The following is a 576,716-nucleotide window of genomic DNA, read 5'->3' on the forward strand; positions in this document are numbered from 1 at the left end:
CCCCGCACTACACAAGCACATGTCCCAAAGCATCTGCTGTGCCCTCAACAACGCAGTTACTGGGAGAGTCCACCTGACAACGGACACATGGACAAGTGCTTGTGGCCAGGGGTGGTACATCTCTCTGACGGCACACTGGGTAAACATAGTGGAAGCCGGGACCCAGTCGGACCTTGGGACGGAACACATCCTCCCCACACTGAGGATTGCGGGCCCTATGTCAGTCAGAGTTGCCCCCACAGTGTACAGCTCCTGCGCATCCTCCTCCTCCTCCTCCTCCTCATGTTCAGCCTCCATCTCAGATATCACCACATCAGTTGCAAGCTGGAAGCATTGCAGTACTGCCTCCGCCAAGCGGCAACAGGCTGTGCTGAAACTCATAAGCTTAGGTGATAAACCTCACACTGCTTGTGAGTTGTGGACAGCTGTGAAAGAGCAGGCAGATCTGTGACTGAGACAGCTGAACCTACATCCCAGCATGGTCGTGTGTGACAATGGCCGTAACCTGGTGGTGGCTCTAAGGCGAGGTGAGATCACACACGTAACATGCCTGGCTCATGTGCTTAACCTCGTGGTTCAGCGGTTTCTTAAATCGTGCCCCGAGTTGCCAGATCTGCTCTTGAAAGTACGCCGCCTGTCAGCTCATTTTCGCAAGTCGGCTACAGCTTCCGCCGCCCTTGCTGTGTTGCAGCAGCGTTTGCAGCTTCCGTCACACCGACTGGTGTGTGATGTCCCCACACGTTGGAACTCTACCCTCCACATGTTGCAAAGGATTTGTGAGCAGAAGAGAGCAGTTGTGAAGTACCAGCTGCAACAAGGCCGTCGATATTCAGGTCAGACTCCACACATAAGACCTCAGGAGTGGACCTGGATGTCTGACATATGTACCATCCTGACAAACTTTGAGGAGGCCACCAAGATGGTGAGTGGCGATGACGCCATCATTAGTGTCAGCATCCCACTTGTCTGTCTTTTGCAACGCTCTCTGCAGAGAATTAAAGAGGAGGCATTGCAGCCAGAGTTTGATAAGATGGATCAAGAAGCCGTAGCGGGCGATTACACACAGCCCAGCCTCATCTCATCCCAACGTGCATTGGGGGACAATGAGGGAGAGGAGGAGGAGGAGGAGGAGGAAGAACAGGAGCTGCTATCATGCGTTGTAGATGGTAGTACCTGTACAAGTGTCATACAGTCGGTTCAGCGTGGGTGGCCTGAGGACAGGGGGGAGGAGGAAGAGAAGGAGGGGGAGGAGAGCATGGTCAGTCGTCATCTTGGTGAGGACATGGAAATCTTGCCCGTTACCAGTCTGGCACGCATGGCTGACTTTATGTTACGCTGCCTGAACTGTGACCCTCGCGTTGTCAAAATGTTGGGTGACAGTCATTACTGGTTGGTGACACTTGTAGACCCCCGCTACAAGGAGAACTTTCACTCTCTTATTCCTGAGGTGGAGAGGTCTACAAAAATGGGGCAATACCAGAAGGCCCTTGCTGCAGAACTCTTAAAAAAATTCCCATCTGAACACGCCAGCGGCAGAGGTCACAGTTCGTTGCCCAACCAAGGCGTACAGGCGAGAGAGATGCAACTCCAATCCAGCAGAGGCAGGGTAACACTGTCAACGTTCTGGGACAGTTTTCTGACACCCGCCCAGCTTACAGGCCCTGAGGCGCGTGGCACTCTCACAAGGAGTGGAAAGTTTCAAAAGATGGTGAAGGAGTATCTTGCCGATCGTACCAGCATCCTCCGTGATTCCTCTGTGCCTTTTAATTATTGGGTATCCAAGCTGGACACTTGGAATGAACTCGCTCTGTATGCCTTGGAGGTCCTGGCCTGCCCTGCTGCTAGCGTGTTATCGGAGCGTGTTTTAAGTGCCGCTGGGGGAATTATAACTGATAAGCGCACTCGCCTGTCAACTGACAACCCTGACAAGCTGACCCTTATCAAAATGAACAAGGGCTGGATTGGGCCAGACTTCTAATCACCACCAAATGACAGCAGAGTAACATAAAGTTAAATCCACTGTGTTATTTCGGAAGGTGTATTCACATGCACCGCTTCACACCCACACATGGGTATACGCTTCTTCGTTTCGGCTGTTTAATCTTCTTCTCCTTATCCTCAGCCTCCACCACCACTATACCACCAGGGTGCCAGCATTGCAAGTTCCTCCGTCCTTATTTTTGGCAGCTTTTGCTTGCAAGGCATAAGCAAATACTATGGGACACCCTCTCCCCAATAATGGGACTTATGTTTGTAATATGCTGTACTGCATGGCTCTTGTATGGGGCATTGCAAGTTGCTCCGTCCTAATTTTTGGCAGCTTTTGCTGGGAAAGCATAAGCAAATACTATGGGACACCCACTCCCCAATAATGGGACTTATGTTTGTAATATGCTGTACTGCATGGCTCTTGTAAGGGGCATTGCAAGTTGCTCCGTCCTAATTTTTGGCAGCTTTTGCTGGGAAAGCATAAGCAAATACTATGGGACACCCACTCCCCAATAATGGGACTTATGTTTGTAATATGCTGTACTGCATGTGACGCGCCCCCTGGGCCGTGTGTACATGTGTGTGGGATAGCCGGTCTCTGGGGTCTGTAGTCTCCGTGGCGGTGACCCGGTCCCGTGGCTCAGGCTGGTCAAACCAGTGGCAGTCTTTCTTAGGTTTTGAGGTTAATTGTCCGACTGCGCCACCCGTGTATTGCAGTCAGGGAGTTCCACCGCTGCGAGACAGACCGCTGAGGCTGGTATTGTGTGCGCAGCATAGAATGGGATAACTCCCCTTGGGAGGAGTATAGCCTCAGGGCAGTGAGTGTGGATGATGGGGGTGATGGTGCACGAGCGCAGCAGGAATGACTTAGAGTCTTTGCAGTTCCGGTCAGGGTCTTTACTGATGATTATAAGGTAGACCCTCCCGGGAGTACTGGCTAGCATAAGAAGCCTGGTCAGTCTGTGAGCAAGCAGGAGTTCCCCTGGCCAGGTGGAGTTGTAGGCCTCCCCGTCTGTCTGCACTCTTCCTGGCTACCTTGCTGTAAGCGGGTAGAAGTAGCCCACGTCCCTGAGTGTACCGTGTAGTGCTCACCCGTATGGCTGGTGACTTGGGGCCTTCTGTTAGCCTCCGCTCCACGACGGCGGTGCTGGTCCCTTGCTTGTGACTGAGCCTCCGGGCTTCTATGGCCAGAGGACCTGAAATCCCCTGCCGGCTGGTTTCTGCTGCTGGATATATAAGTCCTCACAGCTTCGGACTCCTGTGTCCGGTTCCTATTGTCTTCTGCCAGGGCGAGCTCTGCTCAGCTTCCAGCCCCTGGTCTTTAGCTCCTAGCTCCTACAGAGCTCCTTGCTGTTACTTTCCCTTGCTCTCACTCTGACTCTGACTGTTCTCTGACTCACTCAACCCCGCCCCAGATCCAGTTTATAAGGGCAGAATTCTCCCCTCCCAGGATTGGGGCAGGAGGATGTTGCATGTTTAAGGGATCCTGACCAGGAAACCTCCCACTTGCTCTCCGACGTAATATCTCTATTACTGTGGTGACCAGACCCCTGGGGTGCCACACATGGCTCTTGTAAGGGGCATTGCAGTTCCTCATAATTTTTGGAAAGCCTTCCATTCACTGCTTAGGCCAACAGTGCACGGTAGACCCAGTTGCTATAAATGGAAAAAAAGGTTTAGTTAATGCCCTCTGACCTCCATGTCATTTCCAAGGGGCATTGGAGTGGCTCGAAATTTTTGGTAGGTATTGCACTCACTGTATGCCCTATAACTGTGTAGCCGAACCGCTCCTTTTGTTACAGAAACATATCCTACAAGACATATCTGGTTGACTGGCCTGATATTGATGTGAATGGTCCCTGTTCCTCCTGCTCTTTCTCCTTTGCCACTACCTCATCCATCATTTATCACCTGAAGCTTTGTTTTAACGGGAGTCATAGAACTTGGATAGTAGCAGGAAAACATCCAACAATCCTCGGAGGAGGTAGGATATGCGCCAAAACGCTGACCACCTCAGGCCTAGCCGCTACTACATAAATGCGCTTGCATTACAACAAAACAAAGCAGATGCTAACTTCTATCATCCTCATCATGCTCCTCACCTTGGCACTCTCAACTCCCCTGATGGAGAAGCCAGGGCACACCGGAGAAGTCTGATAGTCCGTTGGGCTCGGCCAATGCTGCCCTAAAGCAGGCCAGGCTAAGAAAAGTGTGGGAAAGGTTACCGGGACAAATAGGGGTGGCTGGGGACCGAGTATGGACACCCGGCCACCCCCTGGAGGCTGGGGAGCAAGCGGGGACACCCGGCCACCAGGCGGCTGGGGACTGATTATGGATACCAGGCCGCCGACACAGCCATGGCGTGGTGGCCAGATTCCGCCTCCACATGCCTAAAAGGCCCAATTTAAAGTGCAAGCAAGCAAGCAGTATGGTATTGCAGCCTGGGGGTGGGTGGGTGGTGGGCTGCATACTTGCGCTTGCATTGCAAGGAATGGGATAGGTACAATTGAACACTGCCCTGGGACAAGGACTTGAATGGGGATAGTTGCAAGTCTGCAACGACAGGTGCAAGGTGGGAGGCATCTTCGCATGTACCATGAACAGGGGTTTGGCATGCACACACTACAGCGGAATAGGCTCTCCTTCCCACTAAATGCACTGGGGAGGGCACAGGTAATGTTTTGGTATACGCGCTTAATCTTATGTATAAGGCACACCAGGACAAATATGAGCGGCTGGGGACTGAGTATGGATACCTCGCTGCCGAAGCAGCCATGAGGTAGTGGCCAGCTTCGGCCTCCTCCAAACTAAAAGGCCCCATTTCAGGTGCAAGCTAGCAGTATGGAATTGCAGTCTGGGGGTGGGTGGGTGGCAGGCTGCACACTTACACTTGCATTAAAAGAAAACATAACAGATGCTAACTTCTGTCATCATCATCATGCTCCTCACCTTGGCACTCTCAACTCCACCGATGGAGAAGTCAGGGCCCACCGGAGGAGTCTGGTTCTCTGGTGGGCTCGTCCAATGCTGCCTAAAGCAGGCCGGGCTAAGAAAAGTGTGTGGGGGGATGTTCCAAGGAGAAGTAGGGGCGGCTGGGGACCGTTTATGGACACCCGGCTGCCCCCAGGAGGCTGGGGACCGTGTGTGGACACCCGGCCGTGGGGCGGCTGGGGACCGAGTATGGACACCCGGCCGCCGGGCGTCTGGGAACTGAGTATGGATTCCAGGCCGCCAACACAGCCATGACGTGGTGGCCAGATTCCGCCTCCACATGCCTAAAAGGCCCAATTTCAAGTTCAAGCAAGCAAGCAGTATGGTATTGCAGCCTGGGGGTGGGTGGGTGGCAGGCTGCATACTTGAGCTTGTATTGCAAGGAATGGGGGAGGTACAATTGAACACTGCCCTGGGACTAGAACTTGCATGGGGATAGTTGCAAGTCTGCATCTTCTGATGCGGTAAGGATCACTTATGATGGGCACACTTTTAGACAGTGACCTGGGAGTCAGAGATGCTTCCAGGGGTCTTCCCCATGCTGTTCCCTTGTCTTTTCAGCACTTTATGCATGTGTCACACAGCACATGGCCAGATAAGGTTGTAAAATGTTAAAATGACATTTCACGGTGAATGCATTTGTCATAGTTGAAAGCAATACAAAAGTGCAAAAACGCATAAAAAATGCTACTTCTGAACATAGCCGAAGGTGTGGAGGAGTATTTTTGGTTTTGGTCATTTATTTTAACTTATACACAAGTCTTTACCCTGGAAAGGATGTTCCTTAACATATTTCACAAGAAAAAAGTTTCACTTTCGTTTTTGAACGTTTTATTGTGAGCCTGTAAAAGTGGCTTAATACCTCTGACCACGTTGTTGACAGCAGTGACCTGGGAGTCAGAAATGCTTCCTGGGGCGATCCCCATGCTGTCCCCATGTCATTTGAGCACTGTCACTATCGTTTTGGGCACTTGTTAGGCTTTTAAAAGACTGCCGGGGGTGCCACCGCAAAAATGCTCGATTCTCCCATAGACTTACATTGGGCTCGTTGCTCGGGTCGAGCACCCTAGTATCACGGCGAGCTCGGCCCGAGCTTCGAGCACCCGAGCATTTTAGTGCTCGCTCAACACTAATAAGTATCTTATTTTGTAGTTTGCTTTATTACTGAACAGTTTAAGTGATATGGACACTTTGCCTATTTACTTCTTTATTTATCTAAGAACTTCGTGGCTGAGGACTGTGTGCAGCCCAAAAACTGCTTTTGTATATAATTGCACTCCCTGTAGTGCCCTTCTAGGTGACCTCAGAAGTAAAACCTGTCTGGAGCGGCTCTACTGGAGGTCCAACTCAGGATCTTCATGCCCTGCAGCCACCCCAGGGCCTACGTTGAGGGTTTGGTACAGGTCCCTCAAACCACTAAGTACTCTGCCCTGTGAGATGGACATCCTGTCTGGGAACCTCACCACAAGAGACTTGAATTCTGAGGACGCTTTGTATTTGTTAATATTGTTATGTAACGTTTAAGCTTGGTACCTCCCATAAAGGGAATATTGTTCATGTTTCTTATTGTTGTTTTAAAAAAATGTACTTCAGCCCGGGAGTGCTGAGCTTTGCTAGGGGGGAATGTGACGCCCAGCTGCTCTTGGTATGACAGATCCTAGAAGAGTGCATTGATGGATTCCTCCACAAGAGGCCCCCATAAACATTCACACATCTCCACCTTCCACCTCAGACCAGCAGAGGGAGCCCGTTAGGGATATAAATAGGGAAGGTGTAGCCAGGTAGTTCAGTCTAGTTCAGTCTGGTTTAGCAGTCGAGTCCAGTACAGTCTGAGAAGAGTTACCTCAGAGGATGGAGCCTGTTCCAGCTCCTGCAGTTGCTAGCCTGCAGTGGAGCATAGTTCAGACTCAGTTGTAGCTCAGAATAGTGAGCTTTAGGTGTGCCGGCGCCATAAGATCGGTGAAGCGAGGCAAGCTGCCGTTAGTGTGAGTAGCCTAGTGAGGGCCCGAGCATGGTCGAAGGCGAGTGGAAAGTGAGTAGCAGTGGGGGCAGAGGAGCTTACCCAGCTCACCCCGAAACTTATACCGGACACTAGGTCCGAGCTTACCGGGATCTCTACGACCCAGTAAGGCATAACCGGAATCCCTGGAGAACTACAGGTCCCAGGTTCACCAGAGAGCTGATACATAACAGAGCCAGGAGACACATAGGCCCCGTAAGCTGGGAGCGTGCACTCCAAGAGAAGGCCCTACCACAACGTCAGCCGGTGCAGGACAGAGACAAAGTTAGGCCTTGCTTCAGGCAGGTCAGAAACTTACTACGCAGAGGCAAGAAACAGGAGGCCCTACACCCACTCATTGGGGAGGATCCTGATATGCATCCTTCACCCTACAGTGCCCCGGGATGTGCCTGATTTTCCACCAGTAAAAGGTACTGAAGTGAGTACCATGTCCGTCCCCGTTCTTGCTCTGACCCGGCTGGGTCTCTCCTGTCCTGCATCCCCCTCTCCGTACGCTGCCCTGAGGCCTAGCTCCACCTGTGGGGAGCTATACTATCGAGCTGCCTTATCATCAGCCTTAGTGGACTGCGCAGCGCTGGTGATTCTCACCAGAAGCCACAGGTGGCGTCACGAACTTTCATAAAATTAACAAATGATCCCCTTTTTAAAACTGACCCCAGGGAACGGGCCCGGGAGCCGACAACCGCGACATCCCAAAGGCCAGGCAAAGGCCCGGGTACCAATTCGTCCCCATTCCCTGGGCTAGTCATTTTAAACAGTCAGAATTCTTCCCAGGCTCCCTTTAAGACTTCAGGACTACAATGTCAATCGCATTGATGCAGGATTGCATTTGTCAGCATGGCAAGTACTAGTTAGATTTAGTTAAAGAGAACTTGTCAGCAAATGCTTACCTGCAGCCATAATGTTAATCGGCATGAAAATAGCATTTTAAACATGTGTTGCAATAGAATTCGAAGTGCAGCTGCAGGGAGAAAATGAGGTTCTATTCTCCCTGCAGCCACTCTCTTCCAGTCAAAGGAGTGTCAGTGGAGTAGTGAGCAGTCACCGCTGACTACACATTGTAAAACTCCCCCTGTTCCTTGACTGACATCCTGCCCTGCACACCACACATGCAGGATATGGAGCACATATGACAATCAGATGCACTTTATAGAACTTAAAAAAAATCTGTAACATAAAAGAGATTAGATTTTACTGCTTGGCCATATTCACACGGCAGTATTTTGGTCAGTATTTCGCAACAGTATTTGGATGTCAAAACCAGAAGTGGGTCAAAAATGAATAAGGGGTGCAAATGATTCTATTTTCATTTTCGTGATTATTTCACACCTGAATTTGGCCAACAATTTCAGATGTAAAATGCTGAACAAATACAAATGTGTGAACATGGCCTTTAAAGGGAATCTATCAGAAGGTTTTTGTTATGTAATCTGACAGCAACATGATGTAGGCACTGAGACTCTGATTCCAGGAATGTATCGCTTAGTTTTCTGGGTGCAGCAGTTGTAATAGAATCCCAGTTTTCTCTGCTGCAGATCTAGCAGTGCTTGAAATGCTGAGCTTTGCATAACCCCATCCACACCACTGATTGGCAGCTTTATGTGTACAATGTATAGTGACAGAAAGCTGCTAATCAGTGCTGGGGGTGTGGTTGGACTAGGACACATGAGGCAGCTTGTCCTGTAGTGATATACTCCTACTGATAAACATTTATTGTACTGAAACACAGCCTAGTAAGTGACACATCATTGGAATCAGAGTCTCTGCCCCTACATTATGGTACTCTCAGATTACATAGCAAAAACAAGGTGGCAGATTCCCTTTAACCCTAGAACGCATGACCATAAAAATGGGTATTTTCAAAAAAGAGTTGTTATACCGAAAATGCCTGTAACATAAAAATAAATGAACAACTGGAAATAACAAACAACTACATGTATATACCTGAGGAATACCTAGAGTTTCAAAATTCTAACTAAAGTAATCTTGCAGAAAATAGAAAACAATTAACAGGGCGGGCCTGCGAGGCCCCAGGTATGCGTTCTAGGGTTAAGTGGCATCACCATGATCACAAGGTTCTTAGGATAGGAGGATGAAGCATATTTTTGCTTGTGTCAAGCTTAGACTTGGGCTACACGGTGACTTTGGCCACGATACAAGTCATGTGGCTAAAGCTTGCAAGGTGTCGCTGCTACATTGCAGCACAATACAAGTCAATGGAGTAACACGACTGTGACAAGTAGGTCGCAAAATGTCCAACTATTCAGATCTTTGTGTCATTTGCTTGTGTCAGTAGCAGTCTCCCTGAGGTCGCAATGTGACCCCTTTCACTTGTATTGTAATGCGATATAGATATACCTAGAAATCTTTGGCAGCGCAAAATGTGTTACTCCAAAGTCACCTTAGAATATCATGGCTCACATCCCTCATTTGTAAGATATGGCTTGATTATTCTGACATTACTCCTGCGGTATAGTAAGGATAGGAGACAATCATTTAATGGCTTTAGGTGAAACCTAGCAGTGGACAAATTGGCTGATACTGAAGGCTTATCACGCCTAAGTAACACAGAAGTTTGCAGTACAGAACCAGGCTGATTGCTTTATCTGCTTTCTTCATTCTTTAATTGCTGTTTACACAGCTTGGATATTGCACCAATGGGTAAAACAATCACAATAAACCGTAAAGAGAAACATGAACAGATTAAAAAGTTTGTGCAGTGAAATAGTTAAATACTTTATCCCTGTTCCTCCAGCGCAATATTTCAGCTCCATTCTGGTAAGCTATATTAATGCTTGCCTATGGGGATGTGCGTAATGACACCATCTGACTCTTATCATAATTTCATTCGAGCTCATATTGCTTTTACATTTATCCCTATTTGCCATCCTGGCACATAACTGCCAACAGCAGACTGAAATTTTACCTAAATGAGAGTATTCCAGAGATGTGAAAGCACATTTCTCTGTGCCATTTGCTTAATAGTGCACTGTATATTGCTAGGTGGAGAGCTGAGCATCCTATGGATAAGTTACTGACATGCAGCTTGTTAGAAGTTTCAAGGGCATGATAATAGCAGTCTGTGCATGGCGAAATACCTTATTGTCTGTGTGAAATGACTTGTCAGGAGGACTGTCAAGATGAAAACTACAGATCACTGTATGAGAAATCCATGTTTGATCAGCTGATATACTGTATACTGCACAGCTCACAATAAGCCAATATGCCATATTTGTCTGGTTTGTTTAAAACAAAATGCCAGTCAATTACAATTAAGTAAATATTCAATGTTAACTGTTCCAGGGTCAATAGAGGCATTACTGCACCCCATCACAAAATCTATAACCTGCCTCTCACCGAGCATGTGCCAGTTATTATATTTACAATGTTTCAGAATGTTTCACTTAAGCCTTCTTACCTTGGCATGCCAGGGCCGGTGTGTCACTCTCCACAAGGAGAAACGTTACCCCTTAGACCTCACTCAAGAGCCTCTCACCTAGCCAAATCAGATCTCATACTTTGCACTGACGAGGGGCAACACCCCAATACAGTGTCGGCAAATTCAGATTCTGATTTGGCTATTATCCTAAGTCATATTGCAAGACTCGTTAAAGGGTCGATAGTGACTTGTCGGATTGCTGCTTTCAACTGGTGGCACTATAGAGTTCAAGTCCTCTTCCCCTCTGAAGAGACAATTTGCATATTAAATTACCCAGAGGAGCATTGCATGGCAAATAAGCCTCCTTACATTGGCATGCCAGAGCGGTATGTCACTCTCCACAAGGAGAAACATTACCACAACACTGAAATAGCAACACCAAGAAGGAAAAGTTGAGAGTTTAAAGGGAACCTGTGTCATGCCAGGTGCAAGTGCAGCACAAAGGGGAAAGGGAAAGGGAGCCCAGACACTAGGGAAAGGGGGGAGAGGTGACCTCCTAATCTGGACTAGCATCACCCTGTCTCCCCCTAACGTCCCTATATAGCCTCCACAGCGGTTGCCGATCACATGCCTCGCCCTACTATTCCTAGTGTAAGGCTATAGCTGGGGGTGGTAGGATATGAACACTAGTCAACCTCCGCTAGTACTCCAAAGACAAAAGAGGAAGACAACACAGGGGAACAACAACTCAGCTTTAGATGAACTCCAACAGGGCACACGGCCTCAAGACTAAAGAGCGTACGTGATGCTGCTTCAGCCAAGTTCCAAGTAGAAATGAGTATAACCGGCGACGCCCACCTAAACACACCAGATATATATACACCTAAACTAAAAAGAGGTAGTCGCTGGGTCCTAAACACAACCTCCTATCTAGGCAGCTGTCTGCATTGCCAAACGTGGAGATCTCCTGCAAACCATGGCTGGGCGACTTCTGTCACCTCTGACACACCCCTGACAACCTGTTATCTGAAAATACGCTATTAGCCTGCAGATATTAATGGCATTGTTAACCTGCCCGACGCTGGCACTTAGACCCCCGCTTCCTGGATAAAATGTACTTTATTGCCCCAGCAGCATTCCACTTTCAGTCACAGGGGCAGTGCCACTATGAGTATAGAGAGCGGTGGCTGTAGCTATGACCCCGGTACTGACTGACAGCCAGTCTTAATGATGAGCTGCTCTCAGTCAGTGCCAGGGCGTGGACAGATTTACTGGGGGTGAGCTCATTGGTGGCTTTCAGTCCAGCACAAGGGATGATGGGAATCGTAGTCAGAAGGGAGTAGAGGATTCTGAAGAGGAAGTGATGGTTGTAACAGCACAGCTGATGCCAGGCCACAGGAAGTAAAGCAGAAATGTACAAAATAACATGAAAATTGGCAACAAAGGTATGTGGGGTTCTTTAGGGACAGTATTCGTATGCATTTATGGCATAAACAGTAACTGAGCTAGGGTAGTGTACAACCTCTTTAAGCAATGCTAATTAAGATTAATTATGTATTTATATGAATAGTTTTTTTTGGAGACTTCTGTCTGTTCTTTTGGCATAAATGTCAAAACTGTGACAAAAACACCTTATTTTGTAAAAAAAAAAAGGGGGGGGGGAGGGGCTAAGATTTTGCCATTTGCCATGATTACAACAATTTCAGCAAAAAAATGTCAAAACTACCATAAAACGGACTCATATAAATATACATTAACAGATGTCAGCCTACTTTGCAGGTTTTTTATATGCCAAATTCAAGCGCTGTCTTGTCCTTCTGAAGTTGTGTCAGCTGCACCCTTAATAAGTAATAATTTTTGAGCACTTAGATATGATGCAGTCAAGTGTCTTCAAGCCAGTAGAACCGAATATCTGAAACTGATTTACAGGTGCATCTCACTAAATTAGAAAATCATCAAAAAGTTAATTTATTTCAGTTCTTCAATACAAAAAGTGAAACTCATATATTATATAGAGTCATTACAAACAGAGTGATCTATTTCAAGTGTTTATTTCTGTTAATGTTGATGATTATGGCTTACAGCCAATGAAAACACAAAAGTCATTATCTCAGTAAATTAGAATACTTTATAAGAACCTCTTGAAAAATGTTTTTAAAATCTGAAATGTTGGCCTACTGAAATGTGTGTTCAGTAAATACCCTCAATACTTGGTCGGGCTCCAACACTCACATTTTTTTGTGAAATCTCCATCTTCTTTAGTCCAGAAGTTGAAGGCAAGCAATCACTTTCACACTCAGTCTCTTTTTTATAAAAAACAACTTTACTTAACTTTTGTCATTGTTCAGCTTTGGTCACTGATACAGTCTTTTAGGACATAACTGTTAAAGTTTCAGCTCTCTCTTCTGTCCCTACCTGTTCTATCCTCTCATTCATCCTCAGAGTTAGTTTCCCCAGTACCGCAGCTTCTGAGAACACTGTCCTACTCTCTACCAGTATGTCCCTGTCCGTTGTCCCCTCCTTGGGAGTAGTGAAGGCTGGCTCCATCAGCCCTTCTGCAGGCCGTAGGCCTCTGACGTTTCGTGAAGTCTCCTCAGAGTTGTCCACTTTCTCGTTCCCCAAGCTGCCTAACTCTTTTTCTGCCTCTTTCTCCTTCTGCATCTCTGCTGACCTTCAGCCCCCAGGGCCCTGAACTCTTCCTCTGGCTTTTTCAAATGTTCCTCCAGCACAGACTTTAACGTTACAACTAACAACTACATCTCTGACTAACTGACTGACAGAAAACAAAAAAACTGTTGCTCTACTCTGGCCCAAGCTCCTCCCCTTTTTTTCCAATTGGACCTCTCACCAACTATCTCCGTTGGTTGCTGGGCAAACTTCATCCATCACTCTACTGCAGTCACTACCCCTTAACAAAGTGCACTGAATTTCTTATATCCTAAACTATGCCCTAAGTCCTATGCTCTCCCTATACACTATACATGAATAACATTGCACATTAATCACAATACATTACATTAACTGTGTACATTAGTGCCTATGAAACAATGCAGATTCATAAATTAATATAGTCACAAAAATATAATAAAACCATGCACTTGGTACATACACTGTGAAGAGAGGGAGAGGCATATGACAGCTCTGTCACACCCTTACACAAGGGTTAATGGCCCCCTTTCATTGCAGTCTATCATAGGTGACTGGTTTCCCAGACCTGGAGCGCACGCTTACAAGTTGCTCTGATGCTGGCTGGATGGCTGGATATGCTTATTTCCAGCACCCTTGTGCTTTACTGAAGCTGCAGAAGCAAACGTGCCTCTACTTACATCATGGGAGAGTAAACAGTTCAGAAAAGCATTGTGAACATGCCGTTAGTCTGCACTATGTACCAATCTACTGGCAGGCTTTGTATCCCCTCTCCCCTACAAATAGGAAACCAAGATTCAGAGGAGTGGTCCTAAACAAAGAGGAATAGCCAACCCCTTTAGCACTTTAGTACTTGTATGTGTTGCTGTAATGTATGATTTTTACTGTTTAAAGGGTTTATTTCCTTTCAGTAAATGATAATCTCATGTGGCAAGTTTTTGTAAAAAACAAACTGAGCTATGCTCACCTTTCCCAGGTCCACTGGCAAGTCTACCCCGGTGTACCTGGTGTCATTGGCTGTAGCGCTGACATCATGTCAACAGCAAGGCAGCCAATCAGTGAGTTCAGCAGCTCTTAGCGGGGCGTTCCCATTTGGACATAATACCCAGAGCCGCTGAGCTCACTGATTGGCTGTCGCTCTGTCAATGTGATGACGGCCCCACAGCCAATACCAGATACTGGGAGAAGTGGCGCAGCCTCGTTGATGGACCCAGGGAGGATGAGTACCGTATTGTTTGTTTCTTTAGAGTAAACTGTAGCCAGAGATTAGTATCTCCTGAAAGGGAACGACTCCTTTAAGACCCAACAATGATAATTTCACAGCTGAAAACATGGTAAATCTGACCTCTGCCTGTCTTATTAGAAAAGCAAAATACAATGTTAGAAGTTAATGAGAGTTGTAACATTTCAAGGGCAGAGAGCACATTGTTCTCTTCTAGTGTAGAGAGTTTATTGCACGATATTTCATGCTTTAGTTTATGTACTACAAACACAACTGTGCCTCAAACGATACTGCATTGCTTACAAAAGCCATCTCCTACAGCTCGGCTTAAAATCCCCTCGTAATGTGTGGCAGTAAAATTCTTGGAGTTGCTAGGTAACCAACAAATATCACTTCTCTGCTTTTTGCAACACAGAATGTGATTAAGAAAAAATGCCAAAAAATTGGAAATCGTTTAAAATGTGCCGCGTGTGACAAATATCTATTGAATCCACTGCTTATTAAAGGATGAAATAATGTAACGTCGGTTATAAAACCAAATGCCTTATCTGTGTTAATAATTTTCATTAGATAATTCTTATGCAATCCACATTATTAACCTAATGAGGAGCTCTTGCTACCAAGCATAAAGGAAGCGCATCGAAGCTTCAAAAAAGTATTTAGAGATGCATTAGGGATATTTTTATTTTAGAGGATCTGTGTTGGCAAATCAAAATTCAATATAAGATTCCTACACCTGGCAGGAGTATTCCTTGGGGTCAAAATGGCCCATTGTTCAATTCAAATATGTTGAACATTCTAAAATCTTTTTTTATTATTATTGTTCATGCCACATTCTAGAATATTGATTTTTTTCATGTCACATGCAGTATGCAACCAGTATGTGCCAGAAGTTACTTCAGCTCCGTTAATGTAATTATAAGTCTCTTCTCAGCCTCTCGAACCAATTTTCTTTCCATTAGGAAGGTGCAGCTCTAAATAATGTCACTGTTGTTCCAAATTTAAGCCACTTCTTGATGACCGTCTGCACAGTGTTAGATGGAATTGGAATTTCTAATGCCTTGGAAATGTTTTTGTACCCTTCAACTGATTGATAACTTTGAACAATGAGACCCCTTTGCTGTGTTGTAAGCTGTTTACGAACTATGGCTTTTGCTGCAAAATGCAACTAAGAAAATGTCAAGAAAACTCTACTAGAACATCCAAACTTTATATGGGATTAATCAGAATCCCTGTAAATGATTGCGGCTGGGCACTGACTACTTTTTAACATGAGTTTAAATGTGATTGGCTAATTCTGAACACAACCATATCTCCAATTACAAAAGACTATTCACACTTATGCAACCACATCATTTTAGTTGTGTTATTTTTATTTCCCTCTCAGAATGATTTCAATTTTTTTCTCAATAGATTTGTTCAGATTAAGGGTGACATTAACCGCTTTACAACCCAAGGTGGTTTGCACGTTAATGACCAGGCCAATTTTTACAATTCTGACCACTGTCACTTTATGAGGTAATTACTCTGGAACGCTTCAATGGATCCCCCTAATTCTGAGAATGTTTTTTTGCGACATATTGTACTTCATGATTGTGGTAAAATTTATTCGATATCACTTGCATTTATTTGTGAAAAAAATGGAAATTTGGTGAAAATTTAGAAAATTTTGCAATTTTCTAAATTTGAATTTTTATGCCCTTAAATCAGAGAGATATGTCACACAAAATAGTTAATAAATAACATTTCCCACATGTCTACTTTACATCAGCACAATTTTGGAACCAAAATTTTTTTATTAGGGAGCTATAAGGGTTAAAAGTTGACCAGCGATTTCTCATTTTTCCAACAAAATTTACAAAACCATTTTTTTAAGGGACCACATCACACTTGAAGTCACTTTGAGGGGTCTTTATAACAGAAAATACCCAAAAGTGACACCATTATAAAAACTGCACCCCTCAAGGTGCTCAAGATCACATTCAAGAACTTTATTAACCCTGCAGGTGCTTTACAAGAATTTTTGGAATCTGGAAGAAAAAAATTAACATTTAACTTTTCTCACAAAAATGTTATTTTAGACCCATTTTTTTTTATTTTTGCAGGGGTAACAGGAAAAAATGGAGCCCAAAATTTAGTTGTGCAATTTCCCCTGAGTACACAGATACCCCACATGTGGGGAAAAAAACACTGTTTGGGTGCACGGCAGGGTTCGGAAGGGAAGGAGTGACATTTTATCTTTTTGAATATAAAATTTGCTTGAATAATTAGCGGACGCCATGCTGCGTTTGGGGAGCCCCTGATATGCCTAAACAGTGGAAACCCCCCACAAGTGACACCATTTTGGAAACTAAACCCCTCAGGGAACTTATATAGATGTGTGATGAGCACCTTGAACCCCCAGGTGCTTCACAGAAGTTTATAACATTGAGACGTAAAAATAAAATTTTCACATTTTTAGAACAAAAATGTTTTTCAGCCTCCAATTTTGCATTTTCATAAGGGTAACAGGAGAAATTGCACAATGCAGTTTGTTGTGCAATTTCTCCTGAGTAAGTAGATACCCCATATGTGGGGGAAAACCCCTGTTTTGGCGCAAGGCAGGGTTCGGAAGGGAAGAGGCGCCCTTTGACTTTTTGATTGTAAAATTTGCTTGAATACAGTTATATGAAAAAGTTTGGGCACCCCTATTAATCTTAAGCTTAATGTTTTTTAAAAATTGGTGTTTTTGCAACAGCTATTTCAGTTTGATATATGTAATAACTGTTGGACACAGTAATGTTTCTGCCTTGAAATGAGGTTTATTGTACTAACAGAAAATGTGCAATCTGCATTCAAACAAAATTTGACAGGTGCATAAGTATGGGCACCTCACCAGAAAAGTGACATTAATATTTAGTAGATCCTCCTTTTGCAAAAATAACAGCCTATAGTCGCTTCCTGTAGCTTTTAATGAGTTCCTGGATCCTGGATGAAGGTATTTTTGACCATTCCTCTTTACAAAACAATTCCAGTTCAGTTAAGTTTGATGGTCGCCGAGCATGGACAGTCGTCTTCAAATGATCCCACAGATGTTCAATGATATTCAGGTCTGGGGACTGGGATGGCCATTCCAGAACATTGTAATTGTTCCTCTGCATGAATGCCTGAGTAGATTTGGAGCGGTGTTTTGGATCATTGTCTTGCTGAAAGATCCATCCCCTGCGTAACTTAAACTTTATCACTGATTCTTGAACATTATTGTCAAGAATCTGCTGATACTGAGTGGAATCCATGCGTCCCTCAACTTTAACAAGATTCCCGGTGCCGGCATTGGCCACACAGCCCCAAAGCATGATGGAACCTCCACCAAATTTTACTGTGGGTAGCAAGTATTTTTCTTGGAATACTGTGGTTTTTTGCCGCCATGCATAACACCTTTTTGTATAACCAAACAACTCAATCTTGGTTTCATCAGTCCACAGGACCTTCTTCCAAAAAGAAATTGGCTTCTCCAAATGTGCTTTTGCATACCTCAGCCGACTCTGTTTGTGGAGTGCTTGCAGAAACGGCTTCTTTCGCATCACTCTCCCATACAGCTTCTCCTTGTGCAAAGTGCGTTGCATAGTTGACCGAAGCACAGTGACACCATCTGCAGCAAATTGATGCTGCAGCTCTCTGGTCTGAGGTGGTCTGAGTATTGTCCTTGACTGATCTCACCATTCTTCTTCTCTGCCTTTCTCATGTTTTTCTTGGCATGCCACGTCTGGCCTTAACAAGAACTGTCCCTGTGTTCTTCCATTTCCTTACTATGTTCCTCACAGTGGAAACTGACAGGTTAAATCTCTGAGACAGCTTTTTGTATCCTTCCCCTGAACAACTATGTTGAATAATCTTTGTTTTCAGATCATTTGACAGTTGTTTTGAGGAGCCCATGATGCCACTCTTCAGAGGAGATTCAAACAGGAGAACAACTTGCAAGTGGCCACTTTAAGTAGCTTTTTTCATGATTGCATACACCTGGCTATGAAGTTCAAAGTTCAATGAGGTTACAAAAATAAAAAAAGTGCTTTAGTAAGTAAGTAAAAAGTAGGTAGTAGAGATGAGCGTTGTTCGACTCGAACTGTTCGCCAATCTCAAATTCGAGCTGTTTTGGGTGGTGTTCGAGCCGTTCGGCGAACATGAACGATTTGAGAAAAATTCGGCTGTTCGAGGTTATGTTCGATAACTGTTCGTGCACCAAAATCATAACTGGATTTTTTCTCAGTAATGATGAAAATGAATGTTAATACGCAGTTTGAGTGTACAGCGGGGCGGGGGGAGGGGCAGGGGATGGATCTCTGCAGGAATAATGAAGATCTCCATTTTTTTTTCTCTTTCCCGATAGATTGTGGGAGTAAAGACTAATTGTAATTGCAGTCCTTTTCAGGACTAGGTTACATCAGTTCCTATCAGTTTTTGCCAGGCAGGTCTGTGCCAGTGCTGTGCAAGTTTTTTTCACAGCATTTGGTTGAATCTAGCAAAGCTAATCCTTTTTGGCCTATTGCAGAGTGTGTTAGTCAGTGGAGTAGCCTATCTGTGTTGCAAGATATACCACCTGTGTATAGAATACCAATTTTTTTACTGCACCTAGTGAAGTAAAATCTTTTGGGCATAGCATCATTCTATTAGTCCATCTATACTGACCTCCATCAGGTTGCAAATTGAATATAATTTTTTTCTGCATCTAGCTCTGAAAAAATATTTGGGCTTCTAGCAGTGTGTGGGACTTGTTCTATTAGTCCATCTATACTGAAATCCATCAGGTTTCAAACTGAATATAATTTTTTTCTGCATCTAGCTCTGAAAAAAGATTTGGCCTTCTAGCAGTGTGTGGGACTTGTTCTATTAGTCCATCTATACTGACCTCCATCAGGTTGCAAATTCAAAATAATTTTTTGTCTGCATCTAGCTCTGAAAAAATATTTGGCCTTCTAGCAGTGTGTGGGACTTTCTCTATTAGTGCATCTATACTGACCTCCATCAGGTTGCAAATTAAAAATAATTTTTATCTGCATCTACCTCTGAAAAAATATTTGGGCTTCTAGCTGTGTGTGGGACTTGTTCTATTAGTCCATCTATACTGACCTCCATCAGGTTGCAAACTGAATATAATTTTTTTCTGCATCTAGCTCTGAAAAATATTTGGCCTTCTAGCAGTGTGTGGGACTTTCTCTATTAGTCCATCTATACTGACCTCCATCAGGCTGCAAATTAAAAATAATTTTTATCTGCATCTACCTCTGAAAAAATATTTGGCCTTCTAGCTGTGTGTGGGACTTGTTCTATTAGTCCATCTATACTGAACTCCATCAGGTTGCAAACTGAATATAATTTTTTTCTGCATCTAGCTCTGAAAAAATATTTGGCCTTCTAGCAGTGTGTGGGACTTTCTCTATTAGTCCATCTATACTGACCTCCATCAGGTTGCAAATTAAAAATAATTTTTATCTGCATCTAGCTCTGAAAAAATATTTGGCCTTCTAGCAGTGTGTGGGACTTTCTCTATTAGTCCATCTATACTGACCTCCATCAGGTTGCAAATTCAAAATAATTTTTTGTCTGCATCTAGCTCTGAAAAAATATTTGGCCTTCTAGCAGTGTGTGGGACTTTCTCTATTAGTCCATCTATACTGACCTCCATCAGGCTGCAAATTAAAAATAATTTTTATCTGCATCTACCTCTGAAAAAATCTATACTGAATATATTTTTTTTCTGCATCTACCTCTGAAAAAATATTTGGGCTTCTAGCTGTGTGTAGGACTTGTTCTATTAGTCCATCTATACTGACCTCCATCAGGTTGCCAACTGAATACAATTTTTTTCTGCATCTACCTCTGAAAAAATATTTGGGCTTCTAGCTGTGTGTGGGACTTGTTCTATTAGTCCATCTATACTGACCTCCATCAGGTTGCAAATTGAATATAATTTTTTTCTGCATCTAACCCAGCCAATAGTTTTGGCCTAATACCACAGTTTGGCCACTCAGCTCTGCTCGCTTCCCATCCATTGTTTTTTTGTGCAAACAACTCCAGAGTTGTGAATTAGTTAACCACCAAAATGAGTGGAAAAAGGCCTGCTGCTGGTGGAAAGGGGAATAGGCATGTTGGGAAGGGGAAAAAGGTTGTGTCCGTGGGGTAGGTGTTAAAGGAACAGTAACATCTGCAGAAGAAAGACCATCTTCCAGCCAAACTAAAATGTCTACTTCTTTTAGCGGACAATGTGATAAGATCCCTTTCTTACGGCCACGCCAATCACTACTAATTCCAGATGAGGCACAAAAACAGCAGGTGCTTCAACGGATATCAAGTGCTCCTTTAAGTGGGCTCTCCTCCACATCAACTTCAACATCACAAATACTCCAGTCCTCAAAGGTGTCACCCCAATCGCACTTGCTTCCTCACAGCTTCCAAATCTCCAGCTGCCCGTCTGAGTATGAGGTAGAACAGATGGTTGAGTCTGCAGAGCTGTTTACTCATACTATAGCCTGGGAATCAGAGGTCGACTCCAGCGCTTCTGTGAATCCAGATGAGGAAATGATCTGCACTGATGCCCAGAATCTTTATGAGTCGGATCCAGGACCAGACGCAGAAGGTTCTGACCATAATGTAGACCCTCATTCCCAAACTGTAACTCCTGTTGGTGGAGACAATGAGGAAGACGATGATGAGACTCAAATACCTGATTGGAGCGACAACTTTAGCTTTTTGTCAGGGCAGGAACAGGTTGGCTCTGAGGACGATGGGTGTGATAACGCACAGGGTGATGATGATGAGGTTGGAGATCCCACTTACTGTCAACCCACAGTCAGCCAAGAGATGAGGTCAGCAGAGGAGGTGGAGGAAGATGCTAGTGACGACGAGGTCAGGTTGCGCCTTCCTGGACAGAGACGTAGTACTGGAAGCACGTCAACAACTGCATCCTCAAACACAACTCTGCCTCTCACCACAAGTCGTGGTGGCTCTTCAGGTCGCATGGGTGCTAAGCCTTGCATAGCCTGGGCATTTTTTCAGATAGATAAAGATGACCCAACTCGTGTTATCTGTAACATTTGTCAGCAAAAGCTAAGTAGAGGTCAAAAAATACATAGTTTGAGTACTTCATGCATGAACCGGCACATGGACATGAAGCATAAGTTGCAGTGGGAAGCTCAGTGTGCTACAATGCGGCCTAGCCGGCCGGGCCAACCACCGTCTGCCATATCTTGTGCATCCGCGGCCTCTTCATCCTCTGTGACTGGGGGGACAGCAGTCACACCTGTTTTGGGGCGCAGACCTGCCACCTCTTTACCCGCAACAGCCAGCGTAATTGGCAGGTCATCATTTTCTTTGGAGGTGGTAACACCAGCTGGTGTTGAGCGCTGTCCGACATCGATAGCACCACCTTTGGATCAAGGCAACCTAACATGTCCGCCTGCATCTTCCTCACAGACCGGCAGTTTGCCGGGGACACCCTTATCAACCTCGTCTAAGCACAATAGCCAGCCCTCGGTCCCTCAGATGTGGACAAGTAAAAGACCATTTCCTCCTAGCCATGAGAAAGCTAAGAGGTTGAATTTCACCATCTGCAAGCTCTTGGCTACAGAAATGCTGCCTTTCGGCCTGGTGGACACAGAGGATTTTCGAGACCTTATGTCCGTCGCAGTGCCCCAGTACCAGATGCCCAGTCGGCACTACTTCTCAAAGAAAGGTGTGCCTGCGCTCCACCAGCATGTCGCACACAACATCACCGCTTCTTTGAGAAACTCTGTGTGTGACAGGGTGCATTTCACCACAGACACTTGGACGAGTAGGCATGGACAGGGGCGTTACATGTCGCTGACTGGGCACTGGGTAACTATGGTGACAGCAGGACAAGGGGCTGCTGTCCAAGTCTTGCCGTCCCCACAAGTTGTGCGTCAATCCTCTTTATGTCAAAGTTCCTCCACTGCTTCTGCCTCCTCAACCTCCACTCGGTCTTCCACCTGCACCCAAAGCCTGTCTGGTCATGCCACAAGCTTTCTAACTGCGCAGAAGGGATCCTGCACACCTCCTTACTATGCTGGCAGTAGGGCTCAACGTCATCAGGCGGTTTTTACTTTGAAATGTCTGGGAAATGTGAGTCACACAGCTGAGGAGTTGTGGTCAGCTCTGGAGAACCAATTTCATGAATGGTTGTCTCCACTGGACCTGAAACCAGGGAAGGACGTGTGCGACAATGCTGCAAACCTGGGTGCGGCCCTTCACCGGGGCAATGTCACACACGTGCCTTGTATGGCTCACGTGTTGAACCTGGTTGTCCAGCAATTTTTAGCCCACTATCCCAGACTAGATGGCCTTCTGCAGAGGGCACGGTCGCTGTGTGCTCACTTCCGCCATTCGCATCCCGCAGCTCAGCGACTTACATCTCTACAGAAGTCGTTGGGCCTGCCACTTCACCGGCTAAAATGCGATGTGCCTACCCGGTGGAATTCAACTCTGCACATGTTGCAGTGACTGTGGCAGCACCGACAAGCCCTGGTGCAATACGTTCTGACGTATAGCCTGGGCCAACGAGATCCAGAGGTGGGGCAAATCACGCTGGAGGAGTGGTCTCAGATCAGGGACCTATGCACCCTTCTGCACAGTTTTGAAATGGCGACGAAGATGTTTAGTGCTGACGATGCCATTATCAGCATGAATATTCCGGTGAGTTACATGCTGGAGCATATGTTAAACAGAATTCGGAGTCAGGTGGTGGCACAAGAGGAGACGGAAGAAGTAGAGGAGGAGGAGTTATATGCGGAAGGGCTAACATCTGCAAGGTCCAGACGGTCGGCAGCACCAAGGCGGCAGGCATGTGAGGGTGGGGGAGATGGTTTTACCAGGGCGCATGGTAGCAGCCAAACTAGTGAGGAAGGTGCAGGAGCCCAGGAAGAAGTGGAGGACGAACTGATGGAAGACTCATCAGATAAGGGAGACCTTGATCACATTTCTGTTGTGCGAGGTTGGGGGGAGAGGACAGAGGAAGGAAGCATGATTGTTACCTCGCCACCAACACAACAGGGACTTGGTGCTCCTGGATGCGCAACACACATGAGTGCCTTCTTGCTGCACTACCTGCAACATGACCCTCGAATTGTGAGAATTAGAAATAATCCTGACTACTGGGTTGCCACACTGTTAGATCCCCGGTACAAAAGTAAATTTGCAGAAATTATTCCTGCCATAGAAAGGGATGCACGCATTCAGGAGTATCAGCAGAGACTGTTGCAGAATCTTACATGTGCTTTTCCACAAAACACCAGTGATGCATGTAGTGAATCTCACAGTTCCAACTTGCCAACCGTGGGACCGTCAAGTGTTCAGCACTCAAACCGTAACAGAACCACAGTATCTGCTGGTAACATCAATTTTGCGGAATCATTTCACCACTTTTTTAGCCCATCCTTTGCAAGGCCACAGGAGACAAGAAGTCTGACACATAGTCAACGCCTAGAGACGATGGTACAGGAGTATCTCCAAGTAAACATTGAAGCCATGACTGTGTCACTGGACCCTTGCTCTTTTTGGGCTTCCAATGTGAATAAATGGCCGGAGCTAGCCACTTACGCCTTGGAGATCTTGTCATGCCCCGCAGCCAGCGTTCTGTCTGAACGTGTGTTCAGCGCTGCTGGTGGTGTGCTGACAGATAAGCGCACGCGGCTCTCCACTGATAATGTAGACAGACTCACGTTCATAAAGATGAACAAATCATGGATCCGAAACGACTTTTCTACCCCTGTGTCATCCTGGGGAGAGTAAAAGCTTGATGATTGGTTAAAATCACCCTACCAACCGTTTTAAGCTTTCAAATTACTAATCATGTTTATCTGTATCTTGGCTGGAAAATAATTTGGGCTTTGTAGCAGTGTGCAGCACTGATTCTATTAGGCCATCTATAATAAGCTCCACCAGATTTAAAATTACTAATCATGTTTATCTGTATCTTGGCTGGAAAATAATTTGGGCTTTGTAGCTGTGTGCAGCACTGATTCTATTAGGCCATCTATAATAAGCTCCACCAGATTTAAAATTACTAATCATGTTTATCTGTATCTTGACTGGAAAATAATTTGGGCTTTGTAGCAATGTGCAGCACTGATCCTATTAGGCCATCTATACTAAGCTCCACCAGATTTAAAATTAATAATAATTTTTAGCTGCATCTAGCCCGGAAAATAATTTTGGGGCTCCGAGATGCGCAAGACACATAAGTGCCTTCTTGCTGCACTACCTGCAACATGACCCTCATATTGTCAGAATTCGAAGTAATCATGACTACTGGGTTGCCACACTCTTAGATCCCCCAAACTTTTCGATCAACCTTTTCATTTTAATAAAGACCAAAAAAATGGTCATTTTTGAAATTATAAGCATTAGCAGGTTATTAGAAACTGAAATCAAACAGTTTTCAACTCAAAACTTTATTCTAGGTGATGTTACATTTTCACATAGGACCCCTTGTTCGAAAGGAGCTTCTGAACTCTCTCGTCCATTGAATTTGTCAGGTTTTGGATGGTTTCTGCTTCAATTGTTTTGCATGAGGACAGAATACCCTCCCAGAGCTGTTGCTTAGATGCGAACTGCCTCCCGCCATCATAGACACTCCTTTAGATGATGCTCCAGAGGTTCTGAATGGGGTAGAGGTCAGGGGAGCATGGGAGTCACACCATAAGTTTGTCCCCTTTTATGCCCATATCAGCCAGAGATTCAGATGTTTTATGTGCAGCATGAGATGGTGCATTATCATGCAAAAAAATGATCTTGCTGTGAAATACACGGTTCTTCTTCTTGAACCATGGCAGGAAGTGCTGTTTGAGAAAATCCACATACATTATGGAGTTCATCTTTAGCGCCTTCAGGGATCCTAAAGGGGCCGACAATCTCTCTCCCCATGATTCCAGCCCAAAACATTACTCCACCTCCTCCTTGTTGGCGCTGTAGCCGTGTTTGCGTGGGGTGTCCATCAACCAGCCATCCTCCACTCCATCCATCTGGACCATCGAGCGTTGCACGGCACTCATCCGTGAACAAAACAGTTTTGAAATCAGTCTTCATGTAATGTTTGGCTCACTGGAGCCGTTTCTGCTTGTGTGAAGTGGATAGAGGAGGTTGACAGGATGGCGTATGCACAGCTGCAAACCTCTGAAGGACCCTGCATCTTGTTGTTCGGGGGACGTTGGAGGCACAAGCAGCTTCAAAAACTTGTCTGCTGCTATGACAAGGCTTTTTTGCCGCTGCTCTTTTAACCTGACGTAATTGCCTGTAGGAAAGAGTCCTCAATTTGCCCTTATCAGCACGCACACCTGTGTACTGTGAATCAGCTACATACTTCTTGATTGCCAAGACACTTCATCCTGATCATCGCACAATGTTGATTGTAGTCATGCTTTGACCTAAACACTCCACAATTTGTTGCTTCACAGCAGCCGACACATCCTTTTTCTTTCCCATTTTGGCAGAAAATGTAGGCTGCTTAATAATGTGAGACAGCCTTCTTAAGTAGTCTTGCCTTTCATTGGACACACCTGCCAAACTAATTAGCACAGGTGTCTGCAATTGCTTACAGTGATATAAAGAGCCCTGACACACATCACCATCAATGAGTTTAACTGACAAACAAACAAATTCTTCCCTTATCACTCTTAAACACTTTTTGCATAATAATTTGGAACACAGTGTACATGTGCTTTTCCACAAAACACCAGTGGTTCACGTAGTGAATCTTACAGTTCTAACTTGCCAACCGTGGTCTGTATGGAGTTGTTCAATAAAGGGCCCAAAATTAAGATAACATAAATGGGAGAGGTCTCTATGAATAGGAATTCCTAAGTATTTGATACCCTGTGAGGGCCAGGCAAACGGAAAGTTGGACTGGATAGAATCCTATATGGATTTAGGGAGGGAGACATCGAGGGCCTCAGACTTCGCTGCATTGATTTTAAAATTTGACCATGTAACAAAGTGATCTATTTCAGCCATAACAGCATGGATGGATATATGTGATTGAGTGATATATACTAGGACATCATCAGCAAATAGAGAGCACTTGTACTCGGTGCCTCCCACCTCAATCCACCTAATATTGGGGTTATGGCGAATTGATGAGAGCAGGTGCTCCGTCACTAGGATGTATAAGAAAGGGGACAGAGGACATCCCTGCCTTGTCCTATTGGTGATTGTGAAAGGTGATGAAAATGTTCTGATGCACCCCCTGGGCCTTGGGACACCCGGAGCCGGACCCTTTTTGGTGGATGCTGGTGGTTGTAGTCTTCGTGGCGGCGACCCGGTTCCGTGGCTCAGGGTGATCAAACCAGTGGCGGAACTATTTATGTGGTTTTGATGTTTAAATGTCCGACTACGCCACCCGTGGATTGCGGTCAGAGTGAACCGCCGCTGCAGGGCAGACCGCTGAGGCTGGTGTTGTGGGTGCAGCAGAGCGTAGCATAACTCCCCACGGGAGGAGTATAGCCTCAGGGCAGTGTATGCGGAGGATGGGGGTGATGGTGCAGGGCAGCAGCAGTAACGACACGGAGTCAGTGATGCAGTCCAGGGCCTTTACTGACAGTTCTTATTATCCAGACCACGTCTGCAGGTAACGGCTGCCCACGTCGTACTGTGCTCACCAGGTGAGGTGCTCAGACAACTCCCAGATAACTTTGGAGTGCTTCACAGGACCCCCTTTGTGTGTCCTTTGTCTGGCCTTTCTTACCAACCCTTCTGTCCGGCTGCCTCGGGCCTCCTCTTGGTAAACTTGGCGCCAGTTTCCCTGACCCTATGTGGTGCCTTCCTAGCGGGTGCCTCCGGAGCAGAGCTCATGCAGAGCCCCTGCTCCCTGCCACTTCTGCTCAGACTTCTCTGCACTGAACTAAGATGGTGCCCACCTTTTATACTCCCTTCTCAATGCACCCAGGAACTGCTTCCTCCCTGCTCCTGCACTACAGGGTTCCCCTTCCTCAGTGTTCCCTCCCCCCACTCCAGCCAAGGACAGGGACTGTCGTGCCCATCTCAGAGGCATATTGGTCGCCCTGCCCCACGGCAATGTGGTGTAATGCATGCAGGTGTCGGGTCCTGATCCACACTCCATCCTTACCTGAGAGTGAGATATCACACCTCTGGGTGAGGTGCAATACCTCTGTAGCAACCGAGCCCTCAGGGTGCTACAGTTCCATTTATCTTCAGCCTAGGTGACGTATTGTGATACAGGGCCGTGATTTTGGCTATAAAAGGGTCCCCTAGACCCCTACCCCAAGCTTTTTAAGAGAATCATATATGGCGTGACAGGAGACTCTATGGAATGCTTTCTCAGCATCCAACGAGAGTATCTAATTACAAATTTTTAACTGCATCTAGCCCAGGAAATACTTTGTGCCTAGTAGCAGTGTCTGCTAGTCAGCGGATTATCCCGGCTGTTAAGCAAGCTACACCACCTGTAGTTTGGACACTTAATTTTTTCAAAGGAAATGCTTCGGGACCACGGGATACTCAGTGAAGAGCATCAGGAGGCACCCCAAGGCATAGGGGCTGGGACTGGCAGTAGGATGCCTTGCGGTGGACAGCCGAGCTCGATCCTTATAAAAGCTTTTTAACTGCAGCAGCTTTAGTGGACGCTACTGGAGCTGGAATTACGCGGCTGCTGGCATGAGACTTGCCCTCCAATAGATCCTTGTAAATGGATTTAAAGTGTATTCATTCAAATTAGAGAGACAATTTAAATTAAAAAGCTTAGAGCTGCCTCCACCACAGGGGGGCTCGCTCGACCCACCAGCGGACAGGCACCAGTATTGGGAGAGGGAGGCTGGCCGTCAGGGTTCACCGCGGCTCTGGCACAAACCCGGCGACACGGATTTCCTACAGAAATATAAGTATATATCATCTGTTTTTCCATTGCAATTTTCTAATCGTTCTTTAACTGTGTTCTGCACAGGCATCCATATCGCAAAGGACATGGACTATAGGGCCAGGGAACAGTCCTGGCTTAATCAGATCAATCAAATTTTTGGTAGTGGTGGCTCTGTGGAGTCAGGTTTTAACGATGGTCAAATGGACATGTTTTCAAGTAAAATAAAGGATTTATTATTTAAAAGGACCAAAATATGGTGGAACAAAGCATTTCTTGACAATTACCTTCTTAAACAGTTGATCCCCAGGGGTTTACGAGTTCGGGTGATTCCCTCCTTCCCCATATCTGATGATGTGTTCATTAAGGGGTGGGAAGGCATTTGTAATGAAGCTTCTAACAAATTTATGGAGTTGTTGATACAATTTAATACTAAAAACCTGGAGGATATAGACAAAATAATTGATGAAACATATGAGATGGCAAAAATTAAATTGCCCAAGGAACAACTTGAATCCATCAATATATCTGTGGAACAAGCCATGGACACTTGGGTGAAAAAGATTCAGGGGAACCAGGCAAACAAATTAATACGGGACCAAAGAGATGTGGCTATGAATCGAGTATATAATTGGAGAAAACCTACAAATCAAATGTTGAATAGAGATCGCACTCAATCGTTCTCTTCTAGTCTCTCAGTCAGTGGTGCATCTGAGACCTCTGCCTCTACGTCGTTACCAACCATTGGGACTCCAAAACGTAAACACAATTTGAGATATTTGCCAAATAAACGTTACTATGGACAATCTCCGGATCTTAAAAAATCCCAGTCTAAGGTAATTAATTTAAGTAAACATATATTATCAGCGACTGAATTGAGTGTTTTACAGCGGGGTCTAACTTTTTGTCCGTCAGCTTCCTTTGATAAGTTCACTTTGGTGAAGGACCTGCATATTTTTGCAAGGTCGCTATTATTCAAGCGTTTTTTTCATAATGAGGACTTAAACACTATGTTCCCTACAGAAAAAGAACAGGAGGCACTAGGTATTTTGGAGGAACTCGCTCATGAACATACCATGCAAGAGGGAGGTAAGATACCTTTGGCTATTTTACCTAAATCTAAAAAATTTCCACCTCTTTCCTCCTGTCCTAATGTGGACCTCTTTGTTAAATTGGTCAGCAAAGATCTAGATCAAGTACCTCAGTGCCCCAGAACTCATAACTTGGATAGGGATGAGAAATTGGCGATTAAAACGCTTCAGGCCCGAAATGACGTAGTCTATAAACCCGCCGATAAAGGCGGGAATATAGTGATATGGCCAAAACACATGTATGAGGCGGAGGCCCTGAGACAACTACGTGATGTCAACTGCTACAAAAAAATGACATTTAATCCTTTGTCCAAATTTAATCTGGAATTGCATAAACTCTTGGGTATGGCTAGAGAGGATGGGACTATTTCTAAAGACCTGGCTGAGGCACTTATTGTTAAGGAACCCACGGTTCCTACGCTATATTTATTGCCTAAAATTCATAAAAACGCTAATATGCCCCCAGGTCGGCCCATTATATCAGGGAAAGGGAACTACCTGGAGAATGTTAATAAATACATTGATGCCTTGTTACAACCGATGGTGGAGACGCTACCATCCCATACCAAGGATACAGTTGAATTTCTTAGAAAGATCGACGGTCTACATGTGGAAAAGAATACATTTCTAACCACCTGTGACGTTGAATCCCTCTATACAAATATTAAACATGTGGATGGACTAAGGGCCGTAAAGTTTTTTCTGGGCTCTTCTGATACATCACCAAATATGATCAATTTCATTCTGCGACTTTTGGAATTCACTTTATCTCATAACTTCTTTACTTTTAAGGGGTCCTTCTTCCTGGAGCTCCAGTGGACAGCCATGGGGGCGGCTTTTGCGCCCTCCTATGCTAATCTGTTCCTGGGGCTGTGGGAGAGGGACCTCTTCCTGTCTGACAGGTACGTGTCAATGGACCGCGTCCCCTTTTGGACGCGGTACATAGACGACGTATTTTTTGTCTGGCAGGGTTCAGAATTTCAACTAAATCAATTTATGATTGAATTGAATCATAATGAATATAATATTCATCTTACCTATCGCTGTGACACCAATGTGATGGACTTTCTTGATGTTAAGGTATACAGGGACAATCAGAATTGTTTGCAGACTGATTTGTTTCGTAAACCCACATCTGTAAATAATTTCCTCCATGCATCATCGTCCCACCCCGCCAAATTGATTCAATCTATCCCTATTGGTCAGTTTTTACGCCTAAAGCGGATTTGTTCTAATATAGATGATTTTGAAAAACAATCTATGGATCTTAAAGAAAGATTTCTCAACAGAGGATACAGTAAAATATCTGTTAAAAAGGCCTACAATCGGGCCAAGTACAGTCCCAGACATGAACTACTTTACTCAAACACTGACAGAAATAAGGTCAAAAAGAATGAGGTGAGACTTATAACTCAATACCATGCTAATTCTGATGTCACACGTAAGTTAATTGAGAAATCTTGGCCAATACTTTTGGCCGATCCAATTTTGGCACAATATCTTGGTCCTAAACCGAGTATTACCTTTAGACGGGCTAACAATTTATGCGATGCACTTGTGAAAAGCCACTATGTGAACGATAGGCTGACATTTTTGAATAATACAAGACCCCCTTGGGGATGTACACCCTGTTGCAAGTGTGTCGCATGCCCGAATATTGTTCGCACTAATACTTTTCACAATAGCATGAATACTAAAACATTTAAAATAACACACAATATTACATGCACTACTACAGCTGTGATCTATTTTGCAACCTGCCCCTGTAATAAGATTTATGTCGGCTTGACTACCCGCCAATTAAAAGTAAGAGTTAGAGAACACATTAATGGAATTATTGCAGCTAAGGGGGTTGATGATCTCCTCACCTTGAAAACAATTCCAAGGCATTTCAAAATGGTTCACAAATGTGATGCCTCTGGATTCAAGGTGAGAGGGATTGACAGGATTATGTCCAATATACGTGGCGGGAATGTCAGTAATCGTCTGGCCAGATTAGAAACCAAGTGGATTTGGGCCTTGGAAACGGTTCATCCCCTGGGTCTCAATGAAAGCCTATGCTTCACTCCATTTTTATGAAGTGGTTCCACCATATTGGTTTTGTATTTTTTGTATTTTTTGTATATATTTTTGTTTCTTTCTTGTCCAATTGATGCATCTTTTTATGTGTTTTTAGATTTTTAATTCTTTGTATTTTATGTTTTTAGTGCTGTCATCTCTTTTTGATGGTTGTGATGAGGTGTTCTATCTTCTATTCCTATTTCAATTGATGTGCAAGGACTGGTGTTGTATGGACGTAGACAACGTGCTCAAATTCTTCAGATGAACTTTTCTTGGATGAATCATATATTTATAGGCTATTATGTGCATGTGGAAGTATATTTTGTATTTATATATATATATATATATATTTTTTTTTTTTATGAAAATTATTATGATATACACGCATGTATTATGTATGGGAGTTTATGCATTGTATAATATATATATTGTGTAATATATTTTTCATAACTTAATTCTTACATATTTATATTTGGATATGCACGTATTTTACATATTCACTTCTTTTAGCACTTTACAATTTTTTGGCAATTTACACTTTTTGCACTTGTTTTGCACTTTAGTACTTCTTTGCTATATATATGCATTTTGCAGTCTTATATTTATATTTATTCACATTTGTCATACATGTCTTCATTCACATGATTTGTATATATTTATTTATTTATATATATATATATATATATATATATATATATATATATATATATTTTTTTTTATATATATATATATATATATATTGTATTGGTGTATATTCAGTTATGCATACACTTCCTATCATGGTATATATTTTGTTTTTCATATATCTGATACTAGTGCTGATACAGCAATCCGATGATTGTATAGTTTTATATTGATGTATTTTGCACTGATATGTATTTTTGGATGGATGTATATTTATTTATGTACGTACTGTGACTTTCATATAAGTTATTTAGCACGTTGTCACTTTACATTGATAATCCATTCCTTAGCACGTCGCCACTTTTACACTGGTCTTGTGAGTCTATTTCTTTGACACTGATCAGGCTCTATATTTATATACTTACCCTCTTGCTCTATTTTCATCCCATGCTGATGAGTGGTGACGCGTGACCTCCGTGCACTCTCCTGTGTCTGCCGTGATCGGCGTCTCTATGCAGTGTAGGACCTGCGGTCGCGTCTCCCACGTGACCGCATCTCCTAGGTGACTGGACACGTGACTCCTCACGTGGTCTGGCCTCTTCAGCTGCATGACGCCGGGCTCGGATTGATCCGGGTGAGTGGCGCGATAGTAGTGATCACGTGATCTAGCCATCTCATCCCCATTGGTTGACAGCTTTTATTTAATACACACATAGTCAAAACCTGCCATCACCCCCTGAGGAAGGACGCAAACGAAACGCGCGTCGGGGTGAGTTGTCCACATACATAGCAGGAGCACAAGCTGGGCCAGCGACTCAAGCCTTTATAGTTGTGTGAGGTAATTGTATCTTCATACTATATATTGTTTCATTAGCCGTCTTTTGACACATCCAATCTCACATTGATATTGTTCTACTCTATATATTTATGCATACTATTTGACTTAATGGATGTAATCATTTAGACAGTCTGATCTAGTGTCAGTTTGATTTTTTCTGACACCTCTATACATTTATGTATATATACATTGATGTGCTAGTGTTTGATCTGGCTTGTGTTAAATTGCTTTGATTACTTATAGATTTACATATATATATTCTTTTGGTCTACCTGTGCTGTGTAGTGGATGCTCTTTTCTTTTGTGCCACCACATACTGTGTTTCAATAAAGGTTTATTTTTAATATGACCGATTTGTCGGACAATTCTTATAGGTTTCTCTCGTAGGTTTATCCGATGGTCTAATATTTTAGTCCACGGTGATATAGTCTGTGTAATGTGGATATTCAAGGTTAATGTCCTACAGAAATATAAGTATATATCATCTGTTTTTCCATTGCAATTTTCTAGGCACCAGTATTGGGAGAGGGGGGCTGGCCGTCAGGGTTCACTGCGGCTCTGGCACAAACCCGGCGACACGGAGGTGGCACAGGCAGGAGCGGACTGAACGTGTCGGCTTCTCACTTTTTGGATTTTAGAAGGGCATGACATGCCTATATCTGTGTCTCCCCCTCCTTTTACTCCTCCACCTCTTTTCTTTTCGCATGACTATATGTACTTGTCACTTTTCCATGTGTTAGTTGTGTCTTCTGAGCAGTTTGTCAGCTTTTGGACACCTTTGAAGGTGTTTTCTATGTGTTTCTATGTGTTTTTGTTTGCCTGCCATTGGTTTTAACGGTGTTCGAAGGTGTTCGACGAACAGTTTGACGAACAATTCGGCGAACACACGGGTGTTCGACGAACCGAACCGAACTCGAACACTACGGGGGTGGCTCAACACTAGTAGGTAGGAGTATTTAAAACAAGAAAATGAAAAGGGTGCCCATACTTATGCACCTGTCAAATTTTGTTTGAATGCAGATTGCACATTTTCTGTTAGTACAATAAACCTCATTTCAAGGCAGAAACATTACTGTGTCCAACAGTTATTACATATATCAAACTGAAATAGCTGTTGCAAAAACACCAATTTTTATAAATCATTAAGCTTAAGATTAATAGGGGTGCCCAAACTTTTTCATATAACTGTAATTAGCGGACATCACATTTTGTTTGGAGAGCCCCTGATATGCCTAAACAGTGGAAATCCCCCACAAGTGACACCATTTTGGAAACTAGACCCCTCAGGGAACTTATCTAGATGTGTGGTGAGCACCTTGAACCCCCAAGTGCTTCACAAAAGTTTATAACATTGAGCCATAAAAATAACATTTTCCCCTTTTTTTCCACAAAAATGTTTTTCAGACCCCAATTTTGCATTTTCTTAAGGGTAGCAGGAGAAATTGCACCATGCAGTTTATTGTGAAATTTCTCCTGAGTAAGAAGATACCTCATATGTGGGGGAAAACAACTGCTTGGGCATATGGCAGGGTTCGGAAGGGAAGGAGCACTATTTGACTTTTTGAATGTAAAATTTGCTTGAATAATTAGCGGATGTGCCCCTGATGTGCCTAAACAGTTGAAATCCCCCACAAGTGACACTATTTTGGAAACTAGACTCCTCAGGGAACTTATCTAGATGTGTGGTGAGCACCCTGAACCCCCCAGAAGGTTTATAACATGGAGCCGTGAAAATAAAAAAATCTAACTTTGTCCACAAAAATGATGTTTCAGCCCCAATTTTTTTTATTTTCACAAGGTTAAGAGGAGAAAATGAACCCCAAAAACTTTTGTGCAATTTCTCCTGAGTACGCCAATACCCCATATGTGGGGAAAATACAGTGTTTGGGCGCACGGCAAAGTTCAGAAGGGAAGGAGCACTGTGTGACTTTTTGAACCTAAAATTGGCTGGAATCGAGAGCGGAGATCCCCTGATGTGCCTAAATAGTGGAAACCCCCCACAAGTGACCCCATTTTGGAAACTACACCCCTCAAGGATTTTATCAAGGGGTATAGTGAACATTTTGAACCCAGAGGTACGACACAGAATTTGATAATATTAGGTCAACATATTGAATAAGTTGTCATTAGTCTTGAGCGCAAGTGATCTCTACTTGAGTGCATCGGATACTTAGGTATGCACCATGTATCACGGGTGCTCGAGTGACCTGTTCGAGTCCCCGCCCGTATGTTTCACGGTTATTGGACACCCAAAAAGAAACATGCAGGGATCGCTCATGCACGGCAGGCAATCCCCGCAAGTTTTTTTTGCCGCGAAGCATATGGGGCGGAGACTCGAGCATGTCACTCAGGCACCCGCGATACTCAGTGCATACCTGAGCACCCGATGCAAACTCAAGTAGCGAGCACTTGCGCTCAACACTAGTCGCCATATCATCTTTTTTTTTTTAACTTTTGAAAAAAATCCCAACCCTAACCCTAGCCCAACTCTAACCCCAACCCCAACCCTAAACGTAGCCCAACCCTAACCCTAACCACAACCCTAGCCCTAGCCTAGCCCTAACCCCAAACCAAACCCCAGCCCTAACCCTATCCCAACCCTAACCCCAACCCTAACCCTAGCATAACCCTAACCCAACCTTAGCCCAATCCTAACCCTAGCCCAACACTAACCCTAGCATAACCCTAACCCAACCCTAACCCTAGCCCTAGTGCCAACCCTAGTCCAACCCTAACCCCAACCCTAACCCTAGCACAACCCTAACCCGAGAGTTTATTTTTTACGCCGTTCCTCATGCGGTATAAGTGATTAGACGACTTTATTCTTCGGATCGGTGCGATTACAGTGATACCAGAATCATATTGGGTTTTTATGATTGACAGCTGTCACACACTAAAAGACGCATTTTTTTTGTAAAATCTAGTTTTTGCATTGCAATATTTTGAGAGCTATAATCTTTCCATATTTTGGCCGACAGAGTCATGTAATGGCTTGTTTTTTGCGAGGTGAGTTGGCGTTTTTATTGGTGCCATTTTCAAGAACGTGACATTTTTTGATCGCTTTCTATTCCCATTTTTGGGAGACAGAATAAACAATAACCAACAATTCAGGAATTGTTTTTTTGTTTTTTTTTTATGCTGATCCACATGTGGTAAAATTGATAAGGCAGCTTTATTCTTCGGGTCAGTACGTTTACAGTGGTACCACATTTATATCGTTTTTCCATGTTTTGGTGCTTTTACACAATAAAAGCTACTTTATTCTGAGAGCTATAACTTTTTTATTTTTCGGCTGATGCAGCTGTATGGCAGCTTGTTTTTTGCGGGACAAGATGATGTTTTCAGTGGTACCATTTTTATTTATATTTGTCTTTTTAATCGCGTGTTATTCCATTTTATGTTTGGTGGTATGATGATAAAGCATTGTTTTTTGCTTCGTTTTTTATTTATTTTTTTTTACCGTGTTCACTGAATGGGCTAAATAGTGGGACAGTTTAATAGGTCAGGTCGTTACGGACGCAGCGATACCAAATATGTGTACTTTTATTGTTTTGTTTTTTTTTCATAATAATATTTATTGATGGGTACATTTTATTTTTGGTGGATTATTTTTTTTTTATATATTTTTACAATTTTATTTTTTTTCACTTTCTGACACTTTTTTTACTTTTATACTTTGTCCCACTCTGGGATTTTCACTTTTTTTATTCTGATCGCCTGTATACAACAGGAATGCAGCACCATCCCTGTTCTATATAGGCTGTCAGCGCTTCAGATGCAGAAGATACTTTGGTCATGCTCTGCGCATGACCAAAATATCTTCCTGCTGTCTGGTGACCCGGATGTTGTCATGACGACATCGGGTCGTCATGGCAACATCCAGAAAGCCGCGGCAGACAGCGCTGGAGGCCGGCAGGAGAGGTGAGTATCGCGATTACCTTCCCTTGCCCCCGCAATGCTGCGATCCACTTTGATCGCAGCATTGCGGGGGTTAATGTTCTGGGAGCAGTGCGGGACCACTCCCAGCACATAGTCCCGGGTGTCAGCTGTGACAGTCAGCTGACACCCGGCGGCGATCGCGCCCACACAGCCTGTGTGCGGGCACGATCGCAAAGACATACTAATACGTATCAGGCTCTTAAAGCCCAGGGAGCAGATATGTATTAGTATGTCTTGGGTTTTAAAGGGGTTAAAGTTGGGAAAAGTTCTGAATTGATTCTTCTTAGTATAATTTTTTTTTTTACCTGAAACAAAACTCACATTTTAAGAGGGGTGTGTAGACTTTTCATATCCACTGTATAGCACATAGAAGACATTTTGCAGTCAAGTAAGGAGTGAGCTTTTTTTTTCTGGAGATATAATAGTATCATGATGTGTAATTAACTATTGCATGGAGCAGCTTGTTACTTTTGAAATAAAAATAACATCTGTTGTTCCAGCTAAATTTATAGATATTTTAATTATTCATTTTATGGAATTATCTCCCCGAGGCATCATTCTAGAAATGTGTGTTTGGTAAGTTGGTCAAACCAGGTTTATGTTTTATCTCAATTTTCTCTTGTTAGTATCTATAAAGTACATCTACCTATATTTTATGTTCAGTAATAAAAGATAATAAAGTTATTCCTGTAGCTAATTAGTACACTGCTACTTAACTATGCCTGAAATTACTAACTTTTTTATGAGAAATATGTTTCAATAAAATGATATACTGTATATGGTAAGATCAATACATTTAACTAAAAAGCAATCACGAATGGAAATTATAATTATAAAAGTAATGATTTTTGTTAAACAATCTTATAATTATTTTATTATACGCATACATATTTTTATGTTTTTTTTGTGTTCTTCATTGTTTCAAGATCAATTTCATGGTCGCTTGATAGACACATAAGGGAAGAACATGTACATTGATATGCTCTAACTTTCTGATTTGAGAAGATCTGACCTCGGGACCCCTGCTAATTCTCACAGTAGCGAAACATTGGAATTAGTGGCCAACTAGTATGCTGAGAATAGGAATATATCTGCATTCAATTTAATGGGGTGGCAAGAAGTGTCATGTGCATGGAAAATATGTGGATGAGCTGATTACAGGGGTATTCCCATCTTAGACTTTTATGAAACAAAACAAATTAAATACAATATTCAACATGCTAAAAAAATCACTTGATGGGCTGAGATGCCCAACACAACCACTATGTGGCCACATGTAGACAGATGTCATAAACATGTCTCATGACAGAGCGTCGCAAAATCTTGTTTTTTTTTATCTGGTCTTATCATGCCACGCATCTTAGAATGCAAAGACCGACCACAAGGATACATCTATATTATGTAGTTTTCTTCTCTCTCTTAAAGTAATCTAAGTATAGACAAACTTATAGATAGAGTAAGCTAAAGTATGTTCAACTAGTGAGAATAAACATTTTTACATTGGCAATACAGGTCTTGGAGTACTCCTGTCTTTTAGGGAAATCTGATAGATATAAAACTTGGCACTCAGATGCGAAGAAAAGATGATATTTATTGAAAAATTGTTATTGAAAATTGTAGACGTTTAGGTCTGTACCTCTTCTAGTAGCCATCTTGCATGTGCATATATTTTTTATGATGAGTTTCAGGTTCCCACAAATATTTATGGTAAAAGATAAACTGTTTATGCGGTGGCATCCTGGTAAACTAAGTCTAATAGCCATAAGACTGGTGCATCTGTACTGCTCTGTGCCTGCCATCCAAATGAGTTTTAGCCACTGCTTGGCAGCAATTTTGCTTACTGTGTGTATCTGCACTGTCTCTCTGAACTATGTTAACCCCACAACGACCACCGATATGCACTTAACGGCGGCCGTTAAGGGGCCTTACTCCCTCATTGCCATTTTAAAATGGCGATCAGGAAAAAGGCTGTAGTGCCCCCCAGACTCGGAAATTCTCCTGGGTCTCAGCTACCAGGGGTTGGAGTTAGGGTTGTGTTGGGGTTGGGATTTTTTCAAAAGTAAAGAAAAAAAATGATGACTAGTGTTGAGCGCAAGTGCTCGCTACTTGAGTCTGCATCAGGTGCTCGGGTATACACCGAATATAGCGGGTGCTCGATTGACATGCTCGAGTCCCCGCCCCACATGTTTCGCAGCTGTTATGCAGCCAAAAAACACGCGAGAATTGCCTGAATTACCTGCCATACACAAGCAATACCCGCATGTTTTTTGGGGGGGTTCTAACAGCCGCGAAACATGCGGGGTGGGGACTCAAGCATCTCACTTGAGCACTCGCAAAATTCGGTGCATACCCAAGCAACTGATGCAAACTCAAGTAGTGAGCACTTGCGCTCAACATTAATGACGACGTATTCAATATAACGACCTAATTTTATCAAATTCTGTGTCGTACCTCTGGGTTCAAAGTGCTCATTATTCCCCTTGAAAATATTTTGAGGAGTGTAGTTTCCAAAATGGGGTCACATGTGGGGAGATTTCCACTGTTTAGGCACACATCAGGGGCTCTTCAAACGCGACATGGTGTCCACTCTCGATTCTAGCTTATTTTGCATTCAAAATGTCACACGGTGCTCTTTTCCTTCCATGCCCTGCAGTGGTTTACCCCTACATATGGGGTATCGGCATGCTCAGCAGAAATTGTACATCAAATTTTTGGGTCCATTTTCTCTTGTTACCCTTGAGAAAATAAAAAAATTGGAGTGAAAAAATTTTTAGGGAAAAAGTTAAATGTTAATTTTTTCCTTTCACATTGTTTCAGCTCAGTTCACTTCTTGAATGTGGTTTTGAGCACCTTAAGAGGTGCAGTTTTTAGAATGGTGTCACATTTGCATATTTTGTGTCATATAGGCCCCTCAAAGTCACTTCAAATGTGGTGTGGTCCCTAAAAAATGGTTTTCTAAATTTTGTTGGAAAGATGAGAAATCGCTGGTCAACTTTTAACCTTTATAACTTCCTAACAAAAAAAAAAATTGTTGCAAAAATTGTGCTGATATAAAGTAGACATGTGGGAAATGTTATTTGTTATCAATTTTGTGTGACATACAGTACAGACCAAAAGTTTGGACACACCTTCTCATTTAAAGATTTTTCTGTATTTTCTTGATTATGAAAATTGTACATACACACTGAAGGCATCAAAACTATGAATTAACACATGTGAAATTATATACTTAACAAAAAAGTGTGAAACAACTGAAAATATGTCTTATATTCTAGGTTCTTCAAAGTAGCCACCTTTTGCTTTGATGACTGCTTTGCACACTCTTGGCATTCTCTTGATGAGCTTCAAGAGGTAGTCACTGGAAATGGTCTTCCAACAATCTTGAAGGAGTTCCCAGAGATGCTTAGCACTTGTTGGCCCTTTTGCCTTCACTCTGCGGTCCAGCTCACCCCAAACCATCTCGATTGGGCTCAGGTCTGGTGACTGTGGAGGCCAGGTCATCTGGCGTAGCACCCCATCACTCTCCTTCTTGGTCAACTAGCCCTTACACAGCCTGGAGGTGTGTTTGGAGTCATTGTCCTGTTGAAAAATAAATGATGGTCCAACTAAACGCAAACAGGATAAAATAGCATGCCGCTGCAAGATGCTGTGTTAGCCATGCTGGTTCAGTATGCCTTCAATTTTGAATAAATCCCCAACAGTGTCACCAGCAAAGCACCCCCACACCATCACACCTCCTCCTCCATGCTTCACGGTGGGAACCAGGCATGTAGAGTCCATCCGTTCACCTTTTCTGCGTCGCACAAAGACACGGTTGGAACCAAAGATCTCAAATTTGGACTCATCAGACCAAAGCACAGATTTCCACTGGTCTAATGTCCATTCCTTGTGTTCTTTAGCCCAAACAAGTCTCTTCTGCTTGTTGCCTGTAATTAGCAGTGGTTTACTAGCAGCTATTTTACCATGAAGGCCTGCTGCACAAAGTCTCCTCTTAACAGTTGTTGAAGAGATGTGTTTGCTGCTAGAACTCTGTGTGGCATTGACCTGGTCTCTAATCTGAGCTGCTGTTAACCTGTGATTTTTGAGGCTGGTGACTCGGATAAACTTATCCTCAGAAGCAGAGGTGACTCTTGGTCTTCCTTTCCTGGGGCGGTCCTCATGTGAGCCAGTTTCTTTGTAGCGCTTGATGGTTTTTGCAACTGCACTTGGGGACACTTTCAAAGTTTTCCCAATTTTTCACACTGACTGACCTTCATTTCTTAAAGTAATGATGGCCACTCGTTTTTCTTTACTTAGCTGCTTTCTTCTTGCCATAATACAAATTCTAACAGTCTATTCAGTAGGACTATCAGCTGTGTATCCACCAGACTTCTGCACAACACAACTGATGGTCCCAACCCCATTTATAAGGCAAGAAATCCCACTTATTAAACCCGACAGGGCACACCTGTGAAGTGAAAACCATTTCCAGTGACTACCTCTTGAAGCTCATCAAGAGAATACCAAGAGTGTGCAAAGCAGTCATCAAAGCAAAAGGTGGCTATTTTGAAGAACCTAGAATGTAAGACATATTTTCAGTTGCTTCACACTTTTTTGATAAGTATATAATTCCACGTGTTAATTCATAGTTTTGATGCCTTCAGTGTGAATGTACAATTTTCGTAGTCAAGAAAATACAGAAAAATCTTTAAATGAGAAGGCGTGTCCAAATTTTTGGTCTGTACTGTATCTCTCTTATAAAAGCGCATGAGAATTCAAAGTTTGAAAATAGCAAAATTTTAAAACTTTTCGCCAAATTTAATTTTTTTTCACAAATAAACACAAGTCATATCGAAGAAATGATACCACTATCATTAAGTACAATATGTCATGAAAAAACAGAATCAGGGGGATCCATTGGAGTGTTCAAAAGTTATTACCTCATAAAGTGACAGTGGTCAGAATTCTAAAATTTGGCCTGGTCATTAAAGAAGTTGTCCAGTACTTTATATTACTCCCCCCCCCCCAATGTTTCCCCCCGGGGCCCCTAAGGATTTTTGTAATTAGTTTACGTTGCAGATGCTGCCTGTGAGCGACGCTATCCTTGGCTGCTCCAGGAATCACGTGACCCCGCGCTGACGTCATGACAAGTGAGGCGTGACTCAGCGCTGGGGTCCCCTCGGTGGCTGCTGGGTTGGGGGTGGGGTTACCCCCCGCATCACACCCAGCATCCACCGCGCACTTTCCCAATGAATGGTGAGAGGCAGAGCATGCGGTGGATGCCATTTGTGATGTGGGGGGTAACTCCGCCCACAGCCTGGCATCCACCGTGGAACGCAGAAGACAGAGACACCCGGATGCTGCCAGCACTTGTCGTGACGTCAGTGCCGGCTGCAGCCGGGGGTCACGTGATGCCTGTGAGCAGCCAGTGATAGCGCCGCTCACAGGCAGTATCTGCAACATAAGCTAATTACAAAAATCCTTAGGGGCCCCAGGGGGATACATTGGGAGGGGGTAATATAAAGTACTGGACAACCCCTTTAAGGACATATTTGACTTCTTCACTAAGGGGTTAAGAAAAGTAAGGAAAGCTGGCTTTGGCTTCTCCCTATAATCACACATAGAAATATAGAATAAAAATATTGTTAACTCAAAAATCAAATCAAATTCCAATTTATGAATATGTTTCATTAAATGGTATTACTTATCATAAAATAGTGTAGGTAACAATTTCCATTTAAAATGCATGTAATAGTGGAAGGGAAAGACTCAGCTCACCCACAATGCGAAGTCCGATGAACGGAAGGCGGCTATGCCACAGGACAGGTAAATGCAGGAAGAAAGGGGAAAGGAAATCCAGCATTCAAATCTTCATATAAAAATACTAGTTTATTAAAAATAATTTAAAAGCACACAAATGTGTATGTCCATATGCAGAAAAGTTAGTCACAACAAACCATGAATAAGGGGGAATTATTCACTGGCAAATATTGAATAATTCCCCCTTATTCATGGTTTGGTGTGACTAACTTTTTTGGATATAGACATACACATTTGTGTGCTTTTACATTATTTTGAATAAACTAATATTTTTATATGAAGAGTTGGATGCTGGATTTCCTTCCCCTTTTTTCCTGCATTTAAAATGGATAGTTTGTGAGCTTTGTTGGTGGTGCATAACGATGCTAAGGAAATACATGGTTTACTCCAAGACTATGTGAATAGTAGAGATGCTTCAGAATTTTTATCCAGATTTACAGATGAAAGATTACAAAGTATTTCAAATGGCAGTAGAATGGATGTGATTTAAAAAATCTCATCCACACACTTTGAAAATATTTCCACCCAAAAAATATTTCATGCAGTTACTGTATTTTTTGGATTATAAGACGCACTCCGCCCCCCCCCAAATTTGGGAGGAAAATGGGGGTGCGTCTTATAATCTGAATGTAGTTTACCGGGGGGTGGCTGCTGTGGAGTGGGGTCAAAGGAGGCAGGGTCGCTGCTGCAGGAAGCTGGTGGAGACAGTAGTGGGACAATGCTCCCAAGATCTTGGCTCCTGAGATCTCAATCTGCGCATGCACCTACTCCAGCAGCCATTTTCCCGAAGTCCACCACAGTGAAAAGGATGGGAAATGCGGGGACTCCCAACATTTTGCAAAGGCCCGGGTCTGGCCGCAACCTTGCACCACTGAACACCCCCTCCTCCCACCCCGGAGCCCGCAGCATCACCCCACTACTTCCGCCGCCGCCAGCTTCCTGCAGCAGCGACCCTGCCTCCTGGGATCCTGCTCCACAGCAGCTTCTTCTATAAGGCGCACCACCATTTTATTAAATAGCATTTTTTTCCTATTTTCCTCCCCAAAATTTTGGGGCGTCTTATGGTTCGATGCGTCTTATAGTCCGCAAAATATGGTACAAAGTTACATACTTAATATGGTTGAAAAAAAGGCAAATGTCCATCAAGTTCAACTGAGGAATGGGAAAAGACAAAGGGAAGGGGGAAATGCACAACTATAACGCTCGATCCAGCCCCCCCCCCCAAAAAAAGCACTAAGCTTTATCTCCTGATCCAATTGTGACTATAAATTCTCAGAAGGTTACGGTAATTCTTTATGCAGAATCATATGTACTTTTATTCAAAGAGTAAAATCTGTAAAAATTCGCAAAATGTAAATTTTGTTTGTGCGTCAAAATTCTCAACTGATTATCATGACAAACCCTAATTATGATGTTTAAAAAACAGTAAATTAATTTTACTTTGTTGCAAAATTTATGTGACTGCAATGAATGCCAAATCTAAATGTCATGACAGAAAGGTATAACTATAGTCTACTTGAAAAAGCTGCCAAAAGCTAAACATCGTGATTGTTATTATGAAAACATTGACATATTTTGCTGTTTATTCATGAAGTGGCCCTTGGGTAATTTCATAGATGTGTTTTTTTCTGTGTTTAAAAAATGAAAAGTGTATATGCTATAAAAAATATAAAAACATGAAAATAGAGCAACAGCAAGGTACCAGCCAGGGTTGAAGATTATTTCTCAGGGGAATGGACTTAGATTGATCTGCTACAGTTTCGCTGTTGGGTGTGCAGAGTTATCCACACCACAAATCCGCAATAATATATAGTACAATACAAGCACTGGCGTAAGTAAAGTCCGATGGGCCCTGGTGCAAAATTTGGATCTGGGCCCCCACCTACATGTTGGTCAGATGTATGGGCCCATATAGCATTCTAGACTCTATAGAGACATACGTATTTTCCCCATGCAATAATGTCCCCCCGTCCTGGCTCCTTCTTGTAATAATCGCCTCCATTCTAGGCCCCTTTCAGTAATAATGTCACCCTCCTAGCCCCTTCCAGTAATAATGCCACCTATCCTGGGCCTAACATTTTCTCCCATCCTGGTTTAATGTCCCCCATCCTGGTTTAAGGTCCCCCATCCTGGTTTAATGTCCCCAGTCCTGGTATAATATCCCGCATCCTGGTATAATATCCCTATCCTGGGCCCCTTCCATTCTTCTCCAGCACATTTTACAGAATATACGATTCTACTCACCATCCTCCATTACCATGCTGCGCGTCATCCTCTTCTGTAGCTGGTACAGGAGCCAGCAGCTGACTTGGGCATGCCAGTACGGGCAGCACATCACATCACTGCCATGTGCCACACATGACTAATAAGCCGACATCAGCTTCTGGCCTCTGATTGGTCAGTGATGTGTATAGCAGTGCAGGGTCCCAGAGGGTCTCTGCGCCACAATACATTTCACCTGGATGTGCGTCCGGGGACACACATCCAAGTGAAATTGGCGTTGGTGGGCCACCCTCCCGCACAGCCCGGTTGCGGTCGCACCCTCTATGACCTCAATCATAAAATCCATCACTACAAGTATATGGGATTTTCAAAATTCCATATTTATTGTGGGAAAAAAATTGCTGAAAATTAATGCACGCTGTGAATTTTCAAATCTGAGTTTCAGTCTGAGCTTGACAAACTGGGGGTCCACAGTTACAACTCTGCTGAAGGGCATGAGCTTCTGCACTTTCTGAAGTTATAACATATAAAAATGTATTGCTACTTAAAATCTGACTCTTTACAATGCGAACAATAAAGGATTAAACTATGAGTGTGGAATAGTAGCAGTACAAAGAATTGACATATAAGGCTGAGGCTACACACAGACTTTTTACAGATTGATTTTCCAGTTTTAGCTAGAGAGCTACAGCTGCTGTCCAGAGGATTCCATTGATCTCCATGAAAGTTTGTTATTGTTACTTAGTAGTTAAAATTGGAAAATCTTGCTTGAAAAAAATCTGTGTGAAGCCTGATACTAAGTCCTCATTCAAACGTACATTTTGTTTCTCGTATTTGAAAAAACAACCAATTTAATATTTTCATTGTTTGTAATTTGTAAGAAAACATGGGTCCGTCAAGTTCAACCTATATTCTAACATGTTAATCCACAGGAAGGAAAAAAAAACATGATTAAGTTGCCAATAGTCCCATATTAAGGGAGTAATATTTCCCTCACTACTCCAGATATGGCAATCAGAGTAATTACCTGAATCAATGTCTCCTCACAGAATATAGTATCCATAACCTGTAATATTGTATTATTCATGAAATGCATCCACACCCTCTCTGTCCTGTTCCCTCATATATCTTTACATTGTAATAAGATCCTCAATAAACCTCCGTTTTTTCGAAACTGAATAACCCCAAGTTTGATAACCTGTTTTGGTATTGCAGTTCACCTATTCCCTAAACCCTGGTCGCTCTTCTTTGCACCTGGCCTAGGTCAGCTATGTTCTTTTTATACACCAAAATTGTGCATTGTAATCCAAGTGTGGCCGAAACTAGTGAATTTATAGAGGAAAATGTTGTTCTTGTCATGAGCATCTATGCCTCTTTTAACGTATGTCATAACTTTATTTACTTTGGCAGCAGCTCCCTGGCACTGGGAACTAAAGTTAAGTATTTTATTCACAACTACCTCTAAGTCTTTTTCTGTGACAGTTTTACCCAGTGTTTTACTATTTACTAAAGAATTGTACATTTTGTTTCCTCAGCCCAAGTTCATGACCTTACATTTATCCTAGGTAAACTTCAATTGCCATCTCTGCAACCAAATTCCAAGTTTACCAAAATCACTCTATAAATATTAAATTACCTCCTCTGTGTTGATTGCCCTGTAGAGCTTAACATATTTTGCAAAAAATACAATTCTACTCTGTATGCCCTCTTGTAAATAATACATTAAATAGAAGAAGGACCAGTACTGACCCCTAGGGTGCCACACCACTAACTGTATCCAAATCAGATTGTGTTCCATTAATAACCACCCTCTGTTTCCTATCACTAACCTACTTATTTTCATTTTATGTACCAACATTTTATGTGGCATCATATGAAATGCTTCTGCTGTCTGTGACTAGACTGTGAGCTAATTTAGAGGTAAGGGCTTTGCTTCTCAAATATCCTGTGTCTCTAGCTTACCACCTCAATCTAGTACATAGGAACTAATTAACTTGATTATAATGACCATTTGCTAACCCTTTGAAGCTCAAAATGACCAGGGTGGGATGTCGGGATTAAGACTTATGTACTCATAGCAAGAAGCAAGAAGACCCCATTGTTCTGAGTTCTTGCAATATTGACCCAGTTTGTCCATTCGGTGTAGGAGCAGTTTGCTTATGGCATACTCAACTCCATGCAAATACATGTCCCTTACACCTGAATTATGCACAGCTGAACCTCAGGTTCTTCAGAATTAGAAACCTACTGTGTTTTACTTTAATAGGACGCCATAGCTAATAAAATATTTAGCATAAATACATGAAGAAAAGCAGCACTCAATGTTGCGCTTTTTCCAAACAAACAATTCATCATTCCAAAAAAATCACAAAAGTTGAACATTTTTGTACAACATGCAGCTGTGCCACTGTTTTGTAAACTGGATGGTGCTTAGTGAGAGCCTTTGGCCTAGAACTGGTCGACAGATTCAATATAATTTGCGTCAAAACTTGTGATAGATTTTAACAGAAACAGACCAACTTCTAACTCTAGTACATGAGCAGTTCAAAAGAGGTGTGAAATTCCTTAAAGGCAAGCAAAAATCCCTCTACAGAGTTTTTTAAGGATTTTTTTGGAGCAGATACTCCACAAATCCTCCTCCAAAACTCAAAACTCCTCAAAAACTTTTCAGTTTCCATTCAGATTCTGCACAGAAAACTCAGCAAAACGACTCCATGTGCACATACCCTAAATGAGTATTATTGTACCATGAATGGACAAATTATTGGGATACCTCCACTTTACAACTACTGAAGCATTCTATACCCATTGGGATTAATATGGAACTGATTGCTCCCTTTGAAGGCAAAACAGTTTCCACTCCTTTGGGTAGGCTTTCTATAACATTTTGGAGTGTGTCCATGGAAAGTGTTGCCCATTCATCCAGAAGAGGACTTGCAAGACCAAACTCTAATACTGGATAAAAGGACCTAGTTTGCAATCTTTTGTGTTGGACATGACAAGTGCTGCAATGTGGGAAATCGAGAAGACTGAAATGCTTGTTCAGCCACTAGCAGGGGTGGGTCATTGATGATTTCATTGATGTGTTCAGCAGCATTTCCATCCATTTTGGATTTGATTGAGAAGCAGAGACCAGCAATGGCCGGCTTTGCACCAGAATGGAAGTTACAATGGATTGAATGGGAGGGAGAGGGGGGAAAATATGGCTTTTTTTTATTATTTTAAAGCAGTCTAAGGCATGAAACAAATATTCCCTAGAACTATTAATTCTTCTTCTTCTAGGGAATTTGGCATCAGGGGGTGTAGGTGCCAATGATGTAGCATCTTCTCATAACTGTTCAGATGTGTGCATGATTGGCAGGTGTCGTGTATGTGATTTAATGATAGAAATATACAGTAGTTCCCATGCACAACAGCTGCCAATCATATACTCGTATGATCATTTTGAAACATACATGCTCATAGCTGGCTTCAAAATTGGGCTGAAAGCCATGATAATATACACATAATGTGATACGGATGCACAAGGTTACATAGATGTAATGCACTGCAGAAGAATACAATACTGTTAGTATTAACCCTAGTAATACGAAGACTGTCCTTTCTCCCTTTCCACTAGGCTAATGCACCTTGTTCTGTGCTCCCTCGCACCATGGATTTTTCTGTGCCTTGTAGCTTAGCAGGTCAGTCCATCTGCTGACATCCTTTATTTCCCGATCTGTCTCTGCCAATTCCTGATTCACTTACTAGTACATGAGACAAGGCTTCCCCCTACTGACCAATCCCCACACAACGCACAAGGGAAGGGGAGCGCATTTTATCTGTAGCATCAGATAACTGCAGTAGAAACAGGAGGATCTCATAAAGGAGCAATTATTTTGGTAGAGATTAAAAAAAAATATATATATAGAAACCTATTTCTATTGACTGGCATTGCACAGACTATTCTTATATTCCTAATACACAATTGTTATTATAGATTGTAGCAGATGTTCTAGTAAAACAGTTATCAGAATTGTAATTTCATATCTAACATTGTCTAAGTTTCTATATACAGTGAAGGAAATCATTATTTGATCCCTTGCTGTTTTTGTAAGTTTAGCTAAGTAAAGAGTAAGCCTGCAGCACCATCTAAATGCAAAATGACCGGACCTGAATCTTAACGGCAGATACATAGAACATAAACTTGCGGTGCCAGCTTTAATAATACAGAAACAATAGTCCAATTTAAAAAAATAGTGAAAAGCTGCACTCACTGTTTATGTAAAAATAAGAGTACTCCCTGCTTTCCATTCATTTTATGCGAATAATGAATTAAAGGACTCTTATTTTTGCATAAATGGTGAGTGCAGCTTTTCACCATTTTTCTCAATTGGGTTTTTGTAAGTTTGCCCACTGACAAATACATGAACAGTCTATAATTTTAAAGGTAGGTTAATTTTAACATTGAGAGAGAGGATATCCAAAACAAAATCAAGAAAATCACATTGTATAAATTAGATACATGTTTTTGCATTTTGCAGTGAGAAATAGATATTTGATCCCCTACAAACCATTATGAGTTCTGGCTCCTACAGACCAGTTAGACGCTCCTAATCAACTTGTTATCTGCATTAACCGCTTCGCGACGGCCCACTGTAGATAAACGTCGGCGCTTGCTGGGCTCTGAGCAGCGCCGACGTTTAAAAACGGTGGGTGGTCTCGCAGCGCTCAGGACCCCCAGGGTCCTGCAAGCGCTGCGATTCCAGTGCAGAGCGTTAGCTCTGACAGGGAACATCATCGGGACCTGATTGGATCAGGTCCCAGTGATGTTAACCCTTTGCTGTCTTCTATATGCCGCAATGTATAGTGATCGCGGCATATAGAAGACAGCAGGAGGAGAGGGGGTAGTCCACTTACCTCTCCGACGGCCCCCTTATACCTTCCAGGACCTGGCGTTGCTATGGCAGCTGGAAGTCACATGACCGCCTCCAGATCTGCCATATATGGTGTCCTGCCTGGCTGAGCCTGCAGCTGAAGCCTGGCAGGACACACTGACTGTGAAGCAGTCAGCAAAGATCTCATGTAATGTAATATATGTCTATTACATTACATGAGATCAGTGATCAGAAAAATAAAAATTAATGTCCCATACAGGGACTAAGTAAAAATGTAAAAAAAAGTAAAAAAAAATGTTTTTAAACTGTTAAAAAAAAAATCACAAAATAAATAAAAATAAATAAATAAAATATTAAACCAATAAATCCGTATATTTATGCAAAACCAAAAAAAGTACACATATTTGGTATGGCCGCGTCCGAAACAACCCGATCTATAAAACTGTCACACTAATTAACTCCTTCTGTGCACACCGTAATAAAAATAAATAAAAAACGGAGCAAAAACATATGCTTTTTCATCATATCGCCAAACAAAAAGTCGAAAAAAATGCGATCAAAAAGTAAAATGGAAATAAAAATGGTACCGCTGAAAACGCATCTTGTTCCGCAAAAAAAAAGCCGCCATACCGCTCCATCAGCCGAAAAATAAAAAAGTTATAGCGCTCAGAATAAAGCAATGCAAAAAATATATTTTTTCTATAAAATTGTTTTATTGTGTAAAAGCGCCAAAACATAAAAAAAAATACAGTAAGTGCAGTATCGCTGTAAACGTACTGACCCGAAGAATAACGCTGCCTGATCACTTTTACCACACGCAGAACGGCATAAAAAAAAAACCTCAAAAAACAATTCTTGAATTGTTGGTTTTTGTTAATTTTACCTCCCAAAAAACGGAATAGAAAGCGATCAAAAAATGTCACGTACCCAAAAATGGTACCAATAAAAACGACAACTCGTCCCGCAAAAAACAAGCTATCAAATGACTCTGTCAGCCGAAATATGGAAAAATTATAGCTCTCAAAATATGGCGATGCAAAAACTAGATTTTGCAAAAAAAAGCGTCTCTTAGTGTGTGACAGCTGTCAGTCATAAAAACCCGATATAAATCTGGTATCTCTGTAATCGCACCGACCCGAAGAATAAAGTAATCTTATCACTTATACCGCACGGGGAATGGCGTAAAAAATAAATAAAACCAATTCTTCACCTGCTACTGATTTGTTTATTATGTCTCCCAAAGATCGCAGTAAGGATCTGCTCACATTTATCCTGCGCTCTGCGCTGAGCACTTGCACTAGAGTTTCCGTGTAAATCTCTGAAATAAGTGATTCAGACGGAACCCATGACGGAAGATTCCCTGTAATGAGGCAGATATAGGCCACTGTGGATGCCGTCTGGCCTGTGATCCCACGGTGTCATTTGTTTTAGGCGTGCTTAAAAGTGCGGTTGGCCACAGTTTTGTGCACTTCAGAAAAAAAGGACACCGCTAAACAGGGGCCAGATGGAGTCCAGAGTCACTCTGCTGCCTCATTACAGTGAATGGATCCCGCAGGGGTTTCATCTGAATTACATCACTTGGAAATTTAGATGGAAACCCCAATGTAAGTGCTCAGCCTAGAGCGCCGGATAAATGTTACGTAAAATGTTCCCAATAAAAGCTTCAACTCAGTCCTCAAAAAAAACTAGTCCCCACTCAGGTCCGTCATCTGTTAAAAATATAAGGGACTTCCAAGTTACTGGTAGCAGAAAGGCTCTGGAAAAGCGAAATGGCCCTTGCCCCCCAAAAGAAATTCAGAAAATTTTGTGCTCCCAAATCCAAATGCCTATTCTACAATAATTTGTTCTCCAATTGTCAAATAGCGCTCCGTCCCCCCCAGATCTTGCCGTATGGCTGAGCGGTACGATACAGCCACATATGGGGTATTGCCACTTTTGGAAGAAATTGTGTGACACATTTCGGCACCATTTTTACCCATTGCCCTGTGTGAAAATGTAAAATCTGAGGGTAAAACATTTTTTTGTGGTAAAAATATAATTATGCTTTTTTCACTGCCCAATGGTATAAATTAAAAAAATAAAAAATACTCACTACTTCCCTAGATGATTTCCTTGAGAGGTGTAGTTTACAAAATGGGGTCACTTGTGGGGGTTTCTGCTGTTTCGGCATGTCAGCGACTCTTCAAATGTGACATGGTGTCTGCAACCTATCCCAGCCAACATAGCGCTCCTTTCTCTTCCGAACCCTGCCGTACACCAAAGCAGTGGTTTTCGGCGTACTCAGGAGAAATTGCACAACAAATTTCATGGTGCAATTTATCCTGTTACCCTTATGATAATGCAAAATTAGGGAATGAAAAACATTTTTTGTGGGAAAAATGTGAACATTTTATTTTTATGGCTCAATATTATAAACTTCTGTGAAGCAGCTGGGGGTGCAAGGTGCTCACCACACATCTAGATAAGTTCCCTAAGGGGTCTAGTTTCCAAAATGGTGGCACTTGTGGGGGGTTTCCACTGTTTAGGCACATTAGGGGCCCCCCAAATGCGACATGGCATCTGCTAATTATTCAAACAAATTTTACATTCAAAAAGTCAAATGGCGCTCCTTCCCTTTCAAACCCTGCCATGCGCCCAAACAGTGGTTTGCCTCCACATATGGGGTATCGGCGTGTTCAGGAGAAATAGCACAATAAATTTCATGGTGCAATTTATCCTATTACCCTTATGATAATGCAAAATTAAGGGATGAAAAACGTTTTTGTGGGAAAAATGGAAAAAATTTTATTTTTACAGCTCAATATTATAAACTTCTGTGAAGCACCTTGGGGTTCAAGGTGCTCACCACACATCTAGATAAGTTCCCTAAGGGGTCTAGTTTCCAAAATGGTGTCACTTGTGGGCGGTTTCCACTGTTTAGGCACATCAGGGGCTCCCCAAATGCAACATGGCGTCCACTAATTATTCAAACTAATTTTACATTCAAAAAGTCAAATGGGGCTCCTTCCCTTTCAAACCCTGCTGTGCACCCAAACAGTGGTTTGCCTCCACATATGGGGTATCAGCGTGTTCAGGAGAAATATCACAACAAATTTCATGGTGCAATTTATCCTATTACCCTTATGATAATGCAAAATTAAGGGATGAAAAATGTTTTTGTGGGAAAAATGTGAAAATTTTATTTTTACAGCTCAATATTATAAACTTCTGTGAAGTACCTTGGGGTTCAAGGTGCTCACCACACATCTATATAAGTTCCTTAAGGGGTCTAGTTTCCAAAATGGTGTCACTTGTGGGGGGTTTCCACTGTTTAGGCACATCAGGGGCTCTCCAAACGCAACATGGCGTCTGCTAATTATTCAAACAAATTTTACATTCAAAAAGTCTAATGGCGCTCCTTCCCTTCCGAACCCTGCAGTGCGCCCAAACAGTGGTTTTCCCTCACATATGGGGTATAAGCGCGCTCAAGAGAAATTGCACAAAAAATTTTGTGGTCCATTTTTTCTTGCTACCCCTGTGAAAATGAAAAAAATTGGGTCTAAAGTAACATTTTTGTGAAAAAAGTTAAATGTTAATTTTTTTCTTCCACATTCCAAAAATTCCTGTGAAGCACCTGAAGGGTTAATAAAGTTCTTTAATGTGGTTTTGAGCACCTTGAGGGGTGCAGTTTTTAGAATGGTGTCACTTTTGGGTATTTTCTGTCATAAAGACCCCTCAAAGTGACTTCAAATATGATGCGGTCCCTAAAAAAATGTTTTTGTAAAATTTGTTGGAAAAATGAGAAATCACTGGTCAACTTTTAACCCTTATAGCTCCCTAACAACAAAAAAATTTAGCTTCCAAAATTGTGCTGATGTAAAGTAGACATGTGGAAAATGTTATTTATTAACTATTTTGTGTGACATATCTCTCTGATTTAAGGGCATGAAAATTCAAAGTTTGAAAATTGCTAAATTTTCAAAATTTTCGCCAAATTTCCATTTTTTTCACAAATAAACGCAAGTGATATAGAAGAAATTTTACCACTATCATGAAGTACAATATGTCACAAAAAAATAATCTCAGAATCAGGGGGATCCGTTGAAGCGTTCCAGAGTAATTACCTCATAAAGTGACAGTGGTCAGAATTGAAAAAATTGGCCCGGTCACGAAGGCAAAAACAGGCTCTGGTGCGAAGTGGTTAAAGACAGCTGTCTTACATAGTCACCTGTATAAAAGACTCCTGTCCACAGACTCAATTAATCAGTCAGACTCTAACCTTTACAACATGGGCAAGACCAAAGAACTTTCTAAGGATGTCAGAGACAAGATCATAGACCTGCACAAAGCTGGAATGAGCTACAAAACCATAAGTAAGACGCTGGGTGAGAAGGAAACAACTGTTGGTGCAATAGTAAGAAAATGGAAGAAATACAAAATGACTGACAATCGACATCGATCTGGGGCACCATGCAATATCTCACCTCGTGGGGTATCACTGATCATGAGGAAGGTGAGAGATCAGCCTAAAACTACACGGGGGGAACTTGTTAATGATCTCAAGGCAGCTGGGACCACAATCACCAAGAAAACCATTGGTAACACATTACACCTTAAAGGTTTAAAATCCAATGGTCCCCCTGCTCAAGAAGGCACATGTGCAGGCCCGTCTGAAGTTTGCCAATGAACACCTGGATAATTCTGTGAGTTATTGGGAGAAGGTGCTGTGGCCAGATGAGACAAAAATTGAGCTCTTTGGCATTAACTCAACTCGCCATGTTTGGAGGAAGAGAAATGCTGCCTATGACTCAAAGAACAACGTCCCCACTGTCAAGCATGGAGGTGGAAACATTATGTTTTGGGGGTGTTTCTCTGCTAAGGACACAGAACTACTTCACCGCATCAATGGGAGAATGGATGGAGCCGTGTACCGTAAAATCCTGAGTGACAACCTCCTTCCCTCTACCAGGACATTAAAAATGGGTCATGGCTGGGTCTTCCAGCAAGACAATGACCCAACACATACAGCCAAGGCAACAAAGGAGTGGCTCAAAAAGAAGCACATTAAGGTCATGGAGTGACCTAGCCAGTCTCCAGATCTTAATCCCATTGAAAACTTATGGAGGGAGTTGAAGCTCCAAGTTGCCAAGCGACAGCCTCAAAATCTGAATGATTTAGAGATGATCTGCAAAGATACCTCCCCAGAAATGTTACTCTAGTTGAAGACTGGAGTAACATTTTTGGCTTAAGTTACTCCACGGCTAATGTTTCACCAATTTTGACAGAGCTGGCCAAAGCTGGCATGGCATGAAAACACCAAAGTCATCACACTTTTCTGAAGCTTCGAACTGTGCAAAAATGTTGTGACTTTTCTAAGTGTGTTACTCCAAAGTACTAGAGTAAATACTTTGATGAATTTGCCCTTAAATCTTACTTTGAACTCAATAACACACAGCTTTTTTTCAGTGAAAAATGCTCTGAATCTTTAAACACTTCAAACTCAATGAATTGAAAGCATTTTCTATAGTGTCTCTTTTGCAAGAGTTAGGTGTCGATTTTTTTTTTGTAACACTTCAAACACATCATTTTCTACCATTTTTCATGCCCTATAAATAAATATATAAGAAAAAAAACAGAAAAAATACAAGACCCCAAAGGATCTGCATTTTGAAATTAATCCCAGATTTACTTATCCAAGCTGTGAAATAAAACTGACACAGATATCGGTTTAATATTGTGGCATCTAGAGTCCTCATCGTGTGCCACAAGCAGACCGCGCCATACTGATTACCCAGGAAAAGGTGATTTCCCTTCCCTACCACCATTACAGTTACGCAACAAAAATTTGGGCCATAGACTGTATGGCAGAATACTACATTTGACCAACACATGAAGTTTTTAAGTGAAAGCCAGAAGTGAGCCCCAAAGAATGAATTGTACAAAGAAAGGACAAATGCCACTCATCTCATGTATATCCACTCTTGTATTGGCTTGGAAAACTGCCACAAAATTGCATGTGGCACAAAACATGCAAAATACATAGGTGCAGTATTGGTGTATAGACTGCTATGGATGAAGTATTACTTTGAATTAAGGACATATGTATATTTATGCATAAATAAGTTTCTTTTTATATTAACCCTGTCGCCCTAGAGCCTGTTTTCACTTTCGTGACCAGGCCATTTTTTTCATTTCTGACTAGTGTTGAGCGAGTATGTTCTGTCCGAGTATGCTCGGGCCGAGCTCCGAGTATTTATAGCTGCTCGGTGATATGTTGAATCGCTCCCATGTGTATGATTTGCAACTGTTTGACAGCTTTATTACATGTGAGGAATGTGTAAGAAATAGACATTCCTCACATGTAATAAAACTGTCAAACAGTTGCAAATCATGCACACGGGAGTGATTTAACCTTATCACCGAGCAGCTGTAAATACTCGGAGCTCAGCCCGAGCATACTCGGCGAAAGGGTTAATAGAACATACTCGCTCAACACTATTTCTGACCACTGTCACTTTTTGAGGTAATAACTCTGGAATGCGTCAATGGATCCCACTGATTCTGAGGTTGTTTTTTTCATGACATCTTGTACTTCATGATAGTGGTAAAATTTCTTCAACGTGACTTGTGGTATTTTATGAAAAAATTGGAAATTTGGCGAAAATTTAGAAAATTTCGCAATTTTCAAACTGTGAATTTTCATGCCCTTAAATCAGAGAGATATATCACACAAAATAGTGAATAAATAACATTTCCCACATGTCTACTTTACATTAGCACAATTTTGGAACCAACTTTTTTTGTTAGGAAGTTATAGGGGTTAAAAGTTGACCATTGATTTCTTATTTTTCCAACAAAATTTACAAAATATTTTTTTTAGGGACCACATCTTATTTGAAGTGACTTTGAGGGGCCTTTATGACAGAAAATACCCAAAAGTGTCACCATTCTGAAAACTGCTCCCCTCAAGGTGCTTAAAACCACATTCAAGAAGTTTATTAACCCTTTAGGTGCTTCACAGGAATTTTTAGAATGTGAAAGAAATCAATGAACATTTAACTTTTTTTCACAAAAATTTAATTTAGACCCATTTTTTTTTATTTTTGCAAGGGTAACAGGAAACAATGGACTACAAAATTTGTTGTGTAATTTCTCCTGAGCACACTGATACCCGATATGTGGGAATAAAACACTGTTGGGGAGCACAGCAGGTCTCGGAAGAGAAGGAGCGCCATTTAACATTTTTTATGTAAAATTTGCTTGAATAATTAGCGGACGCCATGTCGTGTTTGGGGAGCCCCTGATATGCCTAAACAATGGAAACACCCCCACAAGTGACCCCATTTTGGAAACTAGACCCCTCAGGGAACTTATCTAGATGTGTGGTGAGCACCTTGAACCCCAAGGTGCTTCACAGAAGTTTATAATATTGAGCCTTAAAAATAAAATTTTCACATTTTTTCCACAAAAATGTTTTTCAGCCCCCAATTTTGCATTATTATATAGGCAACAGGAGAAATTGCACCATGAAATTTGTTGTGCAATTTCTCCTGAGTATGCTGATACCCCATTTGTGGGGAAAATCCACTGTTGGGGCACACGGCAGGGTACGGAAGGGAAGGAGAGCCATTTGACTTTTTGAATGTAAAATTTGCTTGAATAATTAGCTGACGCCATGTCGAATTTGGGGAACCTCTGATGTGCCTAAACAGTGGAAACCGCCCACAAGTGACCCCAATTTGGAAACTAGACCCCTCAAGGAACTTATCTAGATGTGTGGTGAGCACCTTTAACCCCCAGGTGCTTCACAGAAGTTTAAAAAATGTTTTTCAGCCTCAAATTTTGCATTTTTATGAGGGTAAAGGAAAAATTGCACCACGCAATTTGTTGTGCAATTCCTCCTGAGCACGCCGATACCCCATATGTGGGGGAAAACCACTATTTGGGTGCACGGCAGGGCTCGGAAGAGAAGGTGCGCCATTTGACTTTTTGAATGTAAAATTTGCTTGATTAATTAGCGGATGTGCCCCTGATGTGCCTAAACAGTGAAAACCCCCCACAAGTGACACCATTTTGGAAAATAGACCCCCCAGGGAACTTATATAGATGTGCGGTGAGCACCCTGAACCCCCAAGTGCTTTACAGAAGTTTATAACATAGAGCCGTGAAAATAAAAAAATCAAACTTTTTCCACAAAAATTATCTTTAAGCCCCAAGGGTAAGAGGAGAAAATGGACCCCAAAAACTGTTGTGAAATTTCTCCTGAGAATGCCGATACCCCATATGTGGTGGAAAACTACTTTTCAGGCACAATGCAAAGCTCATAAGGGAAGGAGCGCCATATTACAGTGCAGATTTTGCTGTTGTGGTTTGCAGGAGACATGACCCACTGGGAGAGCCCCTGAGGTCCCAGAACAGCAGAAACCCCTCCATAAGTGACCCCATTTTACAAACTACACTTCTCAATGAATTCATCTAGGGATGCAGTGATCATATTGACACCACATGTGACTCACAGAAAATTATACCATTGGGCAGTGAAGAAAAACTAATTCTATTTTTACCACAAAAAAAATTGTTTTAGGCTAAGTGCCCACGATGCAGAAATGCTGCAGATTTTTTACGCTTCTCCCTGGCAGGAAAAACGCATGCGCATTTTAAATGCGGTTTTCCCGCCAGGTAGAAGCGTTTGTGAAGCGTCTTTGCATGCATTTCTGCATGCAGGTTATCAAGCGCTTTTCCAAGCGATTTTAGCATCACTTGGAAAAGTGCTTGACAACTTGTTCACACTATATAAATCCATGCAACCGGCATGGATTTATAGTAGTGTGACCAAGGACCAAGTTAGTTAAAAAAAAGAATAAGAATGGTGAAAAATAAAAAAAATAAAGTTTATACTCACCTTCCGATGTCTTCCCGGTGTTTTGTCTGCTCCGTAGGTGAGTATAAACTTTATTTTTTATTTGAAATTCTTTTTTTACAGTTTCTATGGTACCCAGGTCTGGATGAGAGTCTTCTCTCCTCCAGACTTGGGTACCATCCGCACATTGAACCGTGTGATATCCACATGTGCAAATGCAGTGATGCGGATGTCACGCGGTCCAATGCAAGTCAATGGCGGCGATTACGCTGTGTGTCTGCAAAATTTACGGACATGCTGCGGATTTTTGAGCGCAGCATAAACGCTGCGGAAAAATCCGCAACATGGGCATTGAAAGTGCGGCTTGTCATTGGGGACCATGGGGGGCGGATTACCAAGCGTTTCCCAAGCGTTTACGCTGCGGAAATTCCGCAGCATAAACGCTTGTAAAACGCTACGTGGGCACCCAGCCTTAGCCTCAGATTTTACATCTTCACACAGGGCTATGGGTAAATATGGTGCCGAAATGTGTCACACAATTTCTTCTAAACGTGGCAATACCCCATATGTGGATGTACAGTACAGTTTAGCCATACGGAGAGACCCGGGAGGGATGGAGTGCTATTTAACTCTTGGAGAACAAATTATTGTAGAATAGTTTGTGGACTTCATATACAGAGCCCCTTAGTGCTAGAAGAGCAGAATCCCTCTCAAGTGACCACATTTTGGAAGTGATACCCTTTTGGGCATTTACCTACAGGTGTAGTGACAATTTTGACTTCATGGGTGTTTTCCAGAAGCAAGCAGCAGTGGATGTTGCTGAGTGAAAATTTCAAACTGCCGTTGAAGTGACCAGTACGCTGTAGTGACCAGTACATTGTGCCCAGCTCATGTTTCTGGAGACATGCACCTGTAATTTAGGCAGGCTCTTATCGCTACAGGAATGCCAAACTTGTGGACCCTAAATGTAGTTTAGGCACATTGTGGGGCTCAGAAGGGAGGGGGGCATTTGGATTTGGGAGCACAGAATTTTCTGAATTTCTTTTTGGGGGGCAAGGACCGTTTAGCTTTTCCAGAGCCTTTGTGCTACCAGTAACGTGGAAGCCCCTTATATTTTCGTTAACAGATCATGGACCTGAGTGGGGACTTGCTTTTTTTGAGGACTGAGTTGAAGCTTTTATTTGGAACATTTTACATAACTTTTATCCGGCGCTCTAGGCTGAGCACTGATATCAGGGTTTCCATCTAAATCTCCAAGTGATGTAATTCAGATGAAACCCCTGCAGGTCCATTCACTATATTGAGGCAGCAGAGTTACTCTGGACTCAGTCTGGCCTCTTGTTAGTAGAGATGAGCGGTGTTCGACTAGAACTGTTCGCCAATCTCAAATTCGAGCTGTTTTGGGCGGTGTTCGAGTTGTTCGACGAACCCGAACGATTTGCAAAAAATTCGGCTGTTCGAGGTTATGTTCGATAACTGTTCGTGCACCAAAAGCGTGTCCTGCATGTCTGGCGCTATTTAGAGCACCAATCATGCAGGGATTGTCTGCCACTCACTGTAATGCCACAGCCATGGTGGTTGTGGCATTAGAGTGATTGCCCAAATCGATGGGAACAGTGCCAACAGTGAAACATGAAAGGCCGGCAATTCAGCAGCGGCATACACCGGTACCCGACAATTTAGAACCGAAAGAATAGAGCTTCACACATAGATTAGATAGATAGAAACATGTCAGTCACATATCTATGAAGTACAGTGACAGTGTTGCTTACTGTACTTGTCATTTAGTGTAAAGGATTTATTTAAAAAAATAATAGTGTTTTCATGCACTGTCTCTTTAAAAAAGCCGGCCGGCAATTCAGCAGCGGTACCCGACAATTTAGAATGGAAGGAATAGAGCATCACACATAGATTAGATAGATAGAAACATGTCAGTCACATATATAATAAGTACAGTGATAGTGTTGATTACTGTACTTGTCATTTAGTGTTAAAATAAAGGATTTATTTAAAAAAAAATTGGCGTGGGGTTCCCCTTAATTTTAGGCTCTAGCGGAGGTTAAGCAGACGGCTGGGGCAGATGTTTGAAGCCTGGGAAGGGGGTAATACCCACGGAGCTTCCCAGGCTACTAATATCAGCCCCCAGCTGAATACCTAGCCTTTACTAGCTATTAAAATGGGGGACCCCCCAAAAAAATGACGTGGGGTCCCCCCTATTTTATTAGCTAGCAAAGGCTAGGCAGACAGCTGGGGGCTGATATTAATAGCCCAGGAAGGGTGCCATGAATATTGGCCCCCTCCCAGGCTAGAAACACCAGCCGTCAGCCGCCCCAGAAATGGCGCATCCGGCTGCCATGACAATGCCAGGTCCTATCAGCTATCACAGGGGCCGTCGGAGAAGTGAATGGACGACCCCCTCTCCTCTCACTATCTCCTAAATGCCATGATCGCTATGGATCACTGCATCTATAAGATAGTAAAGCGTTAACATCATTGGGACCTGATCCAACCATGTCCCCCTATGATATCCTCTGTCAGACCTATTGCTCTGCACACCACCCGCAGCACTTGCAGGACCCTGGGGTTCCTGAGCGCTGCGGGATCACCGACCATTTATAAATGTCGCGCTGCACAGAGCCCACCCAGTACCGACGTTTATGTACAGTGGGCGGTCGGGAAGCGGTTAAACTGATTTAAGTTGGATTACATATTTTTCTGAGATATCTTTATCCTTGAATATTTTTTTCTATATGCTTGCAGTAATGTTTGATATGTAGTAATCTGGCATTTTTCTTGTTCTATGAATATTACATTAAATCTATTGAATTGCATAAGATTTATACATTTAAAACAACTGTCAAATGGAAGTGGGCCATGGATATTCTTAGCAGCACACAATTTGCTAAGAAAGTGTAAAGTGTGTAAAGTGTGCAGCAATGTATAATATAATACACATAGTCAGGGTCGAAAGTGTTGGCATCCTTGAAATTGTTCCAGAAAATGAAGTATTTCTCCCAGAAAATTATTGCAATTACACATGGTTTGTTATATACATGTTTATTTCCTTTCTGTGTTTTGGAACGACACAAAAACTGAGAAAAAAAGCAAATTGGACATCATTTTACACAAAAACCCAACAGTACAAAATTGTTGGCACCCTCAACTTGATATTTGGTTGCACACCCTCCGGAATAAATAACTGCAATCAATCTCTTCCTATAACCATCAACAAGCTTCTTACACCTCACAACTGGAATTTTGGACCCTTCTTCTTTTGAAAACTTCTCCTGGTCTCTCATATTTGAAGGCGCCTTCTCCCAACAGCAATTTTAAGATCTCTCCAAAGGTGTTCAATGGGATTTAGATCTGGACTCATTGCTAGCAGCACTTTGTTTCCATTTCTTTCTGGATGCTTCTGGAAGTATGTTTGGGGTCATAGTCCTTCTGGAAGACCCATGACCTAGGACACAAATTCAACTTTCTGACACTGGGCAATACATTGCAACCCAAAATCTTTTGGTAATGCTCAGATTTCATGATGCTTTGGACACAGTCAAGACACTCAGTGCCAGAGGCAGCAAAATAACTCCAAAACATATTTGAACTGCCACCATATTTGACTGTAGGTACTGTGTTATTTCTTTGTAGACCTCATTTCATTTTTAGTAAACAGTAGAATGATGTGCTTTACAGAAAAGCTCGATCTTGGTCTTATCTATTCACAAGATGTTTTCCCAAAAGGATTTTGGCTTATTCACGTACATTTTGACAAACTGGAGGCTAGCTTTTTTATGTCTCTGTGTCAGCAGTGGGGTCCTTCTAGGTCTCCTGCCACAGCGTTTCATTTAGTTCAGATGTAGAAGGATAGTTTGCACTGATACTGATGCACCCTGAGCAGCCTTAAGGACAACTTGAATTTCTTTGAAACTTGATTGGGGCTGCTTATTCACCATCCAGACTATCCTTCATTACAACCTTTCATCAATTTTTCCCTTTCGTTCACATCCAGGGAGATTAGCTACAGATTAGCTGCAGTGCCTTGGGTTGTAAATTTCTTGATTATGTTGCGCACCGTGGACAAAGGAACATCAAGATCTCTGGAGATGGATTTGTAACCTTGAGATTGTTGATATTGTTAAACAATTTTGGCTCTCAAGTCCTCAGACAGTTCTCTTCTTCGCTTTCTGTTCTCCATACTTAGTGTAGCACACAAATGCAAAGATTGAGTCAACTTCTTTTTTTATGATTACAGACGATTTTCATATTGCTCACACCTGTTATTTGCCACAGGTGAGTTTGAATCAGCATCACATGCTTGAAACAAAGTTGTTTACCCACAATTTTGGAGAGGTGCCAACAATTTTGTCTGGCCCATTTTTGGGGTTTTGTTTGAAATTATGTCCAGTTTGTCTTTTTTTCCCTATTTTTGTGTTGTTCCAATACACAGAAAGGAAATAAACATGTGTATAATAAAACATGTGTAATTGCAATAATTTTGTGGGAGAAATACTTCATTTTCTGGAACAATTTCAAGGGTGCCAACACTTTCGGCCATGACTGTAGATAACAAAGAAAATAAAAGTTTTTTTAAAACACTTAAGGCCTTTTTCTGACTTCCATTTTTAATATACTTGTTCTGTGTTCTTCCCAAGCAGAACCCAAACCTTTTATAGTTTATGAGGCTGTTAGCATCACTTTGGATCTTTGTGAGAAAGTGTTTCCACACAAAAAAAAGAGAGCAGCCATGCTCATTTTTAATCCAAGTCGGAATTCAAACTTTCCAATTAGAGATGAATTAATATATTTGAGTGGAATTGAATTTTACCCATATATATTACAAACATCCACATTAGCCAAAATGTTGATTTTTTTGCTTTTCACATCTTCACGGACTCAGCAAAATGCTGAGGAATGCAAAAAGGTTTCATGATTTTTAGGCATGATTGTTCTCTGAACCGGCAACCCGATCACATTCTTCGGCCTTCCAGTGTCTATAACACTTTATCTATATATCCTAACCAACATATTCCCCTGATGAACCTTAACTAAGAAATTGCGTCAGGAGTTTAATTGATTATGGAGAATGTTTTGTCCTAGGGTTTACTTTTGAGACCCATTGGAATGGTTATAACAGGGCACCTATCTTCCTATCATGAATGGAAACCACAAGAACGGAATTACCAGAATTATTAGGATATCTGGACGCTTGATGTCTATATACCAGATGGTTGAGAACGCTCTATTTTCTCAATTTATTTGACAGAGTATATATTCTGTGAGACGGACGTCTGTGTTACTAACACATGACAGATCAATGGTTAAATTGTGGATAACAGGTTCACAGACTTACTCCTAACTATGATATATCTTCAGGCCCCTGTAGTACTCACCAATACAATAGTCTGGTGTTAAAATTCAGGTAACACAGCACAATATTCCTCTCTGCTGTTTTATTATGTGTGTGTTAAACATCAATTGTTATTTGTTACTTTTTGACCTATTTATTAAAGCTTATGTTTTTGACTTCTCACTATTTCTGCTTATTAAGCTAATTTGCCACTTTGAGTATTTGCTGTGTTTTTGATGCTGCATATCTTTGCTGTGCTGGGTGTTACAGTTCCGGTAAAGTGGATTGGATTTATAGAAATCTCATTCCCACTGTGCTTTTTTACATTGTGGAAACTAACCCGCGGTGCATTTTTGAAATCGACAACATGCCATTTTCCCTTGCAGTAAATATTCATTTTAGACTTGAATGAGATATACTAAATCCACAGCTAAAAAAGCGCCTATAATTTTAGTCTACTCCACAGTGAAATCCCCACATGACTTTGTCAACAAAATTATATCAAAACAACAGACAAATAATGAAGTAAAATAATAAAATAATAAACAATAATAAATAAACAAAATAATAAACAAACAAGAGGAAGTTTCCAAAACAAAACACCTTTAGTTAACACATGACATACCAAGAAGAGACAAACTGCAGCGTCAAAAAAGCAATGAAAATACATGGAAAAAAAAGCACTAAAAGACTAATGTTACTTAATGGGTGCAGAAAATCTGCAATATTACTCACCAAATATCTATTGGTAGAAGTTAAGCCTAAGTTGTCTGACTCTAGCTCACTGAGTTATATATACCTGTTGAATTGGTAATAAGGCTATTTTGCTGCTCGTCTCCTACTTTTGTGTTTTAAAAAAAATCAGTTATGTTTGTGTTAATGTATTTTGTAACCTATGTCTTTTTACCAGACAGTTGATGTTTTTACTGTTACCACTTTGGGGTACGTGTATTTTTTTAATCTCTTTTTATAAAATTTTTGTGATTGGTAGATGTTAGAAATAAAGAATTTCTAGTGTGCTTTTTGATGTGTAGTAAGACTTTCTATTATAATGTCTAATTTCTAATATACAGCAGCATAGTCTGCAATGATCTTATTTCTGCATTCTTGTAAAATGCTTTATGTAATTAAACAGTGTGTATGGGTTAATCAGACACTTCTGTTTCCTTATACAACCCTATAAAAGCATTTGATATATACGTGTACATTTCTGCATACTATTCTGCATCCACGCTTCATACCTTTGTATATACCGTATGTGTAGAAAAGCCCTGGTTTACAGACCAGAACAGTGTTTTTCCATTTATAATTGCTAGGTGTTGGATCCATTGACTTACTGTACTGGATTGATTATACAGGAGCTGACGTCAGTTAATTCTTAAGTTTCCATCTTCTTCATCCATTGTCTTCCAGATCACTACTGTCTGTGTGGAATGTAAGGGGAGTTCTTACTAATTGTTTGATGTTCTATCAGAACTTGGGTGCCCAAAAGCTTCGGATTATACTTATGAGGCTACGTTCCCACAATGAGCTTTTGGTGAGTTTTTGATGTTGTAGATCTTCTGCACCTATTAAATAAATTAGATTACTTGTGTTTTTCATTGAATTTTTGAGTGCGTTTTTTATCTTGCTTTTGACACTGTTTATTTCTTGTTAGTATGTCATGTTTTAAGCAAAGCCGGTTTGTTTTTTAGACTACCTGGTATTTGGCTTTGACAAAACTTTATTGATACAGTCATATGTGGATTACATGTGTTTTTGATGCAGTTCCGCAGCACAATGCATATGCATTTTTTAACAGTTGATTTTCCGCATCTAATCAAAGCCTGTGCAAAAAATCTGCACATAAAACTCAGCGTACCCGCAAGAGAAATTGACATGTTGCGGATTTAAAACACGTAAAATAAAAGCACAGTGGGCTGTAGATTTCTAGTAATCCCATCCACTTTGCTGGAACTGTAGGATGCTGCGTTTTCAATGCAGTGAAAATATACAGCGTCAAAAACTCACTAAAAACTCATGGTGGGCACACAGGCTAAATCAGAATAAAGCTAATTCATATGTTTAAGTCTCGTAATTCTGTAATGGATGCCACAAAAGATCAATTTATTGGTCAAATCCGACACGTGTAAATTTAACCTATGATTCATAATTTCTGTAAAACTCAAATGTCATCGACTATACAGGAAAAGATTATGCCTTGGCTTGTGCCCCTTCCTTTTATAAGACCCTAGCAATTGTAAGTAATGAGATCAAAAGTGAAGAAGTTGTAGGAATCCTGAAGCGATAAAATATACAATATAACTTCACACGCTGTATCAGTATAGTGTAGATTTTAGAAAAATGATAATGGATAAGAGCCGGTTATTGCGTCGACGGTGCACTATTGATAAATGTAAGTTCCAGTGATTGATGTGTATGATGACAAGCTCTGTACATCGCTGCGGAGTATGTTACCACTATATAGGCATTACAGAGTAAGTAAATAAATCAACTATGAAACGAAGGGCTTCATTCTTTACCCTGCTCACACAGAATATTAGCAGGATAGTTATCTCACATCTGTTCTTTCATTCTCTATTTATGTAGTTGGGAGATAATTAGAGTTTAGTTGGATTCAGATTGTTAGAAGCCTATGCTCCGCTATAAATGATTCACTCCATTAAGATGGATAATCGCACATCCACCTGTTGCAGCAATGTGTTTCCAAATATATTTGTTTCCTTCTATGCAGTTCATAACATCAATGAAAACATTTGTCCAGGTTTTATTTGCAACTGACTTCATAATTGAGCCGAACGTGGGGGGAGGTTATTCCAGGCCCTGGGGTCTTTTGTTTTTATACCTCTATTTTCTATCAGCAAATTGTTCTAACCAGCAGCCTAGAAAATCATGGCCGGGCTGTCAAAAACATATGGTGAGGTTTGGTTCAGAAATAATTCCTTATTTCTCCTATTATATTGGATAAACAATGAAGTATAGCTCTTTTTGGCATATTTCTGTAGTTTTCAGGGGAACATATTATGCATTCTTGCAAACTTTTCTAGAATGGTTTCCAGAAAAAAAGGAGACCTCACAGACTTCCAGAAGATTGGAAGCCACCTATAAACTTGCAGACAGCTTTCTTGTGCATGATTCCAGGATGGTCCGTCAATGACAAAGCTCTAGTGTCCAATTGCACATTCAGTGGGCCTAGAAGAGGAACTGAAGGGAAGTGGAAGAAGTGTGGAAGAAAAGCAACATGGAAGAGGTAGGGATGGATGTAGACGTTCTACCTTACCCAATACAGCACATCTGGCTGCCACAGCACCCATGAGCACCAGAATGAAACTATGTAAGGTTGACACTAGTGATGAGCGCAAGTGCTTGTTACTTGAGTTTGCCTAGGGTGCTCAGGTATGCACCGAATATCGCGGGTGTTCGAGTGACATATTCAATTGCCTGACAAATAGGGGAAATCCTCACATGTTTTGTGGCTGTCTAACAACCGCGAAACATGCGGCCGCGGGACTCGCACATGTCACTAAACATGTGCATACCCGAGCACCCTAAGCAAACTCGAGTAACGAGCACTTGCGCTCATCACTAGTTGCCACATAGAAAGCAGCTGCTTTCCGTGAGTAAGAGAGAGTTTAAGTATAGCACCAAGTTAGTTTTCTTTATTATTTTGGCAGCTTCAAAGTCACTGAAGAGACCAATGTGGCAACAGGATTCTGAACATGATAGTTTTTCACCTAAAAAACCTCGGTGAGAATTTATTAAGACTATAGTTCTTTATGCCAGTTTTAATAAAAATCCTGATGTGCCTAATTTAAAAAGCTCATGTAGCACCCTGAGGATTCGGCTGCTACAGGGGTATTGCACCTCAACCCAGAGGTGTGATATTCCACTCCCGGGTAAGGATGGAGTGTGGAACTGAGCTCGGTAGGCTGCATGCACTACATACATCCCATTTCCGAGGAACAGACCAACGGTACTCCCACTTAGAAATGTGCAGGTACGACCGAGTCTGTTCCTGGCTGGAGTGGGAGGGGGGTGGAACATCCCAAGTAGTGTAGGGGCAGATAGGGGGAGCAGCCTGGGTAAAGTTAGGAGCTCATTGGGTGCTGGTCACCTGAGCTCACACATAGAGGGAGTATATAAGGTGGGCACCATCTTAGATCAGGGTCAGTCTGTTGGAGAGCAGAAGAGCAGAGCAGAGAAGCCTGAGCCAGAGTGAGAGAGGAGAAGAAAGAAAGACCCAGAGGGGGAAACAGAAAAGGAACTCTGAGAACCCAAAGTCCATCAGCGGGTGAAGAGTTGGCATCAGGGTACCGGAACCCAAGCTGGTGGGGGCAAAAACACACCCCAGCCAGAGACCGGAGGCCGTGGGCAGCGTCTGCCACGGCCACCCACCACATCCACCACGAAGGCATACCACGTGGAGGGTCAGGGAACCCAAGGCCAAGGGTCTCCCAACAGAAGGCCCGAGGGAGCTGGACCTGGGTGGATCACTAGTGGGGACGGCCAGAGAAAGGACAGAAGGAGAGCTCAGGGTCACGCTCCGGACTTGCTTGGGGGTTGGCTGGATCCAGGACCTGGTGGATGCAGCACGGCTCGGGAGGTCACTTGAAGCTGGAGTGACCGGAACATCAGCAGTGAGTAAATACCCTTAACTGCATAACCCGACTCTGTCTTCCTTTAACATCTATGCTGCACCACCACAACCCCCATCCTCTGCACCTGACCCCCTGAGGCTATACCCCACCCATTGGGGGTTATACCATCAAAAGCTGCACCTACACCATCAGCCTCAGCGTACCCTGCTGCAGCGGCGGCCATAGTGACCGCAATACAACGGGTGGCGTAGTCGACATTAAGAACTTATTAACATCTGTAGGACTGCCACATACAACTGAGTTTGACACCCTGGGCACGGACCGGGTCACAGCCACTCGGAAGACTACAACTCCCATCTGATCCGGCTCCGGATATTCCCCCTAAAGAATATGGCCCAGGGGGCGCGTCAACTTTGGCGTAGTCGGCAGGATTACGTGCCCACAACACTCGGGTACTGCGTGCCTGAAGAAAAGAACAAGTTTACCTCAAAAAGAAGTCTCCTGCCGGTTCCGGAGGGTCCCCGCCATCGGACCCCATCACCAGTCGATTCCAGCCGGTTGTCCGCCATTAACCGCGTTTTCCCGCCATCTGCAGAGTTTCCCGCCACTGGGAAGCGATTCCCGCCATTTCCAAAGGTTTCCTGCCTTGGAAGAGCGGACGCCATTATGGGCGTGCCAGAGGGTGGCGAGAGGCCACCTCCCATCGTGGGCCAGGACCGAAAATGGCACCAAAAGTGGAAACCGCCCCCACCAACAGAGACTGTGATGCTAGAGGTGTCTGTCAGCGTGAAAGAACAGCCCCTGGAGCTGACAGTCACCAAGTGGCCCCGGAACCGCCCTCGAGGTGGGAGGAGAGGAAAGGAGAGAGAAAAGATGGGTGCCGCCTGGAGCAGGCTAGAGCGAGCGCACCCGGAGGCAAGAAGCCTGGAGAAGAATATCGGAGGAGCTTACCCGGAGATGGCGAGAAAGCAGAGCAGCACCGGCCCGCTGGCCAGGAGCCTGCTGGAGACGACTGTAGGAGAGCAGAGCAGCACCGACCCGTTGGTCAGGAGCCTGCTGGAAACAACGACCCCACTAGGCCTAGTGGAGGTCCTAGCACAGCTCCCCCGAGACCGGGAGTGTGCACAGACCGCTCTGGAGGGCCTCGCAAGGAGGATGGCCCGGGTGCAGCGAGAGACGTTGGCGGAGTGGAGCCGTGAGATGGCCCAGCAGATCGAGACCTGTCAGCGGAGCACGCCACCCGAGACGAGGAGACAGACCGCCTCTGAGGATGGCGCGGGAGGACTGAAGGCCGGAGACGGCGCCGAGAAGGGAGCCGAACGAGTGGAGGCAGGTAAAGGGGACGTCTATACCCCAGACCGGGAAACCGCGTACCTGCCCCAGCTCCCCGTCGCAGAGCCCGAAGTCTATCCTGCCGTGCCCGTCGCTGCAACGTCACCGCCGCAGACTAGGCCTCAAACGGGAGCCGCGACCCCTGTGACGTCACACACCTCGACCCCGAGCGTGACCAAGCAGGAAGTACCACCAGCCTGGTCGCAAGGCCTAGTACCCCCGGGCGCCGCAATACCAACAGCGCCCCCTACCTCCGCGGAGCCCCCGGCCTGGTCGCAGGGCCAAGTAGCCCAGGGCGCCGCGGTCCTTACGGTGCCCTTTACCTTCCAGATACCCCAGGCCTGGCCGCAAGGCCCGGGCAACCCGGGCGCCACCACCACCGCGCCCGCGCCCGTAAAACCAAGGGTGCCGCGTCTGGGAGAGGACTTGTTTGCCCAGCACACGTGGCCGGACGGGCAGCCTTTCATCTGGCCCCAGGAATATTATGGACTGGAGCACCAGAGGAGGGTTGGGGCCATGTGTGCACCCCTGATTCCGGCTCCGAAGCCCGTAAAGAGGATCTCGCCCCCGCTAGCGGAAGCACAGTTTGAGTGGGACCCCACCGGAGAAGATCTCATGGGGTTCACTCAAGAGACTCGGGCAGCTGCAGCGGAGCGTGCTGAGTGCTGCCGACAGCAGCTCGAGGAGTTTGCGAAGGAGCGGAGAGAGAGGCGGGTCCGGGAACAGCAAGCTCAAGTAAGGAGCGCGGAGCAGAAGAGTCGGGCCAGGAGGGACCCCCGTGCAGCGCACAGTCCCCGCACCACCGGGACTGTAATCAAGTTCAACATGCAGCACGGGTGGGGCTTCATCCGAGACCACAACACCCCCGGCGACGTCTTTGTCACGCGCAGAGACGTGGAGTCCCATCTGCCGGAGGGACACAGAGGTCGTGACCTTTACATCGGGGACGAGGTCACCTTTACCCGGCACAAGTGTGCCAAAGGACCTTACGCCCTCCATGTGCATCGCCTGACAGAGGAGGAGCTGCGATGTGAGGAGGAAGAGCAAGAGGACCCGGACGGGTCTGAAGCTAAGATCCCCAAAGAAAGAGCAGGAGGAAGACGTCGTTAAGTACAGCGGAGCAGGTGCTGTAAATAGTTACCCGACCGGGGTACAAAGAAACTGTTACTGCAAATATAGTCCCCGTTGGGACCAGCTGATGTGAACTGTTCACCCGTTTTCCCTTAATTCCCACTGACCGAGGACTGAGAGCGGTCATTCCTCCCTAATACCTGGCCGAGGACTGAGAGCGGCCATATCCTTGTATATAGTTGCGCGTCCTAAAGCGCCCCCTACCGGTTTTCCAGGAAAACCAGTTTTCCAGAGAGACTGTCGCACTTTACCCGGTCACACGTTGCACAGTGACCGGAGGAGGAGCCAGAGGCGACGAGAATGTTTTATATTGAAATATATATATATAATGTTTTATATGTTTTATATGTTTATGCAAAAATTTGTATGTTTTGGTGTTATGTCTTACAGCCCGAGGACGTGCTGTGATTTACCAGGGGGGAATGTAGCACCCTGAGGATTCGGCTGCTACAGGGGTATTGCACCTCAACCCAGAGGTGTGATATTCCACTCCCGGGTAAGGATGGAGTGTGGAACTGAGCTCGGTAGGCTGCATGCACTACATACATCCCATTTCCGAGGAACAGACCAACGGTACTCCCACTTAGAAATGTGCAGGTACGACCGAGTCTGTTCCTGGCTGGAGTGGGAGGGGGGTGGAACATCCCAAGTAGTGTAGGGGCAGATAGGGGGAGCAGCCTGGGTAAAGTTAGGAGCTCATTGGGTGCTGGTCACCTGAGCTCACACATAGAGGGAGTATATAAGGTGGGCACCATCTTAGATCAGGGTCAGTCTGTTGGAGAGCAGAAGAGCAGAGCAGAGAAGCCTGAGCCAGAGTGAGAGAGGAGAAGAAAGAAAGACCCAGAGGGGGAAACAGAAAAGGAACTCTGAGAACCCAAAGTCCATCAGCGGGTGAAGAGTTGGCATCAGGGTACCGGAACCCAAGCTGGTGGGGGCAAAAACACACCCCAGCCAGAGACCGGAGGCCGTGGGCAGCGTCTGCCACGGCCACCCACCACATCCACCACGAAGGCATACCACGTGGAGGGTCAGGGAACCCAAGGCCAAGGGTCTCCCAACAGAAGGCCCGAGGGAGCTGGACCTGGGTGGATCACTAGTGGGGACGGCCAGAGAAAGGACAGAAGGAGAGCTCAGGGTCACGCTCCGGACTTGCTTGGGGGTTGGCTGGATCCAGGACCTGGTGGATGCAGCACGGCTCGGGAGGTCACTTGAAGCTGGAGTGACCGGAACATCAGCAGTGAGTAAATACCCTTAACTGCATAACCCGACTCTGTCTTCCTTTAACATCTATGCTGCACCACCACAACCCCCATCCTCTGCACCTGACCCCCTGAGGCTATACCCCACCCGTTGGGGGTTATACCATCAAAAGCTGCACCTACACCATCAGCCTCAGCGGACCCTGCTGCAGCGGCGGCCATAGTGACCGCAATACAACGGGTGGCGTAGTCGACATTAAGAACTTATTAACATCTGTAGGACTGCCACATACAACTGAGTTTGACACCCTGGGCACGGACCGGGTCACAGCCACTCGGAAGACTACAACTCCCATCTGATCCGGCTCCGGATATTCCCCCTAAAGAATATGGCCCAGGGGGCGCGTCACTCACACTTCTTAATAAATAAGGTGCATCTCTATGAGAAAGAACACTTCTGGTGTAAATTATAGTAAATACTAAGCTCCTCCTGCTTTTAGAAAAGTTCCCTGAGCAGCTAAAAAGTAAAAAAAAATATTGTACAAGCCATAATTTGTGATTTTTTATGGTAGAGAGCTGGAGAAGAGACAATAGATCAATTCTTTCCGTCATCTAAGGCTATGTTAGGTTGTTTTTTTTGCCACACTTCAGAGGCTCCATCGAGGTTTCCATCTAAAGCACAGAAAAATTGGATTCATGCACAACCCCCAAAAGAGCCAATGACGTTAATGAAATAGTCATTTATGCACTATATGGGCTTCATTTCAACAGTGTATGCCTTCTAGAGGCTGGCACAAAAGCGCAGTCAACCATGCCTCTGTACTTGCCTAAAGAAGAGGGGAACAGACGAAGCAGAGACCAGAAAGGGCACAAACTGACTGTCTAATCAAAGCAGTGGCCTTGTCAAGGGTTGCACTTGAATCTTGTTTTTTAGGGCTTTAGAGAGAAGTCCAGATTGAGTCATTGATTTGAATCAAAAACGCAATATGAACATAACCTAAAAAGTAGTAATTTTACAGATGGTAGGGGTAAACAGTGGTGAGAAAAAGTGTTTGCCCCCTTCCTGATTTCTTATTCTTTTGCATGTTTGTCACACTTTAAATGCAGTTTTTAAATGAAGGTCTTTATGATTAAGAGAAAAATAAATCCAAACCTACAGGACCATGTGTGAAAAAGTGATTGCCCCCTAAACCCAATAATTAGTTGGGCCACCCTTAGCAGCAACAACGGCAATCAAGCATTTGCGATAACTGGAAATGAGTCTTTTACAACTCTCTGAAGGAATGTTGGCCCACTCATCTTTGCAAAATTGTTGTAATTCAGCCACATTGGAGGGTTTCCAAGCATGAACTGCCTTTTTAAGATCATAGGAAAAAGACAAGTGGGTTTTCAAACGGTTTTCCTGCGCTGCTGGTACACCTCATGGAGAGAACATCTCAGGAATCCAGAGTTTGCATTAAGGATTTTATTTCTGTTTGTCACACTGTTAAAATCTTACTGACTTCTTCATCAGGACATGAGTATAACCTATGGTACCATTTCTGTGTTCCTGGTTGGTCCTGTTACTCCTCATATTGCTTCTCCACTGCCCATACATACAAATGATCAGGTTGGACAGTGCTGCTCAATATTCCTTCCTATATTCAATCAAGGTTTCTACTGTAACAGCTACCAAGTAAATTGCATTTATTTATAGAATTGTGGATGCAGCATTTCATATTCTAATAGTATTGTAGGAAACATAAGGTAAAGAAATTAATGAAAATATTCACTTTTACGTATTTGTTACCTTTTTTTATACTTTATGTAGCAGTAGAGTTTTATTACACTCCATGTAACAGATAATCAATAGGGTTTTATACTAGTTATTGTCAAACACAGTTCCTGTGTGCCTGCATAATGCCCACTATTAATCTTAAAGCTGTTCAATGTAATCCATTTACTGGCCTGCAGTCAAAAGATCTTATTTACACCTAATTCATCATTCTCAACATTTTTATATATCAGCTCTGAAAACTGAAGGAGAGAACCTTGCGGTTCTATTTGTTCTTTCACACACACAGCTTCAAGTTATCAAACATGGAAAACACACTGATAGGCCTGAATGTGTCGATTGGCCTCCTTAGTACTGGAGAGTCAGAGAAAGCAAAACCTCCGCATTATGTTGCTTCATTAAATTTACAAGCATTGTGTCTAAAATTTTATATGTAATGAGAAATAAGATGTATCATAAAGGGAGTAAATGGAGCTTATCCACACAAAATGACTGTTCAAACCAAGCATAGGGTCTTGGTGGACTCTTATGGTAGACAAACAATTGAGTGCCCTTGCCCACCTACTTGTTTTCCATCAATATTCCCCCTCCCATAAAGACAGACCTGTCAATCAAGAAAATGAGGTTGGATGTAAATGGAGAACAAGTAGCTGGGAAAGTGTCTGAACTGTTGGACCACGCCAAAGCTGCCAAATGCCTGTGCTTGGTTTGACCAGTCATTTTGTGTTGACAGACTGCCTTTGATCCAGGACTGGCCCAAGCTCAATAATTAACATATATTCCCATTTTAAAATAGTTTCTTGAAATAAAAAATTAGGGCAAAAAAATTATCACCTTAAAAAAAAATCTGATTTACCAATCACAATTATAAGGATTGTCTTATTATAACAACTGCTTCACTCTGGTTTTAGCACCACATATTTTCCTTCCATAGCCCAGTATTCAAATGAATAAACAATAATGTAAACAGAGTGTTACTCACTAGTGATGAGCGAATGTGCTCGCCACTGCTCGGTATTCATCCGAGCATCACTGTGCTCAACGAGCTCGGCGAGTATTTCCGGGTTGCTCGAGTGGGAGCTCGGGTCCCCTCCCTGCATGTTTGGCGCTATTTAAAGAACCAATGAACATGCAGGGATTGCCTGCCATGCACTCTAATGCCGTAGCCATGTTGGTTGTGGGCATTACAGTGATTGGCTGGCCGCACAGCATCATCAGGTCTATATAAGACCGGACTAACAGTCCTTCTGAGAACTAATCCAGCTGCATATATTCAGTAGTGATAGTAGGAATTAGGTAGACAGGCAGTGTATGTGGCAGACTGCAGTGCGTATAGTGCAAGAGGGTCCATTGAACGTTCCTGCTGCTGTTCTTAGGCTATGAGCCCACGATGCAGAAATGCTCCGGATTTTTCCCTGAGCGTTTCTGCATCTCCCTGGCAGAAAAACGCATGTGGATTGTACATGCGTTTTTCCTTCCTGGGACAAGCGGATGTGAAGCGTTCTTCACATGTATTTCCGCATGCGGGTTATCAAGCGCTTTTCCAAGCGATTTTAGCATCACTTGGAAAGTGCTTGACAACTTGGTCACACTATATAAATCCATGCAAACGGCATGGATTTATATGGTGTGACCGAAAGAATGTTAAAAAATAAAACATAAATATCATGCTTACCTTCTGATGGCCCCCGGAGTCTTTATTCGATCTGTCCTGGCTTGCTGGCAGCTCGCGGTACACTGAAGGACCTGCCGACGTCAGGGGTCGCGTGACCCGTCACATAACTAAATGATGTCAGTGCAGGTCCTTTAGTCTACCGCGAGCTGCCAGCAAGCAGAGACAAGGACTCCGGGGGCCATCAGAAGGTAAGTATATATTTATTTTTTATTTTAGTCTTTTTTAACAGGTTCTATGGTACCCGGGTCCTGAGGAGAGTCTCCTCTTCTCCAGACCCGAGTACCATCCGCACATTGAAACACATGGATTCCGCATGTACAGATGCAGTGATGCGGATTCCATGCATTCCAATGCAAGTCAATGTCGGCGAAAACGCCGCACTTCCGCAAAATAATTGGTAGTGCTGCATATTTTTCCGCAATGATAATCCGCAGCGGAAATTTCAGCAGCATGTGCACAGCACATGCGGATTATCATTGGGGAACATGGCAGACCTTCTACCAAGTGTTTTTAAAGCGTTTCTGCAGTGGAATTGCCGCTGCGGAAAGGCTTAAAAAACGCACAGTGGGCACACAGCCTTACAGATATTTGTAGACATAGCCCCAGATATCAGAGGCCAGGGAAATTTTTTTTTCATCTTAATCCTGGTTATTTGTTTAAAAAGCAATCCAGAGTACACAATTTTTATGCTCCATTTGCTTGTTCTCACTGCAGAATAAAGCCAGATCTGTTCCATATTTCAGCGATAAAAATCCAGAAATTTAAACTGAACGTGGAAAATATTGGCCTCATTTTCCATTCTGTTGCAGTGTGACGGTCAAGCTACTCACACTAGGTGTCTGTGAAGGATAGTATTAGCAAATAACAGGCCTGCTATTTAAAACGGTGGTTCTCTGTCAGACATAACACCTATAAGAGTGTTCCAAAATCAGACATTTTTTCCATTTTCATTCCGTTGCAGTGTGTCGGTCAAGCTATTCACACTAGGGGTCTGTGAAGGATAGTATTAGCAAATTACATGCCTGCTATTTAAAAACATGATTCTCTGTCAGACATAACACCTATAAGAGTGTTCCAAAATCAGACATTTCTTCCATTTCCATTCCGTTGCAGTGTGTTGGTCAAGCTATTCACACTAGGTGTCTGTGAAGGATAGTATTAGCAAATAACCGGCCTACTATTTAAAACCGTGGTTCTCTGTCAGACATAACAGCTACATATAAGAGTGTTCCAAAATCAGACATTTCTTCCATTTTCATTCCGTTGCAGTGCGTCAGTCAAGCTATTCAAACTAGGTGTCTGTGAAGAATAGTATTAGCAAATTACAGACCTGCTATTTAAAACCGTGGTTCTCTGTCAGACGTATCAGATATAACTGAGTTCCGAAATCAGCCATTTCTCGTGAACATGGAAAATATTGTCCTCCATTAAAAATGGGCAAGGTTCGTGGCAAGGGACGGGGAAGTGGACATGATGGTGATGGTGCATGCAGAGGTCGAGCACGTGGCCGTGGGCAAGCTGAAATTGTGCCACAATAAACACCCACATCTTGTCGCTCGACTTTCCTGTCCCAATTACAAGGGGACCGCAGAACACCACTATTGAACACAGAGCAGTGTCAAAAGGTTATTGGTTGGATAGCAGATAATGCTTCCAGTCACTTAGCCACCATCACCACCACCCTGTCTTCCACACGGTCAAGTCTCAGTAGCTGTGAGTCTGGACTGCATATTCTTCACACATGATCCTCTTTCCTCCCACCATGCCGAGTGCCCAGAGACAACTGATCCCTTACTTGGACACTCAGAAGAGCAGTTCACATTTCCATTTGTAGATTCGGGCCTGCTTCAAGCGAGTCAAGAGGAGAACGTGTGTAGCAATGCCCAAATTTTGGAGCAGCCACGGTCAAACGAAGGCAACGGTGGGAAAGTGCAATTACAGTCGCAAGAGGTGGATGATGATGATGATGAGACACAATTGCCAGAAAGTCAGGATGAAGACCAGGTTGCGGAAGTGGAAGACGAGGTAGTGGATAATATAGTAACTGACCCAACCTGGCAGGTGGACATACAGAGCGAGGACAGGAGAACACAGGGGGAGGGAGGCGTAACACCACGACAAGCAGGAAAAAGCAGCATGGTGGCTGCAGATACCAGGCGGGAAAGCGTTCCTCGTAACGCCAACATGACAGAAGTTGCCAGTACAACTGTTAGGTCTTCAAGTGTCTGATTATTTTTTAAAGACTCTGCAGATAACCCCAAAAAGGCCATTTGCACAACCTGCCAGGCCAGCATCAGCAGGGGTAGCATAACTAGCAGTCTGACAATCACCAGCATGATCAGGCACATGGCAGCAAAGCCCCCTACTAAGTGGGCCGCACCCCAGGGTCCAGCAACAGTGTCTGCGGGTGACGCCACTGCTTGTTCCACTGTTGTGCGTGCACGCCAATCCCCTGTCCATGGTGCATGGAAGATGCCTCCTGCCCTGCACCTGTCATTGCACACTCTCAGCTAGCACCATCAGCAAGCACGTCCTTGTTCTAGTGCAGCGTTCAGTTGTCCCTACCCCAGTCCTTGGAACGTAAGCACAAATAAGCAGCCAATGCCCCACAGGCCACACTACTAAATTCCCACATTTCGCAAATTCTTGTGCTTGAAATGTTGCCTTTTAGGCTCGTGGAGACGGAAGCTTTCCGCAACCTGATGGCGGCGGCTGTCCCTCGGTACTCGGTCCCCAGCTGCCACTATTTCTTCCGGTGTGCCATCCCAGCATTACACGAGCACGTGTCCCACAACATTAGACGTTCCCTCAACAACACTGGGAAAGTCCACCTAACCACGGACATGTGGACAAGTGCTTGTGGGCAGGGATGGTACATCTCCCTGATGGCACATTGGGTTAATATAGTGGAAACCGGGACCCAGTCGGACCTTGGGAAGGAACACGTCCTCACGACACTGAGGATTGCAGGTCCTGGGCCAATCAGAGGTGCCCCCCACATTCTACAGCTCCTGAACCTCCTTCCCCTCCTCCTCCTCTTCAGCCTCCATCTCCAAAAGGACCACATCAGTCACAAGCTGGAAGCACTGCACCACTGCCTCGGTCAAGCGGCAACAGGCTGTGCTAAAGCTAATATGCTTAGGTGACAAACCACACAACGCTGAAGAGTTGTGGACAGCTCTGAAAGAGCATGCAGATCCATGGCTGACGCCACTGAACGTACAGCCAGGCATGGTCGTGTGTGACAATGGCCGGAACCTGGTGGTGGCTCTGAGGCGAGGCGAGCTCACACACGTACCATGCCTGGCCCATGTGCTTAACCTCGTGGTTCAGCAGTTGCTAATAACCTACCCAGATCTGTCGGATCTGCTTGTCAAACTACGCCGCCTGTGTGCCCATTTCAGAAAGTCAGCTGCAGATTCCGCCGCCCTTGCCGTGCCATAGCAGTGTTTACAGCTTCCAGCTCACGAACTGATTCGCGATGTCCCCACGCATTGTAACTCTACATTGCAGATGTTGGGAAGGATTTGTGAGCAGAAGAGGGCAGTTGTTGACTACCAGCGTCAACAAGGCCGTCGGTATTCAGGTCAGACTCCACACATAAAACCTCAGGAGTGGATTTGGATGTCAGACATTTGTACCATAATCCAAAACTTTGAGGACTCCACCAAGATGTTGAGCGGCGTTGACGCCATAATTAGCATCACCATCCTGCTTCTCTGTCTTCTGAAACGCTCTCTGCTCACAATTAAAAAGGATGTATATCAGGCGGAGCACAATGAGATGGAGCAAGGAATCATACAGGGTGATTACACACAGCCCAGCCTTATCTCATCCTAATGTGGATTGGGTGACAATGAGGAAGAGGAGGAGGAGGAGGAAGAACAGGAGCTAGTTTCCTGTGCAATATACGGTACTACCTGCACAACTGTCATACCGTCTGTACAGCGTGGATAGCCTGAGGACAGGGAGGAGGAGGAAGAGGAGGAGGATGAGGAGTAGAGCATGGTCAGTCGTCCTCTTGGTGACGACACGGAAGTCTTGCCTCTTTGCAGTCTGGCACACATGGCTGAGTTTATGTTATGCTGCCTTTCCCGTGACCCTCGCGTTGTCCAAATTTTGGGTGACAGTCATTACTGGTTGGTGACACTTCTAGACCAACACTACAAGGAGAACTTTCTGTCTCTTATTCCCACGCAGGACAGGCCTAATAAAATGGGGCTGTACAAGAAGGCCCTTGTTGCACAATTATTTAAAAAATTTCGATCTGAAAATGCTGGCGGCAGAGGTCACAGTTTTCTGGACAACCAAGGAGTACAGGTGAGAGAGACACAAATGCAATCCAGCAGAGGCAGAGGAACACTGTCAAAGTTCTGGGATAGTTTTCACAGACCCTCCCATCGCACAGGCCCTGAGGCGTGGGGTATTCTCCCAAGGAAGGAAAATTCGGAAGATGGTGAGGGAGTACCTTGCCGACCGTACCAACATCCTCCGTGATTCCTCTGTACCTTATATTTATTGGGTATCCAAGGTGGACACGTGGCATGAACTGGCTCTCTACGCCTTGGATGTCCTGGCGTGCCCTGCCGCTAGCTTTTTGTCAGAGCGGATTTTTAGTGCCACTAGTGGAATTATAACCGATAGGCACATCTGCCTGTCAACTGAAAATGCTGACAGGCTGACTCTTATAAAAATGAACAAGGGCTGGATTGGGCCAGACTTCTCAACACCACTGAATGATAGCAGCGTAAAATAAACTCAAATACAGTGTCTTTTTTGGGAGGTCTAACTCTATTCCCATGCACCTTTGTCTTCACACCCAGACATGGGTATACGCTTCCTGATTTTGTCTATTTCCTCTTGTCCTCCTCCTTCTCCGCATCCTCATCCTCCACCTCCATATCACCACCATATGTACCATACCAACATATCTACGTCTTGGCAGCCGTTGCTTCACTGCATAAGCAAACAGTATGGGAGACACACTTCCTAATAATTGGAACATTGTTTTCAGGAGGCCCTCCGACCTCTACGCCTCTTGCAAGGCGCATTGGAGTTCCTCCAAATTTTTGGCAGCCATTTCTTCACTGCATAGGCAAACAGTATGGGATACACACTTCCTAATAATGGGAGCATTTTTTGCAGGAGGCCCTCCGACCTCTACGTCTCTTGCAAGGGGCATTGAAGTTCATGCAAATTTTTGGCAGCCGTTGCTTCACTGCATAGGCAAACAGTATGGGAGGCACACTTCCTATTAATGGAAGCATTTTTTGCAGGAGGTCCTCCGACTCCTACGTCTCTTGCAAGAGGCATTGGAGTTCCTCCAAATTTTTGGCAGCCGTTGCAGTCACTGCATACGCAATAACAGTACAGGAGACCCACTCGTTAATAATGGGAACAACAAAGCATAGCCGACTGCTGGCCCTTTAAGAATAGTAAGGGCCACCTGATGGCCCTAAAAAAATAGTCTTTGTGAATTTCAGAGTCCCTCCAACATAAATGAAACAGGATTTGTCTGATGATGTGTCACACACCACATGGCCAGATAAGGTAGCAAAATGTTAAAATGACATTTACTGGTAAATGTTTTTTCACCGTTGAAAGCAATGCAAAAGTGCAAAAACACATCAAAAATGCTAAGTGTGAACATAGCCCAAGGTGTGGAGGAGTATTTTTGGTTTTGATTATTTATTTTGCCTTATATACAAGTCATTACCCTGGAAAGGATGTTCCTTAACATATTTCCCAGGAAAATCCATTTTTGGTTTAGTTTTTGTATGTTTTATTGTGAGTCCATCAAAGTGGCGTAATACCTCTGACAACGTTGTTAACAGCAGTGACCTGGGAGTCAGAAATGCTTCCAGGGGTCTTCCCCATACTGTTCCCATGTCATTTGAGCACTGTTCCCATCGATTTGGGCAATCTTTAGTCCCTCTGCAGACCGCCGGGAGAAGCTACCTGAAAAATGCACGAGTTTCCCATAGACTTACATTGGGCCCGTTACTCGGTCCGAGCACTCGAGCATTCCAATTTGCTCGACTCAAACAACGAGTACCTGAGCATTTTAGTGCTTGCTCATCACTATTACTCACCTATCCCAGCTCCACTGCCAAGCTTTCCGTCATCGGGTTGTGTCATGCAGCTTGAGTATTCAGGTAATTGGTATATAGCCACTACTGAGATTCCTACACTGTTCTGGACTTTTCTGCTAGCTAACCCTGCTATTCTTGCTTAGTTTAGCTGCATCTGAAACTGAACTTCTCTTGACATTATTGATATTTCAACTCTACTCTTCTGAGTTAGGATAGTGCAGGGTAAGATATAAGAAAGCTATAAGACTTCTTGAAGTATTCAGCTCTTTTACAGACTAGCTCTGCCACATCACTGAGCTTTACTGCACTTCTACAATGTCTCCACACATGCTCAGCTTCATTATGTTGCTGCTGGGCTCTGTTACATTACCCCAATGTGCCTCCTGACATACTTAACTCTGCTATGTTGCAACAATGTTCCTACACTCATACCGACGTTTGCTAAATTGCTTGAGTTGTTATGAATCTGTACCCGTGTGAATCGTTAATAATATTGTACCTCTGTTGAGGAGCTATTATATTATTATAAGTGATTTAAAGGGATTCTCTAGTTATTAATGGAAAGCTTACCTGCAAAAAGAAAAAAAGATGATTACTGTTGTAAGTCACCTTCCACTCTATTGGCACGACTCCATGGGTCTCTGTTGGGCCAGAAGTGATGGTGTATCTAACACCAATGACCTGACTACTATGGCCATTTGGCTACTATGCACAGTGAGGTGATTGATGGTTAGGCAGTGCTCCCAGTAAATATTACATCACACATGTAGTTTTGTGATACTTTTTTGAGATAAAGCTATAAATTGACTCAAAGTATAAAGAAAAGTTTGATGGCTATTCTCTCTTTTGTATACACTCGTGTGTGTGATTCCATTCTAAGCAAACGTTCCCTTTCTTAGAGTAAAAGAAACAACTGGATTTCCCTGTTCAGATTTGTTAGCTTTGTGTCCCCAAAGATTCAATCTCCAAGATTGAAGAGCTTACGTTATTGCTGTAGCTGTAAAGCTGTGGTTGCGTTCCCACAGGATGTGATATTGGCAGAAATACTTGACATATAAAAGAAAGAGTTGAACATTTTTATTTTTTAAAAAAAGAATTACTGACAAGGTTACTGGCATCATAAAATACAGTAAAAAAATAATCTAGGGATCTGTCCAATTGCCAGTAGAAAGGATTTTTACATGTTAATGACAAACTCATTAATATCATAAAAATATGTTGTTCCTTTGTATCAGTGTTGATACATCTCCATTTTCATTTTTCAGTCCCAGGAAGAGCTTACATCTGTGTTAGAGGCTCCATTCAGAGTCGCTGATGTGGATTCTGATATTTTTAACAGAGAAAATAGATCAGAATTCAGTGTTATTTTTCATGTAAAAATAATGGACAACGCAATGGCACCTCACAGACGCCATTAAAAATCATTGGGGTCAGAAGAAGCAGCATTTGCCGGCTTTTTGTGACTCTGGCAAGAACTAAAGAGGAATAAAACTCCACATGACACTTTTTTTTATTGGAGCTCTGAATTGCATTGTTCCTTAGTTAGGTCTCCTGGAAGAATATGAGTAATTGACAACTCGGCATTACCATTTCACTTGTCAATAGTGCAGTGATAACATCCAATAATTTATTGATATATTTACAGGAGCATTAATAGAGGAGCAGCATGACTTCTGGATATGGGATGGACCCTCATTTATTAACACAAGATTCAAACTAGATAGCCCAATGAAATAAAATACACAACACATTATTTTTTATGTCAAAAGTAGAGATGAGCGTTGTTCTACTCGAACTGTTCGCCAATCTCAAATTCGAGCTGTTTTGGGCGGTGTTCGAGCCGTTCGGCGAACACGAACGATTTGAGAAAAATTCAGCTGTTCGAGGTTATGTTCGATAACTGTTCGTGCACCAAAATCATAACTGGATTTTTTCTCAGTAATGATGAAAATTAATGTTAATACGCAGTTTGAGTGTACAGCGGGGTGGGGGGAGGGGCAGGGGATGGATCTCTGCAGGAATAATGAAGATCTCCATTTTTTTTTCTCTTTCCCGCATTTGCAGTGGGGAGGTGCAGTCTGTCAGCCTATCAGCAGCGCACACACGGAGCGAACTGCTGTTTTTCACACAAGCAAGGGCATGTGTCATTGGCAGCGTATGTCACATGTCCTTGCCCTATAAGACCAAGCCATTTTCCCCGTCGCCACCATTTTCTCACTGCTGCAGCTGCGTGTTAGACGGCACCGCTGTTGCTGTGTGCGCTATACCTTGTTAATTTCAAGCCAATTTTCGCACAAATCTACAGATAGCTTGGGAGTACGGAATAGTTGTGATTGCAGTCCTTTTAAGGACTAGGTTACAGCATTTCCTACGACTTTTATCAGGCAGGTCTGTGCTCTTAAATAGATAGATTGTGGGAGTAAAGACTAATTGTAATTGCAGTCCTTTTCAGGACTAGGTTACATCAGTTCCTATCAGTTTTTGCCAGGCAGGTCTGTGCCAGTGCTGTGCAAGTTTTTTTCACAGCATTTGGCTGAATCTAGCAAAGCTAATCCTTTTTGGCCTATTGCAGAGTGTGTTAGTCAGTGGAGTAGCCTATCTGTGTTGCAAGATATACCACCTGTGTATAGAATACCAATTTTTTTACTGCACCTAGTGAAGTAAAATCTTTTGGGCATAGCATCATTCTATTAGTCCATCTATACTGACCTCCATCAGGTTGCAAATTGAATATAATTTTTTTCTGCATCTAGCTCTGAAAAAATATTTGGGCTTCTAGCAGTGTGTGGGACTTGTTCTATTAGTCCATCTATACTGACCTCCATCAGGTTGCAAACTGAATATAATTTTTTTCTGCATCTAGCTCTGAAAAAATATTTGGCCTTCTAGCAGTGTGTGGGACTTTCTCTCTTAGTCCATCTATACTGACCTCCATCAGGTTGCAAACTGAATATATTTTTTTTCTGCATCTACCTCTGAAAAAATATTGGGCTTCTAGCTGTGTGTGGGACTTGTTCTATTAATCCATCTATACAGACCTCCATCAGGTTGCAAACTGAATATATTTTTTTTCTGCATCTACCTCTGAAAAAATATTGGGCTTCTAGCTGTGTGTGGGACTTGTTCTATTAATCCATCTATACAGACCTCCATCAGGTTGCAAACTGAATATAATTTTTTTCTGCATCTAGCTCTGAAAAAATAGTTGGCCTTCTAGCAGTGTGTGGGACTTTCTCTATTAGTCCATCTATACTGACCTCCATCAGGTTGCAAATTAAAAATAATTTTTATCTGCATCTAGCTCTGAAAAAATATTTGGCCTTCTAGCAGTGTGTGGGACTTTCTCTATTAGTCCATCTATACTGACCTCCATCAGGTTGCAAATTAAAAATAATTTTTATCTGCATCTACCTCTAAAAAATATTTGGGCTTCTAGCTGTGTGTGGGACTTGTTCTATTAGTCCATCTATACTGACCTCCATCAGGTTGCAAACTGAATATAATTTTTTTCTGCATCTAGCTCTGAAAAAATATTTGGCCTTCTAGTAGTGTGTGGGACTTTCTCTATTAGTCCATCTATACTGACCTCCATCAGGTTGCAAATTAAAAATAATTTATATCTGCATCTAGCTCTGAAAAAATATTTGGCTTCTAGCAGTGTGTGGGACTTTCTCTATTAGTCCATCTATACTGACCTCCATCAGGTTGCAAATTAAAAATAATTTTTATCTGCATCTACCTCTGAAAAAATATTTGGGCTTCTAGCTGTGTGTGGGACTTGTTCTATTAGTCCATCTATACTGACCTCCATCAGGTTGCAAACTGAATATAATTTTTTTCTGCAACGAGCTCTGAAAAAATATTTGGCCTTCTAGCAGTGTGTGGGACTTTCTCTATTAGTCCATCTATACTGACCTCCATCAGGTTGCAAATTAAAAATAATTTTTATCTGCATCTAGCTCTGAAAAAATATTCGGCCTTCTAGCAGTGTGTGGGACTTTCTCTATTAGTCCATCTATACTGACCTCCATCAGGTTGCAAATTAAAAATAATTTTTATCTGCATCTAGCTCTGAAAAAATATTTGGCCTTCTAGCAGTGTGTGGGACTTTCTCTATTAGTCCATCTATACTGACCTCCATCAGGTTGCAAATTAAAAATAATTTTTATCTGCATCTACCTCTAAAAAATATTTGGGCTTCTAGCTGTGTGTGGGACTTGTTCTATTAGTCCATCTATACTGACCTCCATCAGGTTGCAAACTGAATATAATTTTTTTCTGCATCTAGCTCTGAAAAAATATTTGGCCTTCTAGTAGTGTGTGGGACTTTCTCTATTAGTCCATCTATACTGACCTCCATCAGGTTGCAAATTAAAAATAATTTATATCTGCATCTAGCTCTGAAAAAATATTTGGCTTCTAGCAGTGTGTGGGACTTTCTCTATTAGTCCATCTATACTGACCTCCATCAGGTTGCAAATTAAAAATAATTTTTATCTGCATCTACCTCTGAAAAAATATTTGGGCTTCTAGCTGTGTGTGGGACTTGTTCTATTAGTCCATCTATACTGACCTCCATCAGGTTGCAAACTGAATATAATTTTTTTCTGCAACTAGCTCTGAAAAAATATTTGGCCTTCTAGCAGTGTGTGGGACTTTCTCTATTAGTCCATCTATACTGACCTCCATCAGGTTGCAAATTAAAAATAATTTTTATCTGCATCTAGCTCTGAAAAAATATTCGGCCTTCTAGCAGTGTGTGGGACTTTCTCTATTAGTCCATCTATACTGACCTCCATCAGGTTGCAAATTAAAAATAATTTTTATCTGCATCTAGCTCTGAAAAAATATTTGGCCTTCTAGCAGTGTGTGGGACTTTCTCTATTAGTCCATCTATACTGACCTCCATCAGGTTGCAAATTAAAAATAATTTTTATCTCCATCTATCTCTGAAAAAATATTTGGGCTTCTAGCTGTGTGTGGGACTTGTTCTATTAGTCCATCTATACTGACCTCCATCAGGTTGCAAACTGAATATAATTTTTTTCTGCATCTAGCTCTGAAAAAATATTTGGCCTTCTAGCAGTGTGTGGGACTTTCTCTATTAGTCCATCTATACTGACCTCCATCAGGCTGCAAATTAAAAATAATTTTTTTTCTGCATCTACCTCTGAAAAAATATTGGGCTTCTAGCTGTGTGTGGGACTTGTTCTATTAATCCATCTATACAGACCTCCATCAGGTTGCAAACTGAATATAATTTTTTTCTGCATCTACCTCTGAAAAAATATTTGGGCTTCTAGCTGTGTGTGGGACTTGTTCTATTAGTCCATCTATACTGACCTCCATCAGGTTGCAAACTGAATATAATTTTTTTCTGCATCTAGCTCTGAAAAAAATTTGGCCTTCTAGCAGTGTGTGGGACTTGTTCTATTAGTCCACCTATACTGACCTCCATCAGGTTGCAAATTCAAAATATTTTTTGTCTGCATATAGCTCTGAAAAAATATTTGGCCTTCTAGCAGTGTGTGGGACTTTCTCTATTAGTCCATCTATACTGACCTCCATCAGGTTGCAAACTGAATATATTTTTTTTCTGCATCTACCTCTGAAAAAATATTTGGGCTTCTAGCTGTGTGTGGGACTTGTTCTATTAGTCCATCTATACTGACCTCCATCAGGTTGCAAATCGAATATAATTTTTTTCTCCATCTAACCCAGCCAATAGTTTAGGCCTAATACCACAGTTTGGCCACTCAGCTCTGCCCGGTTCCCATCCATTGTTTTTTTGTGCAAACAACTCCAGAGTTGTGAATTAGTTAACCACCAAAATGAGTGGAAAAAGGCCTGCTGCTGGTGGAAAGGGGAATAGGCGTGTTGGGAAGGGGAAAAAAGGTTGTGTCCGTGGGGTAGGTGTTAAAGCAACAGTAACATCTGCAGAAGAAAGACCATCTTCCAGCCAAACTAAAATGTCTACTTCTTTTAGCGGACAATGTGATAAGATCCCTTTCTTACGGCCACGCCAATCGCTACAAATTCCAGATGAGGCACAAAAACAGCAGGTGCTTCAACGGATATCAAGTGCTCCTTTAAGTGGGCTCTCCTCCACATCAACTTCAACATCACAAATACTCCAGTCCTCAAAGGTGTCACCCCAATCGCACTTGCTTCCTCACAGCTCCCAAATCTCCAGCTGCCCGTCTGAGTATGAGGTAGAACAGATGGTTGAGTCTGCAGAGCTGTTTACTCATACTATAGCCTGGGAATCAGAGGTCGACTCCAGCGCTTCTGTGAATCCAGACGAGGAAATGATCTGCACTGATGCCCAGAATCTTTATGAGTCGGATCCAGGACCAGACGCAGAAGGTTCTGACCATAATTTAGACCCTCTTTCCCAAACTGTAACTCCTGTTGGTGGAGACAATGAGGAAGACGATGATGAGACTCAAATACCTGATTGGAGCGACAACTTTAGTTTTTTGTCAGGGCAGGAACAGGTTGGCTCTGAGGACGACGGGTGTGATAACGCACAGGGTGATGATGATGAGGTTGGAGATCCCACTTACTGTCAACCCACAGTCAGCCAAGAGATGAGGTCAGCAGAGGAGGTGGAGGAAGATGCTAGTGACGACGAGGTCAGGTTGCGCCTTCCTGGACAGAGACGTAGTACTGGAAGCACGTCAACAACTGCATCCTCAAACACAACTCTGCCTCTCACCACAAGTCGTGGTGGCTCTTCAGGTCGCATGGGTGCTAAGCCTTGCATAGCCTGGGCATTTTTTCAGATCGATAAAGATGACCCAACTCGTGTTATCTGTAACATTTTTCAGCAAAAGCTAAGTAGAGGCCAAAAAATACATAGTTTGAGTACTTCATGCATGAACCGGCACATGGACATGAAGCATAAGTTGCAGTGGGAAGCTCAGTGTGCTACAATGCGGCCTAGCCGGCCGGGCCAACCACCGTCTGCCATATCTTGTGCATCCGCGGCCTCTTCATCCTCTGTGACTGGGGGGACAGCAGTCACACCTGTTTTGGGGCGCAGACCTGCCACCTCTTTACCCGCAACAGCCAGCGTGATTGGCAGGTCATCATTTTCTTTGGAGGTGGTAACACCAGCTGGTGTTGAGCGCTGTCCGACATCGATAGCACCACCTTTGGATGAAGGCAACCTAACATGTCCGCCTGCATCTTCCTCACAGACCGGCAGTTTGCCGGGGACACCCTTATCAACCCCGTCTAAGCACAATAGCCAGCCCTCGGTCCCTCAGATGTGGACAAGTAAAAGACCATTTCCTCCTAGCCATGAGAAAGCTAAGAGGTTGAATTTCACCATCTGCAAGCTCTTGGCTACAGAAATGCTGCCTTTCCGCCTGGTGGACACAGAGGATTTTCGAGACCTTATGTCCGTCGCTGTGCCCCAGTACCAGATGCCCAGTCGGCACTACTTCTCAAAGAAAGGTGTGCCTGCGCTCCACCAGCATGTCGCACACAACATCACCGCTTCTTTGAGAAACTCTGTGTGTGACAGGGTGCATTTCACCACAGACACTTGGACGAGTAGGCATGGACAGGGGCGTTACATGTCGCTGACTGGGCACTGGGTAACTATGGTGACAGCAGGACAAGGGGCTGCTGTCCAAGTCTTGCCGTCCCCACGAGTTGTGCGTCAATCCTCTTTATGTCAAAGTTCCTCCACTGCTTCTGCCTCCTCAACCTCCTCTCGGTCTTCCACCTGCACCCAAAGCCTGTCTGATCATGCCACAAGCTTTCTAACTGCGCAGAAGGGATCCTGCACACCTCCTTACTATGCTGGCAGTAGGGCTCAACGTCATCAGGCGGTTTTTACTTTGAAATGTCTGGGAAATGTGAGTCACACAGCTGAGGATTTGTGGTCAGCTCTGGAGAACCAATTTCATGAATGGTTGTCTCCACTGGACCTGAAACCAGGGAAGGCCGTATGCGACAATGCTGCAAACCTGGGTGCGGCCCTTCGCCGGGGCAATGTCACACACGTGCCTTGTATGGCTCACGTGTTGAACCTGGTTGTCCAGCAATTTTTAGCCCACTATCCCAGACTAGATGGCCTTCTGCAGAGGGCACGGTCACTGTGTGCTCACTTCCGCCGTTCGCATCCCGCAGCTCAGCGACTTACATCTCTACAGAAGTCGTTGGGCCTGCCACTTCACTGGCTAAAATGCGATGTGCCTACCCGGTGGAATTCAACTCTGCACATGTTGCAGCGACTGTGGCAGCACCGACAAGCCCTGGTGCAATACGTTCTGACGTATATCCTGGGCCAACGAGATACAGAGGTGGGGCAAATCACGCTGGAGGAGTGGTCTCAGATCAGGGACCTATGCACCCTTCTGCACAGTTTTGAAATGGCGACGAAGATGTTTAGTGCTGACGATGCCATTATCAGCATGACTATTCCGGTGATTTACATGCTGGAGCACATGTTAACAGAATTCGGAGTCAGGTGGTGGCACAAGAGGAGGTGGAGGAAGTAGAGGAGGAGGAGTTGTATGCGGAAGGGCTAACAACTGCAAGGTCCAGACGGTCGGCAGCACCAAGGCGGCAGGCATGTGAGGGTGGGGGAGATGGTTTTACCAGGGCGCATGGTAGCAGCCAAACTAGTGAGGAAGGTGCAGGAGCCCAGGAAGAAGTGGAGGACGAACTGATGGAAGACTCATCAGATGAGGGAGACCTTGATCACATTTCTGTTGTGCGAGGTTGGGGGGAGAGGACAGAGGAAGGAAGCATGATTGTTACCTCGCCACCAACACAACAGGGACTTGGTGCTCCTGGATGCGCAACACACATGAGTGCCTTCTTGCTGCACTACCTGCAACATGACCCTTGAATTGTGAGAATTAGAAATAATCCTGACTACTGGGTTGCCACACTGTTAGATCCCCGGTACAAAAGTAAATTTGCCGAAATTATTCCTGCCAAAGAAAGGGATGCACGCATGCAGGAGTATCATCAGAGACTGTTGCAGAATCTTACATTTGCTTTTCCACAAAACACCAGTGGTGCACGTAGTGAATCTCACAGTTCCAACTTGCCAACCGTGGGACCGTCAAGTGTTCAGCACTCAAACCGTAACAGAACCACAGTATCTGCTGGTAACATCAATTTTGCGGAATCATTTCACCACTTTTTTAGCCCATCCTTTGCAAGGCCACAGGAGACAAGAAGTCTGACACATAGTCAACGCCTAGAGACGATGGTACAGGAGTATCTCCAAGTAAACATTGAAGCCACGACTGTGTCACTGGACCCTTGCTCTTTTTGGGCTTCCAATCTGGATAAATGGCCGGAGCTAGCCACTTATGCCTTGAAGATCTTGTCATGCCCCGCAGCCAGCGTTCTGTCTGAACGTGTGTTCAGCGCTGCTGGTGGTGTGCTGACAGATAAGCGCACGCGGCTCTCCACTGATAATGTAGACAGACTCACGTTCATAAAGATGAACAAATCATGGATCCGAAACGACTTTTCTACCCCTGTGTCATCCTGGGGAGAGTAAAAGCTTGATGATTGGTTAAAATCACCCTACCAACCGTTTTAAGCTTTCAAATTACTAATCATGTTTATCTGTATCTTGGCTGGAAAATAATTTGGGCTTTGTAGCAGTGTGCAGCACTAATTCTATTAGGCCATCTATAATAAGCTCCACCAGATTTAAAATTACTAATCATGTTTATCTGTATCTTGGCTGGAAAATAATTTGGGCTTTGTAGCAGTGTGCAGCACTGATCCTATTAGGCCATCTATACTAAGCTCCACCAGATTTAAAATTAATAATAATTTTTAGCTGCATCTAGCCCGGAAAATAATTTTGGGGCTCCGAGATGCGCAAGACACATAAGTGCCTTCTTGCTGCACTACCTGCAACATGACCCTCATATTGTCAGAATTCGAAGTAATCATGACTACTGGGTTGCCACACTCTTAGATCCCCCAAACTTTTCGATCAACCTTTTCATTTTAATAAAGACCAAAAAAATGGTCATTTTTGAAATTATAAGCATTAGCAGGTTATTAGAAACTGAAATCAAACAGTTTTCAACTCAAAACTTTATTCTAGGTGATGTTACATTTTCACATACGACCCCTTGTTCGAAAGGAGCTTCTGAACTCTCTCGTCCATTGAATTTGTCAGGTTTTGGATGGTTTCTGCTTCAATTGTTTTGCATGAGGACAGAATACCCTCCCAGAGGTGTTGCTTAGATGTGAACTGCCTCCCGCCATCATAGACACTCCTTTTGATGATGCTCCAGAGGTTCTGAATGGGGTAGAGGTCAGGGGAGCATGGGGGTCACACCATAAGTTTGTCCCCTTTTATGCCCATATCAGCCAGAGATGCAGATGTTTTATGTGCAGCATGAGATGGTGCATTATCATGCAAAAAAATGATCTTGCTGTGAAATACACGGTTCTTCTTCTTGAACCATGGCAGGAAGTGCTGTTTAAGAAAATCCACATACATTATGGAGTTCATCTTTAGCGCCTTCAGGGATCCTAAAGGGGCCGACAATCTCTCTCCCCATGATTCCAGCCCAAAACATTACTCCACCTCTTCCTTGTTGGTGCTGTAGCCGTGTTTGCGTGGGGTGTCCATCAACCAGCCATCCTCCACTCCATCCATCTGGACCATCGAGCGCTGCACGGCACTCATCCGTGAACAAAACAGTTTTGAAATCAGTCTTCATGTAATGTTTAGCCCACTGGAGCCGTTTCTGCTTGTGTGAAGTGGATAGAGGAGGTCGACAGGATGGCGTATGCACAGCTGCAAACCTCTGAAGGACCCTGCATCTTGTTGTTCGGGGGACGTTGGAGGCACCAGCAGCTTCAAAAACTTGTCTGCTGCTATGACAAGGCTTTTTTGCCGCTGCTCTTTTAACCTGACGTAATTGCCTGTAGGAAAGAGTCCTCAATTTGCCCTTATCAGCACGCACACGTGTGTACTGTGAATCAGCTACATACTTCTTGATTGCCAAGACACTTCATCCTGATCATCGCACAATGTTGATTGCAGTCATGCCTTGACCTAAACACTCCACAATTTGTTGCTTCTCAGCAGCCGACACATCCTTTTTCTTTCCCATTTTGGCAGAAAATGTAGGCTGCTTAATAATGTGAGACAGCCTTCTTAAGTAGTCTTGCCTTTCATTGGACACACCTGCCAAACTAATTAGCACAGGTGTCTGCAATTGCTTACAGTGATATAAAGAGCCCTGACACACATCACCATCAATGAGTTTAACTGACAAACAAACAAATTCTTCCCTTATTACTCCTAAACACTTTTTGCATAATAATTTGGAACACAGTGTACATGTGCTTTTCCACAAAACACCAGTGGTTCACGTAGTGAATCTTACAGTTCTAACTTGCCAACCGTGGTCTGTATGGAGTTGTTCAATAAAGGGCCCAAAATTAAGATAACATAGATGGGAGAGGTCTCTATGAATAGGAATTCCTAAGTATTTGATACCCTGTGAGGGCCAGGCAAAGGGAAAGTTGGACTGGATGGAATCCTATATGGATTTGGGGAGGGAGACATCGAGGGCCTCAGACTTCGCTGCATTGATTTTAAAATTTGACCATGTAACAAAGTGATCTATTTCAGCCATAACAGCATGGATGGATATATGTGATTGAGTGATATATACTAGGACATCATCAGCAAATAGAGAGCACTTGTACTCGGTGCCTCCCACCTCAATCCACCTAATATTGGGGTTATGGCGAATTGATGAGAGCAGGTGCTCCGTCACTAGGATGTATAAGAGAGGGGACAGAGGACATCCCTGCCTTGTCCCATTGGTGATTGTGAAAGGTGATGAAAATGTTCTGATGCACCCCCTGGGCCTTGGGACACCCGGAGCCGGACCCTTTTTGGTGGATGCTGGTGGTTGTAGTCTTCGTGGCGGCGACCCGGTTCCGTGGCTCAGGGTGGTCAAACCAGTGGCGGAACTATTTATGTGGTTTTGATGTTTAAATGTCCGACTACGCCACCCGTGGATTGCGGTCAGAGTGAACCGCCGCTGCAGGGCAGACCGCTGAGGCTGGTGTTGTGGGTGCAGCAGAGCGTACCATAACTCCCCACGGGAGGAGTATAGCCTCAGGGCAGTGTATGCGGAGGATGGGGGTGATGGTGCAGGGCAGCAGCAGTAACGACACAGAGTCAGTGATGCAGTCCAGGGCCTTTACTCACAGTTCTTATTATCCAGACCACGTCTGCAGGTAACGGCTGCCCACGTCGTACTGTGCTCACCAGGTGAGGGGCTCAGACAACTCCTAGATAACTTTGGAGCGCTTCACAGGACCCCCTTTGTGTGTCCTTTGTCTGGCCTTTCTTACCAACCCTTCTGTCCGGCTGCCTCGGGCCTCCTCTTGGTAAACTTGGCGCCAGTTTCCCTGACCCTATGTGGTGCCTTCCTAGTGAGTGTAACGAGGGGCTGCGCCACATAAAATGTCAGAGCCTCCGGTTTCTAGCTGAGGGTCGTTTCCTGCCTCCACTAGTTTCGGGGACCGGTCTCCCCCTTTGGCCTGACCCCTCCACGCAGGTGGATTCGGGCGTGCGGTGGCGACTCGCCCGTCCGCACCCCTGGGATCCCTTCATTCCTCATTCCTGGAGCCTTCTCCGCTCCTCTTCCTTCCTTCTCCCTCTTCCAGGCCTGGGCCTCTGTTACTAGGCCCGCCTCCGGAGCAGAGCTCATGCAGAGCCCCTGCTCCCTGCCACTTCTGCTCAGACTTCTCTGCACTGAACTAAGATGGTGCCCACCTTTTATACTCCCTTCTCAATGCACCCAGGAACTGCTTCCTCCCTGCTCCTGCACTACAGGGTTCCCCTTCCTCAGTGTTCCCTCCCCCCACTCCAGCCAGGGACAGGAACTGTCGTGCCCATCTCAGAGGCATATTGGTCGCCCTGCCCCACGGCAATGTGGTGTAATGCATGCAGGTGTCGGGTCCTGATCCACACTCCATCCTTACCTGAGAGTGAGATATCACACCTCTGGGTGAGGTGCAATACCTCTGTAGCAACCGAGCCCTCAGGGTGCTACAGTTCCATTTATCTTCAGCCTAGGTGACGTATTGTGATACAGGGCCGTGATTTTGGCTATAAAAGGGTCCCCTAGACCCCTACCCCAAGCTTTTTAAGAGAATCATATATGGCGTGCCAGGAGACTCTATGGAATGCTTTCTCAGCATCCAACGAGAGTATCTAATTACAAATTTTTAACTGCATCTAGCCCAGGAAATACTTTGTGCCTAGTAGCAGTGTCTGCTAGTCAGCGGATTATCCCGGCTGTTAAGCAAGCTACACCACCTGTAGTTTGGACACTTAATTTTTTCAAAGGAAATGCTTCGGGACCACGGGATACTCAGTGAAGAGCATCAGGAGGCACCCCAAGGCAAAGGGGCTAGGACTGGCAGTAGGATGCCTTGCGGTGGACAGCCGAGCTCAATCCTTATAAAAGCTTTTTAACTGCAGCAGCTTTAGTGGACGCTACTGGAGCTGGAATTACGCGGCTGCTGGCATGAGACTTGCCCTCCAATAGATCCTTGTAAATGGATTTAAAGTGTATTCATTCAAATTAGAGAGACAATTTAAATTAAAAAGCTTAGAGCTGCCTCCACCACAGGGGGACTCGCTCGACCCACCAGCGGACAGGCACCAGTATTGGGAGAGGGAGGCTGGCCGTCAGGGTTCACTGCGGCTCTGGCACAAACCCGGCGACATGGAGGTGGCACGGGCAGGAGCGGACTGAACGTGTCGGCTTCTCACTTTTTGGATTTTAGAAGGGCATGACATGCCTATATTTGTGTCTCCCCCTCCTTTTACTCCTCCACCTCTTTTCTTTTCGCATGACTATATGTACTTGTCACTTTTCCATGTGTTAGTTGTGTCTTCTGAGCAGTTTGTCAGCTTTTGGACACCTTTGAAGGTGTTTTCTATGTGTTTCTATTTGTTTTTGTTTGCCTGCCATTGGTTTTAACGGTGTTCGAAGGTGTTCGACGAACAGTTCGACGAACAGTTCGGTGAACACACGGGTGTTCGACGACCGAACCGAACTCGAACACTACGGGGGTGGCTCAACACTAGTCAAAAGGTCACAGCTTTTATTTAAAGTTACATGAGTATAGTAAGAGTCAGGGGAAATGCTAGGCAAGTATATTCAAACATTCACAGATATCGTGAGATCCCCGAGCTGCCTGCCATACAGCAATCAGCAGGCAGCAATCCAGGGGCTCTGACTTGCCCCAGCAGCAAAGCCAGTCCACTTCAAGTGCTCCAATGACCCTAGGAAAGATCCTCATTCCTGTGCTTAGCTAAGGCGCCTCTGGATGATGTTACTATTATCACTGTCACGGGTGAGTCAGAAGACCGTGCCATCTGATTTCTCCTGCACTGACTAGAAGCACTTCTCCTTCATATCACATGGTGCAGGTTTCTTCTAGCAGTGCAGGGGTTAATCTGCTGAGTGTAGAGCTCCTTTAAGCTTACCTGCATTAAGACTGTCAGCTGTTCACTGTTGGCTACTATCTGCTCCTATATATACTGGACTCTGGCAAGCAGTCATTGCCAGAGCTAGCTTCATTGCTGCATGGTTCAGGAGTTTGTGGAGAGTTGTTGTTTGAGAAGGTGTATGGTTGAGTTATCTGAGACTGTTGCGTGGTTTTGCTTGTGTGCAAATCCTCTCCTTCTCCTACTTTAGTTTTTCCCCCATCCTCCACTCCCCAGTGTTTTCCTCTGTTGTCTGTGTGTGCAAATTTGTATGATCGGTATTTTCCTTTATTGCTTTCATATTACTTTGTTAATCTTGTTGGTGTATTGCCACACACTATTACACTATTACTCCCCTCTTTCCTTGGTGGGGGGAGAGAACAGACTGAGGGCAGGTCCAGGAGCTCAGCAAGATACGTGGCGCCTTCACCTTCAGAAGTAATCTAGAGAACAGGGATTGCTAGAGCCCCCTCTAGTGTAAGGGACAGGAAAGAAGCCCCTGGTCCCGGGATATCCAACAACAGAGTCGTGACAATCACATCCTTCAAGCTGGCCACCAAAGCTCAGCCTATTCACCGCCTTTGGGTAACAGCTTCTGCCATTTTTTCTGGTAGGAGGAAATGGAAGCAACAGTGAGACAGTAAGTTATATTTTTCCTAAACTCAGTAATACAAGACCAGGCACACAAACGGGCTCCTGTTTCTAAAAGGGAAATCCCCAACCTAATACAATCAATATAAATATAGATAATAAAAACTCCAGGATTTGAGGGTCCCCCTTTCTACAGTCTGCATCCCTTCGTCTAGTACTCCGGGGAGATTAGTATTATTAAAACGTGTTTCATCTCTACATCAACTCATTATTTTGTTGCACAACAACAACAAAAAATTGTATATCCCGAAGCTCATGGTTTATCCCCTGACTTATATTCACATAGGAGACTTTAGGAGATCTGGCAATGCTACTGTTATGTTTTCTACATCTTTAAAATTGTATGCAGAAATAATCTGTTGATGCAAACCACTGCTACAGTCATATAATAAGGGAAACTTAATCAAACTTATTCTACTGAGACTAAGTGGATTTTCCACTGCTTATGGGTTTGGGGAAAATCCGCTGTATTTTACAGTGCCAGCATAGTGCATGAGATTTTAAGAAAGTCATGAACATGCTGCAAAATTTATCTGCAGAGTAGGAGCTGCTGGTTTGAGATCTTCAGAATGTCAATTTATGCTGTATGTGTAAATTTCACACTTGCAATTACTTATGAGTTCATTGCCGTCTCTGGCATCTTTATTAGTGATGAGCGAGCACTAAAATGCTTGGGTACTCGTTGCTCGAGTCGAGCAAATTGGAATGCTCGAGTGCTCGGTCCGAGTAACAAGCCCAATGTAAGTCTATGGGAAACTCGAGCATTTTTCCGGCGGCTCCCCGGGGCAGTCTGCAGAGGGCCTAAAAATTCCCCAAATCGATGGGAACAGTGCTCAAATGACATGGGAACAGCATGGGGAAGACCCCTGGAAGCATTTCTGACTCTCAGGTCACTGCTGTCAACAATGTTGTCAGAGGTATTACACCATTTTTATGGACTCACAATAAAACATACAAAAACAAAACCAAAAAGGATTTTCCTGGGAAATATGTTAAAGGGAATCTGTCACTACTTTGGAGTTATAAGACCTCTACTATGGCCATACAGGATATAGAAAAGTAAATCTATACATACCTGTATGGCCCATAGTAGAGGTTTGATTGCAGAGAAAAGAGCTTTAATCAATTCTATTTTGTACAGGCTTGGCGTCCGGGGGACGCCAAGCAACCCCCGCCTATGTGTTTATTATTCCCCCAAATCCCTCTATTGCGGGATTAAATTGGCACTTCCCGGCGACTGCGCAATAGAACCCTGCAGCACAGTGCATAGGCAGACAGAGCCAGGATGAAACAAAGCGCGCTCTACGTGAGCGGCGCTTTGCGCATGCCCGGGAAGTCAGGGAGCACAGTGCATGTCACAGGGCCTGTCACAGGGCCCATTAGAAAGGAGAGGGTCTGCTATACAGTTATAGGGTATGCAGTGAGTCCCACGGCTGCCAAAATTTAGGAAAAACCCCACTAACAATTTAAACACACATAGAGCAGGGCCACAGTAACGACATGTTGCCATTAGAAAGGAGAGGTCTGATGTCCAGTTATAGGGTATGCAGTGAGTCCAACGGCTGCCAAAATTTAGGAAAAACCCCACTAACAATTTAAAGACACATAGAACAGGGCTACAGTAATGAGTACGACATGTTCCCATGAAAAAGGAGTGGGTCTCCCATATTGTTTGCCTATGGAGTGAATGCAAAGGCTGCAAAAAATTTGGAGGAACGCCAATGCCCCTTGCAAGAGACATAGAGGTCCGAGGGCCTCCTGAAAACAATATTCCCATTATTAGGATGTGGGTCTCCCATACTGTTTGCCTAAGCAGTGAATGCAACGGCTGCCAAAAATTTGGAGGAACTCCAATGCCCCTTGCAAGAGGCATAGAGGTCGGAGGGCCTCCTGAAAACAATGTTCCCATAATTAGGAAGTATGTCTTCCATACTGTTATGCAGTAAATGCAACAGCTGCCAAAAATTTGGAGGAACTCAAATGTCCCTTGCAAGAGACGTAGATCTGGTGATATGGTAGATATGGTGGTGATGTGGAGGAGGATGTGGAGGATGAGGAGAAGGAGGAGGACAAGAGCAAATAGACAAAATCAGGAAGCATATACCCATGTCTGGGTGTGAAGACAGAGGTGCATGCGAATAGAGTTAGACCTCCCAAAAGAAAACCACAGTATTTGAGTTCATGTTACGCTGCTATCATTCGGTGGTGTTGAGAAGTCTGGCCCAATCCAGCCCTTGTTCATTTTTATAAAAGTCAGCCTGTCAGCATTTTCAGTTGAGAGGCGGATGCGCCTATCGGTTATAATTCCACCGGCGGCAATAAAAACCCGCTCTGACAAAACGCTAGCGACAGGGCAGGCCAGGACCTCCAAGGTGTAGAGAGCCAGTTCATGCCACGTGTCCAGCTTGGATACCCAATAATTATAAGGCACAGAGGTATCACAGAGGACGTTGGTACGGTCGGCAAGGTATTCCCTCACCATCTTCCGAAACTTTTCACTCCTTGGGAGAGTACCCCGTGACTCAGGGCCTGTGCGATGGGAGGGTCTGAGAAAACTGTCCCAGAACTTTGACAGTGTTCCCCTGCCTCTGCTGGATTGCATTTGTGTCTCTTGCCAGAACTCCTTGGTTGTCCAACGAACTGTGACCTCAGCCACCAGCGTTTTCAGATAGGAATTTTTTAAATAATTCCGCAGCAAAGGCCTTCTCATACTGCACAATTTTGTTAGGCCTGTCCTGCACGGGAATAAGAGACAGAAAGTTTTCCTTGTAGTGTGGGTCTAGAAGTGTCACTAACCAGTAATGACTGTCACCCAAAATTTGGACAACGCGAGGGTTACGGGAAAGGCAGCGTAACATAAACTCAGCCATGTGTGCCAGATTGCTAACAGGCAAGACTTCCGTGTCCTCACCAAGAGCATGACTAACCATGCTCTCCTCCTCATGCTCCTCTTCCTCCCTGTCCTCAGGCCATCCATGCTGTACAGACGGTATGACAGTTTGCAGGTAGTACCGACTATAGCGCAGAAAACTAGCTCATGTTCTTCCTCGTCCTCCATCTCTTCCTCATTGTCACCCAATCCACATTGGGATGAGATAAGGCTGGGCTGTGTGGAATCACCCTGTATGGTTCCTTCCTCCATCCCATCATGTTCCGCCTGCAATGCATCCTCTTTAATTGTGAGCAGAGAGTGTTTCAGAAGACAGAGAAGCGGGATGGTGACACTTATTATGGTGTTATCGCCGCTCACCATCTTGGTGGAGTCCTCAAAGTTTTGGATGATAGTACATATGTCTGACATCCATGTCCATTCCTGAGGACTTATGTGTGGAGTCTGACCTGAATATCGATGGCCTTGTTGATGCTAGTAGTCAACAATTGCCCTCTTCTGCTCACAAATCCTTCCCAACATCTGCAATGTAGAGTTCCAAAGCATGGGGACATCACAGATCAGTTCGTGAGCTGGAAGCTGCAAATGCTGCTGAAGCCCGGCAAGGGCGGTGGAAGCTGACTTTCTAAAATTGGCACACAGGCAGCATACTTTGACATGCAGATGCAGCAGATCCAGGTAGGTTTTGAGAAACCGCTGAACCACGAGGTTAAGCACATGGGCCAGGCATAGAACGTGTGTGAGCTTATGTCGTCTCAGAGCCGCCACCAGGTTCCGGCCATTGTCATACATGATCATGCCTGGCTGTAGGGTCAGCGGTGTCAGCCACAGATCTGCCTGCTCTTTCAGAGGTGCAGGAGCTGTAGAATGTGGGGGGCAACCCTGATTGACCCAGGACCCGCAATCCTCGGCGCCGTGAAAACATGTTCAAGATCTGACTGGGTCCCGGCTTCCACTATATTAACCCAGTGTGCCGTCAGCGAGATGTACGGTCCCTGCCCACAAGCACTTGTCCACTTTTCAACATTTTTATTTTTATTCCGTTAAATCAGAGAGATATGTCACAAAATAGTTAATAAATAATATTTTCCACATGTCTACTTTACATCAGCACAATTTTGGAACCAAAAAATTTTTTTATTAGTGTGCTATAAGGGTTAAAAGTCGTTCAACGATTTCTCATTTTTCCAACAAAATTTACATAACCATTCTTTTAGGGACCACATCACATTTGAAGTGATTTTGAGGGGTGTTTATGACAGAAAATACCCAAAAAGTGACACCATTCTAAAAACTGCACCCCTCAAGGTGCTCAAAACCATATTGAAGACGTTTATTAACCCTTCACGTGATTCACAGGAATTTTTGGAATGGGGAAGAAAAAAATGAACATTTAACTTTTTTCACAAAAATGTTACTTTAGACCCCAATTTTTTCATTTTTTCAGGGGTAACAGGAAAAAATGGACCCCAAAATTTGTTGTGCAATTTCCACTGAGTACGCAGATACCCCACGTGGGGAAAAAACACTGTTTGGGTGCACAGCAGGGCTCAAAAGGGAAGGAGCGCCATTTGACTTTTTGAATGTAAAATTTGCTTGAATAATTAAGTGATGCCATGTTGCGTTTGGAGAGCCCCTGATGTGCCTAAACAGTGGAAACCTCCCACAAGTGACACCATTTTGGAAACTAGACCCCTCAGGTAACTTATCTAGATGTATGGTGAGCACCTTGAACCCCCAGGTGCTTCACAGAAGTTTATAACATGGACCCGTGAAACTGAAATTTTCACATTTTTCCCACAAAAATGTTTTTCAGTCCCCAGTTTTGCATTTTCATAAGGGTAATGGGAGAAATTGCACCATTCAACTTGTTGTGCAATCTCTCCTGAGTAAGCCAATATCCCATATGTGGGGGAAAACCACTGCTTGGGCATACGGCAGGGTTCGGAAGGGAAGGAGCGCCATTTGACTTTTTGAATGTAAAATTTGTTTGAATAATTAGCGGATGTGCCCTTGATGTGCCTAAACAGTGGAAAACCTCAACAAGTAACACCATTTTGGAAACTAGACCCCTGAGGGAACTTATATAGATGTGTGGTGAGCACCCTTAACCCCCAGATGCTTCACAGAAGTTTAGAACATGAAGCCGTGAAAATAAAAAAATCTAACTTTTTCCACAAAAATTATTTTTAGCCCCAAATTTTTTAGTTTCACAAGGGTAAGAGGAGAAAATGGAACCTAAAAACTGTTGTGCAATTTCTCCTGAGTACGCCAATACCCCATATGTGGGGAAAATACAGTGTTTGGGCGCACGTCAGGGTTCAGAAGGGAAGGAGCAGTGTGTGACTTTTTGAATGCAAAATTGGCTGGAATCAAGAGCGGATGCCATGTTGCATTTCAGAAGCCTCTGATGTGCCGATATAGTGGAAACCCCCCACAATTGTCTTCATTTTGGAAACTAGACCCCTCAAGGATTTTATCAAGGGGTATAGTGTACATTTTGAACCCAAAGGTACGACAGAATTTGATAACATTAGGTCATCATATTGAATAAGTTGTCATTAGTCTTGAGCGCAAGTGCTCTCTACTTGAGTTTACATCGGGTACTCGGGTATGCACCATGTATCACGGGTGCTCGAGTTACATGCTTGAGTCCCTGCCTCGCATGTTTCACAGTTGTTAGACACCCAAAAAAAAACATGCAGGAATCGCTCGTGCATGGCAGGCGATCCCAGCAACGTTTTTTTTTGGACGCGAAGCATATGGGGCAGAGACTCGAGCATGTCACTCAAACATCCGCGATACTCAGTGCATACCCGAGCACCTGATGCAAACTCAAGTAGCGAGCACTTGCGCTCAACACTGGTCGCCATATTGTCATTATTTTTTTCTTTCTTTACTTTTGAAAAAATCCCAACCCTAACCTCAACTCTAATACAACCCCAACCCTAACCCCAACCCCAACCCTAGCCCTAGCCCAACCCTAACCCTAGCCCAACCCTAACCCCAGCCCCAACCCTAACTCCAACCCTAACCCTAACCCTAACCCCAACCCCAACCCCAACCCTAACCCCAACCCTAACCCTAGCCCAACCCTAACCCTAGCACAACCCTAACCCCAGAGTTTATTTTTTTTACACCGCTCCTCATGTGTTATAAGTGATTAGACGACTTTATTCTTCAGATCTGTGCGATTACAGCGATACCAGATTCATATCGGGTTTTTATGATTGACAGCTGTCACACACTAAAAGACGCTTTTTTTGCAAAGACTAGTTTTTGCATAACAATATTTTGAGAGCTACAATTTTTCCATATTTTGGCCGACAGAGTCATGTGACGGCTTGTGTTTTGCGGGACAAGTTGACATTTTTATTGGTACCATTTTCAGGCATATGACATTTTTTGATCACTTTCTATTCCGATTTTTGGGAGGCAAAACAACAATTCAGGAATTGTTTTTTGAGTTTTTTTTTTATGCAGTTCCGCGTGTGGTAAAATTGCTAATGCAGCATTATTCTTCGGGTCAGTACGTTTACAGCGGTACCGCATTTATATTGTTTTTTTATGTTTTGGCGCTTTTACACAATAAAAACGATTTTCTAGAAAAAATAATTTTTTTGTATCGCTTTATTCTGAGAGCTATAACTTTTTTATTTTTCGGATGATGGAGCTGTGTGGTGGCTTGTTTTTTGAGGGACAAAATGACGTTTTCAGCTGTACCATTTTTATTTACATTCGTCTTTTTGATCGCGTGTTATTCCATTTTTTGTTTGGTGGTATGATGATAAAGCATTGTTTTTTGCTTTGTTTTTTTTTTTTTTTTACCGTGTTCACTAAAGGGGTTAACTAGTGGGACAGTTTTATAGGTCAGGTCGCTCTGAATGCGGCAATACCAAATATGTGTACTTTTATTGGTTTATTTTTTTTTCATAATAAATACAGTCATATGAAAAAGTTTGGGCACCCCTATTAATCTTAAGCTTAATGTTTTATAAAAATTGGTGTTTTTGCAACAGCTATTTCAGTTTGATATATGTAATAACTGTTGGACACAGTAATGTTTCTGCCTTGAAATGAGGTTTATTGTGCTAACAGAAAATGTGCAATCTGCATTCAAACAAAATTTGACCTGTGCATAAGTATGGGCACCCTTATCATTTTCTTGTTTTAAATACTCCTGCCTACTTTTTACTGACTTACTAAAGCACTTTTTTTGGTTTTGTAACCTCATTGAGCTTTGAACTTTATAGCCAGGTGTATGCAATCATGAGAAAAGCTACTTAAAGTGGCCACTTGCAAGTTGTTCTCCTGTTTGAATCTCCTCTGAAGAGTGGCATCATGGGCTCCTCAAAACAACTGTCAAATGATCTGAAAACAAAGATTATTCAACATAGTTGTTCAGGGGAAGGATACAAAAAGCTGTCTCAGAGATTTAACCTGTCAGTTTCCACTGTGAGGAACATAGTAAGGAAATGGAAGAACATAGGGACAGTTCTTGTTAAGGCCAGAAGTGTCAGGACAAGAAAAACATCAGAAAGGCAGAGAAGAAGAATGGTGAGATCAGTCAAGGACAATCCTCAGACCACCTCCAGAGAGCTGCAGCATCAACTTGCTGCAGATGGTGTCACTGTGCATCGGCCAACTATACAACGCACTTTGCACAAGGAGAAGCTGTATGGGAGAGTGATGCGAAAGAAGCCGTTTCTGCAAGTACGCACAAACAGAGTCGGCTGAGGTATGCAAAAGCACATTTGAAGAAGCCTATTTCTTTTTGGAAGAAGGTCCTGTGGACTGATGAAACCAAGATTGAGTTGTTTGGTCATACAAAAAGGCGTTATGCATGGTGGCAAAAAAACACAGCATTCCAAGAAAAACACTTGCTACCCACAGTAAAATTTGGTGGAGGTTCCATCATGCTTTTGGGGTGTGTGGTCAATGCCGGCACTGGGAATCTTGTTAAAGTTGAGGGACGCATGGATTCCACTCAGTATCAGCAGATTCTTGGCAATAGTGTTCAAGAATCAGTGATAAAGTTGAAGTTACGCAGTGGATGGATCTTTCAGCAAGACAATGATCCAAAACACCGCTCCAAATCTACTCAGGCATTCATGCAGAGGAACAATTACAATGTTCTGGAATGGCCATCCCAGTCCCCAGACCTGAATATCATTGAACATCTGTGGGATCATTTGAAGAGGCTGTCCATGCTCGGCGACCATCAAACTTAACTGAACTGGAATTGTTTTGTAAAGAGGAATGGTCAAAAATACCTTCATCCAGGATCCAGGAACTCATTAAAAGCTACAGGAAGCGACTAGAGGCTGTTATTTTTGCAAAAGGAGGATCTACTAAATATTAATGTCACTTTTCTGGTGAGGTGCCCATACTTATGCACCTGTCAAATTTTGTTTGAATGCAGATTGCACATTTTCTGTTAGTACAATAAACCTCATTTCAAGGCAGAAACATTACTGTATCCAACAGTTATTACATATATCAAACTGAAATAGCTGTTGCAAAAACACCAATTTTTATAAAACATTAAGCTTAAGATTAATAGGGGTGCCCAAACTTTTTCATATGACTGTAAATGTTATGGGTTCAATATATTTTTATTTTATGGGGATTATTTTTCCCATTTTTTTTACAATTTTTTTTTTTTTTTTTTTTCACTTTTCTACTTTTTTTTTTACTCTTACACATTGTCCCACTATGGGACTTTCATTTTTTGCAGCCTGATCGGCTGCATGCCATAGAGAGCAGCAGCTCCCTTTGTCATGCAGCCTGTCAGCGCTGCACTGCGTATAACTAAAGTGACGTCCTGCCTCCTGGTGACATCGGGTCGTCATGACAACATCCGGAAGCCGCTGCAGACATCGCTGGACGCCGGCAGGAGAGGTGAGTATAACGATCACCTCCCCCCTTGCCACCGCAATGCTGCGATCGACTTTGTTTGCACGCCGCTCTTGATAAGAAGATGTCCTGGAATCACACGCTCCTGATTCATGAAGTTGTTTGGACGCTGCTCTTGATGAGAAGATGTCCTAGAGTCACACGCTCCAGATTCATTAAGTCGTTTGCACTCTGCTCTTGATGAGAAGATGTCCTGGAGTCACACGCTCCTGATTCATGAAGTCGTTTGCACTCTGCTCTTGATGAGAAGATGTCCTAGAGTCACACGCTCCAGATTCATGAAGTCATTTGCACTCTGCTCTTGATGAGAAGATGTCCTGGAGTCACACGCTCCTGATTCATGAAGTCGTTTGCACGCCGCTCTTGATGAGAAGATGTCCTGGAGTCACACGCTCCAGATTCATGAAGTCATTTGCACGCCGCTGTTAATGAGAAGATGTCCTGGAGTCACACGCTCCAGATTCATGAAGTCGTTTGCACGCCGCTCTTGATGAGAAGATGTCCTAGAGTCACACGTTCCAGATTCATGAAGTCGTTTACACGCTGCTCTTGATGAGAAGATGTCCTGGAGTCACACGCTCCTGATTCATGAAGTCGTTTGCACGCTGCTCTTGATGAGAAGATGTCCTGGAGTCACATGCTCCTGATTCATGAAGTCGTTTGCACGCTGCTCTTGATGAGAAGACGTCCTGGAGTCACACGCTCCTGATTCATTAAGTCGTTTGCACGCCGCTCTTGATGGGAAAATGTCCTGGAGTCACACACTCCTGATTCATGAAGTCGTTTGCACACCGCTCTTGATGAGAAGATTTCCTGGAGTCACATGCTCCTATTTATGAATCAGGATCGTCTGAAAAGTGATGTGTGCCACTCCACAAATCTTACTCCACTTTTTGACGTAGTGAGTGCCGCCGCTCATCATCAATTTTATGTACAGTGGTTGCCATACCCCCTCTCACCACAGCTCCTTTGTCGAAGTTGGTCGAAAATGGTGTCAAAACGCCAAAAGATGCAAAATTTTAGAACAGCTTTTCACTGCGCCAAATCTTTGCATCATTTCAAAGCTTTTTAAGACAGAATTCTAGCGTAAATTCTTTGATGAATAGGGTCCTTCGTGTTTGCATATATGGAGAAAGCCCTCCTGCATAGTAGCATCTGTATTCTAATCTCCTGGTATGTGACCAGCACAATGTTAGTAGCATTAATCCCTCCTATTTTGGTCCGAGACACCAAGAAAGTTTTGATTAGTATGAAATATTTCCCTTTTTCCTGATTTTTAAAACCTAAGGGCATTTTATATTCCCCCAAAAAATTAAATATCTCCTTAGAGTTTCCTACATGTTCTTCAGCTTGCTTAGTTTACATGTTCTTTTTGTATTAAGTAATATGTTAACCCCAAGTCTTTTTATGTAGTATTGAAACCTATGTGTATCTTGGTTTAAGACATTATAGCAGCGAACAAGTTTTCTTCTCTGTTTTTTCATTATTATATTTAAAACCCAAACTTCCAAAAACACAAATGCAGGTTGAAGAAAGACATATCACATTTATTTTCTATAAAAGGTGAGCTGCAAAGTCATCCATTTATGGACTTTATGGCTCTGTATTGGTGATCTTACTGGATAATTCAGACAGGAAAATATCTTTCTGACAGCTTTCACCAGATATACCCTTTGCTTCACCTTGATCTTTTAGAACATTTTAAGACTTTTCTTATTATTCATAACCAACATGCCATTATTCATAGTTAACAGATATCTTGGCTATTGGTTATCTATTATGTCTGGGACTCTATAAAGGGTCATTTACAAAAAAGCAAAAAAAAAAAAAATCAGCAGCATAATAATACAATACAAGGCCATTTATCTACTCCTGAGTGCCCCACCAGTAGAAGAGCTCTGGTCTACAGGTATTGGTTCCTATTTGGGACATTTATGGCTTATCGCTAGGATATTTTAGTTTGTTTTCTTCATTGTTTATCAGCCAAGCAATCTTCATTGGTAGTATAATCCTACTTTAGATGGGATTGAAACTTTTAAATACCAAAATGTAAGAAAAATGCATGAACCTGGAGTCATAGCTGTTTAGCTCACAGAGCATTGCCTACAGTAGATATTTCTGTGATCAAATGGAGCAAAAAACATTTCTTTTTATTGTGTAGACAGTGAGCGCTTAGTGTCCAAATTACCTAAATAAACCATCTTGAACCCCTTAAGGTATGTGTTGTCTTTTCATTCCAAAAGTCAGAAGGTTTTCTACATGTCTCGTGATTTAGCTATATGAAGGTTTTTGAAAGGCAGTATTTTGGAGAACATATAAATTATTGATTAGCCTTTAATAATTTTCAAAAGCATGCATAAAATGTCATTTTTATTGGTTCTTTTTAATGGTAAATAAAATGTATTGCACAAGTTTTGATAATTTTTAAAAGGAATTTGTCAGCAGGATTTTGCTAAGGAATCTGAGAGTAGCATACGGTAGAGACAGAGAGCCTTATTCCAATGATGTATCACTCACTGGATTGCTTGGTGCAGTTTTGATAAAATCCCTGTTTTCTCTGTTGTAAATGCAGCAGTACTATCAATGCTGAGCCTCTACCCACACCCATAATTGGCAGCTTCCTGTGTACACTATATTGCAAGCTGCTAATTGGTGGTGGGCACAGGGTTACATGAATTAACTAGACTGCCTGCCATGCATCTCCTAGTCTAGAAGTGATAATCTCCTGTTGATAAACCATTGACAGTACTAAAACTACAGTCAGCTGCTGAGCAAGTAACTCATCCCCGAAATCAGGGCAGCATGGTGGCTCAGTGGTTAGCACTTGCAGTCTTACAGCACTGGGATTCTGGGTTCATATCCCACCATGGTCAACATCTGCCAGGAGTTTGTATGTTCTCCCTGTGTTTGTGTGGGTTTCCTCTGGGTTCTCCGGTTTCCTCCCACACTCCAAAGACATACTGATAGGGAATGTAGATTGTGAGCCCCAATGGGGACAGTGCTGATAATGTCTGTAAATTGTCTGAATTGTAAAGCGCTGCAGAATATGTTGGCGCTGCATAAATAAAAAGATTATTATTATTATTTCCCGGTCTCCCCTACCTTCTCCTAGGTCCGCTGCCCTCTATTGTGCTACACGTCAGGTTTTGCAGGCATGTATCTATGACACTATCATCCTAGAAATATTTAAGGCCCATTGACACACACCTGTGTCTTTTGATTAAGACTACTAGACCTATGTTAGGTGTGCTCCGCCATCTGGGCTGTTTTTGTTTTATGTTTGTGCTTGTATTAGTCCCTGCTGGGTTCTCCTTCATGCGCCCTGCTGATCCTGAGATTCCTGGTGAGTCTTTACAGTTTTCACTGCCCACATGCATTCATGCTTGCTGCCCACCAGGACCTTAGGGTTGGAGGGTCCACCTACCCTGGTGAGCTTTGACCCATGCTCTTTGCTCCTGCAATATGGCACTCTCAGATTAAATAGAAAACACCTCTTGACTAGTATTGAGCGAGCACTAAAATGCTCGAAGCTCGGGCCCAGCTCACCGTGATACTCGGGTGCTCGACCCGAGCAACGAGCCCAATGTTAGTCTATGGGAGACCCGAGCATTTTTGCGGCGGCATCCTCGGCAGTCTGTAGAAAGCCTAAAAAGTGCCCAAAACGATAGTGACAGTGCTCAAATGACATGGGGACAGCATGGGGATCGCCCCAGGAAGCATTTCTGACCCCCAGGTCACTGCTGTCAACAACGTGATCAGAGGTATTAAGCCACTTTTACGGGCTCAAAATAAAACGTTCAAAAACGAAACTGAAACGGTTTTCCTGTGAAATATGTTAAGGAACTTCCTTTCCAGGGTAAAGACTTGTGCATAAGGTAAAATAAATAACCAAAAATAAAAATACTCCTCCACACCTAGGGCTATGTTCACAAGTAGTATTTTTTATGCGTTTTTGCACTTTTGTAATGCTTTCAACCGCAACAAATGCATTCACCGGTAAATGTAATTTTAACATTTTACAATCTTATCTGGCCATGTGCTGTGTGACACATGCATACAGTGCTGAAAAGACATGGGGACAGCATGGGGAAGACCACTGGAAGCATCTCTGACACCCAGGTCACTGCCTAAAAATGTGCCCATCAGAAGTGATCCTTCCTTCATCAGAAGATGCAGACTTGCAACTATCCCCGTGCAAGTCCATGTCCCAGGGCAGTGTTCAATTGTACCTCCCCCATTCCTTGCAATGCAAGCGCAAGTATGCAGCCTCCCACCCACCCACCCACCCCCAGGCTGCAATACCATACTACTTGCTTGCTTGCACTTGAAATTGGGCCTTTTAGGCATGTGGAGGCGGAATCTGGCCACCACGTGATGGCTGAGTGGGCAGCCTGGTATCCATACTGACGCCTTCACACTGGGTTAATATTGTGGAAGCTGGGACACAGTTGGACACTGGGATGCAACACGTCCTCGAGACATAGAGGATTGCGGGTCTTGGGTCAATCAGGCTTCAACACAAAGTTCAGAAGGTAGGCAGCAGCAGTGGTCGGCCTCCTACACAACGAGTAAATTATTCATGATCATGAGACCATCCATCACTTTAGCTTTCTGATCCTTGGAATGCAAGCACATGTATGTAGTAGCGGCTAGGCCTGAGGTGGTCAGCGTTTTGGCGCATATCCTAACTCCTCCGAGGATTGCTGGATGTTTTCCTGCTACTATCCCAGTTCTATGACTCCCATTAAAACAAAACTTCAGGTGATGAATGATGGATGAGGTGGTGGCAAAGGAGAAAGATCAGGAGGAACAGGGACCATTCACATCAATATCAGGCCAGTCAACCACACATGCCTTGTAGGATATGTTTCTGTACCAAAAGGAGCGGTTCGGCTACACAGTTATTGGGCATACAGTGAGTGCAATGCCTACCAAAAATTTTGAGGCACTCCAATGCCCCTTGGAAGTGACATGGAGGTCAGAGGGCCTTAACTAAACCGTTTTTTACATTTATAGCAACTGGGTCTCCTGTACATTGTTGGTCTAAGCAGTGAATGGAAGGCTTTCCAAAAATTATGAGGAACTGCAATGCCCCTTGAAACAGACGTGGATTACAGCGTATTAAAAACCTTCTGCCCATTATTGGGGAGGGGGTCTCCTAGTTGAAATGCAAAAGCTGACTAAAATTAGGAAGAAATGCAATGCCCGTTGGAAGAGTCGTGGAGGTTAGAGATAATTAAAAACAACATTTCAATGCCCCTTGGAAAAGCTGTGGAGTTCAGAGTGGTTTAAGGAAACGCTTTTAATGCCCCTTGGAAGAGACGTGGAGGTCAGAGTGGTTTAACAAGATGGTTTTAATGCCCACTTGGAGGAGTGGTGGAGGTCACAGTAGCTTAACAAGACGGTTTTAATGCCCCTTGGAAGAGTGGTGGAGGTCACAGTAGCTTAACAAGACGGTTTTAATGCCCCTTGGAAGAGAGGTGGAAGTCACAGTAGCTTAACAAGACAGTTTTAATGCCCCTTGGAAGAGACGTGGAGGTCACAGTAGCTTAAAAAGACGGTTTTAATGCCCCTTACAAGAGCAATGAAGTATAGCATATTAAAAACATTATTCCCATATTGGGGAGTGTGTCTCCCATAGTCTTTGCCTATGCCTTCCAAGCAAAAGCTGCCAAAAATTAGGATGGAGGAACTTGCAATGCTGGCAACACGGACCTCGGTCACCCTGGTGGTATAGTGGTGGCGGAGGCTGAGGATAAGGAGAAGAGCAAAATACAGCCGAAATGAGGAAGCGTATACCCATGTGTGGGTGTGAAGTGGTGCATGGGAATACGCCACCCAAAATAACACAGTGGATTTGACTTTATGTTACTCTGCTGTCATTTGGTGGTGATGAGAAGTCTGGCCCAATCCAGCCCTTGTTCATTTTGATATGGGTCAGCTTGTCAGAATTGTCAGTTGACAGACGAGTGCGCTTATCAGTTATAATTCCCCCAGCGGCACTAAAAACACTCTCTGATAACACGCTAGCGGCAGGGCAGGCTAGGACCTCCAAGGCGTACAAAGCGAGTTCATCCAGCTTGGATACCCAATAATTAAAAGGCACAGAGGAATCACGGAAGACGCTGGTACGGTCAGCAAGGTACTCCCTCACCATCTTTTGAAACTTTCCACTTCCTTGTGAGAGTACCCCGTGCCTCAGGGCCTGTAAGCTGGGCAGGTCTCAGAAAACTGTCCAAGAATGTTGACCGTGTATCCCTGCCTCTGCTGGATTGGAGTTGCGTCTCTCTCGCCTGTACGCCTTGGTTGGCCAAGGAACTGTGACCTCTGCCGCTAGCGTGTTCAGATGGGAATTTTTTTAACAGTTCTGCAGCAAGGGCCTTCTGGTACTGCCCCATTTTTGTAGACCTCTCTACCTCAGGAATAAGAGAGTGAAAGTTCTCCTTGTAGCGGGGGTCTAAAAGTGTCACCAACCATTAATGACTGTCACCCAACATTTTGACAACGCGAGGGTCACGGTTAAGGCAGCGTAATATAAAGTCAGCCATGCATGCCAGACTGGTAACAGGCAAGACTTCCGTGTCCTCACCAAGATGACGACTGACCATGCTCTCCTCCTCCTCCTCCTCCTCCCCCCTGTCCTCAGGCCACCCACGCTGTTCCGACGGTATGACAGTTGTACAGGTACTACCGTCTACAGCGCATGATACCAGCTCCTGTTCTTCCTCCTCCTCCTCTCCCTCATTGTCCCCCAATGCACGTTGGGATGAGATGAGGCTGGGCTGTGTGTAATCGCCCATTATGGCTTCTTGATCCATCTCATCATACTCTGGCTGCAATGCCTCCTCTTTAATTCTCTGCAGAGAGCGTTGCAAAAGACAGACAAATGGGATGCTGACGCTAATGATGGCATCATCACCACTCACCATCTTGGTGAAGTCCTCAAAGTTTGTCAGGATGGTACATATGTCAGACATCCAGGTCCACTCCTGAGGTCTTATGTGTGGAGTCTGACCAGAATATCGACGGCCTTGTTGCAGCTGGTAGTCCACAACTGCTCTCTTCTGCTCACAAATCCTTTGCAACATGTGGAGGGTAGAGTTCCAACGTGTGGGGACATCACACACCAGTCGGTGTGCCAGAAGCTGCAAACGCTGATCCAACACAGCAAGGGCGGCGGAAGCTGTAGCCGATTTCCAAAAATGAGCTGACAGGAGGCGTACTTTGACGATCAGATCTGGCAACTCGGGGTACGATTTAAGAAACCGCTGAACCACGAGGTTAAGCACATGTGCCAGGCATGGTACGTGTGTGATCTCGTCTCGCCTCAGAGCCACCACCAGGTTACGGCAATTGTCACACATGACCATGCGTGGATGTAGGTTCAGCGGTCTCAGCCACAGATCGGCCTGCTCTTTCACAGCTGTCCACAACTCACAAGCAGTGTGAGGTTTATCACCTAAGCTTATGAGTCTCAGCACAGCCTGTTGCTGCATGGCTGAGGCAGTACTGCAGTGCTTCCAGCTTGCAATTGATGTGGTGATATCTGAGATGGAGGCTGAACATGAGGAGGAGGAGGAGGATGCGCAGGAGCTGTACACTGTGGGGGCAGCTCTGACTGACATAGGGCCCGCAATCCTCGGTGTGGGGAGGATGTGTTCCGTCCCAAGGTCTGACTGGGTCCAGGCTTCCACTATGTTTACCCAGTGTGCAGTCAGGGAGATGTACCATCCCTGGCCAGAAGCACTTGTCCATGCGTCCGTTGTCAGGTGGACTCTCCCAGTAACTGCATTGTTGAGGGCACGGCAGATGTTTTGGGACACGTGCTTGTGTAGTGCGGGGATGGCACACTGGGCAAAATAGTGTCAGCTGGGGACCGAGTACCGAGGGACGGCCACCGCCATAAGGTTGTTGAAGGATTCCTTCTATACCAGCCTAAAAGGCAGCATTTCCAGCGCAAGCAGTCGTGAAATGTGCGAATTTAGGACTGTGACCTGTGGGGCATTGGCTGCGAATTTGCACTTTTGTTCAAAGGTCTGGGATATGGACAATTGAACGCTACAGTGGACGTGGACGTTGATGCTGTTTCTTGAGAAACTGCCATAACAAGTGAAGACTGAGAGGAGGGGGCATTTTTGCATGCAGTATGGACAGGCGATTGCCTTGCACGCACAACAGGGGGTTCTCTTACACGCACAACAGCGGAAGAAGCAGGGGTGACTGCCGCTGACACTGGTCGTGGACCCTGGGGTTCGCCCCACAAAGTCGGGTGCTTTGCTGCCATGTGCCTGATCATGCTGGTGGTGGTTAGGCTGGTAGTTTTGTCACCCCTGCTGATGCTTGTCTGGCAAGTGGTACAAATGGCCTTTTTGGGGTTATCAGCAGAGTCTTTAAAAAAATTCCAGACTCTGGAAGACCTACCGGTTGTACTGGCAACGTCACTCATGTTGGTGTTACGGGGAATGGTTGCCCACCTTCTGTGTGCGGCCACAACACTGCTTCTTCCTGCCTGTTGGGGTACTCTGCCTCCCTCCCCCTGTGTGCTGCTGGCCTCGCTCTGCGTGTCCTCCTGCCACGTTGGGTCAGTTACTAGATCATCCACCACCTCCTCCTCTTCCACTTGCGCACCACGATCCTCCTCCTCACTTCATGGCTATTGTGTCTCGTCATCGTCCACCTCTTGTGACAAATTGCCAGCGTCGACTTCCTCTGGCCGTGGCTGTTCAAATATTTGGGCATCGCTACATGGGATCTCCTCTTCCACCACTTCAAGCGGACGCAGGTAAGGGGCACAAATATGGAAATGGACCAGTGAACAGCTTTTCAGAGTGTCCAAGTGTGGGATCAGTCGCTGTCTGACGACACTCGGCATGGTGGGAGGAAGGAGCATCAGGGTGAGGAGGAGTATGCGGTCGAGACTCACGGCTACTAAAACTTGACCGTGTGGAAGACAGACCGGAGGTGGTGGTGCCCAGGTAACTGGAAGTATTGTCTGCTATCCAATTAATAACCTGTTCACACTGATCAGTTCTCAATACTGGTGTTGTTCTGTGCTTCCCTAGTAATTCGGTCAAGAAGTGGGAGCGAGAAGATGTGGCTATTGGTTGTGGCACATTTTCACCTTGGCCAGGGCCCCGTCCTCTACACGCACCATCACCAGAACGTCCAGTTCCACGTCCCTTGCCACGTGCCTAGCCCATTGTAAATGAAGAAAAATAGCTTACACTCGCACTATCAATGGAAAAAGAGTAATGAAAAGGAGATTAGAACCGTGGAAGAGGAAAACCACAGTTCTATTTCTCTGGCCTACACCAGAATCTTTTAAACAGATATATTTGTGTCTGAACACTGAGCGAGACACCCAATTTTTTTTTCTTTATGTAAAAAAGGCAAAAGGTGGATAATACAAAGATTTGAACCATGGAACTGCAAAACCACAGTTATAGTTATGTGGCCTACACCAGACTCTTTTAAACAGATATATTTGTGTCTGAACAGTCAGAGAGACACTATTACTGTTTTTTTTTTTGGAAAAATGCCAAAAGCAGGATAATACAGAGATTTGAACCATGGAACTGCAAAACCACAGTTCTAGTTATGTGGCCTACACCAGACTCTTTTAAACAGATATATTTGTGTCTGAACAGTCAGGGAGACACTATTAGGTTGTTTTTTTTTCAGAAAAAATGCCAAAAGCAGGATAATACAGAGATTTGAACCGTGGAACTGCAAAACCACAGTTCTAGTTATGTGGCATACACCAGACTCTTTAAACAGATATATTTGTGTCTGAACAGTCAGGGAGACACTATTACTGTTTTTATTTTTTGGAAAAAATGCCAAAAGCAGGATAATACAGAGATTTGACCGGTGGAACTGCAAAACCACAGTTCTAGTTATGTGGCCTACACCAGACTCTTTTAAACAGATATATTTGTGTCTGAACAGTCAGGGAAACACTATTACTGTTTTTTTTTACGGAAAAAATGGCAAAAGCAGGATAGTACAGAGATTTGAACCGTGGAACTGCAAAACCACAGTTATAGTTATGTGGCCTACAACATAATCTTTTAAACAGACATATTTGTGTCTGAACAGTCAGGGAGACACTATTACTGTTTTTTTTTACGGAAAAAATGCCAAAAGCAGGATAATACAGAGATTTGAACCGTGGAACTGCAAAACCACAGTTATAGTTATGTGGCCTACAACATAATCTTTTAAACAGACATATTTGTGTCTGAACAGTCAGGGAGACACTATTACTGTTTTTTTTTTACGGAAAAAATGCCAAAAGCAGGATAATACAGAGATTTGAACCGTGGAACTGCAAAACCACAGTTCTAGTTATCTGGCCTACACCAGACTCTTTTAAACAGATATATTGGTGTGTGAATAGTCACAGACACATTCATTTTTTTTTTGGGGGGGGGGGATACCAAAAGGTTAATAAGATGCGTATTTGTACAGTCTGACTGAGGAAAAAAACAATACAGGATTTAGATGAAAAAAAAAAGGATTTTTCCTGGCCCCTGAGACCGGGGGATAAGTCTAGCAATTTGACCAGCAGGAGCACACAGGACTGTAATGCAGCGTTTGTTGGTATTACCACTGCGTCTCCTATACAGCCTTCCTGCCTGCCTGACTGATATCTGGGATGGATATTAGTCCTGAGAAGGACTGTTTGTTTGATTTGGCATGCTTTAGGGGCCCTACACTACCTATTTCGCAGTATAAATCTCTCCCTAGGTCAGCAGCACTGACCCTACACTGTCTGATCCCGGGCGACTGTGTCCAAGATGGCAGCGCCCGGTTTTAAATACTCGAGGTGACGCTGTGCGGCCAGCCAATCACTGTAATGCCCACAAACAACATGGCTGCGGCATTCCAGTGACTGGCTGGTAATCCCTGCATGTTCATTGGCTCTGTAAAGAGCGCCAAATGTGCAGGGCGGAGACCCGAGCTCCCGCCCGAGTAACCCGGAAATGCTCGGTGCTCGCCGAACATCCCGAGTAGCGTGATGCTCGGGCGAGTACCGAGCAGTGTCGAGCATGTTCGCTCAGCACTACTCTTGACATATTTCCTTTAAAGGAATTCTGCCACCCCCAAAGTGCAAATTACACTGATATAACATTTACATACAATGTGGTTATGGGCATGTTCTGACAACCTTTCCTCCTATGCGAAGCCGCTCTCTACACTGTATCGTGCAATGGCCTCATACAGGCAGTATCAATACATCAGAGCAAGCCCACATACACATTGTGTGCACGAATGCACTGGCAATGTGAACTGGGCTCCACCAATGTCAGTGAACAAGCGCAATAGCGGGATTCATTTTAGACAGCGGTCATTCTTAGCAAGTGAGCACTGTGAATCAAGACAAGGGACTGGCCGTAGTATGCCAATCAGAGGGCGTAATGGTGAACCAAGCCTTATGCCATGCCAAGGGTACACAGAAATGCCTCTCTCCCCTCAATACCCCCTTTGCATGTCAAATTATTTTTTCTGAAAATATAACATTATATATGCATGGTATGATTTGTATGGGGGCAAAGTTCCCCTATATAAATGTTTATGCAGCTTCATTTGCACTTTGGGGGTGACAGATTCTCAGTAGTGAAAAGAGTTTCTACAGCAAATCTGAGACATGTGAATATACCCTTAATTGAATGGCTATCTCTTAGTAGATAGATGCTTTGGTATACTTGATATCTTTTGATAGGTGGTAAGCAACGAAGTTGTCATGATTTTGTTGCATGTCACCAGCTGGATGTCAGAGGGAGCGTCATCTGCTTTCATCTGCTAGGTGGAGACATTTTCTAAAAGTTTAACAGCTGGGATCAGATATTTCACTCATCCTAGTAATTAGAGCGGTAGCCTCGTTTTTGTGTTAGGGCTCGCGCACACTGCCGTATTAATCAAGCGAGTGCTATCTGATTTTTTTTTATCTTTTTTTATCCGATAGCACGTAGACCAATAATATGTAATGGAGCAACGTTTTGATGCGTAAATCAGAGGAAACTCACCTATTCAAGTCTATGGGAGCGTGGAAATCATTAGACTGCGCTCAGTTGACAAACGAGTGCAGTCCGATTTCTGCGGACCCACAGAATGGAGAAGATGGAGAAATTTTGTTCTCCATCTTTTCACAGTGTGCTCCAACGCTTGCATCTGATCAGAGTTTGATCAGAGTGTCATTAGCATAATCGACCCGATTCTCTGGGATGAGAGGATCTTTGGTTGCTTGACCCTAGCCTTAAAGTGATCATATAGCACACAGCGAATGAAAAAAATATTGAACTTAATTTATAGACATCTTTGGTTTGATTTTTTTTGCCTGTGTGGATTAGATGGATTGTTACCGACATCTGGTGAGAATTTCATGTCACTAGCATCTTTAGAAATATATTTACTTAGAAAATTGATGATGTGTTCAATACTTATTTCACCCGTGTATACACTATGTTAAGGGGTTAAATAAATTCATTAACAGTTAAAAAATGCTTTCTTAGATTCCTAATGTTAAATAATCAGAAACATTTTAGGTGACAAATATGAACGTTTTTGACAAATGTTTCTTATCATTGCATCTGAAATATCAGATCCTTCAAAAAATTGCAGTTTTCAATATGAACCAAGCTTCAAAGATTTAAAGAAACAAGGATAATATACCTAACAAGATTGTTAAAAAAGAACAAAACTAGACTGTGTTTGTCAGTCTGCAGAGTTTTTCAAAGATCCTAGCCGAATGGAAATCATGGAGAGAACAAAGGTGGCACAAGAGAAATGAATATAATCATCTCCCAATCTGATCACTGCACATCAGCCTTCTAGACCCTCGTTTTATTCTTAAGCATTATCATATTGCCTGTAAAATTAGAAAAAAATAAGAAAACACTTTTTTGGTGTACAAATTATGAAATACTCCTGCTTACTAAAAAAAACTCTCAAATGTATGCACAAGAATATCATTAAAACAGATGCAATATTTGTATGTAAAAGAAAAGAATAAAATAACAAATATTTACATTCTCGCCACATATCTTATTGACATGTTTTAAACATTTCTTTTGTATTTTTTGTGTATATATACATAAATACATATTCACAATGAGCTTTCTTTTTAGTGAAAATAATATTTTACCATCATTTACACAACAATGAAGTGTTTACATATTTTACATTAGATTTTCATAAGAATATATTGACATCTCAGAATAAATGAGGATCTTTTGGGTTTTGAATGGCTACATTTGTTCCCTCAAAGGCATTTTGGGGAGGAAGGATAAGATCAGTGCACTCAACACCAACACTCAAGGCCAAGGGTCCGCCAGTAACATTGACTCTGGGGGGCCATTGTTGAACTGCACACAAATATTACATTATCATTCGCAAATTTTCCTATGCTTTTATATAGTAATAAATTAGGTATTTGTAAAGTGAATGACGACAAGCTGCTCATGTCTGTATACTGTGAAACAAGTATATTGCGCCAACTGCTGCTCATGTAGAGTTGTGAGGTGCACACTCCTGCACAGGGGCCCACCGGGAGATTCACCTGTTCTCCTATGGGCCAGTCCGAGCCTGTATATATGTGCGCAAAGCTAGACTGGATAGACTGGACTGCCATATTATTGAGAAGGATTGTTTACTATGATAAATATAAGAAGGCCTATTCACAAAAAAAGAGGATATGCCAACAGAGTGAATTAAATAATAAATGTTATTAAATCAGAACAGAAATGAGGGGGTCACATCAAGGTTAAAAACTCAGGCTGAGTACACAAGAAATGCAACATGCCATAGCAAGAGGAGATGAAACACAGCAAATGACAGCTATATAACATTATTATTATATTACTCGGTGCCTAGAAAGTTTATATTATTGCATAGAGACAAAGTAAATATGCCAAAAACAGTGGAATGGCGCCATTCCAGCAGGAGGAGATGAATACAGGTATTTATATGGTGATGTTAATTATATTTATTTAATGCTCCATATATACCATCTATCATATCAGGTATAGTCTATTACTGTGCCATAGGCGATTACTACCCATTTACTCTTTTGGGCAAATTTACTTTGTCTCTATGCAATAATATACCTTCTATATACTTTCTAGACACCAAGTAATATAATAATAATTTTACATAGCTGCCATTTGCTGTGTTTTAATCATCTCCTCATTTTTAACTTGATGTGGTCCCCTCTTTTCTGTATTGATTTAATAAAATGCATTATTTAGTTCAACCTGTTGGTCTATCCACTTTTTTAGGAATAGTCCTTCTTGCATTCTAGGTTATAGCCATAGGTGGTATATATGTTTGTGCCAACCTTAGTGACATTTAGACAAAAATAAATAAATAAATAAAAATATATATATTTACAAGAAGGACTATTCCGAAAAGAGAGTATATATATATATATATATATATATATATATATATATATATATATTGGTTTTAAAGCTATACACTTTACCAATGTTTGGGCACTCTGTGTGTGGCTGGAAGTTTGTCTTGCTATGATCAGTATACAGTAAATATACTTAGGATTCTGTAGCAGAATGTAGGGTTAACTTCCTATATGTACAGCCGTTCTGACTTTGACAGCAAAGCAAATGCCATTAGCTAGAAAGGTGTTTAAGTAAGTTTAAAATGACAGGCATTGTTCATAGACAAAGACAGAGATTTCTTGACGAGAAGCCTTGAAATACAGATGCATGACAAGCCAGACTCTTGCCATGTAGTTGCAATTGACTCTGATGAGTGATACACCAAGTACTCACTAACTTTGTCATTTACTGTAACACTCGGGTGGCTAAAAGGATTTCACGAGCATCATATATTGACAAGTGAAATCTCTTTCATATTGGAGCGATATATAAAACCCTGCAGATCACAGCGTTCTTTTTAAGTTACACTAAGCCACAAGCTTTCATTTCATATCATGAAAGTCTTGCTTTAAAACATCAGAGAGATCTACAGACTTGCAGAGATGTGTCCTAGCAACTACGCCTAGGAAATTTCCAGACTGTGCTTCATCATCAAATGAATGGTTAGTACAAGCTTTGTCTGGATTGTGCAGAGAAAAATCGATAAATTGGTATCACCAGGGCAATTATAGGCATGCAGTAAATGTATAGGGACGGTCACAGCACTAAAGCTCGGTTCCTAGATGTCATATGAGAAAATAAACAGAAATTGCTAAAGAGCAATGATATAAAGGGAATAGATCCGATCTCACAGCTCACACCGCCACACTGATAACGTCTGCTGATACAGGAACTTGCAAAATGGATAGAATGAAAGAAAACTGATTTCCAGGAAACATAATAAATGCATATATTCAGATCATGACCTTGAAAGTAGCCAATCACTAATAACATTATTTACCATATACTTCAATCAGGCAAATACAACAACTGTATGCACATCATAAATATAAAGAATATATATCCTTATTAAAGAGAACCTGTCAGCACTATTTTGTAATATAAAGACATGGCTGTAATTGTTGGCATATACAACAGATTAAGACTTATTATAAGTGAAAGGAGGACTTTATACTAACCAGAGAGCAGATGGCGATAGTGTGTATAGTTATATACTTGCTGTAATGTGGTGGGAGGAAAGCTCTCAATTGTTGGTTGTTATTACTTCCTGTTTTTCTTTCTTTCCTGAATGTGTTATGTCAGCAGCACACGGACTGTGTGACACTGAATTGTATCTCATGTTTATCCAGTATGAAGTAAATACTGTTTACTCAAAATATCATGCTGATTGAAGCTCTTGTAAGTACAGTGGTGACTGTAAGAAGATGCACTCTGTGACAGGTTATGGGCCCAGGCCGGAACCCAGACACTAAAGCCCAGACACTACAGGCCTGCACTACAAGAGGATCCTGGTTTATAACCCCAGATAACGGAGCACACAGATAAGCTCTGTAAACAGAAGGAAATAAATCCAGATACAGAGTGACAGAGGAATTCATGATCCCAGGAGCTGGATATAATTACAGAGAATTCAACACAGGCAGGACATACAGGAACTATCAGCAGGAAAAAACAGGAGAATATCTTCAGTACAACTCTCTAAACAAGTAAGACTATATAAAGATGATGAGTAACACAGAACTGAAATTCACAGTAGCTAAACTGAATAGTGAAAATTATCAGTTATGGAAATTCAAAGTAGAGATCATAGAATCATAGAATCATAGAATGGTAGAGTTGGAAGGGACCTCCTGGGTCATCTGGTCCAACCCCCTGCTCAAAGCAGGATTCACTAAATCATCTCAGACAGATGTCTGTCCAGCCTCTGTTTGAAGACGTCCATTGAAGGGGAACTCACCACCTCTCGTGGCAGCCTGTTCCACTCATTAATCACCCTAACTGTCAAAAAGTTTTTTCTAATATCTAATCTGTGTCTCCTCCCATTTAGTTTCATCCCGTTGCTTCTAGTCTTTCCCTGTGCAAATGAGAATAAAGATGATCCTTCTACAATGTGACAGCCCTTGACATATTTGTAGACAGCTATTAAGTCTCCTCTCAGTCTTCTTTTTTGCAAGCTAAACATTCCCAAATCCTGCAACCGTTCCTCATAGGACATGGTTTGCAGACCAGTCACCATTCTGGTCGCTCTTCTCTGAACTTGTTCCAGTTTGTCTATGTCTTTTTTAAAATGTGGTGCCCAAAACTGTACACAGTATTCCAGATGAGGTCTGACCAAAGAGGAGTAAAGACCGATAATGACTTCACGTGATCTAGACTGTATGCTTCTGTTAATACATCCCAGAATTGTATTTGCCTTTTTTGCTGCTGCATCACACTGTTGACTCATGTTCAGTCTATGATCTATTAGTATACCTAAGTCTTTTTCACATGTACTGTTGCTTAGCTTTATTCCTCCCATTCTGTATATGCTTTTTTCATTTTTATTGCCCAGATGTAGTACTTTGCATTTTTCCCTGTTAAAAACCATTCTGTTGGTTGCTGCCCACTGCTCCAGTTTATTTAGGTCTTTTTGAATCCTCTCTCTCTCTTCTCTAGTATTAGCTATCCCTCCTAGCTTTGTGTCATCAGCAAATTTAATCAGTTTACCCTCAATTCCTTCATCTAAATCATTGATGAAGATGTTGAACAATACAGGTCCCAGGACAGAGCCCTGTGGTATCCCACTTGAGACATTCATCCAGCTGGATGTGAAGCCATTTACAACCACCCTTTGAGTCCGATCACTAAGCCAGTTATGAATCCACCTAACAGTTGCCTGGTCCATTGCATACTTGGTCATTTTTTCAATAAGGATGGTGTGAGATACTTTGTCAAATGCTTTGCTGAAGTCAAGATATACTATATCTACAGCATTTCCCTGATCCACCCAGTCAGTGATTCTGTCATAGAAGGAAATTAAGTTAGTCTGACATGACTTGTTAGTTACAAACCCATGATGTTGTTATCTAAGAATGATTTATGGGAAGTAATTGTTACAGAAAGACCAGATCAAGATAATCAGACATGGGATAAGAAGAATAGACAAGCGAGAGCCACCATTAGGTTATTAGTGGATGATGCTCAATTAATACATATAAGAAATGAAGAAACAGCGAAAGGAATGTGGGAAGAATTAAGAAAACTGTATGAAAGACCTAGCTTGAATCACAAGTTATTTTTATTAAGAAAGCTTTACAGTATGAGATTGAGTGCAAATGACGACATGCAGAAGCACATATTCTCAATGATGGAAGTGATATCACAGCTAAGATCTATTGGTGAAGACATTAAAGAAAGTCATGTAGCAACTATATTATTGTGCAGTTTACCAGATTCGTATACAGCCTTGATAAATGCCCTTGAGACGAGACCAGAAACTGACATTACATTAGATTTTGTGAAAACAAGACTAATAGATGAATATCAGAGAAGAAAAGAACAAAGAAATGATTCTTCTACTGAAAAGGACAGTGAAAACGCTCTTAAAGCTACAGAATTTAAAAAACCCTATAATAAAGAGACAAAAGAATGCTTCAGATGTAAGAAAAAAGATCATTTAAAGAAAGACTGTACCATATGGAAAGCAGAACAACAAAAATTACAACATAAAAATAAAAAACACAGAATACACAGAAAAATACACAATAAATACACAGAAAATAAAAAACACAATTTCCGAATCATGTGAGAATAATTGGAATGGCACATTTAAAGTAACAGACAAGAAATCATCACATGGTTGGTTTATTGATTCAGGAGCAACGAGTCATATGACAAGTGACAAGAATTTCTTTACTGATCTTGATTTAGATAAGAAAGAAGCCATTTATCTTGCAGATGGAAGCAAAATAACCGCAGAAGGTATCGGACAAGGTATGCTAAATTGTTCAAACAAGTTCGGACAAGATTCAAAGACACTTGTACAGGATGTGTTGTATGTTCCAAAATTGGAAGGCGGATTATTATCTGTGAAACGTTTAACAGCAAAAGGACTTACAGTAAAATTCAAAGACAATGAGTGTGCAATTATTGCAGGAAACAAGGTGATCACCAAAGTCAAGGCAGATGAACAATTATATCATTTTGACACACCAAAGGAACAGATGAAGGTATGTACACATGATCACAAAAACTGTATTCACATGTGGCATAGACGTCTAGGACATAGACACCCTGACAGTATAAGGCAACTACAGAGAAAAGAATTGACAAAAGATTTAAAGATATCAAATTGCTCAATTACCATAAGATGTGAATGTTGTAAAAAATCCAAAGACACAAGGATATCTATTCCAAAAGAAAGTGAGATGAAAAGCGAAAGACCACTTGATTTGGTACATACTGACGTATGTGGACCCATGAAAGTGACTACATCAGGAGGCAATAGATACATGTTGACTTTTATAGACGAATACTCAAGATACACAGTCACATACTTAAATAAGAACAAAAGTGAAGTTTTTGATAAACTTGTAGACTATGTAACAAGATCAAGTAACAAATTTCAAAGGAAGCCAATTGTCATCAGAAATGATAATGGAGGTGAATTTACAGGTCACAGAATAGAAGAATACTTAAGACAAAATGGAATAGAACACCAGAAAACTGTTCCATACACACCTGAACAAAATGGAGTAGCAGAAAGTAAAAACAGAACTCTAACAGAAATGATAAGATGTATGCTGACGGATTCCAAACTACCAGAGAAATATTGGGGTGAGGCAGCAATGACAGCTACATATCTACAGAACCGACTTTTTTCCAGAAAACTGATGAAAACTCCATATGAACTGTGGCAAGGTATGAAACCAAGTGTCAATCATTTAAAAGTTTTTGGATGTAAAGTTTTTATATTCATTCCAATAGAAAAACGTTCCAAACTTCAAAACAGATCCATGGAAGGAATATTCGTTGGATATAGTGAAAATTGCAAAGGATATGGAATCCTAGATCCCAAAACAGACAGAGTTACGGTGAGTAACAGTGTGACATTCATTGAAGATTTAAATGAAGACATTATTATTTCAGTTGAAACAAAAAATGAGAAAAACAATAGTGACATAACTGAAGAAATATCTGATGAGAAAGAAGTAGAAATCAATGAAGAACAAAATACTGAAAGTGAAGAATCACAACTACAAACAGACACAGAACCAAAACGTTCAATGAGAGAGAACAAAGGAAAACCACCAAAACGTCTCTCATACATGACAAGCATAAGAAAAATCTATGAGTCTACCTCTTGGGAAGACATATCTAAACTTCCTGAAGAAGAAGCTAATAAATGGATAGATGCAACAGAAACAGAAATTAAATCCATGCATGATTCAAATACATGGACACTAACAGATTTGCCAGAAGGAAGAAAATCCATAGGATGTAAATGGATTTTTAAAGTAAAATACCAAACAGATGGCACAGCTGAAAGATACCGAGCAAGACTCGTAGCTAAAGGGTATTCTCAAAAATATGGAGAAGACTATGATGAGACATTTGCTCCAGTTGTCAAACACACTACAATAAGAACTTTACATACAGTTGCAGCAATGAAACAGATGGAACTGAGACATCTGGATGTAAAGACAGCTTTTTTGAATGGAGATTTAACAGAAGACATTTACATGGAACAACCTCCAGGATTCAAAGATGAAATAAATCCAAATAAAGTTTGCAAACTACAGAAAAGCATATATGGTTTAAAGCAAGCAGCTAAAGCATGGAATGACAAAATCACGGAAGTACTTACAAATGAAAAATTTCAAAGAAGCAAAGCTGATCCATGCTTATACACAAAAAGGCTGATTAATAGATGGATTTATGAACTCATATACGTAGATGACATTTTGATTTGTTTTAAACAAGAAAGGGATAAAGAAAACATTCTAAAAATCCTGAAGCAACATTTCGAAATCAAAGATTTGGGAAATGTAAAACAGTACCTTGGAATACAGGTAGAAAGAGAAGAAGACAGAAGTTTCCTACTGAATCAAAATCACATGATTCAAGACATAACAGAAAAATTTGGATTAAGGGATGCAAAAACAGTAAAGTCTCCAATGGAAACAAATTATCTCAAAGAGATGAACAGTGAAAAAAATATTCTACCAAATAATGAAGAATACAGATCAGCAATAGGAAAACTACTGTATCTAGCAACCGTTACAAGACCAGACATCGCAGCAGCAGTAGGAATCCTGAGTAGAAAGGTATCAAAACCAAATAAATCTGATTGGAATGCCGTGAAGAGAGCAATGCGTTATTTGAAAGGAACTAGCAATGTTAAGCTGAAGTTACCCACAAGTGATAATTGCATTTTAACAGGATATGTTGATGCAGATTGGGCTGGAGATCCAACTGACAGAAGATCTACCAGTGGACATATTTTTTTTCTCTCAGGTGGACCAATAAGTTGGACAAGTAAGAAACAGTCAATTGTGACACTGTCTTCAACAGAAGCAGAATATGTTGCCGCAGCACATGCGAATCAAGAAGTACTGTGGTTAAGACAATTGTTGACAGAATTAGGACAACCACAGTTGGAACCAACAAAACTGAAAGAAGACATTCAAGGATGTCTTGTTCTTGCTCAGATGGAAAGAGTCAATCCAAGAACCAAGCATATTGATGTGAAATATCATTTCTTGAGAGATCATCAGGAACAAGGAGTCTTGAAGTTAGAGTATTGTCCTACTGAAGAAATGACTGCAGACATCTTCACGAAGGCGTTGAATGCTGATAAACACCAGAGACTAATAAAAAAGTTGGGTTTGATTGAATAAGTCCTTACTGTTGAGAAAGGGTGTTGGCATATACAACAGATTAGGACTTATTATAAGTGAAAGGAAGACTTTATACTAACCAGAGAGCAGATGGCGATAGTGTGTATAGTTATATGCTTGCTGTAATGTGGTGGGAGGAAAGCTCTCAATTGTTGGTTGTTCTTACTTCTGTTTTTTTTTCTTTCCTGAATGTGTTATGTCAGCAGCACACGGACTGTGTGACACTGAATTGTATCTCATGTTTATCCAGTATGAAGTAAATACTGTTTACTCAAAATATCTTGCTGATTGAAGCTCTTGTAAGTACAGTGGTGACTGTAAGAAGATGCACTCTGCGACAGTAATGGCGCTGTAATACTGATGACATTGATGCCTTTGGTGAAGAAATCTGCTTTGTGGTTCCCCTGTAATCAGCATTTGAGATTTTCTGGTAATTAGATTTCAGTGCACAGGGCCGGACTGTGCACTGGGTCTTCTCCTCCCTGTCGGTGATTCCCCGAGCCCTCCGCTGACCCCAGCCTTTCAATGAGAGGTCACTGCTGAGATTCCAAACAGAGGAGGCAGGTGATTCACAGACCGGAGGCAGGCGGAGGTGAGGAAACCGTAAGTGCCAGCCAAGTCTTGAGAGCTGTGGGTCCGAGAAGAGACAAGTCAGCGAGGCTGGGAGCACATACAGTAAAAGAGGTAGCCACAGGCGCCTCATTTATGTGGCTCCTGAAAAGTGGGCTGGAGATACAGAACGCAGGAAGGTGCAGCTAAAGTGTCATTGTAAGCTGGGAAGATTGGAAGTCCCGAACTCTGTTTGTGAAAAGTCTCACCAACTTTACCGCTGAAAATGAAGACTGGAGCCATGTCACTTTTATGTCGCTTAAAGAACAATGTCAACAACTCCTGTTTTCTGCTTTGTGTTTTTACAACCAATAGGAAAGACAAGTTTAATTTTATGAACTGTTGTGCTTCTCTGTTCATGGGGTCATGGGGAATCAGGGCCATGCAGTGCGTGGAGGGCCAGAGGAGCTGTGAAGTGTCCACGGTAACAACTGCATCACACACACACACCGGAGTCGACCCCCATTTTTCTGTAGCGTGTTGGGGCGTGAAAACTGAGTCTCTCGCCCATGGCTACCGCCCCAGGCACATTTACATTAAAACCACGTCAATATGATATGACACATAAATATCCTGAATAAGCATCAAAAATGCAGCAACTTTATGTCTGAAAGAAATTTTGCCAGTGCCACCAGTAAGGGTTTTTGCTCAGACAGCTGGACCTTACAGGCTCATGAGTTCTGGCTTATTCCACCTCTATCATCCTTCCTATTATTTTCCTGCCCTTCTCCCAGCCCTATCATCTCCATTTCATAGCATACAATGTAACCTTTTTCACAGTTTTATAAATTTTCCTAATTTCAGTTAAAACAAGGTTGGAGAAAAGCTACAAAATGCAAAAAAAAACAAAATCTCTTGTATTAATTAGGTTGTGTACACAAAGTGAATACAAAGTGAATATAATAAGGCCATTTAAAGGGGATTCCCCACGAACAAAGCACATTTTAATATAATAGATCTTGAAATAAAAATAAGCTGGGCTGGGAGGAGGCGTTGTGAGATGGTGTGAGGCTGTAACGGACTTGGTGTTTTAAGAAAATGGCTGCCGGAGGCGGCACATGAGCAAGTTGAGATCTCGGGTCCCGAGATGTCGTCTCCTGAGATTTCAATTTGAGCATGCGCTGCCTCTGTCGGTCATTTTCCCAAAGTCCACCGCAGTGAAGAGGATGGGAAGTGCGGAGACTCCCGACATTTTCTGAAAGCCCGTAGCCTGCTGCAGCCTTGCACTGCCGAACACCCCCTCTTCCCAGCCTGGGCCCACAGCATCGCCCCACTCCTGCCACTACCGCCAGTTTCCAGCAGCAGCTTCCCTGCCTCCTACAACCCCACTCCAGCAGCCACCCCCAGGTAAACTACATTCGGATTATAAAATGCACCCCCATTTCCCCCCCAAATCTGGGGGGAAAAAAGTGCGTCTTATAATCCGAAAAATATTATATTTGTACACCTTCATTACATGAAAAACAATACTTTATCTTACAATATAATCGCTGATATCTTATTGTATTCATCCACACAAAAAGGATAGGTAAATGTTTAGAGGATAACTGAGTACTAAAAATATTTTTTCCTGGTATTGTAGCATACCATAATATATTCACAGTAGCATTGTACTGATATTTGTTTCCAAGCTAAATGAAATGCAAATCCATCAGGTCTCTAACAATACAATACAAAGTCAAGCTCGTTATATCTCTAGCCATTCGCAGCTCATTTATGTCCAGTCAATAACAATCTCATTGAAACTAAACCAAGAAATTAGATTCCTTCCTTGTGTTGTAGTTGAAGATTCTTATGTTCAAATGGGAATTCTGAGAAAATCAATCAAGTTTTGTTGTGTGAACAAGCTTCTTATTTATGAAAATTAACCAATTTTAAACTCTGTTGAATTGATGAATGGCGAAAACTATTGCTACAAGTACACGTGTTGGCTCTAGTGTTATTTTTTATAATCTAGGGTTATTTTATATCTCAATCTTGCACATCAAAGATTTAAAATGATCAGATAACTCAAAATAAAGCAATGCCTTTAGGCTGCATAGCCGAAAATCCACACAGCTACAATGGCCTCACCCCTATCAAAGAAAGTTTTGCAGCCATTGACCACCGTGGCTGGGGGCAATTTTGGTTGTGTGGCCCCCTGCACCTTCTGATCTCGCTCTCAATGTACAAAACCAATCCTGCTGTTGATACAGTTATGTGAAAAAGTTTGGGCACCCCTATTAATCTTAAGCTTATTGTTTTATAAAAATTGGTATTTTTGCTACAGCTATTTCAGTTTGATATATGTAATAACTGTTGGACACAGTAATGTTTCTGCCTTGAAATGAGGTTTATTGTACTTACAGAAAATGTGCAATCTGCATTCAAACAAAATTTTACAGGTGCATAAGTATGGGCACCTCACCAGAAAAGTGACATTAATATTTAGTAGATCCTCCTTTTGCAAAAATAACAGCCTCTAGTCGCTTCCTGTAGCTTTTAATGAGTTCCTGGATCCTGGATGAAGGTATTTTTGACCATTCCTCTTTACGAAACAATTCCAGTTCAGTTAAGTTTGATGGTCGTCGAGCATGGACAGCCCTCTTCAAATGATCCCACAGATGTTCAATGATATTCAGGTCTGGGGACTGGGATGGCCATTCCAGAACATTGTAATTGTTCCTCTGCATGAATGCCTGAGTAGATTTGGAGCGGTGTTTTGGATCATTGTCTTGCTGAAAGATCCATCCCCTGCGTAACTTCAACTTTATCACTGATTCTTGAACATTATTGTCAAGAATCTGCTGATACTGAGTGGAATCCATGCGTCCCTCAACTTTAACAAGATTCCCGGTGCCGGCATTGGCCACACAGCCCCAAAGCATGATGGAACCTCCACCAAATTTTACTGTGGGTAGCAAGTGTTTTTCTTGGAATGCTGTGTTTTTTTGCTGCCATGCATAACGCCTTTTTGTATGACCAAACAACTCAATCTTGGTTTCATCAGTCCACAGGACCTTCTTCCAAAAAGAAATTGGCTTCTCCAAATGTGCTTTTGCATACCTCAGCCGACTCTGTTTGTGGCGTGCTTGCAGAAACAGCTTCTTTCGCATCACTCTCCCATACAGCTTCTCCTTGTGCAAAGTGCGTTGTATAGTTGACCGATGCACAGTGACACCATCTGCAGCAAGTTGATGCTTCAGCTCTCTGGAGGTGGTCTGAGGATTGTCCTTGACTGATCTCACCATTCTTCTTCTCTGCCTTTCTGATGTTTTTCTTGGCCTGCCACTTCTGGCCTTAACAAGAACTGTCCCTGTGTTCTTACATTTCCTTACTATGTTCCTCACAGTGGAAACTGACAGGTTAAATCTCTGAGACAGCTTTTTGTATCCTAACCCTGAACAACTATGTTGAATAATCTTTGTTTTCAGATCATTTGACAGTTGTTTTGAGGAGCCCATGATGCCACTCTTCAGAGGAGATTCAAACAGGAGAACAACTTGCAAGTGGCCACTTTAAGTAGCTTTTCTCATGATTGCATACACCTGGCTATGAAGTTCAAAGCTCAATGAGGTTACAAAACCAAAAAAAGTGCTTTAGTAAGTCAGTAAAAAGTAGGTAGGAGTATTTAAAACAAGAAAATGATAAGGGTGCCCATACTTATGCACCTGTCAAATTTTGTTTGAATGCAGATTGCACATTTTCTGTTAGTACAATAAACCTCATTTCAAGGCAGAAACATTACTGTGTCCAACAGTTATTACATATATAAAACTGAAGTAGCTGTTGCAAAAACACCAATTTTTATAAGACATTAAGCTTTAGATTAATAGGGGTGCCAAACTTTTTCATATAACTGTATAAAACACATACTTTACAGGTAGGATTTCTATGTTGCATTTGAGAATTTTTAAAACATAGCAATATTGCTGGCAAATATTAAAATGGGCTTGTGAATTAAAGCTCATTATACTTTTTCTCTGATTGTTCCACTGCTGATTTTGGCTTACAAATACTGATGCAAAATACTGACCAAATACTGAATGTGCAAACGTGGCCTTAACAGCATTTAAAGGAGCATACAACTTTAGTATTATGCAACTACATCTGAAAGGGATTGTCAAGTGTTAAAAAAAAATCAAGTGCATGGATTGTTATAAAATAATGAACCAAGGAATGCTCAACTACTATCACCCTCTGGATCCGGTGCTTTCCACTTTAGGCTTCGTTCCCACCAACAGCTTTTGCTGGGTTTTTAAAGTTGCAAAATTTCTGCACCTATTGTTCAAATTAGGATACTTTTATTGCGTTTTTGTGTGCGTTTTTGACGCTACTGTTTTTGTCTCTTTTTGGTGTGTCATGCTTTAAATAAAGCTGCTTTGCTTTTCATATTCCTTTGTATTTGGCTTTGACAAAACTTTATTGACATACTTAGCTGCTGCGGATTCCATGTATTTTTTATGTGTTTCCGCCGCGGAAATGCACTAAAAACACATGTGCGTTTTTTAGCTGCGGAATTTCTGCACCTAATGTAAGTCTATGGGGAAATTCATCACAGAAAACTCAGCGTACCTGCAAGAGAAATTGTCATGTTGTGGATTTGAAACACGCATCGCAGGTCAGTTTACGCTGAGTAAAATAAAAACACAGTTGGCATGAGATCTCTATAAATCCTATCCACTTTGCCGTAACTGTAAAATGCTGCGGTTTTGACGCAGAAAAATACAGAGTCAAAAACTCACCAAAAGCTCAACATGGGAACTTAGCCTAGTATTTTAGAATCTGTTTAGGTAGTGAACTTCCTTTAATATACTATCTTAAACTCATTGCTTTATCTGGTGCCTGTTCTTGCTGATAAGCCAACAACTCCTTGCTTTGGTTCTTACTCTCTATTATATGTGGATTTGTTACTGAAGAATCCAAGCAATAAAAACTACAAATGAAGCTACCGGTCAGAGGTGAGGGAGATCATTTAGACTTGTGCAGTGGCTTACTTTGGAAAAATCTCCATGATCACTATTACACAGCCGAATGCTTCTATTTCTGGATGAGTTTCTGGCATCCACATATCTCATGAGAATTAAACCGCACATCAATACATCCGAGGAGCAGAAGTTCACTCACAGAACTTGTCTCTCGGCTCAGAGGTGAATAATTAACATAGAAATACCACAATTAGTGTATCTTCAATGCCAAAATACAAAGGTTAAGCCTTTCTTAATTGTAATAAATTACTGATTTAGTAAAAAAATAAAGTCAAGATCTACCTTAGTATTCTGTTACCTAATGTAAAATGTAGTTTATTTATAAATTAAAATATATGTTCATTATATATTTGTCTGTAAATTATTTTTCTTTTATTAAAAGATGCATTTATTATGCTTTACCTTTTTATTCTCCCCAGGATAGCACAGGATCATATAAATATCTGTTTACTAAAACAAATGTAAAGGAGGGGGCTAGAGTCGGGCGTAGCTAGAGGGAAGCCCCCCATGACCGGGATTGGCCGGGAGGATTTTGAGTATGGAAGATGCAGGGGTTTAGGATTGGGTGAGGAAGTATGGGGGCGGGCATTATAAGAGTGGAGGGGTGGTTTATGGGGAATAGTGTGGGAAGGGCCATTCTCCTGTAGGACTCGGTACAGGGAAGATCCATAGCACAAATGCCTACCTCTAAGGAGTCAGTGGATTCATTGGTGGCCCAGCTGTGGGACACGGCCCATTATATGGATGGAGGCTGGCGTCCCAGCTGTCAGTCTTGCTGGGGGCAGCACGTGCGGCGGACCCAGCGGGACACCTCGAAGATCGCTGCCTCCGGAGCGGCAGTCGCATGGAGCAGGCAGCGGCTGCAGAGCCCCTCACGGGACCCTGCGGGTAGCGAGCAGCACAGTGCGGTGCCACGCCACCGTGCTCGCACCTGCAGGAATCCGCACTGCCGGCCTGCGGGCCCTGTACGGCGTAGATCGGGGACCGGTGCCGAGGTGCAGGCTGCACAGGAAGTGTGGGCCGCACAGGAAGTGCGGCCAGCGTCTGCAGCACAGCCCGGACCAGAAGTCAGGGCAGCGCCTTGCAGGGGTATCCCTGCATCAGGAGGATCTGCCTGAACACAGCAAAAAATTGGAGATTGGAGGCGAGCAGCGGTGGAACAGGCGGGACGGACATCTGGAACGGCAGGTATCCCTGGCGATGCTTCTGTCGGCGTACCCCTCAGATGGAGTGGGAGACTCACCATATGGCGGTGATTGGAGGGCAGGCAGCAGCAGAGAGAAGCAGCACTGGCAGGCCCAGCTCTTCAGTCTGCGGCGGGTGGCAGAGTGGAGCTGCCTGGCAGTCACATCCCATCCATCACGGGCCAGTCGGTCCAAGTCTGGGGGTGATCAGGGGTCACAGGCCTACTAAGTGGAGCAGAGTGAGGACAAGAGGGAGGTGAACTCCAGGTGTGGGAGCATCCGCGGCTGCGGCAGGCGCTCGGGTCCCCCCCGGTGACGAGGAGGACGGGGGCGCGGGCCTGGAGTATGGTCGCCAATCGGAAGGATCAGATTTGGAACAAGGAACCGACAACTCACGGGATCGGCAGGACTCAGGATGGTCAGCTGGCGGGGACACAGCACCTGCGCAGCTACGTGAGTATGATTATATGTCTGGTTTGTTGCCCGCATGGGCTGTATCACAAGGGGTAGTGAATAGTCAATTGGTGGGGTACGACGTGAGGAATGTGGGTGGGCCGAGTGGGGCACAGGTACCGGGGCTTAGTGATATCTTACGCACTATGTTGCAATTCTTGCTGAGGTTAGACAGCAGGGTAGCAGGTGAGACGGGTATCTCGCCCGTTAGAGCTTGGTTGCCTGGGCAGGCAGCAGCGCAGCGGGCTGGGCCTGAAGCGGTCAGATCAGTAGTTGGTAACGGGGAGGTGTCCTACGGGGTTTCGGTATCGGTGCAATCCGAGAAAGAAAAAGGAGATACGGTAAAGCTGGATGACAGGGAAAGGGGTGAAGTGTACGTGTGCTTCGAGGGGCCTTTGGGGGCACATTTAAAAAAAGAGGTAAGGGAAAAAAATTGGCGGGATGAGTATGTCAAAATTTTCTCCCTCCTCCCCTTGGAAAAGTTCAATTTAGATAAGGGAAAGAAGGACGATAGCAAGAAGGAGGAGGAAGAAAAGCGGAGGTGGCGGTTGATTCCCCAGACGTTTGTAAATTGGTTGTAAGCATTTGCAATATTGGCTAGCGTTATCGGGGAGAGTTTCTGGAAAATTGCTCCGGTTTATTTTGTTATTTGGATACCATAGGGGAGGCCCACCGTACATACGGGGGGCAGGCATGGTTACATTACGACGAGCAATTCAGGCAGAGGAAGGCGGTGAGGCCAGAAATTAAGTGGCATCAGAAGGACATAGGGTTGTGGCTTAAAATAATGGCTCCAGCCAGGTAAGGGCAGTCCTTTCACGGGAGCGGAAGCTTCGGTAGTCAATCGTCTGGACTCGGGGGGGGGGTAACGCGGTGGCACAGGGTGGAAAATAAAAATCGGGAACGTGTTGGCAGTTTAATGACGGCCAATGCAAGTACGGGAACAGCTGTAAGTTCAAACATGTGTGTTCCCATTGTAATGGTAGTTCCCACGGTGCCTCTAGATGTTTCAAGAAAGAAAAAGGGAAGCCTTCAGTGGGTTCCAGTCACGGGGAAGACTCCAGTGAAACTTCCAGGGATGGCCCCCTTTCTAAGTAGATATCCAGATCGGGAAAAAGCGGATGTTATTAGTTTTTTAGAAGGTTTTAGGATTCCTCCACATGCACATAAAGTTCCTTTTTCACTCAAGAATTTGAGGTCGACCCAGTTGCATCCGGACGTGGTAAGTGCAAAGTTGTCTAAAGAGGTGGCGTTGGGTCGCATGGCTGGTCCTTTTCAGCATTTGCCGGGTGAGTGTGTGATTATTTCTCCTTCGAGAGTTGTGCCAAAGAAGGAACCGAATAAATTTTGCCTGATCCAGGACTTGTCATATCCAAAAGTACTTTCGGTAAATGATGGTATTGATCAGGATTAGTGTTGAGCCACCCCCGTAGTGTTCGAGTTCGGTTCGGTTCGTCGAACACCCGTGTGTTCGCCGAACTGTTCGTCGAACTGTTCGTCGAACACCTTCGAACACCGTTAAAACCAATGGCAGGCAAACAAAAACACATAGAAACACATAGAAAACACCTTCAAAGGTGTCCAAAAGCTGACAAACTGCTCAGAAGACACAACTAACACATGGAAAAGTGACAAGTACATATAGTCATGCGAAAAGAAAAGAGGTGTAGGAGTAAAAGGAGGGGGAGACACAGATATAGGCATGTCATGCCCTTCTAAAATCCAAAAAGTGAGAAGCCGAGACGGCCAGTCCGCTCCTGCCCGTGCCACCTCCGTGTCGCCGGGTTTGTGCCAGAGCCGCGGTGAACCCTGACGGCCAGCCCCCCTCTCCCAATACTGGTGCCTGTCCGCTGGTGGGTCGAGAGAGCCCCCCTGTGGTGGAGGCAGCTCTAAGCTTTTTAATTTAAATTGTCCCTCTAATTTGAATGAATACACTTTAAATCCATTTACAAGGATCTATTGGAGGGCAAGTCTCATGCCAGCAGCCGCGTAATTCCAGCTCCAGTAGCGTCCACTAAAGCTGCTGCAGTTAAAAAGCTTTTATAAGGATCGAGCTCGGCTGTCCACCGCAAGGCATCCTAGTGCCAGTCCCAGCCCCTATGCCTTGGGGTGCCTCCTGATGCTCTTCACTAAGTATCCCGTGGTCCCGAAGCATTTCCTTTGAAAAAATTAAGTGTCCAAACTACAGGTGGTGTAGCTTGCTTAACAGCCGGGATAATCCGCTGACTAGCAGACACTGCTACTAGGCACAAAGTATTTCCTGGGCTAGATGCAGTTAAAAATTTGTAAGTAGATACTCTCGTTGGATGCTGAGAAAGCATTCCATAGAGTCTCCTGGCACGCCATATATGATTCTCTTAAAAAGCTTGGGGTAGGGGTCTAGGGGACCCTTTTATAGCCAAAATCACGGCCCTGTATCACAATACGTCACCTAGGCTGAAGATAAATGGAACTGTAGCACCGAGGGCTCGGTTGCTACAGACGTATTGCACCTCACCCAGAGGTGTGATATCTCACTCTCAGATAAGGATGGAGTGTGGATCAGGACCCGACACCTGCATGCATTACACCACATTGCCGTGGGGCAGGGCGACCAATATGCCCCTGAGATGGGCACGACAGTCCCTGTCCCTGGCTGGAGTGGGGGGAGGGAACACTGAGGAAGGGGAACCCTGCAGTGCAGGAGCAGGGAGGAAGCAGTTCCTGGGTGCATTGAGAAGGGAGTATAAAAGGTGGGCACCATCTTAGTTCAGTGCAGAGAAGTCTGAGCAGAAGTGGCAGGGAGCAGGGGCTCTGCATGAGCTCTGCTCCGGAGGCGGGCCTAGTAACAGAGGCCCAGGCCTGCAAGAGGGAGAAGGAAGGAAGAGGAGCGGAGAAGGCTCCAGGAACGAGGAATGAAGGGATCCCAGGGGTGCGGACGGGCGAGTCGCCACCGCACCCCCGAATCCACCTGCGTGGAGGGGTCAGGCCAAAGGGGGAGACCGGTCCCCGAACTAGTGGAGGCAGGAAACGACCCTCAGCTAGAAACCGGAGGCTCTGACATTTTATGTGGCGCAGCCCCTTGCTCCACCCGCTAGGAAGGCACCACATAGGGTCAGGGAAACTGGCGCCAAGTTTACCAAGAGGAGGCCCGAGGCAGCCGGACAGAAGTGTTGGTAAGAAAGGCCAGACAAAGGACACACAAAGGGGGTCCTGTGAAGCGCTCCAAAGTTATCTGGGAGTTGTCTGAGCCCCTCACCTGGTGAGCACAGTACGACGTGGGCAGCCGTTACCTGCAGACGTGGTCTGGATAATAAGAACTGTGAGTAAAGGCCCTGAACTGCATCACTGACTCCGTGTCGTTACTGCTGCTGCCCTGCACCATCACCCCCATCCTCCGCATACACTGCCCTGAGGCTATACTCCTCCCGTGGGGAGTTATGCTACGCTCTGCTGCACCCACAACACCAGCCTTAGCGGTCTGCCCTGTAGCGGCGGTTCACTCTGACCGCAATCCACGGGTGGCGTAGTCGGACATTTAAACATCAAAACCACATAAATAGTTCCGCCACTGGTTTGACCGCCCTGAGCCACGGAACCGGATCGCCGCCACGAAGACTACAACCACCAGCATCCACCAAAAAGGGTCCGGCTCCGGGTGTCCCAAGGCCCAGGGGGTGCGTCAGAACATTTTCATCACCTTTCACAATCACCAATGGGACAAGGCAGGGATGTCCTCTGTCCCCTCTCTTATACATCCTAGTGACGGAGCACCTGCTCTCATTAATTCGCCATAACCCCAATATTAGGTGGATTGAGGTGGGAGGCACCGAGTACAAGTGCTCTCTATTTGCTGATGATGTCCTAGTATATATCACTCAATCACATATATCCATCCCTGCTGTTATGGCTGAAATAGATCACTTTGTTACATGGTAAAATTTTAAAATCAATGCAGCGAAGTCTGAGGCCCTCGATGTCTCCCTCCCTAAATCCATATAGGATTCCATCCAGTCCAACTTTCCCTTTGCCTGGCCCTCACAGGGTATCAAATACTTAGGAATTCCTATTCATAGAGACCTCTCCCATCTATGTTATCTTAATTTTGGGCCCTTTATTGAACAATTCCATACAGACCACGGTTGGCAAGTTAGAACTGTAAGATTCACTACGTGAACCACTGGTGTTTTGTGGAAAAGCACATGTACACCGCGTTCCAAATTATTATGCAAAAAGTGTTTAGGAGTGATAAGGGAAGAATTTGTTTGTTTGTCAGTTAAACTCATTGATGGTGATGTGTGTCAGGGCTCTTTATATCACTGTAAGCAATTGCAGACACCTGTGCTAATTAGTTTGGCAGGTGTGTCCAATGAAAGGCAAGACTACTTAAGAAGGCTCTCTCACATTATTAAGCAGCCTACATTTTCTGCCAAAATGGGAAAGAAAAAGGATGTGTCGGCTGCTGAGAAGCAACAAATTGTGGAGTGTTTAGGTCAAGGCATGACTACAATCAACATTGTGCGATGATCAGGATGAAGTGTCTTGGCAATCAAGAAGTATGTAGCTGATTCACAGTACACACGTGTGCGTGCTGATAAGGGCAAATTGAGGACTCTTTCCTACAGGCAATTACGTCAGGTTGAAACAGCAGCGGCAAAAAAGCCTTGTCATAGCAGCAGACAAGTTTTTGAAGCTGCTTGTGCCTCCAACGTCCCCCGAACAACAAGATGCAGGGTCCTTCAGAGGTTTGCAGCTGTGCATACGCCATCCTGTCGACCTCCTCTATCCACTTCACACAAGCAGAAACGGCTCCAGTGGGCCAAACATTACATGAAGACTGATTTCAAAACTGTTTTGTTCACGGATGAGTGCCGTGCAGCGCTCGATGGTCCAGATGAATGGAGTGGAGGATGGCTGGTTGATGGACACCCCACGCAAACACGGCTACAGCGCCAACAAGGAGGAGGTGGAGTAATGTTTTGGGCTGGAATCATGGGGAGAGAGATTGTCGGCCCCTTTAGGATCCCTGAAGGCGCTAAAGATGAACTCCATAATGTATGTGGATTTTCTCAAACAGCACTTCCTGCCATGGTTCAAGAAGAAGAACCGTGTATTTCACAGCAAGATCATTTTTCTGCATGATAATGCACCATCTCATGCTGCACATAAAACATCTGCATCTCTGGCTGATATGGGCATAAAAGGGGACAAACTTATGGTGTGACCCCCATGCTCCCCTGACCTCTACCCCATTCAGAACCTTTGGAGCATCATTAAAAGGAGTGTCTATGATGGCGGGAGGCAGTTCACATCTAAGCAACAGCTCTGGGAGGGTATTCTGTCCTCATGCAAAACAATTGAAGCAGAAACCATCCAAAACCTGACAAATTCAATGGACGAGAGAGTTCAGAAGCTCCTTTCGAACAAGGGGTCCTATGTGAAAATGTAACATCACCTAGAATAAAGTTTTGAGTTGAAAACTGTTTGATTTCAGTTTCTAACAACCTGCTAATGCTTATAATTTCAAAAATGACCATTTTTTTGGTCTTTATTAAAATGAAAAGGTTGATCGAAAAGTTTGGGGGATCTAAGAGTGTGGCAACCCAGTAGTCATGATTACTTCGAATTCTGACAATATGAGGGTCATGCTGCAGGTAGTGCAGCAAGAAGGCACTTATGTGTCTTGCGCATCTCGGAGCCCCAAAATTATTTTCCGGGCTAGATGCAGCTAAAAATTATTTTTAATTTTAAATCTGGTGAAGCTTATTATAGATGGCCTAATAGGATCAGTGCTGCACACTGCTACAAAGCCCAAATTATTTTCCAGTCAAGATACAGATAAACATGATTAGTAATTTGAAAGCTTAAAACGGTTGGTAGGGTGATTTTAACCAATCATCAAGCTTTTACTCTCCCCAGGATGACACAGGGGTAGAAAAGTCGTTTCGGATCCATGATTTGTTCATCTTTATGAACGTGAGTCTGTCTACATTATCAGTGGAGAGCCGCGTGCGCTTATCTGTCAGCACACCACCAGCAGCGCTGAACACACGTTCAGACAGAACGCTGGCTGCGGGGCATGACAAGATCTCCAAGGCGTAAGTGGCTAGCTCCGGCCATTTATCCAGATTGGAAGCCCAAAAAGAGCAAGGGTCCAGTGACACAGTCGTGGCTTCAATGTTTACTTGGAGATACTCCTGTACCATCGTCTCTAGGCGTTGACTATGTGTCAGACTTCTTGTCTCCTGTGGCCTTGCAAAGGATGGGCTAAAAAAGTGGTGAAATGATTCCGCAAAATTGATGTTACCAGCAGATACTGTGGTTCTGTTACGGTTTGAGTGCTGAACACTTGACGGTCCCATGGTTGGCAAGTTGGAACTGTGAGATTCACTACGTGCACCACTGGTATTTTGTGGAAAAGCACATGTAAGATTCTGCAACAGTCTCTGCTGATACTCCTGCATGCGTGCATCCCTTTCTATGGCAGGAATAATTTCTGCAAATTTACTTTTGTACCGGGGATCTAACAGTGTGGCAACCCAGTAGTCAGGATTATTTCTAATTCTCACAATTCGAGGGTCATGTTGCAGGTAGTGCAGCAAGAAGGCACTCATGTGTGTTGCGCATCCAGGAGCACCAAGTCCCTGTTGTGTTGGTGGCGAGGTAGCAATCATGCTTCCTTCCTCTGTCCTCTCCCCCCAACCTCGCACAACAGAAATGTGATCAAGGTCTCCCTCATCTGATGAGTCTTCCATCAGTTCGTCCTCCACTTCTTCCTGGGCTCCTGCACCTTCCTCACTAGTTTGGCTGCTACCATGCGCCCTGGTAAAATCATCTCCCCCACCCTCACATGCCTGCCGCCTTGGTGCTGCCGACCGTCTGGACCTTGCAGATGTTAGCCCTTCCGCATACAACTCCTCCTCCTCTACTTCCTCCACCTCCTCTTGTGCCACCACCTGACTCCGAATTCTGTTTAACATGTGCTCCAGCATGTAAATCACCGGAATAGTCATGCTGATAATGGCATCGTCAGCACTAGAGATGAGCGGTGTTCGACTAGAACTGTTCGCCAATCTCAAATTCGAGCTGTTTTGGGCGGTGTTCGAGTTGTTCGACGAACCCGAACGATTTGCAAAAAATTCGGCTGTTCGAGGTTATGTTCGATAACTGTTCGTGCACCAAAAGCGTGTCCTGCATGTCTGGCGCTATTTAGAGCACCAATCATGCAGGGATTGTCTGCCACTCACTGTAATGCCACAGCCATGGTGGTTGTGGCATTACAGTGATTGCCCAAATCGATGGGAACAGTGCCAACAGTGAAACATGAAAAGCCGGCAATTCAGCAGCGGCATACACCGGTACCCGACAATTTAGAACCGAAAGAATAGAGCTTCACACATAGATTAGATAGATATAAACATGTCAGCCACATATATACGAAGTACAGTGAAAGTGCTGCTTACTGTACTTGTCATTTAGCGTAAAGGATTTATCAAAAAAAATAATAGTGTTTTCATGCACCGTCTCTTTAAAAAAGCCAGCCGGCAATTCAGCAGCGGTACCCGACAATTTATAACAGACAGAATAGAGCTTCACACATAGATTAGATAGATAGAAACATGTCAGCCACATATATAAGAAGTACAGTGACAGTGTTGCTTACTGTACTTGTCATTTAGCGTAAAGGATTTATCAAAAAAAATAATAGTGTTTTCGTGCACCGTCTCTTTAAAAAAGCCGGCCGGCAATTCAGCAGCGGTACCCGACAATTTATAACAGACAGAATAGAGCTTCACACATAGATTAGATAGATAGAAACATGTCAGTCACATATATATGAAGTACAGTGATAGTGTTGGTTACTGTACTTGTCATTTAGTATTAAAATAAAGGATTTATTATTAAAAAAATTGGCGTGGGGTTCCCCTTAATTTTAGGCTCTAGCGGAGGTTAAGCAGACGGCTGGGGCAGATGTTTGAAGCCTGGGAAGGGGGTAATACCCACGGAGCTTCCCAGACTACTAATATCAGCCCCCAGCTGAATACATAGCCTTTACTAGCTATTAAAATGGGGGACACCCCAAAAAAAATGACGTGGGGTCCCCCCTAATTTAATAGCTAGCAAAGGCTAGGCAGACAGCTGGGGGCTGATATTAATAGCCCAGGAAGGGAGCCATGAATATTGGCCCCCTCCCAGGCTAGAAACACCAGCCGTCAGCCGCCCCAGAAATGGCGCATTCATAGGATGCGCCAATTCTGGCACTTAGCCTCGCTCTTCCACGCTGCCCTGGTGCGGTGGCAGGGGGTAATAGGGTTGGGGTTGATGTCAGCTTATAATGCCAGCTGACATCAAGCCCAGGTTAGTAATGGAGAGGCGTCTATAAGACACCCCCATTACTAACCCCATAGTCAAAGTTAAAAAAAACACAAACACCCAGAATAAAGTCCTTTAATTGAAATAAAGACACAATCCTTTATTGTTCTAAATTAAACCATACTTACCGTCACGCCCATTCCAGCTGAAGCCAACGATCTCCTGCAATAAAAGAAAAATAATAAAGCAACCTCATCCTTACCTTTCCATGGTTCCCACGACAGCTTCAGCTCTGCTACATCGAGATGTCAGGCTGGACCGCAGCAGAACGCTGCCATCCAGCCTCTCATCCGGCAGACACTGAGAAGCGCAGGCTTGCTTGCGCTGCTCAGCGTCTCTCTGTGACGACATCCAGATGAGCCGAGTTCATGTCCAATGAACTCGGCTCACCTCATGCACGTCACTGACAGCGTGGGAAAATTCTCACGCTGAAGCGGTGAGTGCAGGAGAATTCTCCCACGCTGTCAGTGACGTGCATAAGGTGAGCTCATGTCCAATGAACTCAGCTCACCTCCTGCACGTCACTGACAGCGTGGGAGAATTCTCCTGCACTCAGCGCTTCAGTGTGAGAATTCTCCCACGCTGAAGCGCTGAGTGCAGGAGAATTTTCCCACGCTGTCAGTGACGTGCATAAGGTGAGCTCATGTCCAATGAACTCAGCTCACCTCCTGCACGTCACTGACAGCGTGGGAGAATTCTCCTGCACTCAGCGCTTCAGTGTGAGAATTCTCCCACGCTGAAGCGCTGAGTGCAGGAGAATTTTCCCACGCTGTCAGTGACGTGCATGAGGTGAGCCGAGTTCATTGGACATTAACTCGGCTCATCTGGATGCCCTCACAGAGAGACACTGTGGAGCGCAAGCAAGCCTGCGCTTCTCAGTGTCTGCGGGATGAGAGGCTGGATGGCAGCGTTCTGCTGCGGTCCAGCCTGTCATCTCGATGTAGCAGAGCTGAAGCTGTCATGGGAACCATGGAAAGGTAAGGATGATGTTGCTTTATTATTTTTCTTTTATTTCAGGAGATCGTTGGCTTCAGCTGGAATGGGCGTGATGGTAAGTATGGTTTAATTTAGAACAATAAAGAATTGTGTGTTTATTTCAATTAAAGGACTTTTTTCTGGGTGTTGTGTTTTTTTTAAATACTTTACTAGAAATTCATGGTGGTCATGTCTAATATTGGCGTGACCCCATGAATTTCGGGCTTAGGGCCAGCTGATAATGCCAAGCTGGCCCTAACCCCTTTATTACCCAGTGAGCCACCGCATCAGGGCCCTGGATGAGTTGGGTACAGCGCCAGAAGATGGCGCTTCTATGAACGCGCCATTTTCCGGGGTGGCTGCGGACTGCAATTTGCAGCGGGGGTGGCCCAGAAAGCTTGGGCCTCCCTGCGCTGCGGATTCCAGCCCCCAGCTGCCTTGTTGTACCTGGCTGGACACAAAAACAGGGCGAAGCCCCACGTCAATTTTCTTTAAATTATTTCATGAAATAATTAAGAAAAAAAGGGCTTCCCTATATTGTTGTGTCCAGCCAGGTACAAATAGGCAGCTGGTGGTTGGGGGCAGCCCGTTCCTGCCTGCTGTACCTGACTGGACACAAATATAGGGCGAAGCCCCACATAATTTTTTTTTAATTATTTCATGAATTTCCTGAAATAATTTAAAAAAATTGAAGTGGGGCTTCGCACTATATTTGTGTCCAGCCAGGTACAGCAGGCAGGAACGGGCTGCCCCCATCCACCAGCTGCCTATTTGTACCTGGCCGGACACAACAATATAGGGAAGCCCTTTTTTTCTTAATTATTTCATGAATTTCATGAAATAATTAAAAAAAATTGAAGTGGGGCTTCGCACTATATTTGTGTCCAGCCAGGTACAGCAGGCAGGAACGGGCTGCCCCCAACCACCAGCTGCCTATTTGTACCTGGCCGGACACAACAATATAGGGAAGGCCTTTTTTTCTTAATTATTTCATGAATTTCATGAAATAATTAAAAAAAAAGTACGTGGGGCTTCGCCCTATTTTTGTGTCCAGCCAGGTACAACTAGGCAGCTGGGGGCTGGAATCTGCAGCGCAGGGAGGCCCAAGCTTTCTGGGCCCCCCCCGCTACAAATTGCAGTCCGCAGCCACCCCGGAAAATGGCGCGTTCATAGAAGCGCCATCTTCTGGCGCTGTACCCAACTCATCCAGGGCCCTGGTGCGGTGGCTCACTGGGTAATAAAGGGGTTAGGGCCAGCTTGGTATTATCAGCTGGCCCCAAGCCCAAAATTCATGGGGTCACGCCAGTATTAGACATGACCGCCATGAATTTCTAGTAAAGTATTTAAAAAAAACACAACACCCAGAATAAAGTCCTTTAATTGAAATAAAGACACAATTCTTTATTGTTCTAAATTAAACCATACTTACAATCACACCCATTCCAGCTGAAGCCAACGATCTCCTGCAATAAAAGAAAAATAATAAACCAACCTCATCCTTACCTTTCCATGGTTCCCACGACAGCTTCAGCTCTGCTACATCGAGATGACTGGCTGGACCGCAGCAGAACGCTGCCATCCAGCCTGTCATCCCGCAGACACTGAGAAGCGCAGGCATGCTTGCGCTCCTCACTGTCTCGCTGTGACGGCATCCAGATGAGCCGAGGTCATGTCCAATGAACTCGGCTCACCTCATGCACGTCACTGACAGCGTGGGAAAATTCTCACGCTGAAGTGCTGAGTGCAGGAGAATTCTCCCACGCTGTCAGTGATGTGCATGAGGTGAGCTCATGTCCAATGAACTCAGCTCACCTCCTGCACGTCACTGACAGCGTGGGAAAATTCTCCTGCAATCAGCGCTTCAGCGTGAGAATTTTCCCACGCTGTCAGTGACGTGCATGAGGTGAGCCGAGTTCATTGGACATGAACTCGGCTCATCTGGATGTCATCACAGAGAGACGCTGAGCAGCGCAAGCAAGCCTGCGCTTCTCAGTGTCTGCGGGATGACAGGCTGGATGGCAGCATTCTGCTGCGGTCCAGCCTGTCATCTCGATGTAGCAGAGCTGAAGCTGTCGTGGGAACCATGGAAAGGTAAGGATGAGGTTGCTTTATTATTTTTCTTTTATTGCAGAAGATCGTTGGCTTCAGCTGGAATGGGCGTGATGGTAAGTATGGTTTAATTTAGAACAATAAAGGATTGTGTCTTTATTTCAATTAAAGGACTTTATTCTGGGTGTTTGTTTTTTTTAACTTTGACTATGGGGTTAGTAATGGGGGTGTCTTATAGACGCCTCTCCATTACTAACCTGGGCTTGATGTCAGCTGGCATTATAAGCTGACATCAACCCCAACCCTATTACCCCCTGCCACCGCACCAGGGCAGCGTGGAAGAGCGAGGCTAAGTGCCAGAATTGGCGCATCCTATGAATGCGCCATTTCTGGGGCGGCTGACGGCTGGTGTTTCTAGCCTGGGAGGGGGCCAATATTCATGGCTCCCTTCCTGGGCTATTAATATCAGCCCCCAGCTGTCTGCCTAGCCTTTGCTAGCTATTAAATTAGGGGGGACCCCACGTCATTTTTTTGGGGGGGTCCCCCATTTTAATAGCTAGCAAAGGCTATGTATTCAGCTGGGGGCTGATATTAGTAGCCTGGGAAGCTCCGTGGGTATTACCCCCTTCCCAGGCTTCAAACATCTGCCCCAGCCGTCTGCTTAACCTCCGCTAGAGCCTAAAATTAAGGGGAACCCCACGCCAATTTTTTTAATAATAAATCCTTTATTTTAATACTAAATGACAAGTACAGTAACCAACACTATCACTGTACTTCATATATATGTGACTGACATGTTTCTATCTATCTAATCTATGTGTGAAGCTCTATTCTTTCTGTTCTAAATTGTCGGGTACCGCTGCTGAATTGCCGGCCGGCTTTTTTAAAGAGACAGTGCATGAAAACACTATTATTTTTTTAAATAAATCCTTTACACTAAATGACAAGTACAGTAAGCAACACTATCACTGTACTTCTTATATATGTGACTGACATGTTTCTATCTATCTAATCTATGTGTGATGCTCTATTCCTTCTGTTCTAAATTGTCGGGTACCGCTGCTGAATTGCCGGCCGGCTTTTTTAAAGAGACGGTGCATGAAAACACTAATATTTTTTTTAATAAATCCTTTACACTAAATGACAAGTGCAGTAACCAACACTGTCACTGTGCTTCTTATATGTGTGACTGACATGTTTCTATCTATCTAATCTATGTGTGATGCTCTATTCCTTCTTGTCTAAATTGTCGGGTACCGGTGTATGCCGCTGCTGAATTTGCCGGCCGGCTTTTTTAAAGAGAGTGTCTTCTGAGCAGTTTGTCAGCTTTTGGACACCTTTGCAGGTGTTTTCTATGTGTTTCTATGTGTTTTTGTTTGCCTGCCATTGGTTTTAACGGTGTTCGACGGTGTTCTAAGGTGTTCCACGAACAGTTCGACGAACAGTTCCTCGAACATCCCGGTGTTCGACGAACCGAACCGAACCCGAACACTACGGGGGTGGCTCAACACTAGTCAGCACTAAACATCTTCGTCGCCATTTCAAAACTGTGCAGAAGGGTGCATAGGTCCCTGATCTGAGACCACTCCTCCAGCGTGATTTGCCCCACCTCTGAATCTCGTTGGCCCAGGCTATACGTCAGAACGTATTGCACCAGGGCTTGTCGGTGCTGCCACAGTCGCTGCAACATGTGCAGAGTTGAATTCCACCGGGTAGGCACATCGCATTTTAGCCGGTGAAGTGGCAGGCCCAACGACTTCTGTAGAGATGTAAGTCGCTGAGCTGCGGGATGCGAACGGCGGAAGTGAGCACACAGCGACCGTGCCCTCTGCAGAAGGCCATCTAGTCTGGGATAGTGGGCTAAAAATTGCTGGACAACCAGGTTCAACACGTGAGCCATACAAGGCACGTGTGTGACATTGCCCCGGCGAAGGGCCGCACCCAGGTTTGCAGCATTGTCGCACACGGCCTTCCCTGGTTTCAGGTCCAGTGGAGACAACCATTCATGAAATTGGTTCTCCAGAGCTGACCACAACTCCTCAGCTGTGTGACTCACATTTCCCAGACATTTCAATGTAAAAACCGCCTGATGACGTTGAGCCCTACTGCCAGCATAGTAAGGAGGTGTGCAGGATCCCTTCTGCGCAGTTAGAAAGCTTGTGGCATGACCAGACAGGCTTTGGGTGCAGGTGGAAGACCGAGAGGAAGTTGAGGAGGCAGAAGCAGTGGAGGAAAAATGACATAAAGAGGATTGACGCACAACTCGTGGGGACGGCAAGACTTGGACAGCAGCCCCTTGTCCTGCTGTCACCATAGTTACCCAGTGCCCAGTCAGCGACATGTAACGCCCCTGTCCATGCCTACTCGTCCAAGTGTCTGTGGTGAAATGCACCCTGTCACACACAGAGTTTCTCAAAGAAGCGGTGATGTTGTGTGCGACATGCTGGTGGAGCGCAGGCACACCTTTCTTTGAGAAGTAGTGCCGACTGGGCATCTGGTACTGGGGCACTGCGACGGACATAAGGTCTCGAAAATCCTCTGTGTCCACCAGGCGGAAAGGCAGCATTTCTGTAGCCAAGAGCTTGCAGATGGTGAAATTCAACCTCTTAGCTTTCTCATGGCTAGGAGGAAATGGTCTTTTACTTGTCCACATCTGAGGGACCGCGGGCTGGCTATTGTGCTTAGACGGGGTTGATAAGGGTGTCCCCGGCAAACTGCCGGTCTGTGAGGAAGATGCAGGCGGACATGTTAGGTTGCCTTGATCCAAAGGTGGTGCTATCGATGTCGGACAGCGCTCAAGACCAGCTGGTGTTACCACCTCCAAAGAAAATGATGACCTGCCAATCACGCTGGCTGTTGCGGGTAAAGAGGTGGCAGGTCTGCGCCCCAAAACAGGTGTGACTGCTGTCCCCCCAGTCACAGAGGATGAAGAGGCCGCGGATGCACAAGATATGGCAGACGGTGGTTGGCCCGGCCGGCTAGACCGCATTGTAGCACACTGAGCTTCCCACTGCAACTTATGCTTCATGTCCATGTGCCGCTTCATGCATGAAGTACTCAAACTATGTATTTTTTGGCCTCTACTTAGCTTTTGCTGACAAATGTTACAGATAACACGAGTTGGGTCATCTTTATCGATCTGAAAAAATGCCCAGGCTATGCAAGGCTTAGCACCCATGCGACCTGAAGAGCCACCACGACTTGTGGTGAGAGGCAGAGTTGTGTTTGAGGATGCAGTTGTTGACGTGCTTCCAGTACTACGTCTCTGTCCAGGAAGGCGCAACCTGACCTCGTCGTCACTAGCATCTTCCTCCACCTCCTCTGCTGACCTCATCTCTTGGCTGACTGTGGGTTGACAGTAAGTGGGATCTCCGACCTCATCATCATCACCCTGTGCGTTATCACACCCGTCGTCCTCAGAGCCAACCTGTTCCTGCCCTGACAAAAAACTAAAGTTGTCGCTCCAATCAGGTATTTGAGTCTTATCATCGTCTTCCTCATTGTCTCCACCAACAGGAGTTACAGTTTGGGAATGAGGGTCTACATTATGGTCAGAACCTTCTGCGTCTGGTCCTGGATCCGACTCATAAAGATTCTGGGCATCAGTGCAGATCATTTCCTCGTCTGGATTCACAGAAGCGCTGGAGTCGACCTCTGATTCCCAGGCTATAGTATGAGTAAACAGCTCTGCAGACTCAACCATCTGTTCTACCTCATACTCAGACGGGCAGCTGGAGATTTGGGAGCTGTGAGGAAGCAAGTGCGATTTGGGTGACACCTTTGAGGACTGGAGTATTTGTGATGTTGAAGTTGATGTGGAGGAGAGCCCACTTAAAGGAGCACTTGATATCCGTTGAAGCACCTGCTGTTTTTGTGCCTCATCTGGAATTTGTAGCGATTGGCGTGGCCGTAAGAAAGGGATCTTATCACATTGTCCGCTAAAAGAAGTAGACATTTTAGTTTGGCTGGAAGATGGTCTTTCTTCTGCACCTACCCCACGGACACAACCTTTTTTCCCCTTCCCAACACGCCTATTCCCCTTTCCACCAGCAGCAGGCCTTTTTCCACTCATTTTGGTGGTTAACTAATTCACAACTCTGAAGTTGTTTGCACAAAAAAACAATGGATGGTAACCGAGCAGAGCTGAGTGGCCAAACTGTGGTATTAGGCCAAAACTATTGGCTGGGTTAGATGCAGAAAAAAATTATTTTTAATTTGCAACCTAATGGAGGTCAGTATAGATGGACTAATAGACCAAGTCCCACACACCGCTAGAAGCCCAAATATTTTTTCAGAGCTAGATGCAGAAAAAAATTATATTCAATTTGCAACCTGCTGGACGTCAGTATAGAAGGACTAATAGAACAAGTCCCACACACTGCTAGAAGCCCAAATATTTTTTCAGAGCTAAATGAAGAAAAAAATTATTTTTAATTTGCAACCTGATGGAGGTCAGTATAGATGGACTAATAGACCAAGTCCCACACACTGCTAGAAGCCCAAATATTTTTTCAGAGCTAGATGCAGAAAAAAATTATTTTTAATTTGCAACCTGATGGAGGTCAGTATAGATGGACTAATAGACCAAGTCCCACACACCGCTAGAAGCCCAAATATTTTTTCAGAGCTAGATGCAGAAAATTTTTTTATTCAATTTGCAACCTGATGGAGGTCAGTATAGATGGACTAATAGACCAAGTCCCACACACTGCTAGAAGCCCAAATATTTTTTCAGAGCTAGATGCAGAAAAAAATTATTTTTAATTTGCAACCTGATGGAGGTCAGTATAGATGGACTAATAGACCAAGTCCCACACACTGCTAGAAGCCCAAATATTTTTTCAGAGCTAGATGCAGAAAAAAATTATTTTTAATTTGCAACCTGATGGAGGTCAGTATAGATGGACTAATAGAACAAGTCCCACACGCTGCTAGAAGCCCAAATATTTTTTCAGAGATAAATGAAGAAAAAAATTATTTTTAATTTGCAACCTGATGGAGGTCAGTATAGATGGACTAATAGACCAAGTCCCACACACTGCTAGAAGCCCAAATATTTTTTCAGAGCTAGATGCAGATAAAAATTATATTCAGTTTGCAACCTGATGGAGGTCAGTATAGATGGACTAATAGAACAAGTCCCACACACTGCTAGAAGCCCAAATATTTTTTCAGAGCTAGATGCAGATAAAAATTATATTCAGTTTGCAACCTGATGGAGGTCAGTATAGATGGACTAATAGAATGATGCTATGCCCAAAAGATTTTACTTCACTAGGTGCAGTAAAAAAATTGGTATTCTATACACAGGTGGTATATCTTGCAACACAGATAGGCTACTCCACTGACTAACACACTCTGCAATAGGCCAAAAAGGATTAGCTTTGCTAGATTCAGCCAAATGCTGTGAAAAAAACTTGCACAGCACTGGCACAGACCTGCCTGGCAAAAACTGATAGGAACTGATGTAACCTAGTCCTGAAAAGGACTCCAATTACAATTAGTCTTTACTCCCACAATCTATCTATTTAAGAGCACAGACCTGCCTGATAAAAGTCGTAGGAAATGCTGTAACCTAGTCCTTAAAAGGACTGCAATCACAACTATTCCCTACTCCCAAGCTATCTGTATATTTGTGCGAAAATTGGCTTGAAATTAACAAGGTATAGCGCACACAGCAACAGCGGTGCCGTCTAACACGCAGCTGCAGCAGTGAGAAAATGGTGGCGACGGGGAAAATGGCTTGGTCTTATAGGGCAAGGACATGTGACATACACTGCCAATCACACATGCCCTTGCTTGTGTGAAAAAAAGCACTTCGCTCCGTGTGTGCGCTGCTGATAGGCTGACAGATTGCACCTCCCCACTGCAAATGCGGGAAAGAGAAAAAAAAATGGAAATCTTCATTGTTCCTGCAGAGATCCATCCCCTGCCCCTCCCCCCGCCCCGCTGTACACTCAAACTGCGTATTAACATTAATTTTCATCATTACTGAGAAAAAATCCAGTTATGATTTTGGTGCACGAACAGTTATCGAACATAACCTCGAACAGCCGAATTTTTCTCAAATTGTTCGTGTTCGCCGACCGGCTCGAACACCGCCCAAAACAGCTCGAATTTGAGATTGGCGAACAGTTCGAGTAGAACAACGCTCATCTCTAATCAGGATATATGTTCGGTGGTGTATACATCATTTGATGTGGCAGTAAAATGGGTGCGCAGGTACAGGCCTGGGTTTCTGTTGGCTAAGACCGACATTGAGTCGGCATTCAGATTGCTTGCGGTGCACCCGGATAGCATTCCATTGTTAGGGTGTTTTTGGTGTGAGGAGTACTACCTAGATAGATGTTTGCCCATGGGTTGTGCAATTTCTTGTTCGTTGTTTGAAACTTTTAGCACTTTTTTGGAATGGGTGTACGGGATGTTGCAGGTGTACAGTCGGTCATTCATTATTTGGATGATTTTTTGCTTATAGGTCCTCCAGAATCGTTAGTTTGTGGGAACTTGTTGGCATCTATGTTTTGGGTGGCTAAGCTTTATGGCGTTCCGCTAGCAGAGCAAAAAGCAGAAGGGCCTTGTATTGTGTTGAGTTTCTTAGGTATTCTGATTGATTCAGAAAAGACGGAATGTCGTTTACTGGAGGATAAATTGCTCATGCTGAAGCAGGAGATGAACAAGGTGAGGAGCTTGCATAAGGTAACATTGAAGGAGTTGCAATCCCTGTTGGAGAGGTTGAATTTCGCTTGCAGAATTATGCCTATGGGCAGAATTTTTTGTCGCAGGTTGTCCGGGGCGACTGCAGGTGTTAGGGCACTGCACCATTTCATTCATTTGAATAGGGACCACAGAGGTGACTTGGAAGTGTGGAAACGTTTTTTGGAGAATTACAATGGGAGGTCGTTAATTCAGCAGGATTTCGTGGACAGTTTTGTTTGCGAAATCTATACGGATACAGCCGGCGGGGCAGGTTTCGGAGCGTACTGTAAGGGGAGGTGGAGTGTTGGAGCGTGGCCAACATCATGGAAACAGTTGGGTTACACAAAAAACTTGGCCTTGTTGGAGTTGTTCCCAATAGTGGTGGCGGTTTCTATTTGGGGGGATTTTTTCTTGAATAGGGGAATACGCTTTCATTGTGACAATATGGCAGTGGTGGCGGTGATTAATAGTTTGTCGGCCTCGTTCCATCCGGTCATTAATCTGCTCAGGGAACTCGTGCTCAGGTGTCTTGAATTGAATGCTTGGATTTCGGCTGTACATGTTATGGGTGTTCAGAATTCTATAGCGGATGCATTGTCTCGTTTTCAGTGGGATCATTTCCGGACTCTGGCGCCAGAAGCAGAGGACGTGGGAGACGAATGCCCTTCGCACTTGTGGCAACTGATTACGGAGGAGCAGGAAGGCTAATTCGGGAATCTATAGCGAGTAATACCTGGTCTGCTTACGAGGCATCATGGCGAGTATGGCAAACTTGGGTGGCTGAATGGGTGCCAATTGTAAGTGACGAGGATAGAAGTTTGGCGGTTTTGTTTCTGATTGGTAAGGCGTCAGAGATTGGGTGGTCCGGGTCAAGGGTTAGTAAGTTCATGGCTGGGCTGGCGTTCGGTTTTAAATTGCAGGGAGTAGGGGATGCTACAAAATCCTTTTTAGTCAGGCAGGCACTAAAGGGTTTCAGGAGGGGCAGACACATGCCGGACAAACGGAGACCAGTGTCGTTTACGACGTTAGAGGGTTTGGGTGCAGTACTAAGGACGATTTGTAGTTCTAGTTTTGAGTTGGCATTGTTTAGGCTGGCTTTTTCGTTAGCTTTCTTTGGCGCAATGCAAGTTGGGGAATTTGTGGCTCCAAGAAAAAGCAGGGCAGGGAGACTGCGGGCTGAGGATGTGGGATATTGGGTTGGGGCATTGATTTTTGGTTAAGACACTCTAAGACGGATCAAGCTGGAAAAGGCAGGCATGTGGTGTTGGGCACGGTTGGATGGGGCAATGATGTGCCCAAGGAGATGTGGCAAGCATGGTCGGGTAGAGCTGGCCCGCTTCTATGCCATGAAGACGGAACGTTTTTGTCCCGTTTTCAGTTTACTGCAGTACTTAGAAAAGGGATTCTCTAGTTGTGGCTTAGCCCCAAATTATATGGCTCACATTCATTTAGGATTGGCGCAGCGTCAGAGGCAGATAGGTGCAGTTTGGGTGCTGAGGTGATAAAGCGCATCGGCAGGTGGAATTCAGACCGCTATCTTACGTATGTGAGGTATTAATTATGATAAGGCAATGGAAAAAGTGGTTTGTCAAGTTGGTTAATGTTTTTCGCTAATCATTTTAGGTGCTGGTCCATTGTTAGCCTGCATTTTCAGACATTCGTTCGTACATTGGGGGGCACTGCGTGCCGACATAAGGCCGGACGGTAGGCATCTGGGTTTTGGTAGGGAGCAGATTGTTGTCCGCTGGCTGGGTTTTAGGGGGATGGTGTGGAGTCGGTTTTTGTCCGAATTCCACAAAGCGGCACGGCTGGATAGAGCATCTGATATCTTGGTGGTTCACATAGGTGGGAATGATTTGGGAACAAGGCCCGTTAGGGAATTAATTTGCTACATTCGGTTTGATTTTTTGAGATTATGGACAACTTTTCCAGGGTTGCTGACGGTGTGGTCAGATATTGTGCCTACTGTAGACAGAAGTGGAGGGCGGCGAGATCGATAAAAGGGATCAATAGAGCGAGGGTGAAATTGAATAAGATAAGATAAGATAAGATAAGATATACTTTATTTATCCCGGAGGAAATTGCGGTATCACAGCAGCAGAACACAGATCTCGAACATGACACATATGATAACAAAACATTTGGAATGCTTTAGACATTGCTTTTCAGACATTTGTTAAACACCCCCATAGCTGTTGGAACAAACGATCTCCTGTATTTTTCCTTTTTACACCTTAGTTGTATTAGGCGACTGCTGAATGTGCTCTTCTGTTTCGCAAACAGTTCATAAAGCGGGTGTGTGTTGTTGCCCATTATAGCTCTGCACTTCTTCTTAATCCTATCCTCTACCACCTCTTCAAAAGTCCCAAGCTGTAGGCCCACCGTCGCGCTAGCCTTCTTTATAAGTTTGTTGAGCTTGTTGGCGTCAGCAACACGCACACTGTTACCCCAGCAAATTATTGCCGCAAAGGTGGCACTAGCCACAATGGATTGGTAGAACACCTCAAGCATTTTGCCACACACATTAAAAGACCTTAACTTCCTTAGGAAGTACAATCTACTCATCCCCTTCTTGTAGACCTTCTCCATGTGGCATGGAGAAGGTCTACAAGAAGGGGATGAGGAATAGGGCTATAGGGGCCTTTGTATCCAGGAATGGAGGTATAAGTATTAGACATTTAGATTTAGAGTCCGGAACGGGGAATTTTTGGATGGCGGACGGTGTTCATTTGAATGCCATCGGAATTGATCTCTGGGTTTTGGCAATACAGGATGGGATTGAAAGGGCATTGTTGGGGTTGGGGCACTCACGAGCCTGAGGTGTCAGGGCTGTGCGTGGTTGGCGGGGGGTGGGGTTCTTGGAGTTGGTACGGATTTGTTGGTACAAGGAATTTGCGAGAATTCTGGGTAATTTGAAGTTACATTTGGGGTGGTCTGGCAATTTTTGGTCAGGGCTATGGATGGGGTTTTTACCCTGGGAGCTCTTAGGTGATTAATCTTTCATGTATTGTGGAAGTATGGTGCCCTCGAGCTGGTGGTGCACGGCTGAGGGTAAGATGGCGGTTGGATTTCTTTCGTGTTATAAAAGCCAGACTTATTAGCTCCAAGAACCCTCCCCTCTTAATTTATCTGGTATTATTATTGTTAGTATGTTAATGTTTATTTGTTAATAAAATGGCCGCTGTTGCCAAATTTATCCAAAGAATCCAGTGTTGAAGTGTTTTTTATTCGTGGGGGGTAAGGTATAGCGTTGGAGAAGGTGGAACGAGGAAAATACGGTAAGAAAGCCGTACAGGCCGTACACGGTCAAGATCATACCCCTAGTTATCAGTATATTACAGTTTATATATTTCTATATAATTACATACTTTGAGTAAATATTTATATTGTTCTTTTCATGAACTTCCCGAAGTTATTACCTTTGTCTTAGCCATCAGAAGGTGAGTACACCTCTGGACTATCTTCACACAGAACCAATAGAAAGAAGGACCCTCCAGCCTCCACAAAGAGCCTTTTTTGGAAAAACATTGTTCGGGGTATTTTTGAAGCATTTTTCTCTGGAAAACAAAAGCGCTGCAGCCAGATGTTAGCTGTCAATTCATAGGGAATTATGAATCTGTCTTTTTTATGTGTTTGCAAATTAACATTTTAAGCATTTGTTTAAAAAAACAGCGCACTCCTGCTATGCTTTTTTCTCTTTTTTTTTTGTATAGATTTTTGAATATGTAAACAAAATGAAAAAAATATCCAAAAAATGGCAAAAAAAATGGTGGAGGAAGTCTAAAAATGTTGACGGACTCCCACAATACAATGGGGCAGTAAGTTTTTCTTTACATAAAAGTATTGAAAAGTGTCTGGGCTAAATATGACTTTTCCGGAATACACATGGACATTGTTGTAATGTTATATCTCATCGATATAAAGAGTACATAAACGGCACAAATCTGCTAGGAGTAGAGCTGTTCTAAAAGAGTAGTTATCTATCCTGGCTCATACAGGGGAGTTCTAAGCTTTGAATTCCCCTTCATGAGGTCTGTGTGCCTTTTTTAAATGTGCTGTCAGGTCTTGAGCTAGAAGTCTACCTGTGAATCCTGGCAATGTACTCTGTATCTTAACTGTCTACTACAGGTTTGGTGGGACTTCATTAGATATGTTAAATGGTGATACCTGGGGCTGCACACGACTTTATATATTTTTCTATTATTATTATTATTATTTTTTTGTCTTTGTCCCTTTATCATACTGTTTGTTTTCTACCTTCGTTGTATTTGCTCTCCGCCCCTCCCCCCCCTGTTTTCTATTTTTTCTATGTGTGGTTCCATATGTCTATAATTTATTATTTATCTGTCTGATTTTCTTTTTTGTTTTCTACATTATCTTTCTATTATCTTTTTCTTCTTTCCCTCCGGTCCCAGTATGATCTGCTATGGCCTTTGTTTCCCCCAATTTGCGTACGAGGGTATACCACTTGCTCCGACTCATTGCCCACTAATGGACATGTTGTCCCTTATAGATTTGGGGCTTGTATAATCGGGGCACTATGTACCGCTATCGGGGGATGCTGTGCGCATGCACTGGGCTACTCGCGCCCTGCGTCCCCGCGCGTCTGTCACCATGGCTGCGGCGCTTCTCCGGATGTTGTCCCGGTGGCACTTCCGGGTCGCGCCTACGCTATGACGGACGGCGCGGGGTCTTGTGGGGCGGTGACGATCCCAGCGCATGTGCCGTATATGCCGCCCCGGTGGCGGCCATATTGCTTGATCACATGACAACACATGTGATCTCCTGGGGGTCAGCATAAAAAGGTCCTTGAGCCCTCTGCATTTATGCCTCTTGATAAAGCAGTCGCAAAACGCGCGTCGAGGCCCATTCTGACGGGAGCAACCAGCCCTCCTCTGTCCCCCTTACGAGCAACTTTCTGTACCTTGTGGGTGAGTCATTCTGGTCACGTTGGCGACATATTATATGATGATTCACTGATATACTGTTTACCTAATTGACCTGACCCCCATTCTATCGTTTAGTACTTTTAATGTTTGCTTGTACCACCTTTCCCGCCTTCTCCTTTTCCCCATCTCCCTCCTTTTACTCTCTCTCTATCCAGTTCATCTGGATGGTACCTCTAGGTGAAGTGTCTTATTTTTTTTTCATCTAGGACCTTTTTGGTCTGTTAAGACATATACGATAGTCACTTACCTGAGTCCATCCTGTGATGATAATGTATCTTCATGGTTCCCCCTAGGATTTTATTCCTTAGGGGACCTATGTCTATTTATGGTTATTTCTTTTGTGCTTATATTTTTTTCATCTCAAATCTGTGATGTACTGCTTTGGTATCTAGTCTTTTACCTTTCCATGGGTTTAAGGATATGGTGGGATTTATGATCCACAAGTCTATATATTGTCTTTACATTTTTGATACTGTTAAAAATAATTTTTAAATAATAAAGCTTATTTATGCCAGTATACTCATTTGCCCTCTGCGTTTTTTCAACGACTTTATAAATTTATTGTTTGTTCTGTCTTTTCTGTACTAATTAATATGTGTATTTTAATATATTTCTAATAAATATTTATTCTATCTGAGTCTATAATACTCTGTATCTTTCTCCAAATTTATCATTGTTACATATGGAGTTTGGCTGGGTTGCACAGTCGATACTTTTTTGGCTGAGCACCTAAGTATACATATAATGCCTTATCTGTGGTTGTTTGTGTTAGGGTTGCAATATTGTAGCAATACTGCAAAGCTCAGAGAGCTGCAAAAAATGTGATTGCAAGAAGACTAATTTAATTTCTCCTGTTCTGTGTTAGTTACTTGTCTCACACTGGTAACTCCCCCTTTTATTTAAAATAATCTCTGGACGCAGAGTTATCTTCCAGGCACCATACTCCCTATAGCCAGGAAGAGCTCATTTACAAAGGAGAAAAATGTGGATTTCTCTGGAATAAGACATCGGATCGCAAGTATCAGAGGTATCATTATATTTATCTACCTATGACCTACATGCCCATATAGACGGCTTAGGAGGGTTAATCGTACTGATAGATTCCCTTTAAGACCAGCCAACTTCTTTAACTGAGCACATGCACAGGGGCAGCTTTATAGAGCAACTCCTTCAACTTTACATGCAAACTGAGAAAACACTACAATTTTTATAAAGGAAAAATCTATCAGAAATTGAAATACCACATATCTTCAAGCCACCGCAAAGAAATAAAGAGTATATATTCATATAAAAAGAAACTATAGTCTTTCTTGACTCGGCGGCAGTGTAATAGAATTTCATCACCATTCATTGCTACAAATGCAACATTTAATGGACATTGAACACTCAGACAAGTGATGCATTTAACCGATATCCGCTCTCTAAACCACAGCAACACAATGTTAATGACTGGTACTGATGTGATTACTTAATCAAGAATAAGCTTTTATACCCACTCTAAGCCACAATCACATTCTCTCATTTTATCTACTGCAGTGAAACATTGTTCACTTAAAGTGGGCTCAATTATTGGTTTATAGTCACATATTGCTGGCTAATTACACTTCATGCAAGTGCGGCTATAAGAAGTAAACTTTCCTAGACTGAAATTTCTCATATAGTGCACCTAGAAGTTTTATTTTCAATGAAACTGAATATATATTGAAGAAAAACCTCCAGGTGAATTATGAGAAATTTTAGTTTACATGTGTGTGTACATGCGGCATGTATATATATATATATATATATATATATATATATATATACACTGCTCAAAAAAATAAAGGGAACACTCAAATAACACATCCTAGATCTGAATGAATGAAATATTCTCATTGAATACTTTGTTCTGTACAAAGTTGAATGTGCTGACAACAAAATCACACAAAAATCATCAATGGAAATAAAATGTATTAACCAATGGAGGCCTGGATTTGGAGTTACCCCCAAAATTAAAGTGGAAAAACACATTACAGGCTGATCCAACTTTGATGTAATGTCCTTAAAACAAGTCAAAATGGGGCTCAGTATTGTTTGTGGCCTCCACGTGCCTGTATGACCTCCCTACAACGCCTGGGCATGCTCCTGATGAGGTTGCGGATGGTCTCCTGTGGGATGTCCTCCCAGACCTGGACTAAAGCATCTGCCAACTCCTGGACAGTCTATGGTGCAACGTGACGTTGGTGGATGGAGCGAGACATGATGTCCCAGATGTGCTCAATCGGATTCAGGTCTGGGGAACGGGCGGGCCAGTCCATAGCTTCAATGCCTTCATCTTGCAGAAACTGCTGACACACTCCAGCCACATGAGGTCTGGCATTGTCCTGCATTAGGAGGAACCCAGGGCCAACCGTACCAGCATATGGTCTCACATGGGGTCTGAGGATCTCATCTCAGTACCTAATGGCAGTCAGGCTACCTCTGGCGAGCACATGGAGGGCTGTGCGGCCCTCCAATGAAATGCCACCCCACACCATTACTGACCCACTGCCAAACCGGTCATGCTGAAGGATGTTGCAGGCAGCATATCGCTCTCCACGGCGTCTACAGACTCTGTCACGTCTGTCACACGTGCTCAGTGTGAACCTTCTTTCATCTGTGAAGAGCACAGGGCGCCAGAGGCGACTTTGTCAATCCTGGTGTTCTGTGGCAAATGCCAAGCGTCCTGCACAGTATTGGGCTGTGAGCACAACCCCCATCTGTGGACGTCAGGCCCTCATACCACCCTCATGGAGTTGGTTTCTAACCGTTTGTGCAGACATATGCACATTTGTGGCCTGCTGGAGGTCATTTTGCAGGGCTCTGGCAGTGTTCCTCCTGTTTCTTCTTGCACAAAGGCGGAGGTAGCAATCCTGCTGCTGGGTTGTTGCCCTCCTACGGCCCCCTCCACGTCTCCTGGCATACTGGCCTGTCTCCTGGTAGCGCCTCCAGCCTCTGGACACTACGTTGACAAACACAGCAAACCTTCTTGCCACAGCTCGCATTGATGTGCCATCCTGCATGAGCTGCACTACCTGAGCAACTTCTGTGGGTTGTAGAGTCCGTCTCATGCTACCACAAGTGTGAAAGCACAACCAACATTCAAAAGTGACCAAAACATCAGCCAGAACGCATTGGTACTGAGATGTGGTCTGTGGTCCCCACCTGCAGAACCACTCCTTTATTTAGTGTGTCTTGATAAATGCCAATAATTTCCATCTATTGTCTATTCCATTTGCACAACAGTATGTGAAATTGATTGTCAATCAGTGTTGCTTCCTAAGTGGACAGTTTGATTTCACAGAAGTTTGATGTACTTGGAGTTATATTCTGTTGTTTAAGTGTTCCCTTTATTTTTTTGAGCAGTGTATATATATATATATATATATATATATATATATATATATATATATATATATACAGTACAGACCAAAAGTTTAGACACACCTTCTCATTTAAAGATTTTTCTGTATTTTCATGACTTTGAAAATTGTACATTCACACTGAAGGCATCAAAACTATGAATTAACATATATGGAATTACAGTATATACTCTTGGCATTCTCTTGATGAGCTTCAAGAGGTAGTCACCGGAAATGGTTTTCACTTCACAGGTGTGCCCTATCAGGTTTAATAAGTGGGATTTCTTGCCTTATAAATGGGGTTGGGATCATCAGTTGTGTTGTGAAGAAGTCAGGTGGATACACAGCTGATAGTCCTACTGAATAGACTGTTAGAATTTGTATTATGGCAAGAAAAAAGCTGCTAAGTAAAGAAAAACGAGTGGCCATCATTACTTTAAGAAATGAAGGTCAGTCAGAGCGAAAAATTGGGCAAACTTTGAAAGTGTGCCCAAGTGCAGTTGCAGAAACCATCAAGCGCTACAAAGAAACTGGCTCACATGAGGACCGCCCCAGGAAAGGAAGACCAAGAGTCACCTCTGCTTCTGAGGATAAGTTTATCCGAGTCACCAGCCTCAGAAATCGCAGGTTAACAGCAGCTCAGATTAGAGACCAGGTCAATGCCACACAGAGTTCTAGCAGCAGACACATCTCTACAACAACTGTTAAGAGGAGACTTTGTGCAGCTGGCCTTCATGGTAAAATAGCTGCTAGGAAACCACTGCTAAGGACAGGCAACAAGCAGAAGAGATTTGTTTGGGCTAAAGAACACAAGGAACGGACATTAGACCAGTGGAAATCTGTGCTTTGGTCTGATGAGTCCAAATTTGAGATCTTTGGTTCCAACCACTGTGTCTTTGTGCGACGCAGAAAAGGTGAAAGGATGGACTCTACATGCCTGGTTCCCACCGTGAAGCATGGAGGAGGAGGTGTGATGGTGTGGGGGTGCTTTGCTGGTGACACTGTTGGGGATTTATTCAAAATTGAAGGCATACTGAACCAGCATGGCTACCACAGCATCTTGCAGCGGCATGCTATTCCATCCGGTTTGCGTTTAGTTGGACCATCATTTATTTTTCAACAGGACAATGAACCCAAACACACCTCCAGGCTATGTAAGGGCTATTTGACCAAGAAGGAGAGTGATGGGGTGCTACGCCAGATGACCTGGCCTCCACGGTCACCAGACCTGAACCCAATCGAGATGGTTTGGGGTGAGCTGGACCGCAGAGTGAAGGCAAAAGGGCCAACAAGTGCTAAGCATCTCTGGGAACTCCTTCAAGATTGTTGGAAGACCATTTCCGGTGACTACCTCTTGAAACTGATCAATAGAATGCCAAGAGTGTGCAAAGCAGTCATCAAAGCAAAAGGTGGCTACTTTGAAGAACCTAGAATATAAGACATATTTTCAGTTGTCTCACACTTTTTTGTTACGTATATAATTCCACATGTGTTAATTCATAGTTTTGATGCCTTCAGTGTGAATGTACTATTTTCAAAGTCACGAAAATACAGAAAAATCTTTAAATGAGAAGGTGTGTCCAAACTTTTGGTCTGTACTGTATATATACATACCATTGACACATGTTTTTTAAAGCATTCCTACTTTGCATCATTTTTTCCAACCCTGCCTGAAAATTCTGCACATTTATTATATATTGTATATATACAGCAATGTGCAGAAGTTTTAGGTGGGCATGGGAAAAAAGCTGCAAAGTAAGAATGGTTTAAAAAATATAAATGTTAATGGTTTGTTTTTATCAATTAACAAAATGAAATAAAAAGAGAAATCTATATCAAATCAATATTCGGTGTGACCGACCTTTGTCTTCAAAATGGCATAATTTCTTCCTGGTGCACATACACAGTTTTTGAACAAGCTCAGGGTGGTTGCACCAAACATCTTAAAGATCTAACTACAAATCTTCTATGGATTTGGGATTGTGTAAATCCTTTTCTCTCTTCATTTAACACCAGACAGACTCGATGATGATGAGATCAAGGCTCTATTGGGGCCATATCATCATTTCCAGGACTCCTTGCTTTTCTTTATACTGAAAATAGTTCTTGATGACATTTGCTGTATGTTTGGGGTTGTTGTCCGGCTGTATAACAAAGATTTAGAGCAAATTAGACCCCTCCCTGATGATACTGCATGATGAATAAGTATCTGCCTGTATTTCTTAGAGTTAGGGATTTGGTCAAAATTATTGGTGTCTTTAATGTTATCTGCTGAAATGCAACCCCAAACTTACAAGGAACCTCCACCATGCATCACTGTTTCCTGCAGACACTCATTGTTGTGTGGCCCTTCAGTGAATAAACTGAATAAACTTCCTTCGGTTACAGGCAAATATTTCACATTTTCACTCATCCAAAGCACGTACTTGCTAATTTAGTAATTTTCTGTACCTCAGTAACAAAGATTTTCTGCATAGTTGAGCGGCTTGGCTTTTTACATGTCAAAGGTATGGCTTTTTGGGCTCAATTCTTCCATGAAGACCACTTCATGGCCAGTCTTCTCCAAGTAGCATATGAGTGTACTTGGGTCCTACTGGTTTGTGACAGCACTGAACTCATAAAAAACTGACCTGGATAAATTAAACATCCACAGTGCAATTGTTATCAATACTGTAATTCAGTCATCCCCAATACTGCCATTTATCAATGCACAATTAGAAACGACACTTAGCAAGTTGGATCTTTCAATATTTCCTTTTTCATATCTCATGTATAGAAATTCTCATGAACATAAAGCATTTATAAGCAATCCACCATATTCACCACGGTCACTACAAGTGCAGACATCCCATCATTTACAGTATATAACGCCTCTGCTTTGGATCATTGGAAAGAGTTTCCAGCATTGTCTACACCAAATCACTATGGAGTTTTCTCATCATGGTGAATGTGGTGGTTGTTCATTGCTTATAAATGTTGTATGTTCATGAAAATGTCTATATATCAGATTTTTTAACACACACACTAAAGCAATAGGTCAAGGTACATCAAACAATAAATGTGAGAGTAAAACTAAATATATGAAAGCAATAAGTGTGCCAAAATATAACCATGGAAAATAGTGGCTCAGCAGTACACAAATATAAAGCCTACAAGAAAAAAATGTGCATATAGATCCAATGATATAAAAAATATAACTTTATTAAATGGAAGAAAATATGTAAGACACAGATATAATGTGAGCCATCTGTTGAATGGCACCACTGCACAAAAGAGGCAACTATGTAATACACCTAAATATATAAAGTATGACTATATACAGTAGTATAGGAATGTATGCTGACATGTGGCATAGAAGTATCAAAGTATAAATACAGGAGAATGGACAGTATAAACCTTGTAGTGGTGTGGTGCCAAACCCCGACGCGCATTTCACCTGCATGCCTTCATCTTCGTGATGAGTGGTTTGTCTGGTCTGATCTCATAAAAAATCTAGTGTAGCATAACTTTCTTAGAAAGTTAATGCTGGCTATAATAGTCAGGTGTAAGAAAACAGAATGCATAGATGCGTAGCTTGCCATGCTGACCCTTATCAGCTGCAGCAAGCATCTACTGTACAACTGCCACTTGAACATCAGAAATGGACTAAGGAGCAATGGAAGAATGTGTCCTCGTTTGACAGTTCACTTTTTCTTTTGTGTCATGTTAACGGCCAGTGTGCGTCACTTGCCTCGAGAAGAAATGGCATCAGGATGCGTTGTTGCAAAAAAGCAAGCCCAAGTGGCAATGTGATGCTCTGGTCAAGATTCTATATTTGTATCTGTTTTTCCAGTAATTAATCACTGGCCACTTGTGGCACTCCATACCAATGACTTGTTACCCCACTGCTCCTGTCACTTAAAAAAACAGATGAATAAATATCTACAAAACCAGTAAAGCAAGCAATACAAAAAAATGCCTCTTTGGTGCAACACTCTGACTTAAAGGAGTGGCAGCAATTTTATTTTACTCAGTATACTTGTGAAGTGCCGTCTTTCCCAGGTTCCAGTGTCCCCATGGCCTCTTCTGAACCACAGGTTTGCTCACACAGAAGTTTAGGTGTGGACAGGAAGTTGCTTTGTGAATGCAGGTCTATTAATGCTCAGTCTCATACATTTAAACTGAAAAAGGAACAATCCACCCTCAGTGGAGATGCCGTATAAGTCAGCAAAGCTGAAGAGAGGTCAAGTGGTCCAGAAGAGTACTGGAGCAGCGCTGGAAAACAGAAAAGGCAGTAATTGTTAAGTATTTTAATACACTTACACCATATTGTAGACATAATTAGGTGAAAAAAAATTGTTGAGACTTCTTCTTTAACCAACATCAATAAGAGATTTAGTTTCCTCCTACTATCTTCAGGTAACCCTTGCAGCGAAGATGTATACATATGTTTTCTTTTCATTCTTATTCAACTTTGCTTATATAGTGCTATCATATTCCACAGTGCTTTACAGACATTATCATTGCTGTCTCGCAATCTAGATTCCCTATCAGTATGTCTTTGATGTGTGGAAGAAAACCAAAGTACCTGAAGGAAACCCATGCAAAACAGGGAGAAACTACAAATTTCAGATGTTGACCTTGGAGAGATTTGAACCCAGGACTCCAGTGCTGCAAAGCAACAGTGCTAACCACTGAGCCACTGTGCTTTCAGCTATATACCTTGGACTTTTTTCCAGTGACTGGACCTTTAACTGGTTGTTGTCATTTCGAAAAAATGTTGAAGTTAATACAATATGGCACAGCCTCCTTTGTTATAATGAAGACTAAACCACTTTTAGTTGAGCAACTTTTCCTTTCTTTATGCTTCAAATTAATTGCTGCGCTATACTACGTATTTTCCAAAGAGATGATTCAGCCAAAATTCTATGCATAAATTCTCTCTGTGGCTGAAACATCTTATTTTTTCCTAATAAAAATGGCACACAAAGGAGCACATAAAACGTCTGTAGATAAGAATCCAAATGTTAGCACAATAGGGAATTTGTACAGTTTGCTGGGGATATACTTAGTAGTAGAGTACAAGAAAAAAGGATAAAGTACAAGGCAGAGTCTCTCTGAAGGAAAAATGCAAACGAATAAAATTTATGAGTCAAGCTGCTCTTTAAAGGTGATCTATTCAGAGCTTCGTTCATTATAATCAAATTCCCTTAACTAGCATTCATCCATCACTAAATGCTAATTGCACTACATTATTGTCAAAATGATTCTTAGCAATATAGTTTGAGAAAATGTCACTTTGTACAGTGTCAGGGTCAGAGAATGTAAGTAACCCACATTAGAATGCAGATCTTTAGATGAACGGATGATTTCTTAGCTACTTCTGGTGAGTGCATGTCATTAAAATTAGTAGATGCAGCAAAATGCAGTTATATCAGCACAGTATAGATGTACATAGTTGGCATATGTGGTTCGCTGGGGAGCTGTGTGTTACAATTGTCTTCTATGATGCTCTGTCTTTTTGCTTCATAACATGAAACCAACTGATGATTTATCTGAATGCTTTGCTAGCAGAGATAACAGACATTGGCTTACAGTGGTTGATGCGTGAGCCAAACAAAGAAGAACAGTTAGTATCTACAGAATACATGGAAGTACCACTGGGAGTACAGTGCAGGCCAAAAGTATTGGCACCCCTGCAATTCTGTCAGATAATACTCAGTTTCTTCCTGAAAATGATTGCAATCACAAATTCTTTGGTCTTATTATCTTCATTTAATTTGCTTGCAAGGAAAAAACACAAAAGAGAATGAAGCAAAAATCAAATCATTGATCATTTCACACAAAACTCCAAAAAAGGGCCAAACAAAAGTATTGGCACCCTCAGCCTAATACTTGATTGCACAACCTTTAGCCAAAATAACTGCGAACAACCGCTTCCGGTAACCATCAATGAGTTTCTTACAATGCTCTGCTGGAATTGTAGACCATTCTTCTTTGGCAAACTGCTCCAGGTCCCTGATATTTGAAGGGTGCCTTCTCCACACTGCCATTTTGAGATCTCTCCACAGGTGTTCTATGGGATTCAGGTCTGGACTCATTGCTGACCACCTTAGAAGTCTCCAGTGCTTTCTCTCAAACCATTTTATAGTGCTTTTGGAAGTGTGTTTTGGGTCATTGTCCTGCTGGAAGACCCATGACCTCTGAGGGAGACCCAGCTTTCTCACACTGGGCCCTACATTATGCTGCAAAATTTGTTGGTAGTCTTCAGACTTCATAATGCCATGCCCATGGTCAAGCAGTCCAGTGCCAGAGGCAGCAAAGCAACCCCAAAACATCAGGGAACCTCCGCCATGTTTGACTGTAGGGACCGTGTTCTTTTCTTTGAATGCCTCTTTTTTTTCCTGTACACTCTATGTTGATGCTTTTTCCCAAAAAGCTCTACTTTTGTCTCATCTGACCAGAGAACATTCTTCCAAAACGTTTTAGAATTTCTCAGGTAAGTTTTGGCAAACTCCAGCCTGGCTTTTTTAAGTCTCGGGGTAAGAAGTGGGGTCTTCCTGGGTATCCTACCATACAGTCCCTTTTCATTCAGACGCCGACGGATAGTACGGGTTGACACTGTTGTACCCTCGGAGTGCAGGGCAGCTTGAACTTGTTTGGATGTTAGTCGAGGTTCTTTATCCACCATCCGCACAATCTTGCGTTGAAATCTCTCGTCAATTTTTCTTTTCCGTCCACATCTAGGGAGGTTAGCCACAGTGCCATGGGCTTTAAACTTCTTGATGACACTGCGCACGGAAGACACAGGAACATTCAAGTCTTTGGAGATGGACTTGTAGCCTTGAGATTGCTCATGCTTCCTCAAAATTTGGTTTCTCAAGTCCTCAGACAGTTCTTTGGTCTTCTTTCTTTTCTCAATGCTCAATGTGGTACACACAAGGACACAGGACAGAGGTTGAGTCAACTTTAATCCATGTTAACTGGCTGCAAGTGTGATTTAGTTATTGCCAACACCTGTTAGGTGCCGCAGGTAAGTTACAGGTGCTGTTAATTACACCAATTAGAGAAGCATCACATGATTTTTCAAAGGGTGCCAATACTTTTGTCCACCCCCTTTTTTAGGTTCGGTGTGGAATTATATCCAATTTGGCTTTAGGACCATTATTTTTGTGTTTTTTTCATTGAAGACAAATTAAATAAAGAGAATAATGCTAAAGAATTTGTGATTGCAATCATTTTCAGGAAGAATCATAGAATCATAGAATCATAGAATGGTAGAGTTGGAGGGGACCTCCTGGGTCATCTGGTCCAACCCCCTGCTCAAAGCAGGATTCACTAAATCATCTCAGACTGAGTATTATCTGACATAATTGCAGGGGTGCCAATACTTTTGGCCAGCACTGTATATCATGATAAATCTAACACCTACTCTCTTTGCTATTGAGATTAATGACTATTTTTGTACTATTTTGTATACTTTCGTGTATTTTGTTTAACAATGAACAAACACAAGATGTACTTTTTTTAGGTAAATGCATAGCACAATGGTTAGTCCCATGAATAATTAATAGAACTGTGATGCACATGCACAGCCATTCCTCCATCCACACAGGGCATTTTAGAGGCCAAGTCTTAGAATTGGTAGAGATCTCAGTGGTGGGAGCTGCAGTGATAAGCAAATCTTCATATATAAATTGAAAATTTCCAGAGTATTCCTGTTATTTACTGCAAATACCAAGTTCTGTGCCTCCATCCCAATCTGTAGCCACTAAGCTCAGTTCTTCAGTCCTGTTGTGTAACTACCAAGCTCTGTGCCTCCATTCAGATCTGTAACCACCAAGCTCAGTTCCTCAGTCCTTGTATGTAACTACCAAATTCTGTGCCTCCATCAGGATATGTGTAACGGGTCTGGGAGGCGGAACCTCTGAGCTACTATACAAGGGGGCGGTCCTTGTAAGGGAGCGGGTGGCGACCAGGGAAGACGGGCAGGCAGTCACAGCAGGTGACCGGGACAGTCTCTGGGTGAACGGGCTGGAGGTCACGGCAAGTGACCGGGGTAGTCTCTGGATGAACGGGCAGGAGGTCACGGCAAGTGACCGGGGCAGTCTCTGGATGAACGGGCAGGAGGTCACGGCAAGTGACCGGGGCAGTCTCTGGGTAAAGGGTAGGTACGACCTGTGATGGCTGAGCCTCCAGGTAGGCTAGCAGGCAGATGGTAGATGTGTGCTCCCAGGTGAGCAAGCGAGAGTCTCTGGATAAACGGGTGGTCACAGCATGTGACGGCGGAGCCTCCAGGTAGGCCAACAGACAGGCGGCAGATGAGCGCTCCCAGGTGAGCGGGCAGGAGTCTCTGGAATGGCAGGTGGTCACAGCACGTGACGGCGGAGCCTCCAGGTAGGCCAACTGACAGGCAGCAGATGAGCGCTCCCAGGTGAGCGGGCAGGAGTCTCTGGAATGGCAGGTGGTCACAGCACGTGACGGCGGGGCCTCCAGGTAGGCTAGCAGGCAGGTAGCAGATGTGCGCTCCCAGGTGAGCGGGCAGGAGTCTCTGGAATGGCAGGTGGTCACAGCACGTGACGGCGGAGCCTCCAGGTAGGCTAGCAGGCAGGTAGCAGATGTGCGCTCCCAGGTGAGCGGGCAAGCTGGTCCATAGACAGACTGACAGAAGTAGGAAGGCAGACCGTCGGACCTCAGGCTAGCAAGCAGGTAGGAGGAATGTCAGGCAGGAAACAGACAGCAAACTGGCAGGTTTCTGGCAGGTAACTGGCAGGTAACTGGCAACGGGACCTGAGGGCTGAAGCAGAGTAGTGAACAGTGCAACAACATTGCTCGGGCACCTCCATTTTGGAGGAGATGCCTTATATATGGTGAAGTCCTCCGGCCATTGGCTGGGGACTCCTTAGGACGGCGCACGCGGCCCCTTTAAGAGGGAGGGAGCGCGCGCCCTAAGCACAGTAGCCGGGAAGGAGCGCGCGCTGCCAGCAGAGCGGGTGGGGTGAGGGGTGAGGGGAACAGCGTCCCTGCCTAGCAGAGGGCAGGGACGCCAGCGCTACAGTACCCCCCCGTTTAGGCCCCCCCTTTTTTAGGCAAGAGAGAAATTTAGCTAGGATGAGAGGGGCATGGATGTTCTCCCGGGGCTCCCACATTCTCTCTTCAGGACCAAACCCCTTCCAATCTACTAGAAAAAAGTTCTTCCCTCTTACCCTTTTGGTGGCCAGAATGTTCTCTACCTCAAATTCGTTTTCAGCGGAAACCGGAGCAGGAGGCGTACCTGTAGACTTGGAAAAAGAGTTAAGTACCACAGGTTTGAGGAGAGATACATGGAAGGAGTTAGGGATCCGCAAGTTGGCCGGGAGTTTCAATTTATAGGCCACCGGGTTGATCTGACTGATGACCTCCAGAGGACCGATGAACCGAGGCCCTAACTTATAGGAAGGAATCTTGAGCCGGACATACTTGGACGAGAGCCAGACCTTATCCCCTGGACGGAATTGAGGAGGATCCAGACGTTTTTTGTCAGCATGTCTTTTCATACGCTCGGATGACAGAAGGAGTGCGGACCGGGTACTCTCCCATATGGAGGAAAATTTATTAACAAGAGATTCCGCAGCCGGATTGTCCACCGAGGTGGAGACGGGAAATGGGATCCGAGGATGCTGACCGAAGACAACAAAAAACGGGGATTTGGAGGAAGATTCGCTCTCGTGATTGTTGTAAGAAAATTCGGCCCATGGCAGGAGATCCACCCAGTCTGAATGGTGGGCATTAACGAAGTGCCGGAGGTAACTGGTCAGGTTCTGATTGATTCGCTCCACTTGACCATTAGACTGTGGGTGGTATGCGGAGGAGAAGTCCAGGGTGACTTCTAGCAGTTTACAAGTGGCTCTCCAGAAGCGTGAGGTGAACTGTACCCCACGATCCGACACTATGTGGAGGGGCAGTCCATGAAGACGGAAGATGTGGCGGATAAAGTCTTTAGCCAGCTCGGGTGCAGACGGGAGGCCTGGCAGGGGAACGAAATGAGCCATCTTGGAAAAGCGGTCAGCGACCACCCAAATGACCGTACAACCGGCAGAGACGGGGAGATCAGTTACAAAGTCCATTGCTATATGCTGCCAGGGGGCAGCAGGTACTGGGAGCGGAAGGAGGCGACCGGCTGGCAGATGTCTCGGAACCTTGTTGCGGGCGCAGGACACACAGTCAGAAACAAAGTCTATTACGTCCTTGTGCAGGGTAGGCCACCAGTAGTGCCGGGTAATAAGCTGGAGGGTCTTTTTCTGACCGGCGTGGCCAGCTAGTTTAGACGAGTGACCCCAGTGTAGGATCTTCTCCCGATCAGGTACTGATACGAACGTCTTACCGGGAGGGAGACGATTTAGACTCACGGGAGCCACCTGCATTACTCTGGCGGGATCGATGATGTGTTTCGGTTCTTCCTCGAGATCAGACACCAGAAAGGATCGGGACAAGGCGTACGCCTTGATGTTTTTGTCAGCCGGGCGAAAATGAAGAATAAAATCAAAGCGAGCAAAAAACAAGGACCACCGAGCTTGGCGCGGGTTAAGTCTCTGGGCATGCTGGAGGTAAGCCAAGTTCTTGTGGTCAGTGTAAATTATTACCGGGTGAAGAGCCCCTTCGAGCAGGTAATGCCACTCCTCCAATGCCAGCTTGATGGCCAATAACTCTCGATCTCCTATGGAATAGTTGCGCTCAGAAGAGGAGAAGAGTTTGGAGAAGAAGCCACAAGTTACCATTCTCCCGGAAGATGATTTTTGGGTAAGTACTGCTCCGGCTCCAGAGGAGGAGGCGTCAACCTCCAGGAAGAACTGCTTGTTGCCATCTGGGCGATGCAGCACCGGGGCGGAAGAGAAGGCCTGTTTTAAGGAAAGAAAGGCCTCCTCTGCTTCGGGCGGCCACTCTCTGGGATTAGTGCCCTTACGGGTGAGCGCGGAAATTGGGGCAGTCCGGGAAGAGAAGTGCGGTATGAAGAGGCGGTAGTAGTTGGCGAAGCCCAGGAACCGCTGAATGGCCTTCAACCCCTCCGGTCGGGGCCATTTCTCGATGGCAGACAGTTTCTCTGGATCCATTCGTAGGCCAGTCTGAGAAATGATGTAGCCCAAAAACGGAAGCGAGGTCTGCTCAAAGAGGCACTTCTCATATTTAGCGAAGAGGTGATTCTGCCTGAGCCTGAGCAGGACCTGACGAACGTCTCTCCGGTGAGTCTGGAGATCCGGAGAGAAGACCAAGATGTCATCCAGGTACACCACTACGCAGGAGTAGAGAAGGTCCAGGAAGATGTCATTGACCAACTCTTGAAAGACGGCAGGAGCGTTACAGTGACCAAAGGGCATTACCAGATATTCATAGTGGCCGTCCCGGGTGTTGAATGCAGTCTTCCATTCATCCCCTTGACGGATACGGACCAGGTTGTACGCCCCACGGAGGTCCAGTTTGGTGAAGATTCTAGCCCCCCTCAGACGATCAAATAATTCTGGAATGAGCGGAAGGGGGAACTTATTCTTCACCGTGATCTGGTTAAGGCCTCTATAGTCTATACAGGGACGGAGAGAGCCGTCCTTCTTTTTTACAAAAAAGAAGCCTGCTCCCGCCGGGGAGGTAGATTTCCGGATGAATCCCCTGGCCAAATTCTCCTCAATATATTCGGACATCGACCGGGTCTCAGCAGCGGACAATGGGTAAATACGCCCACGGGGAGGCGTAGTACCGGGTAACAGGTCGATAGGACAGTCGTATGGTCTATGAGGGGGTAATGTCTCTGCCTCCTTTTTATTAAAGACATCAGCAAATGACCAATAGGGAATCGGAAGTCCAGGTAGATTAGTTGGGGTAGGAGAAGGACGGGCGGGATGAACAGGAACCAAACAAGTCTTATGACAGTCCTGTCCCCAGCGAAGGACTTCTCCGGTCTGCCAGTCAAGCACGGGTGCATGTCTCTGGAGCCAAGGTAGACCAAGTAAGAGGGCGTGAGAGAGTCCAGGCAGAACATGAAAAGAGATGCTCTCAGAATTCAGCATTCCCACCTGCAGAGTTATGGATTCGGTGATGAGTTGGATGGGACGTGGTAAGAGGCCCCCATCCACAGCAGCGACAGATAATGGTATAGCCAGAGGTTTGGTGGGAATGCGGTATTTTTCTACCAGGTCCTGTGAAATAAGATTCCCGGCCGCTCCAGAGTCAAGTTGGGCAAGTTCAAAATAACGGTTCTCCCCGCAGATAATTGAGACTGACAGCAGCAGAGATGGAGAGGATTTATTCTTGTCTAGGTCGACCTCTCGGAGTGAACCTAGACACAGGCGTTTCCCGACCTCTCCGGGCAGGTACGGATCCGGTGCTCCTTACTGCCACAGTAGAAGCAGCTCCCCTCGGCACGGCGTAAGTCCTGACGGGTTTTGACCATCTTGGTCTGGTCGACCTGCATAGGCTCAGGAGAGTGTACCTGGGGAGAAACGGAGGGAGTGACGGGTTTCTGAAAAGTAGGAGCTAGACGTGGAAACCTCCTCTCACGGGTGACTTCTTTGGCACGCTCCTGGAACCGTAGGTCAATCCGGGTGGCAAGAGTTATTAGGTCATCGAGAGTGGTAGGAATGTCTCGACCGGCGAGTTAATCTTTAATACGGCCGGACAGACCCTCCCAGAAGACAGATACCAGAGCGTCGTTATCCCAGGCCAGCTCCGAGGCAAGGGTACGGAACCGTATGGCATATTGGCCCACTGTGAGACTTCCCTGACGGAGGCGTAGCAAAGATGATGCGGATGAGGTCTTCCGTCCGGGTTCGTCGAAGACTTTCCAGAATGCCGTGAGAAAGGCAGGCAAGTCGGACACCAGGGGGTCTCCTCTCTCCCATAGAGGATTTAGCCAGGCCAGGGCCTCCCCGGTGAGATGGGACATGATGAAGGCAATTTTGGCCCGGTCGGAGTTAAACTGGTGGGACAGGAGTTCAAAGTGCAGTGTGCACTGATTTATAAAGCCCCGAGCCTGAGCGGAGTCGCCTCCGAAGCGAGGAGGTGCAGAAAGCCGGGGTCCGGGGTAGGATACCATAGTATTGGTGGGCAGCGGAGCTGCCGGATTGCGAGTCATGGCACTGGCGGTGGTTGCTGGTGGAGCAGTCAGAGTGTCCAGGTGAGAATTGACATTCCGCAGGTGACCCAGGATGGACTCCTGTTGGGACCTCTGACGGGACAGTTCATGACACAGGTCCGAGAGTGAGGGAGCTTGGGTGCCACCGGGTTCCATGGCCCGAGCAAACTGTAACGGGTCTGGGAGGCGGAACCTCTGAGCTACTATACAAGGGGGCGGTCCTTGTAAGGGAGCGGGTGGCGACCAGGGAAGACGGGCAGGCAGTCACAGCAGGTGACCGGGACAGTCTCTGGGTGAACGGGCTGGAGGTCACGGCAAGTGACCGGGGTAGTCTCTGGATGAACGGGCAGGAGGTCACGGCAAGTGACCGGGGCAGTCTCTGCATGAATGGGCAGGAGGTCACGGCAAGTGACCGGGGCAGTCTCTGGGTAAAGGGTAGGTACGACCTGTGATGGCTGAGCCTCCAGGTAGGCTAGCAGGCAGATGGTAGATGTGTGCTCCCAGGTGAGCAAGCGAGAGTCTCTGGATAAACGGGTGGTCACAGCATGTGACGGCGGAGCCTCCAGGTAGGCCAACAGACAGGCGGCAGATGAGCGCTCCCAGGTGAGCGGGCAGGAGTCTCTGGAATGGCAGGTGGTCACAGCACGTGACGGCGGAGCCTCCAGGTAGGCCAACAGACAGGCAGCAGATGAGCGCTCCCAGGTGAGCGGGCAGGAGTCTCTGGAATGGCAGGTGGTCACAGCACGTGACGGCGGGGCCTCCAGGTAGGCTAGCAGGCAGGTAGCAGATGTGCGCTCCCAGGTGAGCGGGCAGGAGTCTCTGGAATGGCAGGTGGTCACAGCACGTGACGGCGGAGCCTCCAGGTAGGCTAGCAGGCAGGTAGCAGATGTGCGCTCCCAGGTGAGCGGGCAAGCTGGCCCATAGACAGACTGACAGAAGTAGGAAGGCAGACCGTCGGACCTCAGGCTAGCAAGCAGGTAGGAGGAATGTCAGGCAGGAAACAGACAGCAAACTGGCAGGTTTCTGGCAGGTAACTGGCAACGGGACCTGAGGGCTGAAGCAGAGTAGTGAACAGTGCAACAACATTGCTCGGGCACCTCCATTTTGGAGGAGGTGCCTTATATATGGTGAAGTCCTCCGGCCATTGGCCGGGGACTCCTTAGGACGGCGCGCGCGGCCCCTTTAAGAGGGAGGGAGCGCGCGCGCGCCCTAAGCACAGTAGCCGGGAAGGAGCGCGCGCTGCCAGCAGAGCGGGAGGAGGACGCCGGGCTCGGAGCAGAGGGGTGAGGGGAACAGCGTCCCTGCCTAGCAGAGGGCAGGGACGCCGGCGCTACAATATGTAACTACCAAGCAGAGTTCATCAGTCCTGGTTTGTAATAAAAATTTTATGTGCCTCCATCCAGATGTGTAACCACCAAGCTCAGTTCCTCAGTCCTGGTGTGTAGCTACCAAGCTCTGAGCTTCAATCCTGAAGCAAAACCATTTATCCTTGTATTACCAATTGTTGTGTAACCACAAACCTCTGTGCCACAAAACCTTGTATAACCGACAAGTTTGTTCCCACTGCCAAAAGATGCTGATTTGCAAAAAGTTAATGTGGATTAGAGCAGCTGTGACTTCGGGGCTTACAGGGCTGACTACCCCCACCAGTGGCACCTGCTTTTGGCGGGCACCCACAGAGGAGGTAACAACAAGCTTAGGAACCTGACAGTTCATTGAAGTAAGGGGACCAGGTGACTGGAGGATCCCAACCTGGCTTCTCCGAACATCTCCATCAGACCAGGTGACCGGAGTGTCCCAACCTGGCTTCTCCGAACGTCTCCATGCGGCCAGGTGACTGGAGGGTCCCAACCTGACTTCCTCAAACGTCTCCATGGGGCCAGGTGACTGGAGGGTCCCAACCTGGCTTCCCCAAACGTCTCCATGGGTTCAGCGATAGTCATTGGAGCAGATCTGTATTCTCCCAGTAGGGCCGTGGCCATTAGGACGGCACCCTGTAGAATGTCAAATCTGTGTCCCTCTATTTCCTGGCAGCTGTTCTGTAGAGTCTCTCTGGGAACATAAACAGATCTCCCTTTTATAGTTCACAACTCTCATTCAGGCCATCATCCACAGGTCAGGGGGAAAGTTGGATGAGATCAACTCTCATGGTTTGAATATTTAATCAATCTGCATAGTTTATCCGTTTGCAGGTAAACAAAGTTGCATGGGTAATTAACATATAAGCAAACATCTATTGTTCAATTACCCTGTGTGCCTGTCCCCCAAAGATAGCAGACAATAAGTTACAACAAACATCAACATAAGAGTAAACGCTAAAGGTCATATGAACAATGGCTCAGGTGTCCGCTTTTGGTGGTAACCCACAGAGAGGAGGAAACAACAAACTTAGGAAACTGACAGTTCATTGAGGTACTTGACCAGGTGACCGGAGGGTCCCAACCTGGCTTCTTCGAATGTCTCCATAAGTACAGGTGACCGGAGTGTCCCAACTTGGCTTCTCCGAACGTCTCCATGTGGCCAGGTGACTGGAGGGTCCCAACCTGACTTCCTCAAATGTTTCCATAGGGCCAGGTGACCGGAGGGTCCCAAACTGCCTTCCCCTAACATTTCCATGGGTTCAGTGATAGTCAATTGAAAAGATATGTATTCTTCCAGCTAGGGCCATGGCTCTTAGGCTGGCACCCTGCAGAATGTCAAATCTGTGTCCCTCTGTGTCCTGGCTGCTGTTCTGGGATCATAGGCAGATCTCCCTTTTATAGTTCACAACTCTCATTCAGGCCATCATCCACAGGTCAGGGGAATGTTGGATGAGGTCAACTCTCATTGTTCAAATATTCAATCAATCTGCATAGTTTATCCGTTTGCAGGTCAACAAAGTTGCATGGACTTATACAATGGGTAATTAACATATTAGCAAACGTCGATTGTTCAATTTCCCTGTGTCCCTGTCCCCCAAAGATAGCAGACAATAAGTTGCAACAAACATCAGCTCAAGAGTCAACGTTCAAGCTCATATGAACAATGGCTCAGGACTCTTAACCTACTGAAGAAAAATATGTCTGACCTAATTAAGATTAAATACTGTGTCGTCACAGTTAAGTACTTTTAAACATTGCCGTGTCTTAGTAAGTGACTGCTCCTTCTTTGATTGGGTGGCCATGTTTAGGATAAGTCCATGCACTAAAAACTATCCCCACTAGTATGTTTAAACTGGGTTTTTGACAGTAACATTTACCTTGTCCCCACCAGCCCCTGTTGATTTATATATTTCTTTGTAGAGCTGAATTCCCTATGCTAACAAAACTTGGAAAGGTTACCAAATCCACATTTCCAAGTTCGTTTTACCTTTTAACTCCCTGAGCTCAGATAATTTATGTCTTCGGGTGTTGCTATAAATGTTAACCTACATAGATCATGTATCTTTTTAAGGCTGCTGGTAATACAGGTAGAATCATCTATTTTACTATTTCAGCAATGCATTTTTAGATATTTGGATGGAACATTCACCAGAATCATACAGTAACCTTCACTTCACATTTTGAAACTAGAATTGAAATTCAGCCAGCTGACAATATATTGCACTAAATTATGGCATTTTGTATCTAATACAGTACAGCAGAAAGTTCACCTTATTAATGTAGGTATTTTTATTCAACAAGTTTCAGCAAGTTCTGACCTTGTGACTGTGAAAATATTTTTTTTTACCTTCCTATATGTCTGGGCTGCACTTTCATCCAGCAAATATAGACAAAATCAAAGAAAAACAAAGAACAGAATTAATTTGGTGCAGGAGGATTGAACGAGGGAAATCCAAACCTTGATTCACAAGATGCTGCTTGTTGGATAATTAAACAACAACTTTAAGCTCTCAAGGGTCTGAAAATGATTCTCACCAGAATATTGAGGGATCGATACAAGCTGAATAATTAAAATTCGATGCTACTACATCTCTGTCAATAACACTGTGGGGAATGATGTATGACACATTTAATTGAATCTGTCAGACACCCTGGCTACGCAAAGAAATCACAGAGGTATTTTTAGTTATGTATTTCATTTCCTGATGATACTTGCAATTCACCTTTTAACATTCATGGTCACTTTCAAGCAAACAAAACACTTGCTCAGGGGATAAAAGGTCGTCAGAAAGGGTCTTTTTCACTCGTTGTTTGCACTTTGAAATAACATTCTAAATAAAGTATAAAGGGTGAACATTACACGAAGAAAGTTAGAAGTGTTATGCGTTTTATAAAACTGCGCTAAGCACATGTCTGGTGTTTGAGTAACGGAACAGAACAATCCATGGCATTGGATCTGGGCAGCACTCGTTGGCTTCTTTGTGGTCAAGTCACGCAATCCAAAGGATAACTAACTACTATGGAGGAGCAGAATGATCCATGGAAGATCAACTTCGAGTCAAATGTCTTGCAAGTCCCGCCAATTTAGAGCACTTCACAATTCGATTTGCAAGGATCGGAAAGGAAATGCCTGGCACCATTTCACACACTGTTGAAGCATCAGGGAATGGGCTATTGATGTTTTTCGAGGCCCATTAATGCCCTAAACAATGCCCCCAGCTATGACATTACATGGCGGTAGCACAGCTAATCAGTGGGGCTATCATAGCCAGTAAATAGATGGGAACCGGATAAGAAGTGCCATTTTATACTTGCACAGTTTAGGGATTGGAGGTCAAAGCGCATAACTCATTCCACATAGTTATAGAAAAAGGCCTAATTGTGTTATAATGTGCTAAACCACATTGAAAATGGAAGAGGTAGTCTGCAGCTGTGAATAATTGTCTAATGATTCAAGTAATATACAGTAGGGAGGTGCTGAAGCTGAATAGTCAGTGTGACTGTTAATTGATTGATCTAAGATATACTGCAGTACCTTACTAGCAGCATTTTTTTATTGTTCACACACTGCAAACAAGGAGGGCAATACTAAACCCCTCAGTGAGTATGGTCCCTCTCGCTCTCTCATTATCATTATTTCAGTATTGCGATTAGCAGAAAATGTATTCTTCACAATTTGGTAAACCTGGCAAAGTTAAATTTCAAAAGATCTGCTCATATCTAGTAATTGCACTTACAGGAGACTTTTCAGGATAATCTATTATGTGTGTACAAGAGGAATAATACTATTTTTAGTCATTATGGTTAATGTGACTTGTATCCTGCTTTTTTAGCATTTTTTTCTTCTGCATTAGAAACCTCAGCATTTTCTCTTGGTGAGCTCAGCCATTCTCTCCCTCCAGCTTCTCTCTCCTCCCATCTCCATAGGAATATATAGGGACAGATTTAGGTAGTTTTTGAGAGTGAATGATCAGTGCAGGAGACAAAAGAATGAAAAGACGCATATTAATCTGAATAGATGTATCACAAAGTTTTTTATTTTCACTGGTACCATTGATTTATTGAAAAAAAAAAGAAGTATAGCCGTTATTCATCTTACCATGCAAGGCAGTTTTGACACCTGTACTATTGATACAGATTTTAGTGGTGGGTCTAGAGGTTTAGCTCCCATAAATATTAGGCTAATGTAAATCAAACCTGCTAATACTGACTCAGATTCATTAGCTACAGACATAGGATCGTTCTGCAGATCCTTTTGTTCTCTCTGAGACAAGCCGCCATTAGAGATGTCTGGCAGTGCTTCAGTGTAAGGGAGAGACAGCTGAGATTGTGGCAAGCCAAACTATCAGATAAAGCAGGGGTGGGGAATCGCAGGCCCCAAGGCCATTTACATCCCTCGTTAACCTTTTCTCCGCCCCCCCCCCTCCGGGGGCCATAGTTTTTGGGTCGGCAGCTATGTTTGATGGCCGTCAGCCCTTTAATTTCTTCTTTTTCTGTGAGCATGCGCATGGAACGTTCACTACTGAATGCTGAGGCGCATGCAGTGAAAGATTATGTCCTGACACCAGTGCCAGCGTCAGGACGTACCTTGTGGGAAGAGTTAGTGCGCGATTTGTACGGCCCCCAAAGGATGGTATAAATATCCAAAAGGCCCTTGGCAGAAAAAAAGTTCCCCACCCCTGAGCTAGAGCATCATTCGAAACAGTTCACAGAATAAAATCTTCTATTGAAGATAGGAATAGTCATGGCTTTTACATAAATTTTAATTCATTGATATTTCCAAATGAAAATATCAAAACCAAAGCTTAACCACTTAGTGACCGAGCCAAGTTTAACCTTCGCTTCAAAATATCCCAGTTATTCTGAGAATATTTATTTGTGCCACATTGTACTTTATGGTAGTGATAAATTTAGGTCGATATGTTTTGCATTTATTTGTGAAAATATCAGAAATTTGGCAAAAATTTTGAAAAATTCACAATTTTCAAATTCCAATCTTTATAGCCTTAAACAAGTTAGTCATGCTGTACAAAATAATTAATAAATAACATTTCCCATATGTCTACTTTACACCTGCATCATTTTTCAAATCTCATTTTATTTTGTTAGGATGTTAGAGGGGTTTGAAGTTTAGTAGCGATTTCTCATTTTTTCAATTTACAAAACCTGTTCCTTTAAGGACCTATTCAGATTTAAATAGACCTTGTGGGGCCTATATACTGGATACTTCCCCAAAGTGATTCCTTTTTAAAAACTGCACCCCTCAAATTCTTCAAAACAGCTGTTAGGAAATTTTTTAGCCCTTTAGGCGCAACACAGGAATTAATGCAAAGTCACACGAAAAAAAAAATTGTAAATTTTACTCTAAAATGTTGCTTTAGCCCCAATTGTTTCACTTTTACAAGGAATCGCACAAAAAATTGACTCTGTAATTTGTTACCTAGTCACTTCTGAGCGCGCTGATACCCCACATGTGGTCCGAAACCTCTATTTGGACAAACGGCAGGGTTCGGAAGGGAAAAAGCACCATTTGAATTTTGGAACACAAATTTTCCTGAAATAGATTTTGGGAAACATGTCGCATTTGCACAGCCCCTAAGGTACCTAAACACTATTTTGTCCAGGGCGACAGCGAGAATTTTGAACTCACATGTAATATAAAGAATTTGATAACATTATGTGGTCATATAGAAAATTGTCATTTTTTTTATCACGAAAATGTTGCTTTAGCTCAGGAAGCACTACTTAGAGCGTAGAGTCCGTTTGAATAGATTGTGGGCTCCATTAGCAGAGCCCCTGAGGTGTCAGAACAGCTGAAACCCCCACAAGCAACCCCATATTGGAAACTTCACTGCTTAAGGAATTCATCTAGGGGTGTAATGACTATTTTGGACCTATAGGTGCATCATAGAATTTTCTAACATTGTGATGTGGAAATATAACATTTTAGTGGTAAAAATTTAATTTTTGTATTTGCTGTAAATTTGTCAGTTACACAAGGGTTAATAGGTAAAACTGAACCCCACAATTTATTGCACAATTTCTCTCGAACGTGGTGATGCCCCATATAGTTAGGTCCATATATATTTAGACAGAGACAACATTTTTCTAATTTTGGTTCTAGACATTACCACAATGAATTTTAAACAAAACAATTCAGATGCAGCTGAAGTTCAGACTTTCAGCTTTCATTTGAGGGTATCCACATTAAAATTGGATGAAGGGTTTAGGAGTTTCAGCTCCTTAACATGTGCCACCCTGTTTTTAAGGGACCAAAAGTAATTGAACAGATTAAATAATTGTAAATAAAATGTTCATTTCTAGTACTTGGTTGAAAACCCTTTGTTGGCAATGACTGCCTGAAGTCTTGAACTCATGGACATCACCAGACGCTGTTTTTCCTCCTTTTTGATGCTCTGCCAGGCCTTCACTGCGGTGGTTTTCAGTTGCTGTTTGTTTGTGGGCCTTTCTGTCTGAAGTTTAGTTTTTAACAAGTGAAATGCATGCTCAATTGGGTTGAGATCAGGTGACTGACTTGGCCATTCAAGAATATTCCACTTCTTTGCTTTAATAGACTCCTGGGTTGCTTTGGCTTTATGTTCTGGGTCATTGTCCATCTGTAGTATGAAATGACGACCAATCAGTTTGGCTGCATTTAGCTGGATCTGAGCACACAGTATGGCTCTAAATACATCAGAATTCTTTCGGCTGCTTCTGTCCTGTGTCACATCATCAATCAACACTAGTGACCCAGTGCCACTGGCAGCCATGCATGCCCAAGCCATCACACTGCCTCCACCGTGTTTTACAGATGATGTGGTATGCTTTGGATCATGAGCTGTACCAAGCCTTCGCCATACTTTTCTCTTTCCATCATTCTGGTAGAGGTTGATCTTGGTTTCATCTGTCCAAAGAATGTTCTTCCAGAACTGTGCTGGCTTTTTTAGATGTTTTTTAGCAAAGTCCAGTCTAGCCTTTTTATTCTTGATGCTTATGAGAGGCTTGCACCGTGCAGTGAACCCTCTGTATTTACTTTCATGCAGTCTTCTCTTTATGGTAGATTTGGATATTGATATGCCTACCTCCTGGAGAGTGGTGTTCACTTGGTTGGCTGTTGTGAAGGGGTTTCTCTTCACCATGGAGATTATTCTGCGATCATCCACCACTGTTGTCTTCCGTGGGCGCCCAGGTCTTTTTGCATTGATGAGTTCACCAGTGCTTTCTTTCTTTCTCAGGATGTACCAAACTGTAGATTTTGCCACTCCTAATATTGTAGCAATTTCTCGGATCGTTTTTTTCTGTTTTTGCAGCTTAAGGATGGCTTGTTTCACAGCAAAACCTTCCAAATGCAAGCACCACACCTCAAATCAACTCCAGAACTTTTTTCTGCTTAATTGAGAATGACATAATGAAGGGATTGCCCACACCTGTCCATGAAATAGCCTTGGAGTCAATTGTCCAATTACTTTTGGTCCCATTAAAAACAGGGTGGCACATATTAAGGAGCTGAAACTCCTAAACCCTTCATCCAATTTTAATGTGGATACCCTCAAATGAAAGCTGAAAGTCTGAACTTCAACTGCATCTGAATTGTTTTGTTTAAAATTCATTGTGGTAATGTCTAGAACCAAAATTAGAAAAATGTCTCTGTTCAAATATATATGGACCTAACTGTATGTCATCAGAAACTACACGTCAGGGCTGAGAAGGAAGGAGCGTATGAGCAGTGACCCCATTGTAGAAATTGCATTTTGAATTCATTTACGGCAGCAGTGACTATTTTATAGCATCCACACCTTGATTTATTCTGGAGAATTGCAAATATGCGAGTTTAGTGCCCATACATTGTGCCCCCATACTGTGTAGAGCCTCCATATATTGTAGTGTCTCCATCTCCATACATTGTGTCGAGCTTCTGTTCCTGGCAGCACGCACCCCGTACATTGTTAAGTGCACTCTCCCCACTACAATAATGTCAAACATGTGGCAGATTTCTGTGGTTTAGGTACAGTGGGGCTACAGACTGAAAACAATATTTTACAAAAATGAATTTGTTTTTACATCACAATATTCGGATAGCTGTAACTTTTTCATTTTTTCCCCGAATGAGCCATATTAGGGCTTGTTTTTTGCTGGATGATTTGACATTTTTATTTACACTTTTTTTCTTACTTTTTGATCGCTTTTTGTTCAAGTTTGTCAGTATGATGAAAAAGTAACATTTTTGGCGTGTGTTTTATTACATTTTTTAAGGTGTTCGCTGTACGTAATAAATAATATGACAGTTCTATAGATTAGGTCAATTATGTGTACTATTTTGTCTATCTTTTTTTATCACAAAGGCTGCGTTTTTTGTAACAAAACGTTTTTTAGGGTTTTTTGTGCACTTTTTTGTATTTTTTTTTCCTTTTTTACAGGATTTATTTTACTTGTTTTTTTCTTTTTCACACTATGGGACATGTATAATTTTTACTCTGATCATTGGTCTCATACACTGCAGTAGTTGTGTACCTGTCAGTGACTGCGATCTGTCAGTATCTCACTGACACAGCCTGTGAGTCCTGGCTTACTGCTGGATCTCAAAGGCCATCATACCCTGGAGTCATCAGATGACCCCAGGGTACCATGGCAATGATCGACGCCAAAACTGGCCAGGGCCGATACCACAGGGAGTCAGCTCTCATGTACAGCTGTGACCCGTGGGAATTGCGCCCACGAGGTGGTAGGCGCTATTCACTGATTGCCAACCTCTTTTTTAAACACATAATCTTCTCACACATAATCTCTGACTTCGCAAGACCTTCTTCTCTCCTCCACTCTTGTACATTCCTCACTCGATCTCCTCCACGACTTCTCCCGAATATCCCCCATCCTCTGGAATTCCGTGCCAAAACAAGTCCGATTTTCTACCAAATTCTGAACTTTCAGATGGAACTTGAAAACCCATTTCTTTAAGAAAGCTTACAGCCTGAAATAACCCGTTTGTCATCTCACCATCACCGGAGCTACTGCAACCCCCCCCCCCAACCTGCTGTCTCCTTCACCATTACCTTGTAGACTGTAAGCCTGCGAAGGCAGGGTATTTTCCCCTTCTGTACCAATCTGTGACTTTTAGTTTGTTCATTGTAATTTTATATTTGAGTTTTGTATGTACACCCTTTTCACATGTACAACACCATGGAATAAATGGTGCTCTAAAAATAAGTAATAATAATAATAATAGTAAAAAGTAGAAGAAGAATTAATATATACTGCAAAATGCAATGTGCAACTACTAAATAAGATAATAAAAACAAAAATAAATCTATATTTATATAAGTCGTAAAATGTATCTGCATTTGTAATAATTACATCTATATAATGATTAGTTTGCAGATCACCAGAAGACATAACATTGACTGAGTCTCCATAACAAAAAGCATCAAGTTTAATAATAATGATCATACTTTATTTCTCCTTTATGAACTCTAACACTGTCTTCTAAAGCATAATTATTAGTTTTATATGCGAGGATACTTGCACGTTCCTTAGTGAACGATGAAGTCATTATGTGAAATCCGGCTTGAATGTTAGAAACAATCACAGCGTAGATCAATACCGCACATTTTGAAATGTCCATCTGTGACCTAATTTTTGCTGTAGATAGACTGCGACACAATGGTCTTTATCAAGTGAACTCATCTACGGAGTTAATTATAAGCCGCATCGACTTGTGTTAAAAAAAAAAACGGAATTATTATTCTTCGGAGAGGATGAAGTCTGTAAAATGTTGAATGTCCATCTTGGAGAATGATTTATATCCGACATAGAGAAAAAAAAGCCACCAATCAAAGGACAAATAGCAAATAGGCAATTACATTTTTGAGTCTCCGACTAAAGTGCCAATTTTGGCTTAATAATGAAATAGTGCACAATAATAAAAATGACAAATACTTCATGGTAATATGTAAGAAATGAAAGTAAACAGAAGGCTTTGCTTTATAGCAACATCCCGCAAACGCGCTGATGTATTGCCTGCCAGGGCGATGATGGGCTACAATAACTGTGCCTTTCAGTGTCATTTTGGGACCCTTTCTGCCGCTGATATGCTTTGAACTTTATGACAAATACATAAAGTTACAAGCAATGATCAGAAATATATGGTCACAACTGACACTTCAAGAAAAAAAATCCAAAAGCGAACGTTCGACGCACTGACAACTCAAAGCAGGATGAACTGGGTTTGATCTTTTCATAGCTGCACTCGTTCACAAAGGTTGCTTGTAGGATGAAGCAAACAGCACTCCCCAATCCAATGTAAAAATGACTGCAGTAAAAATAATGGAAGAACTCCGCAGTGTGTGAAATGGTGGCACATTTAAGAGCGAGGAGTGTCCGTCAGGGAGCTGTTCTCCCGTCGGCCCCGTAATCTCACCTTATTAAGTGTCTTCTGCAGGGCAGGATTGCACATCATCATTGTGCCTTGAAATGAAAGCATCATACAGCGTGTATCCATTTAATGCACTTTTCTATAACACCGTGTTCCTTGCTTTCTGTGTCACTTTAGCTAATTAAGTTCATAATATCTGGAAGTATTTTATGTTTTCATTATCAGATGAAATGAATATATTTGCTTGCTTGTTATATGTTTTCAGGGCTTTTTATGGCAATAGAAGGAATATTGCATTATTTCTTACGGCTTTATTATATTTGAAAAATATCAAGTAAATGTGTAGAAATGCAGGAATGGATTCATTAAATGTAATTCTGATCTTTTGATTTGCTGTTCATGTAACCCCTATAGCAGGTTTGTGCTTTATTAGAGATTTAGTGGCACCATAAATAATGTGGGGTTTTGTATGGCTGGAAGATGAATTTTTAGTTATTCTGAACTTTTTTGTTTTTACTTTTTTGTTGTTGTTTTTTTATAGAAATCAAATGAAATGACATTACTGTGTAAAAATATATTCTGAACATTGCTTCCCTGGTTACTATGAATGTGCTGCCCACATGAAAGTCCTTATAGGAAAGCTATCAATAGTCCGGGACAAATTTGCTGCTACTGTCAGATAGAGCATGTGTCATCAAAAAAATACCTACTGTTTAAATCACATTTTTATAGTAAATTTATTTATTCTTTTAACTTTTTATTTATTTATTGTTTTCATTTTTCAGATTATGACTTGTATTGAAAATATAGAATTTTTTTCAATTTTCACAGAGGTCACTGATAGACTAAGGCTATGTTCACACATCATGTTTTTTTCAGCATTTTTTGATGCAGCTTTTTATGGAAATTTTCAGCTGCCTTTTGCAGTTTAAGCAAAGTCTATGAGAAACCAAAATTCTCTGTTCCCACATCATAATTTTTTTTTTGTTCAGGATTATGTGCCTTGCCTGTTTTTTTTGGAAAATAGAGCATGTCACTTCTTTCAGCATTTTTTCAGCATTTTTTCAGCCATAGAAAGTAATGGGTGGTGAAAAAAAAGCTGAAAAAACGCATCAAAATTTGTATCAGCGTTTTTGATGCCGAAATAGAATGGGGTTCTTTTTTTCACAGAACTTTATGTACATGCATAAAAAGAAACAGATGGACAGTGAAAAAAATGCTGAAAAAATACACCAAAAACGCCTAAAAAAGCACCAAAACTGCAAGAAAAATCCTGAACAAAATGCCCTTGAAGATCAGGTTTTGCTGCAGAAAATTGACGCCAAAAAAAACATGATGTGTGAACATAGCCTTATACAGTATATCCTGTTCTTTCATAAAATATACATGCATGTTAGCATCAATAGACTAGTTTAGGCCTTATCTTATCTATTGAAGCATCTAATCAGTGTGTGCAAAGGTCATTGGGAAGAGAGGAGGAGTATGATTAGCTGTAACATGAGCCATTATGAATGGTGGATCCTGTGTCATCAGCATGTACATACAAGAGTGTTAGCTTGCCATTGAAGTCCTGACAGTGATGATATGGACAATTCTAACCAAAAACAGGAAAATTAAACCCATAATAGATTAAGTTCTACAGTATTTATTATTAGAGGTACCAAAAAAAAACAATACATAGTGATATAACTACCGCCAAGGTAAATAAGTAAAGTGCAAGGCAAAAAATGTCAAAATATATCAAAACTTTTAATACAAACAATAAATTATATATAAGAGCAGAAACCCATTAAAAAACCCATAAAACCCACATAAAAATAAAAATTGGACAGTGTGGACTAAATAGTAATTAGCATAATTAATTTTCCATATATCAGGAATGTGGAGACATAGGAAAACAATTAATAATCAACAATACACACAGACTATGTCCAGTACATATGATATTATTATAACAAGTCTTATACCATAGAGAGTAGAGCTATAAATAAAAAAAACAAGCCCTCGTGAATGGAAAAATGAAAAAGTTATGGCTCTTGGAAGAAGGGGGAGAAAAAACAAAAACTAAAAAATGAAAATTAGCCACGACATGAAGGAGTTAAGTAGGGTGCAATGGCTACCAAGCTGTAAAGATCCTGTTGTCTTTCAGCTAATTGACCACTAGTGGTTTTATAGTTTGAGAAATTGTGCTGCGTTTTCGCTCCTCACCACCGGAGACTATTGTGCTATTTTGTCCTTGAATTTACCTTTACATAGTATTACATGTATTATGTGCCCTTAGGTTGTAATTAATGGCTCGTCAATAAGGGATTGCCAAAGGAAAACAATACTGTAAGCAATGATGAAAATCAACTGAACTTCGCAAATAGAGCTTTTTCATCACCACCCAACTTTTAATCATTATTAACTATTTACTCTCATTTCCAGATTTAGGATCTCAACTCCCAGTTGGTCAGGGGGAATAAGTTAATGTTAGGTTTGTGCTTTGGGTAATATATGAACATAGTCCGGTCAGTCAGAGACAGAAAAAGAAATATTCTTTGTGGCACTGGCTAATTATTGGTGACAATGATTTTCCAAGTCAAAATACTTTAACATAAAAATAGGCGATTCTGACTTTAAGTAACGATTTTTTTTTGCAATTTTTCCATGTTCCTTTATTGGATCCATTTATCCATCTATTTTTCAGTATTCTATAGAGCAACATTATTTATATAACGACTGGCTTGACAGATTAATTAAATGTCATTTAGATTCCTGGATTTCGTTGGGAACCAGGAATAAAAATTTGCCTATTTATGTCCTTAACATCAGTTTATTATTACTATTTTGCCTTTGAAAACAGCTATTTCCATGAAAGCAAAAGCAGAGACAGTTTATAGCAGGAGCTGTAGCGCTAATGATAGACTCAGATGCATTAGCTTGTTGTAACTGTCTGTTCAATGAGGATGTGTAATTCCCCAACCAACAAGCTGCTCATTAGCTGGATATACTTGCATATCTCTATGTATATGAGAAAAGTGTTTGCATTCACCATTTCAGATTTAAAATGAAAATATTGCATGAGGCTTTCCATCATGTACAATTACTTCATCTTTCTACAGATCTAGTAGTTTTAACATTGATAGCCCTCGATGACAAACCCATTTATTTTCCCCCAAGGCCAATAGTAGCTAAATGTGCTATCTAATGTTCATAATAATACTGAAGTCTACACCTATTTTACAACTTGAATTAATTAACATTGAATCACATTGGATTTAAGTGTCACTTGCCATAAATATCTAATTGCTTTATCTGGCCCAATTGCCGCCATTCTTCTGAATCTGGTGCTGCGTATTTTATTTTGTTGTTTTATTTGGTGTTTTTTATTTTATTCTTGCACCTTTCCATTCAGGAGGTATAAGTCCCTCTTCCTTGTAGGTAAGTCCAGTCTTGTTAGCTCAATGGCAATGATCCTCATCTCTTCTCTTTGGGCATCTTCTTGATGACCACACCCCCTTAAAAACAAAAACAAATTTACATACAGAAAAAAGGGGTCCATATCTCAGAAATAGAGAGGCACCAGAACCAAAAAAAAAACATAAGGCCAGATTCAGGAGAACAGAGCTATTTAGACCAGATAAAGCAATTACATACATTGCAAACATTAATAGCAAGAGACTTGTCTTCCTTAACTTGAATTTCCTGTCAGCACCCAATAGAGAAAGACTCCATTAATGGAAAAGTAAAAATATATCTATAAACAATGATCTAACTCATGTGACGAGTCGACCTGTCATTTGAAACAGAGCTGATCTGCAGTACTTGGCAGCAGCTCAATGCACGGTTTACTTCTGGCCACTCCAGGAGGTTATAACAGCTGATCGGTGAGGGTGCTGGGTGTCGGACCGCCACCAATATGATATTGATGACCTCTCAAGTCAGCAATATCAATGTTGTAGAAACCCGTTTTAAGTGATACTGGCAGTGGTATAGAAAGTGTGGGACCATCAGATGTCACCAACCCCCAAAACACAGACTAAAGCATAAGACCCTTCTTATTTGAGGTATAATCGACCTACTTGTACAGATCATAATAAAAGTTGTGCCTATCGTTCTTCAACATAAAAAGTTGTATGGTTGTCTGTTTTATCTAGTTATGGATTGATTGGCCTGCCATTATTAGCATATCTCAAGGAGAGCTCTATTAACGTTTGATTTGTGAAAGTGGATGTAAGAAAAAAAAAGTGGCAACAAACAAGTTAGATTTTCCGTACAAAAAAAAAGTATTTTAGCTTGTCTGAATTATCAAAACTATCGTTATATTATTAAAGGTGCATTTATCCATCACCCCTTAAAGGCGTGGTCCAGCACCTAATTTTTTTTTTCTAATTATTTATCCTTACGCCCTAACCACTTTTGTAATTTTCTTTATTATATAAGACCCTACACTTTTCCCTATCTAGCTAATTCCTAAATGTCATTTTTTTGTGTACTGCCTGTGACGTTTCATTTGAGACGAGTCACAGGAGGCTGGGGCTGCACTCACTCTCTGCAATGTACATTGCTCCTCCTGGAGCAGGACATCACAGGGGGCAGCACTTCAGTTACTAATTTCTTGCATTGCCGCCCCTCTGAAGATGTCCTGGATCCTGGGCCATGGACACTGTGGGAGAGGTGGCTGTAACGCCAGCACTCTGCTTCTATCTTTGCCTATGCTGTAGCTTCTGTGAAAGAAGAAGTCATCAGAGGACGGATATAAAAGCAGTGAGTGACACTACTGCTGCCCCACAGGTTCTAGCACTGCCCTCAAATGAATCAAAATCAGGTGGTGGAGATAGAAGCAGTGAGTGATATCAGCGCAGCCCCTTGATAACGATTTATGAGTACAGCCCCAGCCTCCTGTGACATCACATTTGAGACACCTCTCAAATGAAACGTCACAGGAAATACAGTAAAAAACACACTTTTATGGATTAGCTAGATAGGGAGAAGTGTAGGGTATTTTCAAACAAAACAAATACAAAAGTGGTTACGGTATCAGGATAGATATTTAGAAAGCACATTTTAGGTGCCGGATCACCCTTTTAAATGGGAGAAGAATACTTGTATAAGTTTTTTGGATACAATGTTTTAAAATGCTGGCTTTTTATGGATGAATGAAAATTGAACTTTCAAAGTATAATTGTAAGATTACATTCATAGCATACGCTCTGGTGTTGATGATACATAATATTTGTTATATTATGTTTTGATGGTGTGGATCATTTCACAAGACCCCGGTCCAGTGGCCATGCCAGTAATTGGATGGGACCCCTGCAGCTACGCGGGTCCTCTTCTGGTTTGACGGCCAGGCATACTGTCATCATTGTGATGCACATGTGTCTGCCCCTAACCCAAAGATAAGCAAGGCTTCCTGTCTTGCAGCCATAGATTACGATGTAGCCGCTGGACTAGGTGGTGTGAATCAATTTGTTCCATCTCTAGCTGTGATATATTTGGTACATAGTTTGTAAGGCATTATTGAGCTTTAAATATTCATGTCTGCCTGAGGCCATCATCACGCTTGAGAAAGGGGGTGTCACATCGGAAACGTTGCGTATTGCTGGATATGCCACTTTGGAATCATGATTTGCCATGCTTTATGCTGCTTTCATACTATCCTTTGCATCCTAAATGTCTTGATGTGTGCTGAGCGAATTTGTTCGGCATTTCAAATTCGTGTTCGGGGTTCCAACTTGTTCCTGCCAAAAAATCGGCTCCGCCCATGAACATCCCTGATTTGCCACGCAAAAGCTAGTCTTAAAATTAATACCTTTGAAATTGCAGTGAACAAACAACCAAAGACTGTATGTTTGCGATAGCAACTATGGCCTTAATTCATCATTGCCTTTGTGCCTGTTCTTTGTCTAGTTTTGTGTGCTTTGCGCTTTTATTTTGGTTGCACCCAATTCATTATTCTATTTGTGCCTATTTTGATTTCTATTTTATATGTTTGGAGTAGTGCTTATATGATTTCATATGTTTATTCTGTGTTATTAATTCTATTGGAATTCCTTTTTGATTTACAGGCTTCTTTCTATATGTGCTTCTGTGTCTTTTTTTGTTTTCTGCTTTGTGAGCAAAGTCTAGCAATTCCAGATGTTTTCATCTGATTCATCAATTGTGACTTAGTAAAAACACTTTCTATGCTTTTTTGATCAAAATAGTGTTAACTCAGCACCCTATGTTATTTACATGTACTATTACCATTTACTGATTTGCTTGCTGTAGGGTATATGCTCATTTAGGGGTTTTTTTGTGGGGCCATGTATTGACATGTTGTAAATGGGGGAAGCATTCTTACATTCTCCCTAGTCATGTTTCAAGGCTTTTCAATGCTTTGGGTCTAAGACATAGCCTCATGGTACATTTTTCCAAGTGTTCACTGTGTAACTTATTCATCACGATTTCACAATTTTTTCTTATCATCAATGCTTAGTAGGTTTATGGTTTAAAGCTGTCTATAGACGTATTTCTTTGACTTAGCTGATTTCCTTAGTAAAGTTTCAAGGCTCTTTTTATATCTCCAGGTCTCATGTTGTGACTAGACATTGCCTTGCTGTGAATTTTATTTCCAAGTATTGGACATTTAACCTGTCATATTCCACTTAAGTTGAATTACCCTTGATTACAGGATTACAATATTATCCTCAGCATGTTATTCTACATCATGCCAAAACCTGACTTTATTGTTGCAGACATCTGTTTAACATTAATGTGAAATTGTGAAAAAAAAAATTATTCTTTGAATGCTTTTAATAAGTATTCAGTTGGCGGTAGGAATGAAACTTTTCATGCTGTCAGTGCTGTATATTTTCTAGGGAAGAACCGGAGTCCTAAGCCTGAGGCCAGTAGTTAATTGGGCAGTTAGACACCAGAGATCAGTTGAGATCAGGTTTGGTAAGATATCAGACAGAATGTTTTCTCCCTCTGCTCTCGGTGTTCTTCTATCATCAATGGCTGCCGTTATCCTCTATTTAAAAAAAAAATATGAACTTAAACACTTTTCTGCCTGTCCACAATATTGATTAATGTAATAAATCTCATAATGTCAATGAACAGGCAGAAGTTTGACCTGTTCAGAAAGTGACAACTTGCTGAGATGTCCACAATAACAGATGTCCTGTTGAGATGTCCACAATAAAAATGAAAAATTAAGATAATGATCAACGTGACATGAATAGTAATTGGTTTCATTCTAATTAATTGTGGCCAATAAAGATTTTGAAAATTGACAATATCCAAAAGGAAATGATTGTGTCCATTTTTTTCAGCAGGTGGATTTTACTGTTTGTAACAATACCTAAAATTGTTGTGGACTGCCTGATACAATCCCAATTGTCTCGGCCCATTTAGATCAGGTTGTATAAGTATGCTGGCAATCAGCAGACAAACAAGCAAAATGCTCGATCGTTAAGGGATTGGATCATTCATGCCAGCATTAAAATCATCATTATCGGCAGAACATGTTACTGTGTAAGATGTTCTTCCAAAGACTATGATATTCTATGTATACAGTATGATTCCATTTACAATAATTTTGTGAGCATAGAATTATGTTATAAACAGATCATTAGAGATGAGCGAACCCAAGTTTAAATCTTCGGGGTTTGAACCAGTCAGTGTCAGGTGCTAAACGCAGAACACGGACTTCTCCTGCAAGTCTGTTGCAATGCGAATCCGAACTTCCAGGGGTCCGCTCATCCCTACAGACCATTAAATGGTCTTCTATTGCCTTTTATATGGCTGATTAGTTTTCATTTAATGACTGCAGTTGGCAAGAATAAATGGTCTTTAACCAGTTCAAGACTGGTCCACTTCCCCCCCGTTCCTAACCAGGCACATTTTTGTGTTTTATCGTACCTGTGTTTTTAGTGGCTCTACAATTTGTTCTCATTAGGATATTCCAATAGTTTTTATTTCTTTTCCTGGCGATACATGGAACTTAATTTTTATGTTATTTTTATATTTTAATTTTTTTTTCTCAATCTGGGGAAAAAAATTTCATGTTCACAAAGGACCACTAAAAATAATTTATGTTCATTTTTATGTTATAAATGATTTTTATATATTTTGGACGTAATTTTTTTTTGACAGGGGTGGGGCAAGAAACCTCAGTTTTGATCGGCCTCTTTTTTTTGTGATATTTAACTTTTTTTCTTGCTTATTTATTTGTTCATTTATTCCCACACTGTTCTGCCTTCCATAAGGTCTTAAAAGACCTTAGGAGTGTGTGTGTGTGTGGGGGGGGGGTATTTTATCATGTTAAAACATTCTTTTAATTGATAATTTCCCCTGTAACTGTGGTTGGTATATTAGCCCACTTATAGGGGAAATTCAACCTACTACCTGCATAGCAGGGCTGGTTAGGTTTCACAGGACCCATCAGCTCCTGCTTTCTCCCTACATCTGGCGATAACATGATCCATGGGTGGAATGAGGAGGAGGCACTGACAGCGCTTATTAATCTGTATACGCAACAGCTGGTACAGAATTTTGTATACAACAATTAAGAAGGAAAACATGGTAATAAATAGTGATGAGCGAGCATGCTCGCTACTGTTCGGTGCTCGCCCGAGCATCTCATTACTCGAGATGCTCGGCCCTCGCCTAGTTTTTCCGGGGTTGCTCGGCGGGAGCTCGGGTCCCCTCCCTGCATGTTTGGCGCTCTTTAGAGCATTACAGTGATTGACTGGCCGCACAGCGTCATCAGGTCTATATCAGACCTGGCGCCGCCATGCTGGTCACAGTCACTCCGGAATCAGACAGTGTAGGGAGAGGTGCTGCTGCGTCAAGGAGAGATTTGCTTGTGTATTAGGTACTGTAGGGAGAAAAACCGTACATTACACATATCCATTTTAACAAACAGTCCTTTTGAGGACTAACTAATCCATCTGCAGAGATATAAGGCAGGCAGTGTATACAGGCAGGCAGGCAGGGAATATAGCAGACTGCAGTGCATATAGCACAAGAGGCTCCATTCCAATTCTACCTTCTGCTGCTGTTAGGTATTTCTATATAAAGGCCCAGGTCTCAGGGGCTAGGAATACTTTTTTTTGGATCTTAATCCTCATTATTTGCTTAAAAAGCAATCCAGAGAACACCATTTTTCTGCGCCATTTGCTTGTTGGCATTGCAGAATTCAGCCAGGTCCTTTCCATATTACAGCCCTAGAAATCCAGCTATTTAAAAATATGTTTTCTCCGTCAAACGGATCACATATACGTTGTCAGAAAATACTGCCATTTCTGGCCTCCATTAACAATTTCCTTTAGTGTGTCAGTGAAGCAATTCACAGCAGTTTGCTGTTAAAACTACTTACCTACAGGCCAGGTATTCAAAACTCTGTTTTCTCCATCACACGGATCACATTTACGTTGTCAGAAAATACTGCCATTTCTGGCCTCCATTAAAAGTTTCTTTCAGTGTGTCAGTGAAGCAATTCACCGCAGTTTGCTGTTCAAACTACTTACCTATAGGCCGGGTATTTAAAACTCTGTTTTCTCCGTCACACGGATCACATATAAGTTCGCTCCAGCTCAGTCATTTGTAGTGAGCGTGGAAGATACTGTCCTCCATTTAAAATGGGCAAGGCACGTGGCAAGGGACGGGGAACTGGACGTGATGGTGATGGTGCATGCAGAGGCAGAGGACAAGGCCGTGGGTAAGCTGAAATTGTGCCACAACAAACACCCACATCTTCTCGCCTGACCTTCCTGTCCCAATTCCTTGGGGACCGCAGCACACCACTATTGAACCCAGAGCAGTGTCAAAAGGTTGTTGGTTGGATTGCCGATAATGCTTCCAGTCACTTAGCCACCACCACCACCACCACCACCCTGTCTTCCACACGGTCAAGTCTCAGTAGCCATGAGTTTGGACCGCATATCCCTCACCCTGATCCTCCTTCCACCCACCATGCCGAGTGCCCGGGGACAAATGATCCTACACTTGGACACTCTGAAGAGCTGTTCACTTTTCCATTTATAGATTCGGGCCTCTCGCCCGTTCCACTTGAAGTGGGGCAAGAGGAGATCGCGTGTAGCGATGCCCAAATATTTGAGCAGCCACGGTCACACGAAGGAGATGGTGGGAAAGTGTCACAAGAGGTGGACGATGATGAGACACAATTGCCAGAAAGACAGGAGGAAGACCAGGGTGCGGAAGTGGAAGACGAGGTGTTGGATGATATAGTAACTGACCCAACATGGCAGGAGGACATGCAGAGCGAGGACAGCAGCACACAGGGGGAGAGAGGCAGAGCACCCCAACAGGAAGAAGCAGTTTGATGGCCTCAGAAAGAAGGCAGGCAACCGTTCCCCGTAACACCAACAAGAAGGAAGTTACCAGTACAAATGTTAGATCTTCCCGAGTCTGGCTGTTTTTCAAGGACTCTGCCGATAACCCGAAAAAGGCCATTTGCACCACCTGCCATGCCAGCATCAGCAGGGGTGGCAAAATTAGCAGCCTGACCACCACCAGCATGATCATGCACATGGCAGCAAAGCACCCGACTAAGTGGGCAGAACCCCAGGGTCCAGGAACAGTGTCTGTGGGTGGCACCATTGCTTCTTCCGCTTTTGTACATGCAAGCCAATCCCCTGTCCATGGTGTATGCGAAGATGCCTCCTGCCCTGCACCTATCGTTGCACACTCTCAAGTAGCAGCATCAGGAAGCACATCCATGTCCTTGTCCCAGCGCAGCGCAAATATGCAGCCAACGCCCCACAGGCCACACTACTAAATTCTCACATTTCACGACTGCTTGCACTCGAAATGCTGCCTTTTAGGCTTGTGGAGACTAGAGATGAGCGTTGTTCTACTCGAACTGTTCGCCAATCTCAAATTCGAGCTGTTTTGGGCGGTGTTCGAGCCGTTCGGCGAACACGAACGATTTGAGAAAAATTCGGCTGTTCGATGTTATGTTCGATAACTGTTCGTGCACCAAAATCATAACTGGATTTTTTCTCAGTAATGATGAAAATTAATGTTAATACGCAGTTTGAGTGTACAGCGGGGTGGGGAGAGGGGCAGGGGATGGATCTCTGCAGGAATAATGAAGATCTCCATTTTTTTTTCTCTTTCCCGCATTTGCAGTGGGGAGGTGCAGTCTGTCAGCCTATCAGCAGCGCACACACGGAGCGAACTGCTGTTTTTCACACAAGCAAGGGCATGTGTCATTGGCAGTGTATGTCACATGTCCTTGCCCTATAAGACCAAGCCATTTTCCCCGTCGCCACCATTTTCTCACTGCTGCAGCTGCGTGTTAGACGGCACCGCTGTTGCTGTGTGCGCTATACCTTGTTAATTTCAAGCCAATTTTCGCACAAATCTACAGATAGCTTGGGAGTAGGGAATAGTTGTGATTGCAGTCCTTTTAAGGACTAGGTTACAGCATTTCCTACGACTTTTATCAGGCAGGTCTGTGCTCTTAAATAGATAGATTGTGGGAGTAAAGACTAATTGTAATTGCAGTCCTTTTCAGGACTAGGTTACATCAGTTCCTATCAGTTTTTACCAGGCAGGTCTGTGCCAGTGCTGTGCAAGTTTTTTTCACAGCATTTGGCTGAATCTAGCAAAGCTAATCCTTTTTGGCCTATTGCAGAGTGTGTTAGTCAGTGGAGTAGCCTATCTGTGTTGCAAGATATACCACCTGTGTATAGAATACCATTTTTTTTACTGCACCTAGTGAAGTAAAATCTTTTGGGCATAGCATCATTCTATTAGTCCATCTATACTGACCTCCATCAGGTTGCAAATTGAATATAATTTTTTTCTGCATCTAGCTCTGAAAAAATATTGGGCTTCTAGCTGTGTGTGGGACTTGTTCTATTAATCCATCTATACAGACCTCCATCAGGTTGCAAACTGAATATTTTTTTTTTCTGCATCTACCTCTGAAAAAATATTGGGCTTCTAGCTGTGTGTGGGACTTGTTCTATTAATCCATCTATACAGACCTCCATCAGGTTGCAAACTGAATATAATTTTTTTCTGCATCTAGCTCTGAAAAAATAGTTGGCCTTCTAGCAGTGTGTGGGACTTTCTCTATTAGTCCATCTATACTGACCTCCATCAGGTTGCAAATTAAAAATAATTTTTATCTGCATCTAGCTCTGAAAAAATATTTGGCTTTCTAGCAGTGTGTGGGACTTTCTCTATTAGTCCATCTATACTGACCTCCATCAGGTTGCAAATTAAAAATAATTTTTATCTGCATCTACCTCTGAAAAAATATTTGGGCTTCTAGCTGTGTGTGGGACTTGTTCTATTAGTCCATCTATACTGACCTCCATCAGGTTGCAAACTGAATATAATTTTTTTCTGCATCTAGCTCTGAAAAAATATTTGGCCTTCTAGCAGTGTGTGGGACTTTCTCTATTAGTCCATCTATACTGACCTCCATCAGGTTGCAAATTAAAAATAATTTTTTTTCTGCATCTACCTCTGAAAAAATATTGGGCTTCTAGCTGTGTGTGGGACTTGTTCTATTAATCCATCTATACAGACCTCCATCAGGTTGCAAACTGAATATAATTTTTTTCTGCATCTAGCTCTGAAAAAATATTTGGCCTTCTAGCAGTGTGTGGGACTTGTTCTATTAGTCCACCTATACTGACCTCCATCAGGTTGCAAATTCAAAATAATTTTTTGTCTGCATCTAGCTCTGAAAAAATATTTGGCCTTCTAGCAGTGTGTGGGACTTTCTCTATTAGTCCATCTATACTGACCTCCATCAGGTTGCAAACTGAATATATTTTTTTTCTGCATCTACCTCTGAAAAAATATTTGGGCTTCTAGCTGTGTGTGGGACTTGTTCTATTAGCCCATCTATACTGACCTCCATCAGGTTGCAAATCGAATATAATTTTTTTCTCCATCTAACCCAGCCAATAGTTTTGGCCTAATACCACAGTTTGGCCACTCAGCTCTGCTCGGTTCCCATCCATTGTTTTTTTGTGCAAACAACTCCAGAGTTGTGAATTAGTTAACCACCAAAATGAGTGGAAAAAGGCCTGCTGCTGGTGGAAAGGGGAATAGGCGTGTTGGGAAGGGGAAAAAAGGTTGTGTCCGTGGGGTAGGTGTTAAAGCAACAGTAACATCTGCAGAAGAAAGACCATCTTCCATCCAAACTAAAATGTCTACTTCTTTTAGCGGACAATGTGATAAGATCCCTTTCTTACGGCCACGCCAATCGCTACAAATTCCAGATGAGGCACAAAAACAGCAGGTGCTTCAACGGATATGAAGTGCTCCTTTAAGTGGGCTCTCCTCCACATCAACTTCAACATCACAAATACTCCAGTCCTCAAAGGTGTCACCCCAATCGCACTTGCTTCCTCACAGCTCCCAAATCTCCAGCTGCCCGTCTGAGTATGAGGTAGAAAAGATGGTTGAGTCTGCAGAGCTGTTTACTCATACTATAGCCTGGGAATCAGAGGTCGACTCCAGCGCTTCTTTGAATCCAGACGAGGAAATGATCTGCACTGATGCCCAGAATCTTTATGAGTCGGATCCAGGACCAGACGCAGAAGGTTCTGACCATAATGTAGACCCTCATTCCCAAACTGTAACTCCTGTTGGTGGAGACAATGAGGAAGACGATGATGAGACTCAAATACCTGATTGGAGCGACAACTTTAGTTTTTTGTCAGGGCAGGAACAGGTTGGCTCTGAGGACGACGGGTGTGATAACGCACAGGGTGATGATGATGAGGTTGGAGATCCCACTTACTGTCAACCCACAGTCAGCCAAGAGATGAGGTCAGCAGAGGAGGTGGAGGAAGATGCTAGTGACGACGAGGTCAGGTTGCGCCTTCCTGGACAGAGACGTAGTACTGGAAGCACGTCAACAACTGCATCCTCAAACACAACTCTGCCTCTCACCACAAGTCGTGGTGGCTCTTCAGGTCGCATGGGTGCTAAGCCTTGCATAGCCTGGGCATTTTTTCAGATCGATAAAGATGACCCAACTCGTATTATCTGTAACATTTGTCAGCAAAAGCTAAGTAGAGGCCAAAAAATACATAGTTTGAGTACTTCATGCATGAACCGGCACATGGACATGAAGCATAAGTTGCAGTGGGAAGCTCAGTGTGCTACAATGGGGCCTAGCCGGCCAGGCCAACCACCATCTGCCATATCTTGTGCATCCGCGGCCTCTTCATCCTCTGTGACTGGGGGGACAGCAGTCACACCTGTTTTGGGGCGCAGACCTGCCACCTCTTTACCCGCAACAGCCAGCGTGATTGGCAGGTCATCATTTTCTTTGGAGGTGGTAACACCAGCTGGTGTTGAGCGCTGTCCGACATCGATAGCACCACCTTTGGATCAAGGCAACCTAACATGTCCGCCTGCATCTTCCTCACAGACCGGCAGTTTGCCGGGGACACCCTTATCAACCCCGTCTAAGCACAATAGCCAGCCCTCGGTCCCTCAGATGTGGACAAGTAAAAGACCATTTCCTCCTAGCCATGAGAAAGCTAAGAGGTTGAATTTCACCATCTGCAAGCTCTTGGCTACAGAAATGCTGCCTTTCCGCCTGGTGGACACAGAGGATTTTCGAGACCTTATGTCCGTCGCAGTGCCCCAGTACCAGATGCCCAGTCGGCACTGCTTCTCAAAGAAAGGTGTGCCTGCGCTCCACCAGCATGTCGCACACAACATCACCGCTTCTTTGAGAAACTCTGTGTATGACAGGGTGCATTTCACCACAGACACTTGGACGAGTAGGCATGGACAGGGGCGTTACATGTCGCTGTCTGGGCACTGGGTAACTATGGTGACAGCAGGACAAGGGGCTGCTGTCCAAGTCTTGCCGTCCCCACGAGTTGTGCGTCAATCCTCTTTATGTCAAAGTTCCTCCACTGCTTCTGCCTCCTCAAACTCCTCTCGGTCTTCCACCTGCACCCAAAGCCTGTCTGGTCATGCCACAAGCTTTCTAACTGCGCAGAAGGGATCCTGCACACCTCCTTACTATGCTGGCAGTAGGGCTCAACGTCATCAGGCGGTTTTTACTTTGAAATGTCTGGGAAATGTGAGTCACACAGCTGAGGAGTTGTGGTCAGCTCTGGAGAACCAATTTCATGAATGGTTGTCTCCACTGGACCTGAAACCAGGGAAGGCCATGTGCGACAATGCTGCAAACCTGGGTGCGGCCCTTCGCCGGGGCAATGTCACACACGTGCCTTGTATGGCTCACGTGTTGAACCTGGTTGTCCAGCAATTTTTAGCCCACTATCCCAGACTAGATGGCCTTCTGCAGAGGGCACGGTCGCTGTGTGCTCACTTCCGCCGTTCGCATCCCGCAGCTCAGCGACTTACATCTCTACAGAAGTCGTTGGGCCTGCCACTTCACCGGCTAAAATGCGATGTGCCTACCCAGTGGAATTCAACTCTGCACATGTTGCAGCGACTGTGGCAGCACCGACAAGCCCTGGTGCAATACGTTCTGACGTATAGCCTGGGCCAACGAGATTCAGAGGTGGGGCAAATCACGCTGGAGGAGTGGTCTCAGATCAGGGACCTATGCACCCTTCTGCACAGTTTTGAAATGGCGACGAAGATGTTTAGTGCTGACGATGCCATTATCAGCATGACTATTCCGGTGATTTACATGCTGGAGCACATGTTAAACAGAATTCGGAGTCAGGTGGTGGCACAAGAGGAGGTGGAGGAAATAGAGGAGGAGGAGTTGTATGCGGAAGGGCTAACATCTACAAGGTCCAGACGGTCGGCAGCACCAAGGCGGCAGGCATGTGAGGGTGGGGGAGATGGTTTTACCAGGGCGCATGGTAGCAGCCAAACTAGTGAGGAAGGTGCAGGAGCCCAGGAAGAAGTGGAGGACGAACTGATGGAAGACTCATCAGATGAGGGAGACCTTGATCACATTTCTGTTGTGCGAGGTTGGGGGGAGAGGACAGAGGAAGGAAGCATGATTGTTACCTCGCCACCAACACAACAGGGACTTGGTGCTCCTGGATACGCAACACACATGAGTGCCTTCTTGCTGCACTACCTGCAACATGACCCTCGAATTGTGAGAATTAGAAATAATCCTGACTACTGGGTTGCCACACTGTTAGATCCCCGGTACAAAAGTAAATTTGCCGAAATTATTCCTGCCATAGAAAGGGATGCATGCATGCAGGAGTATCAGCAGAGACTGTTGCAGAATCTTACATGTGCTTTTCCACAAAACACCAGTGGTGCACGTAGTGAATCTCACAGTTCCAACTTGCCAACCGTGGGACCGTCAAGTGTTCAGCACTCAAACCGTAACAGAACCACAGTATCTGCTGGTAACATCAATTTTGCGGAATCATTTCACCACTTTTTTAGCCCATCCTTTGCAAGGCCACAGGAGACAAGAAGTCTGACACATAGTCAACGCCTAGAGACGATGGTACAGGAGTATCTCCAAGTAAACATTGAAGCCATGACTGTGTCACTGGACCCTTGCTCTTTTTGGGCTTCCAATCTGGATAAATGGCCGGAGCTAGCCACTTACGCCTTGGAGATCTTGTCATGCCCCGCAGCCAGCGTTCTGTCTGAACGTGTGTTCAGCGCTGCTGGTGGTGTGCTGACAGATAAGCGCACGCGGCTCTCCACTGATAATGTAGACAGACTCACGTTCATAAAGATGAACAAATCATGGATCCGAAATGACTTTTCTACCCCTGTGTCATCCTGGGGAGAGTAAAAGCTTGTGTGGCACCCCAGGGGTCTGGTTTCCACAGTAACAGCAATGTTATGTCTGAGAGCAGGTGGGAGGTCTCTTGGTCAGGAATCCTATGCATGCCACACCTCCTGCCCAGTCCTGGGAGGGGAAGAACTTCCCCTATATAAACCTGGGGCTGAGGCAGGGTTAGGGAGTTCAGAGGGAGAGTTCAGCCTGGAGGGCTGACAGGGAGCTGTGGCTCCGGCTGGGCCCAGCTCCTGGGCCATGCCAGAAGTAGAGACAGAGAAGAGAAGCAGCTATGGGAAGAAACAACAGGAGCTCTGTGGGAGCAGTGTTACAAGGAGTCAGGGGCTGGCAGCTGCAGAGCTCGCCCTGACTGAGAAGATTTCTTACCGGACCCGGAGTCCGAGGCTGTGGGGACTAACTCCTACCCAGCAGCAGAATCCGTCAGGCAGGGGATTTCAGGTCCTCTGGCCAAGAAACCCGAAGGCACGGTCACACGCATGGGACCAGCACCGCCGTCTTGGAGCAGAAGCTACTAGAAGGCCCCGAGTCACTGGCCATACGGGTGAGCACCACACGGTACACTCAGGGACGTGGGCTACTTATACCCGCCTCTAGCAAGGTAGCCAGAAGAGTACAGTCAGTTTGGGAGGCCTACAACTCCGCCTGGCCAGGGGAGATCCCATCTGCTCAAGGACTGACCAGGCCCCAATCGCTAGCCAGTACTCCGGGAGGGTCTATCTTTGTCACCAGTAAAGACCCTGAATCACACCGCATCGTCTCTGAGTGATTCCTGCTACCCCCATCATCCACGTCGGCTGCCCTGAGGCCATACCCCTCCCGTTGGGGGTTATACTATCACGCTGCACAATCCTACCACCGGCCTCAGCGGTCTGCCCTGCAGCAGCAGCTCCTTAGCTGTACTCAACGGGTGGCGTAGTCGTCCAACATCTACCGCTGATACAACGCCACTTAGTCTGACTCCCTGGGCACGGACCGGATCACCGCCACGAGACTACAACCCTCAAAAGATCCGGCTCCGGGTAAGCTCCCGCGTGCACAACGCAGCGCGACACAGGCCCAGGGGCGCGTCAACTTTTGGCGTAGTCGGCAGGATTTCGTGCCCGCAACCACCGGGTACTGCGTGCCTGAAAAAGACTGTTCAAACTTACCTGTGGTGAAGATTCCCGCCATCCGACGCCATCTTCTACCTTCTTCCCGCCATCCGTGGAGTTTTCCCGCCGTTGGACGCCATCTTCTGCCTTCTTCCCGCCATCCGTGGAGTTTTCCCGCCGTTGGACGCCATCTTGAAGACGCCGCGCGGGAAGAAGAGGGGCGTGGACTCCGAAAGCGCGCGAGAACTGAAGCCCCGCCTCACGTCCGGACGTTGCGTAAGGTCCTGGAAGGAGCCCAGCAGACGCCGACGTCACAGGAGCGCGACGGAAGGTCCTCAACCCTGACGATCCACTGCGGAGCCGCGGCCTACGGAAGAGGATCATCGCAAGGTAGGCCACGGTCCACTAGGGGGGAGAGGGATGTCGGATACGGAGGAGAGCTTCACCGCTTCAACCCCCGCCAGCGCCACCGCTGTTGCGGTCATGCCTTTCACCATGCCCTATATCCCGGGGGCAGCCTGGCTACCCCAGTACTCAGGGGAGTCACAAACCCTGCATGACTTTAGAGAAAAGCTGGATAGCCTCTTCCAGGTGTACCCCCTCACAGAGGAGCAAAAAGTGAGCATCCTGGTGGCCCAATTAACCGGGGCAGCCCAAAGGGAGGTAAAGTCCTGGCCACCTGGGAGGAGGACTGTCGCAGAGATACTAACCCAGCTAACTGAGGAGAAGCTGCAGTACTACCAATACGAGGAAAGCCAAGAGGACCCGGACGGGTCTGAGGACTACCCTCAGGAGGGAGCACAAAGAGGACATAGCTACTGAAGGGAAGTAGCGTGAATAAAGAGCTGTAAATAGTTACCCGTAAGGGTACAAGGACTGCTGCTAATTAAAATATGGTCCCCGTTGGGATTAGTGAATTGTTCCCCATGTGCCCCTATCTTAAACCAGGCTGAGGACTGTGAGCAGCCATTCCTTATCCCCACTGGCCGAGGACTGAGAGCAGCCATATCCTGTAAATAATTATGTGTTTCTAGTAATTTATGGGAGTCTTTGGTGGATTTACCGGGAATCCTTTGTACATAGTTGGAGCGTAACCCAGGACGGACTAAAGACTGTTAAGGACTCGGGGCAGGACAGACCCCTACCTGGTTACGTCTCCCTGTTTTGGTGAAATGGACACCTTGCTTTTCTTCAAAAAACTGCACCCGGTTGCGGACACGCCGTGACCATCTTTATATGTTTTTCTTATTGTACTATTATTGTTTATACCTTGTTATGTTTAAAAATATGTTTAGTCCGGAGTACTAAATTTCACTAGGGGGGAATGTGGCACCCCAGGGGTCTGGTTTCCACAGTAACAGCAATGTTATGTCTGAGAGCAGGTGGGAGGTCTCTTGGTCAGGAATCCTATGCATGCCACACCTCCTGCCCAGTCCTGGGAGGGGAAGAACTTCCCCTATATAAACCTGGGGCTGAGGCAGGGTTAGGGAGTTCAGAGGGAGAGTTCAGCCTGGAGGGCTGACAGGGAGCTGTGGCTCCGGCTGGGCCCAGCTCCTGGGCCATGCCAGAAGTAGAGACAGAGAAGAGAAGCAGCTATGGGAAGAAACAACAGGAGCTCTGTGGGAGCAGTGTTACAAGGAGTCAGGGGCTGGCAGCTGCAGAGCTCGCCCTGACTGAGAAGATTTCTTACCGGACCCGGAGTCCGAGGCTGTGGGGACTAACTCCTACCCAGCAGCAGAATCCGTCAGGCAGGGGATTTCAGGTCCTCTGGCCAAGAAACCCGAAGGCACGGTCACACGCATGGGACCAGCACCGCCGTCGTGGAGCGGAAGCTACTAGAAGGCCCCGAGTCACTGGCCATACGGGTGAGCACCACACGGTACACTCAGGGACGTGGGCTACTTATACCCGCCTCTAGCAAGGTAGCCAGAAGAGTACAGTCAGTTTGGGAGGCCTACAACTCCGCCTGGCCAGGGGAGATCCCATCTGCTCAAGGACTGACCAGGCCCCAATCGCTAGCCAGTACTCCGGGAGGGTCTATCTTTGTCACCAGTAAAGACCCTGAATCACACCGCATCGTCTCTGAGTGATTCCTGCTACCCCCATCATCCACGTCGGCTGCCCTGAGGCCATACCCCTCCCGTTGGGGGTTATACTATCACGCTGCACAATCCTACCACCGGCCTCAGCGGTCTGCCCTGCAGCAGCAGCTCCTTAGCTGTACTCAACGGGTGGCGTAGTCGTCCAACATCTACCGCTGATACAGCGCCACTTAGTCTGACTCCCTGGGCACGGACCGGATCACCGCCACGAGACTACAACCCTCAAAAGATCCGGCTCCGGGTAAGCTCCCGCGTGCGCAACGCAGCGCGACACAGGCCCAGGGGCGCGTCACTTGATGATTGGTTAAAATCACCCTACCAACCGTTTTAAGCTTTCAAATTACTAATCATGTTTATCTGTATCTTGACTGGAAAATAATTTGGGCTTTGTAGCAGTGTGCAGCACTGATCCTATTAGGCCATCTATAATAAGCTCCACCAGATTTAGAATTAAAAATAATTTTTAGCTGCATCTAGCCCGGAAAATAATTTTGGGGCTCCGAGATGCGCAAGACACATAAGTGCCTTCTTGCTGCACTACCTGCAACATGACCCTCATATTGTCAGAATTTGAAGTAATCATGACTACTGGGTTGCCACACTCTTAGATCCCCCAAACTTTTCGATCAACCTTTTCATTTTAATAAAGACCAAAAAAATGGTCATTTTGGAAATTATAAGCATTAGCAGGTTATTAGAAACTGAAATCAAACAGTTTTCAACTCAAAACTTTATTCTAGGTGATGTTACATTTTCACATAGGACCCCTTGTTCGAAAGGAGCTTCTGAACTCTCTCGTCCATTGAATTTGTCAGGTTTTGGATGGTTTCTGCTTCAATTGTTTTGCATGAGGACAGAATACCCTCCCAGAGGTGTTGCTTAGATGTGAACTGCCTCCCGCCATCATAGACACTCCTTTTGATGATGCTCCAGAGGTTCTGAATGGGGTAGAGGTCAAGGGAGCATGGGGGTCACACCATAAGTTTGTCCCCTTTTATGCCCATATCAGCCAGAGATGCAGATGTTTTATGTGCAGCGTGAGATGGTGCATTATCATGCAAAAAAATGATCTTGCTGTGAAATACACGGTTCTTCTTCTTGAACCATGGCAGGAAGTGCTGTTTGAGAAAATCCACATACATTATGGAGTTCATCTTTAGCGCCTTCAGGGATCCTAAAGGGGCCGACAATCTCTCCCCATGATTCCAGCCCAAAACATTACTCCACCTCCTCCTTGTTGGTGCTGTAGCCGTGTTTGCGTGGGGTGTCCATCAACCAGCCATCCTCCACTCCATCCATCTGGACCATCGAGCGCTGCACGGCACTCATCCGTGAACAAAACAGTTTTGAAATCAGTCTTCATGTAATGTGTAGCCCACTGGAGCCGTTTCTGCTTGTGTAAAGTGGATAGAGGAGGTCGACAGGATGGCGTATGCACAGCTGCAAACCTCTGAAGGACCCTGCATCTTGTTGTTCGGGGGACGTTGGAGGCACCAGCAGCTTCAAAAACTTGTCTGCTGCTATGACAAGGCTTTTTTGCCGCTGCTCTTTTAACCTGACGTAATTGCCTGTAGGAAAGAGTCCTCAATTTGCCCTTATCAGCACGCACACGTGTGTACTGTGAATCAGCTACATACTTCTTGATTGCCAAGACACTTCATCCTGATCATCGCACAATGTTGATTGTAGTCATGCCTTGACCTAAACACTCCACAATTTGTTGCTTCTCAGCAGCCGACACATCCTTTTTCTTTCCCATTTTGGCAGAAAATGTAGGCTGCTTAATAATGTGAGACAGCCTTCTTAAGTAGTCTTGCCTTTCATTGGACACACCTGCCAAACTAATTAGCACAGGTGTCTGCAATTGCTTACAGTGATATAAAGAGCCCTGACACACATCACCATCAATGAGTTTAACTGACAAACAAACAAATTCTTCCCTTATCACTCCTAAACACTTTTTGCATAATAATTTGGAACACAGTGTACATGTGCTTTTCCACAAAACACCAGTGGTTCACGTAGTGAATCTTACAGTTCTAACTTGCCAACCGTGGTCTGTATGGAGTTGTTCAATAAAGGGCCCAAAATTAAGATAACATAGATGGGAGAGGTCTCTATGAATAGGAATTCCTAAGTATTTGATACCCTGTGAGGGCCAGGCAAAGGGAAAGTTGGACTGGATGGAATCCTATATGGATTTGGGGAGGGAGACATCGAGGGCCTCAGACTTCACTGCATTGATTTTAAAATTTGACCATGTAACAAAGTGATCTATTTCAGCCATAACAGCATGGATGGATATATGTGATTGAGTGATATATACTAGGACATCATCAGCAAATAGAGAGCACTTGTACTCGGTGCCTCCCACCTCAATCCACCTAATATTGGGGTTATGGCGAATTGATGAGAGCAGGTGCTCCATCACTAGGATGTATAAGAGAGGGGACAGAGGACATCCCTGCCTTGTCCCATTGGTGATTGTGAAAGGTGATGAAAATGTTCTGATGCACCCCCTGGGCCTTGGGACACCCGGAGCCGGACCCTTTTTGGTGGATGCTGGTGGTTGTAGTCTTTGTGGCGGCGACCCGGTTCCGTGGCTCAGGGTGGTCAAACCAGTGGCGGAACTATTTATGTGGTTTTGATGTTTAAATGTCCGACTACGCCACCCGTGGATTGCGGTCAGAGTGAACCGCCGCTGCAGGGCAGACCGCTGAGGCTGGTGTTGTGGGTGCAGCAGAGCGTAGCATAACTCCCCACGGGAGGAGTATAGCCTCAGGGCAGTGTATGCGGAGGATGGGGGTGATGGTGCAGGGCAGCAGCAGTAACGACACGGAGTCAGTGATGCAGTCCAGGGCCTTTACTCACAGTTCTTATTATCCAGACCACGTCTGCAGGTAACGGCTGCCCATGTCGTACTGTGCTCACCAGGTGAGGGGCTCAGACAACTCCCAGATAACTTTGGAGCGCTTCACAGGACCCCCTTTGTGTGTCCTTTGTCTGGCCTTTCTTACCAACCCTTCTGTCCGGCTGCCTCGGGCCTCCTCTTGGTAAACTTGGCGCCAGTTTCCCTGACCCTATGTGGTGCCTTCCTAGCGGGTGTAGCGAGGGGCTGCGCCACATAAAATGTCAGAGCCTCCGGTTTCTAGCTGAGGGTCGTTTCCTGCCTCCACTAGTTTCGGGGACCGGTCTCCCCCTTTGGCCTGACCCCTCCACGCAGGTGGATTCGGGCGTGCGGTGGCGACTCGCCCGTCCGCACCCCTGGGATCCCTTCATTCCTCGTTCCTGGAGCCTTCTCCGCTCCTCTTCCTTCCTTCTCCCTCTTCCAGGCCTGGGCCTCTGTTACTAGGCCCGCCTCCGGAGCAGAGCTCATGCAGAGCCCCTGCTCCCTGCCACTTCTGCTCAGACTTCTCTGCACTGAACTAAGATGGTGCCCACCTTTTATACTCCCTTCTCAATGCACCCAGGAACTGCTTCCTCCCTGCTCCTGCACTACAGGGTTCCCCTTCCTCAGTGTTCCCTCCCCCCACTCCAGCCAGGGACAGGGACTGTCTTGCCCATCTCAGAGGCATATTGGTCGCCCTGCCCCACGGCAATGTGGTGTAATGCATGCAGGTGTCGGGTCCTGATCCACACTCCATCCTTACCTGAGAGTGAGATATCACACCTCTGGGTGAGGTGCAATACCTCTGTAGCAACCGAGCCCTCAGGGTGCTACAGTTCCATTTATCTTCAGCCTAGGTGACGTATTGTGTGATTTTGGCTATAAAAGGGTCCCCTAGACCCCTACCCCAAGCTTTTTAAGAGAATCACATATGGCGTGCCAGGAGACTCTATGGAATGCTTTCTCAGCATCCAACGAGAGTATCTAATTACAAATTTTTAACTGCATCTAGCCCAGGAAATACTTTGTGCCTAGTAGCAGTGTCTGCTAGTCAGCGGATTATCCCGGCTGTTAAGCAAGCTACACCACCTGTAGTTTGGACACTTAATTTTTTCAAAGGAAATGCTTCGGGACCACGGGATACTCAGTGAAGAGCATAAGGAGGCACCCCAAGGCATAGGGGCTGGGACTGGCAGTAGGATGCCTTGCGGTGGACAGCCGAGCTCGATCCTTATAAAAGCTTTTTAACTGCAGCAGCTTTAGTGGACGCTACTGGAGCTGGAACTCTTTTTTTTTTTTTATATAAAAGTACAAAAACACAAAAACAAAACACAAATATAAACCACAAATACAAACATTATACAAGAAAAACAAAAAAACCCAGCAAGACATAGCCCAAATCCAAAAATTATATAGAGTCCAACAAACTAACACATGACACTTGACACGAAACACAAGACACAAAACGTCTTCGTTCTTTCCAAAAGACCCCCCAGCAAGGGAAGACCTTCCGTACCTACCAGCCAGGCCACGCCCTAAAGCGCACAAGACCCCTAACATCCGCAACATTCATACCTGCACATTCACACCTAACCCCAAAAAGGAAAACTAAATAACCGGCCCACCGCCAAAAATAAGAGATGGGCCACCCGGCCAAAACTAACACTCTACACACAAAAAAAATTTTTTTTTTTTTTATTTATTTTTTTTTTTTCAGTTTTTTTTATTTTTTTTTTTTCCCACCACCATTTTTAAACACCCAAGGTCCCACGAAAGTCTGTGGCCTCTTAACACCAACAAGGCCCCACGAAAGTTTGTGGCCATTTACACGCAAAAAGGGTCCTTTTTCCCGCATCCAGCAGGATGTCCATTTTTCTTTTTTTTTTTTTTACAAAAACACCCCTTCCCCCTCCCCCCGAAACCCCCCACCCAAGCTAAAACTACACCCCCCCACGCGCAATACACATATATATACATATAATACACATATACATACAATACACAACATAAAAAGTCTGTTTTAACACTTAGCAGTAACATGATCATTTCAAACCACAAAGAACCAACCATAAATCAAAAATCAGACCCAAGTTCAGTGCTTGCAAGCCCTATATTCCGATTCCAATACCGCAAAACAAAAAACTACAATGTGAGGGGAGCATCCCACCACCAGGAAACTGGAGACTACAGAGGCTCTCACCCTAATCTAACACACAACACCCTGTCCCTCCCTGTTAAAGAAAAGAAAAAAACCTGTCCCTAGCGCCCTACCAATCTTTCCCTACCTGTCCCTTACTGACCCTCACTACCAACCTAATACTAAACTACCTATCCCTGATGACTGTCCCTGTCTGTCCCTCTCTGACCCTACACAACTACCTGACCCTACAAATAAATATAAAGTATAGAAGGAGACTAACTCACCCTATCACAGACACGCATAACCTAACTCTCCCTAGGGCACATTGAATGAGAACCCCCTCCATAGAAGGGAAGCCCTCCCTGCACCCAGCCTCTCATACTCCAGCGAGCGCACTTTTGCCAGGTCACCCAAGATGTTCCTAATCACCTCTTCCCGGGGGAGGGCTTTCTGCTGGGTGGACACTAAGCACCGTGCGTTCCACGTGTAAAACCTAGTCACTAAGCTAACTAAGAAAACAGCGCCCCGATCTCGGCCACCCAGGGACCTGAATGCCCCATAGGCCCACTCCGCATAGGAAAGGCCTGCCAGCCTGGGCCAGCCAATGGAAGCACCCACCCTACTGTAGACCTCTGTATTAAAGGGACACCGAAGCAGGAAGTGCTCCATGCTCTCAAGCATGCCGCCACACTCCTCGCGGGGACAATCCCGGTCATCAGAGTTCCTGTACTTCAGGTTGTCCCTCACATACAGTCTCCCATGGAAGCAGCGCCAAGCCAAGTCCCAAAACTTCAAGGGGATCCGTTTAGAGTTCAATAACCCAAGCCCTACCTCCAGATCCCGGCTTGGGCAATCCTTGAGCGCCAGGGGCTTCTGAAAGTGGGTCAACAGGACCCTATTGTCAAGTAACCTCCTTGACAAGGTCCTGATCTCCAACACTCCCAGACCCCACCGACGGATCACCTTCAGAACCGGGGTAGCATAAGCTGGAAGATGCCCATGAGGCGTTCGAAGGTCCTTCACCTGCCCTCCTGTCTCCCATTCCTGGAAGAAAGGCCGAAACCACCCCCTACAGGAGAATACCCACGGAGGAGCCCTCTCTAACCAGAGGTTGGCGATGTTTGCCTTAATAAAGGTGTTTACTAGGAACACCACTGGGTTGACCATACCCAACCCTCCTAGTCTCCTCGTGCGGTACGTGACCTCCCTCCTGATTAGGTTCAGCCTATTCCCCCATAATAGTTGAAAGAACAGGCTGTAGACCCGTGTCCAAAGAGGCTCTGGCAAGATACAGACACTGCCCAGGTATATTAGTAAAGGAAGCAAATACCCTTTGGCCAGGCTAACCCTTTCCCTCAGGGTCAGGGACCAGCCCTTCCACTGATCCAGCTTCAGGGCGGCAATCTTAAGTCTGCCCTCCCAGTTTTGCTGGGGGTAGTCCCCCGGGCCGAAACTGATGCCTAGTATTTTTGCTGTGGCCTGAGGCCCTGGAAGAGTGTCTGGGAGATCAAAACTAGGATCTCCCCCTCCCAGCCAGAGACTTTCACACTTATCCCGGTTGATCATGGACCCGGATGCCACCGAGTAGCGCTCAACCTCAGACATGACCCAATCTGCCTCCCCTCTCGAGGTTACAAAAAGGGAAACGTCATCGGCATACGCCACTACCCTCAAGGTGGCATCTGGCTCCGCCTGGTCCATCCCGACTCCCACCAACGGTCCGCGCTCCACCCTCCTTAGAAGGGGGTCAATCGCAAATACGTATAACAGTGGGCTCAGAGGACAGCCCTGGCGGACACCAGACTTCACCTCAAAAGGGGGTCCGACCCAACCGTTCACAAGTGGAAAAGTCTCTGCCCCATTGTATAAAACTCTCAACCAATCAACAAACCTCCCGGGCAGACCATACCTCAGAAGGACGGACCAGAGGTACTCGTGGTTAACCCGGTCAAAGGCTTTCGCCTGGTCTAAGGACAGCAAGTACCCCTTCCAGTGACCTGACCTGCTCTGCTCCACTGCCTCTCGGACACCGAGCACAGCACTAAATGTGCTGTGGCCTGGAACAGAGCAGTGCTGGGCCCCCGAAAGGAGCCGGGGTGCAAATTTCACCAACCGATTAAAAAGCACCTTTGCCAGAACCTTTCGGTCCGTATTGAGAAGCGCTATGGGACGCCAATTCTCAATACAGGACGAGTCTTTACCCTTTGACAGAATAATCAGGGCTGACTTCCTCATTGAACTGGGCAGAGCGTCCGAGGAGAGACACTCATTAAACACCTCAGTCAAGAGGGGGACCAAGGAGTCCCTAAAAGTCTTGTAAAACTCGGATGTTAAGCCATCCGGACCAGGCGACTTTTTGGGCCGGAGCCCATCAATCGCCCGTCTCACTTCCTCTTCCCTGATTGCTTCCGCCAAAACATGAAGAGAGGGGTCATCCCCTGGCTCAGGGATGGTTTCAGCCAGGAAAGCCGACATCTCATCCCGATCAGGTTCCCTCCCCCCCAAGAGGTGCGAGTAGAAGGATCTGACCACCTCCAGGATCCCTGATTTGGATCTGTTCAGTGACCCCGTACTGTCGATCAGTCCTGTTACCACCTTACAACTCACTGACATCCTGCAGTTCCTGTAAGGGTCGGGCGAGCGGTACCTCCCGAAATCCCTCTCAAAAACCAAGGATGTGTGCCTATCATACTGGCACCCCTTGAGCAAGGCCTTCACCCTAGAGATTTCCTCACGGTCCCCTCCAGTCGAGACGAGCTGCTCGAGTTTCCTCCCCAGATCCCGATACAGGCGGTGCCTGTTCAGGCTCCTGAGGCTCGAGAGCTGACGGAAGAACCTTGCAACCCTTCTTTTGAAGATCTCCCACCACTCAGACTTAGTACTACAGAGACCCAAGAGAGGTACCTGGCTCTGAAGAAATTCCTCAAAGGATTGTCTTACATCAGCTTCTTCCAACAGGGACGAATTCAGCTTCCACAGGCCTCTCCCCATCCGGGGGGTCTCTGTAACATTCAAGGAAAAGAAAATGAAACCGTGATCGGAGAATTCCACCTCCACAGCGGACACTGCAGAAGAGACGGCCTCCTCCTTTAAATAAAACCTATCTATCCTAGACCTACTGCTACCCCTATGAAAGGTGAAACCCCCATGACGTGGGGTGTGCCGGATGTGGACATCCACCAGGCGAGCTTCACTTGCTATGTTATTCAGGGCTATGCTATCATAAGCCAGCCGGTCTCCGGGGCCTCCCCTATCACGGGATCTAGTTACAGTGTTAAAATCCCCACCGAAGACCACCTGCCGGCTTGTAAAAAGATAGGGCTTGACCTTCAGGAAGAGACATTTACGGTCCCACTTAGATTGCGGGCCGTAGATATTAATGAGCCGGAGCTCCTGTCCCCTCATGAAGACGTCAAGAACCAAGCACCTCCCCATTTCTACCTCAATCACCCGTCTGCATTCCACCGAAGCGGCCTTAAAAAGGACCGCTACCCCGCTATACGGCTCGGCCGCAAGAGACCAGTATGAGGGCCCACACCTCCACTCCCTCTTTGCTTTATAAATGGCCCCCATGTGCGTTAGTCTGGTCTCCTGCAAAAATAAAATGTCAGCCTCAACTCGGGTGAAAAAATCAAAGGCCGTAAATCTGGCCGCATCTGACTTTATACTGGCGACATTAATCGACGCCAGAGTCAACGGGGTAGGTTCCGCCATCATGGGTGATTGAGTTAGATGGCCTTCTTTTTCCCCGTACCCCCCTTTTTCCTCTCGCCTTCTGAGGAGGAGCCCGAGTCACCCCTCCTCTTTAGGGATACCGAGGTGTCCATGCCCGCCCCTCCAGCATTGTACACCTCCTTCCTAGCACAGGTTTCCTCGCCTCCAGACCCCGGGGCAGTCCCCCCCCCAGGGGCAGCCGAGTCCCCCGGGGGACAGACCCCGCCGCCCCCTGAAGGCACCCCAGATGTTGTCTCCGGCTCCTTACCCCCGACCTCCGACACAGCAGAGTCATCGAGGGCTTGGAACCGATTGGAGAGGGGGATCAGAGGGGAGCCGGTGAGCCCTTCCGTAGGCACCGTAGTGGTCAAGGGGGGGAGGGGCTTTAGTTTTTTTTACCCTTTTCCTGTTCTTTTTCCTCCGACTACTGGTACTTTTGTCACCTGATTTTTTTGGCTGCTCCACCACCTCCTCATCCAGACTTTCATACTGGGAGGAGTTATCGGAAGCAGCCGCCTCCTCCCTCTCCATCCTCCTGATCTCCTCGCTCACCGCCTTTTCCCCCAGGGCTTCAGAGGCTCCGGCTGCAACCTCCGGGGAGGGGACAGTCATCACCCCAGTCGCCTGGGGCTTATCCTGCCCCCTGTCCCTTTGACGCCTCACCTGTTGCCACTGGTGGGCAGGTGTATTTGCCTCGCCTTTCCTCCCTGACCCCTCAACTCCCCTCCCGCCCCCACCTCCAGTTTCAGCAGAAGATGAACCACTGGGGACCCCCCCGCGGCCCTCCTCCGCCTGACCAGAGATGGTGTTGGAAAAGGAATGTGGGCAGCGGCTATACGGGTGACCTAGATCACCACACAGGTGACATCTAATGTCACCACAGGCCGCGGCCAGATGACCTACCCCGCCACACAAGGCACATTTCTGCACCTTGCAGCCCGCGCTGAAGTGGCGGGGGTCACCGCACCTGTGGCAGACCTTCGGCTGCCCCTGGTAGAAGATCAGGATCCTGTCCCTCCCCAGGAATGCCGAGGAGGGGATGTGAGTGACAGTACCACCTGAAACCTTCAATTTCTACATGAAGGTCCAGCCCCCTGACCAAATGCCGAACTCGTCCCTGTTCTTGTTTGGGACCTCTGTGACTTCCCCATAACGAGAAAGCCACGTCATAATATCGATCCCTGAGAGTGACTCGTTATTTGTTAGAACGGTCACCCTCTTTACGCCATTTTGGCGAGACACCGCCTGTACGGCAAAGTCTCGCCAGCCGGGCTCCCCCTTCACCAGTTCAAAATTCGACCAGAAAAGCTCTAAGCCCTCCGGCCGAACAAAACTGATGTCAAAGATGGAGGTACCAAAAGGATGGATCAGGGCAAAGATGTCAATTGCCCTGAAGTTCATCTTCAGGAGGAGCTCCACGACCCTCGCTCTAGGCGGGCACGCTTCACTGCCCCTCCACCGAAGACGGACCACATTCCTCCTGGCCACCCCCTGCCCGGCTGTCGGGAGGGACCACACTGTTTCCCCCTCCCTTTTATCTTGGAAGGCAGCCTGGCCATGCCTGTCCAGCCAAAAGGCCAGATCCACCTCTCTTCCCTCTACTGTGATCGTCCGTTCTCCCTTCTTGAGGGCCTCCAGAAAACGGCGTCGCAAGTCACCGTCCCTGAGGTCCAGAGGCGAGGAAACCCCCCGAGAGGAACCCGAGGCCCCAGCCACTACCCCCGCAAAACTCCGGGGGCTCGCGGCCGGGGGAGCAGATGGACCAGTCCCCCCCCCGTGCTCCCCGCTACCAACAGACACTCCATTCACGCACCCTACCGCCGACACCCCACCATTTGCATCCCCAGCCACAGACACATTCGTACCCACACCATCCCCATTTGTGTCCACAATCACCCCACTCGCCCCGCTCCCACTCCCATGTGCACCGGGGTCAATGTTTTTCTTTTTTTGTGTACACTTTCTGGGCACAGTTTCACTACCACCGTCCATATTACTTGTGTTGCCAGTACTGCCGCCTGCTGGTGGCATCTTCCCTGCCAGGGGGTTCACTTTTAATGCTGCTGGCCTATCAAGCACCACGCTGCAGGACTTAAGCAGTGCAGCACCACTGCTCCCAGCATACCTGGAGCTTCCTGCTTTACTGGCAGGAAGAGAGCAAGGTGTAGCTCCTCCCACTGCACCATCCAGCCCTGCTGCAGCTTTCCTGGATACCCACAGTGCCGGAGCCCCTGCCCCAGGTAAGCCCCCAGACACAGCGGACCCCGGCACACAGGCACCCGCATCAGCCACAGCAGCAGCCCCCACACTGGCACTGGCCGCAGCTGTGGTCTCTGTTGCTCCAGGAGCAGCCACCGGTGCCGGCGCTAAGCCCCGCCCCCGGACGTGGCCACACCCACATGGGCAGACCCGGCTCGGGAAGCCACGCCCCCAGTGCCCGGCAGCACAGTACTGCTCACTGTGGCCACTCCTACATGGGCGGCCCCCACCTGGGAAGCCACACCCCCTGCACCCGGCAGCACAGTGCGGCCCTCCGTGGCCACTCCCACATGGGTGGGGGATGCCAGGGAGGCCACGCCCCCCAAAAATGGCCGCGACGGGACCCCCAAAACCGGCCCGGAGCCGGGTCTACTCTCGGGGGTCCCCGGTCCAGCGACACCAATTCCCGGAGGCACAGCTCCCCCCACCGTCACTTCCTTAGCCACAAAGAGCTTGGCCACAGCAACTGCGGCGGCTGGCCCCAGGCTAGGCCACTCCCCCTCGGCATCCACCGGCGGCAGAGCCCTCAGCGCCGACCCCTTACTGGGCCCCTGCGTCGGGTCGGGGGCCCCGACTTCGCCACGGACCCCACCGGGGGAGCAGGCCCCACCACCTTCCTTTTACGAACCGGCTCTGCCGGAGCTGCAGGCCCCGCACTTTTTGCCCCGCCAGATGCCTTACCAGATGCCTGGGTCCCCAAAAGTGATCCAGATTTAACGGATCCGTGAGTGAGGGACCCAGACACTTTCCCAGCACACGCCGCCGGAGATGCGGCCCCGGCTGCCGGTGTGCTGCCAGCAGTGCAGGTGGCAGCGGCAGTTACGCTCGCCGCCCCCCGCACGCCAGCAGGCACACCAGATGCCAGGCCAGCCCCCTCTCTCACAGGGGACCCAGCCTCAGCACCACCATGGTTTTTGCCCGCCGCCGGGCCGCCCTCCGTGCCATGCTCCATGTCAGACACATCCGACACACCACCTTCATTACTGCAAACAGAGGCGGCGCTCTGCGTGCCATGGCCTATAGTCTCCCCGCCCCCTCGCTGCGGACCCACATCAGGGCCCGAGCCGGGGTGGGTGGCAGGTGCCGCACAACGGGACCGGGGGGCCCCAGAGAGGGGGACATACACAAATTTATGTGTTACTGATGTTTTCTTTTTCATAGCTCTCTTTGCTTTCCTCTTTATCCCCCTCCCGGTTGCCTCATCCTCGCAGATCTCGTCCCCGAACGTCAGCTGGTTAAAACGTACCGGGGACTCAATCTGCCTGATCTGCTTCATGACGAGGCAGCCCCCCTCACTAGTACTACCACCATCCTCATCCTCCCCTTCGCTCCCACTGCCCTCTGAAGGGCTAGAGTCAGACGGGAGAGCCATCTGCTGAGGGGCTATCCCGCTATGCGATGCCTGGAGATCACTTACCAGGCCACCAGATGGCGGGTAGGGCGCAACCTCCTCCTCACAGTCCTCTTCCTCCTCATCCTCCACCGCCACCACCTGGCTGGAGCTCCGTGACCCCTCCAGAGATCCACCGGCCATGGCTCTGAACCGGTCGTCGTTCTCCAATTTTTCTCTGAATGGCCCGCTGCCGGCCAGGATGGTACACCGCCGGTTCTCCACCTCCTGGATGGCCTTCTTAATCCTCCTGACCGCGGCAGATAGCTCAGGCTTCTTGCTGCTAGAGGCCCTGTCGGACCTCTCCTGAGCTACCCTCAACTCCCCCCAGAGGGATTTTAGCTTCCTAGAGGCGTCCTCATACTCGCAGAGGTGCGCATGGATGCGGGAGCCATAGATGACAGTGGACTCCTTCGCCACCTTGGTGCCCCAATCAGGGGGCACCGCTGCAGCACCCCTGCACGTACTCGGCCTACCTCCGGGGGGAGGAGCTGCCGTGGCTGTGGCCTCGGGGGTCCCTCTGGTCTTCATGCCGGACCCCTTGCCTTTTCTGGACCTGGTCATCCCAGCCACGATGGTATTCCTCCTGCCTCCCGCCGGCTTGGACCGGGGGGAAGGAGATGGGGGCCCAGCCCCGGAGGCCAATCCCACAGCAAGCCTCCTTTCCTGGGAAGGGGGCAGACAAAAAGTCCCAGATGGTAAAGGCAAAACCTCCCTTCCCAGGAGCTCTCTCCACACACCAAACACAGCAGCACATGGCAGGCTCCACCTCTTCCTCCTCCTGCAACCGTGGCTGCTGGCATGAGACTTGCCCTCCAATAGATCCTTGTAAATGGATTTAAAGTGTATTCATTCAAATTAGAGAGACAATTTAAATTAAAAAGCTTAGAGCTGCCTCCACCACAGGGGGGCTCGCTCGACCCACCAGCGGACAGGCACCAGTATTGGGAGAGGGGGGCTGGCTGTCAGGGTTCACCGCGGCTCTGGCACAAACCCGGCGACACGGAGGTGGCACGGGCAGGAGCGGACTGAACGTGTCGGCTTCTCACTTTTTGGATTTTAGAAGGGCATGACATGCCTATATCTGTGTCTCCCCCCTCCTTTTACTCCTCCACCTCTTTTCTTTTCGCATGACTATATGTACTTGTCACTTTTCCATGTGTTAGTTGTGTCTTCTGAGCAGTTTGTCAGCTTTTGGACACCTTTGAAGATGTTTTCTATGTGTTTCTATGTGTTTTTGTTTGCCTGCCATTGGTTTTAACGGTGTTCGAAGGTGTTCGACGAACAGTTCGGCGAACACACGGGTGTTCGACGAACCGAACCGAACTCGAACACTACGGGGGTGGCTCAACACTAGTGGAGACGGAAGCATTCCGCAATCTGATGGCGGCGTCCGTCCCTCGGTACTCGGTCCCCAGCCGCCACTATTTTTCCCGGTGTGCCGTCCCCACATTACACAAGCACGTGTCCTAAAACATTAGCCGTGCCCTCAACAACGCAGTTACCGGGAAAGTCCACCTAACCACACACACGTGGACAAGTGCTTGTGGGCAGGGACAGTACATCTCGTTGACGGCACACTGGGTTAACATAGTGAAAGCCGGGACCCAGTCCGACCTTGGGATGGAACACGTCCTCCCGACGCCAAGGATTGAGGGCCTTAGGTCAATCAGGGTTGCCCCCACGGTCTGCAGCTCCTGCACCTCATCCTCCTCAGCCTCCTCCTCCTCTTCAGCCTACATCTTCGAAATGACCACATCAGTCACAAGCTGGAAGCACTGTAGCACTGCCTCGGCCTAGCGGCAACAGGTTGTGCTGAAGCTAATATGCTTAGGTGATAAACCGCACAATGCTGAACAGTTGTGGACAGCTCTGAAAGAGCAGGCATATCTGTGGCTCACACCGATGAACCTACAGCCAGGCATGGTCGTGTGTGACAATGGCCGGAACCTGGTGGCGGCTCTGAGGCAAGGCGAGCTCACACACGTACCATGCCTGGCCCATGTGCTTAACCTCAGGGTTCAGTTGTTTCTCAAATCCTACCTGGAGCTGCTGGATCTGCTTGTTAAAGTACGCCGCCTGTGTGCCCATTTTAGAAAATCAGCTACCGCTACAACTGTTCTTGACATGTTTCAGCAGCGTTTGCTGCTTCTGGCTCACAGACTGGTGTGTGATATCCCCACGCATTGGAACTCTACACTGCAGATGTTGGGAAGGATTTGTGAGCAGAAGAGGGCAGCTGTTGAGTACCAGCATCAACAAGTCTGTCGGTATTCAGCTCAGACTCCACACATAAGACCTCAGGAGTGGACATGGATGTCAGACATATGTACCATCCTCCAAAACTTTGAGGACTCCACCGAAATGGTGAGCGGCGATGACGCCATAATTAGCATCTCCATCTCACTTCTCTGTCTTCTGAAGCGCTCTCTGCTCACAATCAATGATGAGATGGAGCAAGGAACCATACAGGGTGATTACGCACAACCAAGCCTCATCTCATCCCATCGTAGATTGGGTGACAATGAGGAAGAGGAGGAGGAGGAAGGACAGGAGCCAGTTTCATGCACTATAGACGGTACTACCTGCACAGCTGTCATACCGTCTGTTCAGCGTGGATGGCCAGAGGACAGAGAGGAGGAGGAGAGCATGGTCAGTCATCCTCTTGGTGAGGACACAGAAGTCTTGCCTGTTAGTAGTCTGGCACGCATGGCTGAGTTTATTTTACGCTGCCTTTTCCATGACCCTCGTGTTCTCATAATTTTGGGTGATAGTCATTACTGGTTGGTGACACTTCTAGACCCACGCTACAAGGTGAATTTTATATCTCTTATTTCTGAGGCGGACAGGTCTACAAAAATGGGGCTGTACCAGAAGGCCCTTGTTGCGGAACTATTAAAAAAATTCCCATCTGAAAACGGTGGCGGCAGAGGGCACACTTCGTTGGACAACCAAGGAGTACAGGCAAGAGAGACACAACTTCAATCCAGCAGAGGCAGGGGAACACTGTCAAAGTTCTGGGAGAGTTTTCTCAGACCCTCCCATAGGACAGGCCCTGAGGCATGAGGTACTCTCACAAGGAGTGCAAAGTTTGGGAAGATGCTGAGGGAGTACCTTGCCGACCGTACCAACATCCTCTGTGATTCCGCTGTGCCTTATAATTATTGGATATCCAAGCTGGATACGTGGAATGAACTGGTTCTCTATGCCTTGGAGGTCCTGGCCTGCCCTGCCGCCAGCATTTTATCAGAGTGGGTTTTTAGTGCCGCTGGTGGAATTATAACTGATAAGCGCATCCGCCTGTCAACTGAAAATGCTGACAGCCTGACTCTTATAAAAATGAACAAGGGCTAGTTTGGGCCAGACTTCTCAACACCACCGAATGATAGCAGCGTAACATAAACTCAAATCCAGTGTCTTTTCTTGGGAGGTATATTCCCATGCACCTTTTCACACCTACACATGTGTATACGCTTCCTGATTTTAGCTATTTGCTCTTGTCCTCCTCCTTCTCCTCATCCTCCTCCACCATATCACCAGGGTGACCGTGGTCCGTGATGCAGCACCCACAGATTATTTTAATAGGGTGTTTATGATGCCCATAAAAAAAAAATTTTATACAGTATGTTCATGTATACCCCCAGGGGTAAATGTTTGTCAGCCCATACACTTAGTGCATGGGCATTATAAGTATAGGAGGCCCGCTCCTTTCTAATGGAACATTTTTTATGAGGCCCTCCTCCACGTCTCTTCCAAGGGACATTGAAGTGCCTCCAAATTTTTGGCAGCCCTTGCATTCACTGCTTAGGCCAACACTATGGGAGACTCTCTCCTTTCTAATGGGAATTTGTCGTTACTGTGGCCCTGCTCTATGTCTCTTTAAATTGTTAGTGGGGTTTTTCCTAAATTTGGTCAGCCGTTGGACTCACTGCATACCCTATAACTGTATAGCAGACCCTCTCCTTTCTAATGGGAATTTGTCGTTACTGTGGCCCTGCTCTATGTGTCTTTAATTTCTTAGCCCTAGAACGCATACCTGGGGCCTCGCAGGCCTGCTAGGTTACTTGTTTTCTATTTTCTGCAAGATTACTTTAGTTCGAATTTTGAAACTCTAGGTATTCCTCAGGTATATAGCTGTTAGTAATTTCCAGTTGTTCATATATTTTTATGTTATAGGCATTTCGGCAAAACAACTCTTTTTTGGGACTACCCCATATTCACATACCTGGGGCCTTTTAGGCCTGTACTTGGTTTACATGTGATCCTCAGTCTTTTTGTCTGTACCGTTACTTAGAAGGAAAACATATCGCTTCAGGAAGAAAAAAAACATGGAAAAATATAACAAAAGAGGAACTATATGGTTATATTGCCCTTACTCTTCTGGCAGGGTGTACAAAATCGTGCGATGTTCCAATCAGAGAATTATTTCTGAACCCTTTTTCAGATCCACACTACAAAGCTACAATGTCAGTCAATAGATTTGAGAATATTCGGAGAAGCCTTCGTTTTGATGATAAGAGAACTCATCCTGTGAGGTTGGAAACAGATAAATTAGCCCCTATTAGCTACATCTGGAATCTTTTCATCAAAAACTGTACAAAGCTTTACCATTCTAATGACAATGTGACAGTGGATGAGCAACTTCTTGCCTTTAGGGGACGTTGCAAATTCATTCAGTATATGCCCAGTAAACCTGCCAAGTATGGCATAAAAATTTTCTGGATGTGTGATTCTACAAGCTATTATGGCAAGAAAGGTCTGATTTACTGTGGCAAAGAAGCTGATGCTCCAGTCCAGAAAGACCTATGTTCTGACATAGTAAAAAAACTCGCAGTACCAATTTGCAATTCTGGAAAAAATATAACAATGGACAACTACTTCACCAATCTGGAACTGGGCAAATTTTTGCTTCAGAAAAAACTCACACTTGTTGGTACTATGAGGCCAAACCGCCGCAAAATTCCTCCAATCATGAAGCACAATCCCAAGCGACCACATTATGAGAGTGTCTTTGGTTTCTGCAATCAAGCGACAATGGTATCTTATAAAGCAAAGAAAGAAAAATCCGTGATATTACTGAGTACAATGCATCATGATGGAAGTATTGACACCGATGACAGGAAACAGAAACCTGAAATCATACTGCATTATAATAAAACAAAAGGAGGTGTGGACAAGATGGATGAAATGACTGGAGAGTATTCGTGCAAGAGGCAGACAAAACGTTGGCCTGTAGTCATTTTTTATAATATCCTTGATGTGTCAACCCTCAATAGCTATATTGTTTATAGTGAAACTCATCCAGAATTCCATGCCAACAGGAAGGACAAGAGACGTCTATTCTTGACGGAACTTTGCTATGAACTTTTGATGCCTACCATGATGGAGCGAAGCAACACGAAATGCTTACCAAAGCAAATTACGGAAGCTATGATCCAATGTGGTATACATTTTCAGGAACATCTAGAGCCAAGAGAAAAAAAAAGAAAGCATTGTTATATTTGTCCAGCAAAGAAGGAAAGGAAATCTGAGTGTTTCTGTACTACTTGTGGACAAAATGTCTGCAAGGAACATTCTTCCGAAAAAATAATATGTGAAAATTGTTGGGGTAATCAGTAAAGTTGAAAAGGAAAGTTTTTGAAAAGAAATATTCCGGCACCATGTTTACTACAACTTTTAGATAAAAAACTTTTAGACAAAAAAATCATTATATATGTATAAAGAATTATATAGAATGCATATAATGGGCGTTTTAAGCCGGTGTAATTACTTTTTTTTGTTTGGATTTCAGAGCTTCAGGAGGACAGATATAACTGCGCTAATCTCTCAGGCTCATTGTATGTGAACACGTCACACTCAATAAGGTTGGTATTTTATGTTTTTATTCATCACAATTGTTTATTTAGCTTGCTTTATGAATGTATAGCACAAAGTGTGAGAATATTTCATAGAAATAAGGCATATTAAAAAAGAAAGTGTGCTGCTCAGGCATATACAGTAGTTCCCTAACACATATTCCTTCTCTTGCTTCAGATTATCTGCTGAAATGGAGAGGAAAATGTACAATTTATCAAAAAACCTTGATGTTGAGGAAGTAACAAACATGCTGTTAGATGATGCAGACCCCACACTGAATGAGGATTTAGGTGAGGAAAGTAAGATTGATTCTCATGATGAGGTGGAAGTATGTGAAGTGGATTCTGAAACAGAGCAAGATGGTGACAGTGATGAGGATGAAGATGTAGAATCTTATTATATGGGAAAAGATAAAAAAAAACAATGGAACAAGAAGCCACTCCAGAAAAAACGTAGGGAACCTCAAAACATTATTACTCACCTTCCTGCAGTTATAGGAACTGCAAGTAATGCAAAAACTGCAGTTGAATGCTGGAATAGTTTATTCACAGATGACATTCTGGACTCTATTGTCACATATACCAACCAATATATAGACATTATAAAGGACAAGTTCATCTGCAACAGAACCATCAAGGCCACAGATGAAATAGAACTGCGTGCTTTTTTTGGATTATTATACCTTGCAGGAGCTTATAGGGCAAATAGACAAAGTTTGGAGGAACTTTGGAGTAAAGATGGGGATGGAGATGAAAAATTTGGCCTTGTTATGTCCATAAACAGATTCAAGCTTCTAATTCGTTGCCTTCGGTTTGACGACAGAACTACCTGAACCGAACGTAAAACACATGACCGCCTTGCTCCAATTCGTGATATATTCCAAAAATTTGTTGAAAACTGTAAAAAAAAGCTATTGCCCTGGGGAGAATCTCACTAGTGACGAAATGCTCCCTGGTTTTCGTGGTAAATGTGCCTTTCGTCAATATATTCCATCAAAGCCTAACAAATATGGAATAAAAATGTATGCCCTTGTTGATGCCAGTAAAACCTACACTTACAACCTGGAAGTTTATGCAGGAAAACAACCAGAAGGTCCTTACTGTGTCAGCAACAAACCCAGTGATGTTGTAAAAAGACTGGCTGAGCCCTTATTTGGATCGGGTCGCAATATAACAGCTGACAATTGGTTTTCAAATTGTGATCTGATTGATTATCTGAAAATGCAGAAGCTTTCATATGTCGTAACTGTAAGAAAAAAGAAAAAAGAATTGCCTACACAGTTTGTAAGTGTGAAAGGGAGACAACAGTACAGCAGTATGTTTGCATTCCATAATGGAAAGGTTTTGGTTTCCTATGTACCACAAGCAAAAAAAATTGTACTTCTTCTAACAACACTTCATGATGATGATCCCATCGATCCTGGGACTGATGCACAAAAAAAAACGGAGATAATTACATTTTATAATGCAACCAAAGGGGGTGTTGATACAGCTGATCAGATGTGCTCAACTTTCAACGTCAGCAGAAACACCAAACGCTGGCCAATGGTCATATTTTTTGCTATGTTGAATTTGGGTGGTATAAATTCACAAGTCATTTACCTTGAAAACAAGCTTGAACCACTCCGTGGACAATTCTATCTGAAAAAATTGGCCCATGAACTAGTGCTTGGAGAGCTACGCAGGAGAAGTATGAAAACAATCGGTATCCCCTCTCACCTTCAAGTTCAGCTCAAAAGATTCCGCCCAGAAGATGATAGTGAAAATTCACCACCTGCACCACCTCCCAAAAGAAGGAGATGCACCACCTGCACCACGGAAAGCGGAATCAGAAGGCTTTCTAATTATGAATGTCACAAATGTCATAATGCAATCTGCCTGACACATGCAAAAATGATGTGTAATTCTTGCTCTTTGCTCTGCAAGTGTAATTTTTCTGGGGAAACTTCAGGATCTAATTCTGACTGATTATGTGTTTAATAGTACTTAAGGTACCTTAAAATTAAGTTTGTTTCCATAAATTTTCTTTGTAGAGTTTTTTGACAGAGTCGAACTGGGGACTATTTGGCGGGAGTTTTGAAATGTTTGTATTTCAGAGTTATTAGTTTTATGTTAAGTAAATGGGGTTTTTTTGCACCTGATTATGTGTAGTCTCTTTTATTACATCCCTATGAAGGTCACTGATCACTTTTAGAGCACTGAAATTGCAAACATTACATATTATAGGTATTTTTCTAGCCTGCGCCTGACAGTCACATTGTATGTGAACTCGTTAGAACCGATATTGTATGTGACGGAGGGTTAAATTCTTAGTGGGGTTTTTCCTAATATTGGTCAGCCGTTGGACTCACTGCATACCCTATAACTGTATAGCAGACTCTCTCCTTTCTAAATGGAATTTGTTGTTACTGTGGCCCTGCTCTATGTATCTTTAATTTCTTAGTGAGGTTTTTCCTAAATTTGGTCAGCCATTGGACTCACTGTGTAGTATCGACGTCTCTGCCCCCTGACAGGCAGAGACACCGTCCCTCTTACTGCTGTGCTCCCGGCCCGGCGTCTTCCGGCTCTCCTGCTGCTGCCGGTACGCGCAAGTTCCCGGGCACTGTGCTTAGGGCGCGCGCGTGCTCCCTCCCTCTTAAAGGGGCCGCACGCATCATCCTAAGGAGTCACCGGCCAATGGCCGGACGACCTCTCATATAAAAGGCACCTCCTCCAAAATGGAGGTGCCCATGCAAGGTTGTAGCTTTGTGTCCTAAACTCTGCTTCAACCCTCAAGTCCCGCTGCTAGCCTGACTACCAGTCCAGTCGGCCAGCCTGACTATCAGTCCAGTCCGCCAGCCTGACTACCAGTCCAGTCCGCCAGCCTGACTACCTGTCTCCGCTAGCCAAGTGTACTCTCCAGCCCGACGGTCTGCCTACAATCCAAACCCGCCAGTCTGTCTATGGGTCTGGCTTGCCTGCCTACCCGGAGAATGTACCAGTTACCTGCCGTGCCTATCAGTCAGCCTACCTGGAGGCTCCTGTCAGTTACCTGCCGTGCTTACCCAGAGGCTCCTGCCAGTTACCCGTGGGAGTCACATGCTCTCATACAAGGACAGGCCCAGAGTAGCACCTGGTCCCTCTGTTCGGTCCTTCCCTCGTTCATGGAGTCGATTGAGCCACCGTGTGACCTTGCTCAGTCCGAGTTGATACCTAGTTACGCCTCTCTGTTCCCTCCTTGCTCCGCAGCACAGAGGTTCCACCACCTGGATCCGTAACACACTGCATACCCTATAACTGTATAGCAGACCCTCTCCTTTCTAATGGGAACATGTCGTACCTTGTTACTGTGGCCCTGCTCTGTGTGTCTTCAAATTCTTAGTTGGGTTTTTCCTAAAATTGGTCAGCCGTTGGACTCACTGCATACCCTATAACTGTATAGCAGACTCTCTCCTTTATAAATGGTATTTGTCTTTACTGTGGCCCTGTTCTATGTGTCTTTAATTTCTTAGTGGGGTTTTTTCCTAAATTTGGTCAGCCGTTGGACTCAGTGCATACCCTATAACTGTATAGCAGACGCTCTCCTTTCTAATGGGAACATGTCGTACCTTGTTACTGTGGCCCTGCTCTATGTGTCTTTAAATTCTTAGTGGGGTTTTTCCAAAAAATTCATCAGCCGTTGGACTCACTGCATACCCTATAACTGTATAGCAGACCCTCTCCTTTCTAATGGGAACATGTCGTACCTTGTTACTGTGGCCCTGCTCTGTGTGTCTTTAAATTCTTAGTGGGGTTTTTCCTAAAATTCATCAGCCGTTGGACTCACTGCATACCCTATAACTGTATAGCAGACCCTCTCCTTTCTAATGGAAACATGTCGTACCTTGTTACTGTGGCCCTGCTCTATGTGTCTTTAAATTCTTAGTGGGGTTTTTCCCAAATTTTGGCAGCTCTTGCAGTCACAGCATGGTCATTACTATATGAGAACCGCTCCTTTATAATGGGAACATTTTTTTTACTGAGAACCTCCTCTATGTCTCTTCAAAGGGGTATTGGGTTGCGTCCAAATTTTTGGCAGCCTTTATATTCACTGCATAGGCAAACACTATGGGAGACTCTCTCCTTTCTAATGGGAATTTGTCGTCACTGTGGCCCTGCTCTATGTCTCTTTAAATTGTTAGTGGGGTTTTTCCTAAATTTGGTCAGCCATTGGACTCACTGCATACCCTATAACTGTATAGCAGACCCTCTCCTTTCTAATGGGAACATATCGTACCTTGTTACTGTGGCCGTGGTCTGTGTGTCTTTAAATTCTTAGTGGGGTTTTTCCTAAAATTAGTCAGCCGTTGGACTCACTGCATACACTATAACTGTATAGCAGACTCTCTTCTTTCTAAATGGAATTTGTCATTACTGTGGCCCTGCTCTATGTGTCTTTAATTTCTTAATGGGGTTTTTCCTAAATTTGGTCAGCTGTTGGACTCACCGCATACCCTATAACTGTATAGCAGACCCTCTCCTTTCTAATGGGAACATGTCGTACCTTGTATACGCAATAACAGTATAGGAGACCCACTAGTTAATAATGGGAACAACAAAGCATAGCCGGCTGATGGCTCTCTAACAATAGCGAGGGCCGACTGCTGGCCTTTTAAGAATAGTAAGGGCTGTCTGATGGCCCTATAAAAATAGGCTTTATGACTTTCAGAGTCCCTCCATCATAAATAAAACAAGATGTGTCTGATGATGTGTCACACAACACATTGCCAGATAAGGTTGTAAAATGTTAAAATGACATTTCCCGGTGAATGCATTTGTCTTAAAAAATAACGTAAAAAAACAAAACAATAGGATCTTTCTTTAGTATAAAAAACAGCGTCACCAATTTAACCTCAATGTAATCACATTGTTCAGCTCCTGCACCTCCTCCTCCGTCTCTGAAATGACCACATCAGTCACAAGCTGACAGCACTGCAGCACTGCCTTGGCCAAGCGGACACAGGCTGTGCTGAAGATAACATTCTTAATGCTTAATTGACAAACCGCCCAGTGCTGCAGAGTTGTTGAAAGCTGTAATACAGCAGCCTGATCTGTGGCTCTCACCGCTGAACATACAGCCAGGCATGGTCGTGTGTGACAATGGGCGGAACCTGGTGACGGAGAAATGACAGCCGGAGTAGATACATTTTCCCTCTATGCCAGTCCTTTCACCGAGCTAAATACAACTCTCAGCAAAAAAAAGCTGTGGACTGGCTCCGTACTGTCCCTGGCCACATTCAGCTGTCCACGTGTTTGTGGTTAGGCGGTCCTTCCCAGTAAGTGCACTGGGGAGGGCATGGGTAATGTTGTGGGACCCGTGCTTGTGGAAGGCGGAGACGATACCGGGAGAAATAGTGGCGGCATGAGGCTATGAAAAGCTTCCGCCTCCATAAGCCTCAAAGGCCATATTTCAAGTGAAAGCAGCTTTAGAGGACTTCCTGGGAGAAATGACAGCTGGGTAGATATGGTTTCCCAAGTCCTTTCACCAAGCTAAAGAATATGGGTGTGGTGAAATACAACTCAGCAAAAAAAGCTGTGGACTGGCTCCGTACCGTCCCTGGCCACATTCACCTGTCCACGTGTTTGTGGTTAGGTGGTCCTTCACAGTAAGTGCACTGGGGAGGGCACGGGTAATGTTGTGGGACCCGTGCTTGTGGAAGGTGGAGACGATACCGGAAGAAATAGTGGCGGCTGGGGACCGAGTAGGGATACCCGGTCGCCGCCGACATAAGATTGTGGACAGCTTCCACCGCCACGAGCCTAAAAGGCCATATTTCAAGTGCAAGCAGCTGCCCAGAATTCTGGCAGTTTAGTGTTGCGGCCTGTGGGTGGGTGGCTGGCTGCATATTTGCGCTTGCATTCCAAGTAACAGAAAACTAAACAGATGGTGGCCTCTATCATCATCATGGCCTCACCTCGGCACTATGAACTCTCCTGAAGGAGAAGCCAGGGCCCACCGGAGGAGTCTCTGGTTCTCTGGTGGGCCCATCCAACCCTGCCGAGAAGCAGCCCTGGCTAAGTAAAGTGTGGGGGGAGGTTCCCAGACACTCTATGGCTGCTTTTTTAATGTGGATCAGACATGCTTATGTTATTTCTTAAACCGCATTGCAGATCAGGCCATTGTCCAACTCTGTATTCATGAAATTAAATGCGCAAAGAAAGATGTTTGTGTGTCAAAGCACCACCGACAAGTGCGAGTTGATATTGGACGGGCTGCCATTGCTTCTGCAACAAGCTGCATTAGAGGACTTCCTGGGAGAAATGACACCCAGGGAAGATACTGTTTCCCTCTATGCCGGTCCTTTCACCAAGTTAAATACAACTCAAAAAAAGCTGTGGACTGGCTCCGTATCGTCCCTGGCCACATTCACCTGTCCACGTGTTTGTGGTTAGGCGGTCCTTCCCAGTAAGTGCACTGTCGTGGGCATGGGTAATAATGGGTCGCCGGTGGCATGAGGTTATGAAAAGTTTCCGCCTCCACGAGCCTAAAAGGCCACATTTCAAGTGAAAGCAGCTTTAGAGGACTTCCTGGGAGAAATGACAGCTGGGTAGATATGGTTTCCCAAGTCCTTTCACCAAGCTAAAGAATATGGCTGGGGTGAAATACAACTCTCAGCAAAAAAAGCTGTGAACTGGCTCCGTACCGTCCCTGGCCACATTCACCTGTCCATGTGTTTATGTTTAGGCGGTCCTTCCCAGTAAGTGCACTGGGTAGGGCAGGGTAATGTTGTGGGACCCGTGCTTGTGGAAGGCGGAGACGACACCGGGAGAAACAGTGGCGGCTGGGGACCGAGTATGGACACCCGGCCGCCGCCGGCATGAGGTTATGAAAAGCTTCCGCCTCCACGAGCCTAAAAGGCCACATTTCAAGTGAAAGCAGCTGTCAAAAATTTGGCAGTATAGTATTGCAGCCTGTGGGTGGGTGGGTGGCTGGCTGCATACTTGCGCTTGCATTCCAAGGAATGGGGTAGGGACAACTGAATGCTGCAGTGGGACAAGGACATGGACTGTGATTGTTGCAAGTCTGCAACAACAGGTGCATGGCGGGAGGCATCTTCGCATGTGCCAAGGATCACTTATGATGGGCACACTTTTAGGCAGTGACCTGGGAGTCAGAAATGCTTCCAGAGGTCTTCCCCATGCTGTTCCCATGTCTTTTCAGCACTGTATGCATGTGTCTGATGATGTGCCACACACCACATGGCCAGATAAGGTTGTAAAATGTTAAAATGACATTTCCTGGTTAATGCATTTGTCTTGGTTGAAAGCAATGCAAAAGTGCAAAAACGCATCAAAAACGCTACGTGTGAACATAGCCCAAGGTGTGGAGGAGCATTTTTGTTTTTGGTTATTTATTTTGCCTTATATACAAGTCATTACCCTGAAAATGATGTTCCTTAACATATTTCCCAGGAAAATCCATTTTGGTTTCGTTTTTGTATGTTTTATTGTGAGTCCTTAAAAGTGGCGTAATACTCTGACAACATTGTTGACAGCAGTGACCTGGGAGTCAGAAATGTTTCCAGGGGTCTTCCCCATGCTGTTCCCATGTCATTTGAGCACTGAAAAATGCTTGGGTTTCCTATAGACTTAGATTGGGCTCGTTGCTCAGGTCGAGCACCCGAGTATTCCAATTTGCTCGACCCGAGCAATGAGTACCCGAGCATTTTAGTGCTCGATCATCACTAGTAATAAATAGGGTTGAGCGAGTATGTTCTGTCCGAGTATGCTCGGGCCGAGCTCCGAGTATTTATAGATGCTCGGTGATAAGGTTAAATCGCTCCCGTGTGCATCATTTGCAACTGTTTGACAGTTTTATTACATGGGAGGAATGTCTATTTCTTACACATTTCTCACATGTAATAAAACTGTCAAACAGTTGCAAATCATGCACACGGGAGCGATTTAACCTTATCACCGAGCATCTATAAATACTCGGAGCTCAGCCCGAGCATACTCGGCGAAAGGGTTAATAGAGCATACTCGCTCAACTCTAGTAATAAATAGTGTTGAGCATTCCGATACTGAAATATCGGGTATCGGCCGATATTCACTGTATCGGAATTCCGATACTTAATTCCGATACTTTTATAATATCGAATACCGGAATCGGAAGTTCCCATAATGCCTGCGCTCTGCAGTGTCTCTGAAGGATGACAAGCTGGATGGCAGCGCTCAGCTGCGATCCAGCTTGTCATCAGAATGCCATCCCAGCGTGGGAGAATTCTCCTGATTGTTTAAAAGCCGGCGCGCGGTAAAAAGCCGCCGGCTTTTAAACAATCACGCAGCCCCATACTGCTTCCCCGCAGCCTCCCACCCCGATCCTCCGCTCCCCTCACCACCTCCCATCCCGATCGTAAATTAGGACCGGGCGGGGAGCGCAGCACCAAGGAGCGAAGGACCCGGGCGGGGAAGCCGGCAGTGAAAAGACTTCACCGCCGGCTTTCCCGTTCTGTGCTGCGCTTTCCCGCCGGTTATTTCAAATGAACAGCTGAGGTATCAGGTGATGCCGATCAGCTGTTCATTTGAATTAGCCGCGGTGCCCTCAGAGGGTTCATGTGAGTTCATGCTTGACTGCATGAACTCACATCAACTTTCCCACGGCCGCACAGGTCAGCCTCACCTCCCGGACCCGTCATGATTAGTGTGTGCGGGGTGTGTGTGTGTGCGGGGTGTGTGTGCGGGTGTGCGGGGTGTGTGTGTGCGGGTGTGTGTGCGGGTGTGTGTGCGGGCAGACATAGGCCGATGTGACACTACTACTCCCATCGGCCTATGTCTGTCCCCCGTCCACTCCTGCCAGCAGGATCAGCTCGATGGGAGCAGTAGTTCCCATCAGCCTGATCCTGCTATTTAAATTGCCCTACTGTGTCCCCAATAAATGTTAAATACATGTCATTGGTGGCCAGTGGTTACCTAAAAGAAATTAGTTCATACATTACCTGTCCCCGCCGATCGCCACCTAAAATAAAGTAAAAAATAAAAAACTACACCTATACTCACCTAGACACCTAATTCCCCGAAGCCATCGATCTCCTGTAATAAAATATAAAATAATAAACCACAACCTTATCCTTACCCCTCTGTAGTAGTCCACGAGTGTCCCACGAAGATCTCCAGTTCAGAGCAGCCACATAGAATGTGACCGCTCTGAACCGCTGCCGCCGCTAGAATGACGGGGCCGTAAGGGTTCACCAGAGTTAAGGCAGCGCTGCTCCGGTTAGCTCCTTTACGGCACTGCTGTATCGTGAGAAATTCCCACGGTACAGCACTGCCGTAAAGGAGGTCTCCGGAGCTGCGCTGCCTGAATGCACTCCGGTGACCTCAGTCAGTGGCTCCCGCTGCCGGGAGCGGACGTGTTCCCGGCAGCGTGAGCTTACAGCAGCCATGCACAGCTGTCACCATCTCCAGATGTGACAGCTGTGCATGGGAGATCAGCGCAGGAACGTGGACAGGTAACTATTTTTTTTTTAGTAAACTAAGAATTAAATAAAATGGTGTTTTATTTCAAATAAATTATTTTTTTCTGGGTGTAGTGTGTTTTTTCTTTTTAACACTTTGTAGGTTAGTAATGGGGGTGTCATATAGACGGCCATCATTACTAACCTGGGCTTCATGGCAGCTGGCGCTGACATGAACCCCACCACTATTACCCCCTGCCACCGCACCAGGGCAGCGTGGAAGAGCGAGGCTAAGTGCCAGAATTGGCGCATCCTATGGATGCGCCATTTCTGGGGCGGCTGACGGCTGGTGTTTCTAGCCTGGGAGGGGGCCAATATTCATGGCACCCTTCCTGAGCTATTAATATCAGCCCCCAGCTGTCTGCCTAGCCTTTGCTAGCTATTAAAATAGAGGGGACCCCACGTCATTTTTTTTTGGGGGGTCCCCCATTTTAATAGCTAGTAAAGGCTAGGTATTCAGCTGGGGGCTGATATTAGTAGCCTGGGAAGCTCCGTGGGTTTTACCCCCTTCCCAGGCTTCAAACATCTGCCCCAGCCGTCTGCTTAACCTCCGCTAGAGACTAAAATTATGGGGGATCCCACGCCATTTTTTTTTTAAATAAATCCTTTATTTTAACACTAAATGACATTTGAGGACTTAATAAAGATGCAGTCCCTAAATTATTATTTATTTTTTAATAAATTTTTCCCAAAACTTTTGACGTGGGCTTCGCCATATTTTTGTATGCCAGCCAGGTACAGCATCCAGCTTCTATGAACGCGCCATTTTCCGGGGCGGCCGCGGACTGCAATTTTCAGCGGGGGGGGGGAGGGCAAAAAGCTTGGGCCTCCCTGCGCTGCAGATTCCATCCCCCAGCTGCCTAGTTGTACCTGGCTGGACACAAAAATAGGGAGAAGCTCCACGTTTTTTTTTTTTTAATTATTTCATGAAATTCATGGAATAATTAAGAAAAAAAGGGCTTCCCTATATTGTTGTGTCCGGCTAGGTACAAATAGGCAGCTGGTGGTTGGGGGCAGCCCGTTCCTGCCTGCTGTACCTGGCTGGACACAAATATAGTGTGAAGCCCCACGTCAATTTTTTTTTAATTATTTCAGGAAATTCATGAAATAATTAAAAAAAAATTATGTGGGGCTTCGCCCTATAATTGTGTCCAGCCAGGTACAGCAGGCAGGAACGGGCTGCCCCCAACCACCAGCTGCCTATTTGTACCTAGCCGGACACAACAATATAGGGAAGCCCTTTTTTTCTTAATTATTCCATGAATTTCATGAAATAATTAAAAAAAAAAATGTGTGGCGCTTCGCCCTATTTTTGTGTCCAGCCAGGTACAACTAGGCAGCTGGGGGCTGGAATCTGCAGCGCAGGGAGACCCAAGCTTTCTGGGTCCCACCCGCTGCAAATTGCAGTCCGCAGCCGCCCCGGAAAATGGCGCGTTCATAGAAGCGCCATCTTCTGGCGCTGTACCCAACTCATCCAGGGCCCTGGTGCGGTGGCTCACTGGGTAATAAAGGGGTTAAGGCCAGCTTGGCATTATCAGCTGGCCCTAAGCCCGAAATTCATGGGGTCACGCCAATATTAGACATGACCGCCATGAATTTCTAGTAAAGTATTTAAAAAAAACACAAACACCCAGAAAAAAGTCCTTTAATTGAAATAAAGACACAATTCTTTATTGTTCTAAATTAAACCATACTTACCGCCACACCCATTCCAGCTGAAGCCAACGATCTCCTGCAATAAAAGTAAAATAATAAAGCAACCTCATCCTTACCTTTCCATGGTTCCCAGGACAGCTTCAGCTCTGCTACATCGAGATGACAGGCTGGACCGCAGCAGAACGCTGCCATCCAGCCTGTCATCCCGCGGACACTGAGAAGCGCAGGCATGCTTGCGCTCCTCAGTGTCTTTCTGTGACGTCATCCAGATGAGCCGAGGTCATGTCCAATGAACTCAGCTCACCTCATGCACGTCACTGACAGCGTGGGAAAATTCTCCTGCACTCAGCGCTTCAGCGTGAGAATTCTCCCACGCTGTCAGTGACGTGCATGAGGTGCGCCGAGTTCATGGGACATGACCTCACCTCATGCACGTCACTGACAGCGTGGGAAAATTCTCACGCTGAAGCGCTGAGTGCAGGAGAATTCTCCCACGCTGTCAGTGACGTACATGAGGTGAGCCGAGTTCATTGTCGGCTCATCTGGATGCCGTCACAGCCAGACACTGAGGAGTGGAAGTATGCCTGCGCTTCTCAGTGTCTGCGGGATGACAGGCTGGATGGCAGCGTTCTGCTGCGGTCCAGCCTGTCATCTCGATGTAGCAGAGCTGGAGCCGTCGTGGGAGCCATGGAAAGGTAAGGATGAGGTTGCTTTATTATTTTTCTTTTATTGCAGGAGATCGTTGGCTTCAGCTGGAATGGGCGTGATGGTAAGTATGGTTTAATTTAGAACAATAAAGAATTGTGTGTTTATTTCAATTAAAGGACTTTTTTCTGGGTGTTTGTGTTTTTTTTAAATACTTTACTAGAAATTCATGGTGGTCATGTCTAATATTGGCGTGACCCCATGAATTTCGGGCTTAGGGCCAGCTGATAATGCCAAGCTGGCCTTAACCCCTTTATTACCCAGTGAGCCACCGCATCAGGGCCCTGGATGAGTTGGGTACAGCGCCAGAAGATGGCGCTTCTATGAACGCGCCATTTTCCGGGGCGGCTGCGGACTGCAATTTGCAGCGGGTGGGGCCCAGAAAGCTTGAGCCTCCCTGCGCTGCAGATTCCAGCCCCCAGCTGCCTAGTTGTACCTGGCTGGACACAAAAATAGGGCGAAGCCCCACGTTTTTTTTTTTTTAAATTCATGAAATTCATGGAATAATTCAGAAAAAAAGGGCTTCCCTATATTGTTGTGTCCGGCTAGGTACAAATAGGCTGCTGGTGGTTGGGGGCAGCCCGTTCCTGCCTGCTGTACCTGACTGGACACAAATATAGGGCGAAGCCCCACATCAATTTTTTTAAATTATTTCATGAATTTCCTGAAATAATTAAAAAAAAATTGACGTGGGGCTTCGCACTATATTTGTGTCCAGCCAGGTACAGCAGGCAGGAATGGGCTGCCCCCAACCACCAGCTGCCTATTTGTACCTGGTTGGACACAACAATATAGGGAAGCCCTTTTTTTCTTAATTATTCCATGAATTTCATGAAATAATTTTAAAAAAAAATACGTGGGGCTTCGCCCTATTTTTGTGCCCAGCCAGATACAACTAGGCAGCTGGGGGCTGGAATCCGCAGCGCAGGGAGACCCAAGCTTTCTGGGCCACCCCCGCTGCAAATTGCAGTCCGCAGCCGCCCCAGAAAATGGCGCGTTCATAGAAGCGCCATCTTCTGGCGCTGTGCCCAACTCATCCAGGGCCCTGGTGCGGTGGCTCACTGGGTAATAAAGGGGTTAAGGCCAGCTTGGCATTATCAGCTGGCCCTAAGCCCAAAATTCATGGGGTCACGCCAATATTAGACATGACCACCATGAATTTCTAGTAAAGTATTTAAAAAAACACAACACCCAGAAAAAAGTCCTTTAATTGAAATAAACACACAATTCTTTATTGTTCTAAATTAAACCATACTTACCACCACGCCCATTCCAGCTGAAGCCAACGATCTCCTGCAATAAAAGTAAAATAATAAAGCAACCTCATCCTTACCTTTCCATGGCTCCCACGACAGCTTCAGCTCTGCTACATCGAGATGACAGGCTGGACCGCAGCAGAACGCTGCCATCCATCCTGTCATCCCGCAGACACTGAGAAGCGCAGGCATACTTCCACTCCTCAGTGTCTGGCTGTGACGGCATCCAGATGAGCCGAGGTCATGTCCAATGAACTCCGCTCACTTCATGTACGTCACTGACAGCGTGGGAAAATTCTCCTGCACTCAGCACTTCAGCGTGAGAATTTTCCCACGCTGTCAGTGACGTGCATGAGGTGAGCTGAGTTCATTGGACATGAACTCGGCTCATCTGGATGACGTCACAGAGAGACACTGAGGAGCGCAAGCATGCCTGCGCTTCTCAGTGTCTGCGGGATGACAGGCTGGATGGCAGCTTTCTGCTGCGGTCCAGCCTGTCATCTCGATGTAGCAGAGCTGGAGCTGTCCTGGGAACCATCGAAAGGTAAGGATGAGGTTGCTTTATTATTTTTCTTTTATTGCAGGAGATCGTTGGCTTCAGCTGGAATGGGCGTGATGGTAAGTATGGTTTAATTTAGAACAATAAAGAATTGTGTCTTTATTTCAATTAAAGGACTTTACTCTGGGTGTTTGTGTTTTCTTTTAACTTTGACTATGGGGTTAGTAATGGGGGTGTCTTATAGACGCCTCTCCATTACTAACCTGGGCTTGATGTCAGCTGGCATTATAAGCTGACATCAACCCCAACCCTATTACCCCCTGCCACCGCACCAGGGCAGCGTGGAAGAGCGAGGCTAAGTGCCAGAATTGGCGCATCCTATGGATGCGCCATTTCTGGGGCGGCTGACGGCTGGTGTTTCTAGCCTGGGAGGGGGCCAATATTCATGGCACCCTTCCTGGGCTATTAATATCAGCCCCCAGCTGTCTGCCTAGCCTGTGCTAGCTATTAAATTAGGGGGGACCCCACGTCATTTTTTTGGGGGGGTCCCCCATTTTAATAGCTAGTAAAGGCTAGGTATTCAGCTGGGGGCTGATATTAGTAGCCTGGGAAGCTCCGTGGGTATTACCCCCTTCCCAGGCTTCAAACATTTGCCCCAGCTGTCTGCTTAACCTCCGCTAGAGCCTAAAATTAAGGGGAACCCCACGCCAATTTTTTTTTAAATAAATCCTTTATTTTAACACTAAATGACAAGTACAGTAATCAACACTGTCACTGTACTTCATATATATGTGACTGACATGTTTCTATCTATCTAATCTATGTGTGATTCTCTATTCCTTCTATTCTAAATTGTCGGGTACAGATGCTGAATTGCCGGCCGGTTTTCTTAAAGAGACAGTGCATGAAAACACTATTATTTTTTTAAATAAATCCTTTACACTAAATGACAAGTTCTGTAAGCAACACTGTCACTGTACTTCTTATATATGTGACTGACATGTTTCTATCTATCTAATCTATGTGTGAAGCTCTATTCTGTCTGTTATAAATTGTCGGGTACAGATGCTGAATTGCCGGCCGGCTTTTTTAAAGAGACGGTGCACGAAAACACTAATATTTTTTTTAATAAATCCTTTACACTAAATGACAAGTACAGTAAGCAACACTGTCACTGTGCTTCTTATATGTGTGACTGACATGTTTCTATCTATCTAATCTATGCGTGAAGCTCTATTCTTTCTGTTGTAAATTGTCGGGTACCGGTGAATGCCGCTGATGAATTGCCGGCTTTTCATGTCATTCTACATTATTCTTAGTTGTTTTACTTCATGTAGAATTAACCTACAAGGAAAGAAAGGGTTTATTTTCATTCCGATATTTGTGTCCCATTGACTTGCATTGGTTTCCGGTATCGGAATCGGCGATATCCGATACTTTTTGGGTATCGGCCCGATCCAATCCGATACGATATTTCCTGATATCGGAAGGTATCGCTCAACACTAGTAATAAACCTTTTTTTGATTCATGTTTGGAAAGTTTGCCTGTCTCTGGCAGCCTGGCCTCATAGCTGCATGATGTCCTGCAATTTACTTACTCTGCATTGACATTTTAGAACGTCAACGCAGAGTAAAGTGTAGATCGCTACCGATGTTTGTAGTTTATTGGTGGTGCAGAGGTAGATAAGACGATACATTGAGATGCTAATTTCTGAAGAATCAAACATAAAAAACAATAACCTCTGTTAGGCTAGTTATGTCAAATACTAAAATGGTGGTGGGGCGAGTACCCAAAAGAAAGTTCACAGCAAATGTATCAAAGTTTTTTGATATGTTTGTTGTGAACTTTCTTTTGTGTACTCGCCCCCACCACCATTTTAGTATATACATATTTTAAGCTTTATGCATTGATAAAATCATACTTTTGTTAATATTTATTTTTATGGTTGTTCACCTTTCTATCTATGGGTAGAGTATCATATACCTAATGTGAATAGCCACCTAGACTAATAGCATATTATTTATATTGTGGTGTATTTCTTACTTATGTCACATGTTGCTTCTTACAACCATATTTGACCCTATTCTGCAGGTTTATATTTTGTCATTGATTTCTTTGTATCCATTTTTGACAGTCTATTTGAAGTATCCATACTATTGCATTCTTTTGCTGCTGAATTTTCTGAATCCTATTTTGCACATTACATTTTAGTGTTCTGTCAAAAAACACAAAACATACAAATCCTGTATCCTTTTTTCATAATGGGTGTCAAAATTGGGTGTAGTGGGACAGGTATGTCATTGCATCTTGTTATGTGTTATCCTAAATCCTCAAAAATCGTGAGGCGTCAACTAAGCCAACCAATTTGATGCAAACTTGTTTTTTCATGTGGCATACCGGTCCTTACTAGTGTTGAGCGAGCACTAAAATGCTCGGGTGCTCGAAGCTCGGGCCGAGCTCGCCGTGATACTCAGGTGCTCGACCCGAGCAACGAGCCCAATGTTAGTCTATGGGAGACTCGAGCATTTTTGCGGTGGCACCCCCGGCAGTCTTTTAAAAGCCTAACAAGTGCCCAAAACGATAGTGACAGTGCTCAAATGACATGGGGACAGCATGGGGATCGCCCCAGGAAGCATTTCTGACCCCCAGGTCACTGCTGTCAACAACGTGGTCAGAGGTATTAAGCCACTTTTACAGGCTCACAATAAAACGTTCAAAAACGAAAGTGAAACTTTTTTCCTGTGAAATATGTTAAGGAAAATCCTTTCCAGGGTAAAGACTTGTGCATAAGTTAAAATAAATGACCAAAAACAAAAATACTCCTCCACACCTTCGGCTATGTTCACAAGTAGCATTTTTTATGCGTTTTTGCACTTTTGTATTGCTTTCAACTATGACAAATGAATTCACCGTGAAATGTAATTTTAACATTTTACAACCTTATCTGGCCATGTGCTGTGTGACACATGCATAAAGTGCTGAAAAGACAAGGGAACAGCATGGGGAAGACCCCTGGAAGCATCTCTGACTCCCAGGTCACTGTCTAAAAGTGTGCCCATCATAAGTGATCCTTACCGCATCAGAAGATGCAGCCTTGCAACTATCCCCATGCAAGTTCTAGTCCCAGGGCAGTGTTCAATTGTACCTCCCCCATTCCTTGCAATACAAGCTCAAGTATGCAGCCTGCCACCCACCCACCCCCAGGCTGCAATACCATACTGCTTGCTTGCTTGAACTTGAAATTGGGCCTTTTAGGCATGTGGAGGCGGAATCTGGCCACCACGTCATGGCTGTGTTGGCGGCCTGGAATCCATACTCGGTCCCCAGCCGCCCGGCGGCCCGGTGTCCATACTCGGTCCCCAGCCGCCCCGCGGCCGGGTGTCCACACACGGTCCCCAGCCGCTTGGGGGCAGCCGGGTGTCCATAAACGGTCCCCAGCCGCCCCTATTTCTCCTTGGAACATCCCCCCACACACTTTTCTTAGCCCGGCCTGCTTTAGGCAGCATTGGACGAGCCCACCAGAGAACCAGACTCCTCCGGTGGGCCCTGACTTCTCCATCGGTGGAGTTGAGAGTGCCAAGGTGAGGAGCATGATGATGATGACAGAAGTTAGCATCTGCTATGTTTTCTTTTAATGCAAGTGTAAGTGTGCAGCCTGCCACCCACCCACCCCCAGACTGAAATTACATACTGCTAGCTTGCACTTGAAATGGGGCCTTTTAGTTTGGAGGAGGCCGAAGCTGGCCACTACCTCATGGCTGCTTCGGCAGCGAGGTATCCATACTCAGTCCCCAGCCGCTCATATTTGTCCTGGTGTGCCTTATACATAAGATTAAGCGTGTATACCAAAACATTATCTGTACCCTCCCCAGTGCATTTAGTGGGAAGGAGAGCCTATTCAGCTGTAGTGTGTGCATGCCAAACCCCTGTTCATGGTACATGCGAAGATGCCTCCCACCTTGCACCTGTCGTTGCAGACTTGCAACTATCCCCATTCAAGTCCTTGTCCCAGGGCAGTGTTCAATTGTACCTCTCCCATTCCTTGCAATGCAAGCGCAAGTATGCAGCCTGCCGCCCACCCACCCCCAGGCTGCAATACCATACTGCTTGCTTGCTTGCATTTTAATTTGGGCCTTTTAGGCATGTGGAGGCGGAATCTGGCCACCACGCCATGGCTGTGTTGGTGGCCTGGTATCCATACTCAGTCCCCAGCCGCCTGGTGGCCGGGTGTCTCCGCTTGCTCCCCAGCCTCCAGGGGGTGGCCGGGTGTCCATACTCGGTCCCCAGCCACCCCTATTTGTCCCGGTAACCTTTCCCACACTTTTCTTAGCCTGGCTTGCTTTAGGGCAGCTTTGGCCGAGCCCACCGGACTGTCAGACTCCTCCGGTGGGCCCTGGCTTCTCCATCAGGGGAGTTGAGAGTGCCAAGGTGAGGAGCATGATGAGGATGATAGAAGTTAGCATCTGCTTTGTTTTGTTGTAATGCAAGCGCATGTATGTAGTAGCGGCTAGGCCTGAGGTGGTCAGCGTTTTGGCGCATATCCTACCTTTTCCGAGGATTGCTGGATGTTTTACTGCTACTATCCAAGTTCTATGACTCCCGTTAAAACAAAGCTTCAGGTGATAAATGATGGATGAGGTAGTGGCAAAGGAGAAAGAGCAGGAGGAACAGGGACCATTCACATCAATATCAGACCAGTCAACCAGATATGTCTTGTAGGATATGTTTCTGTAACAAAAGGAGCGGTTCGGCTACACAGTTATAGGGCATACAGTGAGTGCAATGCCTACCAAAAATTTCGAGCCACTCTAATGCCCCTTGGAAATGACATGGAGGTCAGAGGGCGTTAACTAAACCTTTTTTACCATTTATAGCAACTGGGTCTCCCGTGCACTGTAGGCCTAAGCAGTGAATGGAAGGCTTTCCAAAAATTATGAGGAACTGCAATGCCCCTTACAAGAGCCATGTGTGGCACCCCAGGAGTCTGGTCACAACATAATAGAGATATTACGTCGGAGAGCAAGTGGGAGGTTTCCTGGTCAGGATCCCTTAAACATGCAACATCCTCATGCCCCAATCCTGGGAGGGGAGAATTCTGCCCTTATAAACTGGATCTGGGGCGGGGTTGAGTGAGTCAGAGAACAGTCAGAGTCAGAGTGAGAGCAAGGGAAAGTAACAGCAAGGAGCTCTGTAGGAGCTTGGAGCTAAAGACCAGGGGCTGGAAGCTGAGCAGAGCTTGCCCTGGCAGAAGACAATAGGAACCGAACACAGGAGTCCGAAGCTGTGAGGACTTATATATCCAGCAGCAGAAACCAGGCGGCAGGGGATTTCAGGTCCTCTGGCCATAGAAGCCCGGAGGCTCAGTCACAAGCAAGGGACCAGCACCGCCGTCGTAGAGCGGAGGCTAACAGAAGGCCCCAAGTCACCAGCCATACGGGTGAGCACTACACGGTACACTCAGGGACGTGGGCTACTTCTACCCGCTTACAGCAAGGTAGCCAGGAAGAGTGCAGACAGACGGGGAGGCCTACAACTCCACCTGGCCAGGGGAACTCCTGCTTGCTCACAGACTGACCAGGCCTCTTATGCTAGCCAGTACTCCTGGGAGGGTCTACCTTATAATCATCAGTAAAGACCCTGAACTGCACTGCAAAGACTCTGAGTCATTCCTGCTGCGCTCGTGCACCATCATCCCCATCATCCACACTCACTGCCCTGAGGCTATACTCCTCCCGATGGGAGTTATCCCATTCTATGCTGCGCACACAACACCAGCCTCAGCGGTCTGCCTCGCAGCGGTGGTACTGCCTGACCGCAATCCACGGGTGGCGCAGTCGGACAATTAACCTCAAAACCTAAGAAAGACTGCCACTGGTTTGACCAGCCTGAGCCACGGGACCGGGTCACCGCCACGGAGACTACAGACCCCAGAGACCCGGCACCAGGTATCCCACACATGTGCACACACGGCCCAGGGGGCGCGTCACATGCAGTACAGCATATTACAAACATAAGTCCTATTATTGGGGAGTGGGAGTCCCATAGTATTTGCTTATGCTTTCCCAGCAAAAGCTGCCAAAAATTAGGACGGAGCAACTTGTAATGCCCCTTACAAGAGCCATGCAGTACAGCATATTACAAACATAAGTCCCATTATTGGGGAGTGGGTGTCCCATAGTATTTGCTTATGCTTTCCCAGCAAAAGCTGCCAAAAATTAGAACGGAGCAACTTGCAATGCCCCTTACAAGAGCCATGCAGTACAGCATATTACAAACATAAGTCCCATTATTGGGGAGTGGGTGTCCCATAGTATTTGCTTATGCTTTCCAAGCAAAAGCTGCCAAAAATTAGGACGGAGCAACTTGCAATGCCCCTTACAAGAGCCATGCAGTACAGCATATTACAAACATAAGTCCCATTATTGGGGAGTGGGTGTCCCATGGTATTTGCTTATGCCTTGCAATGAAAAGCTGCCAAAAATAAGGACGGAGGAACTTGCAATGCTGGCACCCTGGTGGTATAGTGGTGGTGGAGGCTGAGGATAAGGAGAAGAAGATTAAACAGCCGAAACGAGGAAGCGTATACCCATGTGTGGGTGTGAATCGGTGCATGTGAATACACCTCCCGAAATAACACAGTGGATTTGACTTTATGTTACTCTGCTGTCATTTGGTGGTGATGAGAAGTCTGGCCCAATCCAGCCCTTGTTCATTTTGATAAGGGTCAGCTTGTCAGCATTGTTAGTTGACAGGCGAGTGCGCTTATCAGTTATAATTCCCCCAGCGGCACTAAAAACACGCTCCGATAACACGCTAGCGGCAGGGCAGGCCAGGACCTCCAAGGCGTACAGAGCGAGTTCATTCCAAGTGTCCAGCTTGGATACCCAATAATTAAAAGGCACAGAGGAATCACGGAGGACGCTGGTACGATCGGCAAGGTACTCCCTCACCATCTTTTGAAACTTTCCACTCCTTGTGAGAGTACCCCGCGCCTCAGGGCCTGTAAGCTGGGCGGGTGTCAGAAAACTGTCCCAGAACGTTGACAGTGTTCCCCTGCCTCTGCTGGATTGGAGTTGCATCTCTCTCGCCTGTACGCCTTGGTTGGGCAACGAACTGTGACCTCTGCCGCTAGCGTATTCAGATGGGAATTTTTTTAAGAGTTCTGCAGCAAGGGCCTTCTGGTATTGCCCCATTTTTGTAGACCTCTCCACCTCAGGAATAAGAGAGTGAAAGTTCTCCTTGTAGCGGGGGTCTACAAGTGTCACCAACCAGTAATGACTGTCACCCAACATTTTGACAACGCGAGGGTCACGGTTAAGGCACCGTAACATAAAGTCAGCCATGCGTGCCAGACTGGTAACGGGCAAGATTTCCGTGTCCTCACCAAGATGACGACTGACCATGCTCTCCTCCTCCATCTCCTCTTCCTCCTCCCCCCTGTCCTCAGTCCACCCACGCTGAACCGACGGTATGACACTTGTACAGGAACTACTGTCTACAACGCATGATAGCAGCTCCTGTTCTTCCTCCTCCTCCTCCTCCTCCTCCTCCTCCTCTCCCTCATTGTCCCCCAATGCACATTGGGATGAGATGAGGCTGGGCTGTGTGTAATCGCCCGCTACGGCTTCTTGATCCATCTCATCATACTCTGGCTAGAATGCCTCCTCTTTAATTCTCTGCAGAGAGCGTTGCAAAAGACAGACAAGTGGGATGCTGACATTAATGATGGCGTCATCGCCACTCACCATCTTGGTGGCCTCCTCAAAGTTTGTCAGGATGGTACATATGTCAGACATCCAGGTCCACTCCTGAGGTCTTATGTGTGGAGTCTGACCTGAATATAGACGGCCATGTTGCAGCTGGTACTCCACAACTGCTCTCTTCTGCTCACAAATCCTTTGCAACATGTGGAGGGTAGAGTTCCAATGTGTGGGGACATCACACACCAGTCCGTGTGCCGGAAGCTGCAAACGCTGCTGCAACACAGCAAGGGCGGCGGAAGCTGTAGCCGACTTGCAAAAATGAGCTGACAGGCGGCGTACTTTCACGAGCAGATCTGGCAACTCGGGGTATGATTTAAGAAACCGCTGAACCACGAGGTTAAGCACATGAGCCAGGCATGGTACGTGTGTGATCTCACCTCGCCTCAGAGCCGCCACCAGGTTACGGCCATTGTCACACACGACCATGCTGGGATGTAGGTTCAGCGGTCTCAGCCACAGATCTGCCTGCTCTTTCACAGCTGTCCACAACTCACAAGCAGTGTGAGGTTTATCACCTAAGCTTATGAGTTTCAGCACAGCCTGTTGCCGCATGGCGGAGGCAGTACTGCAATGCTTCCAGCTTGTAACTGATGTGGTATCTGAGATGGAGGCTGAACATGAGGAGGAGGAGGAGGAGGATGCGCAGGAGCTGTACACTGTGGGGGCAACTCTGACTGACATAGGGCCCGCAATCCTCGGTGTGGGGAGGATGTGTTCCGTCCCAAGGTCCGACTGGGTCCCGGCTTCCACTATGTTTACCCAGTGTGCCGTCAGAGAGATGTACCGTCCCTGGCCACAAGCACTTGTCCACGTGTCCGTTGTCAGGTGGACTCTCCCAGTAACTGCGTTATTGAGGGCACGGCAGATGCTTTGGGACATGTGCTTGTGTAGTGCGGGGATGGCACACCGGGCGAAAATAGTGTCGGCTGGGGACCGAGTACCGAGGGACGGCCACCGCCATAAGATTGCGGAAGGATTCCGTCTCCACCAGCCTAAAAGGCAGCATTTCCAATGCAAGCAGTCGTGAAATGTGCGAATTTAGGACTGTGGCCTGTGGGGCGTTAGCTGCGAATTTCCTCTTTCGTTCAAAGGTCTGGGATATGGACAATTGAACGCTGTGGTGGGATGTGGACGTGGACGTTGATGCTGTTTCTTGAGAAACTGCCATAACAAGTGAAGACTGAGAGGAGGGGGCATCTTTACATGCAGTATGGACAGGGGATTGCCTTGCACACACAACAGGGGGATCTGTTGCACGCACAACAGTGGAAGAAGCAGTGGTGACACCCGCTGACACTGGTCGTGGACCCTGGGTTTCGCCCCACAAAGTCGGGTGCTTTGCTGCCATGTGCCTGATCATGCTGGTGGTGGTCAGGCTGGTAGTTTTGTCACCCCTGCTGATGCTGGCATGGCAGGTGGAACATATGGCCTTTTTGGGGTTATCAGCAGAGTCTTTAAAAAAATTCCAGACTCTGGAAGACCTACCGCTTGTATTGGCAACGTCCCTCGTGTTGGTGTTACGGGGAACGGTTGCCTGCCTTCTGTCTGCGGCCACCACACTGCTTCTTCCTGCCTATTGGGGTACTCTGCCTCCCTCCCCCTGTGTGCTGCTGGCCTCACTCTGCATGTCCTCCTTCCACGTTGGGTCAGTTACTAGATCATCCACCACCTCCTCCTCTTCCACTTGCGCGCCACGATCCTCGTCCTCACTTCCTGGCAATTGTGTCTCGTCATCGTCCACCTCTTGTGACAGATTGCCAACGTCGACTTCCTGTGGCCGTGGCTGTTCAAATATTAGGGCATCGCAACATGGGATCTCCTCTTCCACCACTTCAAGCGTATCAGGCGAGGGGCCCAAATATGGAAATGGACCAGTGAACAGCTCTTCAGAGTGTCCAAGTGTGGGATCACTTGCTGTCTGACGACACTCGGCATGGTGGGAGGAAGGAGCATCAGGGTGAGGAGGAGTATGCAGTCGAGACTCACGGCTACTAAGAGTTGACCATGTGGAAGACAGACCGGAGGTGGTGGTGCCCAGGTAACTGGAAGTATTATCTGCTATCCAATTAATAACCTGCTCACACTGATCAGTTCTCAATACTGGTGTTGTTCTGTGCTTCCCTAGTAATTCGGTCAAGAAGTGGGAGCGAGAAGATGTGGCTGTTGGTTGTGGCACATTTTCACCTTGGCCACGGCCCCGTCCTCTGCACGAACCATCACCAGAACGTCCACTTCCACGTCCCTTGCCCATTGTAAATGAAGTAAAATAGCTTACACTTGCACTATCAATGGAAAAAGGGTAATAAAGAGAAGATTAGAACCATGGAAGAGGAAAATAACAGTTATTGTTTACTGGGGTATACCACACTTTTTTAAATAGAGATATTTGCGGCTGAACAGTGAGCGACACACCAAACTGCTTTTTTTTTTAGATACCAAAGGCCCAAAACTGGATAGTACAGCGATTTGACCCGTGGAACTGCGAAACCACACTGGGATGTCGGGCCTACACAAGACTATTTTCAACAGATATATTTTTGTGTCACAACAGTCAGGAGACACTACTGTTTTTCTTTACGGAAAAAACTACCAAAAGCTGAATAATAGAGATTTTTTACCGTGGGATGGCAAAACCACAGTTATTGTTTACTGGGGTATACCACACTTTTTTAAATAGAGATATTTGCGGCTGAACAGTGAGCGACACACTCAAACTGCTTTTTTTTAGATACCAAAGGCCCAAAACTGGATAGTACAGCGATTTGACCCGTGGAAGTGCGAAACCACACTGGGATGTCGGGCCTACACAAGACTATTTTCAACAGATATATTTTGTGTCACAACAGTCAGGAGACACTACTGTTTTTCTTTATGGAAAAAACTACCAAAAGCTGAATAATAGAGATTTTTTACCGTGGGATGGCAAAACCACAGTTATTGTTAACTGGGGTATACCACACTTTTTTAAATAGAGATATTTGCGGCTGAACAGTGAGCGACACACTCAAACTGCTTTTTTTGTAGATACCAAAGGCCCAAAACTGGATAGTACAGCGATTTGACCCGTGGAACTGCGAAACCACACTGGGATGTCGGGCCTACACAAGACTATTTTCAACAGATATATTTTTGTGTCACAACAGTCAGGAGATACTACTGTTTTTCTTTACGGAAAAAACTACCAAAAGCTGAATAATAGAGATTTTTTACCGTGGGATGGCAAAACCACAGTTATTGTTTACTGGGGTATACCACACTTTTTTAAATAGAGATATTTGCGGCTGAACAGTGAGCGACACACTCAAACTGCTTTTTTTTTAGATACCAAAGGCCCAAAACTGGATAGTGCAGCGATTTGACCCGTGGAACTGCGAAACCACACTGGGATGTCGGGCCTACACAAGACTATTTTCAACAGATATATTTTTGTGTCACAACAGTCAGGAGACACTACTGTTTTTCTTTAGGGAAAAAACTACCAAAAGCTGAATAATAGAGATTTTTTACCGTGGGATGGCAAAACCACAGTTATTGTTTACTGGGGTATACCACACTCTTTTAAATAGAGATATTTGCGGCTGAACAGTGAGCGACACACTCAAACTGCTTTTTTTTTAGATACCAAAGGCCCAAAACTGGATAGTACAGCGATTTGACGCATGGAACTGCGAAACCACACTGGGATGTCGGGCCTACACAAGACTATTTTCAACAGATATATTTTTGTGTCACAACAATCAGGAGACACTACTGTTTTTCTTTAGGGAAAAAACTACCAAAAGCTGAATAATAGAGATTTTTTACCGTGGGATGGCAAAACCACAGTTATTGTTTACTGGGGTATACCACACTCTTTTAAATAGAGATATTTGCGGCTGAACAGTGAGCGACACACTCAAACTGCTTTTTTCTTAGATACCAAAGGCCCAAAACTGGATAGTACAGCGATTTGACCCGTGGAACTGCGAAACCACACTGGGATGTCGGGCCTACACAAGACTATTTTCAACAGATATATTTTTGTGTCACAACAGTCAGGAGACACTACTGTTTTTCTTTACAGAAAAAACTACCAAAAGCTGAATAATAGAGATTTTTTACCGTGGGATGGCAAAACCACAGGTATTGTTTACTGGGGTATACCACACTTTTTTAAATAGAGATATTTGCGGCTGAACAGTGAGCGACACACTCAAACTGCTTTTTTTTAGATACCAAAGGCCCAAAACTGGATAGTACAGCGATTTGACTCGTGGAACTGCGAAACCACACTGGAATGTCGGGCCTACACAAGACTATTTTCAACAGATATATTTTTGTGTCACAACAGTCAGGAGACACTACTGTTTTTCTTTACGGAAAAAACTACCAAAAGCTGAATAATAGAGATTTTTTACCGTGGGATGGCAAAACCACAGGTATTGTTTACTGGGGTATACCACACTTTTTTAAATAGAGATATTTGCGGCTGAACAGTGAGCGACACACTCAAACTGCTTTTTTTTAGATACCAAAGGCCCAAAACTGGATAGTACAGCGATTTGACTCGTGGAACTGCGAAACCACACTGGGATGTCGGGCCTACACAAGACTATTTTCAACAGATATATTTTTGTGTCACAACAGTCAGGAGACACTACTGTTTTTCTTTACGGAAAAAACTACCAAAAGCTGAATAATAGAGATTTTTTACCGTGGGATGGCAAAACCACAGGTATTGTTTACTGGGGTATACCACACTTTTTTAAATAGAGATATTTGCGGCTGAACAGTGAGCGACACACTCAAACTGCTTTTTTTTAGATACCAAAGGCCCAAAACTGGATAGTACAGCGATTTGACCCGTGGAACTGCGAAACCACACTGGGATGTCGGGCCTACACAAGACTATTTTCAACAGATATGTTTTTGTGTCACAACAGTCAGGAGACACTACTGTTTTTCTTTACGGAAAAAACTACCAAAAGCTGAATAATAGAGATTTTTTACCGTGGGATGGCAAAACCACAGTTATTGTTTACTGGGGTATACCACACTTTTTTAAATAGAGATATTTGCGGCTGAACAGTGAGCGACACACTCAAACTGTTTTTTTTTTTAGATACAAATGGCCCAAAATGGATAATACAGAGGTTTGAACCGTGGAAGTGCAAAACAACACTTCTGTTTCTCTAGCCTACACCAGACTATTTTCAACAGTTATATTTGTGTCTGGAAAATCAGAGACACGCTTCTTTTTGGGGGGGGACGACACACCAAAAGGTTATTAAGACGGGTATTTGTACAGTGTGAAGGAGGAAAAAAAAAGGAGGATTTAGATGAAAAAAAAAGGATTTTTCCTGGCCCCCAACACCTGGTGCTATGTCCAGCAATTTCAGCAACAGGAGCACACAGAACTGTAATGCAGCGTTTGCTGGTATAACCACTGTGTCTCCTATACAGCCTGCCTGCCTGGTATCTGGGATGGATATTAGTCCTGAAAAGGACTGTTTGTTTGTTCTGGCAGCCTTTACAGACCCTACACTAACTATTTCGCAGTTTATATCTCTCCCTAAATCAGCAGCGCTGTCCCTATACTGTCTAATCTGGAGCGACTGTGTCCAAGATGGCGGCGCCCGGTTTTAAATACTCGAGGTGACGCTGTGCGGCCAGCCAATCACTGTAATGCCCACAACCAACATGGCTGCAGCATTACAGTGACTGGCTGGCAATCCCTGCATGTTCATTGGCTCTGTAAAGAGCGCCAAACATGCAGGGCGGAGACCCGAGCTCCCGCCCGAGTAACCCGGAAATGCTCGGTGCTCGCCGAACATCCCGAGTAGCGTGATGCTCGGGCGAGTACCGAGCAGTGTCGAGCATGTTCGCTCAACACTAGTCCTTACCTTCCTCTTAGAGGGACATTTCTGTTTCTTCCTTCTTCAGTATCTTTGATCTTTACTGTGATGGTACCTTCAAACTTGACACCTACCCATACGGTGGCCTTGACCTCAACCTCAATAATGTTTCTATTACCAACTATTCTTCATTCCAGTCTAGTTCATCCTCTTCAATCTTCTGTCTGTTTCTAGTTAATCCACATTGTACTCTAGTTAATAGTCTTTCACCATGAATCCTCACAAGTCCTAGTGAACATTTGCTATCCGATCAACTCTGCTTACAAGAGAAAAGCAAAAAATGAGGAGAACCTTCTGCTCACTCATCTTTGAACCTCAGGATCTCAATTATTAGCACAAACAAATCTTTCAAATTATAAACGCCACAAAATTAAAAAGATAAAGATCAATATTTCAAGGCTGGATTATTTCAATATATAACTATTTGTAGAATTATATTGAAGTGCTTCTTCATTTAATAGAATTCCCTTTACATAGCAATGTAGCATCTTTTCTCACTGTGAAGTGGGCTTTGTAAAGTTGTTACTTTGTGTGTTTCTAGAATAGGAGAACACTGTTTGCTCTTACTGTTATGTAGGGGAAACAAAGTATTAAAAGTGGGTGAGTTATTACACAGACATTTCAGAACATATTTAAAGAATTACCCACTAATTGACATTTTTTCACGTTAATCAACATATCACAATGACCACATGTTTAAATGCCTAGCATACCCATATAATGCATGATGAATAAAATTATATTTCCCTTTTGTTTTGCAGCTTTGCTTTGTGCTCATATATAATTTATAAAGACATCTAAGTTATTTTTACTGCCTTCAAGTCACAGAAACTTGCATTTTCCCAAGAACATTTCTTGAAACAGTTTGACTTAAGTGACAAATCTTATATTTATAACAGTTAGCACATAGAACTGATGCTGCAAGCAAATTATCTGATCTACTGGCTGCAATGCAAGATGCTGATAATTGGCATTGAGCATTGGACTGTAGCATCACCGACGCATACAGAGAATTGTGGCAGTTGTTGAGACATGAGCTGCATCAAAGAAAGACAACTGAAGAGTTTGTCTAGAACTATTGACTGAACAGTTCTAAACCATAGAAGATTCATACCAAGTGTGCATGAACTTCTAACAAAGAATTGTATAGATCCTTGCATATTCTACGAAGAGAGAACACAATACCAGTCTAGACATATCAATCATAAGAACATTCTATTAAGCAGATATTTTACTTCTGCCTACCACTTAAAGGGAACCTGTCAGAAGGTTTTTGCTGATGACAGCATGAGGTAGGGGTTAAAACACAGAATTCAATGATATGTCACATGTAACGCTGTGTGCTGTTATTTAATTACAATGAAGGTTTTATCATCTCGTGATTACCATTGCCCAGACAACAGCAGCTATATTAGCATGCACTTGCTAGTCTGACACTGCTCCTGTCATGGGTGTGTCAAATGTAACAGACAGTCGCTTTGCATCTGGCTGCAGAAGGTCACTGCGCTTGGCTTTGCAGACTCCTTCTTATTCCTGACTGCTCTGATTGACACATCCTGGTCTGGGTGTTTATAAACTCTCAGTCTGCTTCAGGGAGTCACCGGTGATATTCTCATTTTCCCTTGTAAAGGCTTGGAGCTATAGCAGTTGGCTAGGTTCCTCTCTGGTGCCCTTGGAGGACATTTGTTGTTATTACTCTGGTGTCTGCTCAAGATAAGTTTCCCCCCCTTTGTTTGTCTCCATTGTTGTCTTTAGTTTATAGTGGGGACTGACCAGTGCTCACCCTCCCTCCCTATCTAAGGCCTAGCTCTAGGGATATACAGGGCTTAGGTTTCCTGCTCGGCTATTGGTGTGGAACCAATATAGGGACAGTAGGGTAGGCGGGGTGTTATAAGATCTGCCTAGTGGTCTCCACTCCCCCTTTCCCTAGTGTCTGGGATTCCTTCCCCTCATCCCTTCATGTTGCACTTAGTCTTTCCCACACTGTGTGTGACAGCTCCCTCCTGTGATAAGAAGCTCATTGTCTAGAGACTATTTACAAAGAAAGTCTGGTGTGGGCAGGGTTAGATTTCTAAACTAAGTGATACATCACTGGATTCAGGGTTTGCCTACATCATACTTCTCTCAAATAAGGTAGCAAAATCCTGGTGACAGATTCCCTTTAAAGTGCATCAGTCTATTTTACAAGGTGGAGAAACTATTATACTAAAGACTCATATTATATTTAAAAATTGATTAAAGAAGAAGAAAGAAGGAGTAACAGCAAATTTTTTATTCCCATGTACTTCCAAATTTAGTCTGTAATGCAGGGTAAATGTATTAAAATACTAATCGATCACCGTCATCCCTGCTTTCCTGCACCGCTCTGGTCTTCTTCTGGCCTAGGTGAGTCAGTGACCTAAAAACAGACTGAACAGCTCACACAGGGGTTTATGTGTGGACCAGAAGTTGCTTTGTCCTTGTAATTCTATGTACCTTCATTCTGAGTCTCTTGGGAAAGCAAGTACAGCCGGCAAGGATGAAGTGCGGTTTACAGATTATTTTTATATTTATAATTGATATATTTATAATTTGGCAGTACTTGGAAAAATTTTGCTGACACTTCTATAAATATTTTAGCAGCTATTTAAAGACACACTAAACCAAAAGGTACATTCCCACTGGGCAAATATGCAGCCAATTACTGTCTGAATTTTTGAGACAGGAAATCTGCTGTGAAAATTTTGTGTTTAACAAAGTTTGCTGCTTAAGTTTTTATGGTCACAATTAAAATTCAGTCCAAATTGTTATAAAGAGTTATTAGATGAATTGTAAAAAATTGCAAACACATTTCTTGTCATGAAAATTAACTTAATCGCAAAAACATAATTTCCATTGAATTTTTGACCTGCCACAAAATGACCTGCTTATAATTTTAGGGATCTTCTCATTAGCTCAGAAGACAGTCTTACCAAGGCAAGACATCTGACATCACTCTGTCATGCTGATTGAATTATAAGAGTAGACTGGTAGCAAGGGGGATGTTGCTTGCAATCATTGTCTATTTCTAAGGAAGCATGTGCAGTCATCATTGCTATGCATCAAAAAGGCTTTCCAGGCAAGGACATTACTGCTTGTAAGATTGCCCCTAACTAAATCATTTATTGGATCATCAAGAACTTCAAAGAGAGGTTCAATTGATATGAAGAAGGCTTCAAGGCACCCATGTACTAGGGCTAGAGCTGAGTGGATCCATCTGTGGGGAATCGCATTTAAGTCAAAGTGTTGGAAATTTGCTATTTCACTCAAATTCGTGAAACTTCAGATTTGGTTCACGGGTCGCAAAAATTTTTTTTCCCAGCACCCTTTCCCACAGCGCTGAAGCATCAGAGAACATCCATTTTGTGCTGCTGTGCAGGCCTCCTCATAATGCCCATAAGCTATGACCAGGACCATAACGATCGGAGAGGTCAGGACCGAGCCCGTGCCGGGAGGCCTGCCAGTACAAACTTCAACTTGATGGGTGTCCGCAGTAATTGATATATAATCAGTATATTGGTTGATTCGGGGTTGAGGAAATGTTGGTTTCTGGAAATATTTTTGAGCTTAAAATGGTAGGAGGGATTAGATGTGTGGTTTCAAGGACAAAGCAGTGTCAAGTGTCACACTGAGGCATTGGACTCGTGGAACAGAGGAAAGCATGATGTCATTTAAATCACTTATAGTGATAGATCAGGTTAAATGAGATGGAGAAAAGGTGAATAGTTCGGTTTTGTCCACATTGAGTTTTCAAAGTGTGATGAGGAGGAGGATATGGCTGATAGACTGTAACACACATGGTTAGTAGACAAATTGCACCACTGACTGGGGAGAGCCTGGAGAGGTGTAACTAGACAACCATCTTAGTTTTCACTAAAGCCCAAGATGGTGAGGTTAGACTTGAGCCACAGGTGGATGCCAGGTGCTACTCCAGAACAGATCCCGGTACAACAGCAGCTGACCACAAGAGTCAGGACAGTAGACAAAGACTCGGAGTCCAGGGTGGGAATGGATACTGGTGGAATGGATAGTAGTGCTAGTACAGATTGGACAGGATAGTAAACACAGGTACTGGTTCACGTACGGCCAGAGCAGTTTCAGGCTCAGGTACCACAGGTGCGGCTTCAGTTTCAAGTACTGGCGGAGTTGTGTCACCCAGGGGGGAATGTAGGGGACTCGGTACCCGGGCATTTTACCTTGTATAGGAGGTCACGGCAGTCGGCTCCTGGGCCCGTACACTGGGTCTCTCTTTAAAAGGGGGTTTTAGTGTACAGTTTGTCTCGTGACGCCACCTGTGGTTTCCAGTAATGGTTACCGGCGCTGCTGCAGACCTCCGGGGGTGATGGGATGGCAGCTGGTATGTTTCTGCTCCCCACAGGTGGAGCAGGCCCCCGGGGCAGTGTAGGTGCAAATGGTGGTGATGCTGGGGCTTGTGGTGCAAGAGAGATGGCGCAGCAGAAATAACTGACGGAGGCAGTGCAGCGCAGTCATCCGAGTTTTACTCACAGTTCTTGTTCAAGTTTCTCAGGTACACTGTATGGGTGTCAGCCTCCGCATCGCACTGCATCTGCTAGGCAGGGGCTCAGCACTCTTTCAGGTAGATTAGAAGCACTTAACGGGGCCCCCTTTCTTATGTTCCTTTCCTTGACCGACTTCACGCGCTGGGTCTTCTCCCTCCTGCCCTGGGCTCCCCCACACACAGTCCCGATTGGGTGTTCTGAAGTCCCTTCTGCGCAACCTGGAGTTCCCGGACCTACTTGATGCCCTTCACGGCGACTAGGGTGAGGCTGTGGCAACTGCACCTTGGAAGTGCAGAAGCCTCTGGTTTTTCCAGCCGAGACCTGGAGTAACACGGCTGGTCCAGGGACCGGTTCCCTTCCTGCGGCCTGATCCCTCTGATACCTGGCAGATTCGGGGCGTACGGGTGCCGTCCTGCACTCACCGTACCCCTGGGATCCCTTCTGTTACTGGAGCCTTTTTCCTCTGCACCCCTCCTGGGCCTCTATTACTCGGTCCCACTTGTAGAGCAGAGCTCCTGAAGAGACTCTGCTCCCCTCCTCTCCTTACTACTCACTGACTGACTGTCCAACCTCCTAACCTAAGATGGCTTCCCTTTATATACCTCCTACAATGGTGCTCCCCTACTCTACATCCTCCACCCACACCCACTACTGGTTCCTCCTCTCTTTGGTTCCCCCCACTCCATCCAGGGACAGGGCTCAGCAGGAACACAATGCATCTAGCCCTTCCAGCCGGCCTGGAGCAGTGCAGTGTTGAATGTGGGTGTTGGGGTCCCAGGCAGCACTCCCTCCTTACCTGAGAGAAGGAGACACCACACCTCTGGTTGAGGTGCAGTACCTCTGTGGCGACTGAACCCTCAGGGGCGCCACAGAGTGGTTTCTGGTTCAGGTACCGCTGGAGCGGTTTCTTGATCACGTACTGTCGGAGTGGGTTCAGGCTCAGGTACCGCAGGTACGGTTTTGGATTCACATGCTGCCAGAGCAGTTTTGGGTTCTGGTACCGCCGGAGAGGTTTCTGGATCACGTACTACCAGAGCAGTTTCATGCAAAGTACAGATACAGATCAGGCTGAAACTGGTACTAGAATAGATGCAGGTTCAAGGAACTGATAATGTGCTAGCAGCTAGCAGCCTGCAAAACTCAATTGTTGCTTAGGCACCTCCCTACAGGTGGAGGTGCCTAAATACTAACTGCCTCCCAGCTATTGGCTGGGGACAAATAGGAATGTGTGCTGTCTCTTTAAGAGACCATGAGTGCACATGCATTTGCTCTAAGCGCGCCGCCAGGGGTAAGGTGCAGCGCATGCCGAGACTGGGACATGGAAGGCGGAGCAAGAGAAACAACAGGGCAACCTGGGCGATGAGTAAGAATGTTACAACCCTGCCGGAGGGAGGAGCCAAGGCATGTTGGGACGCCGGTGTTACATAGACACTCCAGAATTCTGGACAGCAGAGAGGTGACATCTGGACCAGAGAGTTAGAATTCAGTGTCATCAGCGTATAGGTGGTAATGAAAGTCATGGGACTTTTGGAGTTGTCCAGGGGAATGCGTGATGTCATTTACTGTCATGGATAGGTCTGGTAAGGCATTGAATGAGATGGAGGATAGAAGATAAGTTTGGTTTTCATGAAGAAGAGCAGAGTTCAGTCTGAAAAACCTGTGATAATGTGGATATACAGTATATGATATATATTATTTGAAAGTACGATTGGTGCATTAGTGGGTTATATAATCGGATATAAAATGAAAATGGTAATTCATTTGTGAGGCCTAGTTCCAGTAATTTAGTGTACTGTTGGTATGGGGAGTACAATTGGGGGAGAAAGGCTGAACTCGATGGACCTAGGTCTTTATTCAACCTACGTTGCTATGTTAGTATATCATATAGAAGTGACAGATGTAGTTGGAATCTTGTGAGCTACAGGGAAAATTATTTATTACTTGTTTGTAGTGTCCATCATAGGCTTATCCACATTATGCGTGACTTTCTAGTATCCTTTATAAATAACCTAATGTTTGGAAACTGTTTTAATTAATTGGTAATAGAGTTTGAAAGTTAGAAACTCATGTCTAATTTGCATCATGAATGTATGAGACCCTTCGGTCTCAGAGTGGCCAGTTACCTAGGTAAAGAGCTTGCACCACTAGTAGGCTCTATGATTTAGGGCCTGCTTGTGCCATTCTGAAGCTGGTTGGATCTAGTGATCTGGCCAGCCTCAGTGTCCTTACCAATATACTGAATAGGCAATGCTACCTCTGCTTACACTGTAGGAGAGGGCATTGTTTGAACCAGCGTAGCGACCATGCCACTGGTAAAACGTATCAATCTGCAGGAGCACACCATTCCCTGCACAGCAGGAAGCTGAGGACAGAGAGCGCGCACTCCTAAGGATAAGAAGCTGAGTCAGCCCCTTACTTAGTGTTACTTTGTTTAGTATTTAATTATTTTGTACAGATATGTGTCTTTTTATCAGATAAGAAGTTTCCACACTTTGCTATTGCATTAAATGATATCAATCAACTGCCATAATGCATATACTGAATGATTTTTATGCCTAGAAAAGGTTTAGCCTTCAAAGGGTTACTACTTTAAAAATTGCAGAATACAAGGGATGGGTCCCTTTAGAAATGTCTCCTTGAGATTGATTAAATCATAAATGCAGGCTGCATACCTTCACATTACAATGTATACTACTGTACATTCCTTTCTTCCAATCTTCTCTGTTATTGCCAACATCATTGACATCACAGAATATATGTTTCCATATCTCACATGCATATAACTGACTCGCTTGGACATTTCCTATTACAGCAACAACCTTTTGGCATAAAACAAACACATTCATTTCAATTCAAAGTATTGCAATATATTTCCCTATGGAGAACACATTGTATTAAAGTTCCAGTATTTAGAGGGAAGCAATTCCGAGAAGTATCTGGGGAATACGCCATGTGCATTTAAAAGATAAAGAAGGATTTAGAAAGAACTCATTCATTGTATAGGTATGTCATGAAGTTGCCATAGAATATTAAACTGTTTTAATAGTTCCCAAGAAAATGCACCAAAATCACATACAAGCACATAGAAAAAGAATAAAAAGAAGAACATTCTCAAATAGAATTGGAAACTAGGTGAAATTGGACTTGAAATCGTCTCTTGGACTGAGTAAAAGATGCATCTAGATTAGAAGTTAGGAATTCATACCTTTTTGGAAACCCAATGTGCTCTTGCAAATGTGCCATATTTATACCAAAGGCTAATTGCAGCTTCGCACTAATATGTTATAAGTGGAAATAATGAGGGTATCTCATTGTGACAAACCTTTATAAAAAATAAAGCTGGAGTCACAATCAGGTGGTTAAAATGGCTGCTGAGTAGTAATATTTGCCCACTGAGTCATTAGAAAATTCGGGCAGGGCTAAACCAAGGGGTGGAGTCTAAAAGTACCCATACACATTAGACTAAAGTCATTAGAACTTGCCGAAATTGGTAAAACAGTTCAATGTGTATGGAGACCTATAGACTCTCATTTAGCCACCGTTAACCACTTTAATGCTGCAGCCAATGCGGAGAGCGGCATTTAAATGAAACATGTGCGGTTACCTTCTCCCATCGGCCACCCACAACAAGATCCTGGTGGACTGATGGGTAGCTTACTATGACATTCGGGTGTCTTCTAAAGATACCCATCGCTGGCATCTCATTCTTCCTGTGAAGCTGTATAAAAACCTATAAAAAATAAAAAAAATATTTAAAAGTTCAAATCACCTCCTCAACCCCTGTTAAAACTAAAGAAAGAAAAAAATAAACATATCTGGTATCCCTGCATTCGTAAAAGTCCATAAATCAAAATATGGAATTAATTGACCCATGTAGTAAATGGTATAAAGAGAAACAAAACTGCATATTTGTCTATCTCACCTGCCTAAAAAAAATGTAATAATAATCAATGAAAGCATCTTATGTACATAAAATGTATATTAAAAAAAAAAGTCAGCCCATCGCGCAAAAAGCAAAGTTTCACTAAGTCAGATCAACAGAAAAATAAAAATGATACAGGTCCCCGAAAATGGCAACACAAAGCAAAAACATTTTTTTAACAATATTCTGAATTTTTTTCAACACTTAGATAGAAAAAAAATTGATACATTTTTAATGTTGCAATAATCGAACTGATCTGGAGGACATCCATTTTCCAGGTCTTCCTTACTGCCCAATAAATACCCTAAAAACAAAACCGAAGAGGCAATGTTGTAATTGTATTTTTTTCAGTATTTTATCACACTTTAAATTTTTTTGAATGGTAAAACGATTGATGCCATTCAAAAACCCAACTCGTCCTGCAAAAAAAGCAAGCTTTAGCACCTTTAAATTAAAAATGTTATGGCACTTGAACGTAGACAAGGAAAAAACAAAAGCGCCAAAATGAAAAATTCCTTTGTCCTTGAAGAGTTAATGTAGTATTGAATGTCTGTAGGTGTAATACATACACCAATGTTCTAGAACTAAATTTCAGTTTCCTGCACAACAGCCTTGCTGGCAGCATCACTGGGCAGGGAAATGGGTGAAGGAATAGGGATCAAGGCAATTTATTATGAAGTGTTGATAAAGATTTTCTAAAGTGGCAAAACTTCAATAATTAAATAGTTGTGTCTCTCCACCATTAAAGATCTACAAAACAAATTAGAGTGGGTGCATAGCAGATAGTTTTAGGGAAGAGAAGCCTTATACTTAGTGTTGAGCGAGCATGCTCGACACTGCTCACGCTACTCGGAATGTTCGTCGAGCACCGAGCATTTCCGGGTAACTCGGGCGGGAGCTCGGGTCTTCGCCCTGCATGTTTGGCGCTCTTTACAGAGCCAATGAACATGCAGGGATTGCCAGCCAGTCACTGTAATGCCGCAGCCATGTTGTTTGTGGGCATTACAGTGATTGGCTGGCCGCACAGCGTCACCTCGAGTATTTAAAACCGGGCGCCGCCATCTTGGACACAGATGCTCCGGATCAGACAGTGTAGGGACAGCGCTGCTGAGCTAGGGAGAGATTTTGCTGCGAAATAGTTAGTGTAGGGTCTGTAAAGGCTGCCAGAGCAAACAAACAGTCCTTCTCAGGACTAATATCCTTCCCAGATATCAGGCAGGCAGGCAGGCTGTATAGGAGATGCAGTGGTTTTACCAGCAAACGCTGCATTACAGTCCTGTGTGCTCCTGTTTCTGAAATTGCTGGACTTAGCTGCAGGTCTCGGGGGCCAGTAAAAATCCTTTTTTTTCATCTAAATCCTCTTTTTTTTTTCCTCCTACACACTGTACAAATACCCGTCTTATTAACCTATTGGTGTCCCCCCCCCCCAAAAAAAAAGTGTGTCTATACGCTCTCTCAATCAATTAATAGCCAAATTTGTTTGGAAATATAAAAAAGCCAGATTACCTTTGAAACTCTTGATGCGTTCAAAATGCAGGGGAGGAATGGGTTTGCCTAACTTAGCTTCTTACCATCAGGCCATTCTCCTTGCTAACTGGCTAAAATTAATAAGATGGGCGGAAAAAGGTCATGATTCGCACATTGAAATGCAACTTTTAGGAAAACATGCATTGAAATATTTATGGACAGACTGCCCCCTTCCTAGAGAGGGACTGGGAGACATTCTCCTAGCTAATCTACAATAGTGTTGAGCCACCCCCGTAGTGTTCGAGTTCGGTTCGGTTCGTCGAACACCCGTGTGTTCGCCGAACTGTTCGTCAAACTGTTCGTCGAACACCTTCGAACACCGTTAAAACCAATGGCAGGCAAGCAAAAACACATAGAAACACATAGAAAACACCTTCAAAGGTGTCCAAAAGCTGACAAACTGCTCAGAAGACACAACTAACACATGGAAAAGTGACAAGTACATATAGTCATGAGAAAAGAAAAGAGGTGGAGGAGTAAAAGGAGGGGGAGACACAGATATAGGCATGTCATGCCCTTCTAAAATCCAAAAAGTGAGAAGCCGACACATTCAGTCCGCTCCTGCCCGTGCCACCTCCGTGTCGCCGGGTTTGTGCCAGAGCCGCGGTGAACCCTGACGGCCAGCCCCCCTCTCCCAATACTGGTGCCTGTCCGCTGGTGGGTCGAGCGAGCCCCCCTGTGGTGGAGGCAGCTCTAAGCTTTTTAATTTAAATTGTCTCTCTAATTTGAATGAATACACTTTAAATCCATTTACAAGGATCTATTGGAGGGCAAGTCTCATGCCAGCAGCCGCGTAATTCCAGCTCCAGTAGCGTACACTAAAGCTACTGCAGTTAAAAAGCTTTTATAAGGATCGAGCTCGGCTGTCCACCGCAAGTCCCAGCCCCTATGCCTTGGGGTGCCTCCTGATGCTCTTCACTGAGTATCCCGTGGTCCCGAAGCACTTCCTTTGAAAAAATTAAGTGTCCAAACTACAGGTGGTGTAGCTTGCTTAACAGCCGGGATAATCCGCTGACTAGCAGACACTGCTACTAGGCACAAAGTATTTCCTGGGCTAGATGCAGTTAAAAATTTGTAATTAGATACTCTCGTTGGATGCTGAGAAAGCATTCCATAGAGTCTCCTGGCACGCCATATATGATTCTCTTAAAAAGCTTGGGGTAGGGGTCTAGGGGACCCTTTTATAGCCAAAATCACGGCCCTGTATCGCAATACGTCACCTAGGCTGAAGATAAATGGAACTGTAGCACCCGGAGGGCTCGGTTGCTACAGAGGTATTGCACCTCACCCAGAGGTGTGATATCTCACTCTCAGGTAAGGATGGAGTGTGGATCAGGACCCGACACCTGCATGCATTACACCACATTGCCGTGGGGCAGGGCGACCAATATGCCCCTGAGATGGGCACGACAGTCCCTGTCCCTGGCTGGAGTGGGGGGAGGGAACACTGAGGAAGGGGAACCCTGTAGTGCAGGAGCAGGGAGGAAGCAGTTCCTGGGTGCATTGAGAAGGGAGTATAAAAGGTGGGCACCATCTTAGTTCAGTGCAGAGAAGTCTGAGCAGAAGTGGCAGGGAGCAGGGGCTCTGCATGAGCTCTGCTCCGGAGGCGGGCCTAGTAACAGAGGCCCAGGCATGGAAGAGGGAGAAGGAAGGAAGAGGAGTGGAGAAGGCTCCAGGAACGAGGAACGAAGGGATCCCAGGGGTGCGGACGGGCGAGTCGCCACCGCACGCTCGAATCCACCTGCATGGAGGGGTCAGGCCAAAGGGGGAGACCGGTCCCCGAAACTAGTGGAGGCAGGAAACGACCCTCAGCTAGAAACCGGAGGCTGTGACATTTTATGTGGCGCAGCCCCTCGCTACACCCGCTAGGAGGGCAGCACATAGGGTCAGGGAAACTGGCGCCAAGTTTACCAAGAGGAGGCCCGAGGCAGCCGGACAGAAGGGTTGGTAAGAAAGGCCAGACAAAGGACACACAAAGGGGGTCCTGTGAAGCGCTCCAAAGTTATCTGGGAGTTGTCCGAGCCCCTCACCTGGTGAGCACAGTACGACGCGGGCAGCCGTTACCTGCAGACGTGGTCTGGATAATAAGAACTGTGAGTAAAGGCCCTGGACTGCATCACTGACTCCGTGTCGTTACTGCTGCTGCCCTGCACCATCACCCCCATCCTCCGCATACACTGCCCTGAGGCTATACTCCTCCCGTGGGGAGTTATGCTACGCTCTGCTGCACCCACAACACCAGCCTCAGCGGTCTGCCCTGCAGCGGCGGTTCACTCTGACCGCAATCCACGGGTGGCGTAGTCGGACATTTAAACATCAAAACCACATAAATAGTTCCGCCACTGGTTTGACCACCCTGAGCCACGGAACCGGGTCGCCGCCACGAAGACTACAACCACCAGCATCCACCAAAAAGGGTCCGGCTCCGGGTGTCCCAAGGCCCAGGGGGTGCATCAGAACATTTTTATCACCTTTCACAATCACCAATGGGACAAGGCAGGGATGTCCTCTGTCCCCTCTCTTATACATCCTAGTGACGGAGCACCTGCTCTCATCAATTCGCCATAACCCCAATATTAGGTGGATTGAGGTGGGAGGCACCGAGTACAAGTGCTCTCTATTTGCTGATGATGTCCTAGTATATATCACTCAATCACATATATCCATCCATGCTGTTATGGCTGAAATAGATCACTTTGTTACATGGTCAAATTTTAAAATCAATGCAGCGAAGTCTGAGGCCCTCGATGTCTCCCTCCCCAAATCCATATAGGATTCCATCCAGTCCAACTTTCCCTTTGCCTGGCCCTCACAGGGTATCAAATACTTAGGAATTCCTATTCATAGAGACCTCTCCCATCTATGTTATCTTAATTTTGGGCCCTTTATTGAACAACTCCATACAGACCACGGTTGGCAAGTTAGAACTGTAAGATTCACTACGTGAACCACTGGTGTTTTGTGGAAAAGCACATGTACACTGTGTTCCAAATTATTATGCAACAAGTGTTTAGGAGTGATAAGGGAAGAATTTGTTTGTTTGTCAGTTAAACTCATTGATGGTGATGTGTGTCAGGGCTCTTTATATCACTGTAAGCAATTGCAGACACCTGTGCTAATTAGTTTGGCAGGTGTGTCCAATGAAAGGCAAGACTACTTAAGATGGCTGTCTCACATTATTAAGCAGCCTACATTTTCTGCCAAAATGGGAAAGAAAAAGGATGTGTCGGCTGCTGAGAAGCAACAAATTGTGGAGTGTTTAGGTCAAGGCATGACTACAATCAGCATTGTGCGATGATCAGGATGAAGTGTCTTGGCAATCAAGAAGTATGTAGCTGATTCACAGTACACACGTGTGCGTGCTGATAAGGGCAAATTGAGGACTCTTTCCTACAGGCAATTACGTCAGGTTAAAAGAGCAGCGGCAAAAAAGCCTTGTCATAGCAGCAGACAAGTTTTTGAAGCTGCTGGTGCCTCCAACGTCCCCCAAACAACAAGATGCAGGGTCCTTCAGAGGTTTGCAGCTGTGCATATGCCATCCTGTCGACCTCCTCTATCCACTTCACACAAGCAGAAACGGCTCCAGTGGGCCAAACATTACATGAAGACTGATTTCAAAACTGTTTTGTTCACGGATGAGTGCCGTGCAGCGCTCGATGGTCCAGATGGATGGAGTGGAGGATGGCTGGTTGATGGACACCCCACGCAAACACGGCTACAGCGCCAACAAGGAGGAGGTGGAGTAATGTTTTGGGCTGGAATCATGGGGAGAGAGATTGTCGGCCCCTTTAGGATCCCTGAAGGCGCTAAAGATGAACTCCATAATGTATGTGGATTTTCTCAAACAGCACTTCCTGCCATGATTCAAGAAGAAGAACCATGTATTTCACAGCAAGATCATTTTTTTGCATGATAATGCACCATCTCATGCTGCACATAAAACATCTGCATCTCTGGCTGATATGGGCATAAAAGGGGACAAACTTATGGTGTGACCCCCATGCTCCCCTGACCTCTACCCCATTCAGAACCTCTGGAGCATCATCAAAAGGAGTGTCTATGATGGCGGGAGGCAGTTCACATCTAAGCAACAGCTCTGGGAGGGTATTCTGTCCTCATGCAAAACAATTGAAGCAGAAACCATCCAAAACCTGACAAATTCAATGGGCGAGACAGTTCAGAAGCTCCTTTCGAACAAGGGGTCCTATGTGAAAATGTAACATCACCTAGAATAAAGTTTTGAGTTGAAAACTGTTTGATTTCAGTTTCTAATAACCTGCTAATGCTTATAATTTCAAAAATGACAATTTTTTTGGTCTTTATTAAAATGAAAAGGTTGATCGAAAAGTTTGGGGGATCTAAGAGTGTGGCAACCCAGTAGTCATGATTACTTCGAATTCTGACAATATGAGGGTCATGTTGCAGGTAGTGCAGCAAGAAGGCACTTATGTGTCTTGCGCATCTCGGAGCCCCAAAATTATTTTCCGGGCTAGATGCAGCTACAAATTATTATTAATTTTAAATCTGGTGGAGCTTAGTATAGATGGGCTAATAGGATCAGTGCTGCACACTGCTACAAAGCCCAAATTATTTTCCAGTCAAGATACAGATAAACATGATTAGTAATTTGAAAGCTTAAAACGGTTGGTAGGGTGATTTTAACCAATCATCAAGCTTTTACTCTCCCCAGGATGACACAGGGGTAGAAAAGTCGTTTCGGATCCATGATTTGTTCATCTTTATGAACGTGAGTCTGTCTACATTATCAGTGGAGAGCCGCGTGCGCTTATCTGTCGGCACACCACCAGCAGCGCTGAACACACGTTCAGACAGAACGCTGGCTGCGGGGCATGACAAGATCTCCAAGGCGTAAGTGGCTTGCTCCGGCCATTTATCCAGATTGGAAGCCCAAAAAGAGCAAGGGTCCAGTGACACAGTCATGGCTTCAATGTTTACTTGGAGATACTCCTGTACCATCGTCTCTAGGCGTTGACTATGTGTCAGACTTCTTGTCTCCTGTGGCCTTGCAAAGGATGGGCTAAAAAAGTGGTGAAATGATTCCGCAAAATTGATGTTACCAGCAGATACTGTGGTTCTGTTACGGTTTGAGTGCTGAACACTTGACGGTCCCATGGTTGGCAAGTTGGAACTGTGAGATTCACTACGTGCACCACTGGTGTTTTGTGGAAAAGCACATATATGATTCTGCAACAGTCTCTGCTGATACTCCTGCATGCGTGCATCCCTTTCTATGGCAGGAATAATTTCTGCAAATTTACTTTTGTACCCGGGATCTAACAGTGTGGCAACCCAGTAGTCAGGATTATTTCTAATTCTCACAATTCGAGGGTCATGTTGCAGGTAGTGCAGCAAGAAGGCACTCATGTGTGTTGCGCATCCAGCATCCAGGGGCACCAAGTCCCTGTTGTGTTGGTGGCGAGGTAACAATCATGCTTCCTTCCTCTGTCCTCTCCCCCCAACCTCGCACAACAGAAATGTGATCAAGGTCTCCCTCATCTGATGAGTCTTCCATCAGTTCGTCCTCCACTTCTTCCTGGGCTCCTGCACCTTCCTCACTAGTTTGGCTGCTACCATGCGCCCTGGTAAAACCATCTCCCCCACCCTCACATGCCTGCCGCCTTGGTGCTGCCGACCGTCTGGACCTTGCAGATGTTAGCCCTTCCGCATACAACTCCTCCTCCTCTACTTCCTCCACCTCCTCTTGTGCCACCACCTGACTCCGAATTCTGTTTAAAATGTGCTCCAGCATGTAAATCACCGGAATAGTCATGCTGATAATGGCATCGTCAGCACTAAACATCTTCGTCGCCATTTCAAAACTGTGCAGAAGGGTGCATAGGTCCCTGATCTGAGACCACTCCTCCAGCGTGATTTGCCCCACCTCCGGAACTCGTTGGCCCAGGCTATACGTCAGAACGTATTGCACCAGGGCTTGTCGGTGCTGCCACAGTCGCTGCAACATGTGCAGAGTTGAATTCCACCGGGTAGGCACATCGCATTTTAGCCGGTGAAGTGGCAGGCCCAAAGACTTCTGTAGAAATGTAAGTCGCTGAGCTGCGGGATGCGAACGGCGGAAGTGAGCACACAGCGACCGTGCCCTCTGCAGAAGGCCATCTAGTCTGGGATAGTGGGCTAAAAATTGCTGGACAACCAGGTTCAACACGTGAGCCATACAAGGCACGTGTGTGACATTGCCCCGGCGAAGGGCCGCACCCAGGTTTGCAGCATTGTCGCACACGGCCTTCCCTGGTTTCAGGTCCAGTGGAGACAACCATTCATGAAATTGGTTCTCCAGAGCTGACCACAACTCCTCAGCTGTGTGACTCACATTTCCCAGACATTTCAAAGTAAAAACCGCCTGATGATGTTGAGCCCTACTGCCAGCATAGTAAGGAGGTGTGCAGGATCTCTTCTGCGCAGTTAGAAAGCTTGTGGCATGACCAGACAGGCTTTTGGTGCAGGTGGAAGACCGAGAGGAGGTTGAGGAGGCAGAAGCAGTGGAGGAACTTTGACATAAAAAGGATTGACGCACAACTCGTGGGGACGGCAAGACTTGGACAGCAGCCCCTTGTCCTGCTGTCACCATAGTTACCCAGTGCCCAGTCAGCGACATGTAACGCCCCTGTCCATGCCTACTCATCCAAGTGTCTGTGGCGAAATGCACCCTGTCACACACAGAGTTTCTCAAAGAAGCGGTGATGTTGTGTGCGACATGCTGGTGGAGCGCAGGCACACCTTTCTTTGAGAAGTAGTGCCGACTGGGCATCTGGTACTGGGGCACTGCGACGGACATAAGGTCTCGAAAATCCTCTGTGTCCACCAGGCGGAAAGGCAGCATTTCTGTAGCCAAGAGCTTGCAGATGGTGAAATTCAACCTCTTAGCTTTCTCATGGCTAGGAGTAAATGGTCTTTTACTTGTCCACATCTGAGGGACCGAGGGCTGGCTATTGTGCTTAGACGGGGTTGATAAGGGTGTCCCCGGCAAACTGCCGGTCTGTGAGGAAGATGCAGGCGGACATGTTAGGTTGCCTTGATCCAAAGGTGGTGCTATCGATGTCGGACAGCGCTCAACACCAGCTGGTGTTACCACCTCCAAAGAAAATGATGACCTGCCAATCACGCTGGCTGTTGCGGGTAAAGAGGTGGCAGGTCTGCGCCCCAAAACAGGTGTGACTGCTGTCCCCCCAGTCACAGAGGATGAAGAGGCCGCGGATGCACAAGATATGGCAGACGACGGTTGGCCCGGCCGGCTAGGCCGCATTGTAGCACACTGAGCTTCCCACTGCAACTTATGCTTCATGTCCATGTGCCGGTTCATGCATGAAGTACTCAAACTATGTATTTTTTGGCCTCTACTTAGCTTTTGCTGACAAATGTTACAGATAACACGAGTTGGGTCATCTTTATCGATCTGAAAAAATGCCCAGGCTATGCAAGGCTTAGCACCCATGCGACCTGAAGAGCCACCACGACTTGTGGTGAGAGGCAGAGTTGTGTTTGAGGATGCAGTTGTTGACGTGCTTCCAGTACTACGTCTCTGTCCAGGAAGGCGCAACCTGACCTCGTCATCACTAGCATCTTCCTCCACCTCCTCTGCTGACCTCATCTCTTGGCTGACTGTGGGTTGACAGTAAGTGGGATCTCCAACCTCATCATCATCACCCTGTGTGTTATCACACCCGTCGTCCTCAGAGCCAACCTGTTCCTGCCCTGACAAAAAACTAAAGTTGTCGCTCCAATCAGGTATTTGAGTCTCATCATCGTCTTCCTCATTGTCTCCACCAACAGGAGTTACAGTTTGGGAATGAGGGTCTACATTATGGTCAGAACCTTCTGCGTCTGGTCCTGGATCCGATTCATAAAGATTCTGGGCATCAGTGCAGATCATTTCCTCGTCTGGATTCACAGAAGGGCTGGAGTTGACCTCTGATTCCCAGGCTATAGTATGAGTAAACAGCTCTGCAGACTCAACCATCTGTTCTACCTCATACTCAGACGGGCAGCTGGAGATTTGGGAGCTGTGAGGAGGCAAGTGCGATTGGGGTGACACCTTTGAGGACTGGAGTATTTGTGATGTTGAAGTTGATGTGGAGGAGAGCCCACTTAAAGGAGCACTTGATATCCGTTGAAGCACCTGCTGTTTTTGTGCCTCATCTGGAATTTGTAGCGATTGGCGTGGCCGTAAGAAAGGGATCTTATCACATTGTCCGCTAAAAGAAGTAGACATTTTAGTTTGGCTGGAAGATGGTCTTTCTTCTGCAGATGTTACTGTTGCTTTAACACCTACCCCACGGACACAACCTTTTTTCCCCTTCCCAACACGCCTATTCCCCTTTCCACCAGCAGCAGGCCTTTTTCCACTCATTTTGGTGGTTAACTAATTCACAACTCTGGAGTTGTTTGCACAAAAAAACAATGGATGGGAACCAAGCAGAGCTGAGTGGCCAAACTGTGGTATTAGGCCAAAACTATTGGCTGGGTTAGATGCAGAAAAAAAATATATTCAATTTGCAACCTGATGGAGGTCAGTATAGATGGACTAATAGAGAAAGTCCCACACACAGCTAGAAGCCCAAATATTTTTTCAGAGGTAGATGCAGAAAAAAAATATATTCAGTTTGCAACCTGATGGAGGTCAGTATAGATGGACTAATAGAGAAAGTCCCACACACTGCTAGAAGGCCAAATATTTTTTCAGAAGTAGATGCAGAAAAAAATTATATTCAGTTTGCAACCTGATGGAGGTCAGTATAGATGGACTAATAGAACAAGTCCCACACACAGCTAGAAGCCCAAATATTTTTTCAGAGGTAGATGCAGATAAAAATTATTTTTAATTTGCAACCTGATGGAGGTCAGTATAGATGGACTAATAGAGAAAGTCCCACACACTGCTAGAAGGCCAAATATTTTTTCAGAGCTAGATGCAGACAAAAAATAATTTTCAGTTTGCAACCTGATGGAGGTCAGTATAGATGGACTAATAGAACAAGTCCCACACACAGCTAGAAGCCCAAATATTTTTTCAGAGGTAGATGCAGATAAAAATTATTTTTAATTTGCAACCTGATGGAGGTCAGTATAGATGGACTAATAGAGAAAGTCCCACACACTGCTAGAAGGCCAAATATTTTTTCAGAGGTAGATGCAGAAAAAAATTATATTCAGTTTGCAACCTGATGGAGGTCTGTATAGATGGATTAATAGAACAAGTCCCACACACAGCTAGAAGCCCAATATTTTTTCAGAGGTAGATGCAGAAAAAAAAATATATTCAGTTTGCAACCTGATGGAGGTCAGTATAGATGGACTAATAGAGAAAGTCCCACACACTGCTAGAAGGCCAAATATTTTTTCAGAGCTAGATGCAGACAAAAAATTATTTTTAATTTGCAACCTGATGGAGGTCAGTATAGATGGACTAATAGAGAAAGTCCCACACACAGCTAGAAGCCCAAATATTTTTTCAGAGCTAGATGCAGAAAAAAATTATATTCAGTTTGCAACCTGATGGAGGTCTGTATAGATGGATTAATAGAACAAGTCCCACACACAGCTAGAAGCCCAATATTTTTTCAGAGGTAGATGCAGAAAAAAATATATATTCAGTTTGCAACCTGATGGAGGTCAGTATAGATGGACTAGTAGAGAAAGTCCCACACACTGCTAGAAGGCCAAATATTTTTTCAGAGCTAGATGCAGACAAAAAATTATTTTTAATTTGCAACCTGATGGAGGTCAGTATAGATGGACTAATAGAGAAAGTCCCACACACTGCTAGAAGGCCAAATATTTTTTCAGAGCTGGATGCAGATAAAAATTATTTTTAATTTGCAACCTGATGGAGGTCAGTATAGGTGAACTAATAGAGAAAGTCCCACACACTGCTAGAAGGCCAAATATTTTTTCAGAGCTAGATGCAGAAAAAAATTATATTCAGTTTGCATCCTGATGGAGGTCAGTATAGATGGACTAATAGAACAAGTCCCACACACAGCTAGAAGCCCAAATATTTTTTCAGAGGTAGATGCAGATAAAAATTATTTTTAATTTGCAACCTGATGGAGGTCAGTATAGATGGACTAATAGAACAAGTCCTACACACAGCTAGAAGCCCAAATATTTTTTCAGAGGTAGATGCAGAAAAAAATTATATTCAGTTTGCAACCTGATGGAGGTCTGTATAGATGGATTAATAGAACAAGTCCCCCACACAGCTAGAAGCCCAATATTTTTTCAGAGGTAGATGCAGAAAAAAAATATATTCAGTTTGCAACCTGATGGAGGTCAGTATAGATGGACTAATAGAGAAAGTCCCACACACTGCTAGAAGGCCAAATATTTTTTCAGAGCTAAATGCAGAAAAAAATTATATTCAGTTTGCAACCTGATGGAGGTCAGTATAGATGGGCTAATAGAACAAGTCCCACACACTGCTAGAAGCCCAAATATTTTTTCAGAGCTAGATGCAGAAAAAAATTATATTCAATTTGCAACCTGATGGAGGTCAGTATAGATGGACTAATAGAATTATGCTATGCCCAAAAGATTTTACTTCACTAGGTGCAGTAAAAAAATTGGTATTCTATACACAGGTGGTATATCTTGAAACACAGATAGGCTACTCCACTGACTAACACACTCTGCAATAGGCCAAAAATTATTAGCTTTGCTAGATTCAGCCAAATGCTGTGAAAAAAACTTGCACAGCACTGGCACAGACCTGCCTGGCAAAAACTGATAGGAACTGATGTAACCTAGTCCTGAAAAGGACTGCAATTACAATTAGTCTTTACTCCCACAATCTATCTATTTAAGAGCACAGACCTGCCTGATAAAAGTCGTAGGAAATGCTGTAACCTAGTCCTTAAAAGGACTGCAATCACAACTATTCCCTACTCCCAAGCTATCTGTAGATTTGTGCGAAAATTGGCTTGAAATTAACAAGGTATAGCGCACACAGCAACAGCGGTGCCGTCTAACACGCAGCTGCAGCAGTGAGAAAATGGTGGCGACGGGGAAAATGGCTTGGTCTTATAGGGCAAGGACATGTGACATACACTGCCAATGACACATGCCCTTGCTTGTGTGAAAAAAGCACTTCGCTCCGTGTGTGCGCTGCTGATAGGCTGACAGATTGCACCTCCCCACTGTAAATGCGGGAAAGAGAAAAAAAAATGGAGATCTTCATTATTCCTGCAGAGATCCATCCCCTGCCCCTCCCCCCACCCCGCTGTACACTCAAACTGCGTATTAACATTAATTTTCATCATTACTGAGAAAAAATCCAGTTATGATTTTGGTGCACGAACAGTTATCGAACATAACCTCGAACAGCCAAATTTTTCTCAAATCGTTCGTGTTCGCCGAACGGCTCGAACACCGCCCAAAACAGCTCGAATTTGAGATTGGCGAACAGTTCGAGTAGAACAACGCTCATCTCTACTCTACAAACCATACGCGCATTGATTCCAATCCAAGCACCATCTTGTAATTTCCTAGATAAAATACCTATGGGACTTCTACCTTACCTCTTCTCTCCGGATTTTACAGATCCTTACGATCTGTGGTCCTCCTTACCACTTAAACCCATTTCACATCTGCTTCAGGGGAAACGCCCTCTCAATTTTCTACAACACTCACATATTGCTCACTATATGAACTTGATCAAAAAACTACCTCAACCCCACACAAATTGGCTTTGGCTTGAGATTTTAACAAAAGTTAACCATCTTGTTCCGAAAATTGTTTCTAAACTTTACTCAAATCTCACAAACATGATAGATAATGCCCCACCGATATTCTTACACTCTTGGGAATCTGAATTGAATATTCAACTCTCCCCAAAAGACAAACAAATGATATGCCTCAATTCACATGGTTTTTCACGGTGTGTGGTGTCCCAGGAAATGAAGTACAAATTGCTCTCGCGTTGGTACTACACACCGGACAAACTTTATCATTTGGGACTAGCTAGTTCTCCTCAATGCTGGAGGTGTGAGGGGTCGAGAGGTACTTTGTCCCATGTCTTTTGGTATTGTCCGGCCCTTCGACAATTTTGGTCTGAGGTTTTTGGGGTTATGCATTTTCTCAAATTACTTGTTGCGGATTTGACGGTAGTAGAAGTACTTTTGTCCCTTCCTACAAATAACTTCCACCCTAAAAAGCATGAGTTGGCTCCATTGATGTTAGGGGCCGTGAAATAATTGATAGCCCTCAAGTGGAAGCAGCAAACCCCACCAACCTTAGATGAATGGAAATGTAAAATGAGAGACCTATTTAGGCTGGAGGAACTGACGAGTTGGGATTCCCAGTCACATGAGAAGTTTAAGAGGATCTGGGCCCCATGGATACAATATATGGGGGGCACTGTTTCTTAGTCCATGGGTGTCTGGGGGGCCCTACAGTGGTCAGTTGAGTATCAAATCCTTGTTTAGGTGTTGTGTATCACAATACCAACCTTTCACATATATAGCCAATTCTGGTAGGGTGATCTGGGAGTATGTTGCCCTTTGGGCATTGGTTCAGTGAGAGACGAGAATTGCAGATTTCTCTAATGTATACTTAACTTCGGTATATCTCTAGAATTATTTAATTTCTAGGAATGAGCTACGCTTTATTGATAATCTCCTGTATTTGGGAATGTTTTGTTTTGAACTGTTTCGATTAATATTATTTCTCTGCTTGTTAAGAGAAAACTGTTAAATACTGTATTTACTGTATTAAGTCTGTGCATTGCAGTGATTTTGTCTTCTCTACTTTTAGCATTGATATGTGTCTCTGTGTTGCATAGTATTTCTTCTGTAATGCAAAATTAAAATAAAGAATTGAAAAAAAAAAAAAAAAAAGTGTGTCTCTGATTTTTCAGACACAAATATATCTGTTGAAAAGAGTCTGGTATAGGCCACAGAAACAGAAGTGTGGTTTTGAAGTTCAATGGGTAAAATCTGTGTAGTATCCATTTTTGGGCCTTTGGTATCTGAAAAAAAACAGTTTGAGTGTGTCACTCACTGTTCAGCCGAAAATCTATATATTTTAAAAAGTCTGGTATACACCAGTAAATTAAAACTGCGGTTTTGCTGTTCCACAGTAAAAAATCTCTATTATCCTGCTTTTTGCATTTTTTGCAGTAAAAAAAACAGTAGTGTCTCCTGAGTGTTCTGACACAAAAATATATCTGTTGAAATTAGTCTGGTGTACGCCTGACAAATCCCAGTGTGGTTTTGCAGTTCAACGGGTAAAATCAGTGTAGTATCCAGTTTTGGGCCTTTGGTATCTAAAAAAAACAGTTTGAGTGTGTCGCTCACTGTTCAGCCGAAAATCTATATATTTTAAAAAGTCTCATATATACCAGTAAATTAAAACTGTGGTTTTGCTGTTCCACGGTAAAAAATCTCTATTATCCTGCTTTTTGCATTTTTCCAGTAAAAAAAACAGTAGGGACTCCTGAGTGTTCTGACACAAAAATATATCTGTTGGAAATAGTCTGATGTACGCCTGACAAATCCCAGTGTGGTTTTGCAGTTCAATGGGTAAAATCTGTGTAGTATCCAGTTTTGGGCCTTTGGTATCTAAAAAAAAACAGTTTGAGTGTGTCGCTCACTGTTCAGCCGCAAATTTATATATTTTAAAAAGTCTGGTACACACCAGTTTATTAAAACTGTGGTTTTGCTGTTCCACGGTAAAAAATCTCTATTATTCAGGTTTTGGTATTTTTTCCGTAAGGAAAAACAGTAATAGTTTCCCCCTGATTGTTCTGATTGTTTAAAAGAGTCGGGTGTAGGCCAGAGAAATAGAACTGTGGTTTTCCTCTTCCACGGTTCTAATCTACTTTTTGTTACACTTTTTCCATTGATAGTGCGAGTGTAAGCTATTTTACTTCCTTTACAATGGGCAAGGCGCGTGGCAAGGGACGTGGAACTGGACGTTCTGGTGATGGTGCGTGCAGAGGACGGGGCCGTGGCCAAGGTGAAAATGTGCCACAACCAACAGCCACATCTTCTCGCTCCCACTTCTTGACCGAATTACTTGGGAAGCACAGAACAACACCAGTATTGCGAACTGATCAGTGTGAACAGGTTATTAATTGGATAGCAGATAATACTTCCAGTTACCTGGGCACCACCACCTCTGGTCTGTCTTCCACACGGTCAACTCTTAGGAGCCGTGAATCTCGACCGCATACTCCTCCTCACCCTGATGCTCCTTCCTCCCACCATGCCGAGTGTCGTCAGACAGCAATTGATCCCACACTTGGACTCTCTGAAGAGCTGTTCACTGGTCCATTTCCATATTTGTGCCCCTTGCCTGCTACGCTTGAAGTGGTGGAAGAGAAGATCCCATGTAGCGATGCCCAAGTATTTGAACAGCCACAGGAAGTCGACGCTGGCAATTTGTCACAAGAGGTGGACGATGACGAGACACAATTGCCAGGAAGTGAGGAGGAGCATCGTGGTGCGCAAGTGGAAGTGGAGGAGGTAGTGGATGATCTAGTAACTGACCGAACGTGGAAGGAGGACATGCAGAGTGAGGCCAGCAGCACACAGGTGGAGGGAGGCAGAGTACCCCAACAGGCAGGAAGAAGCAGTGTGGTGGCCGCAGACAGAAGGCGGGCAACCGTTCCCCGTAACACCAACACGAGGGACGTTGCCAGTACAAGCGGTAGGTCTTTCAGAGTCTGGAATTTTTTTAAAGACTCTGCTGATAACCCCAAAAAGGCCATTTGTACCACCTGCCATGCCAGCATCAGCAGGGGTGACAAAACTACCATCCCGACCACCACCAGCATGATCAGGCACATGGCAGCAAAGCACCCGACTTTGTGGGGCGAACCCCAGGGTCCACGACCAGTGTCAGTGGGTGTCACCACTGCTTCTTCCGCTGTTGTGCATGCAATAGAACCCCCTGTTGTGTGTGCAAGGCAATCCCCTGTCCATACTGCATGTAAAGATGCCCCTTCCTCTCAGTCTTCACTTGTTATGGCAGTTTCTCAAGAAACAGCATCAACGTCCACGTCCACGTCCCACCGCAGTGTTCAATTGTCCATATCCCAGACCTTTGAACGAAAGTGGATACTCGCAGCTAACGCCCCACAGGCCACAGTTCTAAATTCGCACATTTCACGACTGTTTGCGTTGGAAATGCTGCCTTTTAGGCTGGTGGAGACGGAATCCTTCCGTAACCTTATGGCGGTGGCCGTCCCTCGGTACTCGGTCCCCAGCCGACACTATTTTGCCCAGTGTGCCATCCTCACACTACACAAGCACGTGTCCCAAAACATCTGCCGTGCCCTCAACAACGCAGTTACCGGGAGAGTCCACCTGACAATGGACACGTGGACAAGTGCTTGTGGCCAGGAACGGTACATCTCCCTGACGGCACACTGGGTAAACATAGTGGAAGCCGGGACCGAGTCGGACCTTGGGACGGAACACATCCTCCCCACACCGAGGATTGTGGGCCCTATGTCAGTCAGAGTTGCCCCCACAGTGTACAGCTCCTGCGCATCATCCTCCTCCTCCTCATGTTCAGCCTCCATCTCAGATATCACCACATCAGTTACAAGCTGGAAGCACTGCAGTACTGCCTCCGCCAAGCAGCAACAGGCTGTGCTGAAGCTCATAAGCTTAGGTGATAAACCTCACATTGCTTGTGAGTTGTGGACAGCTGTGAAAGAGCAGGCAGATCTGTGGCTGAGACCGCTGAACCTACATCCAGGCATGGTCGTGTGTGACAATGGCCGTAACCTGGTGGCGGCTCTGAGGCGAGATCACACATGTACCATGCCTGGCTCATGTGCTTAACCTCGTGGTTCAGCGGTTTCTTAAATCGTACCGCGAGTTGCCAGATCTGCTCGTGAAAGTACGCCGCCTGTCAGCTCATTTTCGCAAGTCGGCTAGAGCTTCCGCCGCCCTTGCTGTGTTGCAGCAGCGTTTGCAGTTTCCAGCACACCGACTGGTGTGTGATGTCCCCACATGATGGAACTCTACCCTCCACATGTTGCAAAGGATTTGTGAGCAGAAGAGAGCAGTTGTGGAGTACCAGCTGCAACAAGGCCGTCGATACTCAGGTCAGACTCCACACATAAGACCTCATGAGTGGACCTGGATGTCTGACTTATGTACCATCCTGACAAACTTTGAGGAGGCCACCAAGATGGTGAGTGGCGATGACGCCATCATTAGTGTCAGCATCCCACTTGTCTGTCTTTTGCAACGCTCTCTGCAGGGAATTAAATAGGAGGTATTGCAGCCAGAGTATGATGAGATGGATCAAGAAGCCGTAGTGGGCGATTACACACAGCCCAGCCTCATCTCATCCCAATGTGCATTGGGGGACAATGAGGGAGAGGAGGAGGAGGAGGAAGAACAGGAGCTGTTATCATGCGCTGTAGATGGTAGTACCTGTACAAGTGTCATACCGTCGGTTCAGCGTGGGTGGCCTGAGGACAGGGGGGAGGAGGAGGAGGAGGAGAGCATGGTCAGTCGTCATCTTGGTGAGCACATGGAAATCTTGCCCGTTACCAGTCTAGCACGCATGGCTGACTTTATGTTACGCTGCCTTAACCGTGACCCTCGCGATGTCAAAATGTTGGGTGACAGTCATTACTGGTTGGTGACACTTGTAGACCCCCGCTACAAGGAGAACTTTCACTCTCTTATTCCTGAGGTGGAGAGGTCTACAAAAATGGGCCAGTACCAGAAGGCCCTTGCTGCAGAACTGTTAAAAAAATTCCCATCTGAACACGCTAGCGGCAGAGGTCACAGTTCATTGACCAACCAAAGCGTACAAACGAGAGAGAGGCAACTCCAATCCAGCAGAGGCAGGGGAACACTGTCAACGTTCTGGGACAGTTTTCTCAGACCCTCCCTTCGGACAGGCCCTGAGGCATGGGGTACTCTCACAAGGAGTGGAAAGTTTCAAAAGATGGTGAGGGAGTACCTTGCCGACCGTACCAGCATCCTCCGTGATTCCTCTGTGCCTTTTAATTATTGGGTATCCAAGCTGGATACTTGGAATGAACTCGCTCTGTACGCCTTGGAGGTCCTGGCCTGCCCTGCCGCTAGCGTGTTATCGGAGCGTGTTTTTAGTGCCGCTGGGGGAATTATAACTGATAAGCGCACTCGCCTGTCAACTGACAATGCTAACAAGCTGACCCTTATCAAAATGAACAAGGGCTGGATCTGGCCACACTTCTCATCACGACCAAATGACAGCAGAGTAACATAAAGTCAAATCCACTGTGTTATTTCGGGAGGTGTATTCACATGCACCGATTCACACCCACACATGGGTATACACTTCCTCATTTTGGCTCTTTTATGTTCTTCTCCTTATCCTTAGCCTCCACCACCACTATACCACCAGGGTGACCGTGGTCCGTTTTGCCATTATTGAAAGTTCCTCCGTCCTTATATTTGTCAGCTTTTGCTTGGAAGGCATAAGCAAAGACTGTGGGAGACCCACTCACCAATAATGGGAATAATATTTTTAAGATGCTGTACTGTATGGCTCTTGTAAGGGGCATTAAAAGCGTCTTGTTATACCACTCTGACCTCCACGTCTCTTGTAAGGGACATTAACCCCTTCGCAACCTTGGGTTTTGTCGTTTTAGCTTTTTAGTTTTTTGCTCCCCTTGTTCCCAGAGCCATAGCGTTTTTACTTTTTGGACAATATTGCCATGTGAGGGCTTATTTTTTGTGGGACAAGTTGTCCTTTTCAACGCCATTACTAGTTTTACCATATCGTGTACGGGAAAACGGGAAAAAAATTCCAAGTGCGGTAAAATTGCAAAAAAAGTGCAATACCACAGTTGTTTTTTAGTTATTTTTTTTACCACGTTCACTGAATGCTAAAACTGACCTGCCATTCTTATTCTCCAGGTCATTATGAGTTCATAGACACTAAACATGTATAAGTTATTTTATATTTAAGTGGTGAAAAAAAATTCCAAAATTTGGTAAAAAAAACTAAAAAAAATAGCACCATTTTCCAAGACCTGTAGCGTCTCCATTTTTCGTGTTCCGGGGCTGGGTGAGGGCTTATTTTTTGCGCGCCGGGCTGATGTTTTTATTGATAACATCTTGGGGTAGATCCGATGTTTTGATCGCCCGTTATTTCATTTTATTGCAATTTTGTGGCGACCAAAAAACATAATTCTGGCGTTTAGAATTTTTTTCTTGTTACACCATTTATTGATCGGATTAATTATTTTTTTATATTGATAGACGGCGCGATTCTGAACGCGGCAATACCAAATATGTCTATGTAGGGGGTTTTTTTTTATATTTTATTTTGAATGGGGCGAAAGGGGGGTGATTTTAACTTTTATATATTTTTTATTTTTTTTATATTTTTAAAAACTTTTTTTTTTCACTTACTGCATGCTTCAATAGTCTCCATAGGAGACTAGAAGCAGCAGTTGTCTGATCATCTCTGCTACATACAGGGGACGAGCAGATCCCCTGCATGCAGCAGAAATGGTCCTGTGCTATGAGCGCCGACCACTAGGTGACGCTCATAGCGACCAGATCATGACAACCACAGGCGTCTGCTGCAGACCCTGGGTTGTCATGCCCACCCATCGGTGACTCGCGATCACGTGACGGGGTCGCCGATGGGCGGGGCTTATGACGCGCAACCCGGAAGCGCGCGTTAAATGCCGCTGTCGGAGATTGACAGCGGCATTTAACATGTTAACAGCCGCGGGTGGATCGCGATTCCACCCGCGGCTGTTGCGGGCACATGTCAGCTGTAAGAATCAGCTGACATGTGCTCGGTTCAGTGAGGGCTCAGGGCAGCAGCCCTCACTGAACGGGGGGTACGCAAATGTGCGTACTAATACGGCAAGGGTTGGAAAGGGGTTAAAAGCGTCTTGTTATACCACTCTGACCTCCACGTCTCTTCTAAGGTGCATTAAAAACATCTTGTTATACCACTCTGACCTCCATGTCTCTTGTAAGGGGCATTAAAAGCGTCTTGTTATACCACTCTGACCTCCATGTCTCTTGTAAGGGGCATTAAAAGCGTCTTGTTATACCACTCTGACCTCCACGTCTCTTCTGAGGGTCATTAAAAGCGTCTTGTTATACCACTCTGACCTCCACATCTCTTCTGAGGAGCATTAAAAGCGTCTTGTTATACCACTCTGACCTCCACGTCTCTTCTGAGGGGCATTAAAAGCATCTTGTTATACCACTCTGACCTCCACGTCTCTTCTGAGGGGCATTAAAAGCGTCTTGTTATACCACTCTGACCTCCACGTCTCTTCTAAGGGGCATTAAAAGTGTCTTGTTATACCACTCTGACCTCCACGTCTCTTGTAAGGGGCATTAAAAGCATCTTGTTATACCACTCTGACCTCCACGTCTCTTCTGAGGGGCATTAAAAGCGTCTTGTTATACCACTCTGACCTCCACGCCTCTTGTAAGGGGCATTAAAACCATCTTGTTAAGCTACTGGGACCTCCACGAGTTTTCGAACGGGCACTGCATTTCCTCCTAATTTTTTGAAGCTTTTGCTTGGAAGGCATAAGCAAATACTATGGGAGACCCACTCCAAAAATAATGGGACTTATGTTTGTAATATGCTGTACTGCATGGCTCTTGTAAGGGGCATTGCAAGTTGCTCCGTCCTAATTTTTGGAAGCTTTTGCATGGAAGGCATAAGCAAATACTATGGGAGACCCACTCCCCAATAATGGGACTTATGTTTGTAATATGCTGTACTGCATGGCTCTTGTAAGGGGCATTGCTAGTTGCTCTGTCCTAATTTTTGGAAGCTTTTGCTTGGAAGGCATAAGCAAATGCTATGGGAGACCCACTCCCCAATAATGGGACTTATGTTTGTAATATGCTGTACTGCATGGCTCTTGTAAGGGGCATTGCAAGTTGCTCCATCCTAATTTTTGGCAGCTTTTGCTTGGAAGGCATAAGCAAATACTATGGGAGACCCACTCCCCAATAATTGGACTTATGTTTGCAATATGCTGTACTGCATGGCTCTTGTAAGGGGCATTGCAAGTTGCTCCATCCTAATTTTTGGAAGCTTTTGCTTGGAAGGCATAAGCAAATACTATGGGAGACCCACTCCCCAATAATGGGACTTATGTTTGTAATATGCTGTACTGCATTGCTCTTGTAAGGGGCATTGCAAGTTGCTCCGTCCTAATTTTTGGAAGCTTTTGCTTGGAAGGCATAAGCAAATACTATGGGAGACCCACTCCCCAATAATGGGACTTATGTTTGTAATATGCTGTACTGCATGGCTCTTGTAAGGGGCATTGCAACTTGCTCCGTCCTAATTTTTGGAAGCTTTTGCTTGGAAGGCATAAGCCAATACTATGGGAGACCCACTCCCCAATAATGGGACTTATGTTTGTAATATGCTGTACTGCATGGCTCTTGTAAGGGGCATTGCAAGTTGCTCCGTCCTAATTTTTGGAAGCTTTTGCTTGGAGGGCATAAGGAAATACTACGGGAGACCCACTCCCCAATAATGGGAATAATACTTTTAAGATGCTGTACTGTATGGCTCTTGTAAGGGGCATTAAAAGCATCTTGTTACACCACTCTGACCTCCACGTCTCTTGTAAGGGGCATGAAAAGCATCTTGTTATACCACTCTGACCTCCACGTCTCTTCTGAGGGGCATTAAAAGCGTCTTGTTATACCACTCTGACCTCCACGTCTCTTCTGAGGGGCATTAAAACCGTCTTGTTATACCACTCTGACCTCCACGTCTCTTCTGAGGGGCATTAAAAGCGTCTTGTTATATCACTCTGACCTCCACGTCTCTTGTAAGTGGCATTTAAACCGTCTTGTTAAGTTACTGGGACCTCCACGAGTCTTCGAATTGGCACTGCATTTCCTCCTTATTTTTTGAAGCTTTTCCTTGGAAGGCATAAGCAAATATTATGGGAGACCCACTCCCCAATAATGGGAATAATATTTTTAAGATGCTGTACTGTATGGCTCTTCTAAGGGGCATTCAAACCGTCTTGTTAAGCTACTGGGACCTCAAGTCTTTTCCGAGGGGCATTAAAACCGTCTTGTTAAGCTACTGCGACCTCCACCACTTTTCCGAGGGGCATTAAAATCATCTTGTTAAGCTACTGCGACCTCCACATCTTTTCCGAGGGGCATTAAAACCGTCTTATTAAGCTACAGTGACCTCCACGTCTCTTCAAAGGGGCATTAAAAGCGTCTTCTTAAGCCACTCTGAACTCCACAGATCTTCCAAGGGGCATTGAAATGTTGTTTTTAATTACCTCTAACCTCCACGACTCTTCCAACGGGCATTGCATTTCCTCCTAATTTTAGTCAGCTTTTGCTTTTCAATGCAAAGGCGAAAACTAAGGGAGACCCACTCCCCAATAATGGGTAGAAGGTTTTTAGTACGCTGTAATCCACGTCTGTTTCAATGGGCATTGCAGTTCCTCATAATTTTTGGAAAGCCTTCCATTCTTCCATGCTTAGGCCAACAGTGTACAGGAGACCCAGTTGCTATAAATGCAAAAAACGGTTTAGTTAAGGCCCTCTGACCTCCATGTCATTTCCAAGGGGCATTCGAGTGCCTCAAAATTTTTGGTAGGCATTGCACTCACTGTATGCCCTATAACTGTGTAGCCGAACCGCTCCTTTTGTTACAGAAACATATCCTACAAGACATATGTGGTTGACTGGCCTGATATTGATGTGAATGGTCCCTGTTCCTCCTGCTCTTTCTCCTTTGCCACTACCTGATCCATCATTTATCACCTGAAGCTTTGTTTTAACGGGAGTCATAGTACTGGAATAGTAGCAGGAAAACATCCAGCAATCCTCAGAGGAGGTAGGATTTGCGCCAAAACGCTGACCACCTCAGGCCTAGCCACAACTACATACATGCGCTTGCATCCTAGAAAACAAAGCAGATGCTGACTTGTATCATCATCATCATGGTCCTCACCTTGGCACTCTCAACTCCCCTGATGGAGAAGCCAGAGCCCACAGGAGGAGTCTGATTCTCTGGTGGGCTTGTCCAATGCTGCCCTAAAGCAGGCCAGGCTAAGAAAAGTGTGTGGGGGCATGTTCCAAGGAGAAATAGGGTGGGCTAGGGACAGTTTATGGACATCCGGCTGCCCCCAGGCGACTGGGGACCGTGTGTGGACACCCGGCCGCGGGGCAGCTGGGGACCGAGTATGGACACATGACCGCCCCCTGGCGGCTGGGGACCGAGTGTGGACACCCGGCCGCCTGGGCGGCTGGGGACTGAGTATGGATTCCAGGCCGCCAACGCAGCCATGACGTGGTGGCCAGATTCCGCCTCCACGTGCCTAAAAGGCCCAATTTCAAGTGCAAGCAAGCAAGCAGTATAGTATTGCAGCCTGGGGGGGGGTGGGGGGGGTGGCAGGCTGCACACTTATGCTTGCATTCCAAGAAAACAAAGCAGATGCTAACTTGTATCATCATCATGGTCCTCACCTTGGCACTCTCAACTCCCCTGATGGAGAAGCCAGGGCCCACCGGAGGAGTCTGGTTCTCTGGTAGGCTTGTCCAATGCTGCCCTAAAGCAGGCCGAGCTAAGAAAAGTGTGTGGGGGGATGTTCCAAGGAGAAATAGGGGCGGCTGGGGACCGTTTATGGACACCCGGCTACCCCCAGGTGGCTGGGGACCGTGTGTGGACACCCAGCTGCAGGGCGGCTGGGGACCGAGTATGGACACCCGGCCGCCCCCTGGCGGCTGGGGACCGAGTGTGGACACCCGACCGCCGGGCGGCTGGGGACTCAGTATGGATTCCAGGCCGCCAATGCAGCCATGAAGTGGTGGCCAGATTCCGCCTCCACATGCCTAAAAGGCCCAATTTCAAGTGCAAGCAAGCAGTATGGTATTGCAGCCTGGGGGTGGGTGGTTGCCTGCATATTTGTGCTTGCATTGCAAGGAATGGGGGAGGTACAATTGAACACTGCCCTGGGACAAGGACTTGCACGGGGATAGTTGCAAGTCTGCATCTTCTCATGCGGCAAGGATGACTTCTGATGGGCACACTTTTAGGCAGTGACCTGGGAGTCAGAGATGCTTCCAGGGGTCTTCCCCATGCTGTTCCCATGTCTTTTCAGCACTGTATGCATGTGTCACACAGCACATGGCCAAATAAGGTTGTAAAATGTTAAAATTACATTTCCCGGTGAATGCATTTGTCACGGTTGAAAGCAATACAAAAGTGCAAAAACGCATAAAAAATGCTACTTGTGAACATAGCCCAAGGTGTGGAGGAGTATTTTTGTTTTTGGTTATTTATTTTACCTTATACACAAGTCTTTACCCTGGAAAGGAAGTTCCTTAACATATTTCACAGGAAAGCAGTTTCAGTTTAGTTTTTGAACGTTTTATTGTGAGCCCTTAAAAGTGGCTTAATACCGCTGACCACGTTGTTGACAGCAGTGACCTGGGCATCAGAAATGCTTCCTGGGGCGATCCCCATGCTGTCCCCATGTCATTTGAGCACTCTCACTATCGTTTTGGGCACTTGTTAGGCTTTTAAAATACTGCCGGGGGTGCCGCCGCAAAAATGCTCGGGTCTCCCATAGACTAACATTGGGCTCATTGCTCGGGTCGAGCACCCGAGTATCACGGCGAGCTCGGCCCGAGCTTCGAGCACCCGAGCATTTTAGTGCTCGATCAACACTACTTATATTCCATAAGTTTGAAAAACAATGAGGCAGAAAAATATCAAAACTGGGAAGTTAGCAAGGGAAAAGGTAGGCAGTCGTCCTTAACTGGTGAGATTCCATCTCTTATTTTTTAAGGATTTAACCTGAATAATCTTAGTATAAACTCTGCAATGAAGGGCTGATATGTTACACTTATAGTTTATGCTTTTAAAGTCACATACATCACTGTGCATAAGGTATACAGCCTGGAATAATGAATGATAACAGTACATTTGCAATTGCTCATTTTATGTCATCCCTTCTTCCTACAGCTTGCTCATCCCATCAGTTTTAAGTCATGTTTTAGAGTCGGTTCTTCTGATGTCAAACATTATATCACGTATTTGAATTCATTTGTAACACACTTTAATATATAAATCCTTTCTGATGTTGCCAGCTGGATGGGTTGTCTCACAATATGCTCTGAGAGCGAATTTTACAGAAAATGATGCTCTGGGCAAGAAGCATACATGGCCATTAATCTTTATTGCAGGGTAGATTTCACTCCAGCACATTAACACAAACTCGTTTTTTATAATTTATTGTCTACATGAAACAACATATAAACATTCATCTACTGCTCAAAAAAATAAAAAGGCATCATATATGGAACAAATCCACATGCTGGTAAAGATCCATTGTCTGAAGTTCTATTAATGCTACAGTATATTAAGCGATGTACTCATTAGTGTGACCTATGTTGTGATGTAAATGGGTATATAATATATGTATATATATACAGTACAGACCAAAAGTTTGGACACACCTTCTCATTTAAAGATTTTTCTGTATTTTCCTGAGTATGAAAATTGTACATTCACACTGAAGGCATCAAAACTATGAATTAACACATGTGGAATTAAAAAGTGTGGCTACTTTGAAGAACCTAGAATATAAGACATGTTTTCAGTTGTTTCACACTTTTTTGTTAAGTATATAATTCCACATGTGTTAATTCATAGTTTTGATGCCTTCAGTGTGAATGTACAATTTTCATAGTCATGAAAATACAGAAAAATCTTTAAATGAAAAGGTGTGTCCAAATTTTTGGTCTGTACTGTATATATATATATATATATATATATATATATATATACAGTGGCACAAATATTTTATTGCATTTCCAGAGTAACAAAAATGTGTAAAATTATGTTTCCCAAAACTGAATCAATAAAAACGATGACCTGGCAATAAAAAAAACAGGCCTTTATATAGGTATGTTGGTGGATAAAGCTGTAGGTCTTGGGTTGTAGTGAATTATTAAAAAAAAACATACTTTGTAACAAAATAAAAAAACAGTTGCTAGATGTGGAGACAGGAGGGTCATTGGGTGTTCCCATCCGCTGGCCTGGCTGTCTTTAGAAAAACCACACGGGACAGGGCTCATCCTATTGAACGCCAGTACTCCTTCCCCATGGGCAGAACACTACTAAGACGACACAGGGTGAAGGTACCACACTCCAGTAAGACTTTATTGGATCAGCAACAGTTATCAGCTTATAGTATATTCCCAGCAAGGACACAAGATGGTGCAAATGACAGAGTCTCACCCTTCCCTCGCTTGGAAATAGAAGCTCAGGCAACTTCGGGGCATCTAGGGGCAACTACCCCAGCCAGCAGTACCCCGCTTTTGGTGGACACATACTGAGAGAAGATAGCAGCAAGTTTAGGAAGCTGGCCAAGCACAGTGAGATGTATGGCCAGGTGACCGGATTGTCCCAACCTTGGTTCTCCAAATGAATTTGAGGGCTCATTGTTGGGCAGTGGAGCAATTCTGTAATCCATCATCTGGAACCATGTGGTCCCCAGGCTGACGTCCTGTGGAAAAACACACCGATGACAGGAGCAGGTCCATTTTTGTATCCCACAGCTCACATGTGTCCCACATGATTGGTGGGGAGCTAATCATGGCTGTTCCCTCATTGTTCGCTAGTTTAATTAGACTGCAGAATTTTCCTCCAAATGATTCAGACTAGACTGATGCAATCAGCAGGCATTCCACAAGTTAGGATACTAAAAGGGGCACTGGACAGTCTCACATGAAACACTGGCTTATGTCTCTTGACTTGCTGAACAAAGGAATAATATGTCTGGCATAATTAAGAATAGTTCAACCCTGCATAAGTGGCCAGATTGACGCTGAGTCGTCGCACTGGAGTTTTGCACTTCATCCAAAAAGTAATTTACGGAAACTAAAAATTATATGTACATGAAAATATCCACAGAAAAATAAATTTATCCAGCATATAGCAAGCCCTTACAGAGCTAAATTGACAGACAAATAAAAAAAAGTTATGGTTCTTGGAATGCGACAATGAAAAGTTAGTCTGCTATTTAAGGCATTAAAGGAAAGATGAACAACTTACATCAATTTGAACTATAGTGTTGACATGACGATAGTGAAAAATATTAGGCTGCGTTCACATATGGTGACTGAATTGTAAGTTTTTGTCACAATCGCGGTAGAACCACAACATTTTTGCCATGGTTTTGGAAATGTGTTTTTAATCACAGTTGGTAGTAAAAAAACATAACATGTCCACAATGTGCAAACAAAGTTTTAAAGGGGTTGTCTGGCCTTAGTTTATAAGTCTGAAGTCAATCTATGTGACTACAGATTTGTGAATCTTCACAGCACGTGCACTGTGCATTGTGAGGATTCCCCGGTGCCAGCGCTGGGAGCGGGCAGTCATGTGACCACAAGTATGCGATTTGCATACTTCCAGTCATATTCTGATTAGACGTGTCCAGCCTCGCTCAATTCACTTGTATTGAGCAGAATTTACACTATACAGAACCTGAGTATTTACTTTACCGTACACAGAAATCTTGTTCTCTAAATAGTGATTTACAGCTTCCACAACTTTTTCTGGCTGTTACTGTGTCTGTAAAGACATATTTATATTAAATATTGCATCTGTTTACTTTTATTTTTTTATTTTTTTTAAAGTCTTATTTTGCATTGACATTTTGTATGATTTAGGACTAATTACTAAATTTGACAACAGTTAACCTGGAATGAATTAAATGGAACCTGTCATGCCAAAAAATTTTATTAACCTGCAGATATGGGGTCAATCTGAGAGTTAATAGCATTCTAAAGAGGTGCAGCTGCCGTACTGAAAGCCCAGCTGCCAAGAGGACATGAACTTTATTCCTCCCAGTAGCCTCCGGCTTTCAGTCATAGAGGCGCAGCCGACATGACTTCAGTCACTGATAAGTACATAGTGAGCAGTGGCTATAACCACACCCCGACACTGACTGACAGCCCGCTCTGCAATGCATAAGTACAGAGCCAACTGTCAGTAAGTGCTGGGGGAGTGGATACAGCTGCCACTCACTAATTGAACCCACAGCTCCATGACTGGAAGCCGAAGGCTGCTGGAAGGAAATGGACTTTAATCCTCCAGGCAGCCTCCGGCTTTTAGTCATAGGGGTGTAGCTTCAACTACTGCTCAATACATAGTGAGTGGCAGGTGTAACTATACCCCGGCACTGACTGACAGCCGGCTCTGTACTGAAGCACTGCTGAGCCGGCTGTCAATCAGTGCTGGGGGGTTACAGCTGCCACTCACTATGCACTGAGTGATGACTGAAGCTGCACTTTTATGACTGAAAGCTGAAGGCTGCCAGGAAAAATAAAGTCAGTTTGCTCCGGCTAGACAGGCTTTCAGTGCGGCGGCCACACAACTTTAGACCACGATTAACCTGCAGATTGACCCCATATTTGCAGGTTAATAGCATTTTTTATGACAAGTTCCCTTTAATATTGTAATTTGAGGGACGACTATATATTTATTACCTATGCGAGAAATGCCCTAGATCAGATTTCCCAAATAGTAGCTCAGCGGTATATCTAGCTCTCAGGCTGCTGTGCCTTTCATCCATCTACAGAATTCTTTACTTTTGCTATCCTTAGTGAAAGAAATCTGATCTAGGGCATTTCAGTTTCACCTTTCTGCTTTTGAAAGTGGCTCGCAAGCTACATAAAAGTTGGGCGTCTGCCCTAGAAAGTCCATAGTTGATTTAATTCTCAAGAATATTGACATTTTCTCTTCTCAACGATCATGTAATAATATCAGAAACTGTGTTCTGAAAATATCCACTAATGTGGTCCAGGGGAGATACTTTTCCATCCACTAACACAAAAGTAGAAACTTTTATCTCCCTGATAGCTCTAGCCTTGACCTAAAACTGGTAGGTAAATATTTTATGAGACCACTGCATTGTTTATGAGCGAGGCTTCAGTGATTCATCCTATGCGTTCTATCTAATGGTACGCCAAAGGCAAGAGGCACCTTTTGTGCTGGCACTTATATGGACTCAAGGAAGAGGACTAACCTCACTTTTTTAAAAGTCATCTACAAAGGAACTGATAATAGTCAGTAAAGGCAAAAATCTGACATTTACCATACAGCTCTTTTCATGGTGATACTTCCAGCCATAAACAAGAAAACCCGTGATACTTTAAGATGAGATTGCGGATTAACCGTATATTACTCTGTAAAAAGCTCAGTAGAGTTCGGCAGTAAACTACAATATCTTTTTTTAGGATTCAGCAATTATTTCTGCAAGCATACACAATTTTATTCTATCTTTTAAAATGCCGCTAAGCTTCTGTTCAGTCAAAACTCTCAAACAGAGATGCTCTATATTCATGAAAGTGGAGATTATTCCAGCAAAGAATTATATTCATTTTAATAGATATGAGCTTGTACTTTGCCACATTTTTTGTAATGAGGATAAAACACCTCTGGTTTCTTCAAGCAATTTTGACTGCACTTTACTTTGACAATCTATATTTAATTAGTAGCATGAAAGAGTGTCACTGAGATGATGGCATTTTAAAGCAAAAATATATAGAAAAGAAATATTCTCAAATATAAAATCACATTATGGCCGTGATTATATCTGCTCTTTAATGCATTGCTTTTACTCTCATTTTGGGAGTTTGCATAAAGTACAAGATTACTTTTGGAATACAAAATTCAGTGGCTGTATTTTGGTAACAATATTGACTATTATTTTCATGATTACATTATAAGATATTCTGATTTATTTATGATTTTTTCTCTCACTTTGGTGGGGAAGTATTATGGGATATTTTAATACAGAATGAATCCCACACTGTATATGACCAGATTTTCTAAAACACCACTGCATAGAACTAATCTGAGTTATGAAAAGTAAATTATAAGATACTTTTTCCCAGTGCCTGCATAGATTTTTGCAGTTTAAATAAATAAATACATATGTATTTCCATTTGTCCACATTCCGCCAGCACTATAGGAGCTGGAAACTTCCTTTTCGGCATGTATTGCACCTGTCAATAAGCTGGAAGTCAATATCTCTGACTTTATGCAATTGGCAGACAGGAGAGCAGGAGCAAAGTGACAACTACCCATGCTCACTTCCTGCAAGTCTGAGATTAAAATTGAAAACTGGCAGTGGACAACAAATTAGAAAAAAAGGAGATTCTTAGCAGCTGACACTTTATAGTGATTTTAGAACTGAAAACATAATTTGGGGTAAATAAAGTACATAACAATTTTGGTATTGTGTTAGCCATCAGTTAATTGAAACAACAGTGATGAGTTAAGCAATTCACAAGGAACGTGAGTGACACTAAGGTCAAAAAATCAGACTTTGCCAAAAAGTCAAATTAAAATGCACAGAGAACAACATCTGCACCATCCAGGCAATGTCTATTTCAGGGAAGCCATTGCATATTTCAGCCAGACAATGCTAAACCACATACTGCATCCATCACAGCAGCTTCACAGAAGAAGAGTTTGGGTGATGAACCGGCCACCTGAAGTCTAGACCTTTCACAAAGAGGAAACATTTGGCACATCATGAAATCCGATGAAAATCCCGGACTTTTGAGCAGCAAGAATCCTACATCAAGCAAGAATGGACAACTTTCTTCTCCCAAAACTTCAGCAATTGGTCTTCACACTTCCAAGACATTTACAGACTACACAATGGTAGATACAGCCCTGTCCCTACTTTTGTGAGATGTGTTCCTGCCATCAATTTCTAAATCAGTTATTCTTTTCAACTGAAATGGAAAAATGTCTTCTTTTCAATTTCTGATCTGTGATCTATGATCTGTTGTGAATAAAATATGGTGTATATAAGAGACTTACAAATCATTTCATTCTTGTTTGGTTTACGTCTTAAATAGCATCCCAGCATATTTGGAATTGGAGTTGTGCTTTGTGGTATTTCCTGCATCTTATTTATAGACCATATTGCAGGATTGACCACAAATGCTATCCAGATCACTTCAGTCATTTCACCAAATCGGTGAAGTCATTGCTTTGCTAAGCTTAGATATATGACAGAGCTGATACAGATTTGATCAAGCCTTTCTTGTAGTAACGCACAAAAGAAATATCACAATGCAGAAAGTTAACTCTTAATACGTGAATGGTTTGTCCAATGAAGTCTGCCAATCAGTGGTGTGGGCGAAGATATACATAGCTCAACATTCAGAGAACTGGTAGATCTGCAGGGGAGAAAACAGGGATTTTATCAAAACTGCAGCAAGCCGCTCAGTAAGTGACACATTGCTGGATTCAGGGTCTCTGCCTCTATGTCATGCTGCTCTCAAAGTGACACAGTCACTAGGTTTTTACAACTCCATCTAAGTGTTAGTTTGCCCAACATCAAATTTAAAAAAATGCATACTCGCCTTCTGATCCAGAACTGTTCCCACAATGTTGCTGCTGTGAATCTCAACATTCATGTTACATTGTTATGCCACGTGAGCACTGCTCATATACGTGGGCACTGATGGGCTGCAGATTTACATCAGACGGAGTTCCATCTGACAGAATTGTGAAGGTCACAGCCAACTAGTAGCCACTGATAGACTGGAGCGCTCACATAACATAACAATGTCATGTGAGTAGTGATGAGCGAGCATGCTCATTACTCGAGATTTACGAGCATGCTTGGGTGTTTTCCGAGTATCTTCAGCATGCTTCTTAGGCTTCCTGTTTCTTAGGCATTCCTCACATATATTAAAGTTGTCAAAGAGTCGCAAATCATGAGCACTGGAGTGACTGAAACATAACACCCGAGCATGCTGAATATACTTGGCGAGCACCCGAGCATGCTCGCTGAAAGGTGTAACAGAGCATACTCGCTCATCACTACATGTGAGCTCCGGAAATCACAGCGCCAACATTGCTTAGTATACTTTTTTTTATTATGTTATGTGGGACACCTATGCACTTAAAAATGGCCTGTGTGGTTGAGAACAATTCCTTTTAGCACAGCAAAAGCCATTGAATATGTAGAGTTGGATGTGGGGTTACACTTCTTGCAACGTGATATCTTTATCATTTTAAGAAAGCTTACATCAGTAGGTATATTTACATCATGCCGATGCATTTTTCAGAACAAAAATGTAATGTCTTAGGTTCTGATAAGTTTATACTCATGTAATAGAACAGTTTAACAGCTTAGCACATTAAAAGGTAATCCAGGCAAAACCAGTAGAAAGTTGTGATGCTGTTAATAGAAAAAAGCAATCATATTTTCAAATCCATTAACATGATTGATAAGAATAAGGATGTGCTAAGTGTGCTGGATAGCACAGGTTATCTACGTTGTATTGCTTGTTATGTTCATTTTACATTTGAAGGATATCATTTTTGTATCATATGACCTCAATATTTAAAAATTGCCTTAGGCTATGTGCACACAAAGCGTTTTTGATGCGTTTTCGCGGCGGTTTTCCCACCGCGGAAACGCTGCAAAAATGCTTTTTAATAGGTCGGCCAGCAATAGTAATCCTGATGTGCTGTGCACATGATGCGGAAATTTCCGCTCAGGATTACCATTGCGGTAAAAAACGCAGCATGACCATTGTACGGGCGTTTCCACCGTGAATTCGCGTCCATTGCCCATCCACAGGTATAATATTTATACCTGCGGATTTGCTGCATTTCAATTAAAGCGAATGGCTGCAAATTTGCGGCGGAAACGCGGAGCGGGTGGTACCCGGATAGGGAGAGGAGGACTACTCCTCTCATTCGACCGCCGCTCCAGCTGATAACAGCAAGAGCGGTGCGGCTGGGGATAGCAGTAGTCTTCCCAGCCAAGCTGGCGTGCCCGCTGGTAAAAAAAAAGTAAAAATAAAAAAAATCCTTATGCTCACCTGTCTGGTGCGCCCCGGTGTCCTCCTGGTCCTCGATCCCAGCTATGCTTTCTCCCCGGCAGCCGGCGGTATACTGCGGGGAGTGCGCTCACACCCCGCAGTATACTGTGCTTCCAGGACATCCGGTCACGTGAGCGTCAGCTGATCGCTCACGTGACCTCACCGTGGGAGCATTCTGAAGAATGTTCTCAGGGTGATGGTGGTGAGAGCTCACCGGGCATGATCAGCTGATCTTCAGCTGCTGAACGCCAGTGACCTCCTGCACAGCAATGTACACTGACAGGAGTGATTTTACACTCCTGTCAGGATACACTGCTGTCTTCTACAGCAGAGATATCGTTGATTGCTGATGTCACTAATATAGAAGTGACCCGGATCGCCGTGGCACAATCGGCAGTACGTGGACTGTGTCGTGACGGCGGACATGTGAGGAATATGGTTGTTTGTTTTTTTACTTTTTTTTTCAGAAGGTCAATGGCTTCACGGGCCCATTACAATAAAAAAATGTTAAAAACCGTGTGTTTTTTATTTCATTAAAATACTTTATTCTGGCCATGTCTTTTCTTGAAAAAGCGGCGACCATTTTACTAGCCAGTTAGTAATGGGGGCGTCTTATAGACACCCTCCATTACTAACCTGGGCTTCACGTCAGCCACCAATACAAGGCTGACGTGAACTCCAACCTCATTACCCCACTCGCCACCACTACAGGGCAGTGGGAAGAGCTGAGGCTAAGCACCAGATTTGGCGCATCTTATGGATGTGCTATTTCTGGGATTGCTGAGGGATGATATTAATAGCCATGGAGGGGGCTAGTATTCATGGCCCCTTCCCTGGCTATTAATATCAATCCGCAACTGTCTAGTTTAGCCTTTTCTGGTTTAATTTTATAGAGGGACCCCATGTCAAGTTTTTTCTGGGGTCCCCCTGTAATATAGCCAATGAAGGCTAAACAAACAGCTGTGGGCTGATATTAATAGCTAGGGAACATTTTTGGCTAATGGACCCTTTCCAGGCAACTAATATCATTTTTTTTTTAATTTTAGGCCCTGTGCCCACGATCCGGACGTAGCAGCGCTTTGGACGCATGTGTTTGTTGCGTCCAAAACGTTACATTCTATTGAACGCAGGTAAATTCACATGTGTTCACTGAACCATGCGTATTTACCGCATTCAATACATTTTAGTGGTCAAATTTCTGTTGCGGAGACTAGCGACTCTGCAGGAGAATTTGACATGCTGCGGTCCTGAATGACGTGCTGCATGTCAGTGTCCTCGGGTGATCCGCAGCCTCAGATGCACACATAGTGGACATGAGATTTCTAGAAATCCCATCCACTATGCTGTAACATCTGGATGCTGCGTGTTTGACGCTATATAAACACGCAGCGTCAAACCTGCAGCGGCTCCTGATAATGGCCACGTACCCAAACTCATCCGCAGCATGTCAATTTCTGTAGCAGACACGCTAGTCTTCGCTGCAGATTTTGACCGATTGAAGTGTCATTATATGCGGTGGATTCACATACACATACACACACATACACACCGACAACAAAAGTGCGGCATTAGAACACCGCATTTTCGACGCATCAAAAATGCGCTGCGTCCAAAGCACTGCTGAGTGCTGATTGGGAGATGTAGCAGCTAACCAACCAGCTATAATTATAGCCAAGGACCATGTTTGCAAATGGCACCTTCCCAGGCTAAAAATAGCAGCTCACAGCTGCCGTAAAAATTACTTGAATGGAAATGCTAATGAAGATTGGGCGAATGGGACTAGCGGACACCCAGCTCTTTTGTTTGGTGATGACAAGGTGTAAATCAGACCTTTTCATGACCAAACCTAACTAAAGTAAAGTAAAGAGTTAAATAAGCACACAGATATGGAGCAAACACTTTATTTGAAATACAACATACACATTATTTAATAATTTAAATTAACCAATATACTCAGCCCAGTTCTGATGGTAATCCAAGCGTTTAAGCAATGTCCTACCAAACAACTTTATTTAGCTCCAAAAAGCATTTATTGATGTACAAAAACTCTTCAAAAAACGCATGAAAAAAAGCTTAAAAAAAGTGGAATTTCCGCAGCGTTCTCCCTGCCAAAGAGATGTAGATAGAAATGACTCGCCCCCTGGGCCGTGGGGCACTCGGATCCGGGCAATAGGGAACGATGGGAGTAGTAGTGGCAACACGCTTCCGTGGCTCAGGGTGGTCAGGCCAGTGGTAGTCCGTTATGTGCTATTGATTATGTCCGACTACGCCACCCGTGGATTTGCGGTCATTAGGAACCACCGCTGCAAGGCAGACCGCTGGGGCTGATGATGTGTGCAGCTGGGATGGTGTGACTCCCCACAGGAAGAGTGCGGCCCCAGGGCAGTGTAGTGGATGGTGGGAGTGATGGTGGTGAGAGTCCCAGTACCGGTAGTGCTGGAGGCGCGAAGGAGCACACAGACAATAGGTTGCAGTCCAGGGTCTTTACTGAAACAGGTAAACTGACCCACAAACAGTCCCAGCTAGGAGGGGACCTGGATGTCTGAGAGCAACGGGGAAATTGGCCCTGGTCAGGGTGAGGGTGTAGGCCTACCGTGCTTTCTGCGCTCCTTCTGGCTATCTCCTCCATATAGAGTAACAGCCCACGTTTCCGAGCTTTCCGTGTATTCTCGCCTGTATGGCCTGTGACGTGGGTTCCTTTCTGCTCCCAGCCTTGTACGGCTTTGCTGGTCCCTTCTGTTGTGGCAGGGCCTCCAGGCTTCTTAGGCCAAGGAATATACAGTCCCTTGCGGACTGATTCTCTGCTGGAGGATGTGGAATCCTTCCAGCCTCAGACACCAAAGTCTGGTAAATTAAGTCCGTGATCTGCCAAGACAGGCTCACTTCGCCTCTTGTCTCTGGCTTGTGGCTCTCCTCCTGCCACACTTCCTCTTAGGTGCAATACAACTTTCTGTCCCTGCTCTGCTCTGGGACAAGTCTCAGTCCTGAGAAAGGCCTTCAAGTTCTCTCTAACCCTGCCCCCAGCACCAGCTTTTATAGGGGCAGCCAGCTCCCCCTACTGGCCTGAGACAGGAGGCATTGCATGCTAATGTTCCCCTGACTAGATAACCTCCCCCTTGCTCTCAGACACAGCTTTAATTACACTTGTGGCATCCAGGCCAGGGTGACACATTCCCCTCTAGTAAAATTTAGTACTCCGGGACTAAACAGTAAACAAGGATTATATGCATGACCATAAAACATTAGTACACAAGCGACGCACAGATTGAGTTCTTAAGGTCACAGTGTGGCCTGTGACCGGGTGTCCATATCACCAATACAACGGGGAGCCTTAACCAGGTGGGGGTTTGTCCTACCCCAAGTCCTTTACAGTCTTAGTTCATTCCTTGGTTAGGCTCCGAACGCAGTCCATACAAGGTCCCGGTTATAAAAAAGTCCATAACCTTTGAGTCCTTAGGGTAGCTGCAAGAAACTGAAACACAGAATTACTAAACAAACATGTAACTTGGCAAACATTTCAACATTTGGCAACAGGGTAATTTACAATTTTAGTGCACCCTATATTCTCCAGCGAGTGGGTATCTGTCCCTTTGTGCTCCTGGTTGACCTACGTAGCCCACTGTCTGGTGGCGGACCAACCTGGCTTTCCCCACTAGCGTTAGGGGTACAGCTACTAGCTGGGTGTACAGGTAGTGCAGGCAGCTGTCTGCGGGTCCTTTGGCTTACCGCAGGCATGGCAGGCTCACTGTCAGCAGAGGGTTGACTCTCCTGGGCTACTGGTACAGGCTCTTCTGCCTCTGCATCCGCTTGCTCCTCTTCACCTTCCGGCTCTGGTGTTGGTTGTTGCTGTGCCGGTTGCAGGAAATGCAGGACAGGTACCACTATTGCATCATTTATGCGAGTCCAGGACTGAGGGAACTCTCCGAGAACGGTGCTGATCATTTCTTCCTTGTCCTCTGCGGGTTCAAGGTCACTCTGATCCTCTTCTGCACTACGGAGTTGCTCGGGGCACCTTTTGAGGTGGTCTCTGGAGACGGTACTAGAGGTTTCTCCTCCGTCCTTGGTGATCACGCACACCTTTGGGTTGTCGTGGTCAGACTGCAGTACGGTGTAGGGTTCCCTTTCCCACTGGTCGTCCAACTTATGTAGCCTTTTTTTTCGCTTTAGAACTTGCTCACCAGGTTCTAGGGGACCAGCAGGGGCGTGTTGATTGAAGAGTTTTTCTTGCCTCTCTCTCACCTGGGCCAGGCTCTTCTCCACACTCTCCTGTACCTTCTTGTACTGCAGTTGCCTTTCCGTATCCCAGTCCGCATCCGGGGAGGTGCCCTCAGGTATCAGGACTCCCATCTCCAGGTCTACGGGCAGCTTACCTGGTCTGGCTCGCATCAGGTAAGCCGGGGTGCAGTTTGTAGCATTCACCGGGATATTGTTGTATAGGTCTATCAGGTCCGGCAGTTTTTCTGGCCACAGGCTGCGTTCCTCCAGGGGCAACGTCTTCAGGAGATCAATGCCTATATTGTTCATCTTCTCACACATCCCGTTGGTTTGGGGGTGGTAAGGCGTTGTACGAATCTTCTTACAGCCATAGAGGTTGCAGAACTCCTGGAAGATTTCAGCCTCGAACGCTGGACCCTGGTCTGTCAGGACCTGTTCCGGATACCCGTGTGGACGGCAGAAATATTGCTGGAAGGCTCTGGCCGTTGTTTGGGCTGTCAAGTCCTTTACCGGGACCACCACTAGAAAACGGGAATAGTGGTCCACGATTGTCAGGGCATAGATGTATCCAGACCGGCTTGGAGCCAATTTGACATGGTCCAGAGCTACCAGCTCAAGAGCCTGCGTGGTGACGATGGGCCTCAAGGGTGTCTTCTGGCTGGTGCGGTCCTTCCTCCTCAGGTGACAAGGGCCACAGTCTCTGCACCACTTTTCTACAGCTCCTCTCATGCCGACCCAAAAGAACCTTCCTCTTAGCAGGAACTCCAGTTTCTTCCAACCGAAGTGCCCCGCTCTGTCATGGTAAGCCCCCAGGACCATAGCTGCATCCCGCCTTGGGACCACGACTTGCCAGGTCAGCTCGTGCGTCCGGTGGTTGACAATCCTTCTGCACAACTTGCCTTCGTAGAGGAACAGCTTGCTCTTCTCTTTCCACAGCTGCTTGGCTTCCTCTGGGGCATCCGGATCCATGCGGGCGTCTTCCTGGGTCAGCAGATCTTTCACCAGGCGGATGGCAGGGTCACTATCTTGGGTCTCGGCCCAGCTGTGGTGAGGTAGGGGATTGATCATCACGGTTGTTAGATCCTCCTCCTTCACGCGGTGGGAGTATTGAGCGGCTTCATACCGGTGAAACGCGGGGAGTTCTACCTCCTCCAGCTCTTCTGGGTCTTCGTCACCTTCAGGTAAGTGAGGCATCCTCGATAGGGCGTCAGCGTTGGCATTGGTTTTGCCGGCCCGGTACTTGATCACAAAGTCATAGTTGGAGAGACGGGCCATCCACCGCTGTTCTAGGGCACCCAGTCTTGCATTGTCCAGGTGTGTCAACGGGTTGTTGTCCGTGTACACGGTGAACTTTGCGGAGGCCAGGTAATGCTTGAAGCATTCCGTCACGGCCCACACCACCGCCAAGAATTCTAGCTTGAAGGAGCTGTAATTCTCCGGGTTCATCTCGGTGGGCCTCAGCTTCCGGCTGGCGTACGCGATCACCCTTTCTCTGCCCTGTTGGTTTTGGGACAGTACGGCTCCCAGTCCCACATTACTGGCATCTGTGTGGAGAATGAAAGGCTGGCCATAATCAGGGTAGGCCAGGATCTCGTCCCCTGTGAGGGCCATCTTTAGCTGGCGGAAGGACTCCTCTTCCGGTTTATCCCACTTGAAGGGCGGCTTTTGGCTCCTGGACTTAGACTGTCCGATCAGGAGGTCCTGCATAGGAGCTTCCATCTTGGTGAACCCGGGGATGAATCTTCGGTAGTAGCCTACCAACCCGAGAAATTGTCTCACCTCTTTGATGTTCGAGGGGCTTGGCCAGCTCTTGATTGCCGTGACCTTGTCAGGGTCGGGGGCCACTCCTTCCGCGCTTACCACGTGCCCTAGGTACTGGACCTTTGGTTTCAGCAGGTGACACTTCGATGGTTTCACCTTCAGGCCATAGCCTGCCAGGGCTTCGAACACCACAGCCAGGTGTTTGAGATGGTCCTCGTAGGTCTTCGAATAGACGATCACGTCGTCCAGGTAAAGGAGGACCGTCTCGAAGTTTCGGTGCCCTAGACAGCATTCCATCAGCCGCTGGAAGGTCCCTAGTGCGTTGCAGAGCCCGAAAGGCATACAGTTGAACTCACTCAGTCCCATCGGGGTGGTGAAGGCGGTCTTCTCCTTGTCAGCCTCTGCCACAGGAACCTGCCAGTACCCGCTAGTAAGGTCCAAAGTAGAAAAGAAGTTAGCTGATTTTAGTGCGGCTAAAGACTCCTCTATTCTAGGCAGCGGATATGCGTCTTTGTGGGTGATACGGTTGATTTGTCTATAGTCCACGCACATTCTCATGGTGCCGTCTTTCTTTTTGACCAGAACCAAGGGGGCTGCCCAGGGGCTACAGCTGTCTCTAATGACCCCAGCTTCTTTCATCTCTCTTAGCATGCCCTTTACGTTCTGGTAGTGTGCAGGGGGTACAGGTCTGTGTCTTTCTTTTATCGGTGGGTGGCTCCCTGTGGGGATGGGTGTTCTATCCCCTTTACTCTGCCGAAGTCTAGCGGGTGCTTACTAAAGACTCTCTCGTACTCCTGTACCACCCGGTAGACTCCTTGTTTTTGGTGCAGGGGAGTGGAGTCAGCACCCACATGGAGTTTCTGGCACCAGTCCTCCTTTTGTTTCTGGGAGCCATTACCCTCCGCCAGTGGAGATGGAGGCAAGGGTTCCACGGCCCTGATAGCTTTGTGTTCGACAACAAACAGTTTGGCGAGTGTAGCGTACCTGGGTAAGTGTACTTCCCTCTCCCCAATGTTGAGGATGCGGACGGGCACCCTCCCATGACGGACATCAACCACCCCCCAGGCTGTCAAAATGGTGGGCCTGCTGTCTGAGTACACGGGTTCTACCATGGCTTGGTAGTCTCTACCTCTCAACCCGATTGCAGTCCGACACCAGATCATCATTTCACTTTTGGGAGGCATGGAAATGGGGAATGGGTCACTCAGTCTTACGCTACCGATCTCACCACCAGACAGTTCTACCTGCTGCCATCTCATCAGGGCTTTTATCTCCTTGTTGAGGACTCTCTGTTGGCTGGAACTAGCATTCACCGCCACCTGTTGTAAGATTACAATTACCTCTGAAAGACAATTTTCAATTACGTTAGTACCCACAGTTATTTTAGGGTGACTTTCACGACGGTCAATGTCCACAATAATCACTCCCTGTGCCGGCAGTTCAACTTTACCAATTTTAATGGTCATCTCCTTGAACGCCATTTGCGGTACGGGTAAGCCATTACTGGCGATGATGCTCAAGTTACTGTCTGGATACCGTGTGATATCAGCATCAGTCCAATACTGCTTAAAAAGTACATAAGGGATAGTGGTTACTTGTGACCCAGTATCCAGCAAGGCGCTCATGGGGATACCGTCCAGCACCACGGGTAAAACCGGGCGCCCCCCAACGTACTTATTACGCCAATTGTAAGGGCCTGGTGATCTTATGCCTGGGGGTTGGCCCTCTGCCCCAGGTTGGACCCGTTTAAATTACAGTACCTGGAAATGTGTCCGGGCTGGTTGCATCGACGGCAAATGGGCTGTCCATCCTCTGCGTAGCGGTCTGTGGGCCTCCCTCGGAATGACAGGATCCTCCTCTGTCGACGCCACAGGACATCCTCCGGACTTGAAGCCAGCTCGATGGGTCTTGCCGGGTCCACTTGCAACGCCTGGACGGTCCTGGTCAACGCCGCGATGCTCCAGGTCAGCTCCTGGACTTGGTGGTGCAGGTCTTTCGACGGGGCTTGGTTCAGGGCCTGTGCATCAGCCCCCACGGGGTCCATAGAGGAGGGCGCCGCCTCCTGGTGGTAGGTGAGAGCAGGGCGCCGGGGGTTTATAGCGCCACTGGTTGCAGATTCACGGAGCACCCTTATGGCCCTGTCCTTAAATTGGGCAAAGGTCAGGTCGGGGTTCTGAAAGAACATGAGGCGCAGTTGGGCCCTGTGGGCGCTGGACAGCAGACCTTCTATGAATTGTTCTGTTAGCAGTTTATCCGTTTCCTGCACACTGCCAGGGCCAGTTTGTTGGATAGCCCTCAAGGCTTCCTGCAAATTTAGGGCATAGTCTCTGATGCTGTCCTGTGCCCACTGCTTACATCCATAGAACCTCATTTTAATCTCAGCAGAGGTACGTGTGTCAAAGGTACCCCGCAGCCGGGCCAGAATACCCTTCACAGTCCTTTTCTCCTCAGTGGGCCATGATTTTACCTCCCTTTGGGCTGCGCCAGTTAACTGCCCTGTCAATATGCTGACCTTCTGTTCCTCTGTCAGAGGGTAAACCTGGAACAAAGTGTACAGTCTTTCCTTAAAGTCAGTTAGGGCATGGGGCTCCCCTGAGTACTTGGGCAGCCAGGCGGCTCCAGGGATGTAGGGCAAGGAAAAGGGCATCACCGCTGCTGCAGCTGCGTTGGTGGTAGTGGTCGCCTCTGTGTCCGACATCTTCTTCCCCCCTAGTTAAGCGTGGCCTACCTTCCGACGATCCTCTTCTGTAGGCTGCGGCTCCGCTGCTGCTGCTATGGACGAGGACCTGGCGTCGCGTCCTGATGACGTCAGCGTCGCTCTCTCTCCCTTCCAGGACCTTGCGCAGCGTCGGTGCGTGGGGCGGAGCTTCGGATCTCGCGCGGTTTTGACGTCCATGCCCCTCTTCTTCCCGCGCGGCATCCTGAAGATGGCGTCCGATGGCGGGAAGCAGCTGCGGATGGCGGGAAGACGGCAGAAGACGGTGGGAAACGGTCCAAGATGGCGTCTGATGGCAGGAAACGACTCCGGATGGCGGGAAACTTCGCCACAGGTAAGTTACAAAAGTCTTTTTCAGGCACGCAGTACCCGGTGGTTGCGGGCACGAAATCCTGCCGACTACTCCAAAGCTGACTCGCCCCCTGGGCTATGGGGCACTCGGATCCGGGCAATAGGGAATGATGGGTGTAGTAGTGGCAACCCGGTTCCGTGGCTCAGGGTGGTCAGGCCAGTGGTAGTCCGTTATGTGCTATTGATTATGTCCGACTACGCCACCCGTGGATTTGCGGTCATTAGGAACCGCCGCTGCAAGGCAGACCGCTGGGGCTGATGATGTGTGCAGCTGGGATGGTGTGACTCCCCACGGGAAGCGTGTGGCCCCAGGGCAGTGTAGTGGATGGTGGGAGTGATGGTGGTGAAAGTTCCAGTACCGGTAGTGCTGGAGGCGCGAAGGAGCACACAGACAATAGGTTGCAGTCCAGGGTCTTTACTGAAACAGGTAAACTGACCCACAAACAGTCCCAGCTAGGAGGGGACCTGGATGTCTGAGAGCAACGGGGAAATTGGCCCTGGTCAGGGTGAGGGTGTAGGCCTACCGTGCTTTCTGCGCTCCTTCTGGCTATCTCCTCCTTATAGAGTAACAGCCCACGTTTCCGAGCTTTCCGTGTATTCTCGCCTGTATGGCCTGTGACGTGGGTTCCTTTCTGCTCCCAGCCTTGTACGGCTTTGCTGGTCCCTTCTGTTGTGGCAGGGCCTCCAGGCTTCTTAGGCCAAGGAATATACAGTCCCTTGCGGACTGGTTCTCTGCTGGAGGATGTGGAATCCTTCCAGCCTCAGACACCAAAGTCTGGTAAATTAAGTCCGTGATCTGCCAAGACAGGCTCACTTCGCCTCTTGTCTCTGGCTTGTGGCTCTCCTCCTGCCACACTTCCTCTTAGGTGCAATACAACTGTCTGTCCCTGCTCTGCTCTGGGACAAGTCTCAGTCCTGAGACAGGCCTTCAAGTTCTCTCTAACCCTGCCCCCAGCACCAGCTTTTATAGGGGCAGCCAGCTCCCCCTACTGGCCTGAGACAGGAGGCATTGCATGCTAATGTTCCCCTGACTAGAGAACCTCCCCCTTGCTCTCAGACACAGCTTTAATTACACTTGTGGCATCCAGGCCAGGGTGACACAGAAACACTCAGGAAATTTCATCTTCAAATCCTGATCATGCGCACATAGACTTAGGTAGTTCAACTTTCCACATAAAGTCAGTGATCAAGCACCTCTTTCACAAGCAAAGATGCTTTAGTAGTAGCTAGATTTGTGCAGAGATGAATGTGTAATTCTACTGGAAGGAAACATCTCAAGCAAGTAGTCTGTGTATTACATCCTCAGTGATTTATAGCAGCTTGTGGGAGAATGCAATTTGTGGTCATGAGCATAATCAGATGGTGGAACATGCATAGTGGTCAAGGAAAGCTGTTAGCTGAGTGTCCACCATTCTGCTCCTAACAGGCCTTGATTAAGCTCAGGGAGGACTGAAACAATGGGCATTTTATAAAGTGTGGTATCTATAGATCTGCATGATAACAGATCTATAAATATTTTCTTCACTGCAACTAACAAGTGCTGTGATCTTTTGTATACTACACAGCAGTGGTCAAGAACTTAAAGGGTTAGTCTCAAGTTGTGTCTTATGCAGCACACAGCTTTTCAGTTTATTTCACTTCATTGTTGCTAAGGGGAGAGCACTTCTCCTCGAGTGACAATCCTAATTTAATAGCTTAGTCCTACTGCTGAATTTATGCTATAGAGAAAACAATACCTTTGAACAAATGAGCAGTGAATAGGAAAGCTGCTCTGGAAAATGCTGGTGATTTTGCAGGACTGATAACAGCACCTCAGTCATGGAGAAGAAAGAGGGAGATTAGCAGCAAACTACTTTATTGAAATCAGTATGCTGGAAAGGAGTGGCTTGTTTCCCAGGAGTTAACCTCTCAGCCTGGAATGTAGCTGCTGTGACTATGGCCAAGCTCTGGTGGTCGAACGTGGCAAGAAGCTGGAAGCTGTAAACTATGCAAGATAGGAGCTCTCACAGCAGGAGAATGACAGCACATGGAATAAGTAAGTCAATTTCCATCAGTTTATTTCATGCTAACTACACCAATTTCATAACATGAGAATAACCCTTTAAGCCTAGGAAAACATAGCCGATCAAAAAAATATTGTGGTGAACCAAACAAATTGTGCACCTAATTCTATGCCACTTACACAATATACATTTTAAATAGCCGCCTATCTGAACATACAGAGCTAGTTAAACTAAAAGAAAAGAACAGAATTATGAGCTTGTGATAAAGAAAATGGTATTATTAATAGAGGCTATTACTACAATTACTATATTTTGTTGTTTTAATACAGTACAGACCAAAAGTTTGGACACACCTTCTCATTTAAAGATTTTTCTGTATTTTCATGACTATGAAAATTGCACATTCACACCGAAGGCATCAAAACTATGAATTAACACATGTGGAATTATATACTTAACAAAAAAGTGTGAAACAACTGAAAATATGTCTTATATTCTAGGTTCTTCAAAGTAGCCACCTTTTGCTTTGATGACTGCTTTGCACACTCTTGGCATTCTCTTGATGAGCTTCAAGAGGTAGTCACTGGAAATGGTTTTCATTTCACAGGTGTGCCCTGTCAGATTTAATAAGTGGGATTTCTTGCCTTATAAATGGGGTTGGTACCATCAGTTGTGTTGTGCCGAAATCTGGTGGATACGCAGCTGATAGTCCTACTGAATAGACTGTTAGAATTTGTATTATGGCAAGAAAAAAGCAGCTAAGTAAAGAAAAACAAGTGGCCATCATTACTTTTAGAAATGAAGGTCAGTCAGTCCGAAAAATTGGGCAAACTTTGAAAGTGTCCCCAAGTGCAGTTGCAAAAACCATCAAGTGCTACCTGGAAACTGGCTCACATGAGGACCGCCCCAGGAAAGGAAGACCAAGAGTCACCTCTGCTTCTGAGGATAAGTTTATCCGAGTCACCAGCCTCAGAAAACGCAGGTTAACAGCAGCTCAGATTAGAGACCAGGTCAATGCCACACAGAGTTCTAGCAGCAGACACATCTCTTCAAAAACTATTAAAAGGAGACTTTGTGCAGCAGGCCTTCATGGTAAAATAGCTGCTAGGAAACCACTGCTAAGGACAGGCAACAAGCAGAAGAGAGTTGTTTGGGCTAAAGAACACAAGGAATGGACATTAGACCAGTGGAAATCTGTGCTTTGGTCTGATGAGTCCAAATTTGAGATCTTTAGTTCCAACCACCGTGTCTTTGTGCGAAGCAGAAAAGGTGAACGGATGGACTCTACATGCCTGGTTCCCACCGTGAAGAATGGAGGAGGAGGTGTGATGGTGTGGGGGTGCTTTGCTGGTGACACTGTTGGGCATTTTTTCAAAATTGAAGGCATACTGAACCAGCATGGCTACCACAGCATCTTGCAGCGGCATGCTATTCCATTCGGTTTGCGTTTAGTTGGACCATCATTTATTTTTCAACAGGACAAGGACCCCAAACACACCTCCAGGCTGTGTAAGGGCTATTTGACCAAGAAGGAGAGTGATGGGGTGCTACGCCAGATGACCTGGCCTCCACAGTCACTAGACCTGAACCCAATCGAGATGGTTTGGGGTGAGCTGGACCGCAGAGTGAAGGCAAAAGGGCCAACAAGTGCTAAGCATCTCTGGGAACTCCTTCAAGATTGTTGGAAGATCATTTCCGGTGACTACCTCTTGAAGCTCATCAAGAGAATGCCAAGAGTGTGCAAAACAGTCATCAAAGCAAAAGGTGGCTACTTTGAAGAACCTAGAATATAAGACATATTTTCAGTTGTTTCACACTTTTTTGTTAAGTATATAATTCCACATGTGTTTATTCATAGTTTTGATGCCTTCAGTGTGAATGTACAATTTTCAAAGTCATGAAAATACAGAAAAATCTTTAAATGAGAAGGTGTGTCCAAACTTTTGGTCTGTACTGTATATGGCTTACATAGTTACATAGAGTGAAAAAAAGACTTAGCTGTTTGCTGCAAAGAGAAAATTAAAACATAACAGGTTGGCTGCATTCAATTCGCTTTATGGCAAATGGAAATGATATACATTTCTAATTGTGTTTTATAGACATGAAATGTAATTTAAAAATATTTCATGTATTCAATGTGCAATGTATGCATTTTCCCTGCACTAGAAAATAATCTTATATGACAGAAGATATCATGATGACATTCTGCCTGTCATTCTATTTTCTAGCAGCTATTTCACAATTAATGTGTCAAGCAGTTATTTTTCTTACACAATGGGCTTCCATACAATATATAAAGTGCTGTGAAACCTGGAAAATGAACATGAAACAAATCAACAGTCCTTCTTATTCACCCATTGTCAAGCCCTCCAGTGATTGTAGATAATGTATGCTGCGAGTAATTATAGACGTTCATGCTGAAGGTTGAGAGTGCCATGTCACATAATGAAACGCTATGCGACCATGTCGGTATGGATGGTCACGGTAGAATTGTGAGCACAGAGCAAGATCTACATTGTAAGGAGGGTGCAGTACATATGAAGATATCCCATCCCTGCAGCATTGTATTTATGGAAGAATAACTCCATGCAGTGTTGGGCTGCGGAACATTGGCTAGACCACAGGGCTTTATTTTGTTAACCAAACTTTCATATATACAAAGCTAATGCATTATCATTAAAGAGTTTTTTCAGACGAGGCCTAATTTTTGTCAGTCACTGTATCATACAGTATTGCCATAAGCTGCCACCCACGTCATGTCAAAAAATCTTTACCCAAGTCACAGCACTGTAGGGTAGATCGGATTGTTTTTACAGCAAACGCTAGAAAAATTAGACATGAGGAAATGAATATTAAGTTCCAGCAGAGAGATTATCCTTCCCATATTCTGAACCAGTCAACTCAATCTAATTTACCGCAAAACAGAAACCCCCGATTAACTTTTGTGAATGCCTATCACCCTTTTAGCGGAGCAATATTTAAGTGCATCAAACAACATTGGTCCCTATTAGGACAATCATATCCTGAAGTGCAGGAATTCATGGACGTCCCCTTGTTATGTCATAAGAGATCTCAAAGTATCCGCGACCATCTGGTCAGGACTGATGTGGGGTCCACAAGTAGAGGACCCATGCAACGCACTATAGCCACCCCATGCAGGGGTACATTCCCTTGCCTGGGCTGTCTACCATGTTCAAACATTACAAAGGGCGACACGTTTACACACCCCCAGTCCAGCAAACGTTTTCCTATTAAAGGATATTTTACGTGTGATTCTACTTATGTTGTATACTTGATCAAGTGTCCATGAGGTCTCGGATATGTTGGTGAGACCACCCAACATATCCGAGACCGCATTTCACAACATAAATCCACAATTCGATGTGGGCGTACAATGCTACTTATACCAGCATACTTCTGCTCTATGTCTCATGGTATATCACAACTGAGATATCAAATAATTGACTATATTCCACCAAGTAGGCGAGGGGGCAACCGGATCCAAAACCTTAAAAAACATGAGTCCTATTGGATACATACTCTACAGACCCTCACTCTGAAGGGCCCTAATAGGGAATATGAAGTACAACATCATTAGATTGTTCTCTATATTTTTTTGCCTATATCTGTTAAGAATTCTATTTGTACAATAATAATAATTCAGTATGCCTGATTGCTTTTTCTTTGTTTTGTAGGTCATTAACTAAGGTCATTATTTACTTCTGAAAAGAGACCCATATGCACACTTTATGATTTTCCAGGACCCTTTGCTCACCACGGGGATAAGTTTCCACTAGGTCCTTCTTTTTACAGTGGAAGCTGTCCTTTATTAATGACTTCTTTTTCCCTTCTTAATAGACCCTCACTTTGCATAAATATGGCATTGTTTTCATTATACTAGTTGGTCTATTTATTTACCACTGACAGCGGTGTGCATTCCACTTCGTCCTTTGCGTGTCAACTTACATACCAGAAGCGCACTCCATATACTGCGCATTTCCAGAGGTTTCTTGCGTCTCACTGCTCTTCCTTGCATTCCAGCATGCGCACCGGAAGCCCGGCAGTTCATACTGCGCAAAGCGGAAATTCACATATGCAAGTGGTGCGCACGCCATCCTAATCACTGCACCAGGTTCATGGGGCATAAAAGGAAGACACCTTTTCCCTTTTCACTACACGGTGTCTTACCGCCACATCTGACCTGAATACACCCCTCATTACCAGGTATGTAGATGTTTCTGGGCATCTTCTGCTGTCTTTCTTCATCTGTCTATGTGTTTACACAATCTACCCTATACATGGGAATCCCTATATTACCCCTCTACCTCTTTACTTATATGTGCTTTCACAATCTACCCAATAGATGGGCCTCTCCATAGTCCTTTTACCCCTCTACTCCTCTCTTATTTTTTGTACTCTATTGTCATAACATATACTGTTTAAGTAGATCCTCCCTTTGTAGGGGTTCAGTGACACTGCTTCGCTACAACGACTCCAGTTCCATTTTTTCCATGATACTATTAAACAGCCTATGTATTTATCAAACCTGATTTTTTTACCCCAGAATATTCTTTTTTTGTACATACTCCTTTACTATTGTGCGTAGCCTCACAGTGTTCTAGTTTCTGTATGTATAAATTATGTGTAACATACCTGGCGGCGTCCTTGCATAGTGGTCCATCTCCCACTGTGCAAGAGCGCGCACTTGATCTCCAGTCCAGTCTGCTAGCCTGGCTTCCCTCCATGTTGTCTGCTTGCCTCTGTTTCTGCTGCTTAAAGGCGGTGCCCGATCACTTCCTGCTTCTTGTAGCTGCTGCAGGCACACCCCTTGTGCGTCCTCAGCCTATTCCTGTCTGTCACCTGGTATTTAACCCAGCTCCTCCCTGGAATCCATGCCTGAGCATTGTGTTCTGTCAGTTGGCTTCTGGTCACTGATGTGCCAGGTCCTGTCTATGCTTCCTGCCTTGCGGTATCAGTTCCCGTGTCTGAACTGTGTCCTGTCTGAACTATCTCCTAGCCTGTTCTTTCCGCCTTCTAGGGGCTGCATACCTAGACCCGTTCCTGTATCTTCCCTGTTCCTGTCTGAACACGCTCCTAGCCTTTTCGTTCCGCCTTCTAGGGGCCGCATACCTAGACCCGCTCCTGTATCTTGCTGCTGTGTCTGTTCTTGTCTGAATACTCTCCTAGCCTGTTACCTGTTTTTCTCTATGTCCGTACCTTCCCTTTTCCTGCAGAATCTGATCCCATACCTAACTCCTACTCGTTGTCCCTGTACTCCCGTTTGTGAGTTTAGAGTCCACTCGCTACTTCATTGCAAGTATCCAGTGTGTACCTGGTTCTGCCTTTCCCTTCCAGTCTGTTCCGTGTGAACAGAGCCCTGTTCCCTCTGCTCTGCCTTGCTCACCGCTCCGGCGGTTCTTGCCTGCTCTGCCTTGCTCGTTGCTCCGGCAGTCTCGCTCTGCTCTGACCCTTTGCTCGCTTCTCCGGCAGTCTCGCTCTGCTCTGACCCTTTGCTCGCTGCTCCGGCAGTCTCGCTCTGCTCTGACCCTTTGCTCGCTGCTCCGGCAGTCTCGCTCTGCTCTGACCCTTTGCTCGCTGCTCCGGCAGTCTCGCTCTACTCTGACCCTTTGCTCGCTGCTCCGGCAGTTTCGCTCTGCTCTGACCCTTTGCTCGCTGCTCCGGCAGTCTCGCTCTGCTCTGACCCTTTGCTCGCTGCTCCGGCAGTTTCGCTCTGCTCTGACCCTTTGCTCGCTGCTTCGGCAGTCTCGCTCTGCTCTGACCCTTTGCTCGCTGCTCCGGCAGTCTCTCTCTGCTCTGACCCTTTGCTTGCTGCTCTGGCAGTCTCGCTCTGCTCTGACCCTTTGCTTGCTGCTTCGGCAGTCTCGCTCTGCTCTGACCCTTTGCTCGCTGCTCCGGCAGTTTTGCTCTGCTCTGACCCTTTGCTTGCTGCTTCGGCAGTCTCGCTCTGCTCTGACCCTTTGCTCGCTGCACTGGCAGTCTCTCTCTGCTCTGACCCTTTGCTCACTGCTCCGGCAGTCTCGCTCTGCTCTGAACCTTTGCTCGCTGCTTCGGCAGTCTCGCTCTGCTCTGACCCTTTGCTCGCTGCTCCGGCAGTCTCGCTCTGCTCTGACCCTTTGCTTGCTGCTCCCGAAGTCTCTCTCTGCTCTGACCCTTTGCTCGCTGCTCCGGCAGTCTCGCTCTGCTCTGACCCTTTGCTCGCTGCTTCGGCAGTCTCGCTCTGCTCTGACCCTTTGCTCGCTGCTCCGGCAGTCTCGTCCTGCTCCTCTCTTGCTCACCGCTCCAGGCGGTCTCGTCTTGTTCTGCTCTTGCTCGCCGCTCTGGGCGGCCTCACTCTGCTGTTTGTCCACCGCATCTGCGGTTCTGTTCCTGAGTCCCAGTCTGTACTGGGTCCTATCTACTCGGTGCTCCAACCTGTCGTACCTGCCAGTACCTCCCTGCCTGCATACCAGTCATGCTTACCAGCATCCGCCAGTCTGCATACCAGCCGTGTCTGCCTATACCCAGCAGTCTGTGTGCCAGCCTAACCTGCCTGTTTCTGTATTCCCCTGTGTGGGTCAACAGCCGTGTCCGGGGTCTGTCCTGGAGTAGCACCTGGTCCCTCTGCTCGGTTCCTCCTTGGTGCACTGGCGTCATATGCCGTCGTGCGACCCTGGTCGGATCGGGTGGATACTTAGTTACGCCCCTCCAGGTATTCACTCTCCGGCACGGTCCAGTGGAATCACTACATATACACGCACACGCCACTCAGCCCAGGCGTGTGCATTACATTATGGATATACGGCTTACAGTTTGTATGAAATATCTTATTTTGTTTATGTTTAGAAAGGGCCCCGATAAAGACCATATTAGGTCGAAACGTTGGCCTTCTCATCTGTCATGTGGATTTTCTAAATAAATATCCCTTGCTTCTACACTGGAGTGCCGAAGTTTCTTTTATTGCTTTTGGAATATATTACTTCAGAGCACCCCTCACATATTAAACAGTGAGCGACCCCTCATTTTTTCAATAAGATACACAATGTTAGGATTCAGCTTTACTTGTTGGTTTGATCAGTCATCACGTGATTGCTCATGTAAGGGTGTAACAGGGGCTGTCATATGCCTCTCCCTCTTTAAATATAGTGTTTATACCAAGTGTATGATTTTATTGTATTTTTGTGACTCTATTCATATGTGAATCTGCATAGAATTTCATAGGTACTAATGTACATGGTTAATGTAATGTATTTGGATTAATGTATAATGTTATTCATGCATAGTGTATAGGTCTAGGGTTAAGTTTAGAGTATATAAAGCATAGCATAGGACTTAAAGATTAAGTTCAAAAGAGGGAAGTTTTATTTGGGGGCACACCGACTCCTGGGGAAGACCGAGAAAGGAGACTGTTGGTGATTGGCTCAGCCCAAACTGGGAGGAGTTAGGGCCAATAAAAAGCAAATACTTCCTGGTTTTAGTCAGATAGAGATAGTTGGAGATTAGATTGCATGATAAAGAAAGAGACAGCAGCATTCAAGGCTGAAGGGCACGAGAAATACAGACTGTTCAGGCAGCATGAGAACATCAGCTACCATTTTCTGCAGACATCCTTGCAATGTTCGGGGCCTACGGCTAGAACTAGGCACTGGAGAGTGTGCCTTATTCCCTTCCCACAAGTGGAAGCCAAACTGAGGGACTCGTGAGAGCTACTCAGCAGGATAGAGTATCGTAGGGGCCACAGGAGCCATTAACTGAAAGGATAGCTCAAGATGAACATACAGAGAACATGGAAACGTACTGTGCCAGAAAATCAATTAAACATGGACTGCCAAGTAAAGTTGAACTGCTTGTTATGCAGCAAGTGTCCCTTAATTTATGTGCTACTGTTCCTGGATCTGGGATTCTGGAGACAGCGGAGGACTCTGGCCAAAACATGAGTGTTATGCACTACACCCACAGAACATGGGAACTGGGACACTTTTTATTAATGGGATGCCATGGTGTGGGAAAACAGCAGCCCCTCGCCAATGACTACCACCCTGTGTATCTTACACTCATATGCACAAAATAAGAACAATAAATGGATATTTTGCTCAGCCTCTATGCTTTTAACTGATCAAGTTGCCTGTTTTATTCACAGGTCAAAGGATAAGTGCAGTTTTTGCATCATGAAGTTTATTTTGTTGTCAATTATCCTTTGTCTAATCCTAACTTTTACATAGCCACCTGATATCTCTGGACAGAAAGCTAAGATGGCATAGACATTTTTAGAATAAAGTACTAACCTTGTACATAGTATTGCTTGATACCTTTCTTCTCAGAGACTAAATCACAGATGAAACAAAGAATATTAAGATGTAGAATCAAATTGAACCATTCAATTAACCCTTCCCAATAAAATTATTATGCTCTAAGATTTCTATAGACCCTGCAATTCACAATGCTGGATATCAGCTTCTAGGCCAAATCATGACTGATGACAACATTCTTCTCTAATCAGTGCTTGGACTTTACCATAATTTCTGTGTTTTGTCTGTCCTCCTGCTTTTTGAGGATTGGCCACAGGTTCTCAATGGGATTGAAATCTTGGAAATTTCCTGTTCATTGATCCAAAGCTTCAATGTTTTGTTCACCAAGCCACTTACTTGTAATTTCTTCCTTTCTGACATTGTACTTTATCACCAAAATTGCTCTTGCATCGTTGGGAGAGGTTGCCCTTGGAGAATGTTTAGATCCAATTCTTTATTAATGGCAATGTCCATAGGAAATATTGTGAGTGAGACTGATCCCTTGGATGAAAAGCAACCCCACACATGAGTGGTCTCAGGAAGCTTTGCTGTTAGCATGACACAAGACTCGTGGTAAAGTTCACCTTTTCTTCTATGGGAAATCAATCATTCTTCCAAACGCCCCAAACAGTCGGAATGAGGCTTTATCAGAGAAAATAAACTTACCCAGTCCTCTGCAGTCCAATCCCTGTACTTCCTACAGAATGTCAGTTTATCCTTTATGTCTTTTCTTTGAGAAAAGTGGCTTCTTTGCTACCCTTCTTGACACCAGATCAGCCTTCAAAAGCCTTTGCCTCATTGTGAATGCAGTTGCATTGATATCTGTCTGCTGCCATTTCTGCGCAAGTTCTGCACTGGTGTTAAACTAATTCTATAGCTGAATTAATTATAGGAGATGGCACTTGCTAGACTTTCTTGGACTTCCTGAAGCCTTCCTTGCAGCAAGGAAATCCCTTTAAAGTTTTAAATGACCCCAAAAAATGGTTGATTTAGGGTCAATCTTACAAGTTTTTTTCCTTACCTGTAATGCCATTTTAATGCAAAGCAATGATGACTTGGAGGTAACCATGGCTAACAGAAGATAATGATTTGAAGAATCAACCCCCTTTTAAAGCAACCAGTCTGCTCTTATAATTCATTTTACCATGACCGAGTGATATCAGCTGCCATATCTTTATTTACGTTTTCTTCCAAGCTAATGAGAAGATCACTGAAATGATGTAAGCACGTAGTTTTGCAGCAGGTATGAAAATCAGACGATTTTGTGATTAAGTTAATTTTCATTGCAAGGACTGAGCTTGCAATTTGTTGCAGTTCATCTGATCATTCTTCCTAACAATCTAGTGTAAATGTAAATTGCCACCACAAAAACGAAAGCAGCAAACTTCTTGAAAAACAACATTTGCATCAATCTCAAAACTTTTGCACACAATTTTATAAATAAAGAATAAACTTGTTTGACCCTCACTTGTACCACTGCATGAGACAGATGCACTAGTCTTCTCCCGGTCACCAGTGTGGTGTCTTTAAAGGCGTTTTATGTGACTCAAGTAAAGATTAGGAATGGGGCAACACACATCATGATTCCATGGAGCCTAGTCTACGCTGGAGGCGCTGAAGATGCCGGACACTGGAAGTTCTAAAGATGTCTTTGAAGAAATGGCACCAGTTTAGTAGACGACAACCAGCCAGGAGGAGGACTGAGTAGTTGAACAGACGAGTATCTCTCTTTTTTTTTTTAAACCACTTTCCGAATGTCTATAAACCAGCAAAATAGCTGGGGTTCAACATACAAAAGTAAAAGACAGCATCCATGCCAGGGTGTTCAATTGCAAAAGAGATGTTTATTCCGCCATCCCAAAACAAACTTGTCAAGTATAGGTGAAAAAACACTGTGCCGTCCTTATGTAGTGTGGTTCACAAGAGATAACCAATCACTGCAAAGGTTCAACCTCCACATCAATAATGATTAGATAATTAGAATACAGTACAAAAAACATAGATCCATACATTAACACAGAGGTTATTTTAAATACGACATCCTTAAAATACAATCTTACTCAAGAACAAATATATTAGACCATTATTTACACATGTATTGTACCTCAGTTCACCTATTAGGCTTGGCATTATGATATCTAAGCTACCACCCACCAATCACTTCATATGGGGTCATAAGTATGGAGGTTCTCCAGACCAATCGCCAAAGGTGTATGGATAGGCACTAAAGGAGTATGTCCACAAGCATATGCATGAACTCCAATCAGATCACACCAAATCTATTGTGAACCACACTACATAAGGACGGCCCCATGTTTTTTCACCTATACTTGACAAAGACCCACACAGGGTCGAAACGTTGTGTGTTTTGGGATGGCGGAATAAACACCTCTATTGCAATTGAACACCCTGGCATGGACGCTGTCTTTAACTTTTGTATGCTGATATTTCCTCGAGTGCGTTCCTTGAGGATTATGGACGTGCGTCCCTTGCAGTAAGTGCTGCTGGCCACCATCTTTCCTGGACTTTGCCTTAAAGGGGTTGTCCAGGATATTTTTTGTAACTATGGGCTTAAAATCTAACAGGCTGGTAGTTGCTAACAGAGGCAACTACCTGCCTGTTCAATCCAGCGCTGGTTCAGAGCAGTCAACAACTGCTCCTGCCAGCAATTCAGCTATTCCATGTCAACAGAGCAGTTATTATTCTTCTGGGCTGCTCTGCCATCAGGTCGTGATTGCCGGCACCATGCTGATTGACACCCGGCTTCTCGCAGTTAGGCAGCAGGGACCCGGCTGTAGTCATCATGACATCCGTAGTCACGCCCTGCCAACTGAGCAGAGCAGATGAGAAGCTGCCGATCTGTCCACGTAATGTCAGCGGAACCACTGAATTGCCGGCAGGAGCCGTCTGTGATTGCTTTGTGCAGTTGGAAATTGACACCGGGCACAATAGGCACATAGGTAACACCTATCTGACTATTAGTTCTTCAGCCCATAGTGGAAAAAATGTAATAGTCCTCGATAACCCCTTTAAACTGATTTACTCATCTCTACTACTTGCCCTTACTTCAGCCATCCCTTTTCTCTCTGGCATAAAAAATATGAATGAGCATCTGCCAGAAACATACAAACATATGTGACCAGACGGTTCAAGCCCAAACAAAATGGCATCATGTGCCACATGTGACCACTGGGCTGCTAGTTGTACAGCCCCTCAGTAGAGCATTCTGTTAGCCCTAATACATGTGTATGCATGAGGTTTAAACTTACCTATGTCCTATTATTTTTTTCAAAGATATATTTAGTAATAGACATAGCAATCTATCATTTATTTCTATCTACTTTTTATTGTATTCTACAATAACGAAACCATTTTTTACCCGTCACAGCAATCTCTAACCTGTCATAGCATTAGATGAGTCAGTGCTCTGCTGGATCCGGCATATCACACTTCTGCATGACTAATTTTTGTTTTAGTTCATGAAATAAACAGTGGTGTCTCCCGTGGACCTAACACAAGGAATTAGACACATGACAAGCCTGCAGCTTTCATAAAAGTCTATCTCTCCTGCTTGTCTCCTGCACAGTTTGTGGTTTGGTATTGCTGGCAGAAAGATTCTGGATATTAAGTAATTCCTTTGAGATTTGATGGTTGTAAACAAATGAGATTTTCATTAAATATAAAGCAAGGTTCATCTGATGGTTCCGAAAACACTTGGGTGCACGAGAATGAAATGTATATTTAATGTATCATTGATAAGGCATGCACACCAGAAATGTTTACAGTCTTTTAGTGTCTTCACATATCATGGGGTCCCCGTGGGAAGAGGTTTATTCCTCTAAAATGATCACAAAAACACACAGCATATTAGTAAACCAATTACATAGAGGTAACGCTGATTTTACTATCTCAATAAGAAACTCTGCATTTTGTAATGAGAAGGTCCAATGGGTCACAGTCACTTAATTCTGTCTATAATGGATACTTAGTTCTGTAAATGTATTTTACAAGCTAACGGAAGAGAACTGTATTTAATTTCTTTGGGAGTATTTGACCTTCAGTTTCATTATAAACAAGACATTGCCAAATTAATGATACATTGAAAGGGGAATGTAGTACATTCTCCAATGAATAATGACTTTAAATTGCAATTTAATACAAGGTCAAAATACAGTTCTGTCCTTGGATTATTCTTGTGTTTTTCATTGAGAAACTTTGTTTGCATCCTGGATTTCTTCCTTGTGTTTTTGTCTAAATACCATGGTGGCACAGTGGTTAGTTTTGGAGAACAGAGGTCCAGGGTTCAAGGACAACATCTGTATGGAGTTTGTATGTTGTCCCTGTGGTTGTGTTTGAATTTAGATTGTAAGCCCCAATGGCAACAATGACAACAATGATGAGAATGTGAAGTATATAAATGCTCAAATTATTCTTTCTGCTGCTCCCATTTGGCCTGTCTCAACCAAAGCCTAAAAATTACAAATGAAGATTCATTTGTTTGGTATCAGTGTCACCTCTCTGTGTTTTGGACTGGCATTGAGATTTAGAATTAGTCTATACATAAGTAACTATATTATCAATACATAAGCGCTTCTTATTCAGTGGTATATATACCAAAGTCGTGCATGGGATATGTAGCACACGCCACTTTTCTGATGAGAATGGGGACTAGACATTTTTGCTCTTGAGAACATTGAATGTCCTGGCAGCCAGAAGCCCACAGATCTTTTTTTTTTGCCTGATATTGTAATCATCTCTGAGTAGCCATTGAGCACCAAGGACAAATGCACAGGTCCCAAGTCATCTTCCTTGCATACATATAGTTTGTCATAGAAACTCCAACTAACATACAAAAAACACCTTTAAATGGAATCGTTCAGGTGATTTTTTCATAGCATACTAATAGTATCCTGAAATAGGACTTGGGCAACCCTTTTAGAATATGTGACATTTATTCCTGTACCTTGCCCCATTTTCTTGCTGTAAGCTCTGGACAATTCAGAGTCGTGCGCCGGCTAGTCAGGTGTATGTAAATCAAAAGAAAATAATCACCCCTACCCATTCCCATAATCCCACCTACCAGAGTATGTCAGTGACTCCATCACAGCAGCACAGAGAATGTCAGCGACTCCATTACAGCAGCACAGAGTATGTCAGCAACTTCGCCACAGCAGCACAGAGTAAGTCAGCAACTCCAGCACATCAGCACAGAGTATGTCAGCACCTCCAGCACATCAGCACAGAGTATGTCAGCAACTCCAGCACATCAGCACAGAGTATGTCAGCAACTCCAGCACATCAGCACAGAGTATGTCAGCAACTCCAGCACATCAGCACAGAGTATGTCAGCAACTCCAGCACATCAGCACAGAGTATGTCAGCACCTCCAGCACATCAGCACAGAGTATGTCAGCAACTCCAGCACATCAGCACAGAGTATGTCAGCAACTCCAGCACATCAGCACAGAGTATGTCAGCAACTCCAGCACATCAGCACAGAGTATGTCAGCAACTCCAGCACATCAGCACAGAGTATGTCAGCAACTCCAGCACATCAGCACAGAGTATGTCAGCAACTCCAGCACATCAGCACAGAGTATGTCAGCAACTCCAGCACAGCAGCACAGAGTATGTCAGCAACTTCGCCACATCAGCACAGAGTATGTCAGCAACTCCAGCACATCAGCACAGAGTATGTCAGCAACTCCAGCACATCAGCACAGAGTATGTCAGCAACTCCAGCACATCAGCACAGAGTATGTCAGCAACTCCAGCACATCAGCACAGAGTATGTCAGCAACTCCAGCACATCAGCACAGAGTATGTCAGCAACTCCAGCACATCAGCACAGAGTATGTCAGCAACTCCAGCACATCAGCACAGAGTATGTCAGCAACTCCAGCACAGCAGCACAGAGTATGTCAGCAACTTCGCCACATCAGCACAGAGTATGTCAGCAACTTCGCCACATCAGCACAGAGTATGTCAGCAACTTCGTCACATCAGCACAGAGTATGTCAGCAACTTCGCCACATCAGCACAGAGTATGTCAGCAACTTCGCCACATCAGCACAGAGTATGTCAGCAACTTCGCCACATCAGCACAGAGTATGTCAGCAACTTCGCCACATCAGCACAGAGTATGTCAGCAACTTCGTCACATCAGCACAGAGTATGTCAGCAACTTCGTCACATCAGCACAGAGTAGAGAGAGACACGGAGAGAAAGAGAGAGATACACAGAGAGAGACAATGAGAGACAGATAGAGGCAGACAGAGAGAAAGATGCTGTGGTGGAGTTGCTGACATACTCTGTGCTGCTGTGGTGGGGGCCACTGACATATTCTGTGCTGCTGTGGTTTAATCGCTGACATTCTTTGCGCTGCTGTGGTGGAGTCGCTGACATATTCTGTGCTGCTGTGGTGGAGTCGCTGACATATTCTGTGCTGCTGTGATGGAGTTGCTGACATACTCTGTGCTGCTGTGATGGAGTTGCTGACATACTCTGTGCTGCTGTGTCAGCGTCTCTGGAGGGGGCTATGTACCTATGAGTGGTTGATGTATAAGAGATACAGTCTGTCTGTCTCTCTCTGTCTGGCTGTCTCTATGATCAGGAACATACTTGTGCTTCGGGGAGGCCTATGGGCAGGTCTTTTCTTGGTTTCTCTGACCTAGAGCACCAGGATAAGCACCATGCCTACAGGCCGCCCCGAAGAACTCAAAACTGCAAACACTGATTACACAAGAACCACAAGACAGATTTCTTCTCCCCAGGTATCACATTAATCAGTGCAACAGCCCCAACATGACACTGCCTGTAGTTTACTTAGCAAAATCCTGCTGACAGGTTCCCTTTAAGAAAAATACTGATATCTCTGAAACCAGACCTCGAATTGTAGGTATCAAGGTATAATTTTATTCAGCTTCCTATTACCTACATGCCCATATAGAAGGCTTAGGAGGATTGATCCTACTGACAGATTCGCTTTAATGTATCATTCTATGAAGATATTGAGCATTATATGGGACTTTTAATACGGCTTTATAGGGAAGCTTTAAATACGCAAATAAAGGCAGGATTAATGAGAGCTGAAAGACGAAATTACTTAAACACTGTTTCTGTGGTAATAATTAGGAGATGGTTGGTATTGTGCCAAGCACTCCACTATTCAAGCGCTTATGTAAATGTAGATCATAACATGTGTAAAATCCATAATGCTTGCTAATGGCGCTAACTGGTTAGTACTTATTTACCTGCTTTAACCTACTCTGAATATATTCTGCTGTGTCAGCCGGACCTAGCCTGGAGGAAGTGACTGTACGGATTTCATCACAAACTCTCCATTTTTCTACTTCTCAAAATAAGACATTTTAAGACAGATCTGACCTCTTACTTATTCACAACATAAACAGCTTAAATATTTTATAACGCTGCCTAGATTAATACTATACTCCGGGCACATTGTAATCACTGTAAGAGGAATCAATAATCTCTTTGACAACTTTGTTTTTGCAAGAGGTTTTGAAACTGACCCTGCAGCACATGAATTTCCTTTTTTCGTGCAAGCCAGAAAAACTATCAGAGATGCTATAAGTTCCACAGTATACAGACATAATACATTTATATTACATGCACTGTGTTTGTCCTATTTCTCCAGTGGACTTGAATTATTCATTAGGTTCCTGTCACAAGTAATAATTTACAGAAGTATTTGCCCTGAACTGTTCTACATCTTGGTACTGATGATACCCCAAAAGGGAATAAGGAAACATTGCAAGTTACTGGTGGTGATTCATGTAAATATTACTTACCTGACATAATACAGACCCTTCCAAAAACCATCAAGCATAATTATCTAAAAGAAATCATGACTTGTTACTCATTGCATGTTATTTCATTTCCTAAAAATGAATTAACTTGGTAGTGATAGTGGACCTACTGTAGCCGTTCTGAGAAAAACACAAGAAAGTGATATTAGATGGAATTATAAGATTTCCTTTAAATACAGTACATCAGATTATTTTTACCTGAGTGATATCAAAATCTGGTGAGATAATTAAAAGGTACCGACAGAAAGGACCTTATTCTATACAGCATCTGAATAGTAAAGCCTTGCGTTTCCATTTGGAAGACTAATGGTGAGCAGAACATTTTTTCCTGTTTCATCATTCTGTTGAACAGTTGTTGACAATCCAGTCACCTAATTTTATCATAAATTTGTTTAAAGGGATTCACAAACATGGGGAATTATTTCACCACTGCATCCTAATAGACATGAATCAGTGAAACCCAAATAAGTATTGTTTTCTTTACCTGAAACCAGGAGCCTAAACTTTACTTCATACACAATATTGCCTTTTATTAGCAAAGTATAAAACCCATGCATTCAGCAACACAGATAAAGACAGAGGACATAACTGCTTCTCAAAAGTTAAGGTACACTTACACTGGGCGATAACCGGAAACGAGTTTTCCTAGCATCCCTCTTTCCTGATTTTCGGCCTGTGTAAATAGAATCACATTCTCCTGACAAACACACAAAGTGATTCATCAGGAGAAATTATTTTTAAACTTGCTGAAAAAAGTCATCGCTCTCAGGAGCACATTTTCCTGTGTATACAAGGAAGTGCTGCCGAGAACAATGATATGCTCACAGAACGACCTTGCTAATAATCGTGGGGGTCCTTTTGTCATGTCTGAATAGCCTATTAAGCAATCAGTAATGAGCTTGCATGTAACCAATTGGTGGTCATTTAATAGCCATAGTCCCCCAGTGTAAATCCACTCTTAATCTGCAGGAGGAGAACATACCTATTACTAAATGATTAATTTTCTAAAACAGAAAACACAGCTGCTTATAAATGGTAATCTAAATTGATTCTTACCTACTATACAGAGTCAGCAACAACCGACCAGAAGGCTTTAGGGTTTACCTCGGCTGCTCCTTCTATCGACCTTTTCTTGCTGCTCCATAACATACAAGAATCCATTTTACATGACATCTTATGTAACTTCATCCTTCATGAAGTAAGACAGCAACACAGATCTCCCCTATGTTTACATGCTGCACACAATCAGTATCATTCCTCACAGTGGTAACTTCAAACTCAGAAGCAAGATATCTTTCAAAGTGATCAACATAGTGAGACAGTGGAGTGCCAAACCGCAAATGACTCGAATCTCCTTCAGTTATATGGCCAAAGTTTTTTCACTAAATTTGAGAGAAAATGTTTTAAATTTCCTATTAATATATATTTCTGCAAGATCTATACTTTGTCTTATTTTGCTTCCTAAAGTTTCCCGGGATATTTTAATATAATGCTAGATCTATATTTTTTTTAATACATTACCAATATTTATTTATTGGATAATCTGAACTGCACAATTAAAGAAGGCCTACTTATTCTTGCCAGGGCCATAAAAAGAACAAGGGTGAAGTACACAGCAAGCAAATGTTAAGGGAAAGGCAGTACAAACTGTGAATAAGAAAATGGCCCTCAAATTTATCTCAAGAATATTTGTCTGGTCCCCATTCCCATTAGAGGAATATTAAGGTCACTCTACATTAAGGGAAATGGGAGATAAATATAATTTTTAAGTGATCTACCATCAGTTTTTATCCTTTTTGTGTAACTACTAAGCCATAGTGATGTTTTACTCATGTAATATAATGTCACATGAAAACCACTGAGTGACTCACTATGAATGCAGCAGCACTGCAGCTCATTTATGAATGTAGACAAAAAAGGACAATTTTTGTGATAAACTTGCAATCTAACTACTTTTTCTAGAGTTTTTAGAGTTTTTCGGGGGGGGGATATAAAATGAAATCAGTTCTAAGATGTGCTTTGATTTCATTTTAAACCCTTTTAGAAATTTTAAGAGATTTGTTCTGTCTTATCCGTCATATAAGAATATGCAAGAGCATTTATTAAGACTAATGATGAGCGAGCATGCTCGCTACTGGTCGGTGCTCGAGATGCTCGGCGCTTGCTGAGTATTTCTGGGGTTGCTCGGAGGGAGCTCGGGTCCCCTCCCTGCATGTTCGGCACTCTTTAGAGCACAAATCAACATGCAGGCATTGTCTGCCACACACTGTAATGCCGCAGACATGTTGGTTGAGGCATTACACTGATTGACTGGCCGCACAGCGTCATCAGGTCTACATCAGACCTGGCGCCGCCATGCTCGTCACAGTCTACTCCGCAATCAGGTAGAGTAAGGAGAGGTGCTGCTGCGTCAGGGAGAGATTTGGTTGTTTATTAGTTTGTGTAGGTATTCTACAAGATTATCTACATATCCATCTCAACTAACAGAGATATCAGTGCTAGGCAGGCAGGTAGGGTATATAGCAGACTGCAGTGCACATAACAAGAGGGTCCATTCCAGTTTTGTCTACTGGTGCTTTCACACATATTTGTAGAAATAGTCCCAGGTATCAGGGACCAGGAATATTTTTTTTTTATCTTAATCCTGATTATTTGCTTAAAAAGTAATCCAGAGAACACCATTTTTCTGCGCCATTTGCTTGTTGGTACTGCAGACTGCAGCCAGGTCCTTTCCATTTACAGCGCTAAATATCCAGCTATTTAAAACTGTGATTTGTTCGTCACACGGATCACATATAATTGCGCTGAAAGTATTGCCATTTCTAGCCTCCATTAAAATTTTGTTGCAGTGTGTCAGTGAATTTATTGACACGAGGTCAGCGCTGTTAAAAATAGTTACCTACAGGCCGGCTATTTAAAACTGTGGTGTGTCCATCACACGGATCACATATAATTGCGCTGAAAATATTGCCATTTCTGGCCTCCATTGAAATTTTGTTGCAGTGTGTCAGTGAACTTATTGACACAAGGTAGGCGTTGTTAAAAAATAGTTACCCACAGGCCAGTTATTTAAAACTGTGGTTTGTCCGTCACACGGATCACATATAATTGCGCTGAAAATATTGCCATTTCTGGCCTCAATTGAAAGTTTGCTGCAGTGTGTCAGTGAACTTATTGACACGAGGTCGGCGCTGTTAAAAATAGTTACCTACAGGCCAGCTATTTAAAACTCTGTTTTGTCCATCACACAGATTACATATAGTTGGGTTGAAAATATTGCCATTTCTGGCCTCCATTGAAATTTTGCTGCAGTGTGTCAGTGAACTTATTGACACGAGGTAGGCGTTGTTAAAAAATAGTTACCTACAGGCCAGTTATTTAAAACTGTGGTTTTTCCGTCACACGGATCACATATAATTGCGCTGAAAATATTGCCATTTCTGGCCTCAATTGAAAGTTTGTTGCAGTGTGTTAGTGAACTTATTGACACGAGGTCGGCGCTGTTAAAAATAGTTACCTACAGGCCAGCTATTTAAAACTGTGGTTTGTCCATCACACAGATTACATATAATTGCGCCGAAAATATTGCCATTTCTGGCCTCCATTGAAATTTTGCTGCAGTGTGTCAGTGAACTTATTGACACGAGGTTGGCGCTGTTAAAAATAGTTACCTACAGGCCAGGTATTTAAAACTGTGGTTTGTCCGTCACACGGATCACATATAGTTGCGCTGAAAATATTGCCATTTCTGGCCTCCATTGAAATTTTGTTGCAGTGTGTCAGTGAACTTATTGACACAAGGTAGGCGTTGTTAAAAAATAGTTACCTACAGGCCAGTTATTTAAAACTGTGGTTTGTCAGTCACACGGATCACATATAATTGCGCTGAAAATATTGCCATTTCTGGCCTCAATTGAAAGTTTGTTACAGTGTGTCAGTGAACTTATTGACACGAGGTCGGCACTGTTAAAAATAGTTACCTCAAGGCCAGCTATTTAAAACTGTGGTTTGTCCATCACACAGATTACATATAATTGCGCTGAAAATATTGCCATTTCTGGCCTCCATTGAAATTTTGCTGCAGTGTGTCAGTGAACTTATTGACACAAGGTCGGCGCTGTTAAAAATAGTTACCTACAGGCCAGCTATTTAAAACTGTGGTTTGTCCGTCACACGGATCACATATAGTTGCGCTGAAAATTCTGCCATTTCTGGCCTCCATTAAAATTTTGCTTCAGTGTGTCAGCGAATTTATTGACACCAGTTTGCTGTTAAAAATAGTTACCTACAGGCCAGCTATTTAAAACTGTGATTTGTCCATCACACGGATCACATATAAGTTCGCTCCAAATTCATCCATTTGTAGTGAGCGTGGGAGATATTGTCCTCCACTTAAAATGGGCAAGGCACGTGGCAAGGGATGGGTAACTGGACGTGATGGAGGTGGTGATAGTGCATGCAGAGGCCGAGGCCGTGGGCAAGCTGAAATTGTGCCACAACAAACACCCACATCTTCTCATTCGACCTTCCTGTCCCAATTAATAGGGGACCGCAGAACAACACTATTGAACCCAGAGCAGTGAGAAAAGGTTATTGGTTAGATAGAAGATAATGCTTCCAGTCACTTAACCATATGGAACACAGGGTGTTGGTGGCTAAGTCTCTGTAACCGTGAGTCTGGACTGCATATTCCTCACCCTGATCCCCACCATGCCGAGTGCCCAGAGACAACTGATCCCACACTTGGACACTCCGAAGAGATGTTCACTTTTTCATTTATAGATTCGGGCCTCTCGCCTGGTCCACTTGAAGCGGGGCAAGAGGAGATTGCATGTAGCGATGCCCAAATATTTGATCAGCCACGGTCATATGAAGGTGAAGGTGGGAAAGTGTCACAGGAGGTGGACGATGATGAGACACAATTGCCAGAAAGTCAGGAGGAGGACCAGGGTGCGGAAGTGGAAGACGAGGTGGTGGATGATATAGTAACTGACCCAACCTAGCAAGAGGACATGCAGTGCGAGGACAGCAGCACACAGGGGGAGGGAGGCAGAGCACCCCAACAGGCAGGAAGAAGCAGTGTGGTGGCCGCAGAAAGAAGGCGGGCAACCGTTCACCATAACACCAACACAACGGAAATTGCCAGTACAACTGTTAGGTCTTCCCGAGTCTGGTTGTTTTTTAAATACTCTGCCGATAGCCTCAAAAAGGCCATTTGCACCACCTGCCAGGCCAGCATCAGCAGGGGTGGCAAAATTAGCAGCCTGACCACCACCAGCATCATCAGGCACATGGCAGCAAAGCACCCGACTTTGTGGGCAAACCCCAGGATCCAGGAACAGTGTCTGCGAGTGACACCACTGCTTCTTCCGCTGTTGTGCATGCAAGCCAATCCCCTATCCATTGTGCATGCGAAGATGCCTTCAGACCTGCACCTGTCATTGCACACTCTCAACTAGCACCATCAGCAAGCACGTCCTTGTCCCAGGGTAGCGTTCAGTTGTCCATACCCCAGTCCTTGGCATGCAAGCGCAAATATGCAGCCAATGCCCCACAGGCCACACTACTAAATATCCACATTTTCGCGACTGCTTGCGCTTGAAATGTTGCCTTTTAGGCTCATGGAGACAGAAGCATTCCGCAACCTGATGGTGGCGGCCGTCCCTCGGTACTCGGTCCCCAGACGCCACTATTTCTCCCGGTGTGCCGTCCACGCCTTACACAAGCATGTGACCCACAACATTAGCCGTGCCCTCAACAATACAGTTACTGGGAAAGTCCACCTAACCACAGAAGCGTGGACAAGTGCTTGTGGGCAGGGATGGTACATCTCACTGACATCACACTGGGTTAGCATAGTGGAAGCTGGGACCCAGTCAGACCTTGAGACGGAGCACATCTTTCCGACGCCAAGGATTGCGGGCCCTAGGTCAATCAGGGTTGCCCCCATGGTCTACAGCTCCTGCACCTCCTCCTACTCTTCAGCCCCCATCTCCAAAATGACCACATCAGTCACAAGCTGGAAGCACTGCAGCACAGCCTCAGCCAAGCGGCAACAGGCTGTGCTGAAGATAATATGCTTAGGTGACAAACCGCACAATGCTGAAGAGTTGTGTACAGCTTTGGAAGAGCAGGCAGATCTGTGGCTGACACGGCTGAACCTACAGCCAGGCATGGTCGTGTGTGACAATGGCCTGAACCTGGTGGCGGCTCTGAGGCGAGCTCACAGATGTACCATGCCTGGCCCATGTGCTTAACCTCGTGGTTCAGCGATTTCTCAAAACCTACCCGGAGCTGCCGGATCTGCTTGTCAAAGTACGCCGCCTGTGTGCCCATTTTAGAAAGCCAGCTACAGCTTCCGCTGCCCTTTCTGTGCTTCAGCAGCGTTTGCAGATCCCGGCTTAATGACTGGTGTGTGATGTCCCCACACATTGGAACTCTACACTGCAAATGTTGGGAAGGATTTGTGAGCAGAAGAGGGTAGGTGTTGACTACAAGCATCAACAAGGCTGTCGGTATTCAGTTCAGACTCCACACATAAGACCTCAGGAGTGGACATGGATGTCAGACATATGTACCATACTCCAAAACTTTGAGGACTCCACCAAGATGGTGAGCGGCGATGAAGCCATAATTGTCACCATCCCGTTTCTCTGTATTCTGAAACACTCTCTGATCACAATCAAAGAGGATGCATTGCAGGCAGAGCACAATGAGATGAAGCAAGGAACCATGCAGGGTGATTACACAAAGCCCAGCCTCATCTCATCCCAACGTGGATTGGGTGACAATGAGGAAGAGGAGGAGATGGAGGAAGAACTGGAGCTAGTTTCATGCGCTATAGACTGTACTACTTGCACAACTGTTATACCGTCTGTTCAGCGTGGATGGCCAGAGGACAGGGAAGAGGAAGAGGAGGAGAGCATGGTCAGTCGTCCTCTTGGTGAGGACACGAAAGTCTTGCCTGTTAGCAGTCTGGCACGCATCGCCGAGTTTATGTTATGCTTCCTTTCCTGTGACCCTCGTGTTCTCAAAATTTTGGGTGACAGTCATTACTGGTTGGTGACACTTCTAGACCCACGCTACAAGGAGAACTTTATATCTCTTATTCCTGAGGTGGACAGGTCTACAAAAATGGGGCAGTACCAGAAGGCCCTTGTTGCGGAACTATTAGAAAAATTCCTATCTGAAAATTCTGTCAGCAGAGGTCACAGTTCATTGGACAACCAAGGAGTAAAGGTGAGAGAGACAAAACTCCAATCCAGCAGAGGCAGGGGAACACTGTCAACATTCTGAAAGAGTTTTCTCAGCCCCTCCCATCGCACAGGTCCTGAGGCGCGGGGTACTCTCACAAGAAGTGCAAAGTTTGGGAAGATGCTGAGGGAGTACCTTTCCGACCGTACCAACGTCCTCCGTGATTCCTCTGTGCCTTATAATTATTGGGTATGCAAGCTGGACATGTGGAATGAACTAGCTCTCTACACCTTGGAGGTCCTGGCCAGCCCTGCCGCTAGCGTTTTATCAGAGCTGGTTTTTAGTGCCGCTGGTGGAATTATAACTGATAAGCGCATCCACCTGTCAACTGAAAATGCAGACAGGCTGACTCTTATAAAAATGAACAAGGGCTGGATTGGGCCAGACTTCTCAACACCACCGAATGATAGCAGCGTAACATAAACTCAAATCCAGTGTCTTTTTTTTGGGAGGTGTATTCCCATGCACCTTTTCACACCCACAAATGGGTATATGCTTCCTTATTTTGGCTATTTGCTCTTGTCCTCCTCCTTCTCCTCATCCTCATCCTCCACCACCATATCACCAGGGTGACCGTGGTCCGTGATGCAACACCCACATAATTTTTTTAAAGGGTGTTTATGATGCCGTAAAAAAAAATGTATACAGTATGTTCATGTATAACCCCCAGGGTTAAATGTTTGTCAGCCCATACACTTAGTACATGGCCATTACAAGTATAGGAGACCCGCTCCTTTCTAATGGGAACATTTTTTAATGAGGCCCTCCTCCACATCTTTTCATTGGAGTGCCTCCCAATTTTTGGCAGCCCTTACATTCACTGCATAGGCCAACACTATGGGAGACGCACTTCCTAATAATGGGAACATTTTTTTATGAGGCCCTCTATGTCTCTTCCAAGGGGCATTGGAGTGCCTCCCAATTTTTGGCAACCCCTGCATTCACTGCATAGGCCAACATTATGGGAGACCTACTTCCTAATAATGGGAACATTTTTTCATGAGGCCCTCTACGTCTCTTCCAAGGGGCATTGGAGTGCCTCCCAATTTTTGGCAGCCCTTGCTGTCACTACATAGGCCAACACTATCGGAGACCCACTTCCTAATAATGGGAACATTTTTTCATCTCTTCCAAGGGGCATTGGAGTGCCTCACAATTTTTTTCAGCCCTTGCATTCACTGCATACGTCAACACTATGGGAGACCCACTTCCTAATAATGGGAACATTTTTTCATGAAGCCCTCTACGTCTCTTCCAAGGGGCATTGGAGTGCCTCCCAATTTTTGGCAACCCTTGCATTCACTGCATAGGCAAACACAATGGAAGACCCACATCCTAATAAGGGGAACATTGTTTTCAGGAGGCCCTCTGACCTCCACGTCTCTTCCAAGGGGCATTAAAGTGCCTCCAAATTTTTGGCAACCCTTGCATTCACTGCATAAGCAAACACAATGGGAGACCCACTTCCTAATGATGGGAACATTTTTTTCAGGAGGCCCTCCTCTACGTCTCTCCCAAGGGGCATTGGAGTAGGTCCAAATTTTTGGCAGCACTTGCATTCACGGCATAGGCAAACAGTATGGGAGACTCACTTCCTAATAATGGGAACATTGTTTTCAGGAGGTCCTCCTCTAAGTCTCTTCAAAGGGGTATTGGGGTGCGTCTAAATTTTCAAATGGGTATTGGTGTGCGTCCAAATTTTGGATAGACCTGCCACTCACTGCATAATCAATTTCAGTATAGAAGACCCACTCTTTAGTAATGGGAACAACAAAGCATAGCCGGCTGATGGCTCTCTAAGAATAGCGAGGGCCGACTGCTAGCCCTCTAATTATAGTAAAGGCTGCCTGATGGCCCTATAAAAATAGGCCTTGTGACTTTCAGATTCCCTCTTTCATAAATGAAACAAGATGTGTCTGATCATGTCTCACACACCACATGGCCAGATAAGGTTGTAAAATGTTAAAATTACATTTCCCGGTGAATGCATTTGTTACGGTTAAAAGAAATGCAAAAGTGCAAAAACGCTATATGTGAACATAGCCCAAGGTGTGTAGGAGTATTTTTGTTTTTGGTTATTTATTTTGCCTTATATGCAAGTCATTACTCTGGAAAGGATGTTCCTTAACATATTTCCCAGGAAAATCCATTTTAGTTTCGTTTTTTGTATGTTTTATTATGAGTCTGTAAAAGTGGCGTAATACCTCTGACAACATTGTTGACAGCAGTGACCTGGGAGTCAGAAATGCTTCCAGGGTACTTCCTCATGCTGTTCCCATGTCATTTGAGCACTGTCCCCATCGATTTGGGCAATTTTAGGCCCTCTGCAGACCGCCGGGGGGAGCCGCCTGAAAAATGCTCAAGTTTCACATAGCACCCGAGCATTCCAATTTGCTCGACCCGAGCATCGAGCACCCGAGCATTTTAGTGCTCGCCCATCACTAATTAAGACTTTTATATAGTAATTTTTTCAGCACATACAATTTGTAAATGTGTATGTATCTGAAAGAATATTTAATTCTAGGAAACTAATTAAAAGTTCCTTCATAGTGAAGTTTTTATTCTAGCAAGGAGAGGTACAGTTCATTATTTAATTACCGTATATTCTTTCATGATTTGTTTCACAGTACACTGTGGCCCCATCAGTAAAAAAAACGGAATAGGCTGATGTCTCAGGACCTCAAAGTCATTCCAAGGAACCAGTGTTTCCCACGTATGGAGACCTTTAACTATGCTTTAGACTAAAAATGTAGCTGAATACAATATAGTTATTTCTCATGAATTGTCTATAATGCTGTAAAGAGATTTTGTGACAGTGCTCAGTTTAGTATCACATTCAGGTCACTTTTCAAGTTTTTACTTTTTTGTTCTTTTAAAAGAACATATAGTACATCTAAAAACCAAGTAAGAATCAGTCTATTATTATGGGATATTTTAAGCACTTTGAACAATTGAACACATTGTACAAAAATAAAATCCTTCCTTTTTCTCTCAAAAATATGATCTTTCCCATTGCTCTTACTCCTATAGACAAATTCATGAGAAGTGACTGATGGCACATAGGTTTCTAAAGACTTTAAGATCAGGAAATTTTACTTAAAAGTTGATAAACTAATACATTATATCTGAACCATAAAGAATGTCAATTACTGCTGCATTATGATTATTGGATAATTATTCCATTTTATGCTTTTTGATATCATTTTGAATCTATTATATTTTAACCATTATTCTTTTTATCTATTGTACTTTGTTTAATTATTTTCTACATGAAGTAGTGTATACAGTGGGCAACTGACATTTGTCATAGAATGTGTAGACCCCCAAAAGAGTATCAAAATAGCGGCTATTGGGTAAAAAGGGATGACTTAGTAAAAGGGGGTGACAAGCAGGGATGATTTAGTAACTGGGGATGATGACTAGGGATGACTTAGTAACTAGCAATGATAGCTAGGGATGGTAAGCAGGGATGAATTAGTAACTAGAGATGAAAAGCAGGGATGACTTAGTAACTAGGGATGACAAGCAGGGATGGCTTAGTAACTAGGGATGACATCTAGGGATAACTTAGTAACTAGGAATGACAATTAGGGATGACTTAATAACTAGCGATGGCAAATAGGGATGACTTAGTAACTAGGGATGTCAAGCAGGGATGACTTACTAACTAAGGATAACAACTAGGGATGACTTAGTAACTAGGGATGACATCTAGGGATGACTTATTAACTGGGGATGACAACTATGGATGACTTAGTAACTATGGATGGCAAATAGGGATGACTTAGTAACTAGGGGTGACAAGCTGGGATGAATTAGTAACTAGGGATGACAACTAGAGATGCCTTAGTAACTAGGGATGACATCTAGGGATGACTTAGTAACTAGGGTTGACAGCTAGAGATGACTTAGTAACTAGGGATGACAAGCAGGGATGACTTAGTAACTAGGGATGACATCTAGGGATAACTTAGTAACTAGGGATGGCAAGCAGGGATGACATAGTAACTAGGGATGTCAAGAAGGGATGACTTAGTAACTAGGGATAACATCTAGGGATATCTTAGTAACTAGGGATGGCAAGCAGGGATGACTTTGTAACTAGTGATGTCAAGAAGGGATGACTTAGTAACTAGGGATAACATCTAGGGATAACTTAGTAACTAGGGATGGCAAGCAGGGATGACTTACTAACTAGGGATGACAAGCGGGGATGATTTAGTAACTAGGGATGACATCTAGGGATAACTTAGTAACTAGGGATGACAATTAGGGATGACTTAGTAACTAGGGATGGCAAATAGGGATGACTTAGTAAGCAGGGATGATTAGTAACTAGGGATGGCAAATAGGGATGACTTAGTAACTAGGGATGTCAAGCAGGGATGACTTACTAACTAAGGATAACAAATAGGGATGACTTAGTAACTAGGGATGACAAGCAGGGATGACTTAGTAACTAGGGATGACATCTAGGGGTGACTTATTAACTGGGGATGACAACTATGGATGACTTAGTAACTAGGGATGGCAAATAGGGATGACTTAGTAACTAGGGGTGACAAGCCGGGATGAATTAGTAACTAGGGATGACAACTAGAGATGACTTAGTAACTAGGAATGGCAACTAGAGATGACTTAGTAACTAGAGATGACATCTAGGGATGACTTAGTAACTAGGGATGACAGCTAGAGATGACTTAGTAGCTAGGAATGACAAGCAGGGATGACTTAGTAACTAGGGATGACATCTAGGGATGACTTAGTAACTAAGGATAGCAAGCAGGGATGACTTAGTAACTAGGGATGTCAAGAAGGGATGACTTACTAACTAGGGATAACATCTAGGGATAACTTAGTAACTAGGGATGTTAAGCAGGGATGACTTAGTAACTAGGGATATCAAGAAGGGATGACTTAGTAACTAGGGATAAGATCTAGGGATAACTTAGTAACTAGGGATGGCAAGCAGGGATGACTTAGTAACTAGGGATGGCAAGCAGGGATGACTTGGTAACTAGGGATGACATCTAGAGAAGACTTAGTAACTAGGGATGACAGCTAGAGATGACTTAGTAGCTAGGGATGACAAGCAGGGATGATATAGTAGCTAGGGATGACATCTAGGGATAACTTAGTAACTAGGGATGACAAGCAGGGATGACTTAGTAACTAGAGATGTCAATAACTGATGACTTAGTAACTAGGGATAACATCTAGGGATAACTTAGTAACTAGGGATGGCAAGCAGGGATGACTTAGCAACTAGGGAAGGCAAGCAGGGATGACTTAGTAACTAGGGACGATATCTAGAGATGACTTAGTAACTAGGGATGGCAAGCAGGGATGACTTAGTAACTAGGGATGACAACTAGGGATGACTTAGTAACTAGGGATGGCAAGTAGAGATGACTAAATAACAAGGGATGACAGCTAGAGATGACTTCGTAGCTAGGGATGACAAGCAGGGATGACTTAGTAACTAGGGATGACATCTAGGGATAACTTAGTAACTAGGGATAGCAAGCAGGGATGACTTAGTAACTAGGGATGTCAAGAAGGGATGACTTACTAACTAGGGATAACATCTAGGGATAACTTAGTAACTAGGGATGTTAAGCAGGATGACTTAGTAACTAGGGTTATCAAGAAGGGATGACTTAGTAACTAGGGATAAGATCTAGGGATAACTTAGTAACTAGGGATGGCAAGCAGGGATGACTTAGTAACTAGGGATGGCAATCAGGGATGACTTAGTAACTTGGGATGACATCTAGAGATGACTTAGTAACTAGGGATGACAGCTAGAGATGACTTAGTAGCTAGAGATGACAAGCAGGGATGACTTAGTAGCTAGGGATGACATCTAGGGATAACTAAGTAACTAGGGATGACAAGCAGGGATGACTTAGTAACTAGGGATGTCAATAACGGATGACTTAGTAACTAGGGATAACATCTAGGGATAAATTAGTAACTAGGGATGGCAAGCAGGGATGACTTAGCAACTAGGGATGGCAAGCAGGGATGATTTAGTAACTAGGGATGACATCTAGAGATGACTTAGTAACTAGGGATGACAAGCAGGGATGACTTAGTAACTAGGGATGGCAACTAGGGATGACTTAGTAACTAGGGATGGCAAGTAGGGATGACTTAATAACTAGGGATGACAGCTAGAGATGACTTAGTAGCTAGGGATGACAAGCAGGGATGACTTAGTAACTAGGGATGACATCTAGGGATAACTTAGTAACTAGGGATGTCAAGAAGGGATGACTTACTAACTAGGGATAGCATCTAGGGATAACTTAGTAACTAGGGATGTTAAGCAGGATGACTTAGTAACTAGGGATATCAAGAAGGGATGACTTAGTAACTAGGGATAAGATCTAGGGATAACTTAGTAACTAGGGATGGCAAGCAGGGATGACTTAGTAACTAGGGATGGCAAGCAGGGAAGACTTACTAACTAGGGATAACATCTAGGGATAACTTAGTAACTAGGGATGTTAAGCAGGGATGACTTAGTAACTAGGGATATCAAGAAGGGATGACTTAGTAACTAGGGATAAGATCTAGGGATAACTTAGTAACTAGGGATGGCAAGCAGGGATGACTTAGTAACTAGGGATGGCAAGCAGGGATGACTTAGTAACTTGGGATGACATCTAGAGATGACTTAGTAACTAGGGATGACAGCTAGAGATGACTTAGTAGCTAGGGATGACAAGCAGGGATGATTTAGTAGCTAGGGATGACATCTAGGGATAACTTAGTAACTAGGGATGACAAGCAGGGATGACTTAGTAACTAGGGATGTCAATAACGGATGACTTAGTAACTAGGGATAACATCTAGGGATAAATTAGTAACTAGGGATGGCAAGCAGGGATGACTTAGCAACTAGGGATGGCAAGCAGGGATGACTTAGTAACTAGGGATGACATCTAGAGATGACTTAGTAACTAGGGATGACAAGCAGGGATGACTTAGTAACTAGGGATGACAACTAGGGATGACTTAGTAACTAGGGATGGCAAGTAGGGATGACTTAATAACTAGGGATGACAGCTAGAGATGACTTAGTAGCTAGGGATGACAAGCAGGGATGACTTAGTAACTAGGGATGACATCTAGGGATAACTTAGTAACTAGGGATGTCAAGAAGGGATGACTTACTAACTAGGGATAGCATCTAGGGATAACTTAGTAACTAGGGATGTTAAGCAGGATGACTTAGTAACTAGGGATATCAAGAAGGGATGACTTAGTAACTAGGGATAAGATCTAGGGATAACTTAGTAACTAGGGATGGCAAGCAGGGATGACTTAGTAACTAGGGATGGCAAGCAGGGATGACTTACTAACTAGGGATAACATCTAGGGATAACTTAGTAACTAGGGATGTTAAGCAGGATGACTTAGTAACTAGGGATATCAAGAAGGGATGACTTAGTAACTAGGGATAAGATCTAGGGATAACTTAGTAACTAGGGATGGCAAGCAGGGATGACTTAGTAACTAGGGATGGCAAGCAGGGATGACTTAGTAACTTGGGATGACATCTAGAGATGACTTAGTAACTAGGGATGACAGCTAGAGATGACTTAGTAGCTAGGGATGACAAGCAGGGATGATTTAGTAGCTAGGGATGACATCTAGGGATAACTTAGTAACTAGGGATGACAAGCAGGGATGACTTAGTAACTAGGGATGTCAATAACGGATGACTTAGTAACTAGGGATAACATCTAGGGATAAATTAGTAACTAGGGATGGCAAGCAGGGATGACTTAGCAACTAGGGATGGCAAGCAGGGATGACTTAGTAACTAGGGATGACATCTAGAGATGACTTAGTAACTAGGGATGACAAGCAGGGATGACTTAGTAACTAGGGATGACAACTAGGGATGACTTAGTAACTAGGGATGGCAAGTAGGGATGACTTAATAACTAGGGATGACAGCTAGAGATGACTTAGTAGCTAGGGATGACAAGCAGGGATGACTTAGTAACTAGGGATGACATCTAGGGATAACTTAGTAACTAGGGATAGCAAGCAGGGATGACTTAGTAACTAGGGATGTCAAGAAGGGATGACTTACTAACTAGGGATAACATCTAGGGATAACTTAGTAACTAGGGATGTTAAGCAGGATGACTTAGTAACTAGGGATATCAAGAAGGGATGGCTTAGTAACTAGGGATAAGATCTAGGGATAACTTAGTAACTAGGGATGGCAAGCAGGGATGACTTAGTAACTAGGGTTGGCAAGCAGGGATGACTTAGTAACTTGGGATGACATCTAGAGATGACTTAGTAACTAGGGATGACAGCCAGAGATGACTTAGTAGCTAGGGATGACAAGCAGGGATGATTTAGTAGCTAGGGATGACATCTAGGGATAACTTAGTAACTAGGGATGGCAAGCAGGGATGACTTAGTAACTAGGGATGGCAAGCAGGGATGACTTAGTAACTTGGGATGACATCTAGAGATGACTTAGTAACTAGGGATGACAGCTAGAGATGACTTAGTAGCTAGGGATGACAAGCAGGGATGATTTAGTAGCTAGGGATGACATCTAGGGATAACTTAGTAACTAGTGATGACAAGCAGGGATGACTTAGTAACTAGGGATGTCAATAACGGATGACTTCGTAACTAGGGATAACGTCTAGGGATAACTTAGTAACTAGGGATGGCAAGCAGGGATGACTTAGCAACTAGGGATGGCAAGCAGGGATGACTTAGTAACTAGGGATGACATCTAGAGATGACTTAGTAACTAGGGATGACAAGCAGGGATGACTTAGTAACTAGGGATGACAACTAGGGATGACTTAGTAACTAGGGATGGCAAGCAGGGATGACTTAGTAACTTGAGATGACATCTAGAGATGACTTAGTAACTAGTGATGACAGCTAGAGATGACTTAGTAGCTAGGGATGACAAGCAGGGATGATTTAGTAGCTAGGGAAGACATCTAGGGATAACTTAGTAACTAGGGATGGCAAGCAGGGATGACTTACTAACTAGGGATGTCAATAACGGATGACTTAGTAACTAGGGATAACATCTAGGGATAACTTAGTAACTAGGGATGGCAAGCAGGGATGACTTAGCAAGTAGGGATGGCAAGTAGGGATGACTTAGTAACTAGGGATGACATCTAGAAATGACTTAGTAACTAGGGATGACAAGCAGGGATGACTTAGTAACTAGGGATGACAACTAGGGATGACTTAGTAACTAAGGATGGCAAGTAGGGATGACTTAATAACTAGGGATGACATCTAGGTAAGACTTACTAACTAGGGATAACAACTAGGGATGACTCAGTAACTAGGGATAACAAGCAGGGATGACTTAGTAACTAGGGATGACATTGAGGTATGACTTAGTAACTAGGGATAACAACTAGGGATGACTCAGTAACTAGGGAAGGCAAGCAGGGAAGAATTAGTAGCTAAATGTGACAAGCAGGGATGACAACTAGAGATGATTTAGTAACTAGGGATACCATCTAGCGATAAATTAGTAGCTAGGGATGGCAAGCAGGGATGACTTTGTAACTAGGGATGACATCTAGAGATGGCAAGCAGGGATGACTTAGTAACTAGGGATGACAACTAGGGATGACTTAGTAACTAGGGATGGCATGTAGAGATGACTTAGTAACTAGGGATGGCAAGCAGGGATGACTTAGTAACTAGGGATGACAACTAGGGATGACTTTTTAACTAGGGATGACATCTAGAGATGGCTTAGTAACTAGGGATAGCAAGCAGGGATGACTTAATAACTAAGGATTACATCTAGAGATGACTTAGTAACTAGGGATGACAAGCAGGGATGACTTAGTAACTCGGGATCGCAAGCAGGAATGGCTTAGTAACTAGGGATGACATCTTGGTATGACTTAGTAACTAGGGATAACAACTAGGGATGACTCAGTAACTAAAGGAATGACTTAGTATCTAAAGATAACATCTAGGGATAATTTTGTAACTAGGGATGGCATACAGGGATGACTTAGTAACTAGGGATGTCAAGCCGGGATGACAAGCAGGGATGACTTAGTAACTAGGGATGGCTAACAGGGATGACTTAGTAACTAAGGATAACAACTAGGGATGACTTAGTAACTGCGGATGACAACTAGGGATAACTTAGTAACTAGGGATGGCAAGCAGGGATAACTTAGTAACTGGGGATGACAAGCAGGGATGGCTAAGTAACTAGGGATGACATGCAGGGATGACTTAGTAACTAGGGATGGCAAGCAGGGATAACTTTGTAACTGGGGATGACAAGCAGGTACGACTTAGTAACTAGGAATGACAAGCAGGGATGACTTAGTAACTAGGGAAGACAACTAGGGATGGCAAGCAAGGATGACTAAGTAACTAGAGATGACATCTAGGGATAACTTAGTAACTAGGGTTGACAACTAGGGATGACTTAGTAACTATGGATTACAAGCAGGGATGACTTAGTAACTAGGAAGGGCAACTAGATATGACTTAGTAACTAGGGATGACATGTAGGGATGACTTAGTAACTAGGGATGGCAAGCAGGCATGACTTAGCAACTAGGGATGACACCTAGAGATGACTTAGTAACTATTGATGACAAGCAGGGATGACTTAGTAACTAGGGATGACAACTAGGGATAACTTAGTAACTAGGGACGCCAAGCAGGGTTGACTTAGTAACTAGGGATGGCAAGCAGGTATGACTTAGTAGCTAGAGATGACAAGCAGGGATGACTTAGTAACTAGGGATGACAACTAGAGATGACGTATTAACTAGGGATGACATCTAGTGATGACTCAGTAACTTTAAAATATATCAATGTTCAATATGAAGATCTGTTTAATGATCTCTTTATACCCAGTGGACGGCCACTATATCTAGAAAGTATGTTTATTCTGCAATCACTTGCTTCTCTCTAGTCCTGTCCAAAAATATAAATGTTTATCCCACTGCAAAGGAAAAGAGTAAAACGTGTGATCAAATGGTAACTCAACAGCTTAATGGAAACTAAGCCACTTCTGTTGAAATAAACTCAAAGACTAAGGGTGAAAAATGTCTTTCCAGGGCAAAAATTTCTTCATACATCACTTCTTAGCTGGTCTCATTAATGAAATGTTTCTAGTCTAAGACGCTTCATTTGAGTTCAAGCTAAAGGTAATGCAGCAATGCTGTTTGAAAAGCCTTCAAGTGCATCTTAGAAGCCTACATCAATAATAGTGTTACTGCATTGACTCAAATTGTAAAATTACAGGTAATTGCTAGGCAATCTGATTTACCAACTAGAGAACCAAAAGAAAAAAGTATGTGTCTCTTTATTAATCACAGCAACAACAAACCGCCAGGATAACCGCAGTGTACTGGAGAGAATGTGGTGAAAGATGGCATTGGCTATGCTTTATAAAAAAAAAAAACTTGACCTTATTGTAAAAAAAGGATATTATCAACTCACGATGTCCATTGAGACAACCCTTTCCTCTTTTCCCTAAAGTTAGACGTAAGTGCTGGGCACTGAACACCATAGGAGAATAAGGCAGGGGAGGTGTTCAATAAATAGAAATAGACCAAATATAATAACGAAAAAGAAGAAATTACGGCACTCACCAAGCTGCAGTAAAAAAAGTTCTTCCTTTATTTCAAAATAAGTGCATAGACAGAAGAGAGTTACATATTATCAGACTGTGTAACAGCCATTTCATATTCACATGCATTTCAACTGACCCTCAGATGAAGCATGAATGAATGCGAAACGGCTGTTACACAGTCCTATACCCTGTAACTCTTCCTCGTCTATGCGCTTGTTTTGAAATAAAGTAAGAATTTTTTATGTGCATCTTGGTGAGCGCTGTAATTTCTTTTTTTTTCGTTATTATACCTTTCCTCTTTTCATCACAAGTAAAAATTCTGATTACCATTCTATTTTTTAATGACTAGATATTTACATAGAGTTTTAATTTATGATTCAAATGTAAAGTTTACTTCCTCTATGATTCAATATACTTATTCAATAGGCAGTAAAAAACAATGCAATTACAATTCATGTAAAATACAGCTTGGGGAGAATTTGTGTTTGCATTATATATAACACACAAAATCTAAAATATAGAAAAACAAAGTGACTGTAAAAGCTGGAATACAGCAACAGCACAAGAAGCAGCAGGTGTCTTAATGAAATATAGGTTATCAGTATCCGGGGGGAGCAACAATGAAATCTCAGATCGCTGGGTGGTTTCCGAACATTCCCTTTACTACAGCCGCATAATGTAATTGTGAAGTGGTGCTCCATTTAATTAAGTCAAAACCAAGACCAGCATGCATATTAATGAGCATTCTAATGAGCATTAATTTTTGATGGGGTTCGTTAACAAGCAGTGTAAATTATAACAAATTTATTTTTGACATCCTGCCAAAAAATTAAGATGAGAAATTGTTTAAAAATGCAAATTCACGTGTTTCCTCTTGGGATTATCTTCCTAAAACATAAATACCTAGAAGTCTAAAACATCACACAATATAAATAAAAGCCTCAGTGAGAATTCCTGGGTTATGCACTGTTTCTAATGAACAAAGTTTTCTTTTTTTACTTTAGAATTGCACTGTATAAAGTCTTTATATTTGTCTTAAACAATAACTATATTGTGATTTATTTTCGGCTCTTTACTCGATTTTAATTAAGGGATTAATATACAAGAATGTAATATCACCTAATATAATGTGGCATGTAAAGCGACTCATTCAGTACAGCTGAGGTTGTTTGCTGTTTTCTCTTTGTTTTCCTCAGATCCTTTATTAACTACAACACAAGAAGAAATCTCCCACTTAGACCCCCTTCACACGGACGCTTAAAAACTTACATGTGACATGGTTTGTTTTAACTGTCCTTGTGGTTTCCTGTTGGCCGTCCGTGTGTGCGTATGTACCATCCATGTGTCATCCGTGTGCCATCTGTGTGTACTTCTGTGCCATCCGTGTGCCATCTGTGTGTACTTCTGTGCCGTCCGTGTGACATCTGTGTGCCGTCCGTGTGTACATGTGTACCATCCGTGTGTACGTGTGTACCATCCGTGTGACATCTGTGAGACTTCCATGTGCCGCACATATGCTGTCCGTCTGCTGTCCATGTGATGTATACCGGAATAGAATGCAGAATAGAAATTACAGATTTTTAGGTGTTAAAGATGTGCAAAGATATTGACAGACAGACAGATAGATAGATAGATAGATAGATAGATAGATAGATAGATATCCATGAGATATATAATATATATAATATAGTGTGCCTTGCATGTGTAGTTTACTGTACATGGATTAACCTAATAAATAAATTTAAAAAATGATGTGGGGTCCCCCCATTTTTGTTAACCAGCAAAGGTAAAGCAGACAGCTGTGAACTGATATTATCAGGCTGGCAAGGTCTATGGTTATTGGGCCCTTCTCAGCCTTAAAATACCAGCCTGCAGTCACCCCAGAAGTGGAAGTTGTAATCTATAAGAGTGAAAGTGAAGCGCCAGAATTGGAGCATCTCATGCGATGCTCCACTTTTGGGGCGGCTGCGGGCTGGTATTTTTAGGCTGAGAAAGGTCCAATAAACAGGGACCTTCCCAGCCTGATAATGGCTCACAGCTGTCTGCTTTACCTTTGCTGGTTAACTAAAATGGAGAGAACCCCACAGAATTTTTTTCATTTATTTATTAGATTAATACATATACAGTAAGCTACACAAGCAAGAAATGTATTATATATCTCATGAATAGTCATCCATTTATTTATATATATATATATATATTATCTATCATCTATTTACTAACAAACAAAGTAGCACTCTGGAACGCTAAGTATGCAAACATGAAATATATGACATTTTAATAGCATTACTGCTCTAGAAAATAGAAATAAATGAGAAATGTTAGTGCATAAATTGGTCAATTCATGTGTACCTGGTAGCCACGTTAAGGCATTTCTCGTCATACCAGGACCCTGCCTGTGTGAACTAAGAGACATAAGCCTGCCTGTGTATGGGAAAGCAAGTTCCTGCTGCAATTAAAACCGCCTGTGGCCTTGAGGCAGAGTGCTCAGTCAAAGCCTATTTTTTCTGTTTATCATCTATTTACCCCATAGCTATCTATTTATCTATCTCTTTGCACATCTTTAACGCCTAAAAATCTGTAATTTATGTTCTGAATTCTATTCTGGCATATGTTACATGGATGGCAGACGGATGACCCAAAGATGTCATTCGTGTGGGCGTGTGCGGTACATATTCAAATCCGCGCTGCAGGAAAAAAACAAACATGCCTACGTATGGGTGGGTCACACGGACGAATGGGTGGGTCACACGGACACATGGTCCATGTGAAAAACACGGACACGTGCCCAGCTTTATAGATTATAATGGGTGTGCGTGTGTCGTGTCTCTGGTACATGTGAAAACAGACATCACACATACCGGAAGCACAGAAGTGTGAAGGGGACCTTAGACCTACAGGGAGAATGCATTGCTTTATTTATTTTATTTTTTTTACCACCCTAAGCAACTTGCTTTAGTCAAGACTTGTGTTTCCCAACTTAAGTATCTTTTTCCCTGAAGTAGCTGGGTGTTTAGAACGAAGCGTTTGTATTTTCCTATGAACTCATTCAAAGAGCTGCTATTAGTTTATTTTTATGTCAGCAACTGTATAGAGGTATGTTTTTGGAGGGACAAGTTGGACTTTTTATTGGCACTATGTGTCAATATGATTATAGTGATATTTTAAATTATACAGCTTCAGTTATTTTTCTAAGGAAAAGAATGTTTTATGGAAAAAAAATAATTGTGGTAACATTTTCTGCCACAACTTTAGTCAGCATAGCCAACAAAATGTGGGGGATAAGGAAAACAGCAATTCCTGCATTAGTTTTTTTATTGATTTTTTTTATCAGGCCATGCGCAAGACATTTTATATAATACATTTTCCTTGTACTATGGGTTGGAATGATTGTGGAAATGATATATTATATATATATATATATATATATATATATATATATATATATATAATATAACGGGAGATGCGTGTCTCTGTCCGAAGCCTCGATAGACTGCGCATGCATGACGCGCAGTCTGGCTCCAGACAGAGGACCCGCATCCAGCCGTTACAGGTAAGACAGCCACTGCTATGGGGCCCGGGCCCGTGGCCGGAGGGGGCCCGTGAGGGCCCCAAGCAGCGTGGGAACGAGGAGGATAGGTGAGTAGGAGGTGGCGGCGGCAGAGGAGCGGGTTGCGGCAGTGGAGGAGCGGAGCACACTACCTCGTGGGAACGAGGAGGATAGGTGAGTAGGAGGTGGCGGCGGCAGAGGAGCGGGTTGCGGCAGTGGAGGAGCGGAGCACACTACCTCGTGGGAACGAGGAGGATAGGTGAGTAGGAGGTGGCGGCGGCAGAGGAGCGGGTTGCGGCAGTGGAGGAGCGGAGCACACTACCACGTGTGCCCGCTGCTAAAGGTACATGAATATTCCCTCTGAGGCCACTCCCATGGGCGTGGAGAAGAGGGAATATTCATTCTCTTTAGTAGCGGCCACGGAGGAGCGCTGAGCCCCGGCTCCTGCTGTCAGTGGCCGCCGCTAAAGAGAAAGCATATTCACGCTTCTCCACGCCCATAGTCCCGGCATGGAGAAGCGTGAATGTGCCGGCAGCAGCTCACCTCGGCTTCTGAGAGCGCACGCAGCTCAGATGCCGACATGAGCTGCTGCAGACAGGACTCAGCGCTGGAGCAGAGGTGTGGAAGGAAGGTGAGTATAAGTGTTTATTGTTTTATGTGTGCAGTGATTGGGGGGATGAGGAAGCCACACATACCAGGAATGGGGGATTGAGGAGGCCACACATACCAGGAATGGGGGATTGAGGAGGCCACACATACAAGGATTGGGGGATTGATGAGGCCACACATACCAGGATTGGGGGATTGAGGAGGCCACACATACCAGGATGGGGGATTGAGGAGGCCACACATACCAGAAATGGGGGATTGAGGAGGCCACACATACCAGGAATGGGGGATTGAGGAGGCCACAGATACCAGGAATGGGGGATTGAGGAGGCCACACATACCAGGATTTGGGGATTGAGGAGGCCACACATACCAGGATTTGGGGATTGAGGAGGTCACACATACCAGGATTGAGGGGTTGAGGAGGCCACACATAACAGAATTGAGGGGTTGAGGAGGCCACACATACCAGGATTGGGGGATTGAGGAGGCCACACATACCAGGATTGGGGGATTGAGGAGGCCACACATACCAGGATTGGGGGATTGAGGAGGCCACACATACCAGGATTGGGGGATTGAGGAGGCCACACATACCAGGAATGGGGGATTGAGGAGGCCACACATACCAGGAATGGGGGATTGAGGAGGCCACACATACCAGGAATGGGGGATTGAGGAGGCCACACATACCAGGAATGGGGGATTGAGGAGGCCACGCATACAGGGATCGGGGATGAGGGGAGCCACGCATACCAGAAATGGTGATGAGGGGGGGAGCCACGCATACCGGAAATAGGGAAGAGGGGGGGAGCCACGCATACCGGAAATTGGGAAGAGGGGGGAAGCCACGCATACCGGAAATGGGGAAGAGGGGGGGAGCCACGCATACCGGAAATGGGGAAGAGGGGGGAGCCACGCATACCGGAAATGGGGAAGAGGGGGGGAGCCACGCATACCGGAAATGGGGATGAGGGGAGCCACGCATACCGGAAATGGGGATGAGGGGAGCCATGCATACAGGAAATGGGGATGAGGGGAGCCACGCATACCGGAAATGGGGATGAGGGGAGCCACGCATACCGGGATCGGGGATGAGGGGAGCCACGCATACCGAGATCGGGGATGAGGGGAGCCACGCATACCGTGATCGAGGATGAGGGGAGCCACGCATACCGGGATTGGATGGTGGGGACATGATGGGGGCAGCACATACCAGCATGTGAGACCATATACCAATAAAAATGCTCGCCACCCGGGCGTAGAACGGGTTCAATAGCTAGTATATATATATATATATATATATATATATATATATAGCTGTTTTGCGGATTATAAGATGCACAGGACCATAAGACGCACCCCAAATTTTGGGGAGGAAAGGTGCTATTGACATGGAATTCTCAACAGATGTCGGTAACAACCCATCCAGTCCACACAGGCAAAGAAATCAAACCATAGATGTTCATAAATTAAGTTATGTTTAAGAATGAGAAATGACACAGGGAAAAAGTATTGAACACATGAAGAAAGAGAGATGCAAAAAGCCACGGAAAGTTATAACACCAGCTGAAATCTATCAGTAATTAGAGGCCAATCCTGCCAATTAGTGAAAAATAATATCAGCTGGATCGAGTGATGGAGGTGTGAGCATCATGGTGTGGGGCTGTTTTTCAGGACACAATGTTGGCAAACAATCATGTAATTGAAAGAAGGATGAATGGACAAAAGTATCAAGACATTCTTGATAAAAATCTGCTGCCATCTACCAGGATGATGAAGATGAAATGAGGATGGAAATTTCAGCAAGACGATGATCCCAAACATACAGCCAAGAAAACTTTCAGAGAAAAAAAAATAAAGCTGCTAGAATGGCCCAGCTAATCACCCGACCTGAATCCAATAGAAAATTTATGGAAGGAACTAAAGCTCAGAGTTCAAAGAAGGAGCCCACGGTATTTTCAGGATGTGAAGAGTGTTTGTGTGGAAGAATGGGCCAAAATCACACCTGAGCAATGCATGCGACTAGTTTCTCCATACAGGAGGCGTCTTGAAGCCTTCATCACCAACAAAGGCTTTTGCACGAAGTATTAAATACATTTCAGTAAGCGTGTTCAATACTTTTTCTCTGTGTCATTTCTCATTACTACACACAACTTAATTTATGGACATCTATGGTTTGATTGCTTTGCCTTTGTGGATTTGATGAGTTGTTAATGACATCTGGTAAGAATCTCATGTCAATAGCCCCTTTAGAAATATATTTACTTAGAAAATTGGTAACTTGTTCAATATTTATTTCTCCCTCTGCATAAATATATATGTGTGTGACGCGCCCCCTGGGCCTCTGCTGTGCAGGGGATACCCGGAGCCGGATCGCTGGGGGTTGTAGTCTCAGTGTGGCAGTGACCGGTCCGTGCCCAGGGCGGTCAAACCAGTGGCAGTCTTAATGTAATAGCAAATGTCCGACTACGCCACCCGTGGATTGCGGTCAGTGGGGACCGCCGCTGCGCTGCAGACCGCTGAGGCTTATGTTGTATGCGCAGCCAAGCATGGGATAACTCCCCACGGGAGAAGTATTGCCTCAGGGCAGCTAGAGTGGATGATGGGAGTGATGGTGTGAGCGTCCCAGTACTGATGGTGCTGGTGCGGCGATGAAACACAGAGACGTGTGGTGCAGTTCAGGGTCTTTACTGATGGTATAACGCAGACCCTCCCGGGAGTACTGGCTAGCAGTAGAGGCCTGGTCAGTCTGTAAGCAAGTAGGATCTCCCCTGGCCAGGTGGAGTTGTAGGACTCCCCGACTATCTGCACTCTTTCCTGGCTACCTTGCTCTATGCGGGTAGAAGTAGCCCACATCCCTGAGTATACTGTGTGGTGCTCACCCGTATGGCCGGTGACTTGGGGCCTTCCGTTAGCCTCCGCTTCACGATGGCGGTGCTGGTCCCTTGCTTGTGACCGTGCCTCCGGGCTTCTAAGGCCAGAGGACTTGGAATCCTCTGCCGGTTGGATTCTGCTGCTGGACCTGGATGTCCCCATGTCCGGGTTTAGTGTCTTCAGCCAAGACGAGCTTTCTAGCTTCCAGCCTCTGGCACTCGCTCCTGCTCCTACAGAGCTCCTGTTGTCACTTTCCCTGTGTCTGGAACTTCACTCCAGGCTCTGACTAACCTAATCCCGCCCCAGACCCAGTTTATAAGGGCAGATTCCTCCTCTCCCAGGTCTGGGTGGGCCGTGTTGTATGCTTAGGGCTCCTGACCAGAGAAACCTCCCACTTGCTCTCAGACATAATATTTCTATTACTGTGGCAACCAGACCCCTGGGGTGCCACATTCTCCACTAGTAAATTTTAGTACTCCGGGACTAAACACATTTTTTTTTAAAAGAAACATAAATTCAGGGAATAAACAACAATACAATAACATATTTACAAGAAGCTTTAGTTCTTTAAAGGTCACGGCGTGTCCGCAACCGGGTGTCCATATCACCCAAGGTGAAGTCTTAAGCGAGGTAGGGGACCTGTCCAAAGCAAACCCCTTGCTTTGGCCCTGGGCGTGGCTGCAAGGCTGAAGCTAGCTACTTTGGGCCGCAAGTAGGCCACGCCAGACAGGTTTTCTCTTCCGCAGCCGTCTTCGCAAGAGGCACCAAGGTGCAACTATCTACAAAATTGTTCCGGTTATCCAGTGTCCATAACCTGTTAGTCCATAGAAATCTGCAGGGTAACTGAGAAACATAATTAATAACAGGCAACAAACATAAACCATAAACATTTTCAAGAAACAGGTAAATTTACAGTGCATTAGTTTAGAGTTTCCAGCGAGCGGGCATCTGACCTCTAGTGACTCTAGTGGACCTACGGAGCTCACTAACTGGTCCTGCACTACAGGGTTTAGGAGGTGTTATGGGCAAGCTGGGCAGCTGTCTGCGCACTCTTTGGCTCACTAGGGGCATGGCAGGCTCACTACTAGCAGAGGGTTGATTCTCCTGTGCTGCTGGTGTGGACTCTTCTGCCTCCTGGGCCGGCTGCTCTTCCAGCTCTACCTGGTCTTCTGTAGGCACTTGAGGGGCTGGCTGGAGAAGGTGAGGACGGGCACCACGATAGCGTTGTTTACTTGCGTCCAGGACCGGGGAAAGTCTCCGAGTACGGTGCTGATCATTTCCTCCTTTTCCTCCACGAGTTGAGGGTCTTCCTGATCTTCATCCGTGCTTTGCAACTTCTCGGGGCACTTTTTCAGGTGGTCTCTGGAGACAGTGGCTGTGGTCTCTCCTCCATCCTTGCTGATGACGTACACCTTTGGATTATTGTGGCTTGAGGGCAGTACGGTGTACGGGTCCTTTTCCCACTGATCATCCAACTTATGGAGCTGCCTTTTCCTTTTTAAGACCTGCTCTCCAGGTACCAGGGGAACAGCGGGAGCATGTTGGTTATAAGTCCTCTCCTGCCTTTCTCTTGATTGACAGAGACTTCGCTCGACGCTCTCCTGTACTTTCCGGTACTGCTGCTGCCGTTCTGTATCCCAGTCTGCCTCTGGCGAGGTGTCCTCAGGTATCAGGACTCCCATATCCAGGTCAACAGGCAGCTTACCTGGTCTTGCTCGCATTAGGTAAGCCGGGGTACAGTTGGTGGAACCTACCGGGATGTGGTTATACAGGTCCACAAGATCGGGCAGTTTCTCAGGCCACAGACTGCGTTCTTCCAGGGGCAATGTTTTTAGCAGATCTATCACCACCTGGTTCATCTTCTCGCAGAGTCCATTGGTTTGGGGGTGATAGGGCGTTGTTCTTATCTTCTTGCAGCCATACAGGTTGCAGAACTCCTGGAAGACCTCTGCTTCGAAGGCTGGTTCTTGGTCCGTCAGCACTTGGTCCGGGTACCCGTGTGGGCGGCAGAAGTGCAGCTGGAAGGCTCTAGCTGCTGTTTGTGCTGTTAAGTCTTTGACGGGGACCACCACTAGGAATCGGGAGTAGTGATCCACGATGGTTAGGGCTTAGACATACCCGCTTCTGCTTGGAGCCAGTTTAACATGGTCCAGAGCGACCAGTTCCAGCGGCTGCCTGGTGATGATGGGCTGCAGGGGAGTCCTCTGGCTGTCACGGTCCTTTCTTCTTAGATTGCACGGGCCACAGTCTCTACACCACCTCTCAATGGCTCCTCTCATGCCTATCCAGTAGAACCGTTCACGCAGCAAGAACTCCAGCTTCTTCCATCCGAAGTGCCCTGCCCCATTGTGGTATGCCTCCAGCACCATAGCTGCCAGATCAGTTCATGTGTCCGGGAATTGACCATTCTGCGGCACAACTTCTCCTTGTAGAGAAACAGTCTGCTCTTTTCCGTCCACAGTTGCTTGGTCTCTTCCGGAGCGTCTGGGTCCAGGCGGGCGTCAGCCTGGGTCAGCATCTCCTTCACCAGACGGACTGCGGGGTCACTGTCTTGCGTCTCCGCCCAGTTGTAGTGGGGCAAGGGGTTGAACGTAGCGGATCGCTGGCCCCTCACACGGTGGGAATACTGGGTAATCCCATGACGGTGAAACGCAGGGAGTTCGATCTCTTCCAATTCTTCTGGATCCTCCCCTTCGTCCGGTAGGTTTGGCATCCTGGACAGGGAGTCCGCGTTGGTATTGAAGTGTCCTGCCCGGTATTTGATCGTGAACTCATAATTGGACAGGTGGGCCATCCATCTCTGCTCCAGGGCACCCAGTCTTGCAGTGTCCAGGTGTGTCAACGGGTTGTTGTCCGTGTACACGGTGAACCTGGAAGAGGCAAGGTAATGCTTAAAACGTTCGGTTACTGCCCACACCACTGCCAGGAACACTAGCTTGAATGAGCTGTAATTCTCAGGGTTTCTTTCCGTGGGTCGCAGTTTTCGGCTGGCGTAAGCAATTACCCGTTCTCTCCCCTGCTGGATCTGGGACAGTACGGCTCCTAGCCCGATGTTGCTTGCGTCCGTGTGGAGGATAATGGGCTGGCTGTAATCAGGGTACGCCAGGATTTCATCCCCCGTGAGGGCCATCTTCAGCTGGTGGAATGACTCCTCTTCCAGCTTTTCCCATTTGAAGGGTGGCTTCTGGTTTTTGGTCTTCCTGGACTGGCCTATCAGGAGGTCCTGCATAGGAGCTGCCTTCTTTGTAAAACCGGGAATGAATCTTCGGTAGTAGCCTACCAACCCGAGGAACTGCCGCACTTCCTTTATGCTGGATAGTCTTGGCCAGTCCTTAATCATGGTGATCTTGTCAGGGTCGGGAGCTACTCCGTCAGCACTCACCACGTGTCCCAGGTACTGTACCTTTGGCTTCAGTAGATGACACTTTGAGGGTTTTACCTTTAGGCCATAGTTCGCCAGGGCTTCAAACACTTCTGCCAGGTGTTCCAGATGGTCCTCATAGGTCTTGGAATAGACGATGACATCGTCCAGGTATAACAGGACCGTCTCGAAGTTCCGGTGTCCCAGACAGCATTCCATCAACCGTTGGAAGGTTCCTGGTGCGTTGCAGAGCCCGAATGGCATACAGTTAAATTCGCTGAGTCCCATTGGGGTGGATAATGCGGTCTTCTCCCGGTCCTCCTCTGCTACAGGAACCTGCCAGTACCCGCTAGTGAGATCCAAAGTAGAGAAGAAGTTAGCAGATTTTAATGCAGCTAAGGACTCTTCTATCCTTGCTAACGGGTATGCATCTTTGTGTGTGATACGGTTGACCTTCCTGTAGTCTACACACATTCTTATGGTGTTGTCTTTCTTTTTCACTAAGACTAGTGGAGCTGCCCAGGGGCTACAGCTGTCCCGAATTACCCCAGCCTCCTTCATGTCTTTTAGCATCCCCTTGGCGTGTTGATAGTGTGCAGGGGGTACGGGTCGATATCTCTCCTTTATGGGAGGATGGTCTCCCATGGGGATGTGATGTTCTACCCCCTTTACTCACCCGAAGTCTAGCGGGTGTTTACTAAACACTCCCTCTTACTCTTGAACCACCCGATAGACTCCCTGTTTTTGGTGTGAAGGAGTGGAGTCAGTACCCAAATGCAGTTGCTGACACCAGTCCTCCATTGGTTTCTTAGAGCCGTTACCTTCCTCTGGTTGAGATGGAGGCAAGGGTTCCACGGCCTGTACAGAGTTCTGGTTGATGGTGAACAATTTGGCTAGCGTGGCATACCGGGGCAGGTATACTTCTCTCTCCCCGATATTGATGATGCGGACAGGCACCCTCCCATGGCGTACATCGACCACCCCCCGTGCTGTCAAAATGGTGGGCCTACTGTCTGAGTAGACGGGTTCTACCATTGCTTGGTAGTCTCTACCTCTTAGACCAATAGCTGCCCGGCACCAAATCATCATCTCGCTTTTTGGGGGCATGGCAATAGGGAACGGGTCACACATACTCACGCTACCTATCTCACCACCAGATAGTTCCACTTGTTGCCGCTTCATCAGTGCCCGGATCTCTTTTTGGAGCACACACTGCTGGCTGGAACTGGCGTTCTTGGCAACCTGCTGCAAAATAAGAATCACCTCTGCAAGACTGTTTTCAATTACGTTAGTACCTAGGGTTATTTTTGGGTGACTCTCGCGACGGTCAATGTCCACAATGATAAGTCCTTGTGCCGGCAGTTCAACTTTACCGACCTTGATGGTCACTTCCTTAAATCCTATCTGTGGCACGGGCTGACCATTGCTGGCGATAATGCTCAGGTCGTCATCTGGGTAGCGGGTTATGTCCGAGTCATTCCAGTACCGCTTGAAGAGCACGTACGGGATGGTGGTGACCTGTGACCCGGTGTCTAGTAAGGCACTCATAGGAATGCCGTCCAGTACCACAGGCAAGACCGGACGTCCCCTACGTATTTGTAACGCCAGTTCGAAGGGCCTGATGATCTTATGCCTGGGGGTGGGCCCTCTACCCCAGGTTGTGCCCGTTTAAATGACAGTACCTTGCCATATGTCCGGGTTGATTGCAGCGGCGGCAGATGGGTCGTCCATTCTCGTTGTATCTGTCGCTGGGTCTTCCTCTGGCCGGTGGGGTCCTCCTCAGTCGGCGCCACGGGACGTCTTCCGGTCCGGATGCCAGCTGGATCTTTCCTGGAGAAGAGACCTGCAAACACTGCACAGTTCTGGTTAGCGCGGTAACGCTCTTAGTCAGCTCTTGGACCTGATGGTGCAGGTCTGTAGCCGGGTCATTGTTCAAAGCCTGCGCATCAGCTCCCACAGGCCCTGCAGACAAGGGCGCCGCGCCCTGGTGATAAGTGATAGCAGGGCGCCTGTGGGTCACAGCACCTCCTGGTGCCGGTTCTCGGAGCACCCGGATGGCTCTGTCCTTGAACTGTGCAAAGTCCAGGTCAGGGTCCTGCAAGGCCATTGCCCGCAACTGGGTTCGGTGGGCATTGCACAGTAGACCCTCAATAAATTGTTCGGTCAACAGCTTGTCTTCATTTCCCACGCTGTCAGGGTCTGCCTGCTTAATGGCTCTCAGGGCCTTTTGTAAGTTTAGAGCATAGTCTCTTATACTTTCATGTGCCCGTTGTTTGCACCCATAAAATCTGAGCTTTATTTCGGCTGAGGTGCGGGTATCAAATGTGTCTTTCAGCCGGGCTAGTATCTCTCTGACAGTCCTCTTCTTCCCAGGTGACCAGGACTTTACCTCCCTTTGGGCTGCCCCGATTAACTGGGCCACCAGGATGCTCACTTTTTGCTCTTCTGTGAGGGGGTATACCTGGAAGAGGCTATCAAGTCTTTCCCTAAAGTCACTCAGGGTATGTGACTCCCCTGAGTACTGGGGTAGCCAGGTTGCCCCCGGGATATAGGGCATGGTGAATGGCATGACCGCTGCAGCGGTTGCGCTGGCGGTGGCTGTGGCAGTGGGGCTCCCCTCGGTGTCCGACATCCTCCTTCCCCTCTAGTGGACCGTGGCCTACCTTGCGATGCTCTTCCTCCGTAGGCCGTGGCTCCGCAGTCGATCGTCGGGGTTGAGGACCTGGCGTCGCGCTCCGATGACGTCTGCGTCGCTCTTCCTCCCTTCCAGGACCTTACGCAGCGTCGGTGCGTGGGGCGGAGCTTCGGATCTCGCGCGCTTTCGGCGTCCACGCCCCTCTTCTTCCCGCGCGGCGTCCCGAAGATGGCGTCCGATGGCGGGAAGCGGCTGCGGATGGCGGGAAGACGGCAGAAGTCGGCGGGAAACAGTCCAAGATGGCGTCTGATGGAGGGAATCGGCTGCGGACGGCGGGAAACTTCACCACAGGTAAGTTCAAAAGTCTTTTTCAGGCACGCAGTACCCGGTGGTTGTGGGCACGAAATCCTGCCGACTACGCCAAAGTTGACGCGCCCCCTGGGCCTATGTTGTGCAGGGGATACCCGGAGCCGGATCGCTGGGGGTTGTAGTCCTCCGTGGCGGTGACCCGGTCCGTGCCCAGGGCGGTCAAGCCAGTGGCAGTCTTAGGTAATAACAATGTCCGACTACACCACCCGTGGATTGCGGTCAGTGGGGACCGCCGCTGCGCTGCAGACCGCTGAGGCTGATATTGTATGCGCAGCCAAGCATGGGATAACTCCCCACGGGAGAAGTATTGCCTCAGGGCAGCTAGAGTGGATGATGGGAGTGATGGTGTGAGCGTCCCAGTACTGATGGTGCTGGTGCGGCAATGAAACAGAGACGTGTGGTGCAGTTCAGGGTCTTTACTGATGGTATAACGCAGACCCTCCCGGGAGTACTGGCTAGCAGTAGAGGCCTGGTCAGTCTGTAAGCAAGAAGGATCTCCCCTGGCCAGGTGGAGTTGTAGGCCTCCCCGACTATCTGCACTCTTTCCTGGCTACCTTGCTCTATGCGGGTAGAAGTAGCCCACGTCCCTGAGTATACCGTGTGGTGCTCACCCGTATGGCCGGTGACTTGGGGCCTTCCGTTAGCCTCCGCTTCACGATGGCGGTGCTGGTCCCTTGCTTGTGACCGTGCCTCCGGGCTTCTAAGGCCAGAGGACATGGAATCCCCTGCCGGTTGGATTCTGCTGCTGGACCTGGATGTCCCAACAGCCTCGGACTCCGTGTCCGGGTTTAGTGTCTTCAGCCAAGGAGAGCTTTCTAGCTTCCAGCCTCTGACACTCGCTCCTGCTCCTACAGAGCTCCTGTTGTCACTTTCCCTGTGTCTGGAACTTCACTCCAGGCTCTGACTAACCTAATCCCGCCCCAGACCTAGTTTATAAGGGCAGATTCCTCCCCTCCCAGGTCTGGGTGGGCCGTGTTGCATGCTTAGGGCTCCTGACCAGAGAAACCTCCCACTTGCTCTCAGACATAATATTTCTATTACTGTGGCAACCAGACCCCTGGGGTGCCACATGTGTGTGTCTGTGCATGTATATACAGTACAGACCAAATGTTTGGACACACCTTCTCATTTAAAGATTTTTCTGTATTTTCATAACTATGATAATTGTACATTCACACTGAAGGCATCAAAACTATGAATTAACAAATGTGGAATGATATACTTAACAAAAAAGTGTGAAACAACTGAAAATATGTCTTATGTTCTAGGTTCTTCAAAGTAGCCACCTTTTGCTTTGATGACTGCTTTGCACACTCTTGGCATTCTCTTGATGAGCTTCAAGAGGTAGTCACTGGAAATGGTTTTCACTTCACAGGTGTGCCCTGTCAGGTTTAATAAGTGGGATTTCTTGCCTTATAAATGGGGTTGGGACCATCAGTTGTGTTGTGCGGAAGTCTGGTGGATACACAGCTGATAGTCCTACTGAATAGACTGTTAGAATTTATTATGGCAAGAAAAAAGCAGCTAAGTAAAGAAAAACGAGTGGCCATCATTACTTTAAGAAATGAAGATCAGTCAGTGCGAAAAATTGGGAAAACTTTGAAAGTATCCCCAAGTGCAGTTGCAAAAACCATCAAGCGCTACAAAGAAACTGGCTCACATGAGGACCGCCCCAGGAAAGGAAGAACAAGAGTCACCTCTGCTTCTGAGGATAAGTTTATCTGACTCACCAGCCTCAGAAATCACAGGTTAACAGCAGCTCAGATTAGAGACCAGGTCAATGCCACACAGAGTTCTAGCAGCAGACACATCTCTACAACAACTGTTAAGAGGAGACTTTGTGCAGCAGGCCTTCATGGTAAAATAGCTGCTAGGAAATCACGGCTAAGGACAGGCAACAAGCAGAAGAGACTTGTTTGGGCTAAAGAACACAAGGAATGGACATTAGACCAGTGGAAATCTGTGCTTTGGTCTGATGAGTCCAAATTTGAGATTTTTGGTTCCAACCACAGTGTCTTTGTACGAAGCAGAAAAGGTGAACGGATGGACTCTACATGCCTGGTTCCCACCGTGAAGCATGGAGGAGGAGGTGTGATGGTGTGGGGGTGCTTTGCTGGTGACACTGTTGGGGACTTATTCAAAATTGAAGGCATACTGAACCAGCATGGCTACCACAGCATCTTGCAGCGGCATGCTATTCCATCCGGTTTGCGTTTAGTTGGACCATCATTTATTTTTCAACAGGACAATGACCCCAAACACACCTCCAGGCTGTGTAAGGGCTATTTGACCAAGCAGGAGAGTGATGGGATGCTACGCCAGATGACCTGGCGTCCACAGTCACCAGACCTGAACCCAATCGAGATGGTTTGGGGTGAGCTGGACCACAGAGTGAAGGCAAAAGGGCCAACAAGTGCTAAGCATCTCTGGGAACTCCTTCAAGATTGTTGGAAGACCATTTCTGGTGGCTACCTCTTGAAGCTCATCAAGAGAATGCCAAGAGTGTGCAAAGCAGTCATCAAAGCCAAAGGTGGCTACTTTGAAGAACCAAGAATATAAGACATATTTTCAGTTGTTTCACACTTTTTTGTTAAGTATATAATTCAACATGTGTTAATTCATAGTTTTGATGCATTCACTGTGAGTGTACAATTTTCATAGTCCTGAAAATACAGAAAAATCTTTAAATGAGAAGGTGTGTCCAAACTTTTGGTCTGTACTGTATATATATACAGTTGTGCTCAAACATTTACATACCCCGGCTGAATTTTTCCTTTCTCAGAGAATATGAATGATAACAAAAACACTTTTTCTCCACTCATGTTATTGGTTGGGTGAAGCCATTTATTGTCAAACTACTGTGTTTTCTCTTTTTAAATCTTAATGACAACCAAAAACATCCAAATGACCCTGATCAAAAGTTCACATACCCTAGTGATTTTGGCCTGATAACATACTCAGAATTTGACACAAATAGGTTTGAATGGCTACTAAAGGTAACATCCCCACCTGTGACCTGTTTGCTTGTAATCAGTGTGTGTGCATAAAAGCTGAGTGAGTCTCTGGGATCCAGATAGACTCTTGCATCTTTCATTCAGCCACTGACGATTCTGGATTGTTAGTCATGGGGAAAGCAAAAGAATTGTCAACGGATCTACGGGAAAAGGTAGTTGAACTGTATAACACAGGAAAGGGATACAAAAAAATATCCAAGGAATTGATAATGCTAGTCAGCAGCGTTCAAACTGTGATTAACAAATGGAAAATCAGGGGCTCTGTAAAAACCAAACCTCGGTCAGGTAGACCAACAAAATTTCGGCCACAACTGCTGTAGTTCGGGATGCAAAGAAAAACCCACAAATAACATCAGCTGAAATTCAAAACTCTCTGAAAACTAGTGGTGTGGCTGTTTCAAGATGCACAATAAGGAGGCACTTGAAGAAAAATGGGCTGCATGGTGGGCATACAGGGTGGGCCATTTATATGGATGCACCTAAATAAAATGGGAATGGTTGGTGATATCAACTTCCTGTTTGTGCCACATTAGTATATGGGAGGGGGAAAATTTTCCAGATGAGTGGTGACCATGGTGGCCATTTTGAAGTCGGCCATTTTGGATCCAACTTTATTTTTTTCAATGGGAAGAGGGTCATGTGACACATCAAACTTATTGAGAATTTCATAAGAAAAACAATGGTGTGCTTGGTTTTAACTTAACTTTATTCTTTCATGAGTTATTTCCAAGTTTCTCTTTGTTTACAGCCATTGACATGTCGCAGAGGTTAACACATGAGGAGTGGATAGAAATTGTGTTGATGTCTGGTGAATGCAGTACCCGGGTCATTGCAGCAGATGTCAAAGCAAGACACCCTTCGAGACCACCCATCTCCCATGCTACAGTTAGTAAACTGCTTGCCAAATTTTGTGAAACAGGTTCAGTGTTGGATTAGCCAAAATGTGGACGCAAGAAAACTGTCACTAATGAAGAAACATCAGTGGCTTTCCTAGCTCCATTCAGCAAGAGCCCACAGTGTAGCACTCGCTGCATGTCACTGGAGAGTGGCATCAGTCGAGCATCCCTTCGGCGGATATTAGCTACTCACAAATGGCACCCTTGCAAAATCCAGCTGCTGCAGCATCTCAACGAGGATGACCCAGATCGGCGCACTGAATTTGCAGAATGGGCAAAACAAAAATTGGAACAGGACCCTCAGTTTACACAGAACATTATGTTCAGTGATGAGGCAAACTTTTTTGTGAATGGTGAAGTTAACAAACAAAACCACCGCTATTGGTCTGACACTAACCCACAGTGGATAGATCCCTCGAAGACTGTTGGAACCCAAAAATGTATGGTATGGTGTGGTATATGGGGTACAAAGATAGTAGGGCCATTCTTCATCAATGGAAACCTCAATGCCACTGGATATCTGAAATTGCTACATGATGATGTGTTGCCCTCTTTATGCACTGAAGATGGTACGTTCCCTGGGTTTTTCCAACAAGATGGTGAACCACCACATTATGGGTGTCAGGTCCGAGCATTCCTACATGAACAGTTTCCTGGAAAGTGGATTGGTCGTCGTGGGCCAATTGAATGGCCACCAAGGTCTCCCGATCTAACCCCCTTATACTTTTATCTTTGGAGTCATCTGAAGGCAATTGTCTATGCTATGAAAATACGAGATGTGCCGCATCTGAAACAACGGATACTGGAAGCCTGTGCTAGCATTTCTTCTGCGGTGTTGCTATCAGTGTGTCAAGAGTGGGAGAAGAGGGCTGCATTGACAATCCAACACAATGGGCAGCACTTTGAATATATTTTATAAGTGGTCATAAACTTGTAAATAACTCATGAAAGAATAAAGTTACGTTAAAACCAAGCACACCATTGTTTTTCTTATGAAATTCTCAATAAGTTTGATGTGTCACATGACCCTCTTCCCATTGAAAAAAATAAAGTTGGATCCAAAATGGCCAACTTCAAAATGGCCACCATGGTCACCACCCATCTGGAAAAGTTTTCCCCCTCCCATGTACTAATTTGCCACAAACAGGAAGTTGATATCACCAACCATTCCCATTTTATTTTGGTATATCCATATCAATGGCCCACCCTGTATATATACTGTATATATGTACTATTTTTAGAAATAAATCTCTCTGCCGCTTGCCCTGGTCTTTGTCGACAGTATTCATATCACGACAATAGCACTGTAGCCAATCACGGAGCTCAGCAGTGCTATTGGCATAGTAGTAGTGGGTGAGCATAGCTGAGTTTTTTATTTTTATCCTCTTCGAGCCTGTAAGAAAAAACAAAATAGATATTGAAAAATGCCTTTCTGGCCCCTTAAGGGATTGAAAGCTGAGATTTCCAGCTGTGTGTCAGAAAAACAAAGCTTTGATCACTATAGACATACAATAAAAAATGTATGAGTACAACTTGATTAAATTGAGACCTGTCAGAACATTTTCCTCCTCTAAACTAATACCTATGCCTTAATCTGTAGGAGAATAATAGTTTAAGGGGCAAAAAATGATGTCCTGACAAGATTCCTTCTACCTTTTTAGATAAAATAAAGATGAAAAGGTGTTCAGGGCATATGTTCACTTTAAGAAACCTCCACTAAAGGGAATTTGTCACTAGGTATTTGCTATCTCATGTGAGAGCAGCATAATGTTGGAAAAAAGACTCTGACTCCAATGATGTATCACTTTGTTTACTGGATGCAGCAGTTGTGACACAATCAGAGTTTTCAGATACAGCATGTAGCAGAGCTCAGAAAGCTTCACCTGCTCACACCACAGCTTTCTGTGTACATTGTATATTGACAAAAATCTTCTAATCAGTGCTGGAGCAGAGTTGAACCAGGATGTACGTGAGCTGTAGTCCTGCAGTGATAATCTCCTGCAGATAAAACATTCATTGAAACAACAGCACACAGTCTAATAAGTGACACATCCCTGAAATCTGTGTCTCAGCCCCTACCTTATGCTGCCCTCAGATTACACAGCAAAGACCTTCTCATAGAATCCCTTTAAAGTCCAGACCACATAACTTACTTTTTGCCAAAATATATTTAAAGGGAACCTAACATGAGATTCCTGCTGCCTGATCCAAAATCATGAATGAGCTGCGACATTTCAGTAGTGTATGTTTTACTCTAAAACATTATTGCGTTTCAGAGAAAACATACTTTGAAAAGTTGGCCAAGGACCAATGTGGCTAGGTCGACTAGTCTGAGGCTGGTCTCCAGTAGTTTCTCCCTTCCCTTCTTACCTTGACTGATTTGACTCTCCCAAAACAACCACATACTGTCACGGGTTTGTCAGATGCAACAGACAGTTGCTCTGCATATGGCTGCAGAAGGTCTCTGCGTTTGGCATTGCAGACACCTTCTTAATCCTTCTGACTTTTAGACCCAGCGGCATCCTCCCTCCTGCTCTGATTGACACACCTTGGCCTGGGTGTTTATATACTCTCAGTCTGCTTCAGGGAGTCGCCAATGATATTCACATTTTCCCTTGTGAAGGCTTGTAGCTTTAGCTGTTGACTTACTTCCTCTCTGGTGCCCTTGAACGTCGTTTGGTGTTATTTCTCTGGAGTCTGCTCAAGCTAAGTTTCTTCCCCTTTGTTTGTCTCTCTTGTTGTCTTTAGTTTATAGTGGGGGCTGTACAGTCTCATCCCCCTTTCCCTATCCAGGGCTTGGCTCTAGGGATATACAGATCTTAGGTTTCCTGCTTGGCGATTGGTGTGGAACCAAAATAGGGATGATAGGGGAGGCAGGGTATTATTAGATCTGCCTAGGGGTCTCCACTCCCCCTTTCCCTAGTGTCGGGGCTTCCTTCCCCTCATCCCTCCATGTTGCACTTAGTCTTCCCACACTGTGTGTGACACATACGGAAAGAACGTGCCGGATTCCAACCTTCCAGACAGCTTTTAGAGACTATTTTCAGAGCAAAACATACCTGACTGGAGTATTGCTGCCAGGGTTTGATTCATGTTGCTCATAGTTCGGACAGCATAAATCTACTGTCAGGTTCCCTTTAAACCCCGGAACACATTTTGCAAATATAACTGTATGCGAATATAAGATAAACTAAACACATTTGCTTAATCCCCTGATAAATTATGCCTACTGTGTGCTGTAATTGAGTTTGCGTTCATTACAATCTCAGAACTAGGTGTTGGATTTTCTTGTTAAGTAATAAAGAAAATCTCCCAGGTCTTTAAGAATGTGCAGACTAGTTAGTCTAATATTCTGTTTAAACAAGAGAAACATTTTCAATTCATGATCCCAATAGATAAGGCAGTAAACTGCATCTAATCAACTTCTCAAACACGTTTGTTTCCCCTTTTCTGAATTTGAGATCAAAAAACTCAATATTTTAATGATCATTTTGATGTATTTTCATGCTCCCTGTAACTAAGCAAACGCTTCTGACAAATGTGGATTACGCTGATGATACATTGTTAATTAGACTTGTGCACATGGCATCCACCTCCATGCTATTAATCTCTGAAGTATTTCCTATGAACAAATGTCACTGGTGCTTAGCGGAAAGCCAAGTTCAATTTACAGTAAGTATACTTCCCCTTACATTTAATAAGAAAAAAATGAAATATGTTGTGTACTTTATATATCAAGAAAGGCGGCCTTAATATGGATGTAAGCGGTAACCAAGATCTAAAACTTTCTCTGTCCATTTCCAGACAGATGTTAAAGACGAATTCAGTCTGAACACTGTCAATAATAAAAGTTATTTACGTATTATAAAATTAGATATATTAATCAGAATAATGTGGATAAAATGAATATATTACATTAGTGCATTGTAAAGAAAAGATAAAATACATGTAGCGAGTGAACATAGGTTTTTATGTCCTACTTGTGATCATAGCGTGAAGTATTTCATGGAAAAAAAGTGATTTTTGTGCATTTGCACACTGTATTGTACAGATACAATAAAAGTAAAGACTGACTTGGATACAAAGGGCTGTGCAGAACATGACCACAGGCTTTCAGATTCTATGTTTCTCATGGAAGGGATTGTCTTTTAAAGGTTTTTTTCTTACATTAGAGCTTTGTAATGAACAGAGAAAGAGAAAAGTAAAAAGTGACTTGGATACGGAGAGCAATGCAGAACCTAGAGATAGACTTTCATGTCCTACTTATGACCGTAGGCTAAAATGTTTCTCATGGAAGGGATTGTCTTTTAAAGGGGTTTTCTTTTGTTATTATATTGTAATGAAGAGATAAAACACATGCAAAGGCTGATTTGGGTATGGACGGTAGTAAAGAACCTGTAAATAGACTTTTATATCTTACTTATGTCCATAGGCTAAACTGTTTCTCATGGAAGGTATTGTCTTTTATAGGGGTTTTCTTGCATTAGCGCATTTGTAATAAACGGATTGAACACATATAATGACGGACCTTGGTATATGAGGCAGTGGTAACCTGGACATAGGCTTTAATGTCTTACTTTTGACCACAGGCTGAACTATTTTTCATAGAAGGAATATTCTACTTAGAAGGGAATCTGTCACCATATTTGACCTATCTAAACTATTAATATGGGCATACAGGCTATAATTAGAGTGATCCCTGTATGTTTCATATCAGATGGCTTGTTGTAGATAAATCATCTTTTATCACTTTATATAAATGACCTCTTCCAGGCTATGGGAAGGACGCTGCCTGGAAGAGAACTCTGCCTGGAGTTACCAGTGTGATGTGTGATGGCCGCTCTGTTCTCCTGATGTCACTGCAGAGCTGTGTGTGATTATACCTGACACATCTACAGGTTCCCCTCAGCTTCAGCTTCCATCTTACAGGCAGACAGGGTTGTAATATAGTTGCAATACAGCAGAGCTCAAGAGCTGTAAAAATGTGCTTGCAAGAAGACAAAGTTCATTTCTCCTGTCATGTGTTAGTTACTCGTCCCATGTGTGTGATATACAGTACAGACCAAAAGTTTGGACACACCTTCTCATTTAAAGATTTTTCTGTATTTTCATGACTATGAAAATTGTACATTCACACTGAAGGCATCAAAACTATGAATTAACACATGTGGAATTATATACTTAACAAAAAAGTGTGAAACAACTGAAAATATGTTTTATATTCTATGTTCTCCAGAGTAGCCACCTTTTGCTTTGATGACTGCTTTGCACACTCTTGGCTCACCCCCTTTGACACAGCCTCACCAGCTGCACTTTCATACGGTGGACTCCATCTCTCTCACACACCCCGCTCCAATGGCAAGAATGGTGGAGGAGTAGGTTTTCTCCTGTCAGACAACTGCTCCTTCACCCATATCCCACTGTCACCCTCTGTTGCCCTCCCCTCTTTTGAGGTGCATTCTGTGCGCATCTATTCCCCCTCCAACCTCCAACTGGCCATCATTTATCACCCCCAAGGGCCAGCCACCTCTTTCTTCGACCACTTCACCATCTGGCTGCTTCATTTCCTTTCCGCTGACATCCCCACTATCATCATGGGTGACTTCAACATCCCCATTGACACTTCCCATTCATCTGTCTCTAGGCTTCTATCCCTCACTTCCTCCTTCGGCCTTGATCAATGGTCTTCTAACCCCACTCACAAAGATGGTCACACACTGGACACTGGACCTCATCTTTACCCACCTTTTTTCCCTATCTAACGTCTCTAAGTTTCCTCTCCCCTGTCTGACCACAACCTACTTACATTACCTTCCCTCTCCTCTCCAGGTGCACAATCCCCACTCCACAAACTTACACACCCTCGCAGAAATCTCAAACACCTTGACTTACACTCACTCTCTGAATCCCTTCTCTCTCTTACAGACATAAATTCCTTACACAATGCAGATGCTGCTGCCACTTTATATAAAACACAACAGCTGCAGCTCTCAATTCGGTCACCCTCCTCACACATACCACAGCTTGCACACTCAACAGGCAACCCTGGCACACTAACGTGACTGAAGAACTGCGAAAGGCCTCTAGGGTTGCTGAGCAGAGATGGAAAAGGTCCCACTCCAACGAGCATTTCATCACATTCAAACAGTCCCTCACTATTTTCAAGTCCACACTCACTACAGGAAAACAAACATACTTCTCATCTCTCATATCCTCCCTGTCTCACAACCCTAAACAGCTATTCAAACACTATTCTCTCCTCTGCCCTCAAGCGCCTCCTCCCTCACCTCTCATCTCAGCCGAAGACTTTGCCTCATTCTTTAAGCAGAAGATTGACACCATCAGACGAAGCTTTCGCCTGAAGTCCCCACACCCCCTCCTCATATCTACTCAACCCTCCTCCTCCAAAACCAGCTTCTCCACCATTACAGGAGATCAAGTTTCTTCGTTACTCTCTAAATCACACCTCACCACCTGTGAACTTGACCCAATCCCATCCCACCTCATCCCTAACCTCACCACAGTATTCATCCCTAACCCACCTTTTCAACCTGTCAACTGAAAACTGATGTCTTCCCCTCATGCTTCAAACATGCCTCGATCACACCCATCCTCAAAAAGCTATCCCTTGACCCATCCTCTCTGACTAGCTATCACCCCATATCACTTCTCCCCTATGCCTCAAAACTGCTGGAACAACGCGTCCACCTTGAACTGTCCTCACACCTCTCCTCATGCTCCCTTTTTGACCACTTACAATCTGGCTTCCGACCACATCACTCCACTGAAACTACCCTGACTAAAGTCACCAACGACCTACTAACTGCCAAATCCAAGTGACACTACTCTGTCCTCCTCCTCCTTGACCTATCATCTGACTTTGACACAGTGGACCATTCCCTCTTACTTACCGGACTTTCAGTGTCTCCTATTCACACGCCACCTCCTCATCTCGCCCCCTATCTGTCAGTGTCCCCCAAGGTTCAATCCTAGGACCCCTGCTCTTCTCAATCTACATCTTTGGCCTCGGACAGCTCATAGAGTCCCATGGCTTTCAGTATTACCTCTATGATGATGACATACAGATCTACCTATCTGGACCCGATATCTCTTCTATACTAACCAGAATCCCACAATGTCTGTCCACTTTTTCATCCTTCTTCTCTGACAGATTTCTAAAACTTTACACAGATAAAACAGAATTCATCATCTTTCCACCGTCTCACTCAACCCCCCCATTTGACCTATCCATCATAGTCAATGGCTGCTCACTCTCCCCAGTCCCGCAAGCTTGCTGCCTCGGGGTAACCCTGGACTCTAATCTCTCCTTCAAACTACATATCCAAGCCCTTCCTGCTGACTCCAACTCAAAACTATCTTCCAGATCCCCACATTCCTCAACCACGAATCTGCAAAAACACTAGTGCATGCCCTCATCATCTCCCGCCTCGACTACTGCAACTCTTGCTCTGTGGCCTCCCCTCTACCACTCTCGCACCCCTCCAATCTATCCTAAACTCTGCTGCCCGACTAATCCACCTGTCCCCCTGCTATTCCCCGGCCTCTCCTCTCTGTCAATCCCTTCACTGGCTCCCCATTACCCAGAGACGCCAGTTCAAAACCCTAAACATGGCATACAAAGCCATCCACAACCTGTCTCCTCCATACATCTGTGACCTAGTCTCCTGGTACTTACCTGCACGCAGCCACTGATCCTCACAAGATCTTCTCTACTCCCCTCTTATCTCCTCTTCCCACAATCACATACAAGATTTCACCTGTGCATCCCCCCTACTATGGAACTCTCTACCCCAACACATCAGACTCTCGCCTACCATGGATATCTTCAAAAGGAACCTAAAGACCCACCCCTTCCGACAAGCCTACAATCTGCAGTAACCACCGCTCCATCATACTTCTGCACGACCAGCTCTCTGCCGACCTACTGTATCCTCACCCATCCCTTGTAGATTGTGAGCCCTCGTGGGCAGAGTCCTCTCTTCTCCTGTACCAGTCGCTGACTTGTATTGTTCAAAATTATTGCAATTGCTTGTGCTTTGTATACCCCTTTCACATGTAAAGCGCCATGGAATAAATGACGCTATAATAATAAATAATAATAACAATGATAACACTGATAACTCCCTCTTTTATTTAAAATAATCTGTGGAGGCAGAGTTATCTTTCAGGCAGCGTCCCCCCAAGAGCCTGGAAGCTATAATTTACATATAAGAAAAACGTGGATTTCTCTGGAATAAGGCATCATATGCCAGATATCAAGGTACCATTTTATGCTTCCTATGACCTGTATGCCCATATAGATGAGTTAGGAGGGGTGATCCTACTGACAAATTCTATTTAAGGAATTTTTTTTTGCATTAGTGCAATGTAATGAACAGATAAAGCACTGAAAAACTGCTTTGGGTATGGGAGCAGTGCAGAACATTCACATAGTTTTTTATGTCCTACTTGTATTCATAGATAATTAATTCTTTACATGAAAATGAATTTATTCTATTAAAGTGGTTTTCTGGGACTTTAACATTGGTAGCATTTTCTTATAAAAGAAGACAAGCTATTGTAGTTGGCAAACAAGCATGAATGAACCATGTGTAAGTAGTGAAGGGGATGGGATATTTGCATTACAATCACGACCCCTTTCATCATGCAAATCAGCAGGTCAGAGAACCCCTTTAATTATTCATGCGCCTCACATCTCCATCCATAATGGAATAAATTTTAAAGTAGTATCAAATATCTGGATCAAATATCTGCTTGAAAATAGCAAAGGTGGAGCATATATAAATTAAAATGTAATATGGAAAGTATGTATTATGTACAGTGCTCCACTTAAATAAGAGAATTTGACAATATTTGAAACACTCTTGATAGAAGCTAGTGCATATAAACAACAGCAAGTGGTACATGTAACCAAGAGACATGTCACTGTAACATCATTGGGTGTAACAAGAGTTGGAGCCTGGAACTGAACCAACTGCTTCCCATCCCTCCATTCATGTTCTTTTTTGTAGGATCTGCATATCTAAAATAGCCGTTTAGTAATATATGATCCACATAAAGAGGACTGTGGCAAATTTAGGACGTAAAACAGATATCAAGGCGATGGTAAGCACAATATATAAGATGTGCATGGTGTAAGGGTGCAGCTGAACAAGTCCTGGATGGAGTGTATGTGTCAACGAGGTGCCTAGCCTTGATGATATGAAACCCAGAGAGCAGGCTTCAACATGGACAGTGTTGAGAGGTTGTTAATGGGCCCGAATTTTGGGTTCAGGTTTTAGGAATAGCCACTAGAGCAGGGTGGGGCTGGCCATTCCCATACCTCCAGTTCCAGGCCTTGGAATGGCCTATTTAAGGCAGTCTAGCTGCCTCATTCAGACTTTGTAATTGGAGGTGGAAAGACCTCTCCTGTTGTTTTGTCTCTGCCAGAGACTAAAGCCCCCGTCTCACATAGCGAGATCGTTAGCGAGATCGCAGCTGAGTCACGGTTTTGATGACGCAACAGCGACCTCACCAGCGATGTCGTTAAGTGTGACACTTTGCAGCGATCAGGCCCCTGCTGTGAGCTCGCTGATCGCTGCAAAGTGTCCCGGACCATTTTTTGGTCCTTGCCCTCCCGCTGGTCAGCACACATCGCTGTGTGTGACCAGTGGGACCAGCGATCAGGCTGGTAACCATGATAAACAGCGGGTTACTAGGGGCACACGCGCACTTAGTAACCCGCTATTTATCATGGTTACCACTCTGCTACGGTGAGCGGTAACCTCCAGCCCACTGTAGCAGAGTGGTAACCATGATAAACAGCGGGTTACTAAGTGCGCCTGTGCCCCTAGTAACCCGCTGTTTATCATGGTTACCAGCCTGCTCCTGCTTCAGCCAGGAGCAGGACATTGTGGAAAGATTCTTTCCACGATGTCGCTGCTCCCCTGATCGCTGGTGAGCCTGCCTGTTTGACAGCTCACCAGCGATCACTTAGCGACGCACCAGCGATACCGGCCAGGTCACATCGTTGTCGGGATCGCTGGTGCGTCGCTATGTGAGACGGTACCTTAAGAGTTGAAAACTTATCTGAATGGGTGAGCCTGTGCTATCATATGGACTGTTTGTTTTCAGTTTGTTTTTGGTTTGCCTTTATGTGAAAGGATAGGATATGCTGAAAGTTTACAAAGTTTAATAAACTTTCCTGTTTGCACTAATAAGCTTTGTGGTTGTATTGACCTGGTGACTACCAAAGCATTAAATCCCTAGAATGGATTAATCCCGTTGTTCGGTATTGGTTTGCACAAAATGGTAACCACACCAGACCCACAGACAAGAGAGGCAAAAACTGAAACATTTCAATAATAGCATAGTTAATAGTCATGCATACTGAGAAAATATTATTCATATAAAATAATTGAGCTTTATAAAGGAAAATCGGAAAATACAGAATTTAATCTTAAACCTAAGATGTTGAAACTTTGCATCGGATAACCTATGACTTTAATTTTGCACACAATCATTTTAAATTGGGAGCATAGTTGAGGGCGGAGGAATTGTGAGTATCTTATTACCATGAATCTAATGTATGTCAAACATTATATTATTTTAAAGTAGATGTATGAGAGATCCAACTTCACATTTTCTGCAAAGTTATTACAATGACACATCACAGTGATGATGCATTGTGTCTGCCTCCATCCATCTTCTTTTCATTCTTTGCCTGTAATGTAATACTGTGGACATAACTAGATGTGACTCGACTTAAGATCTTTAAGATGCCAGGAAAGAACTGTTTCAGACTATGCAATGTGCTGCTGGTCAGCAGTAATGTGCTTCAAATTACAAAGCAAAGAGGTCAGGAGTGATCAAATCAAACGTGTATAAAAATAGAAATCCTGTTTCCAATGTCCATCGTCTCTGATCCAATAATCGAATAAAAAGAAATGAAAATGCATTAGAATACTAAAATAATTTATTTGTAATATACAAAACAATCAGGTTTTCTATCTAACTGGGAATATACAGACTATTTTTCTGCATTGTTGAGAAACAGATTGAGGAAACATAGGTAATGGGCAGACTAAAATGAAAATTCCATCCTAGTAAGAAGCAGATCTCACTACATAGTCATAATGAACTCTTATATTAGGACATGGATAGAGCGATATTCATCAAACAATTATTAATGTCATTCATATTCACATACATACACATTAGAGATGATCAAATTGTCCCAGAATAAATTAACCATGAATATTAATACTGTAAAACCTCTAATTGGCCTGAAAATAGGTGTCTAAAACTCGGAGAATTCCTAGGACTGTATTGAACCCCTTTTCAGCCCTTTAATGCAAATACAATCTCAATAATGTCAAGTAGCCACAAATTATTTGGCTAGGGGAAATCGAATGGTAACCGGTGGAAAATACCAAGCTATTTAACAACACACTGGTTATAATAGTGTAGCAACTCACTCAGGAACATAGGTAACACACTAAAAAAATGCAACTGACCCTGCCTGTACAGACAAGAGGTCCTGACCCCCCAGTCCCTAGTGGTTTGTGCATGAGCTGAGATATAGCCCTAACTACAGACTAGACAATGGCAACTTGGACCTTTGCTGCCTGAAAGGCAGCCGAGCACTTCACGTTCCTCCTAAAGAACCGGAGAGCAGAGCTGAGTGTGAATTACCTACAGAAGGGAAAGTGTGCTGAAATAGAAAGAGTAAAACAAACCACGAAATGCAAAATAAAGAAATAAGTACGTACTGTTAGAGAATATGCCACCTACTTCCTAAAAAGAAACAGAAGATAGGTGCAGGGAAAAGAACATAAACAGCAGAGAGATAAACCCTAGCGGGTCTTTCACTGACTGGCTTAAACTACACCAGTATGGCTGGACATCCAAATGAGACTATCACAAGCAGGAAATACCAGCAGGGGGAAAGTATATAAAGCAGCACCCAAAAGGTAATAGGGCAGACAAATGAATACTGTAAATGAAAACACCTGTTATCCTAGCTTCAGTCTTCTAAGGGTATCAGAAACTAAACACCTAAAGAAAAAGTGTCTGCTGTGGGTCAGCGGACAGAGAAACTGACCACAAAGCACAGGCTCAAGGGTTCAAACCCAAACAAATGCAATATCAGACATTTTAGGATTCTTAAATTGTAGAAACATTGTAAAAATCATCCCTTTTTTGATGGCAAAGGCCTGCCTAGCTGATGTTTATACACAGGCGGGTGGTTCAAACGGAAGAAGTCATGGATTTTTTATACAGCATGGTCCAAAAATTACCACTATTTGAGGAGTTTCAAGAGCAGGGGTTTTTTTGCTAAATGAAGAAGCAAAAGCTTTTCCATAAGGCATCCAAAATTGCAAAACCTAACCTTTTTTTATTTTTTGTTGTTTATTTATTTTTAAGTTATCCTTCCCCCTTATGCAAAAATGTAACATAACGCAAAATACTACATTGCAAAGTAGGTATACGTAGTTCAATTGAGAATGAAAATATGACAACAGCATGCAGTATGTACGTTTGACAAATTGGACTACTAAAACGGGTATTCAAAAAAAATGAAATGTGGCAGTTATATAAAAAAATAAAGAAAAAAAATGCACTCCTGGTACTTTACAGAAAAAGAAAAGGACAAGAAAAGCACAACAGAAAGTTTACAAAGAAATGTTACATTTTGACCAACAAGTACACTTTTTGAGGTAGAGACAGTTGTTATTAAATTTGTTGTGGTGATGTTTTTCTTCAGTAAAGACAGGGAAGCTGGTAAGAGTTGATGGCGCTATGGATGGAGCTAAATACCGGGCAATCCTGGAGGAAAACCTGTTAGAGACTGCAAAAGACTTGAGACTGGGGTGTAGATTCACCTTCCAGCAGGACAACGACCCTAAACAAACTGCCAGAGCTACAATGGATGGTTTAGATCAAAGCATAGTCATGTGTGTGAATGGCCCACTCAAAGTCCAGACCTAAATCCCATTGAGAATCTTTGGAAAGACTTGATAATTGCTGTTCACAGATGCCTCCATCCAATCTCACTCAGCTAGAGCGAGTTTGCAAAGAAGAATGGTCAAAAATTTCAGCCTCTAGATGTGCAAAGCTGGTAGAGACATAGCCCAAAAGACTTGTAGCAATATTTGCAGCGAAAGGTGGTCCTACAAAGTATTCACTCAGTGGGGCTAAATACAAATGCACTTCACAATTTTCACATTTATATTTTTAAAATATTTAGAAAACCCTGTATCATTTCCTTAACACTTCACAAATACTTGCTACTTTGTGTTGGTATCACATAAAATCCAAATAAAAAACATTTAATTTTGTGGTGTGTAACATGAAAAAATATGGAATGAATATGAATATTTTTTTAGGGCACTGAATGAATGGGTATGAATATTTTTTTAGGGCACTGTGTGTGTGTGTACGTGACACAAAAGCCTAGGTTTTAGGATTTTTCTTTGCTAGTAATCTTACGTCACATTGTAGCAAACTGTTCTCACGGTTTGCAATTGTAATGTGTGAAGATTTAAGAAAAAACAATACTATTACAGTTAGTGCTATTAATACAGTATATTACAGATTGATTCATTTGTATTCACACTGTCTATGAAGGTACAGAACTTCCCTATCTCACTTGAATCTTTGGATAATCACACACTGACTACCACACCCACTTTCACCATGCTTCAACATTAGTGCATTAGTACAACGTGATCCATTATAGTCTTTTTCTATCATGAATGAGCTTTACGCTCTGACCTCCTATCCCTAGGCTGTAAAGTCTAGGGATGGCCGGCCCTGGTTGGCTGGTTGGCCAGCCCTCAATTTTTATACTGGTTGTGATAGCCCCCTACCTCACTCCTGATTGGCTGTGCTAGACCATGTGATGCGATAGCTACAGGGCATTCTGTAGAACCTATCCTTGTGAATCATATCACAAAGTGTTAGAAATCTGCAAATATAAGAAAAACTCAAAAACTCGAACTCGATTCTCTTTAGATCGATACGCTCATCTCTAATACTAATTAACCCTAGTGTGTGTATGAAATTTTAATTACGACTCTCATTGGCGATATGGACCAAAGTAAATGGTGACAAGTTCTGTAGAATGCAGAACAGGTTGCTACCAAATAAGCAACTACAAATACAAGTCAAAGGGGAAGCATTGAGTAGTTTGAGCTGTATACAGTATATCTCTCATATTTTACAAAACTGTAAATAAATTACAAAATAATAAAGAAAGTCGCATCATTGGGATAAAGTTCTGGTATATGTATATACATATTTTTACCTACAGAAGAAGGTACTCATTTCTGCAACATAAAGCAGCGTCATATTATAACTGTAACAGCTAATGTTTGTAGCAATAAGGGCAAGAAATGTCATCTGCCATCAGAAATGCAATGTAAATACCACATGTGGCTAGTGGTCATGACACTAACAAGACACATACCTCTTATGATGGACAGTTGCTGTGTAATCCTGAAGGTCAGTCACTCTTAGCGTCACTCTTCAGTTGAAATAACTCTTGGAAATTGGCATGAAGGATTAAATACAGACAGCTACAGAACTGCTCAACTATCGGAGGATTATCTTGGATGTAATTGCAGTGACATGGCATCAGGGCATGCAGATAAAAAATGTACCTGACATCATAAAAATAGCAAATTATTCACTGACACAAAATAACTTCATGAAAAGTAGCATGTCTGTCCGGGTATATACAAGTAAGTGCCGTTATTACCAACGCAACACAGAACTGTGACCCCCTCCTTATCGCAGGATGCCAGCTCGTGCCTACTTGTGACTTTAAAATTAAATGTAATAGTATAATAGGAACCCGAGTACAGAACAATTTATATCAGTAATGCAATATTTATTTAAAGAAAAAAGTTTATTTGAAAGAATAATTAACTAGAAGTGAATATCTTTTAAATGTTTTTGATCTCAAGTTATGTGCCTATTCATTCCTCATATATTTTAAAGTGACTGGAGCTCCAAATGCATGCATGTTCATTAAAATGCAAAGTTCTTGGCTACATGCATTCGTCATTAGTCAATAGAAGAAGCCTAAAACCTTGCCACCATTTTTTTCATTTAAAGAGGTTGCACAGAATTTAAAAACAACCCTTTTAACAATCACATACAGGTGCATCTCACAAAATTAGAATATCATCAAAAAGTTAATTTATTTCAGTTTTTCAATACAAAAAGTGAAAATCATATATTATATAGAGTAATTACAAACAGAGTGATCTATTTCAAGTGTTTATTTCTGTTAATGTTGATGATTATGGCTTACAGCCAGTGAAAACACAAAAGTCATTATCTCAGTAAATTAGAATAATCAACAAACATTAAAAACACACAAAAACACACATATAAAATGGTGAGTGCCACAGGAAAAGACCATATTGATGAATAATAAATCATGCACATACATTATAAGCCATTTTTTCTAAAATAGCCTCTACACAAAGAACGGATATATTAAAGTGTAGGACATTAGCTATTCAAATGGTACAAAACCAACTAATGAATAAAACCAAGAGGTATACAGAAGAAGGTATATTATTCAAACGAATCATGAAAAAAATGACCAACAAGTGCACGAGACAAAAATATGAAAAAAAAAGAAAACAAAATCCATCAGAGGTTATCAAGTAGCAAGTAATTATACTAGTCTTAAAATATTTTAGTAAAGGGTAAAAGGCCAAAGAGTAACCTGTTAACCCACCAAACAAAGCCTATGCTTTGTTTGGTGGGTTAACAGGTTATTACATTTATGCTTTTGTACCATTAATATATCTACCGTATTTTTGCGAATTATAAGACTCACTGGACCATAAGACGCACCCCAAATTAATAAGGAAAGTAGGAAAAAAATGGTTTTAAATAAAATGGTGGTGTGTCTTATAGTCTGATTTTATGGTAGTTTACTGGGGGGTGGCTGCGGTGAAGCGGTTTCATAGGAGGCAGGGTTGCTGCTGCAGGAGGGCAGCGGCAGGGGTGGGGTGAGATTTCAAACTACACATGCGCTGTGTCCGGTGGCCATATTCCTATAGCTCACCGCAGGGAAATCAATGGGAAGGGGACTCTGCTCACTGCTGACATTTTATGACCGCTTATGGCCCGCAACCTCACACCGCCGGGACATCCCATCCTCCCAGCCCGGGGCCTGCAGCATCGCCCCACTCCTGAAGCCGCTGCCACCTGCCTCCTGCAGCAGTGACCCTGACTCCTGTGACCCTGCTCTAAACCAGTTGCCCCCATGCAGCAAGCTACCTTCGGATTATAAGACGTACTCCCATTTTCCTCCCGAATTTTGGAAAAAAGTTTGTCTTATAATCCGAAAAATACGTTATTTTGTCCTATGCTTTAATATATTATTATTATTAATATTATATATATATTATTATTATTATATATTCTTTTTATGGTTGCCATTTTTTTTAAAGAGGGTTATACCATATGTACATGATTTATTATTCATTAATGTGGTCTTTTCCTGTTCTACCCACCATTTTTATGTCAGTGTTTTTGTGTGTTTTTTAACTAATGTGATTTTAATAATCACATTATTAAGATAAAAAAATCAGATTCTTTTATGGAGAGACCCTGGCTTGTACAACCTCTTTTTGAAGGTTTATTCATTGTTGGTGTAAAATGGCCAAATACATCCATCTAGGTAAAGCGCCATGGAATAAATGGCGCTGTAATAATAAATAATAATAATATGCTGGATAGATATGAAAGCAGTCATCAAAGCAAAAGGTGGCTACTTTGAAGAACCTAGAATATAAGACATATTTTCAGTTGTTTCACACTTTTTTGTTAAGTATATAATTCCACATGTGTTAATTCATAGTTTTGATGCCTTCAGTGTGAATGTACAATTTTCATAGTCATGAAAATAAAAAAAAATCTTTAAATGAAAAGGTGTGTCCAAACTTTTGGTCTGTACTGTATATATATACTGTATATAATAAATATCAAGATAAATCTAAGAGACCAGACCATCAAATCCCCCTCACTGTCATCGGAATAACAAAATCAATAGACAAAAAGTAAACAAAAAAAGTGCCGGCGCACATACCGCATCATCTAATAAAAGGCCCCATGGGCCATGGGGTACTTGGTAGCCGGGCCGGTCGATGCTGGGAGATGTCACGGTGGCGGTGATCCGGTCCGTGACCCAGGGCGGTCAATTAAAGGGAATGTAAAAGGGAATAACGTTTTTAGGATAATAATGTTCATAACAGCACCTGTGGTATGCGGCTATATGTTGCCGCCGCTGCGGTGCAGATCCGCTGGTGCTGATGGTGACGCAGCAGAGTTTATTCAGCTCTCCACAGGCAGAGCTAAGCTCCAGGGCAGTATAGTGATATTTATGAGATAGATGTTGCTATGCTGTGTAGTGCGGGGCTGGTGATGGCGCAGCAATAATTCCAGGACACAGTGGGGTGCAGTCTTCAGGTTTTACTCACGGTTGTTCAAGACTCCAAGTTACCAGGGCCAGTGTGTAACCTCCCACGTCGTCCTGTGTCCTCTGGGGTAGGGGTTCAGCAATCTCTTAAGTATCTCAGGAGTACTTAAACGGGACCCCGTTCTATGTACCTTTCCTGGTCGTCTTCCCTGCGCTGGCTCTCACCCTCCTGCCCTGCGCCTCACAATCAGTGTCCCAAGCCAGTGGCTTCCTGCACTCATCGTGCCCCTGAGATCCCCTCTGTCTCTAGAGCCTTCCCTTTGCTCCTGTCCTCTCTCACTCTCCTGGGCCTCTCAGGCGAGGCCCGACTCCTCTCTCTCTCCACTCAACTCCTACTCTAAGCACTGGAGCCAGGAGTCTGGACCCTCCTACACTGCTATCCTGAGCAGGACTTGACCCTTCTAGATGGTTCCCCTCCTTCTTATACTCTTCCTGACGGTTCTCCCCTGACCTGCTTCCTCCACCCACACCCACTACATAGTTCCACCCTCCAGCTAGGGACCAGGAACTGTACTCTCCCTTAGGAGCAATCTCGCCCTTCCCTACTGAAGTGGAGTGTGTTGGATGCGGGAGTGTGGGCCCCGGGTAGTACTCCTTCCTTACCTGAGAGTGGGGTACCACACCTCTGGATGAGATGCAGTACCTCTGTGGCGCCACATAAGTGTTTCCCCAGAATTGTAATTATTCAAGTATAAATCACGATTACTGTGGGGGCGCTGCAGGTGGAATTGTTAAACAGTAACTGCTGCACCCATTGAAAGTAAGGGGCAACTACTCTTAACTTTTTTTTTTTATATAAAAAAAAGTTAAGTATACAAATGTAGAAAACTTTAATCATTTCATATTCATACCTGCCTCTTCCTCACCTGAGATCGGGTAGCGCGTAGTGTTTTTACCTTTGTACTCTTTAAAAAAAATTGTATAATAAAAAGAGCGTTTGCACCCGTTGAGGTGAGCATTGCCTTTTACTTCCAGTGGAAGCAGTGGTTACTTCTTTATAGTCCCACCTGCAAAACCTCTACAGTACTCCATTTTTTTCTACCTGAGTAGGAATAATTAGAACTCTTCAGTGGATATCAAAGTGCACTGTTTCCCTACTTGCAGTACTATGCTGGCTTTGCTTCATCATCAATCACTGAGAAAATAAATGACAAAAAGCTAATGCATTAACCTCTTCCTCCAGGAAAATCTATAGTTTGTTTATTTTACTCATAAGCAAACATTTAAAACAGCATATTAAAGTCCACTACATGTGGTGATCACAGTCCTTGCAGCCAACTACTTGATCAACACATGGAGTGGACCTTTCACATGCTATTTCTCTACCTGAGGCTATGTCTTCATACCCATAGTGCGTTTGCTCCTGCTCTTGGCATCTTGTATCAACTGTTATTCATTATTTTTTGCCTGGCATCTGTCTATATTGCTTTTTTTTTAAGCCTTATGCTTCCAAGTTATCTTTGCTGCACACACAATGTACTTCAGACAGTTTCACAATAACTTACAATAAGAAAGCGCAGCAGCACACTGTACGGGCCAATACATATGCAGACACTGAGAACATAAGAGCTAAACTGAATTATTGCTAAATAAAATGTACTTACAAAAAATGAAGGCTCTTAGCGCATAAATTGGCCAATTCATGTATGCCCATCAACCACGACAAGGTAGCCTCCGCATGATGGGTAACTAACCTCCTAAATATGCCTCTCTTGGGATATAAGCCTACAGTATAAATGGGAAAACATGCCTCTCTTGGGCTAGAAGCCTACAAATTTAAGTGGGCAGGTAGAAACCAACACTGGCCAAATGCACTGATCTGCAGCTGGCCATCTGATGTTTATCAGGGGTTCAGTAGATTTCGGTGTGGTAAATGTCGGTCTGTGTAATGGGGGTACCAGACAAACAAAAATGTAGGCATAAGAAATCAAAGATGGTTGACCACCTTGAAGTCCAGTCATGCACACATACATAAATATACAGGGGCTTATTTTGTCACGTGTTCACACTGTACCACAGCTTCTCTGTAATCTTCCGTGGGCTTTTTTCGATGCTAAGAAAATAGTGGCCATACAGGCTCACATAGTCAAAAATAGATCTGTTGACCCTGCTAAGTGTCTATTTTATTAGTTGGGGAAAAAGAACTATTGGCTATTATCTAAGTCTGTGGATTTCTCTTAAAGGGTTGTCCTGTCTAAATTAATAAGCCTGCAGTCACTCTGCATGATTGCAGACTTCTGAATCCCCCGCACGCACTGTACGCTGTGAGGATTCGCTGATTTCTGAGCCGGGACCAGCAGGTACATATGTGTTATGCATACCCCGGGCCTGTCTCACCCCATTTAAGTGTATGGAGCGAGGCTGTGCCCACTGGACGGGCCCTGGCTGGGAGTATGTATAACTCATACATGCCCTTCGCTCCCGGCTCAGAAACCAGCGAATCTTCATAGCGCACAGTGGTTGCGGGGGATTCATAAGTCTGCGGTCACACAGTGTAAATGCAGACTTATCAATTTAGACCGGATATCCCCTCTAATTGTTTTCTTCTATGTTTTGAGTCATGTATATATCCTCTGATTACGTTTTTTTTTTTAATTTTTATGTAAATTCCATAGATTTACTAAGATACTTTTTTATTTAATACATCAATAGTTGTACATTTTTAAGTTTCCTTTATTTTTTTTATTATTTATCAAGGATTCTAAACCTGCACAATGCAGCCGATGATGTAAAGAAAATGTGTCTAAGGATTTTAGAAAATGGATTTTGCAGAAGTTGCGGAAAGTTTAATTAACTTTTTCTAAGTAGCAGCTAATATTATATTACATTCTAACAATGAAGCGGATTAAAGTATCAGAAGTTTGTTAGAAGCAGTGTAAATTCCATAGCGATCTTACATCTACTATGTTCATGTAAACCCACACCGTAGTATTGCTCCTGACCACATAGCGGTGGCAGTAATTGTACATATATTTCATAAGGGACTCGGTATAAGTCTATTTTGTGAATTATCTCTACAAAATAAACTGATTGTAATTTTCCTCTTTCAGAGTAACTAAGGTGAATCTGGGTATGTGTACGGGATAATTTATGAGCCTCTAATGTGATCTGTTTATTAGAGATCACAAAAGAAGCAAATAGATTTTTGCATTTGGCATCTTTCGATTACCGCTGCCAACGTTCTCTTCAGAGCTTAAGCCCTCTCTCTAGGTGGAAAGTCTGCCATGTTTCATTCTGAAGTGAAATATTGATCTTTCAATCCTGTATTTCAAGGTTTGATTAACGCAGATGGTTGCCAGGAAAGCAGATTTTGTTGGTATTCTGCTAATTCTTTTTTATGATTCACTTGCAGCAATTAATCTTCCATTTTATTGTCCAACGAAGCTAAAGGAAAACAGGGATTTATTTAAGCGTTTAAGTAATTGAATTGAGTTTCTTGCTTGCTAGACCCGCATTGCATTAACCTTCATGCCATCTTCTCCATAAAAGACTATTTTCATTAGCTTATTGAAGTTAAATGGCCAAATTCTGAGCACAACTGATGTCTTAGACAAACATACATATATACAGTTGCAATCAAAATAATTCAACCCCCTTTACAAATTAGGTTTATTTGCAAAATGTACAATCATTCTGATTATAGCAATAAACCAAACTAACCAAAAATGTAAACAGCTCAACACAACTAACATTAAACCTTGCTTCTCCAAATTCAACTCAAAATGCTACTTTTAATTCTGTAGTCTCAGAAGTGTACATCCCCTTCATGACAAGGGTCTTTAGCAGAGATGAGCCCATCTGACCAGATTCAAATTCACCATCTCGCACAGATTTTGCTGGGAAATTCAATATGCAGTGAATTTGTTCTCTCCAAACTTTAAGTCTCTTGGAGAGGCCCCACAGTATGATAAGTGTAAGATGTCCAAAACAATTAAACAACTCCTACTCACCTCATCACTCACTCCGCCGACCTCCTTCTTACTGCTGCCGCATGTTGAAACCTCCAGGTCTCTTCACACTAGGCAGTGCCTTCTGATCGTATATTATGCATGTACAGTGATGTCCTAGGCTTAGTTGCAGATGGAAGTCACTACCTAGAGTGCACATCGTAAAGTTGATGTGCACACTTTGACATCATAACATCACAACCTTATGATGCGCATGCGCAGAGATGTCCCGGGTATTTCCACAGTCAGAAGTCCCAGCCTAGCATAAAGGGGCCAAGGGTTTCAGTGCACAACTGCGATATGAAGAAGCACTGAGGACTGTACTGGGGAGAGCGAGCGGCAGATGTGACCAGATAAGTAAGCGATAAAGTGAGTGTTAGTATTTTTTTGTTTTTTAACCTTTTACAGGCACTCTACATTTAATTTTGCTGCATTTGCACAAAGTGATTTACAAAGCATTCAACTTTATTGGCACATGGATCAGCAATATGTCTGGAGGAAGAAAAAGGAAACACACACTGAAAAGAATACCCTGCCTTCAGTAAAACATAGAGGTGGCTCGGTGATGCCTGATGCTGCTTTGCTTTCTCTGGCACTGAAAACCTACAGGGTGTGGAGGGCAAGATGGATTTTATGAAGTGTCAGGAAATCCTAGGAGATTTTAAAACTTGATTTTAGGAAAAGTTCTAGAATGTTCTGAAGTGGCTGTCACAGTTACATGATTTGAACTTCATAGAAAATCTGTAGTGGATTTGAAGAAAGAGGTTTCAGCACACAAACTGAAAATAATTCTAGTGAATACAAGGCCCATGAGGAATGAGTTTAGATTCCTCAGGAATGCTGCTCGAAACATCACATTTGCAGCAGGTCATAGCAGCTATAGGGGCTCTACTAAGTAGTAACGACACATGTCATTAAGGAGTTGAGAAATTCTGAGCCTGTAGTAGCCACTAAAAGTGACATTTTGTGGTGAATTTGGAGACACTACTTCTTATATTAGTTGTGTTAAGTAATTATTTAAATTGTTCCTGATTAATTGATTTAAAGTAAAGAGCAGAAAAATTGTAGATTTTGGTAATTAACCTAATTTGCAATGGGTGTGAATAATGCTGATGGATATTTGGAGATGGTTCCTACTTGGATTAGACTTGTTTTGGCAGCAAATCACATAGATGTTAGATCAGAGTGAAATTTTGAGAAAATAAATCTCTGTGCAAAAATTGTTGACTATGCCTTTATCAGATGCTTACATCTGTGTTGGCACTTTTGGTGATTGACAAGAGTCTGTATGGAGATTCTAACTCATCTTTGGCTATGCAGCCCTATAAGCAAGAGGCTGAGATAAATTGTGTTTTCTCACACTTTTTTCACTGCCAACATTAAACTTTTCAGCAAACTACAGTAGTTTTTTTCTGGAATCAGACCAGATGGGCTAACTGCATGCATCAATGACCATGTCTTAGGTTCATCAGTTGTCCTATGTTGAACCAATTTGAATGGATACTAATTACTTACAACACCCCAGGAACAATAAGGGCCCCCATACACTGAGGATGATGTGTGTGTTAGTGGCTTACTCTTCTTTCCTTATTCAGAAAAGGTAAATGCTACCCTTGCCCTATCAAAATATCCTACCTATGGAGGGGTGACTTTTGAGTACCTCACTTTTCCCTCTTTTGGGCTCTACCAGCTACTTTCTAGCTATAATACTGTCAATACTCCAACCTGGCAGGAGGACATGCAGAGCAAGGACAGCAGCATACAGGGGGAGAGAGGCAGAGCACCCCAACAGGCAGGAAGAAGCATTGTGGTGGCCGCAGACAGAAGGCAGGCAACTGTTCCCCGTAACACCAACATGAAGGAAGTTGCCAGTACAACTGTTAGGTGCTCCCGAGTCAGGTTCTTTTTTAAAGACTCTGCCGATAGCCCCAAAAAGGCCATTTGCACCACCTGCCAGGCCAGCATCAGCAGGGGTGGCAAAATGACCAGCCTGACCACCACCAGTATGATCAGGCACATGGCAGCAAAGCACCTGACTAACTGCAAAGAAAAAACCTGAAGGTGTGAACTGGAACATAAATTGATGTGCATGCAAAATGTAAATGCATGTTCACACAAGGCCATTAAACAGAGAGAAACCAAAGACAAGAAAAATACCCAAATAATTAAAAGTAAATATATAAATCGCACAGTGCAAAAATAATAATAAATAATAAAGGGTATTTAGTTAACATAATTTTGATCAAAATAATGTAAAAGCTGTCCCGCCACTTCACGGCATCCCTTGTGGGACAGTCCTAACGCTAATATTAAAAACCTTACCATTTGTCAAGTGACATACATATGGACAAGGGCAGAGAGACTGGATCCCTGGTGCAAGCATAAAACCGAGGCAGGATCAGCGTCCCAGCCCAGACAAAGGGCGGCCACACCCTTTTATATGCACTAAAGCATACTAACTGCAAAGAAAAAACCTGAAGGTGTGAACTGGAACATAAATTGATGTGCATGCAAAATGTAAATGCATGTTCACACAAGGCCATTAAACAGAGAGAAACCAAAGACAAGAAAAATACCCAAATAATTAAAAGTAAATATATAAATCGCACAGTGCAAAAATAATAATAAATAATAAAGGGTATTTAGTTAACATAATTTGTGTGCCCATTTTAGAAAGTCAGCTACAGCTTCCGCCGCACTTGCCGTGCTTCAGCAGCGTTTGCAGGTTCTGGCTCACAGACTGGTGTGTGATGTCCCCACGCATTGGAACTCTACACTGCAGATGTTGGGAAAGATTTGTGAGCAGAAGAGGGCAGTTGTTGAGTACCAGCATCAACAAGGCTGTCGGTATTTAGTTCAGTCTCCACACATAAGACCTCAGTAGTCGACATGGATGTCAGACATATGTACCATCCTCCAAAACTTTGAGGACTCCACCAAGATGGTGAGCGGCGATGACGCCATAATTAGCATCACCATCCCGCTTCTCTGTCTTCTGAAACTCTCTCTGCTCACAATCAAAGAGGATGCATTGCAGGCGGAGCATGATGAGATGGAGCAAGGAACCATACAGGGTGATTACACACAGCCAAACCTCATCTCATCCCAACGTGGATTGGGTGTCAATGAGGAAGAGGAGGAGGAGGAGGAAGGACAGGAGCTAGTTTCATGCACTATAGAAGGTACTACCTGCACAGCTGTCATACTGTCTGTTCAGCGTCGTTGGCCAGAGGACAGAGAGGAGGAGGAGGAGGAGAGCATGGTCAGTCATCCTCTTGGTGAGGTCACCAAAGTCTTGCCTGTTAGTAGTCTGGCACGCATGGCTGAGTTTATATTACGTTGCCTTTCCCATGACCCTCGCGTTCTCAAAATTTTGAGTGACAGTCATTACTGGTTGGTGACACTTCAAGACCCACGCTACAAGGAGAACTTTATATCTCTTATTGCTGAGGCGGACATGTGTACAAAAATGGGGCAGTACCAGAAGGCCCTTGTTGCGGAACTATTAAAAAAATTCCCATCTGAAAACGCTGGTGGCAGAGGGCACACTTCGTTGGACAACCAAGAAGTACAGGCGAGAGAGACACAACTTCAATCCAGAAGAGGCAGGGGAACACTATCAAAGTTCTGTGAGAGTTTTCTCAGACCCTCCCATCACACAGACCTTGAGGCGCGGGGTACTCTCACAAGGAGTGCAAAGTTTGGGAAGATGCTGAGGGAGTACCTTGCCGACCATACCAATGTCCTCCATGATTCCTCTGTGCTTTATAATTATTGGGTATCCAAGCTGGATACGTGGAATGAACTGGCTCTCTATGCCTTGGAGGTCCTGGCCTGCCCTGCCGCCAGCGTTTTATCTGAGCGGGTTCTTAGTGCCCCTGGTGGAATTATAACTGATAAGCGCATCTGCCTGTCAACTGAAAATGCTGACAGCCTGACTCTTATAAAAATGAACAAGGGCAGGATTGGGCCAGACTTCTCAACACCACCCAATGATAGCTGCGTAACATAAACTCAAATCCAGTGTCTTTTCTTGGGAGGTGTATTCCCATGCACCTTTTCACATCCACACATGGGTATACGCTTCCTGATTTTGCTATTTGCTCTTGTCCTCCTCCTTCTCCTCATGCTCCACCACCATATCACCAGGGTGACCGTGGTCCGCGATGCAACACCCACATAATTTTTTTAAAGGGTGTTTATGATGCCCGTAGCAAAAAAAATGTATACAGTATGTTTATGTATACCCCCTAGGGGTAAATGTTTGTCAGCCCATACACTTAGTGCATGGGCATTACAAGTATAGGAGGCCCGCTCCCTTCTAATGGGAACATTTTTTATGAGGCCCTCCTCCACGTCTCTTCCAAGGGTCATTGAAGTGCCTCCAAATTTTTAGCAGCCCTTGCATTCACTTCATAGGCCAACACTATGGGAGAGTCTCTCCTTTCTAATGGGAATTTGTCGTTGCTGTGGCCCTGCTCTATGTGTCTTTAAATTCTTAGTGGGTTTTTCCTAAAATTGGTCAGCCATTGGACTCACTGCATACCCTATAACTGTATAGCAGACCCTCTCCTTTCTGATGGGAACATGTCGTATTTGTTACTGTGGCCCTGCTCTGTGTGTCTTTAAATTCTTAGTAGAGTTTTTCCTAAAATTGGTCAGCCATTGGACTCACTGCATACCCTATAACTGTATAGCAGACCCTCTCCTTTCTAATGAGAACATGTCATACTTGTTACTGTGGCCCTGCTCTGTGTGTCTTTAAATTCTTAGTGGGGTTTTTCCTAAAATTGGTCAGCCGTTGGACTCACTGCATACCCTATAACTGTATAGCACATTCTCTCCTTTCTAAATGGAATTTGTCGTTACTGTGGCCCTGCTCTATGTGTCTTTAAATTCTTAGTGGGGTTTTTCCTAAATTTTGGCAGCCCTTGCAGTCACAGCATGGTCATTACCACCCGTTCCTTTATAATGGGAATATTTTTTTTACTGAGACCCTCCTCTATGTCTCTTCAAAGGGGTATTGGGTTGCATCCAAATTTTACAGCCCTTGCAGTCACTGGATACGCAATAACAGTATAGGAGACCCACTTGTTAATAATGGGAACAACAAAGCATAGCTGGCTGATGGCTCTCTAACAATAATGAGGGCCAACTGCTGGCCTTTTAAGAATAGTAAGGGCCATCTGATGGCCCTATAAATATAGGCTTTATGACTTTCAGAGTCCCTCCATCATAAATAAAAGAGGATGTGTCTGATGATGTGTCACACACCACATTGCCAGATAAGGTTGTAAAATGTTAAAATGATATTTCCCGGTGAATGCATTTGTCTTAAAAAATAACGTAAAAAAACCCAAAACAATAGGATCTTTCTTTAGTATAAAAAACAGCGTCACCAATTTAACCTCCATGTAATCACATTGTTCAGCTCATGCACCTCCTCCTCCATCTCCGAAATGACTACATCAGTCACAAGCTGACAGCACTGCAGCACTGCCTTGGCCAAGCGGCAACAGGCTGTGCTTAAGATAACATGCTTAATGCTTAATTGACAAACCGCCCAGTGCTGCTGAGTTGCTGAAAGCTGTAACACAGCAGCCCGATCTGAGGCTCTCACCGCTGAACATACAGCCAGGCATGGTCGTGTGTGACAATGGGCGGAACCTGGTGATGGAGAAATGATAGCTGGGGTAGATACGATTTCCCTCTATGCCAGTCCTTTCACCGAGCTAAAGAATATGGCTGTGGTGAAATACAACTCCCACTGAGAAGCTGTTTCAGATTGAAAAACATTGTGCCCACCAGAGGATTTGATTCTGCGGGATAACCTTTCTCACCCGCTCAAGAGCCCCATAGCAGCTGCAAAGTTAGCGCTATTATGAACTCTCCTGAGGTAGAAGCCAAGGTACACCAGAGGATTCTCTGGTGGGACTGTTCAACCCTGCCGAGAAGCAGTCCTTGCTAAGAAAAGTGTGTGGGAAGGTTCCCGGACACTCTATTTTTACTGAGGAGGAAACACATGCATACAAGGGGAGAACATACAAAGTCCTTGCAGATGTTGTCCTTGCTGGGATTTGAACCCAGGATCCCAGCGCTACAAGGCTTCAGTGCTAACCACTGATCCAATGTGCTGCTGTTCACCCTCTAATATCTAACCGGCTGGAGAAACTTGCACATACTGCCACTCTATCTTCAGCTCCTTTGTGAGAAAATGTATTTGGGCAGCCACTTAGTCTACCAAATAAAATTCCTGAGAAGGAAATTGGGGATGGCTTCGCTACTGGTACTGGGAGCAGTGCTAATAACATGGCGTTGTACCATAGTTTGGTGGAAATATTCCAGGCTGATAGGAGGCAAGCAAATTTCCACAGAAAAGTACCAGCAGTAATGTTCAGGCCACATTTCAAGTGCAAGCAGCTTTAGAGGACTTCCTGGGAGAAATGACACGCAGGGTAGATACGGTTTCCCTCTATGCCAGTCCTTTCACCGAGCTAAATACAAGTCTCAGCAAAAAAAGTTGTAGACTGGCTCCGTACCATCCCTGGCCACATTCACCTGTCCACGTCTTTGTGGTTCCCTGTAAGTGCACTGGGGAGGGCACGGGTAATGTTGTGGGACCCGTGCTTGTGGAAGGCGGAGGCGATACCGGGAAATATAGTGGCAGCTGGGGACCGAGTATGGACACCCGGCCGCCGCCGGCATGAGGTTGTGAAAAGCTTCCGCCTACACGAGCTTAAAAGGCCATATTTCAAGTGCAAAGAGCTGCCCAGAAATCTGGCAGTTTAGTGTTGCGGCCTGTGGGTGGCTGGCTGCATATTTGCGCTTGCATTCCAAGTAACAGAAAACTAAGCAGATGGTGGCATCTATCATCATCATGGCCTCACCTCGGCACTATGAACGCTCCTGAAGGAGAAGCCAGGGCCCACCGGAGGAGTCTCCGGTTCTCTGGTAGGCCCGTCCAACCCTGCCGAAAAGCAGCCCTGGCTAAGAAAAGTGTGGGGGAAGGTTCCCGGACACTCTATGGCTGCTTTTTTAATGTGGATCGGCCATACTTATGTATGTTATTTCTCAAAACGCATTACAGATCAGGCCATTGTCCAACTCCCTATTCAAGACATTAAATGCGCAAAGAAAGATGTGTGTGTGTCAAAGCACCACCGACAAGTGCGAGTTGTTTGGGGAGGGCACAGGTAATGTTGCGGGACCCGTGCTTGTGGAAGGTGGAGGCGATACCGGGAAATATAGTGGCGACTGGGGACCGAGTATGGACACCCGGCCGACGCCAGCATGAGGTTATGAAAAGCATCCGCCTCCACGAGCCTAAAAGGCCACATTTAAAGTGCAAGCAGCTGTCAAAAATTTGGCAGTATAGTATTGTAGCCTGTGGGTGGGTGGGTGGCTGCCTGCATACTTGCGCTTGCATTCCAAGGAATGGGGTAGGGACAACTGAACGCTGCAGTGGGACGGTGATTGTTGCAAGTCTGCAATGACAGGTGCATGGCGGGAGGCATCTTCGCATGCGCCAAGGATCACTTATGATGGGCACACTTTTAGGCAGTGACCTGGGAGTCAGAGATGCCTCCAGAGGTCTTCCCCATGCTGTCCCCATGTCTTTTCAGCACTATATGCATGTGTCTGATGATGTGTCACACACCACATGGCCAGATAAGGTTGTAAAATGTTAAAATTACATTTCCTGGTGAATGCATTTGTCTTGGTTGAAAGCAATGCAAAAGTGCAAAAACACATCAAAAACGCTACGTGTGAACATAGCCCAAGTTGTGGAGGAGTATTTTAGTTTTTGGTTATTTATTTTGCCTTATATATAAGTCATTACCCTGGAAAGGATGTTCCTTAACATATTTCCCAGGAAAATCCATTTTGGTTTTCGTTTTTGGATGTTTTATTGTGAGTCCGTAAAAGTGGCGTAATACTCTGACAACATTGTTGACAGCAGTGACCTGGAAGTCAGAAATGCTTCCAGGGGTCTTCCCCATGCTGTTCCCATGTCATTCATTTGAGCACTGTTCCCATCGATTTGGGCAATTTTTAGGCCCTCTGCAGACCGCCGGGGGGAGCCGCCTGAAAAATGCTCGTGTTTCCCATAGACTTACATTGGGCTTGTTGCTCGGGTCGAGCACCCGAGTATTCCAATTTGCTCGACCCGAGCAACGAGTACCCAAGGATTTTAGTGCTCGCCCATCACTACTCACCACATTAGAGGTGCATTTAAACCTGCTGATGCACATCAGTGATCGTTTAACAGCCTGTTTAAACAGCCAGACCGTGGTTCAGTTGGGCACTGAATGATCTGTAATAGATCGTGCAGTGCACATAGGCGCCATGGATCTCTACAGCATAGATCCTATTTACAGAGGACGATACACTGCTGAGGATGATGATCTTTTAGGAAAACCAAAAGATTATTTTGCCCAACAAACAAGATTTTTGCTTGTTGGTTGGGTGATTGGCAGCCTGTTTACACGTCACGATTATCTTGAAAAAACTTCCTAAGAAGGCTCGTTCCAAATAATCATGGAGTACAATTGCACCTTAAAACTTCAGAACATCAATCTATTCCTCTGATGCCTAACTTGTGTTTAAAAAAAAAAAGAATTACGGCAAACAAGTCTATTCTTGCCATGTTACAGATACAAAAATAGCTAAAATGAGGTTGGTAGTGCTAACATATTTTACTAGATGGTAATGGAAGGTACAATTTGTAATACTTATTTTTAGTTGTAGTTTTGGTTGTTTTCTAAAATTCCAATTATTTAAATTATACAGTGATATACTGATGGCAATTATAATATCATTTGGAAGATTTATTAATGCCATCACAGGAGCAGGAATTGGTACTTTGCAAGGACATCATTCACTTGTAGTAATGTGACACATTTGCTCGCTAGATGTCTCTCAAACTATTGAAAGTTCTGCTAAGCCTGATCTGTCACACGTGCTCACATTTTCTAAAATAAAATTCTCTAGTAAGACATTATCGGTAGGGCAAGCAACCACTCTATGAAACATGTCACCTGAGAAATGAACACTTTGTGTTACAGGCTCAAATAATGAGACTGCACTACTGTGAGATTCTGATGACAGCTGTGGTTTTGTCATGGATTCACACATATTTTGTGATATTCTATTTTTTCTGTGATATTTGCAAACTAGTGGCTAAATCAAATCATTTTCCTTAAATGTTGCACTATAAAGTGGTGTTTATAGGGCTTATCATATTACTCAACAACATTAGATGGTATCTAATGGTGAAACATTTCTACTATTTAAATAATCGTCAATCGCACTTTTTTTTGTTTAAATAAACCATTAATACACATGAAAATGAGAAACATTGTAATAGATCTTAAAAGAGAAATCTGATTCTTTAGTCTCCTGGACTAATCGTTCATTCTCAGTATTCATAATTCATTGGTAAAATCTGTATTTTCCCAATTATTGAGATAAGAGATGATAGCTGGTATTTGTGACGATGAATCACTATTCACAGCCAAGCCGTGAGACAGGATAGTCAGGAGGTCCAAGGTCGATACCAGGAGGGCTCAAAGAACAGAAGGGCAATACAAAGGTACAGTCAAGTAACAGTTCGGGGTCCAAATGCCAGAAGGGTATGTCAAAATAAGGGCAGAAGACAAACAAACAGTCAGAGGCCAAGTCCGGGGTCAGGTAACTGAGATCAGAGACTGTCAAGAGCAAAAGGATAACACACACATGAATAGTCACAACAAAACCTAAGTCCAGCAACAAGATCAGGGAATCAGACAAAGCAAAGCACACACATAACAGAGCAAAGATATAGCTGACAATGGTCTTCTCATAGCAAGCTAGATAACTAAATAGCTAGCAAATAATCGAGGACAGAAGGCACCAGGAGGAATGCCAGCAGGCTTAGGGCAGATGCAGCAGCAGGGCTGTCAATCAAAGTGCTGACAGCCCAGGAGAAAGCCCCAGCATCAGATTAGATGACTGGGCCATTATTCACAGCATCTCTGGGCCACAGTGAATGATGAAACTGTGGCAGTACCTCCTCTTCTAGGGTGCACCACCGGACCCCAGGCTTTCAAGGAAACCTTGAATTAAAGGCGCTGACCAGTTAGTCAGCCTTCATGGATCAGGCTGGAACCCAGGATCTCTCCTACGGCCTTCCAATGGATGGGAATTTCGGACCCTTTGAGAATCCACAACTCTCTGCACCTCATACAGTCATGACCAAAAGTATTGAGAATGACACCAAAATTATATTTTCACATGATCTGCTGGCCTCTGGTTTTTATTAGTGTTTGTCTGATGTTTATATCACATACAGAAATATAATTGCAATCATATTATGAGTACCAATAGGTTATATTGACAGTTAGAATGAGTTAATGCAGCAAGTCAATATTTGCAGTGTTGCCCCTTCTTCTTCAAGACCTCTGTAATTCTCCCTGGCATGCTCTCAATCAACTTTTGGACCAAATCCTGACTGATAGCAGTCCATTCTTGCATAATCAATGCTTGCATTTTGCCAGAATTTGTTGGTTTTTGTTTGTCCACCCGTCTCTTGATGATTGACCACAAGTTCTCAATAGGATTAAGATTTGGGGAGTTTCCAGGCCATGGACCCAAGATCTCTATGTTTTGTTCCATGAGCCATTTAGTTATCACCTTTGCTTTATGGCAAGGTGCTCCATCATGCTGGAAAAGGCATTGTTGGGCGCCAAACTGCTCTTGGACGGTTGGGAGAAGTTGCTCTTGGAGGACATTCTGGTACTATTCTTTATTCATGGCTGTGTTTTTAGGCAAGACTGTGAGTGAGCCGATTCCCTTGGCTGAGAAGCAACCCCACACATGAATGGTTTCAGGATGCTTTACAGTCGGCATGAGACAAGACCGGTGGTAGTGCTCACCTCTTCTTCTCCGAATAAGCTGTTTTCCAGATGTCCCAAACAATCGAAAAGGGGATTCATCAGAGAAAATGACTTTGCCCCAGTCCTCAGCAGTCCACTCCCTGTACCTTTTGCAGAATATCAGTCGGTCCCTGATGTTTTTTCTGGAGAGAAGTGGCTTCTTTGCTGCCCTCCTTGAAACCAGCCCTTGCTCAAAGAGTCTCCGCCTCACAGTGCGTGCAGAAGCACTCACACCAGCCTGCTGCCATTCCTGAGCAAGCTCGGCACTGCTGGTAGTCCGATCCCGCAGCTGAAACAGTTTTAAGATACGGTCCTGGCGCTTGCTGGTCTTTCTTGGGCGCCCTGGAGCCTTTTTGACAACAATGGAAGCTCTCTCCTTGAAGTTCTTGCTGATGCGATAGATTGTTGACTGAGGTGCAATCTTTGTAGCTGCGATACTCTTCCCTGTTAGGCCATTTTTGTGCAGTGCAATGATGGCTGCACGTGTTTCTTTAGAGATAACCATGGTTAACTGAAGAGAAACAATGATACCAAGAACCAGCCTCCTTTTAAAGTGTCCAGTGATGTCATTCTTACTTAATCATGACTGATTGATCGCCAGCCCTGTCCTCATCAACACCCACACCTGTGTTAATGGATCAATCACTAAAACGATGTTAGCAGCTCCTTTTAAGGCAGGACTGCAATGATGTTGAAATGTGTTTTGGGGGTTAAAGTTCATTTTCTGGGCAAATATTGACTTTGCAAGTACAGTAATTGCTGTTAAGCTGATCACTCTTTGACATTCAGGAGTATATGCAAATTGCCATTACAAAAAATGAAGCAGTAAACTTTGGAAAAATTACTATTTGTCTCATTCTCAATACTTTTGGCCATGACTGTACTCTAAACTGTCAATGTCAACAACCAGAGGAACACCTGCAGGCTTAGGCCAGATTAAACAGCAGGGCTGTCAATCAAAATGCTAACAGCCCAGAAATTCCCAGCATGAGATTGGACGATGAGGCTGTCACTCACAGTGTCCCTAGGCCACAGTGAATGATGAAAGCGTGACAGTGCTAATGAAGTTCTATGCAGTGGGGAGGAGCTAGAAACAGACACAGACATTCTGCTGCAAGTTCTTTTAAAACAAAAGATACACTTTAAAGGGGTGAATCAAAACTAACATTTATTTTAATCCTAAATCTCTATTTAATGTCATAATTTATTATTTTTTTTTTTAATACTTTAATTTAAAAGTCCCTATCATTCCCTCTCTACTCTCTCTAACTGCTTTTTTGCTTTTTTTGCTTTTTTTATGCCTATTTCCTGTTTGATGATGCTGTGTTTAAGAACCCCCATACTGGGATACTCATATTAGACATTATCAGGGGCAGAGGCTCCGGTCTGACAATAGACCCTAATACCCAAAAGTTGTTCAGTATCTACTATCTACTTACCTGGAATGTAGATATCTTCAATGTCAGGATCTTAAAATGTCTGCACTATTAAGATTTTTGTTTTGTTTTTGTTAAAAAAAATAAATAAATACATAAAAAGTTACCCCTTTCACAAAAATGAATGCACAACAAATGCAAAAAAATGTTGCTTATCGCTTGTCAGTGTCACATGCCAGCAAGCGCACTTTCAGTTTTTTCATCAGTAGAAAAAATAAGACTTTAAGGCAGTAATGGCTTTCCTGGTGTTTCAAGAATGCAAAAAAATGTGCAATTTAATTCACAAGCAACTCTTTCCCTAAAAATTAAATCTATGTATTATTCACACTACTACCATTCCTATTTCTTATCTTTACAGTGCTGCAGTATTGGTCCAATTTGTTTAAGGCGTTTCTCTCTCCTTATCTATAATGCTGAGCTGTATGCCCTCAGCTCTTCTCTTTAGGCTGTAAAGACCCTAAAAATGGGCAATAGTTCTACACAGTCTATAATGAAAGGTCCCTTCTGATTGGCTATGCTATTGTCACACCATTCAGGGGCCACAGGATCACAAAGTTTACTTCGGACAGACTTGGCACAAGCCACTCTGTCTGACAGATTTTAGAGGTACCCCAACCTTCACCCTTTATCCCCTGTACAGGGATATAGTCTTACAACAGGGTCCCATGGATTGCTTCCTTGGACGGGTTACTTTTCAGAGGGGCGAACCAGAGGCCGGAAGAGACACCAAGCAGGGTTGAAGTCAAGGGATCATGTCAGGAACAGAATAGTAAAACAAGAGGATGGTCAAAAAACATGCAGAGGTCATAGAACAGAAATAATCAGAACAACAAACAGGAGCACAGCCTTAAGAAACCACTACAGCAATGCTATTGACTGGCAGTGGGAGTCAGAGGTTCAGAGGTTTAAATAGCTGTCTGCCCCACCCAGATGGCCTCGTCCGGTCACACCTAGGAATATAATTTCACCAGCCTTACTTTAGAGCAATAGAGCCACATTTATGAAAAATTATAGTTATGGCAATGTGCCTTGTTTCTATAAAAGATGAATTTTAAGCAACAGATGCTTTTTAGTATACATAGAAAACTTTGATAACATTTCTTCCTCTGGTCTATAAGAAATGTGCTTGTATTATGTTGTCAAAGAAGTCATTTTCAATTTTTTCACACTTAATTTCCTCTCATGCCAATCCACACAATAGTTTGAAGAGTTGCCTCATTTGTATGCCAGTTGCTTACTTTTCAATAGAATTGACTTGAAACACTTTTTTTGTGCTTACTAAAATCTGACCACAGCTGTGACGGAGGCAGAAGAGATGAAGATAGGGACTCGGGGCAATAATGATTGTCCTCATCATACAGTCATTTTTGTTGGTTTTTATTATTTTAAGATAAATGTTGTAGTAAATATATACAGACAATGCAGTATATATTGTAGTCAACAGAACGTTCATATTTTTTTTAGCAACCAACAAATTAAATGACAAATTACAATAACAGGACTGCAGTGTTCACATGAGATTTTGGACAAGTCCTTCTCTAATTGAAGACTTACTGCTGATTATGAAATCATTGTGGATCTGATATGTGAAACCAGAAAACTGTTGACCAGGTGAAGCTAAAATTGTCTACACATTCCAAATGAAAATGTAAATGAGTTGAAAATTATAATCCTGAGTCCTCTACAATGGGAGATGCCAAAGAGGAAATATGATCACTGGTTATCAAATTGTGATATCATCTTTGTGAGTGTATTCCCATTTTAGACATTTAAAATACATAGCGTTTTAGGTTGTGCTTTATATTAAGGGCTCGTGCACACGACCGTAAAAGTTGGACGAGTGCTAGCTGTCGTTTTGACAGATAGCACTCGTACTGTTGTTATTCTGTGGGGCCGTGCAAATGTCCAATTATTACTTCGGACCAACTCAATCCAAGGAAAAAGAATTGCAGCCTGCATGATTTGCATCTGAGTATCAGATTGTACTCACCATTCACGTCTACGATTCCCATGGAAAAAATCAAGCTGCACTCGGATAACACATGAGTGCAGTCCGATTTTCATGGACTGACAGAATGGAGAAGCTTGAGAATTTTTTTTTCTTCTCCTCATCCGAGAAAATTGGATCACACTCTGATCAAACTGTGATCAGAGTTTGACCAGAGTATGATTAGCATAATCGTACCGATTTTCTAGGATGAGAGAAAAACAATCGTGTGACCCTAACCTTATAACGTAGGTCTTCATAAGCTATGTTCTATTGTGATTATGGGAGTCCAAATTTCGATTTCAAACTAGCCACATACGAGATGGAGCAACAAAAAATGTGTTCTGTTTGATTTTAAATCTGTTCCTCTGTTCCAAGAAAAAAAAACTTTGCTGTAATATGCAAATGAAGGTGCTGACTGCACTGTGGGCAAATCACTCTCTCCTCACTTCTGACATTGCTCGTCAACTCTTCACTCATTTCATTGAGAGAGGACACAAATTACTCTACGTTTGCAGCTGACATTGCTACATAGCTGTACCTGAACAATGTCATCTTCCAGGAGAGGAGAGAGTAATTTGTTCTTTCTCCTACTTAGGAGCAGTGATCACATAACGGAGGTTTATCTGCACATAGCACGGCTCTAGGTAAGCCAGCGCTGTCAATCCACAAACTTGTTATGTCACAACAGTATTTGAGTTTGCCCATAGGCGATTCTCCATTCTGTTATCTGTTTCCTTTGTGATGAGGTTACAACATACATATATCTATTAGGATGATGCAACAAAAGTGGGTGGAATTGAATTCTACACGAATATTAAAGAAATCTGTATTTGGCAAAATCCTAATTTTTTTGTCATTTGCTTCCATCCGGATTAAGCCAAATGGCATCTGTTGAATGAATCCTAAAGTTCTATCAAATGGTTAAAAAAAATATAACTAAACTCACCATATTGCTCACCTCTCTGGCCACTGTTCTTCTCAGGGTCCCCTGTCCAGTCCTCAGAGCATCATCTTATCACTGCCACCGAGCACTAAACCTCCGGGCCTCCTCAAGTGAGGCCAGGACTTCCGGTTTTGATGAGGTCCAGGATGTTTCTGCATATGTGTACACAATGTCGCAGGGCTTGTCATGACATCATGACATTCTAACCTTACACACACTTGTGCAAAAACATCTCGGGCATCTTCAGGATGAATGTCCCGTCCTAGCATGAAAAGGATCGGAGGCTCAGAGATGCCCCTGGGCTGGACAGGTGATAATGAGGAGCGGAGGGGCCAGATAGCTGAGCGGTAAGGTAAGTATACATTTTTTTTTTAATTTTTACACCGTACACAGGAAAAATCTGCACTAACAGATGAAATGGAATTTTGCCTGATCTGTTCGCCTCTAGAAGCTGTCATCAGAAAATGACTTATTATATTATTTAAACCAGGTTTTCTTGTTCAAGTTTTTTTCCATTATTTTTTTTTTTTTTTTAAATATATAGATATCATGACTTTTACTAATAATAACAAAGAAAATGTTTGTAATCTTGTAAAATTTCCCAGTGGTCATTGGAGCTTCTTAAGCTCAAACTTCCTGTCCTTTGAAGAAAAGTTTTCAACAAGGCTCCTTATCAGAATCAGAATTACATTGACAGGTAAAACACACCTGATTGATAATACAGGATCCACCAATCACAATAGACGATGTCACAGCTCCCCTACTCCCCCCTCCCTTTACAATCACCTTTGCAAAACACTCAATGGATGCTTCAATACAAAAGATAGGGTCTCCCAGCAGAGAATCATACAGGGGAGGTATAGACAATGTGGTATGGTGGAATCAGCTAGGGTAAAGAAGGAAATGTCAATAGGAACCTAAATGTCCCTATTGCCTACTCAGGATGTGGAACCCCTGCTCTTCGTTGGCTATCCCTGTTTGTCCATTTTGCACCCTACCCCAACAAGACAAAAAGGTGTAATAAATGATGAAGTATGAATCTGGCTCCTGCCCTATTAATGGGTATTATAAACACCAATGATAAAATCAGAGAGTTGTGCACCAAAATAAATCTAAGAAGGGGGAAACTAAGTCTAGCATGTACATCAGGGCTCAAAAAGGCTATATCCATAGACTGATATAAAGTCAAATATAGTTAGTACATATATAATTACACAATTTCTAGTCGCATACAGTCAAATGCAGCAAACAACTATGGATAATTCAGAAGAATATGTGTATATCCAAAAAGTACTCATCTATATTGATGTGTTTCACCTGGAGAACCTTATATGTGGAGGTTCTCTAGGAAATATTTGACTGGGTCTAGAGGGGACACACAGTCCAATTAGCTGCCCCCTCGATCCATGTATGAGCAATATCCGATGGGCACAAATCTATTGGGTAAATCCAATCAATAGCTTCAACATAAACGCAGCATGATAGTCTCAGTGAATAGTCAAGGGGACAGCTCTGAAGGGGCAAAAGGGACACTTAGGCTCCCATTGATATTGTCTACTTTACCCTAGGTGATTTGCCCCTCTGTCTATGTCTCTACTGCATTATTCCCTGTGGGGAATTTTTGTTTATTGACTACAGCAGCCATATATAACTAGCTTTTGTGCATATTTGTGGTATTTTATTCTATCATCCTCAATATTTTAATATATATTTAATAAACTGATCGTTTTATAGTTAGGGTTTTTTTCTTTGAATTACTATGTATGTGGATTTCTTGAAAAAATAGTGTAATATAGGTTTGTTTTTTTGCTGAAAATAAGAAAAAAATATAAATTTTTAACACAAAAACCTGATTTAAACAATTGGTTATTTTCTGATGATAGGTTCCCTTTAATTACCATATCTCTGTTGTGGATATTGGATTAAAACTTTGCTGTAATTATCTTTTCTTTATCTTACCCTTCTGTTAATCTAAATCCAAAAAAAAAAAAAAATGATAATTAGTTTTAAGAATCATGTTCACATACAGTTTTTTCACTCAGACCTTGACATGGAATGCAATTCCTCACAGATTATGCGTAAAAACCTATGTGAAAAATGCCTCCAAGTGATGCCCAGATGCCCAATTGTTTTCAATGGGAAAACCACATTGTCATTAACATGGTTGCAATTTTTTTCATATGGTTTTCAAAACCGCTTCAATAATTGACATTTTGCTTCATCACTTGGCAGGTATTGGCACTCATATTAACTCTTTTTGTTTGGACTACACCTTGTGCAAACTTGTGGCGATTCAATCTGCAAATCCACAGCAGAAACCAAAGGCTTCTGATCTAGATTTTCATAGCAAATGCACATCATATTTTTCCTACATGTTTTTGGATGAATAGACCATTAAAGGGAATCTGTCAGCAGAATTTTGCTACCTCATCTGAGAGCAGCCTGAAGTAGGCAAATAGACCCTGATTCCAGTGATGTATCACTTAGATTACTGGGTGCAGCAATTGTGAAAAATCAGTTGTGAGTTTTTAAATTTAGCAATGCCAAAGAGCTGGGAAAGCTAACCCCTCCCACACAAGGCACTTTATGTACATTGTCTATAGACAGTGAGCTGCTTATCACCAAAGGGGGCGGAGTTAAACTAGCATACATAAGCAGCTGTATCTGCTGTAGTCCAGCAATGATAATCATCAGATGATAAAACCTTCAGTGTAAGTAAACAGCACACAGCCTAACATGTGACACATTGTGAAATCTGTGTTTTAAGCCCTACCTCATGTTGTCCTCAGATTACATAGCAAAAACCTGCTGACAGATTCCATTTAAAGGAGTTGTCCTCAGTTGCATTCCCGCAAACCACCATACATATACTTCTTCTCGATCGCGTGGGCTCATGCTGAGTACCGCCTCGATTGAGTGTGGGTGTCAGTTCTATATGTGAGCTGACACCCTGCAACAATGCCCACGATTGGTGTTAGCACTGATCATGGGCATTTAACTCCTCTGACCGCGACATTGAGGAGTATCACAGAGGGAGTGAGCTCCCTGTCTGCTTCCATCAGCACAACGTGATTGCGATCACGTTGTTCCAATGGCCTCCATGATGACCATGGGCCGAAATATAGCCGTGGGGTGACCCAGGAACGGTGGCCTGTCAGTTCTTGCTCAAAGCAGGAGCTGACACGCTTCCTCCCTGCCTGTGAGATAATGTCTTGATGCCTTGCAGTGCAGAAGCATTGCAGAGTATCAGATCAGCGATCTGGGCAGGGAAAGATGATGTCCCATCCAGGGACAATGTAAAAAAGTGAAAAAAAAGTTATTAAAAATTGTAAAAATATTTTTAAAAAATCACAAAATAAATAAAAAAAATATGAATCCAATGAATAAATGTATTTTGTGTAAAAAAAAAAAAAACAATAAAAGTACACATATTTGGTATAATCGCGTCCGGAACGACCCAATCTATAAAACGGTCCAGGTAGTTAACCTCTTCTGTGAACACCGTAAAAAATAAAAACAAAAAATGAGGCAAAAAAAGATTCTTCATTATCATACCGCCGAACAAAAATTGCAATAAAACGTGTTCAAAAAGATCAATGTAAATAAAAGTGGCACCACTAAAAACTTCATCTTGTCCTACAAAAAAACAATTTGCCACACAGCTCTGCCAGCAGAAAAATAAAAAAGTTCTAGCTTTCAGAACAAAGTAATGCAAACACAATTATTTGCCTCCCAAAAATCGGAATAGAAAACAACTTTATGTGCTCGAAAATGGTACCAATAAAAATGTCACCTCGTCCCGCAAAAAAGAAGCCATCACATGACTCTGTTTGACGAAATATGGATAAATTATAGCTATCTAAATATGGGGATGCAAAAACTTGCTTTTTTAATAAAAAGCATCTTTTAGTGTGTGACAGCAGCCAAACATAAAAATCGATATGAATCTGGTATCGCTGTAATCGTACCGACCCGAAGAATAAAGTCGTCAAATTACTTATACCTCACAAGAAATGGCGTAAAAATTCTTCACCTGCTATTGATTTGTTCATTCTGCCTCCCAAAGATCACAGTAAGGTTCAGCGCACATTTATCCTGCACTCTACGATGAGCACTCACACCGGGGTTTACGTGTAAATCTCTGAAATACATGATTCAGAGAGAAGGCCTGGTGGAAGATTCCATGCAATGAGGCAGATGTAAGCACAGTGGATGCTGTCTGACCTTTGATCCGGCGGTGTCCACCTTTTTAGGCATGCATAAAAGTGCAGTCCACCACAGTTTTGTGCACTTCTGAAAAGAAGGACACCGCTGAACAGAGACGGAGTCCAGAGTAACTCTGCTATCTCATTATAATGAATTGATCCATCGGAGGTTTCATCTGTCACATAACTCCGAGATTTAGATGGAAACCCCAAAGTAAGTGCTCAGCATAGAGCGCCTGATAAATGTGATTTAAAATGCTATGTAAAATGTTCCCAATAAAAGATTCAACTCAATCCAAAAAAAGCAAGTCTCCCACTCAGGTCCATCATCTGTCAACAGAAATATAGGGGGCTTCAATGTTACTGGTAGTAAAAAGGCTCTGGAAAAATGCTATGGCTCTTCACCGCCCAAAAGAGACTCAGCAAATTCTGCTCTCTGAAATCCAAATGCCCCTCTCCCTTCTGAGCCCCAGTGTGCCTAAACCACATTTAGCATCCACATGTTTAGCATTTCTGTAGCGATGAGAACCTGCCTAATTTCTGAGTGTGTATCTCCAGAAGCACAAGCTGGTCACTACAACGTACTGGTCACCACAATGTACTGGTCACTGCAAAGGCAGTTTGCAATTTTCACTCAGTAACATCCACTACTGCTTGTTTCTGGAAAACACCCATGGAGTCAAAATCGTCACTACAACTGTAGATAAATTCTCAAAGGGGTATAATTTCCAAAATGGGGTCTGTTGAGGGGGGATTCTGCTCATTTAGCAATTAAGGCCTCTGTATATGGAGTCTGCAAACTATTCTAGGAAAATCTGCGCTCCAGTAAGCAAATACCACTCCGTTCCTCCTGAGTCACGCCGTGTGGCTATGCAGTACTGTACAGCCACATGTGGAGTTTTCATACATTCAGCAGAAATTGTGGGACAAATTTTGGTGCCATTTTTACCTATTTTCCAGTATGAAAATGTAAAATCTGAGGCTAAAACAAAACTTTGGTGGTAAAAATATATTTATTTTTTCTTCACTGCCCAATGATTTAAAATTCTATGACACACCTGTGGAGTCAATATGATCATTGCACCCCTACAGGAATTCATTGAGAGGTGTAGTTTTTAAAATGGGGTCACTTATGGGGAATTCTTCTGTTCTGGCACCTCAGGGCCTCTACCAATGTGACATGGCACCCTCAAACCTGTCCAGCAAAAATATGAACTCCATTATGGCATTTCTTCAGTGTACTTAGGAGACTAATAGAGGACCTCTACTTTGGCAGCTCTGATTGGCCGATTGGATTAACCAATGAATATACGTGTAAACAAATGACACGATTCCGCATGCGCAGACTGAGAATTTCGAGGCTTAAGTTCATTGGTGAGACAGTAACGTATTGTTTTTCGATACCTAGCAATGACGCTGTCGGCATGTGACATTGAAGATCTGAATTGGATCCCCGTTCTGCCTAACGGACATGTGACCCAGCAAGGAGGTAACTCAAAACATTATATCTGATTATCATTGGCTATATGGCTACATTGTGCAGGATTGGTTATGGAAACTGTGAATTTATTTGGCCTGTTGTAAGTGGTCTATTCTTTGGAACCTAAGGGACCTATGGTGTTTAGACAAAGTCTTTGAAAGGTCAGTGACTCCATTTTCTATTTTATTATAGCCCTAGCCCCCTGAGGAAGCCAGACATGGTGAATCTTGTTGGGGTGGCTATATATATATTTTAGGCAGCACTAGGGAAATCTGTGTGTATCCTAGTAAAATATCTGACTAACCTATGAACTGCAGTCATAAAGGAGATAACAATGAGTCAGTAATAACATCAGATCTATCCTGTACTATATAGTTCTAGAGAATCCTGTACTATATAGTTTTTAGAGACTTAATATCACAGTAATGACACAAACAAACTAGTGTAGTTTTATATTTCTTTACCATGCTTTAGGCTATGTGCACACGATGCGGTTTTTATGCGTTTCCGCGGTGGTTTTTCTGCTGCGGAAACGCATTACAACCGCATGTTAATAGGTCTGTCATGTATAGCAATGGTAATTCTCATGTGCTGTGCACATTATGCGGAAGTTTCTGCTCTGGATTACCATTGCGGTAAAATCCGCAGCATTACCATTTCTAACGCAATTCCGCAGCGAATTCGCGCCCATTGACTTGCATTGAATCGCAGCAAACCTGCAGGTAGAATATCAATACCTGCGGAATTACTGCATATCAATGAAAATCAAGAGGCGCGAAATCGCGACTGAATCACGCTGCGGGTGGTACCCGGGTCGGGAGAGGAGGCTGCTGCTCCTCTTATCCGACCGCTGCTCTGGCTGATAACAGCGAGAGCAGTGTGGATGGGAGGAGCAGCAGTCTGCTCTTGCCAGCCCGTGTGCCCGCGGTAGTAAAAAAAAAAAGAATAAAAAAGTAAAAATAAAAAAATAAACCTGTATACTCACCTGTTCGGTGGCCCCCGGTATCCTCCTGGTCCCCGGCAGAGATGCTGTCTCCCCCGTGGCCAGCGGTACACTGCAGGGCGCGGACTTGCGCCCAGCAGTGTAACGAGCTGCCAGGATCTTCAGTGACGTCACGAATCAGCTGATGGTCACGTGATCAACAGCTGATAAGTGCCGGCAACGATCAGCTGATGGTCACATGACTATCAGCTTATAAGTGCAGGCAGCGATCAGCTGATAGTCATGTGACCATTAGCTGATTGCTGCCAGCACTTATCAGCTGATGGTCACCATGGGAACATTCGCAAGAATATTCCCATGGTGATTAGCTCACTAGGGCTGATCAGCTGATCTTCAGCTGATCAACCCCAGTGACCTCCTGCAGCCTGTATACTAACAGGAGGTGATTTTACACCCCTGTCAGTATACATTGCTGTCTTCTACAGCAGTGACATCAGTGATTGCTGATGTCACTGCTGTAGAAGCGACCCAGATTGTCGTGGGAAACTCGTTGGCGGTACGTGGACTGTGTCGCTGACGAAGGACAGGTGAGGAATATGGTTATTTGCTTTTTTACATTTTTTTCAGGAGATCGAGGGCTTTGTGGAGGCATGTAATATAAAAATGTAGAACCAAGTGTGTTTTATTTCATTAAAATACTTTATTCTGGCCGTGACTTTTATTGAAAAAGCGGCGACTATCTTACTACGCAGTTAGTAATGGGGGCGTCTTGTAGACGCCCTCCATTACTAATGTGGGCTTCACGTCAGCCACCAATACAAGGCTGATGTGAACTCCAACCTTATTACCCCACTCGCCACCACTACAGGGCAGTATGAAGAGCGGAGGCTGAGCGCCAGATTTGGCGCATCTTATGGATACGCCATCTCTGGGACTGCTGAGGGGTGATACTAATAGCTGCGGTGGGGGCTAGTATCCATGGCCCCTTTACTGGCTATTAATATCAGCCCGCAGCTGTCTAGTTTAGCCTTGGCTGGTTATATTTTATAGGGGGACCCCACATCAATTTTTTTCTGGGGTCCCCCTGTAATCTAGCCAGTAAAGGCTAAACAAACAGCTGTGGGCTGATATTAATAGCCAGGGAACATTTTTGGTTAATGGCCCCTTCCGCGGCTACTAATATCAGCCCTAAGCGGTTGGCTTTCCCTCTGCAGGTTATAAAAATGATGCGGGAACCCATGCCATTTCTTTTTTTAATTTTAGCCTCTGTGCCCACGATCCGGACGTAGCAGCTCTTTGGACGCAAATTTTTTCTGCGTCCAAAACATTGCATTTTATTGCACACAGGTAAATCCACATGTGTTCACTGAACCATGTGTATTTACCGCATTCAATACTTTCTAGTGGTCAAATTTCTGTTGGCAGACTAGCGGCTATGGAAGAGAATTTGACATGCTGCGGTCCTGAAAGACGCGCTGCATGTCAGTGTCCGCGGGTGATTTGCAGCCTCTGATGCACGCATAGTGGACATGGGATTTGTAGAGATCCCATCCACTATGCTGTAACATCGGGATGCTGCGTGTTTGACACTGTATAAACACGCAGCATCAAACCTGCAGCGGCTCCTGACCGTGGCCACGTACCCAAACTCATCCGCAGCATGTCAATTTCTGTAGCGGACACACTAGTTTCTGATGCAGATTTTGACCAATTGATTCACATGTACGACAACAAAAGTGCGGCATGAGAACACAGTAAATACGTTGTGTCCAAAGTGCTGCTGAGTGCTGATCAGGGGACATAGTAACTTATGAACCAGCTGTGAAATGTTAATTATGACTAGGGAAAATGTTTGCTTAATGGCACCTTCCCAGGCTAAAATTAACAGCTCACAGCAGTCGCATAAATTACGTGAATATAAATGCTAATGGAGATTGGGTGAATGGGACTAGCTGACACCCAGCACTTTTGTTTGGATATGTCAAGGTGTCAATCAGACCTTTTCATGACCAAACTTAATTAAAGTAAAGAGTTAAATAAACACACAAATACAGTGTAAACACTTTGTTTGAATTACAGAAGACACATTCTTTAATCATTTAAATGAACCAATATACTCACCCCAGTTCTATGGTAATCAAAGGGTTTAAGCAATGTCCCACCAAATAACTTTATTTAGCTCCAAAAAGCATTCATTGATGTACAAAAACGCTTCAGAAAACGGTTAAAAAAAGCACGGAAAAACACATGTATAAACGCGTCAAAAATGCATGCAAAAACCGCATGCGTTTTTTCTACAAGGGAGAGGCAAAAACACTCCGGAAATTTCTGCTTCAAATCCTGAACGTGTGCACATACCCTTAAGATTAGAAATAAAAGTGATCTTTTAATACTTCCCTTAACCAAGGCTTATTTATCCTTCAGGTAATTTGGTAATACGTAACTGCCCAACACTGAGCCCACAAATTTGTTTGGATGACCCAAGTTGGGGCAATCCGGTCATCTGGCCACATAATTCACTGTGCTCGGTCAGCTTCCTAGCTTGCCGCTACCTCCACTCAGTGGGTGCCTGCCAAAAGTGATGTGCTGCTGGTTGGAGTAGTTGGCCCTGAATGCCCCAAAGTCATAGAGTTTTTAATCCCTAGCGAGCCAGCAGAATGGTGAGACTCACTTGCACCATCTTGTGTCCTTGCTGGGAATGTAATATATGCTTTTAACTATTGGTGACCCAATAAAGTCTTACCGGAGTGTGATACCCTCACCGTGTTGTCTCAGTAGTGTTCTGCCCACGGGGAAGGAGTACGAGCGTTCAGTGGGATGAGCCCCGTCCCGTGTGATCTTTCTAAAGAAAGCCAGACCAGCAGACGAGAGCACCCACTGACCTTCATGTCGGGATAGCTACCTCTAAAGTGATGTCAAGTAGCATTCAGTAAGGAAAAAAGGTGCAATGCGCATGTGTAGACATTAAATGGTACAGTATCAAAAAATATCTAAAAGAAAGCAAGCAATGACTATATACAATAAAGCACCATGTGCAGTGCCACCCTGGTGGCATCATATGGGAACGATGACCCCACGCGTATTGCCACAGGATGTGACTTCCTCAGGGGACCTCAGTTGTCCACTACATTTACATGGATCTATTAATTATCATTCCAGTTATATGGGTTGCAGACTAGTGCCAACTTTTGTCCTAAGAAACAGTTTCGGCGCAATGTCAGCAATTTTAAATGTTTTTATTTTTCTTGTCCAGGTTTTTGTGTTTGATTCTTAATAAAGATTTACATTGCTTAAATTTAAGAAGTGAAACCATTTTTTTTTGTATGTCTTCCTCTCTTTTTTAAATTACAAAATTAAAGAACCATTCTGTTTGCAATTTAATAATAATAATAATAACAATGATAATAATAATTTTGAAATAAGTGTGCAACCATCTCTGTATTCCTTACAGCAGATGACAGGTCCCTATTCTACTAGATGCTGATCCCAGTAATATGATCATATCTATTGTGCGTTTATGGCACATATTGTTGCTATGGCATAAATATTGTGAATGGGAACATCCCTTTAAGAGAAAAAATAACACAAAATGTTGATATTTGAGTTTAAAACCTATTTTTAGAAATAAAAGATTCATGTTGCCATCTGTGTGTTTATTTTTTGAGTACCTCAGGGGGATTAGTGATATATAAAACACCTATTACTACTTTTGAAATTAATATTCATAAAATTCACGCATCTTACATCCTCGCAATTCTTCCTTGATCCTCAATATGTTCTCTTATTAAATATAGCTTTCAATATAAACCCGTTTGATGATTTTTATGTCTGTATAGCTATCATAAACCGATCCATGCGAATATAAAGAAAAAAATGTTACAATATCTTTAAACTGGGATTAGCAATTGAAAAATAATACAGAAAACGTAATTAGATTTCTCAGGAAATAAGGCAGGGAAGGGAGCCTCCCAGCACATAGTCCTTAGAACAACAAATAGTTTATCACAGATAATTGTACTACAGGTCCTTTATCCAATTGTTCTGCTGAAGCTACTTTCCAATAAGCTCACAGTATTAATTTGTAGTTAAACAAAGCAAAACAATTTACATTCATTTCTAGTACAATTTTTTCGACCCATAAACAAATAACGTGAAAGAGCCCAGAGGGTATATAGTAAGCGGCAATGTTTGTAGTTAAACACAGCATATCAACAGAATTCCAAGATTATACAGCATTTTCTATATTAAACATGGCAAATATATTAGAAAGGCTCGCATTGCTTTATATTTGACTTGAATAGCGCTGGTCTCTCCAACTGAAGGAATAAATGTATAAATACACATATATAAAATGGAATGCTACTGTATATATGTATGTATAGGTATATATATAACTAGCTATTGAACCCGTTCTACGCCCAGGTGGCGAGTATTTTTATTGGTATATGGTCTCCCATGCTGGTATTTGCTGCCACCTCCTGGTATTTGTGCTGCTCCCATCCTGGTATTTGTGCTGCACCCCTCCTGGTATTTGTGCTGCCCCCATCCTGGTATTTGTGCTGCCCCATCCTGTCCCCACCATCCTATCCTGGTATGCATGGCACCCCACATCCCTATCCTGGTATGCATGGCACCCCTCATCCCTATCCTGGTATGCATGGCACCACTCATTCCCATCCTGGTATGCATGGCACCCCTCATCTCCATCCTGGTATGCATGGCACCCCTTATCCCCATCCTGGTATGCATGGCACCCTTCACCCCCAATCCTAGTATGCATGGCACCCCTCACCCCCAATCCTGGTATACATGGCACCCCTCACCCCCAATCCTGGTATGCATGGTCCCCCTCACCCCCCAGTCCTGGTATGCATGGTCCCCCCCTCATCCCCCAATTCTAGTATGCATGGTACCCCTCATCCCCAATCCTGGTATACATGGCCCCCTCATCCCCCAATACTGGAATGCTTGGTACCCCTCATCCCCCAGTCCTGGTATGCATGGTCCCCCCCTCATCCCTCAATCCTGGTATGCATGGTCCCCCTTCATCCCCCAATCCTGGTATGCATGGCACCCCTCATTCCCAAATCCAGGTATGTGTGGCCCCCTCTACCCCCAATCCTGGTATGTGTGGCACCCCTCATCCCCCAATCCTGCTATGTGTGGCCCCCTCACTCCCCAATCCTGGTATGTATGGCACTCCTCATCCCTTTCACGCTGCACACATACAAAAAAACAAACACTTCTACTCACTTTTCTTCCCTGTGCTCCAGCGCTGCTGTGTCCTGTTCTGCCAGAGGCCGGGGGAGGAGTACGTGCGTGCCCATACCGCACTGTCAATTTTGCTGAAGATACACTGCAAATGAGTCTTCAGTAAAATGGCGCCGGATAGCGCTATGCGCATGCACCGATTCCAATGCCTCACTACTGCCCCTGTCTCCGGCGAGAAGAGAGGCACCGCGGCAACGCTCCTCCCGGTCAGGTAAGTATATACTGTAAGTATGGCGCCTGAGATCGCAGTATGCGTTTAGTGTCTACGCATACCGCGATCTCCGGCGCCATACACTCCTCTTACCTGTAACGGCTCCATGCATTCTTCTATCTGGAGCTAGACTTCATAGGCGTGTCGCGCTTGCGCAGTCTATAAAGGCTTCAGACAGAGGTATGCATCTCCAGTTATATTATAGATATTAAGTAGAAAGTGTCTGGATTGCTGTCCTGACGTATTTTATATATATATATTCAGTAGAAAGTGTCTGGACTGATGTGCTGACATATTTTATATATATATATTCAGTAGAAAGTGTCTGGATTGCTCTGCTGACGTATTTTGTTGCTGGATTGCGCCACTGACGTATTTTATATATATATTCAGTAGAAAGTGTCTGGTTTGCTCCGCTGACGTATTTTGTTGCGGGATTGCTCTGCTGACGTATTTTGTTGCGGGATTGCTCCGCTGACGTATTTTGTTGTGGGATTGCTCCGCTGACGTAGTTTGTTGCAGGATTGCTCCGCTGATGTATTTTGTTGGGGGATTGCCCCGCTAACGTATTTTGTTCCGGGATTGCTCCACTGACGTATTTTGTTGCTGGATTGCTCCGCTGACTGTTCTATATGTAATATGCATATATAGTGTCCTCTATAGCTATATATACACTGCTCAAAAAAATAAAGGGAACACTTAAACAACACAATGTAACTCCAAATCAATAACACTTCTGTGAAATCTACCTGTCCAGTTATGAAGCAACACTGATTGTGAATCAATTTCTCCTGCTGTTGTGCAAATGGAACAGACAACTGGTAGAAATGATCGGCAATTAGCAAGATACCCCCTATAAAGAAGTGGTTCTGCAGGTGGTGACCACAGACCATTTCTCTGTTCTCATCCTTTTTGGCTGTTGTTTTGGTCATTTTTTCATTTTGCCATTGTTCTCACCCCTAGAGGTACAGTAGCATGAGGCAGTATCTACAGAACAACCCACAGAAGTTGCTCAGGTAGTGCAGTACATCCAGGATGGCACATCAGTGCGAGCTGTGGCAAGAAGGCTAGCTGTGTCTGTCAGCACAGTGTCCAGAGCATGGCGCAGATACCAGGAGATAGGGAGGCAGCCATAGGAGGGCAACAACGCAGTAGCAGGACCGTTACCTCCTCCTTTGTGCAAGGAGGAACAGGAGGAGCACTGCCAGAGCCGTGCAACATGACCTCCAGCAGGCCACAAATGTGCATGTGTCTGCACAATCGGTTAGAAACCGACTCCATGAGGGTGGTATGAGGGCCCGACGTCCACAGATGGGGGTTGTGCTCACAGCCTAACACCGTGCAGGACGCTTGGCATTTGCCACAGAACACCAGGATTGGCAAAGTCGCCACTGGCGCCCTGTGCTCTTCACAGATGAAAGCAGGTTCACACTGAGCACATGTGACAGACGTGACAGTCTGGAGACGCCGTGGAGAGCGATCTGCTGCCTGCAACGTCCTTCAGCATGACCGGTTTGGCAGTGGGTCAGTAATGGTGCGGGGTGACATTTCTTTGGAGGGCCGCACAGCCCTCCATGTGCTTGCCAGAGGTAGCCTGACTGCCATTAGGTACCGAGATGAGATCCTCAGACCCCTTGTGAGACCATATGCTGGTGCGGTTGGCCCTGGGTTCCTCCTAATGCAGGACAATGCCAGACCTCATGTGGCTGGAGTGTGTCAGCAGTTCCTGCAAGATGAAGGCATTGAAGCTATGGACTGGCCCGCCCGTTCCCCAGACCTGAATCCGATTGAGCACATCTGGGACATCATGTTTCGCTCCATCCACCAATGTCACGTTGCACCACAGACTGTCCAGGAGTTGGCGGATGCTTTAGTCCAGGTCTGGGAGGAGATCCCATAGGAGACCATCCGCAACCTCATCTGGAGCATGCCCAGGCATTGTGGGGAGGTCATACAGGCACGTGGAGGCCACACACAATACTGAGCCTCATTTTGACTTGTTTTAAGGACAATACATCAAAGTTGGATCAGCCTGTAGTGTGTTTTTCCACTTTAATTTTGGAGGTGACTCCAAATCCAGACCTCCATTGGTTAATAAATTTGATTTCCATTGATGATTTTTGTGTGATTTTGTTGTCAGCACATTCAACTTTGTACAGAGTAAAGTATTCAATGAGAATATTTCATTCATTCAGATCTAGGATGTGTTATTTGAGTGTTCCCTTTATTTTTATGAGCAGTGTATATATATATATAGATAGATAGATATAGATATATGACTCGCCCCCTGGGCCATGCGGCACTCGGATCCGGGCAATAGGGGAATGATGGGGGTAGTAGTGGCAACCCGGTTCCATGGCTCAGGGTGGTCAGGCCAGTGGTAGTCCGTTATGTGCTGATGATTATGTCCGACTACGCCACCCGTGGATTTGCGGTCATTAGGAACCGCCGCTGCAGGGCAGACCGCTGGGGCTGATGATGCATGCAGCTGGGATGGTGTGACTCCCCACGGGAAGAGTGCGGCCCCAGGGCAGTGTAGTGGATGGTGGGAGTGATGGTGGTGAGAGTCCCAGTGCCGTTAGTGCTGGAGGCGCAAGGAGCACACAGACAACAGGTTGCAGTCCAGGGTCTTTACTAGAACAGGTAAACTGACCCACAAACAGTCCCGGCTAGGAGGGGACCTGGATGTCTGAGAGCAATGGGGAAATTGGCCCTGGTCAGGGTGAGGGTGTAAGCCTACCGTGCTTTCTGCGCTCCTTCTGGCTATCTCCTCCTTATAGGGTAACAGCCCACGTTTCCGAGCTCTCCGTGTACTCTCGCCTGTATGGCCTGCAACGTGGGTTCCTTTCTGCTCCCGGCCTGGTACGGCTTTCCTGGTCCCTTCTGTTGTGGCAGGGCCTTCAGGCTTCTTAGGCCAAGGAATATACAGTCCCCTGCGGACTGGTTATCTGCTGTGGGATGTGGAATCTTCCCTGCCTCAGACACCAAAGTCTGGTAAATTAAGTCCTTTATCTGCCAAGACAGGCTCACTTCGCCTCTTGTCTCTGGCTTGTGGCTCTCCTCCTGCCACACTTCCTCTTAGGTGCAATACAACTTTCTGTCCCTGCTCTGCTCCGGGACACGTCTCAGTACTGAGACAGGTCATCCAGTTCTCTCTAACCTTGCCCCCAGCACCAGCTTTTATAGGGGCAGCCTGCTCCCCCTACTGGCCTGAGACAGGAGGTACTGCATGCTAATGTTCCCCTGACTAGAGAACCTCCCCCTTGCTCTCAGACACAGCTTTATTACATTTTGTGGCATCCAGGCCAGGGTGACACATTCCCCCCTAGTAGAATTTAGTACTCCGGGACTAAACAGTAACAAGAACAATATGCATGACCATAAAACATTAGTATACAAGTGACGCACAGATTGAGTTCTTAAGGTCACAGTGTGGTCTGTGACCGGGTGTCCATATCACCAACAGAACGGGGAGCCTTAACCAGGTGGGGGTCTGTCCTACCCCAAGCCCTTTACAGTCTTAGTTCACTCCTTGGTTAGGCTCCGAACGCAGTCCATTCAAGGTCCCGGTTATAAAAAGTCCATAACCTGTGAGTCCTTACGGTAGCTGCAAGAAACTGAAACACAGAATTACCAAACATGCATGTAACTTGGCAAACATTTCAACATTTGGCAACAGGGTTATTTACAATTTTAGCGCGCTCTATATTTTCCAGCGAGCGGGTATCTGCCCCTTTGTGCTCCTGGTTGACCTGCGTAACCCACTGTTTGGTGGTGGACTGACTTGGCTTTCCCCACTAGCGTTAGGGGAACAGCTACCAGCTGGGTGTACAGGTAGAGCAGGCAGCTGTCTGCGGGTTCTTTGGCTTACCGCAGGCATGGCAGGCTCACTGTCAGCAGAGGGTTGACTCTCCTGGGCTGCTGGTACAGGCTCTTCTGCCTCTGGAACTGCTTGCTCCTCTTCACCTTCCAGCTCTGGTGTAGGTTGTTGTTGAGCCGGTTGCAGGAAATGCAGGACGGGTACCACTATGGCATCATTTATGCGAGTCCAGGACTGAGGGAACTCTCCGAGAACGGTGCTGATCATCTCTTCCTTGTCCTCTGCTGGTTCAAGGTCACTTTGATACTCTTCTGCACTACGGAGTTGCTCGGGGCATCTTTTGAGGTGGTCCCTGGAGACGGTACTAGTGGTTCCTCCTCCGTCCTTGGTGATCACGCACACCTTCGGGTTGTCGTGATCAGACTGCAGTACGGTGTAGGGTTCCCTTTCCCACTGGTCATCCAACTTATGTAGCCTTCTCTTCCGCTTCAGGACCTGCTCACCAGGTTCTAGGGGATCAGCAGGGGCGTGTTGGTTGAAGAGTCTTTCTTGCCTCTCTCTCACCTGGGCTAGGCTCTTCTCCACACTCTCCTGTACCTTCTTGTACTGCAGTTGCCTTTCCGTATCCCAGTCCTCATCCGGGGAGGTGTCCTCAGGTGTTAGGACTCCCATCTCCAGGTCTACGGGCAGCTTACCTGGTTTGGCTCGCATCAGGTAAGCCGGGGTGCAGTTGGTAGCATTCACCGGGATATGATTGTATAAGTCTATCAGATCCGGCAGTTTTTCTGGCCACAGGCAGCGTTCCTCCAGGGGCAACGTCTTCAGGAGATCAATGACTATATTGTTCGTTTTCTCACACATCCCGTTGGTTTGTGGGTGGTAAGGCGTTGTCCGAATCTTCTTACAGCCATAGAGGTTGCAGAACTCTTGGAAGATTTCAGCCTCGAACGCTGGACCCTGGTCTGTCAGGACCTGTTCCGGATACCCGTGTGGACGGCAGAAGTATTGTTGGAAGGCTCTGGCCGCTGTTTGGGCTGTCAAGTCTTTTACCGAGACCACCATGAGAAAACGGGAATAGTGGTCAACGATTGTCAGGGCGTAGATGTACCCTGACCGGCTTGGAGCCAACTTGACGTGGTCTAGAGCTACCAGCTCAAGAGGCTGCGTGGTGACGATGGGCCTCAAGGGTGTCTTCTGGCTGGCACGGTCCTTCCTCCTTAGGTGACAAGAGCCACAGTCTCTGCACCTCTTCTCTACAGCCCCTCTCATGCCGACCCAAAAGAACCGTCCTCTCAGCAGGAACTCCAGTTTCTTCCAACCGAAGTGCCCCGCTCTGTCATGGTAAGCCCCCAGGACCATAGCTGCATCCCGCCTTGGGACCACGACTTGCCAAGTCAGCTCGTGCGTCCGGTGGTTGACAATCCTTCTGCACAGCTTGCCTTCGTAGAGGAACAGCTTGCTCTTCTCCTTCCACAGCTGCTTGGCTTCCTCTGGAGCATCCAGATCCATGCGGGCGTCTTCCTGGGTCAGCAGATCTTTCACCAGGCGGATGGCAGGGTCACTATCTTGGGTCTCGGCCAAGCTGTGGTGAGGTAGGGGATTGATCATCACGGTTGCTAGATCCTCCTCCTTCACGCGGTGGGAGTATTGAGTGTCTCCATACCGGTGAAACGCGGGGAGTTCTACCTCCTCCAGCTCTTCTGGGTCTTCGTCACCTTCAGGTAAGTGAGGCATCCTCGATAGGGCGTCAGCGTTGGCATTGGTTTTGCCGGCCCGGTACTTGATCACGAAGTCATAGTTGGAGAGACGGGCCATCCACCGCTGTTCTAGGGCACCCAGTCTTGCATTGTCCAGGTGTGTCAACGGGTTGTTGTCCGTGTACACGGTGAACTTTGCGGGAGCCAGGTAATGCTTGAAGCGTTCCGTCACGGCCCACACCACCGCCAAGAATTCTAGCTTGAAGGAGCTGTAATTTTCTGGGTTCCTCTCGGTGGGCCTCAGCTTCCGGCTGGCGTACGCGATCACCCTTTCTCTGCCCTGTTGGTTTTGGGACAGTACTGCTCCCAGTCCCACATTACTGGCGTCCGTGTGGAGAATAAAAGGCTGACCATAATCAGGGTAGGCCAGGATCTCATCCCCCCGTGAGGGCCATCTTCAACTGGCGGAAGGACTCCTCTTCCGGTTTACCCCACTTGAAGGGCGGCTTTTGGCTCCTGGACTTAGACTGTCCGATTAGGAGGTCCTGCATAGGAGCTGCCATCCTAGTGAACCCGGGGATGAACCTTCGGTAGTAGCCTACCAATCCGAGAAACTGTCTCACCTCTTTGATGTTCGAGGGGCTTGGCCAGCTCTTGACTGCCGTGACCTTGTCAGGGTCGGGGGCCACTACTTCCGCGCTTACCACGTGCCCTAGGTACTGGACCTTTGGTTTCAGCAGATGACACTTCGATGGTTTCACCTTCAGGCCATAGCCTGCCAGGGCTTCGAACACCTCGGCCAGGTGCTTCAGATGGTCCTCGCAGGTCTTCGAATAGACGATCACGTCGTCCAGGTAAAGGAGGACCGTCTCGAAGTTTCGGTGCCCTAGACAGCATTCCATCAACCGCTGGAAGGTCCCTGGTGCGCTGCAGAGCCCGAAAGGCATACAGTTGAACTCACTCAGTCCCATCGGGGTGGTGAAGGCGGTCTTCTCCTTGTCAGCCTCTGCCACAGGAACCTGCCAGTACCCGCTAGTAAGGTCCAAAGTAGAAAAGAAGTTAGCTGATTTTAGTGCGGCTAAAGACTCCTCTATTCTAGGCAGCGGGTATGCGTCTTTATGGGTGATATGGTTGATTTGTCTATAGTCTACGCACATTCTCATGGTGCCGTCTTTCTTTTTCACCAGAACCAAGGGGGCTGCCCAGGGGCTACAGCTATCTCTAATGACCCCAGCTTCTTTCATTTCTTTTAGCATGCCCTTTGCGTTCTGATAATGTGCAGGGGGTACAGGTCTGTGTCTTTCGTTTATCGGTGGGTGGCTCCCTGTGGTGATGTGGTGTTCTATCCCCTTTACTCTGCCGAAGTCTAGCGGGTGCTTACTAAAGACTCTCTCTTACTCCTGTACCACCCGGTAGACTCCTTGCTTTTGGTGCAGGGGAGTGGAGTCAGCACCCACGTGGAGTTTCTGGCACCAGTCCTCCTTTTGTTTCTGGGAGCCATTACCCTCCGCCTGTGGAGATGGAGGCAAGGGTTCCACGGCCCTGATAGCTTTGTGTTCGACAACAAACAGTTTGGCAAGTGCAGTGTACCTGGGTAAGTGTACCTCTCTCTCCCCAATGTTGAGAATGCGAACGGGCACCCTCCCATGGCGGACATCAACCACCCCCCGGGCTGTCAAAATGATGGGCCTGCTGTCTGAGTACACGGGTTCTACCATGGCTTGGTAGTCTCTACCTCTCAACCCAATTGCAGTCCGACACCAGATCATCATTTCACTTTTGGGAGGCATGGAAATGGGGAATGGGTCACTCAGTCTTACGCTACCGATCTCACCACCAGACAGTTCTACCTGCTGCCGTCTCATCAGGGCTTTTATCTCCTTGTTGAGGACTCTCTGTTGGCTGGAACTAGCATTCACCGCCACCTGTTGTAGAATTACAATTACCTCTGAAAGACAATTTTCAATCACGTTAGTACCCTCAGTTATTGTAGGGTGACTTTCACAACGGTCAATGTCCACAATAATCACTCCCTGTGCCGGTAGTTCAACTTTACCAATTTTAATGGTCATCTCCTTGAACCCCATCTGCGGCACAGGCAAGCCATTACTGGCGATGATGCTCAAGTTACTGTCTGGATACCGTGTGATATCAGCATCAGTCCAATACTGCTTAAAAAGTACATAAGGGATAGTGGTTACTTGCGACCCAGTATCCAGCAAGGCGCTCATGGGGATACCGTCCAGCACCACGGGTAAAACCGGGCGCCCCCCAACGTACTTATCACGTCAATTATAAGGGCCTGGTGATCTTATGCCTGGGGGTTGGCCCTCTTCCCCAGGTTGGACCCGTTTAAATTACAGTTCCTGGAATGTGTCCGGGCTGGTTGCATCGGCGGCAAATGGGCTGTCCATCCTCTGCTTAGCGGTCTGTGGGCCTCCCTCAGAACGACGGGATCCTCCTCTGTTGACGCCACGGGACATCCTCCGGACTTGAAGCCAGCTCGATTGGTCTTGACGGGTCCACTTTTAACGCCTGGACGGTCCTGGTCAACGCCGCGACGCTCCTGGTCAGCTCCTGGACTTGGTGGTGCAGATCTTTCGACGGGGCTTGGTTCAGGGCCTGTGCATCAGCCCCCACGGAGTCCATAGAGGAGGGCGCCGCCTCCTGGTGGTAGGTGAGAGCAGGGCGCCGGGGGTTTATAGCGCCACTTGTTGCGGATTCACGGAGCACCCTTATGGCCCTGTCCTTGAATTGGGAAAAGGTCAGATCAGAGTTCTGAAAGAACATGAGGCGCAGCTGGGCCCTGTGGGCGCTGGACAGCAGTCCTTCTATGAATTTTTCTGTTAGTAACTTATCCGTTTCCTGCACGCTGCCAGGATCAATTTGTTGGATGGCCCTTAGGGCTTCCTGCAGATTCAGGGCATAGTCTCTGATGCTGTCCTGTGCCCGCTGCTTACATCCATAGAACCTCATTTTAATTTTAGCGGAGGTACGTGTGTCAAAGGTACCCCGCAGCCGGGCCAGAATACCCTACACGGTCCTTTTCTCCTCAGTGGGCCATGATTTTACCTCCCTTTGGGCTGCACCAGTTAACTGCCCTGTTAATATGCTGACCTTCTGTTCCTCTGTCAGGGGGTAGACTTGGAACAAACTGTACAGCCTTTCCTTAAAGTCAGTTAGGGCATGGGGCTCCCCTGAGTACTTGGGCAGCCAGGCCGCTCCAGGGATGTAGGGCAGGGAAAATGGCATCACCGCTGCTGCAGCTGCGTTGGTGGTAGTGGGCGCCTCTGTATCTGACATCTTCCTCCCCCCTAGTTAAGCGTGGCCTACCTTCCGACGATCCTCTTCTGTAGGCCGCGGCTCCGCTGCTGCTGCTCTGGACGAGGACCTTGCGTCGCGTCCTGGTGACGTCAGCGTCGCTCTCTCTCCCTTCCAGGACCTTGCCCAGCGTCGGTGCGTGGGGCGGAGCTTCGGGTCTCGCGCGGTTTGGACGTCCACGCCCCTCTTCTTCCCGCGCGGCGTCCTGAAGATGGCGTCCGATGGCGGGAAAACGGCTGAAGATGGCGGGAACCGATGGAAGATGGCGGGAGACGGCTGGAAATGGCGGGAAACGGCTCCGGACGGCGGGAAACCTCTTTTCAGGTAAGTGCAAAGTCTTTTTCAAGCACGCAATACCCGATTGTGGTGGGTTGGTTGCAATCCTGCAGACTATGCCAAAGCTGACTCGCACCCTGGGCCGTGGGGCACTCGGATCCGGGCAATAGGGGAATGATGGGGGTAGTAGTGGCAACCCGGTTCTGTGGCTCAGGGTGGTCAGGCCAGTGGTAGTCCGTTATGTGCTGATGATTATGTCCGACTACGCCACCCGTGGATTTGCGGTCATTAGGAACCGCCGCTGCAGGGCAGACAGCTGGGGCTGATGATGTATGCAGCTGGGATGGTGTGACTCCCCACGGGAAGAGTGCAGCCCCAGGGCAGTGTAGTGGATGGTGGGAGTGATGGTGGTGAGAGTCCCAGTGCCGTTAGTGCTGGAGGCGCAAGGAGCACACAGATAACAGGTTGCAGTCCAGGGTCTTTACTAGAACAGGTAAACTGACCCACAAACAGTCCCGGCTAGGAGGGGACCTGGATGTCTGAGAGCAATGGGGAAATTGGCCCTGGTAAGGGTGAGGGTGTAAGCCTACCGTGCTTTCTGCGCTCCTTCTGGCTATCTCCTCCTTATAGGGTAACAGCCCACGTTTCCGAGCTCTCCGTGTACTCTCACCTGTATGGCCTGCAACGTGGGTTCCTTTCTGCTCCCGGCCTGGTACGGCTTTCCTGGTCCCTTCTGTTGTGGCAGGGCCTTCAGGCTTCTTAGGCCAAGGAATATACAGTCCCCTGCGTACTGGTTATCTGCTGTGGGATGTGGAATCCTCCCAGCCTCAGACACCAAAGTCTGGTAAATTAAGTCCTTTATCTGCCAAGACAGGCCCACTTCGCCTCTTGTCTCTGGCTTGTGGCTCTCCTCCTGCCACACTTCCTCTTAGGTGCAATACAACTTTCTGTCCCTGCTCTGCTTCGGGACACGTCTCAGTACTGAGACAGGTCATCCAGTTCTCTCTAACCCTGCCCCCAGCACCAGCTTTTATAGGGGCAGCCTGCTCCCCCTACTGGCCTGAGACAGGAGGTACTGCAAGCTAATGTTCCCCTGACTAGAGAACCTCCCCCTTGCTCTCAGACACAGCTTTATTACATTTTGTGGCATCCAGGCCAGGGTGACACATATATATATGTATACAGTTATATGAAAAAGTTTGGGCACCCCTATTTAATTTTAAGCTTATTGTTTTATAAAAATTGGTGTTTTTGCAACAGCTATTTCAGTTTGATATATGTAATAACTGTTGGACACAGTAATGTTTCTGCCTTGAAATGAGGTTTATTGTACTAACAGAAAATGTGCAACCTGCATTCAAACAAAATTTGACTGGTGCATAAGTATAGGCGCCTCACCAGAAAAGTGACATTAATATTTAGTAGATCCTTCTTTTGCAAAAATAACAGCCTCTAGTCGCTTCCTGTAGCTTTTAATGAGTTCCAGGATCCTGGATGAAGGTATTTTTGACCATTCCTCTTTACAAAACAATTCCAGTTCAGTTAAGTTTGATGGGTGCCGAGCATGGACAGCCCTCTTCAAATGATCCCACAGATGTTAAATGATATTCAGGTCTGGGGACTGTGATGGCCATTCCAGAACATTGTAATTGTTCCTCTGCATGAATGCCTGAGTAGATTTGGAGCGGTGTTTTGGATCATTGTCTTGCTGAAAGATCCATCCCCTGCGTAACTTCAACTTTATCACTGATTCTTGAACATTATTGTCAAGAATCTGCTGATACTGAGTGGAATCCATGCGTCCCTCAACTTTAACAAGATTCCCGGTGCCGGCATTGGCCACACAGCCCCAAAGCATGATGGAACCTCCACCAAATTTTACTGTGGGTAGCAAGTGTTTTTCTTGGAATGCTGTGTTTTTTTGCCGCCATGCATAACGCCTTTTTGCATGACCAAACAACTCAATCTTGGTTTCATCAGTCCACAGGACCTTCTTCCAAAAAGAAATTGGCTTCTCCAAATGTGCTTTTGCATACCTCAGCCGACTCTGTTTGTGGCGTGCTTGCAGAAACGGCTTCTTTCGCATCCCTCTCCCATACAGCTTCTCCTTGTGCAAAGTGCGTTGTATAGTTGACCAATGCACAGTGACACCATCTGCAGCAAGTTGATGCTGCAGCTCTCTGGAGGTGGTCTGAGGATTGTCCATGACTGATCTCACCATTCTTCTTCTCTGCCTTTCTGATGTTTTTCTTGGCCTGCCACTTCTGGCCTTAACAAGAACTGTCCCTGTGTTCTTCCATTTCCTTACTATGTTGCTCACAGTGGAAACTGACAGGTTAAATCTCTGAGACAGCTTTTTGTATCCTTCCCCTGATCAACTATGTTGAATAATCTTTGTTTTCAGATCATTTGACAGTTGTTTTGAGGAGCCCATGATGCCACTCTTCAGAGGATATTCAAACAGGAGAACAACTTGCAAGTGGCCACTTTAAGTAGCTTTTCTCATGATTGCATACACCTGGCTATGAAGTTCAAAGCTCAATGAGGTTGCAAAACCAAAAAAAGTGCTTTAGTAAGTCAGTAAAAAGTAGGTAGGAGTATTTAAAACAAGAAAATGATAAGGGTGCCCATACTTATGCACCAGTCAAATTTTGTGTGAATGCAGATTGCACATTTTCTGTTAGTACAATAAACCTCATTTCAAGGCAGAAACATTACTGTGTCCAACAGATATTACATATATCAAACTGAAATAGCTGTTGCAAAAACACCAATTTTTATAAAACATTAAGCTTAAGATTAATAGGGGTGCCCAAACTTTTTCATATAACTGTAGATATATGTGTAATATATATATATCTATATATTTTTTTTTTAATGCAGAGACCGGAGGCTTTAACGTGACACAGGAGAAGGCTTGAAAACCATCTCAGACAGATGTCTGTCCAGCCTCTGTTTGAAGAATTTCATTGAAGGAGAACTCACCACCTCTCGTGGCCGCCTGTTCCACTCATTGATCACCCTCACTGTCAAAAACATTTTTTCTAATATCTAATCTGTATCTTCTTCCTTTCAGTTTCATCCCATTGCTTCTTGTGTTTCCATGTGCAAATGAAAATAAGGATGATCCCTCTACAGTGTGACAGCCCTTCAGATATTTGTAGACAGCTATTAAGTCTCCTCTCAGCCTTCTTTTTTGCAAGCTAAACATTCCCAGATCCTTTAACCATTCCTCGTAGGACATAGTTTGCAATCCGCTCACCATCCTGGTTGCTCTTCTCTGAACTTGCTCCAGTTTTTTTATGTCTTTTTTTAAAATGTGGTGCCCAGAACTGGAAAGAGTATTCTAGATGAGGTCTGACCAAGGAGGAGTAGAGGGGAATAATTACTTCACATGATCTAGACTCTATGCTTCTCTTAATACATCCCTGAACTGTGCTTGCCTTTTTTTTGCTGCTGCATCACACTGTTGACTCATGTGCAGTCTGTGATCTATTAGTATAAGCAAGTCTTTTTCACACCCGCTGTTGATTAGTTCTATTCCTCCCATTCTGTAGATGTAATTTTCCTTTTCTTGCTCAGATGTAGAATCTTGCATTTCTCCATGTTAAATACCATTCTATTAGTTGCTGTCCATTGTTCAAGCTTATCTACATTCTTCTGAATTTTTTCTCTGTCTTCTCTAATGTTAGCTATCCCTCTTAGCTTTGTATCAACTGCAAATTTCATTTGTTTCATTTGTTTGCATCGACTGCAAATTTCATAAATTTCAGTTCCTTTATCTGGATCATTTCTAAAAATGTTGAACAATACTGGGGCAAGGAGAGAGCTTGTGGTACCCCACTTGAAACACTCTTCCAATTGGATATGCAATCATTTATTACTAGTGTTGAGCGAGCACTAAAATGCTCGGGTGCTCGAAGCTCGGGCTGAGCTCGCTGTGATACTCGGGTGCTCGACCCGAGCAACGAGCCCAATGTTAGTCTATGGGAGACCCGAACATTTTTGCGGCGGCTCCCCCGGCAGTCTGTAGAAAGCCTAAAAAGTGCCCAAAACGATAGTGACAGTGCTCAAATGACATGGGGACAGCATGGGGATCGCCCCTGGAAGCATTTCTGACCCCCAGGTCACTGCTGTCAACAACGTGGTCAGAGCTATTAAGCCACTTTTACGGGCTCACAATAAAACGTTCAAAAACGAAAGTGAAAGTGCTTTCCTGTGAAATATGTTAACCCCTTAACGACCATGGATCTTTCTGTTTTTGTGTTTTCCTTTTTTGCACCCCTTCTTCCCAGAGCCAGAACTTTTTTAATTTTCATTCAATATGGCCATGTGAGGGCTTATTTTTTGCGGGACGAGTTGTACTTTTAAACACCATCACTGGTTTTACCATATCATGTGCTGGAAAATGGGAAAAAAGTTCCAAGTGCAGTGAAACTGCAAAAAAAATGCAATTCCACAGTTGTTTTTTGGGTCCTTTTTTACCACGTTCACAGATTGCTAAAACTGACCTGCCATCATTATTTTCCAGGTCGTTACGAGTTCATAGACACCAAACATGTACAGGTTCTTTTTTATTTAAGTGGTGAAAAAAAAATCCAAAGCTTGCTAAAAAGGCAAAAAAAAATGACGCCATTTTCCGAGACCCTTAGCTTCTCCATTTTTCGGGATCTGGGGCCAAGTGAGGGCTTATTTTTTGCGTGCCGGGCTGACGTTTTTATTGATACCATTTTGGGGTAGATCCGATGTTTTGATCGCCCGTTATTGCATTTTATTGCAAAGTTGTAGCGACCAAAAAAACTTAATTCTGGCGTTTAACATTTTTTTCTCGTTACGCCGTTTACTGATTGTATTAATTCTTCTCTTATATTGATAGATCGGGCGATTCTGAACGCGGCAATACCAAATATGTGTATGTGGGGTTTTTTTTATATATATATATTTTATTTTGAATGGGGCGAAAGGGGGGTGACTTAAACTTTTATATATTTTTTATTTTTTTTATTTTTTTAAAAACTTTTTTTTTACACTTTCTGCTTGCTTCTATAGTCTCCAGAGGAGACTAGAAGCAGCAGTTGTCTGATTGCTTCTACTGCATACAAGCAATGAGCAGATCGCTTGTATGCAGGAGAAATGCTCACTTGCTATGAGCGCTGACCACTAGGTGGCGCTCATAGCAATTGAGACATGACAACCACAGGCGTCTGCTGCAGACCCTGAGTTGTCATGCCCACCCATTGGTGACCCGCGATCACGTGACGGGGTCACTGATGGGCGGGGCTTAGGACTCCCGGAAGCGCGAGTTAAATGCCACTGTCAGAGATTTAACATGTTAACAGCCGCGGGTGGATTGCGATTCCAATAATCAGCTGACATGTGCTCGCTTCAGTGCGGGCTCACCGCCGGAGCCCCCGCTGAACCGGCCTTCCCGACCTGGTGCGTACTATTACTGACCAGGTCGGAAAGGGGTTAAGGAACATCCTTTCCAGGGTAAAGACTTGTGTATAAGGTAAAATAAATAACCAAAAACAAAAATACTCCTCCACACCTTGGGCTATGTTCACAAGTAGCATTTTTTATGCGTTTTTGCACGTTTGTAATGCTTTCAACCGTGACAAATGCATTCACCGGGAAATGTCATTTTAACATTTTACAACCTTATCTGGCCATGTGCTGTGTGACACATGCATACAGTGCTAAAAAGACATAGGAACAGCATGGGGAAGACCCCTGGAAGCATCTCTGACACCCAGGTCACTGCCTAAAAGTGTGCCCATCAGAAGTGATCCTTGCCGCATCAGAAGATGCAGACTTGCAACTATCCCCGTGCAAGTCCTTGTCCCAGGGCAGTGTTCAATTGTACCTCCCCCATAACTTGCAATACAAGCACAAGTATGCAGCCTGCCACCCACCCACCCCCAGGCTGCAATACCATACTGCTAGCTTGCTTGCACTTGAAATTGGGTCTTTTAGGCATGTGGAGGTGGAATCTGGCCTCCACGTCATGGCTGCGTCGGTAGCCTGGTATTCATACTCAGTCCCCAGCCGCCCGGCGGCCGGGTGTCCACGCTTGGTCCCCAGCCGCCAAGGGGCGGCCGGGTGTCCATACTCAGTCCCCAGCCGCCCCGCGGCCTGGTGCCCACACACAGTCCCCAGCCGCGTGGGGATGGCCGGGTGTCCATAAACGGTCCCCAGCCGCCCCTATTTGTCCCGGTGCGCCTTATACACAAGCGCGCATACCAAAACATTACCTGTGCCCTCCCCAGTGCATTTAGTGGGAAGGACAGCCTAACCACAAACACGTGGACAAGTGAATGTGGCCAGGAATGGTCCATTCACTGACGCCTTCACACTGGGTTAATATTGTGGAAGCCGGGACACAGTTGGACACTGGGATGCAACACGTCCTCCAGACATAGAGGATTGCGGGTCCTGGGTCAATCAGGCTTCAACACAAAGTTCAGAAGGTAGACAGCAGCAGTGGTCGGCCTCCTACACAACGAGTAAATTATTCATGATCATGAGGCCATCCACCTCCTTAGCTTTCTGTTCCTTGGAATGCAAGCGCATGTATGTAGTAGCAGCTAGGCCTGAGGTGGTCAGCGTTTGGGCGCATATTCTACCTCCTTCGAGGATTGCTGGATGTTTTCCTGCAACTATCCCAGTTCTATGACTCCCGTTAAAACAAAGCTTCAGGTGATGAATGATGGATGAGGTGGTGGCAAAGGAGAAAGAGCAGGAGGAACAGGGACCATTCACATCAATATCAGGCCAGCCAACCACACATGTCTTATAGGATATGTTTCTGTACCAAAAGGAGCGGTTCAGCTACACAGTTATAAGGCATACAGTGAATGCAATGCCTACCAAAAATTTCGAGGCACTCCAATGCCCATTGGAAGTGACATGGAGGTCAGAGGGCCTTAACTAAACCGTTTTTTCCATTTATAGCAACTGGGTCTCCTGTACACTGTTGGCCTAAGCAGGGAATGGAAGGCTTTCCAAAAATTATGAGGAACTGCAATGCCCCTTGAAACAGACGTGGATTACAGTGTATTAAAAACCTTCTACCCATTATTGGGGAGTGGGTCTCCCTTAGTGTTCGCCTATGCATTGAAAAGCAAAAGCTGACAAAAATTAGGAGGAAATGCAATGCCCGTTGCAAGAGTCATGGAGGTTAGAGGTAATTAAAAACAACATGTCAATGCCCCTTGGATTGGAAGAGCTGTGGAGTTCAGAGTGGTTTAACAAGACAGTTTTAATGCCCCTTGGAAGAGATGTGGGGGTCACAGTAGCTTAACAAGATGGTTTTAATGCCCCTTGGAAGAGACGTGGAGTTCAGAGTGGTTTAACAAGACCGTTTTAATGCCCCTTGGAAGAGATGTGGGGGTCACAGTAGCTTAACAAGATGGTTTTAATGCCCCTTGGAAGAGACGTGGAGTTCAGAGTGGTTTAACAAGACAGTTTTAATGCCCCTTGGAAGAGTGGTGGAGGTTACAGTGGAATAAAAAGACAATATCAATGCCCCGTGGAAGAGACGTGGAGGTCACAGTAGCTTAACAAGACGGTTTTAATGCCCCTTGGAAGAGTGGTGGAGGTTGCAGTGGAATAAAAAGACAATATCAATGCCCCTTGGAAGAGTGGTGGAGGTTACAGTGGAATAAAAATACAATATCAACGCCCTGTGGAAGAGACGTGGAGGTCACAGTAGCTTAACAAGACGCTTTTAATGCCCCTTGGAAGAGTGGTGGAGGTTACAGTGGAATAAAAAGACAATATCAATGCCCCGTGGAAGAGACGTGGAGGTCACAGTAGCTTAACAAGACGGTTTTAATGCCCCTTGGAAGAGTGGTGGAGGTCGCAGTGGAATAAAAAGACAATATCAATGCCCCTTGGAAGAGTGGTGGAGGTTACAGTGGAATAAAAAGACAATATCAACGCCCTGTGGAAGAGACGTGGAGGTCACAGTAGCTTAACAAGACGCTTTTAATGCCCCTTGGAAGAGTGGTGGAGGTCGCAGTGGAATAAAAAGACAATATTAACGACCCTTGGAAGAGACGTGGAGGTCACAGTAGCTTAACAAGACGATTTTAATGCCCCCTTACAAGAGCCATGCAGTACAGCATATTAAAAACATTATTCCCATTATTGGGGAGTGGGTCTCCCATAGTCTTTGCCTATGCCTTCCAAGCAAAAGCTGCCAAAAATTAGGAAGGGGGAACTTGCAATGTCCCTTACAAGAGCCATGCAGTACAGCATATTAAAAACATTATTCCCCTTAATGGGGAGTGGGTCTCCCATAGTCTTTGCCTATGCCTTCCAAGCAAAAGCTGCCAAAAATCAGGACAGAGGAACTTGCAATACTGGCAACATGGACCACGATCACCCTGGTGGTATAGTGGTCGTGGAGGCTGAGGATATGGAGAAGAGCAAAAAACAGCCGAAATGAGGAAGCGTATACCCATGTGTGGGTGTGAAGCGATACATGGGAATACACCTCCCGAAATAACACAGTGGATTTGACTTTATGTTACTCTGCTGTCATTTGGTGGTGATGAGAAGTCTGGCCCAATCCAGCCCTTGTTCATTTTGATAAGGGTCAGCTTGTCAGCATTGTCAGTTGACAGGCGAGTGCGCTTATCAGTTATAATTCCCCCAGCGGCACTAAAAACACGGTCCGATAACATGCTAGCGGCAGGGCAGGCCAGGACCTCCAAGGCTTACAGAGTGAGTTCATTCCAAGTGTCCAGCTTGGATACCCAATAATTAAAAGGCACAGAGGAATCACGGAGGACGCTGGTACTCCCTCACCATCTTTTGAAACTTTCCACTCCTTTTGAGAGTACCCTGCGCCTCAGGGCCTGTAAGCTGGGCAGGTCTCAGAAAACTGTCCTAGAACATTGACAGTGTTCCCCTGCCTCTGCTGGATTGGAGTTGCGTCTCTCTCGCCTCTATGCCTTAGTTGGGCAGCGAACTGTGACGTCTGCCGCTACCGTGTTCAGATGGGAATTTTTTTAATAGTTCTGCAGCAAGGGCCTTCTGGTACTGCCCCATTTTTGTAGACCTCTCCAACTCAGGAATAAGAGAGTGAAAGTTCTCCGTGTAGAGGGGGTCTAAAAGTGTCATCAACCAGTAATGACTGTCACCCAACATTTTGACAATGCGAGGGTCATGGTTAAGGCAGCTTAACATAAAGTCAGCCATGGGTGCCAGACTGGTAACGGACAAGACTTCCGTGTCCTCACCAAGATGATGACTGATAGTGTTGAGCGATCACTAAAATGCTCGGGTGCTCGAAGCTCGGGCCGAGCTTACCGTGATACTCGGGTGCTCGACCCGAGCAACGAGCCCAATGTTAGTCTATGAGAGACCCGAGCATTTTTGCGGCAGCACCCCGTGGCAGTCTGTAGAAAGCCTAAAAAGTGCCCAAAACGATAGTGACAGTGCTCAAAAGACATGGGGGCAGCATGGGGATCGCCCCTGGAAGCATTTCTGACCCCCATATCACTGCTGTCAACAACGTGATCAGAGGTATTAAGCCACTTTTGCGGGCTCACAATAAAACGTTCAAAAACGAAACTGAAACGGTTTTCCTGTGAAATATGTTAAGGAATTTCCTTTCCAGGGTAAAAACTTGTGTATAAGGTAAAATAAATAACCAAAAACAAAAATACTCCTCCACACCTTGGGCTATGTTCACAAGTAGCATTTTTCATGCGTTTTTGCACTTTTGTATTGCTTTCAACCGTGACAAATGCATTCACCGGGAAATGTCATTTTAACATTTTACAACCTTATCTGGCCATGTGCTGTGTGACACATGCATACAGTGCTGAAAAGACAAGGGATCAGCATGGGGAAGACCCCTGGAAGCATCTCTGACCCCCAGGTCACTGTCTAAAAGTGTGCCCATCAGAAGTGATCCTTGCCGCATCAGAAGATGCAGACTTGCAACTATCCCCGTGCAAGTCCTTGTCCCAGGGCAGTGTTCAATTGTACCTCCCCCATTCCTTGCAATGCAAGCGAAAATATGCAGCCAACCACCCACCCATCCGCAGGCTGCAATACCATACTACTAGCTTTCACTTGAAATGGGGCCTTTTAGTTTGGAGGAGGCCGAAGCTGGCCACTACCTCATGGCCGCTTCGGCAGCGAGGTATCCATACTCTGTCCCCAGCCGCCCGGCGGCCGGGTGTCCACGCTCGGTCCCCAGCCGCCAGGTGGCGGCCAGGTGTCCATACTCGGTCCCCAGCCGCCCTGATTTCTCCAGTCACCTTCCCCCACACTTTTCTTAGCCTGGCCTGCTTTAGGGCAGCATTGGACGAGCCCACCAGAGAACCAGACTCCTCCGGTGGGCCCTGGCTTCTCCATCAGGGGAGTTGAGAGTGCCTAGATGAGGAGCATGATGATGATGATAGAAGTTAGCATCTGCTTTGTTTTCTTGGAATGCAAGCGCATGTATGTAGTAGCGGCTAGGCCTGAGGTGGTCTGCGTTTTGGCGCATATCCTACCTCCTCCGAGGATTGCTGGATGTTTTCCTGCTACTATCCCAGTTCTATGACTCCCGTTAAAACAAAGCTTCAGGTGATAAATGATGGATGAGGTGGTGGCAAAGGAGAAAGAGCAGGAGGAACAGGGACCATTCACATCAATATCAGGCCAGTCAACCAGATATGTCTTGTAGGATATGTTTCTGTAACAAAAGGAGCGGTTCGGCTACACAGTTATAGGGCATACAGTGAGTGCAATGCCTACCAAAAATTTCGAGCCACTCCAATGCCCCTTGGAAATGACATGGAGGTCAGAGGGCGTTAACTAAACCTTTTTTTCGATTTATAGCAACTGGGTCTCCCGTGCACTGTTGGCCTAAGCAGTGAATGGAAGGCTTTCCAAAAATTATGAGGAACTGCAATGCCCCTTACAAGAGCCATGTGTGGCACCCCAGGGGTCTGGTCACCACAGTAATAGAGATATTACGTCGGAGAGCAAGTGGGATGTTTCCTGGTCAGGATCCCTTAAACATGCAACATCCTCCTGCCCCAGTCCTGGGAGGGGAGAATTCTGCCCTTATAAACTGGATCTGGGGCGGGGTTGAGTGAGTCAGAGAACAGTCAGAGTCAGAGTGAGAGCAAGGGAAAGTAACAGCAAGGAGCTCTGTAGGAGCTAGGAGCTAAAGACCAGGGGCTGGAAGCTGAGCAGAGCTCGCCCTGGCAGAAGACAATAGGAACCGGACACAGGAGTCCGAAGCTGTGAGGACTTATATATCCAGCAACAGAAAGCAGCCGGCAGGGGATTTCAGGTCCTCTGGCCATAGAAGCCCGGAGGCTCAGTCACAAGCAAGGGACCAGCAACGCCGTCGTGGAGCAGAGGCTAACAGAAGGCCCCAAGTCACCAGCCATACGGGTGAGCACTACAGGGTACACTCAGGGACGTGGGCTACTTCTACCCGCTTACAGCAAGGTAGCAAGGAAGAGTGCAGACAGACGGGGAGGCCTACAACTCCACCTGGCCAGGGGAACTCCTGCTTGCTCACAGACTGACCAGGCCTCTTATGCTAGCCAGTACTCCCGGGAGGGTCTACCTTATAATCATCAGCAAAGACCCTGAACTGCACTGCAAAGACTCTGAGTCGTTCCTGCTGCGCTCGTGCACCATCACCCCCATCATCCACACTCACTGCCCTGAGGCTATACTCCTCCCGAGGGGAGTTATCCCATTCTATGCTGCGCACACAACACCAGCCTCAGCGGTCTGCCTCGCAGCGGTTGTACTCCCTGACCGCAATCCACGGGTGGCGCAGTCGAACAATTAACCTCAAAACCTAAGAAAGACTGCCACTGGTTTGACCAGCCTCAGCCACGGGACCGGGTCACCGCCACGGAGACTACAGACCCCAGAGACCGGCACCGGATATCACACACACGTGTACACACGGCCCAGGGGGCGCGTCACATGCAGTACAGCATATTACAAACATAAGTCCCATTATTGGGGAGTGGGTCTCCCATAGTATTTGCTTATGCTTTCCCAGCAAAAGCTGCCAAAAATTAGGACTGAGCAACTTGCAATGCCCCTTACAAGAGCCATGCAGTACAGCATATTACAAACATAAGTCCCATTATTGGGGAGTGGGTGTCCTATGGTATTTGCTTATGCTTTCCCAGCAAAAGCTGCCAAAAATTAGGATGGAGGAAGTTGCAATGCTGGCACCCTGGTGGTATAGTGGTGGTGGAGGCTGAGGATAAGGAGAAGAAGATTAAACAGCCGAAACGAGGAAGCGTGTACCCATGTGTGGGTGTGAAGCGGTGCATGTGAATACACCTCCCGAAATAGCACAGTGGATTTGACTTTATGTTACTCTGCTGTCATTTGGTGGTGATGAGAAGTCTGGCCCAATCCAGCCCTTGTTCATTTTGATAAGGGTCAGCTTGTCAGCATTGTCAGTTGACAGGCGAGTGCGCTTATCAGTTATAATTCCCCCAGCGGCACTAAAAACACGGTCCGATAACACACTAGCGGCAGGGCAGGCCAGGACCTCCAAGGCGTACAGAGCGAGTTCATTCCAAGTGTCCAGCTTGGATACCCAATAATTAAAAGGCACAGAGGAATCACGGAGGACGCTGGTAAGATCGGCAAGGTACTCCCTCACCATCTTTTGAAACTTTCCACTCCTTGTGAGAGTACCCCGCGCCTCAGGGCCTGTAAGCTGGGCGGGTGTCAGAAAACTGTCCCAGAACGTTGACAGTGCTCCCCTGCCTCTGCTGGATTGGAGTTGCATCTCTCTCGCTTGTACGCCTTGGTTGGGCAACGAACTTTGACCTCTGCCGCTAGCGTGTTCAGATGGGAATTTTTTTAAGAGTTCTGCAGCAAGGGCCTTCTGGTATTGCCCCATTTTTGCAGACCTCTCCACCTCAGGAATAAGAGAGTGAAAGTTCTCCTTGTAGCGGGGGTCTACAAGTGTCACCAACCAGTAATGACTGTCACCCAACATTTTGACAACGCGAGGGTCACGGTTAAGGCAGCGTAACATAAAGTCAGCCATGTGTGCCAGACTGGTAACGGGCAAGATTTCTGTGTCCTCACCAAGATGATGACTGACCATGCTCTTCTCCTCCTCCTCCTCCTCCTCTTCCTCCTCCCCCCTGTCCTCAGGCCACCCACGCTGAACCGACGGTATGACACTTGTACAGGTACTACCGTCAACAACGCATGATAGCAGCTCCTGTTCTTCCTCCTCCTCCTCCTCCTCTCCCTCATTGTCCCCCAATGCACATTGGGATGAGATGGGGCTGGGCTGTGTGTAATTACCCGCTACGGCTTCTTGATCGCTCTCATCATACTCTGGCTGCAATGCCTCCTCTTTAATTCTCTGCAGAGAGCGTTGCAAAAGACAGACAAGTGGGATGCTGACACTAATGATGGCGTCATCACCACTCACCATCTTGGTGGCCTCCTCAAAGTTTGTCAGGATGGTACATATGTCAGACATCCAGGTCCACTCCTGAGGTCTTATGTGTGGAGTCTGACCTGAATATCGACGGCCTTGTTGCAGCTGGTACTCCACAACTGCTCTCTTCTGTTCACAAATCCTTTGCAACATGTGGAGGGTAGAGTTCCAACGTGTGGGGACATCACACACCAGTCGGTGTGCCGGAAGCTGCAAACGCTGCTGCAACACAGCAAGGGCGGCGGAACCTGTAGCAGACTTGCGAAAATGAGCTGACAGGCGGCGTACTTTCACAAGCAGATCTGGCAACTCGGGGTACGATTTAAGAAACCGCTGAACCACGAGGTTAAGCACATGAGCCAGGCATGGTATGTGTGTGATCTCACCTCGCCTCAGAGCCGCCACCAGGTTACGACCATTGTCACACACGACCATGCTGGGATGTAGATTCAGCGGTCTCAGCCACAGATCTGCCTGCTCTTTCACAGCTGTCCACAACTCACAAGCAGTGTGAGGTTTATCACCTAAGCTTATGAGTTTCAGCACAGCCTGTTGCCGCTTGGCGGAGGCAGTACTGCAATGCTTCCAGCTTGTAACTGATGTGGTGATATCTGAGATGGAGGCTGAACATGAGGAGGAGGAGGAGGATGCGCAGGAGCTGTACACTGTGGGGGCAACTCTGACTGACATAGGGCCCGCAATCCTCGGTGTGGGGAGGATGTGTTCCGTCCCAAGGTCCGACTGGGTCCCGGCTTCCACTATGTTTACCCAGTGTGCCGTCAGAGAGATGTACCATCCCTGGTCACAAGCACTTGTCCACGTGTCCATTGTCAGGTGAACTCTCCCAGTAACTGCGTTGTTGAGGGCATGGCAGATGCTTTGGGACACGTGCTTGTGTAGTGCGGGGATGGCACACCGGGAAAAATAGTTTCGGCTGGGGACCGAGTACCGAGGGGCGGCCACCGCCATAAGATTGCGGAAGGATTCCGTCTCCACCAGCCTAAAAGGCAGCATTTCCAATGCAAGCAGTCATGAAATGTGCGAATTTAGGACTGTGGCCTGTGGGGCGTTAGCTGCGAATTTCCGCTTTCGTTCAAAGGTCTGGGATATGGACAATTGAACGCTGCGGTGGGACGTGGACGTTGATGCTGTTTCTTGAGAAACTGCCATAACAAGTGAAGACTGAGAGGAGGGGGCATCTTTACATGCAGTATGGACAGGGGATTGCCTTGCACACACAACAGGGGGTTCTACTGCACGCACAACAGAGGAAGAAGCAGTGGTGACACCCGCTGACACTGGTCGTGGACCCTGGGTTTCGCCCCACAAAGTCGGGTGCTTTGCTGCCATGTGCCTGATCATGCTGGTGGTGGTCAGGCTGGTAGTTTTGTCACCCCTGCTGATGCTGGCATAGCAGGTGGAACATATGGCCTTTTTGGGGTTATCAGCAGAGTCTTGAAAAAAATTCCAGACTCTGGAAGACCTACCGCTTGTACTGGCAACGTCCCTCGTGTTGGTGTTACGGGGAACAGTTGCCTGCCTTCTGTCTGCGGCCACCACACTGCTTCTTCCTGCCTGTTGGGGTACTCTGCCTCCCCCCCCTGTGTGCTGCTGGCCTCACTCTGCATGTCCTCCTTCCACGTTGGGTCAGTTACTAGATCATCCACCACCTCCTCCTCTTCCACTTGCGCACCACGATCCTCCTCCTCACTTCCTGGCAATTGTGTCTCGTCATCGTCCACCTCTTGTGACAGATTGCCATCGTCGACTTCCTGTGGCCGTGGCTGTTCAAATATTTGGGCATCGCAACATGGGATGTCCTCTTCCACCACTTCAAGCGTATCAGGCGAGGGGCCCAAATATGGAAATGGACCAGTGAACAGCTCTTCAGAGTGTCCAAGTGTGGGATCACTTGCTGTCTAACGACACTCGGCATGGTGGGAGGAAGGAGCATCAGGGTGAGGAGGAGTATGCGGTCGAGACTCACAGCTACTAAGAGTTGACCGTGTGGAAGACAGACCGGAGGTGGTGGTGCCCAGGTAACTGGAAGTATTGTCTGCTATCCAATTAATAACCTGTTCACACTGATCAGTTCTCAATACTGGTGTTGTTCTGTGCTTCCCTAGTAATTCGGCCAAGAAGTGGGAGCGAGAAGATGTGGCTGCTGGTTGTGGCACATTTTCACCTTGGCCACGGCCCCGTCCTCTGCACGAACCATCACCAGAACGTCCACTTCCACGTCCCTTGCCACGCGCCTTGCCCATTGTAAATGAAGTAAAATAGCTTACACTTGCACTATCAATGGAAAAAGGGTAATAGAGAGTAGATTAGAACCGTGGAAGAGGAAAACCACAGTTATTGTTTACTGGGGTATACCACACTTTTTTAAATAGAGATATTTGCGGCTGAACAGTGAGCGACACACTCAAACTGCTTTTTTTTTAGATACCAAAGGCCCAAAACTGGATAGTACAGCGATTTGACCCGTGGAACTGCGAAACCACACTGGGATGTCGGGCCTACACAAGACTATTTTCAACAGATATATTTTTGTGTCACAACAGTCAGGAGACACTACTGTTTTTCTTTACGGAAAAAACTACCAAAAGCTGAATAATAGAGATTTTTTACCGTGGGATGGCAAAACCACAGTTATTGTTTACTGGGGTATACCACACTTTTTTAAATAGAGATATTTGCGGCTGAACAGTGAGCGACACACTCAAACTGCTTTTTTTTTAGATACTAAAGGCCCAAAACTGGATAGTACAGCAATTTGACCCGTGGAACTGCGAAACCACACTGGGATGTCGGGCCTACACAGGACTATTTTCAACAGATATATTTTTGTGTCACAACAGTCAGGAGACACTACTGTTTTTCTTTACGGAAAAAACTACCAAAACCTGAATAATAGAGATTTTTTACCGTGGGATGGCAAAACCACAGTTAATATTTACTGGGGTATACCACACTTTTTTAAATAGAGATATTTGCGGCTGAACAGTGAGCGACACACTCAAACTGCTTTTTTTTTAGATACCAAAGGCCCAAAACTGGATAGTACAGCGATTTGACCCGTGGAACTGCGAAACCACACTGGGATGTCGGGCCTACACAAGACTATTTTCAATAGATATATTTTTGTGTCACAACAGTCAGGAGACACTACTGTTTTTCTTTACGGAAAAAACTACCAAAAGCTGAATAATAGAGATTTTTTACCGTGGGATGGCAAAACCACAGTTATTGTTTACTGGGGTATACCACACTTTTTTAAATAGAGATATTTGCGGCTGAACAGTGAGCGACACACTCAAACTGCTTTTTTTTTAGATACCAAAGGCCCAAAACTGGAAAGTACAGCGATTTGACCCGTGGAACTGCGAAACCACACTGGGATATCGGGCCTACACAAGACTATTTTCAACAGATATATTTTTGTGTCACAACAGTCAGGAGACACTATTGTTTTTCTTTACGGAAAAAAACTACCAAAACCTGAATAATAGAGATTTTTTACCGTGGGATGGCAAAACCACAGTTATTGTTTACTGGGGTATACCACACTTTTTTAAATAGAGATATTTGCGGCTGAACAGTGAGCGACACACTCAAACTTTTTTTTTTTTTTAGATACAAATGGCCCAAAATGGATAATACAGAGGTTTGAACCGTGGAAGTGCAAAACAACACTTCTGTTTCTCTAGCCTACACCAGACTATTTTCAACAGTTATATTTGTGTCTGAAAAATCAGAGACATGCTTTTTTTTTGGGGGGGGGAGGGGGGACACACCAAAAGGTTAATAAGACGGGTATTTGTACAGTGTGAAGGAGGAAAAAAAAAGGAGGATTTAGATGGAAAAAAAAAGGATTTTTCCTGGCCCCCGACACCTGGTGCTAAGTCCAGCAATTTGAGCAACAGGAGCACACAGGACTGTAATGCAGCGTTTGCTGGTATAACCACTGTGTCTCCTATACAGCCTGCCTGCCTGGTATCTGGGATGGATATTAGTCCTGAAAAGGACTGTTTGTTTGTTCTGGCAGCCTTTACAGACCCTACACTAACTATTTCGCAGTTTATATCTCTCCCTAAATCAGCAGCGTTGTCCCTACACTGTCTAATCCGGAGCGACTGTGTCCAAGATGGCGGCGCCCGGTTTTAAATACTCAAGGTGACGCTGTGCGGCCAGCCAATCACTGTAATGCCCACAACCAACATGGCTGCAGCATTACAGTGACTGGCTGGCAATCCCTGCATGTTCATTGGCTCTGTAAAGAGCGCCAAACATGCAGGGCGGAGACCCGAGCTCCCGCCCGAGTAACCCGGAAATGCTCGGTGCTCGCCGAACATCCCGAGTAGCGTGATGCTCGGGCGAGTACCGAGCAGTGTCGAGCATGTTCGCTCAACACTATTTATTACCACTCTTTGAGTATGATAACTGATCCAGTTATGACTCCACCTAACCGTAGCCTTGTCAATCCCATACTTGGTCATTTTTTCAATAAGAATAGTTTGCGATACTTTATTAAATGCTTTCCTATTGAACTCAGAAGGATCAGGGCGCTGGGTGCCTCACAGAATGAAACCACAGGCCGCATGTGGCCCTCATGCAGCAAGTGGTTGTGCACTCCTGGTCTATACTATGTGTTGCTTCTGTACATTATAGAACTGCAGAAAGACATTCTTTGAGCTGCTGTTGCGGATTGTGTGACTGCCAATAATAAACACTGTGGAAACCTTTCTAGTGTGAAGCCTTTGGAGTGTGTATTGTCTTGAGAATACATAGCATGCTAGTTATTCCATTGGATTCTGTATGGAAATTTTCAAGTTGTAGGAGTGAGAATATCTGGGAGAGTTCGTACCATATTCCTCATAAGTAGAGTCCTAGAGGATAATCTCAAGTTGATTCCAGTTCCACATGTTGCAAAATCTTATAGGATAGCATATCTACTTATTACACTCTTAATAAAAGAAAATACTCATATAGTAAAGCAAAATTGGATGGAGGCAAAATACCTCCCAGCTAAAGATAAGTGCATCAATCTGCAGAGGATTGAGATACTGTTGAATTTCCTGAAATTGGAACTTCGATGGGAATTCGAACACTTTGAGATTCTTTTTGAAATTCGCAAAAAAATAGTTACCTGGGACCATTTCCCACACTGGAGGAGTGGGCTAATGTCAGTTTAAGCAGCCGAGTGGACTTCCCCATAATGCCCAGCAGATATGACATTACATCCAACTTTATAAATTTAATTTTCATACCTTGTGCAGTGGTGGTCACTGTCAGTACATCATCAGTAGTATCTTCAGAGATCAATGGTTCTTGATGTTACTGGTAGTATGTACAACAGAGTTGGATTCCATCTCCAGATTCACCAGGTAAATGGAGTAGATAGATTACATTGAAACAAAATGTCTCTTTCTCTCTATTTTTCACGCTCCTCTTTTTGTCCACCATCTCACCTTTCTGTCCAATGCGGAAATCCGTGTAAATTTATTCACTATCAATCGAGCTTTTGGAGAAAATTCAGCAAAGCTGGCGCATTCAAATTTCAAAAGAATTTTGTATTCACAGCTTAAAAGGACATTTTTAAGAGGAGTGAATGCAAATGATTAACAGAGCAATGGGATGTACTCATTTTGCATGTGAACTGGATAAAGAGAGAAAATATATGTTCTATTATTTAAATTATAGGGAGAAATCTGGAGAGGAAATCAGAATAACCAGAAAAAACCCTGCAAAGACATAATAGCCAACAGGGCTAAGCACTGAGCCACCATGCTGCCCTAATAAAAGCAATGGTCACAGAGTAGTAGTTTTAATTACCCAAGAAAAATTAAATTTGCAGTAGAATATTGACTAAAAAAGCCATCAGACAGTTCAAGTTCATAGGTTTTATTTGCATGCTAATAAAGAAGAGTTAAATCTTAATTGCCTTGTCTGATTTATACATTTAAAGCTTTAATTAAGATTCCAATAGTAGATATGGCAACCAGTAAGGACAATTTTAGAGTTTTGGTCTTATTCACACATCCATTTTACATCTCAAGAAATCAAACATTTTTTTTTTGGTGAGATGGTTCAGTTTTTGTCCATGTGTTTATTTTTTCACTAATATATCATTCATATTTCATGTATGCTACAAAATAAGGTTTCCCAAACATTTGGTTCATGAAAAACAAACAGTATAGAAGGTATCCTTGTGCTACCCTTTTGTTTGTAGACCTATTAACTTAAGTAGATGAGTTTGTTCTTGTTTCAGGTTGTTTTATGTGGACCATTATGCCACAAAAAAAATTGTTTTGTGAATATCGGCAGAGAATATAATTGGGTGGGGAAAAAACAGATAACAAAACTGATATCTGAATAAGACTTTATCTATGCAATGCAATGGAAAGGAAAGGGTAGCAGGTGGAATTGGATGCTTGTACTCTCTCCGGTGTTGGGTTATATGTTTGAAATATTAGTTCTTACATCACATATGTCTATTCACTCTTTAATGAGATAGATTAACTGTCAGTTCCGTTTGTAATGACTTGTAAAATACCGCAAACTTTGATAAAGTTGCTTAAATCAACTTTACAAAGTGACTTCTATCACCAGTAGGTTGCTTTAATCTCAGGCAGTACACTGGTGTAATGATGAAAATCCTCAGTATTAAAAACACCTATTGAGAGAAACATCACACGGTAATGAATTCGACATCCTTTAGTCGGATGCTATTGTTCATGCTATAAACCACCAGAGGACTTTACTATGACACATGATTAGCCGGGGTAGACAAGATTTATTACAGTAAGAAAATAAAAACAGTATGCTGCTTCACTGTGATATTAAAACTGTGTCTTGCCAGATGTTAGAACATCATAGAATCTCAGGCTCTGTAGACACTAGAGAAATCTAGAATTATCAGCAATGACACTACTGAATGCAGCGTCGCTCCAAGGAGCAAGTACGGTAGTCTGTGCTGAGACACAGAGATGGATTCTTAAGAAGTCGGGAGAAGGACGGATTTTTAATAGGTAATTACACATCAGTCAGGGGTGTTTTTGTACCTCACACACAGGTGTTGTCAAAATACAAAGAGGCAATGGAGTCAGCAGTGTAAAAAATTAGTGTGTTAGGTTGGGAATTGAAAGCAACATGATAACAAGCATTTTACGTTGGCTGCATAAATACAAAGTGTAAATGTAAATGATTATATTTGAAATTATTCAACATTGTTGCAGTTTAGGCATTTCCATGGACTTCCGAACTGTCATGGACAGCGAGTAAAATAATACATCACATGTATGAAGAGGTATACTGTCTCCATTGCTGTGAAGAGCTCAGCTTAAAAGTTCTTGTTTAGAAAGGCATGTGTTCTGCCATTTCCCATTATTACCTGGTTGTAAAGTGGATTTCTATCGCTTCTTTTCTTACTATTAGTTTTTCAAGTTTTTTAGTCATTTTTTTTATATTCAACATAGAGATGTCAAGGCGACCGTGCAGTTAGGTAGGAAGTTAAAGGAAATCTGTTAGTATGAATTCACACCCTAAACTATTTATATGTGCATGTAGCTGTTTTTAAGATACGTCCATCAATACCTTTACACAGCCAGCTATTCCTCCATTACTGAGAAATCAGCATTTGATAAGCAAATGAGGCTGAAGAACTATTTGTAGATATGAAGCTTCTGTCACTCCAGTGTTATGATGATCTACAAGCACTAAGGAAAGACAGTAGATCTGTCCCTACAATAGAACTAAGCTAGATCCCTACGATGTAACGGGGAACCTGATCCTGCGATCAGACCCGCTAAAGTCCTCAGCTAGTCTGAACGAAGACCTATAACTGGTTAAACAAATCAGGAATCAATGGCAGTGGGTAGGGATTACGTACAGTAATTTTATTAATCTCGCGAAAGTCCAGACAAGGACGTAAACCGCCGTCCTTTTTTTTAACAAAAAAAAATCCAACAGCCACAGGTGATTTAGAGGGTCTGATATGACCGGCGGCCAAGCTTGTCTGTATGTATTCCTCCAAAGCCTTTCTCTCAGGAATAGTAAGATTAAATAAACGACTTTTAGGAAGAGTCGCTCCAGGGACAAATTCAATGGTACAATCATAGTCTCTATGGGGAGGCAAAATTTGTGACTCCTCCTCAGAAAAAACTTTCCAAAAATCCTGAATAGGTAATTCCCCTTTATCCACAGCAGCAATGCGCCCATTACAACGCTTGTCATAACACTTAGGGCTCCAGGACTTAATTTCATTAGTAGACCAATCCAGTACAGGATTGTGCAATTTTAACCAGAGTAACCTCAAAATTACTGGAGAAGGCAAATTATTTAATACTACCAAATCCAAATTTTCTTGGTGAATACCATTAATAGTGAGGGGAAATTCATAAACCTTGTGAGTAACACATTTCAAGGGAGAGCCATCGACAGAAACCACGGCAATAGGGGATGACAAAGGTTTGGGTTTTAATTTAAGTTTTTCCAAGAATCCCCCGTCAATCACATTCAGAGTAGAACCACAATCCACAAATACCCGAAATTCAATTCATTCTTCCTGAGCTGCAGTAGTAGCAGAAAGAAATACCCCCTTAGTGTTTAAACAGGCTATACGGGCGTAACTGACCTTTTTTTTTTTTTCTTTGTTCATACGAAGTACACAGTTCTTAATGAAATGGTCAGATTTTCCGCAATAAAAGCACAAACCTTCAGAAAACCTGCGGTCTTTTTCCTGAGAGCGGGGTGACATCGCCCCAATCTCCATCGGCTCTCCAATGTCAGTACAAGACTAGGAGCTGACATGGCAAAGGATTTACTCTCATTAACCCTTGCACACAGTCTCCTGTCCACCCGTATAGCTAATTGCATTGCCTCCTGCAAGTTTCCAGGTGTAGGATAAGCAATAAGCAGATCCTTAACCTTTTCACCTAGCCCAGCAAGAAACAAACTTTTCAGAGCTGAATCGTTCCACCCCACCTGAGCAGACCACCGACGGAAGTGAGTACAATAATTTTCCATATTACCTGATCCCTGTCTCAAAAGTCTCAATTCCGTCTCAGCTGATGAGACACGATCAGGATCATCATACAACAACCCCAAAGCAGAAAAAAAACTATCCACTGATCTAAAGCACGGATCACTAGGTTGGAGAGAAAAGGCCCATCCCTGAGGTTCTTTGCGCAAAAGTGACATTATGAACCCTATGCGCTGTGATTCATCACCAGAGGATCTGGATCTCAAACGAAAATACAATAAACAAGCATTTTTAAAGGAAAAAAAATCTTGTTGTTCACCAAAAAATAAATCAGGCAATCGTACCTTTGGCTCCACAAAATGCGCTCCAGAACAGCTACTCACGTGTTGTTGGAGCTCGGCCACCTCCAGAGAGAGTCCCTGCAGGCGTTGAGCCAAATCCTGAACCGACACCATGATGGAAACTGGAGGTCTTTCCTTAGAGATATTTTTAGGCTGGACTTACTGTTATGATAGGCTACAAGCACTAAGGAAAGACAGGAGATCTGTCCCTACAATAGAACTAAGCTAGATCCCTACGATGTAACGGGGAACCTGATCCTGCGATCAGACCCGCTAAAGTCCTCAGCTAGTCTGAACGAAGACCTATAGATATGAGGGAGGGATCCCTACAAGAACTAGGGACTGGGAGAAAGATGGGCACCTCCTAGCAGAAATTGTAGCAGTAAAAAGACAAACACACAACATAGAACATAAAGGTCAAAAAGACCTAGCTAAACTGACTGAGAAAGGTTACAAAGCACCTGGCTAGCTTAAGAGTAGAAATTACAATGAAGTCCAGCATGGCCAGAAGGGCGGAGCAGGATTAAATAGGCAAAAAGGTCATGTGACCAGCAAAATAGAAAAAACCTAACAGGAGAGTTCTAACATCCAGCTCTATTCTCCGCCCAATGTCTCCTCCTCTTGCTTGACTGGTGGCTCCTTTGTCTGAAGTCACATAGCATATGTAGCATCGGCGTCTCTGCCTCCTGCCGGGCAGAGACGCCGTTCCCCTTACCACCGCGGTCCCGGTCCGGCGTCTTCCTGCTCCCCTCCTGTTGCTGCTGTGGTGCGCACCGTGTGCAGCTTCCCGGGCACTGTGCCTAGGACACGCTCCCTCCCTCTTAAAGGGGCTGTGAGCGCCACCAATGGCCGGAGGACATCCCCTTTATAAGGCATATCCTCCAAAATTAAGGTGCCTGTGCAAGGTTGTTGTTTTGTGTGCTAACACTTTCCTCAGCCCTCAGGTCCCGCTGCCTGTCAGCCCTGCCCGCCAGTCTGTCTAACAGTCCTGCCCGCCAGTCTGTCTATCAGCCGTGCCCGCCAGCCTGCCTACCCGGAGCACCTGCAAGTTACCTGCCGTGCCTGCCAGCCTGCCTACCTGGAGCACCTGCTAGTTACCTGTCGTGCCCACCAGCTATCAGCCGTACCTGCCTGCTTATCTACCCGGATCACCCGCCAACCTTCCTGCTGTGTTCATCCGCAATACTGGTCAGCTCCTGTCATCTGACCCGTGGGAGTCACCTGCTCTCACACAAGGTCGGTCCCAGAGTGGCACCTGGTTCACCTGCCCAGTCCCTCCCTGGTTCACAGAGTCGACTAAGCCGCCGTGTGACCTGGACCGGTACGAGTAGGCACTTAGTTAAGCCCCTCTGGTTCCTCCTTGCACCAAAGCACAGAGGTTCCACCACCCGGACCCTTAACAGTATAGAGGCTGTCAGTCAGGCAGAAGGAGGGTGGGTAACAAATAGAGCTGGAGTGACAGGGCCTTCAAATCTAAAACAGCTCTTCAACCATATTTGCATATTAATATAAATGCTGATTTCTCAGAAACAAACTGGCCATAGAAAGGTATAGCTGGATTTGTCTTTGAAAGAACTACATGCGCATATAAATAATTTGGAGAGATTAAATCCTTCTGACAGATTCCCTTTAAATCTACAGAACCTCTTCTGTTTTTTTAGACTTGTTTTGTCACGCCACCATCAGCTGACCGCTGACGTCAGCAGTCGCATGACCATCAGCTGACTAAATGACTAGTGTTGAGCCACCCCCGTAGTGTTCGAGTTCGGTTCGGTTCGTCGAACACCCGTGTGTTCGCCGAACTGTTCGTCGAACTGTTCGTCGAACACCTTCGAACACCGTTAAAACCAATGGCAGGCAAACAAAAACACATAGAAACACATAGAAAACACCTTCAAAGGTGTCCAAAAGCTGACAAACTGCTCAGAAGACATAACTAACACATGGAAAAGTGACAAGTACATATAGTCATGCGAAAATAAAAGAGGTGGAGGAGTAAAAGGAGGGGGAGACACAGATATAGGCATGTCATGCCCTTCTAAAATCCAAAAAGTGAGAAGCCGACACGGCCAGTCCGCTCCTGCCCGTGCCACCTCCGTGTCGCCGGGTTTGTGCCAGAGCCGCGGTGAACCCTGACGGCCAGCCCCCCTCTCCCAATACTGGTGCCTGTCCGCTGGTGGGTCGAGCGAGCCCCCCTGTGGTGGAGGCAGCTCTAAGCTTTTTAATTTAAATTGTCTCTCTAATTTGAATGAATACACTTTAAATCCATATACAAGGATCTATTGGAGGGCAAGTCTCATGCCAGCAGCCGCGGTAATTCCAGCTCCAGTAGCGTCCACTAAAGCTGCTGCAGTTAAAAAGCTTTTATAAGGATCGAGCTCGGCTGTCCACCGCAAGGCATCCTACTGCCAGTCCCAGCCCCTATGCCTTGGGGTGCCTCCTGATGCTCTTCACTAAGTATCCCATGGTCCCGAAGCATTTCCTTTGAAAAAATTAAGTGTCTAAACTACAGGTGGTGCAGCTTGCTTAACAGCCGGGATAATCCGCTTACTAGCAGACACTGCTACTAGGCACAAAGTATTTCCTGGGCTAGATGCAGTTAAAAATTTGTAATTAGATACTCTCGTTGGATGCTGAGAAAGCATTCCATAGAGTCTCCTGGCACGCCATATATGATTCTCTTAAAAAGCTTGGGGTAGGGGTCTAGGGGACCCTTTTATAGCCAAAATCACGGCCCTGTATCGCAATACGTCACCTAGGCTGAAGATAAATGGAACTGTAGCACCCTGAGGGCTCGGTTGCTAAAGACGTATTGCACCTCACCCAGAGGTGTGATATCTCACTCTCAGGTAAGGATGGAGTGTGGATCAGGACCCGACACCTGCATGCATTACACCACATTGCCGTGGGGCAGGGCGACCAATATGCCCCTGAGATGGGCACGACAGTCCCTGTCCCTGGCTGGAGTGGGGGGAGGGAACACTGAGGAAGGGGAACCCTGTAGTGCAGGAGCAGGGAGGAAGCAGTTCCTGGGTGCATTGAGAAGGGAGTATAAAAGGTGGGCACCATCTTAGTTCAGTGCAGAGAAGTCTGAGCAGAAGTGGCAGGGAGCAGGGGCTCTGCATGAGCTCTGCTCCGGAGGCGGGCCTAGTAACAGAGGCCCAGGCCTGGAAGAGGGAGAAGGAAGGAAGAGGAGCGGAGAAGGCTCCAGGAACGAGGAATGAAGGGATCCCAGGGGTGCGGACGGGCGAGTCGCCACCGCACGCCCGAATCCACCTGCGTGGAGGGGTCAGGCCAAAGGGGGAGACCGGTCCCCGAACTAGTGGAGGCAGGAAACGACCCTCAGCTAGAAACCGGAGGCTCTGACATTTTATGTGGCGCAGCCCCTCGCTACACCCGCTAGGAAGGCACCACATAGGGTCAGGGAAACTGGCGCCAAGTTTACCAAGAGGAGGCCCGAGGCAGCCGGACAGAAGTGTTGGTAAGAAAGGCCAGACAAAGGACACACAAAGGGGGTCCTGTGAAGTGCTCCAAAGTTATCTGGGAGTTGTCTGAGCCCCTCACCTGGTGAGCACAGTACGACGTGGGCAGCCGTTACCTGCAGACGTGGTCTGGATAATAAGAACTGTGAGTAAAGGCCCTGAACTGCATCACTGACTCCGTGTCGTTACTGCTGCTGCCCTGCACCATCACCCCCATCCTCCGCATACACTGCCCTGAGGCTATACTCCTCCCGTGGGGAGTTATGCTACGCTCTGCTGCACCCACAACACCAGCCTCAGTGGTCTGCCCTGTAGCGGCGGTTCACTCTGACCGCAATCCATGGGTGGCGTAGTCGGACATTTAAACATGAAAACCACATAAATAGTTCCGCCACTGGTTTGACCGCCCTGAGCCACGGAACTGGGTCGCCGCCACGAAGACTACAACCACCAGCATCCACCAAAAAGGGTCCGGCTCCGGGTGTCCCAAGGCCCAGGGGGTGCGTCAGAACATTTTCATCACCTTTCACAATCACCAATGGGACAAGGCAGTGATGTCCTCTGTCCGCTCTCTTATACATCCTAGTGACGGAGCACCTGCTCTCATCAATTCGCCATAACCCCAATATTAGGTGGATTGAGGTGGGAGGCACCGAGTACAAGTGCTCTCTATTTGCTGATGATGTCCTAGTATATATCACTCAATCACATATATCCATCCATGCTGTTATGGCTGAAATAGATCACTTTGTTACATGGTAAAATTTTAAAATCAATGCAGCGAAGTCTGAGGCCCTCGATGTCTCCCTCCCCAAATCCATATAGGATTCCATCCAGTCCAACTTTCCCTTTGCCTGGCCCTCACAGGGTATCAAATACTTAGGAATTCCTATTCATAGAGACCTCTCCCATCTATGTTATCTTAATTTTGGGCCCTTTATTGAACAACTCCATACAGACCACGGTTGGCAAGTTAGAACTGTAAGATTCACTACGTGAACCACTGGTGTTTTGTGGAAAAGCACATGTACACTGCGTTCCAAATTATTATACAAAAAGTGTTTAGGAGTGATAAGGGAAGAATTTGTTTGTTTGTCAGTTAAACTCATTGATGGTGATGTGTGTCAGGGCTCTTTATATCACTGTAAGCAATTGCAGACACCTGTGCTAATTAGTTTGGCAGGTGTGTCCAATGAAAGGCAAGACTACTTAAGAAGGCTCTCTCACATTATTAAGCAGCCTACATTTTCTGCCAAAATGGGAAAGAAAAAGGATGTGTCGGCTGCTGAGAAGCAACAAATTGTGGAGTGTTTAGGTCAAGGCATGACTACAATCAACATTGTGCGATGATCAGGATGAAGTGTCTTGGCAATCAAGAAGTATGTAGCTGATTCACAGTACACACGTGTGCGTGCTGATAAGGGCAAATTGAGGACTCTTTCCTACAGGCAATTACGTCAGGTTGAAAGAGCAGCGGCAAAAAAGCCTTGTCATAGCAGCAGACAAGTTTTTGAAGCTGCTTGTGCCTCCAACGTCCCCCGAACAACAAGATGCAGGGTCCTTCAGAGGTTTGCAGCTGTGCATGCGCCATCCTGTCGACCTCCTCTATCCACTTCACACAAGCAGAAACGGCTCCAGTGGGACAAACATTACATGAAGACTGATTTCAAAACTGTTTTGTTCACGGATGAGTGCCGTGCAGCGCTCGATGGTCCAGATGGATGGAGTGGAGGATGGCTGGTTGATGGACACCCCACGCAAACACGGCTACAGCGCCAACAAGGAGGAGGTGGAGTAATGTTTTGGGCTGGAATCATGGGGAGAGAGATTGTCGGCCCCTTTAGGATCCCTGAAGGCGCTAAAGATGAACTCCATAATGTATGTGGATTTTCTCAAACAGCACTTCCTGCCATGGTTCAAGAAGAAGAACCGTGTATTTCACAGCAAGATCATTTTTCTGCATGATAATGCACCATCTCATGCTGCACATAAAACATCTGCATCTCTGGCTGATATGGGCATAAAAGGGGACAAACTTATGGTGTGACCCCCATGCTCCCCTGACCTCTACCCCATTCAGAACCTTTGGAGCATCATTAAAAGGAGTGTCTATGAGGCAGTTCACATCTAAGCAACAGCTCTGGGAGGGTATTCTGTCCTCATGCAAAACAATTGAAGCAGAAACCATCCAAAACCTGACAAATTCAATGGACGAGAGAGTTCAGAAGCTCCTTTCGAACAAGGGGTCCTATGTGAAAATGTAACATCACCTAGAATAAAGTTTTGAGTTGAAAACTGTTTGATTTCAGTTTCTAACAACCTGCTAATGCTTATAATTTCAAAAATGACCATTTTTTTGGTCTTTATTAAAATGAAAAGGTTGATCGAAAAGTTTGGGGGATCTAAGAGTGTGGCAACCCAGTAGTCATGATTACTTCGAATTCTGACAATATGAGGGTCATGCTGCAGGTAGTGCAGCAAGAAGGCACTTATGTGCCTTGCGCATCTCGGAGCCCCAAAATTATTTTCCGGGCTAGATGCAGCTAAAAATTATTTTTAATTTTAAATCTGGTGAAGCTTTAGTATAGATGGCCTAATAGGATCAGTGCTGCACACTGCTACAAAGCCCAAATTATTTTCCAGTCAAGATACAGATAAACATGATTAGTAATTTGAAAGCTTAAAACGGTTGGTAGGGTGATTTTAACCAATCATCAAGCTTTTACTCTCCCCAGGAAGACACAGGGGTAGAAAAGTCGTTTCGGATCCATGATTTGTTCATCTTTATGAACGTGAGTCTGTCTACATTATCAGTGGAGAGCCGCGTGCACTTATCTGTCAGCACACCACCAGCAGCGCTGAACACACGTTCAGACAGAACGCTGGCTGCGGGGCATGACAAGATCTCCAAGGCGTAAGTGGCTAGCTCCGGCCATTTATCCAGATTGGAAGCCCAAAAAGAGCAAGGGTCCAGTGACACAGTCGTGGCTTCAATGTTTACTTGGAGATACTCCTGTACCATCGTCTCTAGGCGTTGACTATGTGTCAGACTTCTTGTCTCCTGTGGCCTTGCAAAGGATGGGCTAAAAAAGTGGTGAAATGATTCCGCAAAATTGATGTTACCAGCAGATACTGTGGTTCTGTCACGGTTTGAGTGCTGAACACTTGACGGTCCCACGGTTGGCAAGTTGGAACTGTGAGATTCACTACGTGCACCACTGGTATTTTGTGGAAAAGCACATGTAAGATTCTGCAACAGTCTCTGCTGATACTCCTGCATGCGTGCATCCCTTTCTATGGCAGGAATAATTTCTGCAAATTTACTTTTGTACCGGGGATCTAACAGTGTGGCAACCCAGTAGTCAGGATTATTTCTAATTCTCACAATTCGAGGGTCATGTTGCAGGTAGTGCAGCAAGAAGGCACTCATGTGTGTTGCGCATCCAGGAGCACCAAGTCCCTGTTGTGTTGGTGGCGAGGTAACAATCATGCTTCCTTCCTCTGTCCTCTCCCCCCAACCTCGCACAACAGAAATGTGATCAAGGTCTCCCTCATCTGATGAGTCTTCCATCAGTTCGTCCTCCACTTCTTCCTGGGCTCCTGCACCTTCCTCACTAGTTTGGCTGCTACCATGCGCCCTGGTAAAACCATCTCCCCCACCCTCACATGCCTGCCGCCTTGGTGCTGCTGACCGTCTGGACCTTGCAGATGTTAGCCCTTCCGCATACAACTCCTCCTCCTCTACTTCCTCCACCTCCTCTTGTGCCACCACCTGACTCCGAATTCTGTTTAACATGTGCTCCAGCATGTAAATCACCGGAATAGTCATGCTGATAATGGCATCGTCAGCACTAAACATCTTCGTCGCCATTTCAAAACTGTGCAGAAGGGTGCATAGGTCCCTGATCTGAGACCACTCCTCCAGCGTGATTTGCCCCACCTCTGAATCTCGTTGGCCCAGGCTATACATCAGAACGTATTGCACCAGGGCTTGTCGGTGCTGCCACAGTCGCTGCAACATGTGCAGAGTTGAATTCCACCGGGTAGGCACATCGCATTTTAGCCGGTGAAGTGGCAGGCCCAACGACTTCTGTAGAGATGTAAGTCTCTGAGCTGCGGGATGCGAACGGCGGAAGTGAGCACACAGCGACCGTGCCCTCTGCAGAAGGCCATCTAGTCTGGGATAGTGGGCTAAAAATTGCTGGACAACCAGGTTCAACACGTGAGCCATACAAGGCACGTGTGTGACATTGCCCCGGCGAAGGGCCGCACCCAGGTTTGCAGCATTGTCGCACACGGCCTTCCCTGGTTTCAGGTCCAGTGGAGACAACCATTCATGAAATTGGTTCTCCAGAGCTGACCACAACTCCTCAGCTGTGTGACTCACATTTCCCAGACATTTCAATGTAAAAACCGCCTGATGACGTTGAGCCCTACTGTCAGCATAGTAAGGAGGTGTGCAGGATCCCTTCTGCGCAGTTAGAAAGCTTGTGGCATGACCAGACAGGCTTTGGGTGCAGGTGGAAGACCGAGAGGAGGTTGAGGAGGCAGAAGCAGTGGTGGAACTTTGACATAAAGAGGATTGACGCACAACTCGTGGGGACGGCAAGACTTGGACAGCAGCCCCTTGTCCTGCTGTCACCATAGTTACCCAGTGCCCAGTCAGCGACATGTAACGCCCCTGTCCATGCCTACTCGTCCAAGTGTCTGTGGTGAAATGCACCCTGTCACACACAGAGTTTCTCAAAGAAGCGGTGATGTTGTGTGCGACATGCTGGTGGAGCGCAGGCACACCTTTCTTTGAGAAGTAGTGCCGACTGGGCATCTGGTACTGGGGCACTGCGACGGACATAAGGTCTCGAAAATCCTCTGTGTCCACCAGGCGGAAAGGCAGCATTTCTGTAGCCAAGAGCTTGCAGATGGTGAAATTCAACCTCTTAGCTTTCTCATGGCTAGGAGGAAATGGTCTTTTACTTGTCCACATCTGAGGGACCGAGGGCTGGCTATTGTGCTTAGACGGGGTTGATAAGGGTGTCCCCGGCAAACTGCCGGTCTGTGAGGAAGATGCAGGCGGACATGTTAGGTTGCCTTGATCCAAAGGTGGTGCTATCGATGTCGGACAGCGCTCAAGACCAGCTGGTGTTACCACCTCCAAAGAAAATGATGACCTGCCAATTACGCTGGCTGTTGCGGGTAAAGAGGTGGCAGGTCTGCGCCCCAAAACAGGTGTGACTGCTGTCCCCCCAGTCACAGAGGATGAAGAGGCCGCGGATGCACAAGATATGGCAGACGGTGGTTGGCCCGGCCGGCTAGACCGCATTGTAGCACACTGAGCTTCCCACTGCAACTTATGCTTCATGTCCATGTGCCGGTTCATGCATGAAGTACTCAAACTATGTATTTTTTGGCCTCTACTTAGCTTTTGCTGACAAATGTTACAGATAACACGAGTTGGGTCATCTTTATCGATCTGAAAAAATGCCCAGGCTATGCAAGGCTTAGCACCCATGCGACCTGAAGAGCCACCACGACTTGTGGTGAGAGGCAGAGTTGTGTTTGAGGATGCAGTTGTTGACGTGCTTCCAGTACTACGTCTCTGTCCAGGAAGGCGCAACCTGACCTCGTCGTCACTAGCATCTTCCTCCACCTCCTCTGCTGACCTCATCTCTTGGCTGACTGTGGGTTGACAGTAAGTGGGATCTCCGACCTCATCATCATCACCCTGTGCGTTATCACACCCGTCGTCCTCAGAGCCAACCTGTTCCTGCCCTGACAAAAAACTAAAGTTGTCGCTCCAATCAGGTATTTGAGTCTTATCATCGTCTTCCTCATTGTCTCCACCAACAGGAGTTACAGTTTGGGAATGAGGGTCTACATTATGGTCAGAACCTTCTGCGTCTGGTCCTGAATCCGACTCATAAAGATTCTGGGCATCAGTGCAGATCATTTCCTCGTCTGGATTCACAGAAGCGCTGGAGTCGACCTCTGATTCCCAGGCTATAGTATGAGTAAACAGCTCTGCAGACTCAACCATCTGTTCTACCTCATACTCAGACGGGCAGCTGGAGATTTGGGAGCTGTGAGGAAGCAAGTGCGATTTGGGTGACACCTTTGAGGACTGGAGTATTTGTGATGTTGAAGTTGATGTGGAGGAGAGCCCACTTAAAGGAGCACTTGATATCCGTTGAAGCACCTGCTGTTTTTGTGCCTCATCTGGAATTTGTAGCGATTGGCGTGGCCGTAAGAAAGGGATCTTATCACATTGTCCGCTAAAAGAAGTAGACATTTTAGTTTGGCTGGAAGATGGTCTTTCTTCTGCACCTACCCCACGGACACAACCTTTTTTCCCCTTCCCAACACGCCTATTCCCCTTTCCACCAGCAGCAGGCCTTTTTCCACTCATTTTGGTGGTTAACTAATTCACAACTCTGGAGTTGTTTGCACAAAAAAACAATGGATGGTAACCGAGCAGAGCTGAGTGGCCAAACTGTGGTATTAGGCCAAAACTATTGGCTGGGTTAGATGCAGAAAAAAATTATTTTTAATTTGCAACCTGATGGAGGTCAGTATAGATGGACTAATAGACCAAGTCCCACACACCGCTAGAAGCCCAAATATTTTTTCAGAGCTAGATGCAGAAATTTTTTTTATTCAATTTACAACCTGATGGAGGTCAGTATAGATGGACTAATAGACCAAGTCCCACACACTGCTAGAAGCCCAAATATTTTTTCAGAGCTAGATGCAGAAAAAAATTATTTTTAATTTGCAACCTGATGGAGGTCAGTATAGATGGACTAATAGACCAAGTCCCACACACTGCTAGAAGCCCAAATATTTTTTCAGAGCTAGATGCAGAAAAAAATTATTTTTAATTTGCAACCTGATGGAGGTCAGTATAGATGGACTAATAGAACAAGTCCCACACGCTGCTAGAAGCCCAAATATTTTTTCAGAGATAAATGAAGAAAAAAATTATTTTTAATTTGCAACCTGATGGAGGTCAGTATAGATGGACTAATAGACCAAGTCCCACACACTGCTAGAAGCCCAAATATTTTTTCAGAGCTAGATGCAGAAAAAAATTATTTTTAATTTGCAACCTGATGGAGGTCAGTATAGATGGACTAATAGACCAAGTCCCACACACCGCTAGAAGCCCAAATATTTTTTCAGAGCTAGATGCAGAAAAAAATTATATTCAATTTGCAACCTGCTGGAGGTCAGTATAGAAGGACTAATAGACCAAGTCCCACACACTGCTAGAAGCCCAAATATTTTTTCAGAGCTAGATGCAGAAAAAAATTATATTCAGTTTGCAACCTGATGGAGGTCAGTATAGATGGACTAATAGAATGATGCTATGCCCAAAAGATTTTACTTCACTAGGTGCAGTAAAAAAATTGGTATTCTATACACAGGTGGTATATCTTGCAACACAGATAGGCTACTCCACTGACTAACACACTCTGCAATAGGCCAAAAAGGATTAGCTTTGCTAGATTCAGCCAAATGCTGTGAAAAAAACTTGCACAGCACTGGCACAGACCTGCCTGGCAAAAACTGATAGGAACTGATGTAACCTAGTCCTGAAAAGGACTCCAATTACAATTAGTCTTTACTCCCACAATCTATCTATTTAAGAGCACAGACCTGCCTGATAAAAGTCGTAGGAAATGCTGTAACCTAGTCCTTAAAAGGACTGCAATCACAACTATTCCCTACTCCCAAGCTATCTGTATATTTGTGCGAAAATTGGCTTGAAATTAACAAGGTATAGCGCACACAGCAACAGCGGTGCCGTCTAACACGCAGCTGCAGCAGTGAGAAAATGGTGGCGACGGGGAAAATGGCTTGGTCTTATAGGGCAAGGACATGTGACATACACTGCCAATCACACATGCCCTTGCTTGTGTGAAAAAAAGCACTTCGCTCCGTGTGTGCGCTGCTGATAGGCTGACAGATTGCACCTCCCCACTGCAAATGCGGGAAAGAGAAAAAAAAATGGAGATCTTCATTGTTCCTGCAGAGATCCATCCCCTGCCCCTCCCCCCGCCCCGCTGTACACTCAAACTGCGTATTAACATTAATTTTCATCATTACTGAGAAAAAATCCAGTTATGATTTTGGTGCACGAACAGTTATCGAACATAACCTCGAACAGCCGAATTTTTCTCAAATTGTTCGTGTTCGCCGACCGGCTCGAACACCGCCCAAAACAGCTCGAATTTGAGATTGGCGAACAGTTCGAGTAGAACAACGCTCATCTCTATAAATGACGTCACCGCAGGTCCTGCCAGTACACCACAGGACACCGAGGAGAGAGGATTGCCACCGGGAGGAGACCAGGGGCCGCCGGAGAGGTGAATATAAGGTTTTCATTTTCTTTATACTTTTTAATTCTTTTTATGCACAATTTGAAGCATAAATCTCCTCATAAGTTGATCACACAATATAAATACATGCAACTAATGTCTGTCACACAATATAAATCCATGCCAGTTGCATGTATTTATATTGTGTGACTAACTTGTCAAGCCCCTTTCCAAGTAATGCTCAAAATTGCATGTAAAAACGCTGAAAAAATGCATGTAAAATCCGCATGCGTTTTTTCTGCCAAGGAAATGCAGAAATGCTCCGAAAATTTCTGCTTCAAATCTGCATCGTGGGTACATAGCCTGAGAGTATTCAAAGGCACTGCATAGTATGGGGAGCACAGTACTGAAAAATCATTGAGGCTTAAAAATAAGCAATGTAGAAAATGTTAAAGGGAATGTGTCTCGATTTTGATTTAGCTTTAATGATTATTAATTACATAATCATATATTTTAACAATAAAATGTGGTGTTTAAACATGTATTTTTTTTTTTTGCAGCCACTTTGAGCTACCATTTCTATTTACTGGTGTGTTAGTGTCTGAGCATGACACTTACACACTGCAAATATGGCAGCCTTAAGCCATAGAAGACTGCTGTTCCTACACCGTGGCTGCCTCAGCTGTGAACTGAGCCCCTTGGGCTGTCCAGTTCATAGCTCTATCGGGGAACCATATGGCAGCAGGGTGGCTCAGTGGTTAGCACTGCAGCCTTGCAGCGCTGGGATCCTGGGTTCAAATCCCACCAAGGACAACATCTGCAAGGAGTTTGTATGTTCTCCCCATGATTGTGTGGGTTTCCTCCGGGTTCTCCAGTTTCCTCCCACACTCCAAAGACATACTGATAGGGAATATAGATTGTGAGCCCAATGGGGACAGTGATGGTAATGTCTGTAAAGCATGGGGGAGCTGTATAAGCAACGCATAATAATAAATAACCAGGCACCATTATATTGTAGTCTAGAGCTTCACTTGGAGCTACAATTTCCCCCTGTCACTGCTCAGACAATGTTCAGCACCTAACAGTGACAGGGGGTGCCAAGCAGCAGGGGTTAACAGGGGCATCAAGATGGTGAGCGGTGAGCACAGCTCAACATACTGACATTGTACTACTATTGTCAGGTTACCGAGCTGTTCTCACCACTGGAAGACGTCACCACCGCAGGGCTGCTCGGAGCGGTGAGAGAAAGAATTTTCAAGGGGACTTCTTCCAGTGGTGAGAACCAGGGGCATAACTATAATAGGGGAAGCGGTTTCAATCGCACCCAGGCTCAGGAGCCTAGAGGGCCCAAAAAGTCCCTTTGGTCTATATGAAAAGACCAATACTATTGCAATAATTGGGGGCCTTTGTTGGAGCTTTTGCATTGGAGCCCATTAACTTCAAGTTATGCCACTGGTGAGAACAAGTTAGTAGTCTGGTACTAGTAGTTCAATGTACTCATCACCACTGTCACCCCAGTGTAACCATTACACTACTGTGCTCTGAACACTGACGCAGATCTGCTCAGAAATATAGATGAAATAGCAATAATTAAAATATTGATAATACAAGGGTTTGGAAAGAAGGAGACAGATGAAAAGCTCTTATTTTTTCAAAATCTTTCAGCAATTATCTTGACTATTCAGACATTGATGAAAAGAACATTTAAGAAAATACAATCTACTATTGCTTATTTAAGCCGGAGAAAGAGACAGATAAGCTTAAAACAAACATTTCATACTATTCCAAAAATAGATGGAGAATTGGGTTTACCAAGTTTTTAATTGTAATACATGATTAAGTACAAATTGCCCAGGATAGAATAGTTCATCAAATCAAAGTAGAGGACAAGATCTGTGATGGAATTTACTTACAATGTTTTCTTTTTTGGCCAGATTTTTCATTGCAAAGAATGGCTTTTTCATACATCTCCTTTTGTTACAAAATGGCTCAATTTAATCAACAAGGTCATCACTTATGAATTGATACTGCTTCAATGAAATGTAAAGAGAATAAATTCTATAGAAAATGTCCTTTAGATGTAGAATGCTGTTGATAGTTTGTATACATTTTTTCTCTCTTGTTCTAGAAAAGGGGAATGATGTATGGAGCCTACTCCATACATTACAGGTGATGGCAATGTTGTACCGCCACCTCCTGCCTCTAACACAGGGATGCCAAATTAAACACACAGAGGGCCAAAATGAAAAACCTGGACAAAGTCGCGGGCCAACCAATATACAGGATAATGGGCTCCACACAATCCTCCATACAGAAAAATGGGCCCACAATGTTTTCCATACAGTATAATGGGCCCCACATAGTCCTCCATACAGAATAATGGGCCCCACATAGTTCTCCATACAGAATAATGGGCCCCACATAGTCCTCCATACAGAATAATAGCCCCACATAATCCTCCATACAGTATAATGGCCCCACATAGTCCTCCATACAGAATAATGGCCCCACATAATCTTCCATACAGTAAAATGGCCCCACATAGTCCTCCATACAGAATAATGGGCCCAACACAGTCCTCCATACAGTGTAATGGCCCCACATAGTCCTCTATACAATATAATGGCCCCACATAATCCTCCATACAGTATAATAGGCCCCACATAATCCTCCATACAGAATAATGGGCACCACATAGTCCTCCATATAGAATAATGAGCCCCACATAATCCTCCATACAGTATAATAGGCCCCACATTGTCCTCCATACAGTATAATGGCCCCACATAGTCCTCCATACAGTATAATAGGCCCCACATTGTCCTCCATACAGAATAATGGCCCCACATAGGGGTGGTGATCCTGGTGTTGCGGGCCAAATATAACCCATATGTCATAAAAAATCTAATTATAATCTTATTATAATTTTGCAGTCTTTCGATCACCTTGGCGCTCCAAATAATTTGATGAAGAAATCATACGTAACCATAAATTGTAAAAATAAAATCTTTTACCCCTTGAAAAACAAATCGTCACTCAGTCCTATTTATGGGAACATAAAATAGTTATAGTTCTCAGAAAATGGCAACAAAAACTATTTTGGGGGTTTTTAAATTTCAGAATTATTTGAAAGCAGTAAATTATGAAACAAAAAAAAAGCTCCTGTATGTATTTTTTGCTCTCACCATAATTGTATTGTATGCTTTTTGATAGAAAATATTAACTAAGTACTTCAAATTTTTTACATGTAAAGAAATAGTGGAATTCATCTATTCATTTACAGAAGTGTGCTGACCACAGTGTATGCATATATGAGTGTAATTGTATTGTCCTGAATAAGTGCTCATTCAGGCATCAGTTTGTCATGTATGAGTGCTATCTGTGTTTTTCACTGATAGAACTCATAATTATTATAGTCTATAGGGCTGTCGACAAGACCATGTATTTTTGCTGATGAAAATCTGATCTGAAACATTGATAAAAATGGGTCAGTTTTTTGCATAGGAGTAGAGATGAGCAAACCCAAGAGAGAGATTTTCCAGCTCCAAAGTTCGGGTCACCATTGATTTCTATGGGGTTCAAGTTCAGGTACAGTTCTGATACCCGAACTGAACTTTGGAAAAAAAAATTACTGATATATGGATGAAGCCTTAGACAGAGTTCAGACGAGCATATGAAAACTCGGCCAAATTTCATACAAAAAACATGGACGATTCATCCTTATTTCATCCGCATTTGGCATTAATATTTATGCCTCCATATTTTAAAACGTGCATGATGAAATATACACTGCTCAAAAAAATAAAGGGAACACTCAAATAACACATCCTAGATCTGAATGAATGAAATATTCTCATTGAATACTTTGTTCTGTACAAAGCTGAATGTGCTGACAACAAAATCACACAAAAATCATCAATGGAAATCAAATTTGTTAACCAATGGAGGCCTGGATGTGGAGTCACCCCCAAAATTAAAGTGGAAAAACACACTACAGGCTGATCCAACTTTGATGTAATGTCCTTAAAACAAGTCAAAATGAGGTTCAGTAATGTGTGTGGCCTCCACGTGCCTGTATGACCTCCCTACACCGCCTGGGCATGCTCCTGATGAGGTTGCGAATGGTCTCCTGTGGGATCTCCTCAAAGACCTGGACTAAAGCATCCGCCAACTCCTGGACAGTCTGTGGTGCAACGTGACGTTGGTGGATGGAGCGAGACATGATGTCCCAGATGTGCTCAATCGATTCAGGTCTGGGGAACGGGCGGGCCAGTCCACAGCTTCAATGCCTTCATCTTGCAGGAACTGCTGACAAACTCCAACCACATGAGGTCTGGCATTGTCCTGCATTAGGAGGAACCCATGGCCAACCGCACCAGCATATGGTCTCACAGGGGGTCTGAGGATTTCATCTCGGCACCTAATGGCAGTCAGGCTACCTCTGGCGAGCACATGGAGGGCTGTGCGGCCCTCCAAAGAAATGCCACCCCACACCATTACTGACCCAATGCCAAACCGGTAATGCTGAAGGATGTTGCAGGCAGCAGATCGCTCTCCTCGGCATCTCCAGACTCTGTAACGTCTGTCACATGTGCTCAGTGTGAACTTGCTTTCATCTGTGAAGAGCACAGGGCGCCAGTGGCGACTTTGCCAATCCTGGTGTTCTGTGGCAAATACCAAGTATCCTGCACGGTGTTGGGCTGTGAGCACAACCCCCATCTGTGGACGTTAGGCCCTCATACCACCCTCATGGAGTCGGTTTCTAACCGTTTGTGCAGACACATGCACATTTGTGGCTTGCTGGAGGTCATTTTGCAGGGCTCTGGCAGTGCTCCTCCTGTTCCTCCTTGCACAAAGGCGGAGGTAGCAGTCCTGCTGCTGGGTTGTTGCCCTCCTACACCCCCTCCACGTCTCCTGGTGTACTGCCTGTCTCATGCCACAGTTCTCATTGATGTGCCATCCTGGATGAGCTGCACTACCTGAGCAACTTCTGTGGGTTCTGGAGTCTGTCTCATGCTACCACGAGTCTGAAAGCACAACCAACATTCAAAAGTGACCAAAACATCAGCCAGAAAGCATTGGTACTGAGATGTGGTCTGTGGTCCCCACCTGCAGAACCACTCCTTTATTAAGGGTGTCTTGATAATTGCCAATAATTTCCATCTATTGTCTATTCCATTTGCACAACAGCATGTGAAATTGATTGTCAATCAGTGTTGCTTCCTAAATGGACAGTTTGATTTCACAGAAGTTTGATTTACTTGGAGTTATATTCTGTTGTTTAAGTGTTCCCTTTATTTATTTGAGCAGTGTAGTTTCCATGGTTAATAATAACAATGTATCTGTAAAAAATCAGTGCATTTGGTCAGTGTTTTATCCAATTCTTACACGTATAGCACACATCTGTATGATTCACTGATCTGAACGACCTCTTAATAATGTCGCAAGGCTATTTTCAATGCACAGTGAAAGCCATTTAAATGAAACCAAAAAAATATCTTTATGTTCATTATTTCACCCCATAAAATGAATGGTGTGATTTACAAGTGTACCTTGTACTGCAAAAAACAATACTTTATGCAGCAATGTCAACAAAATCTAAAAAAGTTATAGTTCTTGGAAAAAGTGGAGGAAAAAAACGAAGCGCGTAAACAAAAATTGACTGTAGCAGGAAGAAGTTATTATGAGACTTTTCCAAGCTTTTTTTAACAAAATTTAAAAAGACAGGGTGTGAGTTATAGAGATGAATGATTCTGAAGAAATTTGAATTCGACAAATCTCGCACGTTTTACCAAGAAATTAAATTTGCAGCAAGTTTTTTCATTGACGATATTTTAATCATCTGGACGGGGTCTGAGCAACAGCTGAAGACGTTCCATGAACACTTTAATCGATTTCATCCCACCATCAACCTAACACTCAACTACTCCTGTACTGAAATTAACTTTTTGGACACCATCATCAAGCTACAGAACAATGAAATAGAGACATCCTTGTACCGGAAACCAATCGACCGTCCTACATATCTTAAATGGGACAGTTTCCATCCAAAACACATAAAAAACTCTATTGTTTACAGCCAAGCCATCAGATACAATCGGATATGTTCCAACCAGATCGATAGAGACAAACACCTTGATGGCCTCAGAAAGACCTTTTTGAAACAGGGCTACCATCCAAGAACAATTGAGAACCAGATTACAAGAGCCACCAGAATATCAAGGAATCATCTCTTACATTACAAAACCAAACAAGAAAACAACCGCGTGCCTCTAGTAGTCACCTACAATCCAAATCTGGAGGCGCTAAGAAGAGCTGCACGGAAACTACAACCCTTACTACAAAAAGATGCCCGATTACAATCCATATTTCCAGACCCCCCAATTCTGTGTTTCAGGCAGCCCCCAAATCTAAGAAGCATCATTGTCAGAAGCTCCCTGTCATCCCCACAAGCTACAGGTACCTTTCCTTGCAACCAGAAAAAATGTAAAACCTGTCCGTTTATAATGACCACAGACAAGATAAAGATACCCAATTCACATCAGGACTATAAGATCCCAGGTACGTTCAGCTGTATCACATCTAATGTAGTGTACTTAATTATATGTACCAAATATCCATCTGGGGGTCTTTATGTAGGGGAGACAGGGCAAAAAGTTAGAACAAGGATGAATCATCATTGCCACACAATAAAATAAAAAAGAATAGATCTACCTGTAGCCAAGCATTTTTGTTCCCCTGATCACAGCATAAAAACATGAAATTACTGGTATTAATGGGTAACTTCAAATCTGAAAGAGAAAGGAGAATCTCAGAATATAAATTGATGGTGACCTTTAACACTTTCAGAGCAGGAATGAATGTGTTGCATGGATTTATGTCATTCTACATCAACTAAGGAATGTGCTCCTCAGATTTGTGAGGCCATCACAACACTGGACCTAGTCAAAGGACAATAAAACCTTCACACTCCTTATCTATTAACTGCTAAAATATTTATAGCCAGAACTGTTTATCTCTTCCATAATAACTCTGCTTTTCATCACCTGTCTTACCTATTGAATTTTTTGTGTGTCTTATTGTGTATAAATATGTGACTCTTCAGATTTTGTGGTATACTATGCCTGATGAAGAGGCCTGAGTAGTCTCGAAAGCTCGCAATTTGTTACCATCTTTTCAGTTAGCCATTAAAAGGTATCTACCACTGAGTACTCTCAATTCTAAATATTATTCTCTGCAAATAGAATGTCCCTTATTATTCTCTGAAGCTGGAGAGAAGACCCCAGAGCACATTTAGGCTATGTGCCCACGATGCAGAAATGCTCCGGATTTTTCCTGAGCGTTTCTGCATCTCCCTGGCAGAAAAAAACGCATGCTGATTGTACATGCGTTTTTCCTGCCAAGGACATGCGGATGTGAAGCGTTCTTCACAGGCATTTCCGCATGAGGGTTGTCAAGCGCTTTCCAAGCGATTTTAGAATCACTTGGAAAGTGCTTGTCAACTTGGTCACACTACATAAATCCATGCAACCGGCATGGATTTATATAGTGTGACCAAAAGAATGGTAAAAAATAAAAAATAAATCTATGCTTACCTTCCGATGGCCCCCGCAGTCTTGCTTTGCTCCGTCCTGGCTGCCGGCAGATCGCGGTACACTAAAGGACCTGCCGACGTCAGCGTCGCGTGACCAGTCACATGACTATGACGTCAGTGCAGGTCCTCTAGTCCATCGCAATCTGCCGACAAGGGAGGATGAGCGCAGCGGGGGCCATCAGAAGGTAAATATAATATTTAGTTTTTATTTTATTCTTTTTTTTACAGTTTCTATGGTACCCGGGTCCGGAGGAGAGTCTCTTCTCCTCTAGACCTGGGTACCATCCGCACATTGAACGCATGTATTCCGCATGTGCTTATCTAGTGAAGCGGAATACATGCGTTCTAATGCAAGTCAATGGCGGCGAAAACGCAGCGCTTCGGCAAAATAATTGGTAGTGCTGCATTTTTTTCCGCAATGATAATCCACAGCTGAAATTTCCGCAGAATGTGCACAGCACTTGCGGATTATCATTGGGGAACATGGCTGGCATTCTACCAAGCATTTTTTAAGCGGTTCTGCAGCGTTTTTGCCGCTGCGGAAACACTTAAAAACGCATCGTGGGCACACAGCCTAAACATAATATGTAAAGAAAAAAAACAACTAATATTCACCTCACTACTCATCTCTGTCCAATTTACAGTCCTTGGTCTTCTTACCACTGCCGAGGACTACCATTCATCGCCTGTCGTAAGGTCATGGCACACATGGTGATGTTATGAGGTTGGTGGGACCTTACAATGCGCATGTGCAGAGAGATCCTAGCTACACACCCTAGTCTGAGACTTTCGACCACGATTAGGCCTGGGACTTTTCCGCGGATGTGTGTAACAACACAACGCACACCATAATCTTACGATGAGTACTTTAGACTGTGACTTCTGGCCACGACTTGGACTGTGAAGACCTTGCAAATGCGCGAGGTCATCCAAGACCTTGTCATGGCCTGAAGTCTTAGCCTAGTGTGAAAATGCAGCGCGTGGCAGTGGTAAGAAGATGTTTCGAGAGTATATAGAGGAGAGCAAGCAGGAAAGGCAGCTGGAGAGATGAGTGGTGAGTATTATTATTTTTTCAACCTTTTGTGAGCCCTCTATGGTTAGAAAAATTGGGCCATGGTTGACATTTTACTGAATTTGTGGGTGGCGAATTACAAAAAATGCACATTCAAGGAGAATATGGATATTTGCTAAATTCGAGTAGAATTCATTTCCACTCAAATAAATTTGTCCATCTCTTCTTTTTACCTTTTTATTTTAACCGAAGACTAAGCTTCATCTGGCTGTAATGTTAAGTCTACACTTAGCAAAAATGCAGCTCATAAGTGGCCGAATGATGAGAAGAAAATAGGTTCGCAGCTGAACAGAACCCTCAAGCAACCAACAATTACAGCACATAAATAGATATTTAACTGTTTTCCAATATGCAAGCATAAAGTTCTTACTGACATCCTTATCATTGCCATGCAGGCTGTAATTTACTTCTTTAGACCAGCAAATGCTGAAGGATTTTAAAGAAATAAACCACACGGATCTTATAAGCTGATAACAGGTTTTCAAGAAATAAAAATCTACGACAATAAGGAGCAGAAAAAAAAACAATAGGTCAGCAACAATGACAAAAGTTTATTAGTCTTTTCAAATAGAGAAGCCATTTTTTCTCCCTTTCAGTCATAAATTGCCATGTCTCCTTTGTCTGAGAAATATCATTTACTCACATAAATACCATTAAAAAGAAAAACAAGCTGCAAAGGGCAGAATGGAGACTGGGGAGGTTGAGAATATTTACTTTCAAGGTTAAAAATCTAGATGCAGCCAGACAATGGGAGATTCGAGCAGCTGTAAATATCTCATCTATTGTCTCTGGAATGATAAAACAGTTGTCGGCCTGCTCTACTGTCAATAGGTCATGACAAAGGTTTCACTCGCTAGCAGAAGCCAGTCCTACATAAAACTAGTTTGTACATTTCCATTGACAGATGCTTTTCTTCTTGTACAGAATTCAGGGAGATTTATGTATTTTCTGAACTGGTATTCACTAAGAAGAACAAAGGAGAGGGGCTCATTGCCACTTTATGAGGAAGACATATATCTTACTGCAGACTTTTATACACATAGACTTTTGTATAGAAGAGATAATATCTGTATTGTTTTTTTTGTTACATTATGTGGCAGCAAAGAATTTCATGGGGAACATTGTGCAAATGGTGGTACCGCTAATAATTAGCAAGTGACAGGGACGACTGCAAGGGTCGGCGGAAACAGTTTGGTAAAAAGATGGGGAATAAGTTTGGGAAAATTTCGTTGACATGCTTTGCACTTTACTTAGTTTGGAATGGGGAAAAAATGTCAAGGTGGCATAAATCTAAGGCGCCAAAGATACTCGTGAAAAAAGCAGATTTCAGGTTTGCAGAATTGCATTCCCAAAACAGTGGACTTCATTTATAAAATGGACAGTTTACAAACAGATGTTTTTAGTTAAAGCACCACTTTCTTTTTATTTCAATGTTGGAGCGGTGCTATTAATGTACATTCTCTGACCCTGGTATAAAACTTACCAGCCACCATCTACAGCTGTTCCCGACACTCCTCCTGAACAACCCAGCTTGCCATTTTGTGACCACAACTTCTGACTGACCGGAAGTTAGAGGTAACTGTCAAAAGCTTTCAATGTAAATCTATAAGAGCCTCATTATGTCCTCGTTCTGCCGCTCAGACTTACATTGAGAAGTGACCTCCGGATCACCCAGAAAACACTAAAGCAATCCCCAGATCACAACCTACAGAAGATGACCAGAACAGCCCCAATAACAGATAAAGACGGCAGCTGGTAAGTATAAGACTAGGAGTAGTGAACTTAGATTAGTGGCACCACTCCAGCCCTGAAATAAAATAAAAAAACCACTGGAGTGGTGCTTTAATATGCATTAAAAGGATTGTATAGACTTTATTAGACATCAATAGAATTTGACAAATAAACTTATAATTCTCACATTCTGTTAGAACACACAGGTTTTAGAGAAACATATATATAGTGTCACAGATCTGTTACTACAGAAGGTATATAATCTTAATTATAGAAAGAGGTTAGAGATAAGTGAATATATTCAAGTGAAATTGAATGCTACTCCAATTTTACAAAAATCCACATTTGCCAAAATGCTGATTTTTTTGTAATTTGCTTCTACACAGATTCAGCCAAATGGCTATCAAAAGGTTAAAAAATAAAACAGAATCCTTTTACTCACCTCACTATTCACCTCTCCTGCCCCTTACCATCCTGTCTTCTTTGCATCTTTTTATCGCCATTGACGCTGAAATTCAAGGAACTTATACCCTGATGACGTCAGGTTTCTGGTGAAAAATGTTCGGGAGGCTCTGTATTGTGTTTTAATTGCAGCAGTCAGTATATTGACACAGTTATGATGATATAATGATAGGAGAGTATAGGTAGCGGCCGCACCATACTTATACATACAGATCATTTGAATTACAGATGGAACCTGAGGGATCAATGAATCCAAAAAATGTCTAGATAGCTGATGTTCCAAGCCTACAATGACCTCTGCGAATTTTAAAGTTGTATTCCTTTATATGATTTTATAAAAGTTATATTTTAGGGTCTTTAGTTTGGGGATTCTTGTTGCCTATGGCAAATTGTATTTAAAATTAACCAGCCCAAACTCTGCACTCTCTGTTGCTGCTAGCAAAGTCAACCCTTCATCTGCAGCTTTCGAAAAGCACAGGAGCACTGTAGGTAACTGCCCAGCTTAACAGCAATGCTTGCAAGCTGTACAGCAAACTGCTTCCAAGTGCACACTCCTTGCCTAGGAAAACAGTCACCACTAAGGTGCCTATTAAACTTTTGAGGATTTTGAATAAGAGGTACATTGTCCAGTTGCTTGTTTTTACAGGCACTTTCAAATTTTATTAATTTAATAAAATGATAAAACCTCTTTAATACTCTTACTGGCACATAGATAGAGCATACATTTCCAGCGATACACCAGGATATAGACAACTGTCATCATTTTCCTTTTTCTGATTTTGATAAATCTCTCCCACTGTACCTGCACTGCACTGGACATTCTGAATGACACCGTTATGTGGGACACTGTGGCGAAACACAGGGGAGCATTATAACTGAGTGTCAGGACTCAAACCCAGCAGCTCTTGTGCACCAGGCGGCAGCTCTTCCCTCTGAGCTATTCAGCTCACTGGAGAGTTCCTTGCTAACCCATATATTAGTACCTGTGTTGTTCCTGATTTCCTCCACCCTGAGTTCCTGATTGGCTCTGCCCTGTAATCTCCTGATTGCACACCTTCTTAAACCTGGCATTGCATCTCCTTCCTTATGTACAATACGAAGTTATATTGTGTTAGCCAGAAAAATCGATGTAAATACTTTTATGCCCAAAATGACAAAAGTATTCTTGAAGTGGTACCTTTATTGGCTAACCAGAAAAATATATATATATGCAAGCTTTCAGAGCACAGAGGCTCCTTCTTCAGACATTATTACAAATTAATTACGAATTGATAAGACAAAAGGCACAACATTTAAGAGATGTTACAGTAAGACATTTGTTCATGAGGTGTAAGGGGTGATGCCTCCTAATGATAAGTCAAAGAGATCAAATTTAGGGTTTTAAGTTGCAAATTTCAAGTCTGTGGGAATGTTTAATTATCTGGAGACCATCTGGTGGAGGTGTGAATTGAATCTGTGTAGTGAGTCATAAATCCAGGTGTTAGATTGAGTCCTGTTGTCAAAGAATTGAACATTCTTACCAATTTGAATTCCCAAATTTTTCTCTCTCTGTCGTCCTTGAAATGACCTTTAGTATTAAAACATTTAGATCTGTCATACAGTTTTCCGGGTCAGAGAAATTTTTTCCCACAGACGTGTCCAGTACATTCTTAATTGTGTGTCTGTGTAAATTCCTTCTCGTTTGCAGTTTTTGCAAAGCTTATCCAATATAAACTTCTTCCAGGCACCTTGCACATTGTATCATGTACACCACATTGGAGGATGTACATGAAAAGATCCATGATTTTGCAGTCCTAATTTGTTTTTGGTATGCAGACTGTATTTGATCGTAATATGTGGGTACAAGTTTTGCATTTTTTGTTTTTACATGGGGATGTGCCCGTCACTGATGATGATGAGAGGACACTTCTGACAAGGAGATTCCTTAAGTTGGGGGGCTGTTTGTAGGAGAGAAGTGGTAGTTCTGGGAATATTTCTTTCAGTTTGTGGTCTCTGTGGAATATGGGTTGGAGATCAGCACCAATTTTCATTAGGATGTTCATATGGAGTGTAACGGGTCTGGGAGGCGGAACCTCTGAGCTACTAAACAAGGGGGCGGTCCTTGTAAGGGAGCGGGTGGCGACCAGGCAGGCAGTCACAGCAGGTGACCGGGACAGTCTCTGGAAGAACGGGCAGGAGGTCACGGCAAGTGACCGGGGCAGTCTCTGGATGAACGGGCAGATTGGTCACGGCAAGTGACCGGGGCAGTCTCTGGGTAAAGGGTTGGTACGACCTGTGGCGGCTGATGGTAGACGTGAGCTCCCAGGTGAGCAGGCGAGAGTCTCTGGATAAACGGGTGGTCACAGCATGTGACGGCGGAGCCTCCAGGAAGATCAACAGACAGGCGGCAGATGAGCGCTCCCAGGTGAGCGGGCAGAAGTCTCTGGACAGGCGGGTGGTCACAGCACGTGACGGCAGAGCCTCCAGGTAGGCTAGCAGACAGGCAGCAGATGAGCGCTCCCAGGTGAGCGGGCAGGAGTCACTGGACAGGCAGGTGGTCACAGCACGTGACGGCGGAGCCTCCAGGTAGGCTAGCAGGCAGGTAACAGATGTGCGCTCCCAGGTGAGCGGGCAAGCTGGTCCATAGACAGACTGACAGGAGTTGGAAGGCAGACCATTGGACCTCAGGCAAGCAGGCAGGTAGCTGATGTGTGCTCCCAGGTGAGCGGGCAAGCTGGTCCTTAGACAGACTGACAGGAGTTGTAAGGCAGACCGTCGGACCTCAGGCTAGCAGGCAGGTAGCAGAATATCAGGCAGGAATAAGACAGCAAGCTGGCAGGAATCTGGCAGGTATCTGGCAGGTAACTGGCAACGGGACCTGAGGGCTGAAGCAGAGTAGTGAACAGTGCAACAACATTGCTCGGGCACCTCCATTTTGGAGGAGGTGCCTTATATATGGTGAAGTCCTCCGGCCATTGGCCGGGGACTCCTTAGGACGGCGCGCGCGGCCCCTTTAAGAGGGAGGGAGAGCGCTCGCGCCCTAAGCACAGTGGCCGGGAAGGAGCGCGCGCTGCCAGCAGAGCAGGAGGAGGACGCCGGGCACGGAGCAGAGAGGTGAGGGGAACAGCGTCCCTGCCTAGCAGAGGGCAGGGACGCCGGCGCTACATGGAGGTTGTATGTGATCACAAGAGGTACTCTGTTGTTGTCCTCCCTCTGTCTGTAATCCAGAAGGCTTCTTCTTGGTATTCTTGTAGGAATGTATTCCTCAGTGATAGCAGCTGCAGTTTTCTGTCCTTACTGTCTGAACAGATTTGAATGTATCTCAGAGCTTGACTGTAGATGATGGATTTTTTTGTGTGTCTTGGATGAAAGCTGTTCCATCTAAGATATGCCGGACATCCTGTGGGCTTATGGTAAATTGATGTTTGTATTGTGTTGTCTTTGATGTATATGGTCGTGTCCAGAAAATATATTTGGGATTTTGAGAAGTTGAGGGTTAGCTTGATGGTTGGGTGGAACCTGTTGAAGTTATCGTGGAAGGTCAGAAGATCATCTTTTGAGCCTGTCCAGATTATTAGCAGATCATCAATTTAGCAGAAGTATGCTAGAGGTTTAATAGAGCAAGATGACAAAAACTCCTCCTCTAGTTTAACCATAAATAGGTTAGCATATTTGGGGGACATTTTGCTTCCCATGACGCTGCCCATACATTATTGGTATAAATTATTCCCAAAGGAGAAATAATCGTGCTGGAGCACAAACCTGATGAATTGTGGAGTTTGGTCTGAGGCAAGATTTTTTTTTTTGCAGGAAATGTTTGCATGTTGCAATCCCATCCTCATGAGAAATGTTGGAGTAGAGAGACTCTACATCAATGGTGGCTAGTATTGTGTCTTCCGGAAGTGGGCCCTGGGCTGACAATTTGCAGAGAATATCTGTGGTGTCCTGGATATAGCGGGGTGTGTTTCTCACCAAGGGTTTCAGAATGTTCTCCACCCTGCCTGAGATATTTTCCTCAATAGCACTACAAAACTGAGCTGTATCAAGTTGTTTTGTAGGACAGAATGTTAGCCCCTTTGATAAAACATTAATTTCTCCTGTGTTTGGCTCATATTGTAAGAGGTTCACAACAGAGGACGATGTATTAAAATGATTGTGTAAATTGGGCTTACCTTCAACTACACTGCTCAAAAAATTAAAGGGAACACTTAAACAACAGAATATAACTCCAAGTAAATCAAACTTCTGTGAAATCAAACTGTCCACTTAGGAAGCAACATATGGAATAGACAATAGATGGAAATTATTAGCAATTATCAAGACACACTCAATAAAGGAGTGGTTCTGCAGGTGGGGACCACAGACCACATCTCAGTACCAATGCTTTCTGGCAGATGTTTTGGTCACTTTTGAATGTTGGTTGTGCTTTCACACTCGTGGTTGCATGAGACGGACTCTACAACCCACAGAAGTTGCTCAGGATGGCTGGATGGCGCATCAATGCGAGCTGTGGCAAGAAGGTTTGCTGTGTCTGTCAGCGTAGTGTCCAGAGGCTCGAGGCGCTACCAGGAGACAGGCCAGTACACCAGGAGACATGGAGGGGGCCATAGGAGGGCAACAACCCAGCAGCAGGACTGCTACCTCAGCTTTTGTGCAAGGAGGAACAGGAGGAGCACTGCCAGAGCCCTGAAAAATTACCTCCAGCAGGCCACAAATGTGCATGTGTCTGCATCAACGGTTAGAAACCGACTCCATGAGGGTGGTATGAGGACCCGACATCCACAAATGGGAGTTATGCTCACAGCCCAACATCGTGCAGGACGCTTGGCATTTGCCACAGAACACCAGAATTGGCAAAGTCGCCTCTGGCGCCCTGTGCTCTTCACAGATGAAAGCAGGTTCGCACTGAGCACATGTGACAGACGTGACAGAGTCTGGAGATGCCGAAGAGAGTGATCTGCTGCCTGCAACATCCTTCAGCATGACCGATTTGGCAGTGGGTCAGTAATGGTGTGGGGTGGCATTTCTTTGGAGGGCCGCACAGCCCTCCATGTGCTCACCAGAGATAGCCTGACTGCCATTACAGTAGGTACCGAGATGAGATCCTCAGACCCCTTGTGAGACAATATGCTGGTGTGGTTGGCCCTGGGTTCCTCCAAATTTAGGATAATGTCAGACCTCATGTGGCTGGAGTGTGTCAGCAGTTCCTGCAAGATGAAGGCATTGAAGCTATGGACTGGCCCGCCCATTCCCCAGACCTGAATCCAATTGAGCACATCTGGGACATCATGTCTTACTCCATCCACCAACATCACGTTGCACCACAGACTGTCCAGGAGTTGGCGGATGCTTTATTCCAGGTCTTGGAGGAGATCCCACAGGAGACCATCTGCAACCTCATCAGGAGCATGCCCAGGCATTATTGGGAGGTCATACAGGCACGTGGAGGCCACACACAATACTAAGCCTCATTTTGACTTGTTTTAAGGACATTACATCAAAGTTGGATCAGCCTGTAGTGTGTTTTTCCACTTTAGTTTTGGGGGTGACTCCAAATCCAGGCCTCCATTGGTTAACAAATTTGATTTCCATTGATGATTTTTGCGTGATTTTGTTGTCAGCACATTCAACTTTGTACAGAACAAAGTATTCAATGAGAATATCTCATTCATTCAGATCTAGGATGTGTTATTTGAGTGTTCCCTTTATTTTTTTGAGCAATGTACATTGAGACCTGCTTTCTTCCTGAGTCTGTCAAGTGTCTTTTTCTTATTGATAATAAGGTAATGTTGCAATTTTTGATGATCTGCTAATAATCTGGACAGACCCAAAAGATGATCTGCTGACCTTCCACAATAACTTCAACAGGTTCCACCCAACCATCAAGCTAACCCTCAGCTTCTCAAAATCTGAAATACATTTTCTAAACACGACCATATACATCAAAGACAACACCATACAAACATCAATTGACCATAAACCCACAGGATGTCCGGCATATCTTAGATGGAACAGCTTTCATCCAAGACACACAAAAAAATCTATCATCTACAGTCAAGCTCTGAGGTACATTCGAATCTGTTCAGATAGCAAGGACAGAAAACTGCAGCTACTATCACTGAGGAATACATTCCTACAACAAAGATACCATCCACTGGTAATAGATGAACAGATCCACAGAGCTACAAGAATACCAAGAAGCCTTCTGGATTACAGACAGAGGGAGGAAAACAACAGGGTACCTCTTGTGGTCACATACAACCTCCATATGAACATCCTAAAGAAAATTGGTGCTGATCTCCAACCCATATTCCACAGATACCACAAACTGAAAGAAATATTCCCAGAACTACCACTTCTCTCCTACAAACAGCCCCCCAACTTAAGGAATCTCCTTGTCAGAAGTGTCCTCTCATCACCATCAGTGACGGGCACATTCCCATGTAAAATAATAAATGCAAAACTTGTACCCACATATTACCATCAAACACTGTCTGCATACCAAACACAAATTAGAACTACAAAATCATGGATGTATTTTCATGTACATCCTCCAATGTGGTATACATGATACAATGTACAAGGTGCCCGGAAGGAGTTTATATTGGAGAAACCATACAAAAACTGCAAACGAGAATCAATTTACACAGACACACAATTAAGAAAGAACTGGACATGTCTGTGGGAAAACATTTCTCTGGCCCGGGACACTGTATGACAGATCTAAAACTTTTCATAGTAAAAGGTAATTTTAAGGACGACAGAGAAAAATTTGGGAATTCAAATTGATAAGAATGTTCAATTCCTTGACAACAGGACTCAATCTAACACCTGGATTTATGACTCACTACATGGATTCAATTCACACCTCCATCAGACAGTCTCCAGATAATTAAACATTCCCACAGACTTGCCATTTGCAACTGAAATCCCTAAATTTGATCTCTTTGACTTATCATTAGGAGGCATCACCCCTTACACCTCATGAACAAATGTCTTGCTGTAACATCTCTTAAATGTTGTGCCCCTTTTCTTATGAATTCATTTGTAATAATGCCTGAAGAAGGAGCCTCTGTGCTCTGAAAGCTTGCATATATATACTGTATATATTTTTTTCTGGTTAGCCAATAAAGGTATCCCTTCGAGAATACTTTTATCATTTTTGGGCATAAAAGTATTTACATCTCCTTCCTTGTGAGATTATTGAGCTCTCAGCCTTTAGTCAAGTTCTCCTTTCACCAGCTGCTTCGTCCAAAACTATACAGCTGCTCCTGTGTACCGATGTCTGGCTTATTCCTGACTACACTACCTGTCGGTGCTGCCCATGGTGGTTGCAATATCACTACTCCAACCCAGGTCAGTTCATAACACTAAAGCCACGGCTCCACTATCAGTATTTGGTTAGTATTCGGTCATTATTTTTTCTCCGGCGTGGGAGCCAAAACCAGGAGTGGGTGATAAATGCAGAATTGGTGACTTGTTTCTATTAAACCTTTTCTCTGTTTGTTCCTCACCTGGTTTTGTCTCCCACTTCTGAGAATAATACTGACCGAATACTGATGAAATACTGATAGTGGGACCGTGGCCTAAGACTGTTTGAGGACACTGAGGTTGGCTATGATAGAAGGCACTGTTATTGAAAGTGACAATATTGTGGCTTGTACAATTCATAGAGGACTAGTAAACTCATTCATGAGTTTATGCATGAGCTCTGTATAACCCCGCCTCTCCACTGATTGGCAGCTTTATGTGTACACAGTACATCTAGCTGCCAATCAGTGGTGTGCACTGGATTATACAGAGCTCAGCATTCAGAGAACTGCTGGATATGCAGCAGAGATAACAGTGATTTTATCAAAATTGCAGCAAGTGGCTGAGTAAGTGACACATTGCTGAAATCAGGGGCTCTGCATCTACATCATGCTGCTGTCAGATGGGGTAGCAGAAACCTGATGACAGGTTCACCTTAAAGTATCACAATTAGCGTTGAGCATTCCGATACTGAAATATCGGGTATCGACCGACATTCGCGGTATCGGAGTTCCGATACTGAGTTCCGATACTTTTAGATTATCTTATACCGGAATCGGAAGTTCCCATAATGCCTGCGCTCTGCAGTGTCTCTGAAGGATGACAAGCTGGAAGGCTAAGAATAATTTAGAATGTATTACATGAAAAGCCGGCAATTCAGCAGCGGCATACACCGGTACCCGACAATTTAGAACAGAAAGAATAGAGCATCACACAAAGATTAGATAGATAGAAACATGTCAGTCACATATATAAGAAGTACAGTGACAGTGTTGCTTACTGTACTTGTCATTTAGTGTTAAAGGATTTATTTAAAAAAATAATAGTGTTTTCATGCACTGTCTCTTTAAAAAAGCCGGCCGGCAATTCAGCATCAGTACCTGACAATTTATAGCAGAAAGAATAGAGCATCACACATAGATTAGATACATAGAAACATGTCAGTCACATATATAAGAAGTACAGTGATAGTGTTGATTACTGTACTTGTCATTTAGTGTTAAAATAAAGGATTTATTAAAAAAAAATTGCCGTGGGTTTCCCCATAATTTTAGTCTCTAGCAGACGTTAAGCAGACAGCAGGAGCAGATGTTTGAAGCCTGGGAAGGGGGTAATACCCACGGAGCTTCCCAGGCTACTAATATCAGCCCCCAGCTGAATACCTAGCCTTTACTAGCTAATAAAATGGGGGACCCCCAAAAAAATGATGTGGGGTCCCCCCTATTTTAATAGCTAGCAAAGGCTAGGCAGACAGCTGGGGGCTGATATTAATAGCCCAGGAAGGGTGCCATGAATATTGGCCCCCTCCCAGGCTAGAAACACCAGCCGTCAGCCGCCCAAGAAATGGCGCATCCATAGGATGCGCCAATTCTGGCACTTAGCCTTGCTCTTCCCACTGCCCTGTAGCGGTGGCAGTGGGGTAATAGGGCTAGGGTTGATGTCAGCTTATAATGCCAGCTGACATCAAGCCCAGGTTAGTAATGGAGAGGCGTCTATAAGACACCCCCATTACTAACCCTATAGTCAAAGTTAAAAAAAACACAAACACCCAGAATAAAGTCCTTTAATTGAAATAAACACACAATTCTTTATTGTTCTAAATTAAACCATACTTACCATCATGCCCACTCCAGCTGAAGCCAATGTCTTCTACAATAAAAGTAAAATAATAAACCAACATCATCCTTACCTTTCCATGGTTCCCAGGATGGCTCCAGGTCTGCTACATTCACATGACAGGCTGGATCGCAGCCGAAAGCTGCCATCCAGCTTGCCATGCCGCAGACACTGAGAAGCGCAGGCATGCTTGCGCTCCTCAGTGTCTGACTGTGATGGCATCCAGATGAGCCGAGGTCATGTCCAATGAACTCGGCTCACCTCATGCACGTCACTGACAGCGTGGGAGAATTCTCCTGCGCTTGCCGTGAGCGTGAGAGATCTCTCCTGCGCTCACTGCATGACTGACATGTTTCTATGTATCTAATCTGCTAGGAGGGCGGTTGCAGACAACTTTATTATAATGGAACGCAACCGACCCGGGGGTCTGCGATGGAGCCTGGAGGACTGCTGCCGGACACTTTCCGGGTGGAAAGTAAAGTAACCAACTTAAATGATAGGCCCTTCCATGTTACTGCACACAGGAACGGGTATAGCGGTTCGCTCTATCTCCGTTAGCAGCACGAGGGATAGGCGGAGAAAAACTATCTGTAGTCCTGTTAACTACACAGGGACTACACTGGCGGCGCTAGGATGCGTGTGTGACTACGCCGACAGGTACACGTGCCTCCAGCCGGCGTGCTACCGGACTGCAGGGTATTACTCCACGTATCTGGCAGACGATAGCCGTGAACAGGACGTCTGCAGGCTGCTCAGGGTGTTAGGCGACCCCTTTGGCTGAGCCAGACTGCTAGACGAAGCTACATGCCTCTATGGAGCTAACCTGCCTAGCGGAAACTACACGTGGAACAGAGTCGTCCACACACCAGCATCACTGCTCAATGATCAGAGCGCGCCGCCATGTTTGTGGGCGGGCCTTTTAAAGACTAAGCCCTGCCCACTGATGCGCCATTGGTGACGATACCCGTGGACCAATCAGGCGATGCCAGGTCACCGGGTCAGGTGGGTTCCCAACCACCAATCACGATCCACCAGGTCACGGGCATGCTCAGTGCGGCGAATCCTGGACTTAGACTCCAAAAGCCCTGTCTCCCTCTGCAACCTATGCTTAACATTGCTAGGCACAAATACCCAGGAGACAATCTGCACATCTTGTGGACCAGCTAGGTGTTGGGGCTGACGATGATGCTGAGCAGCATCAGCCCTGGCTGGACCAAAATAGAAGACCGCAGAAGATTTTGGACCCATTTCAAATCCAGCACTAGACCGACGCCTAGCACTAATCTATGTGTGATGCTCTATTCTTTCTGTTATAAATTGTCGGGTACTGATGTTGAATTGCCGGCCGGCTTTTTTAAAAAGACTGTGCATGAAAACACTATTATTTTTTTCAATAAATCCTTTAACACTAAATGACAAGTACAGTAAGCAACACTGTCACTGTACTTCTTATATATGTGACTGACATGTTTCTATCTATCTAATCTATGTGTAATGCTCTATTCTTTCTGTTCTAAATTGTCGGGTACCGGTGTATGCCGCTGCTGAATTGCCGGCTTTTCATGTAATACATTCTACATTATTCTTAGTTGTTTTCCTTCATGTAGAATTAACCTACAAGGAAAGAAAGGGTTTATTTTCATTCTGATATTTGTGTCCCATTGACTTGCATTGGTTTCCGGTATCAGAGTCGGCGATATCCGATATTTTTTGGGTATTGGTCCGATCCAATCCGATATTTCCCGATATCGGAAGGTATCGCTCAACACTAATCACAATTCATTGTGCTAGCTAATTCAATTATGCTACATTACTCAACCTGGCTATATCTGTATTTTTTTAGAAATGCTTAATATATTTACAATCTTTATATTTCCCTGCTGTTTTCTGTTTCTTTCCCATTTATCAATGAAATATGCTTTGGTTTTATCATTTATTGAAGGGCAAATATGTAAATACAAAATGTTTATTTTTTCCAAACCATTTTGGGTTTTCTTATGCCTTGTGCTACTTAACACCGCTTTTTATGTTTTTCTAATTACATGCAATTTGCATAGAGCAAGGGTGAAAAAATGGTTGGTTTGTGACTTCTGTTGGAATGGCTTAGCACCTTGCCCTGTATTACTGTATGCTAAACGCAATGGAGTCTTGCTGGTGTGAAATTGAAATGCATTTGTTTGCTTGCAAAATGTACACTGGAGTTCAACTGCTATATTTAAAACCAATTATGTCCATGCAGAGAGAGCATTTGGGAGTTGTGTACATTAATGGTTTCTACCTGCTGTATAAAACATCGGCAGACAACAGGGCTTTCTGAGCCGTACATTACTGCTGACAGCCTCCGATTACTGCTCTTATAAAGCATTTACATTTTAGAAGTTGCAGTGAAAGACGAATGTGAACAGCACAAAAAAGCTATATTCTTCCACCTAATGCTATGTATGTGTCTGGAATCATAGAATCAGAAAATTAGGTTTTTAGCCAGTTTCCCAAAGATAATAGTATTTTTTTTAATAGTATTTTTCCCCCAGATTGACAAGACATTAGTATATTTATTAGATTCACAAAATCCTAAAAATTATGGTATTATGTTATTTGCTGCAGAATTTATACTTTAAAAAGTACGACAACCAACCAATGCACATCATTCTTATTCCATTCAATAGTTGTTTTTACATTGGTTTCAATATTTGTTTTTACTTTTTGCATTTGTTTTAACTACAGATGAGCAAACATGTTTGAAAAACATTCGGTTTTTTTTTCGGCATGAACATTGCACATTCGGATTCATGATCGGACCCCCGAGTGTTTTTACTGAATATCGGCCAAATTCTGCAAAAGTGCGGTAAATTATTGCTTTTCCACTATTGTATTTTTTAGGACTTTGGCTAGGATAGTAATGCTGTATGATGAGTGGGGAGACGTGTTTGATGAGGGCAGGTGGTGGGAGCATTCAGAGTAGTAATCTTATTTTTTATTTTTTTTTTGTTTCTTAACTTAATGTGTGGAGATTCCGGCAAGCCAATCACGGTGCAGAAACCATCCACAACGTCCAGACACAAGGGCTTGTGTCATTGGATGCTGAAGTCACATGTCTCTCTCCATATAAAGAGCAGACATGTTGTTTGAGTGTCATTTTGTCAGTGTAACAGCGCAGAGAGGCTGCTCCTGACACTGCTCCTGGATACTGAGAGATTGAGATAGTTAGCTAGGTGGTTGCTTCTAAGTCAGATACTTTAGATAGAATCCTGTGTGGCTGTGAAACCGACCTTCCCGCAGATCAATCATTTTTGCTATTAGTGTGGTCCAGGCAGGGACACCAGGCCACATTTCAGCATAGAACTCTGATGTGCTGATATTGTGCTCCATGCAGGAGTACACCTTTGAAACATTTTTTTCTGTTACTATCATGCTACATAAAGCAAGCCACATCTGAGCTTTCAATTCTTTTTGCACTGAGATTCTGCTGTATCCAGGGCTCGTCCACAGTAAAAATCTAAATTATTCTGTTATTACCGTGATACATATAGCAGGCAACATCTGAGCTTGAAATTTTTTTGCGCAGATATTCTGCTGTATCCAGGTCTCTTGCAGAGTAAAAAATCTAATTTCTTCTGTTACTACCGTGCTACATAACACACGCCACATCTCAGCTTATAATTCTATTGCGCTGAGATTCTGCTGTATACAGGTTTCCACAGTAACAAATCTAATAGGTGGATGAGTCTGCAGAGCTGTTCACACATTCTATGCAATGGGCATCAGAGGTCTGCTCGTAGATTCACAGACTCAAGAGAAGGAAAGCATCTGCACCAATGCCCAAAATTGTTTTCTGTTGAATCTGGGGCAGGATGAAGTAGGGTCCGAACAGAATCCAGACCCTCGTCACCAGACGTTAACTCCCAGGGGAGAGTTGATCCTTATGAGCCTCAGATACCTGAGGTGCACGCGGACTGTACAGTGCTGTCAGGGCAGGAAGAGGAGAAGGGTGACTTTCAGGGTGAGGAATGGGAGAACAGAGAGGATGATGATGATATTGTAGATCCCACTTGGTGTGAACCCAGAGGCATGCAGCTGAGTAGCTCAGCTGGGAAGGTACAGGAGGAAGAAGAGGAGGAGGTTATGTTGCAGCCTATCACACAGACACGGAGTGATGCAACAGCAACAAGTACTGCATTCTAATCCAAGGGTTGCATAGCTTGGGCCTTTTTTGAGACCGCAAAGGATGAGCCAACTCACGTTATCTGCCACCTTTGCAAAAAAACGACTTAGTAGAGGGAAAAATTGCAATAATTTGTCTACTACGTCACATGTGCGATAAATATGCGTTAGTCTGGGAATCTCACTGCAATAAAAAGCAGACCAGCAGGCCTCACCAACCATTGGCCACCCCATCAACCGCATCTGCTGCTTCTTCCTCCTCCATCACCGTGCCAAGTGTTGTCACACAGGCCTCCGGTTGAAGAACCTCCACTTGTTTACCCGCTCTAGTCAGGCTGAGTGAGAGCCCGTCAGCTGTAACAGAAGTGAACATTCCTGCTGTTTTTGCTTCACCGAGCACACCACATCTTTCTCAATCCACTGTAACATCTCTGCTTGCACCTCACTCATGGTCCAGCAGTTTGTCGTGTTCACCCTACTCCACCCTCTCTCAGCACAGCAGGCAGCCCTCGGTTCCACAGTTATGGTCGAGTAAAAGATTGCTTCATCCTACACATGCCACAGCTAAGAGGTTGAACTCCACCATCTCCAATCTATTAACAACGGAAATGGTGCCTTTCCGCCTGGTGGATACAGACAGTTTCCAAAAGCTGATGGCCGACACAGTCCCCCAGTACCAGTTACCCAGTCACCATTACCTCTCTAAGAAAGCTGTGCCTGCACTACACCAGCATGTCACAGACAACATCACCCATTCCTTGACTAAATCTATGTCTGCCAGGGTGCATTTCACCACAGACACCTGGATGAGTAACCATGGCTAGGGGTGTTACATCTCACTGACTGGGCAGAGGGTGACTCTGGTGACTGTGGAGACAGGCGGGGAAGGAGCTGCTCCACAAGTCTTGGAATCCCCAAGGCTTTCAGGACAAATCTCTGTCTAACACTCCACTGCTTCTGCCTCCTATACCTCCTCTAGGGCCTCCATCTGCTCCCTCAACCTCTGCCTTAATGAGACACGCATTCCAACAGTTCAGAGAGAATCCCCACCATATCAGTACTGAACAGCCAGGGCTCACTGCAATCAGGCAGTGTTAAAATTAACATGTCTTGGAGATCTCAGTCACACAGGTCAACAGTTGTGGACATCTATCCAGGCTGAGTTTGAGCAATGGCTGTCTCCACTGAACCTGGAGCCAGGGAAGGCCGTGTGCGATAACTGTGCGAACCTGGTGGTGGTAATACGCCAGGGCAACCTCACACACGTGCCTTGCATGGCTCACATCCTCATCTTGGTGGTACAGCAATTTCTCTGCCACTATCCCGGCCTGGATGCGCTGCTGCAGAAACCATGGTTGCTGTGTGCTCACTTCCGCCGTTCGCACCCTACGAGTCGTCGACTTACAGAGGTCTTTGGCCAAACCGGTTAACTGGTTGATATGTGATGTGCAACATGGTGGAATTCCACTCAGCACATGTTGCAGTGACTGTGGCAGCAGCAAAGAGCCCTGATGCAGTATCTCATGTCATATAGCCTGGGCAAACGCAGTATGGACTTGGTGCAAATCACATTTGCGGAGTGGGCACATATTAAGGACCTCTGCTCCCTTCTGCACAGTTTTGAAATGGCTACTAAGATGGTTAGTGCTGACGATGGCGTTATAACATCACTATTCCGGTCATTTACATGCTGAAGCACACTTTGAATAGTCTGCGGGAGGAGGTAGTGGTCCCAGAGGAAGAGGAGGAAGCAAAGGAAGATGCGGAAGGGATAACAATGTCTCTAAGTTCCACACTGTCATCACACAGGCAGATACCAAGGCAGGGTGTATTGCAGTGATCATGGGGGGGCTTGTGTTACTAGACAAACTGTTAGTGAAGGTGCAGGAGCTGAGGAACAAATGGAGGAGGATGAGGAGTAAGAGGTGATGGGCACGCAACAGTCAGGAAATGAAGAGGATAATCATCTCCTCTCTGTTGTCCATGGTAGGCGGAAGGGGACAGAGGAAACAAGCCTCAGTGTTACCCAGCCACCAACACAATATAAGCTTGAACCTCATGGAAGAGCCCGACACATGAATGCCTTCTTGCTGCACTATCTGCTACATGATCCCCGTATTGTTAGGATTCAAAATTTTGCTGGCTACTGGATTGCCACTCTGTTAGATCCACAGTACAAGAGTACATTTTGCCAGATGCTTCCCGTCCTGGAAAGGGACGCGCGCATCTGGAAACACGCTTTTAGACAACCTAAAGAGAGGTTTTCTCCAAGACAGCAGTGAGGCACACAGTGTGCATCGCAGCTCTAGACTTCCAACCCCAGGAACGTCAATTCATCAACGCAAAAATATTAGCAGCAGCAGTGTAAGTGTCAGAAGCAATTTCTGTGAGTCTTTCTGTGAGTCATTTCACACTTTTTTTAGACCAGCTCGTGCACCAGCACAACAGAGTACAAGTCTGACATGTGGTGAACGATTGGAGCGGATGGTGCATGAGTATCTCGAGCTCAATATCAGACCGATTTTTGATACACTCATGTGACCCTAGCCTAATACAGACTTTTTTTAGTGATTAGAAAATAAGTGTTGTTTTAGATTAGTGGGTAGAAGTTATTTATAGGTATTTTTTCTCTTTAAAGGCAATTTATAAATATATGTATTCCATAAAATGCCACCCATTGAGGTCTATTGTGCACATACAGCACATTGACAAACCCAGTTCTGTGAATGTATTTAATTTTACTAGCTGAAATAACTGCTGTGATAAATTGCAACTTTCTATTACAAAAGTGTTACACAAATGTCTTTTTTCGTATCTTTCTTTAACTCAGAACCTTCACCTATAAACTGACACCAGGATGAGTAGAATTTCCATTTTAATATGAATTCTTTCTCCAAAACATATGAATTTGAATTGTTTGTCACTTTTCTCTTTACTGTAAAAATGTAAAGAGGCCGCCTGCAAATCGATCAAAATAAATAATTTAAATTCAATATCCCTCTGCCACTATCAATAACAGTTGTGAAAATTATGTGGTACAGGAGTAATTGAATTTTCCTGACAGCAGAACAGTTTTTGATGACATTTTCTGAAAGTTGTAAACTCAATTTTGAAGACACAAGTAGAGAGAAGCTTAGAGAAAATTCGATTTTTATCTAAAAAGCTAGAAATTATCATCTTTTTACTCCTTTACTGTAAGATAACTGAATAATATTTTACATTAAGTAATCTTGATTTTTGCATTATTTGAGTTGCAGTCCCAAAGAGAAATTCTTGTTGAAAGTCTACATCACATTTCCCATCTTTAATAAAATCTGAGCACAGCAGATGCAGTTAACCCAATCCTGAAGTGCAAATCACTAAACTGAATTCTGTTAGTACAAACTGTGATAGTGGATTAAAGAAAAACTGTACAATTATGCAGATCTCCTCAACATCATCACAAGAAACTGTTAGAATATTAGCAGATTTAATATTAGCAGCATTAGCTTTTTTATATTACTATGCATTGATATATGACTGACATAACATTTTATAATAAGTTTAGAGAATCGATCCAATGCAAATCGAATTTGTGTCTCATTTTTAGGAAATTGCTGAAATCGTCAATTTCAATAAATTTGCGTTCTTCTTCTAGTGAATAGTCTAAAATGGCTACCATTATTATAAACATTGCAGAAGGTTGCATCAGTTATCAACATAGGGATAGAATGACAAAATACTGAAAAAACTGTACACACAGTGTTTGACAGCAAAGCAGTGAAGAAGATTAACGTGTGAGGAACAGTCTGTGGATTATCACCAGTCACCATAAATTTACAAATAGCCCTATATGTTGGGCTCACTTTGACATTGCTAAAGCTATGTTTGTTGTAATTAACTTGAAAAGAGTTGTTGAATACATTCCAAGGAGACCAAAGAGGATTATCTGCCACAAAATCAAGGGTTTGCCACAGTGTGGCAAATAAGCTTATTGCAGTATGTGTGGATTACCACCTCAGAGGAGTCTGTAAAGGAAATTTCGACACCTGAGACAGGCAAAACTTGGTATCTGTGTGTCAGAAACTGTAAAGCAGGAGCTAAGTGAGTAGGCTTCAAGAGAATGGAAATTGCCAGATCAAAGCTATTGCAGAGCACTGGTGCCTAATGATGATTAGTTCTGTGAGTGTATGCTGCTTTCTGCATTGTTGGAGACACAGAGGCTGTATCAAAGTGAAGGAGATGCTGCTGAAGTGAATGCCAGCAAACTGTTACAAACACAGGAAAAGAGTTGCATGTGTCAGCTTAATGCTGTACCTTTGTTCAAACCTGATGTATTTTAAAGATACTCTGTAACCATCCATCTCATTGCCTCCCAGTATATAAAATCTTAAACTGTTGCTTGTTTTGTCTGAATTCCCTTTGCCATTCCTGAAAGGGAGAAACCATTTTGTCCATCGAAGGTCAGTGTATCCCCACTAATTAAAAGAACATTCTTTGCGATCAACATTAAAGAGTTTGTTCCAAGACATGCTATCTCTGCGGTTCCACTAAAACTGAATGGATCGGAAGTGCACATGCTCAAACTCCACTCCATTCAGATGGGACTCTGACTTCTGGGATTAAAAGGGGTTCCACGAGTCAAAGTATACTACATTTTGTCTACATCTCTATGTAAATGAATTACAGGTCTTTTAAAAATATAATTTCCTTTCCTAACAAAGGCATTTTTGCAATAAATACTACATGCTAGTACATGTAGACAGATACTTATCTTCTGACATTCCAGCAGTGGTTGAGCATGGTCTCAGTGTTCACACATAGTAGTGTCCAGTCTTAGTCAATCAGCATTGCTAAATTAGATACTGATCAATCCAGCAATGCTCCAGGAGAATGAAGGAATTTGCTTTTTACAGCTCTTATGTGACAGAGTTGGATTAGAAGAAAGTTTATATGGCAGTGCCATGTCATAAGCCTACTTATTTGTTATCTATAAAACCATACATAAAGCGCTGTGACAATTCTAGTGATTGACATTCTGGCTCTTTTTGGTGAACTGGATCATGTGGCTCAGCTCACCAAAAACAGCAGTCTCTTTTGGATCTTAATTGGATCCCTATACAAAGATGTTCACCAAGAAGTGAAAACAATATTTTTGTTAAAATCATCCAGTTTCAATGGTCAAAACTCTACCCTACTGCTTTTGTGCAACGGCAAATAACTATCCAAGGTTTTGTTTTGAACTGTATTTGGATGGCAGGAGCAGACACAGACAGAAGAAGCCCCTGTACAAGAACAATTTATGGACCCTTTGCAGTCCAGTAGCTCATCATAATTCATAATTCCACCTGCATTGGAGGTGGATGTGGTCCCCTTTGCTGCTGTAGAGGTTGCACCAATGGTATGTCCAGCCCTGCTTGGTGGACAGACTTTTGGTTGCATCTGCAGAGAGGGACAGTGTAATTTTTTCCCCTAGTGAGAGCCATTTATAAAGCACAAGTGGCTCTTAGTGGGTTTTGGCTCTCTATTTTCACATTGAAAAAAAAAATTGGCATATTTGAGTGGAATCATATTATAGTCCAAATGTTTATTGTGTTTATACTACAATGAACATAATTGTAAGAGCCAATAATCTGGAGGATACATTATATTGAAGATCTGGTTCAAATAGGATTATTGAAGTGAAGCCTTCTACTCAGGGGTGTAACGATCACGGTCGCAGAGGTCGGGACTGTGACTGGGCCCATGTGGGGGAGGGGCCTGCCAACACCAGCACAAACTTCAACTGGATGTGCATCCTCAGATGCACAATCAGCTGTAGCGTATTGCGGCGCAGAGACTCACCAGGTCTGTGCGCTGCAGTACATGCTGCCCACCAATCAGAGGCCAGCAGCTGAAGTTGGCATCCACGTGACTGGGGCAATGACATCATGCTCTCCCATTGCTTGCACGCTGAAGTCAGCTGCCGGCTTCAGAAGAGGATGCTGCGCGGTGAGGGAGCTGAGGGAAGGTGAGTGGTTATGTCACATGAGCCCTGCGCCCAATCACTGCTGGTGTCACTGCCCTGCCTTCAGACAAATAAGTAATCAAGAGGAAGTGAGTGACCAGTCGCAGCTCTCACTTCCTGTTGGAAAACCCCTTTAGGTAGTAAAAAGACCTTTCCAATACAAAAACACCCCAAACACAGCCCCCATTACCCTTTTAAAAAACTAGTCTATCATAACAACATTGGTCTGACATACTGCAATGGTCCCCTTTAGTCCAAGGGAAAACAGTAAAAACACATAAAAAATAACTATTAAAAAATTACAAGCACAACAATACAACCACTGCTTATAGGATCATGCATGGGAAGACAAAGGATGAACACAGCCCTGAAGTCATAAATTCTCATCCATTCAGGAGAGCGGTGAGTTGGGGGAGGAGTGTATCTCCAACAGATGCTGAAGCAATGTGTAGAAAGGAATTCTACCCAGCAAGAGGAAGTCATTCAGTAACATTATAGGCTATCCTCCAAATGTTGTCTGGAGGGTCTTTTTAAAATATTAAATGGTTTCATGTATTGATACATACATTATAATATCATCCTTTATTTACTTGCTTACATAGCGCCATTAATTCTACAGCACTTTACAGAGATCACCATCACTGTCACAATCTAAATTCCCTATCAGTATGTCTTTGTAGAGTTGGAGGAAATCCCACAAAAAATAGAACATATAAACTCCTTGTAGATGTTTTCTTTGGTGGGATTTATCCCCAGGATCCCAGCACTGCAAAGCTGCAGTGCTAACCACTGAGCCATCATTCTCCCACCATGGCAATGTATGTAAACCACCCCATATCTGCAATATAAAATGACCTGTGTTGTAGCACAGCCTGGATCTTTTATATGCAAAGCATTCCCATTCCTTCTTAGTAAATGTGCGGTTGTTTGCAACAAATGCTAGCTATTTAAACATTGACTTTTTACATTTATCAGTGCAGCCGTGACATGTTGATGTGGATAATTTGTCTTTCACACTTTCATAGACTGTGAATGTCAGTAGTTACATAGAGATTCTTCCAGCGTTACGTATCATCTTCTTTATAAGCAGCACAAACAGGTATTGGACACATTGAGAAGGTGCCTTGCTCTGCTGCCTACATTTCATTCCTCCTCTAAATTAATACTGTACATTTTCCAAGAATGTGCATTTTTCTCATTCGGGTTTTCATAACTGAAAGGCAGAATAATGCTTAACCCTTTCTATCCATCCCTCCCCATTCAACCAAGCATGCCATTCTTTTGTGTGTCAGGTTCCTTCAGGTCAACGTATTTTATATGCAGAGATTGTACAATTTGTTTAGCTAAAAAGCAGCATTGAGATAATGAAGAATATACCTGATCTTTTGCTTGCATACTATAAAAAATCCCTTCCCCATGTCAGAAGCCCCCTGTTATTGCGTATTTCTCACAACCGAGGATTTTTAAACTTTACATTATATGTATTATTAGACACAGTCATTTTTGAATAATAATAGTAATATATTTTAAATGTTTGTAGGAGATCTAAAAAATATAGCAGCTTTCTTCTTGAAACATAGCCCTCCTAGCCATAGGTTGTATCTAGTATTGCATCTCATTCATAGTCACTTAAATGAGACTAAGCTACAAGAACAGTCAAAGACTAAAGGCAATAAAGCTTTGACGTCAAACTCCAAACAGCTCCTTAAAGGGAGTAACTACAATCTACTGAGTGCCAGTACCACATATATAACAGTCCTGGCACCTTCCATACAGTACTTTATATTATGTCTTAGTAATACAAGCCTTGGCCACGTGGCTGTACATGAATGGGCCGGCATCAGTTCTTTGCACACATTATACTGACAACCCATTGAATGGATGGATGCTGTGTAATACTTAAAGGGAATCCTAAGCCGTCTATATAGGTATGTAGGGCATAAAGCTAAAAAAAATTATTCCTAGATATCTGTGATCCGATGTCTTATTCCAGGGAAATTCTCATTTTACTTATAAGCAAATGAGCTGTTAAGATCTATGGGCTGAATACAGACTTTCCTTAGAATCTGGCTCCAGAGATTATTTTAAATAAAAGGGGCATTACCAGTGTGAGACATGTAATGACCGACAGTCTGTTCTGATAACCACACACAGTCTTGCAGTGAGATATTGTGTAAGGGCTCTTTCACATGTCAGTATCTCAGGTACGTGTGGTGACAGTTTCCACACATACCGGAGACATCGACACACGTAGACCCATTCAAATCTATGGGTCTACGCACATGTCAGTGTGTTTCCACAGATCGTGTGTCCGTGTGCTCCACACGCTGACATGTCCGTTTTTTTCCAGATGCTCAGCCCGCAAAATGCCTCACGCTGAACATACATGGATGACATCCGTGTGTCATCAGTGTGACATGTATCGGCACCTGGGAATCAGTGTACAGTTAGCGCTGTTCCCAAGCACTGGGTGCTGAACACTGCCCTCATCATTGTCCCTTGCTCGTGCTGTGATCAGCATGAGCAAGAGACAATGTTGGGAATAGTATTTTCTGCTCCCGCAGTGTCTCTGTGTAAAAATAAGAATAAAATAATAAAAATCTTATACTCTATACCTGTACGGAGATGTCCCCTGCTATAATCCTCTGAACCTCTGACCCAGAGGAGCCGGGGAAAATGAGCCACTCCAGCGAGCGGGCCCTGCACTGAGCGGAGCTCGTTGAGTGACAGTACACTGCTCCAGAGCTCAGTGCAGCTCCGGGCCACGCTCGTTGGAGCGGCTCATTCTCATTCTCCCCGGTTCCTCGGGGTCAGCGGTCAGAGGATTACAGGGGGGGACATCAACGGAAGGTGAGTATAAGGATTTTATTATGTTATTTTTATTTTTACACAGGGACACTGTGGGAGCAGACACTACTACTCCCAACATTGTCTTTTGCTCATGCTGATCAAAGCGTGAGCAAGGAACAATTATGAGGAAAGCATTCAGCACCCGGCACTTGGGAACAGCGCTAACTGTAGTGCTGATTCCCAGGCGCCGGTACGTGTGATCCTGATGAGGCACACGGGCGGCACACGGTTGCCACACGTGTGACACACACAGACACATGGGACAGAGATATCTCTGGTACCGGTAATATACGGACGTGTGAAACCGCCCTTAGTATTGATCTCACTGCAGAGCTGCGTGCGATAATGATAGCAATGTTTCAATCATTACATGTCTCATACTGGTAACTCCACTTTTATTTAAAATGATATCTGGAGGCAGATTCTCTGGGAGATCAGTGTCCGGCCCATAGATATTAACAGCTCATTTACATTTTAAGAAAAACACACATTTGATTGTGTATTAGGTAGTGTAGGGAGAAAAACCGTACATTACACATATCCATCTTAACAAACTGTCCTTCTGAGGACTAATCCATCTGCAGAGATATCAGGCAGGCAGTGTATATAGGCAGGCGGTGTATATAGCAGACTGCAGTGCATATAGCACAAGAGGCTCCATTCCAATTCTGCCTTCTGCTGCTGTTAGATATTTCTATACAAAGGCCCAGGTCTCAGGGGCCAGGAATAATTTTCATTGGATCTTAATCCTCATTATTTGTTTAAAAAGCAATCCAGAGAACACCGTTTTTTCTGCGCCATTTGCTTGTTGGCACTGCAGAATACAGTCAGGTCCTTTCCATATTAGAGCGCTAGAAATCCAGCTATTTAAAACTGTGTTTTCTCGGTCAAACGGATCACATATACGTTGTCAGAAAATACTGCCATTACTGGCCTCTATTAAAAATTTCCTTTAGTGTGTCAGTGAAGCAATTCACAGCAGTTTGCTCTTCAAACTACTTACCTACAGGCCAGGTATTTAAAACTGTATTTTCTCCGTCACATGAATCACATATACGTTGTCAGAAAATACCTCCATTTCTGGCCTCCATTAAAAATTTCTTTCAATGTGTCAGTGAAGCAATTCACACCAGTTTGCTGGTCAAACTACTTACCTGCAGGCCAGGTATTAAAAACTCTGTTTTCTCCATCACACGGATCACATATAAGTTCGCTCCAGCTCAGTCCTTTGTAGTGATCGTGAAAGATACTGTCCTCCATTTAAAATGGGCAAGGCACGTGGCAAGGGATGGGGAACTGGACGTTATGGTAATGGTGCATGCAGAGGCCGAGGACAAGGCCGTGGGCAAGCCGAAATTGTGCTACAACAAACACCCACATCTTCTCGCCTGACCTTCCTGTCCCAATTTCTAGGGGACTGCAGCACACCACTATTGAACCCAGAGCAGTATCAAAAGTTTGTTGGTTGGATAGCGGATAATGCTTCCAGTCACTTAGCCACCACCACCACCACCCTGTCTTCCACACGGTCAAGTCTCAGTAGCCGTGAGTCTGGACCGCATATTCCTCACCCTGATCCTCCTTCCTCCCACCATGCCGAGTACCCGGAGACAACTGATCCCACACTTGGACACTCTGAAGAGCTGTTTACTTTTCCATTTTTAGATTCGGGCCTCTCGCCCGGTCCACTTGAAGCGGGGCAAGAGGAGATCGCGTGTAGCGATGCCCAAATATTTGAGCAGCCACGGTCACACGAAGGCGACGGTGGAAAAGTGTCACAAGAGGTGGACGATGATAAGACTCAATTGCCAGAAAGTCAGGAGGAGGACCAGGGTGCGGAAGTGGAAGACGAGGTGGTGGATGATATAGTAACTGACCCAACCTGGCAGGATGACATGCAGAGCGAGGACAGCAGCACACAGGGGGAGGGAGGCAGAGCACCCCAACAGTCAGGAAGTAGCAGTGTGGTGGCCGCTGACAGAAGGCAGGCAACCGTTCCCCGTAACACCAACACGAAGGAAGTTGCCAGTACAACTGTTAGGTCTTCCCAAGTCTGGTTGTTTTATAAAGACTCTGCCGATAAAACCAAAAAGGCCATTTGCACCACCTGCTAGGCCAGCATCAGCAGGGGTGAAAAAACGACCAGCCTGACCACTACCAGCATGATCAGGCACATGGCAGCAAAGCACCCGACTTTGTGGGCTGAACCCCAGGGTCCAGGATCAGTGTCTGCAGGTGGCACCATTGCTTCTTCCGCTGTTGTGCATGCAAGCCAATCCCCTGTCCATGGTGCATGCGAAGATGCCTCCTGCCCTGCACATATCGCTGCATACTCTCAAGTAGCAGCATCAGGAAGCACGTCCATGTCCTTGTCCCAGCGCAGCATTCAGTTGTCCATACCCCAGTCCTTGGAACGCAAGCGCAAATATGCAGCCAACGCCCCACAGGCCACACTACTAAATTCTCACATTTCACTACTGCTTGCGCTCCACATGTTGCCTTTTAGGCTCGTGGAGACGGAAGCATTCCACAACCTGATTGCGGCAGCCGTCCCTCGGTACTCGGTCCCCAGCCGCCACTATTTCTCCCGGTGTGCCGTCCCCGCATTACACAAGCACGTGTCCCAAAACATTAGCCGTGCTCTCAACAATGCAGTTACCGGAAAAGTCCACCTAACCATGGACACGTGGACAAGTGCTTGTGGGCAGGGACGGTACATCTTGCTGACGGCACACTGGGTTAATATAGTGGAAGCCGGGACCTAGTCGGACCTTGGGACGGAAAACGTCCTCCCGACGCCAAGGATTGCGGGCCCTAGGTCTATCCGGGTTGCCCCCACAGTCTACAGCTCCTGCACCTCATCCTCCTCAGCATCCTCCTCCTCTTCAGCCTCCATCTCCGAAATGAGCACATCAGTCACAAGCTGGAAGCACTGCAGCACTGCCTCGGCCAAGCGGCAACAGGCTGTGCTGAAGCTAATATGCTTAGGTGAAAAAACGCACAATGCTGAAGAGTTGTGGACAGCTCTGAAACAGCAGGAAGATCTGTGGCTCACACCGCTGAACCTACAGCCAGGCATGGACATGTGTGACAATAGCCGGAACCTGGTGGCGGCTCTGAGGCGAGGCAAGCTCACACACATAACATGCCTCGCCCATGTGCTTAACCTCGTGGTTCAGTGGTTTCTCAAATCCTACCCAGAGCTGCTGGATCTGCTTGGTAAAGTACGCCGAATGTGTGCCAATTTTGGAAAGTCAGCTACAGTTTATGTTACGCTTCCTTTCCCATGACCCTCGAGTTCTCAAAATTTTGGGTGACAGTCATTACTGGTTGGTGACACTTCTAGACCCACGCTACAAGGAGAACTTTATATCTCTTATTCCTGAGGCGGAGAGGTCTACAAAAATGGGGCAGTACCTGAAGGCCCTTGTTGCGGAACTATTAAAAAAATTGCCATCTGAAAACGCTGGCGGCAGAGGGCACACTTCGTTGGACAACCAAGGAGTACAGGCGAGAGAGACACAACTTCAATCCAGCAGAGGCAGGGGAACACTGTCAAAGTTCTGGGAGAGTTTTCTCAGACCCTCCCATCACAAAGGCCCTGAGGCGCGGGGTACTCTCACAAGGAGTGCAAAGTTTGGGAAGATGCTGAGGGAGTACATTGCCGACCGTACCAACGTCCTCCGTGATTCCTCTGTACCTTATAATTATTGGGTATCCAAGCTGGATACGTGGAATGAACTGGCTCTCTATGCCTTGGAGGTCCTGGCCTGCCCTGCCGCCAGCGTTTTATCTGAGCGGGTTTTTAGTGCTGCTGGTGGAATTATAACTGATAAGCGCATCCGCCTGTCAACTGAAAATGCTGACAGGCTGACTCTTATAAAAATGAACAAGGGCTGGATTGGGCCAGACTTCTCAACACCACCGAATGATAGCTGCGTAATATAAACTCAAATCCAGTGTCTTTTCTTGGGAGGTGTATTCCCATGCACCTTTTCACACCCACACATGGGTATACGCTTCCTGATTTTGGCTATTTGCTCTTGTCCTCCTCCATCTACTCATCCTCCACCACCATATCACCAGGGTGACCGTGGTCCGTGATGCAACACCCACAGAATTTTTTTAAGGGGTGTTTATGATGCCCGTAAAAAAAAAAAATTATACAGTATGTTCATGTATACCCCCCAGGGGTAAATGTTTGTCAGCCCATACACTTAGTGTATGGGCATTACAAGTATAGGAGGTCCGCTCCTTTCTAATGGGAACATTTTTTTATGAGGCCCTCCTCCACGTCTCTTTCAAGGGTCATTGAAGTGCCTCCAAATTTTTGGCAGCCCTTGCATTCACTGCATAGGCCAACACTATGGGAGACTTGCTCCTTTCTAATGGGAATTTGTCGTTACTGTGGCCCTGCTCTATGTGTCTTTAAATTCTTAGTGGGGTATTTCCTAAAATTGGTCAGCCGTTGGACTCACTGCATACCCTATAACTGCATAGCAGACCCTCTCCTTTCTGATGGGAACATGCCATACCTTGTTACTGTGGCCCTGCTTCATGTGTCTTTAAATTCTTAGTGGGGTTTTTCCTAAAATTGGACAGCCATTGGACTCACTGCATACTCTATAACTGTATAGCAGACCCTCTCCTTTCTAATGGGAACATGTCGTACCTTGTTACTGTGGCCCTGCTGTGTGTGTCTTTAAATTCTTAGTGGGGTTTCCCTCTATGCCAGTCCTTTCACCGAGCTAAATACAACTCTCAGCAAAAAAATGTTGTGGACTGGCTCCGTACCATCCCTGGCCACATTCACCTGTCCACGTTTTTGTGTTTAGGCGGTCCTTCCCAGTAAGTGCATTGGGGAGGGCACGGGTAATGTTGTGGGACCCGTGCTTGAGGAAGGCGGAGACGATACCGGGAAAAATAATGGCGGCTGGGGACCGAGTATGGATAAAATTGTGGACAGCTTCCGCCTCCATGAGCCTAAAAGGCCATATTTCAAGTGCAAGCAGCTGCCCAGAAAACTGGCAGTTTAGTGTTGCGGCCTGTGGGTGGGTGGGTGGCTGGCAGCATACTTGCGGTTGCATTCCAAGTAACAGAAAACTAAGCAGATGGTAGCCTCTATCATCATCATGGCCTCACCTTGGCACTATGAACTCTCCTGAAGGAGAAGCTAGGGCCCGTCGGAGGAGTCTCCGGTTCTCTGGTGGGCCCGTCCAACCCTGCCGAAAAGCAGCCCTGGCTAAGAAAAGTGTGGGGGAAGGTTACTGGACACTCTATGGCTGCTTTTTTAATGTGGATCGGCCATGCTTATGCATGTTATTTCTTAAACCGCATTACAGATCAGGCCATTGTCCAACTCAGTATTCAAGAAATTAAATGCGCAAAGAAAGATGTGTGTGTGTCAAAGCACCACCGACAAATGCGAGTTGATGTTGGACGAGTTGCCATTGCTTTTGCAACAAGCTCAATTACAGGATTTCCTGGGAGAAATGACATGCAGGGTTGATACGGTTACCCTCTATGCCAGTCCTTTCACCGAGCTAAATACAACTCTCAGCAAAATAAGTTGTGGACTGGCTCCGTACCGCCCCTGGCCACATTCACCTGTCCACGTGTTTGTGGTTAGGCGGTCCTTCCCAGTAAGTGCACTTGGGAGGGCACGGGTAATGTTGTGGGACCCGTGCTTGTGGAAGGCGGAAGCGATGCTGGGAAATATAGTGGCGGCTGGGGACCGAGTATGGACACCTGGCCGCCGCCGGCATGAGGTTGTGAAAAGCTTCTGCCTCCACGAGCTTAAAAGGCCATATTTCAAGTGCAAAGAGCTGCCCAGAAATCTGGCAGTTTAGTTTTGCGGCCTGTGGGTGGGTGGGTGGCAGGCTGCATACTCGCACTTGCATTCCAAGTAACAGAAAACTAAGCAGATGGTGGCCTCTATCATCATCATGGCCTCACCTCGGCACTATGAACTCTCCTGAAGGAGAAACCAGGGCCCGCCGAAGGAGTCTCCGGTTCTCTGGTGGGCCCGTCCAATCCTGCCGAAAAGCAGCCCTGGCTAAGAAAAGTGTGGGGGAAGATTCCCGGACACTCTATGGCTGCTTTTTTTAATGTGGATCGGCCATGCTTATGCATGTTATTTCTCAAAACACATTACAGATCAGGCCATTGTCCAACTCTGTATTCAAGAAATTAAATGCGCAAAGGAAGATGTGTGTGTGTGTGTCAAAGCACCACCAACAAATGCGAGTTGATGTTGGACGGGTTGCCATTGCTTTTGCAACAAGCTCAATTACAGGACTTCCTGGGAGAAATGACACACAGGGTAGCTACTGTTACCCTCTATGCCAGTCCATTCACTGAACTAAATACAACTCTCAGCAAAAAAAATTGTGGACTGGCTCCGTAAGTGCACTGGGGAGGGCACGGGTAATGTTGTGGGACCCGTGCTTGTGGAAGGCGGAGGCGATACCGGGAAATATAGTGGCGGCTGGGGACCGAGTATGGACACTCAGCCGCCACCGGCATGAGGTTATGAAAAGCTTCCACCTCCATGAGCCTAAAAGGCCACATTTCAAGTGTAAGCAGCTGTCAAAAATTTGGCAGGATAGTGTTGCAGCCTGTGGGTGGGTGGGTGGCTGCCTGCATACTTGCACTTGCATTCCAAGGAATGGGGTAGGGACAACTGAACGCTGCATTGGGACAAGGATGTGGACGGTGATTGTTGCAAGTCTGCATTGACAGGTGCATGGCGGGAGGCATCTTCGCATGCGCCAAGGATCACTTATGATGGGCACACTTTTAGGCAGTGACCTGGGAGTCAGAGATGCTTCCAGATGTCTTCCCCATGCTGTTCCCATGTCTTTTCAGCACTGTATGCATGTGTCTGATGATGTGTCACACACCACATGGCCAGATAAGGTCAGATAAGGTGGTAAAATGTTAAAATGACATTTCCTGGTGAATGCATTTGTCTTGGTTGAAAGCAATGCAAAAGTGCAAAAACGCATCAAAAACGCTACATGTGAACATAGCCCAAGGTGTGGAGGAGTATTTTTGGTTTTGGTTATTTATTTTGCCTTATTTACAAGTCATTACCCTGGAAAGGATGTTCCTTAACATATTTCCCAGGAAAATCCATTTTGGTTTCGTTTTTGGATGTTTTATTGTGAGTCCGCAAAAGTGGCATAATACTCTGACCACGTTGTTGACAGCAGTGATCTGGGAGTCAGAGATGCTTCCAGGGGTCTTCCCCATGCTGTTCCCATGTCACTTGAGCACTGTTCCCATTGATTTTGGCAATTTTTAGGCCCTCTGCAGATCGCCAGGGGGGAGCCACCTGAAAAATGCTCGAGTTTCCCATAGACTTACATTGGGCTCGTTGCTCGGGTCGAGCACCCGAGTATTCCAATTTGCTCGACCCGAGCAACGAGTACCCGAGCATTTTAGTGTTTGCTCATCACTAATATTCACCCATTAATGCTTCACGTTGTCAAAATGAGCATAGTGTTTGATTTGCATGCTGGATATTACACAGTAAGAAGGGCAGATCAGATTTATATAGCATTGAGGAAAAAGATTTTGTACAATTTCACAAAAAGTGAAACTCATATATTATATAGAGTCATTACAGACAGAGTGATTTATTTCAAGTGTTTATTTCTGTTAATGTTGATGATTATGGCTTACAGCCAAAGAAATCACAAAAGTCATTATCTCAGTAAATTTGAATAATTAATCACTTAAAAAGGTCCCTTAGTCTGTTTCAGCAGACTCCACAATCATGGGGAAGACTGCTGACTTGACAGATGTCCAGAAGGCAGTCATTGACACACTCCACAAGGAGTGTAAGCCACAAAAGGTCATTGCTAAAGAAGCTGGCTGTTCACAGAGTGCTGTATCCAAGCATATTAATGGAAAGTTGAGTGGAAGGGAAAAGTGTGATAGAAAAAAGGTGCACAAGCAACTGGGATAACCGCAGCCTTGAAAGGATTGTTAAGAAAATTCCTTTCAAAAATTTGGGGGCGATTCACAAGGAGTGAACTGCTTTTGGAGTCATTGCTTCAAGAGCCACCACACACAGATGTATCTAGGACATGGTCTACAAGTGTAGCATTCCTTGTGTCAAGCCACTCATGACCAATAGACAAGCCAGAAACGTCTTACCTGGGCCAAGGAGAAAAAGACCTGGACTGTTGCTCAGTGGTCCAAGGTGTTATTTTCAGATGAAAGTAAATTTTGCATTTCATTTGGAAATCAAGGTCCCAGAGTCTGGAGGAAGAGTGGAGAGGCCACAATCCAAGCTGCTTGAAGTCTAGTGTGAAGCTTCCACAATCAGTGATGGTTTGGGAAGCCATGTCATCTGCTGGTGTATGTCCACTGTGTTTTCTCAAGACCAAAGTCAGAGCAGGCGTCTACCAGGAGCACTTCATGCTTCCCTCTGCCGACAAGCTTTTTGGAGATGGAAATGTCATTCTCCAGCAGGACTTGGCACCTGTCCACACTGCCAAAAGTACCAATACCTGGTTTAAAAACAACAGTATCACTGTGCTTGATTGGTCAGCAAACTCACCTGACCTTAACCCCATAGAGAATCTATGCGGTATTGTGAAGAGGAAGATGAGAGACACCAGACCCAACAATGCAGACGAGCTGAAGGCTGCTATCAAAGCAACCTGGGCTTCCATAACACCTCAGCAGTGCCACAGGCTGATCGCCTCCATGCCTCGCCACAGTGATGCAGTAATTGATGCAAAAGGAGCCCCGACCAAGTACTAAGTGCATTTATTAAACATAGATTTCAGTAGGCCAACATTTCAGATTTTAAAAACATTTTTCAAGATGTTGTTATAAAGTATTCTAATTTACTGAGATAATGACTTTTGTGTTTTCATTGGCTGTAAGCCATAATCATCAACATTAACAGAAATAAACACTAGAAAAAAGATCACTCTGTAACGACTCTATATAATTATGAGTTTCACTTTTTGAATGTGCAGTTTTTGCTTTTATTTTTTTACAGCTCTCTTGAGTATTCAGTTTTTGTTTTTGCTTTTTTAAACTTACCATACAATTCCAGAAATGGGCTTATTTATTTAGTGCTATTTTTCATGGTCTTTACCAAGGGTGTATTGCTCACAGGATAATACTGCAGAGCAGACGGAGTACTCGCCCCACTCAAAGAATCCTAAGCCACGCCTACTTGATAAAGGAACACTAAAGGAGACTTGATAAAAATTAGCACTAAATAGAAAGGCTCATATCTCTATAACCGTATGGTGAATTTAAAAACACACACACAAACAGCATAGTCAGGGAAACAATGGGAATAAAATAAGAGCAAAAACTGATGATTTTAACCTGGTGACAGGTCATCATTAACCACTTTACCCCTGAAGGCTGTTTGCACATTAATGACCCAGCCAATTTTTACAATTTTGACCACTGTCACTTTATGAGGTAATAACTCTGGAACTCTTCAACGGATCCCACTGATTCTGAGACAGTTTTTTCATGACATATTGTACTTTATGATAGTGGTAAAATTTCTTTCTTCACAGGAACTTTTGGAATATGGAAGAAAAAAATGAACTTTTAACTTTTTTCACAAAAATGTTACTTTAGACCCAATTTTTTTTATTTTCGCAATGGTAACAGGAAAAAATGAACCCCAAAATTTGTTGTGCAATTTCTCCTGATCACGCCAATACCCCATATGTGGGAGAAAGCCACTGTTTGGATAGACGGCATGATTCGGAAGGGAAGGAGCGCCATTTGACTTTTTGAATGTAAAATTTGCTTCAATAATTAGCGGACGCCATGTCATGTTTGGGGAGCCCCTGATGTGCCTAAACAGTGGAAACCCCCCACAAGTGACACGATATTAGAAACTAGATCCCTAAGGGAACTTAATCTAGATGTGTGGTAAGCACCTTGAACAACCAGGTGCTTCACAGAAGTTTATAACGTAGAGCCATGAAAATAAAAAAAATCTAACTTTCCACAAAAATAATCTTTTAGCCCCAAATTTTTTATTTTTACAAGGGTAAGAGGAGAAAATGGACCCCAAAAACTGTTGTGCAATTTCTCCTGAGTGCGCAGATACCCCATATTTGGGGAAAATACACTGTTTGGGCGCACGACAGGGTTCAGAAGGGAAGGAGCACTGTGTGACTTTTTGAACGCAAAATTGGCTCGAATCGAGAACGGACGCCATGTCGCGTTTGGAGAGCCCCTGATGCGCCTAAACAGTGGAAACCCCCCACAAGTGACCCCATTTTGGAACCTAGACCCCGCAAGCATTTTATTAAGGGGTATAGTGAACATTTTGAACCCAGAGGTGCGACACCGATTTTGATAACATTAGTTCATCATATTGAATAAGTTGTCATTAGTCTTGAACGCAAGTGCTCACTACTTGAGTTTGCATCGGGTATGCACCAATTATTGCGGGTGCTCGAGTGACATGCTCAAGTCCCTGCCCCACATGTTTCACAGTTGTTAGACACCCAAAAAAAACATGTGGGTATCGCTCGTGCTTGACAGGCAATCCTCGCATGTTTTTTTGGGCTGTATAACAGTTACGAAACACATGGGGCGGAGACTCGAGCATGTCACTTGAGCACCCGCAATACTTGGTGCATATCCGAGCACCCGATGCAAACTCAAGTAGTGAGCACTTGTGCTCAACGCTAGTCGCCATATTGTCATCATTTTTTTTCTTTACTTTTGAAAAAATCCCAACCTCAACACAACCCTAACCCCAACCCTAATACAACCCCAACACTAGCACAATCCTAACCCTAGCACAATTCTAACCCTAGCATAACCCTAACACAACCCTAACCCTAGCACAACCCCAACCCTAACTCTAACACAACCCTAACCCTAGCACAACCCCAACCCTTACACAACCCTAGCAGAACCCTAACCCCAGCCCAATTCTAACCCTAGCACGACCCTAACCCTAGCACAACCCTAAACCTAGCACAACCCTAACCCCAGCACAACCCTAACCCTAGCGTTTATTTTTTACACTGTTCCTCGTGTGGTATAAGTGATTAGATGACTTTATTCTTCGGGTCAGTGCAATTACAGCTATACCAGATTTATATTGGGTTTTTATGACTGACAGCTGTCACACACTAAAAAACTTTTTTTTGCAATGACTAGTTTTTGCATCACCGTATTTTGAGAGCTATAATTTTTCCAAATTTCGGGCCAATGTGATGGCTTATTTTTTGTGGGACAAGTTGACGTTTTTCTTGGTACCATTTTCGGGCACGTGACCTTTTTTGATCGCTTTCTATTCTGATTTTTGGGAGGCAGAATAAACAAAAACTAACAACTCAGGAATTTTGGGGGGGTTTTTGTTTATGCCGTTCCACGTGTGGTAAATTTGATAAGGCAGCCTTTACACAATATGCACAAACTATTTTACAGAAAAAAAAATTTTTTTTTGCATTGTTTTATTCTGAGAGCTATAACTTTTTTACTTTTCAGCTCATAGTGCTGTACGACGGCTTGTTTTTTGCGGGATAAGATGATGTTTTCAGCTGTTCCATTTTTATTTGCATTCATCTTTTTAATCGCGTTTTATTCAATTTTTGTTTGACGGTTTGATGATAAGCTTCGTTTTTTGCTTCGTTTTTTATTTATTTTTTTACTGTGTTCACTAAAGGGGTTAACTAGTGGGACAGTTTTATAGGTCAGGTCGTTATGCACCCGGCAATACCAAATGTGTACTTTTATTGTTTTTTGTGTGTGTTTTTTTCATTATAATATTTATTTCTGGGTAAATTATATTTTTATTTTTTGGGATTATTTTTTCTTTTTCTTTTATATTTTTACAATATTTTTTTTTTCACTTTCTGAGACTTTTTTTTTTAACTTTTACACTTTGTCCCACTATGGGACTTTAATTTTTTGCAGGCTGATCGCTTGCACAGCATGAGGATGAAGCATCATCCCCTATGCTGTGCAGGCTGTCAGCCTCTGCACACACAAGTTAGATTGTGCACTGAGCACAATCTAGCTAACATGCTGATGCCTGGTGACCCGGATGTAGTCATGATGACATCGGGTCACCATGGCAACTGTCCGGATCCGGCATACACAGCGCGGGACGCCGGATAGAAGGTAAGAGGCGCGGTCTTACCGCTGCTTGCCCCGGAAATGCTGCAATAGACTTTAATCGCAGCATTTCGGGGGTTAATGTTCCAGGAGCGGTGCGACACTGCTCCTGGCACATAGTACCGGATGTCAGCTCTGACAATCAGCTGACACAGAGGCTGTGCGGGCGCGATCGCTAAGGCGTAATAATACGTATCTGGTCCAATAGGCCTAATGCACAAATACATATTATTACGCCTGGCGTCAGAAAGGGGTTAAAGTTTTCTTGTCATCTCAAAATAATATGCGTGTGTAAAGGATAAATAATACTATTGTGGCCATTATATGACTTGTATTTGTAGTTTTCACCAGTTTTCCCCTCTGCAGGTTTAATCTCTTATTTTCTCTGAACTAGTGAGTTGAGACTGAAGGAGGATTCCTTGAGTACAAGAAGGATTCCTGCTCTTTTTTTCTCTGTGTAGCACACATACAGATGGAAGAGATCCATGGAGGGCATTACACAGCAGTACTCACCTGAGTGGCTGTGAATCCAGCACTGTTAATGATGCAAACCATTGCTTGAAGCTGAAGCATGATCTTCCTGTCTCTCAGGCAGCGTGCCCACTATGCGTTTTTTAAGTGCTTCTGCAGCTGCAATTCCGCTGCGGAAACGCTTAAAAAACGCTTGGTAGAAGGTCTGCAATGGTCCCCAATGATAATCCGCATGTGCTGTGCACATGCTGCGGAAGTTTCCGCTGCGGATTATCATTGCAGAAAAATCCGCAGCATGTCCATTAGTTTTGCGGAAACGTGGCGTAATTGCCGCCATTGACTTGCATTGAATCGCATAATATCCACATGAGTACATGTACACATGCGGATATTAAGCAATTCAATGTGCGGATGGTACCCGTGTCTGGAGAAAAGGAGACTCTCCTCCAGACCCGGGTACCATAGTACCTGTAGTTAAAAAAGAATTAAAATAAAAAAAACATTATACTCACCTTCTGATGGCCCCCGGTCTCCTGTACGGTGCATCAGGTGTCTTCGGCGGCTCGCGGTGGTGTAAAAGGACCTTCCATGATGCCATTTAGTCATGTGACAGGTCACACGACTGCTGGCGTCCGCGGTCGCGTGACCTGTCACATGACTAACTGACGTCATGGAAGGTCCTTTTACACCACCGCGAGCCGTCAAAGACACCGGAGAAGGAGACCCGGGGCCATCGGAAGATGAGTATAATGTTTTTTTTTATTTTTCACCATTTTATTCTTTTTTTTACTATTGATGCTTGGTTACACTATATAAATCTATGCCAGTTGCATGGATTTATATAGTGTGACCAAGTTGTCAAGCACTTTTTCAAGTGATGCTAAAATCGCTTGGAAAAGCGCTTTACACCCCGCATGCGGAAATGCATGCAAAAACGCTTCACAAACTCTTCCACCTGGCAGGAAAAACGCCTGTAAAATCCGCATGCGTTTTTCCTGCCTGGGAGATGCAGAAAAAATCCGGAGCAATTCTGCTTCGTGGGCACTTAGCCTCACTGTACTGAGAGCTCCTAACTCCTCCCCTCTCCATACTATATACACTGCTCAAAAAATAAAAGTAACACTTAAACAACAGAATATAACTCCAAGTAAATCAAACTTCTGTGAAATCAAACTGTCCACTTAGGAAGCAACACTGATTGACAATCAATTTCACATGCTGTTGTGCAAATGGAATAGACAATAGATGGAAATTATTGGCAATTATCAAGACACCCTCAATAAAGGTTCTGCAGGTGGGGACCACAGATCACATCTCAGTACCAATGCTTTCTGGCTGATGTTTTTGTCACTTTTGAATGTTGGTTGTGCTTTCACACTTGTGGTAGCATGAGACGGATTCTACAACCTACAGAATTTGCTCGGGTAGTGCACCTCATCCAGTATGGCACATCAATGCGAGCTGTAGCAAGAAAGTTTGCTGTGTCTGTCAGCGTAGTGTCCAGAGGCTGGAGGCGCTACCAGGAGACAGGCCAGTACACCAGGAGATGTTGAGGGGGCTGTAGGAGGGCAACAACCCAGCAGCAGGACCTCTACCTCCACCTCTGTGCAAGGAGGAACCACAGGAGCACTGCCAGAGCCTTGCAAAATGACCTCCAGCAGGCCACAAATGTGTATGTGTCTGCACAAACGGTTAGAAACCGACTCCATGACGGTGGTATGAGGGCCCGACGTCCACAAATGGGGGTTGTGCTCACAGCCCAACACCGTGCAGGACGCTTGGCATTTGCCACAGAACACCAGGATTGGCAAAGTCACCACTGGCACCCTGTGCTCTTCACAGATGAAAGCAGGTTCACACTGAGCACATGTGACAGACGTGACAGAATCTGGAGACGTCGTGGAGAGCGATCTGCTGCCTGCAACATCCTTCAGCATGACAGGTTTGGCAGTGGGTCAGTAATGGTGTGGGGTGGCATTTCTTTGGAGGGCCTCACAGCCCTCCATGTGCTCGCCAGAGGTAGCCTGACTGCCACTAGATACCAAGATGAGATCCTCAGACCCCTTGTGAAACAATATCCTGGTGCGGTTGGCCCTGGGTTCCTCCTAATGCAGGACAATGCCAGACCTCATGTGGCTGGAGTGTGTCAGCATTTCCTGCAAGATGAAGGCATTGAAGCTATGGACTGGCCCGCCTGTTCCCCAGACCTGAATCCGATTGAGCACATCTGGGACATCATGTCTCGCTCCATCCACCAACGTCATGTTACACCACAGACTGTCCAGGAGTTGGCGGATGCTTTAGTCCAGGTCTGGGAGGAGATCCCACAGGAGACCATCCGCAACCTCATAAAGAGCATGCCCAGGCATTGTTGGGAGGTCATACAGGCACGTGGAGGCCACACACAATACTGAGCCTCATTTTGACTTGTTTTAAGGACATTACATCAAAGTTGGATCAGCCTGTAGTGTGTTTTTCCACTTTAATTTTTGGGGTGACTCTAAATCCCGGCCTCCATTGGTTAATAAATTTGATTTCCATTGATGATTTTTGTGTGATTTTGTTGTCAGCACATTCAACTTTGTACAGAACAAAGTATTCAGAGAATATTTAATTCATTTAGATCTAGGATGTGTTATTTGAGTGTTCCCTTTATTTTTTTGAGCAGTGTAGAAGGAGTAACCTGACTTCTCACGCTGCTGCCTGTTTGTCTTGCTTTTACCAAGATGGATTTGAACTTTTTTTTTTCAGAGTGGATGGTGAATTCAGGAGGCAGGAAGGAGGAGAAGAATTGGCTCATAGATGGAGAAAGAAGCAAATTTCTCTGTTAAGACATATTTTAGAGTTTAATGTAATCAATTGTATTATTGATTTACGAAATTTAAGTTTTTTTATGAAATGGCAGTGACCATTAGATTTCTGCAACCCCGTGCATGGTATATAAGAAAGACATACTATAGCAGTGTGCAGCCTCTAATAGTACAAAGAAAAGTTGTCAGATACTTTAGTACACCTTAAGTCTGGTGGGATCTTCAAAATTCTCTTGGTCCCCAGTCCCACTGAAGGACTGCTGAAGAAATGGTTGTTGTTCACCCATTGAGGAATAAATAAAAGTTACTTGTTCAACCACCATGTCCTGTATCATTATGGAAGGAAACCATCTTATAAAGGTAGCTTGAAATGGCGCCACAGAAGAGCTGAAACGTTGCTGTCTCAGATGTTTGAGAAGCAATAAATTACTTTATTTTTGGATTTTTTCATCTTTTGAGTGTTGCTCTATTTCATATTTTTAAAGGGATATATACACAACAGCTCAAGGATTTATATATACAGATGATTTTTTTCTTCTACTTTTTAAAGAAATGCACTTTAAAATAATTAATTCAATCTCTTCTTATGGATTGCTCTGCATAATATGCAGGTGATTGAAAAGAATAAATGATTATAGCCAGACAAAATTTCCAGCACAGCCTCTCTTTACCCTTGACCATGGCTTCTTCTGATATTATAATTTTTCGTCTCGGGTCCAGTGAGACCAGCTCCCGTTGGCTAGCAGTGGTAGTACAAGTGACATCTGCTAGCTATGAGAAAGTGACATCTGCTTGCTGTGAGAGAGTGCTGGACATCCTCATCAATCATTATACAAATCAGTCCCTTAAACATCTGCTTTTCATGCTAAGACCATTACATTCAGTTTAATTACAAGGAGTTTTAAGAGCTGAGAAGCCAAAGTCCCCGAAGTCTCTTGGATAGCTGTGCCGTACACTTCAAGCACTTTCTTGACTTGAGCAATCATTCATGGAGCAGTAACCTATTGTCCCATATGAAATAATAACCAGCAAGCAGAAGATGGAATGGCGTTCAACGTGTGCAATTGCATTTCTGAAAGCAGATTTTGTCCAGAGCTATTATGCGTGGCGGCATATTTCAGAGGAATGACATGCTTTTCAAATAGAATCCTTTCTTTATGAAACATTTAAGTCATGATGTCCTTCTTTTGTAATACTCTTCACCTGTAAATGGATAAGACCATTACAAGTCTGTAATTTAGACAAAGCAAAAATACTACATTTTCAGTCTCTGCAGCTATTTATTATTCACTGCGATGATTATTACTTTACTGCAGGAAAGTGATGTTTGCATGTCTTGTTTCCATTCTGGAAATATGAAGGTGTTATGACAGCTTTTTGTTTATTGCAAGAAAAATACATACTAAAACAAGTGAGATTTGTAAAACAAGGAGAAAGCTGATTGTTTCCAGCAGAAGCGACAGCTCTAGTAGATTGCAAAATGTATTTTTATCCAGCAGAGGTTTTCCTGATCAATAAAGAAAATTGTTGATATAGCAATAAAGTAAAAGGTGTAGAAAAGGCAAAACTCGTTTCTAGCATTCCTTACAATTGTCTCAATTTGTAAATACTCGGAGGTGATTACTTTTGATCATAATCGTAGACCTTTTGATATACTTCAAAGCTTAAAGGTCTGGCAAATGAACCAAAACCCAATTGACTTTGATTCCCTGCTTCAGTATTTTGTGGCTACTGAGTACAATTTAATTTCAATATTGAGGAACATACGCATTTAAACTTGGGTCATTCAATTGTTTCAAGAGCAGTAATGAATGGCAAGCGAGTAATCACAAAACTGAACCAATTGTCAAAGGAGCCCATATATTAATTGAAGCCTTTTTCTACATTTGGAAACTGAAATCTTTAATGACCTTGTGCTGATTATGCACCTGGACCAGCGGCGGATACCGCGTTCCTCGCCTCTCTTATCGCTTTTTCTCAGCACTGTATCCTGTCTTCCAACTGGGACACTGTGTCCTATATGCCTTCACCTATATCTATTTTCCTAAGCAGTCTGTACACACTGATGAAGGTCTTGGCGACTGAAACGTCTGTACCTGTGCTGGACTGCAATTAAATATTTCTAGAGGAGGATCTGGGTGTAATTGTAGATCACAGACTAAATAACAACATGCAATCTAAATCAGCTCCTTCTAAGGCCAACAGTATATTTTCATATAGTGGGTGCGGAAAGTATTCAGACTCCTTTAAATTTTTCACTCTTTGTTTCATTGCAGCCATTTGGTAAATTTTAAAAATTTCATTTTTTTTTCTCATTAAAGTACACTCTGCACCCCATCTTGACTGAAAAAAACAGAAATGTAGAAACTTTTGCAAATTTATTAAAAAAGAAAAACTGAAATATCACATGGTCATAAGTATTCAGACCCTTTGCTCAGTAATGAGTAGAAGCACCCTTTTGAGCTAGTACAGCCATGAGTCTTCTTGGGAATGATGCAACACATTTTTCACACCTGGATTTGGGGATCATCTGCCATTCTTCTTTGTAGATCCTCTCCAGTTCCATCAGGTTGGATGGTGAACGTTGGTAGACAGCCATTTTCAGGACTCTCCAGAGATATTCAATTGGGTTTAGGTCAGGGCTCTGCCTGGGCCAGTCAAGAATAGTCACAGAGTTGTTCTGAAGCCATTCCTTTGTTATTTTAGCTGTGTGCTTAGGGTCATTGTCTTGTTGGAAGGTGAACCTTTGGCCAAGTCTGAGGTCCAAAGCACTCTGGAAGAAGTTTTCATCCAGGATATCTCTGTACTTGGCCGCATTCATGTTTCCTTCAATTGCAACCAGTCGTCCTGTCCCTGCAGCTGAAAAACACCCCCATAGCATGATGCTGCCACCACCATGTTTCACTGTTGGGATTGTATTGGCCAGGTGATGAGCAGTGCTTGGTTTTCTCAAAACATACTGCTTAGAATTATCACCAAAAAGTTCTATCTTCATCTCATCAGACCAGAGAATCTTATTTCTCATAGTCAGGGAGTCCTTCATGTGTTTTTGAGCAAACTCTATGCTGTCTTTGATATGTCTTGCACTGAGGAGAGGCTTCCGTCGGGCCACTCTGCCATGAAGGCCCGACTGGTGGATGGCTGCAGTGATAGTTGACTTTGTGGAACTTTCTCCCATCTCCCTACTGCATCTCTGGAGCTCAGCCACAGCGATCTTGGGGTTCTTCTTTACCTCTCTCATCAAGTCTATTCTCCCACAATTGCTCAGTTTGGCTGGACGGCCAGGTCTAGGAAGACTTCTGGTGGTCCCAAACTTCTTCCATTTAAGGATTATGGAGGCCACTGTGCTCTTAGGAACCTTGAGTAATACATGGCCAGATCTGTGCTTTGCCACAATTCTGTCTCTGAGCTCCTTGGGCAGTTCCTTTGAGCTCATGATTCTCATTTGGTCTGACGTGCACTGTGAGCTGTGAGGTCTTATATAGACAGGTGTGTGCCTTTCCAAATCAAGTCCTATTAGTTTAATTAAACACAGCTGGACTCCAATGTAGGAGTAGAACCATCTCAAGGAGGATCTGCAAGGAAATGGACAGCATGTGACTTAAATATGAGTGTCTGAGCAAAGGGTCTGAATACTTATGACCATGTGATATTTCAGTTTTTCTTTTTTAATAAATTTGCAAACATTTCTACATTTCTATTTTTTTTCAGTCAAGATGGGATGCAGAGTGTACTTTAATAAGAAAAAAAATTAACTTTTTAGAATTTACCAAATGGCTGCAATGAAACAAAGAGTGAACAATTTAAAGGGGTCTGAATACTTTTCGTACCCATTGTAAATGCATTAACATTTTTGTTCTAAATATTGTTCCAGTCAATCGACACTCATGAGGGAACAATTACTTCTTTGAGGACAGACTGGACCATGGATTATGCTTGTAGCTATACCCCTTCCCTATCTCCTCTTCCATCCTTTGGTTGAACTTAATGGAAATGTGGTTTTTTTTCAACTGTACTAAATATACAGTACAGACCAAAAGTTTGGACACACCTTCTCATTTAGAGATTTTTCTGTATTTTCATGACTTTGAAAATTGTACATTCACACTGAAGGCATCAAATCTATGAATTAACACATGTGGAATTATATACTTAACAAAAAAGTGTGAAGCAACTGAAAATATGTCTTATATTCTTGGTTCTTCAAAGTAGCCACCTTTTGCTTTGATGACTGCTTTGCACACTCTTGGCATTTTCTTGATGAACTTCAAGAGGTAGTCACCGGAAATTGTTTTCACATCACAAGTATGCCCTGTCAGGTTTAATAAGTTGTATTTCTTGCCTTATAAATGGGGTTGGGACCATCAGTTGTGTTATGCAGAAGTCTGTGTGGATACACAGCTGATAGTCCTACTGAATAGACTGTTAGAATTTGTATTATGGCAAGAAAAAGCAGCTAAGTAAAGAAAAACGAGTGGCCATCATTACTTTAAGAAATGAAGGTCAGTCAGTCCAAAAAATTGGGCAAACTTTGAAAGTGTCCCCAAGTGCAGTTGCAAAAACCATCAAGCGCTACAAAGAAACTGGCTCACATGAGGACCACCCCAGGAAAGGAAGACCAAGAGTCACCTCTGCTCCTCAGGATAAGTTTATCCGAGTCACCAGCCTCAGAAATCGCAGGTTAACAGCAGCTCAGATTAGAGACCAGGTCAATGCCACACAGAGTTCTAGCAGCAGACACATCTCTACAACAACTGTTAAGAGGAGACTTTGTGCAGCAGGCCTTCATGGTAAAATAGCTGTTAGGAAACCACTGCTAAGGACAGGCAACAAGCAGAAGAGACTTGTTTGAGCTAAAGAACACAAGGAATGGACATTAGACCAGTGTAAATCTGTGCTTTGGTCTGATGAGTCCAAATTTGAGATCTTTGGTTCCAACCACCGTGTCTTTGTGCGAAGCAGAAAAGGTGAACGGATGGACTCTACATGCCTGGTTCCTACCGTGAAGCATGGAGGAGGAGGTGTGATGGTGTGGGGGTGCTTTGCTGGTGACACTGTTGAGGATTTATTCAAAATTGAAGGCATACTGAACCAGCATGGCTACCACAGCATCTTGCAGCGGCATGCTATTCCATGCAGTTTGCGTTTAGTTGGACCATAATTTATTTTTCAACAGGACAATTGACCAAGAGGGAGAGTGATGGGGTGCTACGCCAGATGACCTGGCCTCCACAGTCACCAGAACTGAACCCAATCGAGATGGTTTGGGGGGAGCTGGACCACAGAGTGAAGGCAAAAGGGCCAACAAGTGCTAAGCATCTCTGGGAACTCCTTCAAGATTGTTGGAAGACCATTTCCGGTGACTACCTCTTGAAGCTCATCTAGAGAATGCCAAGAGTGTGCAAAGCAGTCATCAAAGCAAAAGGTGGCTACTTTGAAGAACCTAGAATATAAGACATATTTTCAGTTGTTTCACACTTTTTGCTAAGTATATAATTCCACATGTGTTAATTCATAGTTTTGATGCCTTTAGTGTGAATGTACAATTTTCATAGTCATGAAAATACAGAAAAATCTTTAAATGTGAAGGTGTGTCCAAACTTTTGGTCTGTACTGTATATCTATGTAACTAGTTGTAATTGATATATTGATGTAATTGCCATAGACTGAATAGGCTACAAGGTGATGCATTGATTAATACTTGAGTACTGAAAAGACGTATGCCAAAATGGAAAGAGTCCACTGTGTACATTGTTCCTGAAAAAAGGTTCATACTAGAAAACAACAAAATCTTCTACCACCTTCTTAATAAATTAGTTGTACGGCCATATGCCTGTTTTAGGAATTAGAAATAAGATATTAGTGCTGAACTAGGCTTTATCAACGGAAATCTGTCAAAAAAGTGAAATGATTGCATTAATATGTTTCCTAGTTTTTCTGTGTGCAGGTTTTATAAACATTTGCAGACCAAAAAAAAATGTGTCGTATGGTGAGTTGCTGTCATTTCGTTTTTCTAAAGTATACAGTATAAAATACTTCAACTTTTTTTAGCCTTGTAAGCGACCATCACTAGGTTCAGGCAGAGGCGTCTCCTGATATATAAATATAATGCAATATCACACACATTTGGAATCATGTAATTTTACACAAAACATTACAAATCATCTTTTCATTACATTTTACTCCTGAAAGGCTGGTAAAGCTTCTTATTATGAGACATCTAATAAAGAAAAGTTTAAAAAAGACTTCTGCACTCAAGAAATTCTGTAGTTCTTTGCACTTTAGTTTTATCTGTAGAATCTGATAATAAATCAAATGAAAATCAGATTAAATTTTTTAGGTAAAAGAGGTTGTGAGTACATTGAAGCCAGACAAATTCTCAGTGAGAACATCAATACTCTGCATTATGCCCTGCCTAGCACCAGCCCCAAATGTTTCATGTCTGATTAGCAGGGCTAAAAACAAAGCCCAATTTCCGAGACGCCAAGCCGAGAATAATGTAAAGCATCGATGCACTGCTCATGATAGGTTCTTCTTAATGTTTTCCTTTGGACAGCAGCTGTGTTATGAATCATCGTTCTTTGCTCCCAACTGGGAATGGAGCAGGTCCAGTGCTATGCTACTCCAGTCACAAGCACCGCCATTGTCCTGACCCTGAAGGCCGAGTCACCATGCATGCAGGGAAACTGTCCCAACCTTGTGGAGCGTCGCATGCTGGTGATGTGGGATGTGTGAGGATGCAGGACGCCGTGTTTCTCACTGTTTTCTCTGCCTGGGGAAGACGGGACGCTGTCTTCCCTGGTTGCCAGGTAACACAGGTGGCACTAAGCAATGGTGGGATTTTGTCCAGCCTTATGTTTAAGCTAGCAAGGAGTGGCTGTCTGGGGATGATTGGGAGTTAATCAACACCTGATCATTAGGTGGGCTATATAATCCTACTCCCTGCTCAGTCCTTTGCTGTTTATTGCAGTTCCCTATATGCTTAATGGTGAGTGGTGGGGCTAGCATTAGTCTTGCTCTCTTTTCAGGGGTTTTCTCAGTTTCTCTTCTGGTTTTACTTCTTGGGGTTCTTGCAGAGGTACTCACCTGGTTCTTGACTAGGTGTAAGGTGCCCCAGCGAGGTAGTCGTGGGCAAGCTGTAGTCCCCACTCGCTATGGCACCCTACAGACAATACGTGTCCTCCCTCTGAAGTGTGGCTGTGTATGTGTTGCTCTTCACTTACTTCAAGCCATCCGATCGCGGCTGTCTCCAGGCATTTCTCTTCTGGGACCAGGGCAGCAAGAACTTCAGAGGACACGAGATTCTTAACCAGAACTTGAACTTTACTTGGGGAAGAGGGATATATACAGTATTTACAGGCAGATATAATGGATAAGGCCCGACAGGCTATCATCTCTCCCACAGGCACTGACAACATCTTCAGCCCTGGTTCCCTCTTTAAGTGAAGCATCTCTGTGACTCTATCTCTAGTCCACGAGACTCTTCTATAACATTAACAGTGACCTGGATCAAATATCTCCCCCACGTCCTAGCCTGGAGTCCTATTTATCTTCTTCTGCAGACTAGAAGTGCCTCGGGTCCTCACTACCTCTGATGAGTTTCTCCGACCAGTTAATAGGACTCTTGCTCTTGCGTGAGGAGACTTGCACAGTAGTGATCCCACTGTCTGAGGGTGTAGAGCTCCCGTCTACCCTAGCAGCCACTATAGTCAGGCTGCCCGCACGATTCCCCGTACTGTCTCTTACTGAGTGACTCCTCCTGCTTTCTAGACACTTAAGCAGGAATCTTCCTAAAGTGCCCACCCTCGGTGAGCTGTCATCACACAGCATTAACTCATCACTGCCTGTAACCCTGCTAGCAGACTCAACCTGACATCTGCACCCAGAACAGTGGCATCTTGTGGCTGTTTACAGGTACTGCAGCCCATAATGAATTATGCCAGGAACACTCAAAGCTTGATCCGGGCACTAAGTCCCCCCTTTACTCTACTGACTGGACCACTAAAGCTAACCCCTAGCTTGGTCTACCAACAGTTCAGAGAGGTCTGACTTTAGGAACACTTCCTTTAGCTATCTCAGTACCAAGGGAAGGCTACGCCCTTCCCCACTATTACATAGGTACCAGAGCCACGTCAGCTGCCCGTCGACAGTGGGACTGGGAAGGGCTCTTCCAAAGTCCCCCTTCCGTTTACTGGGATCTGGATGCTCAAGGGCTTGCCTAGCTGTCCAGTTTGTGCCAAGTGCGTCTGAGTCTGCACCTTTGCTGGGTCCCTCTGCGAAGCGTTTAACAAGCTGTAGCTCAATGATTAAAATTAGTTAGTTACCTGTATGCCATGGCATACTAACAGGGCTCCACAACTTACACTTATGCTTCTCAGCTTTCTATCTACTTCCTGAATCAAAGGATGCTCAAGTGACCTCAGCTAATTTAGAAGCATAGCAAAGCTGACACACAGTTCACATGTCTCCTGCTGCTGCAGCTCTGAATTTGCCACACCAACCCAAATTTTTGAGCAGCTGTACAGTCTTCACATCTCAGCCCAGATCAGTGAATGACACTTGATTTCAGTGATATACTCTATCTAGGTCCTAGAGATCAGCCAATCCCTGGCCCAATTACAGGAGAGGGTTTGATGGCCATTGGCCAATAGGGGCACATTTCACTCTAAATAAATTATCATGTAAAACATGTCAAAATATAATTATTGTATAGTTATATTGCTCCTGGTGCATTTATTCCTGATTTGATCTCCTGTTTCTTTGACCCGGCTCTTGAGCCCTCCACTCTGTTGATTAATGTCCTTGATGCCTTATTGTATTTAACCAGGACTATCTGACAGATATTTTGCCTGTGCCCAATCCCCCAAATCTAAAACATCTCACTAGAATCTTGTCTCCTAAGTCTATCCTTGCCCCAGTCTGTCCGGTACTGACCTGGATACATTCCACTTACATCTCGCCAGGGGCGGACACAGACTGTAGTGGGCCCCTGTGCAAGAAATTTTTTGGGGCCCCCCCCTGCGCTTCATAAGGCAACAAAGTTATGTAAACATAACCCCCCCATGTGCAGCTCTCATCCCCCCAATGTGCATCTCTCATCCCCCCCCCCACATGTGCACCTCTCTCATCCCCCTCCCCCCACATGTGCACCTCTCTCATCCCCCCCACCCCATGTGCATCTTTTATCATCTCCCCCCCCCCATGTGCATCTCTTATAACACTAACACACACACACACACCTCCCATTCCCCCACTCCTAGTAAATTGTATTTTGAAAAAAACAAAACTTGTAAAACTTACCCCCATGCGATCCCTGCAGAATCCTGGCGCTCGTCCAAATCGCTAACACCAGGTTCTCCTGACTTCCGGCCATGTGACGGCGCCGTCACATGACCGGAAATCAGGGGAATCATGAAGGTGCTGCCGCAGGAGCGCAGCGCTGAGATGTCCCGGACCCGTGAGGAGAGAGAATCACAAGAGGGGGCCCCCAACGGGGCTCCAAGGGGGCCCCTACCGGCTGGGCCCCACACTGGAGTCAGGGCGTCTGCCCTGATGGCGGCCCTGCTGGAGGCTGGAGGGGCCCCCTCTCCCTCGGGGCCCCCTCTCCCTCGGGGCCCCCTCTCCCTCGGGGCCCCCTCTCCCTCGGGGCCCCCGTTCAATGAACCGGCTGCACGGGCGGTAGTTCCGCCCCTGCATCTCGCACCTGACCTGGATCCATTCCATTTACATCTTGCACCATCAAAAAGCAGGAGGAGACATGGTAGATTGCTAGGCTGGGCACATTTGAAGGGGAGACGTCTGTCCTTATAATGTGACAACCTGGACAGCCATACTGCTCCCCAGTGATAGTGTCTTCCACTTTCTCTTGCTTATTTACTTAGGCACATCATTTGCACCCAACAAAGAAGGAAGACAATGCTGGAGTATGTTACATGTGGTCCATAATCCAGATAATAATTAGTCTAAAATGCACAATTTTTACAAAATATTCGATACTCGCTTAAACTACGGGCTACCAACAACTATTCCAGTATCAATTGGGTTTTGTTTAATGTAGATAAAGAGGAGACAGTATAAGAACAATTGATCACATAAATATATATACATAGGTAGCAGGAACCTTGGTCAATCAACTTGGTCACCTTTTATGATAAGCACTTTAAATACCTATGGAATTAAATAACCTTTCCTAACAGTCGCTAAAGGACTTTATTCACACCCAAACAGGTGTAATTAAGGGGAATATGTTAGTAGGATTAATCCTCCTAAGCCGTCTATATGGGCATGTAGATCATAGGAAGCTGAATAAAGTGATAACTTGATATCTGTGAACTGATGTCTTATTCCAGAGAAATCCACATTTTTATTAATATGTAAATAAGCTGTTATGATCTATGGGCCGGACATAGATCTCCCTGAGAATCTGCCTCCAGAGATTACTTTAAATGAAAGGGATCATTACCAGTGTGAGACATGTAGATCAGAAGAGCAGATTGTCAGTGGTTACATGTCTCACACAGGTAACACCACCCTTTAACCTCGCCACTGACTCTTTTATACAAATTCAAATAAAAACTAACACAAGTTAAATCCCCTACATTTTTTTCTATGAACATAGGCAATAGCAGCCTTTATGCAATTCAATTTGGATATTAGGGGTGTAATAGTTTGAGAAAATTAAAATTAATTCAAACAGATTTTTTGTCGGATTATATTGGACACTTCCACCTACTGAAATGTATTCAGTTTAAATACATTCTTATATGAATTTGTCAGACCCTCAGGCTATAAAATAAGTATTATTATGGCTTACATATGCTGTTAGGACCTATGAGACTAACTAGGGATATTTGGAGGTTTTTTGCAATGAATATTATTTTATCTTCCTCAGGCTTACATATGTCCTCCTTTCTATTTCATTCCCTTCTCCTAGACATCCTCACATCTACTATGTCAAAAGCCTAGTTCTAAAATATCTTTCCCGGGAAGTGTTTTGACTGAAGATATGGAAACTCCTCTAGAGAAGGGACTCAAAAACCTCTGTATGTACAATTCATAATAATTATCAAAGTAGCACACCATACCCTAAAACTCAATTTGGCAGTACCTGTTAGTGACGTTTTAAGAGAAAGCAATTTCCTAGGGAAACTTATTTTATAAACAGTCATGGCTGAAAGTGTTGGCACCCTTGAAATTGTTCCAGAAAATGAAGTACTGCTTCCAGAAAATTATTGCAATAACATGTTTTATTATACACGTTTATTTCCTTTATGTGTATTGGAACAACACAAAAAAACGGAGAAGAAAATCATATTGGTTACACACCTTTTGGAATAAATAACTGCAATCAGTCACTTCCTATGACTATAAACAAGATTCTTACACTTCATAACTAGAGTTTTGGACCACTCTTCTTACAAACTGCTCCAGGTGTCTCATATTTGAAGGTGCCTTCTCCCAACAGCAATTTTAAGATCTCTCCACAGGTGTTCAATGGGATTTAGATCTGGACTCATTGCTGCCACTTCAGAACTCTCCAGTGCATTGTTTCCATCCATTTCTAAGTGCTTCTTGTAGTATGTTTGGTGTCATTGTCCTTCTGGAAGACCCATGACCTAGGACGCAAACCCAGCTTTATGACACTGGACACTACATTGGGACCCAAGATCCTTTGGTAATCTTCAGATTTCATGATGCCTTGTGCACAGTCAAGGCACCCAGTGCCAGAGGCACCAAAACAACCCCAACATATCTTTAAACCTCCACTATATTTGACTGTAGGTATTGTGTTCTTCTCTTTGTAAGCCTCATTCCATTTTCGTTAAACAGTAGAATGATGTGCTTTACCAAAAAGCTCTATCTTTGGTTTCATCTGTCCACAAGATGTTTTCCCGGAAGAATTTTGGCTTACTCACGTACATTTTGGCAAACTGCAGTCTAGCTTTTTTATGCTTCTGTGTCAGCAGTCGGGTCCTCCGGGGTTTTCCTGCCATAGCGCATTATTTCATTCAAATGTTGACAAACTATCCTGCATTGCAATCTTTCATCAGTTTTTCTCTGCCATCCACATCCAGGGAGATTAGCTACAGTGCCATGTGTTTTAAACTTATTGATTATGTTGCTCACTATGGATAAAGGAACATCAAGATCTCTGGAAATGGACTTGTAACCTTGAGATTGTTGATATTTTTCAACAATTTTGGTTCTCAAGTCCTCAGACAGCTCTCTTCTACTCTTTCTGTGCTCCATACTTAGTGTGGCACACACAGACACACAATGCAAAGATTGAGTCAAATTCTCTCCTTTTTATCTGATTTCAGGTGTGATTTTCATATTGTCCACAATTGTGACTTGCCACAGATGAGTTTGAACGAGCATCACAAAGTTGTTTACCCACAATTTTGGAAACTTGCCAACAATTTTGTCCTGACCATTTTGGGGGTTTTGTGTGAAATGGTCCAATTTGCCTTTTTTCTGTTTTTTTGTGTTGTTCCAATACACACATAGGATATAAACATGTGTATAACAAAACATGTGCAATTGCAATAATTTTCTGGGAGAAATACTTCATTTTCTGGAACAATTTCAAGGGTGCCAACATTTTCAACATGCTCCTTATTAATCTAACCTTTTTAGAAGGAAAGTTATTTTCAGTTTGGAATTGGTGGGATGTTGAAGAAAATCTGGAGCTAGGTTAGAGGAAGCGCCTGCGGAAAAATTAAGGTCCTAATTCTTAATCTGCGAGTTTTTTAAGTCACTTTTTTATTTGTCTTTTGGTATTCCTTGTCATTTTTTTGTGACAAGTACTTCAAAATGAAACACACAATTCATGAATTTTGTGCAGTCAATCTTTTTTTCTCTTTTTATTTGTGCATTTTTATAGCAAAAAGTCGCAAGTTTTGTAAAATTTGGGCACAAATTCCTGTTGTCTGAAAAAATAATTCCATGGGACACTGGAGTACATTTGGGCAAAACTTTGCAGCTTTTCAAAAGGTTGCATTTGATGAATCAGTCTAAAACAACTGGAAAAGCAACATTGATATAAAAATAAGAAAACTAACTAAACAACAAAAGACAACTTTTAAAAAAGAGCAAATCCTTAATCATTAATTTGTCGCAAATCAAAAGTCAATGGATCAGATCCTAAGTTCCCAAGTGATCTAACATGAACCAACCACTCATATCAGGCAATTGTTCTCTGTTTTTCACTTTTGTCAGCAAAGGGTAGCTAAATCAGTTAATCTGTGCAAAGTAGTTTATGCAGTTATAGAGTATACATAGGCAGCAGTCTCACCCACGCCCTTTTGCCAGATGGAACTTAAAGGCCTTACTTTAAAGGTCTTACTTCCAAGAAAAAATCAACCATATCCATCAGGACATTTTCGCCCAATTCCCTCAGAGCTTGGATCCCCTTCCCTCCTGCTTGTCAAGGTCTCTTTCCACCTTTAAACATGTCACGGAAGTGGAAGTTACCAGACTCCTCGCTCCTTCTAGCCCTACAACCTGCACTAGTGACCCTTTTCCTTCACATCTCATTTGTCTCTCTCCCTGATTGTCACTTCCCACCTAACTAAAATATTTAACCTCTTTATTTTGGTATCCTTCCCTCATTTAAACACACTGTCATAACCACCTTAATTAAAAAAAACATCCCTTGACCAGAACTGCTCTGCTAACCTGTATCTAATATTCCTTTCTAAACTCCTAGAATGCTTGGTCTACTTTCATGTAGATCTCTATCTTTTGGATCACTCACTTCTTGACACTTTACAGTCCGGTTTCCATTCTTTAAACTATACTGAAACTGTCCTCACTAAAGTCTCTAAAGATCTATTAACAGCTAAATCCAATGGTCACTACTCCCTGCTGATTTCCTGGATCTCTCTGCAGCATTCAAAACTGTGGATTACCAGCTTCTCTTCACTATGCTCTGCTCTATGGGCCTCAAAAAAAGCTGCTCTCTCTTGGTTCTCCTCCTAACTCTCACTGTTTCTTCACTGTATCATTTGCTCTTCTTCACCTCCTCTGCCACCTTAGTATCGGAGTTCCTCAAGACTCAGTCCTAGGCCCCCTCTTCTCTTTATACACTGCCCCTATTGGACAAATTATCAGCATATTTGGTTTTCAGTCCCATCTATTTGCTGATGACACCCAATTATAAACAACTTTTCCTGACATCACCACTGCATTACTACAAAAATACCAGGGATTATTGTTGTCTCTAATATCATGTCCTCCCTATCTGAAATTGAATATCTCCACAACTAAACTTCTTGTATTTCCTCCCTCTACTAACCAACTGTATCTGGTGGATGATGATGAGGAAAAAGCCAATATGCTAAATGATTTTTTTCAACAGTATTTTCACAAGAAAATGGCATGACAGAAAACATGATTAGTCATGACAAAAATTCTCCATTAAATATCACTTGTTTAACCCAGCAGGAAGTACGACGGCGTCTAAAAATCACTAAAGTTGACAAATCCCCGGGCTCGGATGGGATACACCCGCGAGTACTGCAGGAATTAAGTAACGTCAAAGATAGACCATTATTTTTAATCTTTAAAGATTCCATAATAACAGGGTCTGTACCACACGACTGGCGTATAGCAAATGTGGTGCTAATATTCAAAAAGGGGACAAAAACTGAACTTGGAAATTATAGGCCAGTAAGCTTAACCTCTACTGTGGGTAAAATCCTGGAGGGTTTCCTAAGACATGCTATACTAGAGTATCTGAAGAAGAATAACCTCATGACCAATATCAACATGGGTTTACGAGGGACCGTTCCTGTCAAACTAATCTGATCAGTTTTTATGAGGAGGCAAGTTCCGGACTGGACCAAGGAAATGCAGTGGATGTTGTGTATATGGACTTTTCAAAAGCTTTTGATACGGTTCCACACAAAAGGTTGATACATAAAAGGAGAACAATGGGGATAGGGGAAAATATATGTATGTGGGTTAAGAACTGGCTCAGTGATAGGAAACAAAGGGTGGTTATTAATGTAACATACTCAGACTGGGCCACAGTTAACAGTGGGGTACCAAAGGGGTCAGTATTGGGCCCGCTTCTTTTTAACATATTTATTAATGACCTTGTAGGGGGCATACAGAGAAGTATTTCAATATTAGCAGATGACACTAAACTCTGCAGGGTAATCAATACAGAGGAGGACAATTTTATATTACAGGAGGATCTATGTAAACTAGAAGCTTGGGCTAATAAATGGCAAATGAGCTTTAATGGGGATAAATGTAAGATAATGCACTTGGGCAGAGGAAATAAAATGTATAATTATATGCTTAATTGTAAAACACTGGGCAAAACTGTCACTGAAAAAGACCTGGGTGAATTGGTGGACGACAAGCTCACGTTTAGTGGCCAGTGTCAGGCAGCTGCTGCAAAGGCAAATAAAATAATGGGATGCTTTAAAAGAGGCATAGATGCTCATGAGGAGGACATAATTTTACCTTTATACAAGTCACTAGTGCAACCACACTTAGAATACTGTGTGCAGTTCTGGTCTCCGGTGTATAAGAAAGACATAGCTGAACTAGAGCGGGTGCAGAGAAGAGCGACCAAGGTTATTAGAGGACTGGGGGGTCTGCAATACCAAGACAGGTTATTACACTTGGGGTTATTTACTTTCGGAAAAGCGAAGGCTTAGGGGTGATCTTATTACTATGTACAAGTATATGAGGGGACAGTACAAAGACCTTTCTACTGATCTTTTTACTCTGAGGCCAGAGACGGGGACAAGGGGGCATCTTTTATGTCTGGAGGAAAGAAGGTTTAATCATAATCACAGACGCGGATTCTATACTGTAAGAGCAGTGAGACTATGGAACTCTCTGCCGCATGATGTGGTAATAAGTGATTCACTATCAAAATTTAAGAAGGGCCTGGATGCCTTTCTTGAAAAGTATAATATTACAAGTTATATACACTAGATTCCTTGATAGGGCGTTGATCCAGGGAACTAGTCTGATAGTCGTATGGAGTCAGGAAGGAATTTTTTGCCCCAATGTGGAGCTTAGTGTTTGCCACATGGGTTTTTTTTGCCTTCCTCTGGATCAACATGTTAGGCTATGGGTTGAACTAGATGGACTTAGTCTTCCTTCAGCCTTAAAAACTATGTTGCTATGTTACTATGTATATCTGATATAGAAATTTGCTTGAGTGGTTCTACCATTACTCCCAAGCAGAACGCTAGGTATCTTTGGGTTATGTTTAACACAGAACTTTCCTTTATTTCATATATCCAATCAGTCACTCATTCATGTCACCTGCACCTTAAAACCATCTACAGAGTACTACATTTCTCACCTTAGAAACTGCAAAAACACTTACTGTCGCTCTTATTCATTATTGTCTGGACTACTGCAACTCTCCACTGATTAGTCTCCCTCTTACTAAACTTTCTCATCTATAATCCATCCTGAATGTGGCAGCTAGGATTGTGTTTCTGTCCAGCAGCTACACTGATGTCTACATCTTGTGCGAGTTATTGCACAGGTTACCCATCCGCTACAGAGTTCAATATAAACTTATCACTCTCATATACAAAGCTCTCCATAGCTCTGTACCACCATCTCCTCCCTCATTTCTGTCTATCACCCTACCCATGCTTTATGTTCTGCAACTGATCTAAGACTAATATCCTCCATAATCCAAACTTCCCATTTCCATTTCCAAGACTTCTCTCGTGCTGCTCCAGTCTCTGGAATGCACTACCCAAGACAATCCGATTAACACATAGCCCCCAGATTTTTAAGAATGTTTTAAAAACACATCTCTTTAGACAATCCTTTCACCCCACTTCACTAATCTAACTTTACCCTATTCACCTTTCTAATTTTTACTCAGAGTCTGGTCTCTCTTATTAATCTGTCTCCACTTTCTCCATACACCCAGTAGCCCTTGTTAACTACAGTATACTTAGATAGATACTTGCTGATGACCGGCTCATGCTGCTTTAAATGAAAATCCCTTTTTAATATAATGGTGACTGGACCATACCTGATAAGCACGTTCTACATACTGTGCCCCCCCCATTTCCGTATAGATTGTAGGCTTGAGAGCAGATCCCTCACTCCTCCTGTAACTTTTGAACTATGTGGCACTTTGTAATTATTATTATTATTTATTTATATAGCACCATTGATTCCATGGTGCTGTACATGAGAAGGGGTTACATACAAAATACAGATATCACTTACAGTAAACAAACTAACAATGACAAACTGGTACAGAGGGAGGAGGACCTGCCCTTGTGGGCTTACATTGTAATGCCTTTATTGTCTGTACAAATCCCTACTCGATTGTAAAGTGCTGCTGAATATATGCTAACTAATTAAAATTATTCTTCTTATTATTAGCCACATAAGAATATAGCAAGATGCCAGTATAACGCCTCCTCCACGCCCGTCTTCGCCTGTTTAACTGCATCTGCATCCTAGAGGAGAGGTGAGTACTGTATTTATTTTATTTTTTAAAATCAGTGAGTACATTGTGGTGCCCATAATACTGTATGGAGGACTATAGGGGGTGCATTATATTATATGGAGGACTATGGGGGTGCATCATACTATATGTAGGACTATGGTGGGGTGCCTTATATTATATGGAGGACTATGGGGAGTGCAATATACTATATGGAGGACTATGTGGCTCATTATACTATATGGAGGACTACAGGGGTGTATTGTACTCCATGTAATGCAATGTGGAGCCCATTATACTACATAGAGGACTATGGGGTGCATTATACTATATGTAGGGCTATGTGAGGTTTACTATACTATATGGAGGATTATGGGGTGCATTATACCATATGGAGGGCTATGGGGAGTGCATTATACAATATGAAGAACTATGGAGTGCATTTGACGCGCCTACTTCGCTACTCGCTAGCCCACCCTGAGAGATGGGGGTACTCGGAACCGGGTCAGATGTTGGGGGTTGCAGTCGTGGCCTAGGCCCGGTCCGTGCCCAGGGTCGTCACATCAAAATAAGGGCTAGGAGGGACGGTGGTAATCGAGTGGATTAAATGACTACGCCACCTGTGGAGTCTGGTGATTCGCCACCAGCGCTGCGGCAGTCCTCTGAGGCGGGTTGTAGTGGCAGCAGAAGATGGTACTACTCCCCACAGGCAGAGCAGGGCCTCAGGGCAGAGGAGACGGATCAGGGGAGTCATAGTGGGTGGTGTGGTGTGGTGTCGCGCTGGAATAAGGGACCGGAGGCAATGGATGCAGTCTTCCAAGCTTTACTCACGTTGTTAGGTGTCAGCTGCAAGGCTTCTCCTTGCTCCTCACGGCGCGCTGCGGCCACCAGGAAGGGGTTCAATACACTCCGAGTAGTTCGGGTGCATCTATCAGGACCCCCTGCACCAGAGTGTTCCTAGACTTTCCCACTAGGTCCTCTCCTGTCCGTATGTGGTGCGTGTACTAAGGCCGGGTCTCCCTCTGGACTATGCACAGAACAAGGGTACGGGTGGCGACTCCGCTCCGTCCATTACCCGGTGGGATCCTCCAAGCCTCCGGGCTTTTCTGACTAGGACATGAAGTAGCAGAGCCAGATATCGGGGGCCGGTACCCCTTTTGCAGCAGGAGTCCCTTTGGCTAGGCCAGAATAGTGAGGACAGGTGGCATATACCGCTCCGTCTGCTTCCCCCTGGGATTCTTTTGCCTGTGGAGCTTGTCTCCTCTGCTCCCCTCCAGGCCTTCTTAGGTAGGGACCTTGACCAGGTAGAGACAACCATTAACTCTAGCCCGCTCCTCGCCTCAAGGCCAGAGGACGAGGACCGTGTATCCTCAATCAGCTGCAGGTTCACACAGAAAGCCACGTTCAGTGATGAAGATCACAATCAAAGACCATAAGCCCAAGATGGCCATTTATTAAATATGAATTTTGTGGTGTAACCTCTAAGTGAGTCCTCCACCCTCTCCCACTACATGGTTCCCCCTATCTTTTGGTTCCCCCCTTCTCCTCTTATCCCGGCTGGGGCAGCACCCTGGTGCATATAAGCCCCCCACAGGTGGGAGAGGTGTAGTGTTGGATGGATGGCAGAGTCCCGAGAGGTGCTCCTTCCTTACCTCGGAGAGGAGATACCACACCTCGGTCTGAGGTGCAGTACCCCTGTGGCGACTGAACCCTCAGGGGCGCCACACATTATGCTATATGGAAGGCAATGTGGGGTCCATTATACTATATGAAAGGTTATGTGGGGGCTATTATAATATGTGGAGGGCTATATGGGGGCAATTATAATATTTTGAGGGCTATGTGGGAGCCTTTATATTTTATGGAGAGCTATGTAGGGGCCATTATACTATTTGGATAGCTATGTGGGAGCCTTTATATTTTGTGGAGGGCTATTTGTTGGACTTTATACTTTTTTCAGGGCTATGTGGGGGGCATCATACAGTATGCAAGCAATTATACAGGACTATGCGGGGTGCATTATACTATTTGGAGGACTAGACTATGGGTCTCATTATACTATATGGTGAACTATGGGAGGTGCATTATACTATATGGAGGACTATGGGGTGTATTACAATATATGGAGGATTATGAAGTGCATTATACTATATGGAGGACTAAGGGTGCATTATACTATATGGAGGACTATGTGGAGTGCATTATACTCTATGGAGGACTATGGGGTGCATTATATTCTATGGAGGACTATGGGGTGCATTATACTCTATGGAGGACCATGGAGTGCATTAAACTATATGGAGGATTATGGGGAGTGTATTATACTATATGGAGGACTATGGGGGTGAATTTTACTATATGGATAGCTATGGAGAGTGCATTATACTATATAGAGGACTATGTAGGTGCATTATACTATATGGAGGACTACGGGGAGTGCATTATACTATATGGAGGACTATGGGGTGCCTTATACTATTTGGAGGACTATGGGGTTCATTATATTATATGGTGGACTATGGGAGGTGCATTATACTGTAAGGAGGACAATGGGGTTTATTATACTATATGGAGGACTATGGGGTGAATTATACTACATGGAGGACTATGGGGTATATTATACTATATAGAGGACTATGGGGGTGCATTATACTATATGCAGGACTATGGGGTGTATTATACTATATAGAGGACTATGGGGTGCATTATACTATATGGAGGACTATAGAGGGTGCATTATACTATATGGAGGATAATGGGGGGTTCATTATTAAGCACTTTTGCACTTTATATGAACAGAGTCCCTTATGTTCTATATAATACCCGTTGCCTTCCCAATTGCCTAACATACTCCCCTGATGACTTCTCCGAAAGGAGAAATAAACGCGTCAGGAGGATTTTATGGGACTAAGTTGAAGGTATACTTGGATACTGTCCTTGTAAAGACAAGAGCCATTACGGGGGCACGACAGGGTAGAATAGTCCAGGAAAAAGAACTTATGAACATGGATACCAGCGAAATGGGTGAGATCCACACATTTTCCTTCTTTGTTATTTTTGAGCTCTTGTTTATGATTATGTATGTTAGCTAACCATCCGGATATTACATGTGAAGAGATATGACATTTATAGATATGAAAGTTTATTATGCCTGTTATATATAGCTCTTAAATGTCCCGAGGTTAGTAGGGTCATTTTGGTTACGTTTTTTGGGGTGTATGGCAATTGTGTCCAATATTTTATGATAACAAGTAAAAGTTAAGTTTTAGAGAATCCTCAAGGCTATGGCATGTCTGAACGACTTCTATTGTGAAGTAAAAACTGTTGACAAGCAGGCTAGCTGCTCTTGACAGTTCCAGTTGTTCTGGTCATGCATTTCCATTTTTTATTTCTACTTAGTGTGTTAGCTAATTTATCCTATATCTATCTATCTATCTATCTATCTATCTATCTATCTATCTATCCATCTATCTATCCATTTATCTATCTATTTATATCGATCATATATTTATTTATCATATATTTTAGAGTAAACATAATGCTGGCACAGCATATTTGGATCGGATGTAAGCCACTTTTTTTGCCTTTAATTATATTTTACAATGCTGAAGGCAGTAGGTAACAGCACAGTATCAATCTATTCTCATGAAGAAAAATGTACACAGTCAGGTTAAATTTATGTCACTAATCAATAATTATGTAAATAAATGCTAACCCGTGTTGTCATTGACAGACATACAACATGTCCTTATCATCCAGGTCTACAATTTGACCTATCTCATCTGCCCTTTAGAAATACAGTAAAGGCTGCAGCTTGTATTGATCCATACCCTTACTTTTTGTGCAGTGTAGGATTATGTCTCGTAAGCATTTTTCTGAACCAGTATTAGCCTACAGTCGTTCATAATAATGCTTTCACACTTTAAGAAATTCATTACCAGCCTATACAAGTGTTGTGAAATGACTGTATTGCGGTGTTATTTGCTTTCAAGAATGAAAGATACATTACATCCTATGTCGTCTTTTGCAATGTGTTCACACTAGCACCATGCCTTCTGTTTATAATGGAAGTCATGACACTTTTATGGATACATTTTCCAAAGAATCCAAACTAAGTCTGACGAATCCCTTTGACTTGAATGAAGTATGTTTGGATTTTAGTATTTTTGACAGCAAGAACAACACTTCAAACTCCGCTATTCCTAGCATCAAAAATATAAGAATGGCTGAAACAATGTCAGAAAGATGTCCCCAAAGCAAGTTTAACCCCTTTACCCCCCAAGCCTGTTTTCACCTTCATGATCAGGCCAAATTTTACAATTCTGACCACTGTCACTTTATGTAAAAATAACACTGGAACGCTTCTACTGATTCTGAGATGGTTTTTTTGAGACATATTGTACTTCATGATAGTTTTAAAATTTCTTCAATATAACTTGACTTTATTTGTGAAAAAATCTGAAATTTGGCAAAAATTTAGCAATTTTTCAACTATTAATTTTTATGCCCTTAAATCCGAGAGTTATGTCACATAAAATATTTAATAAATATCATTTCCCACATGTCTGTTTAACATCAGCACAATTTTTGAAACATAATTTTTTGGGGTTAGGAAGTTAGAAGGGTTAAAAGTTGACCAGCGAATTTTCATTTTTCCAACAAAATTGACAAAACCATTTTCTTACAGACCACATCACATTTGAAGTGACATCGAGGGGTCTATATGACAGAAAATAAAAGTGACACCATTCTAAAAACTGCACCCCTCAAAGTCCTCAAAATCACATTTAAGAAGTTTATTAACCCTTCAGGTGCTTCACACGAATTAATGGAATATGGAAGGAAAAAATGAACATTTAACTTTTTTCACAAACATTTTAGTTTAGACACCAATTTTTTTTATTTTCACAAAGGTAACAGGAGAAAATGGACTACAAAATTTGTTGAGAAATTTCTCCTGAGCACGCCAATACCCCATATGTGGGGGAAACTTTTGTTTGGGCATACAGCAGGACTCAGAAGGGAAGGAGCGCTATTGGATTTTTGGAGCGCAAAATTTGCTGGAATCACCAGTGGACACCATGTCGCATTTGGAGAGCCCCCGATGTGCCTAAACAGTGGAAACCCCCCCACAAGTGACTCCATTTTGGAAACTAGACCCCTCAAGGAATGTATGTAGATGTATAATGAGCGCCTTGAAACCCCAAGTTCTTCACAGAACTTTTTAACGTAGAGCCGTGAAAATAAAAAATCACATTTTTCTCACAAAAATGTTTTTTATCCCCAAATTTTATATTTTCATAAGAATAGCAGGAGAAAATGGACTCTAAAATATGTTGTGCAATTTCTCCTGAGAACGCCGATACTTCATATGTGGGGGAAAACTACTGTTTGGCCGCACGGCAAGGCTTGGAAGGGAAGGAGCGCCATTGGACTTTAGGAGCGCAAAATTGGCTGGAATCATTAGTGGACGCCATGTCTCGTTTTGAGAGCTTCTGATGTGCCTAAACAGTGGAAGTCCTCCACAATTGACCGCATTTTGAAAATTAGACCCCTCAACAAATCTATCTAAATGTATGGTGAGCACCTTGAACCCCCAAGTGCTTCAGAGAAGTTTATAATGTTGAACTGTGAAAATAAAAAATCACATTTTCGCACAGAAGTGTTCTTTTAGCTCCAATTTTTTGGGTTTTTCAGGGGTAACAGGGAAAAATGGGCCCCAAAATATTTTGTGAAATTTCTCCTGAGTACACAGATATCCCATATGTGGGGGAAAACTACTGTTTGAGTGCACGGCAAGGCTCAGAAAGGAAGAAGTGACTTTTTGAACTCAGACTTTGATGAAATGAAGAGTGTCATGTCGCATTTGGAGAGCCCCTGATGTGTCTAAACAGTGGAAAATGTTAGAATCTATGTTGTTTTACTATCGGCCATCTTGTTGTGGTTTGCTGTCTTCTAGTCTTTTCCTCTTGTTTTGGGTTTCTTGGTCACGTGATCTCTGCACCCTTTATTACTTAGCACTTGGCTCTCATTCCCCGCTGGACATCAGTGTTGTAACGCTCGTGCTCTGGCTAAGTAGTCTTGTTTAGCTCTTCTTGCTTTGGACTTTTGTTATCCTGGGACTTCTTGTTCCACCAGTTTTGTTTCCTTTGATTTTCATTTCTGCAACTAACTTTTCCATTAGGAGGTCTCCTGCTTTTGCTCCCAGTCCTTAGATCTTTTAGGGACCCCTTTCCCCTTCCTACAGGTCTTTGTTTGAGTTCAGTGCAGGAGTTTCGGTGGGGCTATTCATAAGGAATAGGGCACCCACCCCAGCATAGGGTAAAGCTGAGTCTCAGTGCAGGGACAGCTTTCCCTCCTATTCCTTAGTTCTAAGTTGCAGAGCATAACAGTATGTCCAGCCACGTTTAAAAAAAAAAAAGTTTTTTTAGTTTGCTTGTTTGTTTTTTCTTCTCCTCTCCTCTTCCTGGATTTTCTTCAGTATGGTTACCATCCATGAGCTTGCTCAACGCTTGCAAGGGTTGACTCTGGAAGTTGCCAATCTTCAGCAGTACGTGAGTAAATGCCCTGCAGAACGCTATGAAGAACCTAAGGTAGGATTACCTGAGTGTTTCTCGGGAAAATGACAGGATTTTTCTGGTAGTGAACTACAGCGTGTAGGAAATATTATGTCTCTATTTCGCAAGGAGCCTCAAATCTGGGTGTTTTCCATGTCTCCTGATGATCATTGTTTGAGTTCTGTGGAGGCATTCTTTGATGCCATGGGTTTGCTATATGATGATCCTGATCGGGATACATCAGCTGAGGCAGAGCTCAGACGTCTCAAATAGTGATGCTGAGAGATTCTCTTGATGCTGAGAGTTCTGCACCCTGTTCAGACGATGGTCTGCAGGGGTCAGGTTGAACGACCCTGCATTCAAGTTTCTGGCAGGCTTGAGTGAAAGGGTTAAAGATCTGCTCATTGCATTCCCTGCACCTGATACTTTGCAAGTTTCCATGCAGTTAGCTACCGTGTGGATAGAAGGTTGAGGTCTAGACAGAATGAGGAGAAATTTCCTGTATTGCTGGATTCGGTTTCTCACGATATTCCTGCCGACACTGGGGAACCTATGCAGGTCGGGGCAATGTCATCCCGCTTCAAGGAGAGGGACAGGAGATTCTCTGAGGGACTTTGCTTGTATTGCAGTAAGGATGATCATTTTTTAAAGCAATGCGAGGTTCGCTTAAGGAAAGAAAAAAAAATGGTCAGTAGAAATAGAAATAACACTCCCATTCGCATTGCATTTTTACGTTCTGCTGGGGTGTTTTTTCCTGGTAATACCACCTGTCAGGGTCGTTTGATTGAGTTTCAGGTTATGGTGGATTGTGGTTCTGCACTTAATTTGATTGATCAACAAAATATAAGTTTGATTCTGAACCTTTGTCGTCTTCTTTTCCTGTGGTGGCGATTGATAATACTCCCCTGGAGCATGGGAGCATTCTTCGAAAGGTCACTGGGTTTCCGCTTACTATGAATATGGAACATCAGGAGCAGATTGACTAATTTGTATTTGCTAAGTTGCCTTCCCCGGTCGTTCTGGGGTTGCCCTGGTTAAAAATGCATAATCCTTTGCTGGACTGGTCGTCTGGTTCCATAAGATCCTAGGGTCAGGGGTGTTATGGTAAGTGTTGTAATGATCACATTGCGGCTTTTGTGAAGGGGGAGTTACCTGAACCCATTCAGGATTTTTGGAGGGTTTTTTCGGAGGTGGAGTCTAAAGCTTTACCACCTCATAGAGATTACGATTGCGCTATTGACTTCGTCCCTGATGCTAAGCTCCCTAAGAGTCGGTTGTTTAATTTGACAATTCCGGAGAGGGAGGCTTTGAAGGAGTACCTTCAGACTAGTTTAGCTGCAGGTCACATAAGACTCTCTAAGTCTCCTGTGGCAATTGGGTTCTTTTTTGTCAAAAAGAAGGATGGGGGTCTTAGGCCATGTCTGGATTTTCAGGAGATTATAATAATAATAATAGTTTTTATTTTTATAGCGCCAACATATTCCGCAGCACTTTACAAATTTTAGGGGGGACATATACAGACAATACAGAATAAGCATATCACATATCGAAAGGAGTGAGGGCCCTGCTCGCAAGCTTACGGTCTATGAGGAAATGGGGGAGACACAAAAGGTAAAATGTACATATATTGTATAATGCAGCCTTGATATACTGAATAGGATAAATAATAATACATGGACTGGTGTCCTGCCAGTATGTGTACTGTCCTGACAGAGGCTATTAAGTGCATGGTTGGTGTGAACCTGAAGTTGAAGAAGATTTTAATATGGGGGAAAACTGGGACTGACAGAGTGTGTTTAGGCGATACGCCAGTCTAAAGAAATGTGTTTTTAGGGTTCGCTTGAAACTGTGGGTATTGGGAATTAATCGAACTGTCCTGGGTAGTGCATTCCAAAGAATTGGCGCAGCACGCGAGAAATCTTGGAGACGGGAGTGGGAAGTTCGGATTATGAAGGATTTTAGTTTTAAGTCATTTGCAGAACGGAGGGCACGTGTAGGGTGGTAGACTGAGACAAGGGAGGAGATGTAGGGGGTACTGAAGCATGGAGCGCTTTGTGGGTAAGCGTGATAAATTTAAAATGAACTCTATATTGGATGGGCAACCAATGCAATGACTGGCACAGGGAAGAGGCATCGGTGTAGCAGTTGGCGATGAATATGATCCTGGCTGCTGCGTTAAGGACGGATTGGAGAGGGGAGAGTTTATTAAGAGGGAGACCGATTAGTAGAGCGTTGCAATAATCATGACGAGAATGAATAAGAACTACAGTAAGAGTTTTTGCTGAGTCAAAGGTGAGAAAAGTCCTGATTCTTGAGATGTTTTTGAGGTGTAAATGACATGAACGAGCGAGTGATTTGATGTGAGGAGTGAAAGAAAGATCTGAATCAAAAATGACCCCCAAGACAGCGGGCTTGTTGCTGGGGAGCAACGGTTGAGCCACAAACGGAAATGGCAATATCGGGCACAGGTAGGTTAGTGGAGGGAGGAAAGACGAGTAGTTCAGTTTTTGACAGATTCAGTTTTAGGTAGAGGGAGGACATAATGTTAGACACAGCAGAAAGACAATCACTGGTCTTTTGTAGTAATGCAGGGGTGATGTCCGGAGCAGAGGTGTATAATTGGGTGTCATCAGCATAGAGATGGTACTGAAAACCGAATCTGCTGATTGTTTGTCCAATGGGAGCGGTGTAAAAGGAGAAAAGAAGGGGGCCTAGGACTGATCCTTGAGGAACCCCGACAGTAAGGGGAAGGAGAGAGGAGGAGGAGCCGGCAAAAGACACAGAGAAGGAGTGGTCAGAGAGATAGGAGGAGAACCAGGAGAGAACAGTGTCCTTGAGGCCAATAGTGCGGAGCATAGTGAGGAGGAGCTGGTGATCCACAGTGTCGAATGCTGCAGAGAGATCCAGGAGAATCAGCAGGGAGTAGTGACCATTAGATTTAGCTGTTAGTAGATCATTAGAGACTTTAGTGAGGGCAGTTTCAGTAGAATGTAAAGAGCGGAAACCAGATTGTAAAGGGTCAAGAAGAGAGTTGTCTGAGAGATAGCGGATGAGACGGGAGTGGACCCGGCGGTCCAGGAGTTTAGAGATAAAGGGAAGATTGGAAACAGGTCTGTAGTTGGCCGTGCAGTTCTGGTCAAGGGATGTTTTTTTAAGTAATGGTTGTATGCTGGCGTGTTTAAAAGAAGAGGGAAAGATACCAGATGAGAGGGAAAGGTTGAAAATTTTAGTTAGGTAAGTGGTGACAGCTGGAGCAAGGGACTGAAGGAGATGTGAGGGAATAGGGTCACTGGTGCAGGTGGTAGGGCGAGAAGATGCAAGGAGCCTGATCACTTCATCTTCCGTGACTGGTTCGAAGTCAGAAAATGAGCAAGATACAATGTGGCGGGGGAGAGCATGCATAACATTTGGGGATTGGGAGAAAATTTCCTGTTGGATATGGTCAATTTTTTCTTTGAAATAATTGGCCAGATCGTCAGCGCTGAGGTCGGTAGTCGGGGCCTGTGTTGTTTGATTGAGGAGAGAATGAAACGTGTCAAAGAGTCGTTTAGGATTATTGGAAAGTGAGATTATGAGGTTGTTAAAGTAGGTTTGTTTGGAGAGGTGAAGGGCAGAGTTATACGTTTTCAGCATAAATTTATAATGGAGGAAATCTTCGGGCAGATTTGATTTTCTCCACAGCCGTTCAGCGCACCTGGAGTACCTCTGGAGAAGACGTGTTTGAGGCGTGTGCCAGGGTTGTCGCCATCTATGCCGAATATTCCTTTGCGTAGGAGGTGCGGCTTCATCCAGGGTGCATAGCATTATTTTGTTATAATGCTTCAATGCAGAGTCGGGACATGAGAGGGAGCAGATTGGGGCCAATGATGATTGCAACCTTTTTATAAATTTCTGGGTGTTAATGGCACGTAAATTTCTATAATTGTGGACGGTGGGAGTGTCTTGAGTAGAGTCACAGTTCTTGACAGAGAATGAAAGAAGATTATGGTCAGAGAGTGGAAGGGGAGAGTTAGTAAAGTCATGTACTGAGCAAAGCCGGGAGAAGATCAGGTCCAATGTGTTCCCGTCCTCATGTGTAGGAGAATTAGCAAGCTGTGAAAGGCCGAAGGAGGAGGTTAGTGATAAAAGATGTGTGGCAGATGGGGAAAGAGGATCGCCAATTGGGATGTTAAAATCTCCCATGATTATCGTGGGGATGTCGCAGGATAGAAAATTTGGTAGCCAGGCAGCAAAGTGATACAGGAATTGACGGGGGGGACCTGGAGGGTGATAGACAACCGCCACTCGCAGGGAGAAGGGCCGGTAGAGTCTGACTGTGTGGGCCTCAAAAGATGGGAAGATAAGGGAGGGTACAGGGGGGATAACCTGAAAAGTACATTTTGTTGAAAGAAGCAGACCAACACCTCTCCCTGATCTGTTGTCAAGTCGCGGGGTATGAGAGAAATGTAGGCCACCATAGGAGAGAGCTGCAGCGGCGGTGGTGTCCGACTGCTGGATCCAGGTTTCAGTGAGAGCCAGAAGGTTGAGTGAATTGGAGAGGAAAAAGTCATGAATGTAAGACAGTTTATTACAAGCTGAGCGCGCATTCCAAAGGGCACAGTTGAATGAGACCGAAGCTATGTAGGGAATATTAATGAGATTAGCAGGGTTTCTGAATGTAACAGGGAAAGAGTTAGTGTTGTTATTACTGGAGGGTCCTGGATTAGGAGAAATATCACCTGCGATAATAGAAGGAAGATACAGAGAGTGATAAGATGGTTGAGTGATTTGTGAGAGCGTTTCCTGCGTTGTAAGGTGGGAATGAATGGATCTGTGTGGTATAACATTGTGAAGAGAGCATGACAACTGTACATAGGAGAAAAGAGGAGTGAGGGATTAATATGGATGAAGATTAATAAGATCCCTGTGCGCAAGCCTTACCCGTTACCACTTATTCCGGATTTGTTTAACCAATTGACCGGAGCTAAATGGTTTTCTAAGATTGACCTTCATGGGGCATATAATTTGCTGCGGGTGAAGGACAGAGATGAATGGAAGACAGCTTTTAACACCCCGGAAGGACATTTTGAGTGTTTGGTGATGCTTTTTGGGCTTACTAACGCTCCTGCATTTTTTCAAAATTTCATCAATGACATTCTGAGACCCTTGATCGGTAGGAGTGTTATTGTTTATCTGGATGACATTTTGATTTATTCATCTGATCTTGAGTCTCATTGGCAGAGAGTCAGCGAATTTCTTCAGATTCTGAGAGATAACACACTCTTTGCTAAATTGGAGAAGTGTCAGTTTGTTGTCCAGAAAATTAGTTTTTGGGGTTGGTTTGTCTCTTGTGATGGTTTTGAGATAGACCCGGTGAAAGTTCAGGCTGTGCTGGAGTGGCCGAGGCCTGAGGGTTTGAAGTCTGCTCAGAGGTTTTTTGGGGTTTGCCAATTATTACAGGAAATTCATAAAGAATTTCTCTGTCATCGCTAAACCCATTACTGCTCTCACCAAGAAGGGTGCTAATACAGTCCAATGGTCCACTGAGGCTATTGAAGCTTTTGAGTATCTCAAGGAGAGGTTCAGCTTTGCTTCTGTTCTTATCCAGACCGATGAGACCAAGCCATTTTTGGTTGAGGTGGATGCCTCATCTATAGGCGTAGGGGCAGTTCTGTCCCAGGAGGGTGAGGATGGGGTGCATCCCTGTGCTTTCTTTACAAAAAAAAATTCTGAGACAGAGCTCAACTATGATGTTGGGAATTGTGAGTTGTTGGCTATTAAACTCGCATGCGAGCATTAGCGACATTTTTTGGAGGGGGCTCGACATCCTATACAGGTTTTCACTGATCATAAGAATTTGATTTATCTGGACGCAGCTAAACGTTTGAATGCCCGTCAGGCTAGGTGGGCACTGTTTTTTGCCCGATTCAATTTTTCTGTAACCTTTGTCCCGGGGACAAGAAATGTTAAGGCTGACGTAGTTTCTCTCCAGCAGTGAATGCTGAGAGGGAGGAGTGTATTTTGCAGAGAGGGGTGGTGGTGGCCGCATTGGATTCTGAGTTGGAGAATAGCATCCTAGGAGCTCAGAGTGGGGCACCAACTAACACTCCATGTGGTAAATTGTTTGTGCCTAGAGCCTTGAGGAGAGCGTTGTTTGTTGAATGTCATGAGTCTCGGTTGGCGGGTCACCCAGGGATTTCGGAAACTAGGAAGTCTATTGGTCGGAGTTTCTGGTGGCCACGGTGGCAAAGGGAAGTCATCAAGTGGGTGTGTCAGTGTTCTGTGTGCGCTAGGTCGAAGGCCTCTCACACTCTGGCTGCGGGGTTGCTGCGCTCCTTGGAAGTTCCTAGTTCGCCATGGACGCACCTTGCCATGGATTTTATCACCGATCTGCCTTTATCGGAGGGTTTTTCTGTCATCTGGGTTGTTGTGGACTGGTTTAGTAAAATGTGTCATCTGGTTCCGTTCAACAAGTTACCTTGCGCCAAGACTCTTGCTAAGGCTTTTGTGAAGGAGATTGTCAGGCTCCCCTGGTGTTCCCATGGACATTGTTTCCGATAGAGGACCACAGTTTGTGGCTCGCTTTTGGCGTGCTTTTTGTGACAGATTGAAAATTCATTTGTCATTCTCATCGGGGTATCATCCAGAGTCCAATGGACAGACTGAAAGGAAGAACCAGGATGTCGAGCAGTTTTTGAGATGTTTTGTGGCAAACAATCAGGAAATGTGGTCATAATTTCTACCACTTGCGGAGTTTGCCCTTAATAACCATACTTCTTCCTCGGCTGGCTGTTCTCCTTTTTTTTGTTGTACTGGTAGGTATCCATCTTTTGGTCCATTTTCCAAAGTTGGGGCTGCTGTACCGGAGGAGGTCAATTTTTCTGGTGATTTGGAGAGGGTCTGGACCAGTGGATGCCTGAACCTTAAAGAGGCTAACAGGAGATCAAAAAGTATTTTGACAAAAAAAGAAAGGAGTCCTTGTTTGCTGTTGGGGATATGGTTTGGTTGTCTTCTAGGAATCTTCATTTGAAAATTCCTTCTAAAAAACTGGGGCCTAAATTTGTGGGTCCTTTCAAAGTGGTTCAGATTGTCAACTCGGCAGCGGTGAGGTTGAGCATTCCCTCGTCCTGGAGGATTAATTCTGTGTTTCATGTGTCGTTACTTAAGAAGGCGGACATGCCTGATAAGCATTCATCCTGTTGATGAGGACGGTGAATTTGAGATTTCTCACATTTTGTATTCCAGGTGGCATAAAGGAAGATTACAGTGTCTTGTGTCCTGGAGAGGTTTCGGCCCCGAGGATAATTCCTGGGTGAAGGCCGAGGGACATCTCGGCCTCAAGGCTAATTAAGGCTTTTCACAGGAGATTTCCTGGTAAGGCTCAGCCTGGAGGATCCGGAGGATCCTCATAAAAGGGGAGGTACTGTTAGAATCGATGTTGTTTTACTATCGGTCATCTTGTTGTGGTTTGCTGTCTTCTAGTCTTTTCCTCTGGTGCTGGGTTTCTTGGTCACGTGATCTCTGCACCCTTTATTACTCAGCACCTGGCTCTCATTCCCCGCTGGACATCAGTGTTGTAACGCTCGTTCTCTGGCTAAGTGGCCTTGTTTAGTTCTTCTTGCTTTGGACTTTTGTTATCCTGGAACTTCTTGTTCCACCAGTTTTGTTTCCTTTGATTTTCGTTTCTGCAACTAACTTTTCTGTTAGGAGGTCTCCTGCTTTCGCTCCCAGTCCTTAGATCTTTTAGGGACCCCTTTCCCCTTCCTACAGGTCTTTGTTTCAGTTCAGTGCAGGAGTTTCGGTGGGGCTATTCATAAGGAATAGGGCACCCACCCCAGCATAGGGTAAAGCTGAGTCTCAGTGCAGGGACAGCTTTTCCCTCCTATTCCTTAGTTCTAAGTTGCAGAGCATAACAGAAAACCCCTGCATGTGACTCCATTTTGAAAACTAGACCCCTCAAGGAATTTATCCAGACATGTGGTGAGCACCTTAAATCCACTCGTGCTTCACAGAATTTTACAGTGTTGATCTGTGAAAATGAAAAAAAAATATTTTTCTCACAAAAATGGACCACCAAATTTGTAGTGGAATTTCTCCTGAGTTCACAAATACCCCATATGTGGTCAAAAACTACTTTTGAGGCACAGTGCAAAGCTCAGAAGGGAAGAAGCGCCATATTGGAGTTCAGATTTTGCTGGACTGGTTTGAGGGTGCCATGTCACATTATCAGAGCCCCTGAGGTGGCAGAACAACAGAAACACCTTTTAAGTGACCTCATTTTACAAGCTACATCCCTCAATGAATTGATAGGGGTGCAGTGATCATATTGACACCACATGTGCCTCACAGAATTTTATACCATTGGGCAGTGAAGAAAGAATAATTACATTTTAACCACCAAAATGCAAAATGTTGTTTTATTCCCATGTTTTTAATTTTTCTAAGGGCTAGTAGGAAAAAATGAACCTACATGTAATCAGCAACTACTTTTGAGGCACAGTGCAAAGTTCAGAAAGGAAGGAGCAGATTTTATTGTTATGGTTTGCTGGTGCCATGACCCACTAGGAGAGCCCCTGAGGTGCCAGAACAGCAGAACCACCTATAAATCACCCCACTTTATAAACTACACCTCTCAATGAATTAATCTAGGGGTGTAGTGATCATATTGATGATACCACAGGTGTGTCACAGAATTTGATGCCATTGGGCAGTGAAGAAAAAATAATTACATTTTTACCACCAAAAATTTGTTTTAGCCCCAGATTTTAAATTTTCACATTCCTCTCGTGATGGAAAACCTCTCTTGGACTAAATTAGTTGGTTCCTTCCGGCCCCATAAATTGTGGGCTTTTTTAGTCCAAAAAAGGTTTTTCTTCAAGACAGGAATTTGATCCAGAGTAGGCATGGGAGAAGGTCATGTGGTCAGATGCCACCTTTCGTTTAGAATAATTTCTGGAGGCAGATTCTCAGGGAGATCTATGTCCGGCCCATAGATCTTAACAGCTCATTGGCATATTAAGAAAAAAGTGGATTTCTCTGGAATAAAACATCAGATCATAGATATTAAGGTATCATTTCACTCAACTTTCTATGACCTACATGCCCATATAGGCGGCTCAGGAGGATGATCCTACTGACAGATTGCATTTAAATGTAACTTCTACACTTACAAGACAATTGATCCTAGTGACTAACCAGCACACAATTGTATTAGACTATCTTACAGTTTCATAAGAAGCATTGTGTCAAATAATGGACCCAGCCTTGTGGCACTATATTTACTTTTCTAGGATTATGGAGGAAACTAAAAGAAGAGTTCCAAAATCCTAACACACAAGCAGATTGACGATTGACAGCCTCATGTTCAAGTCCCCTAAAGATACTAACAAATGCAGTGAAAAAGAATGTATTTAAAAACATGAAGAAAATAAATATAAAAGTTCAAATCATGACTCTTTTCCCCTATTAAAATTAAATAAATAAAAATATATATAAATACACATATGTAGAATCGATACATCAGTAAAAGTTAGATCTGTCAAAATATGAAATTAATTAACCCGATCTATAAACTCTGTAATGACAAAAAAAATCATTGCGTTGGAATTGCGTTTTTTCAACCCCCAAAACACTACAAAAAAATTAAATAAAAGGCGATCAAAACATTGTAACTATCCCAAAATAATATCAATAAAAATGACTCATGGAGCAAAAAAAATCCTTCATACAGCCACACCGACACAAAATTGAAACCGTTAAGAGTTTCTGGATGTGGTGACACAAGCAAATTTTTTATTTTTACACATTTCTGAATTTTTTTTCATTTCACCACTTAAAAAAAACATGCATGAATAAAAGTATTATCCTATTCTCAATTAAATCAATTGGCTGTATGTGTAGCATTCAGGCGTCAGGTCCTCCAGAGTATGAGATGTTCTTGGTGGCTGCTTCTTCAAAAGCTAATAAAGGGGCTAAATAGAGGACCCCTCTCCATTATCTCCATGAAGTTATTTTTAAAATGTATTTTATAATCCAGACAATTCCTTCAATAGTTATGAAAAATAAATCAAGCAAAAATAATAACTGAAATTAACACACCCAATTTTAATTAATATTTTGATTCAAGTGGTGAATGACAATGAGACAAATTCTAAAACATCTTTAATTCACCTTTGTATTTCCCCCGTTGTGCCGGCCTCATTATTCAGAAAGAACAATGCCAACTGATAATGAACGGTTCTTTATTCAAAGCAGCAAGTCAAATATTCATTTCTAATTAATAATTCAATGTGACAAATTTATTAGCTGCAAGGTGCTGCAAAGCAATTAGGCTGTGAAATTGTGTCTTCTTTTATGTCCAGCTAATTGCTTTTCAGTAGTGACATTCATCAAAAGCCTTGGATTTTTGTATCAACTTTTTATGTAAAAAATCATTGTTTTTAGATAAAATAACAAGTCAATAATCAAGTACCTCAACTTAAAGTGAAACGTCTGCCAGCCTTTTTGGAGTGTAAATAAAAATTGAATTTGTTATGCTGACATATGCTGAAGTTTGAATAATTGACATTATTTTTCCTGTATACTGGATACTGATAACAGCTGTGTTTGGTGCCTGGAATAATTCCGAGTTGGCAGCTTGGCCAATGGTATGTGCCATATGAGTAGCTGCAGCCAATGAGGCACTGATTAGAAAGAGGAGAATGTTGTCATACAAGTTATTAATATTAAGTGTCAAAAACTGGAGAAAAGCTACTAACAAAATGTATCAGTATTTAAAGGATCACCCAAGAAATACTGAAACATTGTGTTATGCCCAAGTTATAGATGCCCTGTGGAGTCAGTACACACCAAAGGGAGTTTAAAGATCATCAGGGCAAGAAGCCAGGCTCCACCACCTTCTCAGACCTGGTAAATGTTGGATAGATGCGAGTCCCTCCTCGGGAAATTGCACTTATTTCTAGACTGCACTTTTTTCTAGATGGTGTTCTTGAGATTGTACTCATCCTTCTTCTTCCTCAAAACACGGCGGGTGGAGTTGATACCAAAACGCTCTATTTTGGTCTCATCTGACCACATGACCTTCTCCCAAGCCTCCTCTGGATCATCCAGATGGTCACTGGCGAACTTCAAACGGGCCTAGACATGTACTGGCGTGAGCAGGGGGACCTTGAGGCCCTGCAGTATTTTAATTCATGATGGTGTAGTGTGTTACTAATGGTAATGTTGGAGACTTTGGTCCCAGCTCTCTTCGGGTCATTGACCAAGGCCTCCTGTGTAGTTTTGGACTGATTCCTGACCTTTTTCAGAATCATCCTTACCCCACGAGGCGAGATCTTGCATGGAGCCCCAGACTGAGGAAGATTGACAGTCATCTTGTGTTTCTTCCATTTTCTAATGATTGCGCCAACAGTTGTTGCCTTCTCACCAAGCTGCTTGCCTATTGTCCTGTAGCCCATTCCATCCTTGTGCAGGTCTATAATTTTGTCCAAGGTGTCCTTAGACAGCTCTTTGTTCATGCCCATGGTGGAGAGGTTGGAGTGTGATTGATTGAGTGTGTGGACAGGTGTCTTTTATACAGATAATGAGTTCAAACAGGTGCAATTAATACAGGTAATGAGTGAAGAGTAAGAGGGCTTCTTAAAAAAAACTAACAGGTCTGTGAGAGCCAGAATTCTTGCTTGTTGGTAGGTGATCAAATACTTATTTCATGTAATAAAATGCAATTTAATTATTTGAAAATCATACAAGTGATTTTCTGGTTTTTCTTTTTAGATTCTGTCTCTCACAGTTGAAGTGATCTATGATAAATATTACAGACCTCTCCATTCTTTGCAGGAGGGAAAACTTGCAAAATCGTCAGTGTATGAAATACTTATTTTCCCCACTGTATGCCAGTGTCTTAAAACAGTTTTTTTTACCATTTAACTGTCGATCATCTTTACAACACTAAGTTAATATATCCATTAGCATACTAATAAAGAAACATCTTTTTCAAGCCAGCCATTATTTTACTCATCCTCCATCGTGCACCTCAAACCATGGCATAACTAATTCCTAATAATTTATTACAATGTATGATACTGTCTTTATAAGCCATTATATTACATATCCTATATAAATACAGTTACATATCTAACATCACACATCCGAAAGATTGACAGGCCATCATAGGGAGGTTACCAATCCCAGAGGCATGCCTATGTGTTAAGAAGGCATATCAAATCTTTGCAATGTAAAGGTTAAATCATTTCTCTACAAATACGACTAGACAGTCCTATAGTATGGAGATGACCTTATCCTGCTCCACTGCGTAGTTTAGGCTTCCCAGCCTAAAATTAAAAGCTTTAAAAATGCCAACTTAATTTTTAAATGGTATTAAAAGATTGCAGATTCACACATAATATGGCAAATGGTTTAATTCTGCAATTATTCCCAGTAGGTCATTAGTTGGGACTAGTGGTTTTAAAATAAAATGTAATGAGGCTAAAGTATTATAGCAATTACAGGACACTATTCATTTTAAGCTTTCCAACTCCTGTTCAGCGGGGAAGGACGCTGAACATATAGATACAATCAAGGGAAAGATCAATGTGTTTTAATTGAAAAAGGCAACAAGTGTTCATTTCTAAATGCTATGGTTTAAGATTGTAATTAATTAGCAATGGGTAGTTAGTAGTGTTGAGCATTCCGATACTGAAATATCGGGTATCGGCCGATATTCGCGGTATCGGAATTCCGATACTTAATTCCGATACTATTGCAATATCGTATACCGGAATCGGAAGTTCCCATAATGCAATGAGACATTTTCATTTTATTCAGCCAATGAGGATCCTAAGAAGTGTGGGCACATCCTGTTAGGCATGTAGGCATCTTAACTAATGGCATGGCTGTGATTGGCTGCTGAAATGATGTCATGATGCACTATAAAAGCCACCGCCGCCATTTTGAGCTCACTCTGCTGTGAATTCAGTTAGGGATAGGACGCTGTTGTTCTGAGGGACAGTTTTAGCTACCTATTTGCTCTATACTGCTTTACCCAAGCTACTTTCTAAATCACTGTGCCTTGCAGTGCTAGTGCACAGTTCCCTGTGCTGTTCACCGCTATCTGCAAGGTCTGTGTGTGTGAGTGCAGCTCACCCTGTAGTGTGTGCTTCAGCCAAGTCTGGTTGTAGTGCACTCAGTGTGTGTCACTGCCTCATACATTGTCCTTTTTTGCCAATTCATAATTTTTCCTGATATCTCCTATTAGTGTGGTGGTTCCATCTGTATTCAGCTAAATTGGTTCCAAACACACTATATAGGAGTAGATAGAGAAATTTTTTTCCGTCTTGCAGCACTAGTGCACAGTGCTCTGCATCTGTACTGTTCACCGCTGTCTGCAAGGTCTGGTGTGTGAGTGCAGCTCACCCTGTAGTGTGTGCTTCAACCCCGTCTGGTTGTAGTGCACTCAGTGTGTGTCACTGCCTCATACATTGTCCTTTATTGCCAATTCATAATTTTTCCTGATATCTCCTATTAGTGTGGTGGTTCCATCTGTATTCAGCTAAATTGGTTCCAAACACACTATATAGGAGTAGATAGAGAAATTTTTTTCCGTCTTGCAGCACTAGTGCACAGTGCTCTGCATCTGTACTGTTCACCGCTGTCTGCAAGGTCTGGTGTGTGAGTGCAGCTCACCCTGTAGTGTGTGCTTCAACCCCGTCTGGTTGTAGTGCACTCAGTGTGTGTCACTGCCTCATACATTGTCCTTTATTGCCAATTCATAATTTTTCCTGATATCTCCTATTAGTGTGGTGGTTCCATCTGTATTCAGCTAAATTGGTTCCAAACACACTATATAGGAGTAGATAGAGAATTTTTTTTCCGTCTTGCAGCACTAGTGCACAGTGCTCTGCATCTGTACTGTTCACCGCTGTCTGCAAGGTCTGGTGTGTGAGTGCAGCTCACCCTGTAGTGTGTGCTTCAACCCCGTCTGGTTGTAGTGCACTCAGTGTGTGTCACTGCCTCATACATTGTCCTTTATTGCCAATTCATAATTTTTCCTGATATCTCCTATTAGTGTGGTGGTTCCATCCATATTCAGCTAAATTGATTCCAAACACACTATATAGGAGTAGATAGAGGAGCCTTTCTGCAGCATTGGGCCCTGCAGCCCCAGCCAGATTAGTATTAGCCTATTTTTTGCAGCCTCATCTATTGCATTGTAGGTTACCTTCCTACATTGTAATAGCTACAAAAAGTTTGTGATACTATCGTTATTACATCTTTAGGCACATCCAGTGTCTTTTTGTGACAAAAAAAACCTAAATAAAGTTCACCAAACACTCCACTTTACAGTTGTGTAGGCCACATTAGCTCATATTAAAGTCTAGTCCACACTTTATAAAATTAGTGTTTCTTATACCTGTTAGCAGCTGTTCAGGAATAAGCACACTAAGCCCTTAGTACTTTTCTGCCTATCTTTATCAGTCTACCAAGATGAAGAAGGCAGGGAGTAAGGCATGTGGTCGTGGTCGTGGGCGTGGGCGTGGAGTTTCTGCAGGGAGAGGACGTGAGGATTCTGTGCCTGCAGGGAGAGGACGTGGGGATTCTGTGCCTGCTGCGGGCACCAGTGACTCAGCATCCCCCAGTTTTACCAGGCAACAGTCCTTTATGCGCAGCTTTGTAGGAGCTAGCCGTACCCCACTGCTGCGCGAGGACCAAATTGAAGCCGTTGTCGGATGGATGGCAGCTAACGCATCGACTTCAATTAGTTCCAGATCCTCTCAGATCCTGAGCACTGAAGAGCACCCATCTGTCTCTTCACCACCTGCCAAATTGCCCAGGCAGTCAGAGAGCCCTGGACAGGAGCCATCTCTACTTCTGTTCTCTGAATCTCTTGGCTTGGAAAGAGGGGGCCAGCCAAGCAGAATTCGAGAATTTGAAGAAGAGGTAGTATGCAGTGATGCGCAACCGTTTTGTCTCTCTGAATCTGAAGAGGCGGGTGGGCCAGTGCCTATGGTCAGCAGCACACCTCAGTACGCATCTGATGATGAGACTCAGGTGCCACTTTCTGGTGCGTACTGTGCTGTCGAGACTACCCAGGAGAAGCAGTTGTTTGAAGAGGGTGGTGTAGATGATGAGGTCCTTGACCCATCATGGCGTGAGGGACAGGAAGGTGGTGGGAGCAGCTCTGAGGAAGAGATTCCCCGAACGGCCCAAAAAGGAGGGAGAGGGAGGGGGCAGACTTGGTTGCCTGTAGCCTCCACTTCGGCACCCATTAGGAGCATGGCTCTTCCAAAATCCAAAGCGGGCGCTCCCAAGACTTGCAGTGCCTGGTCCTTTTTTGACACAGTTGCAGATGACATTTGCTTTGTCAAATGCAAGCTGTGTAATCAGAAGGTGAAAAGAGGGAAAAGTGTCAGCAACCTCAATACCACAAATATGTGGAAACATGTGCGGACCAAGCACGTGGTGGAGTTACACAAACACACTGAAGACCTAGGCCAACCTACAGCGCCACCTACCACCTCTTCAGCTCGTGTTGTAGCCTCTTCCTCCAGCTCACACACAGCTGGTTCGGCTTCCTCACAGGATCGCCATGGAAGAATCTCTGGCACTGTTGTACAGAGACACAGTGTAATTCCACCCACAGCACCACTTTCCCAGTCATCCTCACACTCCCAGGCCAGTCTACAGCCATCGTTAGCACAGGCATGGGAGAAAAGGCGCCCATACTCGGCAAACCACCCCCGAGCACAGGCTCTGAATGCTGGCATTGCTAAACTACTGGCCCTTGAAATGCTATCATTCAGGCTGGTGGAGACTGACACATTCCGTAACTTTATGGCATTGGCAGTCCCACAATACAACGTGCCCAGCCGCTTTTATTTCAGCAGGCAAGCCGTCCCTGCCCTGCAACATCATGTGGAGGGAAAAATTAAACATGCGCTACAAAACGCCGTCAGTAGCAAGGTCCACCTGACCACTGATGCGTGGACCAGTAAGCATGGACAGGGACGATACCTTTCCCTCACTGCCCATTGGGTAAATGTTGTGGAGCCGGGTACAGATCTTGAGAGTGGCGCTGTACGTGTTCTGCCAACTCCAAGGATTGCAGGAATCCAGTCTGTACACATTGACTCCTCCTCATACTCCAGTTCCTCTGAATCAGCGCTGCAGGAGCCGTCACGGTCTACCTCCACATCGACCCGTGAACGGTTACCTGTTATGATGACCGATATGAGCACAGCCGTGGCCAAACGTCAACAGGCCGTATTAAAATTAATTTCTTTGGGGAATCGAAGCCACACAGCGCAGGAGCTCTGGAATGCCATCAAGCAGCAGAGTGACGTGTGGTTTGTGCCAGCGAATCTCCAGCCAGGCATGGTAGTGTGTGACAATGGCCGAAATCTGGTGGCAGCTCTGGGCCTAGGCAACCTCACTCACATCCCATGTCTGGCACATGTGCTCAACTTGGTCGTGCAGAGTTTTTTGAGGGACTATCCGGATCTTGATGCACTGCTTCACAAGGTCCGCATAGAGTGCGCTCACTTGCGGCGTTCCAGCAATGCAAGATCACGCATTGCAGCTCTGCAGCGCCGATTATGTCTTCCGGAACATCGCATCATATGTGACCTACCCACCAGGTGGAATTCAACGTTACATATGTTGGAGAGGTTGTGTGAGCAGCAGGCAGCAGTAATGGAGTACCAGCTGCAGCAGGCGCAAACAAGTCGCAGTGCGCGCCGTTCACACTTCACCACCACTGAGTGGGCCTCTATGAAGGACATTTGCCACGTTTTGCGTGCCTTCGATTATTCCACGCGGATGGCGAGTGCAGATGATGCACTAGTCAGCATGACTATCCCCCTTATCTGCCTGCTTGAAAAAACACTGCAAGCACTAAGGGACGAGGTTTTGGAAGAGGTGGAGGATGAGGAGTCACAAATGCCATCTGCTTCTCTACAGTCTGCGCAACGTGGTTCCTCACAAAGGCCTAGGCAGGGGACACTTTGTGAGGAGGATGAGGAGGAGTCAATGGATGAGGAAGACATCTGTCCAGAGGAGGGAGGTACACAATGCTCTAGTAGTCAGTATCTAGAGCGAGGGTGGGGTGATGCAGAGCAGGCAGAGATCACGCCTCAAGCAGGGGACAGCGTTTCTTGGCCAGTTGGCAGTCTGCAGCACATGGTTGATTTCATGCTGCAGTGCCTCAGAAACGACCGCCGCATCGCCCACATTCTCAACACGGCTGATTATTGGGTGTCCACCCTCCTAGATCCTCGCTACTGGGACAACTTACAAAGCCTCATAACACCATTGAACCGGGAGCGTAAAATGCGGGAGTACCAAGACGCACTGGTGCATTCCATCATGTTCTCCATTCCAACCGAGAGCAGTGCTGCTAGTGCTTTACAAAGCAGCTCAGTGCGTCGAGGCAGTGGAGGAAGCTCTGCACAAAGAGGGAGCAGAAGCAGCGCCTCAGCACAAGGCAAGACCAGTATGGCCGAAATGTGGCAAAGTTTTGTGTCCCCGCCGCCACAAATGTCTACACCATCACAGACAGCTCCAGTCAGCAGGAGGCAACGTTTCCGTCAGATGGTGACAGACTACATGTCTTGCCCTCTTAGTGTACTCCCAGACGGCTCTTCTCCCTTCAAGTTTTGGGTCTGTAAGCTGGATACATGGCCAGAGCTTAGTCAGTATGCACTGGAGGTGCTAGCTTGCCCTGCTGCTAGTGTATTATCGGAACGCGTCTTTAGTGCCGCAGGTGGTGTACTAACAGACCGTCGCATGCGACTATCCTCCGATAACGTTGACCGGCTTACTTTTCTCAAAATGAACAAGGCCTGGATCTCTCATGAATTTGCCAGTCCTCTTCCAGAATAAATAATTGGTTGGCAACAGTATCCAGGTCTCCTGTTCTGTTCATGTTTCTACCACCTGAACTGTAATCCCTGAGCTCCAACACCGCCAGTTGGCGCTCGGAAGTGCCGTCTGCACAGTCAACACTTGCTGCCGTGTTATTGGGGTTCAGTAACGTCAGCTGTTCTCCTGCTGTGCGGACGGCAATTTCTCCTGATTTGTCCACATCCACTGTACTACACATTTTAAAGTTGCTCCAATTACTCCTCTGGCTCCTCTGTTTTCATTCTTATCCCTGGGCTCCAGCACCGCCAGTTGGCGCTCGGAAGTGCTGTCTGCACAGTCAACACTTGCTACCATGTTATTGGGGTTCAGTAACGTCAGCTGTTCCCCTGCTGTGCGGACGGCAATTTCTCCTGCTCTGTCCACATTCTCACTACTACAGATTTTAAAGTTGCTCCAATTACACCTCTGGCTCCTCTGTTTTCAGTATTATCCCTGAGCTCCAACACCGCCAGTTGGCGCTCGGAAGTGCCGTCTGCACAGTCAACACTTGCTGCCGTGTTATTGGGGTTCAGTAACGTCAGCTGTTCTCCTGCTGTGCGGACGGCAATTTCTCCTGATTTGTCCACATCCACTGTACTACACATTTTAAAGTTGCTCCAATTACTCCTCTGGCTCCTCTGTTTTCATTCTTATCCCTGGGCTCCAGCACCACCAGTTGGCGCTCGGAAGTGCCGTCTGCACAGTCAACACTTGCTGCCGTGTTATTGGGGTTCAGTAACGTCAGCTGTTCTCCTGCTGTGCGGACGGCAATTTCTCCTGATTTGTCCACATCCACTGTACTACACATTTTAAAGTTGCTCCAATTACTCCTCTGGCTCCTCTGTTTTCATTCTTATCCCTGGGCTCCAGCACCGCCAGTTGGCGCTCGGAAGTGCTGTCTGCACAGTCAACACTTGCTACCATGTTATTGGGGTTCAGTAACGTCAGCTGTTCCCCTGCTGTGCGGACGGCAATTTCTCCTGCTCTGTCCACATTCTCACTACTACAGATTTTAAAGTTTCTCCAATTACACCTCTGGCTCCTCTGTTTTCATTCTTATCCCTGGGCTCCAGCACCGCCAGTTGGCGCTCGGAAGTGCCGTCTGCACAGTCAACACTTGCTGCGGTGTTATTGGGGTTCGGTAACGTCAGCTGTTCCCCTGCTGTGTTCACGGCAATTTCTCCTGCTCTGTCCATATTCACTGTGCTACTTATTTAAAACTTGCTCCAATTACACCTCTGGCTCCTCCGTTTTTAGTATTTACCCTGGGCTCCAACACCGCCAGTTGGCGCTCGGAAGTGCTGTCTGCACAGTCAACACTTGCTGCCGTGTTATTGGGGTTCAGTAACGTCAGCTGTTCTCCTGCTGTGCGGACGGCAATTTCTCCTGCTTTGTCCACATCCACTGTACTACACATTTTAAAGTTGCTCGAATTACACCTCTGGCTCCTCTGTTTTCATTCTTATCCCTGGGCTCCAGCACCGCCAGTTGGCGCTCGGAAGTGCCGTCTGCACAGTCAACACTTGCTGCGGTGTTATTGGGGTTCGGTAACGTCAGCTGTTCCCCTGCTGTGCGGACGGCAATTTCTCCTGCTCTGTCCACATTCTCACTACTACAGATTTTAAAGTTGCTCCAATTACACCTCTGGCTCCTCTGTTTTCATTCTTATCCCTGGGCTCCAGCACCGCCAGTTGGCGCTCGGAAGTGCCGTCTGCACAGTCAACACTTGCTGCCGTGTTATTGGGGTTCAGTAACGTCAGCTGTTCTCCTGCTGTGCGGACGGCAATTTCTCCTGATTTGTCCACATCCACTGTACTACACATTTTAAAGTTGCTCCAATTACTCCTCTGGCTCCTCTGTTTTCATTCTTATCCCTGGGCTCCAGCACCGCCAGTTGGCGCTCGGAAGTGCCGTCTGCACAGTCAACACTTGCTGCCGTGTTATTGGGGTTCAGTAACGTCAGCTGTTCTCCTGCTGTGCGGACGGCAATTTCTCCTGATTTGTCCACATCCACTGTACTACACATTTTAAAGTTGCTCCAATTACTCCTCTGGCTCCTCTGTTTTCATTCTTATCCCTGGGCTCCAGCACCGCCAGTTGGCGCTCGGAAGTGCCGTCTGCACAGTCAACACTTGCTACCATGTTATTGGGGTTCAGTAACGTCAGCTGTTCCCCTGCTGTGCGGACGGCAATTTCTCCTGCTCTGTCCACATTCTCACTACTACAGATTTTAAAGTTGCTCCAATTACACCTCTGGCTCCTCTGTTTTCATTCTTATCCCTGGGCTCCAGCACCGCCAGTTGGCGCTCGGAAGTGCCGTCTGCACAGTCAACACTTGCTGCGGTGTTATTGGGGTTCGGTAACGTCAGCTGTTCCCCTGCTGTGTTCACGGCAATTTCTCCTGCTCTGTCCATATTCACTGTGCTACTTATTTAAAACTTGCTCCAATTACACCTCTGGCTCCTCCGTTTTTAGTATTTACCCTGGGCTCCAACACCGCCAGTTGGCGCTCGGAAGTGCTGTCTGCACAGTCAACACTTGCTGCCGTGTTATTGGGGTTCAGTAACGTCAGCTGTTCTCCTGCTGTGCGGACGGCAATTTCTCCTGCTTTGTCCACATCCACTGTACTACACATTTTAAAGTTGCTCGAATTACACCTCTGGCTCCTCTGTTTTCATTCTTATCCCTGGGCTCCAGCACCGCCAGTTGGCGCTCGGAAGTGCCGTCTGCACAGTCAACACTTGCTGCGGTGTTATTGGGGTTCGGTAACGTCAGCTGTTCCCCTGCTGTGTTCACGGCAATTTCTCCTGCTCTGTCCATATTCACTGTGCTACTTATTTAAAACTTGCTCCAATTACACCTCTGGCTCCTCCGTTTTTAGTATTTACCCTGGGCTCCAATACCGCTAGTTGCTGCTCAGAAGTGCCGTCTGCACAGTCAACGCTTGCTCCAGTGTTATTGGGATTCAGTAACGTCAGCTGATCCCCAGCTGTGTGTCCGGCAAATTCTCCTGCTTTGTCCACATCCACTGTAGTACGGATTTAAAACCTCCTCCAAATACACCTCTGGCTCTTCTGTTTTTAGTATTTACCCTGGGCTCCAGCACCGCCAGCTGGTTCTCGGCAGTTCCATTGGCTCTTGTACCTTCTGCTACCCATCCGGGTTCCAGTACCGTCAGCTGGTTCTCGGCAGTGTCTTTGGCACGGGTACTCCCTCCTGCCCAGCCTGGTTCCAGCACGCCAGCTGTTTCCGGGTAGTGTCAACGTCACTTTGCCTCCAATACGTTGTCCTGTCGTGTTGCGGTCGGGTTAGCCGACTCTATGGTGCCTGCAGTTTAGGTGACTCCTATGTGGGCTGCGGGATCTGGCAATGAAGGCTGGTTCCATAGTGCCAATAGGACAAGCACCCTCTGTAGGACTGTGGGTTTTGGTAACTGCGGCCGGCTCGCGGCCTTGAACTTTTTTTTTACATGGGTACCTTCTGCTACCCATCCGGGTTCCAGTACCGTCAGCTGGTTCTCGGCAGTGCCTTTGGATTAGGTGCCTCCTTCTCGGTATCCAAGTTCCACCAACGTCTGCTGGTCCTTGGTAGTGCTTTCTGGCACAGGTACCTCCTGCTTAGTAACCGAGTTCCAGTAACATCAGCTGGTCCTCGGTAGTTCCATTGGCTCTTGTACCTTCTGCTACCCATCCGGGTTCCAGTAACATCAGCTGGTCCTCGGTAGTTCCATTTGCTCTTGTATCTTCTGCTACCCATCCGGGTTCCAGTACCGTCAGCTGGTTCTCGGCAGTGTCTTTGGCACGGGTACTCCCTCCTGCCCAGCCTGGTTCCAGCACGCCAGCTGTTTCCGGGTAGTGTCAACGTCACTTTGCCTCCAATGCGTTGTCCTGTCGTGTTGCGGTCGGGTTAGCCGACTCTATGGTGCCTGCAGTTTAGGTGACTCCTATGTGGGCTGCGGGATCTGGCAATGAAGGCTGGTTCCATAGTGCCAATAGGACAAGCACCCTCTGTAGGACTGTGGGTTTTGGTAACTGCGGCCGGCTCGCGGCCTTGAACTTTTTTTTTACATGGGTACCTTCTGCTACCCATCCGGGTTCCAGTACCGTCAGCTGGTTCTCGGCAGTGCCTTTGGATTAGGTGCCTCCTTCTCGGTATCCAAGTTCCACCAACGTCTGCTGGTCCTTGGTAGTGCTTTCTGGCACAGGTACCTCCTGCTTAGTAACCGAGTTCCAGTAACATCAGCTGGTCCTCGGTAGTTCCATTGGCTCTTGTACCTTCTGCTACCCATCCGGGTTCCAGTACCGTCAGCTGGTCCTCGGTAGTTCCATTTGCTCTTGTATCTTCTGCTACCCATCCGGGTTCCAGTACCGTCAGCTGGTTCTCGGCAGTGTCTTTGGCACGGGTACTCCCTCCTGCCCAGCCTGGTTCCAGCACGCCAGCTGTTTCCGGGTAGTGTCAACGTCACTTTGCCTCCAATGCGTTGTCCTGTCGTGTTGCGGTCGGGTTAGCCGACTCTATGGTGCCTGCAGTTTAGGTGACTCCTATGTGGGCTGCGGGATCTGGCAATGAAGGCTGGTTCCATAGTGCCAATAGGACAAGCACCCTCTGTAGGACTGTGGGTTTTGGTAACTGCGGCCGGCTCGCGGCCTTGAACTTTTTTTTTACATGGGTACCTTCTGCTACCCATCCGGGTTCCAGTACCGTCAGCTGGTTCTCGGCAGTGCCTTTGGATTAGGTGCCTCCTTCTCGGTATCCAAGTTCCACCAACGTCTGCTGGTCCTTGGTAGTGCTTTCTGGCACAGGTACCTCCTGCTTAGTAACCGAGTTCCAGTAACATCAGCTGGTCCTCGGTAGTTCCATTGGCTCTTGTACCTTCTGCTACCCATCCGGGTTCCAGTACCGTCAGCTGGTCCTCGGTAGTTCCATTTGCTCTTGTATCTTCTGCTACCCATCCGGGTTCCAGTACCGTCAGCTGGTTCTCGGCAGTGTCTTTGGCACGGGTACTCCCTCCTGCCCAGCCTGGTTCCAGCACGCCAGCTGTTTCCGGGTAGTGTCAACGTCACTTTGCCTCCAATGCGTTGTCCTGTCGTGTTGCGGTCGGGTTAGCCGACTCTATGGTGCCTGCAGTTTAGGTGACTCCTATGTGGGCTGCGGGATCTGGCAATGAAGGCTGGTTCCATAGTGCCAATAGGACAAGCACCCTCTGTAGGACTGTGGGTTTTGGTAACTGCGGCCGGCTCGCGGCCTTGAACTTTTTTTTTACATGGGTACCTTCTGCTACCCATCCGGGTTCCAGTACCGTCAGCTGGTTCTCGGCAGTGCCTTTGGATTAGGTGCCTCCTTCTCGGTATCCAAGTTCCACCAACGTCTGCTGGTCCTTGGTAGTGCTTTCTGGCACAGGTACCTCCTGCTTAGTAACCGAGTTCCAGTAACATCAGCTGGTCCTCGGTAGTTCCATTGGCTCTTGTACCTTCTGCTACCCATCCGGGTTCCAGTACCGTCAGCTGGTCCTCGGTAGTTCCATTTGCTCTTGTATCTTCTGCTACCCATCCGGGTTCCAGTACCGTCAGCTGGTTCTCGGCAGTGTCTTTGGCACGGGTACTCCCTCCTGCCCAGCCTGGTTCCAGCACGCCAGCTGTTTCCGGGTAGTGTCAACGTCACTTTGCCTCCAATGCGTTGTCCTGTCGTGTTGCGGTCGGGTTAGCCGACTCTATGGTGCCTGCAGTTTAGGTGACTCCTATGTGGGCTGCGGGATCTGGCAATGAAGGCTGGTTCCATAGTGCCAATAGGACAAGCACCCTCTGTAGGACTGTGGGTTTTGGTAACTGCGGCCGGCTCGCGGCCTTGAACTTTTTTTTTACATGGGTACCTTCTGCTACCCATCCGGGTTCCAGTACCGTCAGCTGGTTCTCGGCAGTGCCTTTGGATTAGGTGCCTCCTTCTCGGTATCCAAGTTCCACCAACGTCTGCTGGTCCTTGGTAGTGCTTTCTGGCACAGGTACCTCCTGCTTAGTAACCGAGTTCCAGTAACATCAGCTGGTCCTCGGTAGTTCCATTGGCTCTTGTACCTTCTGCTACCCATCCGGGTTCCAGTACCGTCAGCTGGTCCTCGGTAGTTCCATTTGCTCTTGTATCTTCTGCTACCCATCCGGGTTCCAGTACCGTCAGCTGGTCCTCGGTAGTTCCATTTGCTCTTGTATCTTCTGCTACCCATCCGGGTTCCAGTACCGTCAGCTGGTTCTCGGCAGTGCCTTTGGATTAGGTGCCTCCTTCTCGGTATCCAAGTTCCACCAACGTCTGCTGGTCCTTGGTAGTGCTTTCTGGCACAGGTACCTCCTGCTTAGTAACCGAGTTCCAGTAACATCAGCTGGTCCTCGGTAGTTCCATTGGCTCTTGTACCTTCTGCTACCCATCCGGGTTCCAGTACCGTCAGCTGGTCCTCGGTAGTTCCATTTGCTCTTGTATCTTCTGCTACCCATCCGGGTTCCAGTACCGTCAGCTGGTTCTCGGCAGTGCCTTTGGATTAGGTGCCTCCTTCTCGGTATCCAAGTTCCACCAACGTCTGCTGGTCCTTGGTAGTGCTTTCTGGCACAGGTACCTCCTGCTTAGTAACCGAGTTCCAGTAACATCAGCTGGTCCTCGGTAGTTCCATTGGCTCTTGTACCTTCTGCTACCCATCCGGGTTCCAGTACCGTCAGCTGGTCCTCGGTAGTTCCATTTGCTCTTGTATCTTCTGCTACCCATCCGGGTTCCAGTACCGTCAGCTGGTTCTCGGCAGTGTCTTTGGCACGGGTACTCCCTCCTGCCCAGCCTGGTTCCAGCACGCCAGCTGTTTCCGGGTAGTGTCAACGTCACTTTGCCTCCAATGCGTTGTCCTGTCGTGTTGCGGTCGGGTTAGCCGACTCTATGGTGCCTGCAGTTTAGGTGACTCCTATGTGGGCTGCGGGATCTGGCAATGAAGGCTGGTTCCATAGTGCCAATAGGACAAGCACCCTCTGTAGGACTGTGGGTTTTGGTAACTGCGGCCGGCTCGCGGCCTTGAACTTTTTTTTTACATGGGTACCTTCTGCTACCCATCCGGGTTCCAGTACCGTCAGCTGGTTCTCGGCAGTGCCTTTGGATTAGGTGCCTCCTTCTCGGTATCCAAGTTCCACCAACGTCTGCTGGTCCTTGGTAGTGCTTTCTGGCACAGGTACCTCCTGCTTAGTAACCGAGTTCCAGTAACATCAGCTGGTCCTCGGTAGTTCCATTGGCTCTTGTACCTTCTGCTACCCATCCGGGTTCCAGTACCGTCAGCTGGTCCTCGGTAGTTCCATTTGCTCTTGTATCTTCTGCTACCCATCCGGGTTCCAGTACCGTCAGCTGGTTCTCGGCAGTGTCTTTGGCACGGGTACTCCCTCCTGCCCAGCCTGGTTCCAGCACGCCAGCTGTTTCCGGGTAGTGTCAACGTCACTTTGCCTCCAATGCGTTGTCCTGTCGTGTTGCGGTCGGGTTAGCCGACTCTATGGTGCCTGCAGTTTAGGTGACTCCTATGTGGGCTGCGGGATCTGGCAATGAAGGCTGGTTCCATAGTGCCAATAGGACAAGCACCCTCTGTAGGACTGTGGGTTTTGGTAACTGCGGCCGGCTCGCGGCCTTGAACTTTTTTTTTACATGGGTACCTTCTGCTACCCATCCGGGTTCCAGTACCGTCAGCTGGTTCTCGGCAGTGCCTTTGGATTAGGTGCCTCCTTCTCGGTATCCAAGTTCCACCAACGTCTGCTGGTCCTTGGTAGTGCTTTCTGGCACAGGTACCTCCTGCTTAGTAACCGAGTTCCAGTAACATCAGCTGGTCCTCGGTAGTTCCATTGGCTCTTGTACCTTCTGCTACCCATCCGGGTTCCAGTAACATCAGCTGGTCCTCGGTAGTTCCATTGGCTCTTGTACCTTCTGCTACCCATCCGGGTTCCAGTACCGTCAGCTGGTTCTCGGCAGTGCCTTTGGATTAGGTGCCTCCTTCTCGGTATCCAAGTTCCACCAACGTCTGCTGGTCCTTGGTAGTGCTTTCTGGCACAGGTACCTCCTGCTTAGTAACCGAGTTCCAGTAACATCAGCTGGTCCTCGGTAGTTCCATTGGCTCTTGTACCTTCTGCTATCCATCCGGGTTCCAGTACCGTCAGCTGGTCCTCGGTAGTTCCTCAGCTTTCTTGTACCTTCTGCTACATTTCCAAGTTCAAGCTTTTTGAAATGGTTCTTGGTAATCACTCTGGATCTCCCTGACGAGGACCCTGAAGACGAGGACCCTGAAGACCAACCCTAAGAAGACGAGGACCCCGAAGACAATGACCCTGAAGACGAGGACCCTGAAGACCACCCCGAAGAAGACGAGGACCCTGAAGACCACCCCGAAGAAGACGAGGACCCTGAAGACCACCCCGAAGAAGACGAGGACCCCGAAGACGAGCACCCAGAAGACCAACCCGAAGAAGACGAGGACCCCGAAGACGAGGACCCCCGAAGACGACGACCCTGAAGACCACCCCGAAGAAGACCAAGAAGATGACCCTGAAGAAGTTGACCAAGAAGACAAAGAAGAGAAGACAAGCACCAAGATACAGAAAAACAAGAGACAGAAAACCAAGAAGCAGAAATACAAGAAGCTGCAGAACAAAAAGCGGAAGAACATTAAGCATAAGACTAAAAATCAGAGCAAAAGATAATATCTAAATTATAAGCAGAAGATGACTAAGCAGTGTATGGGGGTGAGTCCGTTTCTCCTCGTGGTGCCCCTGGAAAAGACCTGCTGCTGCAGGCCAAACTGAACGCGGACAAATCCTGTTGTAAATCTTTTGTGACGGGCAGAACGAAAGGTGTAATGTCCAACCTTTTATAGATAACAACTACAGGAATGCCTGTCACAAATAAGAATATGATGAAGAAGAAGAATATGAAGAAGATGAAGAAGTAGAATATGAAGAATGTAAAAAAAAGAATAATACGAAGAAGGTGAAGAAGAAGAAGGTGAAGAAGAAGTGGATGAAAAAGATGCTGAGGATGATGAAGGAGAAAGTGTGGGAGAAGTAAAAAAGAAGGTGAAGAGCATGGAAGTAGTGAAACATAAATATCTGACAAAATATAAAAATACTTAACATAGTTAATATTTCCGTAACTCAGAACATAATAAAAAAATATTAATTCCTGCTATTCCATTTGACTGGGCTAAACCTCTATGCCTTTATTGTCTCCCCCACCTCCCCCAATACATTCTACATTATTCTTAGTTGTTTTCCTTCATGTAGAAATAACCTACAAGGAAAGAAAGGGTTTATTTTAATTCCGATATTTATGTCCCATTGACTTGCATTGGTTTCCGGTATCGGAATCGGCGATATCCGATACTTTTTCGGTATCGGTCCGATCCAATCCGATCCGATATTTCCCGATATCGGAAGGTATCGCTCAACACTAGTAGTTAGTTGTACATAAACCTTTCTAACGTGCTATAGACAGATTAAAGACAAAAAGACAAAGGACAAAATACATAGTAATCCAGTTGATACTTAAAAATTGTTTTTGTAAATAATATTTAAAGGATATAAGGTTCCATAGAAAAAGAAAAATTATCCTCTCTCTTGGTGCTGCATGTCTTCCCCAGAGTGTGGAGCAGCACTTCTACCCCAAACACAAACATAGGGATGTTGATGTGACTGTGAAACAAGGATCTCTATACAAATTCACACAATGGAGAAAAAAATAGGAAATAGTCTCCCTTTTCTACCATATCAGCAGCACCTACTGCCTCTATAGAACATACGCGATTGGCCTTTCTCAAAAAAATTTGAGAAATTTTTCATTACTTATTCTTCGTGCGACTCATCACAAATATTTGCAAGTCTACAATTAAAAGTATTTGCGTATATCACTATTCTATTTGTGTAATAAGGCTGCCATAATGGTATATGACGCCTTTACTGTACCTCCAATTTCATGTGACAACATATCGCGGTTTGTAGCATGCTCATTTTGATGCTGTGTTTTCAATGTTCAATTTCCAATTTTAATAGAATTTCTTTCAGAGGTAAATACCCCAAAAAACAGTCTGATAAGAAAGTTAAGTGGTTAAAGTTACTAAGATGGGGCTAACCGTTTAAAGACAGACAAAAAAAACTAAAATTGTGCATTTATGTAATTTTTCTATAGCTATACAACATTAACTGTAACCAATTTCTATGGTAAATGGAAGAAACATGATAATTTATGCCTCCAATAGTCATTAGCATGATCCTTTCATTTTATGATTTGCGTTTACTGCTTGAGAAATACCAGTCCAAAGTTAAAAATTCAAGATTTAGAAAATCAACAATATTTGATATGTTTAAAGAGTCCATAGCAAGTAAGAAAATAAAAAATAACGGGAACTCACTTACTAAATCTCGGATGCTGCAGTGCAGTGCAAACTTTGAGCAGGTTTCTCAGTGTGTGAGATGTAATCACACTCATGTCTTCTGTGCTCAAGCAATTTTGCACTTCAGTGAGATCAGTGCTGTCATTACATCGCACACAGGAGCAGTCTGTTCTAGGCTAAGTCTGTGTGAGATGTAATGATATCCTGCCGTGATCTCAGTGCAGAGATTATAAATTGCCTTGAGTATAACAGAAATAAGTGTGATTACTGACACATCCCTGGACAGGCAGTGTGGGAAGAGGAGCAGTACAGCAGAGGTGACAGTGCTGGGAGAGGAGGAGAACTGATCGAAAGGGTTTGTAATGTGACACAGCTAAACTCAGCTGTGCTGCCACTTTCCCCACAAGGACCTTATCTAAAAGTTGTTAGTCATCTGTGCTTAATATCATGTATGAGGTTAGACCAGTAGATCAAGGCTGTTTGTCATACATGACACACTGAGAAACCTGCTCTAAGCTTTGGTGCGGCGTGTTCTTTTTCTTCTCCGTTGCTGCCTGCTTATCATTGATCAGCATTATGCAGGAAAAGAAGTACATGCCCCAAATGAAAATTATCTGATAACAGTCACTTGGACTTAACTAAAGTTAACTCCCTGGTGCCCAAATACCTTGATTGCTAACACCTCAGCAATGTAGAGGTGAAATGAAAAAAAAAAAGTTTTATTCAGCTCAGCAGCCACTATTACATGCTGTGCCCGGTTCAATATCATAAATGTGGTGAAATGTCCTCTTTAATGGCGATACCTTCATTAACAGCATATATATCTAGAGTGTCAGGAGTGGATCGGCAGGGGATTTAAAAGGAGAATATTCATTTTTTTATTTTAGCACATTTTGCACTGTCAGATGATTTATTTACACTACATGGTATCCCACTTAATTCTAGAAAGTAGTATAAGTCTATCAGATAATACATAAGGGACAAAGTTTCCTGAAGTGCTCAGTGGGGGATGGAATAGGCAGAAAAACTGCAGCAAGCATGAGGTGAGCACCCCACTACTGTGTACTACAGTCTGAATTCGGGCAACAGCATATTAATTTTCCTATTATCCGTACTTGAACTACATCCAGCAATGGTGGTATGTAAGATTTGGGATGTTTAATTTCTTTCTCAAGCATAAAATTGCCCCTATTTGCATCATAAATATAAAATAAATAGTAATCTGTGCTGCAGATCCATTTGACATGTTCTCCAAACTTAATTTTACTGTCAAGATGAAAACAAATTACGACTTACGAATTTGAAATTCTCTGCCACTGTTTACAAGAGTTCAGCATAACCTCTCAAATGAAAGCAAATGTAGATTGACACCGGTATTTACTGCAAAGTGAATAATTTCTTGCATTACTTGTCATTAACAACTAGTAATGTCATTAGCAACAGGAAAACAAATTTGCATATAAATCATTACACGCTTCACATATGCTCTCTCGCAGTGATGCTATTGATTGCCCTGAGCTTTCAACAGTGAGAAGCGTTGCCTTTAATTGATTATACAAGATCTTGCCATGGACAGACCGGTCAAGCGAGATGGAAGAATGTGAGTTTGAAACATGTCTGTCCTGCTGTGTTTCACCAGCAACATCAAGGACCAAAACAATGATAAATGTAGCTTTCCATTGTAAGGAAAAATCACTTAAGTAAGCGCTTGTGCGTATTTAGACAGAAAATATAACCGAGTAATAAATGGTGCCAGTTAGCCGACTCCTTTAATTAATCTTGCCATGCTGAAAAGGAATGTTTTATACATTTAACTTCTACATGCAAATGTTTTACTCTTAGTTCTTCAATTACATGAAAATGTTCTGCTATGACAGTGAAATAAGACATCTTTGCACACATTTGTTCTGTGTTGTCTTGCTTGGTTACTTACTATTATTAGGTTATGTTGAAGGCATCTCACTGATTGAATATTTATAGAAGCACTTGAGAAATTATATGACTTCATACTGACGTTTACACACACATCAGATAGAAAGTGCCCACATTTTCTGTGGATTGCACAAAGACCTAATTTCCCCAACTTCCTCACACACATTACATACTGTATACAGGTGGCTGTAATTTTCTGTTTCCACTAAAGATCGTATTATTTCTGTAGTGACAAACAGGTTACGGTATAAACCAATGTTTAGTGATATTCCCCTCTATCCTTTTAACCCTATACCAAAGAATAAAATAGACCCTGATTGTGGTCAGAGGCTTGGACTAATTTTATTGCCGTCTCAGATCAAGTTCTTCCCACACTGATGGAATCTACTTGAGCCGGTCGACATACTCTCTGTGTAGATATATATTTGAATATCAGTAATGGATTAGAAGTGGATTTTCTGCTGCGTACCTGCAGCATTTTCACATCTCCGTTATTGTTTCTGCATCATAATCCACACGTGTTACGTGCCGATTTTGTTGAGAATATCATCCTACGCTTTGCAAGAGTGAAGACCACAATGAATTCCACATAAAGAATTTTTAAATCCGCAGAGTGGCTCAAATTATGTGTAGAAAATGTCTGCGATGTTTAAATGAGATTTCTTAAAATCTGATTAATATACAACCCCTATGGAATCACCGGGCTCGGAGGATGTTCATTCAGTTGTTTAATGTTGTTGAAGAAAAGCAGATCACAGACATGGCACAAAACTAAAGTCATTTCAAATGGCAACTTTAGGGCTTTAAGAAACACTAAAAGAAATCAAGATAAAAAATGTGGTACTCAGTAAGGGTAATTTTCTTCAGACCAAGCAGAGGGAAAAAATTATGGAATCACTCAATTCTGAGGAAAAAATTATGGAATCACCCTGTAAATTTTCATTTCTAAAACTAACACCTGCATCAAATTAGATCTGCTCATTAGTCTGCATCTAAAAAGGAGTGATCACACCTTGGAGAGCTGTTGCACCAAGTGGACTGACATGAATCACGGCTCCAACAGGAGAGATGTCGATTGAAACAAAGGAGAGGATTATCAGACTCTTAAAAGAAGGTAAATCATCACGCAATGTTGCAAAAGATGTTGGTTGTTCACAGTCTGCTGTGTCTAAAATCTGGACCAAGTACAAACAACATGGGAAGGTTGTCAAAGACAAACATACTGGTAGACCAAGGAAGACATCAAAGCGTCAAGACTGGAAACTTAAAGCAATATGTCTCCAAAACAGGAAATGCACAACAAAACAAATGAGGAACGAATGGGAGGAAACTGGAGTCAATGTCTGTGACCGAACTATAAGAAACCGTCTAAAGGAAATGGAATTTACATACAGAAAAGCTAAGCAAAAGCAATCATTAACACCTAAACAGAAAAAAACACGGTTACAATGGGCTAAAGAAAAGCAATCGTGGACTGTGGACGACTGGATGAAAGTCAGATTCAGTGATGAATCGCGAATATGCATTGGGCAAGGTGATGATGCTGGAACTTTTGTTTGGTGCCGTTCCAATGAGATTTATAAAGATGACTGCATGAAGAGAACATGCAAATTTCCAGTCATTGATGATATGGGGCTGCATGTCAGGTAAGGGCACTGGGGAGATGGCTGTCATTACATCTTCAATAAATGGCCAAGTTTACATTGATATTTTGGACAGTTTTCTTATCCCATTAATAAAAAGGATGCTTGGGGATGATGACATCATTTTTCAAGATGATAATCCATCCTGCCATAGAGCAAAAACTGCAAAAACATTCCTTGAAAGAAGACACATAAGGTCAATGTCATGGCCTGCAAATAGTCTGGATCTCAATTCAATTGAAAATCTTTGGTGGAAGTTGAAGAAAATGGTCCATGACAAGGCTCCAACCTGCAAATTTGATCTGGCAACAGCAATCAGAGAAAGTTGGAGCCAGATTGATGAAGAGTACTGTTTGTCACTCATTAAGTCCATGCCTCAGAGACTGCAAGCTGTTATTAAAGGTAGAGGTGGTACAACAAAATACTAGTCATGTATTGGAGTGTTCTTTTGTGTGTTTGTTTTTCATGATTCCATAATTTTTTCCTCAGAATTGAGTGATTCCATAATTTGTTCCCTCTGCTTGGTCTGAAAAAAAATAGCTTTACTGAGTACCACATTTTTATCTTGATTTCTTTTAGTGTTTCTTAAAGCCATAAAGTTGCCATTTGAAATGACTTTAGTTTTGTGCCATGTCTGTGATCTGCTTTTTTTCAACAACATTAAACAACTGAATGAACATCCTCCGAGCCCGGTGATTCCATAATTTTTGCCAGGGGTTGTAGCTAGTACTGTATTATGCTGCATTTTTTCCCACATGCAAATCTATAAAAATCAGCTTCAAAGCCGCAATGTGTGCAGCTGGCCTAAGACTATAAGAGCACATGACATGTTTGTAATGTAACTAAAAATCTTTAACCAAACTGATGGATGAAAATGCAGCATTGAGTAATGCCAGTGAACTAGGACCTGGTTCAGTGCTACTGAAGAGAGCTCACAAATGGGATCACACCCTTGATGTAAAGTCATTTTACTATGCTATGCTATGATTGCAAGGGGGATTTCCGGCCAAAGTCTAACTCCGCGCCCTAAACACCTTACATAGGGGCCCCTTGGTGTGTACATGCAGTTGCATTTTGGTGGCGGATACCTTCAGGATATGTTCTGGCACAATTTGTGTGGCACCAGACCCCTTTAAATTCCCGATTAATAAAACAGATGGCTTTCTCTGACTGTGGGCTTCCTCCTCCCCCTCCTGGCTCTGCCTCTTCTGGGGATGATCTTCTGAATCATGCGTCACTCTTGGCGACTCCGCTTCTGGCCACACGTCATTTTGCACTATGCTCTCCTCCAACACACACCTCCCATCTCAGAACGGGTCCTGGTTGCAGGGCATGCCCTCTTCTGGGCCAATACCTCAGTGGGCTGGGCACATTTTCACTATCCTGGGCGCCATCTGCTCCCATGAAATGCGGACCTTCCTCTTCTCAGCATGCCAGCCATCACCATTACTGAATTAATGTTTCTGGCCATCTTGGGCCATCCATCTTCAGGTGCCTTCTCATCTGCGCCATGGGTCTTCTTCCCAAAACACTTTCCCTGCAGGGCATCTTTATCCTGCTGATTACACTAATTCAGGTGGAAGGGGGGGATTCGGACAACATTTAAGTACGTGTCCTTAAACACCTTACATAGGGGTCTTGGGTGTGTGCATGCGGACACCTTCAGGATATGTTCTGGCACAATTTGTGCTGCACCAGGCCCTTTTAACTTCCCAATGAAGAAAACAGATGGCTGTGCAAACATAAAGTCTTGTTTACTGAGGTTAGAACATAGATACAAAGGGTAGCAGGAGCAATGCTTGTTTTTTTCTTCTGCATTGCATGATGGAGGTTTGTGCATAACAATTTTGAACAACAGCACATTACTTGTGAGAAACATTGCAGATGCATAGTATGTTACGCTGGGGGTCTCCATCTTCTTTGTACAGGGACACACCGGTCAATATGTTAGGCTGTGCCCACTGGACCCTATCTGCACTCTAGTAAAAGGTGTAAGGAAGCTCTCACTAGCTACCACCTTACGGATGTGCCCCAGCCTGGCTAATTCCATACTCTTTCACTCTTCCAGCTTAAGTGCCCCAACTTGCCTCTATAAGGAAACTGGAGCCACTGTAGAATGTTTGCTGAGTAACTTGCTCCTTTGCCTGTCTCTTACTTCCACACACACACAGTGATGATAGAACTCTCTGAAGTGTCCTTTCTTCCTCTCCAATTCTCTCTCAACTCTCAACTAACTATAAAACCAGGAACTTACACACTAGTCCCCATTACTCCTCCCCAATTATGGGCCTGCCCTACAGTTAACCCTGTCACCCTTAAATTGACTCCAGCCTCCAGGAGGATAGGATAAAACATGCTATAAAATACAATTTGCAAATAATAAAACAACAGGGATCTTCAGAGGGGGTGTTACGCCATATTCTCCACTTTTATATGATCCCAATAGGAAGCTATGAAACCCCAAATTTCCTGTTATTTCTGCCATAAACCTTCAATCTCATTTGCATATAATACAATATACAAAATCTAAAGATATTATATGCAGCATAATATACATATGAACACTGATGTGACCTTAGGGGCCTTGTATCAAACACAATTCGTTGCTGTACTGAAGCTAAGTCTCACAGTTGCAAACAATATTCTAACGTTGAATTATCAAATCAATTCTTGTAATTTCAGATCATTTGCCAACTCGGACTAATCCAAGACTAACCTAATTGTGAGCTGTTCTGTTTCCAATAAATGATTCTCTAAAATAGGTTAACAATGAATGACTGTTAATTCAATGTCTTTAGCTGTGCAGCACATTTTATCTTGTATTATTCTAACAGCGCTTGACCCCGTAAATGTATCCTGCTAAACATACTGGATCTCTGACTTGACTAGATGTTAGTATGAGGAGGAAGGATTTCCTACGAGCGCTTAAACTCATTAACTTGTCACATTCACATCCTGTCCATCATCTTCCCTAACTGCTCAGTTTACCTCTCTAGGCGGCTGGCTTGTTACACGGATGCTGTCTGATACAATCCCCGGGCACTTGCATCTCATTTCTAAACAAAGCTTTGGTCACTTGAGTCACCTTCATGTCAAGACTACATATGCTTCTTGCCTATCTTCTTGTCAATTTTCTTGTTTCAAGTGAAATCTATCTGATGATGTTACAAAAAACTTACAGCGTTGATGTTTCTTTTACTGAATTGAGTTTGAAAGCTCCTTGTTTTCATCTATGACCCTTGTATTTTAAAATATCGAACAGCAGGTTGTCATTGTTTTCATTTGGTAAGTCCTAAGGGAGAAGTGTCTCATGGCTATATACATTGAGCAGTATATATATTTATATCATTTTAGAATGAATATAACAATAATATACATATGAAAATGTCCAGTAACATCTTTGCTTGCAATAGTCGTAGCTTTCTATCAGATGGTTTAACAAATTCATCCCTTCAACAAGAGGCTCCAATGTATGCGAATATATATATTATGTATAAGCATACAGTGACATGCAAAATATATATATATATATATATATATATATATATATATATATACCATTTGGTATGATGCTGCATAGAAAAATAGTTTACTCCTTTTTACTAAATATTAAAAAAAGGTTATAATACCAATACCTTAGGAGGCGTTGATAATACCAATACCTTAGCCTGTATAGGTTGAATGGAACCTTATAGATATGATTGGAGCATACACTGGGTGCTCTTTTCAGTGTATAAACCAAGGAGGGTCTTATTTGCCACTAGACATTGGAGATCCAGCGCCTCGGGTGGTGAAATGTGGGGGGCAGCGCTAGGGAGCAGGGAAAAAAATAATTAAATTTAAACTTCCTCCCTAGCGCTCACTGACAAATGTCTCCACTGCTGGTGGGGATTGGGGTGGTCTAACAATGTTCCGTCCCAAATGGACAAGATCACAAGAGTTTGTAGATCAAGACAGACACAAGCCTCTCAGCTGAAAGAAATGTGTACAGGGCTGCTCTTGCCATGAGGTGTTATAAGCATCTCGCCTCAGGTGGTGGTCTGAGCTGCCAGCGGGCAGTGTCCAGTTGCAGCATCTCAGACAGAGGCGTGATGGTCGCAGAGGATGCGACCACAGCTGGGCCCAGGAGAAAGATGACCTGTTTGTGTTGGCGTTATCTTCACCTGGTTGTGCTTGCATGGATGCACGTTATATCGTTGAAAACTATTGTGGAGCAGGGAGCAACTGACAGCAGCAGATGTTGCCAGGCATTCTGCCACAGGCGGCACAGTGACGTTACTGCATTGCATCACTTTCACGGGACAATGGTGGACGTAGAAGGTTGTTGTGAGAGCAGATACGAGTTAGCGGAATGGTTGTTTTTTTTAATTGCTATGGTAAAAGCTCAATAATGTGTGACATTATAATTATATGGAAGCCAAAATGGGGGAAATTAGCATTGTATGGTGTCGAGAACGGAGGCATTATCATTGTATGGGGGTCAAAATGGAGACATTATTATAGTATGGGGCAAGAATGGGGGGCATTATCAGGGTATGGGAGCTATAATAGGGGACATTATTACTGTATGAGGGCCAAAGAGGGGGACATCAGTACTGTATGGCAGACATTATTATATAAGGCGCCACACTGGAAGACATATTTATTGTGGGGGGGTCACAAAGAGGGACATCTCTACTGTAATATATTTTAATTTTGAGGATACTGTTACTGTGAGTGGAACTAAAGGGAGGTACTGTTACTCTGTAGGGCAGCAAGACGGTACTATAGCACTTTTCTACTTCAGCTGTGGCAATGCATAAATGGAGAAAAAAAAGTGGGAAAGAAGCTCTAGAAGTTATCAGTCATAGATGTCTATGTGTTACATTCTGCAAAGACAAGTTTTGGCTGGAAGATAGTGTGGTCTACACCAGATGAGGATGAAAAGCCAAAAATGAAATATTTGAAGACCTCAGCGGTGAGGTCAACAAGGCTCCTGTGTATAACTCACTGATGGTAAAATTAGTATTAGTACTGTGTTTTTGCTATCGATCAGTATGGTGTTATTATTCAGTCACCACTGTAGATGTGGTAGTGTCTGGTTATATTAGGGTGGTATTTGTCCCTTATATGAGATATTATTGGTATATTGGCTGTCGTATAGTGGGTTGGGTTCAGTAACTACTAGATGGTGATTTTATTCAGACACTATGTGGTGGTCATATATGCTCATGGTGTGGAGGCATTACTTTGCCTTTGTACAATTCTATTATTGTTAATAATGGTCATGGCATAGTGGGTTTTGTTCAGTAACAGTGTGGAGATAATATTTGTAATTTGGTAAGTGTATCATTTAGAAGTATTACTTAGGAAATAATCTAATTGCTGAATTTACTGAGAGATATTTATATATTTTATCTACATTTCTTACATATATCTATATAGGTCTAGCAATGTTATTGGAGCACATGTATCTGATTAGCATGCTGCAGGCGGAGCCCAGGTCTTAATTTGTAAGTGGAAAGAACATCATTGCTCCATAAACCGGCTACATCCAGGGGCTCCACACAAGATTTCAGACAGAGGAGTAAAAAGAATTATCAGAAGACTTGTCCAAGAGCCACAAACCACCTGTGGAGAGCTACAAAAAGACCTGGAATCAGCAGGTACAATTGTTTCAAAGAAAACAATAAGTAATGCACTTCACCTCCATGGCCTGTATGTACACTCACCATGCAAGACTCCATTGCTGAACAAAAACCATGTTCAAGTGCATTTAAAGTTTGCTCAACAACATTTAGACAAGCTTGTGAAATACTGGGGGAATGTAGTCTGGTTAGATGAGAACAAAATTGTACTCTTTGGATACCATAATACACACCATGTTTGAAGGCAAAAAGTCACTGCATATCACCCCAAAAACACCATACCAACAGTGAAGTTTGGAGGTGGGAACATTATGGTGTGGAGCTGTTTTTCAGCATATAGCACTGGCAAACTTCATATGATTGAAGGAAGGATGAATGGACAAATGCACCAAGACATTCTTGATAATAAAAGTCTGCTGCCATCTACCAGGATGATGAAGATGAAACAAGGGTGGACATTTCAGCAAGACAATGATGCAAACACATAGCCAAGGAAACTCTCCATTGGTTTCAGAGAAAGAAAATAAAGCTGCCAGAATGGCCGAGCCAATCACCTGACCTTAATCTAATAGAAAATTTATGGAAGGAACTAAAGCTCAGAGTTCATAGAAGGAGCCCACGGGACCTTCAGGATGTGAAGAGTGTTTGTGTGGAAGAATGGGCCAAATCACACCTGAGCAATGCATGCAACTCGTTTCTCCATAAAGGAGGCATCTTGAAGCTGTCTTCACAAACAAAGCCATTTGTATGAAGTATTAAATATATTTCAGTAAGCGTGTTCAATACTTTTTCCCTGTGTCATTTCTCATTATTACATATAACTTAATTTATGGACATCTATGGTTTGATTTCGTTGACTGGGTGGCTTAGATGTGTTGTTACCAACATCTGGTGAAAATTTCATGTCAATAGCATCTTTAGAAATATATTTACTTAGAAAATTGGTGACATCTTCAATACTTGTTTCACTTGCAATATTTTTCATTTTTATTTTATTTCTTATTTTTTATTTGTCACTAATTGCTTTCTTAGTTCACTTCATTCCCTTATTAATTTCATCAACTATCTTAGGTTTAGTTCATTCTCCCCTCTTAGAATTTCAAGCCAGTTCACTGTTTCTTCTGTGGTGCTTCAGATTAAACCAACACTCGCACTGTATTTTGGGGAACTCCCTTCACACGGCTCACCACTAGTTCTCAGATGGGGATTTCCATTCCCACGCTCCGCAAAGTTCACATAGATACTTTCTTTCTCACATTCCCCTCCTCACTTTTTATTCAGTAAATATTTTTAGTCACCATGTATAAACCTACATTTTCAGTCACAAATTGTTATTTTTTATTTTATTTTTAGCATTTTTTCATCCCTTTTATATTTTATTATTATTTTATTTGTCGAAAATAATTTATTCAATATTGCTTACAACAATATTTGAATATATAAAAATATTTCTTAAAGCACCACTCCAGCGGGGGGTTGGGGGGTTTCAGTGCTGGAGTTCTGGTAGGGGGCTTTAAATGTAAGCCCCCTACCCTCATTGTTATACTCACCTTCCAGCGGCTTCATGTTTTTCATGCTGTTCCTGTCCCACGGTGCCATCTTGTGAACATAACTTCTGATTGGCCGGAAGTTATAAGTTACATCACAAGAGCTCAATGAAAGTCTATGAGAGCCAGAACGAGGTTCTCAGAGATGTATTGAAAAGTGACCTCTGGCGCACTCCATGCAACACTGGAGCTGCCGGCAATCACTTTTCGCCGGAGACCGATGGGAGCCATGCAGGAAAACGATGAAGGCTCATATGTATTTGGGTATATGGTTTATTCATTGCTTGATGGTTAAATATACTTATGTATACAGTATATTCACTGTCGATATATATTTGTGTGTATGGCTATATTAATGTGCATTGCGGGATGTCGGTTTATACTATATATACAGTTTCTTAATGTTGATATATCTATGTGCACATTTTATTCATTGATGATGCTTTTTTGGATGGGAAGTCTGGGTGGTGGGGGAGGCATTTCAATTTCTGCTTCAAGCTGCAGAAAATCTGGAATCAGCTCCGAGTGAGTTTATCTATGTCGTCCTAGCAGTGTGCCACTATAAAGTATACTGTAGGAGCTAGCAGCGTGCCCCATAAAAGACGACGGCAGAGTGGTATCATAAGCAGCCAATATTTTTTTCAATTTGCTTTAAAAAGTAAATCTAAAAGTAAATAGCAGTAGTATACTATTACCTCACTATGCTGGCATATTAGCACCAGCAATATAGTAGCACAATGAGCATATTATATCTAATTTTGCTGTTGTATAATTGGTGCGGTAATATCGGGCTCTGCTTCTACATTACTTGTATTTTACTATAGCATCTGTAGTTTAGCAGCACAATGCCATCATTTTGTCCCCTGCTACTTCAGAGGAAGGAAATATGTACAGGCACCACATACAGATAATTTTTTCTAGAATAACAATAAGGGATTTTCAGATGATGTATACCTGATATGCACTATGAAGAGGAAGTGGGACTCATATAAAAGGAGTTCGAAGACCTATGTGAAGAATAGGCTATCAATGGTGCTGTCCCTGAAAAATCCCCCCTTTTTTTTAGTTGGCCAACTGGAAAGTTTTTTGTGTTTTAACTTTTTCAACCTAGGAGTCAAAGTCACCAGGCAAAACTAGCAGATATTTCAAAAATAATTTATTTTATGGTGTTCATTGTGAACAAATTAAAACTGAGAATACAGTTAAAAATAAAAATATATATTTTTAGCCCACTTTCATGCTAGGTTAGAGAAGGACCAAGTGTATGATGATGGGAAAAGGGGGGAAGCCCAACAACTAGGGAAAGGGAGAGTGTAAACCCCTAGGCAGATCTTACAACACCCTGACTCCCCTACCCTCCCTAAATAGGTTCTGCATCTATCGCCGAGCAGGATATCTAACCTCTAACTGTCCCTAAACCTAGGCCCTAGGTAGGGAGAGAAAGGGGTGAGCACTAGTCAGCCCCCACTGCAGCTAAAAACAAACAAGGAAAACAGACAAGGAGATACACTTAGCTTGAGAAGACACCAGAGAGAAGACGACAATAATCCACCAAGAAACTCCACGAAGAACTAGCCGACTGCTAGTACTCCAGGCCTGAGCAGGGGAAAATAGTTCTATCACCGTCGACTTTCTGGAGACACTGAGGGTTTTTAAATATCAAGCAAGGGTGTGTCAATTAGCAGCAGAAGGTGGAAATCACTGCTGGGTCCTAGCGAGAGAAGGATACCACTACACTACAGAGATGAAAGGATCAAGAAGGTGTCTGCAAAGCCAAACACAGCCACCTTCTACAGCCAGATCCAGAACGACTGTCTGTCAAACCTGATACACCCGTGACACCCACATCATTCAGTCCTAGTTTGCACTCACTAATAATGCTTATCTGTATCAAATATACTGTATATTATATCCTCACTTGGGCGATGCACAGTGAACATGAGGAATGAAAAGGGGTTGTCCTATTAGTGAACAACTCCTAAATGAATGATGAGATGCCTTAGTCGTTGCACAGTGAATCAAGAGTATTCAGCCAACTGCTGCTCATATAGGAAGATGGGGGCCGCTATCACAGGGACCCACTGGCGGATTCACCTCTTGCCATGTGGGCCAAGCCAAGCCCACGAGAAACAGGCAATCCTAAATGGTCCTACTCCTTATGCCAAAAATGAGGGCTAAAGGGATTGTCCAGCCTTGGAGTACAAGTCTGCAGTCAATCTATGTGACTGAAAACTTGTGAATCCTCACAGCACGCGCACTTCGTGCTATGAGGATTTTCCTGTGCCTGCACTGGGAGCGGGCGGCCATGTGACTACAAGTATGAGATATGTATACTAGAGATGAGCGTTGTTCGACTCGAACTGTTCGCCAATCTCAAATTCGAGCTGTTTTGGGCGGTGTTCGAGCCGTTCGGCGAACACGAACGATTTGAGAAAAATTCGGCTGTTCGAGGTTATGTTCGATAACTGTTCGTGCACCAAAATCATTACTGGATTTTTTCTCAGTAATGATGAAAATTAATGTTAATACGCAGTTTGAGTGTACAGCGGGGCGGGGGGAGGGGCAGGGGATGGATCTCTGCAGGAATAATGAAGATCTCCATTTTTTTTTCTCTTTCCCGCATTTACAGTGGGGAGGTGCAATCTGTCAGCCTATCAGCAGCGCACACACGGAGCGAAGTGCTTTTTTTCACACAAGCAAGGGCATGTGTCATTGGCAGTGTATGTCACATGTCCTTGCCCTATAAGACCAAGCCATTTTCCCCGTCGCCACCATTTTCTCACTGCTGCAGCTGCGTTTTAGACGGCACCGCTGTTGCTGTGTGCGCTATACCTTGTTAATTTCAAGCCAATTTTCGCACAAATCTACAGATAGCTTGGGAGTAGGGAATAGTTGTGATTGCAGTCCTTTTAAGGACTAGGTTACAGCATTTCCTACGACTTTTATCAGGCAGGTCTGTGCTCTTAAATAGATAGGTTGTGGGAGTAAAGACTAATTGTAATTGGAGTCCTTTTCAGGACTAGGTTACATCAGTTCCTATCAGTTTTTGCCAGGCAGGTCTGTGCCAGTGCTGTGCAAGTTTTTTTCACAGCATTTGGCTAAATCTAGCAAAGCTAATCCTTTTTGGCCTATTGCAGAGTGTGTTAGTCAGTGGAGTAGCCTATCTGTGTTGCAAGATATACCACCTGTGAATAGAATACCAATTTTTTTTACTGCACCTAGTGAAGTAAAATCTTTTGGGCATAGCATCATTCTATTAGTCCATCTATACTGACCTCCATCAGGTTGCAAATTGAATATAATTTTTTGTCTGCATCTAGCTCTGAAAAAATATTTGGCCTTCTAGCAGTGTGTGGGACTTTCTCTATTAGTCCATCTATACTGACCTCCATCAGGTTGCAAATTAAAAATAATTTTTTGCCTGCATCTAGCTCTGAAAAAATATTTGGCCTTCTAGCAGTGTGTGGGACTTTCTCTATTAGTCCATCTATACTGACCTCCATCAGGTTGCAAACTGAATATAATTTTTTTCTGCATCTAGCTCTGAAAAAATATTTGGCCTTCTAGCAGTGTGTGGGACTTGTTCTATTAGTCCACCTATACTGACCTCCATCACGTTGCAAATTCAAAATAATTTTTATCTGCATTTACCTCTGAAAAAATATTTGGCCTTTTAGCTGTGTGTGGGACTTGTTCTATTAGTCCATCTATACTGACCTCCATCAGGTTGCAAACTGAATATAATTTTTTTCTGCATCTAGCTCTGAAAAAATATTTGGCCTTCTAGCAGTGTGTGGGACTTTCGCTATTAGTCCATCTATACTGACCTCCATCAGGTTGCAAACTGAATATTTTTTTTTTCTGCATCTACCTCTGAAAAAATATTTGGGCTTCTAGCAGTGTGTGGGACTTTCTCTATTAGTCCATCTATACTGACCTCCATCAGGTTGCAAATTAAAAATAATTTTTATCTGCATCTAGCTCTGAAAAAATATTTGGCCTTCTAGCAGTGTGTGGGACTTTCTCTATTAGTCCATCTATACTGACCTCCATCAGGTTGCAAACTGAATATATTTTTTTCTGCATCTACCTCTGAAAAAATATTTGGGCTTCTTGCTGTGTGTGGGACTTGTTCTATCAGTCCATCTATACTGACCTCCATCAGGTTGCAAATTGAATATAATTTTTTTCTGCATCTAACCCAGCCAATAGTTTTGGCCTAATACTACAGTTTGGCCACTCAGCTCTGCTCGGTTCCCATCCATTGTTTTTTTGTGCAAACAACTCCAGAGTTGTGAATTAGTTAACCACCAAAATGAGTGGAAAAAGGCCTGCTGCTGGTGGAAAGGGGAATAGGCGTGTTGGGAAGGGGAAAAAAGGTTGTGTCCGTGGGGTAGGTGTTAAAGCAACAGTAACATCTGCAGAAGAAAGACCATCTTCCAGTCAAACTAAAATGTCTACTTCTTTTAGCGGACAATGTGATAAGATCCCTTTCTTACGGCCACGCCAATCGCTACAAATTCCAGATGAGGCACAAAAACAGCAGGTGCTTCAACGGATATCAAGTGTTCCTTTAAGTGGGCTCTCCTCCACATCAACTTCAACATCACAAATACTCCAGTCCTCAAAGGTGTCACCCCAATCGCACTTGCTTCCTCACAGCTCCCAAATCTCCAGCTGCCCATCTGAGTATGAGGTAGAACAGATGGTTAAGTCTGCAGAGCTATTTACTCATACTATAGCCTGGGAATCAGAGGTCGACTCCAGCGCTTCTGTGAATCCAGACGAGGAAATTATCTGCACTGATGCCCAGAATCTTTATGAGTCGGATCCAGGACCAGACGCAGAAGGTTCTGACCTTAATGTAGACCCTCATTCCCAAACTGTAACTCCTGTTGGTGGAGACAATGAGGAAGACGATGATGAGACTCAAATACCTGATTGGAGCGACAACTTTAGTTTTTTGTCAGGGCAGGAACAGGTTGGCTCTGAGGACGACGGGTGTGATAACGCACAGGGTGATGATGATGAGGTTGGAGATCCCACTTACTGTCAACCCACAGTCAGCCAAGAGATGAGGTCAGCAGAGGAGGTGGAGGAGGATGCTAGTGACCACGAGGTCAGGTTGCGCCTTCCTGGACAGAGACGTAGTACTGGAAGCACGTCAACAACTGCATCCTCAAACACAACTCTGCCTCTCACCACAAGTCGTGGTGGCTCTTCAGGTCGCATGGGTGCTAAGCCTTGCATAGCCTGGGCATTTTTTCAGATCGATAAAGATGACCCAACTCGTGTTATCTCTAACATTTGTCAGCAAAAGCTAAGTAGAGGCCAAAAAATACATAGTTTGAGTACTTCATGCATGAACCGGCACATGGACATGAAGCATAAGCTGCAGTGGGAAGCTCACTGTGCTACAATGCGGCCTAGCCGGCCGGGCCAACCACCGTCTGCCATATCTTGTGCATCCGCGGCCTATTCATCCTCTGTGACTGGGGGGACAGCAGTCACACCTGTTTTGGGGCACAGACCAGCCACCTCTTTACCCGCAACAGCCAGCGTGATCGGCAAGTCATCATTTTCTTTGGAGGTGGTAACACCAGCTGGTGTTGAGCGCTGTCCGACATCGATAGCACCACCTTTGGATCAAGGCAACCTAACATGTCCGCCTGCATCTTCCTCACAGACCGGCAGTTTGCCGGGGACACCCTTATCAACCCTGCCTAAGCACAATAGCCAGCCCTCGGTCCCTCAGATGTGGACATGTAAAAGACCATTTCCTCCTAGCCATGAGAAAGCTAAGAGGTTGAATTTCACCATCTGCAAGCTCTTGGCTACAGAAATGCTGCCTTTCCGCCTGGTGGACACAGAGGATTTTCGAGACCTTATGTCCGTCGCAGTGCCCCAGTACCAGATGCCCAGTCGGCACTACTTCTCAAAGAAAGGTGTGCCTGCGCTCCACCAGCATGTCGCACACAACATCACCGCTTCTTCGAGAAACTCTGTGTGTGACAGGGTGCATTTCACCACAGACACTTGGACGAGTAGGCACGGACAGGGGCGTTACATGTCGCTGACTGGGCACTGGGTAACTATGGTGACAGCAGGACAAGGGGCTGCTGTCCAAGTCTTGCCGTCCCAATGAGTTGTGTGTCAATCCTCTTTATCTCAAAGTTCCTCCACTGCTTCTGCCTCCTCAACCTCCTCTCGGTCCTCCACCTGCACCCAAAGCCTGTCTGGTCATGCCACAAGCTTTCTAACTGCGCAGAAGGGATCCTGCACACCTCCTTACTATGCTGGCAGTAGGGCTCAACGTCATCAGGCGGTTTTTACTTTGAAATGTCTAGGAAATGTGAGTCACACAGCTGAGGAGTTGTGGTCAACTCTGGAGAACCAATTTCATGAATGGTTGTCTCCACTGGACCTGAAACCAGGGAAGGCCGTGTGCGACAATGCTGCAAACCTGGGTGCGGCCCTTCGCCGGGGCAATGTCACACACGTGCCTTGTATGGCTCACGTGTTGAACCTGGTTGTCCAGCAATTTTTAGCCCACTATCCCGGACTAGATGGCCTTCTGCAGAGGGCACGGTCGCTGTGTGCTCACTTCTGCCGTTCGCATCCGGCAGCTCAGCGACTTACATCTCTACAGAAGTCGTTGGGCCTGCCACTTCACCGGCTAAAATGTGATGTGCCTACCCGGTGGAATTCAACTCTGCACATGTTGCAGCGACTGTGGCAGCACCGACAAGCCCTGGTGCAATACGTTCTGACGTATAGCCTGGGCCAACGAGATCCAGAGGTGGGGCAAATCACGCTGGAGGAGTGGTCTCAGATCAGGGACTTATGCACCCTTCTGCACAGTTTTGAAATGGCGACGAAGATGTTTAGTGCTGACAATGCCATTATCAGCATGACTATTCCGGTGATTTACATGCTGGAGCACATGTTAAACAGAATTCGGAGTTAGGTGGTGGCACAAGAGGAGGTGGAGGAAGTAGAGGAGGAGGAGTTGTATGCGGAAGGGCTAACATCTGCAAGGTCCAGACAGTCGGCAGCACCAAGGCGGCAGGCATGTGAGGGTGGGGGAGATGGTTTTACCAGGGCGCATGGTAGCAGCCAAACTAGTGAGGAAGGTGCAGGAGCCCAGGAAGAAGTGGAGGACGAACTGATGGAAGACTCATCAGATGAGGGAGACCTTGATCACATTTCTGTTGTGCGAGGTTGGGGGGAGAGGACAGAGGAAGGAAGCATGATTGTTACCTTGCCACCAACACAACAGGGACTTGGTGCTCCTGGATGCGCAACACACATGAGTGCCTTCTTGCTGCACTACCTGCAACATGACCCTCGAATTGTGAGAATTAGAAATAATCCTGACTACTGGGTTGCCACATTGTTAGATCCCCGGTACAAAAGTAAATTTGCAGAAATTATTCCTGCCATAGAAAGGGATGCACGCATGCAGGAGTATCAGCAGAGACTGTTGCAGAATCTTACATGTGCTTTTCCACAAAACACCAGTGGTGCACGTAGTGAATCTCACAGTTCCAACTTGCCAACCGTGGGACCGTCGAGTGTTCAGCACTCAAACCGTAACAGAACCACAGTATCTGCTGGTAACATCAATTTTGCGGAATCATTTCACCACTTTTTTAGCCCATCCTTTGCAAGGCCACAGGAGACAAGAAGTCTGACACATAGTCAACGCCTAGAGACGATGGTACAGGAGTATCTCCAAGTAAACATTGAAGCCATGACTGTGTCACTGGACCCTTGCTCTTTTTGGGCTTCCAATCTGGATAAATGGCCGGAGCTAGCCACTTACGCCTTGGAGATCTTGTCATGCCCCGCAGCCAGCGTTCTGTCTGAACGTGTGTTCAGCGCTGCTGGTGGTGTGCTGACAGATATGCGCACGCGGCTCTCCACTGATAATGTAGACAGACTCACGTTCATAAAGATGAACAAATCATGGATCCGAAACGACTTTTCTACCCCTGTGTCATCCTGGGGAGAGTAAAAGCTTGATGATTGGTTAAAATCACCTCACCAACCGTTTTAAGCTTTCAAATTACTAATCATGTTTATCTGTATCTTGGCTGGAAAATAATTTGGGCTTTGTAGCAGTGTGCAGCACTGATTCTATTAGGCCATCTATAATAAGCTCCACCAGATTTAAAATTACTAATCATGTTTATCTGTATCTTGGCTGGAAAATAATTTGGGCTTTGTAGCAGTGTGCAGTACTGATTCTATTAGGCCATCTATACTAAGCTCCACCAGATTTAAAATTACTAATCATGTTTATCTGTACCTTGGCTGGAAAATAATTTGGGCTTTGTAGCAGTGTGCTGCACTGATTCTATTAGGCCATCTATACTAAGCTCCACCAGATTTAAAATTAATAATAATTTTTAGCTGCATCTAGCCCGGAAAATAATTTTGGGGCTCCGAGATGCGCAAGACACATAAGTGCCTTCTTGCTGCACTACCTGCAACATGACCCTCATATTGTCAGAATTCGAAGTAATCCTGACTACTGGGTTGCCACACTCTTAGATCCCCCAAACTTTTCGATCAACCTTTTAATTTTAATAAAGACCAAAAAAATGGTCATTTTTGAAATTATAAGCATTAGCAGGTTATTAGAAACTGAAATCAAACAGTTTTCAACTCAAAACTTTATTCTAGGTGATGTTACATTTTCACATAGGACCCCTTGTTCGAAAGGAGCTTCTGAACTCTCTCGTCCATTGAATTTGTCAGGTTTTGGATGGTTTCTGCTTCAATTGTTTTGCATGAGGACAGAATACCCTCCCAGAGCTGTTGCTTAGATGTGAACTGCCTCCCGCCATCATAGACACTCCTTTTGATGATGCTCCAGAGGTTCTGAATGGGGTAGAGGTCAGGGGAGCATGGGTGTCACACCATAAGTTTGTCCCCTTTTATGCCCATATCAGCCAGAGATGCAGATGTTTTATGTGCAGAATGAGATGGTGCATTATCATGCATAAAAATGATCTTGCTGTGGAATACACGGTTCTTCTTCTTGAACCATGGCAGGAAGTGCTGTTTGAGAAACTCCACATACATTATGGAGTTCATCTTTACCCCTTCAGGGATCCTAAAGGGGCCGACAATCTCTCTTCCCATGATTCCAGCCCAAAACATTACTCCACCTCCTCCTTGCTGGCGCTGTAGCCGTGTTTGCGTGGGGTGTCCATCAACCAGCCATCCTCCACTCCATCCATCTGGACCATCGAGCGTTGCACGGCACTCATCCGTGAACAAAACAGTTTTGAAATCAGTCTTCATGTAATGTTTGGCCCACTGGAGCTGTTTCTGCTTTTGTGAAGTGGATAGAGGAGGTCGACAGGATGGCGTATGCACAGCTGCAAACCTCTGAAGGATCCTGCATCTTGTTGTTCGGGGGACGTTGGAGGCACCAGCAGCTTCAAAAACTTGTCTGCTGCTATGACAAGGCCTTTTTGCCGCTGCTCTTTTAACCTGACGTAATTTGCCCTTATCAGCACGCACACGTGTGTACTGTGAATCAGCTACATACTTCTTGATTGCCAAGACACTTCATCCTGATCATCGCACAATGTTGATTGTAGTCATGCCTTGACCTAAACACTCCACAATTTGTTGCTTCTCAGCAGCCGACACATCCTTTTTCTTTCCCATTTTGGCAGAAAATGTAGGCTGCTTAATAATGTGGGACAGCCTTCTTAAGTAGTCTTACCTTTCATTGGACACACCTGCCAAACTAATTAGCACAGGTGTCTGCAATTGCTTACAGTGATATAAAGAGCCCTGACACATATCACCATCAATGAGTTTAACTGACAAACAAACAAATTCTTCCCTTATCACTCCTAAACACTTTTTGCATAATAATTTGGAACACAGTGTACATGTGCTTTTCCACAAAACACCAGTGGTTCACGTAGTGAATCTTACAGTTCTAACTTGCCAACCGTGGTCTGTATGGAGTTGTTCAATAAAGGGCCCAAAATTAAGATAACATAGATGGGAGAGGTCTCTATGAATAGGAATTCCTAAGTATTTGATACCCTGTGAGGGCCAGGCAAAGGGAAAGTTGGACTGGATGGAATCCTGTATGGATTTGGGGAGGGAGACATCGAGGGCCTCAGACTTCGCTGCATTGATTTTAAAATTTGACCATGTAACAAAGTGATCTATTTCAGCCATAACAGCATGGATGGATATATGTGATTTAGTGATATATACTAGGACATCATCAGCAAATAGAGAGCACTTGTACTCGGTGCCTCCCACCTCAATCCACCTAATATTGGGGTTATGGCGAATTGATGAGAGCAGGTGCTCCGTCACTAGGATGTATAAGAGAGGGGACAGAGGACATCCCTGCCTTGTCCCATTGGTGATTGTGAAAGGTGATGAAAATGTTCTGATGCACCCCCTGGGCCTTGGGACACCCGGAGCCGGACCCTTTTTGGTGGATGCTGGTGGTTGTAGTCTCCGTGGCGGCGACCCGGTTCCGTGGCTCAGGGCGGTCAAATCAGTGGCGGAACTATTTATGTGGTTTTGATGTTTAAATGTCCGACTACGCCACCCGTGGATTGCGGTCAGAGTGAACCGCCGCTGCAGGGCAGACCGCTGAGGCTGGTGTTGTGGGTGCAGCAGAGCGTAGCATAACTCCCCACGGGAGGAGTATAGCCTCAGGGCAGTGTATGCGGAGGATGGGGGTGATGGTGCAGGGCAGCAGCAGTAACGACACGGAGTCAGTGATGCAGTCCAGGGCCTTTACTCACAGTTCTTATTATCCAGACCACGTCTGCAGGTAACGGCTGCCCACGTCGTACTGTGCTCACCAGGTGAGGGGCTCAGACAACTCCCAGATAACTTTGGAGCGCTTCACAGGACCCCCTTTGTGTGTCCTTTGTCTGGCCTTTCTTACCAACCCTTCTGTCCGGCTGCCTCGGGCCTCCTCTTGGTAAACTTGGCGCCAGTTTCCCTGACCCTATGTGGTGCCTTCCTAGCGGGTGTAGCGAGGGGCTGCGCCACATAAAATGTCACAGCCTCCGGTTTCTAGCTGAGGGTTGTTTCCTGCCTCCACTAGTTTCGGGGACCGGTCTCCCCCTTTGGCCTGACCCCTCCACGCAGGTGGATTCGGGCGTGCGGTGGCGACTCGCCCGTCCGCACCCCTGGGATCCCTTCGTTCCTCGTTCCTGGAGCCTTCTCCGCTCCTCTTCCTTCCTTCTCCCTCTTCCAGGCCTGGGCCTCTGTTACCAGGCCCGCCTCCGTAGCAGAGCTCATGCAGAGCCCCTGCTCCCTGTCACTTCTGCTCAGACTTCTCTGCACTGAACTAAGATGGTGCCCACCTTTTATACTCCCTTCTCAATGCACCCAGGAACTGCTTCCTCCCTGCTCCTGCACTACAGGGTTCCCCTTCCTGAGTGTTCCCTCCCCCCACTCCAGCCAGGGACAGGGACTGTCGTGCCCATCTCAGGGGCATATTGGTCGCCCTGCCCCACGGCAATGTGGTGTAATGCATGCAGGTGTCAGGTCCTGATCCACACTCCATCCTTACCTGAGAGTGAGATATCACACCTCTGGGTGAGGTGCAATACCTCTGTAGCAACCGAGCCCTCAGAGTGCTACAGTTCCATTTATCTTCAGCCTAGGTGACGTATTGCGATACAGGGCCGTGATTTTGGCTATAAAAGGGTCCCCTAGACCCCTACCCAAAGCTTTTAAGAGAATCATATATGGTGTGCCAGGAGACTCTATGGAATGCTTTCTCAGCATCCAACGAGAGTATCTAATTACAAATTTTTAACTGCATCTAGCCCAGGAAATATTTTGTGCCTAGTAGCAGTGTCTGCTAGTCAGTGGATTATCCCGGCTGTTAAGCAAGCTACACCACCTGTAGTTTGGACACTAAATTTTTTCAAAGGAAATGCTTCGGGACCACGGGATACTCAGTGAAGAGCATCAGGAGGCACCCCAAGGCATAGGGGCTGGGACTGGCGGTAGGATGCCTTGCGGTGGACAGCCGAGCTCGATCCTTATAAAAGCTTTTTAACTGCAGCAGCTTTAGTGGACGCTACTGGAGCTGGAATTACGCGGCTGCTGGCATGAGACTTGCCCTCCAATAGATCCTTGTAAATGGATTTAAAGTGTATTCATTCAAATTAGAGAGACAATTTAAATTAAAAAGCTTAGAGCTTCCTCCACCACAGGGGGGCTCGCTTGACCCACCAGCGGACAGGCACCAGTATTGGGAGAGAGGGGCTGGCCGTCAGGGTTCACCGCGGCTCTGGCACAAACCCGGCGACACGGAGGTGGCACGGGCAGGAGCGGACTGGCCGTGTCGGCTTCTCACTTTTTGGATTTTAGAAGGGCATGACATGCCTATATCTGTGTCTCCCCCTCCTTTTACTCCTCCACCTCTTTTCTTTTCGCATGACTATATGTACTTGTCACTTTTCCATGTGTTAGTTGTGTCTTCTGAGCAGTTTGTCAGCTTTTGGACACCTTTGAAGGTGTTTTCTATGTGTTTCTATGTGTTTTTGTTTGCCTGCCATTGGTTTTAACGGTGTTCGAAGGTGTTCGACGAACAGTTCGACGAACAGTTCGGCGAACACACGGGTGTTCGACGAACCGAACCGAACTCGAACACTACGGGGGTGGCTCAACACTAATGTATACTTCCGGTCACATTCGGATTAGACATGTCTTAATTAATTTGCACTGAGTGAGGCCATGTCCATCTAGTTGGCACTTGACCGCAGGTATGCAAATCACTTACTTGGGGTCACACACCCGTGACGGTATAATTTGTTTTGATAGGATCAGTATGTAGGTATTTTCTATTCTTGATACTGTATATAGCAATAAAAGTGTTAACTTCTAATTATGATTGTATATGTATAACTTTACTTTAAAGGGGTTGTCCTGGCAGGAATTATTGAGGACCTATTTTTAGGATACGGCAATCAATATGAGAACGGTGGTGGTCTGACATCTATACCCATCGCACACCTACTGATCAGCTAAAAACAGCTCAAGTAGCTGACAATTGTTAACACATTGCCTGGAGTTGCTCAGCACAGTTCAATTCATGGATGATTCTGCAGGTACTGCCAAGCAATTCCTATTCAAAAGAATAAGAGAAGCCATAGCATTTGGGACTTAAGTCCCTGATCCTTAAAGATCCTAGCTGATTTTGTCCAAAATAAATACAGCCAATCAGAAATATACCCTGAAACAGTTGCAGGGAAATTTAGTGTTACGTGGTAGTATTTAGTTAAATAGCTATCATTGAAATACCAGGATTGATCGCGTCTGCCAGGACGAGAGCTGCTCTTTAAAGGAAGCTTGCCACTTTGTACATTCAGTATAATTTGTGGACATGCAGGGGCGGAACTACCGCCCGTGCAGCCGGTTCATTGAACGGGGGCCCCGAGGGAGAGGGGGCCCCTCCAGCCTCCAGCAGGGCCGCCATCAGGGCATGTCTGCCCTGACTCCAGTGTGGGGCCCAGCCGGTAGGGGCCCCCTTGGAGCCCCGTTGGGGGCCCCCTCTTGTGAGTCTCTCTCCTCATGGGGCCCCCGGCCCCATGCTAAGCGCAGGGTCCGGGACATCTCAGCGCTGCGCTGCGCTACTGCGGCAGCGCCTTCATGATTCCCCTGATTTCCGGTCATGTGACGGCGCCGTCACATGGCCGGAAGTCAGGAGAACCTGGTGTCAGCGATTTGGGCGAGCGCCAGGATTCTGCAGGGATCGCATGGGGGTAAGTATAACAAGTTTTGTTTTTTTCAAAATACAATTTACTAGGAGTGGGGGGAATGGGAGGTGTGTGTGTGTGATAAGAGATGCATGGGGGGGGGGGGAGATGATAAAAGATGCACATGGGGTGGGGGGGATGAGAGAGGTGCACATGTGGGGGGAGGGGGATGAGAGAGGTGCACGTGGGGGGGAGGGGGATGAGAGAGGTGCACGTGGGGGGGGATGATAAAAGATGCACATGGGGTGGGGGGGATAAGAGATCCACATGGGGGGGAGATAAGAGATGCACATGGGGGGGAGATAAGAGATGCACATGGGGGGGAGATAAGAGATGCACATGGGGGAGGGGGATAAGAGATGCACATGGGGGAGGGGGATAAGAGATGCACATGGGGGGGAGATAAGAGATGCACATGGGGGGGTGAGAGAGGTGCACATGTGGGGGAGGGGGATGAGAGATGTGCACATGGTGGGGATGAGAGATGCACATGGGGGGATGAGAGAGGGGCACATGTGGGGGAGGGGGATGAGAGAGGGGCACATGTGGGGGAGGGGGATGAGAGAGGGGCACATGTGGGGGAGGGGGATGAGAGAGGGGCACATGTGGGGGAGGGGGATGAGAGATGTGCACATGGGGGGGTGGTGAGAGCTGCACATGGGGGGGATGAGAGAGGGGCACATGTGGGGGAGGGGGATGAGAGATGGGCACATGTGGGGGAGGGGGATGAGAGAGGGGCACATGTGGGGGAGGGGGATGAGAGATGTGCACATGGGGGGGTGGTGAGAGCTGCTCATGGGGGGGTGAGAGCTGCACATGGGGGAATTGGGAGAAAATGAGCTGCACATGGGGGAATTGGGAGTAGGGGGATAATGAGCTGCACATAATGAATGTGGGGTGGGGGAGAGTAAATGATAAATGACGATGGAGTGGGGAGAGCACGGACATGATATAATGAATTGGGGCAGGGGGTGCATGTAAATAATGAATGCGGGGAGCAGGAAGTATAGAGTAGAGGTTCTAATTAAATTATATATTAAGTGCCTATTTACAGTTAATGGGGGCACCGTGGTGGATTACAATTTATATTTGGAATGGTAGGTTGCATAATAACTAACCATATATTGATGGTGGATGCACGTCTGTATTCAGCTGCGTAATGTAGAAGTTGGGGAATGTGCTCTAGATAACTGTGTTATTTTATGCAGAGACGAGTTCTGGCTGGAAGACGTGATGGCGGTCTGTGCTGGATGAAGGAGAAAAGCGTAGCTGAAGGACTTCACCTAGAGACGTCACCAGTGAGTCAGTGCATTACATGTACACTTACACTATATACTATGTACCGGGCTCCTGTGTATAATGTCACTGGTGATCACTGTATTACCTGTACACTATATACAGAGCTCCTGTGTATAATGTCACTGGTGATCACTGTATTACCTGTACACTGACACTATATACAGAACTCCTGTGTATAATGTCACTGGTGATCACTGTATTACCTGTACACTGACAATATATACAGAGCTCCTGTGTATAATGTCACTGGTGATCCCTGTATTACCTGTACACTATATACAGAGCTCCTGTGTATAATGTCACTGGTGATCCCTGTATTACCTGTACACTATATACAGAGCTCCTGTGTATAATGTCACTGGTGATCACTGTATTACCTGTACACTGACAATATATACAGAGCTCCTGTGTATAATGTCACTGGTGATCCCTGTATTACCTGTACACTATATACAGAGCTCCTGTGTATAATGTCACTGGTGATCCCTGTATTACCTGTACACTATATACAGAGCTCCTGTGTATAATGTCACTGGTGATCACTGTATTACCTGTACACTGACACTATATACAGAGCTCCTGTGTATAATGTCACTGGTGATCACTAGATTACCTGGACACTTGCATTATACATACCATGTATAGAGCTCCCATGTATAATGACACTTATGGTAATATTAGTAATGTGGTGGTAATATTAGTAATGTGGTGGTAATATGTGGTCTGGTCATGGTGTGGCAGTTTTTCTCCCTTCTGTGTGGTATTATTCGGTCACTATGTTGTGGTAATATGTGGTCTGGTGATGGTGTGGCGGTATTCCCTGTATGTGGTATTATTGGTCATTTAAAAAAAAAATGTATATGACACATTCCCTTAAAGAAAACTAAATAAAAATATATCTAAAAAGAGTATTGGATATTTTAAGAAAATTTTAATAGGTTAGAGTAGGGCCCGGCCAGAAGAGTCTACCTTATCGTGGTGGCGGCTTTAAAAATCTTTTGGCCAAAACAAAAGCTGTTGGCTATGTATGTGGCACCGTCACATGGCCGAACGTCAGGAGAGCCTGGTGGCAGTGACGTGGACGAGCGCCAGGATTCTGCAGGGATCGCATGGGGGTAAGTATAACAAGTTTTATTTTTCTTAAATACAATTAATTAACTAGGAGTGGGGGGGATGAGAGATGCACATGGGGGGGATGAGAGATGCACATGGGGGGGATGAGAGATGCACATGGGGGGGATGAGAGATGCACATGGGGGGGATGAGAGATGCACATGGGGGGGATGAGAGATGCACATGGGGGGGAGGAGAGATGCACATGGGGGGGATGAGAGATGCACATGGGGGGGGATGAGAGATGCACATGGGGGGATGAGAGATGCACATGGGGGGGATGAGAGATGCACATGGGGGGGATGAGAGATGCACATGGGGGGGATGAGAGATGCACATGGGGGGGATGAGAGATGCACATGGGGGGGATGAGAGATGCACATGGGGGGGTGAGAGATGCACATGGGGGGGTGAGAGATGCACATGGGGGGGTGAGAGATGCACATGGGGGGGTGAGAGATGTACATGGGGGGGTGAGAGATGCACATGGGGGGGTGAGAGATGCACATGGGGGGGTGAGAGATGTACATGGGGGGGTGAGAGATGCACATGGGGGGGTGAGAGATGCACGGGGGGGATGAGAGATGCACGGGGGGGGATGAGAGATGCATCGGGGGGGTGAGCTGCACATGGGGGGGATGAGAGCTGCACATGGGGGGGTTATGTTTACATAACTTTGTTGCCTTATGAAGCGCAGGGGGGGGGGCCCCCAAAAATTTCTTGCACAGGGGCCCACT

This window comes from Phyllobates terribilis, unplaced genomic scaffold (assembly GCF_046119375.1).
Source record: "Phyllobates terribilis strain yellow unplaced genomic scaffold, ASM4611937v1 Scaffold_7__3_contigs__length_470593459, whole genome shotgun sequence".
Lineage (NCBI taxonomy): Eukaryota > Metazoa > Chordata > Amphibia > Anura > Dendrobatidae > Phyllobates > Phyllobates terribilis.